This window comes from Barbatula barbatula (assembly GCF_947034865.1).
Source record: "Barbatula barbatula genome assembly, chromosome: 16".
NCBI classification, from domain to species: Eukaryota; Metazoa; Chordata; class Actinopteri; order Cypriniformes; family Nemacheilidae; genus Barbatula; species Barbatula barbatula.
The window spans coordinates 13942335-14519050 of NC_136779.1; the positions used below are offsets into that span (position 1 = coordinate 13942335).

The following is a 576716-nucleotide window of genomic DNA, read 5'->3' on the forward strand; positions in this document are numbered from 1 at the left end:
TATACACAGGTCTTCGGTCATTTCGAGTCTTTGGGAAATGCTGCAACTTAATGCTTAGCGTCTACGTCACGGCTCTCAGCCCGCCCTCTGTACGTTGGACGGACGGCTGGTGCGGAGTCGGAGATAATCTGGGAGCTGGTTTGCTATATCAGAGTTTGTACAGAAGCGAACTGAAATTGAGCGGAAGTATGAAGTCTGACATAGTCAGGCTAAGACAATAGCAATTGGGGTAACTAGAAGTATAAGGCACTGTGTGTAATTTTTGGGAGGATCTGTTGACAAGAATGCAATATAATATACAGAACTATGTTTTCAGAGGTGTATAAAGACCTTTCATATGAAGCATTATGGTTTTATTACCTTAGAATGAGCTATCTATGTACACTACGGGTCCCATTGCATGGAATTCACCACGTTGTATCCACTGTAGCCCTAAACTGACAAACTGCTCTATGAGCACGTTTCGTAAATACGTGATTTTCTTCAACGAAGACGCGAAAATTTGATTTTTTTTCTTATGTCAGCCACTGTAGTGCTTCAAAACGGTGGAGGAAGGGTTTGGAGTGAGCCGTTGGTTGCAATTCGCAACTTCACCACTAGATGCTGCTGCATTTCATACACTTGGTCTTTAACTAGAATTTAATGAAATCCTTTTGTCAAAACTTAAACCTAATAAAAAAAATGTTGTCATCATTTTCTGGTTCTGTTTTTGACTGATCGTCACTAGCCGGATTTCGGAGAAACTTATGCACATAAAACCTGGGTGATGGAAACCTGGCTAGTGTGTTAGAATTATACAAATTTTACTATTTTTAAATTCTTGTTGTGTCGTGGATAAGAAACGTCAGACTATACATTGCTTTCCAACAAGTAATCACTTTACCTTTTTTTGACGTGCATGATGTCATTGAGAAGAACGGCCTGTTTTGTACCGTCTGTCTCATTGTCAGATTTAATGATTTACTTGCTTCACTAGAATGGTTTACACAGTGTTGGTTGTTGTCGTATACTTTGACAAACTATACTGGACAAAATGATTGATTCTTGCGTCCCAAAAACGACAAAATATAATATTTATGTGGAGTTAATGTGGCTCGGTATCAGCACTTAGAAGGCAACTGCCTATGTAAACAGCAACTGTTTTTGGAACAGATCATAAATGTGGGTGTTGAGAAAAACGCTTGGTAAAGAAGACGGATATACTAAAGGAGAGAGGTTTTTTAAATGTTATTCATATGTAATTTTTAAAGGCAGAGAGTGAGTTAGCGCAGGGACAGAGGAGTTTTACACATCATAGCCAATTAAATTGTTTATCATATCACCACCTGGTTAAAGGCGTCTTGTGTGTAGGCAGTGTTTGCACGTCCTCCACTGAATAAAAGGCAAGATCTGCATAAGTTAAGAAGGTTTCATCATTTCTGAGTTAAGTGTCATTTCACGTTATGTAAAATCTCAGTTGCATCATCAATCCTTTAAAAGACGATTTTGGTATATATACTACTTCATTGCTGCTGTGTATGTAATACTGTACTTCAACCAAATCCAATGGTTACACTTGCTTACAAGTGCCAGTGCCACAGTCTTCACTTTAAAATGTATTTGTTCTGAGAACCAAAGACAACCATTGCATAGAAACAACAGTTACCTGAATGCATTAACACACATAAAATCAAGCAACAGCGCGAACACAATCTATGATAGTTTAACAAATTTGAAAACAAAATTCATGACAAATAATAATTCTCATATGATCACTATACGATTATTATAAGTTTCACATGAGACCAGGCCAGGAACAAATATTTTTCTTTAGTTGGGGGAAACATGAATCTCTTTTAACCTTTGTATGGTGTCCGAGAATGTGGGAACTTTAAAAAAAAATTATCAAAAGAAAAATGATACAATTATACATTTTTGGCTTCATTTCTGTGAAGAACACAAATCAGGACACATTTTCAATGGCCGCACACTTTACACCCCCCCTACACATATATATTACATACAAGCTGTTCGGTATATCAAACTGTTGGTTCTGTGTACCTTCATTATGTCCTCTTCATGTATGGGTGCGGGTGTGTGCAAGAGCGAGCGCTTGAGAGCGTGTGTAAGAGTGAGTTTCTGCCCCTGCCTTTCCCGCAAAATAACGTGAACCACTTCAATTCATAAATTTAATATAACAAAGGTACAGGGCGCATATTAACCATATACTGTTGTGGTTTAGATTGCTTGAAATTGGGATGAAGTAAACATCTTTTAGTTATTTTGACATAAAGTGTTTGATTCAGTTGAATTAAAAACCCAAAACTGCAGCTGGTCAACTAGACCCACCAACACTGGCCGAGTAACAAAAATATGAACACCACACAAGGGTTGACATGAATCTTGAACTTGCTGAATGTGGACACATTTCTGCCCTTTCCAAATTAACAAAATATTTCATTATTTTTTAGAATCAGCAAAGAGTTTTTATTGCTCATTTGTACTATTATCATTATGATTTTTGTACATTTCAGCACTACACTACATATTCATGTAGAGTGTAGTGTGCACAATGTCTTAAATGATCACATTACAGACTATTTTGCCACAGGGGCTGGTGCTGATTTTGCTATAGTACAGCATGGCAAATACAATATTAAAGTGTTATGAATCTTTGTTCATGAATAATACAGCGGGGGGAGCTCTGCTGGCCGCTTTACCAAACACTCAGTTGTATTAGCATAGTCAGCACCAGTCAGCGTGAAACTTTGCATAAGGGAAATAAAAAAAGTCATGGTTACATAGCCTTGTTTGGAGGGAAAGAGCATATTTTTGAACTAGACATCCATTTGTAATCCAGGGAGTATTCATGTCATAAAAAATATATCGCTCTATTTTACAAGTTGAGCTACAGCGTTCCTGAAGCTTAGTTGGTTGCTAGCAATACAAAGGTCATGGGTTTGAGCCCAAAGGGGCTAATATAAAATGTATACCTTGAATCCAAAATCCATAAAATAATAATGAATTGGAATTATTTATATAGGTTTTTGCTAAAGACACTAACTAGATTCTTGTTGTTTCTTATCCTTCCCGTGAGCTGATACACGGCTTAGTTCAATGTGGTTGAAAGAGCATCAGTCACCTGAAAAAAACTTTGATATGCATCAATGAGAAAAGCAATAAGCATCTTCAATCTAACAAGAAAAAAGCATTAGTACCTGCCGTGCCAAGACGTTAAAGCGAGGCATTGGACTTGTGAGTTTTGTCCAACAAAAACAGATGGTTGGATTTGGCAGTCAAGTAAGGTGGCTAATAAATTCCTTCTCGATTGATTTGCCTATTTTTCACATATTGTCTATGAAGCTTGTGAAGGGGAACCAGGACGTATGGAGAAAACGCCAAACTGTGCTTTACTGTGGCAATTTGTTTCGCGCCATCTGTTTTCATTAGATGTGTTGCAGGCATAAGTTCAACTGAACCTGGAAGTAAATTCCAAAGTAGGAAAGCTATTTTTTTAATCACATGGCTCTAGATTTGTAAGTATTCAAATAATGTCTTCAGTTCAATTCATGTGCCAAATAACTGTCCCCCTGCAATATACTTAAAAAACAGTTGTTTGTTTTACTCCAAAAGTTGTAACCAATAACAAAAAATGTTTGCTAAATAAATGTTTATTTGTATGAATTCTGGAACATATATAGGTGAAACAGAAATGCTCTAATTACTAAACAATTTAAAATCTAAAATAATAATAATATTTTGAAATCATACGAAATCATATAATATATGAAATGATATGCTTATTACTTGACAAAAGTATAAAATAATTCCCAGGCCAGTAATAACTGCACTGAAAATAGTAAATCTATAAGATATTAGGGTAAAATAATTATTACCATCCCCTCGATATAAAGAAATGTAGAAATTCATACAAACTAACCATGATGTAAAATGGTTGTAAAATGCCTTGAGATTGTGTTTATAGGACAACAACGGTTACTTACATCTCAACCTAGTTTGCTTATATTTTATGCAGTATTGAATGCTAATATATTTTTTTAACTCAATTATTTAAAATAATTCTCCCTCATGCTGTAAAGTAAACAAATAAAGGCTACAGTCTCATCTCATATAGAAACATAGAATTCTTAAGCAGAAAACAAAGCAAAGCGTCCTTTCTTAACCTGATCAGAGTGAAATTTCGTCAGGCATACTTCATTGATAGCAGCTGCATGTGTTCAAACCAAGCATTCCGATCTAAAGCTTGCTTATTGCCAGCGTGGGCCATAATGCCTAGAGAAACGTGTTATTGATGTAGTTATGCCATTTATGAACAGAGGTACAACATGCCAGTCCGTCAAACCTTGCCGTTATTATTCCACATTTATCTGTAATTCCTTTTACCTACATCTTCTGTATCCTTAAATGAAATTCAGAGACAACAATGAATTTGGAATGTTGTCAGTCCTGTTAATAGCACAAATATTTTCCACTTTACATAAGCGAGATATTGATGTTTCAGAGTACAGTGCACAGTCAGCATTATGCACAATAACAAAATGTGAGATTTGATGGTGTGCTCTTTGTTTCTTACAAGTTTGCATTCCGTATTTGTTTTTTTAGGCAATTCTTTTCCCAGTGCAAACAAGGTGCAACTCTTTCTTCTGTGGATGAGTTTTTCCACAGTACTTTTTCACACTAAATCCCAAACTTCTCTTGTGTCACTGTCTGTTCTTATGACAAGCACATATGGTGGAGTGTTGATTATAGCGCTTATGTTAAATCTGATAGAATTGATCCATTTTCAATCGTTGAACAACTGGCACACATAGTTCTGCATGGATGCACATGGAGTACCGCATCAATATAATACGTGGCTTGGATGTGACAGATTTACTGTAGGTGAGAAGTGGTGTGCAGTATGTTTTAGCATAAGCGATGTCTTGGTCGGACCACTTATTTAATAGCTTTACTGTGACAGGCACTTTTGTGGCAGAGTTAAAAAGGTCAAAACTTGGTAGTACATCTCTTGTGTGTTGCTGACACAAGGCCCAACTGTGTGGTTTAAATGAAAATGTGTCTTCATGCGGAAGAGGTCGCTCACTGGCCTTGCTGTTGGCCAGAATCTCTGATCTTCCATCCATCATCAAGGTTTCAAGCCATGATGTATGGGACCCTGTTTTTTAACACTCACGCTGCAAAAATGCAGCATGCTGTCTGATCTACAAGTCCCAGCAGGGCAATAATTTCACTTTTTAAATTAATAGCATCTGTATCTGCATGTTATGTGTTGTGTAATATACAAACTGTTTTGCCCGGCATTAAACCAGCAACACTATAAAAAACTAAAACTATATTCCAGCAGCTGGGGCATCAGAAAAATAAAGTAAAATAAAATACGTGTTTTACAAGTTTACACTTGAAAGTTTTGCAGTCTACGGGCCAGATTTACTAAACAGGGCAAAATACAGAGAGAGCACAATTTCAGAAATGCCCTGTTGGGAGTGATAATGTCTTCCTGTGATTTGCTTACAAGGCGCACGACAAAAAACACAGACGCAATATCTCATTCCCATAATGACCAACTCAATCTACTAAGAGCTGCGCAAATTAGCGCAGGGTTTAAGACATGCTTTTTTCGGGGAGTTAAAGAAAGCCGCAGATCTTCAGCGCAAACCTTAGTAAATCACATTGTGTGATTCTTTTATGAATCAATGTGTGTCCACATTTTTAAGTGCTTATTTTCAAAAGAGGCATTTACGCTGCTGCAAGCTGTTAGTAAATCTGGCCCTAAATCAGTAATTTTACATTTTTACCTTTACGAAAATTTGTGAATATTCTGTAAAATGAAACGTAAAATTCTGTAATAAAATATGTTGTGTTAAAATGACATAAAATCAACACATTGTGTTAAAATTACACAACATGTTATTATTTAATGCATTATTTTTAAATGTTAATGTTAAAATATTCAAACTTCCACTTTTTGTTAATTGATTGACTCATTATTTAAAGATGCAATCCATAACTTTTGCCTCTCTGTCAGCAACTCTCTGTCAGGTTGAAATGTAAAACTGCAGGTTACTTTACGTCTGTTATTACGTCAAATTGTGTAAAATGTCCTTTCCCGAAATCATACCCGACCGTTCAACCTCTAAATGTTATTATAAGCTTACTATTGTATAACAGAGTAAGGAAAGACAATTTAAAACAAAAAAGTTTTATACTCCCTCAATAACTTAGTGTTTTGCTTTTAACAAAAAAGTTTTAAAGGATTAAGCAAAAGCAACTTGCGGCAAATTCAAGCTATGCATATAGAAAACTTCAAATCTGGCTGAGCTAAATGAACCAAGTCTGCTAGATCCTATTTTTTTGTGCATTCAGTTGAGCTACCTTAATAAAAACTGTTGGTTTTCTGTCTAGGCCTTAATCTGAACCCGAGTTGACATTGATATCTTTAGCTGACCCCTCCCAAAAGAAGCGATTAAAAAAATAAGCATTGTGTCCAGTGTTGGGTAAATAAATTTAGAGACCTGCCCTGTGTTTCTGGCTCTTTTTGCAAAGATGGAGAGGCATAATATAACATAATATGCATTTTCTGCCGTAAAAAAACTACACAGAAGCTGAAATATGTGCTTGTCTTAGCAGCTGTGACCCACTTAATTCATTCATCCCACAACCAACGTCAGGAAAGAGGAAAACAGTGGCAGCTGTAAAAGTATTCCGCCGAGACGCTTGTGATTCATGTTCGCCTGTAGCTATTCCTATAACTCTAATGCTATGTGGTGCTTTAGGTTTCTTTGGCTCAGTCACTCTGGGTATAAAGGGAAATGATGGGTGCTGTGAAAGGCTGGCCAAAAGGCTTTAAATAAAGAAGGATTGATATAAAAGGGAATGTTATCTGTCAAAGGTAAGCTGAGATATTAGCAGCCATGCTTCTTCATTGCCTTGAGTCATGGGACAAATGCGGACACATCTTTCTTTTATAAATTCCTTGCTGTTTAAAGTCCTCAAAGCACTTAGTGTTGGTTAATGTGTGTGGTCTATTTTTCAATTCGTTTTATTTTCATAATTTATACTAATGTGATATTTAGAGATAATATATTATACAACAGCTTTGTATATAACTAATGTCCACAGTATGTTTACATCTGGCAGACACTTTTATCCAGAGTTTCTGTCATTGCATATGAGTATAGCATTATGTGTATTCCGCCGTGTTTAATGGTATGGTGGTGTTTCGGTTGTTTTGCATTGAGAAACGTTCCCATACAACACACTTTTCCTGAAAAGTCTCTGTTTGGTTCACATGTAGCAAACTTTAGGTGGGATCCTTTCTCGTCGTACACGTTGTTGACATCTTGGCAGTTTCTTCCATTTCAACCAAAGAACTATGAAAGCCTGTCAGCACTTTATCTAGCCTCTTGGTCACTTCTCTGAAAATTACCCTTCTTCTCTGGTCACTCAATTTGGCAGGAGGGTCATATTGTTGTACTGTCTTGGTTGAGTGTTGCCGTCATTTTGTTAAAATAGTATAGACATCTGTTCTAGGAAGGTTGTACTGAAAACATGATCTTGATGTTGTGCAATGGATGTTGATTATGGTTGTCATGACGTCCGGATGATCTGATATGGAGTTTCAATCCTCATAAAGTCAATAAAATGTTTTAAATCGCATGAATACACTTTTTTAAAACGTCTCTGCTTGGAAACATATTTATTGTTTTCAAAAATAAGCAATAATGTATTCCAAATTATATTTGTAAATGAAACGACATGAATGTATAAAATATATACAGTACTGTATATACAAATAATGTATCCGATGTTTATTTAAAACGTTAAATGTATTCCTGAAGTATGCTGTTCACATGTATATGCATAGTGGAATGAACAGGTTGTGTACATAAAAAAGTTTTGGTAATAAGAGAAGAAACTTACTTCCTATATAAACACTGTTAAATTATAATTTATACTTTGTAGAATTTAAAGCAGTTTGATTGATTATGATGCAAAATAAAATATTCTGTTCACAAGCATTATTTGTCTCGATGTCTCATATTGTATATCAAGCATGTTCCTCATTAGCACTGTTGTCTCCTTAGTAAACAAGTAAGTCACTTTTAAAAAAAACTTTATGAAGCATAAAATTGTTTGTTGTGGTAGAAATGATGCCCGTGGGACAGTTGCTGTTGTGGAAAAAATTATAGTTTTCACATAAAAGTTTTGTTTAGATCGTCGCATTAAAATAATAATTAATTTTAAATGGATTTTCATTGTAATGTAAGTCTTGGCTCAGAAAGAAAGCAGTTTGTTAGTTTCAACATTTATTATCTTCATCAAATGCTAATTATAAAGCCTGATGATCATGTGAAACTAAAACACTGTAGATTAGTGGTTCTCAAGAGCTGGGGCCCTCAGGCTGACTTCAACACTCTTAAAAAAAGTGCTTCAAAAGGTTCATTCGATGCCACAGAAGAACCATTTGGTTCCATAAAGAACCTTTAACATCTGCAGAACCTTTCTGTAACACAAACGGTTCTTTGTGGAGAAAAAGGGTTCTTTAGATCATACAAAGTAAGAAAGAGATGTTCTTTGTGAAACCAAAAATGTGTCTCCTATTGCATCGCTGTGAAGAACATTTTAAGCTTGAGAACCCCTGCTGTAGATAGAAATCAGTTAGAAGTACCAGAGATGAGTAATATTTGCTGGGGTTTTCCCTTAAATAACACTTTTAGCCCTGCGATTAACCCAAATGTTAAGTCACTCAGGCAAGATACAAAGCTAAAAATGATGTGCACAGCTGAGGCCAAGTTGCCTTGACAACACCTGTGACTAAGAAAGATTTCACTTGGGTGTAAGAGAAGACTTAGCAAGGAATATTTGTTATGGCTTGCCAGGAAAGAACAATACAATATATACAGTAAAATATGACAGATTTTTGTTGACCATAAAAGCATTAATAATATTGTAAGTTCTCTAACACATGAAGTGCTGTAAGGTGTTTTTTGCATGCAGATCCTGAGCAAAGCTAGTCGTGTTTGATCTATCACTTGATGTTATTTTAACACCTATATATCTGTGAACTGTCACAAGAAATACAAACCTGTCAGGGGGTTTATACGCCTAAAGGTGTGACTGACACCTTGTCTTTTTTTTAGATGTTTGGAGAATTTTTTTGGTAAAAAATAAATCTAATATAAAATATAGCGGAGAAACATCACAAACATTCTCCTTGAAGGTTGATAATCATCGGGTGATAATCTGCCCCATATGTAACAAATAAAACAGTGGAGAGATTAGTGGCATTACAATATTTATTTCAATAAATATATTTCAAAGACACAGAAAAGTTTTTTGAGTATTTTCAGGAGTATGATGTTATTTTGTCTGTACTGTCATTTGAAGGCCGGCTTGATGACCTCCTTATCGGTTAACAGTTCAGTGATATATGAGCAAATTATATCTATATATCTATCAAAAACAATCAACAAATCCATCAAAAAAAAATATTGTACACAAAAAATACATAATGTATCTTAATGTAATGTACTTCATAGGCATTAAAACTTAAAAACAGAACTGTATAGCATAAATTCACCTTTATAAGAAATAGACATATAAGGGCAGATTGAACTTGTTCTAACATCTTACTCAGCATTGTGTAATTCTAAAAAACAGACAGTTTTCAAACCCGACACCTTATATAACATGACGATTTACATGTACTGAACCTGACACGACTTAGCTTGTGATTTCTCCTTCCTGCCTCCGGCATACAAGAAATACCGTTTGAAATTCTTGACAAAGCACTTTTGCTTTCACAGACACATGCAGAAAGGAGGGGGACAGTTCACTTAAAAGTGCTTCGGAAATAGGGTCATGGTAATGACAGAGGGATGTGAAACATTAAAAGGACTGCAACCCTTCAGGAAAACACATAAAGACACAAGCCCATGAGAAACCGTCAGACGAGATCCGGAACATTGATTTTCGTCCGCTGTAATGACAAAGTCTTATAGTGGGGAAATATTTCATGAGGTTCTGTTCTTCAGATGACAATAGTTCTCCATGTAAATGAAGCACAAATATATTTGTATGTGTATAGGACTACAGTATAAGGTTTAAGAACCTGTAACGTCATTCGAATCTGGAATTGAATCTGAATTTGTGCAATGAAACCTTTTTTAAAGATTCAAAAATGATGACATAAAATTAATAAGAAATATCTCATTTTATGCACCATTTCTAAGCCATTATACTTAACTCTTTTGTACATTCTGTTGCGGCACTCAAGATGCTCATGACACTCTAGCCATACAGTAGTATATGCAGTGCTGTATAAAATAGACCCTTGAGGTAGCTTTAGATTCTTAACTCTGTAATTAATACAATGAATAAACTCAGTTAATTTGATACAGTAGGAATAGCCAGTGGGCTACGATATATTAAGTTCACAAAAAGCTCAAGGAATGCAGATACAGGTTTCAAGCAAGAAGACAGTTGGCTGGGCAGTTGTTTATCTACATTGTGCTATAACAAGATTTTCATGCTGCCAAGTTTTTGATGTTTTTATTTCCATGTCAAGCTATAACACAGATGCGGAGCATAAAGCCAACAGCCATAAAAATCCACATTTAACGAAGTCCATAGGTATTCAAAGTCTGTCCACAGATGATTCCCAGTGCTACTTTGATGTCCGCAAAGGAAACAGATATTGTTCATGAATATATTCCACTTATGATGCAATGGCATTGTTATCGTTCTCGTATTGTTTTCCCATTCATATGTTGATTTCCTTTTTTAATCTAGTCAACATCCCAAAGCATAATATTTGTAACGTGAATGCAATCCACCTTTAAATGACGCATTTCTAAAAGCTCAAGATATCTTTTAAAGTCCAAGGGAGAACTTCACAAGAGAGGTTTGAATATTTCATTAGAGAAACTATAGATGGCATCATAAAAGAGGAAAAAGAAAAAAATAGAACAACTATGAAGCTGTAACTTAGCAACTGCTTCACGGCATCATAATCAGATCATTGTGTAGGATGTTCAGCTAAAATATTCTGAAAGTTACTAATATTTTAGTTTTCTAATGTTATCCCTTCTCATTACTTTTTGATAATTGAAAAACAATATGCATTTTTACTGAGGTTATTTTTGCTAAGTCATAACTGTTAAATGACTGGGAAATAAAATGATTTTTTCGAACTTCAAAAAAAGCTCCAATGAAAACTAAGGTATGCAGTACATTTCAACATCTATTCAGAAATTTTTAATTTTAACAATACCTACCTGAAAACCTTTAAGCTCTTTTAATAAAAAGGCAATTATTCTGATACCTGCATAACTATTACTTTAAGTCAGTCAAACCCTCTGTGCACTATAAGATGTATTATTGAATGTTTCATAATGTGTTTAGATCTAACACTTGCTGTATGTTTTATCTAACCATAAGGTATTTAAGGGATCCATGGAGTAGTCCATGGTGTGAATAACGGCTCAATGGTCTCTGCATAAAGGCTGAAACATGGTTGGGGATTTGTTGGCGCAGCTGACATTATTCCGGGGCTAGTCATAGCTTCTTATTCCGTTCTTGCTGGAGCAGAGACAGACAACTTGTAACAACCTTAAAAGCTATAAGTGTGAAGCTATGATGGCTGTTTTCGAGGACTTGCTAAATATATGCAGGAACTGTAATCAATGAAAAAGTGAAAGAAAGAGAGAGGGGGGATGAAGAGATAGAAAGAGGAGTAGCCCATACAGGCTGTTATTGGAAATCTATTCAATGCTGTTTGCGGATTTGGTTCGGCTCTTTCCTCACACTGAATGAGGTCTGACTAAATGCCAGTAAAAATCTATGCTGCCATATTAAATACCTTCAAAAGTAGTTGGAAACAATAATAGATTTGATTATTGGTAGGGTAAGTTTATAGAAATGACATAAAATAATGAAAAGGTGTAATAATCTGGGCAGGAAAGAAATGAAGACACATGTTCTTGCCAGAGGGAGATGTATGAATCGGAGCTGCACATAGACGGACTGTGACGCCAGCATTTGATGCAAGAGCGAAAGACGGTAGGCGGACCGTTCAGATATGGGTTTGTTTCGGGATAGGATACTGACTGTCACTTCACTTCACCTTGGCACATGCAACACAGCCGACTAAACCGTTAAAGTTGAAGGTAAGTGCTGACTTAAACATACTGGACTGTTTTTAATTACAACAAAAGCAATGGCAAATTGGAAAGCACGTTGTAAATGTAGACTATATAAAGCCTAAACACATTACATTTTATTTATTTGTATTTCGTCGATGGAGCACAAGAAAGCTTCTGTTAGATGTGTGTGGGTTGCATTTAGATGTGTTTTTTGTGTTTTGTGTTTAGTGAATTCATTGTGTGGGTGCCGCGTATGTCTGTCAAGCAACGAATATACATGGACCCGTAATTCAAGTAGATTTATTTCTGAGGTGTAGATCATGTGTGACAGTGTTTGGAAATGTGGGTTAGCAATCAGGATGATCAAATTCTGGAGAAATGCGACATTTCTTTATTTTCTTTTGTTTTTATTTCCGTTTAATGTGTAATTGCATCACTAATTCGCGTTTGAGCGTTGCTTTTATACCATTGTTAAGGTTTAGTCGCTAAACATTTTATTGACGATAAAGTCTTTACTTTTTCCCAGAACAAAATGGGAAGCGAGATGTAAAGGCTCGTTCGACAGGAGTTCGTCGGAAATCCCAACAGTGACGCCCGACCGAGTCAAAGAGAGCCAGCGATGTTTTCCTAACAAGCATCTGCCTCAAACAAACACGATGGGGGCCAAATATTTCAGTTAAATGAATGGCGGTTGTCATCTTTATCTCTACATCATTAGAGATGCGGGGAACAGCTGATCTCAGAACTGCAGCGACTTTATAGCCTTCACAGCGCCGAAATCACAGAGAGCTGTCCAGGGTCCTGAAGACGCGCGCGGGAGCCATGGGTATACAACACTTTCTGCTGCTTTTGATTTATCTGGATCCACTGAACGTGTTTTGTACGTTGACCGCCAAACGAACCAAACTCGGGCCCAAAAGGACTCAGAAGCCTAAAGAACTGAACAGCACCACGGTCGCGCCCACGGCGGCCACGCAGGTCCGTCCATCGCATACCCATGAGACATGCCTGGGTTACTACGACGTTAGCGGACAGTTTGATAAGGAGTTCGAGTGCAATAACACCGACCATCGCTACTGCTGCGGGTCGTGTTACTTGCGATTCTGCTGCCAGTTTAAAGACAAACACTTGGACCAGGGAACATGCAAGAATTACCACAAACCCCACTGGGAGAAAACTCTGACAACGTCTCCTATTCCAACAGGTGATACTTATGATCCCAGCATGGACCAAACGAACACCGCGGTTTACATTACCTGTGGTGTCATTGCTTTTATTATAGTTCTTGGGGTTTCAACAAAAGTCGCGTACGACAAAGCGACTCAACCGCCTCAGGAAATGAACATTCACAGGTAAGCAGCGCGCTGACGACTTCACATCGTCCCACACTTTTAATTGTTGTTGACAGTAATATGGCTTTGTTGAAAAAGTTGTAAGGTCATTTGTTTCTTATATAAAATTGAAGCGTATTTACTGTATGGCGCTTTCCATCGATTGAGTTTTGAGCCAATTGTTGGCTTGAAACTTTGTGATTTAGAAAGTTCAATGCAGTGATCTCGATGATTGATAACACTGCAATGGGTTTGAAAACAAGCCCTCTCCCCGGCTGCAATATCTGCAGCTCTTTTTGTTTCGCCTGTGGCCCATGTGGAATATTAAACGTGGTAACGGTGGGTTGTAATCAAAATCCCAAGCAGAATTTTAATACTGGTGCAAAGCAAACACTCCTCATTTTTGTGTTTGGGGAAAGGGTTTATGGTTGGTTACAGACGCTTCAATTTCCCCTTCATTTGATGTGCACCATAAGCGTAGATTTCACAACAGTGTCCTCACTGGACACAGTATCACACACACCATTTGTGCAGGACAAAATGATCTTTCTGATGGGGGTTCAGAACAACGTAAGACACCTGTTTCGATTATCAATTTCTTTGATATATTAGCTGTTTTGCATTCCTCCTAATATTTTCCTTAATTTTCTCACATATGTTTTATTAACAAAATCAGTTTATCTCGCAGCACACACATGAACAGCCCTTTACCTCTCAGCCCTACACATTATTTTTGCATTCCTCACACAACCCAGTCTCCATCTCTTCTCTTCATCGTTCTGCCTGGGCACCTTAAGCTCAGACCTTAAGTGTTCTTTGATGGACAGCAAACCGTCTGCCCTGTTCCACATACCATATCTTACAGTATATGAACGTGTGAGTTTATAAAAAAATATTTACCCAGACTTCCTCCTGCTCTGTTGGTGGAACCAATGTCTGCTGCAACTCTACAGACTTCACTTGAAGGTGTAGATAAACACCAACAAACTGTAATGCGTGTAGTAGGAAAGCGTGCTGTTGACTTTCTCTGTAAATTCAGGTACTGCAGGGTAGCTAATGCAAAAATAATTCAATTTCTCTGGTAAACATGTACAGAGCTAACAGTAACCCCAGGCTTTCATAACACATAGTTCTGAATTGTGATCCCCTGGGCCACCTACATTAACTCAGGTGCATTTGTAGGAACATTGAAATGAGGTTTACCAGTGATTAAACATTTATTTATAGACTTTCTTTCTTTCCTTCTTCACAAATCCAGTCAAAATTAGAACGCGTTGCTGGAATAAATATTGAGTTGTTGTTGCTTTTTCATATTGAATATCAAGGTTATGGGTTTGAATCCCTGTCAACCTTAAATGCTGCGAGTGTAAATGCAATTCTCCAATTTTTTGTCCGCAGAGCCCTAGCAGATATTCTCAGACAGCAAGGACCAATTCCTATATCGCAGTACGACTGTGAGAACTTTGCGGCGATGAACAGCTCATCCAAAGACGACACGCCACAGCGAACAGGCTCCAAAAACCACTACACCCCTGTTCACAGCTCAAAGTCAAATCACGGTAGGCAGTTTTAAATGATTGAAAGTGTTGTGTACTGATCTTGTGATGTTCCAATATATGTCATTGATATTGATAAGCCAAACCAAGTCATGTCAGAAGACGGTCAGTCAGGTGGCTCATACTACATGCTGATCTAATTCAGACACAATGTCAGACACGTGTTGCTGCCCCGTCGCTGTGTGATCTGCCAGGCTAACGTTTAGTAATCATTTGACTTACATGCTACATTTAAATGGGAGTCAATTACAGTTGAGCCATAAAGCTTCACCTCCCCCTCTGCCGGTTGGGAAATGGAAGGCTGTGCTGAATTTCATTATATTCAAGGTCAGGAGGGACTTTGGAGCACTGTTGAACGTTCTCATGAGTTATTATCGAACATAATGACAGTTTTGACTTGAAGGGAGATAAATGTCACTCATATGGCAACAGAGTCCAAAATATGATGCATGAGAGACATATATTTTACACATATTGCTGTGTAAGGTCTAAGCGCTAAACACATAAGACTAAGAACATCTCAGTCTCAAAGACTGGAGCCAATATTTTCACCAGAGATCCATGGTCCTATACTAGGTCAACACTGAGGCACACTGACAGCCTCTGCAGAAGCGTGTGTACTTGGCAGACAAATTGGAGTGCTATGTGCATCTACTGATCCAACTCAAAGAGCAAATGCTTATTCGCATGCCTTGATGCACATGGGTGTTTAGTTTTCATCATGGAGGGACAATGATGTTAATGTTTGTGATGTATAAACTACTGGTTTTCATAGTCTGACAGCGAGTGATCAGGGGGTGATTTTGTAGTATGAAACAAGATTAGTCTTATTACAGAAAGGTACAGGGTGTTGTAAAATGGCAGCCTTGACAATAATGGATAAAGGATAGTGATGAAAATTCTGTCATCATTTGCCACCCCTCTTGTCATTTCAAACATGTATGACTTCCTTTCTTCAGCAGAACACAAAAGAAGATTATTCGATGAAAGTTGGCAACCGAACAGCACCCATTTACTTCTATTGTATGAACACAAAGCCAATGCAAGTGGATGGGTGCCGGTTGAGAACATTCTTCACAATATCTTCTTTTGTGTTCTGTGGAAGATTGAACGTCATACACTTTTGAAATGACAAGAGGGTGAGTAAATGATGAATTTTCATTTTTGGGTGAACTTTAAGCAATATCAGATATGTACTTCATTTAAGGTTAATATTTTCCCCTGGGCACAAATACAAAAAATTAAGTGAAATTGATCACATATATTTGTATTAAATGTATTGCATGCAACAAATAAATAACATAGATATAACAATTATATAAATATATAACAAATAGCATGATAGCATTTTTGGTTGTTATTGTTCCATAAGGTTGTTATAATTGCTTCCAATGTTTCCTCATCTGTAAGTCGCTTTGGATAAAAGCGTCTGCTAAATGACAAAATGTAAATAAGGAATGTTTATGTTAGTTTTACATCAACATACAGCAAAACAGATGGCAATAGTGTCTAAACTCTCCAGAAGATAATATCATGAAATATCACACGAAATATTATGAAATACTTCTTTGATAAGGCATTCACTCTCGAGGCATATGGCCTCCCTTGTGACATACTGTATGTAACGCATTATTGTCAATTTCTGACGTATTTTCCCCAAATTCTCTGCTTTATTTCTGATGTTGTTCTCATATAACTAAGAAATGATTAGACATTAGGCTAAGTACATGCATACATCAAGTCGAGAGTTGTGGATTTAAGAGATGAACAAATAATACCAGATCATTTCTCCCAAAACAATGGTTGCAAAAGAGCATTTGAAAGGAATAGTTCATCCAAACATGAAAATACTGTTATCATTTACTCACGCTCATGTAATTTCATACCTGTATGAATTACTTTGTTCCGATGAACACAAAGAAAGATGTTTGGAAGAATGTTAGTAATTTTCAGTTCTGGGACATCATTGACTACCATAATAGGAATAATTAAATGGTAGTCAAAGGTGCCAGAGAACTCTTCAAAATATCTCATCGTGTGTTCAACAGAACATAAAAAAACACAATATTTATTTCCTACTATGGTAGTGGATGATGTCACAGAACTGAAAATTGACATTCTTCCAAATATCTTTCTCTTTGTTCATTGGAACCGATACATTTTGTAAATGATGACAGATTTTTGCATGAACTATCCCTTTAAGTAATGAACGTGTTGTTTATTGCCATGTGTGTGCATCTGTTCAGACATCGCTTCAAGACATCAGTGTAGGATGCATTTGTCTGGGTTATTAGACTATGATGTAATTAGTTTAATTATGATATTGAATGCCAATGGGCAATTTCATAATGATACAGCACAACACAATTATTTATTTGTCTTGCCTCAACATGTCTAGGCTATAAAATCGTATTCAACTAATGACTAAGATCCTTCCTGCTGTCGGAAAAGTCTTTTTTAATTCTTCATATGAGAACAATCAGAGCTAACCGTACTGGCATTTTTCTGCCTTACGCACAAACTGGATGTGTCAAAACGCAGCATCACCCAGAATCTCTTTACTGGTCTCTGAGGTTATTATCAAATAAAATGCACTCCATGACTAAGTTAAGCACGCTTTTTGGGATGTCCTGAGGTGGCCAATATAAAAAGCGGTTAAATTCAGGTACATTTCCAGGTAACTGCACATCATAATGAATCCTTGGCACGACTTCATTCCTGTACACAAGACGCTTTTGGCTTCCTGGGGTTTTGACAGAAAGAAGTTTATTGTTTGCTTTCAGTGGCTTTATTGCTTTCTGTACCCCTGTCTCATGTTCATTTATTTGATTCGCAGAACTGTGTCTGATCTTGCTCTCACCTGTACGCTGTGTCGGCATGAGCCTTTTTTTTTTGTGTGTGTTTTTCCAGCTCTTTCTAGTGATCCAAAGTAAAAGCATTTTTGAGGTTGGAACGAGCAAGCTCTCAGTATGAGAAACCGGCATGGTGTGCAAAGCCTCAGTAAACAACACATTAACATAGCAATCCCTGCTGCTCAACCTTTTGATTCTCGTCCCGCAGAGCTTTTAAAGCAGGGAGTCCGTGTGCATGTATATAAAAAATGTTGTAGATTCGTTCAAAATATGAAAGAAACAGGTGTGAAAAAAAAATAAAAAAATAATCGTAACATAATTTTATATAAATTCTATTTTATATAATCTCATTTTAATATGAGATTATATTTCCGAATTATTAAACGAAATGTCTTATTACTTGTGTTTGATGTCTCCTTCCCTTTTGCAATAACAACCAACTGACTGTACATTATTCTATGTTCTAAATGTTAGAATGTTACTGGAACATATCACTGCTGTCCCTCTGAAACCTTGTATCTCCATATTTCGTGATTACATTTTTTTGTCATAAATCATTGTTATAAGTCTAAGTCTGTCCCTGGGTTTTGCCAATACCTAACCCAAAACTTCTTAAAATTGCTTGACAACTTAGTATTTAATCATATACAAGTACAGTGTTTTTTCCATTTCCTGAAAAACAACAAATTTGGACATCCGAGGTTTCATAAAGACAGCGACAATGTGATGAAACGTCACTCATTTAAGGTGATAGGACCTTGACAGGAAGTTCCTTTGCTGGGGTTGCCTATAGAAATAAATTTCCCTAAATGGACTTCTCCAGCATTTAATTCCTTTTCATGTGCAATATTTACTTTGATATGATTGGAATTTTAATTCTTAAATGGTGAACCGGCCAGATTCTAATTTACATTTACATTTACATTTAGTCATTTAGCAGACGCTTTTATCCAAAGCGACTTACAGATGAGGAAACATTGGAAGCAATTATAACAACATAGGCAACAAAATCCATAAGTGCATCAATTATGTAAGTTAGTACCTGAATGGCCTTTTTAGCCAAGGAACTTAAATTTAAGGCCGTTATTTGAGTTTAAACTCCCAGATGGCGTTCAAGGTGATCTGGTCTGACGTCGACATGTACACGCTGGTATTTCACTGATAATTTGAACGTCAAGAATAAATATAACACCTCCGACACTAGCAGCATCTAATATTCACTCAACAGTAAACAGTGTTTGTTGTGCAGACAAGGTGACTTCACCTAGGAATTATGGAAAGTCATAACTCTTGAAATACGCTGGGAATTTCACTTGTTATGCTGATGGATCTCTACCTCCGAGGCAAAGTGCTATAAAGGAAGCTGGGTGATATTCCTCTGTCGCTCACATGTAATGTTCTGGTGTCCATTTCCAGGAGCACATTACTCGAAGGACAGCAGTCGCGGTGGCGGCCATGACCTTCACAACTTCATATCTTCTGGCTTTGTGACGCTTGGCCGAAGCGACGCAAAAGGTAACATGATTCTATGTCTCTGCTTCGTGATACTCAAACCCCTTCGTCCAAGACACGATTTGTAGAAAAGAAAACAACCAACAATCTAACGCTTCATAGCTCACAAAACTCGTATAAAGCAGTGTGCTCATCGGCCAAGAATTTCTTTTAGCTTAAAAGTCCTTCATCTAAAATAAACCATTCTCTCGGTTTTTCTTTTTTGTTATTCACTACTACTCCAACACAAGGTTCATTTAAAATTCGAAGCACTCTACCACTGACATGACAGTCTCTTAACTGGTTAGAGAGGCGGGTAGTAAAACACATTTCCGTGATGTTTCAACAGATCTATTGGTATCTCAGTCTATATTCTAACATAACTTAACTTTAAGTATGTTCTATAAAAAGACTGCAGAAAGTTTGCTTCATCAACAGTGTGATTTTCACAAATACATCAAACGATGGGGCTGTTTCATCTTACTGTTGTGGTAGTGTTCTTCTGCCCACATTCAGGGCTTCCAATAAAAAACACACAAGATCTCTTTAGTATTGCTAAAGTGTCACAAAATTGTAATGCAATAAGCTTATATTACAAAAGTTGGATTGTCTCAGGTGCGCTCATAAAAAAAGGTGCTTCAAAAGGTTCTTCGATGCCATTGAAGAACCTTTTGGTTCCAAAAAGAACCTTTAACATCTTCAGATTATAACAAATGAACAAAGAGATGGTTCTTTGTGGAACCAAAATGTTTCTTCTATGGCATCGCTGTGAAGAACCATTTAAGCACCTTTTTTATATTTAAGAGTGTATATCTCTGGGAGTAGATGTCTCCACCCAAACCTGAGTTTCAGAAAAAAATGTCAAAAGGGTCACAAATTTAGCTCAGTTTTGCCACAGATCCAGTCAAAAAGCAATATTATTGAAGATTTCATTATCAACAAACATTTCCTATCAAAGGTATTAGATTATTTTAACTGCATAATCTAAATTAATAAGCAGCCATACCTCCATACTTGTATTGTATTTCAATAAAGTCTCTTTTTTTATACAGTTTTTATTTCTTCATAACAGTTTTACTAGAAAGGTCTGAGACAAAGATGGAGAAACATTCCATTACATATCCTGAGCTTTCTGAGAAACTCTGGGAAATAGCTTCTGGGTAATCATTTATAAATCTTTCTTGTGTCAGTTCTCACAAGTGATGCAACAATTGATATCCATGTGCAAACTCATAACAATGATTCGACTCAATCTATGCTTTGCAAAAAGTTGCTCATTGGATCCTTTGTTGTGTATTCATTACATTTTTCTCTTTCAAGAACATAATAAGGTAAGGAGCATGTGTATTGGCAGAACACAACTGTCATGGTATCATCATCACAATATTGAGTTGATTGAGTAAATCTGAGCCTATAAACCCAACAATTCCCTGTAAAACATCACAGGTCAGGTTAATTCTGAGAGGACATCTAACATGTACTGTGGCCAATCTCCATCAGGCCTGCATTCCTTCTGCCTCCCTGAATTTCATTTACCTCAAATACAACGCTTTGACCTAAAATCCATTTATTTTTTATGCCTGCCTCTAACCTGCATAAGATACTTGTTTCTTTCTTATTTTCTTTTTCTGTTTTTAATGCCCTTTTCTCGATAACCTATTCAGCCATCTTGTCATGGTGGAAGGGTCAGCTATTTTTGTAAGCAGCTCATGAAATACGAGCAGAAGGAATATAGACAACGCTGCAGGATAAATGCTTTCCAGACTGTTGCATTTGAACAGGACAAAACACCTTGCCTTCTATTGGAGGGGTGCTAAAATATTTACATTTCTTATTTATTTTTTATTGTATTGTTTTACTGTTGACAATCAATAGATTTCTTGCTTTAAGAAAATATGTTTTCTGTCCTTTTTGGGTAAAAACAGTTTCCCCTGACAAGCTTTAAAGAGTATACCTCTTAATTTTAAGTTTATTCGGTCAACTTTAGGAGGACCTCAGCATATTATAACTTCAAAACTCAGACATAGACATAAACTACACAATTTAGTGTCTTATAGGGTGAAGATGCAACATTCTTCCCCATCATTTGCTTTTTACAGCTGGTAATACTTTGATCTAAATTCTGGCTGCCAGATCGCACTTTGTGAAAAGGGCACAATCTATAATGTGCCTCATTTTCACAGAAACGAGGTTGTGTTTCCACCAATTTACAATGACTTAATTCAGATACTCGTGGTATGTGGTATTTCGTCCCACTTATTACCCGAATAAAGTGAATTGCGAGTGGGGGGAATGTACGACAACACAAAGTGTTGTTTTTAGTGAATTTGCAACTAAAGCACAATGAGCAGTTCAACACTGACAACAGGAAGAACCTTAGCCTCCTCAGCCTAAGAACAATGGTAGTTAACTCATATAGCAGAGGACACATTTCTTGTTTCTTTTGCCACCACAATCAGCAGTGCAATCCTCTCAATAGCCTTTCACTCATGAAACCTGCTTTAAATTGCCTTGGATTACCTTTTCTGGTGAATGTACCTCATCTTCTACACACACTCGCAATGGCTTTCCGTCTTTTATCAGTATTGCTACCTTTCAGACAGCACAGAAAGGCCTTGAAAAAGAAATCTCACAGCACTTCTCAGACATCTGAGATTAGGACATCCTCACCACACACATACTCATTCTTAATCTTGAAGTTTTGTTAAAGCTGAAGTCTGTTTCTATGGCCTCTATAGCGCCATTTCTTTAAAACCTAAAAGTGCATGTTATGTTTTGTACTTTTTGTCAGTTCAAGTCAAAGGACACAAAATCGTACCCGAGAGCTCAGATAAGAATTCATTATTGCAAGCTGACCGTTGTGAATGGGGGTAAGGAGACTGTTTTACACTTTTTACACTTTTTTAAATGATCACGCAATACATACGTTTTGTTTATTTTCAGGTAAAACATGTTACGGATTGCATTTTAAATTGCATCTATTGGTGTCTTTACATTGACTTTGAATGTTATTTACTCGCACAAATAGTTCAATCCATGAACACACCATTAGAACAAAAGTGTAGGAGTTTTAGTGAAGTATTATCATCCATTATCAGTGATAAATTGCGGATTTATCTACTATACTATGCCATTTTGTGTTCATATTAAAAATAAAAAAGTGCATTTTAAGCACCCTGATGATGCACTTATTCAACCAAAAATATGAAGTGGTACAATTTAGGTACTTAACGGTTGGAGTTAAACTTAAGTAGCTGAAGTGAGGCGGGGCTATCAGACAACACACAAACAGAGTTCTTCTGTGGAATGATTACGATTCAATCTGAAGCTGACGGAGGCCATGATGGCCAAAACTGTTAAAAAGTATATTAAAAGTAGAATGTAGAAATAGATTTGTGTCATGTCAGACCCATGTGTTTTATGTGGAGAAAGGGCATGGCATAGTTTTGCCATTCTATCTCTCCAGTGTCTCGTCCTTAAGCTACGCCCCTTGTTTCTCCATTAGCGTCCCATTCGTGTTTCATTCCCCTCACCTGCATCATGATCTTCCCGCTAGTCCTTATTGGTGTTTGCCCGTACCGTCTCTGTTCAATCTTCCCCTTGTTAACGTTTCCCTACATCTATCCTGTGTATGACTGGATACAGACGCAATTCCCTGCATCGTGTCTTCGACTTGGATTTCCTTGTTCCTGATTACCGTGACCTAGCATTAATGGACTTATTATTTAGATCGTTCTTGTACCTTATTTGTCCCCATTGCGGGGCGTTTTAAGTTTGCTTTCTTGTTTGCTTTTACCGTGTTTTCCACATCGTGTGTTTGTACTCAAATAAAGAGTCTTTCAGTTAATCCTTTACGTTTACATTTAGTCATTTAGCAGACGCTTTTTTCCAAAGCGACTTACAAAGAGTTCGGGGAGCAATTCATATGGGTTATCACCCTTCATATGGGTTATCATTGTATTTCACTTGGGACAAAACTACCCTTCTTAAATGTATACACTTGGTGGTAGAATGTATAGTGCATAGTTTAAGTTCTTAGTGTATAGTATATTTCTTTGGGACACAACTTGTGTCTTGCATACCTCCGTAACACTGTAACATCTGATAAAATCCATACCACATTACTATGGTATTATAATTTTAACAGTGTACTTGACTATATGTTTCAGAATAGTCCATGCAATAAGATTCACCGTGGTGATTTAAAGGGTCACTGGAAACGCAAGTTGTCTAACGTTGGCGCGACAGGTTGAATGTTGAGTAATCAACCATCCATGCTGGTGTATAATTAAAGAGACTATTTCTATTATAAGTCATGGTGCTGTAGCTCGACGCTTCACATATGGCTGATCTTCTTCTTCAAACAGGTTAAGTCGTGCATTATAGCATGTACCTTTATACAAACCCAGTTCTTTATGTTTTTAGCCCCTGAGGGCTCTACTGAGTTCCTAAAGTTTGTGTTAGGTAAACTTGCATTACAATCGTCTAATAAATTAGAAGTCGTACAGTGTTACCCATCAGCAACGAAATGCCCGAGACAAACAACGCAGCACTTATTATTATTCATAAATGTATGTAAAAGAGATCAACTCCTGCATACCCTCATATCTTATTTCAATTTCAGATGAAGACCCAAAGTCATTGTTCATTCACAAGTCTCATTCTTGAACAGGTTTGCACAGACTGCTCTAAGAAAGAGAAACGGCAGCTATATGTGATTGGTTTTCAAGGCTCTGACCTTTGGTTTTGCTCAGCTTGAATATAGAGCAGTTCCCCAAAGAAATCCAGACAATCTTTTCACGTAAACCTCTTAAAATGCAAGTCCACATCTCACCTTTTCAGCAAACCCTCAATGAGTATGAGAAAAAAGATTCTCCCATAGTTACATACTGCCAGCGTCGGAAATTCAACAATTTACCCTTGTAGGTTTCCCATTTGTCCAGCGTTTTCCTTAAAAAGCAGCACAGTGTAATTCGGGCGCTGACTGTCACAGTTCACGGTAATGGACAGAAATCCCAGAAGTGCAGACAGGTTAAATTTAATAGAGAACATCCAATTGTTCCTAGAGCGTGAGCACTAACATTTCCTAATTTCAGTCTCTGAGTGAAGTGGTGCATCTCATTTTAACAATCCATAAATGTTTAAGTAATCTTCCAGCTCAGCTGTCTTTTTCCCTATAGTTTAAAAAACTCTCTTAAATATCGGTTGCGATAAAAAAGCAGTCTGTCTCATATTGAAACATTCAGATGGAATTGGCATTTGCATTTTCTCCCATGATATGTATAATATAGTTTTGACATATCGTTTTTTTGAAGAACCGACTGACTGCAATCTCTGATAGACAGCATCCATATGAAATCGAACAGTCTTTTTTTATTACCAGAATTAAAATTCAACCTGAAATTTTAACAGAGCGTGATGGCTTTGGTATCTTTCTAATTTTCCTTTTTTCTGAGTCCAATAGCAGGGAATGATTTCATCTGAATACATGCCTCGGTTTGATTGACATGACAACATAACTGGTAGGTGGAAAGATTGAATATTAAGTGATTTATCCGTGACTGAAAAGTTATTTTAATGCGTCTACTCGCTCATACGAGCAACGTAAAATCAACCTGACTGATGCCTGATTGTAGTTTATTATGCCGTGCCATTTCATTCCAGATCAAACCACACCAGTAGAATTAGTTGTCTCTTGAGGTTAATGTTTTCCCCCAAAACATGCAGACTAGTGAGCCAGAATGGAAGTCGCGTAACAGCAATAAATCGATTTGAAGCTTACGATTATGTTAACAGAGGTAAACAAAGTAACTTGGAAAATAGAAATATAAAGAAAAGGTCGGACCTCTTTGAATTTCCATGGCATCTTTAGCGCTTTATTGTTATATAAAGGTGAGTCTGAAGGTAGTGATTAAGATCTGTGGGCAGGTGACCTGCCTGAACCATCAGAATCCTTTCCAGCAAACTCATTAGTGTGACAACAAACAGGAAGTGCCCCCCACTGTGTCCATAAACAGCAAACGTCTCTAAATGTCATCCCAGTCATCCACCAGCTCCTGTGGTCCAGCTGTCGCACTCAATATCCCTCGGGTACTGTGGGCCCTGTCTTTGAGGCCGAGGAGGAAAAAAGTGAACCAAAGTCATTTCCGATATCCATCCAGCTCTGTTTTGTTCCTCATCGTGTCCTCTCGCAGAGAAAGTACGGAACAAATTGAGGATGTTACAATTCTGGCAAGCAATTATCTAGCACGAAAGAAAGAGATGTTGAAATGGAAGTTTACATTGCATGTGTTCTATAAATGAACATGAAATTGAAGGCCAAAGGACAAGAGTTGATTTATAAGCGGAAACGTGATAACGGTTTGGAGAGAAAAGAGTCTTTATTTTGGATTAGTGGTGTTTATTTTGATCTATGCTTCAAAATTCTTCTTTCGGAATGTGCTGAAGTAGGTCTTAGAGATAAAGTGAGATAAAAGTCCAAACTGAACATGTTTCTTCAGTAAAGGGTTAATATCTCTAGGCGTTCATACAATAAAATCAATAGTCAGAAAGGGGGGACATTTGTGCAATCATGGTTCTTTTATATGCAAAAGGACATTTATGTTAATTTACAGTTCTTGCAATGAAGTTGAAGTAAAAATTAATTTTGCTTAATTAATGTCTTCATTGGTTCCTTTATTATGCATGCAAAAAGAATAATTCTGATCATATATGGGGCATTCACTATGTATCGTTATCAAAAGCTTATTTATAGCCTTAAAGTCATATGGGCTTATATGTGATTTTTGTGAACTTTATGAACCGTAAGCACACCACAATGGAGATCATTGTATATTTTGGCATACGGACATGAAACTGCGGCTTTATCACCATAAGCACAACATGAGGTTACATGCATAGTATTGAGAGATTGTTGATAAGATCATCGTGTGACAGCAGTTCATGGTGAATCCAGTGGTATACCAAATTATTCTCAAATTTTGTTGACAAAATAGTTGTTTAGCTGTATCATTATATTTGGTGTATAAATTGTGGAATTTGTTGGCAGCTCTATGTTTGGTGAGAGTCTTTATTTATAATTTTGAAACTTGTATGCTTTGATATTTTCCATCTGTGGCTATATTTGTTTCTACTAATAATTTATTCATTTGTTGATCAATATTTTTTCCTATTTACTTTTTTCTTTGTTACATCTAATCCTGTTTTCATACTGGTGAAATAATTTTGTGTAAAAATGAACAATCTTCCATATGTTTATAGACCTCTTCGCAAGATGTAAACAATTTTCAAGAAACACTTTTGGTTTCATTTTCATTTATATAATTTTGAAATCTTACATACATTGTTAAATATTAATTATTTAAGTCAAATCTTTATAGTTCATTATTTATAGTTAAATCTTCATTTAACATTTGGATTCAGTTATACATGTTCTGTTGGTTGCATTTTGTATCGTTGTATATTGTTTCCAACGTGGTCTTTAAGAAACCTGTATTGTCCATTTTTGTCTGTGATTCCTGTGAAATCGGCAGTGCAGACACTTTATCGAAATATCAAAGGTGTTTCTATTTCCAAATCATTTAAGCTCCAAAGCTAATTTTCTCTCCACTGTGTGTACATCCACCTTCAGGATAAACAAATACGCTGTGTTCTCACCAATGAACAGAAAAAGAAAGCAAGATAAATGGAGGACAGGGTAAAGAGGAAACATTGATGTTTGCTTGGGTGTGATATTCGCTAATATACAATATCAATCAGCCCCCTATGGATGAATCATTTTTTATATCAGAGCTCATTATAGAAAGTGCTATTATCTTTGAAGCATCCATATGTTATAGGAGACAAAGAGTCTATTGTCGGGAATTGGCGTGTAGCTTGAAATGAAGTGACTTGGCATGCAGTTGGACCCAAGTGAGAAAACTCAGAGGGCAAATTTTCAAACGCCATCGAAAAAATATCACGCTGTGCTGCGCTGATTAATTCCTACGTGTCGCAATTTATTAGATGCCTCTTTGTGCTCCGTAAATACCACATAATGAAGCTGCTTGATTGTAAACCCTCATGGGAAAATTGGTGACTTATGTTTAGGCACAAAGGAGATGAGTTCTTTCCAAACCTGAATGCTAATTTGTCAATGTAGACACAAAAAATCCACGATATAAAAATAACAGCTACTGTATAATGCCATTTTTATATTTTATTGATCCACAGTGTACATGTCACAAGTAGCACAGGTATATTTGTAGCAAAAGCCAACAACACATTGTATGGGTCAAAATTATAGATTTTCTCTTATGGCAAAAATCATAGGGATATTAAGTAAATGTCATGTTCCATGAAGATATTTTGTAAATTTACTACCATGAATATATAAAAAATATAGAAAAGCTTTGAATTTCTGCTTTCGTGTTTATCTACTCTCAACCACGTCATTACAGTGGTAAGCCAATAGATAGATTTTTATAGATTCCAAAATAGTTGTATCCCGCCTAAATATTGTCTTATCCTAACAAACCATAGCTACATCTATGGGAAGCTTATATATTCAGCCTTCAGATGATGTATAAATCTCAATAAAAAAAAATGTAATCTTTTATCTGGTTTTGTAGTCACATATATGCAGCCCAAACCATCCTGATCTCACCGGAAAAACGTAACTATTTTGCCAATAAATAAACTCAAATAAACATTTCGGATTTGAATTGAACAAAAGAAATGACGTTTTAAAAAACGAATGAAGCTCCTCCCCTAAGCCTAGCGGATCGTGCTAAAATGTGTCAAATTAATTCATATGAATTAGCCTACTCATAAAATAGTTGCAAACTGCGATGACGGTGTGTTAACATGAACATATTCTTTTATTTAATCTCACATTTTAATGAACTCTTTTGTCCTATTTTTTACGTAGTTCCCATTTCAATGAAGGAGTTAATGAATCTATTATAAATACGGTCACACTTAAAAGGACTCAGATTAACTATATGCAAACTTCATTGTATATTGTGTCAGTTCACAATGAAGCCCTTTTTTCTTTCTGTGGTATAAAATACTATAGATACACGTTACTATTAACCCCATTGTGGTTAGGTATGATGTAGCAAGTCGCATGCCGGTGGACAAGTGTGTCGGCTACTTCTCCGAGCACTAATCTCAGCATGAAGCGCGGGCAACTGAGATTAACCAGCATGCCTCTGTGTCATACGAGGAAAATGAATTTACAAACCCCCTACTAACATCGCCTTCATGAATACATTAGAAGATAAAAGGCTAAGCAAAGAATGAGACATGATACTGTTTGCAAATGGAATGTTTTGTGTGCGGATGTAAGGGTTTATGTTCTCTCTTTCAACCGGTCAGACCCTGATATACGGTAAAGCACATAAAATAACTCCTATAGCTGGATTCATGTAGATTACATGCAGGATTTAATGAGCTCACTCCATGTTGAATAACTATCGGATACGCAAGGTGACCTATATACCGTTTTATTACCCCTTCGTACAAGCATCTTATTATTTCACACCGAACGGCTTGATGAAGCAAACAAAAGTCTGTAATTTTCAAGTTGGAAAATATAAACACTGTGCTTTACCGTGCTTTCATGGCCGTATATGCATGTTCCTTGACACCTGCGAGGCAAACGCTGGTTTTCATTTGTAATCTATTATTCATATGGAAGCTGCAGGGATGAAGACGGTAGAAGTCAGAGTAAACCTGCCCGGCAAACCCTCCACCCCAGCCCTCCATATCCCATTCCCGCTCGGCATTGTAAGATTTCCTTTTGTTGAAAGTGGAACGTGACGTTCTCATCATTTGAGTGCAAGAAATATGTCTTTTAGTTATGTTTTGGTATGGTGGAATCACATTTCCTTTGACCCCCGTTGTTGCAGTAATCATGTCTGTTGTCTCACGCAGTATATATGTCTTTTACGGACTCACATGCAGTTCTGTGTTATATTTGTAGCTGTGTGGGGGAAGAGATGAGATTCATTAAAAAGGCTGACACATACAGTATAAGGAATATATGGGAATAAATTCCTGCATCTGTGTGGAAGATTGTTCTGTGAAGCAGAAAGGAAAACACAGTGTGTGTATGAGAACAGCGGAGTGTGTCCGTGAGTCTCTTCCGTGCCAGCTGTGTACGGATAATTACCTCATTACGTTTTCAACGGTGCCCATTTTGAAATTGCACAAAATGTGTGAAAGACCTGGGAAGGACATTGTGCACCCGTGGAAAAAATCACTTACACGCCAATGTTATGATAATTAGGGCAGCTAGTTTTTATATGTACTATTCGCAGGTTGCACATCTGCAACTGTTGTGTAATACCCCTCATGTTCTGTTGAGGTGACTTTCTTGCCTGAGGTCCCAGAGACTCCAATGTTCTTGTTGTTAAATAATATTAGCAATTTTTCAATTAACCTTGCTTTTTCCCTTTAAATTCCTTTCATAATTTATGATTTATTTCATATCCTCTGATTTAAAGGCACAATATGTAAGATTTTTACTTTACATTTAAATTTAGTCATTTAGCAGACGTTTTTATCCAAAGCGACTTACAAAGAGTTCGGGGAGCAATAAGCGATATGGATATGTCATACAAAAAGCAATAGTACGATAGGTGCTAATACAAAGTTACTATAAAATATCCAAAAATCACCAACTGTAAAAAAATGTACTTAATGATTTAGCTCAAATATGTCTTAATGGACCAGAGTATACTTTTTTGGAGTGTCTATTGACAGAAATGCAATATAATATACATACCTACGTCTTCAGAGGTGTATAAACGCTTACATAATGAGGTGTTATGTTTTCATTACCTTAGAATGAGCTATTTTTATCAACCTTGGGTCTCCTTACATTTAATACGCCATTACGTTTTGTGAGCCTCTGTAGTGCTTCGAAAGGGAGGGTGGTTGCAATTTGCAACCTCACAGCGAAATGCCGCTAGATTTTACTGACTGGTCCTTTAAAGGAACAGTTCATCCAAAACTTTAAATTCCGCCTTCATGTTGTTTCTATTTGGGATGAGTCTGACCTCAACAAAATCACATTGTTGCAAGGCAAGAATGTCTATCAGAGAATAGTACATCTTGTTATAGAGAAATCGTTTCATATAGGCGGTGTTTAGTGCATTCTAAAAGATCTATAAAATGAATAAAAGTAATGCAGTATCATCATGACACTTTAATGTTAATGTAATGAGCAAGCCGGGACGAGAGGCGTGAGGGAACGGAACAAGGCCGGTGACGCGAGTGATGATGAGTGTTAGCTGTGCGTCGCACTGGTCTCGCATCTCTCACGGTGGAGCTCCGGAAGCATAAAAGGAAGAGCGACAGGAGTGTACGACGAGAGAGGAGCAGGCCCTCGTCGTACACCCCTGTCCCTCGTTCCCTCACAGCTCTCGTCCCGCCTTGCTCATTACAGTAAAGCATGTTTGTAGAGGCATTAAAATGACTCTGGGGACTCTCCGATCCAAAACAAAACATGAAGGATGTCACAGCAAAAACAAAAAAGTTTTCCAAATGCTAAGAGACGAGGACCTGTAAAATGTGCAAGTGATGGCCTTTGTGGGCATTATTGATGTGCATGTTGCATAACTCGAAGCCCTTTTTAGTGGCAATAAACGCAGAGCGCTCCCCGGGGAGCAGCGGGGGGAAGGGGGCGAGTAAAGCCAGTCTGCAGTTCAGACTCCTGCTGTGTGCCACTCAGTGGAGGATATGTAGGCTAATGGATAGAGGGTCCTTTATGTCATTCTGCAACAGAATGAATGCTTTCAGATGACACACTCAAAATAACCCAGATTTTGAGAAGTTGAGTGCAATTAAATGAATCCGAAAGATCAACACTGTCGCCACTTAGGATAAAGTTAGGGTAAAGTCTTTTTAAAATTGTTATAAGTATGCTTGTGTGGTATTTTAAAGAAGTTTTTCTGTTAAAGGGTTTACTAGATGTTCAGAATTATGCTTTGATCTGGCTCACCTGCATGAATTGCAAAAATTCCCTTAATTTGAATTTGTGACGGGATTGGGGGTTTGGGGATGTGCACGAAGTCATCATACACACGGCCGACAGAATCCTCTCTATGCTTTCTACTAAACGCACACGCTTGTTATAAATGCAGAGCGACCCCTTCATTCAGAACATAATTTAGCGAGTTATCTGTGAAAAATTGATTCCAAACTTTTTCGATACTCAAAAAAGCGTGTGGTGTCATTTTTTTTGTGAGGGAGCTGAACAGCGTTTTGTTAGGTATAACATTCTGTAAAACATCTATTTACATTGACTCAAATAGGCCATTCCGTGATTCGATGGCTTGAAACTATACAAGTAGCCACTGTCTAATATATAAACGCGTTGATATATACTGAATGCATACATTTTAATGAATTACAACAACAACATGCAGTTGCATGTATGAATGACGTAGTTGTGGCATCTAGTTTTTTTAATTGTTAATTATTAACGTTACTAACTTGTTATTAACGTGTTATTAACGTGTTATTAACGTGTTAATTATTAGCATCTAGAAGTGAGGATGCAAATTGCAACCAACGGCTCACTCCACCCCCCCTTTCGAAGCACTACGGTGGATGACACAGGACTAAGATGTTGTCACATTTTCACTTCTTTGCCGAAGAAGATAATGTTTTAAGCAACTATAGAGCAGTTTTTAATGCTACTGTAGAAACAACATGGCAAATTGGCAGTTTTATAGTGGGACAGACCCAGTAGATTTATAAAGCTCACGTATAATCATAAAGTCTATTGTTCTCAAAACCCTATGACTTTATTCTCGTATTTGGCTTATTATGAGAAAATTTGTAATAACATTTTAATAAATGTATGTTAACATTTGAAAAAGTGTAAGTTTAATATTATATCCAGTATATAAAAGTCGTGTATTATGGGACATAAAAATATACGGACCCATATTGTACGTGCAAACCGTTACAGTGGGAGCGAGCGAGTACATGAGACGTGTAACCTCAATGTGACACATGATTGTAAAACAAGATACAAGTGAACCGTGGAAGCTCTCAGTGTAATTTAAATTCTCTTGGCAGAGCCCTTGAGTAGCGCTGCAATAGTCTCATAAAAAATTAAGATTTAATACATTAAAATTGAGGCGGTGGCACAGGATAAAAAGACTCAGAAAGCATATCCGAGATGATGGGCTGTGTCAGAAAACGCACAGAGAAGCTGAGTAATGAGGGGGGGGGGGATTTTGCTGGAGGAAGTCCTGATGAACTGCCCAATACAGCTGAGAGAGAGCTTCATGTCAAAGCTGGATGCCTCTTAGTGGATACATGATAAATAAATAAATACATGACAAATAAATACTTTGCTTCACAATGTTAAAAGCAGAATAATTCTTCTGCCAAGGAACAGCTCACAGTAACCATGCAATGCAGATACTTGGTCATTGTCAAAATGTTCATAATGCGCACTTATACAACCTTGTCCGTGAAAGACTAAATATCACCTCTATACGTGAAACCGCACCGAATCCAGAAGCTTTTTTCAACGCGCATATTCAATGTTAAACTCGGGTTGTAATCTTCCAAACAAAATGGAGAACAATGCAAACATCTCAGAGCTGTCTGTGGGTGGGTGTTTTGATGTCAGCTTGCATCCCTCGAGTGCTCTCCTCCTCTCCCAAATGCAGTGACCTCAGGGGCCAAGAGAAGTAGAGAAATAAAGAGAGAGACGCTAACAGCCACATTCACGCTGTGCTTTCCATTTACAGAGTCTTTTCTACTGTACATGGACCAGAGTGCCTGACACAATTACACTTCTAAAGATGTAAAATGTTGATGTGAAGTAGTGAGCATGTAATGTAAGATTTTAAATGGTTAGAGTTGAGTAGAAATGACTCTCAGGATTGTGATATGAACGATAAGGAAAAATGTGTTTCTGTGTAACTGGCCGCCATGTTCTGTTTTTATATTTTAAATCGTCCTGCCAAAATGACTGAATTTTTCATGTCTTAATACATGAAGTCGTAAAAGATGAAATAATTTGATCATGGTTATATGATGTCACACCACAGTTCAGAATTTCATCATCAAATCATGTCATCATCGTGTGATATGTCTGTGGCTTAAATTAACATTAGTGTTACTTTTGAAGTGACCATTCATTTTAATGCTTTATAATCTTGTCTCAGAAGACACAGCACCGATTAACTTGTTGTGAATTTTATATCTCTGTTCTATTAATACTGCGTCTAGCTCAATTAAAATCCTTTGGAAAGCATCTTACCACCCTCTGAGAGAGGTAACAGCACACGGAAAATGTGTTATCACAGGTACAGACATCAAAACGTTGTGAGACTCCTCTAAAATCTGTTGCTTGATAAGAACAACATTTGATCGTCTATGCCAGAGTTTAGTTAAAGCCATTTAAAAAATGATCAATATAGTAATAATAACAACAACAACTTGGGGTGTCACAATTCACTGTACCAGTATTGGACAATAACTTAAATAGCATCTGCATATTAAGCGTAATGCGTATAGTTTCAGATCTTAACAGCTTGTGCCAACTATACAGTATGTGAATGCCAAACACGTATCTGAGACTCATCTCCCGTAGACGGAACAGTACAAGTGCAATTATCATTTAATGTAATTATGTTAACCTTCTGATGAACAGCTCAAAGCTGGAGATCCGGCTGTCTCACGGTGCGCCGCGATCGCTTTGTCAACTCGCGAGAAAAATCCTATCTTCGGCACTCAACTTTCACCAAGCCAGATTGCTGTAAGAGATACAGCAGTGAAGGCAAGCGTGAAAACATTTAATTAAACTTAGCGGAGTCAGCCACGCATCAGTTATCAGGAGCTCTGGGGAGAGGTGAGCACTAGATGATAGCTGTGGCTTGTTTGTCACTTCGGTTTGGACCCTGCAGCTATACTGAAAAGTTCCGTATAGATATCGTGTCTTTCAAAAGTACTTTGTATCATTGATGTTGCACTGACTCTCGGGACATGAGCTGAATTGAGATTATGGTTATGAACTTATTTTCAGCTTTTCGGAAAACATGATGCCGATGACAAAATAACCATGTAATTGAATTGCACATGCATTGTATGTAGTATAGAAAAGCCGTTTTTGGGTTTCAAGGGGTTTAAGCAGGCGTGCTGCATATCGATCGCCCCCTGGTGGTTGACGTATTTCCATTCAGATGAATGGGAATCCCGCTAAACGAATTATTTCAATTCCACATCAAATACTGTATATTTTTGCCAAAGATTATTTCTTTCATTTTAGTTTAAATCGTATCGCGCGTATGTATTAGTATTAATTATACTATGTTGTAAAAAGGGGAGTGATAAAATCATAAAGTTCATTTAGGAATTGGTTGTCATCTGGAAATATGGGTGGGACATTGATACAGCGGCTCCGCCTCACACCCGCTACTACACAGACTCTGGTTTCAAATGACCTCAGTGAGTATATCTTGGTTTCATTTTTCTACAGTGGAAGTGAAGGGGGGCTGTCATCCATCGTTTTTACAGTCTATGGGTTTAAGTGAATAATTTATCTTTGTAATTAAATAAACCAAAGCAATGTGAAAAGGACACAAATTTCTTTACAATATGGGTGATTAAGTTGACAAATGGCTGTGGCACAAAAAGTGTGAGCCCAATTACAGATATATATCAGATTTTAAGATGAAGGCTGGTTCTTAAATATAACCCCTTTTCTCTCAGTACATGGCAGTTATTTTTCTTTTAAATTTAAAGTCACCACAGTAGTAGCTATTGTCTAATTTTCTGTATCGTGACTTGTAGCTGCGCGATAAAGCATCTGTAATGTAAAAGGGCATTATATGCGCAGGTAAGTCACTTAACGCTACAATTTTTCACATATATATGATTTATAGATTTTTATACAATTTATTAAACTTTCATTAACATTTACTAAATAAGCGGACGCTTTTATCCAAAGCGACTTACAAAGAGTTCGGGGAGCAATAAGCGATATTTCATAAAAGAGCAAACGTACATTAGGTGCTAATACAAAGTTACTTTTTAGTAACTTTTTTTAGTTAGTACAAAAGCTAGAACAATACCTGTTGAGAGAAAGAGAGAGGATTAGTGTTTTATTTTTTTTTCATTTGTCTGTCAAGTATTCGCCGAAGAGGTGGGTTTTAAGATGTTTTTTGAAGGTTGAGAGAGGTGTGGTTGACCAGACCGCGTTAGGAAGAATGTTCCACCAGGAAGGAGTTGTGAAGGAGAATGAGCAGGAAAGTGATTCAAGGCGCCGCTGGTTTGCTGAACGCAGGATTCTTGATGGGCTGTAGGAGTGTAGTAGGGTGTGAAAGTATGCCGGTGCAGATCCAGTGATAGTCCTGTAGGCAAGCATCAACTGGTAGCCAGTGGAGAGAGATGAAAAGGGGTGTCACATAAGCCGTCTTGGGCTGTTGGAAGACAAGGCGTGCTGCTGCGTGAAGTGGTTTGATAGCCTTTGCAGAAAGACCAGCAAGAAGAGCATTGTTGTAGTCCAACCTTGAGATGACCAGGGCCTTGACAAGGAGTTGTGCCGCATGCTCAGAGAGGTAGGGCCATCTTCAAAATATTTGTAATGTAGTAAAGGCATACTCCACCCAAAAATAGAAAATTCTGTCATGAATTACTCAACCTGTATACATTTTTTGTTCTGTTACGCACAAAGAAAGATATTTTGAAGAATTTAGATTTTGGCGGTTGCCAAAAATGGTAGTCAAATGTGCCCCAGAATTGTTTGTTTTCCTAAATTCTTCAAAATATCTTATTTTGTGTTTAATAGAAGATAGAAACATACTGTGTAGAATACATTGTTCTTCTATGGTAGTCAGTGGTGCCCCAGAAATCTCAGCTGCTAACATTTTTACAAATATCTTTCGTTGTGTTCAACCAAACAAAGAAATGTATAGAGGTTTTCGACAACTAGAGGGTAATTCATGAGAGGATTTAAATTGACTATCCCTGTAAGTATAGAAATTATAAAACAGTAAATAAGATAAATGGGTTTTGTATAAAGAATATTCTAGTGGTCCAGTCTGGTGGTTAAATAACCCAAACCTTCAGTTTATGTTTTTGAATTTATATCATCTTCGACGGTAAAACAGACTCACTAATAAGACTCAGAAAGACTTTTGTCCAAAATGCCTATGTAAGAATTCTTTGAAGTGGGTGAATTAATAGAGTATAGTTAATGTATCCTTTGATTCTTATATAATGTGACTCAATGGTTTGCATTCTATAAAGCATAGACATCTATCTCAATCTGTTTAGAATGGGTGATATTTAATCACAGTCAATAGAGTAAATTACTCAATTCTTTTAAATAAAATGAGTGTTTTGGCTTCAATGGATGAAAAAAGCTCCTAGAACTACAATAGATTTATCAAACACTGGCAACAGCATAATGTAGTTATGGGAAACAGTTTAGGAAGCTGCATATATATGAAGCTGTTGACCCCAGATGCTAACAACCCGCTAAACCTTTTTGGGAGCAAATAACTTAATTATCATTTTAATTAACAATCATTTTAATAAATGAATTGGTTTTATTGCAGTAATTTAACTAAGCAAACAGAGAAGCGGTTACATGAACTCACATGAAACTCTCTTTGACACCTCAAATTAAATTAGCAATACTAATATCTCAAGGGTGGAAAATCTGACTGTGAAAAATATGAGCCCGTAGCTGTTTCATATTATTATCTTCATATATATATATATATATATATATATATATATACACTGTTTCTGTCTTTCAACATTTGCATAACAGATACATTTTCCCCCACAAGCTTCCAGAGGTCTTTAATGCTTTGTGATTCAAAGATCTTAATAAAAGCTAAAACTATCGCATAAATTCAGAGCTCAATCCCCAATATTATTTTCCCCTCTATATGTTCGGTAGTATAAAACATACACGAGATTTTACCCATTTGTGATGTTTGATTTGTATAAATGCGCGTGATCGTGCAGGAGGTAAGTCTCTGAAACCATGGGTGTCACTTTTCTGCCCTCGAGGTGCTGCACAAAAGGATGACGGGCTTTTCATCCTTTTTAATTCATCCAATTTTTCACGTCCCTTTGCTTGTCCAGATGTTTTTATTTACTTCGTCTCGAGGACGCTGCACACTGTTGTCATGTTTATTATTATTATTATGCGTCGTGCTCCGCTCACCGAGTTACCTCACCTTTCAAAACTCATTACCTCCACTGTCTCCGAGATTAATTTCATAGATTTTCACTGTGTTGCTCTTGGCCTTTGAGCTCATTATGATCAACTTGGAGATTTTCTTCCGGAAATGATATCTCAAGTCGCTCCGTCGTCACCCCCCGTCACAACGTGTGGAGATAATGAAATCTATCAAAGAATCCTGCTGTTCTGTGCATTGCATTATTATCTGCACGCTAGTGTTGTGACATCAGTTGCTATGTATGCGCCCCGACCACATCTGAAAACATTAATTGGTGTGTGTCGGCAGGTGCATTGACCAAGATGTCAATAGGAGTCTCTTGCACGGTATTGGTTTCCATGGAGCCCATATGGATGTTTTCAGGCACTATATTGATTGACATGCTTCCTCTCCATTACAAAGCATGAACAATAATGGCTATCAGATCATTGCAATTGGGACCCTGTCATTGCAATACCGTGCACTGATCTTTAAGACACTCACCAAAGGGATACGCCGAGTATGAATTACACCCTCTGACAGCGTGGTTTATTTGCCCATGCACATGCTGTCTGCTTATTTTTTACACACTATTCACTAAAGGCATTATGCAAATCAGGTAATGCAGCAAACAAGGCCCAAAATTTAGCGCTGAATGCAATTTGCACAACATAATTCCCCAGTTTGCAGAGTGCTAGAATATTCTGGATACTGCAGATTATCTGGGACTGTGCATCACACAACCACTGTGATCCAAGCACCAGGAATTGGCTCTGTTAAATGCAGAACATGCATTTGTGCCATTGATTCGTATGCCATGATGAACAAACGTGTACACATACTGCAATGGCGAAGGTTCTGTGGCATATCGCTATTACACTCTTAAAAATAAAGGTGCTTCACGATGCCTTTGAAGAACTCTTTTTGTCTAAATGGTTCCATAAAGAACATTTAACATCCGAAGAACCTGTCTGTTTCAGAAATGGTTCTTTGTGGCAAAAAGGATCGGTAACACTTTCAATGAAGCCTGCATTTATAATGCATTATAAGGGCATTCTTAATGCATTATAAAGTATGCCTAATGCCTTTTAAATAGCCTTATAGTATGTTATACTGTCTTATAAATAATAACAACAACAGTTACAATATATTATAATACAGACCTATTTGGGGTTATAACTTTTACGTGTATAATAATCTAAGGTCTGCATTTATAATTTATTATGATGTATTATAATCACAACCTATTTGCATTATAACAGATGCATAATAACATTGGTAAATAACCTTACAAAAGGCATTGTATCATGTCATGAATAATAAAACATTGGTTTTAATGTTATAATACTTGCTTATTTGTGGTTAAAACTTAAGTGTATTGAGATGTATGACACATGATAAACTCCACATACTTACCATAGTTATAATGTACTTTACGTCTGTTTTGACATTGTATAATATCTTACTACAGCTTACGAATAGACTTTTACAGCTTAAAGTAAAGTGACAAATGCAAACTCTTCTTATAAACATTCCAAATGCTTTATAAGGTGGTCTTAATATTTCATTATGCACACCTTATAATGCATTAATGCCCTTATAATGCAGTAAAAATGCAGGCTTCATAGAAAGTGTTACCAAAGGATCTTCAGATTATAAAAAGGTAGGAAAAGACTGAACCTTTTACTGAATGGTTCTCTGTGGAACCATAAATGGCTCTTTTTTGGCATTGCTATGAAGCACCTTTATTTTTATGAGGTATTTCAGCATTTATGGTTTAAAGGGATAGTTCACCCAAAACGTTTTTAAAACCTGTATAAATAACTGTTCTGATGAACACAGAAAGATATTTGTTAGAATGCTTATAACCAAACAGTTCTCAGATCCCATTGAGTACCATAGTAGAAAAAATGTTGACCCGTTGAACACAAAGAAGATATTTTGATGAATGTAGGACACCAAAGAGAACTGGGGCACTTTTGACAACCATTGTCATTTTTCCTACTATGGTAGTCAATGGTGTCCAACAATGGCTGGTCACAAGCATTCTTCCAAATATCTTTGTGTTCAACCAAACTAAATATAACTGTATGGTGTGTAAATCATGAGTTTTCATTTTTGGATGCACTATCGCTTTAACTGGATGTTCGGTAAATAATACAGGGTTTTGCACTGAAAGGCCACGCACAAATTTTAAGCTCGCATCAGTGCTAGGGATTTAATCCTATCTGGACCGTCTCATTGCAAGTGGCATAGCGACACAATTTTTGACTTTAAATTGCAGCGTACTCTGTGTATTTTGATTGACTCAGTTATGCCATTTGTAAATGCAATGCCGAAATGTGTTTTCACAGGCGCTGTGGGATGTTGTGAGCCCTCGTGTTTTTGGCTGACTTCAAAATGCCTGAATGTGCCCAGGGAAAGTGCATTTTAGCCTCTGGGGTTGATTGGGATGCAGGTCACTTTGCGCACAAACATTAGAGGTCAACCCTACATTTTCTACATTATAGATCCAATGCCCCGCTGTGAGCTGTGAAGTGCACATATTTTGACAGAAGAAAGAAACTCAATTCGATTTTTAAATTTATCAAAATTTGTATTTGCCAAAATGTCCTAAATAAATCGAAACGATGTTATATTGTAGCAATATCTAATTATAGCAAGAGCACTACTGGAAACAGTGAAACACCGGCCACTGTCTGAGTCACAAATCTCATTCATCCAAAACCAGATTTCTGTTTATAGCATTGGCATTGGTTTGTAAAAGGTTTTGAAGGAGTCTCCATAATTTGGTCCAAGCCGTACATTTTTTAGTTTTGAAAATTGAATTTGTTTTGTCATAAAATGAATGTACTGGCACAATTTTGCACAAAATACAGAGAGAGATAACACAACCATGACACATTCTTGATAAGAGCTGTTTTGTATTTGTTTTTCTGAGCAACCACTATACGGACATCTTGTCAAGAGACAGCTCGCAGTTTTCTATGTGTCTCGCACATGACTGCAGGCCACACTGATGAGATGTAGTTCAATTTTTGAAAGTGTGCTTCACGACATCTGCGTTCCGTTTCATTCCATTGCACTTCCAAGCTCCCATTTAAAGAGTGAATGCATTTTAAATATTTAACTTTATAGATCCTAATTAAAGCTAAAGACAAATGTTGTGCACTTTATTTGTCCCCTTTAAGGCAGCTTCTCTATCATGGCTGTTTAAGTCGGCAATGCAGCCTTCGTGGCTTGCTAGTTCCATTCATGGTTTGGATGTTTTTATTGTTTTCATTATCTAAATGACGCTGTTTTACTTATCTTTTCTTTGCTTCCTATTGCTTTTGTAATCACAGTCTCTGTGAACTGCTCCACTGCTGCTTTTCGACTTCTGGTCTTGTGGTTTTGAGCTAGATAAAGCAGCATTTGCTGTTTCATTAACTCAGATTTTACGTATTGGTTTAATGACAGTGTGTGCATACACAGAGGTTGTTAATAGAGGAATGTAAGGGTGTGAAACAGTTTTTGCATTTGGAAGACGCTTTCATCAAAAGTGACCTTCATACAATGTCCACATTTTTGTAAAGTTGTACATGTATATATTTGAGGAATTGAACGACGATGCTTGCTCTTTGCTGCACTGGTTTAGTTTGAAAGTTACGTTCAAGGTGATACACTAACAAAAGCTGAGGTTGAAAGCTGTCTACCCCTGAAAAGCAAAACTGCAACAAAACGAGAAAGAAAATTCGGTTTTATCAAAGCTGTAAAGCAACAACAAAAAACCAACAGGCAAAACTCACAAATTAAAAATATTTAACCGCGTCTTTTGTGCTGTCTCTGTTGTTCATGAAAAGGCCATCTGAGATGAGAAAATTGAATCTCCCAGTGAGTATGTCAAGATTTTAATTTGATGTTCCCCTCTTTTGTGGAAACAAATTCTTATTCATGGAATCATTTCTAGCGAGACGTGACATCTCATGCCTAAATCTTTTATTTGAGCTCAAGTCGGATGTTTCAATTAAATTAGTTTTCTTGACCTTGTTTGGGGGTCAAGTCCCTTTTGCATTCGGTACTAAATACCATAAAGAAATGTTATCCTACTTGATCACATGGGGCAGTAACAGAACTGAATCTCACCTGTGTGTACATCATGAGAATGATAGCTTTACATAACATGTCAAACCTTTCCTTAGTTTTGCATAGCAACAGTACTTACTGGATACAAAGGAAGTTTGGAAAATTCTAGACCCTTAAGGAAATGTATTTAAAGACACACATGCATTAGTGTTTATTTGGGTGCTCTCAGACAAGACACTCTCATATTTCAATGGCATGCCCGTTTCGTAAACGCAGACGGCTGACCGGAATGAATTTGGAGAGGTCAGACATGTTTTTGTCCATTTGTCATGCGCTTTTCTAATGGTGACTTGGCTTGAGAAATATTTTTGTGCTTCATCACGGTGCACAAAGAAAAAAACACCGGTATACATCAGCAGGCCCGAACGTAAGTACAGCAATGACTTCTATCATCAGTGGTATCGTTTCATATTGCCTCCCACGGCCCTTTTTCCTCTATAATGAGCTTGCCAACAAGCAAATAGCTGATTCCTGGAATTAAAACCACCTTTTAACATTTTAACGTGTAGCTCAGTGGAAAGTGCCAAAATAACATTTGCCACAAATGTCACAACACATTACGTCTATTTTTCTGTTGCTTCACCTTCCTTCTCTTCCTCTTCCCGTCTCTATCTTTCTCACTCTTTTGCTAATTTCCTGGTTCTCTGGTTTCGTTCACACATCAGCAAAACACTGTGAGTCCTGTTTGGAGTGCTGTCATTGGTTAAATACATTATTCACAGTTATTGTGATAATAGAAAACGTTTGACTTTTGTTTTTTTGCCCGTATAAACATAACAAATTCGAGTCACACATGGTTGTGAATATGATCGTAAATACCCAACACTGACTATGTTATCATCGCAGATTGTTATTCAGAATTTGAATATCATCAGTTGCTAGCATTTACGGAGGCATAGCATGCATGTTTTTTAAGTCAAACTTTTCACACTTCTTGACATGCACTTATTCATTACAGAGGAAATCATACATAATTCTGCAAATAAAATTAGAATGGTAAATATGCACTATACCCAGAATACACCAGCAAGCAACCATGCCCAATTAAACTGCTCATGTTTAGTATGCAGAAGACTAAGGATTCACACACTGCTTTCCTAACTACAATGAATCGTCACAATCCGTGTTCCCTGATTTCATTCCTGAAAGCAGACGACTTGTTGTATCTGTTGTGTGAAAACTACCTCATCCAAAGGTTTCCAGTTTCCATAAACCGCTGGATCGTATGTTGGGGTTTTTGCGTACCGCATACTTCCATGGCTGACTTTTGAACCTTTGTCCACTCTTGTTATACCAGTACATCATCAGAAATCTAGGTGTGATTCTTGCTTAGGTGGAAGAGGTCTAGGGTTCAGATCTTGGACGTGCTTCCAATTATTATAACCTTCCTGTAATCTTGAAAAAAACCTTGCATACATTTTGCTGTTTATTTTATTTATAAACCTTGACAAACTTTATTTGGGTGATAGTTCCCAGTTTTGAGATCCGTCAGCCAATAAGCTTGTAGTAGAATCAATCTATTAGGCTTTTCAGGTAATTCATAGCCAATGGCAATGCATGCTGCTTTTATCGCTGCAGTGAAGTGGTCTTGTGAGGTATTGTGAGGTAAGCATGGCGTATGGAGGTGGCATGGCGTAGGACACTATTAGAGCTACTATTAGAGCTAACAATCACCCACCTCCACCCCCGGCTCCACCTGTCCACATCTGTTTAAGGGGGTATTGTACAAGTAGATCAAGTAGACCTAGTTACTCCAAGACCAAAAACATTGTCATTTCATGTGCACTAACATGCTAAAATTGTAGGTCGAGAGTTGCCATGACAAGAAATGCTCTTTCATTCACTTGTATGCGTTTATAGAGCTGTGTTGCAATTCCCATTATGGTGGCGCCGCTGACCCATCGCAGCAACAGGCCAAAGTGCTTAACACAGCACCTATTGCTTTGTCCAAAATTGCTCCTTCACTATTCCCTATAAAGCGAATCACATTTTTAGTCCACTATATTGGAAAAAGGTCAAACAAAATAATTAAGCGATTTCTGAAACGGATGCGTTGGACAGCACTGAAGCGGACATTCGGTAAATAAGAGTGAACGGATGTAGAGAATAAAATTCTTTACTCAGATTTCAGACACCACTACAAAATGGTGGACACCAGTATACTGCCCTACAAAGGCAAAAGACCTTAACTCGCGGGAGTGTGGGACTGTGAAAAATGACTTTAAATGTTTTTATTTGTTATCTTCTCATGGGCTTTTCAAAGTTTCAACTCATTATGTTCTTGAAAAACAACCCAATGTACTCAAGATACTAATCCACATGATAAAAGAGGTCTTGGAAGTACCAAAAATAGCAATAACAAATTTTCGACCAAAAATGAAGTTACTGCCTTTTGTCTTTGCAGGGCAGTAAAGTGCACAACATAAGAGAGAGCGAGCGGTTATGGACACGGTTTATGTCTGTGATTGCTGGTACTCAGCCTCCTGCTGACCAATCGGGAAAGAGGAGTCAACGGTGATGTTTATTGATGACACCTGTCGTTAATCAATAGAACCGGTGGAAAGTGGGAGGAGCAACACAAAATGAGGAAACAGTGAAGGACGTAAAACAAAAAAATCACATCCATGGGTCTGACAGTAATAACACGTAAGCACATTTCCAAGAACTGTCACACGCAGCACACCAGCTTCTCCTCCACGTTACAGGTACAGTCACATGTGCACACAGACCCGGATGGCAATTGATTTGATTTGTTAATATGCTAATGGAAGTGAGGCTCTTTGCTTGGGAACAAAAGGCCCCCTGTGAGTGAGCCGCTGTGCCGGATGTTTAATTAATGTGAGTTATTACTCCAACCGAGTGCTTATCGCAGCAAGTGTTGATTTAAGATACTTAGGACGGCCATGCACAGACAAACCAAGCTCGTAAATAACAAGCTGTGTTTTTAACTGACTGTAGTGAGAATGGCTGGGCTCCGGTTTCTGGCGTGTTCACTGTAGCGCTGTGGGGGTGTAAGGGAATTGAGACAGCAGTGGTCTTTGCTTTTTCCCGTCTGCATGCCTAGAGAGAAAGTGGTGCTTCTATTATTTCAAACTGAAGATGCTGAAAATATCGAAACGCTGTTGTTCCTTGTGAATGAGTTGTTTGTATATTTGAATGTTTCTTTTTAGCGATCTGTTTTTCTACCTTCAGGATAAACAGAGTGCTTTTATTTTGTTTCAAGAGATGTTACGTGACCCTAATAGAATAATAAACAATCCTTTTCAAATTGTCTAGCCTTAAAGGTCCAGTTTATGAAATTCAGCGGCATCTAGCGGTGAAGTTGCGAAATGCAACCAACGGCTCACTCCACCCTTCCATTTCGAAGCACTACAGAGGCTTAGAGAGGACTAAGATGTCGTCATGTTTTCGCCTCTTTGCCGAAGGAGATTACCTATTTACGAAAATAATAATAACATTTATTTATAATCTTAAACGTATCACTTAGTTCTATAAAATAAAATAAAACATATTACTGTATATTGTCTGTTATGTGAACAGCTACTTCCCCACCATTAAAAGTCATCCAGCATTTAATTACATTAGTTTTATGTATTCCTTACAATAAATAGTTATTCTGTCAATTTTAAAAATATATAATTTAACTGTATATAAATAAATAAATAAAACACAAATGTAAATCTCCTCAGAAATTACATTCAAACACTTCTGTATTAAATAACCACTATCACAAAATATCAAGAAAATGTACCAGTCAAAATGTGTTGTACAGAGTAAAAGTAATATCAAATGAAAGAAGAGTCCTGTTTACTTAGGGTCACAATCTAAATGAAAATCTCTGTGAACATTGACTGCTGTCGTGGAGAGAGAATGAATCTGGTGGGCAGTTGGAGCACACGGTGTTCTGTCAGTACCTCGGTGACATCTTTGTGTTGCCTCGCCTCATTGGCTGTCTGCATCTCTATTGCAATTCTTGCCTAATGGTTCTCTGATTCAGACAGTCTCTGCCCTTCACAAGTATAAGGCAGGTGTCATTCCACAGCCCCGGAGCATCTGGCATTCAGTCTGTGTGGGGTCAGGTGGGACACCATCAAACGTGCTTTTGGAGTTTATTATTTTTTAGATTAAATGGCCCATACGGGTGACTTTAATCTTACCAGGAAAAATGCTGCTGTAACATAAAAGCACAATTTTTCCCAAAACCATACAAGCTCTGTTACAGACAGAGAGTCAAATGACAAGGTGCTATTGCACCGGAGATGTGACTTAATGGGTAGTGCACATGTTCTGACACATGTGAGGTGGGACTTGTCCTTATATTGGGGATTGAACCTGTTGTTTTGTGCATGTACTCTGACATATTGAGCTGTGGTGCTCACGTGGAAGCATGAGTTTAAATCTGGCTTGCAACGTAAAAGATTCCCTCTCTGCAACAGATTCTTTCCTTTTGTGTATTAAATACATTAACAGCCTTAAATGAAACTTTAAACATTCAAAGCAGAGGATTTGTGTTGCAATAAGCATTAGTTGTTAATATGCATTATATGGCTTCATAGTTCTGTGACTCCCAGATTGTACTTTTACACTTAACAGAGCATTAAACTCATCTAAAATCTGGTGTATGTCAAAAATGGTAATAAAAAACAAAGACAGATGTTTTATGAGGAATGCGATACATCAACATCACTTTCTCCATAGAGTGAATCTAACAATGTGACCCGTTCTTCAGCAAAACTCCACACCTCAGAGATTTCCGGTATTAACCTCCTGTAGAACAGTGACCGGTTACAGAGGGTCAACCGGAGTGGGTTGCCGGACAACGCCATTGCTTCTGCAGTTTGAATCTCACCGAGAAATTGAAACCCCTCTTTTCTGAACTTGTGAGGGTGGTGGGTTAAAAAAGGCTGAAATGTAATCAATAATGATGGATCAAAGCGCTACACCTCTGCTAGCCTGTGAAAACAGCGCATTAATGTTCGCTACATCATTCTAGCTTTTCATCTCACTCCTTTTTTCTTTCTTTTTCGCCTCCATTTTTGATCACTAGAAGGTACAGCGTTAACCAAAACCTAAAGCTTATGAAAAAACTCATAAACCACGTAGGTGCTTCGGAAAGATCTAGTTAGCTGAATGGGAGATTCACTTTGATAAAATCAGTTATATCGTATTGCCAAACGGTAGGTGGCTTGCCGGATGTTGATAAAAGAAAGTAAGACGGTGTCGAGACCATAATTCAGGGTGCTGTACTGGTGAAATTGAGTTTTTGTGCCACCTCAGATTTTATGTGAATACTAAAGTCAACTATTATCCTGCCATAAACTAGGAGCAGATTACAGGCCTTTCTAACTCTGACAGTCATTCTGTGCCACAAAGATGGGAATGTTAGTCATAGACATAGTACAAAGAGAAACAGAACAATACTCAGAACATGAGACGTCAGTCCAAATATTTCAAAAATACAAGGTGAACATTTTTAAAGCATTGACTTTTCTGTTATCTTGGATTTAAGGGTTGTCTGATACCTTCCTTGTCTAATATGAACAAATTATTGTATGAATTGTTTGTGTGCAAAAATGTACATCCACTGAAAGAAAGAATAATTTATTTTAAGGGGAATTCGCTAAAAGTGACAAGCGTCCACTGGTAGCGTGCTTTATTCGTGTTTTTGCTGTTTAAGCGCGCACCAAATTTGTACTCAAAGTGGAGGTGACATGCTTTTTCATGCATTCTGACTTCTTTGCACTGTTAAACGTGCTGGTTTTTCAAAAAACAAGTTGAACGTACGATGTGGTATTTCTGTGCTCTATTCACTCCGCCAGAGTTCGCACAGGTTTCGGAAAGCTTTTTTCGAACATAGATTCCCATTTCGTAACAATGGTTATTTGTCCCTTATTGGGCAATTCTCCTGGAAAAAACACGCCCACGCATCATCCAGCGAGAGAAAGAGCATGTCCAAGGGTGAGAGAAAGAGCATGCTCATCTTTTTCCGGAAATAATCATACAGCTAAGAGATTTGATCCGATTTGATACGAAGTATGCAATACTACTGTATAGGTACTCAAGATTCATATGAGATTGACTGCATCTGTTACCAAATCTTTAAATAACACATGCAACTTCTCATCTTCAAATCTGGTTTTGAGTGCTCGACTGTGGAGGATGCAGTATGCACAGCATCAATGCACCAGGCACCTGAACTGTTTTTTTAAAACTCAAATGCACTTGACATTGTGTCAGTCCATAAATGATGCCTTGAATGTGCCATAATAGCGCAAAAGTTTTTACTATGCTTAAAGAAGAAATTTTACATAGAAACTAAAAAGAATGACAATGTTCACATCACAGCGTTATTTCAACATATATAGTGCCTGGGTAGAGTGGAATGCGAGCTTTTCAAAATAAAAGTGGGGCGGCCGTTTAATGAATTCACCCCTTTGTGTTTGTTCAGAATGTTTTTTTTCTGATGTTTATTTCCAAGTCATTCAAATGTATGTTGTTTCATGCTCGCAGAAATAATTACAGCATTTGTCAGAATGCATTCATTTAAATGACGCATTTCTTTCACCACGACTTCAGTCTCTCTTGCGTAGCTGCACACTGATTCATTCTATCCTAATTAATTTAGTCTAAAGCCATTGTTTGCCAAGCGGAAGGACAACTTAGACATTAATCTCTTCTCGTAGCGACAATTCTTAAAATAAATGGTACCCTCCCCTTCCCAGAGATCAGAGTATAATGGATATTTCACTCCCTCACCACAAAGTGTGCTTGTATTTAGTGCCACAGACTTTTCTCATTCATTCATTCACTCACTCACTCAAACCTTCACTCTGCCTGGTTGTGTCTTCTAGGGGAAAAGCACTGGCCGGTCCGCTCTCAAAGTCACCATGGTAGGAATGCCAATTTTGTGTAGTTGACTGTTTCTTTCCTTCGGCCTCTGCCTATGCCCTTTGTCTGTGTTTGTGGTGGATGTGTAAGTCTGTGTAAAACTCACTCCTCACCATGTAGCTCTGTGGAAAATGGTTGATTAGAGCTTTGTTCTGTAACGTCTCTGAAAGCCAAGCATTCTTTTCCTGCTTAATCTGCACCCCTGTAGTGTCTTTGTTCCTCTGGACTTTGCTTCTTTCTCCATTGCTTCGGCTTCAGAGCGCCTCTGGCTTCTTCACACAGAGGAGCACACATGCTAGCGCAGGGATAAAGACAGTTTTGAATGATGTTACTTCTTATTAATTAAAGAAGACATCAGGAAAATCTGTGCTTATCCCTGTGGGCAACGTGATGATGCTCCTGGCAAAAGAAGACTTCGGCGGGCATCACCGAACCTGGTATGTGCAAGCGAAAAAAGGATCTCCTTATAACTTTGTTAATGCATTTTGTATTTGTTTTTAAAATATGGAACAATTTTGAAGTCAACTGTTGTCATTACATGCTTATTACATGTTGTTACAAGGTTATTATTAAACACAGTTATAAAACGTTTGCTTATGTGGAATAAAACCAATGTATCACTTTCACCAAACTTAAAACACATGTAAAATGCTCTGTTTATAAGTTCTGTATTTTATTATCATTATCAGTTGCTCACAGACTCTTAAACATGCTGTTTAGTTTCGAGTGCACGCTTCTGGGTATGGGTCAGTGTCCGTGAAATTGCTGGAATGTGTGTGGTTTTGCTAAATGAGTCAGTGGAGTACTTTTCATTCAGATCCCAAGAGAGAAGTTCTATAATCTCTTGGAGAGCCAAATCAGTATGCATTCGTCAATGTACACAACATTTTTAAAGCAAATAAAGCTTTGCTTGAGGAATATAATGTAAATGATAAAGAACTCTATCTGGCAGATGATGTTACTGGTTTGCTATTAGCAACTTTATATGTCTCAATTACACAACAGACCCAAATTAAAAAGAATTTCCAGGATAGAACAAACCATGAGCAAAAATTACTTCAGAAAAACTATAAGGAAAATTTCCACACGTGTTGAGCTGTAATGGCATTTAACATTTCACAATTAAATGTTAACCGTTTTTGTCAGTGGTTAAATGCCAAACCCCAGTGGCTTTGCGTTTGTCCAAAACAGAGAAAAATGGCATGCCATTTGGATTCAAACTGTCAGCAGGTCCATTGGGGCGGACCTTGTTCCCCCACAAGATCATTAGTGCCTCTGAGCAGCTCTTCATGCACTGCTTTGGTAATAGAATGCCATATATGTGCATTTAGAGCAGGTGCATAAACAGACACAACTTCTGGAAGGGAACGTGGAGTTCTTGTTCTCAAGCCCTCCCACCTTCTCACGTCGACGCTGTCTCAATCCCTTCCGGCCTCTCATTAGTCTGAACAGCATCACCTCTTGAGAGCAGAGGGGGCTTGAGTGTCTTCCAGAATATGAGTCAGTCTCATTGCTTTAGTTTTTATCTGTTTTGGGATTTTGTGACTATTTGTCAGTTTTTCTTTGATATTTCTATCATGTAAAGCCAGCTCTTGTGACAAAAAACGTGTATTTTTTTGCTGTTTGATGTGCTTGGCATGCCGAATACTTACTGACCTTAGATTGTGACACATTGTATTCATGAAGGATGCTGTTAATTCTTGACAACATGAGGCTGGACTGAGACATGAGGGAACATTGCACTGGAGGCATCACAGCTGTTCATGCAAATGTTCTCACATGACCTTGTTTTCTCTTTTCTTGTTTTTTTCTGAAAACTTTTGATGTTTTTTTAACTTCATTTAGAGAAAAGCGTAAGCATGCCCAGAAATTAACTAAATTGAACGTATTTATATGTAGGCTTTTACTTACTTTTTTGTATTGCTGTTATGATTGTTGATTTTCTGATTTGTTTCAAAGCTCACAGAATAATACTGATAGCTCAAACTATTTTCTAACACGAGCTCAGTTAGATAGTGTATCACATGTTTGTAATTTTATGCTACTGATGTGTGAAAACGTTTCAGGAATGTGTGTAAAAAGATGGCAAAAGCTACCCCAGTCGATGATGTTTAAACATTTCATTCCCTAGTAAAATTGCAACAGAAATGTCAAATTACTGAATCATTGCTGGGCCATCTGGACATTACTATTCATACTGGCATGAGTGTTGTTGTCAGGTTATATCAGATTTGAATCGGGATCGGTTTGCCAGCCGTACTGTTTTTGTTGCAAAAGACCACATCAACATTCGTGGTGTCTGATTCATCCAAAGTGCATTTCTTCACAGAACGAGGTGGATGTTAAAATGATATACAGTTAACAGCTTTTTAAACCGACACAGCTCTGGATGACGATTTTATTATCATCTTTAAAGCTGGCTGGTTATACAATGCAGCATATTACCTGGTTCATAAATTAACTGGAATTTTCTCGCGATGAAGACCTCGAACGATATCCTCAAGCTATTTATATTCGCCATTAACCTCTCGGACCCGCGCAATGTTATGAGCAATCCACTCCAGCCCCTTCTAGTTGACTAAATGACTTTAGAGATTCAGGCCGAGGGACCAAATTGGCACATATGCTGAGAGAGAGAGTCTGACAGAATATTGGTTTGTGATTGGCTGAGAGAGAGGACCTCATGGCCGCAGCCAGACTTCAACTAACCGGCTCCTCAAAACCAAATAATTGGTCCCCAGATTAAAGCAGGATCATTGAACTGGACGATGCTTCTTATTAATTAGAGCTCACGGCTGAGCTTTGAGATCTGGCTTTTCATACGTGCCGCGTGAACGCAGTGGACCTTAGAAGGTTTTGGACATTTTGACCTCATAAGTGGTCCTTAACTTTTACTTTGTCAGTTTTAATCACATGTCGGAGAGGTACAGTGTGATGTTCGAAGTACGGATTAGGATGAGACATTGTTTTCTATGCACAGGTTTTTTGTAACTAAGGGGGGTATTAAAAATGACTTTACTTTGCTGTGCATATAAAACAGAAGTTGAGAGTTACATATTAACATTCGGTTACATTCGGTAAACTAGTATTAAATGAGTTTTAAGTAACACTGTTCTTAAAACTTACTGATGGGGCTTTAGTGGTATGTAAGGTTGGTGAATGTCCTAAAGGACCCTTCTCTTGGTCTTTTGTTAGATAAAGACGTCCTTGAGTTGGAGTGTAGATTGAAGTAATCCACTGAGAGGTTAATATAATTTAACGCCCTGTCTTCAAATAAATACATAATGCACAAACTACAGGGAAGCGCAAACATCCTCATCACATAGAATAACAGAACCGATTGACTCCGATTCTATGGAAACGGGGGTCCTCAGTCATCCAAGCTACTTGACAGATGTAAATGGATGTTAAACTAGTCACGCTAATGCATTTTTAAACAGGCACAACAGCAGATATCCAGACGAGCATGACGCTGTGCTCCCTCTAGTATTCCCCCATTTATCACGCGGCTTCATGAGCACATCTTTGCCAGCTTGAAATAGCTGTCATTCATCATTGCTCGCCACACCGCAGTCCTCGCGCTGGATGCTGCGGTAGTCTTTCTCAGCATCCTTACGAGCACCGCGTCCCATCGCAAAGCAATCTCCGCCGAGCGCATCTACTTCCCGCAGCGTAAAAACACGGCACTCGCTGATTCGCACTCTCGTGGCAGACTTGATGACAGATGAAAAAGCTACTTCGGTTCTGCAATACAGGTCTTGAAAGGAGGGCTGTCAACTGGTGAATCTGCGTCCACATGAACTTTCAATTACATGCTTGATGATGATAATCTCTTGCGTTTCTAATATGCGGAACTAACACACATCAACGTATGCAGCGTATTGCACATTCTCATTACTGCGGCAATATATCACTAATAATAACGCATTCTGTTTCCTGCAACTCTTTTGGTTGTAAATGAGTTGTTTGTTGCTGATGCATATTTCTACATGGCCAAATGCGTGGGGAATTAATTATCGGGTTTGTCTACTTCAGCTGAAACAGGTGCGTTAAATTAAGCATATAGCTCTGCGATTTTCTTAGTCAAACAATTTTTGAGGAAGTGGGACCATTTTCTGTTCCAACACTACCTTTCCACGCTCATTAACGGAAAAGTTCACCCAAAATTTACATTTCTGTCATCATGTATTGACCCTCATGTTTCTTCTTTGAGAAACAAATAGAAGATATTTTGAGAAAGAACAGTACAAATATAAATACAAATAAAAAAATCTAAATATATTTACTTGACAAGGAAAGTGAGATTAAAAGTGACATTATAAAAATTTTGTTCATGTCTAAAACAAGCAGAAATATCTGCACATGGAAAGAAAAATAAACGTAAGTACTCAATGAAGAGCTTAAACTCGAAAGCGTTTCTTAGCCCGCTGGAAAAAAAGTTTGCTTGTTTCTTTTAAGCATAAACAAAGAAATGTATACAGAACTCAAAGGTGAGTAAATGATGACAGAATCTTTATTTTTGGGTGAAGTGTACCTTTATTTTATTCATGTTTGTAATCACTTGTAAATATGTTATGTCATTTTGTATTCTATTTCAAGAATTGATAAATATTTGAACAGTAAAACAAGACAATAGCAAAAAAAAATTGCAAGAATTTCGTTTTTTGCAGTGAAGTCAAAGGAAGTACATGTTTGCGCTTACTAACTTTCTTTAAAATGTCTTCTTTCGTGTTCTGCAGAAGAAAGTCATACCAGTTTGCGAAAGACGTGAGGGTGTTTAAATAATAAAATAATTTCATTTGTAGGTGAACTATCCCTTCCAGTCCATCAAGGAACTATTATACTAGCTTTGAATTGAACCTGTCAAGCATCATTGAACTCCAGCTGTGAACCAAACTCCATCACCTGACATCAGTACCTCACCTTACTGATGTTCCTGCACTTGAATGGAAGTAAATAACCAAAACATCCATTTCAAAACCTTCCCAGAACAGTAAAATCAGCAAATGGAGGAATGCTTGTGGTTTTATACTAAGATTACTTTTTGGCCATGTGTATGTTGTGACATTTCGCTTATTTTGCTTTTAATGTGTACTCTTTCTGCTAAAGGTCATTTCTTCCATTTGGGCATTCGCGCTCGGGTTTAGAGCACATAGTCGGCCATGATTATGTTTGCTTTGCAACCAAATCAGACGTGTCATTGCTTTTTCTGCAGGAGCCCATCAACATAACTACAACCATCTTGGTCTTAGTAGCCCAACTCGAACGCCTAAAAATGGTAAGGACCATGTTTCTCATTTAACAGCACCATATCACAGGAACAATCCTGTTGTAGGATTTTTGTAGCTTTCGCTGGTCATTAAGTATTCACGTGCATACAATAGTGATTGGTATTTTACACAGATCAATGGCATTGTCCATTTTCATCACCATCGCCACTAAGAAAACATGAGAACCTTGGGTTTGACTTAATTTTCTGGAGGGGACGCAATTTTAAAGCAGTGTAAGATGTGACAAAGACATGCTGTGAGTTATTGTGCCTTCCTGGGCCACTCTGACATGTCAGAGCTTATAAGTCTGACACTCAAAGTGTCAAGTTATATATTTCACACCTAAAATGAAGCCTTTTATAGTTCTCTATGCCCGGATCTTCCAAGCACTGTTTGTTTTACCCTGTCTGTTTCAAAGAGCACTTCGGACACTGAACAATCTCTCCCCAGATATTATCTAGTTCTGTGCCGACATTAGGTCCCCTTTTTGACGGAATGGGATAAAACACCGGTGCCGAATCTGCAACCTTACTGTGTGTTTCCTGCCCTCAAGAAACAAAAATAAATGGGAATATATTGGAAAATATAATACAATATTTTCAATATATGAAAGCACAACATTTTTGTTACTCAATATATTTTATACGTTAACAATGTATTATTTTCACATTTTTATTAAATACTTCAATAATTTGATGATAAATAGGAAAGTATATTTTATTTGCAAATATTTATTTCCAAGCAGAAAGTGCTGATAAACAGCTCTGAAAGGTGTCTCCACATTTCATGATTTAAATTTAGTCATAAATTATTATTATTAGACACCCTTTAATGTTTTCTATTGGTTTTGCTAATATATATATAACCAATAAAAAGTATTAAAAAGTGCTTGTCAACTTTGACAACAAAGGATTAAATAATTTAAAGGATACCATGTTGTTTCCAATTCCTGAAAATCTGAGGTTTTGGAAGGACATTGACAATATCATACGTATAGAAAAAGCTTAAAAATGCTCAACTGAATAAAACGTTTTATGCAAATAAATATTGTTTTCAATATATTGCTGTAAATATTTTAAATCATGTAATATTTAAAAAATATATAGAATAATACATTGTGAATATATTTAAAAATAATAATATACATACATACATTGCTTTTCATTTATTGGAAAATATAAGAACTTGTTTCCAGCATATGGAAATGTATTATTCAACATACTGCATTATATTTCCCACTATATTCCCATATATTTTTGTTTCGCAAGAGTTCTCTTGTGACCTGCAGTAGCATTAGCTAAAGAACCAGCACTATTTAGATGTTAAATGGATAAGAAAGATGGGTTTGTGCATGCCCTATGGTTTATTAACCTTCCAGATGCTGATGTTGTAATGTGGGGGCTGGGAAGGTTCTCACTAGTCAGCAGCAACTGCTCGGCTTGTTAACACAGATTAAATCATTGCTTTTGGTGAACCACTTCAGCCCAACTTGGGTTGGGGGAGGATGAGGGTCAAAAGAAGGATAGCTCTTTCCCCCAACAAGCCTTAAAGCTTCCCTTTGGATCAGTATTTAATTGACAAAGTCTGTTCATGCATTCACACAGAGAAGCTAATTCATCGAATGAAAAGGGATTCTCAAGCTACATTTTGTCATGTATAATGACTTATGTAGCTTATGCATGTTTCTATGGTCTGAAGCATTACAGGGTGAGCTCTGACTGCAGCCAGTCACATAGGGCGTCAGTGTTAACGCTGGTCGGAGGGCGTGTCTGAAGGGTGGCTGATGCGATCCTTATAGTGACAACAGCCAGTTAAATTGTTCTCCAGTCTTGCATGAACGCAATTGACTAGTGCCTGCACTAGGATATTTGCATAAGGTTGAAAAATTGAGAAATGTTAAACTTCTTGACGCAAACAATGCCAGTGAAGCGACGCTGACAGACCCACAATTCAGTTCGGCAACGCATGACATCATATATTCAGAGTAAATGAGAAGCGTTGACGCTGACGCTACGTGAGAATCTAGGGATAGCGTCCAAGCAAGGATCCTTATTAGCACAGACCCTTGTGTCCTTACGTACTGCCATACGTACACTAAAAAAAACTGTAATTTTACATCATTTTACTGTTATTTTTTTAAAGCTTTTTCAACTTTAATATAAAAACCTGTTATTTTACAGTACACGTATTTTTGTAATACTGTCAAAAACCGTCAAATCACAGAAAAAAGATACATTTTATAAGAAAAGCATATAGTTCTACGGGGAACATTTTACAGTAATTTTAACTGTATATTTCTGGCGTCAAAAGACTGCAAGTTTACAAGATCGACATGGAAAATATGTCATTTGAAAAGATATACTGTTATTTTATAGTATATTTCTGCCGCCCCATTTGCTGAAATTTCCGATTTTTCCCGTATGTTTTCCAGTTTAGTCAGTGATTGTCTTGAATGCTGTACTTTGGGAGCAAAATATCATGTTAAAACGTATAGTTCATTGTAACAAATACATAAAGCACCTTCCCCATTTCCATTGAATTTGCTTTCTCTACACAGTGATGTTATTGAATTGCATTTGTTTTTCATTGAATTGACTAGCTCACAGATCTCTAAGACACGGTAAGTCATATTCACAATCGTAATAGATTTTCTCTCTTTTCTGTTTATCCTTTTCCTTCCAATGAAGATGAATGTTTTTCACCTCACACACCTCAAAACAACTAAACCCCATGGCATGTACAGAAAAAGTGCAAAATGGAGTAAGCGCTGTATAAACATTGCTTGTCCTTCGTATTTTTCCCACTGCAAGCACCCCACACAACCACCCTCTCACCCACCAGCTCCCCGGAGTGTTTGTTTCATCCTAGATCCTCTATTGCTGTGGTACAGCCCTTTTTTTAACCACGGCATGATGCTCGCCCGCTGTTCACCCCAGTCCGACCAGGCTTAGGCTGGCGTGATGGGTATAAAGCTGCAGGGATGGAGAGACAGGGGGCCATCGCCCTACTCCCACGTCCACATCATATCACATCAGTCACCAAACCAGGGTCCTCCATTAACAATGAGACAGCTGATAGAATATGATCGGTCAGGCCATAACTCAGCCACTGTGATGTTGTTCCATAGCCACTAAACCCTGTACAAATGTTCCCTAATGCTACACACTAGTGTCCTGGTGACATTACAAATTGCAGCATCCACAAATGTTACATAATATAATATGGGTCATATCATTAATCACATTGAACTTGAAATCTGAAATGAAAAAAAGTTTGGTAAATATGCACAATAGCCTCTTATTATGATTTATTCCACTTCACGATGTTTTCCCCATATTGTCAATCTGATTCAAATCTGATGTTTGAAGTAACTTCAACGGATATGTTTTCTGTATGTACATCCCCACAGACTTCCACCCATGAGCTACAGGGTCAAAGAAAACCAAACAATAAAATATTCGAATGAGGCAGTTTTTGGTTATTATCCTGGTTATGTGTAGCACCTGCAAATGCCCTGATCATTTTCAAACCAAAATGCATTAGTTTTTACACCTGTAACAATGTAATGCATTGCAAAAAAATTGATATTTTATGACAGATCATGTCTAAGCAGCTCTGCACTGTCTGCGAAAGGTTGCAATGTCTTAAAAGCCCAGCAGCCAAAAGAGGATCAGAGACAGGGTGGATAATGGTTATAAAATACTTATTTTGCTTCAGTTTTGCAGAGATTCTAAATCTCCTTCTAGGGCAGAAGTTTAAGCTGAAGTGCGTTATTTTGGCACATGTTGGGTCGCTAAAGAGACCTGCAAAGTACCAACGGCTTACTAATAGTTGCATATAAATATCTTAATAACTTTAATTATTATCTGCATATCATCAACATCACATAGCTCAGATGTCTAAAATTTGCTGTTTTTCAGGAAATGGAAAAACGCTTTACTTTTAAAATGATTAAACACTGCGTTGTCACAGTTGACAAGAACTTTTTAATACTTTACGGGCTGTCAAATGAATAATCGTGATTAATCGCATCCAGAATAAAAGTTTGTGTTTACATATGTGATGCAATCTAGGAAAAGCCGTCGGATGTTGCACTGGGAAGTTTTCAGAAATATAAGAAAATTGATCGAAAGTTAACTTTTGGTCAAAATTGTTTCTTCATTAAAATATTATTCTATAACTTCTTGTCTTTCATATCTGAAAATATTGCCGCAGAATGTACTTGTTTATTGCTGAAAAATAGCAATTTATTGTTGCTATAGCTGATGTTTAAGGACATGAAGGCAGGGCTGCAAAATTCACTCCAGAAATCCTTCTCTTAACGCTACAAAGACAGTTCACCTATCAAAGTAAACTACATAACATGAAGGATTAAGGAGTATCTATGCACGATTCTCACCAGTTGTGTGTAAACCACAACAGGCTTTCCCAGATCGCATCACATATGTCTGTATACCATGCATATTCATTTTGCATTTGTATACATATGTGGGAAATATTTACATGTATGATTTATATTTACAAATCATTTACAATATATCTAAATGTTTATTCATTTTTATATTGTAAATATGTGCTTGTATGTGTACGTTTTTTTAATCAAAACAAACGAAATATGCACAGGACACAGACATTGATTATGTAAATGCTTACCTTGGGTGCGATTTATCGCGATTAATCATTCGACAGCCCTATTTATCATTTGCAAAACTCAGTAAAACATACTGTTGGTGACTTACAATATGGAGATACACAATTTCATAAGGAAAGCAGCAATATTTGTTAAAAAACACACTTCAGCTTTTACTAGTAAAATCTATGATATGACCCCTTTAGGTTTTTATAACTTAAATGTAATATCGTGCACATCCATTTTTACAAATGCAAATGTTTGAAATGCATGATTGTGCCTTTGCCTGGTTACAGATACGATGGTTTCTTTTGTGTCGCCTCCAGAGAGCACCAGGATGAACAGTATCCTCACCTCACAGACCGAGCCATACGATCTGTCCTTCTCTCGTTCCTTCCAGAGCCTGTCTCACCTCCCCCCTTCCTACGACTCTGCCGTGAAAGCTGACCTCAACAAATACTCCTCACTCAAGAGACTAAGTATGTGCCAGCCTAATATCATTAGTTCTGCTAAGCATGATCTCTTATTAAAGTTCCAGCATACTCAAGGTGAACTTTGACGGATGCCGTCCACACTGCTCTGGGTGGGGTTTAAGAGTGGCATTTACATGATTTCTTAGAAGAAAAGTCCACCAAAATCTGAAAAATGGAGGGGCAGTGGCCGAAACAAAAAAGGGGCACTAAGGGTTGGGGAAGGAGAAGACAGCACGTGCTCTTAGAAATGCTCTTTCTGTTTTCTACTATCACACTATAGCACTCAGTAAATGTGTAAATACATTTTTTTATCTTGTTCTATTAACTCTTTTAAAAGATTAAAAGTTGCCAATACAGCATTTTCACATTAAGATTTCAAAAATCTTTCAACATTATTTGCGGGTGCAAAAGTGATATTTACATTTATGCATTTGGCAGAGGCTTTTATCCAATGTGACCAGCATTGCATTATACTATACATTTGTTTCTGAGCATGTGCAATCCCTTGGATCCCTGACCTTGGCGATGCTAATGCTCTAATTATTTACAAATGATTCAATGGATTACACATGCTCTCCTGCTATCTGGGCTCCTATTAATCTGGTCTTAATAAGATGTTATTTATATGATATATGTTATAGATTACTGGTTTCAACTAAAAACATAGATAATGGGAAATGTACCTCACAACTGTAAGCTTTGTGAAGGCATTTTCCACAAAGTGTGCCAATCACTGCAAATTTGGTGTTATTTATATCAGATCGATAATGAGACGATGTTTAGCGGAGTGTTAACAGACGTATTTTAGGGATCCTGAATGGATGACTGCCCGGAGGAGTGGGTGGGGTTTAGAGGGGCACTTTAGAGGATGAGGGGCAGTGGCTCCGGCCACCGAACCACACGCCCATGCACGGCCCTGCTTAGTTCTGTTAAAGTATATCTTGGTTCTTCCTAGATTTTTAATGGCAGTAAAAAAAGCTTGAAATAACACAAACATCCGTCATAAGTAATCCATACGTCCCCAGGGGGTGAAAAATGTATTTTCAAATGAAACTAAATGCTTGTGAGAGAAAACAAGTAATATTTTGAGCTAATTTAGTGATCGATCCCTAAATGTAAACATCACACAAAGGTGTGAAATAAGGTCAATATGGTGCCACAAAAACGTTTATATCACATTAGTTCTTGTATTTCATGAGCAGACGTTGTATGCGTTTTATGCGGTCACTAGACACGCTAAAAAAAAAAAGTGATGGGGTCTCATCACTTACCGGGGAGATCAGGGAAGTTCATGCTGTTCCTTAGCCAGCAAAGATTTCTTTCTCCTGCATTTCATTTTGAAACCCCTTAATAATGATTTCTCATTGTGATAGCCCTGTTGTATCGATCGAGTTTTGCTGTGTAATAAGCTCTCTTCTCATTATATTTCCCTAAGTGAAGAGTAAACTCCCCCGAGGGTTGTGCAATTGCATAAAGAACGCACCACCTCACCGCCATCCCTGAAACCCAAGCGAGGGCTGTGAAATTGACAGGCCTGCTCATCTGCAATTCCTCCGCATTTGCTGAGCCTCCACCAGCGAAAACATGCAATCACACTGTACACTAAACTATTCATGGCACCAGACCCTCCTAAAAGTTGTCCTGCGGCGGTGCCTCCTCCGAATCTCAGACATGCCTCTGAAGCAAGTTATTTGTTGTAGGGAATAGCCAAAAGGCTTAGCTGTTTCTTTAGAAAATTTGGTGATGTTCTGCAGCGACGGATCTAGCTGGATGCAGCCGGGCAGCAGGAAAGCTTCTTGCCAGTTTCTTCACTCTTGGTTCCTATTCATAACGTCCTCATCCATTTCGTGTGTTGATTCTGCTAATTTACACAGACCATTACCCAGACTCCTTTATGAAGAAAGATTAATAGAATCTTTAATCTCCATAAACAAATGATGTGCCATTCATTTAGCCAAATAAGGTAGCGTTCGTCCTCGCACAGAGCGAAAGATAAATGTAGCTATTTGGCTCTTTTATCTCTTAACCAACTGGATCTAATCCCCTCAAGAGACACGCTTTCTGACGTCCCACAAATACGTCTGCTATTACCTTAGGCTCAAAATGACGTGCCGTGTTTCATTTTTTCCTTACCTCTTGCAGCGGTCTCATCGTGGTTATTTGATTAATTCTCACTTAAAGAAAGATTTGTGGCTGTAATTTTGTTTGATGCACTGCTCTATTGCATTCCACCGTGATACGCTTCAATATCATTGGGCTGTGAATGTGTGGAGAAATCTATCAAGTGTAACTGAGATCTCAAGGACATCAGCTCGCCCAGAATATTTTCATCACACCACGGAGCAAAGGATAATTTCATTATTTCCAGTTCTAATCATGCAGTTAGTTACAGTACAGTCACTCACTGTCCTGACTCGATGCGTTTGTGTCCTGAAGTCCACACGCTGGGGCCCGTCGTGAATTTCTTGACAAATGAAAGTTTCTGGTTTGAATTTATGAAGCTTTCAAAAGTAATTCAAAGGCTTACAATATTATTCAACTCTGCCACCTTCCGCTGGCCCACCGGTGGGTCCGACATTGCATCATCAAATCTATAAGTTGTGAAGCACTAAACATAAATGGTACTGGAAGTGTTAGAACCTCACCTTTTTTACCAGTCCTATCAATTATGTTAGATACATTGAGACCTTATTTTACTGCTAAAAAAACCCTCTGGCAAATCCCAATTGTACATGTCATATTTATATCTTATATTCCATTTTATATTTATGACTCCCAATTATCAAACAAAAGCACTCACTGTCAAAAATATATCACTCTATTTCATAGATCTACAACTTTAGAGTAACATTTATGGTGTTTTCTTTAAAGTTAGACCATTTTAAAAATGTTCTCTAAAGGTATGTGGGTAAGCCAATATAAAAATGCATCATGAGACAATATTAAACTATGAATTACTCACCTTCATGTCATTCATAACCAATATGTTTTTTATCCTACAAATAAACAAAATGTGAAATGTCCTCTTTTTCATGTAATTAAAGTGAATAGCACTACCAGGCGAAGGGGGCATCATAATAACCAAAATGGCTAGCAGCGCCACTGAGTATAAATATCATGCATCAGAGATCCGAATACAGAGAAGAAAATGCAAGTTTTTAGATCACGCATACTCTCACTCATTTCTGTGAAGGACCAGACACATTTGCAGCTCACTCTTTCCACACAGTAAAGGAACTAATTCTACTCCACTGTGCAAAGCAGTGTCAGGGTTAAACATGTGAAAAACAATATGATGTATATAGCTCAGATAATTATTTAGAATGAACTTATACTTAAAAAAAACAACTAAAACACAAAAATTTATTCAAGATTTATAAATATTTTGAATTACTAATATTATAAAAACGTTCCCTTGCCACGGTGCCCCCTAGAGGGTCACACCAGTTGCACCGCCCAAAGGACGGCCCTGCCAGAAACAAATTCATATATGCCTGGTTTCACAGACAAGCCTTAAAGCTAGTCCCAGATTATGAATGTTTAATATGTTAATGTTTAGTCTTAACTGCAAATAACCCTGACATACAAAATATGTCCATACCATAGTTTTATCTCAAGATGCACACAAGAAAAGTTTTTTTCTGAAGCATTTTTATAGAAGAGACTTAAATATCCTAACTTTTCTCAAGCATAGTCCTAGAGTAAGCTTAACCTTGTCTGTGAAACCGGGCCAAAGTTAGATAATTCTATAGTTTGTGTGATATTACTATTATTTTAAAATGTGAAAAAAATAAGTATTTCATAACTTTAGAATGTTAGTGTACTACTGGAATTAACTGGATTGTGGGAAGTGAGGGTTCATTTCCAGAATAGAGCCAGGTAGATACAGTAGAAGGCAGGGCAAAAAGTATGAGGACCTTTGTAATGTTTAACAAAAAGAAAAGCCATTCCAACAACAAATACATTAACATTTAGTCATTTAGCAGACGCTTGTATCCAAAGTGTCTTATACAGAGAGTTAAGGGAGCAGTAAAGCGATATGTCATACAGGAGCAATAATATACTGTAATAGGTGCTAATACCAAGTTACGAGTTTCAACAAAACCCAGAACACTACCTGTGGAGAGACAGAGAAGTTTTTTTCTTCTCTCATTTGTCTGTCAAGTATTCCCAGAAGAGATGGGTTTAATTAGTTTTTTGAAGGTTGTGAGAGATAGGAAGAACGTTCCACCAGAAAGGAGTTGTGATTGAGAATGAGCGGGAAAGCGATTTACTGCCCTTTTGAGAAGGCAATACAAGACGCCGCTGGTTTGCTGAATGCAGGGTTCTTGATGGGCTGTAGGAGGCTGTGAAAGTATGCTGGTGCAGATCCAGTTATAGTCCTGTAGGCAAGCATCAGTGTCTTGAATAAGATTCAGGCTTCAACCAGTAGCCAGTGGAGAGAGATGAGAAGGGGTGTCACATGAGCCCTTTTGGGCTGTTGGAAGGTGAGACGTGCTGCTGCGTTCTGAACCAGCTGAAGTGGTTTGATAGCCTTTGCAGGAAGACCAGCAAGAAGAGCATTGCAGTAGTCCAACCTTGAGATTACCAGGGCCTGGACAAGGAGTTGTGCGGCATAGGGTCTAACCTTTCTAATGTTAAATAAGGCATATCGACATGATCGCGTTGTCTTTGAAATGTGATTATTGAAGGACAGCTGTTCATCAAATATGACTCCGAGGTTCCTGGCTGTTTTGGAAGGAGTGATTGTGGTATTGCCAAGTTGGATGGTGAGCTCATGTTAAATTGTGGGGTGTGCCGGAAATTCGAGTAGTATAAATACAATCTATTGCACTTATAAACAAATGTACATTACATAAAACAATATACAAAATGTACAATGTTAACTGATTAACTTGAAGTAATAGTAAATAAACAATGTCAGTGATTTCTTTTTGACCTGAAGTTTCTTACACGTTCTATGCTCTTACACAGCAGATAAGGATGTCGATGACTACTACACCAGAAAGAGGCACCTTCCTGATCTGGCAGCACGGGGAACTCTTCCCCAGCATATGATAAAGATTAATCAAGAGTCTCAAAGCAGTCAACAAGTCCAGCAGCAACAGCCTCCCCGCCAACGCCCACGCAAAGTTCAGAGAGCCATGTCCCAGGATCGAGTGCTGTCCCCCGAGCACGGCCACGGCAACGACTTCCCCATGTCCCCCTATGGGATTTCGCCCTACGGAGGCTGCATCCTTTCCGACGAGCAGCTTCTCTCTGCCGAACGACTCCGCTCTCACGAACGCCTGATCTCCCAGGATCGGCTCCATGCGCAGGACCGTCACTACTCCCAGGACCGTATCCACACGCAGGACCGGATGATGACGCAGGATCGCCTCCATTCTCAGGAACGCCTCCATTCGCAGGATCGCCTCTACTCCCAGGATCCCCTGATCTCCCCCGAGAAGATGATGTCCATCAAGCGCTCCGGTTTCCACAGCGAAAAGTCCATCTCCAGAGCAATATCCCACACGGATGTGTTCATGCCCACCACTCCCATCATGGACCGTTACAAGATGACAAAAATGCACTCCCATCCCAGTGCCTCGAACAACGCCACACAGAACACTTTAACCATGAGCCAGAACCAGACAACCTCCAAGAGACAGGCCTTCGCCTCTCGCCGCACTCAGACCGTGGAGCAGCTCCACTACGTTCCACAGCAACACCATCACTACCGCACAGGCAGCAAGACCGAAGTAACTGTTTAACCACTGACAAGTTCATGACCACTGAACCACGACCACGGCAACAGTGTACATGATCCAAAACTGGTCACGGATAACTGACCCAGCACCAGCGACACTACATTTAGTACTGAGACTATTCTGTGTGCATACCCACTCATTTATATGTGTTTGTAGATCGCAAAGAAAGGATGGACACATTTGGGATTCATAAGCGGAGCGCGAACAATAACTGCCGGAAGGTGTGAAAGAACGTAGAACGAACGGTGTGGACGTGTAACAGAACTGTAGAAAAATTTATATAAATATATAAATACAAATACTGTTTATACTTCCAGTCCTATTCTATAGCTTTAGAAATTCTTATGATATCCGCACTTCTATCGGTGCCTCTAGGAAAATGTTCAATTTCAACCATGAAGTGGTTTTGTGGGTTTAAAAGCACAATCAAGTAAAAGTTGCGTTGTGTTTGTTATTTTGTTCCGTTGGTGATGGCTAGCACATATGAGTTTGTTCTTATAAGTTAATGGCCGGTTATTTTGCAAAGATGACTGTAAATATGCTCTTTTTGCCACAGTAATTGGACAAGTCTGTTCTGGTTGCCATTTGTATTACTGTAGTTTGTTTTCTTTAGAGATTCAAGAGTTCGGACTTACAGTATAGACCCACTAACCCAGTGTTGGATCATTTAAAGTATTATGATACTGAACGTGTGTTTTTTCAAATGTGTTTGTAGGAAGAGATCCGGGTGAATGCTGTCGAACAATGACAACTGTTGATATCTGGCTGTAGACTGTGTTGCAGTGACTCGCAAGAAAAATGAGTATATTATGCTTGTTGTAGTAGCTTCAAATAAACTGTCCTTATTTTTCTAAACACGAACATTCATGTGCAAAAAGAATTATATGCTTAAAAAACATTGGAGGAGTCTGGAGGCAAATGTAGCATATTTACATTTTCCTTCATTTCGGATATGTAGACAATATGACACATTTATAGGGATGCATTTTGCATTCACTTACAGCGCATTCAAGCATTTTATCAGTATGTGTTTTCCCTGGGAATCAAATTCACTACCTCTTCTGGTGAGAAACCGTTTTATGTGCCAAACTGTACCGTTATTAGATTTATAATGAGAATATTAGATCATAAAATGGAAACAAGATTTTCAAGTCTGTAGTAACGCTTGAAATTTGTTATATAAAAGTAATATTTTATTATTGCTTTCTATTTATTCAATCACAAACAAATATCTGTACTCAAAATCTAAAGAAATCTGTTGGTGTTTATTGTCTGACTGCTTTTCCCAAACACAAATCTATACAATTATGTTTGGATAGTTGGGAGTTTTGTAAAAATAATGCGAATTTGTTTACAAGATTGCATTTTTCATTCTGGGCATAATTTTTTATCACCCAGGTCTTACCATTACCTCAATTTCACATGTACAGATCGGACTTGACATTCATGTTAACCATGAACCTAAATAAATAACCTATAAAAACATTTCAGTTTCAATTCAAGGACAATAATAAAAGTACCCATCACTTAATATTGGGATTGTCAAACAATGTATCACGATTAATGGGCATCAGAATAACGGTTGTGTTTACATAACATATGTCTGTGTACTGTGCATATTCATTTTGTATTTATAAACGTACACATACGTGTATTTTGGAAATATCTCAACCTGCAAATTTCTTTGTTCTGCTGAACACAAAGAAAGATATTTGGAACAGTGTTAGCAACTGAAGTTTCTGGGACATCATTGAACGCCATTAAAAAGAAAAATGTACATGGTAGTCAAAGGTGCCCCAGAACTGTTTGCTTTCCTAAATTCTTCTTTTTATGGTAGTCAACGGTGTCTCAGAAATGTCCGTTGCTAACATTTTCCCAGACATGTTTCTATGTGGTTCAGCAGAACAAAGAAATTGACACAGGTTTGGAACAACTTAAGGGTGATAAAATGATGACAGAATTTTCCTTTTTGGGTGGAGTATCCCTTGTTTCTAGAACATACCGTTCCCATATAATTACAGCAAAAGTGACAGAGGTGCAAATGTGACAACTTGCCAAATACGGCAATTCATTGTAACAGACCTAAAAGAACACAACACCTGCTAGAAAATTCTGTTTATAATTTTTCAATATTTTCTGTCTATAAACTAAAGGTGGATATTATTTGTACATCTGTCTATAATTGATAGACATCCACACATCTATCATCCAGCCATACATACGGATAGATGAGAAAATGCTGCACAATTATAACAAATACAATCGTCAAATCAGTTCCCCTCATATTGTATGTTGTTTGCATTCGTGAACACATTTTTCACGACGTGTAACCCTGCTGTGTCATTTTTTTCGACGCCTAGTAAACTGTTGCTAGGAGTGGCTGAAAAGTTTTCAATATGGTGTAATATTTGTAGACAAGACGACAGTGGTTAAGATAAAATACGGTTGAATGTGTTGACCTACACACCCAACATAAATAAACATATGATGATGACGACATTTTTGTCCAATGTTTCCATGAAAACTTGAAAAGATTGTCGTGTGGTATTGAGAAAAATACAGAAAACACAAATCTCTCGACTCTATATAAGTATGAAACATCAATTTTACGTTTAACCCCACCTAAGGTTGTGCTCTGCTCATCCCTGCGGTTCTCATAAGCATTTACAGAACAGAGCTACAATACAGAAGAAAAGCCTTTCTTTATAAGAAAAGCCCCTTAACAATGAAACAGCATTACCTTTTACATTATCTACTTTAGTTTTCCCCCTTTCTCTCAAACATATTGCTACAGTTTGACATTACAGTTCATTAAACAGCCCTGCCTGAAATTCACTTTTAAACAATTTTTCATTTGTACGTTATCTTTATAAATCCTACTGTATTTTAACTTTGGAAACACTTTGTGAGAGTTTGAGAGAAAAGCAATTACACTACACCTAACATTCGGAACAGCAGGAGAAATTGTGGTGTCGTCCCGACAGAGTTCTCACGCAGAGAAAGAAACTGGTGTATCTGAACTCTAACCAAGCAAATATGTAACTTGGGGATATTGGTGCTTTTCTGGACATTTGAATTAATACCTGCTGCTTGCATACCACCCAGCGTTGCCAAAACCTTCTTGAAATTCATTGGACTTCAGGGGTGAAAACGCAATTTTCACACACAAACAAAGCCTTGTGCATTTACATTCTGTATTTTGCTAAAGCTTTAGGAGCGAGACGGACTCGGATATCGCACCTTTCTTCCCTTCCACTTCTTCCCTATCCGCATTTAGATGGAAAATATGACACTTGAATTACAGTCTGTGAGGATGATTGGTTAAAGTGTCGGAAACCAGAAGCACGAGGCGGTTAAAGCTTGGCTGAGCGCAAATGCTTGCTGACCAAAACGGCGGTCCACATAAAATAATGAAAAGGTCTCCACTTCTGAGAGCAATGTCTTGTTAAGTCAAAACTTTTCGGTGTTAAAATGTTTATCCTGGTCATTAGGGGGTTTAAGGTTCTCTGCCAGAATCTGCCACACGAATACACTGCCCTATGTTATTCTTACAGGGACTCCCATTAGGGTTGAGCACACCATATAAATCTTCATTTTCCATAGAGCACATTTACAGAATGCTGCATTTTAAATGCTTGTATAGGAAAAAAAACAGAAGTGGCTCCAAGCAGTTCCATTAAGTTTACAGTTCGCGCCCGTCTCAAATTACCATATTTCAGAAAGTTATCTGTTACAATTCGCTGTAAATTTGCATACAGCCTGCCATGCTTTAATATTACATATTCTGCGCCATCGCCTGCTCTCACATAAGTCATTTTTCAAGACTGACCTGTAGCCTAGCAACCAACATTTCCCATGGAAAATGATTAAAGCTACCTTCTTCACATTCTGAGCAGGAGTCTTTGATAGATTTCTGCCTTAGCCTGACACTTTGCCCACCACGTGTACCCGGCAGTGCAAACATCGCCCCTGCAATATAAAATATGAATAGTCAGCCTGCATTTGGCCCCTTTGAGGGGCGTGACTGCAGGATAAAGGTGTGGGAATGGAGGGTTATGTGTTAGGAGCAGAGGTCTGTGTGTAAATATTTAGTTTTGTGTGGAAATATATGACTGGGCAGGTTTGTTTTATTGGAGGTCTTATTACTGGGTTACAGTACAGATGAACATGTTAAAGGGGATATGAGCCCTGCTGTTTCTTGTTTTCTCTGAAAATATCAATGTCACCTATTGTGAACTACTACTTAGAATCTTGAATAGATTGTGAGATATCAGCAAAATACAACAAAAGTTGTAGAAATCGATGTACTCCATTGGCTTAAAGGGATAGTTCGGCCAAAAATGAAAATTCTATCATCGCGTAGTCACCCTCAGGTTGTTTCAAATAAATACAATTTCTTTATACTGTTGAACACAAAGAAATATATTTGGAGGAATGTTAGCAATTTTCAGTTCTGGGACATCATCCACTAACAGAAGAATTTAGAAAAAACAAACAGTTCTGTGGCACCTTTGTTTTTGATGTTCCAGAATTGAAAATTGCTAACATTCTTCCAAATATCTTTTTTAAATGGCACAAAGTCATGAGATTACATGAGGGTGAGTAAATGATGACAGAATTGTCATTTTTGGGTGAACTATCCCTTTAATGTTAGCAGCACGGAGTTACTGTATATCATGACTAAATTGATTCATCGCTTTGACAAATTTATCATTCAGTTAATCAGACTGTCGTACTCATATTTTCTAAACCTTTATCCAATGACAATATAAGCAATTTGAAGGTTTGTTTTGTCCTAACATATACTCTTAGTCTAGGAACACAACATAACCGTGTGCATGGGAAGCTTTTGTATTTTGTGTATAGTCCTACATAAAAGTTTGAACACACTTGACTGAATTTGTTTCCACCTTGATCGAAAGCTTCAAATACATGAAATATGTTTTATGGACAAAGGAAAATTATACCTACATATGAATTGCTTTACAGAACTAAAATGTATTGAAATATATAGTATTTAGAAAGGTTAGAATTTGCTATTATAATATTTGACGGATAAAATGAAGAGACCATTCCCAATTTTCATTTAATGAACATTTTTAGATGTATTGTGGCCATTCCAGTCCAGTGTACCAATAATTTTACACGGACGCATACTGTACCAATAACTAGTAAATTCAGGAAAAACTGAATATGGCCTTTGAAATTATCTCTACATTTTTTTCTCCGGCTCTATAAAGCCTACATGAAATATCATTCACATCATTTTTTTACTATAGGTACGTGTTTAAGTAAAATTTCAATTTTGTTTTATTTTTGTGAACCAGTGACAACATTTCTACAAAATTCCAAATGGAAATATTGTTTTTATTTTCAGAAATCTGAAACGGGACAAACTGGTCAAAATATCAAAAGAAGATGGAATAAAAACAAATTTGGGACTGAATGTAATGGTTATATTACCTGTGAAATGGCTATTTAACAACGTATCATCACTAGTTAAAAATAATTGTGCGTAATGTTAGCATTAATAAGTGAATACACATTTTATGTGTTCATCACATGTCGATAAATAAATAAATATATATTAATAAAGTGTCAGCTCACATGCGTCTCTGTATTTTTTCATTTCGTTTACATTGCTGTTAGATGACTTTATGTCCTGAGTTTTGTTTCTGTTGAAATCAAACAGTGACTGGACTGTATAAAGACAACAAAGGGATCAAATTTGTAGTATTATGTTTGTGAAATCAGCTTTTTTACTATATATCAAATTCTTGATGGGGGCTATTGAAGGAAAAGTATGTAATAAGTGGCCATCGTACTTGGAAACCTTCAGCATCACTGAAAGCATCTCAGGATGCAGCTCATGAAGTTGACTCACACCATGTCTTCACTGGACATGGCACGACAAGAGACAATGGAACACTTTAGAACACATTATAATTTAAAATCGTGTCTACACTGGATGCCGCGCAACGCGACACAACAAACCCATTAAGAACAAGCTGTTCGTCGTGTCATGTTGCGCCCGGTGTAGAAATGATGTAAGATAATGTCCAGAATACGGACAGCTGAAACATATATCATCAATATATCATTTTGGTAACAACGCTCCCTATTGCGTTATTTCACTTTCAATGACTACCTTTATTCTAACATATGGGAAATACAGTACAAGCCATTGTATTGAAATGTGGCCAAACTCTTGACTGGTACTGTATATTTCATATATATTTATTTAACTATATCACTTACACTGATACAGTACACCAGAGAAATTAATAGAAAGAACATGGGAGACGCTCTGTGTAACACAAAACAACATTTCCCGCTGCTTCGTAATTGGATTCTGGATAGATTTATTGCTTTTCTCCACATATTCGCTTTTCCCGTGGCCGTGCGTTTCATAGCTCGCTCTCTGTATGTGTTGTTAAGTTTTCTCAATAACAGATATAAGTGACCCAGGAGGCTCGTCTGCGCTGCTGTGGATTCACAGAAACACTGTGCTGAGGTTTTGTCACTTTCTACAGACAGACACAACAGTTTCTCAGGATATATTTAAATGTGATACATGAAAGTAGAGATTTGTACTTCTCGTTTACAACTTGCAACTTACAGCGAAAGTCACAAATTTGAACAAATACACAACAGTAGAAGAATTTCTTTTGCGAAATGCTTTTTAATGTAACTGAATGGCACGCGTTGTTTGTACAACCGTTGGCACTTGTGTTTAGGAATCTGTGCATTAGATGCAATTACTACTAAATATATTCTAATATCATTTATAGTTTCTATATTTGAAGGAGAAGAGCTACTCCAGCTAAGGTCCATTTGGATGGATTTTCTTTGGTCTTCAGGTTAAAGGTCCAGACGTACGTGGGTCCACGCTGTCTGGTCTTGTAGACGGGACACTGGTACACATTCCGTGTTTCCTGTTTGTCTACAGGGATGGCTCGGATGAAGATCACTGGCATTGTGGGTGTGAGCTCTTTTAGACGGGCATCAACCATTATTCCAGCCTGTAACATACAGCAAACAAAGGTTTAACATGCAGTATACAATGTTAATTCATCTATGATAAAATATGTTGCAAAGGCTTTTATACGGTATGTATATGCAATGAAAAAGAACCCATTTACTGCACTGCAGATTTGGTTTCTCTTGAATGAAACTGTTGGTGGCAACACCACCACAGAATGAAGTCTCTTGAGAGCACCCTGCATTATTCTCCACAAAACGAGTTTTCTTTATGCAGTAATGCCATAGCCGTCCTAAACAAGGCAAAGTTAATGCAGCTGAAGTTGAAACGGGCTTGCGGGACTGTTTCTTACGGAGAGCTAATTAATCCTCTTCTGCTCTACAGATGACAGACAAAAGTTGAACTTTGCAAAGTATTAAAGGGAAAAATGCAAATAATGTTGACATTGCAGAAGCCCATAGAGGACACCGCTTATGTTTCTCCTCGAATTTACCGCCCTGTCTCGTGGCAACAGTGAAACTTTAGAATGCTTTTAAATACCCACTCTTGGAAAAACAAATCTACAAAACACTCGGGCTGTTTCTTTAATACAAAAGCTACATGAAAAAATGAAGAGACCAATTTAAAATTATTATCGTAAACATAAAGGTGCTTAAAAGGTTCTTCGCACTGATGCCATAGAAGAACCATTTCTGGTTCCACAAAGAACCATTTCCATCTCTTTCTTAACTTTTCATAATCTGAAGAACCTTTATTCGCCGGAAACAACCGTTTGTTATAGGTTCTTTACGGAACCATTTAGACAAAAAAAGGTTCTTTGGGGCATCGAAGAACCTTTTGAAGCACCTTTACTTGTCTATTTATAAGTATATATATATTTTCCCAAATTTCTAACAAAAATATTGTTTCTGTTCTCATTTATTTGCAGAAAATGAAAACTGGAGAAACAAGTCAAAATAACAGAAAAGATGCTCTCTATTTTTCCATACCTCAAATATAGCACAAAAAGGGGTATGTTTACTTTTAAGCAATAGATTAGTTTAATTTCATTAAGAACAATTATATTACTTTTAAGCGATAGTTGTACATGTATTTAGGAAAAGTATTTTATTTATAATTTTTGTGAAACCTGGATTTTTTTTACAGTTCACATTGCCGTTAAATGACTTTATGTCACTCCTGAAGTTTGATTTAGTTGAAACTGAACATTTTAAATGGTCTCTTAATTTCCCCACGGCTGTTTACTGGCCTAAAATCTGGTCTTTGAACTATTTGAAGCACATTAAATTAAACCGTAAGCTAAAACATGCCTTTTGACTACAGCTGCAAACTGTCATCACCAAATGATGAGAATATGACATCATGAATGATTGTTATGTATATAGGTCAGCACGGTTTCCTTGATGTACTCTCAATCCGTTAAAAGTATAATTCATAATTCGGAGTTATTATAAATCTCACTGGTGTTGTAAACTGTGCACCTGGGCTGGTCTTGAGGTGCAGAAGTTCTGCATCTATGTGCTTTCACACTTGGATAAGCTGTGGAATAGCTTTTACCAAAAGCCAAAAATCCATCTAAAATATACATGAGGGCAAAACCAGCCGGCCACTCAGATTCAAATCATCCTGTGTCATTTAAGGTCCAGTGTATGAAATCTAGCGACATCAAGCGGTGAGGTTGCGAATTGCGGCTCACTCCACCCCTCCCTTTCGAAGAACTACGACAGCTGACACAGGACAAAGACGTCGTCATATTTTTGGTTCTAAGCTGAAGGAGATAACGTATCTACGAAGCGTGCTCTTTAGAACAGTTTGTCCGTTTAGGGCTACTGTAGAAACAACATGGCAAATCCCATGTGAGGGGTCCAGTGATGTATGTACATAGAAATTGCTCGTTCTAATGTAAAAAAAAACATAACGCTTCATTATTTGAGGTCTTTATACGCCCCTGAAAACAGTTATGTATATTATATTGCATTTCTGTCAATAGATCTTCCAAAAAATTACACATTGGACCTTTAAAACAGGCTTTAGAGACAATTCCAGAAATCTGCATTGGTTTACATTCATTAGGATTATTCGTGTAAACTATGGGAGTGTTGTGTTTATTATGCATCAATGTTGCTAAAAATCAATAAATCAAAAGCTTTTTTATTAGTTAATGCAAACTGCCTTAAAGAGTGTGTCTGTGTTCTTATTATCATTTATTATTTATTTATTTTAAAGACATTCACCCTGAGCCGTGAGTATTCTTCAGAAGGCATCCACACAAACATGGAGCCTATCAAAAGCATCCGGCTGTCAGTCAAACAATCTGTGGGTAACAAACCCAATCGACCCCCTTATAAGAAAACCATTTACCTGTATATCCCATCTTGCTCCCTCCATAAAGAGCCCATGAATGTAGGCGCCCTCCCTTGGCGGAGAGCTAAAGTCTTCACGGTTCTTCTTAGTGACGTCACACTGCAGACACATTTTGTCCAGCGGCCACTCATTGCGGCGGGCCATGGACTGCATGATGGCTGTGAGGAAAGACTGAGGGTTGAAGAAGCCGGCCAGCCAAACAGCAGAGGGCTGGGTGAAGTCAGTGGTCCAGGTCTCCAGCTCCTTGATGCGACTGAGGAGGTCTGTAAACCAGATGGCCAGAGCGGAAATGGACGGGTAGGCACGCTTGGTCCAGGACTCAGGCACTTGATCCAGATAAATGGCGTTTTGTAAATTCTCCATGTCATTGGTCATTGTGAGCTCACCCTATGGGGTGACAGTAAACATCTCATGTCAGCGTTATATTATTCTTTCTTCCGTGGAACACAAACAAAGATATTTTGAGAAATGTGTCAGTTGTTTTGTCCATAAAATGGAAGTCAATGGGGGCCAATGTTGTTCGGTTACCAACATTCTTCCAAACATCTTCCTTTGTGTTCTGAAGAAGAAAGAATGTCAGGTTTGGAATGACATAAGGGTGAGTAAATTATGAGTTATGAATATGAATTATGAGTATGATGAAGGGGAATTATCCCTTTAGTATTTTACTCAATAGGAGATACAGGCTCCACCCAGCTCTGAATATCACCTCAGTCACTCCCTGTTGAATCTTTGCTAAATCAAAACAACTTTAGCCAAGGCCAACATCCTTCATAAGATAATGACCGCCATCAATTCATAAGGTTTAACATCATTCAAGGTTTATATCGCACTACAAATCGATTTCAAAAGAGCAGTCCGGTCACTCGACGGTTTTAACACCAAATGATTTCATTTAAAATGTGTGTGAGAGTTCAAACCTTCAAGCCCAGATTGAGTTCTTTTAAAGAGCGTCTGATCTCCTGCGTCAGGATGTTCATTCGTTCACACTCCTGGAGCGCCACCACGATGTACGGCGTCCTTTCCTCCACCTTCCCCATCAGCTCGGTCATATTGAACTCGTCCGGAAGCTTCTCGAGAATCTCATCAAGCACTGCTTTCACCTGAACACACAAGACAGGAAATCCAACATCTTAATTGTGCTCCTAAAAACAACTCTGGTGGAGACTGCGAAAGCGGCAGTGAAAAATCATCTGAATGCTGGGCTATTTAATCACGGTGCTCTCTGCAGATCTATTTGTCTGTGTCAGTTCCATGAACGGCTTAATGCAAAGTGGTCATCGCTTACAAATCCCAATCTCCTGAATAAAAAAGGTCAGCTGTCATAATGCATTGGAGCAGACTTACACGGTCCCATATCTAATCTTTGAAATGTCACAGAGGCACAACTGCTGGGAAATAAGCTCACTTTAACCTCTTCAGAGACACCTGAATGTACCGGAAGTTAAGTTTGGGCCACAAAAGTGTGCATGCGCAGCAATAGTTTGTTTTTCTGTTGTTGTTTGGATACCTTCTATAGATTTACTTGAGAAACTAAATGACCTATAAGATATATGTGGGGTAAAGGTAAAAGAATTGTGGGGTAGAAAAATGTATTATATTTTTCTCACGCCACTGACAGATATTTTCGCTGGCAGTCAAATTCTCTCTCAGAAAATGTAAAATATTGATTACAATATTTATCACACACATTAAGCAATTCATGATGTCATATTTCATCCTAACACAAATGCCAATATTGTGAATAAATACTCGTGTGGTGTTCAGGTCTGTGGAAACCGATATAAAGGACTAGAAAATTCTGTCATATTTAATCACCCTCTTGTCATTTCCAACCTGAATGTCTTTCTTCCGCAGAACACAAAAGATGATATTTTGAAGAATAATGTTAACAGCCCCCCATTCACTTGAACTGGTTAAGAGAAGTGAATGGGGGGCTGTGTCAAAATATCTTCTTTTGTGTTCTGCAGAAGAAAGAAAGCCATACAGGTTTGAAATGACACCTAAGACATTTAGATTTTTTTGTAGAGAAACATGTCTCTTCACCCATATCCTAAATTTTTCTTTCCTCTCTTTTTATGGCTGTCAAACGATAAATCACGATGAATCACATCCAGAATAAAAGTTTGTGTTTTAAATAATATATGTCTGTGTTCTGTGTAGGGCTGTGCAATTAAAATGTATTGTAATCGTCAATCGTTAGCCTTCATCAATTACAAAAACGAAATTATCGAGGTAAACGATTAATGTGCCACCTTCCATTTTGCAAGGATCCTCTCTTTTCTTGTAGTATAAGTCCACAGCGCCCACACCTTTCCTTTACCGTGGTTCAGCAGTGCTATTTCTTTACATTTATTTTTCAGTTCAATTCAAAGTTTAAAAGCCAAGTATTTTTTTTCTATGTTGTTTTAAAGGTTAATGCGTAATCGTGTTAAATAATCGTGAACTTTATTATTTCCCAAAATAATCGCGATTGTGATTTGTGTGCAGCCCTAGTACTGTGCAAAGTATTTCAATATTTGTAAACACATACTGTATACAAACACATACATGTAAACACATTTAGGAAATTTTTACATGTATTTATTTATATTTACCACTAATTTAAATGATATAAAAATGTTTTTTTAAATTATTTCCTCAAATATATGCAATTTTGTGTTTATTTTTATAAATAGTTTGACAAAAAAAAGTTATATTATATTTAATTTCTAGTTTTTTATAAATATGTCTCAAAAGAGGTAGAATTGTACCCCTATATACTGATATATACTTGTAATACAAAATAAACACTCAAAAAATATGTTTTTTGTGTGTCATGGAATTTTAACACATTATAGTTAATTGGTTTTTGATTATTTGGTGTTGATTTAGCATTAAATATTCAGTATAAAAGGGACAACACAAGGTTGTGATAAAAGAAACAAAGTGTGTCGACCTTAACTAGACACAGAGATGCGTTCAGTTAAAGAGAGATTGTGGTGTTTTTGTTAATTATTGTACATACAGTACATTCTGATGTCTGTATTGATTTAAAAACGGAATAATGCTGTATGTCCACTAGACCCACGAACACAGTTGTAACAAAAAACATGAACACCATACAAGTCTTGAGTACAAAATAAAATACCCACTCTACATGGAAAAAATAACATTAAATGTTGTGATTTAGGTCAAATGTCAATATCTGTGGTATCAATGCTTGCTATTCCTTTGCGAGTGTAATCCATAAGAACCTTGTCATCACGTGAGCTACCCGTGCCCTCCCCAGAGCCTCCATCTCTGGGCTGCATTTCCAGCACGGTGCGGAAGAGCTTCTCTGACGTCTGCGTGAGGAAGCCGATCTCTGCATTGGGATGCAGGCCATACAAGTAGGGTGACTCAGCCGGAAGAGCGTCATCTATGTACTGAAACAGATCCAGAGACAGAACAGAAAGTGTGATGAGTCCTGGAGCCGTAATAAAGCGAGCAAATATGATATCTTCTCATAAACCTCCGCGGTACAGCGATGATTCAGATCATATCATCTATCCTGAAAATCATTAGACTGGCAGGGGGTCGGTGTCAGTACAGAACGGCACATAAAACAAACTGTGGTGAAAATCACTAGTCTGGGATGCATTAAGAAGCACATGAGCGCTGGATATATTGAATCCGCTGGGCCTCTAGTTTAGATTGTGGCTCAATGTGGTCTGTTAGGAACAGCCGGGAGAGACGGAAAGAGAGAAAGAGAGACAGACTGTTCATCTTTAGCCTCAGGACCACTGCAGGCATTTTGTCTACTGACACACAAACAACTTCGCAAACGCGCACAGAAATGGAAACGCAAATAAAACCCTCAAAGTCTTAATGATGAAACGTAGCATGCTGCTTTCTGGGGTGACAAAAACTGTTCTATTCTTGGAAGATCCAGCATTGGGATTTTATCAATTTGTAATGCGTCTTAAAGGGAAAGTTCACCCATAAAATATTTTTTTCCACCCTTGTGTGATTCAAAACGTGTATTTGACTCTTTCTTCTGTAAAACACAAAAGAAGATATTTTGAGAAATGTCTCAGTGGTTTTGTGCCCATACAAAAAAGTAAACAGAGGTCACTGTTGTTTTTTTACCTACGTTTTTCAAAATATATTTTGTGTTTTGTAGAATACAGTCATACAGGTTTAAAATGACACGACGATGAGTAAATAATGAAAGAATTTCAATTTATGGATGAACTATCCCTTTAATCCGTGAGCCACACTGTATTTGAATGGTATTCATAGGTAATGACATAGCCTTCAAGCTCAAGCAAGCGTGAGTAGGCAATCCTTGCCCAGAAACCTTTTCTGTCATGCTGGTTGGAAGTCTCTTAACATCCTGATAGCAAAGTACAGTGATACATTGGTATTTTTGGAATTATATATCGTCTGTGAAAGGCGTAGGACCAAAAACCGTTTGCTGAATCATTGCCATATTTTGCATCCCACTGCGCACCCTGTTGACGTGTCCCCTTACATCATCAGCACGGTCAGATACGCTGTGCAGACACACTGGGAGAATGTAGAGTGGGCCCTACCTATAGGCAGAGCAGGCAGTTGCCTAGGGCCTCAGGCTGGGGAGGGGCCCCATAACTGTAACGTGTCTTCAGCTTCGAACCGCACATAACATTAAACTACTGTAAAAGTGATTCGAAAGCATTTACAAAGCAGTCTACTTAAGTCTGGCTGTGAGGATCTGTCCGTATATGATATGGCCCTGCATATCTCTTTTACAGTCATAGCCGTTGTTTGTCAAGGCAAAATATTATTATGTTTTCCAAAACGCCTGCCCGTTGAAACTTTCTATCGATTTCTCACTCTAAGATCGCGCACATGTAGACACCAGTTCTCATACAGCTCGAGTTTACAAGCAAGTTCGGATATGTATCACTTTATCAGATCATTGAATTACGGATCAGTTGTAATTGCGGTATAACCCCCTTCAATGTGATAGATGAAGACCCTCCGCTTCGCGCTCCGTTCACACTTTGATCACACTGTTGGGGCTTATTATCCGGCTGCATTACCATTATCCCTCGCGTATAGACTAAAAACCTCCTGCTGCTGTTGTCGCCAATGTTAACGAAACAACAAAATACAAATTAATGAACTGCTCCTGAACAAAGGCTAAAACTGTCACGAATAAAAACGTCTAATCTGCAAAGAGGTGAAAGACGAATTCCATTGGCGAATGCATTCTGGTCCCCGCTCGGTCCGTTCACGATTGTGTTCCGGAGGTTTCAACAAGAGATGGGTGTAAAAAATGGGAAAATCCTGGCCAAAACGGGATTTTTGATGGGTATGACTCTAATCTGTATTTCTTTTCCACGCTGGGAGCAACTATGGGAGTCAAGGGCTTCAAAGATGAGGCCATGGTATCTTCAAGACAGGTAGGTACATGTTATGATTCGATTTTGATGGGTTTTGATTATGTTGCTTATGTAGTTTGTGGACCTTAATCTATTACATTGTTACCCAGCGTCTAAGGGGAACTATGCTGAATCTAATCCCATTCTAAAGCTGTTGTTTACGTTAGCAGTTTCTGCAATTGTAGTAACGTTATTTACTGTGTACTGTAACATGTTCTCACTGGTGAATGAGATTCGCATGGAGGGTGGGATCATGATTTCAGTGCTAGAAGGCAAAAGTTAGCATCTTAGCAAATCATGTATTATGCCTTTAACTGGTAGTACTATAACAATAGTTAAATTGCAATGGAACACACAAACAAAGAAAATATGCCATTGAATTACATTTGTTGAAAAGAGATCAGCTACAGTACCTGATGATAGCCTTTGTAATCCATGTTTCCAGGCAGAGGGAAGCTAGGGGCCAGAAACAGCTCTCCCTCCATCATCTCTGGCTTAATGTACTCTTCTAAATAGGTACGACAAAGCCTGCGGTCCCAGTCATCTGTGATGTGACCCCCGTACATGATCTCCCCAAAGAGATAGCGCAAATCATCATAGGGCACCTAAAACGGCCATCAAAGTATAGAAGAGAAATAACAAACCTGTTGTGATATAATTGCTAAGTATTAAGACTTTTCGAGAACATGAACATGCAACCCAGTTTTTTTATCTATTACAGTCAGCACAAAAAACTCCCGTTGCAAGGTTTTGTGGCGAGCAGGGCGGGACAAGAGACAGCTGTGCGTGCACCGGTCTCGCATCTCACGGAGGAGCTCCGGAAGCAAAAAAGAGGAGCGACAACAGGGAAGGGCGAGGGAGGACCAGGCCTGGATATGATGTTGTGTTTTATTATGTTTGTATGGCCGGCAGTCGACCGTGAAGAAGCTGCCGGCATTTTAAGTTCCTTTTATTGTTTGTTTATTATATAAGATTGTTTTAAGTTCGCCAGTTCCCACCTCCTTCCTTCCCTTTATTGAACCTTGTTACAAGTGTGTTTAAAATGTACACGTGAGACTACATTTAAATTACATTGTTTCGAAAAATATTAAACAGAGAAATTATCAAATGAAGAAACAATTTTCATGATTCTGCACTAGGTAGGCAATCAAATTAGCAAATTTGTAATATTTTATCCCTTGCACAAAAGGGTTCACAAAAATTTGCATTGAAGGTTTAGAAAACAGGATATATGGAATTAGAAAACAGTGTATTGTTGCAATCTTCTCAATACGATGTCTCACTGAAAAAATGTACAGCCTGCTTTCTGCTATTCCGCCTACTTCCGTCAAACATATTATTTTTGCAATGGACTTAGCTTCCAAAAACAGTAGGTGCAATGTACAAAATACCAAAGGCGCTCATACTGTATGTGTTCAGCATGTTTACGCGAGAAAGATGGTGTTGCGTCCTATCGACTTTGAAGGCATAGACAAAATTACATGATAGTGCAGCTGTTTGGTGTCTGAAGATCGACTGTGCATAACATTGCAAGATTGCAGTGCGGTTTCAAGACATCTCTGTACATTTTACCTTAAAGGGACAGTTCAACCAAACAACAGCGGCACCGATTGACTTGCATTGCTTTTGCGTCCATACAATAGAAGTGAATGGGTTCTGCCATTGTTTCGGTTACCAACCTTTTCTTTGTTTTTTGCAAAAGTGAGTTTTGAATACAGATTTAAAATGACAAGAGGGTGAGTAAACGATGACAGAATTTTCATTTTTTGGGTGAACCATCCCTTTAAAACTGTGAGAGAGATTGACAACCTGTATATGTACAGTACATTGCAAATTCTTATTTCACAGCTGCCATTCCATGAGAACTGAAATGCTGTTAAACGTCATGTGTTCCAGCCCCTCAGGACGTCTCATTATGGCTGACTCTGTGTCTCTGCAAACACCAGTTACTGTGGTTCCTCGGTTCCTCGCATCTCCTCTCAGGCCCTGTGGCTCCGAGTAATGTGATTAAGCTAATCTGGGCGTGTGACGGGCAGCTACAGCGGAGCCAGATGAAACCGTTCCCAGGTGAGAGGAGGTTAACGTGACCTAAAGAGATGGGGTGTGGGCACTTCCATGGGAGCTTGACATTTTGTGGTAAATGTAAAATGCAGAAACGCACCTCGATATGTTTTACACGGTTTCTCTGTTTGTTTGCTGTAATAGCTGTTATACATGTTTCGTCTGCTTAAATGTGGCTCAGTATTCTTTTCATGCTACTTTCTCGAGTTTATTTGTCACGCCAAATTCGGTTATGGAACTACTACGGATTCCTGGAACTAAATGTGCATAATTATAGAGCTTGGAAGGAAAATCTCTATTGATAGTCCTCAAACAACACAGTTATGACGTCGTCCAAATTATTGAATCATTTATTACCTTTACACTGCGCAATTACAGTCTGTTTTTTCTTGTGTAACAGTTTGTCAACAACATTTGTACCGAATTGCCATGAAGTCAACAGAGCAATTGGGATACACGATTACCTACAAACTAGAGTTCTTTTGTGTTGCCAGAGCTGGTAGTTCTTACAAATCTAGTTGGAGTCCGTAGCTCTTTTGCATTGAGGGTTCGCGATAAAAGCAAGCGCTAAGGCTTAATAGCTTTGTTTAATGAAAGGCATAAATATTCAATAGTGAGCAGGTTGTTGTGTAGGTGGGGGTGAGCAATTACACACTTCAGACCCAGAATCACTCTTTTTGAACACAGCCTATGTCGGTAAGCCTTTCATTCTATCTTAGGTCAGGTTATAAACATTTAAATAAATAAATAAACAGGGGAGACAGGGGTTACTTGTCATACGTGGGGAAGTTGTAGCAAGAATTTTATCTCAGTAACTAAAAGGTGAATGGTATGTCATTAGGTCAATGACACAAATGTGTTTTCTCTGGCAGTGGTTTTGTGCTTTCAAAACACTGTTCAAAAACCTTTTAAAAAAGAATAATTGTTTTCCATTTTATCCTCCAACCGAAATTCTCAATATAATTATATTATACTAGATTTAGGCAAGGATCATGTATATAGAGGATTTCACACTGGTTAGTTATAGGAGCAAAGAGTAGAAACATAAGCTGTTATCAGTCCATCTATGGGTGTTTTCCAACGTTCGTGGAGTAAGTATCATTTTTTCTTATGTGCTTTTGTCATTTTAGTATTTATTTGTTTATTTTTGTAATATTGATATATAAGATTCATTTATTTTAGTGTTTGTTTTATTTAATCATTTTATTCCCTCAATTAAAATTTACGTCAGTTTGTTTCTGAGGCAACATTTTTAATTGTGGTTTGTTTGAAGTTTTTAAATAATATTTGGCCAATATTCTTTAGCGCAATAAACTGTATAAAGAAAGTGTAATTTTACAGAATTTTATGTTATTCTTTTGTCCATAAAACAGAATTGTACAGTTCTTTACAGATTTTTCACATATTTTTAATACAGACAAAAACTGGCAAATTACAAAATAAAATACGGGGAAAGTGTATTTACAGGAAAAAAACGGTTACTTTGAGGAATGTTTCTGGCCCCCCAGCTGACATACAACTTTTGTATAGTTTTTACCTTAAACTTTATAAACTTTTAATATAGATTCATTCAAATATAATAGCCCAAAAGAAACCCATACACTGTAAAAAATAATCTGTAGAAATGACTGCCATTAATTTACTGTAGATTTACATTTATGTTATTTACTGGCAACAGTTTGTTTAAAGATAAATGATCATTAAACATTAACAAGTCTTTATCCTTACAGAGAAACCTATAAAACAACAGCCTCATGCAAAGCATTCTGGGAATCAAAATAAAAAAACTGAAAAGGGTTTATGTGGATTTCTGGTTCCCAGAATGCTTTGCATGAGGTTGTTATTGAATCGTTTATTTCTGTTAAGATAAAGACATTTATCATTGAACAAACTGTTGCCAAAATATTTTTATAAATATAAATCTGATGTAACTGGCAACTAGCTGCATAACTACAGCAAAAATGTTTACAGTGTACACATACACATTAAAAAAAAGTGTACGTTACAAGTGTGACAACTATCCCTACAGTACATGCAGAAAGATATATTTATATTTTCAGGTTTAGACACTTACAGGGAGTCAGACCCCTTGTTTTCTCACCTTATTGTTGGCCTCCAGATAGTTGTAGAGCACGTTGACTGAGATGGTGAGGTCTCCTGTATTGAACGGGTAACTCCTATTCCAACCCTGAGGGCCGAACTTCCTCCTCTCCGCCACCACAGCGTGGAAATAACAGAGAGCGAAGAGAATGCTTTTGAATTCGTTCTCACGGGCGCACATCTCCAGGGTCTCCTGTCAATTAAGACACATTCACAACACGTTTCAAACACTGCCAACAAGTCTCGGCTTTAAAACAAAGCGACAGCGCTGAAAGTAAAAACCTTTGTCATTTCCCACTGACGTTCCCTTGTTAGGGTTCCCAGCGGACGCGAGGCATTAGGATAGACAAAAGGATGACTAGATTTCCAATATATTTAAAAGCTGATATACTTTTTTAATTGTCACCGCTTGTCAGGGTTTTCATCCTCCGGCTCATTATTTCAAAGGACTTAAATGAGTGGAGGGGGTCGGGGCAGTGAAGCCAAATAGCATTTGGACCTCAAAGGATTCATATATTTGTACAAGCAATCCAATAACGCTGTTGTGCAAATATCCTGTGCTTATGAATATGTTGCTAGCGATGGGAGCCCTTACAGGTTATTCGGATGGACCCGGTCCTGCTTTCTTAATAAACTTTAATGGAGGAGCTGCTGTTGGAGCTCGCATCCAGACGCAAGCTTATTAACATTCAGCACATGACAGTAACGGACTCAGCACAGCATACATCCACAAGCCCACCACAGCTGACAACCCATAAACCCAAGGCTGACGCTAACACTAATGCTAATGTTATGTAAATATTGAAAATCCCTTGTGTGTGTGTTTTGTAATACGGCTTATGAATACTGTATGAATGCTGGTCAGACAGAAGCAAATCATATGAAGTTAACAAACATTGACCCTGAGGAAATAAACACCGCTTTACAACAGAACTAATGCTAAACCATAAAGGTGGATAGTTTAGTTACATTTCCAGCAAGGCCTTAATTTGATGACACCAAAAGGAAGAAATTGATCTAGCTTTTAGCTAAGACAGCTGATAAGGTCAATATGAAAGTATTTGTCATTTTCTAGATTACTTCTACTTACGAGAGTTGGAGATAGTCCAACTTATCTGGGAGATAGTCATCAGCACTCCAAGCACTAAATTGAGCTAGAGTGAGTTGGAAATCACGCCACAGATCCTCGATAAGACATGCAGAATTGAATTAGTGCTAGCAATGCAGCAGCAAAAACTAAATCTAATTATTTTATCAACAGGACACTCACGGACTACATGACATACTAAAGAGTATGGATTGAATACCATTTTACATTCAATCTAAATAATTGAGTATGCTAAAGTTTGGGCGTGGTAAATCGTAGCGCTTAGGTGGAAAATAGTAGGTTAAAAGGTGTTGCACCTCGTTCAGCTAAAGTCAACTTCACGATTATTTTGCAAATGATAACTTAAATGGCCGTTGAAAACTGCGAGAAGACAGGAGGGGAGGGGTGGGACGAGCAACTGTCATCTGCTAGTGACTTACGATGTCTGTGTTCACGCTGTATTGTTACAAAGTCCGTTAACGGAAGTCGTGCCACTCGGCAGCCATGTTTGCAACGCCTCTGGGCAGCTGTCATAGCAAGACCACAGTCCTATTTACTTGGTGGAATGGTGGAAGGCAGATATTTCAAAAATCGCTGGCAAAAATCACAATTAAATAGCATATTTCCAATCAATAATGAAACATGACATGAACTGTGTCATAACCTTTTGCTCAGCTTGAATTGTGCTAAAAAAAAAATCACCTTTTTCGAGGTTGCATCCTTTAATGCGCCTGGCGAATGCTTCACAAGATCTTTATTGATTGACGATTGGCTCGTTTTACTGGAAGCCGGGACTTCCATCGCTAGAGAGGCCATCTTGACCGTTGTATTCCTCGCCATTCATTGTAAAGGCAATGGCATATCTTGTTTATATTCATATCTTTGATTGTAATTACCGTTGTTTTGATAATGAAACTTGTGGTTTTCTACTTGCAATATGCCAGTCTTAGCATGTGAACAGTTTCCTTACTATAGCAATAGTTACGATATCAAAGCACTGCCATTTTTCTGTGGTTCCATATGAGGTTGCAGTGGTCACATGGTACACATGGCTGTAATCACAGCCTGAAAGTTATACGAACACACTCTTATGATAAAAAAATGATCTTTTCTGTCCTTATATGAGCAAACTGTTGAAGCGTTTGCTTGTTTTTAAAAAGTTCCATAACGAGGGAAAGCTTTTATAATAAATGTATCTTTATTTAAGGATAATCTCCTTTCCACCACAGTGAAATTCAATATTACATTTTATAATACCATTAAACAGTCTTCATTTAACATATTACCAAGTAAAACAAAACAGTAAAATTTTTAACAGGCAACAGCGCATTTTAAGTAAATGCGGGAATAACCTTTAATATACTATATATATTTTTAAGTGTACAATTGTTTTTGATTAAATGTACAGTTGTTTTTGCGCATTTATAAAGATCAGCACGAGCTATCATTTTACACTAAAATATGCATAAATAGATCACATTGATCACGCAGGAGTGGCGAAACAAAAAGTAAGCCTCCTTGTTAGCGTGTCCGTCCTAAATCGGTGTGGACCGATTGTCTGTTCGAGGATCGTTCGAAGCAGGTTTAAGATTGGTGATAAATGAATGATAAAACGCAACAACAATAGCCTGCACCCAGCCTTTCAGCCAATACGTGAGGGCGAATGTGACAAAATATCACTATTTTTATAATTATTAAAGACTACAGACAGGAGAAAGTAAACTGCACAAGACGATAATGTAACATAACTTTATTATTAATGAGTATGGATAATGGCCCGCGTGAAGACGTGCACTTTATAGACCGTTTCATCCGTAATAAATTAAAGTGTAATAAAATAGTGTATTGACCTGCGTTTTAATGACAAGCATTGGAATGTTTTAATTCTCTCCATGTCAGTTGGCTACAGGCTTTTAAAAACAGATTCAACTTCTCAGTTCACGGGGATGGGAGAGATGTGAATGTGAACAATCCACATCGGAAAGCCAGGCTGCTGACTTCGTCAATCTGACCGCGTCATTTATCCTCGAGTAGGTTTCCACATAAGCAACCCACAAGTCTGGAAACCATCTAGATCTGATCTTCACAAGGTACTGCTCCACTCATCACTCTAAGGTCACCCCGCTGCACACGTCTGATCACTTCATCGTCAGCCTCGACCTCGACCTCACTGCTCCGGATATCGCAGATGTCTTACCGATGGTCACCTTCCGGCGCAACCTGCGGTCTCTCCCTCCCTCCTGTTTTTCCTCTGCTGTCTTCTCTGCACTCCCCCTACCACCTGCCCACTGGATCCCATCCCCACCCATCTCCTCCAGGCCATCTCTCCAACGGTTGTGCCTGCTCTGACCCACATCATCAACTCTTCGCTCACCACTGGGACATTTCCCACAGCGTTCAAAGAGGCCCGCATCACACCGCTTCTAAAGAAACCCACCCTGTCACGGAACAGGTAGTGAAGAACCCAAGCGCAGGCAGCAATACGGGGTAAAAGAGTTTAATACTAAATAAAACTGCAAATTACAAATAATACACCCACAATGGGGGGAAAACTGAACGGAGGCACAATACAAAAACAGAAAGTAAAGACTTCAAACTACAAGGGAACATGAACACGAGCCAAGGTACAGGTACACGCAAGGAAACATTTACAGAGCGGGAAACATATACAACGAACGAGCAACAAGACAATAAACAAGAGGGTATATATATATAGGGAGACTAACAAAGGAGATAACGATGGGCAGGTGTGGGTAATGAGACACAGGAGGAAAGCTATACTAGAAACGAGAGGGGCGGGGCCAAATGACGAGACAGGAGAGAACGCATATTATGTCCTGATTGACAATAATATGTTTCTCTCCACATAAAACACGTGGGTCCGTCATGATTCTGCCTCTAGACCAGAAAACCAAGACAAGAGAAGGCAGAATCATGACACACCCTGGACCCTACACTGCTAGAAAACTACATTTACATTTTACATTTAGTCATTTAGCAGACACTTTTATCCAAAGCGACTTACAGATGAGGAAACATTGGAAGCAATTATAACAACAAAGGCAACAAAATACATAAGTGCATCAAACTAGTCCATTAAAGCCTAGCACAGTATAAAAAGCTAAGAATAGTGAGGTTAGTAATTTTTTTTTTATAAAGAAGGAAATGGAAGAGAATTAGGAAAAATCAATCAGCAACGTGTTGACGGAAGAGATGCGTTTTTAGGCGTTTTTTAAAGATGGCAACCGAGTCTGCTGATCTTGTAGCAGCTGGTAGATCATTCCACCAATGTGGAACAGATCCAGAGAAGGTACGGAAGAGTGACTTTTTTCCTTTTTGGGATGGTACCACTAGTCGTTGTGTTAAAACTACAGGCCTGTCTCCCTTCTTCCCTTCATAGCCAAAGCCCTGGAGCGAGTTGTGTTCAACCAGCTCTCCTCCTTTCTCATGCAATACAACCTCCTAGACAGCAATAAGTCTGGGTTCAAGACCGGTCATTCCACAGAGACTGCACTGCTCTCAGTCATCGAAGCCCTGAGACTGGCAAAAGCATCATCCATGTCATCTGTGCTCATCCTACTGGATCTGTCTGCTGCCTTTGACACTGTCAATCATCACATCCTCCTGGCTTCTCTCAGTGCTATGGGTGTCTCTGGAATGGCGTTGCAATGGTTTGAGTCCTACCTCTCGGGTAGGTCATTCAGAGTATCCTGGAGAGATGAGGTCTCCGCGTCCCAACAGCTCAACACGGGGGTGCCACAGGGCTCAGTGCTTGAACCGCTACTCTTCCCTATTTACATGACATCCCTCAGCTCGGTCATTCAGAAGCATGGCTTCTCCTATCACTGCTATGCCGACGACACACAACTCTACTTGTCATTTCAACCGGACGATCCGACGGTCGCTGCTCGCATTGCGGCATACCTGAGTGACATCTCGCTTTGGATGAAGGATCATCACCTGCAGCTAAACCTTGCAAAAACGGAACTGCTTGTGATCCCAGCCAACCCAAAGATTCACCACAACCTTGCCATTCAACTAGGCTCATCAACGATTACACCGTCCAGCACAGCCAGAAACCTGGGAGTGGTAATCGATGATCGGCATAACCTCACAAGTCATGTTGCCAGCACCACCCGGTCCTGTAGATTCATCCTCTACAACATTAGGAAAATTAGACCTTTCCTATCGGAGCACTCTACGCAAGTCCTAGTCCAGGCTCTTGTCCTGTCCAAACTGGATTATTGCAATGCGCTTCTGGTTGGACTTCCTGCTTGCACAATCAAACCTCTCCAGATGATCCAGAATGCGGCGGCAAGAGTGGTCTTCAATGAACCGAAGAGAGCGCATGTAACTCCGCTCTTCATCAGGTTACACTGGCTCCCTGTTGCCGCCCGCATAAAGTTCAAAGCTATGCTCCTGGCCTACAAGACCAACACCGGATCTGCACCATCGTATCTCCACTCGCTAATGCAGATCTATGTTCCTACCAGATCACTGCGGTCTGCAAAGGAACAACGACTAGTGGTACCATCCCAAAAAGGAAAAAAGTCACTCTCCCGTACCTTCTCTGGATCTGTTCCACATTGGTGGAATGATCTACCAGCTGCTACAAGATCAGCAGACTCGTTTGCCATCTTTAAAAAACGCCTAAAACGCATCTCTTCCGTCAACACGTCGCTGATTGATTTTTCCTAATTCTCTTCCCTTTCCTTCTTTATAATAATTTTTTTTTTAAATCCGTACTTACCTCACTATTATTAGCTTTTTATACTGTGCTAGGCTTTAATTGACTAGTTTGATGAACTTATGTATTTTGTGGCCTATGTTGTTATCATTGCTTCCAATGTTTCCTCATCTGTAAGTCGCTTTGGATAAAAGCGTCTGCTAAATGACTAAATGTAAATGAATGTCCCGCTTTTTGAAAGAGCAGAGCTTAGAATGAATGTCTTACCTTCAGGGTGACAAATAAAAGTAAGACGCCATAACACTGATAAGAAACCAAACTCCTGACGAAACAAGAACATCTTTGCCAAAATATGCATTTTATAATCGCAATGCTCCTATAATCGCAATGCTCCAATGCTCGTAATATATACAATTATTAATTAATATTTTTAATATTAATATTTAATATTAATTATTATTTATTATTTATTAATTATTTAATTTAATATTAACTTTTACATGTTAAAACACGTTTAAATGACAAACAATGAAATGTTTTCATATCTTCTTTATCAATGCAGCACTTTATGAAGTAATTAAGGTAAAAATCCCTAGTTTATATTTCAAAGTACTTTTAAATATGCAACTTCTCAATAGACACCTCTTTTGAGTTTTCTCTGAAGTGTGGGGCGACTTCTTCCTGCAGCAGGAGGTCCCGGGGTGATGGGGGTTGTGTGAGCAGCAACAAAGAGCTGAATATCTCTTTTAAAGTGCAGGCCACAATTAAACAACATATTTTCGTCATTACTGAATGCATCGTTAACTAAACCTGACATCAACTATAGCCTACTAAGCTTAAACTGCGCTAGAAATCATCTTTAAATGCTGCTTCTGCTCATGCGAATTGCGATACAATTTGTGAACGGGGCTTGTCTATGAATGCGCATTTGCTGCTGCTGCTACATTTAAAAGGACTTTAAAAAGCCTGACATTATAAAAGTTTACTGCAGAGACATTTCTTAATCAATGACAACATATCCCCAATGTATGTTATAGTAGCCTACCAATATGTCTGAAATGAAACAAATAAAAAACTGTACCTACATAAATTTGACAAAAAAAATAGTTGACAGCGTTTGTCTTTTACGCCAGGACCTTTTAACTCTTGCCCGTCTGTTGATTGATGCAATGCGCTATTCTGTGAATAGACTGCCACTCAGCGTTAAACAAGAGTCAACAAACATTAAAGAAGTATCGCCGCGGAGACGGCGGAAGGATCATTTTGGTTGAGTATCTACTGTATTTATATAATCATATTTACAATAATTCGAGATTAGGACACATTCATGACACTTTGTTGTTGCCAATACTGCTTTTGTTTATGTGTTGCTTTTATTAAATATGAGAAATCAGTCACACCAGGCACTTTTTAATCTGCACCCGAGCGGGATCACTGTCCTGCTGGGAAAGACTGACTAAAGCATGAGTTTATAGTCTGTGAGTGCGGGATGTTAAACACTATCATTGGTTTGAGCTACTGAACGAATACGCCTCTTCACTGAACTAGTCAGAATCGGACATCTCGTTCGTGAACAAGGAGCTGCTGACCGAATGAATTGAGAATCGCTCAATACAGCACGTGAGTCACTCTCGTTTGCAACAACAACAGAATATGATATGTTGTAGCCCAATATACGTGACAGTTATGAAAACACGTTATTAAAATTACTTGTACTACATACAGTATGAGACACACATTTTTTGCCACCTACTGGCGTGTGTATGAAATATATATCGAAAAGGTCACTGAATGAATCAGTGAACGAGTCTGAACGAATCATTTCGGTGAAAAAAGCGAATCGCTCAAATGAATCAAAATTCCCATCACTAGATCAATGCAACAATGACCATAGAAATCATTAATAACAAGGCGTTTGTTGCATCGTACTGCATTCAGGGACAGAATTTCTGTTATAGTCTTTTGCTGAGCTGCGAGTGTGCGGTGTAATGCTTGACAGGGTGAAAATGAAAATGGATTGCAGCTTTCCTGGCAGCATTACAATCCCAACCTGAGTTTCATCGTCGTCTCTTCTACACCCCTGATTCACAGAACCATGTTTTCGTTTGGCCGTCCATAACAACATATTACAACATTCTGGACTCTCTAGTGAGCGGATAGGTTCAGTGTTGAGGCCTTTGTGTGTACAGCTCACGCTGAAATCAGTTTGTAAATTTAAATTATGTTTGGATCTCCAGCTCTATATATTTATTAATATGTTAATATGTGCTATTAATTAATGTTAAAATTATTTTTTTATTTAGTGTTTTATTGTTCAATTAAACTATATTTTAAAAGAAAAGTTAAATAAAACCATTTGTTTAACCGTTTATTAAGTCTATGATTTTCTCGATTTAAATAGGGATTTTTTTGTTTACATTTTTACGTTTTAATTAAACGTTTCAATTGATCAATTGATTCTTACTTTTCAATTCAATTCAACTTTATTTATATAGCGCTTTTCACATTTTGCATTGTTCCAAAGCAGCTTTACAGGGGAATTTTTTTTAAATAAAAATCCCCAAAAAAGGGTAAAACACGCTTCATGGTGTTTTATATAATAAATTCAATTATTCTAGTAAATAATATCTAATATTATTTACTACTTGTATTTCTTATCAGCATTCCCGGTCCTACATATTTATAGACCATACTTTTTGTGGATACAAGTTGCAGAATAATAAGTATCTTCCGGATTGGACAACTGGCTTACTACATATTACAAGCCATCCGTGCTGTAGGTGAGCTAGTAGCCGTTTAACAGACACATTTATCCATCTGACTTACTACACAAGGGCACAATGGTGACAGCTCATCGCTCATTCCTTGCAGAGTTTTAACCAGCAGCCCTCCACATTGTTAAGCACTGAGCCAATTGGGATGCAGGCCAATGCTTCCTCATGTGCCATCATGACAGAATAAATGTCAATACTGGTCAGCTGTGGGAATGCGTGTGGCTCACTATACCTGATTGAAGTTGTCCAGGGCTTTGTGCAGGTTGGCTTGCATGCCCATAGGCGGTTCATTTGTGATTTTGATGGAGTTCTCCAGAATGCCCTGTGGAATGATGTGACCCTCAGGCGTAGACGAGGGTTCTGCACTGATGAAGACCCTGAAGTTCTGGTGGCTACCCTCACCATGCTGTTCTAGTTTCTTCTCCAGAGTGCCCAGCCATTTCGCTACTAGATGGATGTTCTAGTTAAAACAGAAAACAACTTCATCAACTTATAAATGAGGCTATTGCTTATCAAACAAACAACAATAAACTATGCACACATGTCAAAATAAGGTGGCCATTAGCCAATAAATTTAAGAAGGCGGGAGTTACTGTTTATAGAGCCATTGGGGTGACCAATCAAATCAAAAAAGATAGTTAAGGTTCAAGTGCAATGCATGACATTAAACAATTATTTGGGCAGTACAATATTTTACAACAATAGAAATGTTGAGCAATAGGATACACTGATGGAAACTACGAAACGGCGTTTTAAATGGAAAATATGTTATTTAAGTGATTCCTGTAATGTAATTGCCAATTATCAGTGTACCAGAGATTTGGGCCGTTTTCAGCAGTTTATTAGGGATAAGATCAGGAATAAATGTGAACAGTACATATTAAACTGTGTGGCTTTGAACGTCTTTTGTGGTAAGCCTATACAAAGGAAAACCTTATCTGCAAATGCATAAATTCAAAAAAAAATCTTTATTTGTCAGTTTCTTTATTCCTTTGACAAGATCAATTGACTACAGCCTTTATAAGATAAATCCATAGCTGCATTTCAGTTCGAAGGCTACGTTTGTCAGACACATTCATTATTATTTCAGGATTTCTTTCAGAAAAGCAATGGTTAGAAAAAAGGCAATGTTTACATTTCAAGGCAAGAATGAAACCATGTCTGCTCCAATAGCCCTGTGGTTAGGGTGCCAACATATAGTGACCAAAGTTCGATTTCCGTCTCGAGCCTCCTTTCCCCGTCCCACTCCCCTGTCTTCCCAATGCTTTCCTGTCTGTTCTCAACATCACTTTCAAACTTAGGCGAACAAGCCCTTAAATGATATCTTAAAAAATAAAACCATAATGATTATGTCTTATGAGAAAAAAAAGTAAATTTTGTAATGTTTTTTTACTGCGATGAGACAACCTTGATGACGTATGCGGTTAATAAACGTGACCTCTGGTCTGTGCTCAAATATTAAAGGCACAGCTGACCTAAAATTAATTTAATGAAAGTAATGAAATTATGTTAACAAATGTTTTGACAATCACAGTACTTCTAATGGCAGGTTTTTGTGTTTTTTACAACTTTTTGCCATCCCATACTCTCGGCAGTTCCTCCACAACATAACCCTCCAGGCCGAAAAATCTCACTCCAAGCTGAACTCAATAGTGTTGAATCATCACCCAATATACTGGTCAAGTACATTGCACGATACCTTACGGACGTGCTCAAATTTGTTGGTACCCTTAGAGCTCATTGAAATAATGTTTTGTTCCTCCTGAAGAGTGATAAAATTAAAAGAAATTGTACCATGTATACATGCATGCATTTGGTATGTCATGGAATAAAGCAAAGAAGCTGTGGAAAGAGATGAACCATGAAAGATATTCTAAAATGGCCTGGACACATTTGTTGGTACCCCTTAGAAAAGATAATACATAATTGGATTAGAGTGATCTTTCAAACTAATTAGTTTCTTTAATTAGTATCACACAAGTATCCAATATTGTAATCAGTCATCCAGCCTATTTAAACGGAGAATAGTATAGTCACTATGCTGTTTGGTATCATTCTGTTCTCCACACTGAACATGGACCAGAGAGAGCAAAGGATGGAGTTGTCTGAAGAGCTCAGAAAGAAAATAATAGACAAGCACGGTAAAGGCTAAAAGACCATCTCCAAGCAGCTTGATGTTCCCGTGACAACAGTTGCAAATGTTATTAAGAAGTCTAATGTGCATGGAATTGTAGCCAACCTCCCTGGGAAAATCGACCCCAGATTGAACAGAAGGATAGTACGACTGGTAGAAAAAGAACAAAGGATAACAGCCAAACAGATACAAGCTGAACTCCAAGGTGAAGGTACGTCGGTTTCTGATTACACCATCCATCGCTTTTTGAGCAAAACCTTTGAAAGAAAAAGACTGAAATTTGCTAAAAATCATATTGACGAGCCACAATCCTTCTGGGAGCATGTCCTTTGGACAGATGAGTCAAAACTGGAGCTTTTTGGCAAGTGACATCATCCCTATGTTCACAGACGAAATAAATCAAGCTTTCAAAGAAGTGAACACCATACCTACTGTGAAACATGGAGGAGGCCCGGTTATGTTTTGGGGCTGCTTTGCTGCATCTGGCACAGGGTGCCTTGAATCTGTACAGGGCACAATGAAATCTCAAGACTATCAAGGCATTCTGGAGCGAAACGTACTGCCCAGTGTCAGAAAGCTCTGTCTCAGTCGCAGGTCATGGGTCTTCAAACAGGATAATGACCCAAAACACACAGCTAAAATGACCCAAGAATGGATAAGATCAAAACATTGGACTATTCTCAAGTGGCCTGTCTTGATCTGAATCCTATCGAACATCTATGGAAGGAGCTGAAACTTGCAGTCTGGAGATGGCACCTCAAACCTGAGACGGCTGGATCAGTTTGCTCAGGAAGAGTGGGCCAAACTACCTGTTAAAAGGTGCAGAAGTCTCATTGAGAGCTACAGAAAACATTTGCTTGCAGTCATTGCCTCAAGGTTGTGCAACAAAATGTTTGATTGGGGTCCCATCGTTTTTGTCCATGACATTTTCATTTGTTTTATTATTTTCATTGGTCTTATTTCTATTAAATATGGAATAAACAATGGTGGATGCCCATGACTTTTGTCAGTGTCAAGTTATTTCAGGAAATTGTGCATTCTTCGTTATTTGTGGAGGGGTACCAACAAATTTGAGCACGTCTATAAGTGTATTTTCTGGGGATGGAACTCATTTCATGTCTGTCACTTTGTTAGATTAGAACATGCTAATGCTAATTTACATAGAAATCAATCATGAATCAAGTTCTTCTTTTAAAGAGGTGCTTTTGTGGCACACAGTTTTTGCCAACGTTGAGCACTCCAAATTATTTGCGTATGAGGTTCCACGAACTATGGATAGGCGGTTGGAGAGAAAATTGACTTATAACACAAGAGCAGATACAATTATCTCCTTAATGGTGTTATATAACATCGTGCTGAGTGAACTGTCACACTGTTAAAATCACTATGACAGTAATATTGATTCTGAGAAAGATTTAAATGAAGCAAAACAAACCTCTAAATGATATCAATATTGCAATTGGTTTCTAATGACTGCCAAGCTGCAAGGATGAGCTTAAAAGCCATGTGGCAGTTTAACTTCCAGCTTGTCAACACAAATGAAGTAATTCTTTCTCAAGGGCACATAGAGACATGGTTTCTAAGCGGAAACAACAGCTAAAGGAGTGCTTCTGAGCTATCTTTACAGGTGCCTGATGGTTGCTAATGCTGTGCACTTGTTGATGTTCAAGGTGAAATTCTGTCATAGGCTGCCTTCGGAGGGAGTATTTAGGGATGCTGCGGAAACGCATCCACCATTTCCAAAATCGATGTTTGCTTAACATGCTGTCTGTTAAAACTGTGTTTTGACTTTAGCTCAGATTTTGCCCTTGCAGCATTTTTTTAAGAAAAAGAACAGATTGCAGCTGAACCAGTGCGGATAGGAGATGTGAAGTCTCTCGGCCCGATGGTGGAAAGCAACTTGTACTTGTTCATCTATCCATTAAAGCCATTGACTAACTTCGAATCTGCCTTCGATTTTGACCCCAGTCAGCGTGTTTTCATAACTGCACAAGTACTCACTGTATCACGTTCATGGTCACTTGAGTTTGAGATTGTCCAAATACATCTTCACCATTCCAATGATTTACTAGGTGGCTGCTTGTAAACAGTATATCACATTGAATTACAATTCTGGTGTCAAAGCCTTCAAGGTTATTTACATGATGCCATTTAATCATATCTCGTCCATGGAGTAACTGGCCTTTACTGACTCTTTGTTTTCACTGGACTCCACTTTACTGCTGAATCTGGCAGTAAAGCTAGATAACACGACCCTAAAACACATGGCTGTTGTAAAAGGCTGAATGCAGCATATTCCTTCCAGAAAAGCCATTAAAGTTAAACACTATCCCGGCGGCCACTTTTCAAGTAATAGTCGTCCCTGAGCGAGTTCACCTTGCTCTCCTCGTCTCTCCTCATTGTGTATCTTAAAGAGTACATTTCAGAAGGGAGGGGTGTGGGGGCTCTGGTCAGTTTAAGCCACTTGATTCCCAGGACTGAATTTTCTGCTTTAGTATCAGCAATTGATTGCCTCTCTACACTGAGTGGATTTCTGCATTTCTGTGGGCCGGGTCGCTATGTGCTGCAATATAATTAACCTTCACTGGAGGGGAACTTTTCATTGACCCACAAGTTCCCAGGCAAAGTCTGAACTCATAAGCGGGCTGAAAGAGATGGATCGTGTTGTCGAGGCAGGGCCGTGTGGGTGAGATGAGACAGCCAGATGAAGATTCTCATCCTTTGGATGCATTGATTTAGATTCTCAAGCCAAGGCAATTAAAGAGCCGCTCATCTCGGTGAGTCTGGTCACTATAGCATGATGCTTACTGTACGTCCGATCAACTCCTGGATTAGATCAGGGACGTTTGCATTCTGTACTTCTTCCAGTCCGTCCGCAAGTCATTGCGATTCAGTGCAGGTGCCTCTTTAAAGAGAAAAATACATTTCTGTCCTGTTGAAATTGGGATCAATGTTGCAGGTTTGATTTCCGTGGAGATCTATTTCTACAGCCTGGCTCGTAGGAGAATCATTTGAATTCAAACCAATCCGCTATTTTCAATCCGCTTTGACATATTGATCGCTACTTTATTTTTAATCGGACCACATCCATGGCCAAGTTGTATATTTGGGTAGGTACTGGAAGATGTCCAGATTAATACGTGTAATGAACAGCTGCGGTCGGAGAGCACACTGCCTTAAGCATGACATTTGGATGAAATGGAAGCGGTCTAATGGACTCATTAGTGAAGTGCGGCTGTCTCCCCTGCGGTGGGCCAGTGGTGGACTGGCTGGGTGTGGGGGCATTTTTCTTTCTCGTTCCCATCAGAGAACAACAGGTCATTAATCACCAGCGAGGAAGAGTCGCGAGGCCAACACAACCCAGGCATTCACATTGCCAGGTAAATGCTAAATGTAAAAGCAACATTCTTTACCTAGGTTGAGGTATTTAGGCATTAGAGGGTGCAAATTATAAAATGTTTGTTAAAAAGTTTCAGGCAACTGTACGTTTTTTGTATTGGTGATGCGTGATCTTTAGGTACAGTAGTCTTAGGCATAAGGTTTTACGCACCAGTGTAAATTATTTTTAGCACTTTCAAAACCACAACCCAATATATGTTTTTAAATAAACATAAATATTAGTATGAATAAATAAATAAATACGAAAAATGTCTGGAACCACCCTAAATTTCTGTTTCAGCTGAACTTTTGGCACTGCGTGGAACAAAGCTGTGCATACTGTATCAAGGCACCTCACTGGGTCTTACAAAAAAAGAACTTTCAACTAATGATAAACATTGGCATAATTACTTGCACATTCAACCAAACAGACAAATGCACATGTGCATATTGGACACTTCTAGTTGTGAATGATGTGTAACTCCATTTTACCTGTAAAATGACCCAGTGTCCCTCTTTCGCAGCCAATTCCAGAGCCTCTTCTGCGACCACTTCCTGCCCCTGGCCCAGTGACACGTTGTGGAAATTTTTGTTGTCGAATGTATATCCCAGTTTCCTTCCTGCAGTGCAAAACACAAAGTACAGTATGTAGAGCATTACAGTCAGAAATTAAGTTATCTGAAGTGCTTTATGTGCCGTCACTCCCAGATAAGAGATTTTACAGCCAGAGTGAGACTATTAATACACTTTTAAATCTATGTGGAAAAACAGGAAAAATACCAACATTTACGAAAAGAGAGCATCTCAACACATTGTCTGACAGGCAACACAAAATATTAGTTTAAGGGAAAGTTTACCCGAAAATTGAAATTCTGTCATCATTGACGCACCCTCTCGCATTTCAAACCTTTCTGACTTTCTTTTGCAGAACACACACAAAAAAAGATACTTTTAAGAATGTTGTCACCTGGCACTGAATGGGTGCCGATGTTTATTCATCAAATGTATTTAATTATTTATTTAATTATCAAAAAACGTCTTTCTTTGTGTTCTGTGGAAGAAAGAAGAGGACGAGTAAATGATGACAGAATTTTCCTTTTGTGGTGAACTATCACTTTAAGACATTAATTTAGTATCAAGTATTTATCGTTTTCTGTGTTTTAAAACCCTGTAAAATGTAGGGGTTAATTTTGCAATATAACAAAATGAGATTTAGAAAAGCTAAATAACACCTTAGCTTTAAAACCACAGTTAATTACTAAAGCGTTTCAAAGATTAAATGTTTTTTACGCAAGATAGAATTTCAATTAGTAGCAGGAAATTTCTTCTTAAAAGTAAATGGTACCGTGTTTCTCCACATCCTTCAGGGGGTCCACCCCTGGAGACAGGATGAAGAATATGGGCGTGGCGGCTCCAGACTCTTCAAAAGAGACGGCGAAATCCACCGAACGTCCCATCACATATTTACTGCCCAGCTTCTCCTCCACAAAATCTCTTTATATAAAAAAGACAAGATTTCTCATATAACCATCATCTTGGTTTTATAAAATCAGAAATAGTTCATAATTATGACAGACTTAGATAATAATGTACAAAAACGTCAACATTTCTGTTTGCGACACTAGCATGCGCTGTCTTTTTATATTAGCATTGCTTAAAGGTCAGGCACTAAAGAGTCTACATTAGAAACACAGAACTACTAACTTAAGCCTGATGCCAATGCCAACAGAGCACTTTTCTTTGTTTCTTCCACAAAATTTGGCAATACAAAAAGCCCCACGTTTAATTAAACTTCTTTTAATTTAATTCAATAAAAAATCTCTGTAAACAGATCTAACTGAATTTTGGATCTGACACCATAAGTCTCAGACTTCTCACTTGCCATGTCTATCAGACATATACTTGCTGGAACACACTTTTAACTACAATATCCCAAACTCCTTTAAAACACAACTTTAAAGCTCAAATATCAGACAAAGGTGATGGCATAGATAAAGAACCTTGTCATCCGTGATTTATAGCGGATAACAAGATTGGCGTCTGACCTGACAGCATATGTCATTCTGTCAGGACGTAAAGCTCTCATCATGCATAGCCTCTGAAGAGCTGTTTTATTCTTCCATTCCTGAGGGAACTTCTCCTTCTCTGGACACTCAGACTCCACAAACTTCTTCCAGCGTTTAACCGACCCTTCAATGTCCCGGTCAAGATTACGAAACTCCTCCATATTACAGAGAGCCTGCAATAAATATCACATCAACCTACTGTAGACGACTTATGGTTGACTTTGCATAGTATATTGGTATAGGATAAAATACCTGAACACCAAAAATTCACACTTCACTTTAGAACAAGAAATGTGTAGGCTTTTCATCAATAATACATGCACGTTTCATTCTGTATGCATTATTTTGCAAGCATAGGCATGTTGCGAAATGGACACCGTGCAATCTTATCAGAAATAAAAAAGGGTTGTGATGGCAGACATAAAAGCCTCGCAAAGAATAAAGAGTCATCATCGGCACTGCCAAGGCTCTAATCAAATCTAACTACAAAGTAAAGTGTCTTTATGACACAAACTACTGAGTAAACATGAATGTGTTTCTTCATAAACCAGACCTGCAAAAGTGCTAAGGCAGCAGAAACCGTTTTTTTCCATCGCAAGGCATATTTATTTTCTCTTGGAAGAACACCAGTGTGACATATGCCGGTGCCTTTCATAGGAAGACTTCAGCTCGACCCGAAGGTGCTGAAAGCAGTGGGTGATGATGACTCATAATCCCAAAAAGCCTTGCTTATGGGAAACACTAAATCCTAATGGCACATATGAGCACATTATGGACTTCCTCTCGCTGAAATAACAGAAGGCGCGTTCACATTTTTACCATTGACAATAGGTGCTTTCTCAGCACATGTTAAATCTAAGTTAGTTGCTCGGGGAACTAAAAAGCTGAAGGTTTTTCAAGGCACAGTGGTGTTGTGGAAGCTACAGATTTGAAGGATTTTCATGTGCAGGGATGAATCAAATGAACTATAAATAAATGGGAATGGGAATTTCCGGTTACACTTTATATTGAGGTACACAAATTCATCGTTGATATGCATATTGGTTGTGTATTACATTAACACATTTACATTTAGTCATTTAGCAGACGCTTTTATCCAAAGCGACTTACACAGAGTTAGGGGAGCAATAAAGCGACATGACGTACAAAGAGCAATAGTACAATAGTGCTAATACAAAGTTACTTGTTTCAGCAAAAGCTAGACCAAGTACCTAGGTATTAGTACCTATAAAGCACATATGCCTTATTTTGCACTACCTTATTCTACATCCGCTAATCCTACCCAATACCTAAACCTTATTTATTAGGAGTTTCTTAAGTTTAAAAGTCACAGTTAGTTAATAGTGAGAAATGGACCATAATCTAAAGTGGGACCAAATTTTCATTCATTATTTTCATTCATTATTATATACAGCTCAGGAGAATTCACTTTGCGACATTACAGCAGGTTTGATGAATGTCTTTGGTCAAACCAGCCTCCATTATCAGAATAAAATAAACAGAGGGCCACTTTAAATTAGTCGAGTTTAGAGATATGACTGGTTCATGTTCCTGCGATGACATATTGCTATTATTACATATAAATATTTGAAGGGAAGTCATCGACTTTAACAAAATGAAGGACCCGACGTGCTTTAAAATAAGGAATATATACAACTCACTTTAATTCCACCCCAGGAGTGATTTGACAGGAAGTCCACGGGTGAGGTCAGTCCGGGTTGGACCGGGTACCTTAGAAGGAAGTCCAGCTCACTTGGATTGATCTCTTTATTCGTGAGCAAGACCTGAATGGAGATGAATACGTGCATTTAAGAGAAACAAGCGGAGACATGGCATATGTTACGGTCTTTATGACTACTGCTTGTCATCTGTTAGACATAATGAAATAACGGCTCACTTGGAAGGCAAGCTGGGCGGTGTAGGTGAGTTTGTCACACTCAAAGAGCCCGCGGGTGGTGTACTGGAACACTGAGGATGTGATGTTGTCAATCAGATTTAAGACCCGTTGTTTCAAGGTCTCATCTGGGGCGGCTTTTAGTACGGCTTTTTGAAACACAACGTTGAACGCCTGGACGTGAGAAGCACACGGAAGCAAGAGAGAAAGGAAAACAGACGGATTGAGAATTTCGCTCGGAGCATTTTTTATACAGTTGTGTTTTCTTCCTCGTTTTCTAATGAGACATTTTTCTAACTGGGAAGATCTAGATTTCTCTGCATAAATTTGTACAACAGGGAAAAGGCAATTATTTTTTGATAGCTGTAGATTGTATCTTATCAGCGCCATGACAGGAAAGCAGGAGAAAGTAGAAAAACGGCTATGCGTTCCTAATCTTTTTTCCATTATTGGAAGGCAAAGCTGATCTTGACATTAACATCGAGGGCTTTGCAGCAGGAATCGAAACAAAACAAACATTTTGAAACGAGGAAACTATTTAAATTACATTTAACTCTGATCACGACCTATCATTTATTTTTCCGTGGCGCTGTACATTAAGCTGCAGGAAATCCTTTTGTAATTACAGTCCTGCAGAATATTTAAGCCTGTTATATTAAAAGCCGTAGCTCACCACCACTGCACGGTTGGGTTAGCATGGGACAAAACATAACGCCACAAAAGCACAATTGAGCCAGGAAACAGAAAACACAATAAACTACAACTGTGGGGGTACAAACTATATCATCGAGAACAAGGAAATAAACAACAGGTTTTTAAAAGAGGCTCTGGGTCAGGGTCAACAGTCAAGAGATACCTCGAGAGAGAACTTGTACATGGGGTGGATTTTATTGAGGTCGTTCATGATAAAATACAGAAGGGATGCTCGGGCCGCTGCCAAACGGTAGTGCTCTCTCGCGTCATTGATTTCAGCCTCAGTCACCTTGGCTTCCTTCACCTGTATTGATGCATACAGAAATACACATATAGCTGAGCCGAGGGTCATGCTTGTTATTAATATGCCAATAAAGGGTTTTGAAAAGGTTAAAGTTTATTGACAACTAAAAACCATGTCATGAATCAAATAACATGACGACAAATGTTTTTATTCGATAAAAACCTATAGCTTAAAAACTGAATGATTAAATGGTAATAGTAATACTAATAGTACTTGAATTGAATGCAAGTATTACAATAAAAATAATCTGATTACTTTTTATTGATGTATTTTACTTAAAGCTCAATTGGTAAAGTCATGGATTTGATTCCCAGGAAACATATACTGATAAAAAAAATGTATAGCTCGAATTTTGGATTTGGATTAACAGATGTGATAATATTTATACTTTGTTTTTTAAACTGTTGGGCAAAAAACATTTCTTTATTTGAATAATAATAAATGCACATGTGTCCTATGGTGTGACAGTCTAAGAGAAATGTATCTTCATTGTTAGTTTTTTCCAAAATGTTTGCTGTCACTCTTAAAAAAACAACAAATAATAACAAAAAGAAATATGTAAAATGTAATCCTTAAAAAAGAAATTAATATATTGTAATATATATATATATATATATATATATATATATATATATATATACTGTGTGTATATATTGTAAATTGTCCCCATTAAATCAAAATTTATTAGGACACATGGTAGGGTTTATTAGTATTATTATAACTGCCCATATGTGTGCTTTGTAATAGACCACTTTTAGCATACAATGTAAACATTACATAACACACATTACATATGCCTCAATTTGAGCATTGAAAGTAAGTAGTTAGCACAACACAGTACAATAAATGAAAATTAGATTTTCATTTGTGAAAATACAAGAGATCAGAGCTTCCCAAACTTCATAGGGGCGAGCCCACCATACATTGTATTATTATTTCTTGCTTTTTTATTGGTGAATTAAATATAAAGAATTACAACAGCTACATAGTTCACAAATCTATTGTGATCAAATTCATAACTATATTTTTTATTCAATATTTTACATTTTGATTCAGCCTAGGCCACAGCTTCAAGGCTCACAATTTGGGAAGCACCGCAAACAGATAACGTCCAATGTGCTAATAAAGATATACCGCACCTTATCTTCAATTTCTGCCGCTGTTCGTTTGGTCGTCTCCAGGTTCTCCACCAACTCTATGTCTCCGAGGAAGTTTCCGGAAGCAGAGGACAAGCGTGAGAGAAGGTTGTCCTCCAGTGTTTTCAAAGTGATTTTGAAGCCGTTCTGCTGCTTTGTAAGGTTTGACTTCAAAGTAATAAACAAAGAAAGGCATGATGTGCAGACCAACGATGATTCATAAAAACTAGACCCACAGGGTATAAGACTGTAGAAGAGCCAGGGACATTAGAGGGCATCTTAAAGGCTGCAGAGATCAATATATTCAGCATATGCCAGTGGGAGACATGAAGGTACTACTTGGGTGGATTAACACAAGTTCCTGTTGGCAAAACACATCAAACCGCAAGCACTGAAGTGTGATAGGATTGTCAAAGCTGATGGATCCATTTCCCAAGTTAATGAAAGAAAAACAAACACACACAACAAGCATTCGCACTCTCACACCAAACATACGACTACGGTGATATACAAAACGCAGTCAAGTCGCTAACATCCCAAGCGTGACATATTGAGGCCTCAAGGCGAAATGTATCCTTGATGATGTCGATTTGTGAATATAAAAACGTTAAATACTGTAGCCAGAGACCAATAACACAGCAAACTCACTACGTTGTCACAATGTAGCCAACATTTTAAAAACAACATGTACAATAACAATGTGATCAAAAGGTTGATGTTTTGACGTCGTGGGGTGAAGTTGTCACAACGCTGTCGGAATGTTATCTGTTAAAACTTGCATTCAGAGCCATTGTTTAGGTTGTGTGCATGCTGTACGGACAGCAAACAACATTTAACCATCATCGTAGAGATGCATGAATCTGAGCCTATTGAATTCCAGCCCACAGTTGGGCTTGAGTTCGGAGGAAAGTTCGCTCTGATTCATCGAAATAATATTGATTTTATTCTAAATAGGTAAAAATACTGAGTTAATACAACAAGCTTATCATGACATAATAAAAACAGGAGTTTTAGAGTTTCATTTTTATATTTGTGTGTCTTGCCCTACGGACTCCCAATTGTGCCAAAATAACATAAATAAATACAAAAAAATACTCCGAAAGAAATGTACAAATACATACATTAATAAATAAGTTGAAATAGAAATGTCAAAATACAAAAATAAATTAGTATTTGTGCGTTTATTTCTTTAGTTATATATTCTAAAGAAAATTTCATTTATTTATTTACACTTTTATTTATTTACAATTTCCCTTTTTTAAATGTATGTATTTACTTATGCATTTAAGTGACCACATATTCTTTTCCACATTTATACATTCCCGCATTTATTTATTTTATATTTGTTTATATCTACATTTTCTGTGACTGCATGGTAATGACGGGCCGTGTTTTACTGAATGTTGCAGAACAACATTGCCACAGCTTTCTAACACCTCACATTTCTACGTTGTGACAGCTGTTGCCAGGAAAAATGGAACGTTGTCACAATGTTGTCACAACGTTAATGCGTCTGTTGGGAGGGCCTTTTGAGATAGATAATAAATAACATCAGAAAAATGACAAGCCCGTGGTTTAAAGATCTGGACCTTTCCGTGTGACCTCTCATCAGCAAAGCTACAACTACCATATACAATCCTTATGGCTAAATCATTAATGATTAGATCTCCACTAGCGTCTTGTGCATCCAATTAACCTGGACCTAGAAAACAAACTAGCCAGCAACATGCCTTATTGTGAGGAAAAGGCAATTTACTTGAACTATTTCAGGCAAGAAATTGTGTGACGTTGGTTAATTTTAGAATGGCAGAATTCTGCTCATTAGCCAAGAAGACTGATGTCTAACAATAGCTTCTTTCCACGGATCACACTGACCATATTTGGACTTTCATTTTGCATGCAATAACCCAAAAACAGCACATATACTTACGAAATTACGAAGGAAATGTAAACACAAATAGAAGGCATCTAAAAAAAGGAGCAATCCCTGTGGTGTGGTTGCGTAACACCTAATTATAACAACAGGGCAATGTGTAACTAACAGCAAGTGAAACGCCATCGTATTTGTTGATGTCATGGCAGGACTCTCACGTTCTTCTTGCAACTTTCAGTATTAATTAAGATGAGAAGAGAGTTCTGTATCATTATTTTCGTCCTCCCGATCTCAGATACAAAACACTAATTAATCAACCTTCATTAAGCAACATCTCAATTTTACGGCAAATTCAACAGAGAGGATCTAGACACAACCGCATTTTCTTCCTGACGGTCATTAAAAGCGCGTTTTCTTTTCGGAGTAATTTGTTCGCAGATGAAATCCTTCTGCTTTCAGCTTAGACAGGCATGCTAGAGATGCGTGAGAAAAATACAAGAAGCATCTTAATGAACTACCGACGCTGTAAAAATATGAAAGTAGATCCATTCACCTAAAAATGAATATTTTGCACATTACAAACCCATGTGACTTTTATGCTTTGGATACAAAAGCAAATGCTGATCAGGAGTTTTTCCAATATTGACTAGAGGGCAAAACAGAGCCAATGACCTTGACATAATTGACTAGGTATTTAAATATATACGTGTACACGAGAACTGAGAGTTAAAGGGAGACAAAGAGCCATCCTATAACCTATAACAAACTATATCAGAAGACGTGGACTATACATAAGTGGCTAAATGTGAAGTCCAACTTTGGGAAATGTACGTCTTCTTTCTTTATTCTAATGTATTATTAAAGATTTAGTATAATTTTGTGTGAATGTCGCATAGTTGTAAGTTAAGCTTTGAGATGAATTTGGAGAAGTTTGTGCTGAATACAGTGATACGAGACTATTTTATAAACTACTGAAAAAAGGGCAACTATACGAAGTCAAAACATCTGAGGGGGCCCGAAACACCCTCAGACCCCAGAGGGCTGGATAAAACCCATATTCCCTTGATATGCAGCAAAAATACCTTTTGCTAAATGATGACCTTACATTTTTTATAGTTTTGCAGATTTTGCGCAATACGCCTCAAAAGTCGATGGTTCCATCTAACTTAAGGGGCATTTAAACCAAATATTTTACAAATATGGCCCCCTGACATCACTTTTGGCCACTATTGTAGTGTGGTTGTAGTGTGCTTTACAGCCTCTGGTCACCATTTACTTTCATCATATTGATCAAAATGCCTTAACATTTAAATAAAGTTATATTTAAGTCCAAAAAACGACACGCTAAGATCAGAAGACAATAGTCACGGTAAAAATAAATCAAATGAAGAAACGTAAATGGTAAATTCATTTTTAGGTGACCTATTCCTTTAATCCTGCCATGAGCTAATGCCTTATTTTCCTGAAAGTGAGTGAATTAGAAATCATGAAAACTTCATCAAAAACTAAATGAGGTCCAATCCATCGACATAAATACTTCATTGAGCATTCAATCCAATTAGAGTAGTAAAACTAAAATATAGTCCATAATAACTATTTCACATCTGCGTTTCCAGTGGCTGAAACTCAATGGTCATTAGCGACAGTGCTCCGGGAACGTGTGGGAAGCTAATAATATATGCAAAATGTGCAAAAACCAAACCCGTCATTAACCTATTCCAAGTAAAGGTGAGAAAGCATAGTAGAAACCCGGTGAAAAAAACAAGTGCCACTTCCTATACGATCAAATATTTTAATTCGTATCGCAAAACCAGCACGATCGCCGTCCCATCTGTCATAGTACAATGACGAATTATTGTTGAGTTCGACCAATCCAGACCTCAGAAACTGATGAATCCAATTAAGCTCGAAAACACGCTTCAAATACTCTCCAATTAGACGGCATCTACTTAACTGTCCCTGCAATTAAATGTAGAGAGAGTGATCTAATATCAAAGACCCTTTCCCTTTGGATAATGAAAGCCAGGCTGGGATGTTCCTTAGAGAGAGCTTTTCAAATGAGACAACATATTGGTCCATCCGTCTAATTGAGAGACGCCTGGCGTACGAAGGAATGAGAGCGATGCTTATACCTTCAGCTCCTCCAGGTCGGGTCTCTCCATGCTGACAACGGCCGCCAGGAGCTGATCCTCCAGTCCGTCCCTCGTCACCGTGAAGTTGACCAGGGTGCACTGAGCCTGAAGTTCGGGTTGGTAGTGAGGGTTCGCCAGCTTGGTGTGAAGGATCAGGCGAAAATTGGGGTTGTATTCGCACTCCTTGTCGCCAATCTTTATGCAGCTATAGTGGATTGAAGTAGAAGGTCAAACGATATTTCAGCCAATAAATGAAAACATACTCATCCTTATGTCAATCAAAAACTGTATTACTTTTTTCTTCTGCAGAGAACAGAAGATGGACACAAAACCACTGAAACATTTCTCAAAATATCTTCTTTTATGTTCTACAGAAGACAGAGTCGTATGCAGATTGTGCATGACATGTGAATGAATAAACGATCAGAGAATATTTTGGGGGTGAACTATCCCTTGCACGCATACAGTATGTTGGAAACGTGTGTGCTGTTATTCTTCGCCTAATAAACCATTTTGAAACTTTCGACTATTTTGGTTGTTTAAATTGAGCTTACACAACGGAGAATCACATCACACTCGCTCAAAGGAACATTTATGTAATTTATCTTTTGCCGCTATGTCCTCCAATATCTTTATCTAGCGCCAAACGCGCTTCATTTGAACCAATTTCCGCTCCGCACGCGCTGCTTCTCTCTTGCCAAAGACTCTCCTGCATGAAGAGCAGCAAAAACACGTGCTTATTTGAACAACACAAGTGCAGACACGCAGAGCTGGTAAATGAACACACAACAATAAACAAAGTACAGCCATATTAAAGCATTTGTATCTGTCAGTCTGCTAAAGTTTGCTATATGTCTCCAAGCTTTCAACCAGATTCGTGATATTTTAGGAACCATAGCGTCTTTATCTACATTTAGCATTAGCATTATTGATCAGCATGTAGACCTTTGTGACCCTCTGAAAACTCAGGCGAAAGTCTCAAATCTTATTGATAATTAAGCATTAATTTCACTAATAATTTGGCATTATTCAGTCAAAATTAAGGATATTGTCCAAATAATATTCTGTAGGATGATTTGATGACTTTTGCTGGGTTTTCACAAGCAAGGTCACATTTTCTAATGAACAACATTTTAATTGGGAAATGATTTAAAGATAGACTTATTTCTGGAATGAATGTCATGGAAAGGCTAATTTAGTAAGTAACTTTGTTATTTCTGTTTATGATGAGCATTTTAATTGTTACACTACATTTGCTGTTTGCATGTTGTCAGTAGTTTATTTTATTTATACATTTTAATTATCAGACTACTATTAATAGGACATTCCCCTAAAGCCACAGCCTATACATACATAAAGTGGATATCAAAATATAATATAAATGGCCTGATAATAGATCATATTTTTTACAGTATATCCAACTGGGCTAAATTGATTAAATATTCGTTTATTTCCAAAAAACGTATTGTCCGGACCCCTGTCGGAAGAAAATATAAAAACCGGAAATGTACAAAAGTACAATACAGTACAAAAGAATGATATTTGTTTATGCAAAAAATGCTTTTAAACGCTCTTACCGTCCTTTCTTGATTGTTTCACGGCCGAGTAGAGGACTTAGAACCGGATCAACATTCTCTTCTAAATTCTCGATGAGGACAACTTCTCCTACAGACAATGCCCTCTCAATGGAATCCAAATATCTACATTAGACCATACAAAAACAGCAAATAAACAACCCTAACACGGTAATCCATAACTTTTTCTGGTTAAAAAAATATATAAACATCTTATGAGCAAGTACATACTGTAAACAATCAGTGTTAAAAACTATCTCATCTAACAGCGATTCACAGCGGTTATAAGCTTATGAGCTTATATGATGAAGAATGTCGGAATTCTTGTGAGATTTATTGCGAAATGTAATTTTGTTTCCAAACACATATGTAAAGCTTCAATTGTATGTTTCATATTCAAATGGCGATATTAAGGCAAAAGTTGAGGATTGCAGCTTTAAAATAAAAATATATTATAATGATGGCCATATTTGAACCTTACCCTCTCTGTCCGATCCTGATGATGCGAAGTTTATCTCCGTATTTGTTTTTGATCCATTTTATTCCCTGCAGCTGCGGATCAACCATTAACGGCCATCTTTCGCAGCTGGTGAGGATGGTGGCGTTCTCGGTAGACATTCTGTCTGCTGGCAGCCCTTCGTTCTGCCAGGCTGCGATATCGGCATCATCCGTCAGCATGGTCAAGGGGTCCAGCCCTTCAGTTACTGGGATCGGCACCTGTGAGGGAAAAAGAAAGCTTTGAGTGATGGACTCAACACAGAAACTCTAAATGAAAGAAATAAAAAATAAATATTTTAACTGATATAGAAGTCACGACTTGCCGAAGTGCATCTTAATTCAATGTTTTAACAATATATTGCATGTAAAAAGCACTGGTATCTGTCAACAGACCTTGAGCTGGGTGAGGTAAGGCCTCCAGGTGTTGTCCATCAGCTCAAGGCGGTACCGTTTCGTGAAATATCCAAGATAAGAAACAAATGCTGTTATTAGGAGCACATCCCCACACAGAGTGCTCTCCTGAAGCTTGAAGTTATTGACGGCCACAGCCCAGCGCACGTTCTCAGATGCTAAACCTCCAACCTACGAGCAAATACAGATGTCGATAATGAAGAACTGTGCATGCAGAATATGACACACTGCACAGAACTAAAAGTGATGAGCTCATGAAAATAGTTTACATGGTGTTGATATAAAGTGTTACCAGGCTAAGATAATTAAAACAAGATAATAATTAAGGATGGAAACTCGAAGGACAGAAAGCTTTGTTTAAAATTCAATGACAACTATCCAAACCTTTTATTTTGCGAATGGCTATAAGGTCATTTACAGCGGTACACTACAGTTCGATTGATCTGTCAGCAATTTGCTCAAAACGTATGTGGTGATGTTCAGTCGGTTTACTTTATTTAATGAGGATGAGTCTTGAAACTTGTCTGTAAGAGTTAAACTTTTCTTGACCTACTGTCACATTCATGGTGTGATTTGTTCAAAAACAGCAAGATGCGATGCAATGGCACAAGACTTCATCTGAACATAAGAGACCACTTTAAATTCCCCTTTAAAGAACATTTTAAAACGTATTATGGCCATTCCATGCTGGAGTTTGTTGAGTTCCAAAAAAAACTTAGGAATGACAAAGACACCCAAAAGCAATGTTAAAGACTGATAGAATATGACCAAAAATCTGTTTTCCATTAAATATTTATTATTCATTAATACATTAGTATTGTGCTATTTAAAATATATTAAGTTGCATTTTGACTAGCTTTTTGCAATATTTTTTACATTAACATGCTTTCTATTTTGTCATGTTGACTAGCCTTTTGCTATATACTTGCAAAATCTTTTACATAAAGTAACCTTAATTATCCACCAATAAATGAAAATTCTGCTTCAGGTTTGTAGAATGACTTGAGGGTTAAGTAATTCATAGCAGAATTTTCAGCGAAGTTAACTTTCTGCCTAATACCTATAAATAGGAAATTCATAAAAACATAATGTAATTTTGTAGTGTTTTTTTTCTAGCTGTACGTACTAGCAATATCGTACTACTGCAAATCGCATAATAGCAACATATCATTTCAAAAAATAAAATACGAATTATTGTCAGATCATCCAATAAATTACTTTTGATAGTGTGCCTTTAGTGGAAACTAGCATGGATGCGTGTGTTTGTTTGTGTGAACTGCTGCTGACTATGTATTTCAGCACGCTTGAATGTACACCATCAATAATTTGCTTTGAGGGTTTCCGCTGCATGTTAACTATAATGCATATTTTAGCATAACTTTACTTTTCATTAGTAATTATAATACAAAACATAAGGCAGAGGTTGCATTTGTATATTTCCAAGAGCAGCAGGTGTGGAGTGGGTGGAGACTCACAAGGCGGTTGGCGAGAGAGATGGTGCGTGCTGTGGTCTCAGCCTCCTTTTGGCACCTCAGCTTGTCTGCTGTAGCTTTCTCGAACTTCGCCGTCAGCTTTGCCAAGTTCTCATTAAGTTGCTGTTAGGAGAAGCAAAGGAACAGAGGACGTGACATAAAACAAAATAACAAAACAAAAACGCGTAACCCGTAATATATGAGATATAAAATATCTTAAACCAAAGACATATTGACTTACGTTGATTTTTGCTTTGATGACGGAGAGCTTCTCCTGAGCAGCGGCGAGCTCGGCGTTGGCTTTGTTCAAGGCTTGTCTCTTAGGCTCCACCTCGCAGTAAACCTCGTAAAACTTCACAATGTTGACGACCCACGAACAGAGGCCGGCGGCGGCGTTTGACTTTGCTGCTACCAGCTCGGGCTTAAACTCCGGATCCGTCAGGTATGGCTGAATAGCTTTGAGACAATTCTCATGGATGTTTTCCTTTTTGAAACTTATTAACGCGTCAAGAAAAGCGTCAACCTTGGCCATCATCACCTTTGCAGCCTTCCAGCTGCGGTCCTTTGGAACTCGACCCCCGGGGGCCGTGAGCACCATGACAGCGGCTGTTACGTTGGTTACGGCAACTACAGGAGCGCCAAAGGACTTGAGCTCTGTCAGATTGTTCTGTAAAAAGGAAATTAAACAAGTGCAATGTTGATTCATTCTTAGAATCTCAACGGGTGAAATTAAAAAGAAAAAGAAATCGGACCTTGTTGAGTGTATTTAAAGCCTCCTGGGCAGCTATGAGAGCAGGTTCAGCCTTGGACAAGTCTTCCTCGCAATCACGCTGCTTCCTTGTCACCTCCTTTGCGATGAGGGCTACCTTCTGCTCCTCTTCATCCGCCACTTTCTTCTCCTTGGCCACCTTCTCCGTCTCCACACCCACCACCTGAATCAGTTTGTCTGCACTCTCATTTTTTAGCTTCAAGTCTGCTTCCTGTGCAGCCAGTTTGTTCTTTAGGTCGTCCACCTAAGTGTTTGGGATTATCACATGTTACATTTATAAAGGCTCATATCCAAAGCGACAATGAAAGCAACATGAAAGTCACTACGGTCATATTTCATTAATCTTACAGACAGACTGTATCTGAAACTCAAACTATTCTGGATACACCTGACTATCTCTTAATTTACTACTTTTTAGCTCTGTTTAATGTATTTAAAAAACATATTCTGTGTCTTTTAGAAGTTAGAAATGTATTGCTGAGAAACTTTACTAAGAATAATTTAGTTCTGAATAGTGGAGTTAAAGCGTTACACCAATTCTGTGCTCAGGATATGTTTGGGCGGGGCTAAAACAGTGCCTCGATAATGCAATGGAGCATCCGAGCATGCATGGCCCCTCCCCTAACGCTAGAGCGCATTACTATGAGTGATCTGCTTAATTGTGGGCTCAGGATTGCTATCTCTTGAGCATACAAGTTCAGGCCCTCGCACTCTCACTCTGCCCAACTAAATAAATCTGAAAGAGGGAAATAACGTGAACAGCGAAAGGGATGAAGGATGAAGATCGGCCGCATTGATCGCACGTGTTTGAATTCGAATTCTCCGGGGACCGAGGTTGAGAGAGGCGAGTGGGCACCAGCAGCGGACACGCCCCCCCAGCGTTTGAGAGCAGAGAGCTCTGCTCAGTTTTTCAATAATATGAAAACGCATAATATTTACTTGGCGGGTTTAATCCTTCATATTTGGTTGATTTGGTTATTAACAAATGTGTTAATGGCGTGACACACTCAGAACACATATTTAATATTGGCTTACACTGACTTTTAAATTAATCTAATCGGATCAAATCTTCAAAATTGGGTTTTTAAAAAAAGATTTGTGAATTTGGATTGGATCACAAGATCCAATCTAGAGTAGGATTTTCATCTGGATCGAATCATTCGATTATATTTTTAATTCGTTCGCGACGTTACAATACATAATCACCCAGTTCGGGACTCCTGGACCACCCCATCAGGGTTTATTCTGGCTTTTTATTACTTCGCAAAGAGCCTGAAAATTGCCACCATATAATTTCACATGCATAACCGGCCCAGCATGGTCATTAACCAGTATCACAGTGTACATGGAAAATGAATGAACTAACCGTTATCACCTAATTGCATTGCCACCTGGAGTTCATTTTACACTTGTTGTAAAATCATATAAATGAGCACCAGTTTGAATTGATAAATGACATCCAGAGCCGAAAGAACAGAAAGAGCTACTGTTCGCAAATATATGACGGATTAACTTATTTTTATGTCACAGCTGATTATGCCATTGCCACTCATTTTCTGCACCCAACACCGAGCTGGGAGAGCTCATCGGGCCAGAAAACAAGAACGAAAAGGTGAAATATGCAATTAGCTCTTTTCAAAAACAACCCCAAACAAAATGATGGGACTCCTAAACCAAACAAATAGTCAAATATGGCACGTCGGGAAAAAACTCAAATCTGTTTCCTTCTTCCAGCATCCAAATGAGCTGATTAGCCTTAAGAAAATGAGACGTCAGGGATGAACTGCCCTCAGGGTAGGAAAAGCCTACAATACCCACACAATCAGTCGCCATCATGTGGATAATTAAACTGATGAATAGGAGGTAAAGATGGCGGAATACTAATTGCCTAGAAAGCACAGTGAGGAAGAACACTTAAACCCCTCTTCATCGAAGTTTGTTCCCTCTCTGCTCCCCAGACTACATGAAACGGCAATAATGATTCCTATTCAGTCAGAAAGAGGATACTTTGAAAATGAGCATCTGCGTAGGGGCTTCGCAAGTCTGGATCAAAGAGTAGAAGTCTTATCTTACCTTTGTTAAATCACCGTGGCGTATATTAAAACAGACATTTGGGATTAAACAAAATCTTTGGACATTAGACAATGACATCCGCCGTGAAGCACTGCTGTGTCAATATCACTGTAGTTGTTATTACACAAAATCAAAAATGATTACAAAGATAAATAAATGATATACTAAAATTTCTTATTTTTAGTGAAGACGAACACAGCCGCCTCTGTGAGTTGCGCAGCTCTTCATTCACATGTACTGTAAAACTAATGAAACCCGCGCACCCCGTCTCATCCCCTATGCCCTCAGATGTGGGCAGAGACCAGCTAGTTTGCATTAATATGCACTAATTACATGTTACAGTGGTCCCACCTTAATAACGCGGCTTCAGGCAGCACAATACACTTTCTGCCTCATTAGCACCTACTTTTTATTTTGAATTCTAGCCAGACCCGCTGTCTTCCATCCTCGGCCCCTGAACCGTTAATGTAAATAGGTTGTTGTGGTGGCCGTCGGTCTCCCACCGCACAATAGGATGTCAGTCGTACGTGTGAATTTTGATTCAAGTTCTCCTCTCCCCTAATACCTTGCAAGTGCACAAATGAGCTTTCTGATAGCTTTTCCATTTAAAGGGTGGTGGGTCTGGGAATGGAGCCCTGAGGCCATTACCTGGGGATAAAAAGAGTGCTTCGGCAGGTCCGTGCCTGCGGGATTAACGCACACACTTCTATTACAAGCTGCTTTGTATGTTCCTCTGGAGGCATAATGCAACTCAAACAGAAGGACACGTTAGATAAGTCATAATGTCTCAATCGTAATAATTAGCAAAGTTGTTTAGCAAAGGCGTTGCTGAGAACGCAATTACAAGTTTTAACTACTTTCTTGCATTTATTAAAAAATGCTAATGATTTTTGGGTGGGTGTTTGAAGGGGTATTCTAATGTGATCGCTAAGGTGTTCCAAGTAACATAATTGCACGCGGTTGCTCGGGTGTTCTGAATGGTTGCTATGACGTTGTTATGGTGATTTTGACAGTTGTTAGGCGGACAGTTGTTATAAGATATTCTGCCCCCCAGAAATGGCTTGAATCCATATTTAAAGGTGCTGTGTAAGATCTTTTTTGAGGATCTATTGACAGAAATGCAATATAACATACATTACTATGGGTTCAGAGGTGTATAAAGACCTTACATAATGAAGCGTTGTGTTTCTATAATATGAGAATAAGCTATTTCTATTTTTATAAACCGCGGGTCCCTTTGCACCATGTTGTTTCTACAGTGGCCCTAACGGACAAACTGCTCTACAGAGCAAAAAAGAAGCGAAAAATGCAACAAGTCCTGTGAAGCCTACGTACTGTACCAATACAGGTTGCCAGTAAGAGCACATCCTACACTATTGGTGTATCTGTATGTATAAACGTTACTGTTTTGCATCTCTGTAGTTTTCTTCGTACTATTTATCAGCTCAGTTTGAAGTTGTCTGATCAACATCACTTTCTTCCATTCTTTTTGAAGATTGACAGCCTGAATCCTTTATCCTTATTTATAAAGAAAGTCACCCAGGTTTGGAAAGACCAATTCATTTGATACATGATTTGGTAAGTGTGTGAGTCTATTTGTCTATATATAGTCTCAAAATAAATCATCAGATATTCTGCCATCAACTACTGTATGTATGCTTAGTTGATAACTCTGTTCTTGTTTCATAAGTCAAAATCTTTAAAGCATGCAATCCCCAAAGCAAGTGAAGGGGCCCATGACAAGCCGCACCTGAGCCGTGGTGCTGTTGAGCTTCTCCAAGCCATTTTCCAGTCGTTCCATCTTCATGGTAAGATCCTTTTTCTTAAGCGCCAGCAAGTTCTGATACAGCTTGATCTGCTCCAGGAAAGACTTGGGTGTAGTGTAGTTATACCGCCTCTCATTGGCTAGGTAGTCCCTCGAGGTCTTGTTCACGCTTACGTGCACATAGGCCATGAACTTACTCACCGAGTCCTTCACCTCTGGCTAGATGTGGGAATATTAACAATGCAGTTACGTTTCAATACATTAAACATTACAATCATTCACTTCCCCAAAAATTACATTCGGCATTGAACGGCATTTGCACCTGAATCCGTTAGAGTCGGTTTAATTCTGAGATCACATTGAGATGGATTACTGCGGCAAGAGGCCGGTGCAGAAAATCACTAACCTCCTAGAACTTTTTCAATTTGATCTCAGTGCTTTGGATTGAGGGAATCGTGATAAAAATCATGCAAAGAAATGTTGTTTCTTGCTAACCTAGGTCAAACGTTATTTCGCCGCCCTGCTGATATGTGTTTAGGTGAGTGGCTCACCTGGATGTGCTCTACCTCCTGTAGGAACCTCAGACTGACCGACTCCAAGGCCTCCTGCGGCCACTCGTGGAACCAATCGATGGCAGTGCAGTTGACCACTGCTGGAAATTTTCGACTGCGTACCCTGAGCTTGCTGCCCACCGGTGAGAAACACAGGGCCACCTGCAGGAACAGAACCTTATGATCGTAAAATGCTCACCTAAATTTAAGGTGAGCATCTTTTTATTGCAAGAACTGGAAACTCAATGTTTGATGCTCGACCAAAAAGCGTTTACAGAGAGGTGTACAGAGCTTAATCTTTCTCAAAGGCCGTGGGAGTACAAAGGCAGCACTGTGCCGGTTTTTGAATCATTCTTGCTCACGCACTTTGAGTTGCCTACGAACGCGATCGATGAAGAACTTCCAGCAGTTTTCCCTCGTGTCCGTGAGACCCAGGCCACGCACTTCATTTCTTAAAGAACCGATGATGTTCTCCACCTCGTCATCAGGAAAGAGATCAGGGATTTCACCTGGGACCAAAGCAAAAGAAAGATGAAGTCAACGCAAGGTTGTTTAAACTCTGTGCTGACACTAAAGAAACTGAAGTGTTCAGTTGTTCAGTGTGCCATCAGTCTTATAACAGATTTGGAGCACCAGCATGATAAAGCGCTTTTAAAGAAAATTGTCTTAAGGCGAAACATGTGGGAATGGCCAATAAAGCTGAAACTATTAAATATAATCTATGATATGTCATACACTATGTCTCAAACCATATGTGGTTTGAAATGTCTTAAAGGGACAGTTCACCCAAAATCATAATTTACTACTATTGGAGTCAGCAGTGGCCAAGAACTGTTTGGTTACAAGCATTTTTCCATTTATCTGTTTTAGATACAGTTCCTTTAAATGTGATGTGTGGGGGCCATTATTTTGACAGTCATTGGATGACACAAATATTAAAGGTAGTTTACTCACCCTCAGACTGTAAACATTTCTTTGTCCTGCTGAACACAAAGGAAGATATTTGCAGGAATGCCAGTAACCAAACAGATCTTGTCGCCTGTTAACTGCCATACTATGGTAGTCAATGGGGAATTAGATCTGATTGGTTACTCACATTCTTCCAAATATCTTCCTTTGTGTTCAGCAGAACAAAGAAATGTATATAGTCTGAGGGTAAGTAGATGATGACAGAATTTTCATTTCTGGGTGAACTGTCCCTTAAAAGATAGAATCAAAAGAATTCAAAAAGAGTCAAGTCTGAGTAAAAAGCTAGATAAACATAACTAAGCCATGTTTTCCAGTTTTGTACTAAATGAGCACAAGAGATGAGAAATGAGCACATAGACTCAACAGATAATGTATTTATGAAGAAATGACTTTCTTTCGAGGTCCGCAACAGAATGCTTTAGATATTTCATGATGCCTTCATTGAAAGTGTTATGACATTCTGTATTGCATGCTGGTATGGTAATGCTACTGAGGTACAGTAGAAATCATAAAGAAACGTGGTAACTATGACAACTGTGACACATCGATCTGTCTCTATGTCTGTCTATCTATCATATGTGAAATAACGTGTGCATGGCAGAACTAAAATAAAACCAAACCTTCACTTTTTCCAGATTCTGTGTACTGCGTGTAAACTTCTAAACTGTATATAGACACTATTAAACCTTTCTATCCTAACATGACTATACTAGTGAGTCATAACACAAGTAGGGATCAGTAAACCAATCTAATGACCCGGTCTTTAGGAAATGGCAAAATGAAAATCTCATTAAAATTATTCCAATACTCATGATGTTGCTTGCAGAAATATCTAAACTATTGCCAAGCTTAAAAAGGAAGACATCCAAAGGGTTTCATCATCTTGTTGTGTTTCCTATAGCTGGCAGACAAAGCAGTACTCGATGCCACATGGGCTCAGACACACCAAGCCTTACCAGACGCTAAAAGGTCGTTCACCAACACTAGGAACTTCTCATCTGTGACCTGGGCATCTGTCATGAGGAACACCGTGCCAATATTCTTCACACCAGCTTTGATGTACAACGCGCCCAAATCGCTCTAAAAATACAGGAAACAAAATTCAAATGCCACCGAGCTCCGCTTCCCTGGAGATGTCCCTGAAGAACACTTGAAATAAAACATATTTTGAGCATAAAAGTTCATGAGGTGTGTACACAGTAATGCACAAAATGTGTTAAAGAGGTCCTCTGTGTACTTTTAATTATTCCAGTATATTTTTCACGCATAGACGGTTTAAACTCGAATGAGTAGCATTACAATAAAAATCTGAAAGGGCAAAAAGCAAGCCTTCTCATGTCTCATGATTGTTATTTAGAGCGATACGCTATAACCGGTTTGCAAGCTTTGTTTGTATGATGCTGTAATAAACAGAGCGTTAATCTTGCCAAACCTTCAGATCAGGGATGGAGTATCCTTTCTTCAGAGTGATCTGAAAGACCTCCAGGGAGCTGATGAAGGCAGCCAGCCTCGTGAGGCTCTGCTTACCGCTGCCTCCCACTCCCACCAACAGAGCGTTCCCCCTGGGAGACTCCAGGATCCGATTGATACGGCAACTGAAGCAGGTAAGTTAAAGGAAGTGAAATAGTGGAGTATCAAACAGTATAATAGAGGATTTATACTTATTAAAGGGATTGTTCACCCAGAATAGTATTTATTTACCCTCCTGTTGTTGTGCACCTGTATGAATTTCTTTCTTCTGGAGAACACAAAATATATTTTAAAGAATGTTGGCAACCAAACAATGGCGGTACCCATTCACTTCTATTGTATGGAGACAAAACCAATGCAAGTCAATGGGTGCCGCCGTTGTTCGGTTACTAACATTCTTCAAAATATCTTATTTTGTGTTCTGCAGAAGAAACATTTTTGGTGTGAAAATATATATCAGCCATTCGCTCTTTGGCATCATTCTCAGCCCAAGCTAAAGCAGTGCCATGATCTGTCAGCAGTGACGGTTTCTGCGATTTTCTTACATATGAGACATGGCATCCTCGAAGAGAACAAGGTTCAGAGCTGGATTGACTTCATTGTAACTGTCAAGGGCTTCCAGCAGGGTCTTGTTCAGGCTCCCACAAGACTGAACCGGCATGTATTTGGGTTCACCGATGCCCGTGGCAAAGTGGCAGTACATATTCATCACCTTGGCCTCTTCCAGGGTCCCCTCCATATCCTGGTGGGAATAAAAACTGGCCTTTAGAATTCCATTAAATATTAAAAGTTGAATAAACAGGGTTGCTACTCTGGGAGCGAACTCATAAAACTGTTTTAAATTAACTGCCACCCTGAGATTTCACACCGGTTGGGTAGCGAACTGCAACCTGCCGTTTTTAAAAAACAACATAAATTCTGTGTATTTCTTGTTGATCTGGCTTGTTATGCAGTAGAACGTGTCAGGGGTGACCAGAGAGCGAGCAGGATGTCTGTATGTGTGATGATTAGATGCTTCTTCAAAGGAAAGCAGCAGTGGACTATTTCTCCCCTTCACTTTCTTGTAGACCACTCTGACATAAACGTCATGAGTTGGGGGGCAGCAAAAAACATAAAAAACATTTTTCCCAATTTGCTGGACTGATGGCAGGCTGAGCTGACATGGTTTTGCTCTGATTAGCATGAGCTCTCTGAGCAGCGCCTTGTCCGGCATTTAATGACTCCCTCCACGGCAGCAAACCTCTCACCTCATAGAACTTTTTCACCAATTCCGACTGGAGCTTGTCAAACGTGGCGAAATCTTTGTCGTCCACCATCTTGTCGCGGTACACTCGGTTGGACTCGTGAAGGTAGATCTTTACCAGGTCCTGAGGAGTCCGCAAACACTCGCCGGTGCAAAACAAGATGCCCTGTAATGAAGCAAACAAACTGTTTTGAAGGATATAACATAGGACTTGGCGAAAACGGGGTGTAGGTGTGTATCGACAGTACACCTTTCTCAATAACGATGAGAAAATGTTTGATACGTCGTTTTAGTTTTCATCACTTCATGTGTTTTAAAGTTGTGTCTTATTCAACGTAAGTGATTTTACTCTCAGTTTTTTAGACATACATGTATGCCCACGCACATCCGACACATGCACAAAGACGCAAGTTCTCCTTTTCGCCTTTTACACAATGTTCATATAAACACAACTTATAACAATGGATGTGTATCAGCATTAGGTCTTAAAGTGAGAGTAACCTATTAAAACATTTTTTTCTTTTTCTAGACCTGTCAGAAAAGTCTATTTGAATACCAAAGCATTTGATAGTATGCAAAAAAAATACATGAAAAAAAACGGCAGGAATTACATGCTCAGATCTGTGTAATGCAATATATCCCATCACAGGCCTTTAATATCTGCAATTACCCGAAGTGACTGAAATGAATCTAAATTGTCGACCAAACTACATTTGGCCATGTAGCCAGTAGAGGCTCCCAACTGTTACGCATTCATTGCTTATGAAAAAGCAAAAGCTTTTCAGGTGTATAAAGTTAACCCTTTCGAGCCATCGCCACAAACATTAAATATCAACAATTAACAGAAGTGACTGAGAGATTTTCCAAAATAAGAAAATCGATCTCAACATTGACTCGAGAACCTCGGCTAAGACCGATAGTCATTCGGATTCTGAACGCATGAATGGATCCCTGAAACCATCGTCTTGTGTGATCCACAACTCACTAGTGCTGGTGCCTCAAATTCGTATCGATTAGCTATCAAGAAGCAGGATAAACAGCCTCTCGGTTGTGTGGGCTAACCCTTAGTCCATACACAGCCCTTGATTTACAACAAGCACCTGTCCAATTTCTCTGCACCGTTCATTCTGACACTTTGACGCTTCCTCTAACTTCTATAAGCAGGCTTTGCTGGAGCACTTTGTCATTCGGAAAATTAGCTTCATTCTGGCATTAGCCTGGACTGAACTCCATCTGCCCCATTTTTAGTTGCAATTTGCAAGTTGCAACTAGCAATTTGTGCAAAAGCATAAATTTAACATAATTTTTTATTTTTTAACAATCATTTTAGATTATGATCATTTTTAAATGTTATGAATATTGAAATCACTTTATATTAGAGATGCACCGATACGAAATATCTCCATCAATACAGACAGCCAATTATTCAAAGTGATGTCTACCGATACCCATAGTTTGGTGGTTATATTAACTGGCATAAATTCTGAAGATTACATTTATATTTTTTTACTTTCTGAGTGCTATCAATTCATATAATGACTATTAATATTAAACATCAAACTGGTGATGTTTATTAACATTTACTAAACACAGAGCACATATTCATTGCATTTCCCTGTCCTTTTTTGATTGACAGGATTTTTCGGCCCTGATCAGCAGCTGTTTTTAACGATGGGCCAATAACTGACCGAAAGATGGTTGATATATCGGTGCATTTTAACGTTTTAATAAAAACCTATTCATAAATACATTTAAAATAAATGATCATGGTAAAAAAGTAGCCCCTAAACTAAGGATAAAAAAATATGATGGTGAATTGTATTCACATGCTAACTGATATAAAAGCGACGATCCTTTAGAATTCCGGTACATGTGATCAGTCTGATGAACATCATCATGAATTCTGCAGTCCTCTTTTTCTAGAGCACTGCAGGATGCAGTCAAGAAACGCCGTCTCTGTCAACCACGTGGCTCTTCAAAGATGCCATTGCCTCAGTGCCCTCCTTTGAAAACAAATACATCAAACTGACTGCCCATCGCTGCTCTGCAAGATATAGTCTCGGTCACTCCCTGCAGTTACGCCCGGACAGCACCCGAGGAAATCTGTTATGATGACATACAGAGCTCTGAACATTTAAAACTCAGTGTTGTCAAATCCCAGCGGTGCCTTTCCAACACGCAGCGTTCAAATGACTTCTCTATGGAGTCTAATTATCTCACACACAGGCTATAAATAAATGACTTTATGTCAATCAATGTATTGAAATAAGTACCTACTGGCGACATCTTCTATAAGTTTTTCCCTGAACTTTATTAATAATGTTTAAAGGAAACTTTTATTTTGCTGACGGGTGAATAGGCTCCCTCAATTCCTTTCCAATTTTTTTTAAGTTCACAAAAACTAACTGGATACGATTTTGCCTTTGGGTTTTCTTCATGCAACAGGAGATTTGTTATACTGTGTATATGGAACCAATTAAATGGGTCTGAGTAATCATGAAGAAATCAGCTTCTCCAGCCACTGCGGTATAACGACATAACTCAAAGATGCCAAGAACGTAACTACATTTTTCAGAAGCGTGACTGTACTGTCCCTGTCACTTTTCCTAAACTATATACTGATGGCAGAAGGTCTGGACTCCACGGTAAAGAAGACAACACAGGTAGCACAATTCTCCCAAAAATCATTACAAATTTAAGCGATAAAATGCCAACTTTGAAACTCCTTAAGTGTTGCCAGTATTGGATGTGCTGTACATTTTGAAGGGGACTGCTGGTATCCCTCAAGCATTAGAGACCCCTATAAGAGTTCAAAATAGACTTGAGAGTTTCCCTCAGATACATTTATTTTAGAGAAATATATAATGACAAATCGGAAATTTGTGTAGATAAGATACAGTAAATATTAAAAAGTTTACTTTAGTTGACTTGTCATGTCTCTTAATTAATGTGTGTAAATTTGCTGGATCATTTATTGGTTGTTAGGTTCTGATAAAGGTAACTTGAGTGAAAGAAATGTATGCTTATATGTATATCCTCACTTGTACTAGCAAATATTGTTTCATACTCATTCTTAAAGGGGCTGAGAGTAATATTTAGGAGGATCTATTGACAGAAATGCAATATATAATTTTCTTAGAATGAGCTATTTCTCTCTACATAAACCACGGGTCCGCTTGCATGGAATTCTCCATATTGTTTCTACAGTAGCCCTAAACCAGGGGTCGGGCACTTCTGTCCCCCTGCTGCGGCTTCCTGCAGTCTTTATAAGGCCCTCTTTATGCCTGGTATTAAGATACGTTTGGGTCGATCTGATCACAAGTGGACGAAAAAGGCACATACCCATTTATACCTGCTGCTGCAATCCGTCAATTTTGTCCACTTCCGTCCTGATATCTTCAATAAATATCTGTAAAACCATACAGGTTTACCCAGCCATGCAGCTATGTATTCGCTTTTTCAGATAGTTCATTCGAATAGACGAAATAAGTGCATGCAATGTACACATGAGCGCAATCGGAGATGACAGAAAGAAACATAGAGAGAGAAGCGTTTTTCTTCTGCTTAGACAGATGTGAGACAGTGCCGAACACTGCATGCGTGCGTGCGTGTGTTAGAAATGGCATGGTGTGAAAACATTCTGCTTGGTTTACTTTAAACCAAACTTTTAGGTCTTTAGCCTGCATAGTTAAAATCCTGTATGGCTAGCGCGCTTCTCATAATGTTAACACATGATGTCCGGATGCAGAGAGTACGCGGTCTCTTGTGGCTGTTCATCAAACGCCGCCAAAACAAAAGTTCACAGGAAAAAGACAATTTTTTTACATGAGCTTTGTTATATAACCTCTCCAGATTACACGATTTTAGCCCAACTTTGACCGGATTTGCATGTCGTATGACATCGTAGTAATTCGTAAAAGTTTTTTCCCTGGCTGTGATGCTGTATTGACGTTGACCAATAGAAGCACTGCACAGAAGCGCGAAGCTCTTCCGTACAAAACATTCAAACATGGTAATGTGCGGGAGAGACAGTGGAGTTGGTGATGCCAGGTGGGACAATGCAATGGAGGAAAAGTTTGTTGAGTTATGGCAACAGTACTCCTGTCCGTGTGATGTTTCCTCTGTACAAAACACGCTGCTTCAAATCTCATGTGAGAAAAACATATTGGTACTATCACTAGTGCTTTGTTAGAGATCGCTTGATATTTCCTGATAATGTGTAACCTAATGTTACGTGTCTAACCAAATTCACAGAAGGCTCCAACTAAATTTACTACACAAACTGCAATCATAGAAGTGGCCATTTACTTCCAAATCTTCAATGCGGCACGCCCTTTAAAACAGAGCGTTTTCGAGCCGGCTTCAAAGCCTAGGTAGAAAATAGCCTATCACTTATTGATTGTTATGTTTCCAAATGTAAAAACCGTGCGCACATCATAAGTAGAACTCAGACTACGGTATACAACAAAAAAAACAGCCAGTTGAGGACACCTTTAAGTCACAACCTAGATTTAACTATAAGGACTAGGTTACAACTTATGCACTACTGTGCATTTTGTACCATTACCCAGCAAACTCTACGTACTAAATAAATATTTACGGAGGCCTCCTATCAAGAGTACTGGTTGGAATAAAACAGCAGGCTGACTAAACTAAACTAACAAACTGGAGGTAAACTGGTAAATAGCTGGTGCAACACTACCCAGATGCCCAACCAACAGGTATGACGTCTGACACTACACTGACATCTGTGATGATATATTATTGTGCACACAGCCGATTTTGTGCCGAGCAATTATTTACTTACAGTAAATAAATCTGTCCTAATGCTGTTTAAGTCCGTCACCTTTTTATTCCAGTGCCAGATAAATACTGCCGTGATTGCCAAACACAAACAAATACACATTACACATCTGCTGGTGGTTTTGTGACCTCATTTTTGTTACTAGAAACTTAACTGTATAGTTTAACTATAAATTCTGTGTACCTTGTAGCTTAAAAGTTTCAAAGCAGCTTCCACGTAGGTGCTAAATACTGAATAGGCATTTATAATAAATAAAGAACAAAAAGCGCCTGGATGAAATATTTTTCTCCGTGTAAAGATTCACAGAGAAAGTGTCTGGAAATGCAAAGTGCTTTGAGGGTGTCGTGCGGAAACGCTCTCCTCCCTCTCCTTCTGTCCTTAGGCAGCTGAACTGTGAGTTGAATTAGTAAGGCAGCACTAAGGGCCGCACTTCAAATGTTCCTTCAGCTGCGTCTCATCTGTTCCCTCTCTCGCTCTCATTTTGCTTCATTACTCCGACTGCACCCAAAACAATGAGAGGTTCAGAGGACACCCTCCTCTTTTTCATTCTTTCATCATCGGCAAACTGAGGAAACGTAGCCCAATAAAGCCACTTTAAAACAATTGAAATCCAAGGAGCGCTTGTTTAAGTCAGCGCAATAACAAGAAGCGGGACGGCAGTGTGGCTCTTGAAAGGTGGCCGTGCTGAATTGTTTATGCGTGAGCATCTGGCTAATGATGTTGAGCTTCTAAACTAGCTCGAAAATGGACGTGGCGCTCGGGCGGAAACCGTTTAAAATTGGCCACAAGCATGTCCGACCGAGATGCTTTTAATTAATGGATAAAATGGAATTTTACCCGCTTGTCGGAAGTTAGGTAACTTCCATCAGAACGCGTACATGAAAAGGAGCCACGGATGAGTGAATTATTTACATCAGCCTGCAAAGAGAAACAAATCAGGAGCTGATGGGCTGCCTTTTTGACAGAGATTTAGCCCCGGGTGTACATTGTCACATGCTTTCAGATATGAACTGATATTGTCAGTTGCAGTCTGTAACTTCTTTTCGATAAAAATACACAAGAAACAGTTATAGGGTGAGTACATAAAAATGTTTGCTTGTTAGTTGATGTACGATTTCAAGGGAAGTGTCATCAATCAACCCGATTAAAGATAAGTATTGAAAACTTCTGAAAAACAACAGAACCTTTCCCAGAATATACTAGAAAACGGAATGGATTTAATGGTCATAATGGGATTTGTATTGGATTATATGGAAACTATAGTAGTTTCTACTGGTATGTGATGGATTCCACTGGTGGAACGTTATCAGGCTTATGGCAACCAATAGAACATTATTCAATTATTTTGTATAATGCCCAAAACATACAACAAAAAGGAATTTTTCTTATCGTTTTAATGAAAAAAGCTGGTTCATAATGGAAACCAACCATTAGAATTTCTGTGATTGAATTTCTGTTTTTTTCAGCAGGGAAGTAACCTGTATTTTTCTTTGTTCAAAACAAATGTTGTGATATAGAGACAAAAGTTACTGATTGCAGATTTACTGTAAATAATGAGTTCAGTTTAGTTCTAAAAGCAGGGCTGTAAGATAACTTTTTTGCGTGACATTGGGTCCAGTTGCAAGAAACCCCTTAAGTTAAGAAAACCCTTAATTCTAATTATAACAGCATTGTCACTAAAGGTTTTCTTATATTGAGAGATTAAATAGGCAGGTATAAAAATAAAATAAAAGTCCCCGTGAACCAGAAGTTGCGACCGTTTTAACTTCCGTATTCTGACGGATTTCCGAGTGAAGATTAGTGGGTGTGGCTTGCATTTTGTATTGCAAATTGATTGGTTGTATAAAAATCTTTTTCAACTATACAATAGTGGTATATTTGTCCACATAAAATACTGTAGTATACTATAGTAGCTATTTACTATAGTAACCTGCAGTACATTTTCTAGATACTATTGTATTTTTAAACATTACTAGAGTAACTACAGTGTATTCTGCAGTTCATCAATTTACTGCAAGGACACTACAATTTTCTATAGCAAATACTATTGTACATTCAGTATTTTTTCATTCAGACTTTTATTTTGACCGGGCGTCGGGAAGACACTTGAGGTTTAGTGTATCTTTGATGATAGCTTTATTCAAACAGTAAAATTCTCTGGAAATGAACTCCCAGGTCAACTCTGGAGATGAAGTTAATGTGTTTATATCCTCAGACAAATCCATGAGCGTCATGTGTGTAGTATTTTAAACTGTGCAGCTCATTCACTCAGACACACAAGAACAGCCAGATGGCATTGAAATAACAGCATTCCGGGTCCGCGAGTCTGCATCTAGGTATATGGACTCGATGCAGCCGTAAAACTTGCAAAATACACTAGATTAAATTGAATTCAGAATTAAATGAGTTTGTGCTTAAAACAAGGGAAAAAAAGGAAGGGGGTAGGGAAAAGGTCATCATTTAATCACCCTCACTTGTATAAAGTTTGTTGTCATGTTGAACACAAAAATAAAACGAAATAAATAAAACTACTACGGTAGTCAATAGTGCCCCAGAACTGTTTGGCTCCAAACTTTCTTCTAAATATCTTATTTTGTGTTCAACAGAAAAAAGAAATGAATGCGGGTTTGGAACAACTCGAGGGTGAGTAAATGCCTTTAAGAATTTTAAGATATTTTTTACATTAAAAAGACAAAATTATATAATAATTGAAGTGCAAAATTAAATAAAAATAAATGAAGACAGCAAGTAATTCCCTCCCAAAGTCATTAACGGCTGGGATAAACAGTTCATTACAAAAAGATTAATATTTCAATCTTTTTCATCGTGAGCAAACCTGAGGCTTGCACCCCTTCGAGTACCTGAAAAATGTTGGAGAGATCACGGAGATTGAAGATGTAGTGGAATTTGATGGCGGTTGGAAGGAACGTGGTGGTCACACGCTGATGGAATGCCAATGCCAGCTGTACCAGCTGAGAACAGCTCTTTTGCAGAACTTGTGGGAATCCCACACCACGGAGGTGTTGACTTAAGATGCTGCAATAGATGGTGTTCAGGGCGTCCACTCCGGGGAATGAGAGGGCAAATATGGAGAAATGCCTCTGAAATGGACAATATTTTCAGTATGAACACGTAGAGGCTTTAAAAACTGTATCAACACAAAAAGACAAAAGACGACCGCGACAGCAACCAATAGAATGCAGAAGGGGAGAGATGTGTTTAATTCGCAGTTCTGAGCGTGTACCTGCAGTCGGGGGTTGATGGTGAAGCTGCCTGAGGTGGGGTTCATGCAGGACACGTACTGCACATTGTGGATCTCCTTCAACTGCAGCTTGCTCCTGTCGTACCTGAGAGGACACAGCATTCCGTCAGTCACAGCGACGCTACGCACGCAAAAGCACGCACGTGCGCCGCTCTGTATGCATGCCGCGTCTTTCTTAAATCCACTGCAGCTCAAAGAAACACACAGACTTCGGCTCTGATCTACTCGTCGCATAGACAGCGAAACTGAGGCATGTTTACTTTCAATGACAAAACTCAGCCTCCAGTGACTAACAGCGCAGATAAGATAAACAGAACCTCTCGTGGCCTCGTGTACTGAACGATCGCCAACGATTTCGCGGTTCCTAACAAGATAAAACCCTTATGTAACAAAATCCATTACTGTAGTAATTAAATTCTCTATCTGAGCAAAGGTAGCAAGTCATAACTAGCGTGTCCATTGTGTAAAATAGCTCTTGGGAGAATGGCTCTATCCGTGAAATCGTATCATTTGGCTGTTAAGGCAGACTGTTTAATAAATCATTGAGATGTTCAGTGTTATTAGCAAGCGTTGAGTACCAGTGGTTATAGTCCATGTGCTGACGGATAAGGGTGTGCGGCTGAACGGTGCCGTACGTGTCCACCTCCGGCATGTTCATGTCATCAATGAAGTAGATGAGCCTCTTGCTGCCGGGTGGCCCGAAGTTCCTCCCCGCCTTCTTCTCTAAAGGTTTTTCCAGAACAGCTGCGGGAAAGATGCCAGAGGACAGACGGTTTTCAGAATTGTTTTGCTAGCACAATTTTTTCCGAAGCGAAAGCTGACGCATTTACATAAAGTTAATGAGTTTATAGATAATGCCTCAGCAACATGAAGTAATGCAAAGAAATGAAAATGAAAAGACTTTCTATGAATAGGGAATAGATTCTTTATGATTATGATACCAAGGAACATTCTTCATTTTTACATAAATTATCATCCTGACCACATTTGTCAAGCTGATAACATTCATTTTTTTCACAGACTTACAGCAAACAAATGATTTATCATTAATAATTTTTGATAATGTTGGTTGATACAAATGCACGGTTTAACCTTTGTTGCTAGAATTTAACAAAATCAAGCAAAACAATAAGTTCTACACTGTATTTCACTTTTGAAAAGTTTCATACAGAAATCATTGACTGTATACCAATGCAAGCATTTCCCAGTCATCACACAATATAATATAAACCGAGTGCTTGGACTGTTTCTTTGTAAATAAATGCTGGTGAGACAGAAAGGAGTATGCAGAGGAACACATGGGTGAGCATGCTGCCGAGTGATGAATATCAAACAAAACAGATTGCAAAGACAGTAGAGGACAACAACATAAATAAAACAGCTGACGTACGGAGAAATGTGCCGTGGGTGTATGGATCAGATCGCAAAAATATCTGTCAATGTCCAAAGGGCATTCAGGTTGCACTTTTGGAAGCGAATTCCCTGTCAGTGACGTGAAAAGGGGAAAGACTTACATACCCTGTAACATGGCTGATGTAGTGTAGTAGTTGAAGGGGACATTTTTAATGGTGTATTTCTCAGGGTCCAAGGAACTGAGTTTGTCTCCCACCAGAACGGACTTCCCAGTGCCAGCGTTGCCTACCAGCATGACTGGTCGCCTCCTCTCCAACAGACGGTCCATAAAATAGCGCACTCGGATGGTCTCTGTAGTGTGGACGAGACAGGCCTGGAGGAGAAACACCCTGGGTCAGTTCCAATCGACTTTGTTTCAGCTTGAGATGTATCTGAGCTTCCCGGCTTGTAAGAAAGCCAGAAACAACATCTTACATTATACCTGTCATGACCATATGACAATAGCACAAACCTAGCGACGTTCGTGCCAAAGCATACCTAAGATATCAAATTTTAAGGCAGCACTTCATATGCAATCCCATAATGGATTGCAGCCAGCCTTGAGACAAAAATCTATCCAAGACTGCAGACGATGCAAAAGAAATGCCAGTCAAGTATAAAGACATAAGAGACAATGAGGTACAGAAATACAAACACATCAATGCAAACCTGGAGAGGTATGTCTGGATCCATCTCAAATTTCGGGATCATTTTTGTCCACGGCTCGAATTTTTTCGTCTCGGGATCGATGTAGTAATCAAATACGGTGCCTTGAGCCGGGAACTTTATGGTTTTGAACTCCGTCACCCACCACTTACTGAATTCCACCCTGTAATCCATGAGCTGCGGCGAAAGTGTACAAAAATTACAGATTGCAGACGCTCGCAGTGTTAAAACATTCATTATTCGTTTCCAAATAAAAAAAAAGATTTGGTTCTGGAAATGAAAATACACATGTAGAGAGTGGGTTGAAATTGCTTTTTGACTGAAGTTACATAAAGTCCCACCTGATCCTGAAACATGGTCCCTCCGAAGGCCCAAACAGCTGCAAAGACAAAGTAGAGCTCATAGAGATCCTTATTGCAGTCTGGAGGAGTGTGTTCTGGGATGAGAAGACACTCCAGGAGGTAACACAGCATCTGGACCATACTTTGCTCAGGTATCGGAATGATCTTTTTAAATCTGGAAATAAGAAAGATAGAAGTTTTGTAACTAGAATTTATATGAAGTATAAAGTGATCCGAAACAGCCCGGGTACTAGGTTGGCTCGACTTATATTCTAGTGGGGTAGATATATAATACATGCACATTTTCTTTTTTACATTTTCTGTGATTTCATTGACATATCATTATTTAACAGTTAATACAAATAAGAAGTAATCATTATTTTATTTGCCAGCTGGGTATGTTTGGAGGGGCAATGCCTCCTAGCCTCCCCAGACCCGGCCCTAGATCTGAAACAGGTATGTCTGAGCTACAGAGAATGAAAACAGGACTCTTAAAGATCTAATGTGTACTGTGACTCATACACAACCATTGGGATCCAACAGAATTTTTTCACACTTTCTTTAAATACATGGATGCTGATTCATCTTTAAAATTAGTATTGAAATATATTTCAATTTTAATGTAGCACAGAATATTTGTTTGAGTTTTAATTGTGATGAATTCAGACTGGTAGAGGACATCAAGTTATGTAAACTTATGTAAACACGTTATGTAGATCAAAACTCACTTTGATTTTAAAAAGTTAGTTGTGAGTGCCAATCATTTGATAGTATATTTCCTAAATGACGTGATTAATTAATGTGTCATTTTAGCTTTGCCGAAGGAAATAAAGCATTTATGAAAAAAACGCTCTGTAGAGCAGTTTGTCCGTTTAGGGCTACCATAGAAACACTATGGTGTCTGTAGATAGAAATAGGTCATTCGACGGCAATTAAAGGGGTCATATGACATGGCTAACACTGTATTTTACACTTACTGTCCATGTTATCTCCTCTTTGCCGCGCCTCTCTGTATCGCACAGATTTTATTACAGAGTTCATTGCTCTGAAAAGCGAGGTGTAATATTATTGGCCAGTTAACCAGTGCATAGTGATTGGTCGAATACTACGAACGTGTGACGGAAATGTAACGCCTCTTACCGTATTTGGAACATCATGTTCCAACGCAATTTTACAGACAGGTATGCACACATTACTTGCGTACACATTTGTGCGGTCTTAGACAAATCATACCACAAACTGATGTAGATTTGTGGGGGTGTGGTTACACGAGGCGTTTCAGGCAGGTCTGGGTGTGCATTAGATAGAATGCATCTTTTGCTCCCACACTCAAATTTTTGAGATTTTACGTGTCTAATACATGCATGGGCCACTTGTAACACACCAAAGACACAGAAAACACGTATTTGCACCAAACAACCCCTTTAAAACATAACGCTTCATTATATAAGGTCTTTACTAACATCTGAAGACATAGTTATGTTTATTACAGCACAATGCATTTCTGTCAATAATAGATTCTTTTTACAAAGTATTGAATGAGTTATTAACCTATTAAGCGCTCTTAATGGCTGCATTTTCTCGATTATTTGGTCCAAGCCATCCATTCCGAAACATTCTTAACAAATTTATAGATTTGTTTTCTAACAAATGTAGTCGAAATGTTGGCACAATTTTATTTATGTCTAGTAGTGTTAGACATTTAAGGAAATATATAGAGAATAAAAGATCTTGAAGATCTATATAAACTTTTCAGTTTTCAAACTTTTGACTGGTACTGTATAGGGTGTTCAATTTGAGTGAAACATTTCTTTAAATGTTTTGCCTATGACACAAAATCTAAGAACAATCGGATTCAAAAGAAGAATCGCTACCTTGACCGGAGGGTATCAAGGCAGGATGGGAGATACTTGTCAAACAAAATGGTCAGATTGGCCTTCTCTGCCTGGACTTCTCTCCTGTCAATCCAGCTGGACACCGGTGGATTCCAGCCTAAATCTGCAGGGTTTATGTACAAAATGCCTGTGGGAAGAAACTGCAAAGTTTGTGTTTGCTTCTTGCCATCTCATGAATTATTTCTATAGTTTAGATTCTGAATTTCGACTCTTGTTTCCTGGAGTTTGTTTCTTATGTACTGGTTTATTGTAATAGCTGCGAGGAAGGCAACAGGGGAGAAAGTGGGGGCGAGGAGAGCAAACACTGACCAGCTCTGGAGACGGTCGCTGGTGTGGCAGTGCGTAGGTGGCTAATCTCAAACAGCAGCCTCATGGTTGGATTCAGCGGGATTCTCTCATTACTCGCCAGTGTCAGCACCTACAGTATCACACACGCAGCCTCAGAATGCTGTCAGCTCCACAAAATACAACAAAGTGTACCTCTAAAGGTCACTTCTTGAAAGGTGAAGGTCGTTTTAATGCGTTTCAGTTGAATGCGGCCTCACGCTTTTATGAAGACATTCGAATGCACTTCGATATTGAACTGGAGTTGCCTTGGCTTTACCTTGTTATCATCCATTACTGTGTTCAGTGACTCAATCCACATCGGATCAATATCGCCATCCAGGACAATCCACTTGGGTCCGCCGTGACCGATGTTAGCCAGCTCACGCATGATATTAGAAAACAACCCTGGGGGGAGAAGCACACACGTTGAGTATCGCATTGCAAACCAATGTTATGGAACTGCTGGGGAAAAAAAAGAGCGTTGTCAGCGCGTACCGTCTTTCCAATCGCGCGTGGCTGGATTTATAATGCCGAAAAGCTCATCGTTTGTGACTGCTTTGGGGTTGAGATCAGTCCACACGGGTCTGCGCTTCATGTTTTGATATGTCTTGTAGAGAGACTTGAGGACCTGGGATTTTCCTGTGCCGGCATTGCCCACCACGAACACGGAGTGACGGACGGCCAACAGCTCCTCCAGCTGAACCACCTGACAGGTCGGTGAAGAACAGAGCTGAGTTAGATACACAGTACAAGGCCATAAAGTCGCTTTGCTTAGAGTTTTTTCACTCTGAAACATTACACAGGAGGGACAAACAAGCTCGTCTGGCTAAAAGCAGCTTTTGCACGATCCTATAACTGTTGTGGATCGCATCAAGCCACACAACAACAAGAACATTTCAACTAAATGTTTTGCCTAAAGTGTGTGTGAGTTTCAGTGTCATTACAAATGTTTTCTCACCACACAGTTATGGCATAAGAAAGAAGCAAAATTAGACATCGTTCAGAATCGTGTGAACAAATTATTAGTTGTTGTCATTTTGTTTATAAGTCATTAGTTTAGTACTGCACAAGTGAAACACATACAGGAAATTCCAGAGTTATGGATGTGACATTTTCAGTCAAAACAAGAAATATAAATTCTCAAAGAATGCATTTAACACCAATTAAATGACTTTAGACAGTAAGTCTTTCGAACATTTTATTTCCAGTTTCTATTAATCGGCCGGTGTTGAAATCATCTTGAATAAACAACCTACTGTTTTCGTATGGTTGCAAAACTAATTTAATATTCCAGCAATCCAGTTTTCATTTAAGTTTTCTGTTAACCTTTGAACAGAAAAACGAACCTGGCATTTAATGTAGGCCTAAAGCATTCATCATAAAAGTATAAGATTGCAGAAACGTTCATAACGTAAATTAAGTTGGGACGGACGCAGAGGTAAACTGTGTGGGACGGATGTGCATAAGTGGAATAAAAATATCAGTTGCCGACAGACCTCAAGTACAAATCCAGAGTCCCTTTACCCACCACTACGCTCTTACATTCACGGATTTCCTTAATGTTTCATATTGAAACGTAAGTGGAAAGATTGCACTCTTGATGGTACTGCCGTGAACATCCACTTGTTCACCGAGCGTCGACTCACAATTAAATGATATCTTATAGTAGCTTCCTTCTGAGAGTGAAGAGGAGAAAAACGACTTCAGATTTTCCTTTTGGAACTGATGGTATGTTCAGTCAATGGCATTGATGTAGCCTCCCGTCGGGTTCTTTTGGCATCACCGAGGGGCTTCTCTGATTGCTGCTTTGATCTGATATCTGTCAGGGGCTGCGGTTAATGGTAGACCAGAACTTAAGCACACATCTCCCCCTCTCTGGCGCACCTGCCCTCAAACAAATCAACGACCAGATGCAAGCTGTGGCTCAGGGTGTCAGACAGGACACATCCCGTTGACCCTGGCGGTCTGGAGTCAGATGCGTGTTTCTTCTCGTGCCGTGGCTGGGGTTAAATACCTCGATGGGAGCCGGGCCTCCCTTGATGGAGCGCTGTTATGTTGTTTCTGTACCACTTTGACCTGTCTGAGATTACACTTATTTCCCCTGGCTCTAGCGAACGGAAGAGCTGATATCTAGATCTCGGCCTAATGCTCAAAATTAGAGCTCTGCTTCAGCACCTGAGGCACAATTACACTGTAATTCCTGCTATCTTTGATTTGTCCAATATATCCCTTTCCAGACTGCTTTGACACTAATGTCTATTTGCTTGAAACACAACAGCGCGTTTATGGCTCGTAGCGGCTGATAATGTGCACGAGAAAGAGGGGAAGTTGAGAAAAATACGCAATTTCTACATCCATCAGAGCTGCGCTGGTGGAGTTCCTCTGGGTTTCGATGAACCTCTGATGCTGTGGACTGTCTGTCAATCACAGACTGATGTGAGGTGTTGAAGACCATTACAGCAAACAACAAAAAGCCAAAAATAATAACATCAATAAAAAGAAGAAATAAAAAAATAAATATGCTTTCTTTGAAAACCTATTGAGACTTTATAAAACATTTCAGCAAAATATACCTTGACACGATTTATTAGATAAGAAATTGAACTTTGCATGAAAATTGTCACATCAAAGATCTTTATACCTCCAGAGCAAAATGGTCAATCAATGGTTTTCGATCTTAGCCCTTAAACCTCTTCTGAAAAGACAACAACAGTCTAATTTATTAATTTTTGTGTGAAAAAATATATGAAATCATCGAATGGTCAGTTGTGTTAACCATTAAACCATTGATACCAAGGTTATTACGAAAGTTTACCACTACAGTTAACAAGACATGGAACTATTAAAACATTTGTTAATTAAAATAAAATAAAATATCGACCTAAATGTTACACTCAACTCAATTTATTGATATAATAAATAATAAAGTAACAAAAGTACAACTCAAATTATGAAAACAGAAAATCAAAAAATAAAAGCTAATTTAAAATAAAAAAAACTACTATAATATTATAACTAGTAAACTGCTAAAATATTATAAAAAAACTAAAACAACTTTTATTTTAGAAAAAAACTATCCCCTAATATTTAACAACTAATTAAGGCTAGATTATTACCTGGATATGTTATTGCATTGTATTATTATATTAAAGTATATGTATAGTATAATTGTTCAATCTCTTTACTTACAATTGTTAATTTACCTTCATCTTGATCGCATAAAAATTACAAAATCACACAAATCTGGTTTACACCAAACGGGAATTAAGAGAGTAAATGACATACAAAGTCAATGCAAACACGTGAATAGACACAGACTTGCGGCAGGCGATGCGAATGACACGAATCGCAAATGCGCGTCAATTGCGTATTCCGCGCCAGTTGAAAAATGTCAACTCGAGCCAGAAATTCTCGCAAAGTGCTCATTGACACCTACTGTGCGTCTAGACACTTTCATTCGCATTATATTTTTTGCGTCACTCCCACGAGTAATAAAGAGCGTGGAATGCGTTTGGTTTGAACACAGGGCTGTCGCCAGGGTTTGAAAATGTTTGAGGTCTTTCGAGGTTTTTCGAGGTGTCAATAATTATACCTAATATTACCAATAAATGCAATAAATGATTCGACTTGAATCATTTAAAGTTACAAATTTTAAACATATATCTACGAACAGGGCTTAATACTGTGGCTAGTGATCTTCCAAAACAACTATTATAACTGGTCCTACCCGAGCGGGGTGAGGCAGCGTCGATTCAACCTCTTGAGGTCAGGGAGTCAGGTTTACTCCGTCACTCAGTATTTTCACTGTCAAAAACTTTTTAGAGAAATTATTTTATATGATTAAAGTTAACAATGGCATACTGTGAGGTCACGGTTCGAAAAACATGCCCAAAATAAAAACGAAAATGTTCCCATATGCAACTCCTCACTGTATTAACTTCCTAAAGTGTGTCATTATGTGAAAAAACACTGCGTGCCGAGACTGCATACCCATGCACACACTCACTCACATCTCTTTCAATCTTGTGACACCACCAGCCGCCTCCCGTGAATTTAAAGTAAAATGAATCCATCTTTTACACGGACAATAAACAGCTTTGTAAACTGTATAGACTGAACTACGTAACGCAGACAGAAGACTTTTAAACTACTGATTATTCATTCAGAGCTTCAAATTCTATTTTTGAAAATGAATAAAATACATAAGTCCGGACCTCGGTGACGTATTAGCTGGCTACGGCCATATGTGAACACAGCGTAATTGTTCTTACTGATTTTTGGTAAAAGGGTTGACTAACTTTTCATTACAATTCCATTTTGTTCGAATTTTTTCAAGATTTCTAAGCCATCTTTTAATATCCTGTTTGTGGAAAATGCCTCGAGATGGTTTCCTGAGATCCGGCAAGGCATGAACATTACGCACCCTTCATGTCCATCTCCCGTCTCTCTAATATCAGGGAGCCATCACAGAGTTCGTATTTTTCACCCAAATTTACCTTTAGCACAAAGTTGTCCTCAGCCTGCAGTTTCAGATCCAGCACGGACTGCTTGACAAATTTCTCAAAGTCCATGTCCCTTTTTCGAGGCACGTCTAGAGCCGGGAAGAGGTCCCCGATGAGCCCCATGAAGACAGGCATGTCATCAGTCACGATCTTAGGGACGTTAAAGTCTCTCAGGGCTCTCATCAGCACCTGGTCCTCGGGCCTGTCCGGATCGCCTCTCTTCAGTGAACCAGCTACCACCAGCACCGATTTAATAGCCCGCAGTCCCCAGTCATAGTGATCCTAAGACAACAACAAATACAAAAATCTACAAAAGGTCTGCGGCAAACGGTAAAAACATTCCACTACCGCAGGTGAAAAGCAATTACACACGATTTAATAATAATTGATCCAGCCGCACTTTGAATTTATTTGTTCATTCACATATTTCATAGACTGTATCAGATGTACCCAAAAACAATTTATAAAATAAACGCAATAAGATTGATGCCATTTTTATTCGAAAACAATTGGGTTTCTCGTAACGCTGCAATCAAATAAATTCCCTATGACAGATAAACATTCCCCAAACCGGCAGAAAAATAACTCTTACTAAAAGGAAGTTAAAGCTTTTATAAGAAAAATGTCTCTAAAATAAGAAAATAAGAAAAATGTATTGGTTCTTTTTGAACAGTACAAAATTTAAATGGTAGCAATAATGAAATCTGGCTGTAACATCACCATGTTATTTTTCATATTCAAGAGAAACTGTTTCATTAAACCATATCGCTGCTGTCCTACCACAACCTTGGACGTCCCGGATGTACTTTTTTAAAAGCAGAAATTCTGTGTTGTCAAAGTTGATAAGCACTTTTTGATCATTTCTATTGGTTAGATTTTTGCAAAATCCGGTGACAAACATAAATGGTGACTTAGCATAATGATTACAACAAAAAGATCACGAAACATGGAGATAAGAGGTTTTCAGCAGCGATGTCACAGACCAAATTCCATATAGAGTATATAGAGAGGGAAACATATCACTCATTATAACAACATTATTTAAACGTTATTACAACGTTATTACAATTACCAGTTACAAGCTAACTCCTATAGGGATTTTAAAATTTGGTTTAAATACATATAAAGATAAAAAAATCATCTTCCACAACCTGATTCTAAAATGTAAAACATGTTGATATTAAACAGAATATCTGATGAAACCTAAAGTGACCTGACTGATGCATTCTGCTGCATTTCTGCAGAACAAAGTGATTTGGTGATATTTACTTTATATTCTCTCATATATTATTGAAGTTATTCAATCACTGTCATCTGTTTTTGTTTAGTTACAGACACTTTTATGTCCAAAAAGCGAAACTGTGGCTTATAATACATTTGATTAAACATGATGAGGGATGTTGTCATTTGATGATGTCATTCTAAACCCACCCCATTTAAAATGATTTCAGATTCATGCATTGATTTATATAGTGTAATAGTGCAAACCTGTTTAGATAGCAACTCCTTGCAGAGCTGATATAGCGTGATGAACTTTCTGGCCAAGAGTCGAGCCTCAATAAAGCCTTCAGCCACCAACATGATCTCGCAGATGAGCTCAAAATCTGGCACGACCATCGCACATGGCCTGCAGAGCAGAACAAATGATCAACATAAGAACAGATGCAGAAATACAAAAAAAGTTTGCCAGGGATTAAACGCATCATATAATACTTAGACAACCCTATTTTAAGCATTCCTGAAAACAAACTTAAATTGGTTATAATAAAATATGCTCAGCATCCTCTAATGGAAAAACTTTATCGCTGTAAATAGCAATATTTCACATTATTAAACTTTAAAATCTCTGTAATAAAAAAGTCCAGGTGGCATCATATCTCCTCTTAAACAGACAGCAAATTTTGATATCTAAAAACAGCGGATTCTCCTTTAAGACCAAACACCATCTAATAACATGCAAATCCTAGGCTTACCTAAAGAGAGCCTTGAGGTTTTCCGGTAGCTCAGTCCTTCCAGCGTATCCAGGGTTCATAGTTATAAAGATGCCCACCGATGGAACCAGGTTTACGTCCTCACCCATGAAGTTAAATCTCTTCTTCTTGTCTCGAATAGCATCTTGAATGCTTTTCACCTGATGGATCACACGTTCTCAATATAAATGTAAATGGTACAGATTATTTGCACTTGCTGCTCTAAAGAGCAAAACAAGAATGTGATAGCACGACACATCTTAACCTTTAAAGACAGACCTGACTTGAGATTAAATGATAAGAAATTCTGTTCATATTTAAAAGCCAAAATCCTAGTGAGAAACTACACTACCCATAATTATGAACAGAGCTCCACCAATCAGAGAATTCCCTGTTACCATGGAAACAAATATTACAGTAGACTTTTAAAAGATCTTAATGGATGATGTCATCACATAACCAGGATGTATTACATCATTAGCATCCATTAGTTAACCTGTCTAGGGTTGTGTTTACATCAGTTCGGTATGTGCATAAAACAAATGATTCAGATGCTTGCAGCATTCTGACACAGTCTGATAGAGTTCAGCCTTTTTATCTGATAAACACTGACATATAACATTAGGTATGAGTCACGTATTGCTGAGTGCTGATAGAATACGATATGTGGCTTTACTTTGCCATGGCCTCATCTGAACTCCCCATCCTCGACTATACTCTGCCTTCATGAATTTTACATACTGTTCTAAAGCAAAGCAGCTAAGCCAAGTGATGGAATGTGTTAAGACTGACTAAATCAACGGCGGTTGGGAGCATCTGAGCTTTGTTTGTGAAGAAATTCGGGGAGGTGGTTTAATCCAAATTTTGGGGCTGCGATTCGAGAACAGGTTATAGATTAAGGCATCTGCCAAATGCATGAATGTCAATGCTGCTATGGAATATACAGACTAAATTGTGATCTTGGAGTCTGAACTGAACCTGAAAAGGTTAAAAGACTGAGTGCCACAACACAAAGAAAGACGGTAAATAAGTAACATCTTTCTGTTGTGATGTCCTGGCTGGTTACACGCAACAACAAACATGGAAGCAAAGTTGTACAGAAGAATAACTCTTATGGGCCAGTTAGTTTTATCGAATTAAGTCAACAAGACTCACGAATCAAATTCATGGGTTATCAGTTTGAATCATTGCAGTGACTCACTCTGTGATTCATTCAGTTAACTTACTCACTGAACTACAAGTCATTATTTTCATCATGTCTACCCATACATTCAATAAGAAACGAACAAAGGGCTCTTCGTGTGTTATGTGGACTTATGGGACCTAATGATTTGTTGCTCATATGAAACAGAGCAGGATAAATAGTTTGTGATGTTTGCGCTTTGTACATAACTTTGGATTTGCTGTATTAAACTATATTTTAATAACCAATGTATTCCGTTTAGTACATATACTCTATGTGACCTAGACTTGTGCGGGCGTTCAATAAAACAGTTTACCGTGATAATAAATGTACACAAAACTGATACTGTGGGCAATTTAAAATATAGTAACGTTTCCATTTCTACAGTAGTAAGCCGAATATAGATGGTCATATTGGACGCACTCGTCTGGACGAAGTTAACTTCCGGTTTGTGTTTGGTTATAATAACAAATTTATCTTTTATTTAATATTAATATCAACTGCATGTTAATTGTATTCATTTAAATCAAAACTACTCAATCGTTATAGTTTCTTTGCAGATTAAGTTTGGGAAGTTGAGTTTGGGCCACACGTTGTTTGTTTATGTTGTTGCTGCTGGAACGTCTATAAATCACAATTACTTTAAATCATTTTTAATCATAATTTTTTTGTGAAATATTTCAATGTTCATTTAGTTTCTTGAATGCTCCAGATGCTTCACTATTCATTTATTTTTCATTATTGTTAAGTACCATTTGGTGCTAAAAAACATAATTAAGAACAACAAAGATGATCAAACACAGTACCGTGATAATACCGTATACCATAATAGAAGGCTCAGCATCACATAAAAATGTTATACCGACACGTTGATAATTACAAGATTAGGAGCAACAAAGTAGTCATAGACATGATGAAAATATGAAATGTGTGAATTGCAGTAAATTCACAGATTTTGAGACACTGTTTATAAAAAACGTAATACTAAAATGTAAACATTTTAAATATTGAATTTCATGATTAGATATTGATTTTATTGACACAGCGTTATATTATTTTGGACAAAAATACCAAAAGCTGCTAAACATTAATTTCAATCAGTCAGTAATAAATAAATGAAGATTTTATTTTCACAGAATTATATTTAGATTATGCAGAAAACAAAAATTGACTTAAATTAGGTTTTTCTTCTTCCTCAGAAGTACTAAAATAACTGGTAATATAAATGTATATTTTTTGGAGGATCAACAGAAATACGATATAATATACTTAACTATGTCTTCAGAGTTGTATAAAGACCTTCCATAATGAAGTGTTGTGTTTTTATAACCTTAGAATGAGCAATTTCTATCTACATACACCGCGGCTCCCCTTACATGGAATTCACCGTGTTGTTTCTACAGTAGCCCTTAATGGACAAACTGCTCTAAAGAGCGAATTTTGTAAATACAGTTTCTCATTCGGCATAGAAGCGAAAACGTGACGAAATGTTTGTCTAGCGAGAGCCGCCGTAATGCTTTGAAAGGGAGGGGTGGAGTGAGCCATCGGTTGCAATCTGCAACCTCACCATTAGTTGCCGCTGAAATCTCCACATTACTCCTTTAAGTAACAGTTTACTAGAAAGGAAACCAGATTCCCAAAACTGTTATATTAACTTCACTGCCCCTGTTGACAACAGTCTCCTACCTGGTAATAAAGAAGATGAAAACAAAGTGGATCATCTGTGGCAAAACTATTCAGCAAATATGTTTCCCTTCCCATAATGAGCAAAGCATGACTAATTTGTCTCAATATCGATACGTCTGGAGCCCATGCTGTTTGTTTTATCTTTTAGCAAATGCAAAATTGATTCCATCTATCTTTGTAAGAATAAAATTTAAATGGGCTGTATCCCCACAAAGTATGCTCCTGCTTAAAATGCATCATCGAACCCTCTGCAGTTAAACGGATGCCACTTTCTGTCAGGCGGTTTATAAGAGGGCCTGACAAGCGCTTCGGTATCATTACTCTGATGTTCCGATATACTGTAAATTGTTCTCTGTGATGGCTGCCCTTCGAAAACACTACAAAGGGAAAAGTAATTCATTTTTCATCACAGGGGAGAAATACCTTTCAATGTTCTGACATTTCAGGAGAGCTGTGACGGAAAGAGCCTCTTTTAAGTGAACAAGTTAGGAGTTTCACAGATGGGTCCTTAAAACCTGACACACTGTATGGCAGCAAAACGCCTCGAAAGATGAATCCGCAACTGAACATCAAACTCCTTTATAATCGTCAACATAATCACCACTGTGAGTAAATTTCATTTGCGTGTGAAGATGATTCATACAGCACGCATTGTCTTCAAGGAAGCGTTATTTAAATGCCGGTTCCCTTCGAACCATGTGTAAACTGAAATGCATAAAAGCTCAATAGAAAACAGCAGATGCCAGGGCGTAAGCGATGATGTGACATACGAGCGGATGATATAATTGTTGAGTGAATCATAGAAGCAGAATTTTCCACACCGTTTCCTCACTTAGTGTTTTCCCTTTGCATTATATCTTTATTTATAGCTACAAACTTCCTCCAGTTGTCAAGGTTTCTAAGCCGAGTCTGACTGACTGTGAAATTCGGCATAGAAATCTGTCCTGGAGCTGGATATTCGTAAACGTGTCATGATGCTCCTTAGAAATGATAACTTACTCACCTGCACAGCCACCACTGAAAGCACCTCCACCGATATCCTGTTAAACTCATCAAAGCAGCCCCAGGCTCCTGTTTGTGCCAGGCCTTTGTAGATGTTGCCACAGGACTGAGAGAAAGATCGAGTGAGAGAACAGTGAGAAATGTGAGACAGGAAAAAAGAGATTGGGAGATTTATGAGCACCAGGGATGGGTTTTATTCGGAAGTGAATTTGAATTGAGGCAGCAAACAAAATGCAGAATTGCAATTCCGTTCTAGAGAAATTCGTCAGGCGTACGTAAACTGTTAGGTAACACTAGAGTAGTAAATATAAATCATAACAGGAATTATTCAAAAAGATGTTATAAGGCCGACGCATTTGCAAACATATGAATAATGGTCTTCAAATGATTTAAACGCCTTTCGTTTCATTTATATAAACATTGTTAATAAAAAATAACTTTCTGAGATAAAAAACATTATTATCAATATCGTTGTCATGACTCTCGTCCTGCCCTGTCCGTCACAATCATGTTCATAATACACATATAAACAATCCTGTTTTTACTACAGTTTGTTTAGTTTTTCCTTGTGTTTTTTTGTTTTTGTTTGATAAAGTATTTTGGTTTATCCCTGCTGTCTCCTTCCTGTCAGTTTCGTGACGATACTATTGTTGATAATATGATAATTGTGTTGTGAAAACACGGGGAAGAATAAAAAAGAATAAATTCAAAAATAATTACAATGTCAACCCAAATTTTGTCACTATTTATATTCTAAATGTAAACCTTTATTTTATAAAGTAAAGCGGGAAACATGTTTTTATTGTCCATTTCAATAAATATAAATTAAATTGCAGTTAAGTTGTTTTGATTACGTAATAATACCTAAAACGAATACAGCTAAGTAACACAATAAAACACATGATAACATAAACAACATGATTTGTAAAATAACAGAGTTATGTGTTTTTGCAAATAAACTCTTCATATTCAGCCACGTTAATAGGATCATCAGATCATCATTAAACTCAGTAAATAAATAGACATAACTAAATAAAAAAAAGGTACACAAGAAAATGTTTCGAATTCCCATTTAAATTCCCACTCAACATCATGAGGGGCGTGGCCAGTTTCATTAAAAATCCACCACTTGAATCAAAAGGAAGCTGCTTCATTTTCCCTAAGCCTACATAAACCCCAACAAACAAACCTAGTGTGCTATGCAAAATTTTGCAGTGCATTGTTTGTTGTCAAAAACCGTGCTCACCAGACTTGCTTCACTGAAATTCAAGCTTATAAAGAACAACAAATGCTAAGCAGGCATTTTCCAGATGGATGCATTGCATTTCCAACTCGGCATTCATATTCTGAACACCCTCTCTGTCTGCTTTCCCACCCGAGTACCCAGCACATGCTCTTTTCAGTGGACTGCATACAAGTGGAGCCTTCCAGTTCTCACTGACACAGATGAGAGGTGACCTGGGGATTGATTGTGGTTGTCTGTGATCCTAGAACCCAGAGAGGGAAAAAATGTTGTCTACCTCTTTTCCTCTCAGTTCTCTCTCTCTTTCTCTCGCTCTCTCTCTGACTGCAGTGGTGAGCCACAGCCAGTAATGATGCAGCAGTCTCAGCAGGCAGGTACAAGCCGGATGAGAAGATTAACACTGCGTCTCTATTGACCGCCACATTATATAGCTTTTTTCTGTGCCGGCAGACAACTATAGCAGCGAGCGATGATGAGGGAGGAATACTGACGAGACTTCAGAGGTAAATAAACCCGGGCATCAGAGCCTTGCTAATCTGCGGGACCCCGTGGTGGGAAAAGAAAGCCACTAACAATTTAATAAACAGCTTATAAAATGAACGACATTCAGACGAGGAATGAAAATGTATACTGCAGCAATTTCAATGTTGGGACGGAGATACAGGCTCATCGGTGGAAGCATGCTGTGAAATCGGCGAACCTGATTCAAATCAACTCCAGATCAAAGCAAGACTGTGGCTGTGTTCAGAATAGCCAAACACCATACAGTATACTTATATCATGGCTGCATTATGTACATTTTGGGATGACTGCCCCTTTAAGAGCTACAATGGTTATAAGCTCCTTTGCCTTCCTACTCTCGTATTTTAAATATGATTCATTGGTAACACTTTACAATTAGGTGCTATTTGTTAACATAGTTAATGCAATAGCTAACATGGATAAACAATGAACAATACTTATACAGCATTTAATAATATGAATTCATGTTAATTTCAGCATTTACTAATACATTATTGAAATCAAACGTTGTCTTTGTTAATATTAGTTAATGCACCATGAACGTGACATGAATAACTGTATTGACGCGAACTAACATTGACAAGAATTAAATTGTTCATTTTTGGCTAACATTCACCAATGCATTTACTGATGTTAACTAATAGCACCTTATTGTAAAGTGTTACCGATTAATTGGCCAAAACCACACAAAAATATCCCTGTCAGGCCACGATAATTGTGTATGTGCACTACTTGGTGATAACATCAACATCAGTTGTGTATATGTAACCAGAGTCAAATGAAAAAAGCAAAACCTAAAAAATGTATTGGATTTTGTCAAGATCGTTCAAGTGAACATCTCTGCCTGTACTCCTCACCTTGTAGTCCATCTGTTCTGAGCAGTTGAAAACGTAAACCATGATCCCGAGGGCTCGGCCCAGGTCCTTAGTGGTCTCGGTTTTCCCCGTGCCAGCCGGACCAGCTGGGGCACCGCTCATGACGAGATGCAGTGACTGGGTCAGGGTGATGTAACATCTGTGATGGGTCGAGAAAAAGAGATTTTAGCAAACACTCAAGAAAATTACTGTTCAATAGCATGCAATATGCGGTGGTGAACAGTACATCCCACAAATGTTCTTTTAAACAAGAACATTAACAGTTTACTGTCAATACCACACACCCGTTGGGCAATCTCAATCAACTAGAGACTATAAATGAATCATTCTTTAGAGTTGAATTGGATTCCATAAAATGGAACGGATTCCAAAAATTCATATAACCAATCTAATCGAATTGTTCTTGAATCAGTCTGAGCGGTTGACAACTTTCCTGCTCCTTGAACCGCAGATACTGTATGTCCGGCTTGAAATGAGCCCAGCTAATGACTTGATCACTTATTAAACCAAAACACGTCCAAAGGTAATGACCCGAGAACAGATGAGTGGGCTGAGTTTACCAATGCTATGATTAAAAGTTATTTAAAGTCCCATGTGGCCCCTTAAAACTAATCCTTGACCATCAAAAATGTAACGTTTTTCCAGCGATTTTATTTTCCTGCCTTACAGCTTGAATGCGCTACACCTCAGCTTCATTAAGTATACACAGATACGTGAATATGCAAAATTAGCCCCGCCTCCACACCATCTGACACAGCAGTGCAGCAATTTATTCAGCCCGATCTTTACATATTTATGCCTCAAACTGCTGATCCACAGGAGTCAAATGAGTCGATGTGATTGGTTGCAGGTTCATGACGTCATCAACCAGAACATTTCATCTTTGATAAACTTCAGTTTTATGGTGAAAACACTCAGCAATGGTTTGAAATGATACATTTTGATCATGCTTTGTCTTGAAGCACATTATAAACACCACATAAACACCACATAACATTAAAAACTCGATTTTCACTACATTTTAACCGCGAAAAGCAAAAACTGCAATATATAAAACAAACTAGAATCTGAACTGGACGAAAAGCATGCAAAGCATGTAAATGTTAATGATTTTGCTACTGTTTCTTGTAAATGCAAATGATAGGTACATCAAATTAAACTTTTTCAAAGCAAATTATTTGTGCAAAGACGTCAATGAGACATCCGTGTCAATACCCTTAACATAAATAACAAGCTAAATGTCCCGTTTATGTAACATTCCTGAGTAAAAAACATCCATCACTCTAAAAAAGGATTTCAAACAACACCAGAAATGCAAATTCTGCAAATGACTTACTTTCAAAGTCCACCATAGCTTAATGAAGCCATCTGTGCTACCAATGTCATCTTTTTTCTTGCGTAAACTCATTTCTGTGCGAATGAAAGACAGAAGTCTGACACGGTCAGCAGTGCACAGCAGAGCTCAGAGACTGACCATATGCTCAGGAAGTTGCACTGCCATTTATTTGACTATCAAACAGGACTGTCTCCGCTTTGTCATTGTTTTAAAGGGCTGAAAGACTGCATGTGACAGACCCATATAAACAGCATGCCTGAGCAACCTGCTGTCAGAATCCAAAAAGTACATAAATTATACAGTACATTTAAATATAACGTATCAATTTAAATTCAAAATGTAAATATAATGATATCCATGGTACAATCACAATTGTATTGATTTCATGGTATAAAATATTTATAAGCTTGTCACTAATATACTTTGCAAGTCTTCTAGCGGTTTTGGAGGAGGGGAGATATTGTTGAAATACACAGACCACTCAAGATCTACTTCATTTTAAGCATTTAAAGTTTTTCTAAAGCATAAGATGTGTGGTTGTAAGTTTTGTTTCAGTGTTCTTATCAGCAAATCTAAAAGAAAAGTAGTAAAACTAACTGTTAAAAAACTGTGTTTAAAGCGACATTAGAGAACTTTTGCTATACGGTTCCCCCATGTGGTTGATAAACACGATTGTGTGTTAACAGTGTTGTTAATAATGTCGCTGTATAAGTTTGCTCGTGGTCTTTACACATGAATTTGTTTAGTAAGCTTCGGCAAATGCAGAAACGTCATTTGGAAACCATTTCACACTCTTCCACAGGCAGGAGGAGGCAGGAAGGGCATTTTTTTCTCTTTATAGGAACATTATGGAGGATATGAAATAGACAAAATGGACCAAATTTCTGAATTCACATTTCTGAAAGTATATTTGAAATACAAACCCTCCTTTTTAAATATCTGTACTGTCACATTGAGCGTTGATGGTAAAAATGAAATGTTAAGTATACAGCCGCGAAGACCATTAAAGAACAAATACAGCCTGTATTTAGATTCAGAATGAGCACATTTGTCATATGTTGAGGTGTATGGTTAGTCTGCTGATCTGATATGTACGCTACTGTAATGAAAATGAACGTGACTCACTCTATATCTAACAAGATGGGAATATTCCCGACTTAACATAAATAACCATGTACTGTAAGACTTTAGATATAAAAACGGGGACATGTAAGTTACTGTTTTATCATTATATGTCATAACTTGAACCGAACTAGCGGCTCAGTGGCTTCAGTGTCATGACGTCTTGAGCAATCCAGTCATTTATATAGATCAGTGGTGATAATCCTGAATAATCACCTCGATTATGTCCCTCCTGAGGTTTGATTTTGTTGAAATCCAACAGACACTGGACTGGAATGGCCTCCATTTACAGATTTAGTGTAAATTAACATTTTGGAATGGACCCTTAAATCATAAAGTTTTATTTCTAAACATTTACACATGACAACACTGTGCGATACACTTCTTTACGTCGCTATTCTGCCCAAAATAAACATAAACATTGGAAAAAAAATCAGAAGTAACTTTTCAAACACACATGTGAACTCAAAACGTATTGCGCGCCTAATAAGATGAAATCTGGAAAGAGTGAATGGCACTCTCTGGTGCGAACGCTTCCGGTGGCTTCACCTCCTAACGTTAATTTAGCGTTATGGGCGCAATCCAGTCATTTATATAGATCAGTGGTTATCACACAAAAAACACATGTTTAGCAGAACTATTACTATTACTAGTATTACTATTTTATTGCTTAAAACTTGTTTTATTTGCAGTATTTTTAGTTTTCATTTCCTGCAAATAAATGCAAATTGACATTTGTACAGTAGGCCAAGGTTGACCTTAAATATTTGCATACCTGCAAGGTGTTTTTATGACTTAATAGTGAATGATAACTTTTACTGCCAAGGTGCATTTTTTCCCACTTTGTATAACTGACATAAAATCCAAATAGTGATTTACATATAATAACATGAATTATACCACTTAACACGACAAGTTTCTGCTTCTAAGATGGCTGCTAGAAATTGGCAAAAAACAAATATTTACCATTTAATTTCAGAACCTAATTATGGTTTTTGAGGACAGGTTAATTCGTAAAAGCATTGTGTTATGTTACTGTTCATTCCAGAGCAAGCGCAGGGCTTGTGTTCTGAGAGAGGGACGCAGCTCACCGACAACCAAAACAGCGGAAAATAATCGTTTTGTTAAGTGCATCCTGCATGCTAAAAAGTAAAACACTTCAAACACTGTTTCAAAGGGCATCTCACCTGTCTGTAAGCGGCGTGATGACTAATCTTGGAGTATTGCCCAGATACTCATATGAATAGAGGAACTGGGCATCACAGATGTTGGCGAAGCAGTGCTGCTCGCTCTCGCCCCAGCGGTGGCGGAGTTGGGACAGCCAAACAAAAGCCTGAGAGTTGTCCACCTGGGAGCCAGAAACACAAACTGAGTCTGGCTAATGTGCGCAGCGGGAGGGGGATGATTATAAAGGATTAGCAACAATAAAATATAACACCTGAGCTAAAAACACACATGATACGGTTTCTAAAATACTCTACGGCCTTTTCATCAGGACATCTATTCTAATGGTCCTTTGAGTGAAAATATGAGCAATCCCCTAAGAGCACATTATTATGAAGGCAAGTTGTGTAAATAGAACATTGAATGTTTTCTTATTGGATGCCTGAAGCATGTGTGGTTTTCAAAGAAAGCATTTTTCAACAGGAATCTGAATAGGTCCTAAGAAAAACGGTGATACCTTTTGAGCGATGATTTTGGCCACCACGTCTCTCGCATGGACGTCAATGGTGCAGATGGTCATAATTTTCTGCCTGTCTCCAGGAGTGAGCTGGCCGATCAGCATGGTGATGAGGGTGTTTAACTGACTCACTTGCTTTTTAAAGTATTCTTTCATTGCGTTCTCAAATCCCTCCTCCAGTCTTGAGAATGCAATACCTACATCTGTCGTCCAATAGATCTGAGTGCCGGTAAGAGCGACCTATCAGAATACATACAAAACAAATGTTCAGTCTTGTTAAAAAAAAAACCATTTCAATGTTTAAACAGACCAACATCCACATTTCCAATGTAGTCTCAGACTTTCGGACCCCACTGTATAGAAAAAGGAAACGGACAGGCAGCTGCTGAAGCCTCCCGGGCACTTAGCAAACAAAAACAGGACATCGTGAGCTTTCATTCTGTCAAGCCATACAGACTCACCCTCTGGCTCATGAAGTAATACTGCCAGAAATATCTTTCAACATCTTAATTCCACACATTTGCTTCTCATAGATATTCTCTTATTTTGTGAGAAATCAGCCTTGGGATGTTTACAAGTGCTGTGATCGTGTCTGACGCACATCTGAAAATGGCAGAAGGCGGTTAAGTACCTGAGCCGGATAGTCAAACAGCCACTGTTCCCTGGGTTTCTCTTCATAGGCCATGACAGCCTCTGTCATCTCATGTCGTACGGTGGCACGCATGGAGTCCAGGACACGATTGAGCCACACCTCGACCTGTAAAACCGCAGGATGTCTTGTTATACAGACCCATATCGGACTTAAAGCGTGTGCCTCGATTTGCCAGGAGCCCTATCAAGTTGCGTTAAAATCTGCATGCATATTGCATACATGAGCAGATGTAATAGAGTAGAGTTAAAGCTAAACTCTGAAGGCAGATCTTCAGAGGCAGGTTTATAGTGTGATTTACTCCATAACATTATATTGTGGGACAGCCGACACTGTAAACATAACTAGATGTTTACATTTGCAAGGGTTTGTAGGTAGTTGCTTACTTGATAAAGTCAAAAGAGACAGCTCTACGAAGCCTGTTTTATAACTGTTTTGAAGCTACAATGAATAGTTATTGCCTCTCTATCGCCATCATCGTTTGAAACATAAAACTGCTGGTTACGTTACATGGGTTGACGTCAAACGAAAATGATCTGCAAAATCCAAGCTGATCTCATGAGAATTCGTACATATTTCACAAGGTGGCGATTTGCATGATATGAGTTATTGAAAATGTATTAGATTCATTCGATTATTAGAAAAAAGCAATACCGCAGCCCCTCCCGAAACCCCACCACAAACCTGAAGCCACTGGCGCAAAAGCGAATCCCACTTAAATATTTGAATAAGATCGTCGTATGAATTCATACGAATTAACCAACAAGTACAATACATACAATCCCAGTGAGATTTTGTGGGTAAATCCGACCAGACAGCTCTGATTTTAAATAATTATTACCATCGAACAATGGACGAAAAAGTTTTTAACAATATGTACTTGCATAATAAGTTATCATCGTTTATTTAAAACTTTTTGTAAATATTTTAAAATATTTGTAATTGCATTTAAAAAAAATCTTTTTACTTTTTAATGAAGAAAAATTCGTAGAGATCGATTTCTCGAACGATACAGATATCTGCTGATAACGATACTGATTCTGATTATTGGCCCTTATCATCGGCTGTTCACATTATAGCGTGTGAAAATTGCTTTTATCGACACTCCACGATTATTGGCCAATATATCGGTGCATCTCTATTTTACTGACATTAACAATTTTTTACGTAAATTTATGGATTGCAGCTTTAATGTACAGCTAGAATGTATGATCTGATCACACAACAGAAGACTTCTTCTCAACAGAGGTTACTTGTCCGTTCATGTCTGTAGTGTAAATGCATTACGTGTCGAAGCACACTGTGCATCCTCATTAAAATATCTTTAGCATGGAGCTGATTTAAAAACACGTCTGCGGCCCCGCAAACAAACTCGTCAAACTGGCCTCATGTTGATTCATAGTGTTTAGTGGGTAAACTACGTGTAGGAAATGTGTTGTACCTGGCCACTGCAGTCACAAGGCTCATTAAAGGCAACATACTCGTCCTCTTTACTGAACATGCCCAGCCCTGTTTTGGTGGGGTTGCCGTCTGCGTCCGTTTCAAACTTCATCTTTGTCATATTGTCAAAAAGTTTTGACAGATGCTTCTGAACCTGAGGGAGAAAACGGAAGCCTTCACAGCTGTCCAGCTGTTACTTTGATTAAAGGTTCTTCCCTAGTATGTTACTTGAAAAACCAGATGGAATTTGCCTCCAAGACAATTTGTCAACTAGTGACCAACACTGCCATCTAGTGTGTTAAAAAGTAAAACATTTATAATATGAAAACATTTGCACTTCGGCTTACCTTTTAGTTGACAAAAGTTAAGTTTGTATAATATCTTAAATAAGAGCAATAGGGATTACAAATTGGGGGGAGGGTTGTTGCTGAAATCATGCAAAATTGTATACAGAAACAAGGACATTTTTGATGGTTACGTCTTTCACAATGTGCTGCTGCTGTACCTGGTGAGGGTCGGTGCCGTTGGAGAGGATGTCCAGCAGGTCTGCTGAGGAGATGAAGTAAAATCGTGGAAAGGCCAGACGCTTGGTGTCCAGATACTCAGCCAGGGCTTTCTCACAAAGAGCCAGACTGCAGGAACAGGTGCATTGACCATCACACTCTCAATTTGACTGATGTTCAGCTTAGAGCAAAGTTTTTATGGAACACTGAAATATTTTGGAGTGCATTCATGCACATGCTGTAGGGAACATCTTCTAAATGAGGGTTGTTAAAGGAATAGTTCACACCTAAATGAAATTAACTTTTTCCAGCCACGTATTTATCTCCTCGGTAATACGCTAAGGACATTAGGCAGAATGCCCAAGCTTTAGGTTTGCAAAGGACAATGGTGGATGGTACAAGTTTATGGCCAAGTTCCATAAAAGAAGTCAATAATGGAATAGTCAACCAGTCATGTGACTTTTTAGACCTTGGAAGCACTGCCGCAAGCTTTCCTTTCATTGTATCCAAATGAGGTGCTTAAAAGACAAAAAATCGCTTACCATTTACTGACCCTCAGGTTGTTTCAAACCTGTAAACATTTAGTTTTGTTCTGCTCAACCCAAAGGAAGATATTTGGAAGAATGTCAGTAAACAAAGAGATCTCATCCTCTATTTACTGCCATAGTAGGGAAAATCTGAGTCAATTGGGGATGAGATCTGCTTGGTTACAGACATTCTTCCAAATATCTTGGAATGATTACAGGTTTGAAACAGTCTGACTGACTTTTTTATGGTGACCTATCCCTTTAAGCATTCAAGCTTATGACCTGTTTTTGATTGTGTAAACTATTTCTTTAGCTCACAAACCTGCTCTGAATTTCTTCTAGTTTGCTGTAGAGTCCAGGTTTGTTGGTGGCCTCCACAACATTAGGCGTTTTATTGGCATCGTTTGCCAGTTCTTTAAAATCCATATCAATGCCGTCGAAGCGTTTGGAATCCTGCGGAGAGATTCATGAGAAAATGATTCAATTTCATTTGCCAGAAAGAAGAAAAAAATGCACATTCTGAACAACATCTGTTTCTGGCCATAGGCGCACAACAGTAATTATCCAAATGTTTTCGACCCAAAAGCATAAAATGGACATTTTTATCTCTCATCTAGCTCTATGAATATTCCGCCAGAGGGAAGGACAAGATGCTTAACAAATCTATGAGATCCTGCTTTACTCTTAGTTCTCCATTAAAACATATTGAAACATTAACTTATCTGTGCTTTTGATTTACATTTTATTATCTGCACTTAAAATTCCACATTTGGTGAGAACAAAATACTGCCCATTGCATTATGATCGTTCTGTTAGCATTAGCATAGCTGACCTCTGGTAGCTGTGAGCGAATGTCCTCAGAACCTATAAAGATGCTTTCCAGGTGTGACCAGGTTCTCTGCACTTCGAACCAGATAGAGATCACGGAATCAGCCACCGAGAGCTTTCTCTGCCAGGTGGATACCTCCTCCAGGAAGAATGCGATGTATTTGGACGACATGAGGTTTTGCAGCTGCACCTGGTTGTCCTCAAGCGTTTCAATAAGTTCCTCATCTGACTTCAACAGAGGAACGTTGGTGCGTGGATGTGCCTCATAGCTAAATGCCATACTTGACCAGGTAGCGTCCAGCTCATTTACCACCTTCTCCATGCCCATCTCCTTCACCGCCCGGTCAACGATGCCCCTGACCTCGTCTTCAAAGTGATGCAAGTTAAGGCGAAGTAGGTCAGCCAGCGTGGTGTCTTCGTCCATGGTGAAGCGCACTCCGGTGGCATTCATCAGCTGCTGCCAATGCCGTGGACGGATGGCTGGATTTTGAAGTTCTGCGACCGCCCTTAGGGAAGTAAGCGTGTTCTTAACAGTACTATCCAGCCCTGTGAAGGAGTCCCATGAACGCACCTCTTTATCAAGCGTGCGAAGCTCTTTAGAGAAACGTTTGCACTCCAGCTCCATTTCATCCACATTAATCTCTCGCCATGGAGTGCTCTCCCATGCATTTAAACTGGATTGGACTGCTAAAATCATATCCCACAATTCCTTGAGAACAGGCAGTTCTTTTCGACACTGCTTGAGCTGTCTGTAGTCTGGTACGTTGATGTCGAAAAGTTTTGCTGACTCGATAAGCTCAGCCATTGTAGCTTCCATCTCCAGAATTTGGTTATGGGAGGTGTCCAGCATCTGATGCGGATTTACACAATCAAATCTGAAAAGATTTCACGAGTTGAGACAACACAAGACAAATGTTTGGCAGGAAATTGATTTACTGACTGGATAACGGTCTTGATTACAGTTATCCATCACTGCTGTGACACTTTCACAACATTTCAATACTAACATGAGATATTTCTCTATGCTCCATGCACTGTACCTGAAAAAGCCTTTCTTGCGGAACTGCTCCCTGAAGGTATGTTGCTCCACGTCGAACGCGGCACATTTTCTGCGCAGGTTTGCCACCTCGTTGGCCTGAAGTGGGGCAACTTTCTGTTTTACCATCACAGCCTGCTTTTTCACGCTGTCCCATTTCTCTGGCAGCTCCTGTGTGTCAAACCCAAACAATGATGCTTCATCTGATAATCTGGACACTGATAGACTTATAGTTTCAAAACATGTTGTTACATTTGTAAAAATTGTGCTACCAAAGCTTTAAAGTCAACATTAAACAAAAGTTATAGTGGTGTTTTCTTTGGAATTGTAACATATTTTGGCTTCTGCAATGAGGTCAAATGTAGGATGTGGCTCAATTTCGTCTTTTTATTGAATTGTTGGAAATGGGAAGCCTGATCTTGGCAGGTTAACGTTTTTGATGGAAGAAAACTAGTAAACACGGCCATATTCCATAACAAATCATTTTCAGCACTGATTTCACTGTGGCAATAAGACGATATATTACGATAATTTATATATGTGTATTTAAAATGAACAATATCCTTTTTCAGTAAAACAGGCCAATCATATTGATGCACTATTGATGGTCCTGCACTACGCAGATTTTGTCCAGTGAGTCTGTCTAAAAATAAAATGTTCCTTTTCCTTTTTCGAATGGTTTCCATTATAATACCCTTACAATCCAATAGCTTTTCCATTAAAACTATTACAAAATTCCTTTTTGTTGTGTACTTTGGGCATTATTCCACCAATAGAATCCATCACAGAACAGTAGACACCATTACAGTTTCCATTAAAAGCAAAACAAATCCCTTTAAAACCATCTTTGTCCTCTTTCAACTTCTTGCGGGGTAAGTGAAACTGAGTCATATGTCTGTGTTTTGATGGCAATGCACACTTACCTCCAGCTGTTTGTAAACTGCATCTGGTAGTTCCTGCTGATATGTCTTTAGCAGATCAATGCTGTGCTTCAGAGGCTCAAACATATCATCTGTAGTGCTCTGTCGTTCTTTTACCGCCATCAGGTTACCCATGATCTCCACCAAACCATTGTAGTCACCCTCATCCACTTTCTTACCGAGCCCACTCTCAGTCACTCTGATGAAGTCCTCCAGGTCAGACAGACTACAAGAACAGATCAGACAAGTGTTTTCAAGTCAAATGAAGAGTGTCTATAATTATAATTTATAATATTACCAAACTGGGTTGCAAAAAGCATACTTTCAAATAGGTTTTTAAAAACATAGTCCCGCCCCAAACTAGTTTTTGGTGTGGTGGGCTGTTTGGGACAATTTGTATTTCGACAGCATTACAGAGCCATAGACTTGTAACATGTACATGTAGAGGTCATATACCTGTGTGTTACATGATCAATAAGGTGCTGTTTGAACATCAGGCTCCACTTCTTGATTATATTGAGCAGGGCATTTTTAAAAGCTCGTGCATCAACCCTCATCCAGCCCTCAAACACGTGGACCGGCTCCAGCTGTAGCACTTCTTTATACAAGCTTTCGTAAGAATCCACCTGCTCCCGGAACTGGTCGAGAGTCGGGGGGTTTTCTGGAACCCCGTGTTCTGCGTAGGACTCTAACTCTTCATTCGTAAGAACGTGACCATAGAGCAAGAACTGATGCATGAACTCCTTCCTGTCATCCACGTAGAGGTAGGCGTAGCGCTCAAAGGTGTCACGGTACTCACAGCACCTTCGAATGATTCTTTGCATGCGCTCCATGAGAAGCTGCCTCATGTCCGACAGGTCAGTCATGTCCTCCATATCGGCCTAATGGTAAAAAAAAAGTTTTTCTTCAGTATATATCGGCCAAAGCCAAACAACACTGATTCCCATTGACTTCTATTATATGAACACAAAACCATTAAGACATTTCTTAACACATCTTCTTTTGTTACAAAGAAGTCATATGCATATATAATTTGACGGTCATAAAGGTCCATAAAAAAGATTTTATTTTTGAATAAACTATCACTTTAACATGCAGTCTTTCACTGACTTAAAGGGACAGTCCACCCAAAAATGAAAATTCTGTCATCATTTGCCTCCCTTCAGATTGTTCGAAACCTGTAAACATTGATTTGTTCTGCTAAATAAAAAGTTATTTGGAAGAATGTCAGAAACCAAACAGACCTCATCCCCCATTGACTTCCATTGTATTTACTTTTCCTACTATGGCAGTAAATGGTGGATGAGATCAGTTACTGACACTCCTCTAGAAGTTTGGAACAATCTGAGGGTGAGTAAATGATGAAAGATTTTTCATTTTTGGGTGAACTATCTCTTTAAGTTGACGGATGAGTCTTTTGCTACTGTTTTGAGAAATCCATATACATTGTAATTGTTCAAGCTAAAGTCAGATAAAGTGACATCTCTCAGTACCTGGTAGTGTTGGCAACCACTGTGTTCAGATAATCGTGGCACAAGAGCGGAGATGGTAAAAACACTGTTGATGAGACTCTCCACCAGCTCATAAAGGCCATCTAAAGCACTAAGTTGCAAAGATGGTCGAAATACAATCTCAGGAACCTGCAGATGTAGCTGGACTTCGAAAAGTGGGGCTAACCCAGGCCTCTGGTCTGTATCAGGCAATAAAAAAACATTTTTTGTTCAGAAAATCCATTTGCAATGCAACAAAAACTTAATAAAATGAGAAAGCACACCTGTGTTTTCCAAAAAGAATTTGAGGGAGCTCTCGATACCATTGAAGTAACCATCGATTAGCATTTCATCAACGTAATCCACATAAGACCACCATTGTGCAGATGAAGAGTCAGCTTTGAAAAGTGACAAGTTTTCCTTAAAGACACAATTGTAATAAATTCATGACATGCATGATTTGGTCATTTGTAATTTGATTGAATTTCCCAATGCCTTTATCATTGCATACTTTCAGTAACATATGAATCTTTTCTCCTGAGGCACGGATCTGGCCATACGTTCTTTCCAAGCGCTCAGATTTGTCATCCAGGTTTAAGAGAGCGTCCTTCTTTCCCTCCTTCCGTTCAAAGATAGGGGTAGCCCAGCTCTTCATGATGGTGTGTATCTCCTCCACGTTGTTTTTAGTCCTCTGTAAACGTTGTTCCAAGTCATACACCGTCTCACGTACATCCTGGATGTATTCCCAAATTCCTGATACCACATTAAATATGTTTGTATGACATGTGCTTAAGAACACACTAACAGCTATAGATTTTTATGCAGGATTAAAGGAATAGTTCAATCGCAATGAGAATTCTGTCATCATGTACTCACCCTCATGTCTTTTTTAAACTTTTGACTCTTTCTTGTGCCGAACACAAAAGAAGATATTTTGAAGAATTTTACTAACCAAACAACAGTGGTACCCATTCACTTCTATTCAAATCCAATGCAAGTCAATGGGTGAGGCCGTTGTTCGGTTACCAACATAACTTCAAAATATATTCTTTTGTGTTCTGCACAATAAAGAACGCCATGCAGACATGAGTGAATTTTCATTTCTTTTTCAACAGATATTCCACACAAATGATGTACCTTGGCTCGTCCAGCAGAGACTCTCCTCAGCCTCTTTGAGCTTGGCATCAATATCTCTCAGCTGGTCCTGGATCAGTGGAAGCTCAACCTCAAGCACAGTGCCCATTATTTTGTTGTACCACTTGGCTGTTAGTTCCAGATTGGCCACATACTGCCACAGCAGGTCCCTGTTGGAATAAATGTCAGCAGCCATATCTGGTATGACCTCAGCCTGTCTAGCCTCCAGATATTTCACTTCTCGCAGCAGTGACACCAGCTAGAGGACAAAACAAGAGTTACATTTGATACTGAAGCTGGCCCGTAGATAACAAAAATAACACAAACATTTATAAAAAAGCAAAGCAGCCTGACCTGCGGGCTGAAGTTGACGGAGATGAGTCTTGTACTAGAGTCACGGGATATCAATGGCTTCTGGAGATCATATTGTGACTTCTCGGTTACAGACTGAGTCCAGACATCATAAAGTTTAGATGAGAATCTGGTCATAACAGCAGGGACAAAATGACTGATGTAACTTGTGATGTTTAATGAAATTTGAGTTTAAGGAAATACTCCATCACAACTTGGCACTGCAACCATCCAGAACATGCAAAAACTTCGGATTAGTCTTCGGCAACAATGACCTTCACGGAACACATTCCAAAGACATCGGTCATGCCTATTTGCATTGCATAACACTGTATAAGAAAGCCTTATCTTACTAAGCATTCTGCACAACTTCCGCACAGCGTCCAGGCCCTTGTTCTTCTAGGCTGGACTATTGCAATCCTCTTCTTGCTGGTCTTTCACTACAAATCACTATGATACCGAATCTTTCTAAAAGCCCAAAAGAGCTAATGTGATGCCTCACGTCAGCTCTCTCCACTGGCTAGCAGTCACAGCCCACATCGGGTTTAAGTCAATAATGCTCGTATACAAAACTGTCACTGACTCTGCACCAGCATACTTTCACACCTTTATACACTCCATCCAGAACCTTGTGATGATCCGCAAATCTCAAAACATGGAGATATAAAGTTTCAGAAGGACACCAGCGATATGTCTTTCATGAATACTTGACAAGAACGTGCTAACTGCTCTTCTATTTTAAAAAACAACTAACCCTTTCTGTCAGCAGGTGTCCAGCATTGTGGAAGCTGGTAACTCGGTATTGCATCCCTTTGATACTGTATATATATCACTGCATTGTTTCCTAAATCTTGTCTGCTAAATGCCTGAATGTAAATGCAAACACCAATTTTTGGAAGAATGTTTGTTATTAAACAGTTCTTGGCCACCATTGACTACCATAGTGGGAGAAAATGCAACTGAACTGAAACTGATAATTGGTTAGCAAAAGGCGAATTGTGAGAGACACTAGTCAAAACTGCCCTATATTTCATTTCTGTGTACCATGTATAGGTCTTGCTTCCTTCTTGTTGTGGTTGCGAAGCTACAGTCCATGAAATCAAATAAGTTCTTGCTTCTCGCAAGTAATATGTCTCAATGTCAAAAAGTAATGACTCGAGATACCAATAGCAGCTTAGACTACATGTAGATTGCATTTATGCAACACCAGTGATTACCATCATCTAACAAGGGGGTTTAATTTCTGACTGGAGAGAATGAAAGTCTGGCTCCTTGGGAAATATTTTATTTCTTTCTCATATGATGGGAAACTGCATGCAATTTGTTTATGGAAATACGCTTCTCGTATACAGCACATGCAACATTCTATGGTCATGGTGTTCTTTATTAGCTACACTTACTGAGCCATTGTTCATGCAACACTATAGGCTGATTACATAATTGGAGAAGATGAGACCCTGAGGTAATAATCTACAATACAGATGCTAGCTTCTTAAATGAGAAAATATATCACGTTTATGTGTTTATTACATGTAGGGGTAAAGCTTCCCTAGTCAATTTCACCCAATCTATTTGATACACCCTGCTCTTCATGCCTGCCGCGGAAATATAGGGCAAACAATAAAGAAGCTCTGTTATGAGGTATATCAAAGTGGTTTGATAAAAGTTATGAACTGGGACAGACACATTACAATATAAACGTGATTAGTAACAAGATGCAAGATCAAATATAATTTAAAGTGATGGTTTACCCAAAACATTTGTTGAAAAATGTTTTCCAGAAAATAAACGACATTTGGGATAGTACAGCAATGTTTATAGACAGATTCAACTGACCGTTTCAGTAGCTGCATCAACTCATCGTATTTCTGGATCATTTCCTTTCCATCCACGGACTCCATACATCTATTAAAACACCAATAAAACAGTTATAAAACTACATTGTCCAGTGCTTTTCGATCAAGCCTCTATGCAAAAGAATCATAAAATATTTACGGGTGATTGATGAATCTGAAGCTATTGTAAGGATTCTGTATGCGTTCCTGCAGTTGCTGGACGAATTTCAGGCCTCCAGCAACAGCAGGCATGTTCTTGGAGATGGGCATATAACCTGGAATATCAAAAACCAGCCAACAGTGAAGATATATTCAAATAAAACCAAAATTAATTTAGCAAGCGGTTCTTTCACTTAAGCATTGAAGATGAAGACCTCACCCTGGGCTTCCTCCATTTGTATCTGGCTTTTGAAGAGTCTTCTGCAACATTCCAGTTCATTGTCAAACATTGTGATCAGTATTGGATATCTTGACTGAGCTTTGGCTGCTATCAGGGGTCGTTCCAACAGACTGCCAAACATATTCAAAACCTGCCAAACAGAGTCTCTTTGAAATATGCTGTACATTGCAATTATAAAGTGGAGATTCTTAAAACATTTCTTAAAAAAACATCACAATGTTTTCCACCAAGTTCAACCAAAATACTTTTTAGAGGAAATAGTTTATCTAAAAAAAAACTTTATACTGTACAATGTCACAACAAACTATAGTGCTAACTTTGATGTCACCAGACTGCCATTTACGTTTTAAATGTTGAATACAGTCGAGATTTCCTTAAATGTCATTGGTTAATAAAAGCAAATCAGCTCTTCAAAGAAAGATTATACAATGCCTCGCAGCTGTTATTTGGTAGTATGCCAGTACTGGACTGTGGATGAATTGTTTGGTATCTGCAAGGTGACATCATGTTCTTTTTTGTTAATAAAAGAAATGGAGCTGTGCGTTTAAGCTTCATCTTTTTTACCTTTGCAAACGAAGGAGCAACAGCTGTGTTTGTTGGGTCACTGCATTTCGGAATGTTATATAACAGTGGACATAACACTGGATTTGGAGATCATTTGAAACTGGTCGGTGGAGCGGCCCCAGCGCTTAAAGATTTTGGTCATGAACCCCACGCGTTAAATTACACTTTGTCATATGACTTTGTGTTGTTGGAAATTGGTGCGTACGTGCATATGGTAAACAACACGAACCAAAACATGGATCTGAGGCCATATCTTGGCTATCTATCGGTAGGAAACTCTGAACGCTTCATTGACACCTCGGACTGGGGGTCCGTGCCAAATACTGGAACAGCACAACAGCACCAAAATTGGTCGTGAGTTTTGGAAAATTTATATTTTTGCTCGTAATTTAGGATAGGTTTGTCAGAAAATCTTGATCTCGGTGTCTACGGCTTCTTCTGGGGACTCTTTAACGATTGGATGATCAGCCTATCTGGCATTTTGAAATTCGTCATGAATTGTAATAACTTTTGAATCGGATGGTATATCGACAACAAATTTACTACACGTCATTGAGTTTTTTGTCCCGGACATACCCGTAAAGTTTCGAAACAGCGCCACCTAGCGTTCATGAGACTGCTTATAGCACTTAAACGCTTTGTATGAAATTCGTTTTCTGTCCGTGCCGATTCCATTGATGCCTCGTTTGTTATTTTCTAACATGAAAAAAAAAATGTCGCTGCTCATTAGACAAGCTCCGCTTTCTTTGTTTAACCCCATGGCTTGAGATTTCAGGTTGGAGGTTCGAACCCTGTGTGAAGAACATGTAATGTTTATATGTGAAGTCTTGGATCTTGGATGTGAAGTCTCTATATCTGCTGGTTTTTGCTGTGTGCTAATCTCTGGCTACGTCCTAAAATCGCTCTAGACACTATTTATAAATGCAGCTTGGTGGTGTTGCGGTTTAAAACCCACACTCTGAGGCATCAAGGTTGTGGGTTCGAGCCCCATGAGCAAAGTGTAATAATTTTTATGTTAAGTATTCCGCTTCTGCCTTTTTCGCTCTTGTGGTTCTGTGCTGCACTTGCAGTGCTGCCAGGTGCTTAGCCCCTTGTCGCTGCTTGCAGCTATATATTTCTGCGGCTGTTTGTGAGTACAGAAAGTCCCAAATATTTTCAGATAATCTTTGTGTTCTGCTAAAAATGTATATACTGATCATTTGGGATTTCATGAGGGTGAGTAAAATTATCATTTTCAATTTTGCTAAATTTACTGTACTGATTGTACTGGTTTACTACATAAATTGCAAAGTAGGCCTACTGTACATACAAAAAGACCCGTGATGCAAAAAGGTTCCAGAGGAATAAGTACAACTGACTACAAACATATAATATACATCAAATATTTTTTTAAATATTGTACTCTGCTGTAGAATTTCAACTAAGCTCTGTTAAAGATCATAAATCTTGGGAGATGTGCTTTCCAGTTTAAAAGTTTGGCTGCATTCCTAGTTGGGACTGGATAATGTGCAGATACCTACAGTATAACTTATTAAGGACATAAAACAGCATTCAAATCTGTCTTTGAAGAGTACTAGAGCCATTTTTATTACTTGGAAAATGAGTTCAGCTTCACACCAAAAAAGGCTTTTGGAACATAATTCTATTTTCACAGCTACTGCATCACTCGCCTTGAATGCATTGTCCAAATCAGAAGCATCATCAAAAACACGACAAAAGATTGCACCCAAGCGCCAGTCAGCATCATCAACCTTCTTCTGGAACTTCATGAAATCGGCCTCGAACTCCTACAAAGAAACACGTTTACTTAAAGGTTCATCAACCCCTTTATTTTGTCGTTATGATTTTGTAGAAGTTTTTACTTACCACGTTACTAACATCAAGACAGTCATTTGTCTTCTCTGAGAAAATTTTATAGGTCTCCAAGAATTCCTCATGTAGCCACTGGACCTGCTGACTGAGAGATTTCCCCTGGATGCCTCCGAACTCAAGCTTTTCCAACTTCATCATATCAACGACAGTCAGCAGCAGGGTCTAGACCATAACAATAAACAGATGCTGTAGTATAACCAAACAATGCTGTCTTTAGTACCCTCAATACATTTCCTGATACACATTAAAAAGAAAAATATTCTAAGTATTAAAGTTCTAGTTTGTGATATTTAGTGAGCGGCATCTAGCAGAGAGGTCATGAACTGCAAACAACGGCTCACTCCAACCCACACCAAATTCGAAGCTCTACGGCAGCTGACACAGGACAATGATGTCATCATGTTTTTGGTTCTTTGCGGAAGGAAATAACTTATTCACGAAATGCGTTCTGTAGAGCAGTTTGTCCATTTAGGAATACTCTAGAATAAGATGACCAGACGTCCCCATTTTCCGGGGACAGTCCCGGTTTTTGGTGTTCTGTCCCCAACTGGAGTTGTCCCCGGAAATGTCCCCATTTTACAGCATGTCCAAAACAACCAGAAAACACACTGAAAAGCCCGATCAACATATCCTGCGGAGTACCAGAGCAACCATGTAGTGATTATTTACACCAGCAGAGGGGGGTGAAAGCTACACTATTGACTTGGCCATGCGCCGCTTAGCGATGAAGAATGTACGACCAGACATGAGAAAGCGTCATCAAGTTATTATCAAATATCAAAAGACTACAGTCAAAGAGACCGGGTTCAAGGTACTAACTACTCATGCTTTAGATAGGGAGCTGGATTGTTTTGCACGAAACTTTCGTTGACTTATCGTCAAAAACACAGCATTCCCACACATACGTTGGTGAAAGTATGCAGCTATATAAACAAAAATATGTATCTAAGCAATAGTAATTAGACTGACAACTAGGACCAATTACATTCGCAAGAGGGACATCTGTGCTCAAAATGAGCCTTATATGCAAATGAAAAGCTTAATGTAAAGGTCCATTACCAAAAGAACAAACATAGAAAGTTCTTTTAAAAGTTTGAATTACTGGTTGTAATGAGCATGTCAAAATTCTAATTTGTGGTCAACTATATGTTTCTAAAGGAATAGTTTTCTGACCCTCTAAAGTAAGTAAAGTAGCTAAGGAAGTAGCTTGCTAGTAGGTCTTACATTTGCATTATAAATGTTTCTGTCCTTACTTATGGTCTCTCCATACCCCCCACACAAATTTCTTTTTATATAGGATTAAATTCTATGACAGGATCAAAAACACTTACTTCAATCGTTCTTATTCTCTTTATAAAGTGATCGAGCCCAGCAAACACCATGAGGGGGGAGAAATCCCATGGTTTAACCTCCTTCTCAAACTTTTGGTGCTGACTCAGGTTGGCTTTTTGTTCCTCATATGTGCTCTTGAAATGCGTGAGAACATCTATTGCGGTTTGTACTCGTGAGATGCTCTCCATCACGTCACCTTTCAGGATGTCTTCCGGGTTCAGGTAACTCCGAGCCTATCAAAAAAGAAAACACTCAAAAGCAAAACCTTGCCATCCCGCACAAAACAAAACCGGATCTTAAGCTTTAAGGCCTTTGTGCCTATTTTGCTTTAAATAAGTAACAGAATAATAAAGTGTCCCAAGTGACCAAAGTGAGGCAAACTTGAGCCTTCTCACAAAACAGAAATAAATCAAAACTGTGAGAGGTTATAGTATTAACTCTAGCAGCATTACTCCATGACTACAATCCATACCTGCTGGATGAGGAGGTTGCAGATCTCCTGTAATAGCACAATGACTCTGGCTGGGGTGTTGTAGTATTTGGAGTTCGCCCAGATCAGACACACGGTGTGCATAAGAGGTGCAATCCTCCCCTGTACCTCATTAAATTCTACGTTCTCCAGGTCTTCTATAAGTCTCTCTATCGGCTTGAGAAAGATACTGATCTCCCTTGCCTCATTTCGAGCTGAATACATAGTAATACATTATTAATATTCATTACACGTTGTATGAAAGTTCTAATTTTGCACAAAGCTGTACCTCCAACAACATCCTGGAGCATTTTTTCAAACGCAGGATAGTAAATGCTGTCCACAGCAAGCAAAAGCTCAGTCATTTTCACAATCTTTGGAGACTTGAACTGGCTATGTATGCCCTGAAGATCAGCAAATCTATACCAGAACATAAAAAAAGAAGAAGCAAGGTAAGAAATTCAGCATCACATTAAAGTGACTTAAATTCACGACACGTGACATTAACCTGTTTTTCCAAAAGCTGATCTCCACATGCGGTGTTGGGTTTTTGCCTTCGAGCAGTGGTTCAGAAGAATCTTTCTTCAAGACTTTATAGATCTGATTACTCCAATCGATCACAACAGTCTCCATAGAGTGAATGAGGCTTTTATCCACGAGATGTCCACTGCAACATATGAAAGCATTATGGAAAAGCACTGGCCTAAAATACTGTATGACCACTTGCTAAATGAAAATCAATAAACATGTTCATTTAAATTGTTAGTAAAAAAAGCACTTTGGTCACATCGGGAACGAATTACCTCTCTTCTCTTTCATAAGCAGCTTCCTCAAATTTATCAGATCCTGCAGGTAGAGGAAGTACGGTTTTGCCTGCGACCACTCCCATAGTAACAAACACACTGTTTTTAAAAGGATGGACATGTCGAATGAGGTCCTGACAAACAACTTGAGGCAAGTTGTGGTGGTTCCTCCTGTTGGACAGCATTGGTACCACAACCTGTAATGAAGTTATGAAGTGGTAAATGGTAAATTATCTCAGATTACATTAGTGGAGGTGGACAATAGTGAAGTATTTTTACTCTAAGCAAGTCATTTTTTCAAATAAACTTTATACAAATTTCACCTATCCAGGTTTAGTTTAATGGAGGGTGGTGTTGAAATAAAATGTTGAAGAGAATTTGGAGGAAAAGGAAGAATAGAAATTTTTTGTCAAGGTTTCGTTTTCCTTAAATAGCCACTCACATACATCATCACCATTCAATGTTGTTTTCTATAGAATATAAACGACTGATGAATGGTTGTTTTAATAATAGGACATCATTACTGTACAAAATGGTGCAGTGTTAAGATGTAAAAATAACTTGTCTTGACCTCCGTGACATTCAGATTTTAACAGAACACGTTCTCTACAATGTCACCAACTCTTCCTTACTGGACAAACGGGAACTTTCATTAACTCTCAATATAGTTACTTATTGTTTACATAAATCGACCTGCTGTTGCTATGAGATGAAGAAAATGTCAGAGTTGAATGTCTTCATATTGGTTTGTGGACTATTGCTTGGAAACTGTTTAGACTTTCTGTTGTCGATAGCTCACATTTCATTACAGGCAAATCTGAATAATCCATTAACAATGGTAAATATCTGACTGAGTTATATAGGATTTTCATATACCTCACACAGCCGTACCAATTTTTCATTTACATCTTTTACTATTAGGTCAGTATAGCAAAACCTACTGACTGAATCTACTATGCCATAAACCATGCAACAAACAATTAGCAGAATGTCAAGCTACAAAAAGGGTCAAAATAGAGTCCAGACAAATCTGAAAAATATCAGTCAGTGACATCACTCAAGGGTGTTTCATGCATTCTGACTTTTTACAGTGTTAAACGTGCTGTCTTCTCATGCTTGACATGGTCAACTGGATGACTTAGTATTTCTGTGCTCGATACGCTCCCCCAGCAATCGTATATGTTTCGGAAAGTTTTTTTCGAACATGGAAATCCGTTTCTTAACAAATTTTCTTTGGCCTTATCGGGCGATTCTCCCGGGAAAGCACGCCGACGGCTTGAAAATGAAATGTTATGGCCATTCGTCTACCGATGAGCGATAGGAAGACTCGCTTAGCGTCAAGATTGGCTGAACTCCTTGAAGAATGGCTGCGCTGTGGGCCTGCAGCTGGTTACTCTTGCGATAGTGAGAGAAGTTGAGGTGTTTGTTTGTTCACGGCATTTTAGTGATGGAAGTTATATAAACGGTGGATATAACGCTGGATTTGGAGATCGTTTGAAACTGATAGATGCCGTGACATGAACCGCACGCGGTAAGTGAAACTGAGACATATGTCTGTTTTGTTGACAATGCACATGCTTTATTTCCACCCCCCATATGTTTTGAAAAACTCGACGGATATTTGAAGGGTGCAATACTACAATGTAACAAACTGTCTGAGTTATGGCCAATTTGAACTACTAAATATTGACATCTGAGCTATCAATATGGTGAAAACGTTTTTTTCATGGTAATGTTAACATTTGCATAGAATAGCCCAGCAGTAGACTGGCGATTTTCTTATCTCATCTGTTCCCAGAGGCTCTCAGCATTTTATGGTGACCCAGGATGCTGAGAGGTCTCAGGTGACATGTATTTATCCGGTAAAGCTGTCTGGTTTGGGTCTCCTTTCTCTATATGCGAGACCTCTACTCCCTGCAGGTTATAAAGCCGTCCCACTGCTGGATGCCCTAATCTTTTGAGTGGGCTGCCACGGCTTTTGCATCACGAATGGCCATAACATTTCATTTTCAAGCATGTGTTTGCTAAAGGCTTTCTGAAACAGTACGTTTCATTTAAAAGTCCAAACATTTCATTATAATTGTAGATATTGCAACATGCTTTTGAAATCCGAGTGTGTCTGTGACTCTGTTACTTTTAACACCAGAGAGTGGTCAAAGTAACAAATACACGCGCTGTTTATCGCTATCTAACGCTTGTTTGAATGTTGATTCACAATAAATAAATAAACCCTTTTAAGATTTAAGAAATTATATTACATACAGCAGTAGTCGAAAAGAAAACAGTCAATGAAAACGATGTCATAAACCTCACAACACGTTTTGATTTCATTTCATGAAACACTTTATCCAGCTCTCCCGTGTTCTCGCGTTGTGTTATTTCCTCACTAGTTTGACCAATTCGTCAAAAGAACCGAATCAGAAATAAATGACTCGTGTCGCGTTGTCGTGCGAATTTCACGAGACTTGAATGTTGTTAGAAAACTATAAATGAGATAAAATACAGAAAATCGACATGTTTACAAACAGCGAAGAGTTGAGAACTTTGTGACTGTGCACCTCATCGCGAGATCGTAACTGAGCTCACCTCGTTCACCACTTCGGAGAAGTACACCAAAGGAGAAGGTACGATGTCTCCGTAAATTAAATCCGTTTTCATTGTATTAACAGACAACGTTTTGTTACTCCGCTTAGAAAAGTATATTGTTCTGTTCTTCTGGGTTTCTACAAATCCGAAAGAAGGAATCAGCTGTCCCGCGGAGTTTAGCATAACAACAAGAGTCGTGTGATCTGATTTGTCCATAAAGTCTTGAATGGTTTGTCTTTGCTCCTCTTTTGAGAGACATTTTTGCCAAATGTCAGATTTGAGTTGAAACGTTTTCGACACGTAGTTCCCTAAGTATTCAAATCTTTTATCAACTTTTTGTGATTCTTGCTCTTCCATTTTGGCGATGTGTGGCGACAACTGACCGGACTGACCGAGACTTCCTCAAGCCACCGGTCCCATAGTAACACGTTGTTTGTAACCTGCTGTTGCTATGGGAACAGAGACAATGCGTGAGCTGAATGTCTTCACACAGGTGGATTCTGAAGGACAACAATTAAGACCTGAACAAAAGTGTAAAGGCCTAATATTGAAAAACGACGTGATCGTGTACACAAATAAAGACTTTTTTTTTTACCAAGAAGTAGTTGAATTTGGAAACACGTACATAAATCCAAATCCTGTTCTAAAAGTTACTTTAAATTGCAGTGTTTTTAGTTTTTTTATATTATTTGCAAAAATCATGTTATTTGACTGTTGGAAATAATTGTGGTGCAAATATTTGTAACATGTAAATAATAATCAAAGTCCTGTTGTTAAACTTCTATCAGATATGTAAATAAAAAGCCTAAACAAAGCAAATCAAACCCGTTTGGTTTCAGGATCCAGGCCCGTAACAATTACAAAATGTTGCTTACCTTCCCCTTTTACTAACCTTAGTTAAGCAGGTGAAAATGTATAATAAACCAAAATGACACCCCCTCCTTGCGGCTCCACAATACTCTTTTTTTTCATGAAAGTGTTTAATGTTTAAAGGTTTTTGTGAATATATAAGAATACAATATTTACAAAGCCAGCAATAATGCTGTTAGATATAAACATCAACACTGAAGCACTGTCAAACAGCTCCCAAACAACCCTGTAGTGTTACCCGCGATTCCTCTTATCTTTTTCACATTGGTGATGGCCATCAGGGAAAAGTGTGATGTAATCCAATGGTGAATAACTGAGATGTGTGACTTTTATACAATAGATGCATTATATACCCAAATTGCTCTTTTTATATAGAGGCAAGAGAAAATAGGCCGGTAATAGGCATATTTGCAGTATAAAAACTAGTAATGGATGCAGTAATGTTCGAATTCCACTAGATGGCGGTATAAGAGAACACAGGGTGTTGCGCTTTAAAACATTTGCATTAAACTTCTCCACTGTTACACTAAACTTCAAGCAGCCTTTTCTTCATGTGTTGTAGTGCACTTAAGGTTTAGATGTGGCATTCACCTATATTAAAAGCAACATTAAGTGCATTCAAGCTAATGGTTATAGGTTCCAAAATGAGATAACTCAAAATTTGTCAAACATCATGTTTTTTTGTTGTGCATTCCGATTACTATCAATCAAACTGCAGTCGGTTTGTTTTGATTTAAGCCATAATAACAAAAAATACAGCTAAGTAACAAAATAAAACATAATAAAAACATAATAAAATACATGATTTTAGACTTTTTCCAGAACCTCATTCGACATGTTCTGTACCTGCAGGATCGGATAGACCTGATAGAGTTTAGGGTTCTCAATGAGCAACACCCAAATATTTGCTTTTCTCTGTGAAGTTTAAATCTGCTTTAAGTCTGCTTTAAAAAGTGTAGACCAAATAACTTATTTGTTATCTTTTTTAAACTCACTATAACAGTTTCACCTTTATTTTAGACAAAGATTTATTGTTGTACCTACTTTTTTTCAACCATAAGTCACTGTAGTCATTATTCTGAGTTTATCTCATTGTCAATGAATCCATTTGCAATTATATTATTAATGTGAGTGTGGTTCTTTCGCATCCTTAACCAGACAGCTCTGGTTCAACAAACATGAAAACAGTCTTGCTTCTCCAGCATCCAATAACTTAAAATAAATATGCTGATATTATTATCTTCTGCATGTCAACTTCTCAGTTCAGTGTTAAACAATATTAAATTTGACATTGTGAGGGTCAAACATGTAATTGAAACCATATTTGTTTAAACCCAGCAATACTGAAGAGGTTTTTTTTAATAATGTGTTATCAGTATAATGTGGTGTCACGGTGTATGACACATATGAATTCATCAACTTTATAAGAGGCTAAATTTGGAACAGAAAGATAAGAAGCAATGAGTTTTATTATAAGAGATGCATCTCTTGTGAAGAGATGTATTAAATTTCTGTCTATAACCAATGGAGGGAGCTAAAAGAACACATTTGAGATACAGTTTGGAACAAAACCTTACTTGGGTTTATATGAAACATTGGACCTCAGAATATGGATGATTCATTTTCCCCATTTTGGTTAATCTACAAACAGTATGAGTTGGCAAGTATCGCCTCATGCAAAGAAAACATTTCCCTAAATCATACTTTATACTGATAGGTCAATGTTCGGTGTTGAGGTCTCTCAAAGTCCCTCGAAAAACATTTTTGTTTTTTAAAGCATATTTTTCATATTCAGGTAAGTGAATTGTCACATCCATAACAGAATTGGCTAACGGGCCGTTATATTCCTCATAAATGGGCACATGAAAATGAAAATAACTATTTTGTGATCTATGAAGAGCCATTCCCTCTCCATTTTTTTATTGCTTCTGATTTGTATTTTAATTCACAGAAATCCTACAAAGTATGTTGTCTCTCAAAACGTTTCTTTTTTGTCACCTCCATAACGCAGTAAATTGTCCCCGTTTTAAATTAGAAAAGTCTTGCATGGACTAATATTTTTCTGATAAACAGATAATTCAATAATAAATACATTATCCGAGAATTTATATTTCAAGTTTTGACTGAAACTGACACATCCATAACGGTCTTCATAAATGGGCACATGAAAACTAAATTCACTATATTGTGATCCATGTATTTAGAGCCATCCTTTTTTCATTTGTTGGCTATTGATGCATCTGGTTTGTACATTTCAATTCACAGAAATCCTACAAAGTATGTTTTTGTCAAATCGATAATGCATGCATTTTTCTCTCTTTGAAATTAGAAAACTTCTGCTTAGACTCATATTTGTTTTATATCTGGACTCTAGCACCAGGGGATTAGTAAAACAGAAACAGATGATTCAATGTATTGGTAATAAATACATTCTCTGAGAGTTTATATTTCGTTTTGAATCGAAATGTCACATTCATGATGTTGGAATTGCTCATCTGTATACAGACATGTTGATGTCTGCGAGTGCCTAAAATGAGCATAATTGCATAACTGCTATTTAGCTATTGCTTGTCATGTAGGAAATGCTCACTTTACACCATCCTAATATTATTAGTGTGATTGTACGCATGGACTGTATTTCTTAGCTAAGGACTTCTCGGGTTCCTCTCGGGAGATCTTGTTCAGTTTGGCCTGCTGTAATGGTCTTTGTTTCCACGTCCGCTACACAACACGTCAAAGCTATTTCTGGCCTCGCCGTACTCCAAAAGGGGCTTGACACATTTAGCGCTGCAGGGGAAGGGTTCATGCCCGCCAGAATGAGAAATGCTGATAAAATGCCTGGAGGAAGTGTGGCCTGTTTATCTATGCCCGAGCATAACTCCACAGGCCGACCATTGTGGTCAATGAAATATGTAGCATGGCAAATAGCCGCAAATGTAGTTCCAGTTTTGTGGCACACTATCTTAGCGGGCTTCTCTTAAACACATGTGCAAGGCCCTGGAACATTGGTGGTTTCAAGTGCTTCAGGCCATGACTGGACAATTTTCATACTTTCACGCTTTGGTGAATAGCCAAGACCAACAGGCTAAAGCGAGGCTCACTCTGAAACAGGATATTAGGTTAGTAATGGCTGTCTAGGGACCCTTCAAAATGACATAAATAACGGATTTGCTTGGTGTATTCAGTGATCTAATGGAGTCCTTTCCAAATTTCACACACATAATTCTATTTGCCAATTAGTGGTTTAAAGGGTTTTAATAGGCTTTGACAGCCCTCTGCCACTCACCTCAAGCTGGATGTGCTAGTATACGAAGCATTAAACTAAAGTGTTCCTTCCATCTGCTGTTCATTACTATTACAAGAGCTCAGGGCTTTCGTACTTATTCTTTGAAATCGTGTAAATGTGAGCTTAATGTGTTCACCTGTCACGACAATAAACAAATTAAACCTACATAGGCCGGTGTGTGAAGTCACTGCGTCACGTGAGTCATTCACAGCGCTGGCCGATAACCTCGACACCACACATGATGTCACTTCTGATGATAACACCAAAAGCTTACCTAGAAGGTTCTGGAATCACGAGAATCAGGTTCTGTTTCAAATTCCCCGAGCATTGTGTCAGTGAAAGCGCGGCACAAATGCTTTATTTGATTTTGAAACAGGGCCTGCCTTGTGTGAACAGATGCCCAGCATGATCCAACTTCAGTTAGGAAATGTTTTACAAGATGCTGGAACTTACGATAACCATTTCTGTTGGCCAACCACAAAGAATCTTGTGTTAGTTCACAATAATCTCGGCTATTTTAATCCATTTCTTGATCTCAATACGTCATCATGTTTTTAGCAACAAATCAAAGTAGATTTATTTTTTCAATGTTGTGTCTACTCAACTATTATGACATTTGGAAGATCAAGTCAAGTGTGCACTACTCCATTAGTTTCAGTACATTGCTGTTTGAACCTTCACAGTGTTACTATAACTTTTTTAAATGCTTACATTTTGTACTCTACAGGATGACTGTAAGTTCATTCAAGGTATCATTTGATCAATTGTGCGTGTTCCCTTAAAATCAAACCCATGACTTTGGCATAGCGCAGCGCCATGCTTTACCAGTTGAGCTACAGGAACATCTGTATCTCAGCTTTAAATAACTAAGCTTATAACCTTTCAAGTGCACCTTCATGCGTTTTCTTCATGATAACAGCCAGCTCCTTGGAGGCTTGGAGAGTTGTTGCACTTTCACAAATTAATCACATAAGTTTTATTATGCCTATGGGGTTGGGGGGATGGTTAGCAGACATTTTAAAACGTCAGGTACAGTTGAAGTCAGTAAGCTCTGTTGTTGAAGTCTGTTGCATATGTTGTTTGTTTGTCTTTTTTGGCAGAATAAGCTGTTCTTTTAAGCAGCTATACAGACATATTATACCTTCTCATCTTATTTCCAGCCAGACAGGTGAGTTTTTTAATTAAAAACTTTTAAATAATTATTATAATATGTTTTTACTGTGAATATTAAGGTTAAAAATAAGAGACATTTTGCATTCTAACATATTTAATATGTCAAGGGCTGTCATCGTTTACTCACCCTGATGTCATTGAAAACCTTTACTGCATATTACTTTTATTTCTATGGAACACCAAAAAATGTATATATACGTATATATATTTTAAGAAATGTCTTCATTGGTTTTGTGTCCATATAATGGCAGTCAATGGGGCCCAATGGTTTTTTTTCTTTACAGTTTTTTTTTAATATATTTTATGTTACTCAAAAGAGAGTCGAAGATGTTAAATTTAACTAATTATTTATTATCCAACAGTATACAGTACACTGCTAAAAAAATAAAGGGAACACCTAAATCACACTACATTAGATCTCAATGAACAAAATATCCATGTTAAATCTCTTCACTTACATATTTTGCAAAACTTGCGAGAACAAAATAATGTGACAATGGTCAATGAAAGCCAAAATTATAAACACATTCACGGCAGGAATTACAGTAAAATCACTGTAAAAATATTGGCTCATTCAACTTTTAAAGTTTTACCACAGTAACTCATAATGTTAGTCATGAATGCGCATGGCCCCACGTGCCCGTATGAACTCCCCACAATGTCTGGGCGTACTCCTGATGAGATGGCACATGGTCTCCTGTGAAATCTCCTCTCAGACCTGGATCAGAGCATAAGTGAGCTCCTGGGCAGTCTATGGTGTTATTTAATGGCTTTGGATACATGAGATCCCAGAGGTTCTCAACTGGATTTAGGTCTGGGGAACGTGAAGGGCCAGTCAATGTCATCAATGCCTTCATCATCTAGAAACAGCCTAGAGACTCTGGCCACATAAGGTCGGGTGTTTTCATGCCCCAGGAGGGCTCTGCACTGCACCGGCATAAAATCTGACAATAGAGTTGAGGATTTCATCCCAATGCTTCATAGCACGTGGAGGTCTGTAAGACCCTCTGAGAATGGTCCTCCCCAGACCACCCTTGCTGTTGCCTCTCCAGTGTACCCGTTGTCACTTGCACCAAAACAAGTGAAAATGGTTCACAATCACTTATGTTTACAGTGTTGATTGATAGTCCTGAGGGTGAACTGACTTGATGTTGAGCTGTGAGGATCAGGTGTTCCCTTTATTTAGTTTGAGGAGTGTATATAAATGAGTAGGTCAAATAAGATAACATTATGTTGTACGCAAGATTATATATTGACGTCTTTATTATGATCACAGAATATAAAATGATTACTATTTGAAATGTTTATTAGCAAAAACAGATAACTCAGTTTTTAAGTTTAAGGAATAATAAAAAAATACAGTTAACTAACACACTATAAACGCGATAACCCAATACAAAACATGTTTTCTGAAAAACTATCTGTTTTTGCAAATGAACTCTTGAACATGAACATTTAACTGTGTGAAAATGTAAGACATTTAAGACCATAACTTACAGACCTAGGACAAAAACTGTTACAACCATCTCTAGCTTTCCCTACATGGTCTGAATTTGTACCTAAAGTTAAAGATCTGAAAACAAATGTGTTTTGTTCCCCTGATAACATTCGGGGTCGTAAATTGAAAAGACAGAGTAAATACACGTACTGCGCATGATAAATGACTGCGTGTAGATTATGAGAGAAAATTGGATGTGTGGAACACAATGCCACAAAAAACAATAGGAACATAGTGCTGGCTAATATCAAATGAAAAATTTCGATGATGGGTGCAGCAGGGCTGTAGAGTGATATTTGTCAGGAATCATTTACTAAAACCATCCACCCCTGCTAGAGTGGTGAAATATGGGCCACTGGACATCACACAGGTGGACACCTCACTCATTACACAGGAGGGTGTTAAACACCTAACTTTTAGTATAACTTATAGTGTACCACTGCAATGGCTGCGTTTCATTTCATTGAACTCTCCCTAATAGCAATGCAATCAGGACCAATTAAAGCTCAATCAAAGCAAGAAATCTGTTCATGAGGTCACCTTGGAGAAAGTTTCTGGACCAAACCCAGCTGAAAGTTTTATAAATCAGTATATCACAGACTTTGGCTTGGAATGAACGAAAAGTTCAGAAGCCTCATCTTTAACCGTGTTATGATGTAAAATATAGGCCAGTTTGAGTCAAAACAGAGGTGTGCATGATGAGTGCTTCTGCAGAATCTGGTTTTCAGAATCATAATATACATAAGGATGCTATGTGACACATGATAAATTGCAAGGCAAATCCAATGCTTACAGCAGAATCTGTTACTAAAGTCAAATGTAGTGCATGCCTGTAAGAGCATTGTTAAAATAAAATCCTCAGTGGTTTTCTAAGTATACTTTAGTAGTGGATAGTGTTGTCATAATATACCCATATCGACAGAAGCTGATATTAAAAAATGTGATTGTCAGGCCATATGTGTCAGTAAGACTACAAAGATTATAATCGCTGAAAGGAGTCACCAATTTTTCTGAGTTTATGTGTTAGAATCGGATCCCCGGTGCATCAAGCAACTCAGAAAACGTAAAAAACAAGAACCTAGTAAGTTTGTATTGGTGTGCCTTTTCCTGCAAGCATGTGGGAAATCAGATTTCGCTCCTGTTGTGACGTAAAAAGAGGATCTTATTATAATGTCTTATTATAAAATCCACACACCGTGCTGCCGCCATTGTTGTTTTCACAAGGAACAGCCGTGTACGTGACGCCATGGCTAAAGTTCATGGACAACATGCAATGTAGTCCCAACCTCGGAAGAGACAGGAGTGGATTTATTTAATTTTTACTAGTTATACCTGTGTGTTTGTAACATTTTAACTTGTCAATGACAAGCGCTTAAATTCACGTAATTCTACTGAGATCTGCAGGTGCATATTCCGGCAAGCATACACGCACAACGTTTGCTGTGACAGATTTATTTTCTCCAGACAAATGATTTTGGACGTTAAAACAAAACTAACCTCAGGAAAGATCAGGAAATATAGGAAATTATTAGCGAAACCATTGCCATGGCAGTAAGTTACTATGCATGTGTTGTGTTGACACGCCGGACAGAAGGGGGTGGGGTGCGCTGTAACTAATTATCATTTAAAGAGACATGCACCAAAACAGGTTGCTGTGAGCAAAGCTGTTAAAAGGGTTTTGTTCCCACAGCCATTGAGTGGTTTTTAAGCAAAATATGTTCCAGGCATTTCTTGAAGACCCTAATAAATAATATCGAATTGTTGGAAGTGCTCGTCCGATGAGTCCTTTAAATAATTGAGAACCTGTTTTGCCGCAAAGAGCCGCAATGGTTACACATAGAGATGCACGATACTAAATGTCTCCACCAATACGATAGCTGAGTATTCAGAGTGCTACCTGCCGAGTCTGATCATTAAATTAACATTTCTTTACTTTCTGAATGCCATTCATTCCTATAATGACTACTAACATCAACCATCAAACTGGTGATGTCTCTTGACGTTTTTTAAATACAAATATGTGACTGCTTTCTTTTGGAGATATTACATATTTTTATATGATGTAAAGTCAGCATTCAAGTGCTAAGCATGACGTTGGTATGGTGTTTTCATCCAAACTGTGATGTTTATCTGAGTAAAACTGCTTTTGAAATAATTGGGGAATTGATTGGATATTTGGAAGCTTTGCCATTGGACCGTCTGTCAATATAACCCCACTGAGACATATCTCGTTTCTCTTTTCGATTCAAAATTATGAGGGCACATGGACTTAAATAAAATGTTAACTTCAACAGATAATAATTTACTCGATATGGCTTTTATTTATTATTCGAATAGTCCGTTTTTTTTGTTTGTTAATATTCCCAATCATTTCAATAGATTTCTTTTAACCAATGAGCAGAGCTGGCTATACTCTGGGAAAAGAAAATGATGTCCCGACAACTCTGCCAAGCCCTTTGGTAAGCAACTATCCTGAGATCTGACGTCAAAGGCATCAGACAGGCAAACAATTCCAATATTGAAAAACCATCTGTAAAACTCAAAATACAGTTTCAAAATTGTATTCCAAACTACACTAAACTATAACTCATCCATTTCTCTTGCTATTAAACAAACCACCCAAAAATGTCAAGTAAAGGCTTGTAAATGACTATTGTGTGTCATGTTTTCCCATGCCAGAAATACACAATCCATTAAAAAAAGAATTTTGGCTTGTTGAGCCACCCACACACTTTTAGTAGTTTAGACGTGGACATCCCTGCTTGATTCTCTCAGACCAACATTAAAACAAGGCCCGTGTCCTTTACCCTACAGTTTCTCAGCAACTTAGGTGAAGTAAATTTAGGGTATGTGTATATGCCTGTTGAAGAACACTGTTTATTTAAACTCCCTTGGCTGTGAGTTATGACTCTTAATGATTACTCAAATGCCCTGTCCTGAGTCAATTGTAGAGATGGTGCCTCTAAACAGGCCTCTGCTTGTTTATTTGAATTTTCCATTTTATATTCCCACATGTCATTTGCCTGTTTACAGTTTATCCATGCTGACTGATCATTTCCATCAATGTTTGTCCTACCGAGGGCATGGCAATAGTGCTGGGTATGCTGGGTATGTAGCAGTCTCTATTATCTTTATTGAGAACTTCAGTTTGGAAGCATCAAGCATGTACAATGAATCTTTAAAAAGATCTACCCTGTGTACGGCCCTATGAAACCTGTTTTATTTTTTCCCTAAATTCCGTTGTAAATTGTCTGGATTTCATGCTTTCCTTTTTACTATAGATGGTTTCAGCGGACACATCATAAAAACACTTTTTGCCCAAACTTAACATCCGGTAGACCTCCACAAAGAATCAATAACTGTTTAGTTGAATGTAATTTGATACAATTAATATACAATAATTTTTTTAAATATTTAATACTAAATTAAATATAAAATATTTTTTTATATCTAACCAAATACAGACGGAAGTTAACTTCAGGCTAGGCGTGAACAGTCGATGAAACAGTCAATACAAAAGTAATATATTTTCACAATATACTTTAGCTCAGTATTTACTTATTGACTAGTAAAATGTAAAATACCTGGACACTACAATGTTTTTTAACCTTACAGAACAATCCATGACAATAGAGCACGATGTTCTCCGGTATACCTGTCAGGTGATCCACAGACACAAATATAATTTATTAACAGAAGTTCACAGAGGGATATAAACACAACTTGCCACGAGTGGACAACCAATGGGGAAAATAGAATGAATCTTATAGTGTCCATTTGATTAGGGAACAGCTGGCAGGTTCTGGGAGCGTGGATGATAATGTACACTGGAGACAGAGGGGGGACCATGACAGAACTTCCTCCTCCTGGAAGGCGTGTCCTTGTGCCCATGATGACACAACAAGAGAGGGTGTCCTGGAGGTTGAAGGAGAACAGGGACAGACGGGACAGGACATGGAGCCTCCAGGACGGGAACAGACTGGCCTGGATATGGAGCCTCCAGGATGGTACTTCATACTCCGGGAGACAGGGGGGCCATGGACTTGCCGGGAGCTCAGGTGGCCAAGAAGGTTCAGAGAGTGCAGGAGGCCAGGGCCTGGTGGAGATGACGGCTATTGTGGCCGTAACCGTGGAGCCGGGAGTGAGGGTCATGTGGTCATGGCAAAAATGTTTTGGGTAAAACTTCAGGTTGTGCAGTGGCGAGGCGAAAGCTGTCATGAACGGGGTGGTGAGCATGGACAGAGGACCCAGGTGCAGACAGCGGGTAAGGGGTTAACAGACATTTATTTATACAAAGACAAACCAAAAACCCACGAATGGGTAAAACATGACAGGTAAACATGAACACAGACTAACTACGCACTATCAAGAGGGGAACAGGTGTTGGGCATTAAATAAAAAACGAGGAGACGAGAGGGTGGGAACAGAGACATTTACATTTATGCATTTGGCAGACGCTTTTATCCAAAGCGACTTACATTGTATTATCCTATACATAGGTATGTGCAATCCCCTTGGATTGATCCCACAACCTTGAATTGTTAATGCAACGCTCTTACCACTGAGCTACAGGAAATTTAACCGTTTCTCTAAAACTGAGGGTCAACCACCACACTCCGGAGGAGCCGACACCAAGGACACCAGTCAGGCAGGACAACGATGGTACACAATCTTTTCTCTTTATTAAGTAAAGCACTTAACAACATTGAAGCCCCACTCCAGGGCGTGCCACGTGGGCCTCAAACGAAGGGAACTCTGGCCAGCGGAGAGTCAAAAGGGCCTGAACCAACCAGTCGCGGAAGGTAAGCGACACGAGATAGACTCTAGGTCCGGGCGTCGGCGCAGCCGTAGACTCCCTTCCTCTCTCACAAAGGGATATCTTTACTCCTCACAAAGGGATCTCTTCACTCCCAATGCGGCAGCCAATTGGGCACAACAGTCAGCAGACTCGAGGTTTACTTCATCTCGGAGTACAAGGTCAGATGCAGCAGCCAACAGACTCGAGGTTTGCTTCTTGCAGGGCAGCGGTGGACCAGACTTTCGTCGAAGGGTGTCGCCAAAGCATCCAGCAACTTCCTGTGTTCACAGAACAACAATGAGTAGACGGTACAACCGTTACTATCCGGCTTCCTCCTTCGTAGCAGGTCGGGTGCAGCAGCCAACAGACTCGAGGTTTGCTTCTTGCAGGGCAGCGGTGGACCAGACTTTCGTCGAAGGGTGTCGCCAAAGCATCCAGCAACTTCCTGTGGTCACAGAACAACAATGGGTAGGCAGTACAAGCCGGTTCTTTACTTGATCTCTGAGGCTCACGGTGATAGAGAAATACACCCTGCCAGCAAGCACAGGTCAGTATTCAGCATTCTCTAGGCCAATCCTCATAACATCACTTTTCTCATAAACCAATTAATGTGCACTTAACTTTCCTCTTTGGTGACAACATAGATCCTTAGTACTATCCTGAATCACTCTGTCCTCAATCCCATTTGCCAGTCACTCACCCGTCTTCAGTGTTTAAACACCCTCACACTTGTTGGTGTTGGTGTTGGTGTTGGTGTTGGTCCACTGGTAGAAAACACTAAAGGGAATCCGAGGTCAAAAACAAGCACACCAAACACGAACCCCCCTATGGCTTCCAGCTTCTCCTGTTATCCATCTCCCCACATGTGCTCGCCAATATCGGCCTGATTAGTGGTCACAGCTGGCGCTCGTCAATGTCGTTGGCCATTCCTCTTCATTTCACCCGGTGACAGAAAGCCTAGAGACCGCATAGAGTGTATGGAAGGCCATAATGGCCATAAATGCCTCTCTCCACACAAAACACAAGCTTCTGTCATGATCCTGCCACTAAACCAAGAGAAACATGACATGATCCGGCAGAATCATGACAGCAAGCCATGGCCAACACCATTGTGACCACAGCAGTGGATTCTGGGGAAAGTTCTGGAGTGGACTTAACATCTGTGGTAACATGGAGGTTCCAAAAATGGTCAAAGTCGAATAGGAGCCGATCCAACAGGGGGCGGTTGTGAGTGAAAGGTCTGTGAAGCTCGGAACCAGATAGGTCTATGAGCTCCTGAGCAGGGAAGCCATGAAGCTCGTGAGTGGAGAGGATTCTCGCATTGGCTCAGGGGGAGCTGGAGCTAATGCGCTCAACGGGTTGCGGATGGGACTGGATAGATTTTGTCCTCAATGACCTTGTCCACAAGGAACCATCCACAAATGTAATGTATTAACAGAAATATAGAGAGGGATATAAACACGACTTGCATAACATAAAGACGAGACCTGACAACCATTGGGGAAAATAGCAAAAGTCGTATAGTGTCCTGGTGATTAGGGAATAGCTGGCAGGTGCGGGCATGGCAAACAAGAGACAGGTGAGGGAGCATGGAGGATGATGGCCATGGGTAATGTAGTCTATTGGGTAAACAATACCAGTTAGATTTAATTTTAGTCTCGGGGGTTAGTCTCGCGATATACAATTTATACAAAATATACAGTACTATATAATTGTTCATAATATGCTTAACAATATACTATTTTCTAGAAAAAAAGGCAAACATAAAAGAACAAGCTTCTTTTACTGTATTTTGGAACAAATCAATACAGGCTCGTTGAACATGAATTACTTTTTTACAGTAGTGTACGTCCAACAGAGTAATTCTAGCAATACTTTACCAATGTAGAATTTACTATTTTCCCTAAAAACAACTGGATGATTGACACTTTGTGATAATAATGTCTGTTCCAAAAGACTTGTTTAAATGCAAGAAACTAGTTTATTAGACATGAAAAATTGTGACAAGACTGGCTGTCAGTCTGTGGGCCCTATTGTACATCCGGCGCAAGGTGCAGCGCAATTGTTTTGCTAGTTTCGGCCTGACGCAGTTTTCACACATGGACTGTTATGAGTGAGTCTGTCTGTCAGCAGACTATTTAACCATTTCAGTCCAAAAGTCTGCTTTATTCAGGAACTAACTATGGCCTTCATGATTTTTTAGGGAGCGAGAAAACTGTATGTTCGTTTGATGTCATACTGCAAACGTCTTCATTTCGGGCCAATGAAGCAGTAACACCTTACGATTCAGTGAAGTGTCACTTGTGCAATAGAGAAATCCAATAAAATTGCTTACTCGATCACTGTCCTAAATATTCAACTAGGGAGTTGATTATGGAAACAGCAATGTGATTTGTCACTCCATAAATGTTTTAGCGCATCAACTCTTCTAGCAGAAACACAACAGCAGCAGTGTAGACCAACCCAAAACCAAATACATTATGTCAACCATTAACATGATAAAATCCATTCAGCGAGTTGTCATGATCGAAATCGATTTACTCTTAGACATCCTGTTTGACTGTAACATTCTTTGATCATGTTAAAGTTGTTTTAACAATGACATCATCACACCCCTCCATTTGCCAATAATGATCTAGCTCTCGAAAGAAGGGACGCGTACAGGTAATCCGCCTGTATACACGTTGAGTTGTTGTTTGACTGTAGTCCGGCCAGATTTATTACATTTCTCCAAATGCTGAACGAAAGGACAAGCTTAGGAATGTAAACGCTTTTTTCTCCAATCCAGAAAATGTTGAAAAATGAGAGACTTGGCCAGATTTTGAGCCATCAGCGAGAATGCTTGTGGAATGCTATTTATTATTGTTCCGTATTGTCTGCGTCGACTATAAAAATGGAATAGTTGAGTCCACAGATACGTTTCTGGACATATTACAAGTCTGTTTTTCTGTAAGCACCGCAACTGCAGACAGTGTAAAGATGTCCTTCTAGATTTAAAACAACAGCGCTGTGCTTATGTTGGCATGCTGGGAATATACTTCATAATCTGTTGACAGATTAAAGTCACAGCTACATGGTGTTTAGACACTCCAGAGAAAGCCGAAAGAAAAAATGTCTATTTTATGAGACACTGTTTGTCATGTGCCTTTAGGTTCGTGTACACACGGCGCACGGCTTTGACCGTAAAGTCAATCACGCGAGGCTTGTTAAATTACGGCATTCTGTTACAATGTTATGAAAAGCTGCATGTTTGAAAAACTATTTCTTCACTTTTTTTGCTCTACTTTTCATATCCAGCGGACGATTTTTAGACAAATGAAACGTATCACGTTGCATGTGTTTAAAATTTGCTGCGAGTGCGAGCCTCATTTATTACTTTGATTAAATAGAGCTTGTTTAGCCAGTGATTGTACAAATATACTGAAAAGTATTATTATATAAACTGTGTTTGTGTATGAGAAGTCTATTTATCGCTCACCTCTTATCGGGTAATATTTGAAGTAAATAAATAAAAGTAAATAAAACGAAGGCACCTGATAATCACGCCTGTTGTTAAAACTCAGTGTTTGATTGTCATCTTGTTGGCAGGAGACTATCTACATCTGGTTTGAAGATTTTAAAACGAAATATAAACCAATTGGTTATGTTTCTTTAGACAGAATTTTCTTTCAAAGCTTTATATGGTTTATTTTCATGAACTATTGGTTCTTTTTTATTGGATCTGTCCCGTGCAATAGAAACATTACTGTCGTGGTGACATGCTAATGTTTTTTCTTTTGCATATACTTAAACACACAGCACGTGTTATCAGTATGCAGAGAATTGTTTCAGTACACCGAACTCTATAATTAAAGAAAGATTTTGCCCCAGGAATACAGAAATCATCGGAATATCAAACAGAATATTGAGAAATTCATCTGACATTAATCAGAAATTTCATAATTTAATATCGTACGCCATCCAAGACCTCAAGACATTCCTTGATTTATTGAATCAACAGTCTCAGTCTTTGCCATAATGTTTTTTTTTCCATTTTGCGCAAAATGTATTCGTTATTATAATTCACTTGAACACATTAAAATGATCACTGCCTTCACTACCATTTCAGCACACTGTTACCGGGCAAGGTGGCTCATGGGGGAAAATTTAATAAACTTCTAATGTTATTTGAAGCACGGTTCATTGAGCATTTGGATCTTATTGGTCTCTCCTTGAGGGGCTGGGGAAGTTTAGCTTTGTTGGGGGGACACATTAAAAACAGACAGCAAATGCAAGTACACATAATTCAAGCCAATACTGCATCTCCTGACAGTATTTATGCTATTTATCTGAGTGTTCTTTGAGCTCTTTGATCGTTTGGATTACTGACAGATCTGTACTAAAAGCTATTTTGTCTTTTTATTTATGGGAAATGAAAAGTGACATTATGGCAGCGTAATATGTAATGCCTTGATATTTGACAAAGTTTCCTCTTATTTAACAAGCTCAAGAACGCAATGCAACCTACAATTGTGCCCATCATTGCTGCAGCATAACTTTACGATCAAACCATCTTATTTGTATTTCTTCAGTCCCGTCATTTCTTATAGCAGTGTTTCCTGAATGGAAATTTGTATCCTTGCTTTATAATTCACTGCAGAATCATTCAAGAAAGTCGCTTTCTGTCTTTGGGTCACACAAAAAAAAATGTTCAATTGAAAGATTTACACGAATGAAACGGAAATTCAGTCAACGTATTTATGGCACATAAAGTTTGACCAGAAACGTTCCTTTCTACGCAAGGCTTCGCATAACACTTTTTATTCTCTACCATCTGGACTTTTGGGGTTCTTTTAGTAAATGAATAAAACAGTTGTAGACCCAAGATCAACAGACGTGTTATTGACATCTAGGATGCCCTTTCAAAACTTAAAGTGATAGCTCACCCAAAAAGAAAATTCTTTCATCATTGACCCCATTCAGTCACCTGAATGACTTTCTTTCTTCTGCAGAACACAAAATAAGTTATTTTGAAGAATGTTGGTATCCGAACAACAGCAGTAGGGACTTCTATTGTAGGGACACAAATTGAAGTCAATGGATAATGTCATTGTTCGGTTAACACCATTCTTCAAAATATCTTCTTTTGTGTTCTGCAGAAGAAATATAGGATTGAAATGACAAGAGGGTCAGTAAATGATGGCAGAATAAAACATTTTGGATGAACTATGCCTTTATTGAAATGGGATAAAAAGAACCTCCAACACAGTAGGAATTCGTAACTGTTTTTCCAATATGGAAATTCGTATGAACTTAATAATATGATTTAATTCGATTTTCTTTCGTGGCAGTGATGTTAGCTTTAGGGGAAGGGGCTACAGCCACAATGTCTGAATTCAAACGAAATATCTTGTAGAATTGTTGCGAATTACATCAAGTTGGAACCTCACGTAAAGTGCTATAGAGACAGGCTATTGACTATTTGTTTTACCAATGTAATGACATATGAGCAATGAGGAGAAAATGCATGGAGAATGCACACACTATGAATCAGTATGATATATGATTTTTCTTTCAATCTTCTTCAGTTTGTTGACGCGTAATGCAAGTCGAAACAAATATTTCTGATTATTTTTGCCATTACATCTCATGCTGGGAGTGAAACACCACAGCGGTCTTTGTTGGTATTGGATGACAAAGACTCATTTCAATGCTCAGTCAAAACTGCAAAAACCTGACATCATGGCTGGTCTGGGTTCCAATTATAGCTCACAAACGCCGAATTCTCGCTAAATGTAGACTGTGATGTCATTATCATCATGTTTTACAGCTGGCTGTAGTTCATCTTACTCAAGTTACATTACAAAAAGATTTCAGTGAACCGGGTTTAGGTCATGAGCGCTCGCAAAACAAGGAAAAGGTGATGGGCATGTGCGGGTTGGGTCTAAATGTTGCATTGAATGATTACAATCACTAACTCTCCTGTCATAACAGAATTTTGTGGGTAAGCGTATATCATTCACTAAATGTATTCAGAAAATTCATACGGGGGAAGCGGTCACAACCCCAACTTCCTGAGACAGCATTAACATTGGCTTGCCTCTGTGACTTTCTTTCCAAAAGCTTGTAATACCAAAGTTTGTCAGACATTCTTTAGTTTATAGTGCAATGACCTGGGAGTAGGAGTAGATTTGTTATATTTGCATTTTAGTGAACAAATACCAATAAGCAGCTGAAGAATGTAAGTGAATAATGTACGATGTCCCCAGAACGTATTTGAATAATCTTCAATTGGAGAGACATTTGTGCTTTTTTATGTCATTCTACAATTTAACAGTGAATGTTACCAATACTCTCATAGAAAGGTAAACGGACCATAAATCACAATGGATTGACATGTGAGAGGTAACACATCTTCTACTGAATCACTCCCTCAGGAACACTAAACGGGAATATTTCACATGGGAAGCTTACGATATCTATAAAAACCAGTCCACAGAGACATCAACTTGAAGCATTGTGACTCAGCCCAACGGCGTAATCACAATTCAACGCGAATATTTCCATAATGTCTGTTTATCTCCATTAAAATGCAGCAATGTAAAAGCACACAAGAGAACCCTGATAAAATCTCGCCACAGATTCCTCTCACGGATATGGTGATGGCAGCAAAGAGTAACTCACAGCATTTCTCCCTCAGCAACTGGGAGGGGAGAAGCGTGCGCTCTCGATCTCCTCATTGAGCGTGGACCGCAGGAAGCTGCCTCTAGTGACAGTGAGCCTCCTATTCATTGAAGACATGCTGTGAGTATTTCACTTCTTTCCTCATACACACACTGATCCTCAAGTCTGGCCCCTAAATGTTTGACTTGAATTGGAGAAGAAAGAAACGTTTGTGTTTGGTTGTATCTGTGCTTTAAATTTCTCGTATGAACTTTAGTTTCATTAGGCCTGTCTGTGTTTTCATAGATGTCTGATTGTATTCGTAATCATTTATTGTTTTTGGTTCGATGGCCGTTTGTGTTTTCTGTGATGAATAATGATGCTGCGTCTGTGTGGAGGAAACGACGAAAACCCTATCAAAATACTTTTTATCAACTGTGTTACAATGTGGTTTGTTGACAGATAGGCAGGGGAAGAATTGTCAAGTGCTTAAATTCTTAAAGGAGCAGTTCACTCGATAATGAACATTTATTTACAATAATTTACTCACCCTCGTGTCTTTGGAGACCCCTTGTGACTTTCTCCTGTAGAACATAACATTTTCTAATGTTCAAGCTTCTCTTTTCAATATCATTCCTGGTCTTTTCAATATCATAATACCGTGTTACGCCATATATTTTTTTGCCATACATTGTTGTTATTATTAGTCCCCCTTTTTGTTTGTCAACAGTATGTAACAAATAAAAACTTTAACAACACAGTATTTAATCACTTAAACACATCAAAGCGAATTTGGACATACACGGTTTTGGAATGATATATGAATATGAGAATGAGAATGAGAATATGAGAACACCTATATTGTTCATGAATATAGATATAAAGAAGCGTAATTCAAGTAGAATTTTCTATTTTCAATATTTTGTGCTATTTATTAATATAAATAATTAAATACAAATAATAATAATAATATGAAATGATTTAAAGGTCAGTCAAGTTCAATGTACATTATGTCAGGTTATGTGCCATGCTTTACAAACACCTGTCTACGACAATAGTTTTAAAAAAAGTGTTAAAACTGTTCAAAGCCGTGCAAGTGTTCTGTGTAAGGTACTGACATATAAGTCTATTTTATTTATACTTTAATATTCTCCTGTCATTGTTTTTCTCAAACGAAGTAAATGTCATAGTGCTTTTGTACCACTCACTATTGTAACTTTTGTATGTGGAAAAAACACAGAAAATCTGTATGTGAGAGAACATGTTCCATGTTATGCAACACCTGTAAAACCTGATATTTTCAGTGAACTCAAATTATTTTTGCCTTAAACCATTGAAACATTTTAAAATCAAAAAGTATATGTATTATGCACCTATCCTTTTGGAAACCAGTAACCAATCAGCTGTATTATTTATTCTGCAATGCATGCTCGGTAGAGCATAAACATCTCATCCCAGCATGCATTGCCACTGTTAAGTAACGCTGGTTACTGACGTCTGTGTGACACAGCAGTTTGAAACCTTCTAAACAACTGTATTTGATTACTTTTGATCAAATCTTATATAATCGTTACAGTGACAGCGGTTTGGTCTAAAAACGTGTAATGTTGAGAGAACCCAAGCTGCAAACACACCAACAGACAGTCTGATTTCAGTTCACAGTTGCCTCTTTTGCAAAATAACATTATACATTGTTAAAATGGCCAAAAACCTTTAGGAAGCCAACTAAAGGAAACACTAAACACCATAATGGTGAGCAAAAGTTGAAGTTCACAAAGGGGGAAGATGCGATAAAAGTGACTTAACCTGAATCTAAGTTCCGGAGGAGCCCATCTTAACAAGGTTTAGCGTACCTAAACAAGGACCTAGTGACCTCCAATTTCCCTCAGCACATTGAGTGTTCCTACATTTGAATGTATATCTCCAGCATGGTGAATAACCAATTTTAAAGTTTGGAATTGTGTCACACAGTCCAAATAAAGATGCATATACCCGATGTCTTTCGGGTCGGTGCAGACTTTTAGGAATCCATACAAATACGTTTATTACTCAAATGTTACTCTGAGAATGTGTGGATGTCTTGGCGAGGACAGTCAGGTCAGTAACAAGAAGATTCGATGTTTGGTTCAGAAGGAACGTATCTTTAGGGCTGATCCCAGGAGCCAGGCCTAATTAAAACCAAATGGTGGAAATTCACTTCAATGCGGCCAGAGATCTCTCTTTTATGTAGCTTGGCAAATTGCTCGCCTTTGTCAGCTGCAGTCGGTGGCTCATCCCTCCCTAACCTCTCTCCCAGATTGCATTTGTGTGTGTTTCATTGACACGGTGAAGTCCTCCTTCTTTTTGAGGCCGAGCTAAGCAAACATGTTAGAAATGCCCCTGTCAGGTACAATGTGTTTTTGATTATCTTCTCTTTCAAGTGTTTGCTGCTTGCCCCATTGCCTTCGAGAAACATTACATCACTGAGCAGAGTGGCTCTATAAGAACAAAAGAAGTGCTCTGGTTTTCTATTTCTATTGTTCTACATCATAGGCACTTGATTACAAATTTATGACTACAACAAGACACAATGTCGGATTCTGGATCTGAAGATTAAATACATGCACTCTGATGTCATCTCACTTGTTATTGAACTCATGTTAAATATGCACCTGACCTGGTTCATATTGTGTGTCAGCGAGTGCGTGTGTGTGTTTTATGGTGATATAAATTTATTTTTAAATGTATTACATTTTTCATCCAATTATTAGTCTTAGTCAGTCAAAAAAATACTTCAATAAAGTTAACATTTTTGGCTTAACTCTTTGTTCAAACATTGATAATTAAAGATTCAATGTCAATATTTCGCCAATGTCTTAGTCTAAATAAACAAGCGAAGATTTCATTACTGTACCAGATGAAACAAGAAACCCTGTCAATCATAATAATAGCTATGTTTTCTAAAAAGAAGAGGTTATAAATGGTTTACTTTAGTGTTCAGGAATGCATAACAATTATATATCATTTATAATAACCAAAAAGCATCAATGTTTTGGCAATATGCCACTCAAAGCTTGAAAATACAGCAACACCAGACAAAATATTGCAATTCACCTTCGTAGCAATAACTGTGAATTTAACATTACAGAAATTGTTAGTTACACGTATAGATGTTAAAACCAAATCCTGTTGCACTTTATAAGATATACGTGTAAAACAACACCATGGTGAATTTCTGTGTCGGGATGTCATGGAACACGGAAAAGATCTTTCCAATCTAAAATGTATTTCCTCAAATTCATATACTATATATATAACACAAAACAGCAGTGGTATTTTATCCTCCACTATGTCTGGACACCTGGGATTTAACTCACTTTGGACAGTTTGTAAGTCGTAGTGTCACCGAAGCTGTGAAAGTCTCTTACAGGCAAGCAGCCAACAGTAGGTGCTGCTCAGTTTTAGCTGGGTGTCTGGTATTTATGTAAATTGCTCACCCTCCCAACCTATATATTATACAATTTACTCATTCATGCTCGAAAGACTTAAATTCATTCATAATTACGTTTACTGTATAATTTAATATGCATTTAAGTTCAACTTCATACTAAAAATACAGGAATGTTTCAACGCATTGCTCGGAAAATACGGAAAACCACTGGATTAACTCAGCCCATATAACGTTTACATTTGACCCAACGATGGGTTAAAACAACTCAACATTTTTGGGTAGAATCTACATTGCATTGATTTATTTATAACCCGACTGTTTTGTTCTTCTTGTACCCCCATGCTGGGATGAAAATAACATATAGTACATTGGACATTTCCATCATTATTGCTCATAAAAGAAGATTTCTCACTAGACACTTAAAAAGCTCAACCTCATTGCAGAAGACATATACTCTAAAGAATGCAGGGTTATCGTCATCCCAAAAAGAGACAAACCTAACCGCTTGCTTAAATTAAATACCTTCTTATTTATTTTTTACTCATACATGGCATAAACAAACCATCATGTTTCTTTGTACCCCAATGGTCGTCCCTTTGTGTCCAAACACTTAATAATAACCCAGCGTTTTTTATTCTACGTCTGTCACGTCTGTGATTGAGAACAGTAAATCAAAATAAGGTAGAATAAGCATTGAATTCACCACAGTGAATTGGAAATATTTCTAAATAAGATCAATTAATAGTTTATTGAATAGTTTTGAGTATCTTTAGAAGCAGCAACATTTGTGCAAATTTGTGAAAAAGCAATTGCAGAGTCTGCTGATTGATCAAATATCAGTACACTGACCATTCATAGTAACATATTGAGACCCTTAGATCGTGGCCAAAAGAAGCCGCCTGGAGTGTTTAAATATTTGTGTGACCTAAACAGAGTTGATGAGTCATAATACAACAATGTGAATTGAATGATCGTTTACTCTTTTTTTCTTCCCCAAATGAAAACGGAAAACTAAATACATTCTCCTTGTACGCATAGCATCACAGAGTACATGATAACCGTCCAAAAGAAACCAGGCAGAAATAGAAATTCTATTTTTGGCCATCCCTAGCACTTATTTTTAGAAAAAGTTACATTTTAAAACGATAAGGTTATTCCATTTTGTTTTTTTGCTATGCAGCTGTGATTCATGGGTACAGTATGTGATGACAGAAGCCCAGTTATATGTATAGTTTCTGGCAATTCTTGTGCTATTCATCACAGTTTAGTCTAAATAAAACACAACCTTTTTGAAGATGAAGTGTGTGATTTCTCCACCTCTAGCGTCACCAAATACAATTCAATTGGTAATTAGTTTAATTTTATTATCGATTATTTCTCGAACACTCCCGTCTTCCATTGGTTGTCAAACTGATAATTCCACCCAAACTAATCACATTGGTTGTGCAACTATACCTGATTTTCCGGCCATTTTGTATTGTAGTTTTCTCGAGACTCATTGTAGTCTTGTCAGTGTGGCCCATCCTAATTGTTCTTACCTGTTACTCCTCATTACACTGTCTATTTATGCTGCGTTTGTGACGTATTGTAATTACCATTGTATTGAGATGACAACACGTGATGCACTCAAAGCTGTTGACATCCTCAGACTGGGGTTTATGTGTTTCTATAGCACTCCCAGCTTATAAAATGCAATTTCATGCATTGTTTTGAGTTATTGCTTGTTATTAGCGTGGGTTTATTCTTGTTTTTTGGATAATAGTCTGTTTTAGGTTATGTAAAGACTTACCTTAGGACCCTAGCTTAACTTTTGTTACATTTTAGACACCATGTTGCTGTTAAACCTACTTACTTATATTTACCTATACAGTATACTGTCAAAACGGTAACCTGTAGCAGTTGGTGGTATTGTATATATGTAAAACCCCTCCCATTTTTGTAGCATTACCAGGGATGTTGTTTATAAGGTGATTCATTGACATCAGAAACTGTTTTTCTGAATTTGCCAAACGGTTACAGTAAATTATAGACTCCTACATCTTAGAAAATAGAAAAAAGATACTTCGCCATATACCATGTTTGGCAAATTTACATTTAGAATGACTCACTCACTTGTACCATTGTCCTACTAATGTACTGTTTCAAAACATTTGGATGTGATCATCCAGGGATGAAATATCACAACAAACATATTACTGCTATTAATAAGTAAGCCTTTGTAATGTTTCTGGCAATGTGAAAGGCTGGCAGTGATTATGAAAGCCAGATGTAATTTTAGTATGTTGATTTTGTTATGCGATGATCGCTTTTTAGTGTTAAAACCTTAAATGTTCTGATGCCAGTTCAATTTGAATCCCACTAAGATCATGTTTTATGTTAAGAAAAGAACAGTTGTTGCTTTCATAATAGAAGACCAATGCAAATTCATCCTTTAAACATATAAGTGAATTTACAGTCTACAACAGCATCTGTCTTTTCGATTTGATTGTCACTTATGTTTACAATTTGGTTTGTCATAAACACCATACTTTTTTTGTATTTTCGGAATTACTATACTGATATATAATGCCAATAATTTCTGTCGAACAAAAAATACAATATAATGTTCTGGGCACCTTTGACAACCATTTTAATGGTTGTCTCTCAACTCTAAACTGGACAGATACATTGTTTGTCTTCTCTTGTTGTTGTCTCTGGACACAAGTTGTTGAAAACTCGGCAGCATGGTTGAGCCAATGTTGTTACAGTGTGTCCATAATTACTAAATCCAAATGAAATGAGAGCCATAACCATGCTACTGTAGTTATAGCTGTGTGACTCTCAACAGGTTAATGTTGGATGAGGTGTATGCTGGCGTTGCTTTTTGTTGTAAGTTTACACATGACCACTGTGCATATGGCCAAAGATGAGAACTCAAACACAGCGAGGTTGTTCAAACAAAATCTTAAAGTGACTTTGTTGAATCATCAGCGTGTGAAACTTGAGGCCTAAGGGACAAGTCTTTCTCGGAAATTTTGACCGAAGGGTCAAAGGCGTGTGATGTGCAAGACGCATGCAGAGAGTTTGTTTGTTGCTCTCTGTTTTGTGAAGTCTCCAGTGGCTTTGCACATCCTCAAGGGGTTTCTCTTTTTGAATAACTGCCCGTAAATTCCTACCAGTTGAAGTCACAATATTGTTTTGTCTCAAGTTTCCTTATATCTCTACCGAGGACTCTGGAGTTCTTGGGGACATGAATATTGATGAAAAGTAAAACCCAAAGAGTGACAAGGAGTTTAGTGGTGAAGTTATATAGCTTTTTTCTGTGTAGTTACTTTGGGGCAATGCATCAAATGCATTTGAGGAGCGAAATACCTTTTTTTGAGGTGTGAAACAAGGAATGACTTCAGATATCAGAGAAGGAACTTTAGGAGCAAGTTCATCAAATACTTGGGTGAGTCTGTGGACCCAATGGACTAACCTCGAAAAAATTCTGAACACTTCATTGCACACAGATTTTTCGACCCCAAAAACGGAGACCTTTGGAAACGCTGCAGACCCCGTGTTTACTCCGTGGTTGCGTTGCTACAGTACCTATTCTTATGAATTTACTTGAAAGTTGGTGCTGTTGGGATAAAGCCTTGTATCCCCAAAACTGGAAACTTTTCTGGAAATGTTAAAAACACAATTCTTCAATACTTGTCACTGGTTAAATATGCAAAACCCACTGACAACCATGAAGGGTGACCAACAGTATCTCCATATTAAATATTATATGCTTAACAGTAACAATATGTATATAAAATGGCCTTAGTACTTATTGCTGTTCTGGTATGTCCAATGCTGCATTGACAGATTGTGTCAGTGTGTGTGACTCATTCGAGATGATGTTTGTGAGAAATGAAAGCCTACATGTCTCCATTGCCAGAATCACGCTGCTTGTGTTGTCATACATGGCTCAAAAAACAGCCATGTCCCACTCACTTAGTTTCTGTCCGCCTTTGGGCGCCACACGATTAGTTTCAGGGCAACAGCTCACAAGAATTTTGGCTTTTAAGTGAACACCGATGAACTCAGACCTCATCTCAGAGGCTTCCAAAGCCAACACAATTCACTTATAGCATGCTCTTCAAACGCAAATCATTTATTATTATTTTTCATAAAGCTATGTCATGCAGGCATGACTGTGATGCAATGGATAATGACAATATATAAATAGGGAGAATCGAAAAGAAAAACTGTGTTTTGAACTCCGCCAAAGACTTTTTTATGCATGCATCCCCGTTTACTAATTTAAAAATGTCACGTGAGAACAAGAAAGGAAGTCTTGTTCAGAGTGATACAACAGCATCCCCCAGCAGTTTCTCGTCCAAACGGATTTAGCGACTGAAACTAATTGTTATATTTGGAAGGTACTGTTTGAGGTACAAATATGCATTTCTTCTGCTATCACAACTGAAGCCATATAATCTAAAACATTAAGCAGTTAAAATGTAAAGTAGATGTTTTTTTGCATCAGCATGACACTCGCAATGGGACTTGATGACTTCCCCGCGTCTACAGCGTCTTCAGTGACATTTCCTCTTTATCTCATTCTCTTATTACAGACACACGCACACACACACACACACACCAACAGGCTGGAGCAGATATGGCCGCATATTGAGAGAGTTTTTCGTCAGCATGATCCAAATCGTAAGTTTCATGCTATGGTTTATTCATTTGAAGCTTTGCTATTATCAGTGGTAAATCAGCCATGCATATTTTTTAAATCACATTTTGAATGGTCCTGTTTGCCCTTCGGGTTTTGGGTGGTGATGTTGTTCTTTTTCAAACCGTGCTAGCACACAACGATCAACATGAAATATGAACCTCCATTATGCAGTTGCAGGACTCAATGGCAAAACATCTGTTTTCTTAGACTGCAGTGTATCAAGATGTAATCTGTATCATGTGAGGCACTGTCAATTACATTTTACAATCATACCATGCATAGCGTAACGGATTATGTACAGAATACACTTTTGCATATTTATATCTATAGGCTACATTTATGCATATTGTATTAGTGTTTTGTTGTGGCCATGAAGCTGTTATTTGCCAGAAATACTCTAACATGTTTATACACTGAAGTTTGTTCACGTGGCTTTTTTTCTGAACCCTAAAATAACAATCAAATAATTTTCTTCTTATATTTTCCCAGATATGCAGTTGCTTATTACACAATGATGAGGAAACTCAGGTGATGTGATCGTTGCTCCTCCAGGACGTGTGGGAAATCTCAGAACTACACAACTTTAGAGCACTACATAGACGGAACGAAGGAAAGCCATCTGACCACAACACATTCTGTTCTTCTGAGGAATACAAACATACCGTCTACCCGCAGTATTCCCAACATGACAATCTGAAATGCTTTCGTGGTTCCTTGAACCGTTTCAGGTATGGCTTTTTACGTATGGCGTATTCACAATAATCCAGAGGGCCTTTCATAAAGATCAATAACCAGCTTCAAGGTATTCATTTCTGGAGATGTAAGAATACTTTTGGAGAAAAATTCAGTTTAAGAGGTATGGCTCATAACAAGAATGAATGATAATAATAAAAATGAATTGTTCTGGTTTATAAAAACAATACAGGAGAGTATTTTACAAATCGGTGAATAGTACAACATCACTAACTCGCATCACTTTAGCGGCAGTTTTCGACGTGTGTGGGGGTGGAGTGGGTTTACGTTTCAAGGTGCATTCACTTTTTTTCATTTGCGATATATTTTATGATATATATCATAAAAATTGGTGATTTGAAGGATATTTTAGACTCCTACTTAGAATTATATGGTTTGATTATTGATAGCCTTAAACATTAACTGAAACATTTACATATATAATAGAATACACCTTGACTCGGTTCATTTGTATGAATTGTTTAAATAAAAATAAAAAGTACAGTTCATAAAGCTTCAAAGTAGAACTGAACGTTAAAATGCACTAGACCGTTTTGTGATGGCATGTACACAATTTCAAAACTACATTAGAAAACTCTTTACACAAGCTCACAATATGGATTTGACAGCAGTCACATTTTTTACATTCTAGGGAAGCTACAGTGACCTGCTAAATGTTTGAACTCTTTAAGTACTATCGAAAGTCGGTTTCAGTCATGGGTTTCTCTAAAAACGTACACTAACCCTCTTCTCTTAACAGGTAGTGGTCTAGCTTTTATTGAAACTAGTAACTTTGTATTAGCACCTATTGTACTATTGCTCTTTTATTAGATTAGATTAGATTAGATTCAACTTTATTGTCATTACACATATACAAGTACAGTGTAACGAAACGTAGTTTAGGTCTAACCAGAAGTGCAGTTAGCAAGTGCAGGATATACAGTTAGAATAAATACAGAATACAATATGAAAAATATAATACAGTTGTTATGTTTTGGTGTACTATGTTCTCTTTTTTTTCTATGGTTTTATTACTTTTATATTGTTAGGTTTTGGTTTCCTTTCTTATTCCCAACATTCCTCCCGCCTGGTCACTGGTTGACCCAATTATCAGTTTGTTCATTGCACACACCTGTTCCCCATTAGCGATCTCTATTAATTATCATTTCGTTCATTGCACACACCTGTTCCCCATTTAGCAATCTCTATTTATACCACGGTGTTTCTCTCACTGGTTGTGGCGTTGTCGTCTTTACTGACCAACCCTTGTGGATTATGGTCTGTGATTTTGTTCTCGTGTTGGTCTCCGGTCTGTGGTTTGTTTCTTTGTTTTCTAAGCAGTCTCGTTGAAGCTGGTTTGGACGTTATCTCTCCCATTCGGTTTTCCCTGCTTTACCAGACGGACCTGGCGCTTGCTTGCCTTCTCTTGATTATTGTTTTTTTTGTTTGTTTGCTGTTTTCAAGCCGGGAGTGCCCCGTCTCACTGTGTACTGGTTTTCTAACCAGTTGAATCAATAAACCCTTTTTTTTTTGTGATTTCACCTCCTGCATCTGAGTCCTTATTCGCACGCTTAACAGTACAACGCCACCAAGGATGGACTCAGCAGGAGATCCGAATATTCGTCTTGCTGTCATCAAACAGGGAGTGTTACTGGGACGTCAGCAACTGGAGGTAGTGGCGATTCGACAGGGCGTCGCCGCCATGTCCCAACAACTCGTAGCCATTGCTCAACACCTTGACAGGACCCAGGCCGACCAACCAGCTGCTTCAACCAGTGCAGTACCTACCGGAACGGAGGGATCCGTTCTCCGTCTACCAGAGCCGCGCCTCATTCCTCCGGCTCCTTACGCTGGTGAGCCTACGGCATGCCGGCCGTTTTTGTCACAGTGTTCCCTGACATTCTCCTTGCAGCCTTCTTGTTTCTCTACCGAGCAGTCGAAGGTAGCATTCGTTATTATGCACCTGACGGGTGCTGCCAGGGAGTGGGGAACAACCGCGTGGGACAATCAGCATGAGTGTTGTGTTACGTTCAAGGATTTTTCCAAAGAGCTGCGGAAGGTGTTTGATCGGTCTGCACTGGGCAACGAGGCAGCCCGGTCCTTGTCACTTTTGCAGCAGGGTAGCGGGTCGGTGTCGACATACTCCATCAGGTTCCGCATCTTGGCCTCATCGTGTGGTTGGAACGACAAAGCCCTGTGGGACCGGTTCCTCCATGGGTTGGCGGATCGTGTTCTGGACGAGATCTACTCTCTAGAACTTCCACCAACGCTGGACGGTCTTGTGGACCTCGCTCTGCGGGTAGAGTTCCGCCGGAGTCTTCGCTCTCGACAGCGCTGGGGATATAAGCAGGTGGAGGAGTCTAAGGGTTTCCCCATTGATGGACACCCCTCACCCATTCGACCGTCGCTTCCTGCAGAGGAGTCCATGCGGGTCAGCCGGGCCAAGCTCTCCAGGCAGGAACGCGGCCGTCGTATCACCAATGGGTTGTGCCTGTACTGTGGCAAGCCCGGACATGCAGCGGCCTCCTGCCCGCTCAGCAGGATGTCTCCCGGGGGCACGACTTCCCGGATTACCTCTACTTGTCTGTCCACTCGCACCTGGACTGTTCTCCCGGCTGTTATTCAGTGGAAGGGAGACAGCCATTCTGTACGGGCTCTCATCGACTCTGGAGCGGAGGGTGACTTCATGGACATTGAGTTGGCCAGGAGGTGGAGACTCCCTTTCACCCCACTCCGGCACTCGATCTCAGCCCAAACGCTTTGCGGTACACCGCTCACCAACATTCGATTTGTCACTGTTCCTATGACTCTCACCATATCTGGCAACCACACGGAGACGATTCAGTTTTTCCTGATCCCGTCACCTTCTGCTCCGGTTGTTCTGGGGCACACTTGGCTTGCCAGACACAACCCGCACATTGACTGGAAGAGAGGTTTGGTTTCAGAGTGGAGTGAATATTGTGTCTCAAATTGCTTGTCCTCTGCTTTGTCCCCTTTAACTTCTGCTCCCCTGTTACAGGATGAATCGGTGGTACTAACTGGGGTGCCCCCGGTTTATCATGATCTGAGAGCGGTTTTCAGCAGATCCCGTGCGGCTTCCCTGCCTCCACACCGCCCGTACGACTGCGCGATCGACCTGTTACCTGGCACGTCTCCACCTAAGGGCCGCCTGTATTCTCTTTCTGGACCCGAGAGGGAGGCGATGGAGAAGTATGTATCAGGTTCCTTGTTGTCTGGCATTATTCGTCCTTCTTCCTCTCCGGCTGGGGCGGGGTTTTTCTTCGTAAAGAAGAAGGATGGTTCTCTCCGTCCCTGCATTGATTATCGGGGGCTGAACGACATCACCGTCAAGGATAGCCATCCCTTGCCCTTGATGTCGTCTGCCTTCGAACTCTTGCAGGGCGCAACTATCTTTACGAAGTTAGACCTACGCAATGCTTATCACTTAGTTAGGATCAGGGAGGGGGACGAATGGAAGACCGCCTTTAACACACCCACGGGTCACTTCGAGTATCGGGTGATGCCTTTTGGCCTGTCTAACGCCCCGGCGGTTTTTCAAAGACTTGTCAATGATGTGTTGCGAGACATGGTGGACCGATTCGTCTTCGTTTATCTTGACGACATTCTGGTTTTTTCTCGGAATGAACGGGACCATGTCCAGCACGTTCGACGGGTCTTATGCCGACTACTCGAGAACCGCCTGTTCGCCAAGGTTGAGAAGTGCGAGTTTCACGCACGGTCGGTTCCGTTCCTGGGATTTATCTTGTCACCCGAGGGTATTCGCATGGATCCTGCCAGGGTAGAGGCAGTTGCGGATTGGCCAACCCCCGAGAGTCGCAAGGACGTCCAGCGATTTCTGGGGTTTGCCAATTTCTACCGGCGGTTCATCCGGGGTTTCAGTCAGATCGCCCTTCCCCTATCCGAGCTCACCTCCACTCTAAGACGGTTCAAATGGTCCGAACAGGCTCAGAGTGCGTTTTCCAAGCTCAAATCACTCTTTTCATCTGCCCCTGTTTTGGTCAGCCCTGATCCGTCTCGCCAGTTCATAGTGGAGGTTGATGCTTCGGAGGCAGGAGTAGGGGCGATACTTTCCCAACGCGCCTCCTCGGACGACAAGGTACATCCTTGCGCGTTCTTCTCCCGCCGACTTACACCTTCGGAGCGGAATTACGACATCGGTAATCGGGAGTTATTGGCCGTTAAGCTCGCGTTGGAGGAGTGGCGCCATTGGTTGGAGGGCGCCAAGATTGCATTCTTGGTTTGGACCGACCATAAGAATCTAGAATACATACGCTCAGTTAAGCGGTTGAACTCTCGACAGGCCCGCTGGGCTCTTTTCTTTGGCCGTTTTGACTTTGCTATCGCCTATCGTCCCGGGAGTAAGAACGGGAAGCCAGATGCGCTCTCACGACAGTTCGAGCCCCAAGCGGCTTCCGCCAACCCCGTGCCCGTCATTTCTCCGGGCCGAGTGGTCGCGGCGGTCACTTGGGGGGTGGAATCCAAAGTTCGTGAGGCGCTTAAGGGAGTTACTTCCCCCACCGGGTGCCCAGAGGGTCTGTTGTTTGTTCCCCAGTCGGTCCGAACCAGGGTCCTTCAATGGGCTCATTCCTCCAACCTGGCATGTCACCCGGGAGTTGCTCGTACCCTTGCGCTAGTTAAGCAACGGTTTTGGTGGCCGTCGGTAGTTCAGGACTCTCGCGACTTCGTTTCGGCCTGCCCTGTTTGTGCCACCAACAAGACGTCTACCCGTCCTCCGGCTGGACTCTTACGGCCGCTGCCCATCCCTTCGAGACCCTGGTCCCACATTGCCATGGATTTTGTTACCGGGCTTCCTCTGTCCGGTGGCAATTCCGTGGTCCTTACGGTGGTGGATAGATTCTCGAAGGCGGTTCACTTTATTCCCCTTCCAAAACTCCCATCGGCAAGGGAGACTGCGGCGGTCGTTTTTGAGAATGTCTTCCGTATCCATGGCATTCCCACGGACGTGGTTTCTGATAGGGGCCCCCAGTTCGCCTCCAAATTTTGGGCTGAGTTCTGTCGACTCCTGGGGGCAACTGCCAGTTTGTCTTCTGGCTACCACCCCCAAACTAACGGGCAATCCGAGAGGGCCAATCAAGACCTCGAGAGGGTCCTGCGCTGTGTCGCGTCCGCGGAACCGCTAGCTTGGAGTTCCAAACTAGCCGTGGTCGAGTACGCCCATAATTCCCTGCCGGTGTCGTCTACGGGGTTTTCTCCTTTCCAGTGCTGCCTAGGGTATCAACCCCCATTATTTCCCTCTCAGGAGCTGGATGCCTCCGTTCCCTCTGCCCACGCCTTTGTCAAGCGGTGTGTCCGCACCTGGAGAGTTGCTAGGCAAGCTCTCATTCGGGCTCGTAGACGCAGCCAAACGGCTGCTAACCGCCATCGCTCTAAGGCCCCTTCTTACGTGTGTGGCCAGAGGGTCTGGTTGTCCACCTCAGACCTTCCCCTCAAGCTCCCCGCACGCAAGCTGGGTCCTAGGTTTATTGGTCCCTTCCCCATCACTAAGATCATCAACCCGGTAACCGTCCGCCTTAAGCTCCACCGCGCTCTTAGTAGAGTTCACCCCGTTTTCCACGTGGCCAAGATTAAGCCGGTTCAACGGTCCCCCCTTCAGCCCCTTACCTCTGCCCCACCACCCCCTCGTCTCATCGAGGGGTCACCGGCCTACACGGTGCGTCGCCTCCTCGACGTCAGGCGGCGGGGTAGGGGTCACCAATACCTGGTAGACTGGGAGGGCTACGGTCCGGAGGAGAGATGTTGGGTTCCCGCTCGGGACATACTGGACCGCTCTCTGATCGATCGCTTTCTCAGGTCTCGTGAGTAGTGGCCTTGGCTGCCGTGAGGCATCTTAGGGAGGGGGCTTCTGTTATGTTTTGGTGTACTATGTTCTCTTTTTTTTCTATGGTTTTATTACTTTTATATTGTTAGGTTTTGGTTTCCTTTCTTATTCCCAACATTCCTCCCGCCTGGTCACTGGTTGACCCAATTATCAGTTTGTTCATTGCACACACCTGTTCCCCATTAGCGATCTCTATTAATTATCATTTCGTTCATTGCACACACCTGTTCCCCATTTAGCAATCTCTATTTATACCACGGTGTTTCTCTCACTGGTTGTGGCGTTGTCGTCTTTACTGACCAACCCTTGTGGATTATGGTCTGTGATTTTGTTCTCGTGTTGGTCTCCGGTCTGTGGTTTGTTTCTTTGTTTTCTAAGCAGTCTCGTTGAAGCTGGTTTGGACGTTATCTCTCCCATTCGGTTTTCCCTGCTTTACCAGACGGACCTGGCGCTTGCTTGCCTTCTCTTGATTATTGTTTTTTTTGTTTGTTTGCTGTTTTCAAGCCGGGAGTGCCCCGTCTCACTGTGTACTGGTTTTCTAACCAGTTGAATCAATAAACCCTTTTTTTTTTGTGATTTCACCTCCTGCATCTGAGTCCTTATTCGCACGCTTAACAACAGTGGGCATGGACTATAAAAATATTTTGCAGTAGGTGTGTTCTATGAAAATATGACAGTAACTATGAACAATATATACAGATGACTATATACTATGAGCATTAATGTACAGGTGGATATGAACAGATAATAATTTAGACTAAAATAGTGCAAGTGACTTAGGTATGCATAGATTATTGACATGCAGTTTTATGACATATCGCTTATTGCTCCCCGAACTCTTTGTAAGTCGCTTTGGCTAAATGACTAAATGTAAATGTAAATGTAAAAACAAATCATAACTGGCCAAAGGGAACATCTTCTCAATCATATATTGATATCCTGCCCTGTCATTTGATATAGCCTACACAAGTGGTGGATTAAAACCATTTCGAATCTTAAAAACAAGGACTACAATAACACTTTGAACTCACTTTTAATTCACCGTGTTTACCCACTTTTTATTATTTATATCACTTACTGTTTCCTTGATTTAATTTATTATTGCTTTAACTGCTTGGCTGGTAAAATCATAGACCACTTGTAAAGATGTAAACATTGGTCTATAAGCACTTCCGCTTTCCATTTTTATGTATTTATGTTTAATCATACATACGGTATATAATCAAATTTTAAAGATATATGTTTAGCATTTTAAATGGGTTATAAATATTCTGCTGGTTGTATTTGTTCGGTCCTTTGAGTATGAAACAGGAAGTGCTGGACCAGCCAGAGCATCCAAAGAGCTCTATCATAATCTCTAGTTTGAGGTCATTTCCTTAGGTGAGCGTTTTCAGAGCATATCTCTGGACTATGAGCAGTCCATTTTTTGTTTATCACAACCGAGCTGTTTATCCCTCATCTCCCTGAGCTTTGTGACTCTGAAGGCTTGCAGATGTTCTCAGTCCTTTCACTAGAAACACGTTAGTTTACTAATTGCATTTGCATAAACAGTTTGTGTTTTCCTATTTATCGTGCATATTTTCATGAGGAGCTTTCGAAGTTTGTGTTCAGTGGCCATAAAGTGCAAACATGTGTGCCTGATTTTTCCAGCAATCTGCAGTTACTGAAATCCAATATTGAGAATAATCAGGTGCCTCAATTTGTTATTATCTGATGACTTCATTGAACAGTTTGCATTGTGAGGATTTCTCAGGTGGATTATATGTTTTTGGATCTTTAATAGACATTTTTACCTGCAATTTATTTCGCTTTTTAGCATTAACCACTACAGCAGTTGGAGTCTTTTCTGTTCGTTGGATTTAAACTGAATATACAATTGAAAATCTAAGATCTGAGTTAAAGATGAAGTGTGAAATTTCTTCCAAATTATTCATGGGAAAATATGAAATTAGATTATCATAATGCATAATATACTTTAACTTAAAGGGATATGAGAACTCATTTTCCATTTACTCACCCTCTTGTCACTCCAAAACCTGTATAACTTTCCTTCTACCGGAGAACACAGAAGATGATATTTTGAAGAACGCTATTCAACAAACAACACACTTACATTTCTCATATCTTCTTTTTGTGTTCCAAAGAATAAAGAGTCATATAAAGGTTTTGAATGATATGAGGGTGTTTAAATGCCAGAATCTTTCATTTTGGGTGAACATCAACACAATCGTAGTCTTGTGAACATGTTCTGTACTTCGAAACCAGCTGAACACGTACTCAGATCGTGGTATTTGCATAGTTAAAGATTTACTAAACAAGTCACTTTCACATTATTTCAATTCATAGCTGTATATAAAGATAAAGTCCTGCCAGCCCACTCCATAACTTTGTCCATATTAGTTTGTATCTGTTTATTTGTATAAGCATTATCTTTAAGTGGAAACAATAGTCAAAGACATTGTTTTCAATTTTATGACCTAGATATATGATCTGATGTAGCCAGATGTAGTCAAGAGGACCGGTGCAAAACATCATAAATAGTTTGCAACAAAGATTTGTTTAATTGCTCTGACCTCAGACCTGTCGACTATCCGTGACTCATTAAACCTCTACACTTTCTGGCAGCTCTTGATCTTAAATACAATATCCAGTGCTGACCACTAGGATTAATAACTGTTATGGCAACAAATGACCTCATGGTCCATTGGCTTAGATGATATTTCCTGTTGAACGCCACTTGGTTCTTTTGTGACCACAGTTATGGCTGAGCGATTTGGAGGATAATTGAACTGTTCTATTACACTGGTTTCTAAACACGTCATATCTCAGTGTCAAAAAGGACACAGTTCAGAGAAAAGGGCTTAAGGTTATCATTAAGAAGTACACACAGTATAAAGAAGACAAGTCAAGTTGTCAAATGTTTCACTCCAGTGAATATTTCACAGGGTAGAACATCCTTGGCTGTTAAACGTTTTGCCCTGAACAAAGACACAGTTCACTTGAGAAAACTACATGGTGCAAGTCGTCACAATTGATCCTGAACAAACTAGACTATTACTTGGGCAATTGAAAAAAATTGATGCAAACGTGGTTCATAAAGTTAACGGGAACATAAATGACAAGCCTTTGATAAATTGATAAAAGACCTTTTACTCCTTTTCATGAATCCACCTTCATTATTTGACTTATTCATGAATGTATGCCGCTGTATTTTCCTTATAGATGGCAGAATTAAAAAAATAAAGATCCACTGAAGTACCTTGAAATCCACAGCTTTGCTCGACGCAATGGTCCATTGGTCCAGGAAGTTTGAGTGGTTCCAACCCTTTTAAACCAGCCGATGCTGGGGGCCAGAGCTGTTTTCAGACTAAAAGGCAAAAACATCAATTATTATATCGTAAGTTTCTTGAAACCAACATATACAACAGCTTCTAGAGAAGAATTTGTTGAATTGGAATATTTTGGAACCCAAAAACAGAATAATTGAGATAAATAATTTGACTACGTTTCAGGTGATAAGCTGAAACATTACTTGTCAGGGTTTAGTCAACATGGTCGACAGGTTGTAAATTGTGTGAACAGCACTTTGTTATGGCTGCTGTCCGATTGGTTTTCATCTGAGTTCTCTTAGAGGTATCGGGTTAAATCTAGGCACGGGGTTTAGGTTAGCCGATAATAAAACAATGTTGGCGAATGTCCAAATGCACTGCTTATTATGTTGGTTTTCACAAAGATGCACATTAACATTTGTGTGACATTATTTTGCTGCCCGATTCGTGTACACACTGGCTGTCGTCAGAGTGGTTTAGAAAAAGTTCAATACACCACTTTGTGGTCATTTCCCACTAAACTGTTTGGTAGCTCTTATCACATGGGAACAAGCGTGCTTATCTGATGATATCAGCCTATGCAAGCAAGAGCATAGTTTCCAAAGTGTTCCAAATGTCAGCTTTTTTTTAAGTCTGTGAATTTTTAGGATACTTTCAAGAGAAAAAAACATGGCTTTACCAAATGCTCGGCGCTGAAATGATAAAATCAAAATCTCATTATATTGAAGCAAAAACTGGACTTTACTGTCCATGCCGAAATTTTTAGCTGCTCTTGAATTTTATTATTAAGTAAGAGATTAATAAAACCTAATCTATGATGACAGCTTGTTATCTTTGTCGCCTAATGCAATAAGATGTTGGAGAAACGCTTTGTGGGATCAAATGGCCAGACGTACAGAGGGATACATAAACATGAAAGGTAATCACGTTGAACTCCGATTACGATGATTATCACAGAGAATGGCGACCTCAAAACTGGCAAACGTCCTTCTTCATTTCCTACTGGTTATTCAGCAGTCTCATTTTCTAAGTCAAAACAAGCACATCATATTGCATGATGGACCCGGGAATGTGAATCCATAAGACTATGAACCTGTGAACTGTGGGACTGGTGGTTCCTTCATAAAGGCTGAGTTGTTGCTGTTGGCATGTGTCTGTATTGACAGCGATGTAAACCTCGTGACAGAAATTATGTGAACGGTTTTATTATGCTGCTTATCTTGAATTTATCAGAGCAATCACACCAGCTATTAAGCTACTTGGCTACAAAACATTGTTGTTTACACGGTATGCCTATAATGTTAATAACATCTGAAAAATACCAAAAAATACAGTAGGTTGGCTTTTGGGGTCATCAGTTTAGAGGGGCTGCTTGTTTGGTTGAGATAAGAAGTCTGCCTTTTTCTACAAAAACGTAGTACACCTTTTACAATGCATAAAATTTGTACATTTTATTAGTCTGTTTTCTAGGAAACGTTTTATGCGAAATCACTGATTCCCTTGCCTTCGGTCAAGGATTATAGCGCAAGCCCTCTTGTTGCTGTTAAATGTCATATTAACAGAAACTAAAACAGGTACAAGCAAAAGGCGCTTGCTATGACCTTGCTCAGTTAACTTGTGTCAGCAAGCTCAAGATTTTTCTTCATCATTGCACTCTCTGGACATTTCAAGCAACTGTAAAGTTACGTCACCATAACGGAAGGCCCACCTCTCCTTTCATTCGATTGGACAATGGGGAAAAAAGTGCACGACGTCAAACGCATTTCTACTGAGAGATGATTTTTTTTCAACGTCAGGCGCTCAGAGCGTCCCACATAAAACACACGGTGACCGGAGCACATAAGCAGCACGCAAAATACTCCCTTCCAACTAAAAAATATCTAAATATGCGCATCAAACACCAAAAAAATCATTCTGTCTGATCGGCCCCTTACGCTGTCTGAAACTAACTACATTACAGTCTAATACTCTTAGCTTTTTAACAAACTTGACCATAAAAGAGTCAAGATTCCGTAGTAGTTTTGAGATATTGAGTATGAAAGCTTTTGCATTCCACATTACAAAAAAGATGTAGGAAACAAGTCTTTTTCTTACGGAAAATTCCTCTCAAATTTGTAAATGGGGATTTTTGGAACTCGGATACAACCTTCTAATTATAAACAAATACTTTCTGCTCGGAATTATAAGGTTCTGTCTTGCAAAAAAATGATTTGAAGCAATAATTTAAGCCTAATTTAAATCTGAGGTGAGTAAATGATGACAAAATGTTCATTTTTGGGTGAACTATCCCTCTAAAGTCCCGCGTGAACTGGAATTGTGATGGTGGCCGTGGCTTTCGTCTTTCTCTGCGATTTGATTGGATGTATAAAAAACAGCAGCAGACTGACAAATGAAGGGGAGGAGTTAACGGATTCTCGTCCCAGGCCGTCTAACAAATGCATTTAAGATGGATAGTCATTTCAGGAAGGAAGTGCATTTTTTTATTTTATCTAAATATTATGAGGGCACACTATTTTTTTAATGAGAATGACCCACATTAATTAACAATATACAGTAAAAGCTGCAATATTTCATGGAAAAATAGGCATTCTAATTTTGTATTTCACTGGGACTTGGCAGTGCAGGTATTTCGACTTGTGCAGATGTTAATTTTAGGTAGAAACCTGTACTTTATTCTACGTGAACTTGGGACAGTTAAAATGTCTTTCTGTCTAGACATAAGTTTGGCTGAAATAACATGCTAATGTTTTTGTTGTAATTTAGACCCCATCAACTAAATTGTGGATTATTTTACCTTTAAGGCTTATTATTGTCAAATTTACACATTTAAACAATTAATAAAAAAATAAAAAGTTGATCCTCTTACGTGCATTCAAAGTGCTTAATAACTCACAAATAGACCCTTATTGAATCATTTTAGATTTATACTAGACAGACATAACATTTAGTTTTATTAAAACATCCCAAAATGTACACAACTTAAAGAATAATCATTTCATAATGTAAACAGAATGAGGATATGTGAATCACTTCATTTTGGAGAAAATGTCAGATAGAAACTTATAATTTGGTGACGAATGGCCCATGACATACTTTTGAAGGGACCTCAAAATAACCTTACATTATTTCAAATGAACAAAATAAGCATGAATATAATATTAAACAACTTAAAGTTTTTTAAAACAATACATCATTTTGGTAATATTCGGTAAAATGTTCTGGGGGGGGGGAATGCCAGATTTGTGTTGTTACAATGAAGGTCATTTGACCCTTACTATGTCTGAGCTTAAAGAGCTGTTTTGTTTCTAACCGTTTGGCATCATGAGGTTCATAGCAGTGACACACAACACCAGCAAGAAATCCTTGCTGCTTTTTCCATATCTCTTTTTGTTTGCATATATCACATTCTCCACACAACCCCAGACTGCATAAAAATCTTCCTTTAGCTTCAATGTGAGCAAAGGGAAAAAAACTGACGTTAGACGAACAAATAATGGCTGTTAACTGAAGGCTTTGGCTGAACATTAGAGACAGTTCACAGTTGTCTTCTCGTTCATCCTAAATAAGTAAAACCGGACCGTATCTGTTCGTTATCCATGTCCACATGGTGTGCCAAGCGTAACGTATAGCCTTTTCCATTAGACACAGATTGTGTATATCTATATTTCAAATGGACATATGTGTTTGTCACAAATAAAATTTAGAAGCAACCCACAGATGAAACAGAAGAAGGGTAAAAAAACGTTTTGATTATAAAAACATGCCCCTTTCCAGGGATCATAAAGAGCTTGACAGTAATCTAAACACATATACACAGTGTACAATATTTAGTTTTGTTGTCCAGAGAGGAAAACCATTCCTCGGGAGTGGTTTATAGTAAGAGAATACAGGATAAACAGGTGGAACATTCCAATGTGCTGGAGACAGCGAGCGCCTTTGGATTTGTCAGGTAGCTGAACTAGATTTAGCAGAAACAAGATTTAGTGGTTCGGAGGGCTTTGGATGCACATGAAGCTTTTGTTTGAAGATTCATAGCGAAGGGGGTCAAAACAGCCGTGTATCACATCTCATGTTCGACTGTTCATAAAATCTGTGCTTTGTAATGAAAGGTCAAAGAGCAGCACCCCATCGTAATGGGTCATGTAGAAATCTCAGCCCCGCCTCCAAAAGGTTATTGGAAGCAGAGGGTTACCGTTGACGTACAGTATTATGGAACTCCATCAAAAACAAAGTGCAGATGTTCATCAGTGAGTTCTTGGGGAGAATAATGCACTTCAGGTGTTTGGAAAAAGCCACAGGCGTGTCTAAGATCCATGGGAAAGAGGTTGACAGGAGGAAGAAGATAAAATCGGTGCTGTACTGCAGAATAAAGCGTTGACTGGACGTCAAGCCCTAAATCCAACACATAAGATGGAGTGGGGAAAAAGAGATGCTGGGATGATTTGACAGATGCTTGTCGAAAGTAACTTGGTGAATTCCTTGGGAATCAAAGCCATGACCTTGGTTTTATTTGTGCAAGTCTCTACCTGCTGAGCATTATAAAAAAGAATTTAAAAAGGCAACAATTTGCACATCTTTTAAATAAAAATAAAATCACTGGAATGGCCTAGAATGGCATAATGTCATTATCCACCACATCACCACATGTAGATTATGATACTTGACCTTGGGTTGCGAGATCAATGAGAGGACAACTAACCCTCAGACATGAATTGTCATTTGTGCAATAGGCTTTGTTTATGCTTGTGTAGTCCTTTGGAATAATTTTTCATCATTCAGCCAGATCTCTTCGACGAAGAAGTCCAAAGCATTGTACAAAGCACAGTCTTGGTCTTTACGTCTTTGTTTCATACTCTGGCCCCGGCATTGTTAGGATTGCTTTTATCATATCTTTTGTGGCTATCTACATCCATTTTTTATTCTGATCTTCCATGAAAACATAAATAATCGAGTCGGCGAGGCACGCTTTTAAAGCGCGCTCGCCCATTAAAAGAAGATTTGGCATAAAATCTGTCAATTTCCACATTTTATCTGGTCTCTCTTGTAGGCCTCCATGTATCTGGGCAAGACCTGCCCACCCAAGTTGCCTTGCAAGCTATGACAATCTAGGACTCTTGTCTCGCCAGCATATCTCGAGTGACCTCAAAGTAAATACACTCCCTTTCTAGGGAAGCATGGAAACTTATTATTACACAAGATGACTGGACCATTCACTTCTTATGAGCTTGATTTTAGACTCCACGCGCAAAAGTGAATTACTGAGTGATTAAGAATGCTGAAAATAAACTGCATTAAGATTGTTGTCATGCAGATGGCATTAAGATTTATTATATGGGTAAGGCCCTTTTCCCCCTCTAACGTTAAAATTCCCGGACCCCGGACAATATTCCTGGTTTTGTTCCTGATTATGGAACAGAAACACCGGCAACTGTTTCATCTAATGTTAATGTTTAGTTGTTGTTCTATTAAACGTCATGTCTGAAATACGCCAGATGCCACATTTTGTTAATTTAATGTTTTTCTATACTGAAGCATCTGGTATATTTATCAGGTTTAGTATGTTTTATCCTTATCACTGTAACTTTCCTGTGACATCTCTAATGGTCGAATCGTTTAGTTCACAATCTGTCGCATGTCAGTGTTTGTTTAAGCTCTTCATTCTCAGACAACCGTGTTGAACATGTTTTGTTTATTATCTATGTTCTTGTTTTGACTTTTTCCTATTTATTTTCATGCATCTTTACACTGGCAAAGTCTGCAAGATTTAAAGTTCAGTGCCATATATATATACTACCATATCCCACAGGGCAGTAGTGCTTATTCAAACTGATATTTACACGTTCTTTGATATTTTTTCTTCACGCTATTAAATTCTTACAGACAGTTTGAAAATGTTCCCATGACAAAGTCATTCCAGCAGCCGGGGCGTGTCTGGTCAACCCTTTATTTTAAACCCTAAACTCATGGGAAAGCTATTTCTGAACTTGCTCAGAAAACAGTGCCAGTTGTTTATTAACAGGTGCAAAGTCACAATGAACCAAGAATAGCTTTTGAAAAGTAAACAAACACATTTATAAATGTTATAAACGTTTTGAGAGATATTATCATGTACCGTATCAAACTTTATGTTCTGGTTGTTGGTTAATATGTATTGGATATAGGCTTTGGATGTTTTTTAAAGCATGCTTGGTTTGCTCTGAATGGATAACTATTATGGTGAAAGATGATGTTGTGTTTTTCGCGCTTTAGATCAATGACACCCATTGAATAGGTGAACATACGGTAAATATTTCAGCGAATAATTACATGCCTGCGGACTTCAGCTTCATTTTTGTGGTGATTGATTTAAAACAGTCTTGAAATACTACTTCAGGTCTACGAATTGTTTGTGTATAATCGATGTATACACAGCTGTCAGCAAAAATAAAACAATCCATGTAATCGTAAGCAGGTTTTCTGAACATTTACAGTATTACATTGCTTCATAAAATACTCTGTGCCACAAGTACAGCAGAGCAGAAAGTGACGCTTGTAATGGAAGGAATAAATAAAATAGAGAAGGAGGGAGATGTTGTGATGGACTTGGTTATGAGTGGGTAGAGCCTCTGGGAGCTGGGCGACCCATGTGACACTCACTGTCGCTTTTTATTTTTCCCACACACACTGACATGACATGGACTTAATCTCCACCGCTGCACTTTCAAAGGAGCGGTTTTGTTTCCAGATTAATCCGTCTCTCAAGTTATGATTTATAGTTCAGGAGAAGGGCAGCGTATTTGCTTATGATGTTACAAGCCATCAATGGCAGGATTACAAGAGTTAGAAAGGTTACTAAAACATTACAGCACTTCACATTCCCAATAAACTTGACAAAAGTGATGTTTGAAGAGCTTAGTGGCAGCGATTCATTTTCAAGTGGTTATTTCAAATGATTTTCAATACCATTCTATAGACATTTTGGCCCGTGTTGTAGCTTTTAAGATGTCTATGCTACAGTACGTGCCAGTGTTCTCCTTAAAGGTGCTGTGCGTAATCTAGTGACAGAAATGCAATGTAATATACATAACTATGTCTTCAGATGTGTATAAAAACCTTACATATGAAGCGTTATGGTTTTATTACCTTACCGTAATACCTTACCGTAAATACTTCCGCAAAAAAACTAAAACATGACAACATCTTGGTCCTGTGTCAGCTACCGTAGTGCTTCCAAAGGGAGGGGTGCAACCTGCACATTGCACCTTTAATGTTTAAAAACATTATTTCTCATCAAATATACATTTATACATTTGGTAATTGGTTTCATCCAAAGCCATTTACAATGCCAAATAAATATAAAAGGACATTTTTCCCAGTTAAAAATTATATTGAAAAATGGTGTGTAAGGTGTGTAAGGTTTATGTATAAACCTGCATGGCATCGACTTTTGTTTTTAAAGGGCATACTATAAAGAGCTGCTGACACAATATCCAATGAGGTATGTTTTTAGAAAAGGACAGGCTAGCGCAAATGTTTTGTTTTTCAATAAAAATCATAAACTTTTATGTCAAAAAATAAAATTATTCATTTTATAGAGTGATTCAATAAATGGTGATTCAAAATGACTAACAGTGTAATGTGCAGATGTTAAACTTACACAAACCAGCAAAAATTTGACTTTACATTTCCTGGGAATATGAATGTGTGAAACGAAACCTTTTCCCCCCGAGCCCTGAAATGTCCCATCAATGACATGATTTACTCTAATTCAAGCTCCAGGTCTGGAAAATTGGTGAATCGCTGCATTTCATGGAGCGTACTCTCCCGCGGTCTCTCTGGGCTGCCCTGTGGAGTGGGAGCGAAGAAGCTGGCATTCTGGTTGCTATGGTTTGCTATTCATTGAAGCGACCCATCTGGACCCAGCTCCCACAGGAGAACCAGAGAACATCAGCCTAGCTTGTTTCCCAGCTGCCACTCCACAAACAGACACCAAAAAGACCCGGAATCTATCCCCTCTTCTTCTTTCTCCGTCAGAATTTCCGTATAATACACGGTTCTTTGCCTGTCTAATGCTGTCTGCAATCTAAAGGGGTTTCCCCCAGTTCGCTTCTCTCTTTGACCCTTCTGGACGCATCCCAAGAATGATATGTTTGGCCCTCTTCCAGCGTTGCTACATTTGGATTAGTTAAAATAAGCGCAATCAAAATTGCGTGAAAGGCCACAACAAGGCGAAATCACATGTAGATGTGAATGATTAAAAGCCAAAACATCAGCTGAGATTTGTGGGTATACTTCCCAATGGGACTCAAGAATGGGAATTCCCATAGACTCAAGAATCAGATAAGAAATAGAAAGAACAAGTTCAGCAAGAGTGTCTACTGTCTCAAAAATGATGTAGTGAAGAAAGAATCTAAAGAGTATTTATCATTTTTTATGTGCCCCCTAGCCTGTCCCACTGATAGTGGGTCTTTGGGTTTTTTTCACATAAAAAACTGGAGACCTTTATGAGTAACCCAGGAGCATGCTGCTAGTGACACAAATCTCCAGCAACGGGTCATCAAGTCATAACAACAGACTACAAGCCTGACTCCCAGAATCCGGCTCCAGATTCCACCCGGTTCAGCACACGCTGTGGATCCGCTCAAACTCCAGTCACTGGGAGTCAGCAAGTAGGGAGAGCGCCAGCAGAGGTATGTGGGTATAGGACACAAAGTAATTTTTCTCCATTGCCTGACTCCCAGGACTGTGGAATAGAGCAGGAGACAGTGTTCCCACTCAAGATCCGAGCAGGAAAACTCCTCTGCATTTCTTGGCGGTCCGTGCATTGACCCCCACAGTGCAGCAGACATGGCTATGCTTTGTCTTCTGGGACTGTGTTTTCACTCTGTATGAGTGAAACGGTAATGACCTCAGGCCAGTTACCAGTGTGAGGGAGAAGAGCCAGTGGTCATCTATCTGAGACATCCCTGGTGTGGTTCCATAATTTGTGAAGGGGAAACTCAGATGAGAAATTGTTCAATAAGATGACAAATATCTGAGTTTAGTTTATTGTAGTGTGAGCAGCATAAAGGCTCAGCCGGAAAACCACAGTGGTTTGTGCTGGTACTTAAATCATTACTATAGCATTACTTCACATTATCTGTTTCGGCTCCTTCAAAATCAGACAGCAAGTAGTCAGAATAAGATTTGTCAGTGACAAATGCATAGACATAATATTGTAATTTCACCACAAATAAAAAATTTACAAACCTTGGATGAACATCATATGTATTCATTTAGTTAGAATAATGTGCATTGATGTCTTCATAAACAAATTCGAATCATATACATTTTTAAAGCACATTTTTAAAGAGTTTAGAAATTAAGAGTATTACATTTTAAAGAGTAAATAGAAATACAGATAGTTTAATTCAATTCAAATACATTTATTAAGCGCTTTTCACAGTTTTGCATTGTTGTAAAGCAGCTTTAAATACACGATTACATCCTTCTACTGTTTCTGTCTTTATGAAAAATATAAAAAAACATAGAATGCAATACATTGCATTCGAATATATTGTATTATTGCAGTACTGAAACCCAGTTTAGTTTCGTCAATGTGTACCTCGGTGCACTTTGTATCAGCATTTGTAATGGGATGTACATCACACTGTAAAACTTAAAACAATTAGTCAATATTAGTTAACACCTTGAGTTTAGTCAACTCAACAAGTTAAGTTGATTTATATTTTTAAATTCAAATATAATGGGTGGGCATCAAAAAGACAATTTCATCAAAACCATTTAATCCGAAGGCTCATATGTACATTGGTGCTTTATGAAAAGAAAATATATCAGTGTAACAGTGTAGGACATTCTGTATAATTGATGACTATGATAGATTTAGTTGATAAGCATGACAGATGTTTGGTTACATTTTATTGTTGCGTGTGTGTTTTTGGTCAATACATCCCAATCAAAATACGAATGTAGGGAAGCAGAGAGAGCAGCTGTAGCCACTGTGGCTCCTAAAGGGACAGTGCAACCAAAAACGTCATAATTTACTCATACTCAAGTTGTTCCAAACCCGTATACATTTCTTTGAGTGCATGCTCAACTATCTGCTCTCTAGGGTAGACGAAGGACAAATGTTTTTGCTGGGCCCTACCGCAGGGAAAATACTTTTTCTTATCAATTACTTAGTGGCTCTGGGTTCAGACTGAGATCGGGGTGGGTGCAGCGGAGTCTGTTGAAAATCCTCAGGGCATGCTGAGGATTAACACAGGCAGCTCTGGACCGGCCCGCCGAGCGTGTGCCGCATAATTGAATTTCATGCTTGGGCCTCTCCTCTGAAGTCAAGTACCAAAGCAGTCATTTGAAAAGAAAGCTATTAGTCAAGCTCTCTGCAAAGTTGTGACTCTGGCATAGGAAGTCGGGGATTACGAGGCTGCGGCCAACATTGACGTCGTCAAAACACAATAGTCGTGCTTTGTAATATAACACAAGACTGTCATGATTAATGTTCCCAACTGTCGCCTCACGCGATATGAGTCGACGGTGGTTGAGGTTTTCTCATCCCAACGTGAGAATGTCTTGGTGGAAGTTGCTGGTAATTAGTGATGCATCGATACCATTTTTTAAAAACGAGTACCGATATAATTCATACCGATGCCTGTACCTTTTCACAACACAGTGAGACTAATAAAAATAGAAAAACTTCATAATTAGAAACAACTCCAACTTATGCACATTTTGGAAATATATCGTTTTACAAAATTTCGAAGCAACTTTCACAACAGATTTCAGTCATCTCTGTCACATGAGGTCGGCCATTGGTATCGGTGCCTTTTTACATACCGGCATCGGTGCATCCCTACTTGTTATTACCTCAGTGTTTTTCATTGTGATAACTGGCCAAGTCTTTGACAAAAGAATTGCATTTAAATCTTTGTACGAACTGGAATCAAGCCAGTCTGCTGTTGCATTGGACACATAGACCCCGAATATATAGTTTGGCTTAGATTTTTCTTGTGAGACTTTATGGAGTTCTCACTGATATTTAGTAAGATATTTTGTTGAATAATTTGAGCTCATCTTTGTATTCGGATAAAAATTATGTCATCATGTACTCATATCATTTTAAACCTGTATGACATTCTTTCCTCCACATAACATTAAAATATGATATTTTGAAAAATGTTGGTAACCGGTACCCATTCACTTCTATTGTATGAACACAAATGTAATCAATGGGTGCCAACGCTGTTATATCCTCATTTGTAAGACAAGTTTGAAATGATATGAGGGTGTAAAGTAAATGATAACAGAATTTACATCACTTTTTTCCTCTCTGAATGCATATTAATCTGGGTTTATCTATTTGACTTTCTAATAGGAATTAGAAACTCCCAAGAATTTCACATTGGGGAAACCTTTGTGGTTTTAAACATGGGTCTGACTAGGGCATGTCTTAACTCACTGCCATTAAGGCATGTGTTGAAATGACAGTTATGTAAAGCCAATGAGGTCTTGGTTGTTTAGAAGACACTCAAGTTGAGAGAGGAGTCGAAATGAGTCACACTTTTTTAAGACGTTGACATCACAGTCCAGAATCGCAGTCCTGCCGCATCTGTGCACTGTTTTTAAAGGCCATCAGATTTTAGACAAAGAGAAATGGTACTAGAATTTATGATTAACATTTCAAAGCTTTAGGGGTGTGGTTAGTCATCTCAATGAAAAATACACACAAAATAAAGGTGCTTCATGATGCCATAGAAGAACTGTTTCACAAAAGGTTTGTTGTGGTGACAAAAAGGTTATTTAGATTTTAAAAAGGAAAAAAAGAGATGGTTCTTTAAAGAACCTTTGACTGAATATTTCTGTCATGAAACTGACAGGAAGCAGAGCCCAAGTGCAGACAGCTCTCAAAAGACATTTTATTTAAGCACGGGACCAAACATAACTCAAAATACTTTAACATAACATAACAAAACTTAACTTAACTTAACTTACAGCGACCGTTTCAGAAAGCAGGGTAAGTGGAAACTCAGAGTAAGTTAACCCCAGAAAACGGGATACTCTGGGTTTTCAGTTTCAGAACGCGAGGTAAATCAAACCCGTGACCGCGGGGTAAGTCAAGCCCGTTTCAGAAATCAAGGTATCTTATACTTAGAGTGAGTAACCATGGTAACCTACTCTGTGAACCTAACCTGGTCGGGAGCAGGTTTTATTCCACTAACCCGAGGTTTGTTACAATCTCCGCCCCATTTAGAAACGCGAGCGGTGTTGAAATTGCCTTCGTCGTTAGCAGATTCTCTGTATGGCTTTACGTTTCTTTGCTAATGGAAGCTTTCTATAGAACACCGGGGATGCAGAACACGTTAGCAAGGCAACTGTATGAAGAGCAGTAAGAAAAGTGTGCATCGCTCTCAAGCACTTTTTATAAAATTTATAAGATTAAAATAAGATTTTTATTAAAGTTTATTAAATATATCAAACGTCATCCTACTAGCATGAGCATTTAAACTCACCGGACTTTATCATTACAGAAGGATTGCACCTATATATATATAGTGCCTCCAATTCTACTGGCGAGAAATAAACGGAGCGCTTTTTGTCACGTGCTGTTGCCATGGGGAATCTTGTTATCTTCGCTCAATTGATGATGGCTTGTTAAAGCCGCGGTGATCACAGAAGGATTGCACCTATATATATATAGTGCCTCCAATTCTACTGGCGAGAAATAAACGGAGCGCTTTTTGTCACGTGCTGTTGCCATGGGGAATCTTGTTATCTTCGCTCAATTGATGATGGCTTGTTAAAGCCGCGGTGATCACGCATAACCTCGGGTGAACTTACTCAGAGTGGATTGAACTCATTGAAACCAGCTGTTCTGAAACAGAAAACTCAGAGTAGCGATTATCTGAGTAAATCAACTCAGAGTTCATATTTTAACTCAGTGTTGCTTGAACCTCCTTATTGAAACGGGTCCCAGGAGCAACAGGACAAGTCGGGGATTAAATAGGAGAGGAACAAAAGAGGCATAACGAAGGCAACAGGTGAAGAGCGTGAACTGAAAATGGAATAATGAATAAGGGGTTAAGACGCAAGACAGGAGAGCACAAGGATCAAGCAATGGGCATGTGCTTCCAACACAACACAAGAAATTGGGCTGTCGTGAGCCCGTTAGCCAGAACAAGAGATATAGCTGCTAGGAAGGCGGGACCATGACAGGTTCTTTGTGGAACCAAAAATGGTTCTTCTATGGCATTGCTGTGAAGAACCTTTTAAGAGTGTAGGCTGTGTTACTATGTATTGCATTACATTTTAATAGGATGTACAGTCTTAAAAATGTCCTTCAAAAGGTTCTTCGATGCCATAGAAGAATCTTTCGGTTCCATAAAGAACCTTTAACATCTAAAGAACCTTTCTGTTTCACAAAAGGTTCTTTGTGGCGAAATAAGGTTCTTCAGATTATGAAAAGGTAAAAAAGAGATGGTTCTTTAAAGAAACTTTGACTGAATGTTTCTTTGTGGAACCAAAAATGGTTTGTCTATGGCATTGCTGAGAAGAACCTTTTAAGCACCTTTTTAGAGTGTGCACGTGATTTCAATCTACTTTTGAGTTTTTGACATTTAAAATTGTTATCACAGGCTCTTATAGGCCTGTTCACATCAGGGACGAAAACAATAACCTTAAACCCAACAGTTTTCAAAGGATGATCAAGCCCCACCCTACATTTTTTTGTCATTCCTGACGCTACACATTTATTTATTTATTTAACAGGGACAAGAGTCTAAGACTGCGAGAGCTTAGCTGAATTAGCTGCAGAGCTAAATTTCATCTGTAGTCCCTGGGCAGGAATTCTAATACAATTTGCAGCTGTTTCATTCATCCTTCGGTAATAAAAACTCACATAACACCAAATACACCAGATAACCCAATACAATGTAATTGGACGTTATCGTATAAAGCTAATACATCCAGTATAAAATATATGTTAAAATATAGTCGTCAAAGCCACATCAAAAACACAATTAAGCCAATATTCAATGATCACATATTTGGCTCATTTCTAATCATAGTTTTAAGTTTAGCTTGAATTGTGAAAAAGTAGGACATTGTCTTTTATTTATTGGTAACAGAAGCTCTTACAGCAAAAGCAGAACGACCAAAGTTCTCATTTCACAGTCGCCTCTTGACAAAGCTCGTGTTTTCCTTACATTAACATCATGTTGAGAGACAAATTCTTTCAGAGAAAAGGGTGCAAGATGATAAATAATTTGTTTTATTATAAAACAATGATGGTATCTATTTGGTTTCTTAGCAAACAATTTTAAAGCCTGTTTATACGAACTGTGCAAAACTATGCAAAATATGCATTGAATATACGTCACAATTTAGATAAAAACATCATGGCAACTTCCGTTTCATGCCAACTTTAACAAACAGATCCTTTAAAATAACAAACAGTAGGGTTGCCAACAGTCCTGTATAATTGTGGGGAAATGTTTAAGAGGCAGTTTGATAAATAGAGATATCAAACCCTTTCGGACAGTGAAAGCCCTGTCACTGGCCAGCTAATGTGACAAATCTGTATATTGATACAATGTTGTTCTCAGGACCACATAAGTAATAATTATGTTTCTTTAGTTCTGCACAGTAAAAGCAAATGAATGGCCAAATAAAGAAATGACTGTCCTGTATCCTGCTGTTTATAGCAGCTGAGCATTAGACTCAGCACGAAATCTACAAATTAACCGACTCGTAAGAACTTTGTACTTTCTTATAAAGATCAAACTACAGTCTAAAAGCGACTGACTACATTTCTTGTCACTTTTGAGACGTCGCCATTAAGGGAAAATTCCCAGTTATTCATGTTCCCCTTCAGTCGGTCTCTCGACGTTGTGAGAGACTGACTGGGGTTTGATCTTGAGAACCTACCTTCTCCGAGATAATTAATTGTAAAACGCCAATGGGCTTGGCGAATGGCACGCGCACGTCAGTCTCCGCCCCGTACATACGGGTATAAAGGAAGATGGTGGCGGTCATTCACTTACCCTTTTGTTCTTCGGAACCTGTGTGTTTGCTGATGCTACACGCGATACTCGACTTCGAGAAATCTTTTAACCTGCTGGATTTATGACGCGGAGCAGCGTTTTCGGCAGAAGGCTACAGACCTTAAGAGGTAAGTCCCTCCGGCTACGAGCGTGTCAAGGCAGGTTTCACTGATTCGACATGTTCCGTGTGTGCGGATGTGGCAATCAGGGTGTTGCAGTCACGGTTGGCTACGTTCTTTTCGAGCGCTGCCACCACCCCGTCGGTTTCCAGGGCGTGTTCAGCTGCCGTTTCGGCGAGGTTGACCGCTTTGGCAAGCGGTGGGGATGATTTGGGGACTCCAATTGATGTTGCTCTGTCAGCTCACGCTCGCGGACCATCCATACCCCTTCATGCTCACCTGGTTCGTCCCCTACGAGCGGCAGACGGCCGTCTCATAGTGGTAAGACTTCGCACACGGATGATGACGCTATCCCTGTCGCTGCGTCGGACAGCTGCCTGCTGGCATCGGATGCGGAAGACTTCTCTGATCTCCTGTCGTCAGGCAGTCGAGCTCCGGAGGAGACTGACGTTGAGATGTCGGCCATGCTTTCCCGGGCAGCCATGCTTTTCAAAAACCACGCCCCACTCCGGTACCATTCTTCCCGGAGGTGCATGACGAGCTCGCCAAGTCCTGGAATGCGCCCCTTTCGGCGCGTTTCAGGACGGAGGGCTCGGTGGCTGTGACTTCCCTGGTTGGTGGGACGGCTAGAGGCTATGTTGACGTCCCCCAGGTGGAGCGTGCAGTCGCGGACCACTTGTGCCCGCAGACAGCTCCCACTTGGGGGGGTCGACCGAGACTCCCGTCCAGAGCATGTAAGCTCTCTTCGACACTCGTGGTTAAGGCTTGCAGTGCTGCTGGACGAGCCGCCTCCGCTCTCCACGCCATGGCGGTCCTCCAAATTCTTCAGGCGAAATCCTAATGGATTTGGACGGCGGGAAGTCCGACCCAACTTGTATGAGTAAACTGCGTACTGCCACAGACCTCGCACTACGAGCGACGAAGGCCTCGGCACGTGCCCTGGGTCGGTCGATGTCCACAATGGTGGTCCAAGAGAGGCATCTGTGGCTTAGTCTTGCACAGATGAGCAGCGCCCAGAAGGCAAGCAGGGCATCTCGCTAGATAACGGGCACGCAGTATCGGGTCACTGGACGGGTCCCCGACTGCGGTGGCATATCAACTGCCTAGAGTTGCTAGCAGTCCATCTGGCACTGAGGAGGCTCCAGCCCCTCGTGCAGGACAAACACGTGCTAGTCCGGTCGGACAGCATGACTGCCGTGGCGTACATCAATCACCAGGGCGGCATACGCTCACGGCAGTTGTCGCAACTCGCCCGACGCCTCCTCCTCTGGAGTCAGCAGGTGACCAAGTCCCTGCGGGCCACGTTTCTCCCGGGCTACCTGCGCTCTCTCGTCATGGCACGCCCCGCGGAGAGTGGCGGCTCCATCCCCGCGTAGTCCGGCTCATATGGGAGCTCATATGGTGTTTTGATTATCATTCTGATGATGTCTTCTGTTGTTAAACAGTACAATGGGCTGACAGGGAAAAATTGTATTTATAAGACCAGTAAATGTTTTTTTACCTTAAATGTTTAATCACTGTTCATTTACAAAACAAAAAAATGTTTACGAACTAATGTGTTTAAAAGTCTTAAAGGGACAGTCCACCCAAAAATTCTCTAATGAATTACTGCCCCCCCAAAATGTATTAAATCATGTGTCTGTTCTATCCAACACGAAGAAAGATATTTAGGAAATTGTTACGATTGACATTTCTGGGTCATTGATTACCATAATGGCAAAAATTTAAATGGTAGTCAAATGTGCACTAGAATTGTTTGCTTTCCTAACAGAACAGAAAAAAGATATAATAATTTATCATGATGTGTCAGAAATGTCAGTTGCTAACATTTCCCCAAATATCTTTCTGTTTGACAGAACAAAGAAATTTAAACAGGTTTGGAACAGCTTGAGGGTTATACCGGGGTCTCACCACAAGATAATCGGTTCGATTTCTCCCCTTACAATCCTAGGTAAAGACCCGATGATCTTAAACGGCTCTACATATAATTTGACCAGATTTTCCTGTGGTGTGATGCATGTTAAGAGTGAATGAACCTGATCAGAAAAACATCTTCGATCACGAATCGTAAATATTCGACATAAGCAGAAATCGTCAGAAAGAAATCAGAAATCCTAATGACTAGTGGAAACCACAAGGACAAACGCACAAGAAACTGATTGTCACGTGGAACAAATAATACCCAGAAAGCCAGCTGACAGAAGCATAACAACCGTAGTCATGACTTTACCGAACCCCTTTCTTTATCTGTCAATTTTCTGTCAAAAGCAAAACAAACACTATCATCGCAATTACGAATAATTTCAATAAAAATATCCAGGCTATGTGCAAGTGACAGAAGTGGTATGCTGATGCTTTAAGGCAGAATGGAAAAAATAGGTCCAGTGGAGCTAGTGAAGCCAGTAGACTCTTTCAGGGGATAATGTCAGCAGCCATTTTTTAGAAAAATTTATTTATATTTCTTTTTATTTACTGTGAAGACATAAATGCAACAATATTTGAGTTGCAATACAATTTTATCTAGTGCTGTACCACCTTAAATGCTTTAGTCGACTCTGCGTGAGCAATTTCAAAAATCACGTAAAAGGTTATATTTACACATTTGTTTATATTGAACACATATAAAATAAACAGCCTACAGTGAATTAGTAAAAAACTTGCGGGATTTCCAGTGTTCAAAGTCCGGAATGTGTTCGTGTGTGTGCTTTCTTCGTCACATCACGGCGAACCACAAATTTTGGGGGATCAAAACTATTAAAAGGCTTTTTTGTCCTCATGTCTCTCGTAGTTCTAAACTTATTTTGGTAAGGCCCAGGCATTATTAAATGATGACAGAATTTTCTTTTTTGGGAGGAGATCTTTAATGAAAACAGGCTTTGATTCGAGCTGTCAGGTATACGTCACGCATCAGCTGTCACCTTATCTGTTTGTTGAATGTGGAATAATGAAATAAATCAGAGGCTTGTGTTGGCCTTTTAGCTCACGCTAAAGAAATACTGTAAAACCGCCACATCCTTTTTTACAAGTCCAACCAGGAATAATGATCCAAAAAGGGTCTTACATTTGTTTAAACTATGTGTATAAACCTTCACTTGGCCACACAAAGGCAGAAACTCCTTTGTACCACATTTGACTGGTCTGTGCGAGGATTGTGTTTTATTGGGTGTTAAAACGATGCATTGATTTTTCATCCTAAATAATGAAGCGAAGTGAGAAAAGCGAAGTTTTCTCACGTCACATCAAATGTGTTCCTGTGGCGTTGGTTTTGTGTCCATACAATAGAAGTGAACGAGTACCCCCCTTGTTTGGTTATTCTACAAAATATCTTATTTTGTGTTCTGCGGAAGAAAGCAAGTCATACAGGTTTGAAATGATAAGAGGGTGAGTAAATGGGTGATGTTTCTTCCTGTGGTTCCAGGTCAGACTGGATTCCACTGGCAAGAGCATTGCTTGTGTTGGATTAAACATACATTTGAAAAAAGTACAGAAAAGATAAGTTGGCTCTACACAAGTTGGGTCACAACATTCTCATGTTTCCGCACTCATTCGGGCTGTTATGTGTGTGACAGTCACCCTTTGGTGTTCCAAAAATGTGTATTTCTAAGCATTGGCGTATACAGATACTGTAATGTTTGTCTTCAAGAGCCTGTGTTCTCTCGCTTGAGTTTTCCATGATGTATCGTTCTAGATTGCCTTAACTCAGAAAAGCTTCAGGAGACGAAGTTCTTCGCGTCAGGCTTGTGAAAAGAAGCACGAGCTTGAAGGAATCTATAAGGTCATATACTTTATAAGGTATTGCTATATTAGATGTGTTAGCTGTGGAAATAGCCTGTGTGTTATCAAACACCAGAGTAATCTAGGTTTACAGCTCCTTTGGCGAGATGCGAGAAACATTGCGATGTTTAACAAAATAAAATGCTGGTGACCTTAACTTCTGGAATAAGACGTTTCTTCTGGAAATACCACATTTTTTACTGTTTACTAATCACGGTCGCTTGCCAATTAGACAAACAAGACTCACCATATTAGTCCTTTGCTATTAAAACTTCTTCTAAACTTACATGTTAAGTTTGTGCCTTAGAAATTAGGCTTATTTATTCTATTACAATAATACATATCAGGCAGGGGAATCAAACAGTGCTTACGTCATGTGCTCAAGTTCCACTGAAGGCTATCAGTATAATCTAAACATAATTTAGTCTTCAGCAATCACGCGAATGTCAAAGCAACACTTCGAAGCTGTGTCCAAAATAAAGACTCGCCAAGATCCAAAACGCGAGTGAAACTGGCCAGTAGGCCTGTAACTTTTCGAGGACTTGCATTTGACTACTTGAAATCACAATGGTAGAACCTTGATCTAAATAAAATCAATATATTATTCAACAGTTAGTCCTGTTTCTTGAATCAATCGGACGAAAGGCACACCAATAGTAAAAAACATATACAGTTTTATACTGTATATATGGTAAATAGGATCTATACAATGTTTCTATAACTTGGTTTAAGAATAAGCTATGGATATTGTGAGAGGTAAAGGTAATGATGGCCAACCAATCAGCTTAATTCAGCATCTTACACTTGAAGTAAGCCTGTTTGAAATGAACTTTCAAACAAATGTACCGTAGACACCAAGGGCGAAAAAAATGGCAAATCTTCAAAGGTGCACACGGCTTTTGCTCTTTCCCTCGCTCCGCGTCCAGCGATATTCATAAATGAAAGTGGATAGTGATTTTTAGCAGATCTTTCCACTTATGGTCCTTGTCAGAACGTCGAGGCTCTCCTGTAATGTGTCACTTAAATGTTTGTTTGTCGGATTCCACTGGTGTGCATCAGCGCATCGTCTCCGAGTTTCCATTTTTACCCGTTGCGAGAGGCCAATTGAAGCAGGCAGTTGTTCATATCTAGCTTTTGTTTCATCAAGTTAATTGTTTTGGCCTCAGATGGAGACAATGTGAGCTTTCCAATGAAAAACATACCCTCCATCTATTGATGTGCAATAGCGCTCTCTCATTTTAGTTCACGGTTGAATTCTGATTTGTTAAGCTTCACTTTCTTATTTCCATAACAAATAAATGTAGCATTTTCTCAATGTGGAGTATACAGTTACAAAGTTGGGTGTTTATTCAATAGGCATATTTGGTGCTGTGTACTTTTAGAAAGTAAACTTTCTAAAAACCCACCTTTAAAGCTTCCACGGGTTTGTTTAACTTGTCTACTAACAATGTCCAACAATGGATGTACATGGATTAGGATTTTGACATTTTTTCGGCATGAATGCCTTTAACAAAGAAATTATGGTATTTTCATCATTGTCAGTTTTACAACGGAGCACTATTAATGCAATATCGCTCGAGTAGGAATGTGATGGTGCTCCTATGTGATGGTGCTCCAGCATGGCTGTGTTTAGGTCAGAGTGCCGGCCAAGTGCCGATGTTGCATCCGTGAATATGTCAACCTTACCATGAAAAAATAAAGCTTTTACCAATGTTTTTTACTATGGTAACAGGACAGATATTAACATTTGGTGGTTCAAAAGCACATGTGAGATCCCTCTTCAAAGTTGTAAAGCATTTGTTTTATTTTTTGTGCATGAATTTTCATAGTCAGTTAAGTGCCATGTTCAGGATTGTCACATTCATAATGCTCATATTCCTCATAAATGGAAAATCTGTAAAAAAAATAACAGTTTAGTTAAACAGTTAGATTCAGTTTTTTTTACAGTGAACCCTGTCATACATCGATCTGACAATTGACAGCAATACAGTGTCATATTCGGTAATGGCAGAGCCAGTGGGGGGCACCCCTGACATCCGATTAGCACCCCTGACATCCGATTAGCCACCCTGGGTGCCACCCCAAAATTTGATTTGCTACTTATGTTGATGGACATCTGATTTCACCTCTTGTTGAACAACGCTTTTATTTTGACACTCGGGACCCATGCTTGCACGTGATGTCACCGCACAGGAAATTCAGTCTAGTTGAGAATGGAAAAAAGTTGTGCGATGGATTGTACAGTGCGAAATCAGAGATTTATTTTTAAAGACTTGCGTATGAGAGAAAATAAGCCAATGGACCGAAGCTAAATATTTACTTAACAAATGGAATATTAAAATGTACCTACTTGCTTGCTACCATTTTAAGTCCGACCCAGCCAGCTAAGCAGGTGTAATATCACTTCATACAAACTTTAGAAATACACAAGAAGGAAGCATCATTTTTTAAATAAGTTTCGTTCTTTAGGACTCCTAAACAACTTTTCATTGTGTAAGTCAATGTAAGGCTGCATTAAAAGATATTAAATCCCAACATACATTGTTTACATCAGAGTCGGAAATGTATAGAAGCTTTGGAAAAAAAGACAACAAGGTGAACAATATAAGACAAAAGAGAAAAAGCAGTCCATCCATAATAAAAAACTAGCTACGACTGTATCTAAATAAGATCAGATCAAAATGAACGAATGTGGATGACACATTCAGCTGCGCTGAATTGCGCCACGCACAAAACGTTTATCATTAACAACCTTTTTATCATAGATTTCATCTTGCAGTCCTATGGAATAATCCACATCAGATTAAAGACTTATCTGGTGCTGCTTTGTTTTTGTTTAAATTAAACAACTTATCAGGTTTAAACTTACGTTTTAACATTTTCATTATTTATAATTTATCATTTATTTAATCTACATACATTTAGAAAGTAAATTATCAACTTTTACCTCTTACCAGCAATCCTAGGATTTATTTATTTATAATTTGATGCCAGGTCAGGGTTACATACACAATTCTGTCAGGGTCTGTGGACCCCTGAAGTAGCCTTGGTCACCCCTGTCCACCCCATATATAAAACTCTAGCTCCGCCACTGATCTTCGGGGTCTTCAGTGTTGGTCGTTTTCACTTCCCCACCTTTTAAAACTGTCAGATCTTAGTTCATGCATGACTTCAGAGACCCGCCAATTCCCTCAGACACCTCCAGAGCGTTTTGCGACCATAGCAGGCAGAGAATGTGCTCAATGTCACTCATAATTACTATCACCCCGCCGCTGTTTCCTGACCGGCTCTCATTTGTTTACTCAAGTATATTTGAATGGAGAGTGGATTACTTCACTGTTTAAATAGCTGAGGGCAGGCATTTAACCAACTCGCAGGCCATGAATAAAGTATGTACTAATATTGAAGAGATTCGGCATCAAATCTGTCAGAAAACAACATGAGTCACAAGAACCATGACGCTAACAATGGGGTAAAGGCTAAACAAGAGGCAGTCAATTTACAGTGTTTTGATTAAAATGTGTTGTTTGTTTACTTGCTGCTTGATTCGAATGTATATTTGAAGAGATAAAAGGAACAGTTCGCACAAAACTTCCATCATGATCTACCCTTATTTAGATCCAAACCAAAATGACTAAAGGAGTATCTAGCTGAATGTCTAGAAAAGCAGACCTATTCCTTCCATACAGACCTAGAGAAAATAGCTTTTTGCTTCATACAAAACAAGTCACACAGGCGTATGTGATTAAATGACACAATATAAATGCCTGAAATATTCCTTTAGGATATTTGGAAATAGTTGTCTTGGTCAACTACACTGAATTCAGCATATAGGCATAGACTTACAGCACGACAGATTCTGTAAATCTGAAAAAGGTCAAAAATCGTTCGATCTTTCTTTAGCTCTCTTCTCCCCTTGCTTTATTTGTACCATATGCTGGTTTATTGTTGTCAAGAAAAGTGCTTGATAAACTATTTTGAAATCTCAAGTATTTTTCTCATGAAAGTGGAGTCATAAAGTATATTAAAGTGTATATAGAAAATATATAGTGCCACATTAAGGTCATGTGTTACCCAGCTTTTTCATAACTGGATTGTGATTGGCCCATCATGGTCAATTATGGTCAATCAAATAATTTTGTGTAATGACATGGCTATTGTTCTAGCTAACTGATCTGACTACCTGACGTAATAAAATGTAAAATATCTTTAAACATTCTCAATATATATTTAAAATACATGTTTCTTGTTTACGTGTTTATTTATTTGGTAAACAACTGCTTGTAAGCAGGATATTATACAGTCAGGGGTCTTGTATCTCTTGTATAGAGGTTCATTTGCCTAAATTTTATGTTAGAAAAAAGGTACATTTTTATGTTTTTAGTCATTAAAGTTGCATTATTATATCTAAACAGTGTTCATATTGTAATGCTGTGTAACTATGTAAATGAGTATGGCGTTATTGGGCAAGAAGCTGTATTAAAAAGCAAACTCTTCAGAGAGCAGAAGCAAAACGGATCTTAAGGTTGCAACTGAAATATGGCGCGATGACATCACGAATATATATTGGGCATTTGACGTCATGAAGCTCCCCAGTTCCACAAACTCCTGAAGTAAAGATTGTATTTGGTGCATTTCAGAACCTAAATTCTCCCCGAAGTCTCCGCCTGCTGTGAAATTAAAGCAGTAATGTTTATTTCATTGGTTATAGCTCCAATCCGTGCGTTATCCAGCCTCTGTGCCTCCACACTCATCAGTGAGAGAATCCCAGCAAAGAAATGCATGCTGCAGTGCTGTTATATGAAATATTATCACATCCAGACCGCAGCTAACCGTTGAATAATAAAAAATTATAGAAATAATTGGATGTTGTCCGAAACGTTGAAACGTTTTCCAAATGCCATTAAATATACAAATCCGCGAGTTTATGTTTACTCTATGCTTGGCAGTACCAAAAGGAATGAAACCCCTCCAAAGCAACACTGACTCGCAGAGAGAAGTCAACGAGGTGAGACCGACCAAATTGCACTCGGACAGACAGACAACGTGATGGACAATCCCGACACCGAGGAACCAAAGCGAAGATCTTTAGAAAAATACAGAAAAGCATGAATGGAAATTCATCCGAAAGATTCCAGGGAGGTCCCCTGTGTTTTGCTTGTGATGGGTATGCTGCGTTAAAGGTTGTCACACAAACCTAAAGAGAAGTACACCCACTGTAAACTTTCCAGGAGCTTTTTAAACACTGCTCGTGCCAGCCTTGAGAGCCGAGCCCGCAGCAGGGAGCTGCTGCAGAAATGTCACATACCCGCACACACATACGCACGCCCCGCTCGCCGTTCGCCGGCCTCGCAGGAGATTATATGGTTTCGTTGTATTTATATTACCTTATGTATTTAGATTACATGGCTTCTTTCTGTTTCGCAAGTTAAACACACACGGCATTATTCATGTTGGTGGAGGGAGACCTGTAGTGTACCACGATGATTGGTGGGTGCTCGACGCCAGCGAGGGACGAAGACAGTGCCACTGGAGGTTAAAACGGGACAGAGTACTTATCAGTGTCACCGCTACACTCCTTATTGTGGAAATCAAAACACACCGTTACTTAAAGCAAGACGGTGAAGATGTGGTATACTGATATCATACAGTCGGACCCTGAAAGTAAGCACTGACATTTGTGAGAATGTGAATAGTATAAAAGACACAAGTCAAAACTTTGGTTTTTTGACTTGAAAACTTGACTTGCGTTTAATGCCAAATCATCATTGCTCCAGAATGGAGGATGAGAAGAGATACGCTTTTTTGAACACTATCTGTACACGTTCACAGGTCATGGTCATTGGACAAAAAGCACGAGTAAAATACAAAGCTATGTCATCAATCTAGCAAAAACCAGAAAGGAGTTATTGTTCTCATAAAGTTAAAAATCTGCACGTACAACTTAGATAAATCAAGGGTTGCTTTTTTGACATGCGAGATACGCCGCATGCAGCACGAGGTCGGGAGGTCATCCCCAGTGTCAACGTCAGGAGCGGAGAAGCATTTACTGTGACAAGAACAATTCACACCACCCAGAGTCAAGGGGAGGATTGGAAGAAACTGAATGGAAGAAATTTACACAAGGACAAACATACCAGGCTTGATGTGTTTTCTGGCATGGCCTCTACAAGCGTAATCTTCAGCTTAATTGAGAGGATTAAAAAAGCACGTCGCTTGGGCCACCCTTGAATTTGAGTGTTGTTGAAATAGAAATGGACAGAATTCAACTACAGTCTTCTTTAAGAAGAATGATAGAAAAGTATTGAATAGAGAATAATATACATAACTATTCAGCAAACCGTTTTATTTGTATTTCTCAAACCTAGAAAGCTCAACACTCAAGAAAGTACATTTTTACATTTTGATAACATTTTTTGATAACATTTTTGTATTTCATGGTCTTGCGTATATTCTTCAGCACAGAACGAAAAAAAATGTAGGTGAGATATTGATTTAAAAGGGACTCTCTCTCTTGTTCCACACCTGTATACATTTGTTTGGTTGGTTGAACACGGAGAATTTCTTCTTGGACCCCATTGACAAGTAGGCACAATTACAATAGTTGTCAAAAAGTTGGCTTTCCTACATTCTTCAAAATATCTTCTTTTGTGTGTACAGATTTGGAAGTCGTAGGTGAGTAATTGATGACAGAATTTTTATTTTATATAAATTAAAACATTTACAGAAGCCTAGAGCAAAACAGGTGTCAGTACAAGCATGATACCAGAATTCTGTGATGTGACTTGTATTGAGTTAAGTGCAATGACTAATAGATTTGTGCTACATGTCGTTTGGCGTAATTGTTTGGATACAGTACATTTGCTGAACTACGAGATATCTTAATATTGTCTTGGCATTGTCATGCTTTTTCTTGGTGGAATTTGAGTAATCTTTGTTGAATTTAAGGATAAGTGGAAGCTGGAATGTCTTTCTTTATAAGCGCACATCAATAAAGTATCCAGGTTCAATGACTCATATTGACTGATATCAGCGATGAATATTTAATAAAGAAACACATTTCCAGCAAGAAAAACCAAAGCTGTGTTTTTGGATGTATTTGCTTAAAGAATATTCTAATGTCTGCCTTGCGTCAGCCGTTGAGCTGCCTAAACTACTTGTGAGAGGATTATATAAATCAAGGGTCTATAAGATGCCAAGGATCCCCAAATATGATGATGATTTTGTGAGGGTGCCTTTCCTAAAATACATACCCATATGTTTATTTATATTTGTTGTATAGAAATAAATTGGAAGTGTGATTGTAACACTGGATGTATAAGATGAAGAACAAGAGAAACTTTTTCATCCAGCAATAGTGAGTTGACCCCAGTACGTGAGATCAAGGGATCTGTAGTGAGAAATATTTATGAGAAAAAATAAAACTATTATGTTTATACACAATACAAATAAATATGCACACTTATAAATGAAATAGTAAAAATGTTCATGAGTCACACAATTTGTCCTTGTTTCCTTGCAATTTTTTCCTTGTTTCACAATGTTCTGGTGCCCCTTAGAACCTTCCGGAGGCCCGCTGAGGGTCCCCGGACCCCAGTTTGAAAAACCATATACTGAGCATGCTGTAATGGTTGGTATTGGGTGTACTGGGTTAAGTCAGGCAGGGTCCCAGATTATTTCTGTGATGAAGTTAAGCATCAGTTAAAAAAAAGTAAAGTCTACATTCTTAAACTAAGACATGTAAACTGTTTCACTCATTACAACTATAAAGCGTGTGGTTTTTGCCAAAGGTCGCTTGTAGCAGTGAATATAAAAACATTCATTTAATCAAAATAAAACAATTTCCTCTGTTAGCTGGAAAATGCACAAACTGATCAAAGCACAAACTCATCTCTGTTTGTTGAGATAGTTAACATCTTAACTTTAAACATGGGTTAATCTCTCATAATTCACTCTAGTCGACTGTGTGCATCACCTGCCATCCTCAGCTTTTAAGGGCCACGTAGACTAAACCGAATTGGTCATAAAATGGCAAAATCACAAAAAAGCTTGCTCTGATGTTAATCGCTTTCTGCAATTAATAACCTCAATGTGTTGAACAAAAGTTAAATTAAAATCCAGATACACCAAACTCTCTCGTTGGTTGTTCAGGGCGTAATTCATAAGTTATTATACAGTATGGCTATATAACATCTGTAAATAAAACTCAGAACCAGTGTGGGTTGTGTATCTTTACCGTCTGCCCATACGAATAGCTGTGAGGAGTATATTATATAGCCGACACTAAAATCGTATAATGTTTTAACGAGTGTTATAATATCTGAAATACATATATAAAGCTTATATATGTTTGGATTTATTAATGTAGATTGTTCTTCAATCCCTTAACATTGTGTTTATTAGGTATGATAGAGACATCTGAACCGTGGAGCCTGTGGTCTTTACAACATACTCTGTCACTTGACAGTTGACTGCTGTAGTTCTCTCTGCTTAGCAAACACTTGTGTTATATTTTCCATTTGAAAAACCCGGGGTCACCAGCATGTCTGCCTCGTCAAGCTAAAGCCAGATGGGGTTTTCCTATAAACAAGTGTACAGAGAGTATTTATACAGTCCATGGTACCTGACGCCATAACACTCATGACATTCTGTTTAGTAGCCAATGTTGCCATAAGTCACTTTGCAGAATTAAGTAAATATTTTCAATATACCCATGCCATTGTTTATTATAGAATGGCAAAAGATCTAAATCTTGCCAAATCCTCTGTTAAAAAGTCATTTAACAGCTTGTCCGGCGAGGTGCGTACTTCACGGTCCTGACACCTTTGCTGATCCGTCTATCTGTTTACTTTTGGATAAAGGGCAAAACTAAGCCTGTAAAAAACAAACGTACAGTATCACATGACCCATTGTGGCCATGATTTTACCATTCGCCTCAATAGCTCAAAATTAATCTAATGAATCCATTTGCACCTCGTTCATAAGAAATGTCATCTTTCAGAAGATTGGGTTTACATTCGGTTTAAAGATGCCCTGGCATCAGTTACAATTTCAATGTTGCTTTCAATTTGTTTTAATAGTATAAGCTGCTGAAAGTCTGTGAAATAAGTGGGAAAGACATGAGTTGTATTGGAAGAATAATGTGACAACAGATTTGTTAATGTATGAATTTTGCTTGAAATGATTAAATCTTTATCCTTCGCCTCTACATCACCATCTCAGTTTGGAACATAAAATTGAAGGTAACTTGTCTTTATGTGGATCAGATGACCTCAAATGGACATGTTTTCGTGAAAGTTTGAACACAGATTTTTTTTAGGTACTTGCTCAATAACGTGTACATTTTTAACCTAAATTTCAGATTGTAACTTTAATGATACGTGTTATTACAATTAATATTCTGGCTTATAGCTTTTTCTATTTGGTCTGCTAAGCGACATTTGATATATTTACAGAAATTCTGTCATAAGCCTTGTTCAATATTACCGTAAACAAAATAGTTACATGTAGGTGTCAGATATATTATATATTTATAGAGCAATTGGTATTGAATGTGTAGTTTAAAGGAGATTTTCAGAAGAAAACACCAAGATCAACTCTGAAAAAAAGGTATAATAAGCAGCAGACAGTTAAAAAAGGTCTCTGAAAATGAGTTCCAGGGGGTCTTATTATGAAGAACTGTTTATTGAGCGCTTTTCTAACTAAGACACTGACAGGCAACAAGCCCTCATATAATGATCACTACCTTCATTCTTTCACAAACCCATCCCTGGAAGTCCTGGAATTACCCCAACAGAAATAAAGCAAGCAATGAAAACCTCCCATAAATTTGGAAATTGTTCAACTCAACTGGTGGTCAGTTTGAAAAACGAGGGATAAGTGAAAGAAAGTGGGAAGTGAGTAAGATGACAAAAAGAAAGAAAACAAGATGCCATTAAATAAATTCATGAATGAACGTAGACTTCAGAAAGATTCATTTTAAATGTGTAAATCTAATGGATGTCAGTTTTAACCCTGAACCAGAATATTGTTTGCACATAGTGTTGGCTCAAAAAAGTACTCGCTTTTTTATGAAAGAATTTGTATAATATTATGAAATCAATTGCTATTTGATTTGTTGATGTGTTCTAAAACAAATTGAAGTATTTATTTTTCTAGGTATCCATTTATTGAAATTATATGTACACTTTATGGTTGTTGAATAGTGGGCAAACTACATGTAGTCCCAGGTTTTTTGGCAATAGGAGGACTTTTTAAGCATTTTTTCAACAGTTACATTTTTCTAACCAGCGTTTTGTTTATAGCTAACCAACGAATTGCGTCTAGCAACACTGATTTACTATACTGACAGTTAAATGATCTCAGATTCCCCTGCACATCATGATGGCCTTTATTTTAGCCGTACAACATTCATCAAGCGACCCCGCATGTCATATTTTACAACAGTGTGTGGGGTGGTATTGTCAGAGAGTTCCAATTATTCCTATCCATCCTCGGCCATGAACATCTACTCTTCCATTATCCCTTAATACCATGACGTATGCTGTTACCTGCTATATAAATGCTTTGGATTTCATCTAAGCGGCTTTAAAGACATGCCCATCAGTTAAGTTCTCAGTTAACATTTTATTGAGCTGGATGGATATTGTTTAGGAAATTACGAATGATTTATGAATGCGGTCAAGATCAACACTCAATGCGATCTCTCTTGCAAAGGAACCTTCAAGTTAAAAGAGCGAGGTGTCAATCCCCTTCAAACCAAAATGATGGATGGATGGATGGATAACTCTATTATTCCAAACGTTCTACCATTGCTTTACCAATAAATTGGCAACTTGGCTTTGATGACGTGATTATTTTTACAAGCTGTGACATTTTATGGGAATGAAAGTCCTTCAGACATGTAAGTGCTTTTCAAAACACAGCTTATTAAAGAAAACAGAGATGTATTTGGAGTGCCCTATGCGTCTTGTTTCTGCGGACGGTGCAGGGAGAACAGAAAAAGCGTCCTCATTTTTCACCCAAAACGCATTGTGGGGGTCCCTGAAAGCTACTGAATTCTAAACGTGCGTGTTTGAGGCCCTTCAATAGGGGTCTGCTCATTGTGTACCCTGTAAACAAATGGCCGCCTGTCTCGGTGTGAGCGTAGGCGGTTTCGCAGAGCTTTAAGTGAGCTTATGCTTTGTAAACAAACAGACGTGTTCTGTCCGCTGCTGAATATCTTCTTGCTAAAACAGATTTCAAGGAAAACCAACACCGAGAGGTCCTCTGTGTTTTACAAACAAATTCTATGGCTTCAATTCAAGGTTGCTGCTACTAAGAACTCGACCGAATGTCAGGCCAGTAAATGACACACCAAATGTTAACATTCGTCAGATGAAATGGTTTTACGAAGTTACAGTCGGTTTATTAGTCTGTTATCTTGACATGAAGGTGAAATGATGTGTGACTGCCCTCACATGTTGAATATGACTTGTGTTTTGGTGTGTGTGTGTGTGTGTGTTTTGGACTTGGGACAGACCGCGGGCGTTCTGAAAGCAAGGGGAGTGTGGACAAGGCAATGAATGCTGTGAAGAGCAATAAAAACAGTCCCGATCAGAACTCCAGAGCAGGTCCAGACCATGACTCCAGCAACATGAGGAAACCGGACCTCCATACCTCTCCACACACCGAGCGTAAGACTGGTGAGTGTATTGACATACTGTGTAATGCTGCTTTTGATAAGGTCAAGTTCCACATTGAAAATCATGGCTGCAAGATGGAACCACATCTTTTTTGCATACAGGAACTGCATTATTTACAGATGTGTGAGACATAATCTAAGATTATCTTTTGTTTTATATATACAGCAGTTTAATTTCGTTGCCGTGTTGCCAGACGTACAGTTTTTGTAATGGTTTATTCATTATCCACAATTACTACATGGCTCTATGGGAATACCTATTTCTGATTGGTCAATCGTGACATTCCAAGGTTAAATATTCCCCATTGACAACCATTCAAAACTAATAACGCATCATCATCCGGGAGTGTTATCTTAACCAGCAGTATATTACAGATAAATAACTTATAAATATGCCAAAATAATTACATATATGAGATCATATTTACAAATGATTAAACACATTAAATACATTGAAATCGCTCATGTCATTTCTCCTAATGGAAGGGTTTGCATTTGTTAGAAATCTGGTAATCGAATATTTCATATTTATATTTTTTTGTGCAATAATTTACTTGTGACTGGGTCCTTATCCCGTTTTCTGATCACCGTTTAATATGTAATAACATTATTCCTAGCGTTTTTCCTTACCTAATACATTCTTTTTCCACTACAAATGTCAAAGGCGGACAATTGACCTCTAAAGTACATTGCTAAAATGACCCGTAAAAACGCAATGCAGAAAAAGGATTCATGTTTATTCTTTCTATAAATGGCTTTAGAGTCAAACATATGTATTTGTTTTAACAAGAGGCTGTACCTGCTCTACTGCTAAACTAATTGTTGCCATCTTTATGAAGTGGTGCTCTGAAAAATACAAATAAGAGACATGTTCTCACGCTCTTTTTCAGGAGTCTCTTACAAAATAGCATCCAAGAATAAATGTCCTTGCAGACCAGTATTCATTACAAGCCTCTAATTTGGAGTCTGAGTCAATTGTTTATGAGTCAAAGTCAGCTCTCGAGTCCATTTTTTGTGGCTTAAATGCGAGTCGAGTCCAAGACTTTCATTTTCATCTCTGAGTATTTGTTTTCTAATAGTACAAAAGAACATGGGGTCATTGATAACCTCATACTTCCAAACCTAAGCCACCGGTTTATGAATACTTTATGAAAAACGATTTCAAAGTTTTCGTTCATTATCTCGAAATGTGAATTTTTCTCTTGAAGAAAAGCGTTTATTTTTGCCAATATACATACCAGGTAAATAGGTAAGTATGCAATGCGAGCCTTTGCCAAGTAACTCCTCCTGCCAGATAAAACTAGATTGTTTGAACATTTTATTAGAAGCAGCTGATGAGTAATCCATGCTGAAATATCAGTACGCTCTGCTTTTCCACTTCATAGTCTAATCAAACCAGCTTAAATGGCACTTGAATCACAAGGTTTAGAGATGAAAGTATTTGAGGAATGTTGCGATAGAAACTGTATTTTTAGACTGATGGATCCCTCGACTCACTACTCGATGTGAAAGAAAGACACTGGTTCCCACTTTACTTTAAGAGCAAACTGACTTTTCCATGATGTCATGTGTGGAGTTTTAGTTCAAGCGATCGAGAAATCAAGGGGAAAATTAGCTTGAATTTCCCAGATTTCTTTCTCTTCTAATAGGACTACTTTAAAAATGCTCAACATTAAGTTATGTTTTGTTGCCAAAGCTCAAATCTAATTGAAGATCAGATTAAAATGCCTGTATTTATGTAAATTGTCTGTAATAATTCAATAAAATGTTTATTGGTTGCATTATTAGTCTTAAAGGAACAGCTTGCCCAAAAATGATAATTCTGTCATGATTTATTTCAGTCATTTATGGAAAAATTCCCAAGCTGGCTCCTGTGTGCCATGAAAGTCAAACGTGACCGGATTTGCAGGAATAATAGCTCAGGGTTCAGTCCGTATGAAGTACTGTATAAACTATGTTGTTTGCATGTTTTATATACAAAATATATATTTAGTAGCCTACTTTTATTTGACTGAATATAACTAGACTGAATCCACATATGTTAGCACATCAGTTCATAGTATTTGTTTCTAAAGCCAGAGACCAGTAAAAACATCCACATCTTGTGATGGGCTCAACTAATGCACATCTGGCGTTTTTGCTACATTCATGAGAATCAGTTGCAGATATTTGCCTTGTTAAATTGGTTTTGTAATTTCCGCTCAATTTCAGCAAAAATAATAATCATTTTCTAGAATTTTCTTCACATCGACTTCACTTGACTTTGTTTTATGGCAGGGGTTCCCGAAGTAGGGGTCGGGACCCCCCGGGGGGGTATTTAATCAGTTGTCTTTAAGTGTAACAAAATATAAATATATTAGTCAAGTTAAATAAAACCATGCAAATAAAAAGCCATCAGCCTTTGTAATTTCTTCCACTCGATCGTGGCCCCTGAGGTGATTTACGTCACATTAGCAACCGCATAAGGTTTGGTGCATCCTCCCAGATGTGCACGCAGATTATTTTTTCAAGCTTTAAGTTTAAACGTTGGTTAATATCGACCAAAGACAATACAGGTACGAAAAGAGGCAGGCGTTTGCATAAAGAGGACATCCTGGGATCAGTTTGATAAAATTTGCCCATCTGTAGTAATAGTTCATGGTTTATGTATAACAACATAATGAGTAAATAACTATAAAGTCATATTATGTTAGAATTTGTTCATTTGTGTTGTCATTATGCACGTGTTTGGATAGACCTAATAAGTGCATTTGCTCGCAATGTTTGTATACTTTACCCACCTCCGAGGATAGTGGGGGTCTCGAGCCTCTGGCACTATTATTTTGGGGGTCGCGGGCTGAAAAGTTTGAGATCCCCTGTTTTATGGACCACAATGGTTTCGAAATGTGATGCTTTCATTGACTACTGAAAAAGCGGCTCGGACATTCTTTAAAATATTTCATCCTCAGGCAAACAGGTTTAAAGGGTCAAAAGGGTGAGTAGATCATGTCAGAATATTTGGGTGATTCTTTCCTTTAACATGGATAAAATACATTCCCACACTTTAAAATATGATTACTATTAATCACCTAAAAGTTTTAATTCATTACATTTCTAGGTTCTCATTCCATTGTGCATTATCATAACCAGAGCCTCTGTCGAAGAACCCCGTTTTATCAACAAACTACATGTGTTTCAGATCATCTTAAAGTGTGCTGTCCGCTCAACTGCTACCGTTGAGCAAAACGGATTTTTGTTCTTCAAACCTCAAGCCATTGTTTGTTAGTTAGTTTGTCAGAGAGGTCATTAAAGCCTATTATTATTATTAGCCTATTAAAACAAACCAGCTGATACTGTGGAGATGTTCCGTCTCTTACAAAGTTGTTGTCCTCATGTTCATTTGTCAGTCATCTCTGAAACCGGCGTAATGACGTCATGATCAAAGCAAGGCAGAACAGCTTGTGACAGGAATGAGCTAAACTGTTACAACAACACCATCACCGAATTCCAAACTGTCTAAAATGAGCATTCTTTATCTCACAGGATATTTCATTGGCCCATCTGCGAGGCAGGTTGAAAACGTTTATACTTTGCAAACAATTTTAGGTGGAGGAAGTGATTTGGAAACAGTTAGTTTGATTTATGTTTCTGATAAAACCCTTTAGATCTATGGGCTTGTGCCTAAACGCTTAAATGACTTTGGTAGAGAAATACAAAATGTTGCCGTGTTTTGAATTATCTACAGTATATATTTATGATGAGTTTGTTTTGTGGATGAATTGGACATTTTTCTGATGATGGAACAGCATTGCAACATGGGAACTTCTTTGGTGCTGTTTATAAGCAAGATGCACCTCATAAGTGCATTTGAGATAATGCCAGGAGTGTATTTTACTACATATTACCGTAGTGATGTGAAGTATAATAACAATAAACAAAATGAATAGGTGCATCCAAGCCATCGAATGATGGTATGTACTGTACTGTATAATGACAAAAGCCAGAAATGCATTGACTTTTCCATCAGTGTTTAATAGCACTACATGCGCACCAAAATTTGACTTGATGCTATCTTAGACGTGAAACTACAGGGGCTGAGGTGGAGAAGGAGGCTCTGACAAAAGGTTTTTTGGCTTGCGCGTTCAACCCAACACCTGCTATAAAATACTTATTTTTACAATCTTGAAAGGGTGGAAGGCTTGACCAGCACTCTTTCATGTGAATTCCATGCTGATGTTGGGGTGATGATGGGTAAGAGATGTTCATCTGTTTGGAATTCCCTAGTAAAGAAGGCTTGATCTCTGAGTTATACACTAAATCGTACTGCCTTTGCATTTCAAATGATACAAACAAAATGTGAGTTTTAGTCCATCAAAGGGGTAACCCTGTTGCGAGGTTGGTGTATTTTTACACTGCTAGGTGTATGGGGACCCGATGTGCATCCGATGTGGGTCCCAGGAATTTTAGGCAACAGCCCTGGTTCTACTACACAAAAAACGGACAGAAACTTGAGCACAGATATGTCCTCCAACAAGATTTGTTTATCCCAAACAGTCTCGAATCATTTATCAGCTAAGAAAACAAGTAAAACAGAAATATGTATTGGAAAGAACTGCCAAGGTCCAGTGCTGATAAAATAATAAAATAAATGATAAAATAAAACGCTGCAGCGTTTCTCATTAAGCAACAGGTGGAATGCACTGTAATATTACAGCTATTGTTGTGCTCTTTCAATTTATCCATGAAATTGCTCAAATGTCTATGCATCATTTCATTTGAACTTTGAAAGATGTCTGTAATGAGGTTTAGTTGATGGATAATGCATTTCAGCTAATATTATCGATTCATCACATCCATAAAAATAAACAGATATTTATGGCTCGGGGTACTGAAGAATGAAAGATGAAGAAAAAACTAAATTGTGAAGGCTACTCTTGTGTATAACATTGGGTTGTGTTAACGTTAAAGGTCGCTGAAAACTATACCGCGGGTTGAAAACATAATTCGGGAATCACTCTTTTGGCTGCAAAATGTATTGCAGACACGCAAGTATGCACCGCACTGGCCATTTGTAGTTGGTTTTGTTGTAATCTTTGAAAAATTCACGGCCACAGCCAAGAGTTGTTCACCTATCTGGAATGTAGAGTTGAAATTGGTTTGCAGCTAATATAAATAACTGGCGCTGCTGTTACTCCGAAAAAAAAGACGCCTGGAGTCCCTCACCTTTAAATGTGAGAACCGAATGAGACGTATACATGAGGAGGTGAGGATGTGTTGCTGAAGTCAATTTGAGAGAAAAGTGTCATGATTCTGCCTGCTCTTGTCTTGATTTTCTGGTCTGGGGCAGAATCATGACAGACCCACGTGTTTTATGTGGAGAGAAACATATTATTGTCAATCAGGACAGAATATGCGTTCTCTCCTGTCTCGTCATTTGGCCCCGCCCCTCTCGTTCCTAGTATAGCCTTCCTCCTGTGTCGCATTACCCACTCCTGCCCATCGTTATCTCCTTTGTTAGTCTCCCTATATAATACCCTCTTGTCCATTGTCTTGTGCTGGTTGATTATACCTGTACCTAAGTCTTGTCTTGCCTGTGTACCTGTTTCCGAGTTCCCTGGTTCCTGTTGGATTGTTTGTATGTTTCCTTGTTCCTTGTTTTTATTCCTGGTTGTTTATTTTTGCCCCCCTTGTGGGAAGTATTTGTTTTCACTTTTGGTATTAAGTTTAGTTAGTGTTTTCCCATCGTGGACGTTTGTTTTGCCGTGTTTTATATTAAAGTCTTGTTAACCCCTTCATCGTCTGTGTCTGCCTGCAATTGGGTTCTTCCGCCACGCTCACGACAGAATCAACCAGCCCTTACTGAACCCAGCAGGCAGCAATGACCACACGGTCCCGGAAGCCTCGTCTTCTCTGCGGCGTCCAACAAGGGAATACTGACTTGGAAAGTTATTTGGGCAGGTTCCTGGATGTCGCAGAGGAGATGGTCCGTGGTGAGGAGGAGCTGGCGGTGCTTTTTAACGCCGGTCTGAGGGACCCTCTTTCGCCAGCGGAGATGAGATCGCTGAAGCCGTTGGAGTTTGAGGATGTGTGGAGGTGCGCCGTCGCACGCTCGGAGCTCAGGATCTCAGGCCAACTTGACTATTCTTCTCCGCTGGCCGCAGTTCCAGAGGGTCGTGCCCTGCAGATCGGGGTTATGGGCATCACCACACCACCTGCTCCACCACCTACAGCCTCCTCACCCGCAGTCAGCTTTGGTGGCAAGCGTGGGAGACGGGAATCCTGGGGGTCCTCGTCCGAGGCCTCCAATCCCGAGCCGCCCGTGCCCTTCTCATCATTCCTTCAGCCGACCACCAGGCGGGTGGCTCGGCTGAAGAAGAAGAGGCAACGGAGGGCGGTCCCGTCAAGTCCGGTGGTCCCGTCAAGTCCGGTGGTCCCGTCAAGTCCGGTGGTCCCGTCAAGTCCGGTGGTCCCAAGTCCGGTGGTCCCGTCAAGTCCGGTGGTCCCAAGTCCGGTGGTCCCAAGTCCGGTGGTCCCAAGTCCGGTGGTCCCAAGTCCGGTGGTCCCAAGTCCGGTGGTCCCAAGTCCGGTGGTCCCAAGTCCGGTGGTCCCAAGTCCGGTGGTCCCAAGTCCACTGTCAAGTCCTGTTCCTCAGCCGGCCTTCCAGCCGGCGTCAAGTCCTGTTCCTCAGCCGGCCTTCCAGCCGGCGTCAAGTCCTGTTCCTCAGCCGGCCTTCCAGCCGGCGTCAAGTCCTGTTCCTCAGCCGGCCTTCCAGCCGGCGTCAAGTCCTGTTCCTCAGCCGGCCTTCCAGCCGGCGTCAAGTCCTGTTCCTCAGCCGGCCTTCCAGCCGGCGTCAAGTCCTGTTCCTCAGCCGGCCTTCCAGCCGGCGTCAAGTCCTGTTCCTCAGCCGGCCTTCCAGCCGGCGTCAAGTCCTGTTCCTCAGCCGGCCTTCCAGCCGGCGTCAAGTCCTGTTCCTCAGCCGGCCTCTCCCAGGGCCTCTGGGACTCCGCGCTCTCGAGCGCCGCCCCCCAGGGTGTCCCCTAAGTCCCCTGGGACTCCGCGCTTCCGAGCGCCAGGGACAAAGACAGTTCCCCCTTGTCCCAACACCTTTGGACTTCCACCCATGGACTCATTTGTTTCCCCCATGAACTCTCTTGTTCCCCCTCCCCCCCTCCCTTGTTTGTTATTTTTATTATGTCACCCCAACCCATTAATTATTCTTGCCTGTCTGCCCTTGTTATTTTTTACTTTGTTTTGTTGGATGTTGTCTGTTTCCCAGTCGGTCTTGTCTCGTTAGTCTGCTCCCTTGGTGAACGCCAGGGGGCGTTCATTAAAGGGGGGGTTCTGTCATGATTCTGCCTGCTCTTGTCTTGATTTTCTGGTCTGGGGCAGAATCATGACAGACCCACGTGTTTTATGTGGAGAGAAACATATTATTGTCAATCAGGACAGAATATGCGTTCTCTCCTGTCTCGTCATTTGGCCCCGCCCCTCTCGTTCCTAGTATAGCCTTCCTCCTGTGTCGCATTACCCACTCCTGCCCATCGTTATCTCCTTTGTTAGTCTCCCTATATAATACCCTCTTGTCCATTGTCTTGTGCTGGTTGATTATACCTGTACCTAAGTCTTGTCTTGCCTGTGTACCTGTTTCCGAGTTCCCTGGTTCCTGTTGGATTGTTTGTATGTTTCCTTGTTCCTTGTTTTTATTCCTGGTTGTTTATTTTTGCCCCCCTTGTGGGAAGTATTTGTTTTCACTTTTGGTATTAAGTTTAGTTAGTGTTTTCCCATCGTGGACGTTTGTTTTGCCGTGTTTTATATTAAAGTCTTGTTAACCCCTTCATCGTCTGTGTCTGCCTGCAATTGGGTTCTTCCGCCACGCTCACGACAGAAAAGCCTGTTTGACGACGTTTCAATGAATCGCATGTCATTTGACATTTATCTGTTTAGTTATGCATTTGAATGTGTTCCAGAAAAATAATTGTAAGTACTACAGTGGCTGACACAGATCTAAGATGTCGTCACGTTTCCGCGTCTTTCCCGAAGGAGATAACGTGTTTATGAAACGCACTCTGTACAGCAGCTTGTCCCTTTAGGTCTGCTGTAGAAACAACATGGCGAATTCCATGCAAAGGCACCTGCAGTGTCTGTCCTATAGAAATGGGTCATTCTAAGGTAATAAAACCATTACGCTTCCTACGTAAGCTTGTTATACACCTCTGAAGACATAGTTGTGTATATTATATTGCATTTCTGTCAATACATCCTTCAAAAAAATGACACATTGGACCTTTAAAAAATGGTTATTCGTGTAGCTTGGTAAATCTTCATTGCAAAGTAAACCAGAAACTTGTGTTATGTCCCGAAATGTGACCACACATAAGATCCCTTTGCTAACCCAAGTTCAATAAAAGCTAAATCCATATACACACCTATAAATCACGTAGCACGACCCCGGTGTTTAATTTCTTTGGCCAGTTGTTAGTTTGATTACTTGAACCTGCACCGTGATCTAATACAACCGTTTTAAGACTAACATTTAGATTTACCAGATCCATGCAAATCCACCCCGCTATCAAATAGCCTAATTCCTTCATCGTTTACAGCAGCAGATGATAAGAGCTTTTAGCTATATAATATCCTCTCTCCTGGGCAGTGAAACCGGAAAAGATTAGGTCATTACATCCAGCGCTCTATTTAAAGAAACTTAACAGCTGCATATTAAACAACGCACTCAAGAAATTCAATTAAGAAACCACTCGGCCAGAGTGACCCGAAAACAACCTGTGAGGTTATTCTGAAACACAGAGCGCTGGCCCGCTTGCATGTGTCGGGGGGATGAGAAGACTTTAAACCAAGGATTTTGAGGCGGTGGAGATTAATGGACAGTTTCTTTTTCCAGGTGTTGTATTGTGGATACAAGAGATTTGGATTGTGAATTTGACCAAGGGAGAAATCCTTCCCTTAGAAAGGAAAACAGTAACACAATATACAGAGCTCTTATCCAGCTCACTTGAGAAATGAAGTAGCCACTGTGCATACCTTCCTCCAAAAACAGCGAATTTTAGATGTGTTTAACATTATTTCTGCGAGTTCTGTGGACAGAAGTCATCTTTGAGAAGATAAAAAAATACATAAATCAATACAATCCAATAGCTCAAATACAAGTCCTACAGTGTGGTGTCATAAGTTTGTAAAATCAAATAGTATATCTTAGTTGAAAAGTGCTTGTGTGTTTACTTAAATTTGGCCAAATCGTTCTCACTTTGTGTTCAACAGATATTTTTTCCTTCTATGGTAGTGGATGATGTCACAGAACTGAGCATTTTTAACATTCTTAGAAATATCTTTTTTTGCGTTTGAAGTAAAGAAATTTATATTGAAACAACCTGAGGGTGAGTACATGATGACAGAATTTACATTTTTGGGGGAACTAGCCCTTTAAATTTGTTTTGTATATATAAAAACAATGCTATTTATTTTATTATGTGTCTTAGCAGTTGTGATTTAAAGCCTATTTATATGTCATTATGCTTCTTGCTTGCCCAAAGCTCTGAGTTGTCTCAAGATAGAGAGAAACTCATGCTTTCCTATTTTTTTGTTATGTTAAGGTTCAGATGTTGATGTTCAGACGTTGTTTTATTATAATTGACTTCTATGGGGAGAATCGCTTAACGTGAAATGTATCACTTTATCCGTTTAATTGGGTCTCGGTCTTTGCAGCTAGTGTTCATGACAAGGTTTGGCAGATATTTGAGCTCAAATGGTCGTTGTTTAGGTACGTTAAACGTTTCAGAAAATCATCCGGCTCGACTCCTCCCAACTGCAGATTCCGGTTTACAACCCAAGTTGATCGTTTCTCAGTCAATACTCTCTTTTTCCACCGTCATGAACATCAACTTTTGCTACACAATAAAAACACCTTTCATGCTGCGATCCATTAGAACAGACAAAAACAGAGATATTTAGAGTTTGTTATAGTGAATTCCTATGGAGAAACTTTGAGCAGTGCCGTGACGTCATGTGCAAACATCCTATTGATGTTGGCCTGCTTACAGTTTCACCTGAAGATAAGCCTGCCCATGTTTTCAATGTAAATGCATCAAGGGCAGTTATTCTCGAGGGAATAAAAGAATTAATTTGCGACCGTGCTTAGGTATGTATCAAAGCCATAGAGAAGGTAAGTTAGAACCATATGTTAATTTGAGGGGAAAGCATCTGGAGATGATGAGGGCTGCTCTGTTGATGATAGGAATGCACCGTACGGCAGTGTGAGAGAGGCAGGCAAACATACTCGTTTAAAACAAAACAAAAGCCCACTAATGTGTTGCAGCCTTCATTCGACGAGCCTCGCAAATAACAGCACAACACTTTTTTATTGAGCCTTCTCATTCATCTCGCTGCCAGCGTTGAGAATCTCAAAAGAATATGGGACTTTATTATTCAATAAAGGAGGAATATAATCTGGTTTACAATTTCCTTCCCAACAAGAGAACATGCGTTATTTGTACCATTTTACCTGTTATTCTGCAGGCATCACTGTTGGTGGTGGTCTTGGTTTAATGAATCCGGGAAGGTATGCCAGGGAAGGTTTCTTTTCAATAGGAGCCAAACAGCCACAGTAATAGGAGAATCACTGGTAATGCTTCATTTGAAAACCACTCTCACACAAGCCATGAAATCATAAGCACTACATCCTGACGAAGACTAATATATGCTGATGTCAGCAGTCTAGAACAACTGAGATATGTGGCTGGCATGTTATCATAGTGATTGTGATGACGGAAGTATTCGATAATACTAACTTTTTGGATCAGATTATTAATTCTGGTTAAATTCTGGCGTTGCTGTGGGATTTTTCATTTCGTGACTCTGTTTTGACATTTTTATTTTAAAATACCATGAAAATGAATGAAACGTGAAAATTCGGTCATAATCCACGTAATTTCAAACCCGTGGGACATTCCTTCTTATGCAGAACACAAAATATATATTTGAAAGAATGTTGGTAAACGGACAACGGGGTACCCATACACTTCTATAGTAAGGACACAAAACCAATGCAAGTCGATGGGTACCGCCATTGTTCGGTTGTATGAAACGTTCTTCAAAATATCTTCTCAAAGGAAGAAAATCATTCAGGTTTGAAATGACAAGAGGGTTGTTGAGTAAATGATGATTATTTTAAGTTACAGTATGCGTGTATGTACAGAAATTACAATTCTTTACATTTCTTTTCCCAGTACAACTGCCTCAGAACTCTCGGATGCTATTTTAAATATATTCTACAAATATGGACCTTCCCAGACGAGAGCCATGATAGCAACGAGTGGTTTTAGATGGATTAGATGAGACTTTTGTCAATAATGACTACGCCATCAATTAATTGGTACTTTCTTATAAGGTTTCTATGCCTCTCCGGTGTTCTGCAGCTGTAACTTTGAAGGAATATGAAAATTTCCATTGGCATTTTTTGGAAATGTAATATTGTCTTGTATACTTTGTCATTTGAGTAAAGGAAGATCAGATATCAGCAGTGAACTGTCTTCAGTTGTCATAACTAAATGCCTCTGTCTATATTCCCTGTCAAGTCAAATAGCGCACGTTCACATCAGACGTGCAGGTTATGTGTACGCCGAGTTAGATGTGGTATTCATTATAAGCCTAATATGGGGAATCAATCAAACGCTGCCTTACATTTCTTTTGAAAGCTGCCTATCCCAAAAGGCCAAAGAAAACATGACAGATGGGGTCAAATTTTTAAAGGTTTCCACTGAAATACCAGCTGCTATGGGAATCAGCTAAAACACAAACAACAAAGTACAGCTTTTATATTGACATTTTTGCAAGAGCAGACATCTGAGTGATTTTATCAGACTGCATACATCATGCAGGTCCGAGCATATTTCACAGAAAGATAATCAGTTTGTAAACCAAAGCACACATATGAGTCTGTTTAAAAAAGGAAATGATATGATTATTATTTATTATTTTGCTTTTCATTTTGAAGCTGAAATGATACGATTCTTTATGCATTATTTTCATTTTCATTTTTGAGCTGAAGTGTGATTTCTGTGGCACCAAACGTAATCACTGTCAGTTTGGGGCGGGACTACCTGCTTATCTGACCAATGGTAAAAGAGGGCGTGTTGTTTAAACTATGGCGCTGTATAGGCAGGTGTGCTGTTACTGCGTGTTATAGCTGCGCTGCCATTTTATACGTAGTTTCTTTCACAGCTAATTAAAACAGAAGTTAATGTGGCTCTCCCTGCCAAAAATCATTTCCCTCTGGAAGAAACTTCCATAGCATTCCAAACCGTACGGCCTCAGGGTATTCTGTAGACTTCAGTGAAAGACTAGTGTCACCTCTTGGGTTCACAGACGAGTTCTGTCTGGCTTTGTCTGTACATTGTTTTTAAAACAAAAGAGAAGGACTTATTGCTAATAGAATTTGATCAGGCAATTTTAACCATAGCAAAAACTTATCTGTTCATATCTGTTATTGAGCAAGTGCATAAAAAAACAAATCACATATAATTGCATGGACACTTGATCAAATAAAAAAGACACACCACTGAAAATAAAGACTTAATAAGAAATTACGGTTTCCTTTTTAAAGTAATGGCGACATTCAGACACCTACACTGAGAAGCAGATAAGAATGATGTTTGTTCTGTAAAGTATGCGACCAGTGAAACCTCCACCTGTCATCACGGGTAAGTAGGTGTTTTTTAGTGGAGGAAACAGAAAACATATCACGCATTAATCTGTGCTCATCTTGCACCTCACGAGAGAGCTGTCACATGACACTTTCCTGCCAGAACCACATCAGAGCCCTATTTTGTTGTATTTCGTCAAAAACACACAGCAAAAATGACTTGGTCTTTTTTTTCTTGTTTTAGAGTCAAATGTATAAATTCTTGAATCAAGAAGTTTTTTCTTGAGGAGCAAACTGACTTAAGACAATAAGTCTTGTTTTAGTCAAGAAACATGAAATTTCAGTGAATTTGTGCTTATAACAAGCAAATAAATCTGCCAATGGGGTAAGAAAAACTATCTGGAATTGAGCGACTTAGAAAAAGGTAAACCTTATTTCAAGATTATTTTTCTTACCCCATTGCATATGTATTTGCTTGTTTTAAGCAAAAACAAATCACTGAAATTTCATATTTTTTACTTAAAACAAGACGTATTTTCTTAAGTCAGTTTGCTCATCGAGAAAATACTTCTTGATTCAAGAATGTAGACATTTTTACTGTAAAACAAGAAAAAAAAAGACTAAGTAAGAAAGTCATTTTTTGCAGTGTGTCATGATCAGGGGTGGTGAGACATGGACAGAGGACCCAGGTGCAGACAGCGGGTAAGGGGTTAAAAGATATTTACTTATAAATAGCAAAACAAAGACCCACGAGGGGGTAACAAAACAGGGATGGATACAATAACATGACAGGACTAAGACTAACTACACTTAAACAAGACAAAAAAAATAAACTCATTGCAAGAACTACAATATACACTACACTACACTACACTTGACCAGACCGGGAGAGAGTGAATGGAAGGCCATAAGGGCCATAAATGCCGCTCTCCACACAAAACATGAGATTTTGTCATGATCATGCCACTAAACCAAGAGGAACATGACATGATGCAGCAGAATCATGACAAAGTGCAAGTGTACAATTTTGGCCATGCTTCATAAGGATCTAGCAAAAGATTCAGAAAAGTTTATTACATAAAACTAATGTTGGATGTGTTCGAATAAATAGTTCACCCAAAAAGCATAATTTACTTATTCTCAATTTTCCAAACTTATATACTTATAGCTGTGCTTGACTGTGACGTGACCCCTAGCATCTTGGGAGACTTTTGCCGCATATTCTAAACAAATGGAGACTCTTTGACTAAACTTTGCTAGACAGACGTTTTCAGAATGACTCCTACAGAATAATGGAGGCTGCTGCCTCCTCCTCTTCTTGATGCCCAGATCAAACGCGTTTGGCAAGATGGAAATATTACAGGTACGAGCAAGTAGGCTACTATAGACTTGTAGCGGGAGGTCAGGAACGTACAGTATTTGTGCAACTGCTCAAACATTTCGAATCACGTGATAAAGACGTTTTCCCCAACAGTTTTGATCACATTGCCGGTTACAAGCTTCTCTGTATTGCACTTGTTTTCAGCTGAGCATTTTGGTGTTTTGCATCAGAAACGAGTGATAGAAGTGCCAAATTTCCAAATAAAAACTCTAAATTTGCAAAAAGGTTTTTACGCTCGAGATTGGTGGGTTTAATGTTCGCTACATCAGAAAGTATTTGGCAAATGCGTTTCCATTTCGGGCAAGCCTAGTTTTACACATTAGTTTTGACACCCAGTCTATTCTGTAACGTCAGTGATATGCAGAGTCTGGGATTTTTGCACATTCATCTGACAATAAATGTGGTAGGAGATGTGGTAGGAGAAGTCAGAGCTGCCATCTTATCTGAGGCACCTGGCCATGTAAGAATCCCGACCTCAGGAGCGAAAGAGCAGTGCACAGCCCAGACACACCACAAAGCTGCAGCCACGACCGACAAAGCTGACTCCGGTGACAAGACTTCAGGAGCAGATGCCTCCAGGAACACTGGACTTCAGACCACCGACAAAACGACAGTGATGTCTGTAAGTTCTGGGCCGGCAGCAATCTTGGTAGCGGGCTCTGGGCTGGTAGCCATCTTGCGAGCGGGCTCTGGGCTGGCAGCCATCTTGTGAAATGGGTCCATGGTCCCAGGAACTTTGGCTATATTGCCCCCCAAATAAGATCTCCAGTGGAGATGGGAGGCTTAACATGGGCAAGATACGTGGCAGGCTCTGGTTTAGTTTGCATGGCGTGAGTAGACACTTGAGGAGCGCCGTGTTCCTCATCCATGACTCCACCTTGAATGCAGAGCCACTCAACCACAAAGCAAAGTCTAAATACTGCTCCAGAGACCAGTGTGGGACATGAGGTGGGATTTTACAGAGAAATTTCTCTACTAAGTCCAAAACGAAGAATGTCTTTCAATGCCACCTCATTAAAATTGACCTGGTTGCTCAGTTCCACAAAGTCCCTTACATAGTCCTCAATGGTGACGTGGCCTTGGCGTAGAAGTAACAGACGAGCTGCTAGATCCATATTGTTAGGTCGGTTATTCTGTAACGAGTCAGTACAAGCATGAGTCAGAGCGGCTGGATCTAAGTGGAGCTTTTAAAAGATTTAATAGTCTAAATAAAGTAGAAAAAATCAACACTATGGAAAGGCATAACAGAAACCAACAAAGAATATGGCAAACACAGGGGTATATATACACACAAGACATTCCGAGGTTACAAGGTTCACCAAGAAACAATCAGGGCAAGAAAACACAAAAGACTACAGAGACCATAAAGCCATGAATACAAAAACAACTTCAAAATAAAAGACATGAGAAAAACACACAAAAACCTTACAGAGAGTGACCAAATAATGACAAAATATTCATTTTTGGGTGAACTAATCTATAGGGGCTGGCTTTTTCCATGACGTGGCGGGCAAAAATTTGATGACACCATACTGCCTGAGACTTGAGCAAACATAAGTGACACTTATAGGCAGTTGTAATCCAGTCTGTCACACAAGAACATGTGGTGATAGAGAACCGAGCTTGTGTAGAGAGTCAGTCTGACCTCCACTGGCTGACTCAGAAGCTCTGACAACAGCACAAGCTCCGGGCCTCCCACATTTCTCTCTGCGCTAACAATAATGTTTATATCTGGAGCTTTGTTTGCTAAAAGCTGCCTGGGTGTTTATTGTGGAAGAGCTTTGAAAGAATTTAAAATCACCTGTATTGTAAACTTGAAGAGTGAAGTAAAGTAGTGCTTTAAGAGCACACACGTTTAATCTTCGTAACAGCGTTCAAAATAAACCCATTACGGAAAATTTTGTGTTGTGATGTCACAAAAACCTATTAAGTAAAATAAATAAAATTAAAAGCTTTGGAGTAACATTACGTTTAGACATTTAGCAGCTGGTTCTATCCAAAACGTACAAAAGCGATAAAAACAGTGCTAATATGGACAGACAGATTCATTTTTTAACAGTTTTGTTTGAAAAGACGGTTGCAACTTGAGTTAAAACGGAATAACACAATGGCATAATGGGGATCTTTTGCTTTTTCAATGAAGTATTATCAGAAGCCATGCTCTCATGGGTGTTAAAAGCAAACATATGCCTCCACGTGTTTATTCAGGTTTTCAGTCTGAAAAGAAAGCAAGACCGTTCTGACTGGATCACCTATCACTGCTGAAATACTAAAAATCTAATGTAGCAAATCTGCCGGGCAGAGCCATGATAAGCGACGTAATTTTTCATCACATCTAACTGAATGCCTTGCCATGAAGATAACACTTCTATGTTTAGTTTGAACGCAGAATGGCAGAACCTGGTAAGAACCGGCGTTAAATAAAAGGCCTACTCTCATAGATCAAGTCAAAAGAGGTATTATTGATTTCAGCCTCACAGAGTCACCATATGGCTCGTTTATTGACGCCAAATAAATGTGCTGCGTTTTATGACGTGACATTGTGGAAACTTACTTGTACCAACAAAAATATAGCCTTGGTCTTTCCTCATGGAAGGAAGCAAATGTGCTACTTGACAGCATGTTTCAGCCTAGATCATTTGGAGGGGATCGGTTTAATCCAAGATATGAAAACGCAAATATTTGTGCTATTTAAAATCTATTTTTCTGATGTGCTGCTCGTGCAGTGTGGCGGAGGACTTTCTTTGTATTAGATTAAAAGTGAGGTATTGGGATGCTAAAATGTTCAGAAGACTTGTAAGAAGTGACAGTCTAAGGTCACAGAGATGCAACTAAACCAGAAACAAACAAGCATTGACGAGCACTAAGCTGGATGTAGAACTTAATGGGATAGTTCACCCGAAAATAAAAATGCTGTCAGCATTTACTCACTTTTGTCTTGTGTTGTTTAAAACTTGTATGATGCTATTTTCATTTTTTTTGAAACACAAAAGAAGATGTTTTGACAAATGCGTGAGTGTGATCTGAGGGATTTCAGGGTGCCAACAGGCCCAGGGCTGACACACTGGGTGACGAAGGCTGAGTAGGCAGATGGAGGGAAGGTGTGAGCTTGGGGACTGGAGAAGGAGAGTTAGATACTGAGGACGGGCTGGGCAGGGCCAGCGGGGACATGGGATGGCTGGGCTGGACCAACGGGGACATGGAAAGGCTGGGCGGGACCAACGGGGACATGGAAAGGCTGGGCGGGACCAACGGGGACATGGAAAGGCTGGGCCGGACCAAAGGGGACATGGAAAGGTTGGGCCGGACCAACGGGGACATGGAAAGGCTGGGCGGGACCAGGCACAGCGCAGCTGTCTAGGCAGCTAATTTAGTCCAAAAAAGTGCAGGCCTTTTTGCCTTTGGGTCTGTTTGAGGTCAGATCATGTTCTCACCACAAACAAACCGCTCCATTGTTCGTTTGAAAGTGTATAGAGACAACCTCTTCAAGGAGGTCTTGGTTGGCTTATTTGGTACGCACTAGAGTGCGGTTGCTGCACTAACCACTGCCCAAATGAACCGCACCAAGAAGAATGAACTCTAGTGCGATTCAACCATACTAAATGAGTCTGGTGTGAAAGCCCTCTTTTAAAATGAAACGTTATGTTTTTATCACCTTAGAATGAGCCATTTATACTGTCTACATACACCACGGGTCCCCTTGCATTGAATTTGCCATGTTGTTTCTACAGTAGCGCTAAAAGGAAAAACAGCTCTACAGTTTGTGTTTCGTAAATATTTTATCTCCTTCGGAAAAGATGCTAATGACATTTTACTCCTGTGTCAGCCACCGTAGTGCTTTGAAATGCAGGAGCAAGTGGTTAAGTGAGCCGTTGGTTGCAATTCACAACCTCTACCATAGATCCTGATAGATTTCATACTGCATTTAAACAAATAATTGTAATTCTGTTTTGTAAAAAAAAGAACATTACATGGCCTTCATTACAGCACATGCTGACCTAAATCTCAATCACCAGTGCAGCAATAATATGATCACAAATGAAATCCTCATGATATCACTAAGACAATCCATATAGATGACAAGAAAAAGATTAAACATATGTTGCACAGACAAACGTGAGGTTCAGGTTTAATAGCCACCATAAACAACAGGAATGTAAAAGCAGTGTTTTACACTGTGTAACATCTTCATAACATTCCCACAAAACATCCAGATCGCACAAATGTCGTTTTGACGTCCTTGCAAGCTGTTGAAAAAGTTATATATAGTGGGAATACATAACTCTAAGCTCACGAGACTGAAATGACACTGCCTGAAACGCCAAATTCATACCTCAACATATACAGTAGTTTTTAGACTAAACACGTGTGACGTGTAGTTCAGAGACCTGATCAAAACATAAACAACCCTTTCTTTCCAATCATAAATCAAAGTGTGAAAACAGATCCCGGTTTACCTGTCGGAAAACAACCAGTTTTGTTCTTCCAGAGTTAAAAGGGGGAATTATGCAGGTCTCTTGATCTTGATTTTGGTTTTGATACTGGATTTCTTCAATAGAAAGTTATAGTTATGGATTTGTTGCATTATCAATAAAATGTAAAATCATGTAGTTTTATTTAATGTACTACGGATTTGGCTGTGTTTATCAACCGTTCTGACCTGTCACTTGGGTATCTTTTTTATTATTTGACAAAAATTGTATCATTTAGTTTGATCTCCTAAGTGTGAGAACTATGTCACATTCCATTTGCCATTTTTAAGAGTGGCAGGCTGTATATTGTCCAATATTCATGGGAAATGTCTCCTATTAGGAAAATTTTAAGTCTACAGTACTTATATTTATTGAATTTTACAGGTGGCTTGGCTTTTAAGTTACTTTCAAAGCTGAAGAACAGCTAATAACAGAGAGTTAGCACAAAGCCAAACTGATGCAGATATGCACTAGCCTTCGTGCTAAAACCATTCATATCTGTTCCCGACCCTGCCAAAGTCCTCAATCTCGACTTTCAGGTGAAAAGACAGTCAATCGCTACCATGACACTATAATAACCCAATGTTTAACTTTGAGAAATCCCATTTCAATATGAACATCCCAACATTTACTATCACACTCTTGGGTAAGATTGCCCGCAGCTAGCTCAAAGCAAATCTCAATCCCTCCCGCCATAACAAACGCCCCGCACATCTTTTCGTCCCCGTAAGGCTTTGGCCCGAGTCCTCCGCTTGTCACTTCTGATTTGGGATTTGCCTTCTCCTGACCAGTGTCTAATGAAATCCCAGTTTGGGTTAAGGCTATGTGTTTAACCCGACTCACATTGCCATAACAGACACCTCCCTCCCACCATTAAAAAAACAACGTTCCAGAAGAGAATTGGGACCAAAAACAATGCGTGAGAACTCACCAGTTTCTCTGGTAATGTTTGATTAAGGCAGATAAAACCAATGAATCATGCAAAGCCCAGTTTGATAATTCCACTGAGCTATCAACGTTTCGTTGGACTGTTAACAGGAATATTAATATGTGAATTGCAGGAACTTGCTGTTTCTGACTAGATTCTCAGCAGAGCTTTTTGTTAAAGAAGTCATAACCTCCAAGACTGTTAAAAGGCATAAACAAATGTCTTGCGTTGGATTGCGTGCACATACCGAGAGAGGCATATTTTCAGGCCTTTTAACGTATGTTTGAAGAACAGCATTGGGGAGTGTTTACCTGTGGATGTGGTTATCTTTCTGAGTCTGTGTAGTAGGGACAGTAAGCAGAAGAGTCATTAAACACTGGAGAGGTAATTGAGACGTGTGGACCTCAGACAGAGATGATCCAGCTGCTGTCTCTGTTGTTTTGCCTCAGTCTGCGGCTACCCTTGCTTTTCCTCCTTACACGCAGTGTCTATGCGATGACATTTGAAAAAGTTTCTAATATACAGTAGAATCTATTGTCTCTCAGTGCTGTGTTGCTGGATGGGTCAAAAACTGTGTGAAAGAGATACCTTTTGTAACATGTTGTTATGTTGCGTCGTATCTGGTAAGTGCCCCCTCTGCTGCTCTTTACATATGATCACATGATCATAAACAGCAAAATCACATTTTTGGCATTCTAATTTAAGTGCAAAGTTAAAATATCATGAATTGCAGGATTTAGATGCTATTATTATTACTATTCTGTGTATTTAGTATACAGACATACAGTATAGACGTTTTACAGGCATGTGCAGCATAGCTTAACTTCCGCTACACCTCAGCAAAGAGCACTTCACTGTAAATTACATTAGCTAGCAAGATCAAATTGGGTGAGACAATATTATTTCATACCAGTAGAAAAGCCAACAGTATGTTTTGGGGAATTTTACAATGGCTTAGAAGATTGCACAATTGACAACAATCAAAATCACGGACCAGACCTAACTAGTACACTCTTAAAGTACACTCTTAAAAAATAAAGGTGCTTAAAAAAGTTCTTCACAGCCATGCCATAGAAAAAACATTATTGGTTCTTTAAAGAACCATCTCTTTCTTACTTTGATTATAATCTTATTAACCGTCTTCACCACAAAGAAACTTTTGTGAAACAGCAAGGTTCTTCAAATGTTAAAGGTTCTTTATGGAACAAAAAGGTATGGCATCAAAGAACCTTTTGAGCACCCTTTTTATACAGCGTAGTACGATTAATTATTATTAGTTAACAAAAGAAAACTTGAAATCTGTCCAATTTCAGTAAGTTAACAGAAGTACACACTACCTAATTTTGTCATTTTTTGGATATGGGTCAAAAAATACTCCTAATCTCATAATTAGATTATGATACTTTTGCCTGGATTTCACAGTCAGGGACATTTTAGTGTTAACCAGATGAACACGCTGTTCAACATGTTTTAAGTAATGTTTTAAAGAGCAACAATAATGAAAGGAACATGGTCAAACATGGTCACAAAAAAAGCTTATTTGATTAGTGAGGCTAGAAATAGTGCAACATTTTTTCTTTCAAAAACATTTTTCAAACTCCTTAATGTTTTGTTATCCAAATTAGTTTGACGAAATACTTTTTAATGTATCTATTAGATTTTGAATCACAGATTTTCTTTGGATCCTTGCGCCGTGCTGCACTTTTTTCATTTTAACTTCCTAAGAGACTTTTTCCAACGCCAGACTGTTTCATTCCCTTACGTCCTTTGTGTCTCATGTATGTCTCTTTCTATCAGTTTTTCTTGTCTCTGTACATCTCTTTTTTGTTTTTTATCGACTGTCCTCTTACCCCTCCCATCCCTGGCCCGACTGGCTCCAGTCGGGACCCCGCAGGCTGCAGCTACTCCCTTGGTTGTCTGTGTGCAGGACCCCCGTCTGTCGGCTGAGGAGACAAAGCCAAAAAGCACGGTGCCGCACATAGAGTCCCGGCTCCGCTCCCTGTCTTCTGGATTGAGAAAGAACTTCTGCTCAAAACAGTTGGGATGTAGCTCATTATATGATTATTCTAATACATTGTTTAAAAAGTATTTTTACAACGTCTCAAGATATGACGATTCTTGGCTTTCGGAAATGTAAGCACCAGTTAACAGATATAAATAATAAATGACACAAATAGGTCCCTTGACTTTTTCATCATTGAAAGTACAGACCAGCTGCTCTTTCAAACCAAGTTCTCTTCATATTATATTTCGTACATTTTTGTTTCACTGCACATTTAAATCTACCTCAAAAAACTAAAATCTGTTGAAAGCTAAATAATAACATTTTTAATTTCCAAACACATTCGATTTCAAACAGATTACATGTATACTGGACTTCATGTAGATGTACGCCATTTTCTTTTCTCTTAAAGTTAATAAAATCTTCTTTCAGTATGCCAATAAACACATCTTGAAAGATAATGACTCTGATGAATCCAATATGGTGTTAAAAACTGAATCCTGTGAGGAAAAACTCTAGCGTTATGTTATGTTATGGCACTTGCCAAAATTTTTAAGATGGATACCGTGTTATAGAACATGCTTGTGTCTAGCCAGCTCTGACTGTATACAATCATATATCATAACCGCACGGCCGTGATTTATATCCGAAGGTGTCACAGCAGGCTGCTGCTGAGAATCTGCTCAGATGAAACATGTCACAGCTTTAGACACAGGGCCCAATTAAAGGGAGGGATTAAGACGGGACTCAGTGACCCTCTGAGGAATTTCACAAGGATGCTCTGTGTTCGCTGTCAAACTTTGAGGTTGCACCGTGCCTTTAAGTACTTTCACCTGCTAATTAAGCCTTCCAAACTCCGGTCAAGGGGAAATGTGTGCGGCCAGACGCTCTTTCCAGAGAAAAATGGTCGGTTCGCAACTCAAGATGTCCTAATGTAAATATTTGACCCGAGTTGTATATTGGACGGCGGTCCTACTACGCGTGGCAGAGGGAGTGGACGGATTGCGGTGCCATTAGCAAGTTTAAGTCTTTTGGTTTGCATAAAATCCAACTAAAGTGCTTCAAAAACTGAGCCAAGCGGCCGCGAGGCTCTCGAAAAGGGGAGGTCAGGGTGATAGCGCAGACTCCGGGGGTGGGGACACGCCGTAAGTAAACCTAGTGACTGCATTCCCAGCTGTATCTCGACATCGAGGAGGGGAAAGCATTAAATAGGGTGAACGAATGGGCACTGCCACTAGAGCCCAGTGGCGCGATGTGCTATTTTTAAATCCTTTTTGTTCGCTTTTGATTGAATTGATTTTAAAGGCTTGCTCAAACAAACACAGCCGTTCTTGTCCTCGGAATTCTAGATGTTCTTACAGCTAATTGCACAAAAAGCCAATCCAAGAACAGCAGTTCTGGTAGGGTTCTGTGCCAGCTCTCGGGGGGCAGCGACATGCTTGTTTAATGTGTGGCCTATGTGGAAAAATGAGGATGTGACCGCACCACTACAGACCAGAGAGTGAGCTGAGCTCTGACAAAAGTTGCGAGGAAGTTTCTTGACATGTACATCAATTGAATGCTTTAGGAGATCATATGGGAATCAAACTCTCCTACTGCTCAAAATAGAAAAAATCGTATTTCTTTCTATTCCTAATTAAGATCACGTTGGTTTGTTTTGTGTGTCCGTACGCATCCGTGCGTGTGTACTCCGGTACAGGCGAACAGTGGGGGCAGCAGCCCACTCCCGTGCCTAGAGTGTGTCCACGGGAGGGAGGGGCTCAGCCGAGCCCCCTCTGCTTTAAGACCCTCCCAGAAGCGAGGGCATATCAGTTTCTCTCTCATGGAGTAGAGAACCAGTGCTATATGGGACCAAAGCCCCTCTCTCTGGAGCTGCGCGTGTTCCCAGAGAGACCCTCAGTCACGTTTGTTTGTGCATGCGTTAAGGAGGTCTGTACTCACTCTCGCAGGCAGCCCGTTGATAACGTGCTATGATAGGTGGGACTGGAAGAACTGAAGTGAACGTTCTGTTGATGCTTTGACACTGGAAACATACGCTGGGCAGAATGACTCTACTGGGCTCTGAACATTCCATTCTGATACGCAGCAAGTTTAAATCAGGTGAGGTTGGTTTTTGTCGGTGGGTGTACAGGAGGTCTTTCATTTGTTTGTTTTTCTCCTCATAGATGCTTTAGCTAATGTGACATCAAAATGTTTTATAATCAGCAATTAATGGTGTAATAGGTGAACAATTCTGTAGTTGTATTTACAATGTTTTGACTTTATATTGGATAGAACTTTCTATTGGAATATAAAATGAAATATTTAAGCTCTACACTAGGTCTGGTAACATTTACACAAAGTTTGAAACACTTGGCAACACTTTACTTTCTACCTGTCGATCAATTTGAAAGTTTTTACTCACACTGCTTCCAACATACTGTTCTCTTCCAAATGCTTCACGAGCCATGATAGAGGGGTCAAAGGTTATCAAACATTGTCTCCTTATCAAGACACCAAAGATGACTCCCACATCACACTTTTTAATTACTGAGCAAAATACACAGAACAGGTGAAGTGCTCTCTTTCCCTCTCTTTATAGTCAACATCCTTTTCAAACAAGTTCTCTATCCATCTTTCTCTGTGTATCTTTTTTAACAGTTTTCTACCAAGGGCCAATTTAATGTAATGTGCAAATGTATTTTGAACAATGCTGCCACCTTTCTGAGGAAAGTGTTACTGAAAAAACAAATCGCCAGATTTCAGACCTTCTGTCAACTCAAAAGGACAAACTTTAGCTCGGTTAACGGTTCTTTAACATTAGATTTGATTCTTCAGCATTCAGGTTGGCAGTAACAGTAACGCAGCATACCAGGCAAAATTACAGACAAAATTGAGCTTTTCCTTCAGCGAAGGGAAATTACCCCTATGCTCAAGGGAAGTGAAGACCTTAATTCTGGTCCACACAGAGGCATGATGGGAATGTCTCACACACTGTTTTAGTGTTCTTATACTCTATAGATGTGAATTTGATTATGTGCTTGTTTTGGGACGGTTGAGCTGTGTCGGGACTAACTGGAGCTTTCGTTCTGTGTTTTTGGGACTATGTGATTGAGCTGCTCTGATAGGAATCTTACAGTGTTTTCCCTACGGACACGTTTGGCTCAATGAGGTTCATCGACAGGGTCAACAGGACATGATAGCCCACTCCCACCACTGCGTAGAGATTACGTAACTCAGCTCCTGCATCTCATACAAATTTGACAATTGAAGATGTCACTTTCAGTACTGAAGTCTCTTGAGGTTAAGTTCACTTGTGTCATTCAGTAGGATTAGCAAAAGCTGTTTGAGGCTCTACCACGCTTTCTTTGATAATATGATTGGTTGACTAGACATTTGAAACCAGTGGTATTTAAAGGGATAGTTCACCCCAAAATGAAAATTCTGTCATCATTTACTCACTCTCACATTTTCAAACATGTATTCATTTCTTTGTTCTACTGATCACAAAAGTAGAAATCTTGAAGAATTTGGAAATCCAAATAGTTCTTGGGCACCATTGGCTTCCATAGTAATCGTTTTTTCTACTGTGGCAGTCTATAGTGCCCCAGAAATGTTTAGTTACAATATTCTTCAAAATAGTTTTTCGTGTTAAACAGAACAATTACATTTATACAGGTTTGGAACAGCTTGAGGGTGAATAAATGATGACAGAACTTTCATTTGTGGGTGAACTATACATTTAAATGATGTGTGTATTATATCAGCTTTATTTTATTAGTTTTTGTATAGTGAAAGGTTCATACAAATGTTAGTACAGGTATAAAACAATTTGCATTTTTGACAACATTTAAACTTTAAAAGAACATACGTACAGTTAAAGAGCTATACACGAATCACCGTTGGTTTCGTGCATTAGTTTGGGTAGAGGGAATGCTCACAGAATAGCTGACGAAATGCTCGGTTCCCTGGTTGCCAGCATTAAATTCACCCAACATACCTCTGCCGTCTTTCGCCCCACCTGGCAGGCTCATTAATTAGGAATTAGTGTCATGCCATATGTTTTTCACTACATCTCAAGCCAATAAAACAGATTCCCTCGTGCTACATTGAGGGAGATGCCAGGACCACACAACAATTTAGATGCCCCTAGCTCCCATGGCAACAGCTGTCTGTCTCATGTTCTAGTCGGCATTTGGTGTCATGAACCTTTGGTGCAATGCTTTACCGTGTACATCATCACACACAAGCATAATCTGGTCTCCGGGTATTTGTATGAATGTGGCATGTGCATGTGTTAGGGCTGCCTGTGTCATGTCAAGATTACAGCTTTGCTATTTACAGTCAGTGTCGTTAACATCAAAGTTCAGGGGATTTGTTTAGGCGTGCAGTCGATCGTGAGATTGAAGTTAAACTAAAATAAACCATTTTCACATAACAATCATCACATTATGAGATTTCTTTCATTTCTCTGCTGTTTCTTTGAGATAGCAGTCAGATTACATTAACAGCAAATGGAGACTTTTGTTTTTGTCTCCAGTTTATTTTGTCTGAGATACCCTAGTAATATCATGTTGTCTTCTCTGGAGCATTAGACGAGATCACAACAATGTCTTAAACTGCTACGCTTACATACACAAAGATATCAAAACTCAGTTTCTGTAGAAGTGCAAGTACTTCTTATGTGTAATTTTGAGTTATGCTTGTTTCATGCTTAACATGGTCAACTTTTGTTTTTGTCGACATGAATTTCCGTTATGCTTTCTTAGTCCCTTATTTGAGACAATTCTCCCGGGAAAAGCACATCAACCAACGAGAGAAAGAGCATGCCCATCAGTGGCTCGTTCGGGTTACGAAAGTTCACCTGTATTTGTTTGTCCACAATTCCAGTGCTCAATGTTATATAAACAGTGAATGTAACGCTGGATTTGCAGATCCTTTGAAACTTGATATATGGAGTGGCCCCAGTGCTAACATGGACATGAACTGCACGCGGTAAGTCAAATGTAGGGTTGAGTACCGGTACCAAATTGATACTCTTAAAACGGTACCGGTGCCCTTAACGGTGCCTAAATCGATACTTTTAAAAAGAGTCACAAAAAAACAGTGGATGACCTTACAGAGCAAATATTTCTTAAAAAATACACAACAAATTCACAATTCAAGTTTTAAGTGAATGTGAAATGAGCATGGACACTAACATTGCTTGAAATGTTATAGTGTTTACTATTTAGCAACAACTAAATCCTCACCATAGTTGTATTAAATATGGACAGAAAAGTCTTTCACTACAATGAATCCACAAATCATTTGCGATCCGTTCAACCATTATATAAGATGTGTTGGATTTGTATCCGAGCTTTCCGACTTTCGTTCCTGTGAATGAGGGCAAATGTCTCAATCGACGGCTCAGTCCGCATCTAAGTGGCACCGAAATGACGCCACGAAATCTGCGTTTTTGATTCGGTCCAGTTACACACCGGATATATAGGTACCGGATTTAGAAATGTGATCGATTTTAATACTCTTGGAAGATATGAAGTATGCAATACAACTCAAGATTAATATGAGATTGGCTCCGCCTTAATGCAAATTAACACTTGTCTCATCCATGTCTCGTTTTTTCGACCAAAACATCTGTGATAATCTTGAGCTTTGAGCAATTGCCATCTGAAGGACAGCGTGTGATAGACAATTTGTACTCACGATATGTTACAAATTCAAATTAGGATGTTCGAGCATAGCATGTGTATTGTGCAGTTGCATAATGGCCGTCATTTGGACAAATTATACTTGGTACAAGTTGTTTTACAGGTATATGCCTCGAAGACAACTTCTGCAGTAATTTTTATGCAATTGAGTCAGCTCATCTGGTTTTCATTAGTGAAAGGCTTGTGATCCAGTTCGTCTGGAAAGCTGTATCTTTCTTTTGGAGGGCAATCACTGAGGGCAATCATGGGGTCTAGCGCTTTCTTTTCACCCTGGTTAAATGTTTAGATGCTGCCAGGAGGCATTTTTCCACCTCCAGCTTTTATTAATTCACCTGTTTCTGGATCAGGAGGCTTTGCCTTTAAGTGCGTCTAGAGAAAAGAAAACGGTTCGACAACTTTTCCTGAAGGACAAAAAATTTGATCTAGATTGGTCCGGATTAAGTTTCGTTCTGTCTGCCAAAAATAGACTGGTACTTTGGCAATGACCGTCCGACTTCATATCAGCGATCGTACGAGCGGCTGCCAGTATTGTTTGCGCCTGATAGGTTGTTTCTGTGTGCCAAAACTGAACATCATTAGAGTTTTCTTGTTTGTCCACATACTTGCAGTCCATGACAGTTGCTGGCACCGGACACAGAAGCACAGGTTGCCCAGTATGTGACCTAAACAAAAGCAGATGTATGCAGATTGCTTTTGCATGATATCAGAGGTATGAGTGAATACGTGGCCATCAGTCAATTGGGTTGCTCTTGTGTCGACTGCACAATTACGCAGCTGGCTGATTGACTGCGGTGATAAATGAAAGAACAAATGTGCAAACAAAAGAACATAGATAGACAAGTGCAAGAACTGGTGCGTGTCCATATGTTAACAAGGCATGTGTTTCAAGAAAACGTTTGAAAAGAAAACAAGCCAACAAGGCCTGTTCACACCATGTTAACTATAGAGACGCTTAACCAATACACATGATTATTGTTTTAATATGTCTTGAAAAATTACGTGACTGTCATTACAAATTGTCTAGTAAGTTTAGTAAAAGTCAATGACTGGGAGACTTGGACATTTTATTGAAAATCTGTTCAATTTTACCCCATGGCCGTTCTAGTGTTAAAATCTGAATAAATGTAAAGTAGCAGTTCACACCATAACAGACAGAAGAACAAAACAGTATCATAGGGATAAATGAAAAAACATTTACAACCAAAATCCATTCCACTCACAGATGTGCTTGCTTAAAAAACATTATCCATCGACGTGTATAATTATGTAGTTTTTGTTGTAGTTATCTTCAAGGTTATAGTTTTTGGTGTGATACGCCTTTACATTTTACCCCCAAAACATCTCTGTCATCATCTATTCACCCTAAAGTTGTTCCTGATCTGAACACAAAGTAAGACATTTTGGAGAATGTGGGAAACCAAACAGTTCTGGGTCACCATTTTCGATCACAGTACTTTGACTGATTAATATATGTAGTCAATAGTGCCGCAGTACTGTTCTTCCAGATGATGGTGAGTAAATGATTTTTGGATGAAAAGTTGTTTCAGTCCTCTATTTAGCAGATGCTTTTATCCAAAGTGACAAATGAGAGAACATTGAATAATTTGTCAATAAGATAACAATCAGTTTAGTCTACAAGCCACGTTTACAAGTAGGATCAGAGTTGAAGCTAGAGAAAAATGAACAACATCTATTTTTTGTTGTTCCAAAACCTCGGAATGTCCAAATTCACTGTTTTTCAGGGAATGGGAAAAGCACTACTTTTAAAATGAACAAATACTCTGTTGTCAAAGTTGACAAGCACATTAAAAGGCTTTTATTGGTTAGATATTTGCAAAACCCAGAGACGAACATAAAGGGTGACTAATAATAATGTTTTATTGCTAAATAAAAAAATCACAAAATATGGAGATGCAAGGTTTCAGAAGGACAGCAGGTGAATGAGGAAAAGTGTTTTCAGTTGCTTCAATATAATTCAACAATTCGTATATGAAAGAGTGTTTCTATTAAGTATAACAGCATGTTTCAGTTGCATAACATTGTGTGTTTTGCAGTCTTACTAACCAGAATATGTGGAGTGGAAGCAGAGGAAAAGTTTAACCTTACCTAAAGATCAGATTTTTTATGGTTTCTTTAGGATGGCAAAGAGCTTGTGCTGTTGGTCCACTCTATGGTAACATCCAAAGCTTGAAGCTTCTTAAGCATCTTTTCTGCTTTCCTTTAGCTCAGTGGTAAGAGCATGGCGCTAACAACGCCAAGGTCGTGGGTTTGATCCCAGGGGATTGCACATACTTGTATAGAAACAAATGTATAGTTTAATGAAAGGTAAGTCGCTTTGGATAAAAGCGTAGGCCAAATGCATAAATGTAAATGTAAATCTTTTTTTTATTATTGACTTGGAAAAATTCTAATGACCTATCCAAAGGAGCAGAACTTCAGAATTGCTGATATTCAGTACCATGTACATCTTAAAGAGGAGGTAACACGCGCAGTTTCTGTAAATCTCATATTAATCTTGAGTACCTATACAGTAGTTTTGCATACTTCGTGAGCAAACAAACATAGCTAAACTTCCCTCAGCTGAGTGAAGCGGCATTGATCTATGTTCTTCCCGGGAGAATTTTCCAACAAGGGACTAATAAGCCTTGTTACAAAACAGGAATCCACGTTCAACAAAAACTTTACGAACCCTGGCAGAGTGAATCGAGCACTGGAATACTGCATCATACGTTCAAAATGTTTTTGAAGCAAGTACGTTTAACAGTGTAAAGAACTCAGGACGCATGAAGTAGCATGTTACCTCATCTTTAATTCTTCCTCAATTTATTAGACATAGACTAAGAGTTAACCTTTAAACGTGCGGTGGTGCCGTGGAGCGTCGGCCATCCTGATGAGAAACACCACCCAAAACAAAGAAAAAAAACTGAAGCAACAGGCCCACAAACATTTTTTAAAACAGGATGTAGGACTATGATAAACACAGCTCCTGGCTTTTAAACAAATCTTCCTTGCAGTGTGTGGTCCTCATCTGGGAGGGAGGTGGTCATAAATGTAAGAGGTGGGCCGTTAATCGACGCTGCTGTGTCTGTGTGTGTGTGTGAGGAGGATGTAGCATCTGCCTGTCTTTACGGGATGATGTGTTCCTTCTCCGGACACAAATTTATGCCTGATTTCTCGAGCTTCACTCATGATGAGTCATTATCTTTTCCTCTCTATCTCTTTCTCCCTGTTTCTTTATTCCTCCCTTCCTCCACCCACAGTCCTGCAGTTGAGACTCCAGCAGAGAAGGACACGAGAGCAGCTCGCAGACCAGGGCATCATGCCTCGTGAGTAAAACCTCCGCACCTCGGCTCAGTCTCCACTCTCCACTTAATTCATATTAATGAAATATAAACTAAATTGTTCTATCACTTTGGAAGTTGACTTCGGGCCAAGCACGTGTGTCTTATGAAACGCTCTATATTTGATGCCCTTTCTTTCCACAGCATAGATAATCATGATTTCCAACTCGAGCACAAACCACACTGTATGAGCTCCTTTAAACTTTAGTGACTGGCTCAAACTTTTTGACCGTGGACATCTTATGTCAAAGTGTCCTGAGCTCGTACATGTTCAAATCGTTCATCTGTTCGAACATACATGTAGCATGTTTTTTGTTATGTTCTTCAACTTTTACAAGTCGACATATTCTTATTGCTGATTTTCTGGACATTCAGATCTGTTCGAAATTGATAATAAAGTAGAGAATTGATCAAAAGTGCAGAATTTACACACTGTGTGTGTGTGTTATCCCCCATATTTGGGACAACTTTGTACCCACAAGTAAGGATAATGTTATATTGTAAAAATAAAAAAATATATAGTAACACATTTTTGCACTTGCTAAAATGCAGAACGTTTTCTGTTATGTTTAGGTTGTAGGTTGTGTTTAACTGTATATAAAACAACAGTTTAGTATATGGAAGGTTAAAATGCAGAAAGTTTTCTGTGATGGTTACACTGTAAATAAATAACTGTACAAAACCCTAATATTCCGAAAAAAATATAAAATAAAAAATGTTGAGAAGTAAAATTTTATATTTTTATGTTATTTTCAGGGTATATACCGGAATCATGGAGCTAAATCAAGACCTTCTTTAAGACTCTTTTCATGCATTTTAAGACCTCATCGTCACTTCAAGTTTTAACCGGTTACATTGGCGACACTTAAACTTACATTTACTATATATACTGATTGTAAGATAGCACAACTAACAGGCATAGTTTGAGATAACGCTATATTAATGCAACATCATTTAGAAGGGTGGAAATGAAGCACAAGAGTGACTAACACAATGCAGGGTTTATTAGAAAAAGAAACCAGCTTTGTGGCTAGCACTTAGCATGTGGGACAGGACAGTGTTGATCCCCATTGAGGCTACGCTAATCGCCTTATTCCCAGAGACGGTCTTGAGCACAGTTCCAACTCCTTATCCTCCAACCATTTGCACGAAAATTTGCATTTCCCCATTAGTCAACGACGTTGTTTAACATCCGAGTGTAATGGACCTCCCACTATTCGCCTACGCAATTATTAAATTCAGGCAAACTTTAGCATACCACCTCTTTGGACAAATATGAAAAGATGATGCAAAATTGAATACCTTGGAAAATGTCATTTAAGACATTTAATACTTTTTAATGGCCTTCTTTTTCTCTAAATTGACGTATCAACTGAAATGAAATTTTCTGTAATATAATAATGACGTAAACCGTAATATAACCGATTTTCATTTTTCATGTACATTTGCAATTTTATGGTTTTATTTAAATTTGTGAAAAACTGTAAAATACTTTTTTATCATATGTCGAACAACTGTAAAAAACAAGAAAAGTCTGTATTTTCAGTGTAGTGTAAGGGTGAGTGGATACAATACACAGCTTGTTGTAAGTCCATAATGTATAAATACAATTATGAAAATTCAATTATAAACCAATTGAAAGAAACATATCTAATAAAGTAAGAAATAAAAAACAGATCATAGCCCTCAGATGGGGCAAAAGGTGATAAACCGCAGTGCATTGTGGGTGGACATGTACAGTATGACAAATAAGTGCAGACAAAGGCGACTGTAAGCTGATCCACGCTATGCTGCTATAAACTTGTCCGCTCCCTGCACGTTTCCGTGGCACTGTTAGCCAGCGAGCAGTAAAGCTGACCTCACTGGAATGCTCTTGTATTGAAGAGCTGGTCTGGGTCCTATGAGAGCCAACTGTACCACGATTACCCCAACAACACCTGTTAACATTTAAATAGAAGAGCCACTTTTACACTTGTTGGTCACCTATGCATACTGGGCACAAAACCTTTCAGATTTGTATCTGCCTGTCAGATAATTAGAAACAGCTTAAAGATAATATACAGACGATCCAAGAAAGCAGAATCTATATCTGAAATGAGGTCGAGGATGAGACTAACCGTTTACTGTTGTGTACCACCATTTCCAAATCATTGGCCAGTACGAAACCCTTTTACAACACTTTTGAGTGATTTTGAAAATATTGACGTATCGTATAATAACAGTTGCAGCGTAAGAAGATTCAAAGCTAAACATACAAAGATATTAAAGAAAACAGAGCCGTACGATGCAGTCACCTACTAAAATATACCCCAGCTGTATTGGTATATCTTAAATTGCATAATGGTTTATACACTGATATTCTTATTAGAGCCGAATTTTTATTACAGGTCAATTATGTATTTTCATTTGTGCGTTTTAAAATAAGCCGTTGAACGGTATTGCTGGTACAGTTGGTCTTTTTGCAGAGAGGCATACGGCTTTAGATAACCTGGCAGAAGTGTGCACAGGAAAAGAATGGTCAGCCAGCTCAACACTATCATTTTCAGGGAGTCTGCTGGAGATAAAATCCACACAAAATTGTGATTGGCTGGCCTGTGGTCCTTAAAAAAGAATTTTCAATGGCTGGTTATCTTTTTATGGCAGACAAGAGGTCAACGAAGTCAGATAAACAGGTTTCTTTAAGCATTTAAATAGGCACTATCCACATGTATAATAGCAGGCATGTTTGGAAAATGTAGGTTTTCTTGCGTCTTTGTCTGTAGATAGTGCCTTTTGATCTTCCAAGTGTTTTACATTCGTTCTTACAATTCTTTTATTTATATATCACTTTTCCTCAAGGAGCCAATGGACTCCATATATCATCCATAAATCAAAACCCACCTTACATCTCAAAAGGCTGGAATTATGCAATCCGTTGCATTCTTCTGTGGAGGTGATATTTCAATCTTTCCTCTGATTTTTGAGAGGATGGACCGCACGTATGCCCTGTGTATACATTTCCCTGAGAACATCTGGTCTTTATTAGACACTTGAAAGCAGCAGTCAGGCTTCTCAGGGTTGTTTGGCGTGTGGCTGAGGAGGAGCCAGGGAGATGGACATCTCGGGTTTAGTGTTTGGCTTGTGCTTGTGTTGAACTCTGTCTGGATTAAAAGTTTGCGGGCTCTGCTCCACACCGTGTTACTTCGTGATTTCTTTTCCCTTTTTGTGCTCATCCATGGTAATGTAATTAAATCAATATCTCTGTGTTTCAGAATGGCTGAAACAAAAAAGCATTGTAGCCAAACAGATCTCATCCCCCATTGACTCCCATAGTATACTCGAGAACATTTATTTTATATTTGTCAATGTTATCTTCATAGATATTGCAACAGCATACTGATAGAACAATATAAATTACAAAACTGCAGTTTAAGTGAATTTTGCGGTTCTGAAAAGGTTTGTTTGTATATCAGATTTTCTAGTGGATTTATTATTTAGATTTTACTGTAACTAAACTCTCTCTCTCTCTCTCTCTCTCTCTCTCTCTCACTTATTCACTCAGTGAACTCATAGTGACCTTGTGCTGGTATCTTTTTAAATGAAAGTGTGGTATGACTATCAAAGCAGCAGGGTGGCTGTAAGCACTTACAGACACAGTGTATCCAGTGTGAGCAGGTCTGTGGGTGAAATAAGAGGATTTCTCATTTATTAATATTATCTGGTACTATTTGCTTGAAAAAGTTAGTCTTCAGTTGCTATGATCTGTTTAACTATAAATGTTTACAACTGTTAGTGAAATGATATAAACGGTACACAAAATAATGTGCTTTCTTCGTCCAGATGGCACAATTTGCATTGTATCTTATGGGCTCTTATTTTGAAGTTTATAATTATAATAATACTTTTTGATTATACTCATTTTAGCTATATGTGTTGATATAGCTTTTTTTTAGTCCTTCTGTGTCATAGTTTATATTATATATATATATATATTTCAAAATATTTTTTTATTTCTTTTTTGTATGCATTTTCCATGTTTATTGTATCTAAAAAAGTTTAATAAAAGGCTGCACTTATACTCTTAACCCTGCTTTCCTAGTTTCCAAAGACCTGACCACAATAAAACAAAACAACAAAGGTCTCAATACTGTAATATTTACCTATGTGTCAATATCAGGCCTTTCCAGTGTTTCAGGAGTAATTAGATCAACACAACTTCAAATAACCCAGCAAATTTTCCCTATGTTTGGGCAATAGTAAAAAAACAGATCCAAATAGTAAATATTTCTTTACAGCAGTCAGGCAAGCATCTGGTTCAGGAATCTTTTTTTAGCTTTAGGAGAGATACAGGACCAAATCAGGTACTGCCAGAAATTATTCATTCATGTGGGATCCATTGACAGCATGTTCACTAACAGCTTTCCAGTTAAAAGTGTGTCATATTTATTCAGTTCTCTCTTTATTGTTTTTCCAGCCTTGAAGAGTCCGGCTGCATTCCATGAACAGAGGAAAAGTCTTGAGAGGTCCAAGGTGAGAACCATAAGCAACATTATCTCCCAGAATCCTTTGGAAAAAAAGACGCTGTGTCTCTGCGATCGAAGTGTGCCACACAAATAATGAAATAAATCGTTGTATAAATGTCATTTTCTAAAACAGTTAGAATTAGATTTACATTCTTTGTGTTGTGTACTTGTGTACTGTGTACTCTGTTTTTAAATATTTTAATGAATGTTGTCAATATTTTGCAGACTGGAGATTACTTAAAGCATAAAATCAGAAGCCGACCAAATAAATCTGAGCTCATTGACATGCACATTTTACAAGGTAAGATCAGTTATGTTTTACAGAAAAAATTAATAAAAACATCCATAGATGTTTCAAACAGTGGCGGAGCTAGAGTTTTATATATGGGGTGGCCAGGGGCGGCCAAGGCCACTTCAGGGGGTCCAGAGGCCATGACAGAAAATGAGTGTGTAACCCGGACCTGGCCTCGAATTATCATAAATAAATTTTAGGATTGCTGCTTAGATGTACAAGTGATAATTTACTTCCCAAAGTTCCTCGATTTAAGAGTGCTTTTCCACCATCTCGCCCAATTGTTCTCGTTGCTTAATCATTCCACTCCTTGCCAGCGGTACGTAAATGGTTTGATTTTCCACCGCAGGGCTGATAATGGAAATTTTTATAATGTAAACACAAATGTGTTAGGCTCTGCCTTGGTAACACAAGAGGTGGAGCTATAACGCCTCTGTGCGCATTCATTAGCACAATTCAGCATTAATAAACAACAGTTTTAATCGTGCCGTGTCGAACGAGGCTCACGTGGAAACATAACCGTAACCGTTTCTTTACTGTGCTTAGAACGGTTCAGAGCGATGGTAGAAAATGGCTCTAAGTGTCACGATTGTGACAAATCTATACAACACAGTTGCCTGACGTAATGAGATTCATTCTAAATGTATGTAGATTAAATACATATAAATGATGAAAATTATAAAAAAATAGTTCAATCCTGAAAACTCATTTAATTGAAACAGAAACAAAGCAGCACCAAAAGTGTCTTTAAACTATTGTGGTTTAGAGCAGTAGATGAGATGTTATAAATATAAAACTCATTCCATCGGACTGCAAGAATAAAACAAAATCATTGATGCTGATCTTTGCCCTTGATGTTGTAATCTTGATTATCGCTTCATTAGAATATTAGAACACAAGAAACTTTTTATACGCTACAAAGCTGAGAACGTTTATGACTGATTTTATTGCTGTTTTTGCGCTTTTATCAAAGTGAACATGAAAATCAAAACGATTATTCAAACTGGAAATATACAGTATAGAAAGCAACCAAAAAACAGGTTATACATTAAAGAGTCTGACTACTCTGCACAATGAATCTCTTTCTTACATTATGTATGTAAGCGATTGTTCATGATAAACTTTCTGAGCGTGGTGCACTTCAACACAACTCTACATTCATACCATGATCTGTGATTGGCTGTAATGCTCACCGCTTTAGCAGATGAAAATGTAATACGGTAATCGACATTTGTTAATTTTCATTTTATTAAGATTGCGACTGTTTTTCCCTTTTTATATTGAATTTGGAGGGCAATTTAGTTCACCTTGCTGTTATTGTTTTTCCAAAGCCTGTGTTCATTTCCGGACCTGATGTATGTTGGGAACCGATCTCTCTTATCTAATTAATAATCTGGTAATGGAGCCTAATTTGCACAATGAAACATGTTTCAGGAATCCTAAAACCTCAAATATGATGCTTCCTTCTTGGTTTCTTACGTTACACCTACTTAGATGGATATAAACACAGAGTTGGGAGAGATCCCCTATTTATTTTAACATTCTAAGGTTAGAAAACGCTGGGTAAACTACATTTACGCAACATATTAAGGCGTATCGTTAGATAGTATGTAGGTAACACTATTATAGGATGGTCTTTGAAGAAATCTCCAATTCCTTGCTTAATCTGTTTGGACAATGCAAAGCACAACAACTTTATCCCGTTCTAAATAGAGTAATAGAGTCAACAAGTTTAGGATCATCCCCCCTTGTTTTATATATATTTTTTTGAATAAATACCTGTTCACACCAAAAAAAGATAACTATAAATACCAATTAATTAGCATCTATGTCAGTGGACGAATATATTTGTTTTATTAAGCACGATTCACTCTATTTCAGTGTATGAGCCCTATAAATTTGAAATGGCTGTCAATGTCATCCAAGCGTGCCGCACATATCCTGAAGAGTAAAACCAAAGCAATTTCGGTATCTTAATTGTTATAGTTGTGATGTCGACTCCACTATTCTCTTAAACTTAAAGCATTTTTTAAACCATTATCCTTAGTTATCTTTATCATTTTTGGCGTGAACAGACCGTAACACAACCATTTTCTTCATATTGTGTATATTTACGTATATAAGTAGCCAATCTTTGCCTAGAATTCACAAAACCATACTCTCAGCACTTGTTTAACCACCTTAGGAAGGTCTCACCCTGGGATGCTTATTAAACAAATGTTTTGTAAATAAAGTATCTTGCCGTAATTATATTTTTCTTTACATATCTTATTTCAGACATACAATATTCCTTTAGATTGAACAAATAAAATCATCATCATCATCATCAGTCAAGTATCCCTAAACTTTTTGAACGGCAGTGTATTCACCAAGAAGAAACACAAGCTGCGTGTTTTGTGGCTGTGGTCATTTCAATTGTTTACAGTGGAAGCATTTTGACACTTCAGACTGAGCTTCGGATGATCCAGTCTGACTGATGAGCACCTAGGGTGCGCCCTGACTTGGAAGCTCACACAATAACTGTTTATTCAACAAATGACTGCACCATGTATGTGTTTGAGTGAAGGGCCGCTGTACTGGATTAGTAGTGCTTACCAGCATTCTGTTTACCACGCAGACACTGCTAGCGAGGGCCCCGCTCAAGACTCGCAGACGAAACTCAAGCGAGCCAGGCTTGCAGACAACCTGAACGAGAAAATCGCTCTGAGACCGGGCCCACTGGAGCTTGTTGAGAAGAATATAATTCCCGTCGATTCCACTGTTAAAGAAGCAGCAATAAAAGGTAGAAAAACTTGAATACTGGTGATTTGTTTAATTGGTAACACTGCCGGTGTATGGCATACCAAATTAGCTTTTAATGTTCCCATTAAAAGCTAATTTGGCATGCCACACAAGTGTTATTACATGTTCTTAGTTGCTTCATTAACTTTGAATCATTACAGTGGCATAGAGGATATCTTAATACCTCAGATTATTCAAATAATTGCTATTTTACTTAAAAGATCCTTTTGAGCATGACTGTCCCAAATCCCCAGAATTCCAAGCAAGTGATATTTAGCAAGATTCCTTCAAATCTTCCCAACCTTTGCCTCAACAAACACAGCTTGATTTAGGAGGCCGTCAGCTCCTGCTCACGGGCATTAACTCGCACTGTGTTTACTATGTAGTCCAACCGCAGTATGTTGTCCCCTCAGATCCCTCCAAAGCCAATGTTTTCGGACATGCTCAAAGTAAACATTCTGTGTATTTCCCCCTGGAGCTGTCTGTAAATGTACTGCATAAGCCAGGCATGAGGCTGGGGCCAATAGTTTATACTACCTCTGTTGGAAGAGGAACATGTTTTATTGAGACAAACAGCAGCTGTATTTAGATCCACCCTTTTCGCTGGAGATCAAATGAATGTCTCGCTCATTTCTCTGTTTTGACTCCCCCGTGATTTATGCGGCTCCGCCGAGCCACCTACAAAGGTGTTTGAGAAGAAGGTGCTGCTCCCCAGAGGCCCCCATCCCACAATTCTCTTTTATTTGGTTATTAGACTTTTTTATTTTATATAAAAAGGTTTAATATTTTAGGTGAGCTAAGCTGGTTGTTACACTTTATATTTACATTTGAAAGTCAATTTCTATCTTTGTACGAAAGTCTTACCTATTAAGAAGCGTTTGCACATTTTTATTATTGTTGACCTGGTTAAAAGATACAGTTTCATAAAGACTTTGGGTTGTTCACCCAAACAAAAAAAATTGTGTATTCATTTACTCATTGTCATTTCAAACCTGTATGACTTACTTTCCTCACAGAACACACAAGCATATGTTATGAAGCATGTTGTTGACCGAACAATGGCGGAACCCATTGACTTGCATTGGCTTGGAATAGAAGTGGAGTGAATGGGAAACGCTGCCGTTCGGTTACCCACATTGTATATTATTTTGTGTCCTGCAAAAGAAAGAAAGTCAAACACGTTTGAAATGAGAAGAAAGTGAATAAATGATAACAGTGTTTACTTCTTTATTCAACCACTATTGCGAATATATAATGATATGGGTATTTTAATTTGCATGCCGGCTCCGATCCCAACATCGAATCTCATTGGTTCTCGCAATCTAATTCATCGTGAAGCCAGCGTGCCGCCGTTATGTGTCGTTTTTTCATCTATATACATTCAAAGTCATGACCTCTTAATATAAAATGTATATAGTTTCAAAAATGTAATGTTTTACCTCATAAGACATTTATTGACACCCTGGAGTTGTGTTGGTTTTTATTAGTTTTAAACTGGACATATGGGTTACTATTACTCTACATTTCTCAAAATATATTCTTTGTGTTCCACAAATAAAACCAATATTGTAAACGGCACAAAGGTGAAAAATGAGGACAAGAAAATTACTTTTGAGTGAACTATCCCTTTGAGTGGAACACATCTTTCTGAAATGATCTAGTAAACTGGACAGGCTGTAGTCAGGTGCTTCCTGAGCCTTGTCATAAAGAAACAGGCCAGGCCAACATCAACAGCTAAAGGAAATAACACACACACACACACACACATTTCCCGGTGTGACGGCGGCACCAGAGAGTGTTTGCCCAGTGCACAGGTCCAAAGTGTGCTTGTCATGATTGAAACCAGTCCCTGTGCTCCTGGCAGGTCACATGTTCAGATATGGAATCTGTTCCACACATTTGCCCCTCCAAAGTGCCGTTTCACACTGCCCATTTCACGACCTTTTAGTCTGACCTATCATTGCTCCTGCTACTCTAAAGTGGTTTCTGTTAATCTAGCTCGACAACATCATGGCACCTCTGGGCCAAGTGCTCGACCAGGTGCAAATGACAAAGAAATAAGGATGCTCGGGATCGAGCCCGTCGCCGACGCACCAGACACAGCACCATTTTGGCAAACGCTCAACACACTCACATAGCCCTCTCACGCACAAACTCTTTACTCAAATATTTACATAGATTTCAGAGCCTTGTAATTCTTTCAAACATTGCTGGTGTTAAAATCAGCTGGGTGCGTGTAAATTTGTTCTTATCTTTTTGGTTTCTTTTTTAGTTCTTGGATTCGTCCAGCTCTGTTATCTTATCGTAATGCATTTGGGTTCTCAATACACTCGTTTGTCTCTTTCTTATCTTCACAGTGAACCATGGGAAGTACCCCAAGCAGGAGGACTCGTATGCTTTTGAGGAGGACAGCAGCAGTGAGAGTCTGTCCCCTGAACAGCCCCACAGTGAAGAGTCGCAGGGTTTCGCTGAGCCCCTCCCGGAGAACAAAACCAGCGGCTCGCCCTCCCCCACCCTAAACAGCCCCAGCCATGTGAGAAACTACACTGTCACACATTTTTACTATTCTTTCTCCGCACTTTTCACATTTTGACAAGGCAAAGTCATCGGGTTGAGTGCAAAGACCTCAACCCGAGGTCTAAACATTTTAGAAAATGGGACATTTTTTATGATTGTTAAAGGGATAGTTCAACCAAAAATGAAAATTCTGTCATCATTTACTCACCTCAAACAGTATGTAAATGTTTCTTCTGCAGAAAAAAAATAATATATTTTGAGAAATGTTGGTAAAAACTGCAGTACCCATTGACTTTGGTTTAGTGTCCATACAATAGAAGTGAATGGGCACTGCTGTTGTTTGGTCACCAACATTCATGATCATTTTAATAAAATATTGACTAATATCTGATTTTGATTTGCCCTTCCAAGAAAAAAGAATACACTACAAATGAATCCTGAAGCAAAGTCAAGTGAGGGAGAGTTTAGCGTATGTTTACATGATGAAAAACAGAAAAGTTCTTTTTTTGCGATTTTGAAAAGTTTAATGTACACACGACAGCGTTATCAAAACGATCTGCATCTGGGAAAATGAATAAAAACACTGTATTTTGCATGCCAGGCCAGTGGATGAGTGATGTTGTGCTGTAAAGAAACACTATGTGCCTCTGCACATATACACACCCTGTTTTAAGGTATAAGCGTTTTATTGGTGTGTTTACAGTTTGTGTATATAAATAAAATAAATATGTCTCCGCTGGTTGTAGTGGTGCAGTAAATCTACTTTTTGCTGGAGAAATGACAAGTAGTATGTTACGCAGCACAAACATTGTTTGGGGAATAATCGTGTACACGAACAGCCAAAACGCAGTAAAAGTTTTCAGTTATTAGTTGAAAATGGTCAAGTGTAAACGGCCTCTTTGTCATAGTAAGCAGTCTTAGAAAAGTAAAAGTCTGTTTCCTATGGTCACAAACGGAACTGCATGGTTCTGTCCAAGCTCTCCGGGAGCCGTTAGATACTGTATGACAGGTCTTTGACTCTGTTCCCAGCTTAGCATGCCAGTGTGTTTCTTACACAGTAAAAGGTGTATTGTTGCTTTTACAACATTGCTTCGGGCATTAGAGCGATTGCCTGTTCTCTGGCAAATGGAATAAGAAACGAATCTCCGTTGCTGTCAGGGGGCCTGGCATGAAATCATGACCTATTACTGTTGTCATGGATAGTAAATGGGTGCATGTTAAGGAATATTTATTTTAGAATTGTGTCTGTCCAGTTGTGAGCGCTGTAAATTATGTGCATTTAATAACCTCATGCGCTTTGAAAACATACATCAATCTTTTATAAACAATGTTGCCTGGGTACCAGCTTTGTTTCTGTTGTACCATCATAATTTGAAGTTAAATGTTTGACCGAAGCAATAATGTTTTGTTTCATAATCTTCAATAGAAATATATAATTGGCATAGATTCTATTATAATTTGATATAGTAAAGTATCCTATCCAGTATCCAGTATCAAGAATTGAATTTTGAATTTTGTAGGGGTCTCAGAACAAAGATGTCACCACTCAGAACCAAGAGGACAATGCACATGCCACAAACAACCTGGCATCTCCGCCCATTCCAGTCCCTGCTATAGTCAAGGTAAGGATTTTTTATCCTTTTTACAGTCACCAAACAACAAACACAAAGTTCTAACCATACGACTAAAGTTTTAGCTTACATGCCTCAATCATAAATCGCTGTTCTTTTACTATCTGACCAATGAATGAAGCAGTCCAAAATATCTGACAAGAACCGCCACAAAAAGCCAAAAGATATCAAGCCCAAGGTGAAGAAGCTCAAGTACCACCAGTACATCCCACCGGACCAGAAGGCAGAAAAATCTCCACCTCCACCCATGGACTCCGCCTATGCTCGGCTCCTGCAACAACAGCAACTCTTCCTGCAGCTGCAGATCCTCAGCCAGCAGAAACATCAGCAGCACTCACATTCCCATCAGCACCAGTGTCCACAGAGCCAGAGCTTCAGTTACCAGCCCTTAAACCAACACACACCAAACAAGTGAGTCCTGTGACTGTCTTAAAATATTTTTTTACGTTTTTCAAGTAACTGTAAAATATTTAAGATCATCAGAAACAAGTCAATCAAATGTGTCCAAATCTATTTTCTGTAAAACAGGCAATCGAGTGAACAACAAACATCATGCAGTTCAAGTGTACCAACTAGCGGTGTAAACAGTAGCTCCTCATCTCCTGTAAAGACCAACTACTGTAATCCCACCCCCATCACCTCAGCCAGGCCAGGACCATTGCCTGCGAACCTGGATGACTTAAAAGTAGGTTTTAAAGAGTTTGATGTAGGGTATAATTGTATTATACTGTATATAATATATTGTATCATACATAATGTTATAATGTAAATACATTCTAGCTATTTACATTAAAACAAATGATGATATCTGTATTTCAGTAAGTCACAACATTATTACAAGGTTCCAATTAGGGTCTTATTTTTGCAGTAAGCATCACTTTTCATCACTAATATACACATTTTTCTTTTCATTTTTATTTATGAAGATTTTATTCGCAAAAACAATTAACTGTTATAAATAAAATGTTTCATTGTGTTAGGAATAATAAATCGTTTTTGCATATGAACTCTTCATGTTTGACATGTTAATTATTTTGATGGTTGGTATAGGCAAGGTGTTATTTTTAAATAATATCAAATAATAATGTTCTTATTATTTTGTCCAACCCCTGTATATAATACCAAGAAATCATGTATATGGCTCATTTCTGTGATGGCAGGTTTCTGAGCTAAGGCAGCAACTGAGAATACGCGGACTGCCTGTGTCTGGCACTAAAACTGCCCTAATCGAGAGATTGCGACCCTTTAAAGATTCCAGCTCCAGTTCCCCGTCCAGCTCTGGAGACATAAGCACTGTGACTTTCCCAGTGACCCCCACAGGATCTCTGTCGTCCTACCAATCCCCAGGCTCTTCAAGTGTCATGTCTCACGGTGGGGGTTACTACCCGTTCTGCAGCACCAGCTCCACTCCACCCATCTCACCAGCCTCTTCTGACCTCTCAGTCAGTGGTTCACTGCCCGATAGCTTCAGTGATGTCACCATGTCCTCCCCACAATTTGGCCTACAGCCATCACCAGTCCAACTGAGCACGGATGAAGCCCCGAGCATCTCAAGTGGCCTCGGAGTGGGTTGCCAGGCCGGTTTAGAGTCTTTGGGTATAGATGCTGAAAAGGACAAGATGTTGGTGGAGAAGCAGAAAGTGATCGAAGAACTCACATGGAAGCTGCACCAAGAGCAAAGGCAGGTGGAGGAGCTGCGGATGCAGCTCCACAAGAGGAAGCGTGGCCACTGCTTGCAAGACTGCCGTGCTCCACCACCAGGACACCCACCGCAACACATGATGCATCTTCAGCCTCCAGCTCAGATGGAACAGTTTTATGGAGTGTCTGTTAAACAGGAACATGTGGCTTCAAGCTGCCCTCTTTCATCCAAACAGCTCAAAGGTGGCCCAAGCAATAGCTGCTTGGAGAGGATGGGTCACTGTGATATGCACAGTAGTATCCACTGCCTCGAAGTGCCTTCTTCTGGAAGTCCTGCTGGCCTCTCAGCATTTTTGAGCCCTCAATGTTCTCCTCAAGATTCCCCCGTAACCAAAAACTCCAGCAGCCCTCAGCCCAACAGCCTGCCTTCATCCCCCAGTCACCCATACATGCTGACCCCACCTCTGAGTAGAGACGGATGCCCTCACCCAGTCCCTCAAAATGGACCAAGAATGCATATTATGCAGGTACCCAAACAACATGCTAAGAACTAAACATTAAAAAAGAAAATTTGAATTCTGTTTCCAAAACTTGGGTAACAAATACATATACTCTGACAGGATTTACTATACTATATCTATACTATACACAGTGCCCTCCACTATTATTGGCACCCTTGGTAAATATGAGCAAAGAAGGCTGTAAAAATAAATTTGCATTGATTCTCGTTTTGATCTTTAATAAAAAAAATCCAATATTTCATTGAAGGAAAATTATAAATAGGGGGAATATCACATTGTCAAAAAATGTTTTCTTCCATACATGTTTTCCACAATCATTGGCACCCTTGTATTTAATACACTCCGCAACCTTTTCTTGTCAGTCTGATGTGGTTTGAGAATACACTGAGAGTTATCCGAGCCCATTCCTCTATGTAGAATTTCTCCAGGTCCTTCAAATGTTGGTGCTCCCTCTTCTTGAGTTCATCCCACTCTATAGGGTTCAGGTCAGGGAACTGGGATGGCTATGGCAGGATCTTGATTTTGTGTTCAGTGATTTTTTTGTTGATTTGGATATTTGTTTTGAACCAGTGAGCTGATGTAAGATCTAACCATGAACCATTATAATATTTCTATAAGTCAGGTTTTGAATTTATATCTGTTGGTATTTGATATAAAACATGATGCCATGTATCTGATCAAGATGTCCAGAACCAGTGGTATTAAAAAAGTAGGTTGACAATGAATATCTGGTGGTATATTTAACTGTGGACATGGGGCTCTTGTTTACCCCTGTGTGCACCAAACCTATCTTGTGTTATTGCTGCCAAAAAACTATTTTTCATTTCATATGACAATAGACCCCAGTCCTGTTTACAGTTCCAGGTTGTTTTGGCATGAGAGCAGAAGAATTGTTTCTTGAACAGTGCCCCAAACAACTTGTGGCGATGGAGGTGCAGTTTTCCTTTATTTTAATTTAAGTTTTTCTGACACTAAACTTTAACTAATTTCTGCAATTCTCCATCTGTGATCTTTTAAGTCTTTGGCCACTCAACATTCTATTTGCTTTGCATTAAGACAATATAGACAGATTTGCAACATCCAAAGTCCATTAAAACGTCTTAATTATTGCCCTGATGTTGACATTTTTATTGTTTCAACTATTTCCTTTTAAATCCACTTTCTATTTCGTGTAGCTCAACAATCTTTTGCTGCACATCAGAACTATATTCTTTGGTTTTACCCATTGTGATGAATGATGAGATGAATGTTGATTGAAGGGGGTTTGGGCTTTGACTTACTTATATTATATTATTCTCCTGTGAAACAAGAAGTCATGACTGGACAACATCATGTTTCTAGTCACCTTGGTGTACTCAGAAAATGTTAATATTAATGGGAATATACTTGTTATACTTCTAGAGTAGAATTTCTAGGGGGGGCAAATAATTGTGGAATGGGTGTATTAATTTTTTTTCCATACACTTCAAATTGTTTTACTAATTTTGTAGATTTTTTAAAATAAAATATCAAACCGAAAAACAATGCAGATTTATTTTGCAGCCTTCTTTGCTCATATTTACCAAGGGTGCCAATAATGGGGAGGGCACTGTATATTATACTGTATTTAGGATTCAGCCATTGACAAAAACATACCACTACAGTACTTTAAGACCCAATATCAATTCTATTTTATACCTGTTCGCCTACCTATCGGCCTTTCCCCTTGAAACAGAGTGGTGAGAGATTTCCCTAAGAAATGGGACACCACTAATACACCATCATACATCACTGCTAGCTATATACAACAAAGGAGATGCACCAATGGCTATCACAAAGATGCCACCGTCAGCTGTAGTTATGTCCGTTTTGTGGATTACAGCCTAAAAAGTGACCCTTGACTTTTTTTGCCAAAAGTAAGTCACCACACACCCCACACAACTGCATTTCAAATACCTAGACACAGTGGGAGCCCCCGGGACGTGATCATGAACAGAACGATGGAAAGGGAATGTGTTCAGCTAACCACCGGTCTATTCGCGATTACAATACGGAGACGGCCCTGGTTACAATTACCTTTTTAAAGTTGTCTTATGTTGCGGTTCTATCGTGCGTCATTAATGCGCCCTTAAAAAAAGCTGCGCCACGATAAAAAGTGGCCGACCAATGAGATTGCCGCTTTTGTTCACGTGCCTTGAGCTGCAAAACACGACCTGGTGGTGCTCAAGCACAAAACGGTCTTACAGAGCACACATTAACGAAAAGGAAGCAAGATTCATTCTTCTTCTGTGTGACAAGCGTGTCTGAAGCATACATTTGCGAAGTGCCAGCTTGTGTACCGGGGGTTATCTGTTTTTCATTAAGCAGCATCCATGTCAGGGAGTGAATTTGCACGTTCACTCAGATAATCGCCAGTGAGTATGAACGCCGAAAAAAAGGCTGCGATTATCGTCCCGGTGTGTACAAGTCTTTACATTATATTCGTGTGAGCAGCCATGTTGGAAAATGTCATACCCCTTCATTTGAAATGAGGTCCTGAAAAATCTATATGGCCCTTCCCCTTACCCCTCCAACCAAAAGTACATCGAGACAGCCCTACCCCTTCATGAGAAAGCACTAAACAGACGGGTAGGTGAATGTGTAAGGGGTAGAAATGGGATTGGGCCTAACTCTTTCCCTATGATTGACAAGACTTTCTGTCATTTATGATCATTTTTCTGCCTTTCCTAGTTTTCACTTTTATACAGTATGGTGGCGCTTGCATGTATCTTCTGAAAGACTGCAGCATCAATTGTTCCAATATTTATTTGACTTGATCCGGACAATAGTTTTTGTTAAAAATGTTGAGGAAACAGCAAAAGGCGAATCTTTTGATACATTTTATGTTCGAATATTCACAGAATTAAACATTCTGGGAGCGCTCGAACTTTTGTGTAATCATTAAAAATGCTTGCACTGGCTGGCCAATAAAAAAATATATTGGTGAAGAAAGAGTTCAAGTACTTCAACGATTACTTTTATTTACGTAGTATTTCATAATTTAATAGAGGGAATTCTAGATAAACTGTCCAGAAAATGTTGTATAACCATGAATTTCATAGGCTTCTATGCATCTGATGAAATATCTCTCTCACAGCTACAGCAGAAAAATGTTGGACAGTCGGTAAGCTGCGGATATGCATCGGACCGAAGAAGCTTGCAGCCTATATACCAAAGCCCTGCGGAGAACAACTTAAACCCCAGAGGGTTATCCAAGGCCAAGAATGGTAACATGCAAAAAGTATGTGAATAACTTATTAAGCGTAACTAAATGAATAACATTCATGCATTATATCTCACTTGTGGAAGCCTTATACATTCTTATATCACATTTACTACAGTAAGTCTCAATTGTATCTTCTCTGTTCAAATATAAAAATACGGTACTGTTAAATGATTTTGTACATATTCCAGTCATGTGTCTCCATCAACAAACCAGACACAAAATTCAATACAAGTCTTCAAGAACATGAGCAAGTCATAAGACCTTTACATGCCCAATCCTATGGAGGTCTCTTTCTGATATTTATTGTGATACAATCACAGTATTGATGACACAGAATACCTTTGATGCACATAATACAAACACAAACGGTGCCTGCGGCCCTCTAGAACCTTTCTCTTCTCTTTAGTCCCTCTTCAAAGATATAACATTTCACCATGTCTCCTCATATAGGAGGCAATATTGCACTCTGCCAGGCACGTTGAGCCAAAGTCTCCCACCTCCACCACTGTCTTCTGTAGTTCCGATTCTTCTGCATCCGACACTAAACAGCCCCCATGCTATGAGGATGCTGTTAAACAGGTAAAGCAGTCCCCAAGAGTAACTCGGCCCAGCTCCCTGCTCTTTTTTCTGGCTCGCTCGCTTTCCGCTTCCCCTGTAGCACGCACTCTGCTCTCACGCCGCACACTCTGTATGAAAAGCAGCTTTCTGGCTGTCTTTTTTTCATAAAAGGGGAACTTATGAGTGTCGAAGTCACAATGCTGTATTGTGTACTTCATAGTTGACTGCTCTCCTTGATATCGTCTGCAGAAATAAACATTCGCCAGCATAACAATAATAGTACATTGCGTTTGAATGTGATCATGGTTAACAATGCGGCCATTATCTGTTTGTGTATTAAAAAGAAAGGTGACGGCACATAACGCGTCGATTGTGTTTGAAAACGACAAATGCCAACGCGTCGGTTTTCACACTCACAGTCATTTTATGTTTTTGCAGCAGATGATGAGAAGCCAGCAGATGGATGAACTTCTAGACGTCCTTATTGAGAGCGGAGGTGAGCATACCGATCGTGAAAGTGTCAGCACATTTATTTATTAGTGTCATTGGAATGGAAAACTGTAATCAGGTAAAGCTAAACAATTGTGAGGCGCCTCGACAGCCTGCTCACTGTTTGTGCTGTGATGTGCTCCCCTTTTCTCCAAAGAAATGCCAGCTAACGCCAAAGACGAGAGGTCACCTGTAACCAAAGTTGTGCCTCACCTTACAGTTTCACCAAGCGGCGGCGTAACATCCATACCGAAGTTCCACAGACACTTCAGTCACACCTTGACTCCCTACGAACACGCGGGAGGTCACGGGGACGGCCACTTGGAGGTGCTGCTGAGCCGGCAAGGAGACACGGTGCTTTTAAAGATGGGTGCTGAAGATGGACACTTGGAAGAGGCGGGAGAAAGCTTCATCGGCCCGCAGCACGATGAGAAGTTGCTTATCAACCGTGATATGATGGACACACCTTTATCCCCAATGGCAACCAAAGTCTCGCTGGTCGCAGCCGAGAACCAAGGGCTTTTTACAGAGTCACCGTGGGAAACGATGGAATGGTTGGACCTGACTCCACCCAGCTCAGCTACAGCGTTTAATAACAGCATCCCTCCTCCCGGCCCGAGCATCTTTAACACGGAATTCCTCGACGTGACAGATATCAACTTGAACTCTGCAATGGATCTGCACTTAGAACACTGGTGAGCTGGAGCGCACTCCTCCGACAGCAAGATGACCAGCTAATGTTTCAATGCCAAAGCATCGCTACGCACTTCGAAAAACAACATTTCAAAACCCAAAGATATCGACATGCTGCAGATGAGATGAGAATGAGATTTTATTCATCTTTTTTGCTTTAGGAATCTTTACAAGTTTGGCTAAAAGTAAGCATTGGTGTTTTAATATTGTTTTATCACGGTCCATCAAAACTTGAAAATCGTTTTGACTGGATTCTGGGAAAGAATGTTTTTATTACTGGAAAAAAGAAAGATCCTGCAAAGCAAATCAAGCAGGGATGTCCATACCAAATTCAAAAGCATTTTGTGGAATCATTTGTAAATATTCCATTGTACTGACAACAGAGAAACCAATGTGTCGTTTTATTCGTATGCACATTTGTGGTGTGGGAAACGCATGTTCACGAACATCAACCTAGTATATCACGTACTCTATTGTGCTTTGTAAATATTCATTCACACTTTGCACCTTGCGTCGTAGGGCTTAGTCCTATATGTCACACTTTTGCTTCTGCATTTATTTTTATAAGCATTTATTTTTCTGTTATCTCCATTTAATTGTTTAATTTATTTAGAGACCCGAAGCTTTTGGTTTTTGTGTTACTCTTAGTTAATGTGAGAGTATGGTATTCATATTCAGAAAGTAATAGAGCTTTTGATTCTTAAACTACATGTGGTCTTCATAATCACTGGAGAAATAACTGTAATTGAATCACATTTTGTATTCTCTAAAATAAGAGTTGAACACTTATTAGGGCTAAAAAATTATTAGCCTACTGATTATTTGATCTCTTCTAATTCCAGTGTTTTCCATTCTAAAATACCTAGTCACTTATGTTATTTTAGACTCTTTTTTTTATTCTCTTTTTAATAGGTTTGATATATTTTTTGCTCATTTGGTGTATTTATTTCATTTATTTCTTTAAATTGGCATATTTATACAAACATATTTATGAGACATTCCTCTATCATAAAAAAACAATTAATGCAAGAGTGAACTTGCATAAGGTTCACCAGTTTGAAAATGGTTACAAAATAATATCAGGATCAATTTATATTGATGATGTCACATAATTCCCAAACGTTGATTTATGTTTTATACATGCACTGATAATCCTTTGTTTTGGCTACAGTTGCTACTCTGAAACCAGAAATTATTTGATTCATGCGGTTTATTCTTAAACTCAAAGTGTGAAATAATGAATGTAAAATGCCTGACAGAACTGTTCTCTCCTGCCAATGTCAATCAAGTTTTAAAAACACAAGCAATAATGATGGGTGATGTAGATTTTACCAGCACTTGTGAAAAATAAATCTAATATATAGGCTATTTTAACTTCAACTGTGAAATAGGATTACATGTAGGCCTACATCAAATGCGGAAAATTTAGGAGCTCTTTTTTTATAAAACGGTTATTGATTAGCAATAAGACAAGTTTTTTTATGAATAACATTAGATCGCCAGAAAAACTGTGAATTTTTTTCTTAGTCTCTCACATTTCACTCAGCTTCAGCTTTGGAGTTGTACAGAATTTACTGTTTGTCCCCAGGTACCCCAGTGGGATGGATGCTAGAGTGCCTTCTGTATAGCCTTAATATGACAAAAATATGACTTTTAACAAGGCTTTGACACAATACAATTTGGGTTATTATTACCCAATGATAAAGCGTAAAGGGCATTATAGACCACGAAGAAGTGCTATTTTATGCTCACTTTGACTCAGTATTAAACGCAGTACTGTTTATAAGTATTAATGACCAGCATGTGTACTATTACCTTGAAATAGAGAGCAAAATGAATTTGATACAATGAAGATATAAGTTTTATATTCATGGTCCTAAAGAGTGAAAATATTTTGTATTGCATTGCAGTATTCATTTGTTAAGGAATTTTATTTTTCAATGAGCAGTCCAGTAGTGCTTTCTTAACTTTCCATTTCAACTTTTTTTAGATTGTAAAATATTATTCCACAACAGGTCTGCTGATCCTGATGGCAGAATATCAACAGTGTTTCTAACAAAATTAAAGTATTATTGTTTTTCAGACGTTTTCTCACGGCAATTTGTAACTAATTTACTTGAATTTGTACAAAATTGTATGATTATTAGAAAAAAAGTCATACTGAAGCCACTTCTTAAACATGCAAATGACATTGTATGATTTCATACAACTTCAGCCACCTTGTAAAATAGTTACGTATTGCCGTGAGATTGTGTTGGTTTTTGTCTTGTTTCTAAATTTCTCTTGGGGAGAACTATATACAATCGACAAAAAGCTTTTGTATTGCTTGGCCACTAAACACTTTTACAATGTAAACTGTCCCATTACTTGTCTACGCCGCTATATTAGTTACGAGAGTTCAATAAACAACATAAAACCAACCTTGACTCCATCAGTCTTGTCCACTTTTGTCAAAAAAAGTGAAGTCACTTGTATACAAAGCGACTTACAAATGAGGTAAACAATGGAAGCAATTGGAACAACATAAGGACAACAAAAAGCATAAGTGCAGTCAAACTGGTCTCATATAGCATCCCACAGTGTACAAAGCTAAGGTCTATTTTCTTTTATTTCTTTTCTACTTTTTCTATCCTTAAAAAAAAGTCAGAACTAATCGGTCAGGTGCTGACGAAGAGGGGGATCCAGGGGGGGATCTAAAGTGTTGAGTTACTACTTATGTTGATTGACATCTGATTTCACCGCTCGTTGAACAAAGCTTTTATTTTGACGTTTCAAAGCACAAAGTCAAGCGAGTCAGTTAGTGTTTATCGCCTTCTTCACTTTGTTTTAAACGAAAAAGTGATTTTGTGCGATGGATTGTAGAGCACATGCTTTTTAAAGACGATAGATATTAAATATGCAAATTAAATTTGCTAAACAAATAGAATATTAAAACGTACACGCTGGCTAGCGATTTCAAGTTCAAGTCAGACTCAACCAGGTAAGTTTTTTTAGTTGAACCATACCATAATAGTGTTATCTACCTACTTTCTAACGCTCCACTAAAAGTAACAATCAAAACGGATTGTCTTTTCAACTCTATCTGTATTTTGTACCTGAGTGTGAGACGATGCTATTGCTCCTAATAGCTATAAGTTATCTGGTGCGTTGTAGCAGAAGGACTCGAGGCTGCAAGATTTAAACGGTGCATTCCTTCAGATTAAGGACGCGTTTCATCATACAGGTGCTGGTCATATAATTAGAATATCATCAAAAAGTTGATTTATTTCACGAATTCCATTCAAAAAGTGAAACTTGAATATTATATTCATGCATTACACACAAACATTTAAAATATATCAGTCTATTTCTTTTAATTTTTATGATTATATCTGACAACTAAGGAAAATCCCACATTTAGTATCTCAGAAAATTTGAATATTGTGAAAAGGTTAAATATTGAAGACACATGGTGCCACACTCTAATCAGCTAATGAACTCAAAACATCTGCAAAGGCCTTTAAATGACTTGACAGTTGTCCGAAAGACGACCATTGACACCTTGCACAAGGAGGGCAAGAGACAAAAGGTCATTGCAAAAGAGGCTGGCTGTTCACAGAGCTCTGTGTCCAAGCACATTAATAGAGAGGCGAAGGGAAGGAAAAGATGAGGTAGGAAAGAAAAGTCTACAAGCAATAGGGAATCCGCACCCTGGAGAGGATTGTGAAACAAAACCCATTAAAAAATGTGGGGAAGATTCACAAAGAGTGGACTGCAGCTGGAGTCAGTGCTTCAAGAACCACTACGCACAGATGTATGCAAGACATGGGTTTCAGCTGTCGCATTCCTTGTGTCAAGCCACTCTTGAACAACAGACAGCATCAGAAGTGTCCCGCCTGGGCTAAAGACAAAAAGGACAAAAAGGTTCTCTGATGAAAGTAAATTCCCAGAGTCTGGAGAAAGAGAGGAGAGTCACACAATCCACGTTGCTTGAGGACCAGTGTAAAGTTTCCACAGTCAGTGATGGTTTAGGGGTGCCATTTCATCTGCTGGTGTTGGTCCACTGGGTTTTCTAAGGTCCTAGGTCAACACTGCCATATACCCGTAAGTTTTAGAGCACTTGATGCTTCTTGCTGCTGACCAACTTTATGGAGCAGTACCTGGTTTAAGGGCCATGGTATCCCTTAATTGGCCAGCAAACTCACGTGACCTTAACCCCATAGAGAATCTATGGGGCATTGTGAAGAGGACGATGCGATATGCCAGAACCAACAATGCAGAAGGTCACCATCAGAGCAACCTGGGCTCTCATTACACGGGAGCAGTGCCACAGACTGATCGACTCCATGCCACGCCGCATTGATGCAGTTATTCAGGCAAAAGGAGCCCCAACTAAGTATTGAGTGCTGTACATGCTCATACTTTTCATTGAAGACCACTCTTGCCACTGCATTCTGGATCATCTGTAGAGGTTTGGTTGTGCAAGCTGAAAATCCAGCCAGTAGCGCATTGTAATAGTCCACTCTGGACAGGACAAGAGCCTGGACTAGCGGTAGCATGCTCGGACAGGATCCGTCTAATTTTCCTAATGTTGTAGAGGACGACTAGTAATGGGTGGGGCTGGCAACATGATCCATGAAGTGTGGCTGATCATTAATTACCACTCCAAGGTTTCCGGCTGTTCTGGAAGGAGTGCTGGTTGGTGAGCCTAGTTAAATAGAGAGGTTGCGATGAATCTTTAGGTCGGGCAGGATAACAAGCACCTTTCAGCTTCAGATGATGGTCCTTCATCCAGAGCGAAATATCACTCAGGCATACTGAAATGATAGTGATAGAGAAAACCATGACTCCGAATGACAGAACCTAGGGATGTCATGTATACGGAAAAGAGCAACGGTCCAAGCACTGAGCCCTGAGGCACCCCGGTATTGAGATGTTGGGACTCAGACCTCACCTCTCCAGGATACTCTGAATGACCTACCTGAGAGGTAAGACTTGAACCATTGTAGCACCATTCCAGATACACACATAGCCTTAAGGGTCGACAGGAGGATATGGTGGTTGATGGTGTCAAAGGCAGAGATCCAGTAGGATGAGTACAGATGATTTAGTGGCTGCTCTTGCCAGTCTCAGGGCTTCAATGACGCCGTCTCGGTGGAATGAGCGCTCTTGAAACCAGACTGGTTGCTGTCCAGGAGGTTGTATTGCTTGAGGAAGGTGGAGAGCTGTATAAATACAAGATCCTCAAGAGTTTCGGCAATGAATGGGATGCAAATAACCCTCTGTAGTTATCTAACAGTACAGAATTAAGAGTGGGTTGCTTCAGTAGCGGGGAAATACGGGTAAATAAGACTGTGGGAATGTACCAGATGTGAAAGACAAGTATATAATGTGGGTAAGAACAACCGATGGATCCGATCTAGCAGGCAGGTAGTCCTGTGGTTAGAAAAAATGACCTTGGAAACGTCAACTTCAGACAGGAGAGAGAAAGAGGGGAGTGAGCATGTGAGTAAAGATTGATAGAGACCGATGTCAGTAGGATCTTTAGATTATGCGCCACTTTCTCTCAGCAGATCTAAGCACGGTGCGATGCTTACGGAGAACATCAGATAACCAGGGGGCAGAAGGGGATGCACGGGCTGGCCTAGATGTAATCGGGCATAAACTGTCTACGCAGGAAGTTAGTGCGGAGCAAAGAGTGTTGGTGGCGCTGTTAGTATTCAACAGGGAGGGAGCATATTGGATGGAAGAGTGTTCGTAGATTGCGTGACTTGCGCCTGAATGTGATCAGTGGGGAAGTGTGTGTTGTGTTTGGAGAAGTTAGGTCGAGATCAACAGAGATGAGGAAATTATCAGACATGGGCAGCGCGGTGACCTGGGAGTGATGAGTAAAGCAGTAGCGTGTGTAGATAAGATCTAGCTGATTACCATTGAATTTGCAAACTCATACAGCAGAAATTGTAACATTTATCACAGTTTTTCGAGGGTTACGTATTCTTGAATGAGTTTTGGTGTATATATATATAATGTACACAGGCAATGGCTGAGTAATTGGTTTTATTCTAGCATTTAGCTCATTTGCGTGTTCAGATCTAACAGAGCAGTATGACAAAGTCAAAGCCACATTCAAATTCTGTAACAAATGACCTGCAGGCAAATACTTTGATCATATTAATAACGTGAACTCGATTTCACATGTTCTCATGAAATATGTGACGTGTATAAGACAAAAGCCTCGAAGCAGTCAAAGGTTAATATACCCAAACCTGAACATATACGGCATTAATCCCTGCACGTTTCCTTGTTAAATTTTTACAGATTACTGTTCTCACCGTACAATTAAAATATTTTCACAGTGATTTTTCTGTACATATTTCCCACTCTTGATACAATATAATACACATCATCCTTAAAAATATTTTACCCCCTTTACTTAACATTCTGGTGATTTGCTATTTGCGCACTAGTCATTCTTAGACAAAAAATTATTTCTGTGAAATTGTTAAGGTTGATCATAAGACATTCACCACAGAGCCTGTTGACAAATAAATGGCATATATTGATGAACTGACATGTGACAATTATATTTAAGTTTTTCTGACACTTAAAAAACTCTCTCAACAACACTATCTGGTGCCATATAATTGTACAATCAAACCAGTTTTCCTCAAAATGCTTTGATAATCGCTGTACATCTCTTAAAATAAGTGATCTATCAGTGTATTATTATTTGAGGGGTAGGTCGGGGCTCCAGATGCATTCCATCCACACTGCCAAATCCAACCATAACATGCTTAAAGGTCGAGCTTTCGGAGACATCTGTGAAACAATGCAGAATCCACCGTTCTACAGTTCACCAATGTTGTCAGGGAAAACGTATCTATAAATACACATTTACAGTGGACGAGAAGTTCCCTGCATATCTACACTGTAAAACTTTGCTGTAATTTTGCATCAGGTTTGCCAGTGACTTACTGTAGATTTCATTTACAATTTTGTCATAAACGTAGCTTTGATAGTTCTTATATTTTCTTTCAAAAACAAATTATTTTCTAGGTCACTTTTCTTTGTTATGTAAATGTATCGTAAATTAGAAAGTGTTTAGTATTTTACTAGAAAACAAAAATGCAGTGTAATGCCAGTAATGATAAAGTTTTATTCAAATTAAAAACAGTACTAATAGTAAAATATTAACTAGTAATTGAAGCTACATTTAGTTACTGGCAGACCTGCTGCAAAATTACAGAACTGTTTTACAGTGTATGCATTCAGTACACAAGACACAATTCTCTTTGATATAGTAAAAAACATTTGGATCAAGACATCTTATTGCATATGTAGAGAGTAAAGCTACTTAAACATTTCCTTGATGTAGTTCAATACCTTTGCATACAGATTCATTAAATTAAAAGAATGACAATTGTGTCAAATGTATGTGGTTTTGTTGATGATCTATACACGTTTAAAGCAAAACCCTTTTTTTCATTTGTGTTTCATAGCAATCCATTTTGGCAAACATGTGTTTTCATAGCTAACAGACAAAGCCGGATCTGACAGTCTTTGAAATGGACAAATTCAGGTTCAGCTTAATATTCAAAAGGATCACACACAGGACAAAATAAATGGCAAAGGATGTTCTGCTGAAGCTAGCTAGCATTGGTTTACGCACCATGGTTTAAATGGCTTTAAATGGGAGCCGATCCTTATTGCACGAAACATTAGGGACTGGGATGTATTTCTCTTTAAACACAATCACTTCGTATATGATGGATGCCTAGCAGAAAATATGAGACCATTAACCAATTCTTTCATTTTACTGAATGAAAAAAACCATCTTGCTTTTGTCCTCTGTAATATATTTATTTCTAAGCACTGAAAAACAAAATAAATGACTTGTATATTGAGGCCAGAGGGAGCAAAACCACTTGCAAAGTAACAATGCAGTATACTTGCAACTGTACAGTTAAAGGAACTGTATACACCCACCTCAACCTCATTTTGGTGCAATAAATGAATTAGAATCATCAGTGCTTTGAAATAAAACCCTCATCACAGAGATCAACATTTCAAAGTAGGATTTGTAATTCAGTAAAACTTCAAAACGGTTAAGTTTTGTGAGGCGCTGTATGCACACCAGATGGTTGCCGATCCGTTCTCTGTTCAACAGACCGGTCACCATCAGTCAACATACATGGGAGAGCTGGGGGATGTGGGCATTTGATCTAATATTTTACACACATAACTGGCAACGTCCACAACTCGCTCTTCATACATCAGGATAAATGGATGTTTCTGCGGAACAGAACCAAAAAGAACATTTTTAAATGATTGTCAAATTTAGTCTTCCAATTGAAAATTTTCGGGCCATACCACAAAATAATTGCATTATTTTAAGTTACAGCTATTAAAGACATAGTTCACCCTCTTGTCATTTCAAACCTGTTTGACCTTCTTTATTCTGCAGAACACAAAAGAAGATATTTTAAAGAATGTTGGTAACCAAACAATGGCGGTACCCATTGACATGCATTGGTTTTGTGTCCATTAGTTAATGGGTGCTGCCGCTGTTCGGTCATACTCGTCTTAAATGACAAGAACATGAGTAAATGATGACAACATTTTTTATTTTGATGAACTATACCTCTAGAAGTATTATATTATTTCAATTTCATGCTATTATCATAACATGACAAATAACAATATAAAATAAATGACTTAGCATTTACCAGCAGTTCTCTGTACTTTGGCCTCTTCGACTCATCTTTTGTAAGGCTGAAAGGGGACCAGAAAAGTCACATGATCAAACAAAGACACACGGTCAAACTTCACACATCGAATGCACAGGTGTACATGAATCATGCTCGCTTTACACTGTTAGAATACTATTCAGGCAAACACTTCAAAACACAAAGACATGCCTTAGCCACATGTGTTTACACTAAACTCACCATAGATTGACAAACTGGATGAATTTGGGTGAAAACTGCCTCTCATCGGAGTTGCTGAGATGTGGAGGGTCACCCTTCACCACCTGTGTCAGCTGATCAAACACGCTGTTCCATTTGGGGTAGGGAAAACGTCCCGTGGCAAGTTCATACTAGATAAACAAAGTCATCCAGCAGTTAACTTGGAACAACACATTGTTAATTTTACCCATTTTGAACGTAAGTGTTTTCTACGCATAAGAGAAAGTTGGTTTGTTGACATACCAACGTGATTCCCAAACTCCAAACGTCTGAGCGGACATCATATCCTTGTCTAGACGCACTGGGATCTATCCGTTCAGGCTATAAATGACACATGGTTTAATAAACGACACAAAACTAGCATTTTGGACTACAGAATATATCTACACAATGGTTTATAGAGGAAAAGAATTGTGTCTCACAGCCATGTAAGGTCTACATCCAGCATCTCTGGTTTTGGCAATGGAGTCGACTAACTGTCCACTGATACCAAAATCACAAAGCTTAATGTTGCCATTTCTATCCAGAAGAATGTTGGAGGGTTTGATGTCTGTGAGAAATTAAATTGAATAATTTCACGTTATGAATTGACACAGAGCATACATGACCCATCTTCATTCGGCTTCAGTACATTGTGAATGTTCTCCTCACCTCTGTGGATTATTTTCAAGTTTTCTTTCAAGTGATTCAGTGCTTTCACAGTCTGTAGAAAAATGTTCAGCAAAAGAGCAGTTATATTTCATTTAGCATATTAGAAAGTAATTATATAATGTATAGAATCATAACACGAATAACAGTAAGTCACTTACCGCTAATGTAATTTTGCCTAATATTTCCTCTGGAATGACATCATCTAAAGCACAATATACATATTTGTAGAATTTGTCGAGGGAGGTAGACATAAGTTCCATACATATCCAACAGTCGCCCTGCACACAAACACAAAAACAGTTTAAGCATTCAAGCCCTGTATAATATTTTTACAATGTACCAACCCAAACCATACAAAAAGTGATAAAGTGTAAAGGTTCAGTTGGAGATGAACAGCTCACCTCTCGAAACAAAGCGCCGTAGAACTGGACAATATATGGACAGTCGCTACTCCTCATCACTACATCTAAATCCATGAGAAGCTGTTTCTGTTCTTTCTCATCAACAGTGGAGCGAATCCTCTGCATTGCACACAAGAACACTTTAGCACAGACACATCATGGCACAGCCTCTGACAGTTTTAAAATGTGGAAGAATTCTTTCGAAGATCAAACAGATATCCCTGCCAAAAGATCATGAAGCTCCTCGGAGCCTTTTCGGTTCCAAATCTACAGCTAACTGCTGCATGTCTGTAGCACGTAAGCCTGACCTATTTATAACCAGAAAATGCTAAAGCACTAAACCTGGAGGTGGCGCTATTATAAAGCACAATGACATTTTTTTGCTTCCATCTTCGAAATCACATGGGCTTCAACTAAATCCTCTGACTTCCCTTAAAGGACAGTTCATCATACATTATGTTGTTTAATTTCCCAACAGTATTTCGAATATCTTCTATATACGGTTTTGGAATGACATGAGGGGGAATAAGGGATAAAAATGGGTAAGGTACACTTTAGACGTTCTTCAGAATTAGTTTATACACATTTCTAAACCTAGAACCACAGTGCCATGTATATCCTGAAATCTACATCCAATTTGGTAACATGCCAACATTGTTAAGACATTCACAAATTTTCATCTAAATGATCTAATTTCATCTAATTCAGCCAGGAACGCTTTGACTAAATAATCTGTCTAGCTTTGCAAACATTAAATTGAGAAAGTTTGAGCCTTTAAAGACTGTTTGAACTGTATATGTACATATAAGCTGTGGCTACGCTCTTCCTCCCTTTCTCAAAATAACTGAACCGATGGATAATGTTTTAATACTTTTTAAAATACATTAAAAAACTTGAATTACCTTGACGGCCATGATTTGACCACTGGGTTTATGCACCATGTTGTTTACAGAGCCGTAGGCTCCCCTCCCGATTTCCCCCAGATCCTTCAGATCCTCGGCCGTGAAGTCACAATGCTGCTCTGGAGAAATCTTCAGCTTTCCTGACGACTCGATACTGTGTGTCCGCAACCTCTCTCTGAAAGTCAATTATAATAAATAGTCTGAATAAATAAAATAACAGACCTATTTACCATTTGTATATACATGGTTGTCTAAATGTTTAATCTGGGCATAAGTGTTTACTGTCACAAACTTACATGTGAGCGTTCTGGAATGGAGGATTAGCCGTTGTGATGGGAAGCCTTGCAGTTGGTTTGACTGGTGGATTGGCAAAGTTTAACTTAAGTGCTTTGCGTTTACCTGTAAAGCAGAACATCCTTATTTAGAAACGTCTAATAAATCAAAAAGGTATGAAATAAACACAAAAAGGGGAAAAAGATGAAAAAAATGAGATGATTCTAAATCAATGAAATGTAATTCACCAAGATGCAGAAATATTTATTATTAGCTGTAATTATATAATAATTTCAATAATGATATATTGATTGTTGAATTTCAAACAATAGTACTTATAAACTGAAATGTGTTTTACATTTAAATATATAAAAATGTATAAGCGGTGCTTGTTGAACCATTGTCTACAGATTTCAACAACGCTTAAGCCTGTTATTATGAACATGAATGAAAAATCATTGTTAAAAAGAGGTGTGAAATTATTAAATAATACTGCAGAAAAATTAAGTCATTTTCTGTTTTCTGTAATTTCCTATAGGTACATGCTTAACTTTTTATCATTCACTCATTAGAAATAATAATTTATTTGGATGATTCATGACAGAAACCGTATCCTATCATCCGGTGAGCGGACTACACAGAGTAAACCACAGAAGTGCGGAAAGAGATTATATTGGCACAGAAAACTGGGCTTACTTTGGGTTACTCCAGAGAGATTTATTTGAAATCCTGAAAAAGGGGGGAAATGAGGAATGAAAGAAAATAAACAAGAATGCGGATGATGAAATACTGAAATGATGATAAAACAAACAACGCAGAATTACAATAAAAATACACCAGTACATACCCGTTTCATTTTGACACCTCCAGCATGTATTTGAATCTGCATGTAAATGGGGGAATGAAGCATGTGTTTAAAAATGATAATAAAATATTTTTTAAATGTATATACACATGTTACCTATTTACAGAGACAGACTTATTATGTTCCACCCAACTGACAACATGGGCTACCCGAGGGCGTTCCTACCCAAGCTCATATAAACAACTACACATTGATTGACTCGTGTGCTACATGAGCATGCACACAATTTCATATACCTCCAGGGCAATTCCACCATGCAAAACAAGTCGACCTTTCTATAAATAGCTCAGATGTCAATATTTAGTGCTTTAAATACCCATGTCAGGTCTCTCAAAGTTACATTTTTAAAGCAACTTTACTTTGACATTTCCAGAGATTTTCCATAATCAATGATTTACTCTATTAGAACTGTCACGTCCATAATAGCCAATTTCCCTAAGAAAAAAACGATTTTATATTCTCCATTTGCTTTCTATTATTGCTTCTGGTTTGTGCGTTTTAATTCACAGAAATCTATCAAAATATGTTGTTTCTCACCTCAATAATACATATCTAAGTTTATATATGTGTATATAGATGCACATAAACGTACGTGTTTATTGTGGTTTTACTACAGACACCATAAGGCAAAACAGTGATTTATTTTCGTAAGAGCTGTCGTTTTTAGTAGTATTCATTTATCACATATAACTGTGTATCTCTGTTAAAGATGAACCTATAAAAACCAAACTAATCGGCTGTGCTTCCAAAACTAGTAACCTAGCTAGACGTCGCAGGTACATGCAAGATATTTGCATCCGAATGCTATGATGTTTAATAGTGACATGGTAAGTAGGAAGCTTGCTGTGTTCCACTGTTTTGAGACACAAGCATTGAATGCAATACAGGCCTGCGGGCCTCGAAAGACAAATGTCGACTATAAACAACAGCTGTACACAAACGCATTATTTCGGAATAACTATCGTGGCGTTACGATTTATTTGCCACTGTAAACAACATTGCCCATCGGGAAACGCGAGAGACCGGGCCCGGCCTAACCACTTCCAGGCTGCGTTAGCGATGCACCAATAGATAATGTCACTTTAATAGACACGATAAGCAACACATCTGTAACGTTATTTGAATCCCTTACCCTGCATGTTGCTCACTGTCGTGAAGTGTTGCGTCTGCATCTGCGGGTGGTGTAGCATGGATCCCGCAGCGCTAATGCTCCTATTGCATGAAGTTGGCGACTTGGTGGTGGGACTGGGAGTCGCCATTGTGGAGCTGTTTGATTCCGGCAGCAGCTCTAGCGGCTGCAATGCAGTGAGCTAAAATTACCCTCTGGACACAGGAATCAGCACTGTACACTTAAGAGAGCCGACTACTGAGGTAAACCGTGAAGGACTCCACACCCCATTCGCTTGAGTTTAGAAGGGAGCGGGTTAAATAATGTCCTAAAGGCGGGACGGGACAACCAGCTTCGATGAGTAGCTGCGCCTCACTCGGCTGAAGCTAAAGCTGTGTGGTTGCCAGGTGCACGAAAACTCCTATAGGGTATTAAATGCTAGTTTGAGGGAGGAAGCTGTGGGTTTCGCTATTGTCATTCATGAATGTCAGGAGAAAATGAAATAGATTTGAAAAACCTTATATGACGTGAGGTCCAAAAAGGAAAATAATTATTGTCTAATATAAAACATCTGATGTAGTTTTTACCTTCTACTTATTTTACTCATGTTTAATTCAAATACATTTCTAATGGTATTTAATTTAAACTGGAGAACATTTTGTGAACATCTTACTTGTTTTATAACTATGGCGTTTTGCTTGAACGTACAATTAAAACTCCATTTATCAATTTAATAATGAAACTTTAATAACTTTAAGTTGAAAGGTTTTTTATTTGCGTTTTACAATGTACTTTAATAGAACAATAAATCAATACATTTACAAATATTTTTAATGTACACATAAATAGACACATTGAAACCTGTTGGTTTATTTTGTGTTTTAAAACGTAGATAAATAACATGTTAATATAAAAATATAATACATTAACAATGTAACACCAAAATAATCAGACAGAATGACATTTGTTTATTTTATTGAATGGTGTCATTGTATTATGTGACAATGACATGTTATGCCCTAAATACAATACGTTTATATTTTAAACAGATAAACAATTTCAGCTGATCAATTTGTAGAAAGTAAATTTAAACGTATGCTGCCTTTCCTCTTTAAAATAGCCCAGAGGTTTTTATTTAGTTTAGGGTTTGTACCTCTACTGCCATACAGCAAAATAAAATACGGTTTCTCTTGCATATCAGAAATACACAAAATTATATATTTATTCCCTTAGATTTAAAAGGAATTTGGGTACGTGAAAACTCTGTCCATAACCCTTCCATTGCCCTTCAGAACCATCTGGTCATCATAGACATAAACAGTCCCAAAGGCATGACTATCTGGATGGGTTTCAATCACCCCTTCCAGTGTTAGGTGGTGAATCCCAGATGCATCTATGTGATATCCTCCATCATGGTCATGCCCCGCTATAAAGCAAACCACGCTCTTATGAGAGTGAAGAATAGAGAGTATTGCATCGTAGTTCCAAGCAAGGCAAATTGGATCTGTTGAGTGTGGGTGAACCGGAAGATGGCCTGTAAAATAGACAGAAACCTGAAAAGACCTGGAATCAAGTTAAACAAGATCCATCTCAAATATAATATTATACAAAAGTAGATCATACTTACTAACAATAGTCACTCTTTCGTGTTTCTGGTCAGCAAGAGTTAAGACTTCATCAAACCACTGAAGCTGCTCCTGGCTAAACGCTCCATTAAATTTCACAAATCTTTGATCTAACAAACCAGACACTGCAAGCATATTGAGTGAATTTCTTTAACCATGAACCATATCAGAACAGCAACACAAATAGTGCACAAATGTTTTATTTTATGGAGAAAAACATTTCATAATACCCGGAGGACAGTTGAGGTCGTCATTGTTGTTGTGTTCTTTCAGTATTTTCATAGCCTGGTTGTACTTTTCACTGGTCGGATCTCTACCTATGATGCTCAAGTCATACGCATCGAGAACTACAAATCGAAACTTAGGGGCGGGGCTGAAGTGATACGCATATATCTCGTCATCAATAAGGCCGCTTCCGGGTTCGGCGTTCTCCCCGCTGTTGATCGGAGACGCGAAAAGTGTGTTTCTATTGAAGTTGTAAAACTCGTGATTGACCCACACATTATGTACCTTAAACAAACTGTTTTCAAATTCATTCACGACGTCCTCCAGGGCTCGATCCGAAGCCTCGTGTGTCTTATTGTGTCCATCGATAATGTCTCCTAGCTGCAGAATGAAACTGGGGTTGACTCGTTCCTCTTTCCAACCCTGGATTGCCGAGCGCAGCAGTTCCAGACTGTTCCTGTAATAACGTTTCCTTATCTTCAAAAAATTGAATCCGTCGTCTATGTCTGCGTACTGTATGTCTGCGATTACCCCGAAAGTAAACAATGGTCGCGTGGAGTTCTCCATTACTTCGCGTGTTCCGTCTTTGTGAGGTCCGGGCGTGTAAACCAATACAATTCTTGGCATTCCGAGAATGAAGTATAAATGCAGCAAGAGTTAAGTCGACACTCCATTGTATGACTATGCTCTATTAACCCGTGCAGTAATTGAATATGCATTTAAAGTTGATGGAGTGTACCATCACGAGGGGTGCCAAAATAAAAAGTTGAATGAAGTATGGTAACGGGAAAAATGCAGTAAATGTTGGAGATCGTACGTTTGGGTAGACCGCATATGCTTGTTTAAATATATATATAACATTAAATAAAATCACGAGTCATTGAAGATGTTCAGATCATCAGATAACACTACATGTTTATGACCACTAGAGGGAGTCACGATTCAAGCCTATGACGTTGGGATGGCAGCCGAGTTCTTATTTGGTATCGTAGACGAGTGCATTTGTTGCTACAATTGTTACAGCAGAGTAACAACTTTACTTTAAATGCTTAAAAAGTATCATTCAAGTATAAGCATTCATTCAAAACGTAGGGAGTGTTATTCAACACGAAATCTATCTAAATAAAACAGTCGATTGAAACAACCTGATGTGATGTCTACTGTGAGGCGCATTGAGAAAGCAACTTTTAATTGCGCTATACAAACTAAATGTATTATTATTATTATTACTATTAATAAATCTTGTAGAATATTTTCACTTGTTTTGTCGCTTTCTTTAAAAAAAACTAAGCACAATCACACATTTAAAGAGTAAACGATTTGACATAAATATAGTAGTATCTAAAATCATCTTAAATAGAATAAAGGTGTCTTAATAAATTGAGGTAAATATGTCCCTGTGGAGATTTAGGACAGGACACGTTTATCAAAATAATCTGTAATGCTGGTTCTGATCTGATAGTTAAAAGCCGAAATATGATGTTATCTGCTGATCTCGAGCAGCCACCAGGTAGTCTGGAAACAGTGATTTTTAGTTGTCATTTAAGATTTCACTTAAATTAGTAATCTGTCGGGATTTTATTCATAGGGTTCATTTAAATCAAACTTTTGAAAATGAGTCAATGGCGGGGGATTTCTGCTTTGAAAGGGGAAGACAAGATGAGTATATTTCTGCACTGGATGATGAGAGTGGGTGTGTTCATTTACACGGCACATTGTGAAAGCCTCTCATTCTAGTGCCACGCGTTTACCGTGGTGTGAGACGTCAGGTCGGGCATCAAACTCAACCATTCGGATTACAGTGCGCGGACGACAGCGGATACACATTTTTATGATCAAATAATTTTCAACGTTATCTGGGATAGTCCGCTCGAATCAGGACCTCGTTTGGAGTAAGGCGTCTTTCATTCATCATCTGAGGAGTTTACGATGTCTGGATCTTTCTGTCGAAGTTTGTATGCTTTCAACGGAGATCAACATGAGCAGGGGTTGAAGTTCGAGGCCGGTGAACTGATCAAAATAACACAGGTAATGGACGGTGGATGGTGGGAAGGTGAGAAAGACGGCGTCAGGGGATGGTTTCCATCAACGTACGTTCAAGAAGAGGTGAGATTGCGCTTTAACGTACTGAGATTTATCCGCCATGAGCGCATAATAAACATTTTTCGATGTTTGTGATCTACAGCCATAAATGATTGGATGTGTCAACATCAGAACGATACGAAGCCTGAATCGCATTCAGATGCTGAAGTTTTTATGCAACACCTGCGCAAGGTGTTTTAGTTCTGTTATTACGTCATGTATCGATTTACCACTTGGGATTTAGGAAGTAAGATCGGGAGAAAACAGCAGACTTTCACTCACAACTTTGCAACAGGTTTTGAACTTGAAGGTTTCTATTCATGTGCAAGATTGGCTGTTTCATTCAAGGGGGTGGTGATATCTCTTATCATTGATGATGTGATGTTGTTGCGGCATAGCCCATAAACTGGTGTAGACTTCCTCGTTCCACAAGTCTGGCTGGATCGGTGTTCTTTTTTGCATCATAATGAATAAATGCATTCTGTATCTCTGTTGGCAATGCCAAGATTATGAGTTCGATTCCCAGGAAATGCTCATACTGATGTATGACTGGAATGCTGTTGCTTTGGGATAAGTACCAAACACATATAAGCAAAGGAATTGGAAAGTGGCCATTCTTACTGATGGAGGAAGTGTTTTTCATTGATCTTAAACACCACTTCCTCTTTTTAATCTGGCATTGTTAACATGCAACTACAATAAAATTGGAAACCAAACTCCAGGGACCTGCTATTCTGAATTAAACACCTCTGTTGTTTACAGGCGGTTCTCATGAGCTGTCACGCCTCAAGTTTCTCACTTTCTGCAGTTGCATTCTGACAGTGCGGTGACACATGCAATGTGCGATTGTATAAAGTAGGCTATGTAGTGAGCTAAGTGTATTCATCCTAAAATAAACACCGCATTACATTGTACATGTTCACGGACATCTCAAATACGATAATATTCCAGAGTTTTGTTCAAAATAAACACGACAAATGTAAACAACATAAGATACTCTTCCTATAGCAAGTCATTTTGTTTGCTTCAGTGTGGTGATGTATACAGGTTAGCATACGGCTGTGACAGCAAGCCTTTATGGTTTCACGTATGAAGGTAGTAAGTTTCACAGAGGAACAACACATTAGCACTAGACCCTCCCCCCCGCCGAAACCCCCCCCCCACACACACACACAGAAAGTGAAACATATGACATGAATTACAAAGCAAACAAAAATAAATATCTGATCATTTGACCAAAAAAAATATTTTGACCGAAGGTTACATCATAGAATAAATCAGTGACAGTGTGCCAAGCTTTTACAGCTGAATCCCCCTTCCAAATTTAATGAATCTGACAGAAGCACAGGAAATAGCCCGTTTGCTATGAAAATTAAATATGACAGACATGGCGCTTTGATTCACAATGCTTAGTGAGTATGTGATGACATCAGTTCACATGTTGGTGAAAAGTATAGAATGAATAAAAGATTGAAATCATAGAGGCATGGAGTCTGTTTATATATAGCCTACTAATGATTTTTACAATTATGCATTGTTGCAAAACAGCTTTACATACAGTTAGAAATTGGTTACTGTAATACAGAGTGATAGATAAAAAATAGATAAATAAAAGACACAATATTTGGTATTAAAGGGGTAGTTCACCCAAAAATGAAAATTCTGTCATCATTCACTCCCATTCACCATTGTCCCAAACCTGCATACATTTCTTGGTTCTGCTAAACACAAAGGAAGATATTTGGAAGAATGTCAGTAACCAAATCTAATCCCCCATTGACTCCCATAGTATTTATTTTCCCTACTATGGCAGTTCAATTCAATTTTATTTTTATAGCGCTTTTCACAATGTGCATTGTTCCAAAGCAGCTTTACAGTGGAAAATAAGAAACCGAAATACACAAAAAAAGGTCAAACACATAGATAGTACATAGTGTTTATATAACAAGTTAAATTATTCTAGTAAATAATATCTAATAAATGCAGACTCCCGGTGGTTTATTTAGCATATTTTGTATTAAGTGAATGCTTGGCTGAAAAGATGTGTCTTTAATCTAGATTTAAATTGGGCGAGTGTGTCTGATCCTCGTATAGTATCAGGAAAACTATTCCAGAGTTTAGGTGCTACGTATGAGAAAGCTCGGCCCCCTTTGGTGGATTTAGTTATTCTAGGTGTTATCAAAAGTCCTGAGTTTTGAGATCTTAGAGAGCGTGGTGGGTTGTAGTGTGATAGAAGCTCTGTTAGGTAGGTAGGGGCTAAACCCTTTAAGGCTTTATACATGATTAAAATAACTTTAAAGTCAATACGATACTTAATGTGTAGCCAGTGAAGGGTTGATAACATTGGGATTATGTGATGGTATTTTTTTGGACCTGGTTAGAACTCTGGCAGCTGCATTCTGAACTAATAGTAGTTTGTTTATTGATAATGCAGGACAACCACTAAGCATTACAGTAGTCAAGTCACATATGCATGAATAAGCTTCTATGCGTCAGCAACACATAGAATATTTCGTAATTTGGCAACATTTCAAAGACAAGGCTGTCTTTGTGACATTTGAGATGTGATTTCGAAATGACAGGTTGCTGTCTAATATAACGCCTAGATCTTTTACTGTAGTTGTTGGAGTAACAGTACATCCTTCAACTTGCAGGTTATAATATGAAATATTCGGTTTACGTGTCTTTGGTCCGATAAGTAATATTTCTGTTATTTCGGCAGTAAATGGGGATGAGATCTGTTGTTCCAATCCTGTATACATTCCTTTGTTCTGTTAAACACAAAAAAAAATATTAAGAAAAATGATACCAACTGAGATTTCTGGGGTACCCTTGACTTTAGTAGAATTGTTTTAAATGGTAGTCAGATGTGCGACAGAACGTTTGTTTTCCTAAATTATTTGTGTTCAATAGAACAAAATAAAAACACTAATATAAAACAATTGTTCTAAATGGGAATGCCCTGGAAATGTCTGTTGCTAACATCCTTTCAAAAATCTTTCTTTGTGAACAAAGGAATATATACAGGTTTGTTGAGGGGTGAGTAAATGAGACAGTTTGGGTCAGCTATCCCTTTAATGAAAGGAGGGGTAACAAGCTATTACATCCATTGTGCCTTTTTTATACTGTTAAACGTGCTGGGTCCTCAAGCTTAACGTGTTCAACTTGTTAAAAAACGGGTTGGACGCAGGACCTAGTATTACTGCGCTCGATACTGTCCGCCAGCATTACAACCTGTTTCTGAAAGTTTTTTATAAGTCTGGATCCCTGTTTCGAAACAAGGATCCTGTGGTTTTATTGGCCATTCTCCTGGAAGAGCACGTCCATGAATGAAACAGAGAGCGAGAGCCTATCCGCGTGTTTCCTTCCTGGAGAAGCCACGATGAGTGCCGCGGGTGATAATGTATTGTTGTTGTTTTAGCTAATAGAGCTAATAATGGCACCCAAAAGGTGTGTTTTAGGATGTGAGGGGAAAAATGCCTCAGTCAGGTTTACAAGGGACTCGGTGTCAGGACAGCAGTGGAGGCAGTTTGTTTATCCTGGACAAGAATATGTTTTTTTTAGTGAACTTCACTTCGAAGACGATTGTTTCTCAAATGAAGTCACATCCATCCGTAGTCGTTGTTGCTATGGTTCTTGTTCTACTACAGACTCGGGGTCCGATTCAGGATCACATATGTATGGCTCGATCAAACTGTAAGCCATAGTTAACTGTATTACAAGAACAAAACATCTTTGTGCAGTATTTACATCCATACAACAGCTGGCGGACTGTTACGCGAAGGCTGTACGTACTGGACTTTAGCTCCGCCCACGGGAACTCTGCTTTTTCGGAAACAATCGTACAGTTGTATCTGTCTTCTGTAAATGTGAGAAAACTAAAGACTTTTCGGAGATATGAAGAACGCAGTACTACTCTACAGGTACTCAAGATTAACATAAGATTGGCAGAAACTGCTTCCGTTACCACACCTTTAAAGTTAAATGTAGGATGTTTCTGAGGAATAAAACCCATGAAGCACTTTCAGCAGCCTCCCAGGCCACTGAGCAAGCCTGAGGTAAGCTGTTTGGTTTATATAAACCAGAATTTGTGTTCCTGTAGCTCAGTGGTTAGAGCATGTTGCTAGCAATTTGTGTTCCTGTAGCTCAGTGGTTAGAGCATGTTGCTAGCAACGCCAAGGTCGTGGGTTCCATCCCAGGAGTGCACATACTCTGAAACAAATGCAATGTAAGTCGCTTTGGATCAAAGTGTCTGCCAAATCCATAAATGTAAATGTATTACATTCATTGTAATTTATGTATATACATACACTGTATATATTTTATTTATACTTGATTTGTTGCCAAATATTTCTATACACTTCTTCCACCAAGACAATTCCTCTGTGAGCATGAGCACAACTGGCACTAAAGTTCATTCTGATTCTGAAATGTATTGTAACAGAAATCAAAGATAGATTCAAAGCAGTTCAGCTGAAGGTGAAATGCAGAGGGTAGCTGTACAAAACAGGCCTTGTTATCAGTGCACGTCTCAGCTAAGCCCACAGTGATAACTATTGTTTGCATCACAATCAGTGGGAGTTAGACACTTCGCTTCTAGCAAGAAGGCTGCAAGTTTAACATCTGGAGAAAGCAAAACAAAGCTCACCGTCAGTCATGCACTAGACTTTTCTTAAAAAGAGCGTTTTTTTTCCTTCTCTTCTGGTCTGCTTGGGCCTGGACAATTTTAACTCTCGCCCATTGCTTTAGACTTGAGTCATGGGTCTCGTGGTAATTAGTTCACAGGCAAGCGTGAGAAGTTTTAGTCTCCACAATGTGTCATTTTTCACACAGCCTTATAACTAACCGATGGCAAGAATCCGCTATTTCCCTCCGCTGTGACAGACTGAAATTCCGTTTTTAGTTCATTCCTTATGTGATTTCTTATCGAGCATATTCTTGCTGCAGATAAGCTTAAAAACACTCGCAGGTAGATAAGGGACATTGTCAAGGCCAAAGATTTTAAGCTTTTGACACGAGAACATTCAAAGAAAACGCACTAACCTGTCAGAAGAGGTTGTTATTAAGCGTGAAAGTGATTTAATAGATAAGTGAATAATAGGAAACAGACACTTTCCTTTGTATGCCCCTGATGGGCTGAAACTAAGGTGAATAAAAGGAAAAACTAAACTTTGCCTAAAAACACAGCGTGCTTAACAGTAAACACAAACTTACAATGAACGATATTTCTACTCCATTTATTTATCTTAGGTCATGTTCGTTTTAGTATTTACAAATACATTATTTTATTTAAAGGGCTAGAATGACGATTCACTTGATAATTCTTAGCTCAGATCAAAGTAAATACAAAAATTCAATTAAAAACTGCATGTTTCAAGCTGACATACAATTAAAAACCTGTTGGGTCTTTTAAGTGTGTCAGGACTTCCTTTCCTGAAGCCACGATATTAAGCTTTATGGCTTCCCAAACAGATATCTGATATATGGACATAAATGTAAAACACTTTTGTTCAGCTATGCAAATACAGTATATCCGATTTTTGTTTAGGATTCTTCCAATCTTCTATTATTTTGTCACTTTTTCATGTTTAATGTCTCCTCCAAAACTCTGGCCAGTCACACATCCATCTCCACAGTTGCATGCAAAAGAAGAACTGTTTGATTTTACACATGAATGGTTCACTGTTGTCAGCATGAGGATAGGTTGAGTCACACAGGCATGTGGAAAAGTGTCTCTTTACTTAAGGACTTCGGTGTGATCCTCTTTTGAAATGCTGGAAGTTTGGTCATACATATGCAATTCTGGACTATAGTGATGATGTCGCAGTGACTCATAAGCATCTCTAACAGAAAAGGTGAAAAGGTTTTTCTTGACAATGTTGCCATTTTTAATATGCATGCCATTTCTGTTCTTAAGAGCATTTTAAATTGAGGGATGTTAGCATTCAGCCTTGCTGTTGTAAATTTGACCTTTAAAGATGCTTAAAGTATGTCACACGTAATGTAGCTATATTAATTACATATACAATTACTTACCACAGCAAACAAAACACAGAACTGGTGATTGATATATAAAGGTACCTGGGTGGAAATGTTGAAATATAAAAATATATATCCAACAATCATTGAATTGAGGGTTGAAAGGTCATGTGATCAAGGTGTAGTGAATATTTGAGTGCATGAAGGGGCCGATCCGCAAGATAACATTTTCGAAGCATTCCGTCCTTCAGGGTTTGACAGGTCAATCCTGATTTTCCAAGCAGGATGCCAGAGTCTGTGAATGAGCCATGAAGTTTCAACAAAAAAATCTGAGATTTTATTTTGGGTGTGGGATTTTTGTATATTCAGATATAGATAGAAAAACAACCATGTTGACCTCTGGATACACTTAAATGGAAGTTTGGGGTCTGATATTCAGTTTTGAGGGAATAACATTCCCTCAAGATTAAAAGCATTTATTTAAATCAAAGCGCAACAAAGTTGAAAGCGCAACAAAGTTCCCCAAGGATGTCACTATGTTTGTAAATTATGAATGGCATATGTTCATCGTTTATGGGTCTTGGAGGCACAGACAGTCTGTCATAAACATATGCGGGCAGCCAGAAGCAAATTTGGAATCTTGCGAATAGGCACTCAAAATCTGGATCTATGCATTTTTTAATCCTGCATATGCCAGGCCAAGCTGGCACAGCGTGCCCCTTTAAATCCACCAGATACTTTTTGTTAAGAGGTACAATTTGGAGAAATGTATGTACAGTAGGCCTAAACCGTAATCTCAGTTGCATTTAGGGCGTTTGTTTTTTGAAGGTCCAGTGTGTAGTTTTTAGGACCTATTGACAGTTATGTTTTTATGACCTTATGTTTATATCTAGAGACACCACAGGTGTTTCTACAGTAGTCCTTAATGTACACACTGTTCTTCAGAGCAAATTTCGTATATACTTTATCTCCTTCGGCAAAGAAGCAAAACGTGTCGTCATCTTTGTTCTGTGTTAGCCACCGTATAATGATTCGAAAGAGACGAGTGGAGTGAGCCGTTAGTTGCAATTTGCAACGTTACCACTAGATGCCCCTGAAATCTCCTCATTGCTCCTATAAGAGCAGTTTATTTTGATATTGGCCATTAGGGTTATTATGACATGGCATATTGACTGATGTGCAGATTTGCTCAATGTAGCCACAGGAAATGATTAAAAGCATTTACATCTTCCCTTTGTTTTACAGGAAGCAAACACATAATGTAATTTAACGCAGACACATCCCATAAACAACCCCACGCGTTTGTTTATTTGTTCAATAGTTTGGTTCAATGATGCTTTCAGCTGCCAGCATTAATCTCAGCTCCATTCCAAACGTCTTACCACATTTATCTCCATTCTGTAGATTTCAACTCTAAAAATAAATGAGCAACAGCTAGGAGTTAACAATAAACAGGGTTTTCTCCTGTGTGTAGTGGAGAACATTTGATCTGATTAACTCGCAGTGTCTGAGTTTTTGTTTGGAATGTTTATGTCCCACCAACAGGTCTTTTTATCACCAGGAAACAACTCCAGAGGAAAGTGAGATTTTTACCACAGTATCTTTGACCTCAGTAACTTCAGTGTTTCATTGCACTCCCCCTTAGAGTCCCGATAAAGGGAACAATTTTGCCTAAATAATATGTTCTTCAATGCTTACATGTGAGCTGAGAGTGTCAGAGTTTTTTAGGAATGTGTAGTTAAAAGGGTATAATGGATCTTTATTCACAATCCAAGTTGTGTTATGTTTTAACTTATTATTTGATCTCCCAGTGCCAAGTTTTTACGTTCCCAAAACTACATTTAGAAATGGCTTGATTATATATTTACAGGTTCATTTTTGCATCAAACGAAAATCCAATAGATCAATGTTCTGTACAATTATGAACAATCAAGTCATTTATGCCGCGATATGTGTTCCATGTGGCTCAAAGCATGAGTTAAATGGACGAAAGCTTGTTATGTAATAATCTTCGGTTTAGTCAAACTCTCAGAATGTAGCTGAGAATGTGGACTTCTACATAGCACATTTGATTCAGCATCTTGCAGTGAAGACCAGGTTGACTCACACATTATCCTACCCACACATTCTTAACTGGCTGAAAGTACGAGTGGGAAACCTCTATGACCTAAGCTGAAGGACTACTGCCAACTTCTCAAGTACAACAGAGAATGCAGGAGGACATGCAAATACCTAAATTACATGTGCCTCATGCTATACGTTTTTTCTTTTGATCTTTCTCCATCTTTTTCTGTATTTTCTCTGTGTAGATAGACATAGTGGCACAGTCAAAATAAATGTGTGACATCATCATGAAGGCACATGTACAACGACTCAAGAAGTATTTTGATAAAGCTTAATCACAACTACTGAATGAATATCATTGCAGAAAACAACAAGCAAAATATCAAGCCAAGCTCAAGTTATTTAAGCACATTATTATAAAAACATTCTAGTTTTAGATAAATCAGTATTCAGGTTTAAATCAATTGATATACAGGCCATTCATTTCAAATATATTTGATGAGTTTAACTGCTAGGAAACCTTTGTGAACTTTAAAAGGTCCAATGTTAGAATTTTAGCGACATCTAATGGTGAAGTGGCAAATAGCAACCAATGGCTCACTCCACCCCTTTCTTTTGAAGCACTGCGGTGACTGACACAGGACAAACATGTCGTCACTTTTCCGTTTGACGTAGATAGTGTATTTACGAAACGCACTCTGTAGAGCAGTTTGTCCGTTTATGGCTCCTGGTGAAACAACATGGCGAATTTCATTTAAGTGGACCCGCGGTTTATGTAGACATAAATAGCTCATTCTTAGGTAATAAAAGAAGAACACTACATAGTGTAAAGTCTGAACACATAGCTATGTATATTGTATATTATATTGCATTTCTGTCAATAGATCCTCCAAAACATTTAGCATGGGAGCTTTAATGCAATGGAAAACATTTTTACATCATTATCAGGGCTCTAGACTGTGACCAAAATGCTTGCAAATGCGACCGTTTTTTATAATGTGTCAAGTAAAATTTCACAGGGTTGCATTGGTGCGTGTGCGTACACAGATTTATTTAAACATTTAAAGTGATTTATCAGTCATGAACGACTCGCTTGTGGTAAGTACAGGAAAGAGCGAGCAGAGAGCTTGTGCACTCCCTTTGTCTCCAAACGAAAGTGCGTGTTCGTTTGATTCATGCAGTGTTGCGCAGACCGAACGGCATAAAAGCATTGCGGGACCGACGGCTCCATATGCTCACGGAACATTAGCCAGGTTTCCATTACCCTTGAAAATTCCCCAAAACTCCCAGGCATCAAAGAAAAGTTCTCGCATGAGGGTTTTTTTCAGGCAATACGATAAAGGCATATTTCACAAAACTCTAATGGAAACCCTTTTTGTCGTATTTACAAGTCACGTGGTTTATAAAAAAGTTCCATTCACGGTATGTATTGGCAGGAGATTTGGAAAGATAGGATGTATAAGAAAGTTATATGTTATATGATGCAGGAATGCAGGAAAACAAGTGAGTGCTGTATGGAGATTTATTAGGAGCAGTGTGGTAATATGAAAATATACAATGAAATTCAGACATTTCTCTTCACCTTTCATCACCTTAGCGGGCATTAAATTTTGTTTGCAACCTACCATGAAATTTACAAAGAAGAAGTACAGCCAGAATGACTTATCGCAAGAAGAATCAAAATAGACTTTAATCGCATAACATCAATTAATGGAAATACATATATTGTTTTAATCGACATTTAGAAAACATCGCTCAAATATGTAATGGAAACCTGGTTAGTAATTTCATATTCCATTTGTCCTGCGCAGCGCGTAATGAAGTCGAACATGTTGTTAATCATAAGCAAGGTCGGAAGACAGAATTTTACCTGATTAAAGCTGTGTGTGAATGTGCTTAAAACATGTTGCCTTTTCTTCCCTGACAAGTGTTCCGCACATGCTGCTGACATAAAGGAAAAACATGTCCAGTAAAGTGTTTTCCGTGTTAACAATCTTTTGCGGTGTCCTAACAGCTGTGAAAAATAAACAGTGTGTCAATGTCTTGATTTAAACCGATTCATTTTGTTGAAACCACTCCTATATCAAACATTGAACTCGCAATATTCTCTCTCTAAACCCATCAAACCAGTCACTCAAAACACTTCAGAACACAAGTGTGCTTAGACCATTTAACAAGAGTGGTTAGTAAGATTTACTATTTCATGTTTATTTATGACAATGTGTAGTAAAATACATATGTAATAATTTAGTTCTGGGTTACTTTTGAGTTTTGAGCAGGCTAATTGTATTTCATTTTATGTGGTGAAAATAAAGACCAGTTGCAAAATTACAGCTTTTTGCAAAGAGGGCAATAAAGGAGGATTGTGAAGAGTGATGGGTTATATTTGTGACAGATCTTTTCATAGCCAATATATAACTTGAACAAAATAATATAAACTGTATAAAATAACAAATACAATGTTTCTTTGCATGTATTGGACTCGCAAGTGTTAAAGTGCAAATATGAAGCGGACTATAGTCGATAATTTACGTGACAAATGAATGGTACGATTCCTCAACAAAGGTCATTATGCAAGGTCATGATGATTGCTATAAAAAGGGGTGCAAGCAATTTGTACGTTGCCAAATAAGAAAGTGGGTCACACAAATGGCAAACATGATTCTAGAGCCCGGATTATACATCTGTGACATAAACATCGAAGCACATTTGGGGGCACTGTGTTTGTGCAAGTCACATTTTGAGAAACTGTATCATTGGAAAGGGAGTTACTGTGTTTTATTTGAACTGTGTACACATTCAAATCCTGTAAAGATACAATTCTATATTTTTTCCCGTTCTGTCATAGAAGATAGTCTCCATGTTTCCTCTTGATGAGCCGCTGCCCAAAGACTGGAAATGCTACATGTCTCCACAGGGGCGAAGATACTACGTCAACACCGTCAGCAATGGTAAGAACCTGGTAACTGTTGTAAATAATATTTACAAGTTTCAAAACAGGAAAAGAAATTATCACAATTTCAAAGTAATACCATTGTGCAATATCTTCCGAGTTTAATCTACAGTATTCTATCCCAGTTGATGATAATGTGCGTCATTGCAAATGTAGTCTGAGTCTGATATTGAACAAAAGGTCTTTATCAGTGAAATGTCTCTAGAGCATGCATGCCATGTGGGCCTGGTACAGCCTGGTCTGAATGGATCAGAAGCTCGGTGAAGATATCCCCACTTCTCTTTCATTGTGTCTAAACAATCAGCATTGTACCTATCCGGAGCTATCAGCCATCCCACCATGTTTTTAACTCTTACCCCGTCCAAAATACATATGACTTTCTTTAAATATCTACAAAGAGCTGTTTAAATTCAACGCCTCGCAAAGCTGTTTTTCTCACCTTTGTCTCTGGGCTATTTTGACACATTTTAGATGTGTCTCTGAGGTTTACTTCCTCACATAGTGCAGAACACTGTTCATACTGATGTGATGCTAAAACAACCCTTACTATTATTATTTATTTTCAAGCAGCACAACTCAAATGTTCAATGCGCATACACCTAAAATTTGTTTTATCTTGCCATGAAAGTTACTATACGAGACTATACTAAAGTTTATACGACACAGCTGTTTGGGGGCTGATTTCAACATATTTCAAAGTACGCCTTTCAAAACAACACAGTTGTTATCTTCGTGTAAATTGTGAAAAAGCATAACTGTAAAAATGGTGATGTCAGGCACCTGCAACCAACAATTGTGACCTACAGGACTGTGTGTTTGTTTCACAACATACTAATGTTTCTCCTGTAAAGTGTAGATTTATTGCACCACCGGTGGAGACACATTGGAGGAATCCGAAATGGCATACTTCCTTACTATATAGCAGGCAAAAAGCAGTAGGCAAACTTATAGTATAAAACTTATTTTGCGTTTGTGTGTTATATGTACTGTATATTTGCCCTTTACAATATTATATATTGCTTAAATGTTATTTAACTCACAAATATAACAAACTACATAATAATTATTCACAAGATCATTTATCCAGGTGGTTTTAGCGGATACACTTTGGCGCAATTCAACTTTCTAATAACCTTTCATAAACAAATATTTATCAAACGCAAATAAGCCCTAAACCAATGAATTACTCAAATTAAATCACTTGTATATCCTAACGAAATATGAAGAGCCATGTAAAAATTGTGTAGTTTTATGGACAAGGAAAGATGAGGAGAAAGTGAAAGTTAAACATAATAAAACATACATATCACATAAAAACATCACAAAAGAGATTTACTCAGGTTGTTTTTAAAACTACAATAGAATACATATTGGAGCAACGTATCTATGTGAGAGACATCAACCAATAGGCAGAATACAGACAAAATAATAATTTGCAGCAGTTAAAGTCAAGCACGTTTTTGTTAGAAAAAGAACATTCCATTGGCATAATCATTCTTCACAATGGAAAGTATGAACGGGCCTGTTATTGGCGAGAAAACTGAGAAAACGCATCGCAAAATCACAAAGGTGTTGTATTTCTTTAAATTGTTTACTTTTATCAAAAGCATATAGCCCTACAAGGTAAAAATTTTATACATGAAAATAAAAAGCTATGAATGTGCTGTACTTGAAGAAATTTGAAAGCTTCGTTTGTACTTGTACCAATCCCATGTTACGGTGTTAATGCAACCTGTCCCTCATAACTTGAGTTGTTGCCCGTGTCATTACATCACATGGCAAATCTCTGGCCCTCTGGCACGAGTACAGTCGATGGCGGATATGCATCTCAAACGTAAGTTGCCAGCCACCCGCCATTGAAAAGGAACAGAAGGAGAATGACGTCGCATTATCACGTGAATATGGCGTACGAGTGCATTATTACTACACCCATTCAGGCAAAACAGTATGTAGCCATTTAGCCCTCATTAAGTACGTACTTGCTTAAATTGAGTACCTACTGCCATTTCGGATTCAGCCATTATTTACAAAGAGGTTTCAAAAGCACTTTAGGGCAACCTTAAAGCAACATATTGGAAACCACTCAGAATTCAGATTTCTTTTTAGCAACGCCCTGGCAACATCCTAACTGTGTCAGCTTGTCACGTAATGTAGTCACGGCCGGTGTGTAAAACATTCTAAATGAAATAAAGGAACATATGAATGCGTTGCGTTGTCACATTGCGTAAGGCTCTGAGTGTTTACTAAAGCATTTTTTTCCTGATGCAAGCATATTTTTTTATTGTTTGCAATGGGAGAAGCACGTTTTTAAGTTTGCGATGGAAGCTGGCAAAGCACTGAGTGTTTATTTCAGAGTTGGATGTTCGACGTCAATGCTGCCTTCATCAATGCCACCGGTTTTCCTCAGCCATCCAATTACAGTGCAGGAGAGGCAGGACAAACAGCACACAAACCAACCGGCACATTCTGCTAGTACAAACAACTGAAAAACCACGCAGAAGTATCTATGTATATACCAAATGAAGTCTATGGTCTACCACAAAGCGAATACTTTTTGATTAAACAAACTATCTGTGAATCAGATACTAGTTAAACATTACTTTAGTGGAAATTCCCTGTCATGGCAACCAAAGGACAGGTAGCAGCACTTATTTTTCCCCAGAAAGCTGTAATTTAAAAAGTTCATCAACTTTCATAATCAAAATCAGACATAGTCAATGAATTCAGGACATGTGCAAGGAGGACTGAACGGGACTACTACAGTTATACACCATTTAGATTGAGAGACTGGAAGATTGAATTCGTTTGACATTTAATAATGTACACTTTCAGCTCGGAAGCATCCAGATAATGAATTTTTAGACTTATGGTTTCCATTACAAGCATTTCCATGGTTTCCATTGGCATCTTAAAACAACTCCACCTTCAAACTGTGCATTCCCTAGCTAGGCTGTTAAAGCTAGTGAAGCTTGAAAACAAATCATTCTTCTAGCCAACCAATTACGTTAGCATGAGTAACACTAGCTGGAATGCACTGACCGAAACCTTTCTACTGTTTAGTCTAGCCATCCAAATCCATTCAAGCCGGTTTAATGATTATTGAGACATTAATGACTTATCTGCTCATCTTCTTGTGTTACACAATAACCTTGAAAGAAACACATGGAGGGTTGAACATCTTTAAAGCTAGTTGTTTTTTGTTGGATATGAAGTTTGTCAAGTCGTGAGCGGATGGTTTACTTTGGGTTGATGGCGTTTAAACAGATGGTTGTTATGTTGGGTGATCACCATGGTGACGTGTGTGTGTGGGGGAACACTGTCACTGGGTTGCCATGTGTTGCGTGATTTCCTTCCTGTTCACAGTGTCATGCGGTTTGTGGAGGTGTTCCTCTGCTGGCCATACACATGATGAATTAAGTAAAATGAGAAATGAAAAAAAAAAATAGTAACATGAAAAAAGTGCATTATGGGCAAGATAAAGTGGTAGCCCTGCTTCTAGTGTCACCAAATGGAATTGCAAAAATACAGACGGTTTTGCTATTTTCTAACAGCTTGCAAAAGGCCAAACGTCTCTTTTGGTATTGAATTCAATTCAGTTTTATTTGTAGAACGCTTTTCATAATGTTGCATTGTTTCAAAGCAGCTTTACAGGAACAACGACAAAACCAAACAAAAGTTAGTATTAATATCAAAATAGCATGGGTCCATCTTTGCTCTTGGTTGGTAAAAGAACTACCGTCAAGGGCCAGATTTAAACACAGGGCACAAAAAAGTGTGTTTAAAACCTAAATATAGAAATAAAACTGCTTGTGCGTTTCTTATGTAATGTTCTAAAATGTGCTTAGGTGGAAACATAGCTGTTGGTCGGGCATAAAAAAACTAACCCCACACAAACCCCAACCATTGGTTTAAATGAACCAAGAATTTTCTTTAGTCCATTTAAACCAATTGAAGTTACACATCAGGTTCAACAGGAATACTCAAACAGATTGTCACAGTGTGTTCAAAACGCAAACGCAGACACCAAGGGGTTAAGAGAAACAAATTTTATTAATACAAAAACCCACGAGGGGGTCGACAGAAAATAAACAAGGAACCAAGGTTAGAAAATATACACTTCCCGCAAGGGGGCAAAACAAAAGCAAAATTTGAATCAACAAGACTTACTAAATCACACGGACTGGGCAGGAACAAGACGGACTGGGCAGGAACAAGACGGACAAGGTAACAGGGAATCAATCAAAACGAACCAGCACATGACAAAACACAAGAGGGCCTTGGGGGAACTAGCAAAGGATAATTCCATATGGCAGGTGACGGGAAGCAACACTTCCCCTTCAGGACACATGGCACAAAGTCAAAACAAAGACCACGTGTCTCCACACATAACACAACAAGCACAAAAGACAATGAACTGTCATGACTCCGTCCACAAAACTAGAACACTCATGACAAGACAGAAAGAATCATGACACAGATTATAATCTAAATAAATGAAGAGAAACACCTGTCAAATTCCTTTTAATGTTACATTTAGGTGCTTTTATCCAAATCAACGTACAAAAGTGATATTTGTTATCATCATTGATGACACAAATTTGCATAAAATAAGATCTGGTGGTTGTTGTTGCAAATTCTACATTCTGATAAGATCAAATACGGTTTCTTATTGTTTAACTCAACACTCGCTACTTTGGTAGCTTGAAGAATGACACAATGAGACAATGCAGATGGTGGTAAATTAAAGATGAACTCGGAACAAATAAGTAGGCCATTATTCACTGCTCACAATGTCCAAACCACAGTGTTCATGCCAGATTGGAAACACATGATAATGTCCCATTTTGGCTAGAACATCAGTGGCTCATGAGTATAACGTACAATAGATGTCAAGCCCAGTTATTTCTTTCCAATCACTCAGAGTTTGTTTGAAGTAAATCATTTGACTAATCAGGTTCATAGAGGCCTGTTGCTTGGTAACCAGTTTTTCTGTTGCATACAGCCATGAATCTCTCAGATGCCCGTCGAGCTGTTTTCTGACTTACTTCAAGATTCTATATATGATCCACTGCGTGATTAAAACATGGTTTTAATTAAAGAAAGTCATTCGATTCAGGGGTATTAAATACATTCAAGATACTATAGTGGAACGTTATTGATGTTCATGATAAGAAAACATTATGAGAATGGCTCTGGATTCAGGAATATATTAAAATCTTTGAACAATGAAAATTTTTTTTTCGTTAAATTGTATTTATATTCGTAATATCTGAAGAGTTTCTCCATCCATGTCGATGTCCAAACTGAATGCCTCTCTGCCAGAACTTTCCCCCATCCATGTCATTTGAGATGAACTGATGTCTTTAGCGATTTTTCACTATATAACATAATAAGCCCTATATGAAAATGCTGATCTTAAAATAGAACCAAGCTTTTGAGAATATCTTCATTGAGCTCTGGTTTAATAACGCAGCTTGTTGATCTACAGCACATCAAATGAGTTTTCGCTGGATGTGGATTTTGCGACATATGCGACACAGATTGAACCTTGCTACTTTATCTACATTTGTATTTTATAGCGGGGCAATAAATGTAGAATGTACTACAAAGTACACAAAAGCATTAGTAATTACATTGTTTATTTTTAGATTAGTGTCTCATGCACTGGACAATTCAATATTGCCAACAACCTGGCTCCAAAACAACACACAGAAACATGCAGGTTTTGGTCGGGGAAAGCGGTTTAAAATGCTACATGATTTGATTTATTGTAAATAAAATTACAGTTCCAAAACAACGAAATCACAACCCAAACCCATTTGTACTTGATTCACTTAAAACTTGTTTTTAAGCAAGTTACTGAAATGTTATTTTGGGAAAGAATTGGATTGTGCCCCCACATACCCCATATGATCACAGAGTCTGAATTGTGCATTAAATTATTACTGATGTTACATTTATTGAGCGCTACAGTTATCTCCCCTACAGTAAAAAGACTGATGATGTAATTAACAGAAAACGGCTTTCGTGCTTTTGTTTTTCAGAAACAACATGGGAGAGGCCATCCAGCGTTCCTGGAACCCCCAAAACTCCAATAAAACATAAGAACTCTGGACCCACAGGTAAAATGCTCTGGAAATCTGTATGTATAGAGGGTTTTCAATATTTAATGTTCAAATTGCATGGATATGTCTTCACTTCACTGCAGCTCTCAGAGGCAGCATGAATGGGGAAATGGAAAGATATGGATGATATGTGTATACAGAATGGAGAGCATTCTCTCGCAGTGTTTTTGGCCAGAGGCGCTTTATCTCTGCTACAGGGTGCATTGAATTCCACAGAGGCCTGTGATTACAGATTTCCTCTGTTTCTATTTTATCTGTGGCTTGGAACAGTGGAGCCACATGGTCTTGTGTTAGTATCAAGCAGCGAATATCCACAACATTCACAACAGAATACAAATTTCATCATTGACCCATCCTCATGCAATTTTAAACCTGAATGACTTTTATTCTTCTGAATCTCTGAATTTGCTATTTTTAAGGAAACTGAAAAAAAACACTGTACTTTTTAAATGATTGCTTAGATATTTGTAAAACCCAGTGACAAACATAATAATGATGAATGGCTAAAAACTAAAAATCACAAAATAAGGATATACAAGATACAAAATATGGAAACCCAAGCCGTTCTGGGGCACCACTGCCTACCACAGTTTGTTGTTTTGAATGAAGGTAATGATACACGCTTGACACGTAACATTTCTGGGGTGCGTTTCCCAAAAGCATCGTTCCGTCGTTCCAGCATAGTTCAACGATTCAAGTGTTTCCCTAAACAATAGTTTCAACGATCAATCGCAAGCAGCAAAGTTGCGTGGTTGTAACCACAGGTCTTACAAGCATCATGCTTTTGAGCAAACTGAGCAAGCAACATGCAGTCCATTCCATGTCCATCATTCGAAATATATACAAATTTAATTTCACATCTTTTAGGTTGAGTACTGTTGAGACCAGCGAGTAATGTCGTTGTTCTGGAAACGCCCCCCTGGTTGGATTTGACTATCAAGAAGTTTGTCTTTTCTTGACCAACCACCTCCCGATTTTTTACAGCGAAGTTGCATCCTTGTCATATATTTCGCTTTCAGATGTTGTTTACTGATTCATCCAACCTTTAGTCTGGCCTGTTATAGACGCACTGCAGTGTGGTGTATACATTTAAGTGTATACCATTAACGAAATATAAGTCGCTTTAAATACAGAACGTAAGTGCGTGCTCATTATGGGGCCCCCACAGATTTGTGGTACACCACTGCTTAAAATCACTTTAGGTGATTAGAAATTGGGTCTTAATGATAAAGCAATGCTTTTTCTCAGTGTCAAGTGTCTTTTGCTACTAGGGATTTTGATGGTCAGATGCAAAAACACAGATCAGCCTAAGATTCGACATTAGAAAATACAAATACTCCCTAATAGAGCATTTACTGTCTTCGCCTCCGTTCTGAGCCTCATCATTCAGTGTTTAGTGCTCTTCTTGATTTGATTTGCACCGGCGATCACCATTTTTTAATGTCTACGAGAACAAAGACGACCCAGTCTACGGTTAATGAAATTAAGCCCCGGCTCAAGAAAGATTGAGTTTCATTTCACAGACTGAGGACGGAAACAGTATACCTTTCTGCTTATTATGCCATATGTGAAACCTCATTATTTGGAATGAACTTCTTTACAAACAATATAAAACAAGTACCTGATGGATGGGTAAAAATAAAGCCTTTTAAGGTTAAAATTACTCTTAGATCAGTTAAAATAAGTGTTTGAGACCTTTTTTCAACCCACACACCTTTTGTGGGTTGAAGTAAAAAAAGTCAAACTGCCGTTTCCTGAAAAATCTAAACCAGCATACTATATACATATTATATCGCTCAATACCAGATTTTTGTTTATTTTTAATCGAAGGTTAGGGATTGCAACTTTAAAGTAAAGGTGCTTGGTCTGTGAAGCTAAAAAAACAGCTGTGAACAAAAGTAATTCACTGTTGAGTTGTTTAAGGTTTGACGTTACAAAAACAGAGCTTCGTTTTCATATTATCATGTGTTTTCTTTTTGACATCAGTTCAAGAGGAAAAGATTATAATCAGTCCTGTTTTTTTATTACAGTGAATGGATTTCATGGCAATGGTAGCCCATTGCATCAGACTGAGCAGTCACATGTGCTTATGCGAAAGTCAAGCACAGAACAACAGGTATGGATGATCTCTCAGATGTGGTCTATTCCGCTGGTCACATCAAAATGTCAAGGCAGATGCTCTGTTGAGCTTGAAATCCATTTTATTGGTAGCTCTTACCTTTAGTCTCTTTACATAAGTACTGACAGCTCTTGAAATCCATCTAAGGTCATAGCACATTATTGAGTGAAGTTTCAGTTATTGTATCGAATTCTGTCATTTTATGACTATTTTATCAATTTTGCATTTTGTTAGTGCATACAGTCGTTTCAATGCATTCTGATATTTTATTTAAATGAAATTGTGTTGGCATTGGCACAATACTGGGTCACCAACAACAACACTGGTTATTTTATGAGGTGGTTAATACACTAGTTTTACAAGATGTCGTCGGTGAGCTTTCGGGACGCCAGGGTCAGCAGACTAAACGGTTCTAATGTCTTATGTCGTGTCGCCTCGGTCGCGTCAGGTGTAGACACGGTGTCGAGATCAACAGAATGTTTTGTTTACGTTGCTTAGGGTGTGAAGCAATACATAAAAACATTAGGAGAAGTGATCATAGCTGTGTCGTATCGTGAATAAACCAGTGACAGCTATAGAGGTTATGCATTGACGTCACTTTCCCAAGTGAACGCGAAGCTGTGGTAAAACACGCGAGGAGAAACATAGAAACCGAGACTAAGACATGCAATTATTTATTTAAATATGATGTTCAATTGTGATTTATGCCAGCGATATTAAAAATATCTGCCTTCCCCCATTCAAGTAGATAAGACAGTGCGCCTTGCTATGATGTAACCATATGCATTGCAAACATGGCCGCCGAGTGGCACCACTTCCGTAAATGGACTTTGGTTACGTTTTTTCATTTGTAAAAATGTTTAAAGCTCTCTAATTTGTAACTAAGTCACTTCGAATAAATGTAAATTTAATGTAAGAATATTTTTACTATTTGCATAGTTTGAATTTAAATGAAATTGCCACCTCGTAAAATAACTTAATGTTAAGTTTGGAATTTGTTTTCTGAAGCGGATTAGTCAATTTTGGAATGTTTTTTCCAAAGCATTTGAATAATCCAATATAATAACACAATACATTCACACTTCACACGGCCTATAATGACCATTTTATACAGCGCTGTCAATACAATGTATTTCATAGTATGACATGCACTTTTTAGCTCCAAGCACAAACATTTTGAAACAGCAAACATTGCTTGTCTTTCGCTTTCCACCCACCCACTCTCTTTTCCTTCATCCCTGAATACCTCAGGGTGGGGATGATAACTTATACAGTGTAGCAACTCGCATCACACAAACAAACATATGCAGCACCCCCTCCCAAACTCAAGCAACAACAACTCGAACAGCAGGAGCCACATCGTACCACCGACAACACAGACATCATGTCTGACTTGGAGCGGAGATTTGACACCGGGTTTTTTTTTGTTTTTCCTCAGAGTCCTGTATCTCCAACACCCACCAGAAAGCTGGAGCGGGAATCCACACTAACTGTGAGTACAAGAAAAACACGCAGCAACACACAAGTCCACATTTCACTCCAATCTCAGGACATTACGTTGTTGCAAGACAAACACCTTTGTTGGAGCAGAAACTGATACCTGTGCATCATGCACTTGGTGATGGCATTATAGATTAATGATGAAACAACATCCTGTGGGATGAAAGAGAGGCTTTGAGTTCTGATAGGGTCTAAGCAATGACTTAATAGCGCACCACGAGTAGTTTCTTTTATTTCTGCCGTCTCTTTAGAGCTGTGTACAACAGAGCCACGGAAAACAGAGACGCCACATGCTCAGTTACCATGGCAACAGGGGCAGTGCCATCGATTAATGAATGTTGCAATAGGAAAGGCACATTGCATGTGAGACGTTTAGTGCTCTCTGAGCAAATATACTGCTTGACTGCTTGCCAATGTTAAAGTCAATAGGGTTTGGTGTAATGAGTATAATTAGACCGTTATGAGACATTTAAGGGTGTTTTATTGATGAGCAAGCCATGTAGATGTATTTACATTACGCTGGGGAATATTAACCTTCCAGAACAGCTTTAATAAGCAGAAAGTTGTTGTGTATGTGGGGGTGTTGTACCGCAAGGCAGATAAAAGATAAATAAAAATGTTGATAAATTTGCAGTTTTTCAGGTTGGTCTGTAAGATGCAGTGTTATGGCAATGAAGTCTTAAAGAAGATCAGTCAACATTATAAATCTGATGAGCTCATAAAATAAACAGTGAGAGGATCAAACTCTATTATATTATTGCAAAACCAGAATTTTCCAGACTTAGAATCAGACTATGAGTCATTGTACTGGGGTTATCATAGTCACAAAGGGCTATTCACAAAAGTTATCAGGTGGTATACACATAAGATATAAAAATAAATAACTGTTACAGTCAAATATACAGTCTGGGACTTTACTTTAGTTTACTGCACAATCAACATACAGTGCAAACATGTGCAAAAGATTTGTTGTTTTAGCATGTTGTTTTAAAGGAATAGTTCACAAAAAAAATCTTCGAGTTGTTCTAAATCTGTATAAATTACTTTGTTCTAAAAAAGATGACATTGTAAAGAATGTAGGACAGCAAACAATTTTGGGGCTCATTTGACTACATTGTTATTTTTCCTACTATGGTAGTCAATGGGGTCCAAAAACTGTTTGGTTACAAGCATTCAACATATTTTTCTCATTGTTCAACCAAACAAATACATGTATACAGATTTGGAACAACTAGAGAGTGTGTAAATCATGACAGAACTTTCATTTTTGGGTGAACTATCCCTTTAATGATCATCCATAATTACGCTACGATAAATGATGTTTTATTAACAAAGTTCGGGAGGAACCTAAGCATATAAATCAGCCCGATGTTCCATCAGCAGTAATCACCTATCAGCCGAGCACGCTATCTCTACTTAATTATCTAGGCTGGTTCACCATCAGCAATCTCCTATCAGCCGAGCACGTAATCTCTACTTAATGATCTAGGCTGGTTCACCATCAGCAATCACCGTATCTACCCTATCAGCTCCTGCAAGCTCTATCATAAATAGACAAACAATCTTACCTGTTGCATCTTGTCAGATAAGCATAGTCAAGCTTCGCCACTATGTCAGAGTCTCCCGTGGTCTCTAAAATAGCAAACGTTCCAGATCCTTCGGTGCCATCATGCGCACCCCAGCTTTCCAGCTCAGGGTCGGATTATACGGACTATTTCCAAGCTTCGCCGCGGGGCCGCCATCCCCGCCGCTCTGAGCGGCGTGCATCTGAGGAAGGGTTTGTCATCGCTCCCACCGGCACGATCTCCACCTCATTCACCGGCGTCATCATACGCCTCTGCGCTCCCCAAGATATCTGCATGCAGCAAGTGGACGATCCAGAGCCTTCGTCTGGCCCTTGCCAACGCGGACGTCCCATTCAGCAGGCGGATGTCGAAACTAGAGCTCTACACCCTTTACGTGTCGTCCCAGGCTGACGTCCCCTCGATGAGGTTGGCACGATCGGCTGTCAATAACGAGCCAGGCTCGGCTCGGGGTCCCGTCTATTCCAGGCACGGGCAATCTACCTCCGCGGCTCGGCTAGGCCTCCCTCACTCGAGCCGATGCAGCAAGCCTTCGGCAAGTCTTGGAAGCATTCAGGTCATGCTAGAAGCCACGGATATCCCGATCGAGCACCTCCGGCAGCCCGCGGCATATCAGCTCAACGCGTGGGACAGCACAGCGACTGTAGATGACCGCCCCGTACAGGCTGGCCGGCAACTCTCAGGAGCCCTGGCTCACCCATACGCCTCAGGCGTGAGGCTGCCTCCGGTGGGAATACAACCGCTGGTCTCTGGACCACAATTCTTTGGCGCCGTCGCTAGCGCAAGCTTGTCTCCGTTACACATACAAACGCCCGACATTAGATTCGCCTTGCCCGCCCCGGGCTCTTGGCTCCCCAGTGCGAGCCTGCCTCCGCTGGGGTCAAAAGCGCTGGTCTCCGGACCGCAGTTCTTCGCTTCCGCCGCTAGCGCGAGCACGTCTCCGTTAGTTGCACAAGCGGCCGCCATTAGATTCGCCTTGCCCGCCCCGGGCTCTTGGCTCCCCAGTGCGAGGCTGCCTCCGCTGGGGACACAAGCGCTGGTCTCCGTACCACAATTCCTTGACACCGCTACCACCGCTACCCCGAGCCTATCTCTGTTAGACGCACAAGCGGCCGCCATTAGATTCGCTTTTTCCGCCCCTGGATCTTGGCCCGCGGCGCCGGAATTGATTTCTGGGGTGAGGCTGCCTCCGTTAGAGTCACAGGCCTCAGTCCCTGGGCCTCATATCTCCGGCGCCGCTGCCAACGCTAGCACGAGCTTGTCGCAGCACAACACGCAAACGACTGCCATTCTCTCTCTTCAACAGGCACGCCCCACGTTTTCATTGGCCACAGCCGCTGCGATGCCAGCGCCTCCACACGTGCATGTGATGGAACCTCCACCAGTCTCCAGCAACATCAGAGCGCAGATTTTGGCAGAAGTCCAGGCTGCTGGCGCTCGAAGCGGACCCCAGGCCTATTCCTGTACAACCTTATCCAGAGTTGATCTTCCAGTGAATCACCCACTGCAAACGCTTCTCGATGCCTCTCTCAATTCCATAACTAAGGCAGTTTCCCCCAGGACCCTGCAATCATACCTCACGGCGTGGAGAAGCTTCAGATCGTTTCACCAGGCTTTCAGCATTCCCTTCCCAGAATTTTCTCTCCTCATAATTACCTCATACATCTCATTTCTCAACACCGCAAAAAACCTTCAGGCCAGCTCCATCAGAGGTTACCTCAGCGGACTCCAGTTCTTCCATAAATTGATTTTCAACTCCCCGTCACCGGCCATAGCAAGCTCCCAAACATCAATGGTTATCCAAGGCATACGAAGATCCCAACCCGCCCGTCAGGACGCTAGGAGGCCCATTACCTTGGAGATTCTCACCAAATGCATCTCCACCCTCCGCAAGGGATATCACTCAACACATGTTGCCCGCACACTTGACGCCATGTTCACATTGGCGTTCTTAGGCTTTCTACGATGCTCAGAGATCACCACCACATCCAAATTCGACCCTTCAGTTCACCCCACCATGAATGACCTCCAGGTGCTGGATTCGGAGACGATTTCTTACTCGATTAAGCAAAGTAAGACTGACCAGACCAGGAGAGGTCATTTCGTCTACGTTTTCAACATCAATTCACCGATTCAGCCATATCGAACCCTCCTAGCCTACCTTCGCTACAGACAACCCCGGTCAGCGGCCTTATCGGATCCCCTCTTCGTCGATGACTCTAATCGCCCGGCCTCACGCTTCTGGTTTCAGAAGCACCTCAAAGCCGTCCTGCTCCAATCTGGCATCCCAGCAGACAACTTTTCCGGTCACTCCTTCCGCATAGGCGCAGCTACCACAGCCGCCCAAAAGGGCCTATCCCAGCCGCAGATCCAAGCCCTAGGCCGTTGGTCATCTGAGGCTTTTAGAAGCTACATCCGGACAGACTTGTCGCTCCTCAGGGAAGCCCAGCAAACACTCCTTGCCCGTATCATCTGATAGTCTGGGATGTTAGTTCAAACCTCAGCCACTTTGACTCATGACTCCTTGAAGATCGCATCACCTTCGGACCAATCGACTCAAGCAGGTGTCGCATTCACAAGTTACCAGTTGTCCAGCTTTGACACCCGGGAAGGAACACCTTCGGAGGAGATGGTTCTCACATCTGGGGCTCGGCTGAGCCAGTCTTCTTTGCTGAAGGCGGCACCACAATACAGTTTGTTAACAAGGCAGCCAGCCCTTCCATCTCACAACGTTGTTCTCAAAGTCTCGAAGACTGCACCACTCGCCATGGAGACAGTACCGCAGCAGCAACCGGCCCCGCAGGGGTCCTAGCCTCCAACAAGTGCTCCGTAGCAGCAGGCACCACCAGCAACGAAGCCAGTATCGCAGCAGCGACCGCCCCCGCAGGGGCCCGAGCTTCCAACAAGTGCTCTGTAGCAGCAGGCACCACCAGTAATGAAGCCAGTATCGCAGCAGCGACCGCCCCCGCAGGGGCCCGAGCTTCCAACAAGTGCTCTGTAGCAGCAGGCACCACCAGCAATGAAGCCAGTATCGCAGCAGCGACCGCCCCCGCAGGGGCCGAGCTTCCAACAAGTGGTCTGTAGCAGCAGGAACCACCAGCAATGAAGCCAGTATCGCAGCAGCGACCGCCCCCGCAGGGGCCCGAGCTTCCAACAAGTGGTCTGTAGCAGCAGGCACCACCAGCAATGAAGCCTGTATCGCAGCAGCGACCGCCCCCGCAGGGGCCCGAGCTTCCAACAAGTGGTCTGTAGCAGCAGGAACCACCAGCAATGAAGCCAGTATCGCAGCAGCGACCGCCCCCGCAGGGGCCCGAGCTTCCAACAAGTGCTCTGTAGCAGCAGGCACCACCAGCAATGAAGCCAGTATCGCAGCAGCGACCGCCCCCGCAGGGGCCCGAGCTTCCAACAAGTGGTCTGTAGCAGCAGGAACCACCAGCAATGAAGCCAGTATCGCAGCAGCGACCGCCCCCGCAGGGGCCCGAGCTTCCAACAAGTGCTCTGTAGCAGCAGGCACCACCAGCAATGAAGCCAGTATCGCAGCAGCGACCGCCCCCGCAGGGGCCCGAGCTTCCAACAAGTGGTCTGTAGCAGCAGGCACCACCAGCAATGAAGCCAGTATCGCAGCAGCGACCGCCCCCGCAGGGGCCCGAGCTTCCAACAAGTGGTCTGTAGCAGCAGGAACCACCAGCAATGAAGCCAGTATCGCAGCAGCGACCGCCCCCGCAGGGGCCCGAGCTTCCAACAAGTGTTCTGTAGCAGCAGGCACCACCAGCAATGAAGCCAGTATCGCAGCAGCGACCGCCCCCGCAGGGGCCCGAGCTTCCAACAAGTGCTCTGTAGCAGCAGGCACCACCAGCAATGAAGCCAGTATCGCAGCAGCGACCGCCCCCGCAGGGGCCCGAGCTTCCAACAAGTGCTCTGTAGCAGCAGGCACCACCAGCAATGAAGCCAGTATCGCAGCAGCGACCGCCCCCGCAGGGTCCCGAGCTTCCAACAAGTGGTCTGTAGCAGCAGGAACCACCAGCAATGAAGCCAGTATCGCAGCAGCGACCGCCCCCGCAGGGGCCCGAGCTTCCAACAAGTGTTCTGTAGCAGCAGGCACCACCAGCAATGAAGCCAGTATCGCAGCAGCGACCGCCCCCGCAGGGGCCCGAGCTTCCAACAAGTGCTCTGTAGCAGCAGGCACCACCAGCAATGAAGCCAGTATCGCAGCAGCGACCGCCCCCGCAGGGGCCCGAGCTTCCAACAAGTGCTCTGTAGCAGCAGGCACCACCAGCAATGAAGCCAGTATCGCAGCAGCGACCGCCCCCGCAGGGGCCCGAGCTTCCAACAAGTGGTCTGTAGCAGCAGGCACCACCAGCAATGAAGCCAGTATCGCAGCAGCGACCGCCCCCGCAGCACTCGTGCATTGGTCACGCAACGCGCATTGGTCGCACAAGGGTCACACTCATGCATTGGTCACGCAACGCGCATTGGTCGCACAAGGGTCACACTCGTGCATTGGTCACGAAACGCGCATTGGTCGCACAAGGGTCACACTCGTGCATTGGTCACGAAACGCGCATTGGTCGCACAAGGGTCACACTCGTGCATTGGTCACGCAACGCGCATTGGTCGCACAAGGGTCACACTCGTGCATTGGTCACGAAACGCGCATTGGTCGCACAAGGGTCACACTCGTGCATTGGTCACGCAACGCGCATTGGTCGCACAAGGGTCACACTCGTGCATTGGTCACGCAACGCGCATTGGTCGCACAAGGGTCACACTCGTGCATTGGTCACGAAACGCGCATTGGTCGCACAAGGGTCACACTCGTGCATTGGTCACGAAACGCGCATTGGTCGCACAAGGGTCACACTCGTGCATTGGTCACGCAACGCGCATTGGTCGCACAAGGGTCACACTCGTGCATTGGTCACGAAACGCGCATTGGTCGCAAAAGGGTCACACTCGTGCATTGGTCACGCAACGCGCATTGGTCGCACAAGGGTCACACTCGTGCATTGGTCACGAAACGCGCATTGGTCGCACAAGGGTCCCAGTCACACTCGTGCATTGGTCACGCAACGCGCATTGGTCGCACAAGGGTTCCCAGTCACACTCGTGCATTGGTCACGCAAGCGCATTGGTCGCACAAGGGTCACACTCGTGCATTGGTCACGCAACGCGCATTGGTCGCACAAGGGTCACACTCGTGCATTGGTCACGCAACGCGCATTGGTCGCACAAGGGTCACACTCGTGCATTGGTCACGAAACGCGCATTGGTCGCACAAGGGTCACACTCGTGCATTGGTCACGCAACGGGCATTGGTAGCACAAGGGTCACACTCGTGCATTGGTCACGCAACGGGCATTGGTCGCACAAGGGTCACACTCGTGCATTGGTCACGAAACGCGCATTGGTCGCACAAGGGTCACACTCGTGCATTGGTCACGCAACGCGCATTGGTCGCACAAGGGTCACACTCGTGCATTGGTCACGAAACGCGCATTGGTCGCACAAGGGTCGACCGCCCCCGCAGGGGCCCCGAGCTTCCAACAAGTGCTCTGTAGCAGCAGACACTACTAGCAATGAGGTAAGTATCACAGCAGCATCTGCCCCCGCAGGGGCCCGAGCTTCCAACAAGTGCTCTGTAGCAGCAGACACTACTAGCAATGAGGTTAGTATCACAGCAGCAACTGCCCCCGCAGGGGCCCGAGCTTCCAACAAGTGCTCTGTAGCAGCAGACACTACTAGCAATGAGGTTAGTATCACAGCAGCAACTGCCCCCGCAGGGGCCCGAGCTTCCAACAAGTGCTCTGTAGCAGCAGACACTACGAGCAATGAGGTTAGTATCACAGCAGCAACTGCCCCCGCAGGGGCCCGAGCTTCCAACAAGTGCTCTGTAGCAGCAGACACTACTAGCAATGAGGTTAGTATCTCAGCAGCAACTGCCCCCGCAGGGGCCCGAGCTTCCAACAAAGCTCTGTAGCAGCAGACACTACGAGCAATGAGGTTAGTATCACAGCAGCGATAGCCCTAAACAGGCCCTCATCCTTTCGTTTATTAAAATTCAGGTTGTACCTCCGTAACGCACAGCATGGCATTTGGGGGGGTGTATGCGTACTTCGGCGGTTGTCCAGCTCTATTTGCATTGGGGGGGGGGTGTTCTGGGCTCGAGCCGGTTCCGAGCCCGGAGCACTTGCTCTGAGCAGGGTAGAGTGCTCCGGGTTCGGATAGATCCGGCGGGCTCGGAGCCCACTCCCTGCACAACACGCCAAATACGCATAACCTTCATTCCCATGCTTTACCATCTATCCCAACAAGGAGCTGTTTATTAGCGAGGGCGAACTCGTGAAATGATGTTTTATTAACAAAGTTCGGGAGGAACCTAAGCATATAAATCAGCCCGATGTTCCATCAGCAGTAATCACCTATCAGCCGAGCACGCTATCTCTACTTAATTATCTAGGCTGGTTCACCATCAGCAATCTCCTATCAGCCGAGCACGTAATCTCTACTTAATGATCTAGGCTGGTTCACCATCAGCAATCACCGTATCTACCCTATCAGCTCCTGCAAGCTCTATCATAAATAGACAAACAATCTTACCTGTTGCATCTTGTCAGATAAGCATCCCTCCTCCACCCCAGCTCCTCTCATTTTTTCTAAAGTCCCGCAGGACCCCCGGGGGGGGGGGGGGTGTTCTGGGCTCGAGCCGGTTCCGAGCCCGGAGCACTTGCTCTGAGCAGGGTAGAGTGCTCCGGGTTCGGATAGATCCGGCGGGCTCGGAGCCCACTCCCTGCACAACACGCCAAATACGCATAACCTTCATTCCCATGCTTTACCATCTATCCCAACAAGGAGCTGTTTATTAGCGAGGGCGAACTCGTGAACACGGGGTGTCAGCGTTAACGGTGGTCGGAGGGCGTGTCTGAAGCGTGGCCGACACGATCGTCATAGTGACAAAGGCAGGTAAATTGTTCTCCGGTCTTGCCCGAACGCAATTGACTAGTGCCTGCACTAGGTTATTTGCATAAGGTGATCTGATGGGCTGACGCCTGCGTTGGCGCATGAAAAGTTGAGAAATGTTCAACTTCTTGCCGCAAGCAACGCCAGTGAAGCGATGCTGACGGACCCACAATTCAGTTCGGCAAAACATGACGTCACCCATTCAAAGTAAATAAGAAGCGTTGATGCTGACGCTCTGTGTGAATTTAACAATTACCTTTTTTGGCCGAATGTTTCAATAAAAAAAACGTTTCTGTTTTACAGTTGAGAAATTTTCTTTACACTGTGTCTACACCAGACGCTCATGAAACTCATTAGAAGCCATTATAATAAAAAATTACTGTATGCGCCGCGGTGCAATGCGACAATCCCATTAAAGCAAGCCATGTGTCGTGCCGCGTCCGGTTTAGACACGGTGTTAAACTTAAAAAATAAGAAATGGTTCTAATGAGGACCTTTGAGTCAGTGGTGCTTTGGAGGGCCAAAAATGGGTCTTATGGCAACGCTGTATACCATTTTTAAAAAGTGTATTTTGGGTGTCTTCATTCAGATAAAACAGAAAATACTGAAATACGTTCATCTTCAGGTAAAAGTCAGTATTTCTTTATTTATTTTAGACCTCCCTTGGCCTTGTCAGTAAACACATATTTTGGGGAAACTGTCCTGAAGTCATTATATTGAGAGTAGACATGAGAGTTCCTCAAGTTAGTCAGCATGGACTCTCTTATAAAGTTGGTTACCCAAGGAAGACTTGTTAGCTAAGCAAGTTAACAACAGCACACCTGTATTCCTTGCTCGGGACCAGCTTCCAAAAACAACACTTTTCAACAAGAATCAGTCCCAAAGAAAATCATCACCATCGCCCCCTTCCCAGCTCCCTCCTGGATTATTGTTAGCTTTCTGTTCTTCTTCTGCCTTTCAGCAACACATTCCACTCCAGACTGACTGACTAGCAGACAAAAGAGAGTATTAACTGGCCCGTGCCAACTGTCAGATCCTTTCATGTAGGCTTAAGATGTGAAGTTCTTCCAACACACAAAACACACAAAGGATACTTTCAACAAGGGTTAGTAAGGGGGCACAACACAATTCAACGGTGGCAGGATATAATTCTTATTATTTTCTGATTATTCTTTGTGTGGCCAACAGCTTGACACAAGTGCTGGATGGGGATTATTATATTGTTATTTATGCTTTAAACATATCATCATCTTCAGCACATCTCCCTTTTTCGGCATTTTCCCAATGACAAAGTATGGTTAATGTGAAAGCAAGTAGGGATAGCTATAGCAAATCTAAATTCTGCAGGCTAGTTCAATCTGTAGGGATTCTCAAAGCCTAAATCATTTAATCACACATTCCCACCAGAGACAACTTCCTTTCACTTTGCTTTGAGATGTGCTGATATGGAGAGCTGATAGTTTCCATCGTGCCAATGACGCAGACTTCTGGTCACAGTGGGCCTGTGTTTGCTTCATCAGCTCTCCCCTTTTATCTATGTGTCATCAGAAACACACCTCGATGTTACAAACTTTTCATACTACACATGTTCAGCCTGACCAACTCCAACATCGGTCCATCACAACGTGTCACTGTCATACAGGTCTGTTTCACAGAACGATAAGTGTGTTAATCTTGAGGAACTTCTAATCATTGTGGAATAAATGAAAGCACTTTGTGTTGTGTATCCAGAAAAGTCCAGTCATAGAAGTTGAGGAACAACACAAACCAGAAGTGTGACAATTGTTGCAATATGAGGACATTTCTGTGCCATTTCCCCATTTGTAAAATGCTGGGCAGATTATTAGGCAACATATTTCTGAGCATCGCTGACAGCACATTCAAAGTGAAAGGAACGTTTTTTCTTTGCCACCAGTCCACAAGTCAGCATGATACATTCCTTTAGTCTAGCAGGTGGCAATATCAGGCCTCAAGGCACATGGATATTTTTACTTGCTATATCAAGTGGGACTGAAAACACAAATGGAAAATAGTACAAAAGAATACACAAATGTTTGTAGTTTATTGCAAAAAATGGACAGTCATAATCGGTTGTTTTGTTTATTTAGTACATTAACATGGGCAGCAAAATTGTGTTACAGAATTAATTGTTTCAGAGAATATATCTGAGTTACTTATATTCTGTTTCATTTTAAAAGCATAACAATATTCAGGATTAAAACAAATATAAAGTTATTTCAAGACATACGTTCTGCGAGAAATCATAACACCTAATATAGTTTTGCATTTCAAATAGCGTTCCATAATTTGAACCTACTGGAAGAGGGAAATATCCAATTGAATGAAAAGTGAAAAAGAATGGTGTAACACAGTCTTTAAAGGGATAGCCCACCCAAAAAATATCTGTCAGTAAGTTGATCCAAACCTATATAAATTATGTTGAACACATAGAAAGATATTTGGATGAATGTTATCAACTGAGATTTCTGGGGCATGCACGACTCACTACCACAAAAAGAATTTAGGAAAAACAAACAGTTCCGGGGCACCTTTGACTTCCCCAGACATCTCAGTTTCTACATTCTTCTAAATATCGTTCTTTGTGTTCAAGAGAACAAAGAATTGTATGCAGGTTTGGAAAGACTTGAGGTTGAGTAATTCATGGCAGAATTTTCATTTTTGGGTGGAGAATCCCTAACCATAATGTATGCGCTAACACTATCCTTAAAATCTGATTGGCTTTCAGGAATGTTGTTCCAGGACCCACAATGATGTTGACCCAGGAACATGTGGAACACACACAGTTTTGAAGGGGTTACAAGTATGGCCGATTTACAGTCCAATAAGGAAAAATACACTAATACGATGCTTATAAATTGGTGTAAGCTGTAAGAAGCGTCTAATATTTAAGTAGCAAATAGTTAGTCACGGTGACTGAATAAAGGGGGCTTCGTGTTTTCTTTGTTTACAATCCAGAAGCAGCTGGCTGGGCTCCGTGCTGTTCTAATTGCTAAACATGTGTTTTTCTAAAAGAAACAGTCACTGCTTATTTAGTCTGTTTACTGCACAGAGACAGATCACACACATCGAACCTCCGTTAAAAAAACATGAAGCGTATTGGCCTAGATGCTAAAGTTTACAGGTTTTTTCACATAATTTTTTTTTTATTCATAGTATATTTGACAAAAGTGTTGAAAATGATAAACAATTATTGATATTTAGATCATTTTGCAGCTCACTTTCATGTGAAACAGATACGAAAGTTTTTGCTTGGAATTAGTGTTCAATGATCCATTAATGCACATTATTCCAAAGAATATACGGTATAAATAAAGACAATTCAACAATCCAGTCAAGTCCTGTTCATGCTTTTGGATTTTGCCTGAATATAACTATTGTTTTACTCAGAAATGTGTCACAACACAGAGGCTTAGAATGTTAAAGGGACAGTTCACCCCAAAATATAATTCTGTCATCGCAGCTCGAGTTGTTTCAAATCTGTATACATTTCTTTGTTCTGACGAACACAGAGAAAGAAATTTGGAAAGATGCTTGTAACCAAACTGTTCTTGGCCACCATTGACTACCAAAGTTGGTAAAATGATGACAGAATATTTATTTTTGGATGAACTGTGCCTCTAAAATAATATTTTGTCTCGTAGATAGCTGTGCTTAGAATTAGTAATGTTGACTGTTTCGCACGTTTTCCATTTTTATACTGGAATTTATTCTGGAATTAAGGTCATCATTTACTGGTTTGGGTGGAGACTGATGTGTTTGTGATTGTGGCCTGTTAGGTCACATCATCTTTTCCGAGAATCACTCCCTCTTGCTCCTGCCTTAGTGTGCGCAATAGGACATGCATCTAGACTTACATGAAAGTGACACAAATGGTAAATAATTGGTTAAATATTTCAGGTTTAAATATTATATGACATGTTCTCAACACGTTTCCTGTCATTTACCTCATTTTCAATTCATTTGCTCGCAAACTCTGAGTAAGTTGGGTTAATTCTTCGTGTCCCTGTTTTGAGGGTTGACATTCTCTGGCAGTTTCTGGGTACGTTGTACTATTCTTCCATATCCTGCTGTAAGCTGATTTGGGCGATTCCTCTCTCTCTCTCTCTCTCTCTCGGTTTAGATCAACAGTGTGACGTTCCCTCTTCCCCTGCACATGTCTGAACAGCAGCTGCTGAAACCAGATGAGTGGAGCTACTGTGATTATTTTTGGGTAAGGAAAAACTTGCTGAGAAACCACAAAGATGTGAAGTTGCATCATTTAAGAAAAACTCACAAACAACTCCTCAGAATAAAAGTGGACGTTTCTACAACAAAATAGGCTGTCATTCTTGTATGATGTTCAATCCTTCTCCAGAACAAATCTGGCACTTTAGCACGGTCCTGTGCACATGAATGGTCTCTTGTGTTTTATCTTTTGATCCAGGCAGACAAAAAGGACCCACAGGGAAACGCCACCATCTCAGGATTTGAGGTCTTACTGCAGAAACAACTGAAGGGAAAGCAGATGCGGAGAGAGATGGCGGAGTTTGTGCGGGAGAGGTAAACTTCAGACTGTCAACTCATAACAGCTCGCTCTAAAAATACATACGCACCCTGCTGTTTTCAGCGGGATTATGGGATGTGTCGCCAGGAAAGATGTGGACGGCGTGAAACCTTGTATCTTCAAGAGTTTTTTTTCTTCATAAATCATTTCGATCACCGTTTTTACAAGTAAAACGTTTTAAAATGAGCTTGTCAACAAAACACAGATCAACTCTGGTTGCTTTTGCAATATCTATAGAAACGTTTGCTCAATATCTTAATATGATAATGTTGTTCTTGTTTCCTTGACTGCAAACAATTTATTGCACATGCCACTTCCTGAAGCCCATGTCCTGCATTTCATTCATATCTGTAGTAGTTTACAGAAATATGAAAATGACCCTGTATGACTAGGTATTTTATGAGAGATATTGCAACCTGTTTATTATCATTTTAACATATTAATAATACTTAGGATTTTTTGCACAGATTTAGCCTCAATAAACTACAATGCTAACAGTACGAGGTCACGCCAAAGAGCCATTACCCCTGAGGAAAAACATTTCACTCACAGTCTGGGAAGAAAATGACCTTAGTGTGTAAAAGTGAGGACACAACATCTGTGCTTCGGCCTCATCGCTTGACATGACTTCACATGACCTCTTGTAATGTCTCATATATCCACATGTGACTGTGAAGCACAGCCTTGCACATTTAAGTTCGCCTAGAGTTCTCCCAAAAATAAAAATTCTGTCATCATTAAGATTTGAAATGACAAAAGGTTGAGTAAATGATGACAGCATTTTCACATTAACGCAACTTTGATGCTTTTATTTTATGTCTGTAGAATCAAGATCGAGGAGGAGTATGCCAAAAATCTGTCGAAGCTCTCTCAGATCCCGCTCGCGGCACAGGAGGAGGGGTACGTTCCTTTAGACAATGTTTGGAGGTTAACGGTATCAGAAATAGCAGAGGAAATATTCTCTTCTTCTCCCACACGAATTAAAAAGTTCCTGTCGAGTAAGTGTCATGATAGGACTTGAATGTAAAATAGTTCTTAGCGAAATCGATAGGTCTGGTTCTGAATGCTGATTGGTCTGTATGGTCCGAGGACATCACATGCAGTTGCTACACTCTTTTAGGGTTTGAAGAACTACCCTTGATGCTTACTGTAATATCAAGATACCAGTCAGCACAACCGCATGCGACTTTCAGCTGCTGAGCGCGTCTGGTAGAGAAGGCTAATTGTTTCATATACAATGTAGAGCATGTCATAGAGAGCCGCCCACCCTCTCCCAAACACACAATCCTGCCATTATTCTGACTCTCAACCCCTGTTGTGTTGTTGCTTGTAATGACCATTGTTTTTCTGGCGAGCTCCTACGTCTGCGTTCTGAACCTCTTGTTTATCCCTGAATTTGACATTTGTCTGGTTGCCATGTAGACACCATTGTTGCAGAATTGCAGGCTGTGACCTTTTGGCAGGACATTTTTGGCATCCCATGACTGACCTCTGGTAGCACATCATATGCTTTCAATGCAGTATGTTGATTTTACAATAGCGTATATCATTTACAAATGCTCATTCACATAATGCTCACTTTGTCAGAGCCGGGGTGCATCACTTGGCATGGACAAAGCAGTTTTGCTATGTATTTTAGATTCAGTTGTCTTCCTTTACCAACAATGGTATTACATTGGTATTCCGAATAGTTACGACTCAGCTATGTATGTTTTAGTTCTGATCAGAGTTTCAGCGCAGGTAGTGCTGAGTACTTTCTAGAAAGGAATGCGGGTCACTGTCAAATTCCACACGCGTCTTCCATTCAAAGTGCTCAGCGCGTTGAACCACGAGGAAAGGCCTTACTCCGCGCGGGCGCTATTGAATTCTTTCGAGAAAACATCCCAAAAATCTATGGAATGAGGTAGTCAAGGTCGATCCTCTCAGATGCTCTCAACCTCTCAGGTGCCAGCTTTTACAGACAGATGATAAAGGCATTCAGATTTCTATTGCTTTCAAGTAGTTGAAAAATATAAAAATATAACCAACTGTCTAAAGAACTGGAGGATAGGTCAGCTTTTCGCTAACGGTCAGTAAACCTTTTGAAAACCATTACATGCTCTGAACTCTTGCTCTTCTGTCATTTCCACAGCACGCTTGGAGAAGCTTGGGCTCAGCTGAAGAAAAGCCTGGCAGATGAGGCAGAAGTTCATCTCAAGTTCTCTTCTAAGGTACAAGGTTGCATCAGAATAGAACAGACCCTATAGTACATAAAAGATAGATACCAGACTCGGTGGTCTTTTGTTTAGACTGTGATGTTTATCGGAGTACACATTTCTTAGCCTTGCTGGATGTAATAGTAACATACCGGATTGCTTTCAAACACGTTGAGTGTTGTCGTTTTATTCTAACATATGCTGGCCAGTGACTAGACTCACAGCTGGTTTAAAGGAATGTGATTTACTGTGGGATTTTGCTCTCTGAAGAATCGAGTGCTAAAGGGATGACGTGTTTTTGTAAGCGAACCCAGAGGTTTGCGGCGGATTGGATCCCAAAAGAAAAGTCCATAAGTTTCCATAAGGGTCCATTTCGGATTATTGGAAAAAGTCAATTCTGTGGTCAAGAAACGTTTATTATACTGAAGATTTTGTCTATCGAGATCATGTTCACGCATTAACACTACATTTATGAAAAGAGAAAAAATTTGACCAAAAAAGAGACTTATTTTCAAGTTTTCGTTCTTTTAAACTACTAACAATATTTGTCCCAATTTTCAAAATAAAAACTATTTTGTTTCTTTTTGCATTGATTTGCAGATGAAAAACAGATCAAAATAACAGAAAAGATTGAACAAGTTCACATTCATTTTTAAGCAATACTACAGTAATATTTCTACATGCGTTAAGAAAAAGTGATAACCTGTATTTTCTGTCAGTCTTTCACGGTACTGTTGGATGAAAGTTTTTTTTAGATGGAATTCTACAGACACTGGACTGTAATGGCCACAATACATCTCGAAATGTTGATTCAATGAAAATTTGAAATGGTCTCTTCATTTTCCAGTGGCTGTGTGTTTAAAGCTAACTTGAGGATATAAACAGACCACACCACGGCCGCTCGACTGCTGATATTTACCGTATTTAATGTCATTTAATTATTATAATACCTAATATGAAACTCTTTCTGTTTGTATAGCTTCAGAGTGAGGTGGAAAAGCCTCTCTTGACATTTCGGGAAAACTTTAAGAAAGACATGAAGAAGTTTGACCACCACATGGCCGATCTCAGGAAGCAGCTGGCCAGTCGATATTCTGCTGTTGAGAAGGTGAGGTATTGTCAGCGTATTCTATAGATTTATCAAGATGAATCGTGCCTTTATACAATATCAAAGTGGTTTGCAGTGTTTACATCTCTACGTCATGAATACATGGCCATATATAGTCTTCCGTAGTCCAGTCGATCTAGTCAGTGTGGCCTGCTTTTGCTCTTCTAAAGTTACAAGGATTTTTCTCATGCATTATTAAAAGTCCACCGTGTTTTCTGAAGCTATGGACTATTTCCTGTCTCTAAGCCCGCTGGGGTTCTATAAATAATCTCATGCCCTTGCCCTTCACACTATTGACCTTCTCGTTGAGCATTTACTCAACTGGGCTGCCACTGAACAAACAGAACATTTAAGGAAAAAAAGGAGAACTTGGCCAAAAATGTATAATTCTGTCCTTATCATATACATGTTTGTGCTCATTTATTATTAGAAATAAGAACTATATATATGTACATCATCCACACCATGGTAGAAAAACAGGTATCATTTTTTCAGAAGCATCTCGATGGCTTCCTCGCCATGTTCCTCATGAATTTTATATTGAAGAAAAAACAATCGAAAACATCATGTCAATCTCACCTCTCATTCTTACACGCTCAAAGGCACGTAAGGCGCTCTCAGATCGGCAGAAGGATCTAGAGTTGAAAACCCAACAGCTTGAGATCAAACTGAGCTCTAAAATCGAGGAGGACATAAAGAAAGCACGCAGGAAATCCACACAGGCAGGTCAGTGGCGTCATCCTCTGTTATTTTCAATAGCAGTGATAGTTCACCCAAAAAAGGTCACCCTCTTGTCATTTCAAACCCGTATGACTTTATGATATTTTGAAGAAAGCTAGTAACCAAACAGCAGCGGCACTCGTTCACTTCGGTTGACGGACACAAAACCAATGCAACAAAACCACTGTTTGGTTACCAACATTCTTCAAAATAGCTTCTTTCGTGCTCTGCATCAGAAAGAAAGTTCATTAAACCAGCCAATCTTGAAATAAAATAGATATTGGTTTAAAGAAAACTGGGCTGGGCGGGTGAACGATACATACAGTAGGATTACAGTCCAGATGGTTGACATCACAGTCTGATGAGGTTAAATGCAAGCTGTGAATCAGAACATCTGGTATTTTATGCTAAATGCAGTCTTTTTGAAAGAGAGGTTACAGGGCCTCTGTGTTTATTCAAGTCAGAGACATTTTTCTGAATAGTTCACTGGTGTTTGCTCCGGGACTCAAATTAACATTGGATGTTGCATATGTGACCTAATACAGTACAACCAAAATGGTTTACTGTAGGGATGCACTGTAAAAATGGTATCGGAGCATCTCAAGTTTATTGTATAGAAAGACAACTAGAAATGTTTATTTAGGAATATCAGTTTCAAATGAATTGCAATACTGGTTTGGTAAAATGTGGACAAACCCAACTGTTGTGTTTAAAGGTTTCAACCCATGGTTGGGTCCATTATGTGCATTTTCTTTGTGAATAAAGAACCAAGTATTGGGATTGTCTTTATTTTACCCAACCTTGCGTTGAAACAACACATCATTTCAACAGTCTGTAGACCATGCAATGTGTAAAATGAATATTTTGCTCAATGGGAAAATCCATTTTTTCATCCAAGTGTCTCTTGAATTTAGCAGATTTCATGTTCTCAGCAAACAATAAATCACTGCCTGAAACACACTGTGATCTTGTCCACCAACCATGATTATTAAATTAGGACAAAATTAGGATTTGTCATTTTTTATCAAATATTTTTTGTGGTTTTGAGAAATATCCTTCAAAAAGGATCAAAAACAACAAGCCTACTCTTTTTGGCACTTTAAGCACAAATATAATGTTAGTTATATTTTAATATTTAATATGTAGTTTGGTTTTCACTACTGTTCCTGATCCTATGAGAACAGACCTGTGGCAACCATCTGAAGTCTTTGCATTTGGCGCCATCTAGTGGTACATTGTGGTCATTTATTAACAGTTAATGTTCTATATCTGCTGACTACTTTTAGGACTCAGTTCCAAATATGCCATTGGTTATGTTCTATGCCATGTATAACACATATTCTGTAACCTCAGGGGATGACCTGATGCGATGTGTTGACCTCTATAATCAGTCCCAGTCCAAATGGTTTGAAGAAATGGTCACAACAAGTCTGGTAAGCCTGAGCACAAAACAGCACGATATTTGTGGATATGTTTATTAAGTTCATTAGTATATCTCTTTAATTGGAATCTTATAATAATGTTATATTATAATTAAAAAACAATCTTATTTTATAAGATCTCTTTTTGTATTAAGCACAGACTTGAAACTGTATATTCACACATGACGTGCTATTATATTGTAGATACAAATAACATTTCATTCCCACGATTTATTAATATGTGAGCACATTACTATTTTGTTTCCTTGTTAATAAATAGTGTTCAATAAATAGTTGAAACAATATAATAAAAAACGATTAAAATGCATGCCATGTGCAGGGCTGTGTTATGGTAATGACTTTTCCCTTTTTTTAGACAAATGAAGTATAAGCTTTGGACATGCAGTTTATAGAACTGTTTCCTCATTAAAGAATCAACTATGAATCTCATTCTCGACATGTTTTTTCTCATGAAACCCACAGGAACTTGAGAGATTGGAGGTGGAACGTGTGGAGATAATCAGTCAACACTTGTGTCAGTACACAACGCTGCGGCATGAGACGGACATGTTCAACCAAGGCGTGAGTTAGGCCGACCCTATTCATCTCCGTGTTTATGTAAACCGAATTTATGCAGATCGTGAGCAATAACAGCCTGCTTTTACATGTCCAGACTTTAGAGCCCATTGACAAACTGCTTCAGATTGTGGACCCTGCCAGCGATCGAGAGCTGTGGGTGAAGGAACACAAGACAGGGGAGGTGAGACCAGTGGACATGGAGATCTAAAACCACAGACTGATGCTACTCATTGCTTTCAAATCATCCGGCGGACATTTGGTCCGAAAGAACATTCAGAAGAGACTACGAAGCAGCAAGCTGAAGAACGGCACCCTCTTCCGTTGGATTGTCCCGGTGCGACCCGCTAAGAGGTGACACCGTGAATTACCCACGAATTTGACCAAGACTTTTGAAAGGAGGAAAAAGAGAATGTGTAAATATCTACAGAACTTTCACTCAGGAGAACAGATGCTAAAAAAATATCCACAAAGTCGTTATCCACTGTTGCAATCGTAGGATTGAATCTTGCTCATATCTTGATTGTCAAGCATAGTAAGTTCATGCTATTTGTACTTCTATATAAATGCTGCTGTTGTCAAATGCATTGAACTAGTACAACTGTTTTAAATGCATTGATCTAGCACAACTGTTTTAAAATCCTTTGAACTAAACATGGCGTGTAGACTTCACACATGCCTTATGCCCATTATCATCCTTTAGTATGCAAAATGATGCAAGATACACAGTCCCAACCATAATTTATTATTACAGAGTATTGGCTTTTGTTCAAAGGCTCATAGTCTATTGAGTGTTCACACAGCGGCCAAATACAGTTGTCAGTCCCTAGATACTTAATAGTACACAGATAATGTATTGCATTATTTTGCACAGTGCCTATTTTTGTACCAAATTAACACCTTTTTTAATAAATTTTAACTGGATTTCATTTTTTATTATAGACTTTTTATAACTCTCATTTGCCAAACCGCCATTTCATGTATTTAAAAGAAGTCCCCATTACCGATGTATATGTTCGTGCTTAAAGCTGCAACGTGCAAATAACAATCTCTCTGTATTATAAATGGATGTAAATAAAGAATAACTGGTGAACAATATGTCTTATGCTCTCTGTATAAATTACATTCATTTTAATGTTAAAGGCGAAAGAGGATTTATTGTTTGCACTATTTATGTCATCAGTTGGTGTCACAATAAATACAAAACTAACGCAAACATAACATTACTGAGCAAATGAATGACATGAATGTATATCTATTCAAAACATGTCCAGTTATTTATCATATTTTGTTCTGTGAATGCTGAAGATATTCGGAGGATAACTACATGTTTATTAGATTTTTAGAGCGTTTGTGTGGTTTTGAAGGCCCATTGCGATGTCTATAAATAGATATCGAGGGATTTCTTACAAAATCAATGAAACTGATGCGAGTACGAGTATAACCAATATGCCGCATTATGTCAATATTACAAACAGGATACTCATTCCTTGTTGAATAATTAAAATAGTAAACACATTGGCAAAATGTAATAACACATACATAAAGTGATAAAAGTTTGATGTTTTTATGATTATGACAGTAAATCTGGATATAGGATGGTGGATTCCAGACGACAGATCTCTTGCGATTCTAATCAATCATCAGTTTCTTGATTGAATTCAGATATGTGGGAATAAGAGAGCTGACAGACTCATCATCATCGGGGATTTTCTCCCCTCGCCCTTCTGACCCCACAGAACTGGGTGATCTTATGAGCCCTGGATAGGGAGTGCTGTACCCCTGCAAATCAAACACAAAACACTGCATGTCAACTTCTATTAACACGGATGATCAACAAGCTTAAGGAGGGTTTAAAACATCTTTGACCGTGTGGTTCCATCAAGAAAACGTATTTTGTGTAGTGTAGTAGAGCGTAGTGGAATCTGTGCATGACTGGAAATGTCATGGGTTTAAATCCCAAGGTACTAGGAGTGGCACAATTTACCGGTATATATATAATTAATATATATATATATATCTTTCTATTTTAAGTGTGATTTTTTTGTTCAAAAACAGGAAAATACAGTATAAACTAAATATAAAAATAGATGATGACTATTACCAAGAATTGTTTTGGTCATGATAACTGTGACATGAACATCTGATATTGTGACAACCCATATCAGGAACACATGATAAATGCATAGCTTTCATGGATTTGTAAGTCACTTTGGATGAACTTCTCACAAAAAGTTATGGACATTCAACTTTCGGGTGAAATTTCAGAATGCACATATATCATCTTTACACGTTAACCTTTTTCTAAACTTTTGAATGCACATGTCCTCTGTTTAATGTTTCAATACTTATTGCATAACAAGGTGATAAGATAAGCCTTTTTCCAGGTGGTGGCATTACAGTCTGGGCGTCTAGTCCATACAGAAATTCCCTACACCTTGTGAATGGTAGCGTGACGAGCCAATACTACCTGAATATCCTAAACTTTTTTGAGTAGCGTTTGTCAGCCAAACGTGCAAATGACTTCATACATCCATAAAAATGATTTTGAGACCAGTTAGCTAAAAAATCTGCAATGGCTAAGAAAGGTGAAGCTCCAGTGGTACTCAACAGTGGGGGTGTGGGCCACAAGGGGGCCCAAGCGGACTTCTAAGGGGGCTTCGAGATCACTAATAATTTAGAATAAAACAAAATAAGCATTGAAAGACATTTAATAAAAACAAATCAAATGTATTTCTTAATATTTGGCATTTTTATAATGAATAAACATTTTCCAGTTGACGGTAAGCCTTTTTGCACTGTAAAAAAAACCTCAAGCGGTCTTTTTCAGTCATTTGATATTTGTTTTACTGTATTTCTCTGTAAAAAAATACCATTTAAAATTGTAGAGTCTTTTTCTGGTAAATCATATATGTACAAAAACGGTCACATTCTATAAAATATTTTTTTATAGTGTAGATATTGAGAGTGTTTATGAGTGGGATGGGGGGGCCATTGAATATTGTTGAATAAAATGGGAAGCCTTGGAGTAAAACAGGTTGAGAACCCCTGGTCTAGTACCATTTGCTTGCACATGCCACCCATGCTTTGAAATCAGCAACCTCCTCTGAAACACAACATGCTTTAAGCACATCACTAGAGAATAAAGACTATATGAGGTTATACGTATAGGCAGACTCACAGATGAGTAGCCCTTGCCGAAGCTGCCCCTGTGCTTCGTCCGTATTTTAGTGAGAGCTGTCTCTGCTATGTCAGCCCGCTCCTCTGCATCATCCAACTCGTGAACAGTCTTTCTGTACTTGGCCAGATTCATATTGGCCTGCTCCTCCTGCGTAAAATGTTTCAATAAGCAAAGGTGACACATTACAATGAGACTATACTTTACCATGAATATAGGCACAAGACAAATCGCAACCTCTTCAGCCAGTGTCTTACCACTTCCTCCACTTGTCTCTTATAAGCTTTCATTTTAATCTGGAGTCTCTCCACCAGTTCCTGCATCCTCTGCTGGTTCTTCTGGTCCTCCTCCGACTGGAACAGCAGCTCCTTCAGACGCCGCTCATTCTTCCGCAGGTTCTTGACCGTCTCGGCGTGCCGCTTCTGCTCATTGTCCAAGTCCAACTCTAGTTCTTTCACCTGTGTATGCCACAATTCCAGACAAAGCAAAAGATCTAAATCATTCAATGAGATGAATTTGCCATTAAAATAGACACTAGGTTACGTCGTTTACCCTGCCTTCCAGCTTCTGGATGATCTTCTTGCCTCCTTTCATGGCCAGCTGCTCGGCTTCATCCAGTCTGGTGGTCATGTCCTTTATCTGAACCTCCATGCCCTTCTTCACCCGCTCCAGGTGCATGGTGTGCTCCTGCTCCACACGCAGCTCCTCCGCCACACGTGAAGTCTGTGAACAAAATGTGTTATTTAATGTACTAAAAGCAATAAAAACACATCCTGATTGATGTGCTTAAAGGGTTCTTTGAGATCAAGGTCAAATACCTCACAGACAGCTTTCTTGGCCTTGTCATTGGCTGTTCTTAGTTCACTCTGCAGTTCCTCGTGTTCTTGTGTGAGCTGCTGTAGATCTACCTCCAGCTTCCTCTTTCCACTGGATACAAACTGTAACTGCACAGGAGAGAGATACAATTTGAGACGCACCGGTACTACGTTTCTCCACCAATACCGATCGTTCAGAGTGATATCTGCCAATACTGGTATAGGTAGTGTGGTGAAGTTCTGCAACAGTCTCAGATATCAACTTTCTTCTTTTATTTCTAAGCCGTTTTGTAGATTCTAGCGAAGCAAGCTAGCTTTGAAAGCACAAAGAGGAGTAACACCTCGCCTTCCCTTTCGATCGCTTTTCAAAATCACCTTATTCCTAATAAAGCATGTCTTATTCTCCAGTGAGGCAACATTACAGTACAAAGCACGTGACATTTCAATAGTACTGAAGGTAAAACTTACGGTTTTGTCAGAACTTATAGTGGTTTCCCTACTGGATAAAACCATAGGAACCTTTACAGAAATTCTTATTCTTTCCATTAGAATACCATTATGAACCCTTAGCTTTTTTACATTAAAACCATTATGAAAATCCTTTTGTAGGCAGATTACCAATTGTGACCCACAGAGACACTACAGTTATACCCAGGAGGGTTTCTTTAGAAACCCTATCCCAACACAAAAGTGAGAAATATCTGCCAATGAGGTAAGAAAAATCTTGAATCAAGTACGTAAGAAAGAGCTTAATTCAAGTATATAAATAAATCAAACTTAATTCAAGCTTATTTTTTGTTACCCAATTCAGAGGCGAACCTACATTAAAATTATGAAAATTATTCAATGAGGCTCTTCTGACGTTTTTTTGTGAATATATTTTGTCCTAAACACAGAATTGCAAAGTGATCAAATAAAAGTATAGTCAAAAAACACGCGACAGTACAAAATGTTTAAATGTCAATGCCCAAATATTTATCATATATCATATTTACCAGTAGGAACATTAAGAAATGCTCCTATGATAGCATCAATTTTGTTTTACACTTTTCTCTTTTAGTCTTAGATAGCAGATTACCACCGATAACTTGGTGTGAAATTGGGATTTTCTTTATCATTTTTTCCCTTAGCACCATATCATTTCTGATTCTCATCGTCTCCACAATGTGTGTACCTGGTTGTCAAGCTCATTGTATTTCTCTGAAGTCTCCTGGAGTTCCGTTTCTTGGGCCTTGCGGCTCCTCTCCGCTGCCTCCAGTGAGGCGCGACTCTCTTCTCCTTCAGTAACCAACAGGGTGCAGCGGCGCTCCAGAAGAGTCCGCTCCTCTCTTAGCTCCTCCTGTATGTGTGCCTCTTCCTCCAGCTGTACCTGGAGGTCCTGTGGGAGAAACCAAATGAAGGTTACTTGTAATGTTGTATGTAATACTCTATTTAATTGTGCACTGGTGACCTTACTGGGTCCCAGATGATGTTCTTGGTTTCCCAAACCTGCCCCCTTATGGCAGACCTCAATATATGCTCATATCTCTGTTTATAGGGCTAAATAGATTCCGAGGTGCATTAGGGTTTCAACAATTAAAATAAGAGTCAATATGTGGACCTTAATTTGTTGTTGCATCTTTTTGACGGTCTTCATTAGATCGCCGTTGTTCTTGTTCAGCTGGTCCACCTGAACCTCCAGCTCATTAAGGTCGCTCTCCATCTTCTTCTTGACACGGGCTGCCTCCGTGCGGCCCTTCACCTCCACATCTAGACTGGTCTGCAGGGACTCCAGCGCCCTCTGGTGGGTCTTTCTAAAAGAAACAAAACCATTAAGTTGTATTACAGTTAATTGCATTCGTTTTTGTTAAGTTTATGGTTGGCATACAGAAGCAAATAAATGTAAGTTGCATTTGGAAAGATGAGGTATGCCGCAGATATGAGAAGATGCAAGGTAGTCACTTACCAAAGGGGTTATCCCCTGTTAGTGAAAATACAGGATATAAAGGACAAGATTGAAAAACACAGTTAAACAGAATTTTGAAAGGCATAATCCCAAGATTGGACAACAAGGTGGAGCCAGGCCTTATTGGTGCCAAAGCTGACACAGAACTTAAAGCTAGAATTTGAATTTTATTTAGTATTAATTTATTTTATTCTAATATATGTTATTATCAAACCTTTGACATTTTATGTTAATTGTGTTGGACCAGTAGGTACCTGGTGGCTTCGAACTCCTCTTCTTTCTCCTGCAGTCTGCGCTCCATGTCTGCTTTAACTTGAGACAGTTCCAGCTGAAGACGCAAGACTTTTGTCTCCTCAGCCTGTAAAATACAAACACATAGAGCAAATCTTAGCAAGTTTTCATAAAAGTAGAAGATTCTGTTTAAAATTCCTCAACCGCTAACAGCCAACAGCCGTCTGAGAGCACAAGTACACCAACCCTCCTCCATTCAACATCCCTCATCAGCATCACCATCACCTACTCCATTCAGATTAACAGTCATCCATCTCCATCCATCAGCCCGCAGTCAGAGGGTCACACGGGTCAGCTGATACATCATGAGGATGTTTCCCTCACCTATTTTTTCACCAGACAGCTTCACACCCGGTTCATTTTTATGCAGCTTGGGTCCAAAGTTGACAAATGAGCGGGATATTTGTTCACAGAAAACATAACAAGCCTGACAGGAGCAAGTGATTTTTTATTCTAAGAGACTTTCTAGTGATCTTCCTAGTGATGGTGCCCCTATTTATAATTGTTGAGAAATGTGTCGTATTATGAATACTCATTTTTGAAGTAAGTAACTAGTAGTCATTTCCTAAATATATAATATAAGTGATATATAATTCTTAACTTCATAAAATGTGATAAAAAATATCTTTAAGAATAAAATCTAGGGTAACAATGGGGGGCGGAGAGTGTTGTGAAACAAATTCTGTATAAATTCTTCATTTTTTAAAGACGAGTACGAGTACCGATATTTCTTTCTGGTGCTCGCCGATACCGGTGCCTGTACCGTTTCACAAAACAGTGAAACTAAAAATAGAATAACTTCATAATTACAAACATCTCCAACTTAAACACATTTAGAAAAAAACACATTTTGTGTTTTTCACAAACTTTCAAAGCAAATTTCACAAAAGATTTCTGTCAGTTCTGTCAATTCTGTCACATGAGGTATCGGTCTTTGGTATCAGTGCATTTTTCCCAGTACGAATACAAGTACATGAGCATCCCTAAAAGGCTTTCTTCTTCACCTCTAACGCTGCCTCAGACTCCTCCAGTGACGCCTGCAGTTCCTCCTTCTCCATCTCGATTTTCTTCTTCATCTTCTGAAGCTCATGGACGCTCTTTCCTCCATCTGAGAGCTGGTCGGTAAGATCAGCAACCTCCTCTGAAACACAACAGCGCAGTACAAAAGACGTCACATAGAGTAACTATATGTACGATATAACTATATGAAAATAACAGCGTATTACCACCACATTTATCTTATTCTATAAATGTTTCAAACGGAAAATAGAACTTCAACCCAATTCACGACAAAACTAAATGAACTCCTGTTGTACTTCTATAAGACATTGTTATAACGTTTGTAGTGAAACATTGCGAGTGCCAAACCTCTAAGCTACCTTTCATTCTCTGCAGCCCATAATTGAGTCAGTTTGTTTCCATTGGACTCCTCACCTCGACTAATTATGGTTCAGTCTTAAAACCACAGCCACACAAACAGAGCCCATAAGAAAGGATTAAGTCTGACATTTTGTGGTTCCAGGCCCACATTACGCTTGCTCAGCTCAACGGTGATTTATGTTGACATGAGTTTTGTCATGAATTCACACTTCACACTTTAAAAGCTTCAAATAAACAAATCTTCTATAATTACGATCGTAAGGGGCAAGGGGTTGTATTTATGCTGTGTAAATGATACTCTGAGTGCCAGTGTTACCCTGTAAGGTCTTGTTTTCTCTTCGCAGAGCCTCGCCCTGTTCCATGGCTTCCTCATGAGCCGTTTTCAGCTTGAAGAGCTCCGCGGCATGCTGTCTGCTCTCTTTCTGACAGTTCTCCACTTCAGCCACCAGCTCCTCGCACTTCTGTCTCCAGTCAATTAACTGTTTGTCCAACATCCTTTGCTTTTTATCCAGCACTGCTGCCACGTTATTTGCCTGGAGAAGATTGTTGTTAGTCTAACTGCGTGGAGAAAGTGTTACTCTTCTCCATGGGAGCCTAGAAAATCTGTCTGCTTGTTAACACCCATCAGATGTGATAATTGTCTGCTATTAAGGCAACAGTTTACCCCAAAATAAAAATCTGTCATCATTTACTCACCCAAACCTGCATTCATAAATTTTTGTTCTGAAGAACACAGAGAAACACATTTGGAAGAAGGCTTGTAACCAAACCGTTCTTGGCCACCATTGACTACTATAGAAAGAAAGATTACAGTGGTGGTCAAAAGTGCCATAGAATTGTTTGCTTTTCTACATTCTTCAAAGTATGTAAGTTTTTGTTTAACCGAAAAATAGAAATGTATAATGCATTTTTCCCACTATGATGGTCAATGGTGGCCAAGAACGGTTTGGTTACAAGTATTCTTTCAAATATCTTTGTGTTCATCATAAATTATGATGATGAATTATTTTGGGGTGAACTGTCGCTTTAAGAAAGAATGTTAAATACCACCACCTATGTGTTGTGTTGACCAGCATTTATTATCATAAATACAGTATTAACAAAATATCAATAGTCACAGTTATTCCCTCCACAGGTATATTGCGACACTCCTAAATGTATACAGTTTGTAAGAAAAGTGATGTGCTCATACCTTCTCTAGATCCACACACAGTTCCTCCACCTCTCCCTGCAGTCTCTGTTTGGTTTTCTCAAGACTGGAGCATTTGGCCTGCGTGACCTCAACTGCCTCCTCGGCCTCCTGCAGTCGAACCGTCAGCTTCTTCCTGCAACGCATATTTATATGATGTCTGAGAGAAGTAAATGTAGGACTCTGGATCATGTTCCAGGATTCCTGGGAAAAACAATCCACTGTAGCACTGTAGTTAGTAAATATTTTTGAATGTTACAGGAAAAAGAAGGAAGTTGATCCAGGATATGTGCTTCTTGTGTCTGCGTGTGTGGCGGTGTGTTTCTGATGACTGATGCATACTTTGTTTCCTCCAGTTCATCGCTGTGTTGGATGACATCGGCTTCGTGCCGGCTCCTCCAGTGCGTGACGTCGCTGTTGAGTTTGGAGACAAGACGCTGTAGTTCCTGTTTACTCTCCTGCTCCTCTTCCAGTTGCTCCTTGAGCATTTCACACTCTTGACGCATTGCTGTCATACTGTTGATCAGGGCCGCTTTAGCCTGACAAGACCAAAACAAAATTTTACATGCTATAGTTTACTTATAGACATGCCGAATTCTGTTTTCCACCAATGCCAATGTTATTTATAACATTTATATTTATTTCATGATTTTTATTTAATTTTATATTACTTTTTTATAATTAGAATTTATTAAAGACGGTTTCATCGAATGCACATGCCTGGCCCGAAGTTAACTTCTGTTCTGTGTTTGTTTATCAGTCTGGCTAGTATCTAATAATATAACTATTTATAGACGCATTAATTTATATAAATATTTTATTGTATAATAACGGTATTTAATAAGCAAATTTGTTGAATGGGTCGTATAACTTTGTTGTATTTAAGTTAACTTTCTATTTACTTATTTCTTTAGCCTGTTATCAGAAATTATTATAATAGATTTTATTTATAGGCGCCTTTCATGACACTCAAGGACACCGTACATCTGTAAATTGATGAAGTAAAAAGTCTTAAAACAATAGGCCATCTACATCTGAACATTACACAAAAGCCATTACACATACATTGTATGTCTAGATTTAAAAACCACAAGGAGAGGTCCCATGACATCCCTGCGGGACACCAGTGATAACAGGGTAAGGGTCTGATTTAAACTGCATAGATGTTCAAATTGAGTGTAGTCCATACAATTGGAACGAAACCAACAAAGAGCTCTACCTGTAATTCCAATGAACTCCAGTCTATTTAACAGTATGGAGTGTGAAATGGTGTCGAATGCACTTAAAGAATACAGAAAAACAGTATTGATAACAGACCTGAGTCTGCTGCTACTAATAAATCATTAGAGACCTTCACAAGTGCAATCTCAACACTGTGATACAGACGGAATCCTAATTGAAACTTCTCAAATAGACTATTAGAAGAAAGATGATCCCAGAGCTGGGATGCAACAATCCTTTCAAGAATATTTGGCAAGAATGGTAAACAAGAAATTGGACAGAAATTCTCAAAATTGTTATGATCTGCCCCTGGTTCCTTAGAAAAGAATAGGTGTTATTACCACGGTTTTGAATGCAAAAGGAATAATACCAGAAAGAGGCATGCTTAATATCAGTGTTTAGAGAAGAAAAAAATGGTAAAACAGCTTTTACCAAATAAATTGGAATATGATCTATTTGGCAAGCTGTAAATTTTGATTTGGATACAATAGAGACCATTTCCTCAGTAGTTGGCAGTTTGAAAGTAGAAAAGGTTTGTTGGAGAGATTATGCAGAGGTTAGGTAGATTAAGGGTTAAGTACAACCATTTGCACATGGATGTTTTCAATCTTCTTGTTAAAGAAGGGCCTATATGTCTCACACAGCGCTGAGGAGTATAAATTAAGAAAAAATGTATTTGGTGGCATTAAAATATTATCAACCACAGAAAAAGACATTCTGCATTTCCCACACCAGACCCAATTAAACTAGCATAATCTTTTTTGCTGTAGAGAGCAACTTTATAGCTTTGCATATGGTCAGCATATAAATCTTTGTGCACTGTAACAACAGTAAACCAATGTGCAGAGTTGACGAACATAGCAATCCTGGTTTTCAACAGAGTTTAGGTATCAAGAGTCATATGAAGATTTTCAGTGTAGTGCTGCACTAGTTCCTCAACAGTCGATGAATGATTTTTGCTACAGAGTGTGGTAAAATTATCAAAAGACTGAAATATCACTGTTCTATATATTGCGAAATGTTATAGTATGTCTCAGATTATGCTTACACACAGGTAAACAAACATTAAAATAAATAATCTGCTAGGACACCATTTTTTGCGGATGTGTCCCGTAAATTACGTTTGCCCCAGAAAAGCAAATATGCACTTTAACGTTTATGTTTGAAACCGTCTATAGTTAGATTTATTAGTTACACACCTTGACGTCTTCATCATACTGCTTCTTGAGTTCCTCATGCTGGGTCATCAAGAGACTTTTTGTTCGACTGAGATGACTTCCCTTGTTCTCTGCTTCCTCCATCTGCCTCGTAAGCTCATTATTTTCAGCTGCAGAGACATTTTTGTAATTCTTTTTTAGATTCTAACTTCACTGGAATTTCTTTTGGAGTAATAAATAGAGATGCACCGCACCGATTTATTGGTCATTAATCGGTTTCGGTCGATAAATGCAATTTTTAACACTATTGGCTATCGGCCCATAGTTTCAAAACAGCCAATGATCAGGGCCGATATATCCTTTCAATCAAAAGAGGAAGTTAAAAATGTTAAGAAACAGCACCAGTTTAATCTAGTCATTATATGAATGAATATTCAGAAAGTCGAGAAATATTAATTTAATCTTAAGAATCGATATTGGCAGATTTCGAAACACGAATATCTGAAACACGAATAAGATTCAGCGTGGGAAGTTCTCACCTGTGAGTCTGTTCTTAGCAGCAGTAACCTCATTCAGAGCTTTCTGCAGGTCCTCATTCCTACAGCCGGCCTCATAAAGTAGGTCTTCTAGTTTCTTCAGCTGTGCGTCAGTGGATGCCTGATGTTACACATGATCATAGAGTATGACATTAGCTTTGATCAGTGACCCTGCAGTTCATCTGTACTGCCTGCTGGTAAACCTGCTCTTGTCTCACAAACCTAATGAAAGGCCTGGGATGAGATCAAACAAAAAGATTTACGTACTTTAGATCTTTTATTTGTCCTAAATTATTTCTTTGGTATAAAGCAAATTATTAAGAATTGTCCCATCCTACAAATTGAGATTTTCATCAAAAGAGTGCAGCCAATAGCCTATGTATATTTGTTTTTATATATATTTTTAAATCTGGTTGTTTCTAAACAACATGAAGGGAAGTAAATAATGAAATAATATTTTTTTTGTTGTGAAGTAACTTTAACCCAGCCAGCCTACAGTATCTGTTTCCCATCCTAACCTGCGCTTACTGTGTTTAAAACCCACCAAAACAGGCCAGTCTAACCAGTCAAGGAGACCAGCAGACCACCATAAACTTGTTCAGTCTATTTTAGAAGAACTTTAAATGTTACACTATAAAAATCAATGGGATTTCATTTGTTCAGTGTAGTTGACCTTGGCCTTCTGTAGGGTGTCGAGTGAAGCTGCAAAGTCGTCCACCTCCAGCCTGAGGCTCTGTTTCTCCTTTTCCAGTTTGGCTCGTGTTCTCTGCAGGCCCTCGCACTGCTCTCCCAGTTCGGCCAAGGCATCGCTGTGACGCTTCCTCAGAGCGGCCGTGACCGCCTCTGCCTGCACCGAAGAGTCTTCAAGTTCCCTTCTCAGCCTTTGTAGCTCCGCCTCCCGTTTCTTATTCATTTCCCTCTGCACAGAGAAAGACAGTACCAATGTGAAGACACCTACCATGGTGTAAACTGTATATCAAACCACCATAGTGTTTACCTGAGAGGCCGTGGCCCCACCTGCTTCCTCCAGTCTGTCAGTCAGGTCATCCAGTTCACGGTTCAAATCAGCGCGCTGCTTTTCCACCTTTAAAAATAAAATCAAACTTTAGATATATGCTAAATACAAAAGATATAAGAGGTGTTTTAGTGGAGATGCGAACGAGAAAATCCATGTTTGCAAGTTGGGGCACGAGCATGTGTGTAGAGTTAAAGTGGAATGGTGACAGATGTAAGGATGTGATTACAACCAACCATAACATAGTCTAGTCTGGTGGATTTAACTCAAAGAAGTAATGCTTTCTGTCTCAAGTACAGAGAAATCTACAATGACTGGATAGCTTGTCATACAATTTATGCAAAAAAGTGGAAGACGTACTGTATAGCACATCCAAATCCCAACATTGTATTCAAATAATCACATAAACGGAAATTAAAAATAAGATTTTTTTACAATTAGTCAACTTATACAAAATTGTTTGAGACTTATTCTATTCACACATGTTTACTTAAAGGTCTGATGTGTATTTTTGGAGGATCTATTGACAGAAATGCAAGATAATATACCTAACTATTAAGCATTATGTCTTTATTTCCTTAGAATGAGCTATTTCTATTTACAGGTCCCCTTGCATGGAATTCAACATGTTGTTTATACAGTAGCCCTAAACTGTATCGTAAATACTATATCCCCTTCAGCAAAGAAGTGAAAAAGTGACGACATCTTCAGCCACCGTAGAGCCACCGTAGTGCTTCGAAAAGGAGGGGGTGGAGTGAGCCATTGGTTGCAATGTACAACCTCACCACTAGATGTTGATAAATGTCATACGCGGTCATCAAATAATATGTTATTGAAGTTAACTATGTAGTACATAATTAGCACCTCACAAGTCCATAACATGACAAGTCAATACACTCAACAGAAACCAACAATAACAGTTTAACTTAAAACACGTGAAGGCAATGTTTATTGTCAAATCTAGAACTGATCCTTTTGTTGAAAAGAGCAATCAACAATTTTACAGATTTCACTGCTGTGCAACAGATGGCTTTTAAAACGAACAAACAAGAAATCTGTTTGTACTGCGACACTTGAAAGCATATCTTGAATGCAAAAACAGGCCTTTTCATGTATTTACAGCTGGTTGTGTGACATGCCAAATGAATAGAATTAGACTAAATGAATGACACAAATAAGATTCATCAGATTCAATAGACACTATTGAAGGTAAAATAATGAGAAGGATAAAAACAGTAGCTGGTGCCATGACCCAGATTCACTTTGGATGTCAATGAATTAGGTGAAGAGAAAATGCAGGATTTAGACAGAAAGCTTATGGAACTGATCAACACCTGCTCTAACCTATGCCAACCTCCTTCTTCATACTTTAAAACAAACAGATAAAGAAAGTGACTCTTAGCTTTACACGGCTCCGTGGTCTTAACAAAGGTTTTCTAAAGCGAAGCAATGGGTTTCTTTGAGAGCACTATTAACGTTAATGTCTAAATGCTGTTATCCTTCTGCTGTGCGTGAACCTTGGGGCTTGTTTTTCCGGCAAATGAAGCATGCGTGTCGTAAGTTCCAGTGACGAACGGCTGCAGTTTTCGTTTTGTTTTCCGATAGAATACTGTCTCCTCTGAGCTTTCGTCACCGCCATTTGCCGGAAAAAAAGCCTCTGGTTCACACACAGACGAGGGATAACGGAAGTAAACAGATGCATCGATTTGCATTATTCAAGAAGAAAGTCGTATTCAGTCAGGATGCCTTGAGTGAAACAAGGGGAAATTTTCTTTCTTGGCTGAACTATCCATTTAAAGGGACAGTTCACCCAATATGAAAAGTTTGTCATCATTCACTTACCCTCTTGTCATTTCAAACAATCCCTTTATTGGGAATATTATGTGTGATGTCCATGTCTGTTTGATAAAATGCTATAGGCCTAAACGTGAAACCAATGTCCCACTTTTACAAAAAAAGTGTTTTAAAGTCCATTATAGTCACATATAAATTTAATTCAGGATGTCTTTCAATTATTTACATTTAGGAAGGCTGTGACATCACAGAACCTCTAAGGCTGACAATATATTGAGAATCAGTCTAAAACTGTGCCACTTTTGTGTAATTCACCCAATATTTACATGTCACACAGCATGTGTACTCTCGGTTTTTGTGTGCGTGAGTGGGCAATAAATTCCTTCGCGGAAGACCTCTGGAATATAATGCTGTCAGTTTCTCTTGAAGTCTGATGCTATCTGTGAAAGAGAGGAGAAAGAACAATGCAAAGTCTGTCTGCAGCTGGGATGCGTTAGATCCTCTGAAGGTGTGCGTGTTAAGGGTTGTTGAGGGGACCACGGAGACATGCACAGGGACACTGAGATAAAAGTATGCATGTTGGTGCTTGACTCTTGTACTCTGAGATGGATTAGGAGTAAGTATGGCTCCATTAGGAATGCCACCCAACATGAAGATATCTTCACATACATGACTGAGGGGCATGTCACTCTGTTAGACAATATTTCTGCACAGGTTTTATTGGGTTTTTTGTAGCCTACAGCCATAGTAAGATCACACTTTTTATTAAGTATCTATCTCCGGTAACTTGCAACACAAGTACTGTAAGTGTTGGAGTAAAGACACTACTGTACACCAACGAACGTGCCTACTATAGAGATACTTCACCCACAAATACTTCTGATATCACTGTTTCACCTTCATTCCATTGAAAACCTGTATGACTTTCTTTCTACTTACTGTTCAACACAAAAGTAGATATTCTGAGAGATGTCTTAGCTGTGTTTGTATAATGGAAATCAACATGGGCCCATGTTGTTTGGTTACCAACTTTCTTTAAAATAGCTCATTTTGTGTTCTGCAGATGAAATAAAGTGAGATTTGGAATGACATGAGGATAAATATTTGGGGTAAATTATCCCTTTAACCTGTTTAAAAATGACAAAATAATACAGTATAAAGTCAGTTTAACATTTTAAGCCCTACTTAAAGGAACAGTTCACCTTTGAAAAGATAATTCTGTCATTATTTACTCACACTGTTGTCATTTCAAACATGTATGACTTTATTTCTTCTGCAAAAAAAAATAGACATTGGCAAACCTAGGTCCCCATTGACTTCTACTGTAAGGACACGAAACCAATGCAAGTCAATGGGGACCCATAGTTTTCAATTCCCAACAGTTTTCAAAATATCTTCTTTTGTGTTTTGCAGAAAAAAGAAGATCAAACAGGTTTAAAATGACAAGAGGGCGTGTTACTAATGCCAGAATTTGTATTTTGAAGTTGAACTATTCCTTTAACTACAGTGTTGAATGAGGACTAGGCCAGTTTGACTGACATAAGAGTTGCCCCTCTGCTGATTTGAAACACCATGTATTATTCCAGGTGCAGATGATTTGGGCTGAACCGGAGGTATAGTCTCCCCTCCTCTCCCCATGGGGTGTCTGTTTCTATGCTTTCCGTCCCTTAGAGCTAACACAACCCAAACTAATCCCAGACTCATTGCACATAGCCCCTGACATGACCTGCCGTCCACTTGATACCTGATATCCCTCAAATCTGGCCCGGATTAGAAGTGTTTGCTACAAAACCAGATTATCATATCAGACTACTATAGGTAAGACAACAAATATTTGGGGGTTAAAGAGTTATTTCATATCATATCAATGACCGTGTATAATAAAACCTAATGAAGAAGACAGTTAAGAGTCTCAACGTGCTTCTCTATAAAACTGTGATAAAATAATTTGTGTGCACAATACAGAACAATGAAAGCTCTGACTAAAGCATTTTTGACAAGCTACTAGTTACTTTCTACAACTGAACACAAACAAAGTATAATTTATAAAATGCCCTATCACTTCGTGTCCATGTGTAGGACCAACATCATATTTTAAATAAAAAACGTTTTGTGTCTGACACTAATATAGCACGATTCAATTAAAAATATGTCTTTAATTGTTTTGACTTGTTTTGACAAGTCTCTTAGAAGTATAAAGAGAATTTAAGGTTGCTTTCAGGTTCCTTCAACAATGCCACAAATACCTCATCAGTCAAAAACTAAGAGATAAGCTAATGAGTGACATTTTATGTGCAGGGTCTTGCATACCCAACAATCCTTTGGTGAAAGATCTAAGCATATGTGATTAGATGTTGGGCTGAAAATGGACCATTTAAGGAGGCCTTAAAAATCTGAGATTGTTCTTTAAAGTGTATTGGATTTCTGTGTTGTACCTTGGCTCGTAGGGCTCTTTCGGTCTCCAGTTCTTCTTCCAGCTCTTCAATGCGGACCTGTGGGATGAGATTTAGGTCAGAATTATTCTGGACATTCTCAGAATGAACATAAAATTATAGTATATGACAGGTTTTTATATAGCATGAACTCAACAGGAATTATTGATGTAATATTACAATATTTTCCAGATTCTAAAAACATTCTGTGCAATCAGAAAATGATTAATAATTATTTTTTAATAACTATTATTTAATTACAATTAAATCTGTCTTTCAATAATTTAAAGAAGAGAATTCATATAATGACAATCATTATCTGTAGTTTGATCCAGGAGTAGATTAGAACAGGGTCAGTCCCCTCTGGCCTCAGATTGTCAGGGGCTGGCTCCAAACTCCAAGCTAACCCTCAATATACTTTACAGCAAAATCTATGGACTCTGGTTTATATGCTTTGTCTTTTAAAGGGTCTGTTCACTCAAAAACAAAAATGCTGTCATCAATAAATCAGCCTTGAGTTGTTTCAAATCTGTATACATTTCTTTGTTCTGATGAACACAGAGAACGCTATTTGGAAGGATCCTTGCAACTAAACAGTTCTTGGGCACCATTGACTACCATAGAAGAAAAATGACAATGGTAGTCAAAAGTGCCACAGAACTGTTAGGTTTCCTACACTCTTCAAAATATCTTATTTTTTACTTCAACAGAACAATAAAAATGTATAATTATAAAATTATAGTGGTCAAAAATGGCGAATATCTGTTTGGTTACAATAATTCCTCCAAATATAATTCTCTGTGTTCATCAGAACAAATACATGTATACAGATTTGGAACAACTCATTGTAAACTCAGAGTAAATAATGACAGAATTTTCATTTTTGGGTGACCTGTTCCCTCACAGTATATCCTTTACACACAATAAATATGGAAAAAACTGACTTAATATACGAAACACAATAATATATCATTTAATAAGAAGGATTAAATGTACATATTAAGATTTTGTTTAAATCCACTTTTTAAATATATTTCTTGCTATTTAAAAAAAAGGTTTACACATGTTACAGTTCAAATTTAACAATATTTCAAGTGTAATTTATGAGATTTGTTGTATTCCAGTATTTCCTTGTAAAAAGCATAAAATGTATCAAACCGAAAGTTAAGGATGCATTAGTTTATATATACATTGAACCAAACACTATCACAACATCTTAGTTGATAATTTAATATACTATATATTTGCCAAATGTCCCATGTTTCGGTAGTGACACATTTTCAGCAGTGATGGTGATGTTTTGGTAGTGATCACAATATTTAATTTGCACAACTGAATCAGACTTCCAACATTTTATGTTAATACAAATAACAAACTATGTTGCACATACGCCAGCACACATAGCAAACACACATCTGACAGTAAATATCTGTATATCAGTGCTAAAACATACTCAAATACTAATGATTTGCATAACTGTACAGAGGTTTGTACCGAAACACTTTTGGTCACTACCGAAACAATGATACCCATCGATACGTTTCGGTTGTGACTGTTTTGGTAGTGACAATTTTTGAATACTTTTGAGCCTATCTCAAAGATCAGCACATAGTTTGCAAGCACAGTTCTGAACAGATTTACACACATAAAAAATGTGTTAATGTGTTTCCATTTTATGGAATAATGCCCCAAAACGTTTGCTGAATTGCCATGTGGCTTTTAGAGAGAGGGACACAGTAATGATTAAAAATGTAGGGGTGTTGCTAAAATCAGTCTCAGCCAATGGTTTAAACCATTCACTGTTGCGGAAGTGACATGGTAATCCGGTAAGACTCTTTTTTCATGAAGTTTAATGATTTTAAAATAAAATATTAAATAAATATTTTTTTAACTAAAAGTAACAAATATAATTTTTTATGTGAAGCACATTTTTTAATATAATTTTCATAAATTGAAATTAAGGGGTTTGGGTCGGGACACCCATCATCTAATTGAAAGTACCCAATAAATGATGATTTTATATATATATAAAGTTTACTGATATTACAAATATAATTGTGGGTTTAAAAAGATGATCTTGAGATTTGAATACCTGCATGCTTTTTTCTTAGAGGGACAACAGTTTGCTAAAATTCTGTAGAATGGCAAATATAAAACCAAGGCTTTGTGTCTTTTACCACAATCCATGTGCATTTAATTTGTTTTCTATGAATATACACATAGCTAGAAATGTCCTGGATGCAATGCATCTAAATAATAATTTCTTAGTATAGAATATAAACTTTTTGACAAAAATGTATCACGCTTTTTTCCTTTGCTGTCTTACATTAATCATCATGGGGAAATGCAAAAAAACAATTTCTATCCACAGTAAATGTGTCCAAATCTAAGATACGGTTTCCAATCAGGGTGACGGCTTAATCATACAGTGTGTAACCACAGAGGAAGACGAAACAGCCAACTAGATGGATCACGCTGGAATTCTTGTGAAAATATCACAAAGCGAACATTCTGGGTCAAATCCCTAAACGTGACTTCTCTGTGTACACAAATGAAACAACCAACTGTTTTTCACTGTCCAATTTTTAGACATTTCTAGAAAATTATTTAAAACCACAAAATATGCTGACACTGAGAAAAACAATTTAGATTGACTTCACATTAACATTCAATATTTCACGCAAGCAGGGACAAGTTGAAATTTGAGAGCAGATGCAGAGCACAACATCTGACAAGAACATGCAAGATTACAAACTATGTCAAACAGCAAAGAACAATGCAGGAACTCACATGCCAACGCAAGACTTCAGCAGAGAGCACAGCCATGACCAAACAGCACTCAGACCAAATCAGACTGACACACACAGTCTCACCTCAGCGGGCTGCACAGAAATCCACACCCCCTTTACACTCACAGAGGAGCATAGCTCTTCATACACAAACCTTAGAATTGATATCTCATAAATTCTTAAAAAATACTCTCCACTACTACTGAAATCAAATCTGACAGAAAAGGGAAACGTTTGACAATATTGGATTAGATGTGACTGAGGACTAACCAATGAATATTCTCTTTTATATTCATATTGTTCGAACCCATACAAAATTTCTGAACATTATTTTTGGGTTGCTTTTTTGTACTATATGCAGTCCCAGTTAATGGGGACTGGGATCCATGCAACTTGTGTTCTTTATAAAATGGATAGTTCATCCAAAAATGAAAACTCTTGTAGGTCATTCCTAACCTGCAGAAGTAAGTTAGGAACCAAGCAACATTACCCCCCTTTGACTTTTACTTTATAGACACCACACCACTGAAACAAAACATCATCTTCCGTGTTCCAGAAAAGAAATATTGATGTACACGGCGATACATGATGATTTGTATCATTCTGAGCCAAACGGACCAAATTATTTTCAATGACAATCTTTTATTTGACTTCTCATCTTTCAGTTTAAGAGTTTTTTCATAGTCTGTTTCTCACATAAATGTCTTTAAAATCTCAAGTCATGTGGACCACTCAATAATTTTATGATGATTTTAGGCGCCATTTACTGTGATGGAAAAGCACAACCAACAGTAATTCTCCTTCTGTGTTTTGATGGGAGACAACATTTTTTAGGTGAACCTTAAAAAACATTGTTATACAACACAGTTCAGAAGATTGATTGCAGACCGTTTTTCAAAATGACATATAATCATGTATAAAATGCATTATTCTACAATAGTCACTAGCAGTTAAGTTGTTTCCATCTCTCGATTTGCATAATTACACATACTTCACACACCTTCCGTTGTTCAGCTACAGCCATCAGCATCAAGCAGAAATATAAATTGATACCATGTGTACAACTGCCCGGTGTGTCCAAAATATATTCAGCAGCAGGCAGCAAACCTCTCAGTGCTCATGGAGCAACATTCAAACCATCAGGTTACAAATACATCTGGCAGAGGGACAATTCAGACCTGAGTCAGCATCAAACATTGCTCATTCACACAACACCATCAATCTTAATTCACACTGATCTCACCATACTGCCCTCTAAAAGCGCGATCCTTGCTGCCTTTGAATTTTAGATTCTGGCATATGGTGCACAGAAACTGAACTTACCTGTTTACCTCCATGATATACTGGATGAACAATTAAAGGGATAGTTCATCCAAAAACAATATTCTGTCATCATTTATTCCCCCTCATGTCATTCAAACCTGTATGTGACTCTTTCTTCTGTGAAACACAAAAGAAGATATTTTGAGAAATGTCTGATTTTTTGTCTGCATTATTGAAGTCAGTATAGGGTCTAGTCTTCATTTGTGTTCTACAGTCAAGGAATCGAACATTATCCTCTTATACTTCAATTGGTTTGCGGTAATGTAAGTCCAATTTAAAAATGACATATCGTGTTATTTTTATTCCTTTTGAAAGATTGTTTGTATAAAAAAAGCTTTTTTATAGAGATACTGTATGTGCCTACAGTATGACAAAGGCTTATTGTTTTCTTTATATCTTATGACATATTGTACACATATAAATCAATATATCATTCTGTTCACATTTGATTGACTCACAATAGTACGATTGATCCCTTTTTCTGCATTGCATGTGAAAGTGGCATATCCCACAATGCTTGATTTAGATCCTTTCCAATAAATCATAGAACCAGTAACCAGAGCACACAGAAAGTTCACCTGAGTTTCCATTAACATAATCCTGTGGTGTGGCTCTCCAGAAAGCATGTCAAATTTGTCTTCGTCTCCACCTGGATTTTAATTAATGGGCAGATAGTCCCATAAAGCAAGCTTTGTGATACAGTGAATGCCCCGGCTGAAAGTGAAAACATGTCCACCCTCAGCAACACACAGATCATATTTCAACTTCATTATAGCAGGCAAGTCCGAGAGACAAAGAATGTCTGTGTTCTCTAAACAAGCTTGAAGACCGTCTGAGAACCTCCGGTGTCAGAGGGGTGTTACACACGGTCAGCACAAAAAAACTCTTCCCTCTATCTCTTGTCCATCTCGTGTTGTGTTTGATTTGTGTGGAAGGCTCACAAAATAATCGTGGAGTCCATGATTGTGAACCTGAGGAGAATTCAATATGGTTTTTATTAATGTCTTAAATGGAAATGCACTAATAGGAGTGTATAAATGAATATACTCGGGCTGCCTATTTACCATGTTAATTAAATTAATTAAATGTGTAATATTAAGGGCGATCTATTGACAGAATTTGATATAATATACAGAACTATGTCTTGAGATGTGTCTACAGTACAGTAGCACTAAATGGAGGGGTTATTGCCTATACGCCAACCAGCAAGAGCGAGAAAAAGAACATGCCCATGCGTCAACCAGCAAGAGTGAGTTTTAATCGCTTGTATAACTTTAGTGTTTTTGTGCAAAAGATCTTAAAGCAACACTATGTCATTTTTTCTACCTTAAAATAATGTCCCTAAAATTCTTTTATTGCTAGAACAACTCTTAACTGGACAAATAATACTACGGCTGGTACCTGAGTTCACACACTCTGTTCCGGTACACATAGCCCGGCCTGCAGAAGAGTGCCACATGATTTCCGAACGACGTTTCTGCATTCGCCGTTTCCATAAGCTTAGTAAACAAATTCATGTGAAAAGGTTCTATAGTCTGGCTTTTAGAGAACATCATTCTAAAAATGTTATTTCCAAAAAGGGTGTACCGGGTCTTTCTGTCATGATTCTGCCTGCTCTTGTCTTGATTTTCTGGTCTAGGGGCAGAATCATGACAGGCCCATGTGTTTTATGTGGAGAGAAACATATTATTGTCAATCAGGACATAATATGCGTTCTCTCCTGTCTCGTCATTTGGCCCCGCCCCTCTCGTTCCTAGTATTGCTTTCCTCCTGTGTCACATTACCCACACCTGCCCATTGTTATCTCCTTTGTTAGTCTCCCTATTTAATGCCCTCTTGTCTATTGTCTTGTGCTGGTTCGTTGTATGTGTTACCTTGCTGTATATTGTTCCTGCTCCGGAAATTCTTGAGAGATACGCTTAAGTATAGTCTAGTCAGTGTTTGTGTTTTGTTTCAGTCTTAGTGTATTATGGTTAAGTCTTGTTGAGTTTAGTTCAGTTTATTGTGTACCCTGTTTTGTCACCCCCTCGTGGGTTTTTGTTTTGTTCCTGTGTTGTTTATTAAAGTCTATTTGTTACCCCTTCATCCCCGTTTTGCTGCCTGCACTTGGGTTCTCCTTACCACGCTCATAACAGAACGAACCAGCCCAAGACAATAGACAAGAGGGCATTAAATAGGGAGACTAACAAAGGAGATAACAATGGGCAGGTGTGGGTAATGTGACACAGGAGGAAAGCAATACTAGGAACGAGAGGGGCGGGGCCAAATGACGAGACAGGAGAGAACGCATATTATGTCCTGATTGACAATAATATGTTTCTCTCCACATAAAACACATGGGCCTGTCATGATTCTGCCCCTAGACCAGAAAATCAAGACAAGAGCAGGCAGAATCATGACAGACCCATGTGTTTTATGTGGAGAGAAACATATTATTGTCAATCAGGACATAATATGCGTTCTCTCCTGTCTCGTCATTTGGCCCCGCCCCTCTCGTTCCTAGTATTGCTTTCCTCCTGTGTCACATTACCCACACCTGCCCATTGTTATCTCCTTTGTTAGTCTCCCTATTTAATGCCCTCTTGTCTATTGTCTTGGAAACTTGTCCCCGTTTCGCTGCCTGCAATTGGGTTCTCCATCACAGTTCATAACACTTTGCACCACTAGCGGACCATCTCTCATACTGTTTATGTCATGGACTAAAATCCAATACATAATATCATCTGACTACGTGGCTGACGCTGTGACAGATTGTTATGCTAGTTTTCCTTTACCAATGTACTGTACAACTTTATTAAAAGGGAAACAGACTATCGTGTTCTTTTTATGTCATGAAACTGTAATAAAAGAGAAAACACACGGCTGGTGGCGGCCCTCCGGGCAGTTCTCTGGAGACACTATCACATCTACCTGTCATGTATCTGAAGAGGCAGAGGTTAAACTAACATTGCTTTTAAACAGCTTTAACATACCTACAACATAATCTGTCCTCTTTCGTTCTTCGCAAATACATCATTCAGCTGTCACTATCTGCTCTAGCAGAGAATCCATTGCAAAACGTGACAGAACAAGGGTCGTCAAAGAAATTAGTCTGGTGTAACAACCAGAACGTTCTTTCACTCTCTAGAGAGAGATGCTTATCGGTTCCTGTACTCCTGAGGTATGTTTTTGTCATCTCTGAGCTGGGAGAACTCCAGGCTCACAAATCAGAGCCGTGGACCCCCACAGCGCTGAAAGACAGGAATGCTGGCGCTCCCCTGCACTCCCAAGAGGCCTCACCTGGAGCTCTTTATTTTTCCTCTCCAATCCTGCGTTCAGCGCTTCCTCAGCCTCCAGCTTGCTGCTGGTGGTGCTTATCTCCACATCTTTCCTGGAAGAAAACAGACAGAGACGGAGAGCGTGAGAAAAAGAGTGACAGGGCTAATTTCGCAGGCATGGTTGGTCTGATAAGCGTCACCCAGCGTCTCATCTTATTAAAAGTGCCAGTCAACGTCATTATAAGAACTCGATGATCACATCATTGGATTTTATGTTTTTGTTTAAGCTCTCTGTCATTACACACATGTTAAAATATGAAGGAGGGAAGAGGGGATATTTGTGACAATTTCCTGTTTTTTCCTTCTTATAGAGGCCTCCAAGAAACAGCTGGTTTTGCTTTTTGCTTTTTACTGAGTAAGAACCACAATGCTCTGCATCCTAACAAGACTGAACAGTTTTAGGACCCCGGAGGGTTTTAATTCATCAAAGCTAAGATAACAGCGCTCTAAGCAGATATCATTTTATAGCCTCCACAAGGCATCTAAACATCTGTTTTGCTGCTGGATTGCGACATCACCTTCGTATCTCTGTGTATGTAAGTATTTTCTAAACGGTGCTTGGAAAAATCCGATGCTTGACTGCAAACGCTTGGAGGCATCAAATGCTTGACTTCCCAGACTCAAGCTGTCATGCATTGAGAAGATCATTCGTTTGAATGGGTTACAATACAAATCTTTTCTTTTCATGAGCTTACTTGCATGATGTTCACATATAAAACTATTGCATGCATATATAAAACTTACAGTTTACAGCTGTAATCGAATTCAGAATAACGTTTGTGTTAATACATTTATAAAGTTAATAAATGTTTATATACGATTTCAATTATCGGTAAATAAATGTAAATATTTCCTGAATATGCATACATGTATGTGTTAATGAATACAAAATTAATATGCACACTACACAGACATTATGTAAAGACAAACATTTATTCTGGATGCGATTAATCATGATTTATTGCTTGACAGCCCTGCACTTCTGCTATTAAAATTAAAATCTGTCATCATTTTTTACCCTCATGTCATTCAAAACCTGTTTTGAACCTATTTTTAGGCGGAACACAAAAGAAGACTCTGTCATTTTGTGACCATACAATGGAGGTCAATGTGGCTAATGTTGTTTGGTTACAAACGTTCTTCAAAATATCTTCCTTTGTGTTCTGCAGAAGAATGAAAGTCACACAAGTTTCTTTTTATAAAAAAATTGTAATTTGATCTATCCCTTAAATAATGTATTCCATAATATTGATATTGGCAGTAATATTCGACTATTTGGTAGAACAGTATATAATATTAGTATAGGAACTCACTTCTTGATGATCTCCTCCAGACTGGCTCTCATCCTGCCAATTTCAGTCAGATTGTCCATCGTATTCTGACTGTCACCTTCCAACTTCCTTCTGCTCTTCTCCAAATCCGTCCTCTGCTTCCTCTCCTGCTCCAGTATATACTCCAACTAGGACAGCAGTTCAGAGATATTTGTTGTGTTTTATTATTACACCATTTCTATTCCCAATGCTGCATGCATTGACTTTTGGGCTGTGGTAAACTGCCGTACTCACATCTTCTGCCTGCAGCTTCAGCTTGGCTTTCTCTTTGGTCAGTAGGTTCACCTTTTCTTCTTCACACTGCAAGTCCTCGATGGCTTGCTGCAAAAATGAAACAGAGACTTCTGAGTCTGTCAAGCAGATGTGCCATTAAATCTTCATCCAATATACGCTCGCATCTGACCGGCTGACATCTTTGATCCCAGCTGGGACGCTTTCATTCACTCCATCATAGAAGATGTCAGAGGAAGTCTGCAGCATGATGGCTTAATCATATCTGTCCTTGAAACGCACATTTATGCTTGTCTACGGAAAAGTAGACTCAAGTAGAAAGTAAAACACACTAAGCAGACTCTCAACCAGAGTTTTATTTCTTGACCATCTGAACACTGTGGTGATGACTTCTCTGTTATACTGAAAGGACACGTGAGGTAAATCACAGAGCAGAAAGCTGCTACTGTTCGACATCTGGCTTTAGTTATTTGACACTGCTCGAAAAGATTTAAAGAGCAAAGAAGAAATCATGATTCAAAAACGAAAACTTGACATTAAACAAGCTATACATTCTTATACAACAAACTAAAGGAATAGTCCACCCAAAAATGAAAATTCTGTCATGAATTACTCATCCTCGAGATATTCCAAACCTGCATCAATTTCTACAAAGAAAGATATTTGGGAAAACGTAAGTAACTGAGATTTCTGGGGCATCACTGACTACAATAGTAGACCAAATTATTATATTATATTATAAGCCAGGTCATTCAAATACATGAATAATTTGTCATTTGCTGGCAAGCTGTTTTGTAAAAACTGGCAAAAATGATTTCAATTAGGCCTACTGGAGATGTGACAGATCCAGTATTAGAGCCATACACTATGTTCAGTTACGCAACACTTTGATCAGTTAATAAGATTTCAGAACAGCACTGCTGTATTCATTATGAAACAATTTTCGAATAAATATTTTTCACATTTCACATTAATATATTAATCGAAGTGTTGACCTGAGCCCGCTAAGTTACGTTCCAGATTAAAGCTGGCCAAGTGGATGCGAATCCGTTAACAACCCCAACGCATCTTCCAGATGCAAAATCACGACCCATGCCGATTGCATTATTTACCTTGACTCATGACTGACCTTTAAACCGAAGCATCCTTTAAAAACCACAAGTCAAAACTGCCCAACATCTGTCTAAGAATCACCACCGGGACGACACCGCTACTGTTCAGCGTGTTAAATTCTGGTACATAAACACATGCATGCAGGGTATGCAAGTCCATCTCACGTACTAAAAAACTCACCTGGCTCAACTCCACCAGGTGTCCCTTTTCGTTCTGAAGTTTCTGAACCAGCTTGTTTTTCTGGGTGAGTTCCTCTGACAACTTCTTCACGGCAGAGTCCGATGACTGAAGCAAAATGTCAGCACATTTTCATAAAGGATTTACAAAAATGAAAGGTTGTAAGTAACAGGTTATACTGATTATGTACTGTATATGGCGGATGTGACTTGGTTCAACCATGACATGAACGAATAATGGTGAACATGTGTGTTGTGCGTGTGTTCGGACCTGCTTTGGGAAGCAGATGTAAGCCAGAAGTGCTTACGGAGGGGTGGAGAAGTTACTTGTACTGTAATACGACAGCTGTCATTTCATTTCCTATGAACCAAAATCTAATATATTGCATATAGACAGATTTTTCTGTGCATCTTGTATTTATTTTAAATTGCTGAGAGATGAGACAAAATTGAATCACAAGCTGTAATTGAAAGGCACTTTTCAGTCTGTTTTATGAAGTGCAGTTATGGTGATGAATATTATCATCATTCCACAAAGTCTGGGAACTAGTTTTTTGCCCATTTCTTAAATAATTGTGTTTTAAATTTAGACGTAATTAAACAAAAATAGAAACGTGTTTTAAACTCAACACCTGCAATTCGTTTTTGAAGTCGCAAATTATAGTCACCGGCAGTTTTACTATGGCAACAAACGGACTACAAATCATTTTCACTTCTCAAGTGTGAATGTGCAAACAAGCTTGTGTGCAGGTCTGGTCTTGAAGTAAACCTGCTGTCAGGAAACAAATTTAGCATAGATACAATATCTTAGATACAATATCAAAAACACTTCCAGATGCTGTCAGAACACCCCTTCCCATATTTCAACATCAGTGTAAAAATGCAATGACTAAAGGGTTGGTTCACCCGAAAATAGTAAATTCTGTCCTCAATTCTTCATCTTTATGTCAAACATGGATGACTTTCTTCTGCATTCACAGGAAACAGATATTTTGAGAAATGTCTGAGTGGTTTTGTGTCCACACAATGGAAGTCAATGGGGTCAATGTTGTTTGGTTGCAACCTTCTCTAAAACAAATTTAATGATTCTATTGTGTTTCGCAGAACAAAGATAGTCATACAGGTTTGGAATGACATGAGGGTGAATAAATTATGAAAGAATCATTTGAATACTGCATATGCATTAAGCTTCTATATAAATTACAATTTAATAAAAAAAAACTTCTATGTACATGCAATACTACATCAATCAACATCAAATATTTTTGGTGAATTTCGCCAAAATAGAGTAAGTACCAAATTATGAAGATTGATTCCAATATGCATGTAAATGAAATTCAGATTATAACTAATGATTTTATCTCACAATAATAATCAACACTAATGTAACACTAATCCAGATGTATGTCTATGTGTGTGTGAACCTCCTACCTGCTTGTCCTTCTCCACTGAAGTCAGCGTGTTCTCCAGCTCCTCCAGGTCTCGGCGCAGACTGCAGCACTCGGCTTCTAGTCTCTGACGTTGGGAGGCGAGCTGAGCGGCGGCCCCCTCCTCCTCCTCTAGACGTTCCTCCAGCCCAGCCATCTGGGCCTCCAGCTCCCTCCTCGATTGAACCAGCTGCACACAGCGCTTCTCAGCCTGCTGCAGGCTCTCCTGCTCCTGCTCAGAGGAGGAAGGACCAGGAGAGAAGACATAGAGAGAAAGGTGATTCGACTGCATGGAAAACCCAGGGGAAGATATTCAAAGGGCAAAGAAAAGAGAACAAAGTTTCCAGCCGCACAGATCGTCACAGCTATGCCGTTCTTCTAAAAACCTGAGAAGGATAAAGTAAACTTCCCCTGATGAGCCAGTTCTGTGTTGAAGCAGATCATTTACCAAACTAGTCCTAACAGGACGAACACGCACTGAGCTCTTTCGGTAAGTCACTGCCTTATGATCTCTCCTCAGCAACTTTCAGCCTTAACTTAGATGTTTGCCATCATCACTAAAGTATCTGTACCAAGCTAAAAACATCCAAATTTGGGGTCCTTGCTTATTTGGCACTAGATCCATTTCCGTAAATGTGCTTAAATGGCTCTGTGCTTCATCACCCTGACAAGTGGCTCTACTCATTCATTTTTAGACTTATTATTAAAGAAGCCTTTTTTCACACTCACTATTAAAAACAATGACTTATAAAGACATCAATGGTAGGGTTACACAATGTAAAAGGCCAAGATATAACAACGCCGGCTCACAACCAATGGCTTGAGTTTAGGTCAGGAATACCTGATTGCGCCAATAATGGAAGAGTGTTGTTGGATCATTGGTTTGACTTCCAGGGAAATCACATACAGTACTGATGAGAAAAATGTGTCGCTTTGGCAACAAATGTCTGCCAAATGTGCAAATATAAGATGAGGTACGTATTGGAACTTCAAGTAAAACAAGTCAAGAAATTATTGGTAAAGTTATGTCTGGAAAAGTAAGCATTACGTTCTATTGCTATGACTAGACCAAAAAATGTATTACTCAGACATTGTTCTCCTTAGCTCAGCTGAGTTCTCGTTGTGTTTAATAAGTGTTGACTCAGATGTCTGTTATAAAATAAAAAGAATTAGCAAGAGACAAAAATGAGATTAAAACACTTGGAGCTATGAAATGAATGTAGGTAATGTAACTCAGATGATCTACTTTGGTAAACATAGTTTGAAATCGTTCATATCATACATTAAGTATATATGAAATGGATACTTTTCTTGGTTGAGAAAGAAAGATATTTGGAAAATGTAAGCAACTGACAGTTCTGGGGCACGTTTGACTACCTTTTTGACTGGTACTCAATGATGCTCCAGCATTGTCACTTGCTAACATTCTTCCAAATATTTTTCTTTGTGTTCGACCAAAATGTATACAGGTTTGAAACAACTAGAGGGTGAGTTATTCATGACAGAGTTTAAATTTTTTGGTGAACTATCCATCTTAAGATATCAAGGTGAAATGTTCACAGAATGTTCTTTACCTTATGCAGGATCATTGTATGTAGGATAGAGTCAATTGCCAAAAAATAACTTTAGCTGAGTTGTCACAGGCTCACATATTGATATCTAATCATATTGACTTTTGATGACACTTAACACATCCGAACTCAGTTTGTGACACTATTAACATTGCATCTTAACACTAGTGGAGACATATGTGAGAATTCTGGCTCTTTTTCTTCATAAAAAGGAAGGACCTGCTTTACAGTACATATTTACAGTAGGAAAACAATAAAATGTTAAGTAACATTTTTATTAGAAAACAGTTTTGTTCCTCGCTCTATATAATTTGTGGGATTATATGTTTTTTGCACCACTTGCACAAATAAAACCTTGTGAAATGTCTTTGCGCATTCAGCCGTTTCAAACCATAGTAGTCAATGCTCTCTTCGCACAAATATGCCGCTCGAGTTAAAAATGCGATTGAAGCGACCATTGGTGTATATAGCAATCGCATCGCCCAGTTTACATCATTCATGTCACCCGGTGCCAATTTGCATCTGAACAGTGACTTGAAAGGTAACATACTTTGCGCAAATAGTCCAAGGGGTGGGACTATTCTGACAGTCCAATGGCCAGGTTTCCAACTTCCAATAGTCCAATGAATTTCAGAAGGATAAAATCAAGCCCGGCTTTCCTGAATTTTCACAATTCAGGAGAAAAAAACACTACAACAACTTCCGTTTCAGACTTTAGATGATAACCAAGCAACCATCTACCGAAGAAAGAATATACTGTAAAGAGACGAGACCATAACACAATTAAATTTGGCAGACATTAACCTAAAACACATTTACCTAAAACAAGTTGTAATGCATTGAAGGTACACATATGTTAGTATTTATGTTTCCATGGGAAAAAAAATGATGACTTTGCGCTATACTCATCCAACAGAGCTGGAACAACACACCAAAACAGATTTTGAAAAGATGCAATCTACCTGATGGAGTGGGAGGGATGTTGTAAAGCTATCCCAATCTAAGTCCTCATGTTCAGGTTCAGCCTGTCGTTCATAGACTCCCACGGTGTCATCAGAAAGTGAGAGCCTGAGAGACTCAACCTGACAAAAACTATCCATCTCTGAGCACCAGCTGTGAAACAATGTTTGTATTAGCACAGGGAAAGACCTGTGAACGTGATGGCCTCTTATGAGTCTCCTCCCTCGCTCTCAAGCGCTCCTTCTCTCTACCTTTCTCCTTTCAGCAAAGAGCCGGCCACCTCCTGTTTTAGACTCCGGTTGTTTAACTCTTGTATCTGCTGACAGCAGGTGCTATCGTATGGACTGTGCGCAAAAATCACTGCTTGATGACCAAAGTGGAGAATAACAGATTACTTTTGCTCTTCTTTTGCTGTCAGTAACAAAAATGCTCATGCTTTTCAACACATTAAAGAAAAAAATCTGTACTGTACAAAAAATGACATAGCCTCATGCATTTATTTAAAAAACAAAGAATTCATGCCCACAGTCTGGAAAATGTCAATGTGTGTCAGAAGAACAAAGCTATTATTGTTATCAATTTAAAAATCAGTTTGCTATTCATTTTTCACATGAAGCACCAGACAAAATACTCTGTGGTTAGACATCAACCATTTACATCTGCAACAGGTGAACCAGGAATTACTGGCAGACACAGATTATATCTGAACAGGTGTGGCAAAATCAGCAATGTATGGAGGTTTACATGGTATATGTACTCTGTTAGAGAGATTTCAGTGGATATAATGCTTCATTTTATACCAAAAAAGCAATCTATGGCTTAACACCCACCACTCTATGTATTGGCTGAGATTCAACCACTTGTAGATTATGACAAAATAATGGTGCTCATTTACTCTTGTCATCAACAGCGGAGTAGACTCTTCATGAAACTGAATGGTAATGATCCCACACAGATGATGCTGTGGTACAGTAACCGCATAACAGAAGAGACCTTTAAGACCTTCACTTGAAAGAGCACAGGCCTTTGCTTGTGCTCAGAAAAAGAGCACCACCCCCTGCCATGGCTGCCAGCGATGGAAATTAGTGGGAACTTGGAACAGAAATTCCACAAATGTTATTAAAAATGGCCTCCAAATATGGCCCCCTATGAGTTTTCTTTTTTAAGAATAACGGGATATAAGTATGCAATATCACAATGTAAACATGCAACATGTTTTTAAATCTTGGTAGGGCTGTACAGTGCGCCATATGTCGGTCTGTGCTAAGAATAAATGTAATAGTGTGTTAGCGTGCCATTCAGTTTGGCAGGTGCATTAGACAGAGCCGATTGATTTTGTGAAGTGCATCATTGTGCTTGTTCATGCATGAGGTTAACTAATGGCAGACATTTATCTATTTATGTTCGTGTTTATTTAGTTTTTGCAATTAAAACTTGATTTCCGGCTGCATCAAGTCCATTAATATAGAGTACTATCATCTGCGCGATGTGGGAAATCATGGAAGGAATCACGAAAGCTATGAGTGGATGAGTTGCAAACTTTAACATGTTTTAAGCGTGACACGCTTGGATTTTTCTGTATCTTACTAGACGTGAACTTCATCCACAGAGCACAGTTTACTTTCAGAGTGTTCCATTGTTTCAGTTTTGCTACCATCAAACACAAGCTGCGTTCCATTTAATAAGGTTCCTACTTATTTGAAACTCTACCGTTATGCAATTTAAAAATTAATTTTTATCTGGCCAACTAGGTGAAGATGCGTTCTTAAACCATGATCGCGTCGGTCTCACCTTGCTTTTTTCACTATGTGGTGCAGCCGTAAACAGTCCTGAGGTAAACATAATAAAAAAGAACTGCTGCTACCACTTTTACATTAGTTTGTAAAATAATAGCAAAATAGATGAATCCTTACCCGCATATTACTCATGGTTTTGTCTTGCTTTTATTGACCTAGTGGCAGAACCCTGACAGAACCTCATGTTTTATGTGGAGAGAGGCAATTATGGCCCTTATGGCCTAACATACACTCTCTCCAGTCTCATCTCTGTTCCCGCCCTCTCGTTTCCTCGTTATGCATCAGCCTGTTCCCTTCTTGATTTTTCCCTTATTTAATGCCCCAGTGTCTTCTGTCTTGTGTCTGATCATTGTGTGTGTGTCAGAGATTGCTCTAGTCTAGTCTAGTCTAGTCTAGTCTAGTCTAGTCTAGAGTTGTATTTAGTTTTGTCTAGTTTAGTGTAGTCAGTTTATATCCCTGTGTACCCTTCCTGTTCTGTTGTTTTACCCCCTCGTGGGTGTTTGTTTCATGTTTTGTATTTGTTATTAAAAAACATTGTTAACCCCTTCACTTGGGTCTTTTGTCTCTCTTCCTGCAACACGTCCCTGACACTGGGCGGTATACCGGTTCATACTGGATACCGTGGTGTATTTTTGTTATTTTATTATATGTTTATAAATTTATGGTCATACCGCCCAGCACTACCGCATATGTAAATACTTTTTAATTGCACAATAAAATAAAAATACAAAAAGATTGTGAAGCCTACATAATAACAACGCTACAAAAAGTAAAATAACATTTACGTGAAGGAACCCACAGTATTTAATATAAATAATAATAATTTTATAAACTTTCACAATGTAGAAAAGGAACGCGTAGCGGAGTGTTCAAAACAGCGGGAGCTCTATACATTTTCCATAGAGAATGTGGCGCTGAAGTCACACCGTGTTGCATGCTGGGTGTCACAGCCATATTTGTAGGCGATAAAGTCTCTTTTCTTCGTCTCTTTTCGTTCTTTCGCCTTTGATTTATTCATATTTTCCACCGCTCTAATTCTCTTCACACCACTGTACGCAAAAGCAAGGTGAGAGCCATCGTAAAACAAAACAATCGCTAGTAAATAACCTCTGATTATGGCGGTGCCGCCCCAGCATGGAATACGCAGTGACGTCGATTGACAGGCTCAATAGCAAGAGAGCTTTATATCAAAGTAGTAGAGGAGTCTAGAGGATGGGAAAATGTCATGCTGCCTGTGTCCATTTAACATGCATAGTGCCTATCAAGCTACCTGACTTAAAACACGCCTGACATGCCAACTTGAATTGCCATATGAATCCATGAGATAACGTTTCTCCCAATGTCCCTATTCAAGCGCATAATTTGTATTGTGCAGTTTGTATTTTTTTTATTTAATATAGAAAGGTTCAAATATACTACAGTACACAATGAGTTTACTGCAGTTTAATGTAGAAAATACTATAGTATACTACAGTATTTTTATGGACAAATGTATTTACTACTGTATAGTAAAGCATTGGAAATACAGAACTTATAAATTATAAAAGGATTAAAATCGAATTTGGGGAAAAACTTAAAATGATATGGCCCTAATGTAACCATTTGTATAACGTTAATATCCTTTTTCAGTTACCTGTCTATTTATGTGATGTCACTTTAAAAAAACGATGAAAACAGATGTATACTTTTTGACCTATGCTATGTGCAAAAAATATTTGATGTACGTACCGCTCCGTTTGGCATTTAACTACACAAAAGTAATAAAAAGTCAAAAACTATGTCTTGTTTTAAACCATACCTTTTAAAATGTGACTATAGCTTAATCTGCTTTCAATTACTTTAGTAGGAAAAAATGGATTCTTGGCCTGTAAGCGATTAGTAAATGACTGATAATGGACATTTAACAGCCATATAAAAGTGTTATCATTGGAGGGTGTATAGCAGGCATGCGTTCTCTATTACGCTTTCTCTGACCCACCTTCGACATTGAAGACATGCCTCATTCACTTAAATGTAGACGTTAAAGTTTTTCCACATGCTTAAGCAGGGCAACTTAATGCTTCTGTGTTCCACATTATACATTTTTAGAGAGCGAACAAAGTATCTGTAACACATTTCTTTAACATTTTCTTCAGATTGAATATGCTGTGAGTTTATAAATGGGACTAAAATGAAAGGTTTATAAAAAGAGAAGGAAGAAATTGAGAGATTAAGTGTGGTGAAATATCACAGTGCGTTGATCTGCACTCAGTTTGCTCAAATGGAAGTAATGGACGGCATAAAGATTCCAATTCTTTAGTAATAAAAGCAAACAACCACCATGACATTCTTTCCTCGTGCATTACACAAAGGTATCTGTGCTCCCTAAATTGGATGTTAAAAATATTAGGCTTGCAAAATGTAATAATATTATCAGACCTGATTATTATTTTTGTAACCTAGTAATCAGTAGTTCTAACCTGGCAGCTGAGGACAGATGAATTATGGGTGCGTAAAATCTTGATCTGGTATAATTACAGCATAGAGAGAGAGATTTCCTTAAGAACTTGACAGCGAATGAAATCAAAGAGGACTGCAGAAAAGGATTCATTTTCCAAGCACGCTGGAAATATGCAAGACTTGCCAGAATAACCTAACAGTGGGTCAAATGCTTTGCATGATTCATAATCACCAGACATAAGATATATATCTTTACATTCATTTTTTAATGACTTATTGAAACAAAGAGCACCACGCATTGGTGGTGAAAGTACAGTTTGTGAGGAAGCTAAACCTTGGAACTGGAGCATCTGCTTAAGAAATCAGCAACAGAAAGAATCGGCTCTCCTGGCCAAGTTGTGCTAGTCTACAGTAATAACACCATAAGCCCTGTCTCACTTGCATACACGGACCTCTTTGCTCAATATTTCACTCCAGTGGGCAACACAAGATCTGTAGCTCAGCAAATATTGACGTGATGCTCACTGGCTACCACGTGGGATGGGCCGGGGTGGGCGTGTGGGCTTCCAATAGAGTCACTAAAGGCCTGTGAAGACACACTCCATTTAACGCAACGCCTGAGGCCAGAGTTTTACATTCTGTGTTTCCATCACAATAGGGTCCGATTACACTGTAAAATGTTTGGCCAGAGCTCAGTCAACATGGTAATAAAAACAGTCCAAGAGTATCATTTCACGAAAGGAGGCGATCGTGCACGTTTGCTGAATAACTATGTTATGAACGCATATTATTATGAAAAGCAAGCAGTATTTCTGCAGGGTAATAAATACCCTCATATAAACAGCAGGAGAGACACAAGAGACCACATTAAAAATCTGTGATTCGAAATCAAATATAAACTGTAAAATGAATTAGAACAATTCACCACTACTCAGATGAGCAAATTATGTTAACCGTTTCCAAAAGGTCTGACTTCCTTGCATGCCGAAAAATTATTTTTTTCCAAAAATCACGTATGCAAATCGTAAGATGTATATAAGGTCACTAAGATCACTACCACATAATAGAAGACACCAATGAACTCACCGCATGCATCCTAATGAAAACATCATTTTTTTCTCTGCACAGCTCTGAGTTCTCTCCCTCCAGTTGTCGGACCCGTGACAGCAGCCGGTCCGTCTGCTCGATGGCTTTCTTCAGTTCTTCTCTCTCCCTCATCCCTGCCTCTACACCGGGTTGCAGTGGATTAACCTGAGCAGCAGAGAAATTCAGTTTCCTTTAGTCTGGTGTAAAGCTCCCCCTCCCTCCGGCCTTCTGCTTCTTTTGGCCCAATTCAAAACAATCATGAATTTCTTCCACTGACATTGTTCCACTACAATAACTCTCCTGGATCAAATACCCACACAGCCCGTTTATGCTTAAATGTACTGGCTTTCAGGAGGAAAAGCACAAATGGGACTGCATTAAGAAGTTATATGGGGAATGAGAGTGCATATGTTAAAGTAATCATTGGGATAGACGGTATGTGACTATGACTGCGAAAAGACATTGCTGAGATTGGGAATACCTACTTTGACTTTTTTTCTGTGTGTTGACATACAAGGACACACAAAATTTCTGACATATCAAAGGGACTTTAATTATTAAATAGCCAAGAGGCTTTAATTATTGCAAAACCAATAAAACCAATAAGTCTATGAAGTGTTTTTAAAGGGGAAGTTCACCCAAAAATTAACTTTGTGTGATTTTTTACTCACTCAAGTAAAAACGTTCTACACCTTCGGAGAAAATGAGAGATTTCCAGGCCTCCTCATAGACATCGTGGTGTCAGTTTTAGCCAAGGTCCAGAAAAGTACTAAAGACATCATTAAATTGGTCCATCCGTGCATAGTAGCTTAGTTGAATTTTTTTGAAGCGATGAGAATATGCTTTAGAGGAGAATGACACCATGATGTCTATGAGGAGGCCTGGAAATCCCTCGGATGTCAACTAAATATCTTAATTTGTGCTCTGAAGACGCCGGAAGTTCTCTAAACATGTTTAACATCATGTGGGTGAGTAAAAAATAACACAAAGTTGATTTTTGGGAGAACTTCCCCTTTAAAGTTGGTATTTCATTGAGAAATAGTATACATTGCTCTTGTCTTTGTCACTTAATTACATGTTTTATTGCCAGCTACCATCCATCTCCATTTTGTTTTGCTTTGCTTCCCTTTGCAGAGCCAAAACACAATATGTACATATTTTAACATTAGTATGTCCATGTGCATGTTCGGTATGGGCCAATGTTTACTTGTCTTTAGTGTCTGATGAATGTCAATAATGTATCTTTATGAAAGATTATGCCTAGGATCGCTCATATTTATCTGTACTTCGCAAACTTTAACTCCCTTTGCTTAGGACGGAAAATCAGATGTGAACTAATTTTCCAAAACACACACAAGATGTTAAAATAGCAGAAAGCAAAATCGTGTTGAAGCATGAAGCCAAACTGTCTGTCTATGGAAAAATGCTGTTATAAAGAATAATTCTCTTATCTTATCCAGAGAAAGAAATCTTTGGATGTATTGATTTGAATTATATTACATCATATTATGTATTGTATTTTAGCATGTTCTTCTATACTATCAATATATGACTGAGGAGAATCTATATATTTGCCCAAATTACATTATATAAAGTGTCTTTAACTACTGAAAAGTATGCACTCTGAGACCAAACCAATTTCTGTGACCTGAAATAATCTCTTTAGAGTCAGCAAATTGTTTTGCGGGACACAACTTCAAATGGTTACAATGTAAACACCTCTAAACACTCATGAAAGAAACTGTTTTTTTATAACGTTCATAAAGTTTTCATGTTTCAAATTGAGAGGGGAGGATGTACATGATCTTAGCCCTCGATGTCAAAACACACAAATTGCCAAACTGCATATGTGAGCTACAGGTATAGTAACTTAAAACGCATGGACAAATGAAACACATTCCCTCTGGCAAAAAGGGTTTTTGTACATTCCTGCCTTCACAGTCAATTGTTCAAGGCCCAGATCATAAGCAAGCACTTCTCCACATAAATGTGTTCCCTTGCACTGCATTCCAGCTCTAGGTGACACATAGAGAAGAGAGAGAGAGAGAGAGAGAGAGAGAGAGAGAGAGAGAGAGAGAGAGAGAGAGAGAGAGAGAGAGAGAGAGAGAGAGAGAGAGAGAGATAGATAGGGAGAGGGAGAGAGAAAGACAGAGATAGATAGATGCTACAAACATTTATAATTATTTAACACATTTTATTGTTACTAAAACTAAACATTGTAGAGTGCAGAAACTATTCCTGACATCATTTTGTTACATTACAACCAATGTGTTTTCAAGAAGTACAGCCCACTTACATTTTCTATTTCAAAAGTCCTACAGTATACATAAATCAAAACAAAAAGCAAATGCTATCAAAGATTACCAAAATAGCAGTTTTGTGTTATTTCCTTAATATGTTGTCCTTAACTAAACACAAAATTTGTTATTTTTAACACAATTGTTTTTAGAGTGTAGATTTGCACTTGTAAACATGATTCTCTATATTTAAAGAGTCACTGTTCTCAATCATTAAATCTCTTTTTGCATGTCCTGGCAGGGCTATGGTAGAAGAACCTGATGTGTTCTGGGACTGCTGCTTTGTTCAGAAATGTTTGCATTCCAGAGAAGCATGCATGAGTTTGCTTTTACTCTGCACATTAGTACCTGTCAATCCATACAGCTCTTTCTCTTTAAACACTGCTCTTTCACACTTTCATAAGTACAGTTGCAAGAGATTTTCTGAAGGAAAACATAACAGGCAGGGCTGAAACACCAGGTGGACGTGAGGGTGTGTCTTAGTTACAGATATGTGTTTGTGACTGAGACACCACACAAAGAAATAAACACAAAAAGATGAAATTGAAATGTCTTACATGTACCAGTGGCTTGCTGTGGATGGCGATGATGGGACGGTACTGATGGAAGTCAGTTTGGATCACACACACTTTCTTCTCCATCCTCAGCACAGGCACACACTCTCCATCCTGCTCTCTCCTCCACGCCTGCAGAGGAAGTGAGGCATCTGTTACCCGACTCTGAGCCTCACCACACCAAACACATACAATCTCTCTCACACACATGCAGGGGGAGGGAACTCCAGCCCAAAAATAAAACACCCCCGAGACTCCCTCTGACGCTCTTCACCCATCCACCACCCACTGTCAGCGGGCTACCCTTCTGTACACAGGTTCTCAACTCTCTACTGTGATAAACTCTTTCTGTATCTGGTATGATGCTCCCACTCCCAAGGTTGCGTGTCGAGCAATGAAACATATTATGCACATGTTACGAGTGTGTTAAATGGATGCTAAGTTGCTTTGGACAAAATAAATAGCAAATACATAATGTAAGTATGGAAAATCTAAGTTTTAAGTTAAAGGGATAGCCAACCCCAAAATGAAAATGGTAATTTCTCATCCTCAAGTTGTTCCAAACCTGTATACATTTATTTGTTCTAGTTTAAAGGTTTGGAACTATATGAGGTTGAGTCATTCATGACAGAGTTTTCATTTTTGGATTGTTGTTACACGTCCTGTAAATAAATCAAATCGATGTTAACATAACACATGGCTCCAGACAAAAAAATCAAATAAAGGAGCCATTGGTTCCTATGGAGGAAAACCCAGGTGCCAAATAGTTTTTTTAGGAGCCACATAACAAGATCTTGAAACTAGTTATAGTTAACCCGTTGTATGTACATCTTCCCCCTCATAGGTTTGCTACATAACGTTTTTTCCCCAAGTTGGTTTTCCTCATAAGCAAAGTACTTTTCATGTTAATTCTGCACTAAAAATTTGAAAAATCTGCAGAATTCTGTGGAATATAATCAAATGTGTTTACATTTGTAAACAATTATAATTGTGTGTAAATGTATAGTTTTAAATGAATAGTCTTAAAATGCTGCCTGTCTATATTGTATATTTGAATGCAGTTTATGGCAGATTTGGTTCCGCTTATTTAAAAAGAGGCAGAGAAGATTTTGTATTGATTGGTGCTAAAATGACTAGTGCTTAAACTATGAATACACCAGACCAAATGTGTCTTCTCAATTCATGCGAACCAACAGAAAAAGTGCATGTCAAGACCATTTTAATATATAATATATAGTATATGAAAGAGTAAACATTTTTATTGCTTATAGGGTTTAAAGCAAAAATAAAGGGGTTGTGTCAATACGTTATGTTGATTTTAGTTTGTAATAATGACATTTTCTGCATGTTCACAACACTATGTAAAGATAACTTCTAAAAAACTTAGAGAATTTGCATATTTTTGTTCTCACTTTGAACGGATTTGAAATGATCCAGTGGTGTCTCAAGTAATGGAGAGATAAATTACGTTCCCTGAACTTCTCTGTGGTTAGTTAAGTTTTAAACGTTTCAAATATCAGGTTTACTTAAACATGTCACAGCCAACAGCGCATCATAGTACTGCGCTCATGTTGTGTTTGTATATTTGTTGATAAAAAGCGCTGAAATCCGCGGAATTCCATGGACTTTTCTGCGAAGGTCTCCGGGCACTTATTCCATGCTGCCTTGTCGTGCTCTGGTGTGGAAAAAACGTAGGGCAGAGCGCTGGCGCTGCTGCTACAAAGCTTGGTTGTTGGGCGCACTCACTTACATCTTCTGCAGCCTCTAGTCTGTCGCTAGCCCACCTCTTGGGGTCGGGAAGTTAGGTTTACCTGCAGCCCTCTCTCTCTCTCTCCCGTTGGCATTCGGTACCCTGTATTTTATTTAAAAGTGCGGCACTTTTATTGGAAACAATTTAAAAACGTGTAGCATGGTAGCCAGTGGCTCTAAAAGAGTGGTAGTTCTCTAAAATAAATATAACTCACAAATTAATATTTTTATACCGTTTTAGTCACAGTCTGGAGCCCTGTAACATATCAATTCTAAAAATAGTATAATAGTAGTATTCAAATAGATTTCTGCTTAGTAATCGGCTATTGAGATAATAAAGCTTTTTATTAAGTGAACTTAACTTTTTGTTAACACCAGGTATGATCAGCTCTGGTATCAATCTAACTGTCAAGAATCTCGACAGGACACAGGGATGAAGGGGTTAACAAAAAGTTTATTTTACAATAAACACAAAACAATAACCTACGAGGGGGTAAAACAAGACAGGATAAATATTAATGACAACTAGGACACGGACCAACTAGACTGAGGAAACAAACACTTAGGACAAAACTAAACTACACTCACCAAACACGAGGTAATAAGAATTTAATGTGGACAGGGCATGGAAAAGGCAAGACTGGGTAAAGCTTACAGCTTACAGTTTACAGCTCACAGCTGTACAATCTTGTTTTACGGGGCAGTCGTGGCCTAATGGTTAGAGAGTCGGACTCATGACCAGAAGGTTGCCAGTTCGATCCTCAGGGCCGGCAGGTAACGACTGAGGTGCCCTTGAGCAAGGCACCTTACCCCTACTTGCTCCCCGGGCGCTGCAGTGATAGCTGCCCACTGCTCCGGGTGTATGTGTGTTCACCACTTGCTGTGCGTGTGTTCACTACTCTCTGGATGGGTTAAATGCAGAGGGCAAATTTCAGGTATGGTTCTCCATAACTGACAAATAGGTCACTTTCACTTTTTCACTTTCATATACAATATACAATGAACGAGCACAGGAAAATGATCACGAGGATGTCTTAAAGGGAGACAGACAAAGGATAATTAACAAGGGTCAGGTGCGGGTACTAAAACACTCAGGGAAGGTTAAGGCTGGTTCTACCAGAGTGGGGCTACAAACAACACCTTGTGTGCCTGTTATCTTATCCTCCTGTTCATTTGCTTTTTGAGAGCAATCGGGAGGAGCCGGTTGGGCCAATTGTGGGCCAAGGTTTCCCTGCCCTTTGAAAAATAAGCTGGGCAATGAGTATTGTCTTCTGAGGCAAAAGGTCGAGCTCTGCCTTGCAGAAGATTTCCCAGATTTGCTGAACCGACCTGGGGTGGAGCGTCCAATATAACATATCTGCTCCTCAGTTAGTGAGCGCAGATTGCACTGGGCCCATTCCAAGAGACAAAGTACCATGGATAAAAGGCGTGTTGAGGAGAGGCCTCCCTGGTGATTTACGTAGGATACCACCATCATGCTGTCCGATCGGACTAGGCATGCCGGTTCCGTAAGACCTGCATTATAGTCTCAAGCAGAAAGGACCCGGGCCCTTTCGAGCGACCTGTTGAGAGAGCACGTCGGCTGTCTGATCGAGAACGTCCAGGATATGAATGGCCCACAGGGATACCACCCACTGCTTAATCCAGAGGAGGAGGTGTCAGGCGAGTTAGGACATCTGCCATGAACAAACGTCACCTGATGGTTGACATACGCTAGGGCAGCCATGCTGTCTGTAACACATGACTGTGCCGAATGAGAGAAAGGGACCTCTAAATCGCAAGGCAAGCTGTCAGCAACTCTAGGCAATTGGATTGCCACTGCAGGTGGGGGCCCATCCAGTGCCCCTACACTGCCTGCCCGTTGCCCCAGAGTGGGACAAGTCTGTCTGATGGGCTAGAGTGCCCGGCAGACAGACATGATGGGAACACGCCTTGTGCCGGTGTGCCATGCTTTCCAGAGAACCTGACTCTGAAGCCAATGCTGAAGCGGTCTCATATGCATCACCCCATGCCCCAGGAGCCTCTGAGTGTTTCAGGGGGACCACTGACTGCTGACTGACAAGGGCAGAGCATGCTCTCTCATGCGAGCGGCTCTTCTGACTTACCTGCCTTAAGTCTTCGCTGCCGAACGCACCATTGCATGTCACAACATTGCATGCTGTGGGCCCCAGGGAGAAGAAAGCTCTCCTGAAGACCAAGTGGGCACCAGGCCCTGAGAAGGGCCCGGCTTGATATGGGACGTGGCAAGGACAGTCCCGTGCTGCTCGACAGCGGTCGCACGGCTGGATCACTTCGGTCACCTGGAGAGCGAGGTCTGTGGCAGTGCGCAGACCCTGCATAACTGGGTATTGCTTTCCCTCATCTAACCACTACAACACCATAGCCTAGTGGATCCGCAGGAGGACCATGGCGTGAAGGGCGGAGACAGCTAACCCGCAGCAGTGGCCCTCAACATCAGTGATGGTGAGGACTCACAAGCTTTGGAAGGGAGCCTTGGTCGGTGCCTCCAGGTGGCACGTCTGAGGACACAAGTGCACTTGTACCATGAGAGCATGCTCTACCTTCGGTACTGACATAGCCCTTAGCTGCACCAGAGTCGAGTGAAGACAGGGCAACCGAGCTTGTCTGCCGCCAACACGCCGAAGGAGTGTTCCCAGTTTTCGTGAGCTCTTCATGCACTGCCGGAAACCTGGCACGGGGGTGAAACTTGGTTCCCCCTACAATCCGTGTACAGGTACCAAGAGTCTGGCCGTGAGCTGCGGGGAAGGCAGTGCCGCCCGATGGAGTATTTCTCAGGGAGATTCTCAGGGTATTATGCAGGGAGTATTTAGCGTCTGATGTCAGGAAGTCGCCACCCGATGTTGCAATGGAAATCTCATCTTCTGCATGCCTTGGCATGGATCCGCAATGGGACAGTCTGGCAACACCCATAGGAGACAGGTTCGGTGAGCGTGACAGGGCCTGGGGATGGAGTTACGCACACCGGGACTCCCGTATCACCACCGCCACTCGCTGCCGTAGCCGGCTTGTTAGCCACTGTCGGGGCAGGAAGCAAACGGTGTCAGGTCTCATGCCTGTCTGACTCGAGGATGCGGTTGCACCCAAGACTACAGCGACGAGACATGCCTGGCGACATGAGCACACTGCAGGAGAATATGCTCTTTTAGAAATATGCTCTTTGAAGACACCTCTGACTAGCTACTGAAACACCCAGGGGAATCGCCAATGCCAGGATAAATTCCGATGTTCTGCATCGTAGATCCATTAAGAGACCAGCAGGTTGCGAAGAACAAAAAGGTGAATGAATGTGCGCGGGGTCATGCAAAGTATAAAATCGGAGATGATAGGTTCTCAAGTCAAACCCCATTCTGTCAGTCTCGACACTAGGTTGAGAGACCTACAGAAAGGGAACCAGTTTCTTCAATATCTCCTCAAACGGGATTAAGAGACAAACAGAGATTGACCTTTAAGAATATATTATTAATTTAAAGTAGTAAATTATGCCAAGTAAATGTAAATCAAGCATCAGTGATTTAATATTTGACAGTTAATATTAATATTTGAGCATCATGTTTTTTTCTACAATCACTTTTCCTTTCCCTTCAACTTATTCTGGATCACACAATAGGTGACAGAATATTATCTGAATACCGATGAACATAACTTTCTTGACTGTGGACTTCAGAAAAGTCCTCTTTTCAGATTAAAGTACATTTTGCATTTCAATTGGAAATCAAGGACCCATAGTCTGGAGGAAGAGAGGAGACAATGCAGATGACCTGAAAGCCGCTATCAAAGCAACCTGGGCTTCCATTACACCTGAGCAGTGCCACAGACTGATTGCCTCCATGCCACGCCGCAAGTAATTCATGCAAAAGGAGGCCCAACCAAATATTGAGGCCATAGAAATTAACATACTTTTCTGAAGCCTGATATTTATGTTTAATGTATCCTTTTTTAATTGATCTTATGTAATATTCTGCTTTTCTGAGACACAAAATTTGGGGTTTTCATTATATGTAAACCCTAATTATAAAAATTTCAAGAAATACAGGCTTGAAATATTTCACTTTATGTTTATTGAATCTATATAATATATGGGTTTCACTTTCTGATGAGTGACACACAATATTGTCCTATTTCACGATATTCTAGTTTTTTGAGATGTAACTTTATAACTTTATAAAACCCTGAACTTTTCAACTGTTTTTGTTCTCAAAATAAATCTTCATGGCCCATTTGCTCCACCTGCTGGTATATTACATCAATAACAGTAACTGCTTTGCATTCATCTGCATCAACTTTAATGGCACAAACAATTCAGTATATTGAATGGCATTATTTCAGAAACAGCACGAGCAAAACTTTTGCTTTCAAGAAAGTTTGTTCACACTTTTTCGACATGTATGTGTCTGTAGGCGTATAACTAATCTTGGTGGTGTTCTGTTGTACTGTACATCCATTGAAAATTGTCAGTTGAAAAAGTAGAGTCAAAATTCCTGCATACATTAAAAACTCAAGCACACCAATGACATGAGGCAAAGTGTTTTTGGAGATCACTGGTGACAATTGTAAGAAAAATAATAGAGTATATAATAAAGTTAAAGCACTTGATCATCCGTTTAGTTACAGATGATGCTTCAGTCGTGGTATGCTTGTGGTCCCTTTTTTTAGATACACTTGATATTATGATTCGTTTGATGTAACCATTTGAGAAGTAACATTTTTGGGCCGTAACATTTTTTAATACCTCTATGTCACTAGAAAATACAAATAAATTTTCCTGTGAATCAGACACATACGCTGTTTGGCAGGTGTAGCAAATTCGCTTTTATCAACTCTGTCCTTAAGAATCAAGAAAGTTACGTAATTCTCATAAAAATCTAATTAAAAAAAGGTTGAAATATCTTGTGATATGCCTTAAACACTAAGTGTTGCCAACACAAAACTTTGCATGCTTCAGTAAAGTATACCCGGTTGTGTCATTGGTCAGCACATTATTCCAAATTACTCCAATTGGCTTCACTTCCTCTAACCTGCTAGGACTGTGTATTTCAACCCCACATTACATGAGAGCACCACACAATAAAAAAATAACATTCACATTATAAGCACCAGTAGGTCACCCCAATTGAGTGAAATTTAAGTAGGAGAAATAGCCATTTTATGAAAAGCAATTAACTATAGATGATCTACAACAACCACATAGTGTCATCACCTAAAAACACATGGCAGCCGTGGTACTCTTAAACTTTCCATTTTTATTGCATAGCTCCTCAACGTTTCTTGAAAGTAACAGATTCTGAAATAAGATGTCTTAATTGATGATGAATATTTGTTCTAACAAATGAAAACTTGAATCACGACTAAACATTATCTTTAACTGCTCAACCCTGTACAGCATACCATAAATATTTTTATAAATGAGTTTTAATGACACATTTAATGAGGGAAGTATCTCTTTCCATGTTATGTTTGCCCTCATGCTATGAGACTCTGCAGTTATTTTACCAGTTTTTCTATTGGGTGTTGGATATACCAATGCTGCTGACTACAGCCAACAATAAATTGTAAGGGCCAAATTATAGTTTTTTCATTTAAGCAACAAATCATTAGAATATCTACCAATTCAGTTCTATCAGATTCTTCCATAATTCACAGACAAACATGCTGGATTCACAAAACTGTTCTTAAGAGAAAATATAAAAACTTCTTAAATCATAGAAAGTTCTTAAGAACAGTAAAAACAATTTCATTTCAGAAACTCCGTCCCTCTCCAACAAAAGGCTCACCACCTATTAAGAAAGACTGAAATTAGTTCTGTGTGGGACTATCTAATCTTTTGAAATTTTATGGAATTAAAGACATTCATTCACAAATGCGCATGTGCACAAGCAAACTCTGCCCTGCAGTGTCGTCAAACAAAAGCTCTTCCAACTCCACAGCCTTGTGTGTCTTAATGTTAGAGATTCATCTATACACATCGAAGACAACTGATGGACTCACAATTATTCCATTTACTTGTGATAATGATTCTTAAGTTAAATATTGGCCGACACCCGCATACATACAAGCAGTGGCGGCTGGTGAAAAATATTCTCGGTGGGGCTGTGCCATACTTTTTTGTTTCCGTAACCATCGCAATAAAATTTAACACAAACTGCAGGACAGCAGTGCTCAGTGAAATAGTCAGTAATTATTTAATGCCAATATTAAAAAGTTGAGGCATTCGTACACAAAAACATAAACATCATGATGCACAAACACAAGCCTTTTATTTGCATTTAAACTGAACTTGTAAACAATTGACTATTTCTACATATAAGTAACATCTTTTGGAAAGGCTGTTGGTGCCATTGGTAGTAAATAGGCAACACAATATGCATGCTGTCAGAACAGAGTGGAAAGTGGACAATAACATTAAATTATTATAAAGTTTATAGGAATTCTTACACTGTATAAAGGATGTATAATATAGAAATGGATATCAAGTGGCTGAACTCAAACCTTTGACTGGAAGAATAGCATAAAGTATTTTATGATCAAACTAAATGTAACTAATTGTTAATGTGCTCCAGAACTGCAACAATTAATTGATACAAAACATATAAACAGTAATATTAGCAAACACACTATTAACATTTTTTAGAGTACCATATATAACTGAATGATTTTTATGCTAAGGTCAACTATATACAAAGAAACGTGTGTGTGTGTTCCTGGTGTACCAGCTACGGGAGAAGCCGCGCATATACTGCTTCCCTTTTTCGCTAGCCTGCTGTTTGATTGAGAGGTCAGGTTGATCTGGGCCCAGCTCTTTCACCCGAACTTTCTCCGACAAAGTTCTCCTCTCAAACGGATCTTGGAGGAGAGATTTCACCGAGTTAGGGTTGGGTCTTGGAGGAGTAACGTCCGCGCTCGCCATTGTCGTTTAGTAAAAATGGCGCCCCTAGAGCCCAGTCCTTATTTTATCAGGGCTTGGGGCGATAAAATGATCGCCCTTCTTGGATTCTATTTAAGAACGCTGATTGGCTAAATTTTATGTCATACATTCATATCTTAAATTAGCAATTGGCTTAACTGCTACATAGACCCGCCTCCTTGGGGCGCTTTCTCTATCGCCCCAGAGCTGATGAAGCGGTCAGACAGGCAGAGGAAAGGTTGCAAATATGATTTTGTATCATATTTTACATGTATTACTGGGTGCATTCCATATTTAAAACACACAAATATTGACATACTGATGTTTTTCTCATTATTATTACTATTTTTGTTTTAATTGTTTAAATTTTTTTTTTTTGTGGCTTAAGGGGGGCGGCGCCCTAGCGCCCTCTATTGGCCGGCCGCCACTGCATACAAGTATATTATGACACGAACACAAACCTTTCTACATTTTCGTAATAATGAGTTTACACTGTGGGCAGCACTGACTGATAACACACACATTTACATCACGATTAACAGATCTGGGGTCTGTGTATGTTCGGTGAGTCTGCAGAAGATGACGTGTAATCCAGAAGAGCATCCTCTGTCAGTTGGGCACATAGAAAAAGTAGAGGCCGTTTCTATGGGCCGCAAGGTCGTCCGCCATTTTGGAAGGGTGTGAGAGCAAGCTGTGTATGACTATTCAAACATATTTGTTGTTGTTGTGCGTGTATGAACACGAACATTTTAAAGACAATCACGAATAAATTTCTGTGTTTCTATGCTTGCCAACAAAAGACAGAACGCGAAGCCTCCCTTGGCTGGATGGAGGCTTCGCGTTCTGTAATGTTCAACGTTAATAGTCAGAAAGGGTTTATTTTACACATTGTTGATAAAAACGGAACTCGGCAACACAAACATATTAATAAAAAACAACATAAACATCACAAAAACGGCACTCGAAACTATGTCATTGTTTATTCAAAAGCAACAGCCAATGGCAAGTCTCCGACGGCAGACGAGCGATAATTGATCTTTCATGCATTGTTTGCGGCAAATTAGCTAAATAACACATTACCATTTGTAAAAACCTGTTTGTACATGATCCTCCTGAGACCCTGCGTCCTCATATGAGGTCATTCATTCTCCTTAAATTAGAACCGTTGTCTTCATTAGAGGACTGCCATCTAGTGGTAGCGAAGCAAAATACACTCATTCGTCTATATACAGTATACGCAAACATCACTTCTTTTTGTTGTTTGTTTGCTCCATTTACACAAACTGGAATTGCATTTGTGACAATTGTTGTCTCTGACTGAAACCTCACCATGAGGACATTAGGCTTCCTGCACCATATAATTCATTCTAGTTCGCTTACAACGATTTTCCTCATCAGAGGACTGCCATCTAGTGGTAGTAATATTGCACTAATATGATTGTTCTTGTTTGTTCAAATTAAAATAATAAACAAACATTAAGTATGTAAAATACTACTGATCATTTTTTTAAACAGATACTCAGGGAGTACTTCAGGTAAATAATAGTTCAAAGGGGTTGGCTGATTGATAGAGAAATCCCAGATGGCCAAGCAGCGTTTAATGTTTCTTCATATTTTATTTAAACATTGATGCCGGAATATGGAAGAGTGTACAGTAGTGATCAGTTCTATATATGGGTGTGATTACTCATGAAAGGAATGAAACATCATCATGGAATTTCATTTATCTGTGGGTTTCCATCCATGTATGCAAAAAGCCAATTTACGCAGCATTCTCCAGCCGTCAAGGTATTCCACAATGTGGACCCAAATGTGTAACGGGGTAACCTTCATAGGTGATCGGGACCTAAATCAACAGATCTAATGCTTATTGACCTGTGTTGGACCCTGATCATATTCCAATGATTTACTTCTTTTGTAGATAGATATATAAGCGTAGTATTGACCTGGATGGTTTTGGGTGTATATTTGGCAAACCTTCATCAATAAAAATCTATATTTAATGATCAAGGTTTTGTTTGCTGGTTTTTATTTTATACAACACATACCTACATTTCAGTTTAAATATGAGAAGGGCCTCATTTCAAATGAAACAATGACACCTGACTGAGGAATGTCTGCATTTCATTCTGTGTTCAAAATCTTACTATTAGACACAACTTTCTAGTATAAATAGTGCAAGTAGTTTGTTCACGTTGAAATGTCCTAAAAAAGTTTCCACTTAAGTTCTTCCATGACACTGGACATGTTGCTGCACGAGCAAAGTTCGATTCGGCTTCAGGATGATGGTGATCCTGTGCTCATGTTGGGCAAAACATTCATTCATACACTAAACAGTTGAGTACATAGTGCGTAGTTTAAGTGTATAGTATAGTAGGCCTACCAAACTCTTTCATTTCTATGTTGTCCATCGATTTGTCAGTGTGTTCTCCTGCTTTTATTAATGTAAAGCTGATTTGAAACATTTATAAACAATTGTGAAAAGCGCTATATAAATGCATTGTTTGCGGCATATTAACTAAATAACACAATACCATTTGTAATGATTTACATGGTTTCCTGCAACATATACTTCATTCTACTTCACTTTCAACCATTGTCCTCTTTAGAGGACTGCCATCTAGTGGTAGCGAAGCAAAATACCCTCATTCTCAAGCGAGGGCTTACCATAGAAGCGCATTTAATACTTGAAGCTATTTTAAAAGGACAGCCCACTGTGAGAACAAAAATCAAATGTAACAAAGTTGCATTGTAATAAAGATTTCCAATGTACATATTTAACTAATATGATTTCTTTAAATAAAGTGTCTGATAATAACATTAGCTATGTAAAATACTCCTGATTAAAACTTTAAAACAACATTTTTAATTATATATTATAATATACAGTATATTATTATAAAATATATAATTTTTACTAAAAATCTCAGGGTTTACTTCAGGTAAATAATAGGTTAAAGGGGTTCGGCTGACGTCCATAGAGAGAAATCCCATATTTATTATTGACATTAAGCATTATCATGTGGTTGTCCCTCGAAGAAGCAAATTTGTCATTCACTTGCAAGTATTACTTGTCAGAAGATTAAAAGAATGATATTTCATTTGAAGTTTTTTGTTTTCAACCCATCTTACCAGTTTTTTATTTTTGTGCAAAACTTCAATACATACATGACTCCATAGTCTTATGTCTTCATGAAGTACACTGGGACACTTTCCTTTTTAATGTGCAGATAAATGAACTGGCTCTAGGGGGACATGTGTTATTCAAGTGAAAATGAAATTCAAATTACAAAACTATTCAGACTTATGTAAAAATTATCATTATGAAAAGGCGCTGGGTTGAGTGTTAATAGTTTAATCGGGTGTATGATTTTTCATTAGGAAACTTTTAACATGCCTAAAAAAAGTGTAGGGACAGGTTTGTGACCCTATTTTCAAAATGACCCAACCCGTAGAATCTCTTCAATGTTTGGCATCAGACACGCGTGCCACTCTGAGACAATTTCCGCTTAGGATCCACGCAGCATTTGATTGGCTGCAGATATCATGCGGCACTGCGCGCTCGAACACACCTGCCTGAAGCTCGCGCGTAACGCTGAGATGTATTTAATATAATCGATAAATTCACACGAAAAGCGAAGCGGTTCATCCTCACGAGGCGATGATTCCTGCGTTTATTATATGGACAGTTTGAGAGACTTTAATGGTCGTTGTGTGGAGAATCTTACACGACGTGAGGGTGAGTGAATGAAGGAAATGATCATTAATTATGTTAAATCTTAATAATAATATTATGTTCTATCAATGACAAAAGTACAAATACACAAATGTGTTTTCAAACAAAGACACGTTTATTCATTGCACACGTGTCAAGAAGAACTGGGAGTTTTCTTTTTAGTTTATTGCACACATGCTCATGCTTACAAGGGGCTTGGATGTTTTGCACATGTCCATGTTTTTTGCAAATAAGTAAAAACATGTCTGCACATGAAGGTTAGAGAAAAGCTATGTATAGGAGGTTTGAGGCTCATGAGGAGTCATGAGGAGCAGGAGGTGTTACAGTAGTGCGAGTTATAGAAGCAGTATTGGGATATATGACGGGTTTTTCTTATTAATCTCTCCCGCAGTAACTGTGTTGCTGATCTTTCTCTTTCTTTTCTCATTTTCTTCTCCTGTCGTTCTTTGGTCTTTTTCTTAAGCCAGTGATGAAGAACAAATAATCCTTTTGTTTTGCTTACAGCTTTGGTCTTCTCCAGATCTTTCAGGTGATCTTGGGTATCTCCATCAGGACCATTAGGACGGGTTTTCCCAGGTGTCTCCTCCTGCCCTGTAGCTTCTGGCTGGACTTCATCCATTTCACTTTCACTCTCCAGCATCTCCATGTTCTCCTCCATCCAACCAAATATTGGTTTATTTTTCATCTTGGGCTTCTGTCTTCTGGGTCTGGTGACCTTCAGCTCAAATGGAGAGATGAGCTTCACCGCAGGCTCATCAGACTCACTGTTATCATTCATGTCCATGAGGATGAGATCAGACTGTGATGAAGCTGCTGACAGGTGATATTGCCTCAGTATATTCATATGGGGTGTATGGAGATGATCCTGAAGAATGAAGACACTGAGAGAGTCACAATGTTTTTATCTCGACAAAATATGCACTCTTATCACAACTGTTAACTTTCTCTTACCTTCATGGTCCGTTTTTTTGGGCATTGCTCAGTTTCTTCTCTGATCTTTCACTCTCCAGCCTCTCCGTGTTCTCCGGCATCCAACTAAACATGGGTTGTTTTTTCATCATGGGCTCATGAGCTCAAATGGAGAGATTATCTGCACCTCATCGTCATCTTCAATGTCCACAAGGACCAGTCGTGAAAATAAATCCGACTGTGATGTGACCAGCGGTTCATGCACTGATGAATGATGGAATTTTACCTACTCAGCTGGTGTATGTGGACCAGTTGATATTAGCAAAGGAGATGGAGTAAGTCTCAATGTTTTCATTTTCATCTTGTCATACATCACTAGACTTTCTCTTACCTTCATGTTTTGTCCCCTCCGTCTGTTCAGGATTTGGGTCGGATGGAGCAGATCGAACTGACAGATGAAACCCTGATGAATGAGCAGATGGTTTTACCTCAACATACAAAGCGTTTCAACTGTGAAATCTTTAAAAACTTTCTCTTACCTTCATGATCCATGTTTTCAGCTTCCTTCTTCAGTTTTCTCCTTGAACATCTCACCTCTGATCTTTCAAGTAATGTAGTTGAGGATCAACATATATCACCAGTAGTTCTAGCCTTGATGGATGATAGGATTTTACCCTCACAGCTGGTGTACATGGAGCGACATGTATTGGTGGAGGAGAAAGTGAAAGTGTCAAGGTATCGATGCTCAATGGAGATGCATCCTGGGATTCCTTCCTAGACTTTCTGTGAACTGCAGAACTTGTTTTGATGTCAGTCTGCATCTTCATCTCTCTCTTGTGTTCAAATACGTTCATGTGTTGCTCTGAATCTTTGACTCTTGATTTTCTTCGACCTCACAGGTTCTGAAGCAGAGTTTTGAGCAGATTCGTTCATCACCAGCGGTTTCAGTGTGTTGACTCTCTCTTCATTCCTTGAGCATCATCTGTCGTTCTCTCTTTCTTCCTCATCTCTCTCCTACCTTCTTTCTTTCTCTCTCTCTCTCTCTCTCTCTCTCTCTCTCTCTCTCTCTCTCTCTCTCTCTCTCTCTCTCTCTCTCTCTCTCTCTCTCTCTCTCTCTTTCTTCCTCATCTCTCTCCGACCTTCCTTCTTTCTTTCTCTCTCTCTTTCTTCCTCATCTCTCTCCGACCGTCCTTCTTTCTTTCTCCTTCGTCTGCTTTCAGTCTTTGTTTCAGGTGTGCTGTCCTTCAGAATCTCGGAGATCACTCCCTTTTGCTCTCTTATGTAGAATCTTTTCTTGATCTTCCTCATTTTCTTATCGTGTCTGGAACGTGTCGGTGTAGAGTCATCTTGGCGCTGTGCTCTTCTCTGTTCTTTCTCCTGCACAGTGTTGTGTGTAACTAGTTACGAAGTAATTTAATTACTTTTCCCTTGAAAAAGTAAAGTAAGGGATTACTCTTGTTTTTCTGTAATTTCATTAGTTACTTATGACGTAATTGAACTAAATACTGTGTAATATATTCAATAGTGAAAATGACATCAGCATTATAAGTCTTACTTTCAAATGTATGCGTTAATGTATCCTTCTCACATTTATATGCTTTGGTCAGTTAATAAGAATAATTTGTGTAGTTATTTATTATTTATTTGAAAGAATTAAATAAGCCGTTTCATGTCTATCATTGAATCAATGCTTATCGAGATTGATGTAGGATACAGAAAGTAATTAAATACTTTTTGGAGAGAGTTATTTGTACAGTAATGTAATTAAACTATTGAATATGTAATTAGTAACTATTTCAGAGTAACTGCTCCTGTGTTTAGTGTTATTCTGGATCTGGCCTCTCGTAACTGTTGTTAGTAAAAGTTTGGCAAGTTGTTGACATTGTTTTGTGAGATTTATGTATTAAGAAGAGAAACGTATAAAAATCAGATGTGAGCTCAATCTCCGTATTATATTCACTAGACTCCATTCTATGATTTACATGTAGATGTTTATAATATATCGTTTGTATTTTTTTGTGTTATTGCAGGTGTGTTATGCACGAGCTGTGAACACCAGATGTCGCTCGTCTCACCTACAGTTACTGGACTTCACAGGTTGAGTGCATGTCACATGTGCAGATCTGTTCTTGTTTTCAGTGGTGTACTGGTGTAAATGTTCATGGGAATAAAATATTTCACAAACACATTTATAAAACGACAGACAGGTTTAATATATATTTATATCAATGACAGTGAGATGTATAAGGCGCTCCTCGTGATCAAATTTATTTTTGGGAGTGACTGATCCTGAGACAGTGTGAGAGGTTGAAAGTTTAAAATCATTCCTCCTTCTGCTCGAATGGGAGATGGGCGCTCCAAGGAAGAGGCTAAAGACCGAAGTCTAGCGTCTCTGTTGGTCGGGGAGTGAGGCTTACACAGTGCACAGCTCTTCACTAGCTGGCCTCCGTTACATGTGTCTGTTAATTCTCACATTTCACATTTGCATATAAAAGACCGAGCGCGAAGCCTCCATCCAGCCAGCCAAGGGAGGCTCCGCGTTCGGGTGCCCCGCGCAGAACCGCCAACCAACCCCACACCGCCCCTGGAAGCTCTACGCGAGGCTAAAATCACTTCGATACAGCTTATAGTAATGAATAACGCAGAGGTTTTCCTCGACGGTAACTGTGTAAAAATTACTGTAATGTTCAACGTTAATAGTCAGAAAGGGTTTATTTTAAATAAATTGTTGATAAAAACGGAACTCGGCAACACAAGCATATTAATAAAAAACAGCATAAACATCACAAAAACGGCACTCGAAACTATGTCATTGTTTATTCAAAAGCAACAGCCAATGGCAAGTCTCCGACGGCAGACGAGCGATAATTGATCTTTCATGCATTGTTTGCGGCAAATTAGCTAAATAACACATTACCATTTGTAATAACCTGTTTGTACATGATCCTCCTGCGACCCTGCGTCCTCATATGAGGTCATTCATTCTCCTTAAATTAGAACCGTTGTCTTCATTAGAGGACTGCCATCTAGTGGTAGCGAAGCAAAATACACTCATTCGTCTATATACAGTATACGCAAACATCACTTCTTTTTGTTGTTTGTTTGCTCCATTTCCACAAGCTGGAATTGCATTTGTGACAATTGTTGTCTCTGACTGAAACCTCACCATGAGGACATTAGGCTTCCTGCACCATATAATTCATTCTAGTTCACTTAACGATTTTCCTCATCAGAGGACTGCCATCTAGTGGTAGTAATAGTGCACTAATATGATTTTTCTTGTTTGTTCAAATTAAAATAATAAACAAACATTAAGCATGTAAAATACTACTGATCATTTCTTTAAACAGATAAAAAATTAAACGGCAATATATAATGTTTACCCAGGGAGTACTTCAGGTAAATAATAGTTCAAAGGGGTTGGCTGATTGATAGAGAAATCCCAGATTACATTTACATTTATTCATTTGGCAGACGCTTTTATCCAAAACGAATTACAAGTAGTTTTATACAGTGGAACATTACTGCAGAGCAATCAGGGGTAAGGTGCCTTGCAGATGGCCAAGCAGCGTTTAATGTTTCTTCATATTTTATTTAAACATTGATGCCGGAATATGGAAGAGTGTACAGTAGTGATCAGTTCTATATATGGGTGTGTTTACTCATGAAAGGAATGAAACATCATCATGGAATTTCATTTATCTGTGGGTTTCCATCCATGTATGCAAAAAGGCAATTTACGCAGCATCCTCCAGCCGTCAAGGTATTCCACAATGTGGACCCAAATGTGTAACGGGGTAACCTTCATAGGCGATCGGGACCTAAATCAACAGATCTAATGCTTATTGACCTGTGTTGGACCCTGATCATATTCCAATGATTTACTTCTTTTGTAGATAGATATATAAGCGTAGTATTGACCTGGATGGTTTTGGGTGTATATTTGGCAAACCTTCATCAATAAAAATCTATATTTAATGATCAAGGTTTTGTTTGCTGGTTTTTATTTTATACAACACATACATACATTTCAGTTTAAATATGAGAAGGGCCTCATTTCAAATGAAACAATGACACCTGACTGAGGAATGTATGCATTTCATTCTGTGTTCAAAATCATCTTACTATTAGACGCTTCACTTTCAACCATTGTCCTCTTTAGAGGACTGCCATCTAGTGGTAGCGAAGCAAAATACACTCATTCTCAAGCAAGGGCTTACCGTAGAAGCGCATTTAGTTCTTGAAGCTATTTTAAAATGACAGCCCACTGTGAGAACAAAAATGAAATGTAACAAAGTTGCATTGTAATAAAGATTTCCAATGTACATATTTAACTAATATGATTTCTTTAAATAAAGTGTCTAATAATAACATTAGCTATGTAAAATACTCCTGATTAAAACTTTAAAACAACATTTTTAATTATATATTATAATATACAGTATATTATTATAAAATATATAATTTTTACTTAAAATCTCAGGGTTTACTTCAGGTAAATAATAGGTTAAAGGGGTTCGGCTGACGTCCATAGAGAGAAATCCCAGTTTTTTATTTTTGTGCAAAACTTCAATACATACATGACTCCATAGTCTTATGTCTTCATGAAGTACACTGGGACACTTTCCTTTTTAATGTGCAGATAAATGAACTGGCTCTAGGGGGACATGTGTTATTCAAGTGAAAATGAAATTCAAATGACAAAACTATTCAGACTTATGTAAAAATGATCATTATGAAAAGGCGCTGGGTTGAGTGTTAATAGTTTAATCGGGTGTATGATTTTTCATTAGGAAACTTTTAACATGCCTAAAAAAAGTGTAGGGACAGGTTTGTGACCCTATTTTCAAAATGACCCAACCCGTAGAATCTCTTCAATGTTTGGCATCAGACACGCGTGCCACTCTGAGACAATTTCCGCTTAGGATCACCTGTTCGTCCACGCAGCATTTGATTGGCTGCAGATATCATGCGGCACGGCGCGCTCGAACACACCTGCCTGAAGCTCGCGCGTAACGCTGAGATGTATTTAATATAATCGACAAATTCTCACGAAAAGCGAAGCGGTTCATCCTCACGAGGCGATGATTCCTGCGTTTATTATATGGACAGTTTGAGAGACTTTAATGGTCGTTGTGTGGAGAATCTTACACGACATGAGGCTGAGTGGATGAAGGAAATGATCATTAATTATGTTAAATCTAATTAATAATATTATGTTCTATCAATGACAAAAGTACAAATACACAAATGTGTTTTCAAACAAAGACACGTTTATTCATTGCACACGTGTCAAGAAGAACTGGGAGATTTCTTTTAAGTTTATTGCACACATGCTCATGCTTACAAGGGGCTTGAATGTTTTGCACATGTCCATGTTTTTTGCAAATAAGTAAAAACATGTCTGCACATGAAAGTTAGAGAAAAGCTATGTATAGGAGGTTTGAGGCTCATGAGGAGCACATGAGGAGTCATGAGGAGCAGGAGGTGTTACAGTAGTGCGAGTTATAGAAGCAGTATTGGGATATATGACGGGTTTTTCTTATTAATCTCTCCCGCAGTAACTGTGTTGCTGATCTTTCTCTTTCTTTTCTCATTTTCTTCTCCTGTCGTTCTTTGGTCTTTTTCTTAAGCCAGTGATGAAGAACAAATAATCCTTTTGTTTTGCTTACAGCTTTGGTCTTCTCCAGATCTTTCAGGTGATCTTGGGTATCTCCATCAGGACCATTAGGACGGGTTTTCCCAGGTGTCTCCTCCTGCCCTGTAGCTTCTGGCTGGACTTCATCCATTTCACTTTCACTCTCCAGCATCTCCATGTTCTCCTCCATCCAACCATATATTGCTTTATTTTTTATCTTGGGCTTCTGTCTTTTGGGTCTGGTGACCTTCAGCTCAAATGGAGAGATGAACTTCACCGCAGGCTCATCAGACTCACTGTTATCATTCATGTCCATGAGGATGAGATCAGACTGTGATGAAGCTGCTGACAGGTGATATTACCTCAGTATATTCATATGGGGTGTATGGAGATGATCCTGAAGAATGAAGACACTGAGAGAGTCACAATGTTTTTATCTCGACAAAATGCACTCTTATCACAACTGTTAACTTTCTCTTACCTTCATGGTCCGTTTTTTTGGGCGTTGCTCAGTTTCTTCTCTGATCTTTCACTCTCCAGCCTCTCCGTGAGTAGTATAATCATATACTATGTGTCAAAATGTTTGATTGATTTATGACCCTCCTGTCAAAGGCCTGTCATCCTGACAGCCTGTCACTCAAATGGTTCTTATATAGCCTGTCAATCTTACTGGCGTTTATGTTTTATGACTGTTGTAGGGGTGCCTATGGCCCCCACTTTTCCTGCAGGGTTAGTTCCCCAAACCTGGTTGCTTTTTCTATCAGGACACATGCTGTGAAAATGTGTTTGTGTATTAGCAAATTAGAGAGAGATAGAAGCATTGATAGGCTAACCCTTGTAATATGTTCGATTGTCTTAGTTTAATTTTGTAACATGAGATAAGACGTGGCCCCATGTCATTCAAATAGTTTTTTTTTTTTGTAACATGGAATGTGAAATGTGTTTTTGAGTAAATTTAGAGAGAGTTAGAGGTTTAGTTAGAAGCATTGATAGGCTAACCCTTGTAATATGTTGGATTGTCTTAGTTTAATTTTGTAACATGAGATAAGACGTGGCCCCCCACATGTCATTCAAATTAGTTTTATAGCATGTCACTCCAAACAGGCTAGTTTATGGTGTGTCAATCTAAAATAGGATGGTTTTATTGCCTGTCAATCTAAAAACGACAGCTTTATAGCCGCCTTGTCTACCTAAAAAACACTTACCATCAATAAAGGAGTTTTTCACCCTTTTGACATGAAAGCACCGAGGGGTCACATTACCGTGTGAAAGTTGTTTGTGTATTTTAAATGAATGAGAGAAATCATGTACATTTTTGTGTGATGTTTCTTCTAAGAGTTTACTTTGAAAACGTGTTCAAGACAGACATCTATATTTAATTAGGATAGCTATGCCTAGACGAACCATCTGAAATGTGTAAACCTATCCTGAGGGTTCTTGTTATGCTAACGGATTGTTTGATAGAGACATTTGGTAGACAAACGCCGTTCCATGTCTACTAGTGTTGTTAAGACATGTAATGAAACAAACATAAGGTTGAGTAAAAATAAAATAGAAAAGGTTATAACTCTTCATACACTTATAAGAGGTGCTACTTTTGGCTGATTTACCAATAAATAGTTATTGTAATGTTTTAGTGACTATTTTTCAAAAAATCTATATGTTGGTTTTGGTTATACCTTAATCAAATTACCTACTAGGTAGACATGGAATACACACACGACCACACAGCTTTTGGGTGTAAGTTTGAAATCTGTTAATGACGGACCCCTGTTACGCTCCCAATGGGTATGGTGTCATTAAAAAAGTTTAAAAGAGGGTTCTTGTAGAGTCCTTGTGTCGAGACGTACGGACGTGTTGTGGTAACAGATATTCGATACTCTTTTGTTGTCTTGAAAATAACTTACAGTTTTTCTAAAATGGCAAGCTTTCTGACAGGTATGTTGGTTTTCATTTTCTCTTTATAACAAAATAAATAAAATGTCTGTATATAACTTTTTGTTACGGTTGTCGGGGGACTGTTTAACAGGTTGTATCATACCGTAGGTGCATTAAACGATCCGAGATATTCTTGGCTTGCAGTAGAACTAAATGCTCTTAATCACGCAGCAGGTAAGTGTGTCTAATTTTTTTAATTTTTATATATAAATCATTGTTCGTAGAAAAACACCGCAACATTAGTTACACGTTATTTTTTTATCAAAACAGGAGCAACACGAGGGTCTGTCGACACAGCCCCGCAAAACCCTGACGTTAGAAGGAGACTCGTTGGTAAGTAAAATAGATGTGTCTATAGTTGTTGAAAAACCCTATATAAACATGTTAGTCACACATTTTCTTTTTACATATGGCAACAGTTTCTGGAGACACACAAAACGACGAAACACCACAGTTTGGCTACGGCGATAACGACTCACTAAGTAAAATACACTTATTTTGTTTTATGTTTGATAATCCGCTAGAAATGTAGATATGTGTTTTAAATAATGTGTTTTGTAGGGTCTTTATCGCGATTGGTGGCAGACATCTCGAATGATGTGAACATATCTACAGACCCTGCGTTACCAAGTACCTCTATTGCTCCAAGGACGATTGTAACGGCTGCTCAAATTCACCCGGAGTCCGCAGGCATTAACAATCAACGAACACCGCAGGCTACAACACCGTTGCGAAATCTAAATAACGGGTCCGGTGAGTGAGTCTAAGGCTTTTTATATTTATTTATAAACATCTTGAACCTTTTTGGTTATCTCTCTCGCCTAATACATATTTTGTTTTACTATTTATTTCAGAGGCTGTGTGGGACGACGATTTAGTTGAAGCGTGGGAAGCGGCAGAGTTCACCCAGGCCAATACAACCCCTGACACATCGGAGTTGCCATCTAATCAAGAGGCGTTCAGAGCGGAGGCTCGTACATTACCGACGGCGACCCAGGCAAATGGCTTTGAGGCAGCGGCGATTTTACGACGTTTGAATCTGATTAGCTCCGAATTGAGGATTGCGAGAAATGATCGGCGTCGTTTGCGTGATGAAAGACGGAGAGACAGAAGGGACTTTGAAAAGTTAAGGAGTGTCATCACCGCAACATCAGTATCGCTGAGAGAAGGTCTAGCGAGACAACGGTTGATTCGTAATGCTCTAAAAGACATTCAGGACGGTCAAGCGCAAAGTGTTGTATTATTTATGGAGATCATTAACATGGGCAGACGCAGATCTGGTGAGTAAACACCGTGTATATAAATCCCTTTGCCCCTGTTTTAATGTTTTATTGTTTTTATTTGTATTGTTATTGTTTTTAAAAAGTGTGTATATGAGGGATTTCAACAGCGTTTTTAAAAAGTTTTAAATAAAATATTGTGAAATGGCCGCAAAACGTTGTCAGGGGTCAGATGATTCTGAAAGTGAGTCACCGGCAAAAATATTTAGATACCACAGTGACGGTGGTTCACACCCCCCACAAAGTGTTTCAGACACGTTACAGAGATTAATTTACACAGTCAGGTCGATGCATAGACCGACTACTACAACCGAGTCTCTTTTAGCTTTAATTAGTACCGTTCGTTCAATGTCAGATGTACAGCCAGAACCAATTGTGGCTCTAGATGCACCTGTTTTAAATCAACATCAAGTTGGTTACGGATTAGACATTGTTGGTGCAAATAATGTAGGTGCTGATATTGTTGATGACGATGATATAGTTGTTGATGATGAACCGGTTGTAAGAGATGTAAGAAATGTTGAGACAAACGAAACAGCCATACCCTCTGTTTGTTTAAATCCTAGCGAAGCTCAGCGATTAGTAAGAGAGGGCGGTAGTGTTGGTGATTATACTGTGGTCCCTAGAAGGAGGTTTAACAGCTTGGAAATACATAGAGTATTGAATCTGCGTTCGATAACATCCAACGATATGGCAGACTATGTTCGTCTTTTACATGAGGTGTTGACTGAAATAGTTCAATTTTCGCGACAGCTGGCTGGTGATGGCGGTTTGATTAATATCACGTTACGAGGTGCTAGTCTGACAGCTGATGTTAATACACTATTGTCACCTAGCAACAACTATAGCGTAGAGCTTTTTGAATACCAAATCGAAAAGATAATGCAGAGCAACGCAGACGTGTGCGTTGACGATAGATTGGAATTGAAAGTGTCTATAGCCATGTGTAGACAAGGTGGTGCGTATAGAAAACTCCGTGACACAGCTCATAACGAGGTTATTGCGAGAAACAGAATGAATCTTTTCTGCCCCGTTAATATCTCAAACAATCTGTGTTTTGCTATTTGTCTGGCCCATTTTCTGAACCCCCAAAAACAACACACAGAGTTAATACCATTAGCTTCAGCATTGCAGAATGCTGCTGGTCACACGGATCAGGATATGATAGGCTTTAATGACATAGCAAAGTTTGAACGTCAGTCTTATGTTAAAATAGTGGTCTTCCACAGGTCAGACACTGGTGTGTTGGAAAAGTACGACACAAAAGATGCACCACATAACAGAACAGTGTTTTTGTACCTGCACGATGGTCATTATTTTATGATTAAGAATTTAAAAGCTTTCATAGGTACGCCTTACGTTTGTGAATTTTGTTACAGGGGTTACACATGTCGTAGAGATCACAGCTGTAAATATGTGTGTGATATCTGTAATGGGTCTGAATGTTTCAGACACACTGTGAAAAAAAGACAATGTGGTGACTGTTTTCGTTACTGTAGATCTGACTATTGTTATGACATGCATAAGAAACCACCGCTTGGTCAACAGTTTTCGCAGTGTGTTGTGACCAAACATTGTCCAAAATGCAATAGACGTTATCACATTAGCGGCACAGATCCTAAACCCCACAAATGCCCAGCAAGTTGTTGTGTCCATTGCGGTGATGTGTTGGTTGCTGATGGAGCCCATCAGTGTTTCATACAACCGATAACCCCGAAGGAACCTGGTGTGAAATACATATTTTATGATTTTGAAACACGCTACCAAGACGGTAAACATGTTCCGAATTTTGTGTGTGCTATCACTTTTTCTGGTGAGGAATTCACAGCACAGGGTACAGATTGTGTCGACAGACTCCTCAGACGTTTCAGACAACCGCGTTATAAAAATTACACATGGATTGCACATAATGCATCAGGGTTTGACAACTTCATACTTTTGGAACATTTCACAAAAGTAGGGCTCACACTTAAAATCACAATGCAGGGGTGTCGTTTAATTTTAATGTATGACAGCGGCTTTAAGCAACGTTTTATTGATAGCTACTCATTCATCCCCATGCGTTTGGCCAATACAGCGGCCGCGTTAAACCTGTCCTGTGAGGATAAGGGATACTTCCCACACCATTTCAACAGGGTAGAAAACGAAGATTATACAGGCCCTTATCCAGACAAGCATTTCTATGGGTACGAGACCATGAGTGATAAAGACAGAGGTCAGTTCGATGCTTGGTACACAACAGTCACCGATAAGGTGTTTGATTTTAAAAAAGAACTAGCCATGTATGGCAAGAATGACGTTGTTTTGCTGAGGGAGGCATGTATGAAATACCGCGATGACTTCATGCAATGTACCGGGATTGATCCGTTTATGTGCACCACATTAGCATCATGCTTTATGGCTGTGTACAAAACGCATTACCTCCCAAAAGACACTCTAGCTCTTACCCACAACAATGCATACACCAATCAGAACAAGGCCTACTCAGATGTCTCCATCGAATGGCTGGAATATGTAAAAAAAAACACGGGGCATAGACATTCGACATGCTTTAAACTACGGTGAGGTGTCAATTGGTAAATATTTTGTTGATGGGTATTTTGAGAATTCAGATGTAAAGACAGTTTTTGACTTTTTTGGATGTTTCCACCATGGATGTTTAAAATGTTTCAGACATGAACATGTTAACCCCCTCTCAAAACTATCCTATGGTGATCTCAGAAGACAGGTTGATGACAAACTTGTAGTGTTGAAACAATTTTATGGTCTGAAGGTGGAGGTGATGTGGGAATGTGAGTGGAAAACAGCTAAACAATCCGATCCTGCTGTAATTGTTTTTATGTCCACATATAAACACCCTGAAAGATTGAGACCACGCGACGCTTTATTTGGGGGTCGTACTAACGCGTTCAAATTGTACCATAAGGTCGCAGAAGGTGAGAAAATAAGATATGTCGATTTCACAAGTCTGTATCCTTTCTGCCAAGCCAGAAAGGAGAACCCTGTAGGTCACCCACAAATCATTTTCAAGGATTTTGAACCTCTAGAAAATTATTACGGACTTGTGAAATGCTGTGTTTTACCACCGCGTAAACTACTACACCCAGTGCTTCCCATGAGATTTGGTGGCAAGTTAATATTCCCCCTCTGTCGCACCTGCACCGAACAACAAAACCAAACAACCCCCTGCCGACACACCGATGATGAAAGATCCATCTCCGGTACTTGGGTTAGTATTGAATTGTTAAAAGCTGTAGAGAAGGGATATATTGTGACGAACATAGATGAGGTGTGGCATTTTCCACAGCGGTCGGAAACCTTGTTTTGCGAATATGTTAAAACATTTTTGCAGTACAAACAGGAAGCCAGCGGTTATCCAGAACATGCGGCAACGGACACTGACAAACAATCATACATCGACGACTATTTTGAAAAAGAAGGGATTCAACTGAACCCTGCTAAGATAAGTCACAACCCGGCACGTCGCTCAATCAACAAGCTATTGCTTAATAGTTTGTGCGGCAGGTTTTCAATGAGGGAAAACCTACCCACAACAGAGTTACTTTCAGACCCTGAGGAGTTTGCTCAGCATATTTTTGGCAATGGCTATGACATCAAACATTTCTCATTTGTTTCAGACACTGTAGCAATAATTCAATGGTGTTATGCTGATGATAAAGGTGGCCAGACCCGTGATATAAACATTTTCTTAGGAGCATTTACAACAGCGCATGCTCGTTTAGAGCTGTATGGTCTAATGGATAGGTTGTCCGATAGATTGTTGTACTGTGACACAGACAGTGTCATTTTCACATCCAAAGACGGTGATTGGGAGCCACCATTGGGTCCTTACCTAGGTAATCTCACCGATGAAATCGGGTCAGGGGGATTCATAACCGAATATGCTTCAGGAGGCCCGAAGACATATGGTTATCGCACCAACACTGGGAAAGTTTGTATGAAAGCCAAAGGTATAACGCTTAATGCAGTAAACTCTGAGGCTATCAGATTGGACACTCTGATAGGACTTGTCAATCACTATGTTGTGGGGGATGGTGATAGTCGTCACATACTGGCCCGTATGGACGGTATTGTGAGGGATAAAAAGCGGTTTACACTCCATAACAAATCACTAGTCAAACGTTTTCGAGTGAATTACAATAAAAGAGTTCTGCTTGGGGATTACACTACACTACCATATGGCTACTGACAACGTTTTTGGTCATCGAGGTGTGCTAGACACCGAGGCATTTGATTTCAGGTTACAACATCCATTTTCATGTGTGATAAGTGGACCATCAAACTCTGGGAAATCCTTTTTTGTAAAAATGTTGTTGCAAAATGCTGTTACATTGATTTCTAAAAATGTAGAATATTGAGAATATTGTATATATTTATGATTGTTGGCAACCATTGTATGACGATTTATTGAAGCTGTATAAAATTAAATTTGTTGAAGGTATACCACAGACTCTCAATGATGATCAGTTGTTTCCTGTCAATAAAACAAATCTGCTTATTATTGATGATTTAATGAAAGAAGCCAGTGTTAACAATGAAGTGGAAAAGGTGTTTACACAGTATGTACACCACCGAAATCTTAGTGCTATTTACATTGTACAGAATTTATTTTGTCAGGGTAAATCCAGCAGGACCATCAGCTTGAACACAAACTATTTGATATTGTTTTTAAAACCCCAGAGATGCCACACAGGTAATGGTTCTAGCCAGACAGATGTATCCAGGCCGTGCAAAATATTTTATGGAATCTTATCAGGACGCAACCGGTAAACCTTACGGATATCTCATGATTGATTATAAAGCAAAAACACCTGAACAATATCGTCTCAGAACAGACTTACTCTCTACAAATCCGGTAGTGTATCTACAGAAAAGAAAACATTGAGACGATTTAAAATGTCTGCTAAACTTTATAGAAATCTCCCTGTGTTAAAGATGCTTTTAAAAGCCACACCCAGCCAGAGACGGGTTATTTTACAGTCTACATCCGATGAACTCATTGTAACGCTGTGTGAGCTCGCCCTTAATGTACTTCACGGTAACATACCGCTCACAACGCAGCAATACCAGAAGCTAAAACGCCGGAAAACAGTGCTTAAATTTGTGACAAACAAGAGACCTTCTTAGATGACCGTCTTGCTTTCTTTTGAGAATGACCCCTCCTCTTGTCACCTGGGGGTCGTAGCAAACGTTTACGGGACATTACCAATAGACCCGAACCATCTTGTGGGTGTTTGTTATGGTTAAAAGCGCTTGACATTGTGTTACTGACAACGTCACTAAGTATGTTTTTTGCAGCTGATTTAAGATGGGGTTTCGCTATGTTGAAACCTCGCCTTAACAGAGGAATAGCCATTCTAAAGAGACCTCTAAACAGACCCCCAACACCTCCTCCGTACATAACAGCCCCGCCGGCATACCCTGGTAGAGTGCCACCTGCCTGGTTCGTATAGTAAGCCACGTAGCGTTCAGGATCATGATTATAATTGTTGAATAAGGACATTATTATACGAAATGTTTCACAGGTCTAAAGTGAAGCTTAACGCTAACTTTGCCGCATGAAAACTTTACGTGTGTATTTTGGTCGTCCTTAACTTCAATACCAATGTCTGTGATGGTTGTTTTGTTTATAGAAACGTAATGCACTTTGTCGTATCGCAAACAAACCATATGCTTATTTTCTCCGGCTATATGAGCTGTACCTAAGAGAGGTACATAGGCATCACCAACTGACTGGTAATCGATAATGTCTGTGTATAAATACAAGGTGTAGAAGCCCCCTTGTATATCTGATTGATGCGGTGCATACGTCACAACATCCGTGTCGTTATTAAAGTCAGCAGATATGTATACATGGCCGTGTTTGTCCGCCTGTTGCTGAGTGTGCGTTACACTGTTTTTGTCGATATTAAAATCCGTTGGTACGTATGAAGAGCCACCTAATGGAGCCCCGGGTTTCGCTCCTAAAATATTGGCTAGTTTCCCGTAAAAAGTCAAAGATATGTTAGGTTTTGCATTCAGAAACACACAGTTTTTCACACTGTCATAGCCGAAAGATGAATGCGGCGTAAGGGCCTCATTTATCTCTCTAACCAGAGAAGCAATGTCATCATAATACCCCGTTTTTATACGGTAACGTATCGGAGACATTTTATTACGCATCAATGAATCGTCATCGTGTTTATTCTTCTTCTTCATAGGACCACCACTGAGCGGGGGTTGGCCGACATTTATTTCATAAAATGCATCTTCAGTATTAAACGTATACCACGTTCTAGGATATTCGAATTCAACAACCCCCACTTCCCATTTACCTTTCACATGTAATGGGTTGGCTAGGCACGTCCTATAATTAGAAATAGTGTTGTCAGGATACACCGCCAACGATGCATTGCATGGTAATACGACATAAAATCCGTCGCTACCCAAGGCTGTTTTCTAAATGAATGTCGTAGACTACTATGCATTCTCCTTTTTAAATCGAATGTACGTCGACCACTTCTTTTTCGGGGACCCAGCTATTAAATTTAGACGGCCATCCATACCATTTTACCAAGACAATGGTCTTCTTACCCTGCTTTTTCTTGTCCAAGATTTTTTCTACTTTAAACGTATTGTTTTTGCTCACCGATATTTTTTGTAACTCTGGCTCGTAAAAACTACCATCAATAATATCTCCATCATAATCACAAAGTTTGTAAACTGGTGGGTCTCGTTGTACACACTTGTTCACCGTGAAATACTCTTCTGTATAATTTTTCTCGTAACCCTTGGCGAATGGACCCCTCACTTTGGATATTCTTACAATATCTCCGATTTTGTATTTAAACAGTGGTTTAACACATCGAGCATTGCTAGGTCCGTAAAGATTTTGAAACACTGTGTCTTCGTTGTTTTCGTTAACATCCACTGGTCTCATTTGAATACTTCGATGAAAACTGGTGTTATAACCCAGCGTAATGTCTTGTAACACATCTACGTATCGACGTGTGTTAGCGGCTGTTAAGTACCGCCACATTCTGCTTTTCAGAGTTCTATTAAAACGTTCAACAACGCTAGCTTTTAAATCCGATGCTGTAGCAAAATGTTGAATATTATACTTTTTAGAAACAGATTGAAACTGTTTGTTAAAGAACTCACCCCCGGCATCTGTCTGTAATTTTTGGGGGATGCGTTTATCAGCAAGTATAGAAACAAAAGCTTTTGAGACTTCAGATTCGGACTTATTCTTCAAGACGCGAGTCCATGCGTATTTACTAAATACATCTATACATGTTAAGAGAAATTTGATACCGTCGTTTTTCTCGGAGTATGCTGACATATCAACCAAATCCGCCTGAAACTGTTTATTCATACCATAAACAAATACCCTGTTTCTCTTGTATTTTAGGGGTGCCGTTTTATGTAATGTATAGGCATCCTCTGCTGCCAGCCACTCTGAAATTTGTTTGTCAGTTAGTCGAACGCCAGAGTCATTTAAAACACCCCGTTTTAAATGGTTTTTACCACCTAAAGACCCCGGGTTAGACGGTGTGTAATAAACCTTTTTCATGAGATCTGACATGTTGTCATTTCAACAGACACAGACATATAAAGTATACCTTTTTTAAAACAATGGTTTTTATTTAAGAATGTACAACAACAATAAAAAAAAGTAAAAACAAAACATTTCATAGGCTGTCTAGATAGCCAAGGAAACGAACACATGTGAAAATATCATAATCAAGCATGTAGTCGCTCACAATTTCAACAATTTCAGAAACATCATTACTATCTTTTTGTATGGATATCAGATTTATGCAAACATCAACTGTGTATGTAAACATCGTTATGATATGTTGAATAACAAATATAATAGTGTTTTCACACAATGCTTTTAATACTTTTCTGATGAACGCTGCTGCTGAATCATCACCATTGACACAAGCCTGTGTCACGTTAACCCAAGAGTCCGAACAATTTCGTACAACATTCATTTCATTCTTTATGTTATCTACTCGTAAGACATCACACATATCAACATTGTCATATATCACACAATACAAAAGATTAATTAATTCACGTTTGTAATACATCTTAAATACATTTTTGAAAAACCCCGCAAAGCATGTGTTCCCCATCACTCCGCAACAGCTACACCATGAGATTATCGGTAACCCCTTTCCAACAAGCTACCGCGTCATTGACTACCTTCTCACAATGTTTATCCACAAGAGTCTCTGCAATTTCATTAAGTTTACCCACGATAAATGGTTCACTCCGTAGTTCACATAGAATGGCTTCCACGGCCCCCTGAATTCTCTGGGGGTGAAGTCTCAGCCCGTAGGTGGTTAAAGCCTGAACAATACTGTGTTTAAACTGTGGGTTGAACAATTTGTTTGATAATTCTTTAAAGTATCCTTGGAAGAAATAGGGTGATGGTTCAAATAGACACGAATGTCGCATCTGGCTCGGATGGTCGACCTCACACCCCTGACATAGTTCCTTGAGTTTTCGGTTAACAATGTGCGACATCAGAACGGCTACGATGGCTTTAATTATTTTAAATCCGACCTCTCCGATACACCCGTCCACACCATCAACACCAGCGCATACGAAGGCATCCGAGAGGGCTTGACCCCTTGTAGTGATGAATGTAAGGTTGTGATAACCCAGCTCTTCGCAGAATTTATCCAGCCAGGTGTTTGTAGATTGCTGCAATGTGTCTTCGGCCACACCGGCGACGGCCTCACACACCGGTGGATTTTGTCCGGCACTGTGGTATACGGATGATTCCTCCTGGGACATAGTTGAATGTTGGATGTTGTGGTAAGGGTTTTGTCTGAACGGTCTGTTTTTAAAGGTTATAGCAGGGGGGCGGTGTCATTTGCAACATCCATTTCCGGATCAAACAAGTTCGCTCTCAAAGAGTTGTAACGGTCCCGCAACTTGCACCATTTAAACATGTTGTTAATATCCGCGAAAATGTCATCAAGCACACACACATCTCTCCATTGAAACATAAACCGCAGATCGTAACGCACGCCTTTAGCTGGAGAATCAATTCTGCGGGCCTTCGGCTCAGAATCAAAGCCGCATGATATGTACAGGGCATCTTCAGGGTTCTCGCCACAGCCGTCGGCGAACATCCGACAACATACGCCGGGGATTACACTCCACCATTCACCGACGAACATAGGTTCCTCACGATACTTGTTTAGATCGCTCCAAACGTAGTTGTAAAACAACGTCCAGTCTTGCGCTGGCAGAAACAGACAGAGGTCAAGGATGGACCTCTCCACCCCCAAATCGGTGCTGTACAATGATACACAGCGTCTCGTCTTGTCGAACTCGAAACACCCAACACGGTTACCAGCGAGGGAAAAATCGTGTATTACAAGCTCTTCATCGTCATGTATAAAACGGGTTATGTGCATACGTTCTAAACGCCGTGGAGCCCTTGTCAAATCTTCCGATTCCATCCAGGCATCAGTAGACGAGTCGGTCGCAACATTTTTAGGCGTTTCGGTACTGTTTAGAGCCATTGTATCGCATGTAAGACAACGTAAGTATCTGCTTTAAATTTACAAAAACCCTCCATTATTTAAACCCTTTATTACGACACACCCTTCAGGTTTTTCACAATGTAGTGTGAAAAACACCTTTATTGATGGTAAGAGGTTTTTAGTTAGACAAGGCGGCTATAAATCTGTCGTTTTTAGATTGACAGGCAATAAAATCCTCCTATTTTAGATTGACACACCATAAACTAATTTGAATGACATGTGGGGGGCATGTCTCATCACCTTGTTACAAAATTTAACTAAGACCGGCCGTGACAAATTCATTCCATGTTACAAAAACTATTTTCAATGACATGGACCATGTCTTATCTCATGTTACAAAATTAAACTAAGACAATCGAACATATTACAAGGGTTAGCCTATCAATGCCACTATGTATGCCTCTAACTAAACCACTCACTCTCTCTAAATTTACTCAAAAACACATTTCACATTTCACATTCCATGTTACAAAAAAAACTATTTTCAATGACATGTGGGGCCACGTCTTATCTCATGTTACAAAATTAAACTAAGACAATCGAACATATTACAAGGGTTAGCCCATCCATGCTTCTATCCAGGCCTCTATGTATGCCTCTATCTCTCTCTAATTTGCTAATACACAAACACATTTCACAGCATGTGTCCTGATAGAAAAAGCAGCCAGGTTTGAAAAGGTGAGGGGGGTTTGGGGGACTAACCCTGCAGGAAAAGTGGGGGCCAAAGGCACCCCTACAACAGTCATAAAACATCAAATGTCAGTAAGATTGACAGGCTATAAAAGAACCATTTGATTGACAGGCTGTCAGGATGACAGACCTTGACAGGAGGGTCATAAATCAATCAAACATTTTGACACATAGTATATGATTATACTACTTCCGTGTTCTCCGGCATCCAACTAAACATGGGTTGTTTTTTCATCATGGGCTCATGAGCTCAAATGGAGAGATTATCTGCACCTCATCGTCATCTTCAATGTCCACAAGGACCTTGATGGATGATAGGATTTTACCCTCACAGCTGGTGTACATGGAGCGACATGTATTGGTGGAGGAGAAAGTGAAAGTGTCAAGGTATCGATGCTCAATGGAGATGCATCCTGGGATTCCTTCCTAGACTTTCTGTGAACTGCAGAACTTGTTTTGATGTCAGTCTGCATCTTCATCTCTCTCTTGTGTTCAAATACGTTCATGTGTTGCTCTGAATCTTTGACTCTTGATTTTCTTCGACCTCACAGGTTCTGAAGCAGAGTTTTGAGCAGATTCGTTCATCACCAGCGGTTTCAGTGTGTTGACTCTCTCTTCATTCCTTCAGCATCATCTGTCATTCTCTCTTTCTTCCTCATCTCTCTCCTACCTTCTTTCTTTCTCTCTCTCTCTCTCTTTCTTCCTCATCTCTCTCCGACCTTCCTTCTTTCTTTCTCTCTTTCTTCCTCATCTCTCTCCGACCTTCCTTCTTTTTTTCTCCTTCGTCTGCTTTCAGTCTTTGTTTCAGGTGTGCTGTCCTTTAGAATCTCGGAGATCACTCCCTTTTGCTCTCTTATGTAGAATCTTTTCTTGATCTTCCTCATTTTCTTATCGTGTCTGGAACGTGTCGGTGTAGAGTCATCTTGGCGCTGTGCTCTTCTCTGTTCTTTCTCCTGCACAGTGTTGTGTGTAACTAGTTACGAAGTAATTTAATTACTTTTCCCTTGAAAAAGTAAAGTAAGGGATTACTCTTGTTTTTCTGTAATTTCATTAGTTACTTATGACGTAATTGAACTAAATACTGTGTAATATATTCAATAGTGAAAATGACATCAGCATTATAAGTCTAACTTTCAAATGTATGCGTTAATGTATCCTTCTCACATTTATATGCTTTGGTCAGTTAACAAGAATAATTTGTGTAGTTATTTATTATTTATTTGAAAGAATTAAATAAGCCGTTTCATGTCTATCATTGAATCAATGCTTATCAAGATTGATACAGAAGTAGGATACAGAAAGTAATTAAATACTTTTTGGAGAGAGTTATTTGTACAGTAATGTAATTAAACTATTGAATATGTAATTAGTAACTATTTCAGAGTAACTGCTCCTGTGTTTAGTGTTATTCTGGATCTGGCCTCTCGTAACTGTTGTTAGTAAAAGTTTGGCAAGTTGTTGACATTGTTTTGTGAGATTTATGTATTAAGAAGAGAAACGTATAAAAATCAGATGTGAGCTCAATCTCCGTATTATATTCACTAGACTCCATTCTATGATTTACATGTAGATGTTTATAATATATCGTTTGTATTTTTTTGTGTTATTGCAGGTGTGTTATGCACGAGCTGTGAACACCAGATGTCGCTCGTCTCACCTACAGTTACTGGACTTCACAGGTTGAGTGCATGTCACGTGTGCAGATCTGTCCTTGTTTTCAGTGGTGTACTGGTGTAAATGTTCATGGGAATAAAATATTTCACAAACACATTTATAAAACGACAGACAGGTTTAATATATATTTATATCAATGACAGTGAGATGTATAAGGCGCTCCTCGTGATCAAATTTATTTTTGGGAGTTACTGATCCTGAGACAGTGTGAGAGGTTGAAAGTTTAAAATCATTCCTCCTTCTGCTCGAATGGGAGACGGGCGCTCCAAGGGAGAGGCTAAAGACCGAAGTCTAGCGTCTCTGTTGGTCGGGGAGTGAGGCTTACACACTGCACAGCTCTTCACTAGCTGGCCTCCGTTACATGTGTCTGTTAATTCTCACATTTCACATTTGCATATAAAAGACCGAGCGCGAAGCCTCCATCCATCCAGCCAGCCAAAGGAGGCTCCGCGTTCGGTGGCCCCGCGCAGAACCGCCAACCAACCCCACACCGCCCCTGGAAGCTCTGCGCGAGGCTAAGATCACTCCGATACAGCTTATAGTAATGAATAACGCAGAGGTTTTCCTCGACGGTAACTGTGTAAAAATTACTGTAATGTTCAACGTTAATAGTCAGAAAGGGTTTATTTTAAATAAATTGTTGATAAAAACGGAACTCGGCAACACAAACATATTAATAAAAACAGCATAAACATCACAAAAACGGCACTCGAAACTATGTCATTGTTTATTCAAAAGCAACAGCCAATGGCAAGTCTCCGACGGCAGACGAGCGATAATTGATCTTTCATGCATTGTTTGCGGCAAATTAGCTAAATAACACATTACCATTTGTAATAACCTGTTTGTACATGATCCTCCTGCGACCCTGCGTCCTCATATGAGGTCATTCATTCTCCTTAAATTAGAACCGTTGTCTTCATTAGAGGACTGCCATCTAGTGGTAGCGAAGCAAAATACACTGATTCGTCTATATACAGTATACGCAAACATCACTTCTTTTTGTTGTTTGTTTGCTCCATTTCCACAAGCTGGAATTGCATTTGTGACAATTGTTGTCTCTGACTGAAACCTCACCATGAGGACATTAGGCTTCCTGCACCATATAATTAATTCTAGTTCACTTACAACGATTTTCCTCATCGGAGGACTGCCATCTAGTGGTAGTAATAGTGCACTAATATGATTTTTCTTGTTTGTTCAAATTAAAATAATAAACAAACATTAAGCATGTAAAATACTACTGATAATTTTTTTAAACAGATAAAAAATTCAACGGCAATATATAATGTTTACTCAGGGAGTACTTCAGGTAAATAATAGTTCAAAGGGGTTGGCTGATTGATAGAGAAATCCCAGATTACATTTACATTTATTCATTTGGCAGACGCTTTTATCCAAAGCGAATTACAAGTAGTTTTATACAGTGGAACATTACTGCAGAGCAATCAGGGGTAAGGTGCCTTGCAGATGGCCAAGCAGCGTTTAATGTTTCTTCATATTTTATTTAAACATTGATGCCGGAATATGGAAGAGTGTACAGTAGTGATCAGTTCTATATATGGGTGTGTTTACTCATGAAAGGAATGAAACATCATCATGGAATTTCATTTATCTGTGGGTTTCCATTCATGTATGCAAAAGGCAATTTACGCAGCATCCTCCAGCCGTCAAGGTATTCCACAATGTGGACCCAAATGTGTAACGGGGTAACCTTCATAGGTGATCGGGACCTAAATCAACAGATCTAATGCTTATTGACCTGTGTTGGACCCTGATCATATTCCAATGATTTACTTCTTTTGTAGATAGATATATAAGCGTAGTATTGACCTGGATGGTTTTGGGTGTATATTTGGCAAACCTTCATCAATAAAAATCTATATTTAATGATCAAGGTTTTGTTTGCTGGTTTTTATTTTATACAACACATACATACATTTCAGTTTAAATATGAGAAGGGCCTCATTTCAAATGAAACAATGACACCTGACTGAGGAATGTATGCATTTCATTCTGTGTTCAAAATCATCTTACTATTAGACACTTCACTTTCAACCATTGTCCTCTTTAGAGGACTGCCATCTAGTGGTAGCGAAGCAAAATACACTCATTCTCAAGCGAGGGCTTACCGTAGAAGCGCATTTAGTTCTTGAAGCTATTTTAAAAGGACAGCCCACTGTGAGAACAAAAATGAAATGTAACAAAGTTGCATTGTAATAAAGATTTCCAATGTACATATTTAACTAATATGATTTCTTTGAATAAAGTGTCTAATAATAACATTAGCTATGTAAAATACTCCTGATTAAAACTTTAAAACAACATTTTTAATTATATATTATAATATACAGTATATTATTATAAAACATATAATTTTTACTTAAAATCTCAGGGTTTACTTCAGGTAAATAATAGGTTAAAGGGGTTCGGCTGACGTCCATAGAGAGAAATCCCAGTTTTTTATTTTTGTGCAAAACTTTCAATACATACATGACTCCATAGTCTTATGTCTTCATGAAGTACACTGGGACACTTTCCTTTTTAATGTGCAGATAAATGAACTGGCTCTAGGGGGACATGTGTTGTTCAAGTGAAAATGAAATTCAAATTACAAAACTATTCAGACTTATGTAAAAATTATCATTATGAAAAGGCGCTGGGTTGAGTGTTAATGGCTTAATCGGGTGTATGATTTTTCATTAGGAAACTTTTAACATGCCTAAAAAAAGTGTAGGGACAGGTTTGTGACCCTATTTTCAAAATGACCCAACCCGTAGAATCTCTTCAATGTTGGCATCAGACACGCGTGCCACTCTCAGACAATTTCCGCTTAGGATCACCTGTTCGTCCACGCAGCATTTGATTGGCTGCAGATATCATGCGGCACTGCGCGCTCGAACACACCTGCCTGAAGCTCGCGCGTAACACTGAGATGTATTTAATATAATCGACAAATTCTCACGAAAAGCGAAGCGGTTCATCCTCACGAGGCGATGATTCCTGCGTTTATTATATGGACAGTTTGAGAGACTTTAATGGTCGTTGTGTGGAGAATCTTACACGACATGAGGCTGAGTGGATGAAGGAAATGATCATTAATTATGTTAAATCTTAATAATAATATTATGTTCTATCAATGACAAAAGTACAAATACACAAATGTGTTTTCAAACAAAGACACGTTTATTCATTGCACACGTGTCAAGAAGAACTGGGAGTTTTCTTTTTAGTTTATTGCACACATGCTCATGCTTACAAGGGGCTTGAATGTTTTGCACATGTCCATGTTTTTTGCAAATAAGTAAAAACATGTCTGCACATGAAGGTTAGAGAAAAGCTATGTATAGGAGGTTTGAGGCTCATGAGGAGCACATGAGGAGTCATGAGGAGCAGGAGGTGTTACAGTAGTGCGAGTTATAGAAGCAGTATTGGGATATATGATGGGTTTTTCTTATTAATCTCTCCCGCAGTAACTGTGTTGCTGATCTTTCTCTTTCTTTTCTCATTTTCTTCTCCTGTCGTTCTTTGGTCTTTTTCTTAAGCCAGCGATGAAGAACAAATAATCCTTTTGTTTTGCTTACAGCTTTGGTCTTCTCCAGATCTTTCAGGTGATCTTGGGTATCTCCATCAGGACCATTAGGACGGGTTTTCCCAGGTGTCTCCTCCTGCCCTGTAGCTTCTGGCTGGACTTCATCCATTTCACTTTCACTCTCCAGCATCTCCATGTTCTCCTCCATCCAACCATATATTGGTTTATTTTTTATCTTGGGCTTCTGTCTTTTGGGTCTGGTGACCTTCAGCTCAAATGGAGAGATGAACTTCACCGCAGGCTCATCAGACTCACTGTTATCATTCATGTCCATGAGGATGAGATCAGACTGTGATGAAGCTGCTGACAGGTGATATTACCTCAGTATATTCATATGGGGTGTATGGAGATGATCCTGAAGAATGAAGACACTGAGAGAGTCACAATGTTTTTATCTCGACAAAATGCACTCTTATCACAACTGTTAACTTTCTCTTACCTTCATGGTCCGTTTTTTTGGGCGTTGCTCAGTTTCTTCTCTGATCTTTCACTCTCCAGCCTCTCCGTGAGTAGTATAATCATATACTATGTGTCAAAATGTTTGATTGATTTATGACCCTCCTGTCAAAGGCCTGTCATCCTGACAGCCTGTCACTCAAATGGTTCTTATATAGCCTGTCAATCTTACTGACGTTTATGTTTTATGACTGTTGTAGGGGTGCCTATGGCCCCCACTTTTCCTGCAGGGTTAGTCCCCCAAACCTGGTTGCTTTTTCTATCAGGACACATGCTGTGAAAATGTGTTTGTGTATTAGCAAATTAGAGAGAGATAGAAGCATTGATAGGCTAACCCTTGTAATATGTTCGATTGTCTTAGTTTAATTTTGTAACATGAGATAAGACGTGGCCCCATGTCATTCAAATAGTTTTTTTTTTTTGTAACATGGAATGTGAAATGTGTTTTTGAGTAAATTTAGAGAGAGTTAGAGGTTTAGTTAGAAGCATTGATAGGCTAACCCTTGTAATATGTTGGATTGTCTTAGTTTAATTTTGTAACATGAGATAAGACGTGGCCCCCCAAATGTCATTCAAATTAGTTTTATAGCATGTCACTCCAAACAGGCTAGTTTATGGTGTGTCAATCTAAAATAGGATGGTTTTATTGCCTGTCAATCTAAAAACGACAGCTTTATAGCCGCCTTGTCTACCTAAAAAACACATTACCATCAATAAAGGAGTTTTTCACCCTTTTGACATGAAAGCACAGAGGGGTCACATTACCGTGTGAAAGTTGTTTGTGTATTTTAAATGAATGAGAGAAATCATGTACATTTTTGTGTGATGTTTCTTCTAAGAGTTTACTTTGAAAACGTGTTCAAGACAGACATCTATATTTAATTAGGATAGCTATGCCTAGACGAACCATCTGAAATGTGTAAACCTATCCTGAGGGTTCTTGTTATGCTAACGGATTGTTTGATAGAGACATTTGGTAGACAAACGCCGTTCCATGTCTACTAGTGTTGTTAAGACATGTAATGAAACAAACATAAGGTTGAGTGAAAATAAAATAGAAAAGGTTATAACTCTTCATACACTTATAAGAGGTGCTACTTTTGGCTGATTTACCAATAAATAGTTATTGTAATGTTTTAGTGACTATTTTTCAAAAAATCTATATGTTGGTTTTGGTTATACCTTAATCAAATTACCTACTAGGTAGACATGGAATACACACACGACCACACAGCTTTTGGGTGTAAGTTTGAAATCTGTTAATGACGGACCCCTGTTACGCTCCCAATGGGTATGGTGTCATTAAAAAAGTTTAAAAGAGGGTTCTTGTAGAGTCCTTGTGTCGAGACGTACGGACGTGTTGTGGTAACAGATATTCGATACTCTTTTGTTGTCTTGAAAATAACTTACAGTTTTTCTAAAATGGCAAGCTTTCTGACCGGTATGTTGGTTTTCATTTTCTCTTTATAACAAAATAAATAAAATGTCTGTATATAACTTTTTGTTACGGTTGTCGGGGGACTGTTTAACAGGTTGTATCATACCGTAGGTGCATTAAACGATCCGAGATATTCTTGGCTTGCAGTAGAACTAAACGCTCTTAATCACGCAGCAGGTAAGTGTGTCTAATTTTTAAAATTTTTATATATAAATCATTGTTCGTAGAAAAACACCGCAACATTAGTTACACGTTATTTTTTTATCAAAACAGGAGCAACACGGGGGTCTGTCGACACAGCCCCGCAAAACCCTGACGTTAGAAGGAGACTCGTTGGTAAGTAAAATAGATGTGTCTATAGTTGTTCAAAAACCCTATATAAACATGTTAGTCACACATTTTCTTTTTACATATGGCAACAGTTTCTGGAGACACACAAAACGACGAAACACCACAGTTTGGCTACGGCGATAACGACTCACTAAGTAAAATACACTTATTTTGTTTTATGTTTGATAATCCGCTAGAAATGTAGATATGTGTTTTAAATAATGTGTTTTGTAGGGTCTTTATCGCGATTGGTGGCAGACATCTCGAATGATGTGAACATATCTACAGACCCTGCGTTACCAAGTACCTCTATTGCTCCAAGGACGATTGTAACGGCTGCTCAAATTCACCCGGAGTCCGCAGGCATTAACAATCAACGAACACCGCAGGCTACAACACCGTTGCGAAATCTAAATAACGGGTCCGGTGAGTGAGTCTAAGGCTTTTTATATTTATTTATAAACATCTTGAACCTTTTTGGTTATCTCTCTCGCCTAATACATATTTTGTTTTACTATTTATTTCAGAGGCTGTGTGGGACGACGATTTAGTTGAAGCGTGGGAAGCGGCAGAGTTCACCCAGGCCGATACAACCCCTGACACATCGGAGTTGCCATCTAATCAAGAGGCGTTCAGAGCGGAGGCTCGTACATTACCGACGGCGACCCAGGCAAATGGCTTTGAGGCAGCGGCGATTTTACGACGTTTGAATCTGATTAGCTCCGAATTGAGGATTGCGAGAGATGATCGGCGTCGTTTGCGTGATGAAAGACGGAGAGACAGAAGGGACTTTGAAAAGTTAAGGAGTGTCATCACCGCAACATCAGTATCGCTGAGAGAAGGTCTAGCGAGACAACGGTTGATTCGTAATGCTCTAAAAGACATTCAGGACGGTCAAGCGCAAAGTGTTGTATTATTTATGGAGATCATTAACATGGGCAGACGCAGATCTGGTGAGTAAACACCGTGTATATAAATCCCTTTGCCCCTGTTTTAATGTTTTATTGTTTTTATTTGTATTGTTATTGTTTTTAAAAAGTGTGTATATGAGGGATTTCAACAGCGTTTTTAAAAAGTTTTAAATAAAATATTGTGAAATGGCCGTCAGGGGTCAGATGATTCTGAAAGTGAGTCAGCGGCAAAAATATTTAGATACCACAGTGACGGTGGTTCACACCCCCCACAAAGTGTTTCAGACACGTTACAGAGATTAATTTACACAGTCAGGTCGATGCATAGACCGACTACTACAACCGAGTCTCTTTTAGCTTTAATTAGTACCGTTCGTTCAATGTCAGATGTACAGCCAGAACCAATTGTGGCTCTAGATGCACCTGTTTTAAATCAACATCAAGTTGGTTACGGATTAGACATTGTTGGTGCAAATAATGTAGGTCCTGATATTGTTGATGACGATGATATAGTTGTTGATGATGAACCGGTTGTAAGAGATGTAAGAAATGTTTAGACAAACGAAACAGCCATACCCTCTGTTTGTTTAAATCCTAGCGAAGCTCAGCGATTAGTAAGAGAGGGCGGTAGTGTTGGTGATTATACTGTGGTCCCTAGAAGGAGGTTTAACAGCTTGGAAATACATAGAGTATTGAATCTGCGTTCGATAACATCCAACGATATGGCAGACTATGTTCGTCTTTTACATGAGGTGTTGACTGAAATAGTTCAATTTTCGCGACAGCTGGCTGGTGATGGCGGTTTGATTAATATCACGTTACGAGGTGCTAGTCTGACAGCTGATGTTAATACACTATTGTCACCTAGCAACAACTATAGCGTAGAGCTTTTTGAATACCAAATCGAAAAGATAATGCAGAGCAACGCAGACGTGTGCGTTGACGATAGATTGGAATTGAAAGTGTCTATAGCCATGTGTAGACAAGGTGGTGCGTATAGAAAACTCCGTGACACAGCTCATAACGAGGTTATTGCGAGAAACAGAATGAATCTTTTCTGCCCCGTTAATATCTCAAACAATCTGTGTTTTGCTATTTGTCTGGCCCATTTTCTGAACCCCCAAAAACAACACACAGAGTTAATACCATTAGCTTCAGCATTGCAGAATGCTGCTGGTCACACGGATCAGGATATGATAGGCTTTAATGACATAGCAAAGTTTGAACGTCAGTCTTATGTTAAAATAGTGGTCTTCCACAGGTCAGACACTGGTGTGTTGGAAAAGTACAACACAAAAGATGCACCACATAACAGAACAGTGTTTTTGTACCTGCACGATGGTCATTATTTTATGATTAAGAATTTAAAAGCTTTCATAGGTACGCCTTACGTTTGTGAATTTTGTTACAGGGGTTACACATGTCGTAGAGATCACAGCTGTAAATATGTGTGTGATATCTGTAATGGGTCTGAATGTTTCAGACACATTGTGAAAAAAAGACAATGTGGTGACTGTTTTCGTTACTGTAGATCTGACTATTGTTATGACATGCATAAGAAACCACCGCTTGGTCAACAGTTTGCGCAGTGTGTTGTGACCAAACATTGTCCAAAATGCAATAGACGTTATCACATTAGCGGCACAGATCCTAAACCCCACAAATGCCCAGCAAGTTGTTGTGTCCATTGCGGTGATGTGTTGGTTGCTGATGGAGCCCATCAGTGTTTCATACAACCGATAACCCCTAAGGAACCTGGTGTGAAATACATATTTTATGATTTTGAAACACGCTACCAAGACGGTAAACATGTTCCGAATTTTGTGTGTGCTATCACTTTTTCTGGTGAGGAATTCACAGCACAGGGTACAGATTGTGTCGACAGACTCCTCAGACGTTTCAGACAACCGCGTTATAAAAATTACACATGGATTGCACATAATGCATCAGGGTTTGACAACTTCATACTTTTGGAACATTTCACAAAAGTAGGGCTCACACTTAAAATCACAATGCAGGGGTGTCGTTTAATTTTAATGTATGACAGCGGCTTTAAGCAACGTTTTATTGATAGCTACTCATTCATCCCCATGCGTTTGGCCAATACAGCGGTATTACTTCACGGTAACATACCGCTCACAACGCAGAAATACCAGAAGCTAAAACGCCGGAAAACAGTGCTTAAATTTGTGACAAACAAGAAGATTGATATTAAAAGAAAGAGACGGATGATAAACCAGCAGGGTGGTTTCCTTTTGCCCCTCTTAAGCATAGCAATCCCCTTTATTACTAGTTTGGTTACTTCTAGATAAATGGAGTTTGCCGAGAAGATGTTTTTAGTCCCACAACATCAACTCGATAAACTAAAATCTGGTATACCACGTGAGTCTATTCAACAGTCGGTGGAGAATGATTTGGACTCTGCTATAAGGGACATCCTACACAACTCTGAAATGGCATCTCATGAAAAAGCTAAACGGTACACAAATATTTTACAGAGATATCTAACATTTGCTAAGCAAGCTGACCGCGAGACATCTATGTTAACGTTAAACATGCCTCTGTCTGATAAAGAAACATCTAATCATGTACCGAATGCTGAAAACACTAGGTTATACGACAACGTGGTGAATGATGTATTAAAGAATATACCGCAAAGGAGCTTGAAAAATACTCGATACATCTTAGATAAAATGACTAACGCTAAAGACATCGCTTCATGGACTGATTCTGGGGAGTTTGTATATAAAGGCCGGAACATACCCGGATCACACATGTTGGATTTAGTTAAAAATGTCATAGCCCCATACAATGTCAAAGATGAAAACCGACCTCTAGGATGGATAGAGTTTCTGGAGACTTTTGCAGCACTAAATATACCGCAATCTACGGTACCCAACCGTCATATATGCGTGTAATCGATAATTTTAAAGTAGGTTCATCGCCTGATAGTTATGCAACAACCCCGAGGGGTAGAGATGCGAGAGCCGGTACCCCACGTCATGATAACGACCATTCTGACGGCGATGTTATCATTTCGCCTAGTCGCAAATGCTGTCGATGGATGCATCTCTAATCTTTTCGTTTTATTTTGACATAAACAAGAATATTCTGTTATATTTTGTGTGTGTGTGTGTGTGTTAATAAAAATAAGTCATCGCAAAAATAAGAATCTTGCACTATTTGTTATTTATTATGGTTTTATTCCAGTACACAATTATACATTTTGCCAGTCTGAACACATTGAATACATTTAAACACATTTTTCTTATTAAAATGGTTATAGGTTTTTAGTTTTTTCACAAAAAACAACACCATAGTATCGTTTTTATCTAAATCATCAGAGTACAAACTCATCATATATTCATAATCATAAGTAGTGGACATATGACGGAGAAAGAACATGCAATGTTGCCCACACGTGTCTGACGAATAATTCTGGACTTGCTTGTTTGAGTATATCACACTGTCGCAGTTAAGAAATAGAAAATTACTGATTTGTGTTGGAAACCGGGGGTGGTCGGATTTATTTCCAAAACTGTCAAAAAAGCACCCAACCCCTTCCCTGGTTATGTATATGGCTAACCAGTGTTCCCCGGGGAGTCCTGAGGGGTGTGTATTGATTATAACCATAGAGGGTACTGTTCTTAGACGTTCTTCTGGTAAATAATCACACGGCAGCACACCTAGAAAATGCGTGTTGCATGATATTTTATCCATCAAGACTGTGAGCTGTATTCATTTTAATAGTAATCGATCAAGACCTGTCTGCGATTTGAAATTTCAAGAATCGAATCATAAATAGCATAGATTACAAGGTTTATCGTACGGGGGAGCGGTTGTCGAAACCGTGCTTCTAGTCTGATATTTCCAGATTTGATGAGAGACACATGTCTAGAACACTCCTCATCAGGAGTCAAATGAAATGAATATAATGTGTACCCGTGCAAATATTCTTCGCGGTCAATAGACAATGCTTGGTTTTTCAGATGTCTTCCAGAAGACAGAGCTAGTTGATAGTACTCCCGTATACCAGAACCGGTCCCGTATTCAGGTTGTAGCGGTTTGGCCGGATGTTGCTGACCGTCAACATATACGGCCAAGAATTCTAAATCGTAATTTTTAAAAGCAAAGGGGTTTTTATTATAGGCCCCCGTGAATGCATCGTTATCAACCATGGCTATGACCAAAGACTTGGGGAGGGTTCCTAGAAATACATTTTCCTGGGTCACGACGCGAGAACCAGCGGGCAGCGAATGATTTTTTAATATTACTCGCTCAATAGGGTATTTGGCTGTTGCCGAGAGCAGTGCGTGAGCATGACCCAGTCGTACTGCTGGTGACACGGTAACTTTTTTCACAAAAAGTGACGCAGACTGAATATTTATTTTATAATTTATATTGTCATCCCTCATCAGACAAAACTCGTCTTTACACCTAGTCATACGGATTTTGATGTCCACACCATTAAGTTTTTCCTGAAAAAATATGTCATTGTGAACTGGTGCTAATAATTCTACAACACTGCTGGCATTAGTGTACGCAGCTCTCTTTGTCAGACCCGCATTTCCTCCACCCGGATCTGTACAGTCCATATGTCCGGCTGTATCTTTGTAAAAGAGACCGGCGGAAAACGTTGTTTGAAGAACATCTTTTCCGTAGTTAAGAAGACACTCTATAACACATCGGTATGGATATGTGCTGGAACTCTGTGAGATAAGTCTATCTCCAAGTGATACGTCAACCTGTGAAAAAATGGTGGCTCCTGCGTAGTTAATCAGACCTACAGGTGCTCCATCCACAATATCTGTGCCGTCTGGATTTGTGATTTTGAGACGCAAAAACAACAATGTATTATTTAGATCGATATAATCTTCTCCATTGCCCGCTATAAAAAATTCCAGGGGTGCTGTGTCTGATATTGCAGATAATGGTGGTATCTCAATATAGGCATTTCTTTCAATTGCCGTTTGAGTTAGAGGCACCGTGAACAAATCCAATTCTGATTTAACACACTCTTCTGACATGCTGTGTAGCAATGCCATGATCTAGAAGATGGTGTTAGGATTTCTCTTTGAGCTTATTTTACGCTTTACCGACACCCTACGTTTTCGTTTTACAACTGAGACCTTCTTAGATGACCGTCTTGCTTTCTTTTGAGAATGACCCCTCCTCTTGTCACCTGGGGGTCGTAGCAAACGTTTACGGGACATTACCAATAGACCCGAACCGTCTTGTGGGTGTTTGTTATGGTTAAAAGCGCTTGACATTGTGTTACTGACAACGTCACTAAGTATGTTTTTTGCAGCTGATTTAAGATGGGGTTTCGCTATGTTGAAACCTCGCCTTAACAGAGGAATAGCCATTCTAAAGAGACCTCTAAACAGACCCCCAACACCTCCTCCGTACATAACAGCCCCGCCGGCATACCCTGGTAGAGTGCCACCTGCCTGGTTCGTATAGTAAGCCACGTAGCGTTCAGGATCATGATTATAATTGTTGAATAAGGACATTATTATACGAAATGTTTCACAGGTCTAAAGTGAAGCTTAACGCTAACTTTGCCGTATGAAAACTTTACGTGTGTATTTTGGTCGTCCTTAACTTCAATACCAATGTCTGTGATGGTTGTTTTGTTTATAGAAACGTAATGCACTTTGTCGTATCGCAAACAAACCATATGCTTATTTTCTCCGGCTATATGAGCTGTACCTAAGAGAGGTACATAGGCATCACCAACTGACTGGTAATCGATAATGTCTGTGTATAAATACAAGGTGTAGAAGCCCCCTTGTATATCTGATTGATGCGGTGCATACGTCACAACATCCGTGTCGTTATTAAAGTCAGCAGATATGTATGCATGGCCGTGTTTGTCCGCCTGTTGCTGAGTGTGCGTTACACTGTTTTTGTCGATATTAAAATCCGTTGGTACGTATGAAGAGCCACCTAATGGAGCCCCGGGTTTCGCTCCTAAAATATTGGCTAGTTTCCCGTAAAAAGTCAAAGATATGTTAGGTTTTGCATTCAGAAACACACAGTTTTTCACACTGTCATAGCCGAAAGATGAATGCGGCGTAAGGGCCTCATTTATCTCTCTAACCAGAGAAGCAATGTCATCATAATACCCCGTTTTTATACGGTAACGTATCGGAGACATTTTATTACGCATCAATGAATCGTCATCGTGTTTATTCTTCTTCTTCATAGGACCACCACTGAGCGGGGGTTGGCCGACATTTATTTCAAAAAATGCATCTTCAGTATTAAACGTATACCACGTTCTAGGATATTCGAATTCAACAACATCCACTTCCCATTTACCTTTCACATGTAATGGGTTGGCTAGGCACGTCCTTTAATTAGAAATAGTGTTGTCAGGATACACCGCCAACGATGCATTGCATGGTAATACGACATAAAATCCGTCGCTACCCATGGCTGTTTTCTAAATGAATGTCGTAGACTACTATGCATTCTCCTTTTTAAATCGAATGTACGTCGACCACTTCTTTTTCGGGGACCCAGCTATTAAATTTAGATGGCCATCCATACCATTTTACCAAGACAATGGTCTTCTTACCCTGCTTTTTCTTGTCCAAGATTTTTTCTACTTTATTGTTTTTGCTCACCGATATTTTTTGTAACTCTGGCTCGTAAAAACTACCATCAATAATATCTCCGTCATAATCACAAAGTTTGTAAACTGGTGGGTCTCGTTGTACACACTTGTTCACCGTGAAATACTCTTCTGTATAATTTTTCTCGTAACCCTTGGCGAATGGACCGCTCACTTTGGATATTCTTACAATATCTCCGATTTTGTATTTAAACAGTGGTTTAACACATCGAGCATTGCTAGGTCTGTAAAGATTTTGAAACACTGTGTCTTCGTTGTTTTCGTTAACATCCACTGGTCTCATTTGAATACTTCGATGAAAACTGGTGTTATAACCCAGCGTAATGTCTTGTAACACATCTACGTATCGACGTGTGTTCACTGTTTATTCATACCATAAACAAATACCCTGTTTCTCTTGTATTTTAGGGGTGCCGTTTTATGTAATGTATAGGCATCCTCTGCTGCTAGCCACTCTGAAATTTGTTTGTCAGTTAGTCGAACGCCAGAGTCATTTAAAACACCCCGTTTTAAACGGTTTTTACCACCTAAAGACCCCGGGTTAGACGGTGTGTAATAAACCTTTTTCATGAGATCTGACATGTTGTCATTTCAACAGACACAGACATATAAAGTATACCTTTTTTAAAACAATGGTTTTTATTTAAGAATGTACAACAACAATAAAAAAAAAGTAAAAACAAAACATTTCATAGGCTGTCTAGATAGCCAAGGAAACGAACACATGTGAAAATATCATAATCAAGCATGTAGTCGCTCACAATTTCAACAATTTCAGAAACATCATTACTATCTTTTTTTATGGATATCAGATTTATGCAAACATCAACTGTGTATGTAAACATCGTTATGATATGTTCAATAACAAATATAATAGTGTTTTCACACAATGCTTTTAATACTTTTCTGATGAACGCTGCTGCTGAATCATCACCATTGACACAAGCCTGTGTCACGTTAACCCAAGAGTCCGAACAATTTCGTACAACATTCATTTCATTCTTTAAGTTATCTACTCGTAAGACATCACACATATCAACATTGTCATATATCACACAATACAAAAGATTAGTTAATTCACGTTTGTAATACATCTTAAATACATTTTTGAAAAAACCCGCAAAGCATGTGTTCCCCATCACTCCGCAACAGCTACACCATGAGATTATCAGTAACCCCTTTCCAACAAGCTACCGCGTCATTGACTACCTTCTCACAATGTTTATCCACAAGAGTCTCTGCAATTTTATTAAGTTTACCCACGATAAATGGTTCACTCCGTAGTTCACATAGAATGGCTTCCACGGCCCCCTGAATTCTCTGGGGGTGAAGTCTCAGCCCGTAGGTGGTTAAAGCCTGAACAATACTGTGTTTAAACTGTGGGTTGAACAATTTGTTTGATAATTCTTTAAAGTATCCTTGGAAGAAATAGGGTGATGGTTCAAATAGACACGAATGTCGCATCTGGCTCGGATGGTCGACCTCACACCCCTGACATAGTTCCTTGAGTTTTCGGTTAACAATGTGCGACATCAGAACGGCTACGATGGCTTTAATTATTTTAAATCCGACCTCTCCGATACACCCGTCCACACCATCAACACCAGCGCATACGAAGGCATCCGAGAGGGCTTGACCCCTTGTAGTGATGAATGTAAGGTTGTGATAACCAAGCTCTTCGCAGAATTTATCCAGCCAGGTGTTTGTAGATTGCTGCAATGTGTCTTCGGCCACACCGGCGACGGCCTCACACACCGGTGGATTTTGTCCGGCACTGTGGTATACGGATGATTCCTCCTGGGACATAGTTGAATGTTGGATGTTGTGGTAAGGGTTTTGTCTGAACGGTCTGTTTTTAAAGGTTATAGCAGGGGGGCGGTGTCATTTGCAACATCCATTTCCGGATCAAACAAGTTCGCTCTCACAGAGTTGTAACGGTCCCACAACTTGCACCATTTAAACATGTTGTTAATATCCGCGAAAATGTCATCAAGCACACACACATCTCTCCATTGAAACATAAACCGCAGATCGTAACGCACGCCTTTAGCTGGAGAATCAATTCTGCGGGCCTTCGGCTCAGAATCAAAGCCGCATGATATGTACAGGGCATCTTCAGGGTTCTCGCCACAGCCGTCGGCGAACATCCGACAACATACGCCGGGGATTACACTCCACCATTCACCGACGAACATAGGTTCCTCACGATACTTGTTTAGATCGCTCCAAACGTAGTTGTAAAACAACGACCAGTCTTGCGCTGGCAGAAACAGACAGAGGTCAAGGATGGACCTCTCCACCCCCAAATCGGTGCTGTACAATGATACACAGCGTCTCGTCTTGTCGAACTCGAAACACCCAACACGGTTACCAGCGAGGGAAAAATCGTGTATTACAAGCTCTTCATCGTCATGTATAAAACGGGTTATGTGCATACGTTCTAAACGCCGTGGAGCCCTTGTCAAATCTTCCGATTCCATCCAGGCATCAGTAGACGAGTCGGTCGCAACATTTTTAGGCGTTTCGGTACTGTTTAGAGCCATTGTATCGCATGTAAGACAACGTAAGTATCTGCTTTAAATTTACAAAAACCCTCCATTATTTAAACCCTTTATTACGACACACCCTTCAGGTTTTTCACAATGTAGTGTGAAAAACACCTTTATTGATGGTAAGTGGTTTTTAGTTAGACAAGGCGGCTATAAATCTGTCGTTTTTAGATTGACAGGCAATAAAATCCTCCTATTTTAGATTGACACACCATAAACTAATTTGAATGACATGTGGGGGGCATGTCTCATCACCTTGTTACAAAATTTAACTAAGACCGGCCGTGACAAATTCATTCCATGTTACAAAAACTATTTTCAATGACATGGACCATGTCTTATCTCATGTTACAAAATTAAACTAAGACAATCGAACATATTACAAGGGTTAGCCTATCAATGCCACTATGTATGCCTCTAACTAAACCACTCACTCTCTCTAAATTTACTCAAAAACACATTTCACATTTCACATTCCATGTTACAAAAAAAACTATTTTCAATGACATGTGGGGCCACGTCTTATCTCATGTTACAAAATTAAACTAAGACAATCGAACATATTACAAGGGTTAGCCCATCCATGCTTCTATCCAGGCCTCTATGTATGCCTCTATCTCTCTCTAATTTGCTAATACACAAACACATTTCACAGCATGTGTCCTGATAGAAAAAGCAGCCAGGTTTGAAAAGGTGAGGGGGGTTTAGGGGACTAACCCTGCAGGAAAAGTGGGGGCCAAAGGCACCCCTACAACAGTCATAAAACATCAAATGTCAGTAAGATTGACAGGCTATAAAAGAACCATTTGATTGACAGGCTGTCAGGATGACAGACCTTGACAGGAGGGTCATAAATCAATCAAACATTTTGACACATAGTATATGATTATACTACTTCCATGTTCTCCGGCATCCAACTAAACATGGGTTGTTTTTTCATCATGGGCTCATGAGCTCAAATGGAGAGATTATCTGCACCTCATCGTCATCTTCAATGTCCACAAGGACCTTGATGGATGATAGGATTTTACCCTCACAGCTGGTGTACATGGAGCGACATGTATTGGTGGAGGAGAAAGTGAAAGTGTCAAGGTATCGATGCTCAATGGAGATGCATCCTGGGATTCCTTCCTAGACTTTCTGTGAACTGCAGAACTTGTTTTGATGTCAGTCTGCATCTTCATCTCTCTCTTGTGTTCAAATACGTTCATGTGTTGCTCTAAATCTTTGACTCTTGATTTTCTTCGACCTCACAGGTTCTGAAGCAGAGTTTTGAGCAGATTCGTTCATCACCAGCGGTTTCAGTGTGTTGACTCTCTCTTCATTCCTTCAGCATCATCTGTCATTCTCTCTTTCTTCCTCATCTCTCTCCTACCTTCTTTCTTTCTCTCTCTCTCTCTCTTTCTTCCTCATCTCTCTCCGACCTTCCTTCTTTCTTTCTCTCTTTCTTCCTCATCTCTCTCCGACCTTCCTTCTTTCTTTCTCCTTCGTCTGCTTTCAGTCTTTGTTTCAGGTGTGCTGTCCTTTAGAATCTCGGAGATCACTCCCTTTTGCTCTCTTATGTAGAATCTTTTCTTGATCTTCCTCATTTTCTTATCGTGTCTGGAACGTGTCGGTGTAGAGTCATCTTGACGCTGTGCTCTTCTCTGTTCTTTCTCCTGCACAGTGTTGTGTGTAACTAGTTACGAAGTAATTTAATTACTTTTCCCTTGAAAAAGTAAAGTAAGGGATTACTCTTGTTTTTCTGTAATTTCATTAGTTACTTATGACGTAATTGAACTAAATACTGTGTAATATATTCAATAGTGGAAATGACATCAGCATTATAAGTCTAACTTTCAAATGTATGCGTTAATGTATCCTTCTCACATTTATATGCTTTGGTCAGTTAATAAGAATAATTTGTGTAGTTATTTATTATTTATTTGAAAGAATTAAATAAGCCGTTTCATGTCTATCATTGAATCAATGCTTATCGAGATTGATACAGAAGTAGGATACAGAAAGTAATTAAATACTTTTTGGAGAGAGTTATTTGTACAGTAATGTAATTAAACTATTGAATATGTAATTAGTAACTATTTCAGAGTAACTGCTCCTGTGTTTAGTGTTATTCTGGATCTGGCCTCTCGTAACTGTTGTTAGTAAAAGTTTGGCAAGTTGTTGACATTGTTTTGTGAGATTTATGTATTAAGAAGAGAAACGTATAAAAATCAGATGTGAGCTCAATCTCCGTATTATATTCACTAGACTCCATTCTATGATTTACATGTAGATGTTTATAATATATCGTTTGTATTTTTTTGTGTTATTGCAGGTGTGTTATGCACGAGCTGTGAACACCAGATGTCGCTCGTCTCACCTACAGTTACTGGACTTCACAGGTTGAGTGCATGTCACGTGTGCAGATCTGTCCTTGTTTTCAGTGGTGTACTGGTGTAAATGTTCATGGGAATAAAATATTTCACAAACACATTTATAAAACGACAGACAGGTTTAATATATATTTATATCAATGACAGTGAGATGTATAAGGCGCTCCTCGTGATCAAATTTATTTTTGGGAGTGACTGATCCTGAGACAGTGTGAGAGGTTGAAAGTTTAAAATCATTCCTCCTTCTGCTCGAATGGGAGACGGGCGCTCCAAGGAAGAGGCTAAAGACCGAAGTCTAGCGTCTCTGTTGGTCGGGGAGTGAGGCTTACACACTGCACAGCTCTTCACTAGCTGGCCTCCGTTACATGTGTCTGTTAATTCTCACATTTCACATTTGCATATAAAAGACCGAGCGCGAAGCCTCCATCCATCCAGCCAGCCAAAGGAGGCTCCGCGTTCGGGTGCCCCGCGCAGAACCGCCAACCAACCCCACACCGCCCCTGGAAGCTCTGCGCGAGGCTAGGATCACTTCGATACAGCTTATAGTAATGAATAACGCGGAGGTTTTCCTCGACGGTAACTGTGTAAAAATTACTGTAATGTTCAACGTTAATAGTCAGAAAGGGTTTATTTTAAATAAATTGTTGATAAAAACGGAACTCGGCAACACAAGCATATTAATAAAAAACAGCATAAACATCACAAAAACGGCACTCGAAACTATGTCATTGTTTATTCAAAAGCAACAGCCAATGGCAAGTCTCCGACGGCAGACGAGCGATAATTGATCTTTCATGCATTGTTTGCGGCAAATTAGCTAAATAACACATTACCATTTGTAATAACCTGTTTGTACATGATCCTCCTGCGACCCTGCGTCCTCATATGAGGTCATTCATTCTCCTTAAATTAGAACCGTTGTCTTCATTAGAGGACTGCCATCTAGTGGTAGCGAAGCAAAATACACTCATTCGTCTATATACAGTATACGCAAACATCACTTCTTTTTGTTGTTTGTTTGCTCCATTTCCACAAACTGGAATTGCATTTGTGACAATTGTTGTCTCTGACTGAAACCTCACCATGAGGACATTAGGCTTCCTGCACCATATAATTCATTCTAGTTCACTTACAACGATTTTCCTCATCGGAGGACTGCCATCTAGTGGTAGTAATAGTGCACTAATATGATTTTTCTTGTTTGTTCAAATTAAAATAATAAACAAACATTAAGCATGTAAAATACTACTGATCATTTCTTTAAACAGATAAAAAATTAAACGGCAATATATAATGTTTACCCAGGGAGTACTTCAGGTAAATAATAGTTCAAAGGGGTTGGCTGATTGATAGAGAAATCCCAGATTACATTTACATTTATTCATTTGGCAGACGCTTTTATCCAAAACGAATTACAAGTAGTTTTATACAGTGGAACATTACTGCAGAGCAATCAGGGGTAAGGTGCCTTGCAGATGGCCAAGCAGCGTTTAATGTTTCTTCATATTTTATTTAAACATTGATGCCGGAATATGGAAGAGTGTACAGTAGTGATCAGTTCTATATATGGGTGTGTTTACTCATGAAAGGAATGAAACATCATCATGGAATTTCATTTATCTGTGGGTTTCCATCCATGTATGCAAAAAGGCAATTTACGCAGCATCCTCCAGCCGTCAAGGTATTCCACAATGTGGACCCAAATGTGTAACGGGGTAACCTTCATAGGCGATCGGGACCTAAATCAACAGATCTAATGCTTATTGACCTGTGTTGGACCCTGATCATATTCCAATGATTTACTTCTTTTGTAGATAGATATATAAGCGTAGTATTGACCTGGATGGTTTTGGGTGTATATTTGGCAAACCTTCATCAATAAAAATCTATATTTAATGATCAAGGTTTTGTTTGCTGGTTTTTATTTTATACAACACATACATACATTTCAGTTTAAATATGAGAAGGGCCTCATTTCAAATGAAACAATGACACCTGACTGAGGAATGTATGCATTTCATTCTGTGTTCAAAATCATCTTACTATTAGACGCTTCACTTTCAACCATTGTCCTCTTTAGAGGACTGCCATCTAGTGGTAGCGAAGCAAAATACACTCATTCTCAAGCAAGGGCTTACCGTAGAAGCGCATTTAGTTCTTGAAGCTATTTTAAAAGGACAGCCCACTGTGAGAACAAAAATGAAATGTAACAAAGTTGCATTGTAATAAAGATTTCCAATGTACATATTTAACTAATATGATTTCTTTAAATAAAGTGTCTAATAATAACATTAGCTATGTAAAATACTCCTGATTAAAACTTTAAAACAACATTTTTAATTATATATTATAATATACAGTATATTATTATAAAATATATAATTTTTACTTAAAATCTCAGGGTTTACTTCAGGTAAATAATAGGTTAAAGGGGTTCGGCTGACGTCCATAGAGAGAAATCCCAGTTTTTTATTTTTGTGCAAAACTTCAATACATACATGACTCCATAGTCTTATGTCTTCATGAAGTACACTGGGACACTTTCCTTTTTAATGTGCAGATAAATGAACTGGCTCTAGGGGGACATGTGTTGTTCAAGTGAAAATGAAATTCAAATGACAAAACTATTCAGACTTATGTAAAAATGATCGTTATGAAAAGGCGCTGGGTTGAGTGTTAATAGTTTAATCGGGTGTATGATTTTTCATTAGGAAACTTTTAACATGCCTGAAAAGTGTAGGGACAGGTTTGTGACCCTATTTTCAAAATGACCCAACCCGTAGAATCTCTTCAATGTTTGGCATCAGACACGCGTGCCACTCTGAGACAATTTCCGCTTAGGATCCACGCAGCATTTGATTGGCTGCAGATATCATGCGGCACTGCGCGCTCGAACGCACCTGCCTGAAGCTCGCGCGTAACGCTGAGATGTATTTAATATAATCGACAAATTCACACGAAAAGCGAAGCGGTTCATCCTCACGAGGCGATGATTCCTGCGTTTATTATATGGACAGTTTGAGAGACTTTAATGGTCTTTGTGTGGAGAATCTTACACGACATGAGGGTGAGTGAATGAAGGAAATTATCATTAATTATGTTAAATCTAATTAATAATATTATGTTCTATCAATGACAAAAGTACAAATACACAAATGTGTTTTCAAACAAAGACACGTTTATTCATTGCACACGTGTCAAGAAGAACTGGGAGATTTCTTTTAAGTTTATTGCACACATGCTCATGCTTACAAGGGGCTTGGATGTTTTGCACATGTCCATGTTTTTTGCAAATAAGTAAAAACATGTCTGCACATGAAGGTTAGAGAAAAGCTATGTATAGGAGGTTTGAGGCTCATGAGGAGCAGATGAGGAGTCATGAGGAGCAGGAGGTGTTACAGTAGTGCGAGTTATAGAAGCAGTATTGGGATATATGATGGGTTTTTCTTATTAATCTCTCCCGCAGTAACTGTGTTGCTGATCTTTCTCTTTCTTTTCTCATTTTCTTCTCCTGTCGTTCTTTGGTCTTTTTCTTAAGCCAGTGATGAAGAACAAATAATCCTTTTGTTTTGCTTACAGCTTTGGTCTTCTCCAGATCTTTCAGGTGATCTTGGGTATCTCCATCAGGACCATTAGGACGGGTTTTCCCAGGTGTCTCCTCCTGCCCTGTAGCTTCTGGCTGGACTTCATCCATTTCACTTTCACTCTCCAGCATCTCCATGTTCTCCTCCATCCAACCATATATTGGTTTATTTTTTATCTTGGGCTTCTGTCTTTTGGGTCTGGTGACCTTCAGCTCAAATGGAGAGATGAACTTCACCGCAGGCTCATCAGACTCACTGTTATCATTCATGTCCATGAGGATGAGATCAGACTGTGATGAAGCTGCTGACAGGTGATATTACCTCAGTATATTCATATGGGGTGTATGGAGATGATCCTGAAGAATGAAGACACTGAGAGAGTCACAATGTTTTTATCTCGACAAAATGCACTCTTATCACAACTGTTAACTTTCTCTTACCTTCATGGTCCGTTTTTTTGGGCGTTGCTCAGTTTCTTCTCTGATCTTTCACTCTCCAGCCTCTCCGTGAGTAGTATAATCATATACTATGTGTCAAAATGTTTGATTGATTTATGACCCTCCTGTCAAAGGCCTGTCATCCTGACAGCCTGTCACTCAAATGGTTCTTTTATATCCTGTCAATCTTACTGACATTTATGTTTTATGACTGTTGTAGGGGTGCCTATGGACCCCATTTTTCCTGCAGGGTTAGTCCCCCAAACCCCCAACACCTTTTCAAACCTGGTTGCTTTTTCTATCAGGACACATGCTGTGAAAATGTGTTTGTGTATTAGCAAATTAGAGAGAGATAGAAGCATTGATAGGCTAACCCTTGTAATATGTTCGATTGTCTTAGTTTAATTTTGTAACATGAGATAAGACGTGGCCCCCCACATGTCATTCAAATTAGTTTTATAGCATGTCACTCCAAACAGGCTAGTTTATGGTGTGTCAATCTAAAATAGGATGGTTTTATTGCCTGTCAATCTAAAAACGACAGCTTTATAGCCGCCTTGTCTACCTAAAAAACACTTACCATCAATAAAGGAGTTTTTCACCCTTTTGACATGAAAGCACCGAGGGGTCACATTACCGTGTGAAAGTTGTTTGTGTATTTTAAATGAATGAGAGAAATCATGTACATTTTTGTGTGATGTTTCTTCTAAGAGTTTACTTAGAAAACGTGTTCAAGACAGACATCTATATTTAATTAGGATAGCTATGCCTAGACGAACCGTCTGAAATGTGTAAACCTATCCTGAGGGTTCTTGTTATGCTAACGGATTGTTTGATAGAGACATTTGGTAGACAAACGCCGTTCCATGTCTACTAGTGTTGTTAAGACATGTAATGAAACAAACATAAGATTGAGTAAAAATAAAATAGAAAAGGTTATAACTCTTCATACACTTATAAGAGGTGCTACTTTTGGCTGATTTACCAATAAATAGTTATTGTAATGTTTTAGTGACTATTTTTCAAAAAATCTATATGTTGGTTTTGGTTATACCTTAATCAAATTACCTACTAGGTAGACATGGAATACACACACGACCACACAGCTTTTGGGTGTAAGTTTGAAATCTGTTAATGACGGACCCCTGTTACGCTCCCAATGGGTATGGTGTCATTAAAAAAGTTTAAAAGAGGGTTCTTGTAGAGTCCTTGTGTCGAGACGTACGGACGTGTTGTGGTAACAGATATTCGATACTCTTTTGTTGTCTTGAAAATAACTTACAGTTTTTCTAAAATGGCAAGCTTTCTGACCGGTATGTTGGTTTTCATTTTCTCTTTATAACAAAATAAATAAAATGTCTGTATATAACTTTTTGTTACGGTTGTCGGGGGACTGTTTAACAGGTTGTATCATACCGTAGGTGCATTAAACGATCCGAGATATTCTTGGCTTGCAGTAGAACTAAACGCTCTTAATCACGCAGCAGGTAAGTGTGTCTAATTTTTTAAATTTTTATATATAAATCATTGTTCGTAGAAAAACACCGCAACATTAGTTACACGTTATTTTTTTATCAAAACAGGAGCAACACGGGGGTCTGTCGACACAGCCCCGCAAAACCCTGACGTTAGAAGGAGACTCGTTGGTAAGTAAAATAGATGTGTCTATAGTTGTTCAAAAACCCTATATAAACATGTTAGTCACACATTTTCTTTTTACATATGGCAACAGTTTCTGGAGACACACAAAACGACGAAACACCACAGTTTGGCTACGGCGATAACGACTCACTAAGTAAAATACACTTATTTTGTTTTATGTTTGATAATCCGCTAGAAATGTAGATATGTGTTTTAAATAATGTGTTTTGTAGGGTCTTTATCGCGATTGGTGGCAGACATCTCGAATGATGTGAACATATCTACAGACCCTGCGTTACCAAGTACCTCTATTGCTCCAAGGACGATTGTAACGGCTGCTCAAATTCACCCGGAGTCCGCAGGCATTAACAATCAACGAACACCGCAGGCTACAACACCGTTGCGAAATCTAAATAACGGGTCCGGTGAGTGAGTCTAAGGCTTTTTATATTTATTTAGAAACATCTTGAACCTTTTTGGTTATCTCTCTCGCCTAATACATATTTTGTTTTTCTATTTATTTCAGAGGCTGTGTGGGACGACGATTTAGTTGAAGCGTGGGAAGCGGCAGAGTTCACCCAGGCCGATACAACCCCTGACACATCGGAGTTGCCATCTAATCAAGAGGCGTTCAGAGCGGAGGCTCGTACATTACCGACGGCGACCCAGGCAAATGGCTTTGAGGCAGCGGCGATTTTACGACGTTTGAATCTGATTAGCTCCGAATTGAGGATTGCGAGAGATGATCGGCGTCGTTTGCGTGATGAAAGACGGAGAGACAGAAGGGACTTTGAAAAGTTAAGGAGTGTCATCACCGCAACATCAGTATCGCTGAGAGAAGGTCTAGCGAGACAACGGTTGATTCGTAATGCTCTAAAAGACATTCAGGACGGTCAAGCGCAAAGTGTTGTATTATTTATGGAGATCATTAACATGGGCAGACGCAGATCTGGTGAGTAAACACCGTGTATATAAATCCCTTTGCCCATGTTTTAATGTTTTATTGTTTTTATTTGTATTGTTATTGTTTTTAAAAAGTGTGTATATGAGGGATTTCAACAGCGTTTTTAAAAAGTTTTAAATAAAATATTGTGAAATGGCCGCAAAACGTTGTCAGGGGTCAGATGATTCTGAAAGTGAGTCAGCGGCAAAAATATTTAGATACCACAGTGACGGTGGTTCACACCCCCCACAAAGTGTTTCAGACACGTTACAGAGATTAATTTACACAGTCAGGTCGATGCATAGACCGACTACTACAACCGAGTCTCTTTTAGCTTTAATTAGTACCGTTTGTTCAATGTCAGATGTACAGCCAGAACCAATTGTGGCTCTAGATGCACCTGTTTTAAATCAACATCAAGTTGGTTACGGATTAGACATTGTTGGTGCAAATAATGTAGGTCCTGATATTGTTGATGACGATGATATAGTTGTTGATGATGAACCGGTTGTAAGAGATGTAAGAAATGTTGAGACAAACGAAACAGCCATACCCTCTGTTTGTTTAAATCCTAGCGAAGCTCAGCGATTAGTAAGAGAGGGCGGTAGTGTTGGTGATTATACTGTGGTCCCTAGAAGGAGGTTTAACAGCTTGGAAATACATAGAGTATTGAATCTGCGTTCGATAACATCCAACGATATGGCAGACTATGTTCGTCTTTTACATGAGGTGTTGACTGAAATAGTTCAATTTTCGCGACAGCTGGCTGGTGATGGCGGTTTGATTAATATCACGTTACGAGGTGCTAGTCTGACAGCTGATGTTAATACACTATTGTCACCTAGCAACAACTATAGCGTAGAGCTTTTTGAATACCAAATCGAAAAGATAATGCAGAGCAACGCAGACGTGTGCGTTGACGATAGATTGGAATTGAAAGTGTCTATAGCCATGTGTAGACAAGGTGGTGCGTATAGAAAACTCCGTGACACAGCTCATAACGAGGTTATTGCGAGAAACAGAATGAATCTTTTCTGCCCCGTTAATATCTCAAACAATCTGTGTTTTGCTATTTGTCTGGCCCATTTTCTGAACCCCCAAAAACAACACACAGAGTTAATACCATTAGCTTCAGCATTGCAGAATGCTGCTGGTCACACGGATCAGGATATGATAGGCTTTAATGACATAGCAAAGTTTGAACGTCAGTCTTATGTTAAAATAGTGGTCTTCCACAGGTCAGACACTGGTGTGTTGGAAAAGTACAACACAAAAGATGCACCACATAACAGAACAGTGTTTTTGTACCTGCACGATGGTCATTATTTTATGATTAAGAATTTAAAAGCTTTCATAGGTACGCCTTACGTTTGTGAATTTTGTTACAGGGGTTACACATGTCGTAGAGATCACAGCTGTAAATATGTGTGTGATATCTGTAATGCGTCTGAATGTTTCAGACACACTGTGAAAAAAAGACAATGTGGTGACTGTTTTCGTTACTGTAGATCTGACTATTGTTATGACATGCATAAGAAACCACCGCTTGGTCAACAGTTTTCGCAGTGTGTTGTGACCAAACATTGTCCAAAATGCAATAGACGTTATCACATTAGCGGCACAGATCCTAAACCCCACAAATGCCCAGCAAGTTGTTGTGTCCATTGCGGTGATGTGTTGGTTGCTGATGGAGCCCATCAGTGTTTCATACAACCGATAACCCCTAAGGAACCTGGTGTGAAATACATATTTTATGATTTTGAAACACGCTACCAAGACGGTAAACATGTTCCGAATTTTGTGTGTGCTATCACTTTTTCTGGTGAGGAATTCACAGCACAGGGTACAGATTGTGTCGACAGACTCCTCAGACGTTTCAGACAACCGCGTTATAAAAATTACACATGGATTGCACATAATGCATCAGGGTTTGACAACTTCATACTTTTGGAACATTTCACAAAAGTAGGGCTCACACTTAAAATCACAATGCAGGGGTGTCGTTTAATTTTAATGTATGACAGCGGCTTTAAGCAACGTTTTATTGATAGCTACTCATTCATCCCCATGCGTTTGGCCAATACAGCGGCCGCGTTAAACCTGTCCTGTGAGGATAAGGGATACTTCCCACACCATTTCAACAGGGTAGAAAACGAAGATTATACAGGCCCTTATCCAGACAAGCATTTCTATGGGTACGAGACCATGAGTGATAAAGACAGAGGTCAGTTCGATGCTTGGTACACAACAGTCACCGATAAGGTGTTTGATTTTAAAAAAGAACTAGCCATGTATGGCAAGAATGACGTTGTTTTGCTGAGGGAGGCATGTATGAAATACCGCGATGAATTCATGCAATGTACCGGGATTGATCCGTTTATGTGCACCACATTAGCATCATGCTTTATGGCTGTGTACAAAACGCATTACCTCCCAAAAGACACTCTAGCTCTTACCCACAACAATGCATACACCAATCAGAACAAGGCCTACTCAGATGTCTCCATCGAATGGCTGGAATATGTAAAAAAAAACACGGGGCATAGACATTCGACATGCTTTAAACTACGGTGAGGTGTCAATTGGTAAATATTTTGTTGATGGGTATTTTGAGAATTCAGATGTAAAGACAGTTTTTGAGTTTTTTGGATGTTTCCACCATGGATGTTTAAAATGTTTCAGACATGAACATGTTAACCCCCTCTCAAAACTATCCTATGGTGATCTCAGAAGACAGGTTGATGACAAACTTGTAGTGTTGAAACAATTTTATGGTCTGAAGGTGGAGGTGATGTGGGAATGTGAGTGGAAAACAGCTAAACAATCCGATCCTGCTGTAATTGTTTTTATGTCCACATATAAACACCCTGAAAGATTGAGACCACGCGACGCTTTATTTGGGGGTCGTACTAACGCGTTCAAATTGTACCATAAGGTCGCAGAAGGTGAGAAAATAAGATATGTCGATTTCACAAGTCTGTATCCTTTCTGCCAAGCCAGAAAGGAGAACCCTGTAGGTCACCCACAAATCATTTTCAAGGATTTTGAACCTCTAGAAAATTATTACGGACTTGTGAAATGCTGTGTTTTACCACCGCGTAAACTACTACACCCAGTGCTTCCCATGAGATTTGGTGGCAAGTTAATATTCCCCCTCTGTCGCACCTGCACCGAACAACAAAACCAAACAACCCCCTGCCGACACACCGATGATGACAGATCCATCTCCGGTACTTGGGTTAGTATTGAATTGTTAAAAGCTGTAGAGAAGGGATATATTGTGACGAACATAGATGAGGTGTGGCATTTTCCACAGCGGTCGGATACCTTGTTTTGCGAATATGTTAAAACATTTTTGCAGTACAAACAGGAAGCCAGCGGTTATCCAGAACATGCGGCAACGGACACTGACAAACAATCATACATCGACGACTATTTTGAAAAAGAAGGGATTCAACTGAACCCTGCTAAGATAAGTCACAACCCGGCACGTCGCTCAATCAACAAGCTATTGCTTAATAGTTTGTGGGGCAGGTTTTCAATGAGGGAAAACCTACCCACAACAGAGTTACTTTCAGACCCTGAGGAGTTTGCTCAGCATATTTTTGGCAATGGCTATGACATCAAACATTTCTCATTTGTTTCAGACACTGTAGCGATAATTCAATGGTGTTATGCTGATGATAAAGGTGGCCAGACCCGTGATATAAACATTTTCTTAGGAGCATTTACAACAGCGCATGCTCGTTTAGAGCTGTATGGTCTAATGGATAGGTTGTCCGATAGATTGTTGTACTGTGACACAGACAGTGTCATTTTCACATCCAAAGACGGTGATTGGGAGCCACCATTGGGTCCTTACCTAGGTAATCTCACCGATGAAATCGGGTCAGGGGGATTCATAACCGAATATGCTTCAGGAGGCCCGAAGACATATGGTTATCGCACCAACACTGGGAAAGTTTGTATGAAAGCCAAAGGTATAACGCTTAATGCAGTAAACTCTGAGGCTATCAGATTGGACACTCTGATAGGACTTGTCAATCACTATGTTGTGGGGGATGGTGATAGTCGTCACATACTGGCCCGTATGGACGGTATTGTGAGGGTTAAAAAGCGGTTTACACTCCATAACAAATCACTAGTCAAACGTTTTCGAGTGAATTACAATAAAAGAGTTCTGCTTGGGGATTACACTACACTACCATATGGCTACTGACAACGTTTTTGGTCATCGAGGTGTGCTAGACACCGAGGCATTTGATTTCAGGTTACAACATCCATTTTCATGTGTGATAAGTTGACCATCAAACTCTGGGAAATCCTTTTTTGTAAAAATGTTGTTGCAAAATGCTGTTACATTGATTTCTAAAAATGTGGAGAATATTGTATATATTTATGATTGTTGGCAACCATTGTATGACGATTTATTGAAGCTGTATAAAATTAAATTTGTTGAAGGTATACCACAGACTCTCAATGATGATCATTTGTTTCCTGTCAATAAAACAAATCTGCTTATTATTGATGATTTAATGAAAGAAGCCAGTGTTAACAATGAAGTGGAAAAGGTGTTTACACAGTATGTACACCACCGAAATCTTAGTGCTATTTACATTGTACAGAATTTATTTTGTCAGGGTAAATCCAGCAGGACCATCAGCTTGAACACAAACTATTTGATATTGTTTTTAAAACCCCAGAGATGCCACACAGGTAATGGTTCTAGCCAGACAGATGTATCCAGGCCGTGCAAAATATTTTATGGAATCTTATCAGGACGCAACCGGTAAACCTTACGGATATCTCATGATTGATTATAAAGCAAAAACACCTGAACAATATCGTCTCAGAACAGACTTACTCTCTACAAATCCGGTAGTGTATCTACAGAAAAGAAAACATTGAGACGATTTAAAATGTCTGCTAAACTTTATAGAAATCTCCCTGTGTTAAAGATGCTTTTAAAAGCCACACCCAGCCAGAGACGGGTTATTTTACAGTCTACATCCGATGAACTCATTGTAACGCTGTGTGAGCTCGCCCTTAATGTACTTCACGGTAACATACCGCTCACAACGCAGCAATACCAGAAGCTAAAACGCCGGAAAACAGTGCTTAAATTTGTGACAAACAAGAGACCTTCTTAGATGACCGTCTTGCTTTCTTTTGAGAATGACCCCTCCTCTTGTCACCTGGGGGTCGTAGCAAACGTTTACGGGACATTACCAATAGACCCGAACCGTCTTGTGGGTGTTTGTTATGGTTAAAAGCGCTTGACATTGTGTTACTGACAACGTCACTAAGTATGTTTTTTGCAGCTGATTTAAGATGGGGTTTCGCTATGTTGAAACCTCGCCTTAACAGAGGAATAGCCATTCTAAAGAGACCTCTAAACAGACCCCCAACACCTCCTCCGTACATAACAGCCCCGCCGGCATACCCTGGTAGAGTGCCACCTGCCTGGTTCGTATAGTAAGCCACGTAGCGTTCAGGATCATGATTATAATTGTTGAATAAGGACATTATTATACGAAATGTTTCACAGGTCTAAAGTGAAGCTTAACGCTAACTTTGCCGTATGAAAACTTTACGTGTGTATTTTGGTCGTCCTTAACTTCAATACCAATGTCTGTGATGGTTGTTTTGTTTATAGAAACGTAATGCACTTTGTCGTATCGCAAACAAACCATATGCTTATTTTCTCCGGCTATATGAGCTGTACCTAAGAGAGGTACATAGGCATCACCAACTGACTGGTAATCGATAATGTCTGTGTATAAATACAAGGTGTAGAAGCCCCCTTGTATATCTGATTGATGCGGTGCATACGTCACAACATCCGTGTCGTTATTAAAGTCAGCAGATATGTATGCATGGCCGTGTTTGTCCGCCTGTTGCTGAGTGTGCGTTACACTGTTTTTGTCGATATTAAAATCCGTTGGTACGTATGAAGAGCCACCTAATGGAGCCCCGGGTTTCGCTCCTAAAATATTGGCTAGTTTCCCGTAAAAAGTCAAAGATATGTTAGGTTTTGCATTCAGAAACACACAGTTTTTCACACTGTCATAGCCGAAAGATGAATGCGGCGTAAGGGCCTCATTTATCTCTCTAACCAGAGAAGCAATGTCATCATAATACCCCGTTTTTATACGGTAACGTATCGGAGACATTTTATTACGCATCAATGAATCGTCATCGTGTTTATTCTTCTTCTTCATAGGACCACCACTGAGCGGGGGTTGGCCGACATTTATTTCAAAAAATGCATCTTCAGTATTAAACGTATACCACGTTCTAGGATATTCGAATTCAACAACCCCCACTTCCCATTTACCTTTCACATGTAATGGGTTGGCTAGGCACGTCCTATAATTAGAAATAGTGTTGTCAGGATACACCGCCAACGATGCATTGCATGGTAATACGACATAAAATCCGTCGCTACCCATGGCTGTTTTCTAAATGAATGTCGTAGACTACTATGCATTCTCCTTTTTAAATCGAATGTACGTCGACCACTTCTTTTTCGGGGACCCAGCTATTAAATTTAGATGGCCATCCATACCATTTTACCAAGACAATGGTCTTCTTACCCTGCTTTTTCTTGTCCAAGATTTTTTCTACTTTAAACGTATTGTTTTTGCTCACCGATATTTTTTGTAACTCTGGCTCGTAAAAACTACCATCAATAATATCTCCGTCATAATCACAAAGTTTGTAAACTGGTGGGTCTCGTTGTACACACTTGTTCACCGTGAAATACTCTTCTGTATAATTTTTCTCGTAACCCTTGGCGAATGGACCCCTCACTTTGGATATTCTTACAATATCTCCGATTTTGTATTTAAACAGTGGTTTAACACATCGAGCATTGCTAGGTCCGTAAAGATTTTGAAACACTGTGTCTTCGTTGTTTTCGTTAACATCCACTGGTCTCATTTGAATACTTCGATGAAAACTGGTGTTATAACCCAGCGTAATGTCTTATAACACATCTACGTATCGACGTGTGTTCACTGTTTATTCATACCATAAACAAATACCCTGTTTCTCTTGTATTTTAGGGGTGCCGTTTTATGTAATGTATAGGCATCCTCTGCTGCCAGCCACTCTGAAATTTGTTTGTCAGTTAGTCGAACGCCAGAGTCATTTAAAACACCCCGTTTTAAACGGTTTTTACCACCTAAAGACCCCGGGTTAGACGGTGTGTAATAAACCTTTTTCATGAGATCTGACATGTTGTCATTTCAACAGACACAGACATATAAAGTATACCTTTTTTAAAACAATGGTTTTTATTTAAGAATGTACAACAACAATAAAAAAAAGTAAAAACAAAACATTTCATAGGCTGTCTAGATAGCCAAGGAAACGAACACATGTGAAAATATCATAATCAAGCATGTAGTCACTCACAATTTCAACAATTTCAGAAACATCATTACTATCTTTTTTTATGGATATCAGATTTATGCAAACATCAACTGTGTATGTAAACATCGTTATGATATGTTCAATTACAAATATAATAGTGTTTTCACACAATGCTTTTAATACTTTTCTGATGAACGCTGCTGCTGAATCATCACCATTGACACAAGCCTGTGTCACGTTAACCCAAGAGTCCGAACAATTTCGTACAACATTCATTTCATTCTTTAAGTTATCTACTCGTAAGACATCACACATATCAACATTGTCATATATCACACAATACAAAAGATTAGTTAATTCACGTTTGTAATACATCTTAAATACATTTTTGAAAAAACCCGCAAAGCATGTGTTCCCCATCACTCCGCAACAGCTACACCATGAGATTATCGGTAACCCCTTTCCAACAAGCTACCGCGTCATTGACTACCTTCTCACAATGTTTATCCACAAGAGTCTCTGCAATTTCATTAAGTTTACCCACGATAAATGGTTCACTCCGTAGTTTACATAGAATGGCTTCCACGGCCCCCTGAATTCTCTGGGGGTGAAGTCTCAGCCCGTAGGTGGTTAAAGCCTGAACAATACTGTGTTTAAACTGTGGGTTGAACAATTTGTTTGATAATCCTTTAAAGTATCCTTCGAAGAAATAGGGTGATGGTTCAAATAGACACGAATGTCGCATCTGGCTCGGATGGTCGACCTCACACCCCTGACATAGTTCCTTGAGTTTTCGGTTAACAATGTGCGACATCAGAACGGCTACGATGGCTTTAATTATTTTAAATCCGACCTCTCCGATACACCCGTCCACACCATCAACACCAGCGCATACGAAGGCATCCGAGAGGGCTTGACCCCTTGTAGTGATGAATGTAAGGTTGTGATAACCCAGCTCTTCGCAGAATTTATCCAGCCAGGTGTTTGTAGATTGCTGCAATGTGTCTTCGGCCACACCGGCGACGGCCTCACACACCGGTGGATTTTGTCCGGCACTGTGGTATACGGATGATTCCTCCTGGGACATAGTTGAATGTTGGATGTTGTGGTAAGGGTTTTGTCTGAACGGTCTGTTTTTAAAGGTTATAGCAGGGGGGCGGTGTCATTTGCAACATCCATTTCCGGATCAAACAAGTTCGCTCTCACAGAGTTGTAACGGTCCCGCAACTTGCACCATTTAAACATGTTGTTAATATCCGCGAAAATGTCATCAAGCACACACACATCTCTCCATTGAAACATAAACCGCAGATCGTAACGCACGCCTTTAGCTGGAGAATCAATTCTGCGGGCCTTCGGCTCAGAATCAAAGCCGCATGATATGTACAGGGCATCTTCAGGGTTCTCGCCACAGCCGTCGGCGAACATCCGACAACATACGCCGGGGATTACACTCCACCATTCACCGACGAACATAGGTTCCTCACGATACTTGTTTAGATCGCTCCAAACGTAGTTGTAAAACAACGACCAGTCTTGCGCTGGCAGAAACAGACAGAGGTCAAGGATGGACCTCTCCACCCCCAAATCGGTGCTATACAATGATACACAGCGTCTCGTCTTGTCGAACTCGAAACACCCAACACGGTTACCAGCGAGGGAAAAATCGTGTATTACAAGCTCTTCATCGTCATGTATAAAACGGGTTATGTGCATACGTTCTAAACGCCGTGGAGCCCTTGTCAAATCTTCCGATTCCATCCAGGCATCAGTAGACGAGTCGGTCGCAACATTTTTAGGCGTTTCGGTACTGTTTAGAGCCATTGTATCGCATGTAAGACAACGTAAGTATCTGCTTTAAATTTACAAAAACCCTCCATTATTTAAACCCTTTATTACGACACACCCTTCAGGTTTTTCACAATGTAGTGTGAAAAACACCTTTATTGATGGTAAGTGGTTTTTAGTTAGACAAGGCGGCTATAAATCTGTCGTTTTTAGATTGACAGGCAATAAAATCCTCCTATTTTAGATTGACACACCATAAACTAATTTGAATGACATGTGGGGGGCATGTCTCATCACCTTGTTACAAAATTTAACTAAGACCGGCCGTGACAAATTCATTCCATGTTACAAAAACTATTTTCAATGACATGGACCATGTCTTATCTCATGTTACAAAATTAAACTAAGACAATCGAACATATTACAAGGGTTAGCCTATCAATGCCACTATGTATGCCTCTAACTAAACCACTCACTCTCTCTAAATTTACTCAAAAACACATTTCACATTTCACATTCCATGTTACAAAAAAAACTATTTTCAATGACATGTGGGGCCACGTCTTATCTCATGTTACAAAATTAAACTAAGACAATCGAACATATTACAAGGGTTAGCCCATCCATGCTTCTATCCAGGCCTCTATGTATGCCTCTATCTCTCTCTAATTTGCTAATACACAAACACATTTCACAGCATGTGTCCTGATAGAAAAAGCAGCCAGGTTTGAAAAGGTGAGGGGGGTTTAGGGGACTAACCCTGCAGGAAAAGTGGGGGCCAAAGGCACCCCTACAACAGTCATAAAACATCAAATGTCAGTAAGATTGACAGGCTATAAAAGAACCATTTGATTGACAGGCTGTCAGGATGACAGACCTTGACAGGAGGGTCATAAATCAATCAAACATTTTGACACATAGTATATGATTATACTACTTCCATGTTCTCCGGCATCCAACTATACATGGGTTGTTTTTTCATCATGGGCTCATGAGCTCAAATGGAGAGATTATCTGCACCTCATCGTCATCTTCAATGTCCACAAGGACCTTGATGGATGATAGGATTTTACCCTCACAGCTGGTGTACATGGAGCGACATGTATTGGTGGAGGAGAAAGTGAAAGTGTCAAGGTATCGATGCTCAATGGAGATGCATCCTGGGATTCCTTCCTAGACTTTCTGTGAACTGCAGAACTTGTTTTGATGTCAGTCTGCATCTTCATCTCTCTCTTGTGTTTAAATACGTTCATGTGTTGCTCTGAATCTTTGACTCTTGATTTTCTTCGACCTCACAGGTTCTGAAGCAGAGTTTTGAGCAGATTCGTTCATCACCAGCGGTTTCAGTGTGTTGACTCTCTCTTCATTCCTTCAGCATCATCTGTCATTCTCTCTTTCTTCCTCATCTCTCTCCTACCTTCTTTCTTTCTTTCTCTCTCTCTCTCTCTTTCTTCCTCATCTCTCTCCGACCTTCCTTCTTTCTTTCTCTCTTTCTTCCTCATCTCTCTCCGACCTTCCTTCTTTTTTTCTCCTTCGTCTGCTTTCAGTCTTTGTTTCAGGTGTGCTGTCCTTCAGAATCTCGGAGATCACTCCCTTTTGCTCTCTTATGTAGAATCTTTTCTTGATCTTCCTCATTTTCTTATCGTGTCTGGAACGTGTCGGTGTAGAGTCATCTTGACGCTGTGCTCTTCTCTGTTCTTTCTCCTGCACAGTGTTGTGTGTAACTAGTTACGAAGTAATTTAATTACTTTTCCCTTGAAAAAGTAAAGTAAGGGATTACTCTTGTTTTTCTGTAATTTCATTAGTTACTTATGACGTAATTGAACTAAATACTGTGTAATATATTCAATAGTGAAAATGACATCAGCATTATAAGTCTAACTTTCAAATGTATGCGTTAATGTATCCTTCTCACATTTATATGCTTTGGTCAGTTAATAAGAATAATTTGTGTAGTTATTTATTATTTATTTGAAAGAATTAAATAAGCCGTTTCATGTCTATCATTGAATCAATGCTTATCGAGATTGATACAGAAGTAGGATACAGAAAGTAATTAAATACTTTTTGGAGAGAGTTATTTGTACAGTAATGTAATTAAACTATTGAATATGTAATTAGTAACTATTTCAGAGTAACTGCTCCTGTGTTTAGTGTTATTCTGGATCTGGCCTCTCGTAACTGTTGTTAGTAAAAGTTTGGCAAGTTGTTGACATTGTTTTGTGAGATTTATGTATTAAGAAGAGAAACGTATAAAAATCAGATGTGAGCTCAATCTCCGTATTATATTCACTAGACTCCATTCTATAATTTACATGTAGATGTTTATAATATATCGTTTGTATTTTTTTGTGTTATTGCAGGTGTGTTATGCACGAGCTGTGAACACCAGATGTCGCTCGTCTCACCTACAGTTACTGGACTTCACAGGTTGAGTGCATGTCACGTGTGCAGATCTGTTCTTGTTTTCAGTGGTGTACTGGTGTAAATGTTCATGGGAATAAAATATTTCACAAACACATTTATAAAACGACAGACAGGTTTAATATATATTTATATCAATGACAGTGAGATGTATAAGGCGCTCCTCGTGATCAAATTTATTTTTGGGAGTGACTGATCCTGAGACAGTGTGAGAGGTTGAAAGTTTAAAATCATTCCTCCTTCTGCTCGAATGGGAGACGGGCGCTCCAAGGAAGAGGCTAAAGACCGAAGTCTAGCGTCTCTGTTGGTCGGGGAGTGAGGCTTACACAGTGCACAGCTCTTCACTAGCTGGCCTCCGATACATGTGTCTGTTAATTCTCACATTTCACATTTGCATATAAAAGACCGAGCGCGAAGCCTCCATCCAGCCAGCCAAGGGAGGCTCCGCGTTCGGGTGCCCCGCGCAGAACCGCCAACCAACCCCACACCGCCCCTGGAAGCTCTACGCGAGGCTAAGATCACTCCGATACAGCTTATAGTAATGAATAACGCAGAGGTTTTCCTCGACGGTAACTGTGTAAAAATTACTGTAATGTTCAACGTTAATAGTCAGAAAGGGTTTATTTTAAATAAATTGTTGATAAAAACGGAACTCGGCAACACAAACATATTAATAAAAACAGCATAAACATCACAAAAACGGCACTCGAAACTATGTCATTGTTTATTCAAAAGCAACAGCCAATGGCAAGTCTCCGACGGCAGACGAGCGATAATTGATCTTTCATGCTTTGATTGCGGCAAATTAGCTAAATAACACATTACCATTTGTAATAACCTGTTTGTACATGATCCTCCTGCGACCCTGCGTCCTCATATGAGGTCATTCATTCTCCTTAAATTAGAACCGTTGTCTTCATTAGAGGACTGCCATCTAGTGGTAGCGAAGCAAAATACACTGATTCGTCTATATACAGTATACGCAAACATCACTTCTTTTTGTTGTTTGTTTGCTCCATTTCCACAAACTGGAATTGCATTTGTGACAATTGTTGTCTCTGACTGAAACCTCACCATGAGGACATTAGGCTTCCTGCACCATATAATTCATTCTAGTTCACTTACAACGATTTTCCTCATCGGAGGACTGCCATCTAGTGGTAGTAATAGTGCACTAATATGATTTTTCTTGTTTGTTCAAATTAAAATAATAAACAAACATTAAGCATGTAAAATACTACTGATCATTTTTTTAAACAGATAAAAAATTAAACGGCAATATATAATGTTTACTCAGGGAGTACTTCAGGTAAATAATAGTTCAAAGGGGTTGGCTGATTGATAGAGAAATCCCAGATTACATTTACATTTATTCATTTGGCAGACGCTTTTATCCAAAACGAATTACAAGTAGTTTTATACAGTGGAACATTACTGCAGAGCAATCAGGGGTAAGGTGCCTTGCAGATGGCCAAGCAGCGTTTAATGTTTCTTCATATTTTATTTAAACATTGATGCCGGAATATGGAAGAGTGTACAGTAGTGATCAGTTCTATATATGGGTGTGTTTACTCATGAAAGGAATGAAACATCATCATGGAATTTCATTTATCTGTGGGTTTCCATTCATGTATGCAAAAAGGCAATTTACGCAGCATCCTCCAGCCGTCAAGGTATTCCACAATGTGGACCCAAATGTGTAACGGGGTAACCTTCATAGGTGATCGGGACCTAAATCAACAGATCTAATGCTTATTGACCTGTGTTGGACCCTGATCATATTCCAATGATTTACTTCTTTTGTAGATAGATATATAAGCGTAGTATTGACCTGGATGGTTTTGGGTGTATATTTGGCAAACCTTCATCAATAAAAATCTATATTTAATGATCAAGGTTTTGTTTGCTGGTTTTTATTTTATACAACACATACATACATTTCAGTTTAAATATGAGAAGGGCCTCATTTCAAATGAAACAATGACACCTGACTGAGGAATGTATGCATTTCATTCTGTGTTCAAAATCATCTTACTATTAGACACTTCACTTTCAACCATTGTCCTCTTTAGAGGACTGCCATCTAGTGGTAGCGAAGCAAAATACACTCATTCTCAAGCGAGGGCTTACCGTAGAAGCGCATTTAGTTCTTGAAGCTATTTTAAAATGACAGCCCACTGTGAGAACAAAAATGAAATGTAACAAAGTTGCATTGTAATAAAGATTTCCAATGTACATATTTAACTAATATGATTTCTTTGAATAAAGTGTCTAATAATAACATTAGCTATGTAAAATACTCCTGATTAAAACTTTAAAACAACATTTTTAATTATATATTATAATATACAGTATATTATTATAAAACATATAATTTTTACTTAAAATCTCAGGGTTTACTTCAGGTAAATAATAGGTTAAAGGGGTTCGGCTGACGTCCATAGAGAGAAATCCCAGTTTTTTATTTTTGTGCAAAACTTTCAATACATACATGACTCCATAGTCTTATGTCTTCATGAAGTACACTGGGACACTTTCCTTTTTAATGTGCAGATAAATGAACTGGCTCTAGGGGGACATGTGTTGTTCAAGTGAAAATGAAATTCAAATTACAAAACTATTCAGACTTATGTAAAAATTATCATTATGAAAAGGCGCTGGGTTGAGTGTTAATGGCTTAATCGGGTGTATGATTTTTCATTAGGAAACTTTTAACATGCCTAAAAAAAGTGTAGGGACAGGTTTGTGACCCTATTATCAAAATGACCCAACCCGTAGAATCTCTTCAATGTTGGCATCAGACACGCGTGCCACTCTCAGACAATTTCCGCTTAGGATCACCTGTTCGTCCACGCAGCATTTGATTGGCTGCAGATATCATGCGGCACTGCGCGCTCGAACACACCTGCCTGAAGCTCGCGCGTAACGCTGAGATGTATTTAATATAATCGACAAATTTTCACGAAAAGCGAAGCGGTTCATCCTCACGAGGCGATGATTCCTGCGTTTATTATATGGACAGTTTGAGAGACTTTAATGGTCGTTGTGTGGAGAATCTTACACGACATGAGGCTGGGTGAATGAAGGAAATGATCATTAATTATGTTAAATCTTAATAATAATATTATGTTCTATCAATGACAAAAGTACAAATACACAAATGTGTTTTCAAACAAAGACACGTTTATTCATTGCACACGTGTCAAGAAGAACTGGGAGTTTTCTTTTTAGTTTATTGCACACATGCTCATGCTTACAAGGGGCTTGAATGTTTTGCACATGTCCATGTTTTTTGCAAATAAGTAAAAACATGTCTGCACATGAAGGTTAGAGAAAAGCAATGTATAGGAGGTTTGAGGCTCATGAGGAGCACATGAGGAGTCATGAGGAGCAGGAGGTGTTACAGTAGTGCGAGTTATAGAAGCAGTATTGGGATATATGACGGGTTTTTCTTATTAATCTCTCCCGCAGTAACTGTGTTGCTGATCTTTCTCTTTCTTTTCTCATTTTCTTCTCCTGTCGTTCTTTGGTCTTTTTCTTAAGCCAGCGATGAAGAACAAATAATCCTTTTGTTTTGCTCACAGCTTTGGTCTTCTCCAGATCTTTCAGGTGATCTTGGGTATCTCCATCAGGACCATTAGGACGGGTTTTCCCAGGTGTCTCCTCCTGCCCTGTAGCTTCTGGCTGGACTTCATCCATTTCACTTTCACTCTCCAGCATCTCCATGTTCTCCTCCATCCAACCGTATATTGTTTTTTTTTTATCTTGGGCTTCTGTCTTTTGGGTCTGGTGACCTTCAGCTCAAATGGAGAGATGAACTTCACCGCAGGCTCATCAGACTCACTGTTATCATTCATGTCCATGAGGATGAGATCAGACTGTGATGAAGCTGCTGACAGGTGATATTGCCTCAGTATATTCATATGGGGTGTATGGAGATGATCCTGAAGAATGAAGACACTGAGAGAATCACAATGTTTTTATCTCGACAAAATGCACTCTTATCACAACTGTTAACTTTCTCTTACCTTCATGGTCCATTTTTTTGGGCATTGCTCAGTTTCTTCTCTGATCTTTCACTCTCCAGCCTCTCCGTGTTCTCCGGCATCCAACTAAACATGGGTTGTTTTTTCATCATGGGCTCATGAGCTCAAATGGAGAGATTATCTGCACCTCATCGTCATCTTCAATGTCCACAAGGACCTTGATAGATGATAGGATTTTACCCTCACAGCTGGTGTACATGGAGCGACATGTATTGGTGGAGGAGAAAGTGAAAGTGTCAAGGTATCGATGCTCAATGGAGATGCATCCTGGGATTCCTTCCTAGACTTTCTGTGAACTGCAGAACTTGTTTTGATGTCAGTCTGCATCTTCATCTCTCTCTTGTGTTCAAATACGTTCATGTGTTGCTCTGAATCTTTGACTCTTGATTTTCTTCGACCTCACAGGTTCTGAAGCAGAGTTTTGAGCAGATTCGTTCATCACCAGCGGTTTCAGTGTGTTGACTCTCTCTTCATTCCTTCAGCATCATCTGTCATTCTCTCTTTCTTCCTCATCTCTCTCCTACCTTCTTTCTTTCTCTCTCTCTCTCTCTCTCTCTCTCTCTCTTTCTTCCTCATCTCTCTCCGACCTTCCTTCCTTCTTTCTTTCTCTCTTTCTTCCTCATCTCTCTCCGACCTTCCTTCTTTCTTTCTCCTTCGTCTGCTTTCAGTCTTTGTTTCAGGTGTGCTGTCCTTCAGAATCTCGGAGATCACTCCCTTTTGCTCTCTTATGTAGAATCTTTTCTTGATCTTCCTCATTTTCTTATCGTGTCTGGAACGTGTCGGTGTAGAGTCATCTTGACGCTTCGCTCTTCTCTGTTCTTTCTCCTGCACAGTGTTGTGTGTAACTAGTTACGAAGTAATTTAATTACTTTTCCCTTGAAAAAGTAAAGTAAGGGATTACTCTTGTTTTTCTGTAATTTCATTAGTTACTTATGACGTAATTGAACTAAATACTGTGTAATATATTCAATAGTGAAAATGACATCAGCATTATAAGTCTTACTTTCAAATGTATGCGTTAATGTATCCTTCTCACATTTATATGCTTTGGTCAGTTAATAAGAATAATTTGTGTAGTTATTTATTATTTATTTGAAAGAATTAAATAAGCCGTTTCATGTCTATCATTGAATCAATGCTTATCGAGATTGATACAGAAGTAGGATACAGAAAGTAATTAAATACTTTTTGGAGAGAGTTATTTGTACAGTAATGTAATTAAACTATTGAATATGTAATTAGTAACTATTTCAGAGTAACTGCTCCTGTGTTTAGTGTTATTCTGGATCTGGCCTCTCGTAACTGTTGTTAGTAAAAGTTTGGCAAGTTGTTGACATTGTTTTGTGAGATTTATGTATTAAGAAGAGAAACGTATAAAAATCAGATGTGAGCTCAATCTCCGTATTATATTCACTAGACTCCATTCTATGATTTACATGTAGATGTTTATAATATATCGTTTGTATTTATTTTGTGTTATTGCAGGTGTGTTATGCACGAGCTGTGAACACCAGATGTCGCTCGTCTCACCTACAGTTACTGGACTTCACAGGTTGAGTGCATGTCACGTGTGCAGATCTGTCCTTGTTTTCAGTGGTGTACTGGTGTAAATGTTCATGGGAATAAAATATTTCACAAACACATTTATAAAACGACAGACAGGTTTAATATATATTTATATCAATGACAGTGAGATGTATAAGGCGCTCCTCGTGATCAAATTTATTTTTGGGAGTGACTGATCCTGAGACAGTGTGAGAGGTTGAAAGTTTAAAATCATTCCTCCTTCTGCTCGAATGGGAGACGGGCGCTCCAAGGAAGAGGCTAAAGACCGAAGTCTAGCGTCTCTGTTGGTCGGGGAGTGAGGCTTACACAGTGCACAGCTCTTCACTAGCTGGCCTCCGATACATGTGTCTGTTAATTCTCACATTTCACATTTGCATATAAAAGACCGAGCGCGAAGCCTCCATCCATCCAGCCAGCCAAGGGAGGCTCCGCGTTCGGGTGCCCCGCGCAGAACCGCCAACCAACCCCACACCGCCCCTGGAAGCTCTGCGCGAGGCTGAGATCACTCCGATACAGCTTATAGTAATGAATAACGCAGAGGTTTTCCTCGACGGTAACTGTGTAAAAATTACTGTAATGTTCAACGTTAATAGTCAGAAAGGGTTTATTTTAAATAAATTGTTGATAAAAACGGAACTCGGCAACACAAGCATATTAATAAAAAACAGCAAAAAACATCACAAAAACGGCACTCGAAACTATGTCATTGTTTATTCAAAAGCAACAGCCAATGGCAAGTCTCCGACGGCAGACGAGCGATAATTGATCTTTCATGCATTGTTTGCGGCAAATTAGCTAAATAACACATTACCATTTGTAATAACCTGTTTGTACATGATCCTCCTGCGACCCTGCGTCCTCATATGAGGTCATTCATTCTCCTTAAATTAGAACCGTTGTCTTCATTAGAGGACTGCCATCTAGTGGTAGCGAAGCAAAATACACTCATTCGTCTATATACAGTATACGCAAACATCACTTCTTTTTGTTGTTTGTTTGCTCCATTTCCACAAACTGGAATTGCATTTGTGACAATTGTTGTCTCTGACTGAAACCTCACCATGAGGACATTAGGCTTCCTGCACCATATAATTAATTCTAGTTCACTTACAACGATTTTCCTCATCGGAGGACTGCCATCTAGTGGTAGTAATAGTGCACTAATATGATTTTTCTTGTTTGTTCAAATTAAAATAATAAACAAACATTAAGCATGTAAAATACTACTGATCATTTCTTTAAACAGATAAAAAATTAAACGGCAATATATAATGTTTACCCAGGGAGTACTTCAGGTAAATAATAGTTCAAAGGGGTTGGCTGATTGATAGAGAAATCCCAGATTACATTTACATTTATTCATTTGGCAGACGCTTTTATCCAAAACGAATTACAAGTAGTTTTATACAGTGGAACATTACTGCAGAGCAATCAGGGGTAAGGTGCCTTGCAGATGGCCAAGCAGCGTTTAATGTTTCTTCATATTTTATTTAAACATTGATGCCGGAATATGGAAGAGTGTACAGTAGTGATCAGTTCTATATATGGGTGTGTTTACTCATGAAAGGAATGAAACATCATCATGGAATTTCATTTATCTGTGGGTTTCCATCCATGTATGCAAAAAGGCAATTTACGCAGCATCCTCCAGCCGTCAAGGTATTCCACAATGTGGACCCAAATGTGTAACGGGGTAACCTTCATAGGCGATCGGGACCTAAATCAACAGATCTAATGCTTATTGACCTGTGTTGGACCCTGATCATATTCCAATGATTTACTTCTTTTGTAGATAGATATATAAGCGTAGTATTGACCTGGATGGTTTTGGGTGTATATTTGGCAAACCTTCATCAATAAAAATCTATATTTAATGATCAAGGTTTTGTTTGCTGGTTTTTATTTTATACAACACATACATACATTTCAGTTTAAATATGAGAAGGGCCTCATTTCAAATGAAACAATGACACCTGACTGAGGAATGTATGCATTTCATTCTGTGTTCAAAATCATCTTACTATTAGACGCTTCACTTTCAACCATTGTCCTCTTTATAGGACTGCCATCTAGTGGTAGCGAAGCAAAATACACTCATTCTCATGCGAGGGCTTACCGTAGAAGCGCATTTAGTTCTTGAAGCTATTTTAAAATGACAGCCCACTGTGAGAACAAAAATGAAATGTAACAAAGTTGCATTGTAATAAAGATTTCCAATGTACATATTTAACTAATATGATTTCTTTGAATAAAGTGTCTAATAATAACATTAGCTATGTAAAATACTCCTGATTAAAACTTTAAAACAACATTTTTAATTATATATTATAATATACAGTATATTATTATAAAACATATAATTTTTACTTAAAATCTCAGGGTTTACTTCAGGTAAATAATAGGTTAAAGGGGTTCGGCTGACGTCCATAGAGAGAAATCCCAGTTTTTTATTTTTGTGCAAAACTTTCAATACATACATGACTCCATAGTCTTATGTCTTCATGAAGTACACTGGGACACTTTCCTTTTTAATGTGCAGATAAATGAACTGGCTCTAGGGGGACATGTGTTGTTCAAGTGAAAATGAAATTCAAATTACAAAACTATTCAGACTTATGTAAAAATTATCATTATGAAAAGGCGCTGGGTTGAGTGTTAATAGTTTAATCGGGTGTATGATTTTTCATTAGGAAACTTTTAACATGCCTAAAAAAAGTGTAGGGACAGGTTTGTGACCCTATTTTCAAAATGACCCAACCCGTAGAATCTCTTCAATGTTGGCATCAGACACGCGTGCCACTCTCAGACAATTTCCGCTTAGGATCACCTGTTCGTCCACGCAGCATTTGATTGGCTGCAGATATCATGCGGCACTGCGCGCTCGAACACACCTGCCTGAAGCTCGCGCGTAACGCTGAGATGTATTTAATATAATCAACAAATTCTCACGAAAAGCGAAGCGGTTCATCCTCACGAGGCGATGATTCCTGCGTTTATTATATGGACAGTTTGAGAGACTTTAATGGTCGTTGTGTGGAGAATCTTACACGACATGAGGCTGGGTGAATGAAGGAAATGATCATTAATTATGTTAAATCTTAATAATAATATTATGTTCTATCAATGACAAAAGTACAAATACACAAATGTGTTTTCAAACAAAGACACGTTTATTCATTGCACACGTGTCAAGAAGAACTGGGAGTTTTCTTTTTAGTTTATTGCACACATGCTCATGCTTACAAGGGGCTTGGATGTTTTGCACATGTCCATGTTTTTTGCAAATAAGTAAAAACATGTCTGCACATGAAGGTTAGAGAAAAGCTATGTATAGGAGGTTTGAGGCTCATGAGGAGCAGATGAGGAGTCATGAGGAGCAGGAGGTGTTACAGTAGTGCGAGTTATAGAAGCAGTATTGGGATATATGACGGGTTTTTCTTATTAATCTCTCCCGCAGTAACTGTGTTGCTGATCTTTCTCTTTCTTTTCTCATTTTCTTCTCCTGTCGTTCTTTGGTCTTTTTCTTAAGCCAGCGATGAAGAACAAATAATCCTTTTGTTTTGCTTACAGCTTTGGTCTTCTCCAGATCTTTCAGGTGATCTTGGGTATCTCCATCAGGACCATTAGGACGGGTTTTCCCAGGTGTCTCCTCCTGCCCTGTAGCTTCTGGCTGGACTTCATCCATTTCACTTTCACTCTCCAGCATCTCCATGTTCTCCTCCATCCAACCGTATATTGTTTTTTTTTAATCTTGGGCTTCTGTCTTTTGGGTCTGGTGACCTTCAGCTCAAATGGAGAGATGAACTTCACCGCAGGCTCATCAGACTCACTGTTATCATTCATGTCCATGAGGATGAGATCAGACTGTGATGAAGCTGCTGACAGGTGATATTGCCTCAGTATATTCATATGGGGTGTATGGAGATGATCCTGAAGAATGAAGACACTGAGAGAATCACAATGTTTTTATCTCGACAAAATGCACTCTTATCACAACTGTTAACTTTCTCTTACCTTCATGGTCCGTTTTTTTGGGCATTGCTCAGTTTCTTCTCTGATCTTTCACTCTCCAGCCTCTCCGTGTTCTCCGGCATCCAACTAAACATGGGTTGTTTTTTCATCATGGGCTCATGAGCTCAAATGGAGAGATTATCTGCACCTCATCGTCATCTTCAATGTCCACAAGGACCTTGATAGATGATAGGATTTTACCCTCACAGCTGGTGTACATGGAGCGACATGTATTGGTGGAGGAGAAAGTGAAAGTGTCAAGGTATCGATGCTCAATGGAGATGCATCCTGGGATTCCTTCCTAGACTTTCTGTGAACTGCAGAACTTGTTTTGATGTCAGTCTGCATCTTCATCTCTCTCTTGTGTTCAAATACGTTCATGTGTTGCTCTGAATCTTTGACTCTTGATTTTCTTCGACCTCACAGGTTCTGAAGCAGAGTTTTGAGCAGATTCGTTCATCACCAGCGGTTTCAGTGTGTTGACTCTCTCTTCATTCCTTCAGCATCATCTGTCATTCTCTCTTTCTTCCTCATCTCTCTCCTACCTTCTTTCTTTCTCTCTCTCTCTCTCTTTCTTCCTCATCTCTCTCCGACCTTCCTTCTTTCTTTCTCTCTTTCTTCCTCATCTCTCTCCGACCTTCCTTCTTTCTTTCTCCTTCGTCTGCTTTCAGTCTTTGTTTCAGGTGTGCTGTCCTTTAGAATCTCGGAGATCACTCCCTTTTGCTCTCTTATGTAGAATCTTTTCTTGATCTTCCTCATTTTCTTATCGTGTCTGGAACGTGTCGGTGTAGAGTCATCTTGACGCTGTGCTCTTCTCTGTTCTTTCTCCTGCACAGTGTTGTGTGTAACTAGTTACGAAGTAATTTAATTACTTTTCCCTTGAAAAAGTAAAGTAAGGGATTACTCTTGTTTTTCTGTAATTTCATTAGTTACTTATGACGTAATTGAACTAAATACTGTGTAATATATTCAATAGTGAAAATGACATCAGCATTATAAGTCTAACTTTCAAATGTATGCGTTAATGTATCCTTCTCACATTTATATGCTTTGGTCAGTTAATAAGAATAATTTGTGTAGTTATTTATTATTTATTTGAAAGAATTAAATAAGCCGTTTCATGTCTATCATTGAATCAATGCTTATCGAGATTGATACAGAAGTAGGATACAGAAAGTAATTAAATACTTTTTGGAGAGAGTTATTTGTACAGTAATGTAATTAAACTATTGAATATGTAATTAGTAACTATTTCAGAGTAACTGCTCCTGTGTTTAGTGTTATTCTGGATCTGGCCTCTCGTAACTGTTGTTAGTAAAAGTTTGGCAAGTTGTTGACATTGTTTTGTGAGATTTATGTATTAAGAAGAGAAACGTATAAAAATCAGATGTGAGCTCAATCTCCGTATTATATTCACTAGACTCCATTCTATGATTTACATGTAGATGTTTATAATATATCGTTTGTATTTTTTTGTGTTATTGCAGGTGTGTTATGCACGAGCTGTGAACACCAGATGTCGCTCGTCTCACCTACAGTTACTGGACTTCACAGGTTGAGTGCATGTCACGTGTGCAGATCTGTTCTTGTTTTCAGTGGTGTACTGGTGTAAATGTTCATGGGAATAAAATATTTCACAAACACATTTATAAAACGACAGACAGGTTTAATATATATTTATATCAATGACAGTGAGATGTATAAGGCGCTCCTCGTGATCAAATTTATTTTTGGGAGTTACTGATCCTGAGACAGTGTGAGAGGTTGAAAGTTTAAAATCATTCCTCCTTCTGCTCGAATGGGATACGGGCGCTCCAAGGAAGAGGCTAAAGACCGAAGTCTAGCGTCTCTGTTGGTCGGGGAGTGAGGCTTACACAGTGCACAGCTCTTCACTAGCTGGCCTCCGATACATGTGTCTGTTAATTCTCACATTTCACATTTGCATATAAAAGACCGAGCGCGAAGCCTCCATCCATCCAGCCAGCCAAGGGAGGCTCCGCGTTCGGGTGCCCCGCGCAGAACCGCCAACCAACCCCACACCGCCCCTGGAAGCTCTGCGCGAGGCTGAGATCACTCCGATACAGCTTATAGTAATGAATAACGCAGAGGTTTTCCTCGACGGTAACTGTGTAAAAATTACTGTAATGTTCAACGTTAATAGTCAGAAAGGGTTTATTTTAAATAAATTGTTGATAAAAACGGAACTCGGCAACACAAGCATATTAATAAAAAACAGCAAAAAACATCACAAAAACGGCACTCGAAACTATGTCATTGTTTATTCAAAAGCAACAGCCAATGGCAAGTCTCCGACGGCAGACGAGCGATAATTGATCTTTCATGCATTGTTTGCGGCAAATTAGCTAAATAACACATTACCATTTGTAATAACCTGTTTGTACATGATCCTCCTGCGACCCTGCGTCCTCATATGAGGTCATTCATTCTCCTTAAATTAGAACCGTTGTCTTCATTAGAGGACTGCCATCTAGTGGTAGCGAAGCAAAATACACTCATTCGTCTATATACAGTATACGCAAACATCACTTCTTTTTGTTGTTTGTTTGCTCCATTTCCACAAGCTGGAATTGTATTTGTGACAATTGTTGTCTCTGACTGAAACCTCACCATGAGGACATTAGGCTTCCTGCACCATATAATTAATTCTAGTTCACTTACAACGATTTTCCTCATCGGAGGACTGCCATCTAGTGGTAGTAATATTGCACTAATATGATTTTTCTTGTTTGTTCAAATTAAAATAATAAACAAACATTAAGCATGTAAAATACTACTGATCATTTTTTTTAAACAGATAAAAAATTAAACGGCAATATATAATGTTTACCCAGGGAGTACTTCAGGTAAATAATAGTTCAAAGGGGTTGGCTGATTGATAGAGAAATCCCAGATTACATTTACATTTTTTTAATTGGGCAGACGCTTTTATCCAAAACGAATTACAAGTAGTTTTATACAGTGGAACATTACTGCAGAGCAATCAGGGGTAAGGTGCCTTGCAGATGGCCAAGCAGCGTTTAATGTTTCTTCATATTTTATTTAAACATTGATGCCGGAATATGGAAGAGTGTACAGTAGTGATCAGTTCTATATATGGGTGTGTTTACTCATGAAAGGAATGAAACATCATCATGGAATTTCATTTATCTGTGGGTTTCCATCCATGTATGCAAAAAGGCAATTTACGCAGCATCCTCCAGCCGTCAAGGTATTCCACAATGTGGACCCAAATGTGTAACGGGGTAACCTTCATAGGTGATCGGGACCTAAATCAACAGATCTAATGCTTATTGACCTGTGTTGGACCCTGATCATATTCCAATGATTTACTTCTTTTGTAGATAGATATATAAGCGTAGTATTGACCTGGATGGTTTTGGGTGTATATTTGGCAAACCTTCATCAATAAAAATCTATATTTAATGATCAAGGTTTTGTTTGCTGGTTTTTATTTTATACAACACATACATACATTTCAGTTTAAATATGAGAAGGGCCTCATTTCAAATGAAACAATGACACCTGACTGAGGAATGTATGCATTTCATTCTGTGTTCAAAATCATCTTACTATTAGACACTTCACTTTCAACCATTGTCCTCTTTAGAGGACTGCCATCTAGTGGTAGCGAAGCAAAATACACTCATTCTCAAGCAAGGGCTTACCGTAGAAGCGCATTTAGTTCTTGAAGCTATTTTAAAATGACAGCCCACTGTGAGAACAAAAATGAAATGTAACAAAGTTGCATTGTAATAAAGATTTCCAATGTACATATAAATATTTCACAAACACATTTATAAAACGACAGACAGGTTTAATATATATTTATATCAATGACAGTGAGATGTATAAGGCGCTCCTCGTACTACATTTCGTTACACTGTACTTGTATATGTGTAATGACAATAAAGTTGAATCTAATCTAATCTAATCTGATCTGATCTGATCTGATCTGATCTGATCTGATCTGATCTGATCTGATCTGATCTGATCTGATCTGATCTGATCTGATCTGATCTAATCTAATCTAATCTAATCTAATCTAATCTAATCTAATCTAATCTAATCTAATTTGTTTTTGGGAGTTACTGATCCTGAGACAGCGTGAGAGGTTGAAAGTTTAAAATCATTCCTCCTTCTGCTCTCATGACCAGCTTGTGGAGACGACGCACCGGTTTGGGTCCGGGCAGAATTCTAGAATCAAAGTAGTAGACTTGCTACCCCACCTTGGGAACCCCTGCATTAACACACCACAATTCAGACTGCGCTCTTGTGATGCTTCATTAAGTTGATGTCATCAGTGTGAATTGACTTCAGCATGACAGCGGTCCTGATGCATGCATGGATGGTTGAAGGTTCAGGAGAGGGCAGTCAGAGCTTTCATATGAATTATGTTTCGTACATTTGTGTAATACTGATGATGTCTTACTGAGATGTAATGTAAGAACATGTTCTCCTAATGGATCATCTTTCAGCATGTGCAGAAGTGTAGTTTACCAGAATTCCTGTACGAACCTGCAAAAAAACACAATATTTAGATTGGACAACATGTAAATTACAAATAAACTGCTGCTAAATAAATGTTTGGGTACATCTAATGAATTTGTGTCACTATTTCTTTCACACTTTATGTAGTAGTGACTGTCCAACTTTACAATTGAATTTTAAGTAGTTGCAACTGTTCAGTCAACTGTGTCTCAACATTTGAATGGTAGTGAAAATAAAACAATTAATGTAGCTAAAAACTGAAGCTTTCCCCTAAAACCTCTAAATCCAGTCGAATAGAAACGACAATGCGTCACCTGAAAAACCTAAAATATTCAAGACAATGTTTCTAAAACACTGTCATAATAATGTAGAACATTGACTCCAATGTATATAAAGGTTTGTGTTTCAAAATCTGTGACTTTCACAGATAATGCAAATTGTATTTCATCATAACATATAACTATAACATATATAACATATATGCAATATTGTTTATTAATAATTCATGACTTTCTAACAGTTATTCAAGACATTCTTTACTTCAGTTGCTACTTATTGTTATCTCCCTTTTTATCCATCTCTCCATCAGAAAGCAAAACTAGACAACAAGAATAACAGGAAACGAGTTTGTGTGTGTAACCGAGTTCCACTCGCCCCGCGCTGCGCGGGATTCGAACCGACGAATGGGAGACGGGCGCTCCAAGGAAGAGGCTAAAGACCGAAGTCTAGCGTCTCTGTTGGTCGGGGAGTGAGGCTTACACACTGCACAGGGACCCGTTTCAGAAAGCAGGGTAAGTGCAAACTCAGTGTAAGTTAACCCCAGAAAACGGGATACTCTGGGTTTTCAGTTTCAGAACGCGAGGTATATCAAACCCGTGACCGCGGCGTAAGTCAAGCCCGTTTCAGAAATCAAGGTATATTATACTTAGAGTGAGTAACCATAGTAACCTACTCTGTGAACCTAACCTGGTCAGGAGCAGGTTTTATTCCACTAACCCGAGGTTTGTTACAATCTCCGCCCCTTTTAGAAGTGCGAGCGGTGTTGAAATTGCCTTCACCGTTTGTTTTTTCATTCGTTTTCCTTAATCGCGCACAAGTTCGTAACACAGACATTTAAATGGCATGTCCGTTTATTCAGGAACCCGTAGATGAGGAAGCTGCATTCATTCGGAGAGAGTTAAATTTACGTCGGGAGAGAATATGGTGAAGCCCCATTTGGCAGTTTTTTCATATCCGGAGGATGTTTTATTTGAGCGATACCGTTTTTCTTTACAGTCCATTAAATATATTCACAATCTGCTTCATCCTTACATCACAAACCTCACTCGTCGAGGTCGCGCTCTTACATCTGAGCAGATTCTTTGTATGGCCTTACGTTTCTTTGCTAATGGAAGCTTTCTATATAACACCGGGGATGCAGAACACGTTAGCAAGGCAACTGTATGAAGAGTAAGTTAACTCTTGCATCGCTCTCAAGCACTTTTATCGCTCTCAAGCACTTTTTATACATTTTTGTTAAGTTTCCTGTGAGAGCCATCAAAGAGGAGTTTCATAGGACTGCAGGTGAATGGTGAACGTCTTTCTGAATTAGGCTGAACAAATAAATGTGGTCTTGCTGCCACCTCTAATAATTCAAATACCCTTTAGGATTTCCCATTGTGATTGGGTGCACATTTAAAAGGTCCCACTCGCCCCGTTCGAACTCGGGCTTCGAACTGCCGTCGGTCCGAATGAGAGACGGGCGCTCTAACGAGGAGGCTAAAGACCGCAGTCTCTATAGCGTCTGTCGCTAGTGCATCTCTGTTGGTCGGGGAGTGAGGCTTACACACTGCACAGCTCTTCACTAGCTGGCCTCCGTTACACATAGCTGGAGCAGGGGCAAGCATGGCCAGTTTTCTGTCTTCTACAGCCACAGTGCTCGGTTCTCATGTCCTCATAACTTTCAAGGCCTGTTTATTAAATATATCAAACATTTCCCATCCTATTAGCAAGAGCATTTAAACTCACCGGACTGAAGGATGTTTTTATATTTCATTTTCAGCTGCTGCCATGTTCTTTTTATTGCAGAAGGATTGCTCCTACATGACAAAAATCGTAGGTATATATGTTTATATATACATACATATATATATATATATATAGTGCCTCCAATTCGACTGGCGAGAAATAAACGGAGCGCTTTTTGTCACGTGGCGTTGCCATGGTGAATCGTGTTATCTTCGCTCAATTGATGATGGCTTTTTAAAGCCGCGGTGATCACGCGTAACCTAGAGTGAATTTACTCAGAGTGGATTGAACTCATTGAAACCAGCTGTTCTGAAACAGAAAACTCAGAGTAGCGATTATCTGAGTAAATCAACTCAGAGTTCATATTTTAACTCAGTGTTGCTTGAACCTCCTTATTGAAACGGGTCCCAGCTCTTCACTAGCTGGCCTCCGTTACATGTGTCTGTTTATTCTCACGTTTCACATTTGTGTTTCTATGCTTGCAAACAAAAGACCGAGTGTGAAGCCTCCATCCATCCAGCCAGCCAAGGGAGGCTCCACGTTCGGGTGCCCCGCGCAGAACCGCCAACCGACCCCACACCGCCCCTGGAAGCTCTACGCGGGGCTAAGATAACTTCGTTACAGCTTTCTATTTATAGTACTGAATAACGCAGAGGATTTCCTCGACGGTAATCGTGTAAAAAATTACTGTAATGTTCAACGTTAATAGTCAGAAAGGGTTTATTTTACACATTGTTGATAAAAACGGAACTCGTCAACACAAATAAAATAATAAAAAACAACATAAACATCACAAAAACGGCACTCGAAACTATGTCATTGTTTATTCAAAAGCAACAGCCAATGGCAAGTCTCCGACGGCAGACGAGCGATAATTGATCTTTCATGCATTGTTTGCGGCAAATTAGCTAAATAACACATTACCATTTGTAATAACCTGTTTGTACATGATCCTCCTGAGACCCTGCGTCCTCATATTAAGGCCATTAGGTCATTCATTCTCCTTAAATTAGAACCATTGTCTTCATTAGAGGACTGCCATCTAGTGGTAGCGAAGCAAAATACACTCATTCGTCTACATACAATATACGCAATCATCAATTCTTTTTGTTGTTTGTTTGCTCCATTTCCACAAACTGGACTTGCATTTGTGACAATTGTTGTATCTGACTTAAATCTTCTGCACCTTTACATAGAGTCTAGTAGAGTGGGTACTATGTGGTAATAAAGAACATACATAACAATTACCTTTCATGTCACCTGTCTTTACGGTGTAATAAGCCAAGATCCACCACATGTCTGAAGCATTTGAATGTGATGGATCTTCAATGTTCTAACCATGAATAAACAGAATATATGGTTATGGTAAATATGGTTATTGAGTTTCTTTGGAGTAGGCCCTGTCCGTGGCTCGCATCCAGAGGGCCACGAAGTCCTCCACTTCCCGTCTCAAGATAGAGACGGGGGCGTAGGGACAGGGACCTCCTGGTGGTGGTGGGGAGGATGGGGGTGAATCAATGTTGCTTCGACTGCGGACGTAGAAAGGGGTAAGTGCCGATCTTTTTATATTCCATGTTGGGATGTGATTGGTTAGGTGTTGATTGGTAGTGGATGATGCGAGATTGAGTCTTCCCGGCAGAACTTGCGCTGTAGCTATATTTCTACCAGAAAGACTCGGGAGGCAAAGTGTAGAGTATTGAACATTTATTAAACAGCTGGTAAACAGAATATATGATTATGGTAAATATGGTTATTGAGTTTCTTTGGAGTAGGCCCTGTCCGTGGCTCGCATCCAGAGGGGCCACGAAGTCCTCCACTTCCCGTCTAAAGATAGAGACTTACCTCTGGAGCGGGGCCTACCACCAAGATGAAGAGAGATTTCTACTCACCCGCTGGTAAACGTCTCTAACAGTTCCTGTAGACAAGATTTAGAATGCAAATGTTAATTGATATTGCCGAATGCCGGTCACCGGCCCCGATTGGCCACGACACTAAGACAAGGCCCCGATGGGCCACGACACTGAGACAGGCCCCGATAGGCCACGACACTGAGACAAGGCCCCATTGGGTCACGACACTGAGACAAGGCCCCGATGGGCCACGACACTGAGACAAGGCCCCGATCGGCCACGACACTGATACAAGGCCCCTATAGGCCACGACACTGAGACAAGGCCCCGATAGGCCACGACATTGAGACTGGGCCCTGGTGGGCAACAACACTGAAACGAGGTGACTGAGGAAACTAGACACCACCACCAGTAATTGCATGAATTTACCTGGATCTTGACCGGATAGAGCTCGTTGAGCTGCCGTAATGATAGAGGAGTCCAGTCTTATATAGGACTCGTAAGCAGACGATGACCATCTGCCCATCCGTTTGATGGTTTCTGCTGGAATTCCGCATTCGGCGGCAGTAGTGGCTGTTCCAATCCTGTCCGGTGTACAGGAGGGGCGAGAGATTGCATGCTTCTGAGGCCGCAGCTAGTTTGGTTCTGAACCAGGCTTTAGTGACTGGCGCGCCGTTCGGTAGAGTAAAAAGTGGAAAGTGGGGGGGGGTTTGGGACGGACTTTCAAGTAGAGCGTCATGGACGTGAATGGACAGAAGCTAGTGTTGATTTTAGGGAAATTTATTGTGGCGCCGACTCGCTTCGTGTTGGATTTTGTGTGTTTAAGAGTGATTAAGGGAAAACTATTTAAGGGAAAACGAAAGGCCTTTCGTTGGGTCGAAATTTTTCATTCAGTCTGGCATTAGTTCCCCCGGGCGCATGAACCATAGAAAGCTGAGAGGAACATGGCCTCCAGCAGTGCGTTTACGTTAGGAGTAAAAAGCCTGCCGCGGAGGGAATCAATAAGTCTGTGTAATATAGATAGTGTGATAGGCTTGCGTCTATCTGGATGACTGCACGCCGACTGGGTCAAGCCTTTAAGTAACAAACGCACTGAGGGATTGGTGAAGAGGCTCGGATAATCGTTATTATGATACCTTGCGTAAAATTGAATTCCCGCCAGTAATCTCTGAATGGAAGATATGGTCTGGTTACGGTTCTCATAATTATGGACGAGAAAGGAGCAGACTGATGAGGTTGAGATGGGGAATAGCGGAATGTGGAAGGAGAAGCAGAACATTTTAAACTGGGACCAGGCGGAAGTGTATGACTTGAGTGTCGACGGGCCACTCCTTTGGTCATGTAGCGTCTGACTGATTGTCGAAGATAGTCTAGTCCAGTTTTATCTCCTCTAGATCGGGGCAGGGCAATAGGTCCTGGTCTGCTGAAGGGCAGAGTCGTCTGAACGTCTGCAGATGAAGACGAGATAGAGCATCAGCGATTTCATTATGGTGGCCCGAAATGTGTCTGGCTGTGATCATAAAATTATGGAGAACTGACTGCCAGATCAGACGTCTTACGAATGGCATTATCGTCATAAATCTCGTGAAGAGCGGACGAAGCGAACCCGGAAGCGGGTTTGGGGAAATCGTGTGGCCACTTCTCAGTGAACCAATGTCCTTGAAAAAATCCCCCGAAGCCGATAGAGGGGGCGGCGTCTGTAAACAATTTCGGGTCGAGCAGTGATTCTGAAGCGTCGTTATAAAAAAAGTTTGTTCCAATTATTTAGTAAGTAAGACCAAAATCTGAGGTCGGAACGGCTTCCTTCGTCTATTGAAATTCGTATCGCTTAGTTCCGACACCGAATGAGTCAGGGTAAGCATGCGTGATATGAATGACCGGCCTTGGGGAATTATGCTTGTGGCAAAGTTTAGGTGGCCTAGGAGGGAAAGCATATCTCGTTTGGAAGCTGCGCTGCGTGCCGAGAACTCTTCTGTAAACGACCTGATTCTTATGAGTTTATCACCGGGAAGGGAAGCTTGCATTTTGACCGAATCGAGATGAATGCCTAGAAATGTTAAAGCCGTGCATGGTCCTTGTGTTTTCTCAGTGGACAGGGGGACGCCGACGTCGTCGAAGGTCTGTCTGAGTGTGTCGAGGGTGGACGTTTGGGAATTGGGGAAATCAATAAGTAGGAAATCGTCGAGCAGGTGTAGGACGAAGGGCAGTTTATATACGTTCAGCAGGATCCAACACAGGGCTTCGGAGAGACAATTAAAAATGTTGGGGCTGCTTCTGCAACCGAATGTGAGTCTCACGGCGAAATAAAATTTAGACTGCCATTTTACGCCGAACAGGTGGTGATCCGCGGGGTGTAGCAGTATGATTTTAAAGGCGTCTTTGATGTCGGCTTTGGCTAGCGAAGCCCCGGGTCCGGCTAGCTTTACTAGCCTAATAGCGTTATCGACAGATGCGTAATGTAGTGAAAAGGGATCTAAAGGGATGCATTCGTTGACGCTTGCGGTCGTACTGGAATGAGGAGAAGACATGTCGAATATTTTCTAGTGGCAATGCCAATTGAGTTAATCCGAAACAAGGAATAAGGAGGGGAGTCGAACGGGCCGGTTACATAACCTTTATTAACTTTGTTCTCCAACATGGATGAGACGATTGCAGGTTCTGACATGGCTGATTGTTGTTTTTTTGCCACAAAGGAAGCTGAGTTGTGACGTGATGCCGACCCGGAACCCTTGAGATAGCCCGGTTAGCAAATAATCTACGAAACATCTATCGGGGTGCGTCGATAGGTAGTTTGAGAGGACTGGGACTTTAATGGGAGTAGATACGAGATTAATTAAAAAAAATTATTCCGATCGCCGGCTTCCTCTCAGATAGCTGGCCTGAATCTCCTGGGGCAGACGGATTTCGGGTGTGAGTCTTTGCAAAAGCTACATACGTGAGCGAATTTGCATTGGGGAAAAGAGCAGACAGATTCGTTAAAATTATTACAAAGAGAAGTGCTGTTAAAATTTATGATGTCCCGACCCCTAGCGTCTGAACGCTTTCTTACATTTCCAGCGTCGAGAACTACGGGCGAATCTGGACTAGCGATTGTTTTAGGGCAAAACTGTGCCGAATGTCCGTGGGAGCTGCAAATGGGGCATGCGAGTGTCATGTGGCCGCCAAAATGACGAACGAGTAATTCCGTGTCTTCGATGGACCAATCGATTCTAGAGTTAAAAAGTGAGATGAAAGATGCGGATTTAGCCGAGAAAGATGCGTGGTATTCGTAGAACAGTGTTCCCCCGTAGTGTTGGCTGAAATCTGCCATCGTTCCTAAGTACATATCCAGTTCCTCCCTTCTATCCGGGTAAGCTTGACAGAGTATATCGCGGTAAATTCCAAAAGCGATCACGAATTCGCCGAACGACAGGTTCCGTTGGAGTCTGGGATCGGACGTCCGGAGAAAGACTGCCACGTCACCGCACTTGACCATTTTCCTGTCGGCTGCGGGCGAGGGGAGTAGGAGTAGAGCCAAGTTAATGTCCTTACCTTGGATGATGTTATTCCTTAGAGCGGGAGATACCGTAGCCGCTGCCAGAGGGACGAATCGCCTGCCGAAATTTTTGGCTGAGGTGGCGGTGGCAAGGGAAAAATGTGCTGTCGCCGGCGGAGCAGTTGCGTCCTGGAATAATGTGTGTGTGATGATAGAAGGTAGATGTCGACGGGATGCTTGGTTGATCGTATATTCCGGGGATGAGAAAGTCAGTCAATGGTGTGGACCGCGTCCTGGTGTTAAATCCTGGGTTGCTGAGCGCTGTCTCGAAATGCACCATTTTTTTTGTAGGCCTTGAACGGTGGCGGACAGAGATCGAACGGCCTGAAGCGGCTGATCGTTGGCGTCGCAGGATGCTTGCAGAGGAGAGTAGATCCTTGTGGGCTGCTGGCACTTTTTGGATTGCCGAGGCGGAGAGGATTTACCGGTTCGCTTCCTACCGGCTTGTTTGGGCTGGGTTGGTAACGCTGATGTTGTCGGAGATGCGTGCAAAGTTCGATTTTGCTTCAGGATGATGGTGATCGAGCTCATGTTGGGCAAAACAGGAAACAACTACATTGAAAGAACAGTGAGATGATACTACCCATCTTAAATTCATACACTAAACAGTTGAGTACATAGTGTGTAGTTTAAGTGTATAGTTTGATTTTGATTTGATTCAATTTATTGTTATTACACACATACAAGTACAGTGCAACGAAATTTATTTTTAGAAGAAGATAAAGCATAACATGGGGAAGGTGGGGAGAAAAACATGTACACAATAAACCAAAGACAAAACTTGCAACAGGGATAGGTAATCCAGTTCCGACAAGCAGCATCTGATTCTGCTGCCATGATGGCGCCGCATGCAGACCCACTTGTCAGGCTGGCGGGTCAAAGCGACGAAGGCATTGGATCTGGGTGTGGGTGGCCGCCCTCGAGTGCGGCCTATGTTTGTGTGTGTGTGTAAGAGTCTGTGTGATAGTCTGTGCAGGTGTTTCAGTAGAATGGGGGAGGGACGCAAGAGCGTCTCTCCGTACTGCTCCACTCAGGGTTGAATTTCAGCAGCAGCCTTGGCCAAGATGCATGTGTTCAGTTTTTACAGACGTGACACGACACAGCAGCTCTTTTCTCGTATGGTCAAGGCGTGTTTCTCTGTTTAGTCAGGACAGGTTGAGTCTGGTGTTTTGTGTTTTTCTTCAGTCTTGTGTTTTGGTCTGCTCTTTTGGCTGTAGTTTGAGCCTTTTTGTGTTGTGTTATCTATAAAGTTATTTTTCATTGTACAACCAACCGTCTGCATTTGGGGTTTGTCATCACTGTGACACATATTGTGTTGAAATGTGTTGTTGTCATTAATAGCCTTCAATTTACACATACTTTTGAATTTTGTGACCTTTTTTATTACTCCAGTAATATCTCAATGGGTCCCAGAAAAAAACTGTTTTTAACATGATCTTAAAGCTTACTGTAAATCTGGATAATATACACAAATTATGTTTCAACAACAAACGGATCTCTACCTGAAGATTACATTTTAAGTCAAATTTCATTTGTATACATTTTCCAAAGGAAACATTTAACTTAGTTTGTTTTTATTTTTGTAACACATTTGAAGAAAAAAGGTTTTGTGTGCATGCATGTGACGCCTATCTCGCAAGAACGCAAGAATAGAGCAATGAAAGCTTTGTGCGTCACGTGGGAATTGCCCAGTCACGTTATTTTTACATTCAAACTGGAACATCAGAAAACAAGCGCGTGAAGAATTCAAAAAATTACGTCACAAAGACTCTGAGCGTTTAAAGACGCTGACACTTGTTGTTTTGCTCATTCTGCTTCTTATCTGCCTACGGTTAACTTTCTGCTGCTGTTTACTTTAGTGAAGATGGGTCGGACTCTTGTCAAGTGCTTTAGAGCCGACAAATCTAGCGATGATAGCGGTGTATACGAACTACCTGCTTGAGCGACCGACAACGCGAACGCGACCAACGGAGGAAAGAAAAAGAAAAAATGGTTTCTGAGACGGAGAAAAGGCCGCAGAGGTCAATCTGAGAGAGAAGCCGGCTACAGAAACACCTCTTCCGGTGACCGATGACAGAAGCAGCGATGATGGTCAGTCATACATCACCACATTATAAGAATATCTGGACAATATGTTCAAATGTTTAGAGTCAGCAAAGATATCTTCTCCATATTTCACAATAACCGTAAACGCATCTAGCCTATTTAATAACCCGAATGTAAACGTGAAATATTTGCCCATTTTCAGTCACACTTTGAACAGAATTTGCAGAAACGTTTTGCTATTTTCACCATGAGGTGATTTCTGAACGATACTAGTGGAATTCCTCTCTATGTTTGGCTCTTGTTTCATTTTTTGCTCCCAGTCTTCCGTTTTCATTTAGTTTGTAACTATAGCTATATGTTGTTTATACAGCTTTATGTTTGTCTGAATGACTCATTTCAGAAAATTAAGCACACATGGTCAAGACTTTAAATCTCTGAACACATAAACTTAAATGAAGAATCATTTCAAACCAAAACCACAAAATGACAAACAAGTAGCTCATGAACTTTGAAATTATACTGTATGAATACATAGCAAATATTTCAACCAATCTTTCATGGCATTCATAAAACATTCAATGAATTTGAACTAATAATCTGTTATTGTTTTGAAGCACATGTGTCACGCATGCATCATTTATTTATTTTAGTCTGGGTGTTGTTATTTACTGCCCAGGTTATGTTGTCTTATGAAGACTTTAAATGTGTGATGATAAATTGACAAATCTTTAAGTGAAATTTGCATTGTAGAATGTTGCTGTTGCTTTCTGATGTTCTATTATCAATAGGATTGTTGACATTTTTATTTTAATTCATTGTTTGATCTCATTTATCTCAACAGATGGGATTTCAGTACATCTTGTTACTGGAGAGTTTCAACAAAATGAAGAAACTCATAGCAGTGAAGCTGAGGAGACTCCAGCCGTCACAGATCCTGGAGTCCTGACACCTCCGGACAGCTCTGTGTCCCACTCCATTGATGATGTCGTTCAGAGTTCAGTGCTTTCTCTCTCCGACTCCCTTAAAAATTTTGGCTCGGACACAAAACAGAACACCGGTCAGGATCCAGTCAGTACTGAGTCTGACTGGGATGAAGATGACTATCAAACATCATTCACCAGAGAGTCGGACTGGGAGACTGAAATCCAGCAGACTCCACTCTAGGGCCGTGCACAGGGGGGTGGCCCGGTGGCTAGAGCCACTGCCCCTCTGCCCTCATCGACTGAGGTGCCCCTCTTCCCATCGCCCCTCTTCCAATCCCCCACTGCTCCACTCAAAGTATTCCGCTCCAGGTTTTCCCGCTCGCTCCGCAGCATCACTCACAGTGTCTGCGCGGCACGTGCTCTCTGTCTCTTGAAACTGAGAGGGAACACGACAGTTAACGAAAGCTGTCGCATTGACAGGTCGGTTATGCAAGAGACTGTGGTTTAATCTGCAAAATTTGTCATTTGGTATTATTTATTTTTGTATGTCGGTAATGTTTTGCTCTTGGTCTTCTACTAGTGCTAACAACTTGTACAACATATCCGCATTTTTAGAATTAAAGTTAGCTGCTTGTCTAATCAAATGATTGTACTCAACGATCAGATTTAAATAATGTCCTATTGTTGGCACACTTTGTAGACAATCCCCCCCAAATGTACAACAATGCCTTTACAAAAAAGAAGACCGAGAGAGAATGAGCGAAGGGAGGCTGCTAAAGGCAGTTCAACACTGCAAACATGGATTCAAAGCTCCAGTTTAATTCTTGTAAATATATTTCCCATTGTAATCACTTGTCTTAGTTCTGACTAACACATCATAGGCTCTAAATGAGTTGTATATTGAAATTAAATGTCTATTACTTATTACTCCATTGAAGATGAGGCAGAGGCAGGCTCAGAGAGTGAGGGATTTGAATTCAATTCAAATTTTATTTATATAGCGCTTTTCACAATGTGCACTGTTCCAAAGCAGCTTTACAGGGGAAAAGGTAAAACACAGTACATGATTAGTTTAACTTGATATATAACGCCTAGTAAATAATATCTAATGTCAGCAGTCTCCCGCTGGTTTATTTTGCATATTTGCATTAAGTGAAAGCTTTGCTGTAAAGATGTGTCTTTAATCTACATTTAAATTGAGCGAGTGTGTCTGATCCTCGAATAGTATCAGGAAGGCTATTCCAGAGTTTAGATGCTACGTATGAGAAAGCTCGACCCCTTTTGGTGGATTTAGTTATTCTAGGTGAAATTTGTTTTTTGCAACATTTCTTAGGTGGAAAAAGGCTGTTTTTATTTGAGATGTGATTTCGAAATGACAGGTTGCTGTCTAATATAACGCCTAGATCTTTTAATGTATTTGTTGGAGTAACAGTACATCCTTCAACTTGCAGTTTATAATCAGAAATATTTGGTTTGCGTGTCTTTGGTCCAATAAGTAATATTTCTGTTTTATTTGAATTTAAAAGAAGGAAATTACAAGTCATCCAATGTTTTATATCTTCAATGCACTCTGCTAATTTGGATAGCTGGGAGGAATCATCTGGTCTTGATGAGATATAAAGCTGAGTATCATCTGGATAGCAATGGAAGCTAATTCCCTGTTTTTAATAATGTTTCCGAGGGGCAGTATGTATATGGAGAACAGCACGGGTCCCAGAACAGATCCCTGAGGTAGTCCATAGTTTACTTGCATTAGATTTGATGATTCCCCATTTAAATAGACAAATTGATGTCTGTCTGACAAGTAAGATCTGAACCATTTTAGTGCCTGTCCCTCAATACAGGTATAATTGTGTAAGCGATCTAGAAGTATGTTATGGTCTACGGTATCGAACGCAGCACTAAGGTCAAGCAGGACTAGGAGTGAGATGTTGTAAATCAGCCACTTACAGGTAAGTGTTGTTAAACTGGCTGACAGTAAAGGATTCTGAATATGCTAGAGTTTGATAAAAAGAAAGATAGACATTAAATTATTTGAATGGAAGAGTAGTTATATTACAAGAACATAAATTGAATTAGCACTTAGCCTAACAATTGTATTTGGGATATGATTGTTATTCAAACTCTCTCTATTAAGATGAAACTGCCTCAGAATAAACTCAACAGAGTAAAAGTGAAGGTCTTGGTACTGAATCAGAGACAGAAAAAGTTCAGAATGAGAAAGAAAGGCAATGCAATGAGACAGAGAGGGAAGAGACAGACGCGGACAGGACGAAATGGAGAGTGAGGCAGCCACTGCCATGTACACAAGGGAGAAAAAGCCAGAAGCATTTGAGTTTTTGCTTCAGTTACAAAATCCATCAGATCCTGTGCATGTAAAAAAAAGACAATATAATGTACAATGTGGTACAATGAACAAGTACGTTCTTTTCAGGGACAGTGGTATGAAGAACACCCCTGGTTAGAGTATGTTCTATCAAAACATCTACAATAAAGTCTAAAATGTTTTTTAGCGTGTGCTGAATTCTTTTTTAATTGTATATTTTCTAATAACTGGATAATTTGTGTTAACAAGCAACCACCCCCTTAGTGCCCTTTTTTGGTTTAGGCCACTGCCCCTCAAAATGTCTGTGCACGGCCCTGCTGCAGAGGTCACAAAAAGTCATTTACATTTACATTTAGTCATTTAGCTTTTATCCCAAGCGACTTACACAGAGTTCGGGGAGCAATAAGCGATATGTCATAAAAGAGCAAAAATACATCAGGTGCTAATACAAAGTTACTAGTTTCAACAAAAGCTGGACCACTACCTGTTCAGAGAAGAGAGAGGGTTAGTGTACTTTTCTTTATTGTCTGTCAAGTATTCACAGAAGAGATGGGTTTTAAGTTGTTTTTTGAAGATTGTGAGAGATGTGGTTGACTGGACCGAGTTAGGAAGAATTTTCCACCAGGAATGAGTTGTGAAACAAAGCGATTTACTGCCCTTATGAGAAGACAATACAAGATGCCGCTCATTTGCTGAACGCAGGGTTCTTGATGGGGTGTAGGGGGGAGTGAAAGTATGCCGGTTTAGATCCAGTGATAGTCCTGTAGGCAAACATCGGTGACTTGAATCTGATTCGGGCTTCATCCGGTAGTAAGTGGAGGGATGAAAAGGGGCGTCACATGAACCTTTTGGGCTGTTGGAAGCTGCATTCTGAACCAGCTGAAGGGTTTGATAGCCTTTGCAGGAAGACCAGCAAGGAGAGCATTGCAGTAGTCCAACCTTGAGATTACATGTTCAGATAAACACAGTTAGGAACCAAAATTCGATAACTACCTTTTGTGTTTTATTGTGTTAGTTCACACATTTTTATGGCCACCACATCTCTCACAACATTCAACCCATCTCTTCTGTGAATACTTGACAGACAAATGAAGAAAAAAAACCTCTGTCTTTCTCTCAACAGGTATTTGTCTGGCAGATTTTATTGAAAGTAACTTTGTATTAGCATCTATTGTATTATTGCTCCCGTATGACATACCGCTTATTGGTCCCTGAACTCTCTGTAAGTTGCTTTGGATAAAAGCGTCGGCTGAATGACTTAATGTAAATGTATTCCCAAGAAATAAAAATAACCTAAAAAGGGGCAATCTAAATCAGGTTATAGATATTGACACATCATTTTCATAATTTCTCTGTCAGTGAGATTCTTTTCAGAAGACGACAAACTTCCTTTAAAGAGGAATTTCTGAGTAAAACATTATGAATTCGAGATAAATTACATCAGCAGCTGAAAGATCACCAACTGCAGATGAAAACATCACAACACTCCATAAACACTTGAAAATATTTGTGTCAGATGCAAACTACATTTATCATCCACAAATATTAACTCTCCAGAGATGAAAATAATATATTTCATTTGAAGTGTCAATAAAATTGTTTCAGATCCTGATTGGTCAAGTTTGCTTATAAGCATGTTATCTGCTGGGTCTGCCTACATGTGTTAATACTCTCAATGATTTCTATAGAACAAATGTAAGCGGTAATTATTATTAGTGTCAGTGTTGACCATTTTTACACAAAGCACTGGTGCTACAGAGGCCAAACAGTATAAAACGTCATCGTTATAAAAATATGAAAAGACAGTTCATCACATGAATAGGCAGATAACTTACAAATGACATTAATGTTACATACATATGGATAAATTAGATCCAAAAGAGTTATATGTGTCCAAATAACTGTTATTCACTACAGTAAGATCCCTAGATACTCTAGTGTTTTAACATTACTGTAGTTTACTACAGTGTTTACTGCATTTACTACAAGGCTACTACAATTTCATTGAGCAAATACTACAGTACACTGCAGTCGTTTTTGTCGAGGTGGACTTTTATTTTGACGGGTCGTCGGGAAGACGCTTGAGTTCGTGTGTGTTTGATGATAAACTCTCAGAGCAACTGGAGATGAAGTTCATGCGTTTATATCATCATACAGTGCAGACGCAGACACTCGTGTAGTATGTTAAACTGCACCTTGAAGAATTTTTATTGTGATTTTTATTGTGGTTTAAACGTGCTTTTACAAAATATAACCAAGTGTGTGAGCCAAGAGTTGGGGATGCTTTTGAGAGGCTTTTTCCATAGGAAATGGGTATGTGTGTGTGTGTTAAGGTCAGGTTACACACAGAGCGTGTTGGAATGTGTGAGGGTATCATGTAATGTCTTACAGATGGAAGGTGATTTGAAAAACAAGGCAGTGAGCTGATTGGCTGAGACAAGACAAAGAGGAGAGAAGCTGATTGGACCCCAGCTGAAGAAGAGGCACACCAAAATATTATAAATATGCTGTGAAATTGTTTTTCTGGGTCGGTCGGGCCGTTGTAAAGATATCAGTTCTTTTTGTAAGACTGAGTCTAAGGCAGCCCACCCACCCATCGGCTGGTGTACACAGCTGATGTATTTTGTTTTAATCTTCTGATCAATAAACTTCAAGATTTTACTTTGACTGGCCTCTCTCCAATTTTGAACGCGCAGAACATTGCTCAAATGTTCAACAGATGGTGACCCCGACGTGATTGGAGAAAAAGGCATTTAAAGAGAACCATACTCGGGGATTGACCGAAAATCGGGACGAGACAACTTTGACTTGAACACACTGTCGACAGAAAAACCAAAGGTGAGCAGAGACCTGTTTAAATAAACTTCTGCAGATTGGATATTCCAAATTTATGTGTTGAGTTTGAAGTATATTCGTAACATTGATTAAAAATTTAGAATCATTGATATTTGTTGATCAGAATAAAAGGATATTTTTATTTTGTTGTTTAAATCCCTTTAAAACACCTGCAAGTATCAAAGCCTTGCGGCATGAGAAAGGGCGCTTTTAAAACAACGGCAAGTATCAAAGCCTTGCCGGCAAGTATTAAAGCCTTGCTGTATGATAAAAGTGAGTAAGTTGTTAAATCCCTTTAAAACAACGGCAAGTATCAAAGCCTTGCTGTATGAGAAAGGGCGCTTTTAAAACAACGGCAAGTATCGAAGCCTTGCTGTATGATAAAAGTGAATAAGTTGTTAAATCCCTTTAAAACAACGGCAAGTATCAAAGCCTTGCTGAATGAGAAAGGGCGCTTTAAAACAACGGCAAGTATAAAAGCCTTGCTGAATGATAAAAGTGAATAAAAAGGGAAAGAACGATTTGGGAAAAATGAGTCCCATATGTATGGAAAATGTGCAGTCGGTGAATCCGGACACCTGTGTACCATTTTCAGATTGTGTATATTTTGACAAACTGACTGTTTTGATTAAACATTTCTCTCAGCAGACTCAATCTGACATTGATCCTGAACCCATAGGGGTGAATGGTGTCCGTCATGGGATGAGGTAATAGAATATACTGGTGGTGGGACCCCGAAAGATCTCACACCTAGAAAAATATACCATGCCTCTATTGTCTGGCGACCACTTCCCAGATGAGGATGATAATGATGTTTGTGATGATTTGTGACCATTTTTAATGGTCAAGAGGGGGACTGAAGAATTTTTATTGTGATTTTTATTGTGGTTTAAACGTGCTTTTACAAAATATAACCAAGTGTGTGAGCCAAGAGTTGGGGATGCTTTTGAGAGGCTTTTTCCATAGGAAATGGGTATGTGTGTGTGTGTTAAGGTCAGGTTACACACAGAGCGTGTTGGAATGTGTGAGGGTATCATGTAATGTCTTACAGATGGAAGGTGATTTGAAAAACAAGGCAGTGAGCTGATTGGCTGAGACAAGACAAAGAGGAGAGAAGCTGATTGGACCCCAGCTGAAGAAGAGGCACACCAAAATATTATAAATATGCTGTGAAATTGTTTTTCTGGGTCGGTCGGGCCGTTGTAAAGATATCAGTTCTTTTTGTAAGACTGAGTCTAAGGCAGCCCACCCACCCATCGGCTGGTGTACACAGCTGATGTATTTTGTTTTAATCTTCTGATCAATTAACTTCAAGATTTTACTTTGACTGGCCTCTCTCCAATTTTGAACGCGCAGAACATTGCTCAAATGTTCAACAACCTCATTCACTCAGAACAGCATTTCTAGTTATATGGACTCAATGCGGTGCGCCATTGATTATTGTCACACAAACGCAATTCATAAAAACACGCAGCTCTGTCTAATGCACATATTCTTACTATTAATACACAGACCGAGTTTTTCGTAGCAGTTATTATTATGTCCGGTCGGGCAGGTTCTCTCTCACTCGCCCATACAAAACATTCACTTGTCCCGGACAACCGTTCATGTTTATTTTCATTTTAAAAACACTTTAATGTATTCAATGTCGTTTCAATATTGAGAATCAGGTGCGAGCCAAAATGGCGGACGCGTCTAAGGTATGAACACAGACAAGCGCTTTTAAACGACAACAATCTTAGTCTTTAAAACACTTTATTAATTGACATTAATAAACGCGGCAACACACATAAGAAGATAAGTGTTTTACCTGTAATCGTTACAGATTAATAACACAACTCAATGAAATCTAGGATTTGCCGTTCTCCTCAAAAACAGTCACTGAGCGAGCCGACCAAATGAGCGCTCATCTTAGCGCAACAAGTTTACGTTTTCTACTGACACCTCATTGGGCCACAAACGTTCTAAAACGACGTAACAATGTAAACTGCGCGTCTTGGCTTATATAAAGTGTTGACAGCACGAGCTCATCTTATTGTTGTTTCTGCTGCGTTTGCTGACAGTTACTTCAGTGCACTTGGCGTTTCTTTACTGTTTGTTTACGGCTAACGGTGAAATGGGTCAAGAATTTTGCAAATGCGTTAAAACCGCCAGCGTTGACGATCGGAGCGGTGTGTACCAACAATGCACACCTGCACCATCGACCGCGAACGGTAAATGCGATGGAGGAAGGAAGAAGAAGAGGTTCTGGAGAAGGAAGAAAGGCCTCAGTAAAGGTGCGGTGGTTCAGGCCACTGAAGGAATCGATGTGGCATCTGAGGAGCCCACCGACGGTAAGTCATATCACTTCCGTTCAAATGTTTAGGGTCAGTTCACTCATAAATATTTCCCCGTTTCTCGAATAGTAAACGAATCAAGACGAATTATTTCATAAACAAAACTGTAGTTTGAATCAAACTTTCATAACCTTTGAATTCTGTTATATAATGTAGAACAAACAATTTGACCTTTTATGTTGAATATTATTTATGGTGTTTGCAAGGATGTCCTACTGGAACTGACTGAAGTTTCTCCATTTTCAGTATCGTGTAGGATTCACGAATGTAACGTTAAGTGTCGATTATTTCATGAATAATCTTTGATTGACTTTAACTTGTGTGTTTGTCACTGCAGAGTTTCAGGAAAACCAGGAAACTCCCACCTGTGACCTGGAGATTCTCAGCATTCAGGATCCAGTCCTTCCTGAGCCCGTTGTGCAGGTGCACTGTGGCTCAGACTCGATTGAGAATCCCGTTGAGGATCCAGTCACTATCCACCACGAGGAAGAGCTGGATTGGGATGAGGAAATCCAACCAGCGTCAGTCAGTCTGGCTGAGGAGGAGATTGGAGGAGTTGAGGAGCCCAGCGTGGCCCTTCAGGGTGAGTTTACATCCGTAATCCCAACATAACACAACCGCTCATAAATCAGACAAATATTGTTAAATTGTTTTGGATGAAGAATCGCTAATGTTTGGTGTTTTATGTCAACCAGCGTCAGTCAGTCTGGTTGAGGAGGAGATTGGAGGAGTTGAGGAGCCCAGCGTGGTCCTTCAGGGTGAGTTTACATCCGTAATCCCAACATAACACAACCGCTCATAAATAAGACAAATATTGTTAAATTGTTTTGGATGAAGAATCGCTAATGTTTGGTGTTTTATGTCAACCAGCGTCAGTCAGTCTGGCTGAGGAGGAGATTGGAGGAGTTGAGGAGCCCAGCGTGGTCCTTCAGGGTGAGTTTACATCCGTAATCCCAACATAACACAACCGCTCATAAATCAGACAAATATTGTTAAATTGTTTTGGATGAAGAATCGCTAATGTTTGGTGTTTTATGTCAACCAGCATCAGTCAGTCTGGCTGAGGAGGAGATTGGAGGAGTTGAGGAGCCCAGCGTGGTCCTTCAGGGTGAGTTTACATCCGTAATCCAAACATAACACAACCGCTCATAAATCAGACAAATATTGTTAAATTGTTTTGGATGAAGAATCGCTAATGTTAGGTGTTTTATCTTAACCAGCGTCAGTCAGTCTGGCTGAGGAGGAGATTGGAGGAGTTGAGGAGCCCAGCGTGGTCCTTCAGGGTTAGTTTACATCCGTAATCCCAACATAACACAACCGCTCATAAATCAGACAAATATTGTTAAAAAGTTTTGGATGAAGAATCGCTAATGTTTGGTGTTTTATATCAACCAGCGTCAGTCAGTCTGGTTGAGGAGGAGATTGGAGGAGTTGAGGAGCCCAGCGTGGTCCTTCAGGGTGAGTTTACATCCGTAATCCCAGCATAACACAACTGCTCATAAATAAGACAAATATTGTTAAAAAGTTTTGGATGAAGAATCGCTAATGTTTGGTGTTTTATGTCAATTTCAATTTAATAGAAATCAATTCATGCCAGTATGAGATCGGTGGCATAATGGCTCAAAGCGCTTTTGGAGTCATTTTTGAAGGGACCCGGGTGACGGATGGCTTGAAGGTTTGAATTTTTACCTACATAACAAATAGTCTTGTGCTCATCTATTTAATATCTCACTCTGTCCTCTACACACATCTGAATGCATCTTATATCCACTATTTAGTGCTTGTATTTCTTACATGTCTGCTCAGGATGAATGCTTTGAATGAAGTGGTTTAACTAAATCCTTGTTTTGTTGATCAGGTGGCAGTGAAACGTGTCAATACGTCAAGAAATCTGGATTATATCAGCATCGTAAGTAGTACCCATTATTTTTCAATTGAAAACATCTTCATCAATGTTTACATACACATAATACCACCGTCTTCAGTTTTTCCAAACTCTGTGCTGTGTCTGTCTTCTAGCCGGGTCATCCTGAGCCTCTGCCACGTGAGCTGGCTCTTCACACGCTTGTCTGTAAGGGAGAAACCGTTCCTGAGGTTGTCCAGCTCTTGGACTGGCAGGTGTATCCGGACTACTACGTCATGGTCCTGGAGCGCCCGTCTCCCTGCATGACAGTACATTCTTTTTTTATGAGCAACGGGGGAAAACTCAGTGAGGAGTTTGCCATAGAAATCATGTGGCAGGCGACAACGGCTGCCTACAAGTGCTGCCAAAAGAGTATTTTCCACCGTAATATCAATATGGAGAACCTCCTCATAACAACAGAGCTGATCAAACTCATTGACTTTGGGTGCGGCGATCTGCTGAGAAGGTCATCTTACAAGACGTTTATGGGTATGTGTTATCATTTTAGACAAATAATTTACATTTATATAAATAAGATGACAGCATTCCGATTCAGTGCTAGACTCACTCAGGCTACAAAATACTGTAACATGATGTGAAATCTGTTTTCAGGCACAAGAGACTACGCCTGCCCAGAGTTTTTCAAAACGGGCGAGTATTACGGACTGCCGGCGACAGTGTACTCGCTCGGGGTGCTATTGTTTGTCATGGTGTGCGGGAGATTCCCAGACATGAATGACCTGAACCTGATCACTGACAATATCTGGTACAACGATGGCTTGACAGAAGGTGAGATCTTCATCAGACCAACTTTACTTCTGAATGATAGTAAACAGAACAAGTGCATTGATCAAATAATTGAATATAATGATGAATGAGAGTTTAAAGTGACAACAGATAAGCTCACAGTTCAAGATCATAATTGTCTCTTCTGTCTTTCTGAACAGAATGCTGCGATTTGATCAAAGCCTGTCTGCAAGAGGATCCAGAGGATCGTATTTATCTGTATGAGATCCTGAACCACAAATGCATTAAGGTACTAACATGTTTATACACCGACACTTTTCTGCATTCGTTTTTGCCGTTTAATTTTTTTCCTGGACGTTGAAAAGTCAATATAATGTATTTAGACAACACGCCACTTATATGACTGTTTCTTTCAGGAAAAATATCCTGCTGATGACATCCAGACTCCCGTCCACTTTAATGAGGACAAAGAGGAGAAACAGAACCCCGGTGTGAAATTTGAAGGCGAGTTTAGTTTCATAATTCACTCCTTGATTCTGATTGTTCAATAGCTGTGTTTTATTCACACAACGATTCTCTTTACAGCATTTTATGTTAAACAGTTTTTGTTTTAGGTGAAGTATTGCTAATGTTTGGCTAATGTTTCCTGCATTTCTCTTTTAATAGATATCAATGGCCGTTGGTATGAAATCGGCAGAAAGATCGGTGAAGGCGGTTATGGAGCCGTCCATGAAGGGACGTGTCTGCGGGATGGATTGAAGGTTTGATATTTTTCCCTTTTTTTCTGTCTCGTGCTCATCTTCTTTTCAAACCTTAATATATCCAGAGTGATCTATTGAAACCTGACCAAACTTGCTCATTACTGTTGTAAATGTGTTATAACACAGTTCTGTTCAGGACGAATGCTTACACAAATCCCTTTGTTTTGTTGATCAGGTGGCAATGAAAATTGTCAGGAAGACCGATGATGTCATGAAGGATTATATCAACATTGTAAGTAGTTTGTGTTGTTATTCAATAGAAAACATCTTCATAGTTCATTTGAAACTGAGCTAAATCCCTGTTTGTTAGACCACCTTCATCCATTCATGACAAACAATTGTTTTTCTTCTAGCCGGGTTATTCTGAGCCTCTTCCCCGCGAGGTCGGTCTTCAGATGCTTGCCTGTAAGGGAGAACATGTCCCTCAAATCGTCCAGTTTCTGGACTGGCAGGACTATTCGGACAAATATATCATGGTCCTGGAGTGCCCCTCTCCCTGCATGGACGTGACATGTTTCATGGAAAAAAATGGAGGCAGCTTGACCGAGGACGTGGCACTGGATATCATGGGGCAAGCGACTTTTGCGGCCGAAATCTGCTGCCAGCGGGGGGTTTTCCATAGAGACATAAAACTGGAAAACCTCCTGATTATCCCGGACACATTGGAGGTCAAAATGATCGACTTCGGGTGCGGCGATCGCCTTAAAAGATCAGCTTACAAGGAGTATATGGGTATGTTTGATCACTTTCCTAGATCACGTTTACGTAAATACTAAGATGATGATTGTCTGATAGTTCTCCTGCTCACTTTTGAGACGTCACATTTTTTGCACGATAATCTGTTTTCTTTAGGCACAAGGATCTACACCTGCCCCGAATACTTTCGATGGGGCGAGTACTATGGGAAGCCGGCGACTGTGTACTCGCTGGGCGTACTGCTATTCGCCATGGTGTGCGGAAGATATCCCACCCATTTTGACCTGGATCAGATCAATGAGAGGTCATGGAGCAGAGACGGCTTGACAGAAGGTGAGATCAGACCAACTGTACTTCTGAATGATAGAAAACTGAACAAGTGCTTTGATAAAAGAATTGAATAAGATGATGAATGAGAGTTTAAAGGGACACTCAGATACATTCCGTTCGAGGTAATGATCGTTTCTTCTGTCTTTCTGAACAGAATGCTGTGATCTGATCGAAGCCTGTCTGCAAGAGGATCCAGAGGATCGTATGGAGCTGAATGAGATCCTTGACCACAAGTGTTTTCAGCGGGTACTGAGATGTTTATACATGGACACATTTTCTTCATGTATTGTTTGTTTATTCTGAAATCTTGAAGATGGAAAGTCAATGCGTGTCAATTTCATATATATAGTCAATACACCACTTGTGTTACTGTTTATTTCAGCAGGAAGATCCCGCAGTCGGCCTCCAGACTCCCGTCCACAGTGGGAGTGATGATGTCATTGAGGATCCAGATGATGCCGGCTCTGACTTTAATGATGATGTGGACATTTTAATCCTGCACACTTCAGGCAGGCTGTCTGAAGAGAAGTTGGAGGATGATCAGAATCCCGGTGTGAGAATTGAAGGTGATTTAACTTTAATAATTACAACATGAAATCCGTTTTATACGTTGTGTTGTTTCAGTCCTTGATTCTGAATGGTCAATAGCTGTGTTTACTTCACACAACGATTCTGTGCATCACTTCACACCTTTAGCAATGAAAACATTCTGTTTCTGTGTTGCACATGTGTGGATTTAATGACATATTCAACAAAATTCAGGTTAAAAAGATTTTTTAGAACAAACGCAAAATTTTACATTTTCAACCAATTTTGTTAAATAATTGTTGCTCTGCACGTCCAGCGAGTAATGCTAATGTTTGGTGATTCATGTTTGCTGCATTTCTCTTTTAATAGATATCAATGGCCGGTGGTATGAAATCGGCAGAAAGATCGGTGAAGGCGGTTATGGTGCCGTCCATGAAGGGACGTGTCTGCGGGATGGATTGAAGGTTTGATATTTTTCGGTCTCGTGCTTTTCAAACCTTAATGTGTCCAGGACTTCAGCGTTTGATCTATTGAAACCTGACCAAACTTGCTCATTACTGTTGTAAATATGTTATAACACAGTTCTGTTCAGGATGAATGCTTACACAAATCCCTTTGTTTTGTTGATCAGGTGGCAATGAAAATTGTCAGGAAGACCAATGATGTGATGGAGGATTATATCAACATTGTAAGTAGTTTGTGTTGTTATTCAATAGAAAACATATTCATAGTTCATTTGAAACTGAGCTAAATCCCTGTTTGTTAGACCACCTTCATCCATTCATGACAAACAATTGTTTTTCTTCTAGCCGGGTTATTCTGAGCCTCTTCCCCGCGAGGTCGGTCTTCAGATGCTTGCCTGTAAGGGAGAACATGTCCCTCAAATCGTCCAGTTTCTGAACTGGCAGGACTATTCGCACAAATATATCATGGTCCTGGAGTGCCCCTCTCCCTGCATGGACGTGACATGTTTCATGGAAAAAAATGGAGGCAGCTTGACCGAGGACGTGGCACTGGATATCATGGGGCAAGCGACTTTTGCGGCCGAAATATGCTGCCAGCGGGGGGTTTTCCATAGAGACATAAAACTGGAAAACCTCCTGATTATCCCGGACACATTGGAGGTCAAAATGATCGACTTCGGGTGCGGCGATCTCCTTAAAAGATCAGCTTACAAGGAGTATATGGGTATGTTTTATCACTTTCCTAATGTTTACGTAAATACTAAGATGATGATTGTCTGATTGTTCTCCTGCTCACTTTTGAGACGTCACATTTTTTGCACGATAATCTGTTTTCTTTAGGCACAAGGATCTACACCTGCCCCGAATACTTTCGATGGGGCGAGTACTATGGGAAGCCGGCGACTGTGTACTCGCTGGGCGTACTGCTATTCGCCATGGTGTGCGGAAGATATCCCACCCATTTTGACCTGGATCAGATCAATGAGAGGTCATGGAGCAGAGACGGCTTGACAGAAGGTGAGATCAGACCAACTGTACTTCTGAATGATAAAAAACTGAACAAGTGCTTTGATAAAAGAATTGAATAAGATGATGAATGAGAGTTTAAAAGGACACTCAGATACATTCCGTTCGAGGTAATGATCGTCTCTTCTGTCTTTCTGAACAGAATGCTGTGATCTGATCGAAGCCTGTCTGCAAGAGGATCCAGAGGATCGTATGGAGCTGAATGAGATCCTTGACCACAAGTGTTTTCAGCGGGTACTGAGATGTTTATACATGGACACATTTTCTTCATGTATTGTTTGTTTATTCTGAAATCTTGAAGATGGAAAGTCAATGCGTGTCAATTTCATATATATAGTCAATACACCACTTGTGTTACTGTTTATTTCAGCAGGAAGATCCCGCAGTCGGCTTCCAGACTCCCGTCCACAGTGGGAGTGATGATGTCATTGAGGATCCAGATGATGCCGGCTCTGACTTTAATGATGATGTGGACATTTTAATCCTGCACACTTCAGGCAGGCTGTCTGAAGAGAAGTTGGAGGATGATCAGAATCCCGGTGTGAGAATTGAAGGTGATTTAACTTTAATAATTACAACATGAAATCCGTTTTATACGTTGTGTTGTTTCAGTCCTTGATTCTGAATGGTCAATAGCTGTGTTTACTTCACACAACGATGCTGTGCATCACTTCACACCTTTAGCAATGAAAACATTCTGTTTCTGTGTTGCACATGTGTGGATTTAATGACATATTCAACAAAATTCAGGTTAAAATATGTTTTTTAGAACAAACGCAAAATTTTACATTTTCAAACAATTTTGTTAAATAATTGTTGCTCTGCACGTCCAGCGAGTAATGCTAATGTTTGGTGATTCATGTTTGCTGCATTTCTCTTTTAATAGATATCAATGGCCGGTGGTATGAAATCGGCAGAAAGATCGGTGAAGGCGGTTATGGTGCCGTCCATGAAGGGACGTGTCTGCGGGATGGATTGAAGGTTTGATATTTTTCGGTCTCGTGCTTTTCAAACCTTAATGTGTCCAGGACTTCAGCGTTTGATCTATTGAAACCTGACCAAACTTGCTCATTACTGTTGTAAATGTGTTATAACACAGTTCTGTTCAGGATGAATGCTTACACAAATCCCTTTGTTTTGTTGATCAGGTGGCAATGAAAATTGTCAGGAAGACCAATGATGTGATGGAGGATTATATCAACATTGTAAGTAGTTTGTGTTGTTATTCAATAGAAAACATATTCATAGTTCATTTGAAACTGAGCTAAATCCCTGTTTGTTAGACCACCTTCATCCATTCATGACAAACAATTGTTTTTCTTCTAGCCGGGTTATTCTGAGCCTCTTCCCCGCGAGGTCGGTCTTCAGATGCTTGCCTGTAAGGGAGAACATGTCCCTCAAATCGTCCAGTTTCTGAACTGGCAGGACTATTCGCACAAATATATCATGGTCCTGGAGTGCCCCTCTCCCTGCATGGACGTGACATGTTTTATGGAAAAAAATGGAGGCAGCTTGACCGAGGACGTGGCACTGGATATCATGGGGCAAGCGACTTTTGCGGCCGAAATATGCTGCCAGCGGGGGGTTTTCCATAGAGACATAAAACTGGAAAACCTCCTGATTATCCCGGACACATTGGAGGTCAAAATGATCGACTTCGGGTGCGGCGATCTCCTTAAAAGATCAGCTTACAAGGAGTATATGGGTATGTTTTATCACTTTCCTAATGTTTACGTAAATACTAAGATGATGATTGTCTGATTGTTCTCCTGCTCACTTTTGAGACGTCACATTTTTTGCACGATAATCTGTTTTCTTTAGGCACAAGGATCTACACCTGCCCCGAATACTTTCGATGGGGCGAGTACTATGGGAAGCCGGCGACTGTGTACTCGCTGGGCGTACTGCTATTCGCCATGGTGTGCGGAAGATATCCCACCCATTTTGACCTGGATCAGATCAATGAGAGGTCATGGAGCAGAGACGGCTTGACAGAAGGTGAGATCAGACCAACTGTACTTCTGAATGATAGAAAACTGAACAAGTGCTTTGATAAAAGAATTGAATAAGATGATGAATGAGAGTTTAAAGGGACACTCAGATACATTCCGTTCGAGGTAATGATCGTTTCTTCTGTCTTTCTGAACAGAATGCTGTGATCTGATCGAAGCCTGTCTGCAAGAGGATCCAGAGGATCGTATGGAGCTGAATGAGATCCTTGACCACAAGTGTTTTCAGCGGGTACTGAGATGTTTATACATGGACACATTTTCTTCATGTATTGTTTGTTTATTCTGAAATCTTGAAGATGGAAAGTCAATGCGTGTCAATTTCATATATATAGTCAATACACCACTTGTGTTACTGTTTATTTCAGCAGGAAGATCCCGCAGTCGGCTTCCAGACTCCCGTCCACAGTGGGAGTGATGATGTCATTGAGGATCCAGATGATGCCGGCTCTGACTTTAATGATGATGTGGACATTTTAATCCTGCACACTTCAGGCAGGCTGTCTGAAGAGAAGTTGGAGGATGATCAGAATCCCGGTGTGAGAATTGAAGGTGATTTAACTTTAATAATTACAACATGAAATCCGTTTTATACGTTGTGTTGTTTCAGTCCTTGATTCTGAATGGTCAATAGCTGTGTTTACTTCACACAACGATTCTGTGCATCACTTCACACCTTTAGCAATGAAAACATTCTGTTTCTGTGTTGCGCATGTGTGGATTTAATGACATATTCAACAAAATTCAGGTTAAAATATGTTTTTTAGAACAAACGCAAAATTTTACATTTTCAAACAATTTTGTTAAATAATTGTTGCTCTGCACGTCCAGCGAGTAATGCTAATGTTTGGTGATTCATGTCTGCTGTATTTCTCTTTTAATAGATATCAATGGCCGGTGGTATGAAATCGGCAGAAAGATCGGTGAAGGCGGTTATGGAGCCGTCCATGAAGGGACGTGTCTGCGGGATGGATTGAAGGTTTGATATTTTTCGGTCTCGTGCTTTTCAAACCTTAATGTGTCCAGGACTTCAGCGTTTGATCTATTGAAACCTGACCAAACTTGCTCATTACTGTTGTAAATGTGTTATAACACAGTTCTGTTCAGGATGAATGCTTACACAAATCCCTTTGTTTTGTTGATCAGGTGGCAATGAAAATTGTCAGGAAGACCAATGATGTGATGGAGGATTATATCAACATTGTAAGTAGTTTGTGTTGTTATTCAATAGAAAACATATTCATAGTTCATTTGAAACTGAGCTAAATCCCTGTTTGTTAGACCACCTTCATCCATTCATGACAAACAATTGTTTTTCTTCTAGCCGGGTTATTCTGAGCCTCTTCCCCGCGAGGTCGGTCTTCAGATGCTTGCCTGTAAGGGAGAACATGTCCCTCAAATCGTCCAGTTTCTGAACTGGCAGGACTATTCGGACAAATATATCATGGTCCTGGAGTGCCCCTCTCCCTGCATGGACGTGACATGTTTCATGGAAAAAAATGGAGGCAGCTTGACCGAGGACGTGGCACTGGATATCATGGGGCAAGCGACTTTTGCGGCCGAAATCTGCTGCCAGCGGGGGGTTTTCCATAGAGACATAAAACTGGAAAACCTCCTGATTATCCCGGACACATTGGAGGTCAAAATGATCGACTTCGGGTGCGGCGATCGCCTTAAAAGATCAGCTTACAAGGAGTATATGGGTATGTTTTATCACTTTCCTAATGTTTACGTAAATACTAAGATGATGATTGTCTGATAGTTCTCCTGCTCACTTTTGAGACGTCACATTTTTTGCACGATAATCTGTTTTCTTTAGGCACAAGGATCTACACCTGCCCCGAATACTTTCGATGGGGCGAGTACTATGGGAAGCCGGCGACTGTGTACTCGCTGGGCGTACTGCTATTCGCCATGGTGTGCGGAAGATATCCCACCCATTTTGACCTGGTTCAGATCAATGAGAGGTCATGGAGCAGAGACGGCTTGACAGAAGGTGAGATCAGACCAACTGTACTTCTGAATGATAGAAAACTGAACAAGTGCTTTGATAAAAGAATTGAATAAGATGATGAATGAGAGTTTAAAGGGACACTCAGATACATTCCGTTCGAGGTAATGATCGTCTCTTCTGTCTTTCTGAACAGAATGCTGTGGTCTGATCGAAGCCTGTCTGCAAGAGGATCCAGAGGATCGTATGGAGCTGAATGAGATCCTTGACCACAAGTGTTTTCAGCGGGTACTGAGATGTTTATACATGGACACATTTTCTTCATGTATTGTTTGTTTATTCTGAAATCTTGAAGATGGAAAGTCAATGTGTGTCAATTTCATATATATAGTCAATACACCACTTGTGTTACTGTTTATTTCAGCAGGAAGATCCCGCAGTCGGCCTCCAGACTCCCGTCCACAGTGGGAGTGATGATGTCATTGAGGATCCAGATGATGCCGGCTCTGACTTTAATGATGATGTGGACATTTTAATCCTGCACACTTCAGGCAGGCTGTCTGAAGAGAAGTTGGAGGATGATCAGAATCCCGGTGTGAGAATTGAGGGTGATTTAACTTTAATAATTACAACATGAAATCCGTTTTATACGTTGTGTTGTTTCAGTCCTTGATTCTGAATGGTCAATAGCTGTGTTTACTTCACACAACGATTCTGTGCATCACTTCACACCTTTAGCAATGAAAACATTCTGTTTCTGTGTTGCACATGTGTAGATTTAATGACATATTCAACAAAATTCAGGTTAAAAAGATTTTTTAGAACAAACGCAAAATTTTACATTTTCAACCAATTTTGTTAAATAATTGTTGCTCTGCACGTCCAGCGAGTAATGCTAATGTTTGGTGATTCATGTTTGCTGCATTTCTCTTTTAATAGATATCAATGGCCGGTGGTATGAAATCGGCAGAAAGATCGGTGAAGGCGGTTATGGAGCCGTCCATGAAGGGACGTGTCTGCGGGATGGATTGAAGGTTTGATATTTTTCGGTCTCGTGCTTTTCAAACCTTAATGTGTCCAGGACTTCAGCGTTTGATCTATTGAAACCTGACCAAACTTGCTCATTACTGTTGTAAATGTGAAGTTCTGTTCAAAACACAGTTCTGTTCAGGATGAATGCTTACACAAATCCATTTGTTTTGTTGATCAGGTGGCAAGGAAAATTTTCAGGAAGACCGATGATGTGATGGAGGATTATATCAACATTGTAAGTAGTTTGTGTTGTTATTCAATAGAAAACATATTCATAGTTCATTTGAAACTGAGCTAAATCCCTGTTTGTTAGACCACCTTCATCCATTCATGACAAACAATTGTTTTTCTTCTAGCCGGGTTATTCTGAGCCTCTTCCTCGCGAGGTCGGTCTTCAGATGCTTGCCTGTAAGGGAGAACATGTCCCTCAAATCGTCCAGTTTCTGAACTGGCAGGACTATTCGGACAAATATATCATGGTCCTGGAGTGCCCCTCTCCCTGCATGGACGTGACATGTTTCATGGAAAAAAATGGAGGCAGCTTGACCGAGGACGTGGCACTGGATATTATGGGGCAAGCGACTTTTGCGGCCGAAATCTGCTGCCAGCGGGGGGTTTTCCATAGAGACATAAAACTGGAAAACCTCCTGATTATCCCGGACACATTGGAGGTCAAAATGATCGACTTCGGGTGCGGCGATCTCCTTAAAAGATCAGCTTACAAGGAGTATATGGGTATGTTTTATCACTTTCCTAATGTTTACGTAAATACTAAGATGATGATTGTCTGATTGTTCTCCTGCTCACTTTTGAGACGTCACATTTTTTGCACGATAATCTGTTTTCTTTAGGCACAAGGATCTACACCTGCCCCGAATACTTTCGATGGGGCGAGTACTATGGGAAGCCGGCGACTGTGTACTCGCTGGGCGTACTGCTATTCGCCATGGTGTGCGGAAGATATCCCACCCATTTTGACCTGGATCAGATCAATGAGAAGTCATGGAGCAGAGACGGCTTGACAGAAGGTGAGATCAGACCAACTGTAGTTTCTGAATGATAGAAAACAGTGCTTTGATAAAAGTATTGAATAATATGATGAATGAGAGTTTGAAGTAGCTTAACGTGAAATACAAATAAACTCAATGTCTGTCTCTGTAACACTTCAGCACAGGAGGCCATTCTCAGTATTAACTAGTTGTTATTAGCATGCCTACTATTGGCATATTGGCTGCTTACTAGAACTTCTGAAGCACATATTCTGCATTACCAGACTTTATATCTGTAATCCTACCCAATACCAAAACCTAACAACTACCTTACTAGCTATTAATGAGCAAACAATTAAGAGTTTATTGAGGAAAAAGTCGTAGTTGATGGTTTATTAATAGCGAGAATTGTCCCCTATACTGAAGTGTGACCATCGTCTCTTCTGTCTTTCTGAACAGAATGCTGTGATTTGATCAAAGCCTGTATGCAAGAGGATCCAGAGGATCGTATGGAGCTGGATGAGATCCTTGACCACAAGTGTTTTCAGCGGGTACTGAGATGTTTATACACTTGACACAGTTTCTGCATTTGTTTTTTGTATTCTGAAATCTGGAAGATGGAAAGTCAATATCATATATTTAGTCAATACACTGCTTATATTACAGTTTATTACAGCAGATGGCCTCCAGACTCCCGTCCACATTGGGAGTGATGTCATTGAGGATCCAGATGATGCCGGCTGTGACTTAAATGGTGATGAGGAGGTTAAAATACAGCAGACCTCAGTAGGTAATGTGTCAGGCGTGGTAAACCTGCACACTTCAGTTAGTGGTGCGGCAGATTGGGAAGGTAATATACGGCTGAATTCGTTTGTACTTGCATCATACAGGATGCCTAAGGTACAGCTGCATTTGTTTTACATTGAATAGGATGGTTGAAATAGAGCAAAATTAGTTTGATATTGTAGCATGTATTATGGTTAAAATGCAGGTAATTTTAGTTTGATATTGTAAAGTACAGGATGGTTCAAATAGACCTGAATTCAGGTAATTGTGCGTCAGACTGGGAAGTTTAAACCGGGTTCGTATGGTTGCTGGAAATCCTGAAGCATTATCATTTTTAATGCAGCGTTTTCATGGTTTAAACAACGCTTGAATTTGATATAAAGGGGTTGAAAGTACTTGAATTTTTAATAGCTTCATATCACATCAAATCCGTATAAGTAAAAGTTCTTATTGCGTTTGCCGTTCACATTAGAAACTTTCTGTTTGAGCTTCACTTGCCACTCTGATTCTACACACGTGGTGAATATAAATATAGTAGAAATGTTGCCTGTCCATGTGTTACTTAGTGTTACAAATTACATAATAATGATATATAATTACATAAAACTACATAAATAATCATATTCCTAACCTTAATCTCTATAACAAAATACTAAAAGTTTTTCATGAATTATCTAATATTGTTGATTATGTAAGTCTGGAGACTGTGTACACAATGATTCTATATACACTTAGCTTATGTGTAACTTAAATAAATAATAATGATGTACTTTGTAACACTTAAGTTAAATGGAGGAGACTGATAAAAAATACTAATGAAAAGTCATCTGAATTTCTGCATATGGAACAGACAACATTGGAGGATTAAAAACGAAATACAATTTATTTCTATAAAACTAATTCTACTATCCCTTCCTTGAACCGCCACCTTAACGTGGTGGAGGGGTTTGAGTACCCGAGTGACCCTAGGAGCTATGTTGTCGGGGGCTATATGCCCCTGGTAGGGTCTCCCAAGGCAAACAGGTCCTAGGCGACGGGTCAGACTAAGAGTGGTTCAAAAACCCCATATGATGTTTACAAAAACAAGGACCGTGACGTCGCCCGGTATGGCGCAACCGGGGCACCACCCTGGAGCCAGGCCCGGGGTCGGTGCTCGTATGCGAGCGCCTGGTGGCCGGGCCTTTCCCCACGGGGTCCGGCCGGGCTCAGCCCGAAGGAGCGACGTGGGGCCGCCTTCCCGTGGGCTCACCACGTGCGGGAGGGACCATAGGGGGTCGGTGCATTGTGGATCGGGCGGCAGTCGGAGGAGAGTGCCTCGACAGCCCGATCCCTGGACACGGAAGCTAGCTCTAGGGACGTGGAATGTCACCTCGCTGGCGGGGAAGGAGCCTGAGATGGTGCGGGAGGTTGAGAGGTTCCGACTAGAGATAGTCGGGATCACCTCTACGCATGGCTTGGGCTCTGGAACCACACTCCTCGAGAGAGGATGGACACTTCATCACTCTGGAGTTGCCCATGGTGAGAGGCGGCGGGCTGGTGTGGGTCTGCTTATAGCCCCCCAGCTCTCCCGCCATGTGTTGGAGTTTACCCCGGTGAACGAGAGGGTCGTTTCCCTGCGCCTACGGGTCGGGGTTAGGTCTCTCACTGTTGTTTGTGCCTACGGGCCGAACGGCAGTGCAGAGTACCCGACCTTCTTGGAGTCTCTGGGAGGGGTGCTGGAAAGTGCTCCGACTGGGGACTCGGTCGTCCTACTGGGGGACTTCAACGCCCATGTCGGCAACGACAGTGACACCTGGAGGGGCGTGATTGGGAGGAACGGCCCCCCTGATCTGAACCCGAGCGGTGTTCAGTTATTGGACTTCTGTGCTAGTCACAGTTTGTCTATAACGAACACCATGTTCAAGCATAAGGGTGTCCATCAGTGCACGTGGCACCAGGACACCCTAGGCCGCAGGTCGATGATCGACTTTGTGGTCGTTTCATCTGACCTGCGACCATATGTTTTGGACACTCGGGTTAAGAGAGGGGCGGAGCTGTCAACTGATCACCACCTGGTGGTGAGTTGGATCCGATGGCAGGAGAGGAAGCTGGACAGACTCGGCAGACCCAAACGTACTGTAAGGGTCTGCTGGGAACGCCTGGCGGAGTCTCCTGTCAGAGAGATCTTTAACTCCCACCTCCGGCAGAGCTTCAACCAGATCCCGAGGGAGGCTGGAGACATTGAGTCCGAGTGGACCATGTTTTCCGCCTCCATTGTCGAAGCGGCCACTCGGAGCTGTGGCCGTAAGGTCTCCGGTGCCTGTCGAGGCGGGAATCCCCGAACCCGGTGGTGGACACCGGAAGTAAGGGAAACCGTCAAGCTGAAGAAGGAGTCTTATCGGGCCTGGTTGGCTTGTGGGACTCCTGAGGCAGCTGACAGGTACCGGCAGGCCAAGCGGACTGCTGCCCGGGTGGTTGTGGAGGCAAAAACTCGGGCCTGGGAGGAGTTTGGTGAGGCCATGGAGAAGGACTATCGACTGGCCTCGAAGAGATTCTGGCAAACCGTCCGGCGCCTCAGGAGAGGGAAACAGTGCCCTACCAACGCTGTTTACAGTGGAGGTGGGAGGCTGTTGACCTCAACTGGGGATGTCGTCGGTCGGTGGAAGAAGTACTTCGAGGATCTCCTCAATCCCACCGTCACGTCCTCCATTGAGGAAGCAGAGGCTGAGGGCTCAGAGGTGGACTCGTCCATCACCCAAGCCGAAGTCACTGAGGTAGTCAAGAAACTCCTCAGTGGCAGGGCACCGGGGGTGGATGAGATTCGCCCTGAGTACCTCAAGTCTCTGGATGTTGTGGGGCTGTCTTGGCTGACACGCCTCTGCAGCATCGCGTGGCGGTCGGGGACAGTGCCTCTGGGATGGCAGACCGGGGTGGTGGTCCCTCTTTTTAAGAAGGGGGACCGGAGGGTGTGTTCCAACTACAGGGGGATCACACTTCTCAGCCTTCCCGGGAAAGTCTATGCCAGGGTACTGGAGAGGAGAATACGGCCGATAGTAGAACCTCGGATTCAGGAGGAACAGTGTGGTTTTCGTCCAGGCCGTGGAACACTGGACCAGCTCTACACCCTCTACAGGGTGCTGGAGGGTGCATGGGAGTTTGCTCAACCAATCCACATGTGTTTTGTGGATTTGGAGAAAGCATTCGACTGTGTCCCTCGCGGCATCCTGTGGAGGGTGCTTCGGGAGTATGGGGTCTGTGGTCCTTTGCTAAGGGCTGTCAGGTCCCTGTACGACCGAAGCAGGAGCTTGGTTCGCATTGCCGGCAGTAAGTCGGACCTGTTCCCAGTGCATGTCGGACTCCGGCAGGGCTGCCCTTTGTCACCGGTTCTGTTCGTAATTTTTATGGACAGAATTTCTAGGCGCAGCCAGGGGCCGGAGGGTGTCAGGTTTGGGGACCACACGATCTCGTCTCTGCTATTTGCGGATGATGTCGTCGTGTTGGCCCCTTCAAACCAGGACCTTCAGCATGCACTGGGACGGTTTACAGCAGAGTGTGAAGCGGCTGGAATGAAAATCAGTACCTCCAAATCCGAGGCCATGGTCCTCAGTCGGAAAAGGGTGGCTTGCCCACTTCAGGTTGGTGGAGAGTTCCTTCCTCAAGTGGAGGAGTTTAAGTATCTCGGGGTCTTGTTCACGAGTGAGGGAAGGATGGAACGGGAGATTGACAGACGGATTGGTGCAGCTTCTGCAGTAATGCGGTCGATGTACCGGTCCGTCGTGGTGAAGAAAGAGCTGAGCCGCAAGGCGAAGCTCTCAATTTACCGGTCAATCTACGTTCCTACTCTCACCTATGGTCATGAGCTTTGGGTCATGACCGAAAGGACAAGACCCCGGATACAGGCGGCTGAAATGAGCTTCCTCCGCAGGGTGGCTGGGCGATCCCTTAGAGATAGGGTGAGAAGCTCGGTCACCCGCGAGGAGCTCGGAGTAGAGCCGCTGCTCCTCCACATCGAGAGGGGTCAGCTGAGGTGGCTTGGGCATCTGTTACGGATGCCTACTGGACGCCTTCCTCGGAAGGTGTTCCGGGCCCGTCCGACCGGGAGGAGACCCCGGGGAAGACCTAGGACACGCTGGTGGGACTATGTCTCCCGGCTGGCCTGGGAACGCCTCGGTGTCCCCCCGGAAGAGCTGGAGGAAGTGTCTAGGGTGAGGGATGTCTGGGCATCTCTGCTTAGACTGCTGCCCCCGCGACCCGGTCCCGGATAAGCGGAAGAAAATGGATGGATGGATGGATAATTCTACTATCAGCGCTGGCCTTCTATGTTTTTCGTTGAGCCCTGTTCCCGAGCGGCGTATACAAATCCTTATTACAATATAAGTCACATTTAACAAACACTCAGCTAGTGGCAGTTCTACATTGAATTTCCCCCCCGGGCGAGACCACCTTTGAGCGCCCCACCCCCTCCCAGAAAAATGTATAAATAAAAATAAAACGCACACAAAAAATGATGACAAACCGTCATATTTTTTATAACAACATAAGTGAAAGAGAAAATTATATTCCTCAATTGCACAAATCTTTTTTTTGTGCACCTGATGGCTTTGACCTTTTGCTGTCCATCTCTGTTTATTTGGCACTAGACAATCAACAGATTTCCCCCCCGCCCCCAACACTATCGAACTGGGAACGAGTCACGGCCATAATCGTTTTGTATTACTTATTTTTTATTAGCCATTTCACACAATTCAGAAAAACAAAAATGTGCAGGAACTATAGGCCCGTATTCATTGCATTATGGATCAAATGTGCGTTATTTGGAAGAAAGTTGGGTGGTGTGTGACTGACTTTAGCCCACTAATTGAATTTGCGTCATGGGAGGGGCTTCTGCCGCTCGCTAAGTCATAATAATTTCTTCCAAATAACGCACATCTTCGGCGAATACCTGACAGACAAATAAAAAATAAAAATAAAACGTACACTAACACTCTTCTCTCAACAGGTAGTGGTCTAGCTTTTGTTGAAACTTACTTTGTATAAGCACCTATTGTACTATTGCTCTTTGTATGACATAGGCTATCGCTTATTGCTCCTCGAACTCTTTGTAAGTTGCTTTGGATAAAAGCGTCTGCTAAATGATTAAATGTAAATAATCACGGTCCTACTAGAGCAAGCTCCTGATTGGCAGCGCAAATTTTCGCCAAAGTTCAGATTTTTCAACTCAATCACGCGAACGCTCATTCGCACGAATCGCACCGCAAGTAGGTCATGACGTCTTTGCATTGACTTAACATGTAAATCACTTCATTCGCGTTCGGTGTGGACACCCAGAGGTGAACTATCCCCTGCGTGCGCCCCTGCCCTTTCCCCTTCACACACGCCACCTTCTCAGCATGCAGGGGCGCCAATTTGCTGATTCACCACACAATGAATGAATGATAGATGATAGAAAACCGCTTTGCCGCGGCCCAGAGTTTTTTTTTTACTGCTCGTGCCGGTGCCGCCCCCCATGTGACATGAAAAATTGCCGCCCGTGCCTAAAACCGCTACTGCACTATTGCAGGATTAGGCTTAACCAAATAATGATGCAAAACTTGTCTCAAATAATATTGAGCAATATTTTATATATTTGTTCTTTTTTATCAAAAAGTAGACTGTAAAGTGGCAATATAGATGACCGAAGTAATAAAAAGTGAAAATAAGACTTTATTGTCTAAACAGGTCAACATTTTACACATTCAAAAAACTATTCAAGAACTTATATTTATAGTTATTTACGACCGCTATAAATGGTTGCCCATTTGCACAAAGTACAATAAATGTTTTTAAGTTTTTCTTTAGTTTAATGTATCGCAGCCGAATGCGCAGTTTGGGAACCCCGAGAGTTGTTGCCACAAAAAGTCACATTTTTCATCTAAAACAGAAAAAAATTAACTTAATAACTGACCCATCATGCATCAGAAGTGGACTTCTGCTAAATGTTTGCGTCCGATGTGTGAGACATGTGAATTGTAGACCTGATGCAGCACATGATATAGAAGTCTTCAATGTTCCTATTGTGTTTAATACCTTTTGAGTCATGGGTATGTTTAGGGTATGTTATTGTTATTTTGAGGCAACTGCAATAGACTACACCACTGACTGACTGAAACCTGGTCTATTGCGCAATGTTTTTGGTTATTTAAAGAGCGCTTTAGTAATATGCGCCTATAGGCAGGTGCACAGTGCGAGTACATTCTGCTTATTACACACAAAGCGATGCGCAGCAGCACACAAACATGCCATATATTAAAAATAAATGGATTACAATGTAAAAGATTGTAATTGTGTACATAAAGATATACAATCCAGCGCAACTGACTTTTAAAGGGAATAGGAGATGAGGCTCTGATTGGTTTGCGGCCCAAAACATCCCCATGAGTCTTTAAGAGTGTAGCGGTAGTAGCTGCATGTTAAAATAATGATGAGCTTAATTCACCAAATAAAATTCTCCACCAGATCTATCAAGATCAAATCCATGAACGGAGTTATTTAAAAAATCAGTTCCAGTTAAGGAATCAGTTTAGCTCAAAGTAAAATACATATAACAACCGTGATTAAATATACATATTTTACAGTCTCTGATTAGTAATGTACAGTATAACAATATTGGTATTCATTCGTCCAGCGAATGCAGCAATGATTAATACACTTTACGTTATCTCATGGCCATAAGTAACGTGACTTTACCAAACAGAATTTAGAGCAAAGGTAGTGTAAATCTAACACGGTTTAAGGGACTTTGCATTTTGAGCATTGAGCACAGAAATCCCATCACAAGTGAATATATGGTTGTTTATTAAATTACTCTACGTGGTACACATAATGATCGCAAATACAAACAATACACATCATGAAACATAAAACAAAACACAGAAAGAGGTAGAGAGAGACAGATGGATTGTGAGAAAGCATTACAGCGATCCCTGAACACCAATAAAATCATCTTTAACCAAGAGGCACAAACTTTTTTTTTCACTTTATTTGTAATTTTCCACTTATTGTATACAACAGTTATGCAAATAATAATAGAAAAAAAAGAAAGAGTAAACAGAAAACCCAACAAGAGAAAGACAAAGACAGACGAGACCTAAAATCGACCTGACAAACTTGTAGTAGACAACGGGAAATAAAATAAAAACAAAAACACACACAGAAAAATAAAAAATAAAATTTAAAAGGGACAAGTGCACCTAACATTTCCCATCACAGGATTGACCTGGGGTTAATGTAAACATTCAGAGTTCCAGTTCCAGCCCAGGTAGATTGTTCACATAAATTATCAGAGGGTTCCAGGTTTTGTAGAATCTGTTGGTGGACCCGTTGAGGGTATATTTGATTTTTTCCAGTTTTACATTCTGCATAATGTCCCTAATCCAGTGGTGGTGTGATGGGGGAGCAGCAGCCTTCCATTTAAATAAAATTAAACGTCTAGCTAGTAAGGAGGAAAAGGCAATGACCTTCTGTAAATGAACAGGGGGGATGGACCCCGTTGTATCCGAAAAACAACCAAAAACGGCAATCAAGGGGCAAGGTGGGATGTTATAGGCATAAGCCTTAGAGATTACTTCAAAAAAGGACGACCAGAAAGGGACAAGTTTCGGACAAGACCAAAACATATGATAGGAAGTAGCTGGCGTCTGTTTACATCTATCACATATTGGGTCTACATTAGGAAATATTCTGGCTAATTTAGCTTTTGAGAAGTGCAACCTGTGTAGTACTTTGAACTGTATTAAAGAATGTCTGGAACATATGGAAGAAGAGTGGATTCTAGTAAGAGCCATATCCCATTCCTCATCAGACAGCTGGACCCCAAGTCGCTTTCCCACTGATCTCGAATATGTGAAATGGAGAGGTTGCAGCTATCCATTATATGAGAATAAATAAACGATATTCTCCTTTTATTCAGCATATTGACCCTTAATAGGGAATCCAAACAGGAGGGGGAGGGGAGTGTAGGAAAGTTAGCAAACTTTTTACGAGTAAAATCGTCCAGTTACGACTGTAACCTCTGTTCCCTGATGGAGGGAACGAGACGTTGTGAAAGACTGACTGGGGTTTGATCTTGAGAACCTATCAACTCTCAGATAATTAAAAAACACGCCAATGCGCTTGGCGAATAGCACGCGCACGCCAGTCTCCGCCCCGTACATATGGGTATAAAAGGAAGATGGCAGCAGTCACTCACTTACCTTTTGTACTGAGGAACCTGAGAGCTCCTGCAGCGGCTCGGCGCAGTACTGTGGCATGAAGACACAACGTCTCGTTCCCTCCATTAGGGAACGGAGGTTACAGTCGTAACCGGGACGTTCCCCTTCAGTCGGTCTCTCAATGTTGTGACACACTACACGCCACAGCGCTACGCCGTATCACGACCTTCAGCGGCGCAACCCTGACCAGACTAGCGAGTCACAAGAGTGCTACCGCGAGACGTAGTCTTCCAGTAACAGAGAAGTGGTCATAAGAAGAAGCCTATACTAACGGTCATCACGGACAGTGGCGTACACCTCTATTAGCGAGGTGCTGTCCGGAGCCGAATACTGGGGAACACTGCTCTCCTCCTGAAGAGTGTGTTACAGAGGTCACATCCTACCCAGAGGGGAGGTTATATGTGGAGACACTAACATGGTCCCACCGGTGGGGAGAACGACATGCAAAAAAAGGTGTCAGCCCGAGTAGGGGGACAAGTCCAGGTGGGATAACCACCGGCGGGGAGGTCACAGATTCACCAACAGGGAAATCAGGAGTGAGGAATTCAACATATGGGATGTCACTACGTATGGGGCATTAGTCCTAGTATAGGGGTCCACCTGAGTAGGGATGACTCTACCAGTACCGGACTTGGTTCTAACAGACTGCTCCGCCCAGTCTGTTACCAGAATGCCAATGCTTAGTGATGGATGTAATGCCTGTACTTCGCCCTGAGCGGGGGGGAAGTAGGGAGGCTAAATAGCGTGCTAGACTCACCTGGAGGTTGTAAAAACCCTGCAAAGGCACTGGGCATAGCCCAACCCGCAGCACTACAAATGTCTGCCAGAGAGGTGCCCTGAGCCAGTGCCCACAAGGAGGCCACACTCCGAATGGAGCGGACTCTCACTGCCAGCGGGCACGGGCAACTCCAGGATTGGTATGCCACCGTGATGGCATCCACAATCCACTGCACCAATCTCTGTTGTGAGATAGCCCCCCCCCCGGGTGCTGTCCCCATAACAGACAAAAGAGCTGCTCGGAGATTCTAAGGCTCTGTGTGCGGTCCAGGTAGAGACGCAACGCTCGTACTGGACACAACACCCTGAAGGTTGGGTCTTCCTCCCCATGGGGAGCTCCTGCAGGTTCACCACCTGGTCCTGGAAGGGAGTGGTGGGAACCTTGGGCAAGTCACCAGGACAGGATCTCAGGACAACGTGAGAAACACCGGGCCCGAATTCTAGGCATCCTTGGGACACGGAGAATGCCTGTAGGTCCCCCACCCTCTTGATAGAGGCGAGCGCCTTCAAGAGTGCAGTCTTTATCGTTAGACGAGAAAGATTTGCAACTCTTAGGGGCTCAACAGGGCCGAACCAAGGCCCTGTAGGACCACATTAGGGTCCCAAGAGGGTACGGAGCGCGGTCAAGGTGAATACACCCCTCTCGCGCCCCTGAGGAACCTGGTGCCCAGGTCGCGCTGACAGAGATACTTACCTGTAGGTCAGCACTGACCCAATCAGGCAACTCTGCCGGTTCTCCTCCCGGGGAGAACACCAGGAAAAAATTGCACCACTTGTAAGCGCATAACCGTCTAGTGGTGGGGCTCTAGCCTGTAAGACCGCTAACGGCAAGCCCTCGTGCCATCCCGGGGCCAGCCATGGAGGTTCCAGAGGCCTGGGTTGGGGTGCCAAACCGAGCCCTTCCCCTGCGATAGAAGGTCCTTCGTCAGGGGAATTGTCTAAGGGGGAGCTGCCGCCAGATCTACTAGATCCGAGAGCCAGGTCTGGGTGGGCCAATAGGGCGCCACCACCAGAACCTGATGCCCCTCTTCCCTGACCTGTGCAAGGAGGCTCACTGGGGGGAAGGCGTACTTCCGCTTGACCTGCGGCCAGCTGTGCGTTAAGGCATCCGTGCCAAGGGGGCCCTCGGTCAGGGAGTACCAGAGCGGGTAATGGGTGGAGTCAGGGGAGGCAAACAGGTCCACCTGTGCCTGGCCGAACCGCTCCTATATGAGCCGGACTGCGCGGGGATGGAGTCGCCACTCTCCATGGGGAAGTCCCTGACGAGAGAGCGCATCGGCTGCCTGGTTCAGGTTGCCCGGGAGAAACGTGGCCCGCGGGGATTTGGACACCTGCTGACTCCACAGGAGGAGGCATCGGGCGAGTTGCGACCACTGCCATGAGTGTATGCCACCCTGGCGATTGCTGTACGCCACGGCAGACATGCTGTCTGACCGGACTAGCACGTGTTTGTCCAGCACGAGGGGCTGGAGCCTCCTCAGTGCCAGAAGGATTGCCAGTAACTCTAGGCATTTGATATGCCACCGCAGTCGGGGGTCCGTCCACCGACCCAATACTACGTGCCCGTTGCATACACCCTTGCAGGGAGGCGTCTGTCGTCACCACGGCACGCCTCAAAACCTGTCCGAGCAGAACCCCCGCCCGGAGAAAGGTCAACTCTGACCTGGTTGAGGCGTCACCGTAATCCGCCTGGTGCTGGTGTGCCATGCCATCCAGGGAACCCGCCTCTGTAGCCAGTGCCGAAGTGGCAACATGTGTATCAACCCGAGAGGGATTACCCCTGTCGAGGACACCATGTGCCCCAGGAGCCTCTGAAAATACTTCAGCGGAGTCGAGGGATACTTGATCAATCTCAGACAATTCAGCACAGACTGCGCACGCTCGTTGGTGAGACGTGTTGTCATATGGACAGAGTCTAGTTCCATACCGAGAAAAGAGGAGCTCCGCGCGGGGGAGAGCTTGCCTCTTTTCCCAGTTGACCCGAAGGCCCCAACAGTCTAGGTGCCGAAGCACCATGTCCCTATGCGTACACAACACATCTCGCGAGTGTGCTGAAATAAGCCAGTCGCCGAGATAGTTTAGTAATCACAAGCCATGCTCCCTGACGGGAGCTACGGCAGCCTCCAGGAGCTTACCCGTGGAGACAGGGCCAGACCGAAGGGCAGGACCCTGTACTGATACGTCCTTCCCTCGAACGCGAACCGTATGAACGGTTGGTGTCGAGGGAGATTGCCAGAAGGGCGGCGACCTCTTCCCGAAGCATGGGGCACTCCCTCCTCGCACCGAGGTGTACAGAATGCCCCGAAACTTGGGTGGGCGTCTGGCGAACTGGAACGCATAACCGAGACGGATCGTCCTCTCTATCCAGCTTGACGGGCCGGTGCGCTGCCAAGCGCCCAAACACCGTGCCAGGGGAACCAGAGGGACGATCTGCTTCACCGTGGCCGGGGAGGCCAGTTCGGTGGCTGACAGTTCGGTCACCTCGCACAGGGGGGACCCCCGGGAAGGTGACGGCTCTGTTGATTTTGCCTGCTTTCTGGCTGCCCGACGCAACGTCCGGTGGAGACCCGAAATCCGAGGAGCCGCTGCGGGGGGCCGGGGCTGTTGGGAAGCAGACTGCGCTCGGGACCGTGACAACCCATAGGTGGCCACATCACGGCGCTGCCTTTGTCTGCTTCTGAACCTCTGAGAGCTGCCGTTCTCCGCAGTGCCACCAAACAGCCCCGCTTGCGAGATGAGCGCACTCAGAAGGCGGACTCCCTGGGTGTCACCCATCTCAACAAGGTTAAGCCACAGACGCCCTCTTGGACCACCGTAGTGGACATCGACTGACCCAACGTGAATGCAAGTTAGGTCGGACCTCCCACCATCCAGATCCTTCAGGGTTTTAGCCCGAAAGATCTGGAGGTCCGCCATAGCGTGGAGAGCGGAAGTGGCCTGTCCCTCAGCATTGGAAGCCCCCGACCCGTGACAGAAAATTCATCATCACCCTCCCTTTAAAGTTTGCCCGCTATGGGACGGTCTACCGCCGCCCATCGGGGACGAGTCAGGTAAGCGTGCTTGGGGCATGGGTGGACCGCGAGCCGAAGCTGACGGAGCAACATCCATAGATACCCCCAAATCACCCTCGCTGCTCGCCAACGCGGTCGACTTCGCCGAAGCGGCAGTCAAACTCGCGTGGGAAGTAACGGGGTGGCGGCAACATTCACGCTAAAATTGCCAGCCGTGACCGCACCACCTAGATCATCATGTTCTCAGGACATGCCGAATCAACGAAACCTGCCTCAACATGCTTGCCAAGCATGTGATGCAAGTCTCATGACCGTCTGACCCAGGGATGAGTCTGTCACAACCAAGGAAACAGCGGAGGCTGTGAAAACAGCCGTGAGAAATTGGCTCTTTTAGGTCTGCAGCACCTCTGCCGAAACGCCCAGGGGAAATCCGCACCGAAGGAGAAATCCGCTGCACTGCGTCGTAGATCCAGCAGGAAAATGTCTCTCGAAGACGATAGAAGTCGAACACCAAGTGTTCTTCCTTTTATACCCGTATGTACGGGGCGGAGACTGGCATGCGTGGCCATTCGCCAAGCCCATTGGCGTGTTTTTTAATTATCTCGGAGTTGATAGGTTCTCAAGATCAAACCCCAGTCAGTCTCTCACAACGTCGAGATACCGACTGAAGGGGAACTCGAATTTGCAAGTATCGAAAAAAATTATTATTGGTCAGACCAAATTTTCTGGACAGTTGTTCAAAGCTAGCAAAAGTATCATTAACATACAAATCCTCAATACTATGAAAGCCCTTGTCATACCAGATTTTGAAGCCATTGTCCATTAAGGATGGTTGAAAAAGATGGTTATGTGTTATTGGTGAATGAGAGGACATACTCTGAATACCCAGACATCTTTTGAACTGAGTTTTGATTCGTAGTGATTGAGTTACTATTATATTGTCCTTAATATTATTAACTAGTGATGGCAGGGGTGCACAGAGCAAAGCAGGGAGTGAGTGTGGGCTGGTAGTAGCCGTTTCAATCTGGAGCCATGCAGGGGTCTTGCCATTCCAATCTTTTAGCCACAAAGAGATGGCATTTAAGTTTGCGGCCCAATAGTACGTGCGTAAATTTGGAAGTGAAAGCCCACCTACATCCTTTGGCCTTTCCATAAATTATTTTCTTATGCGAGCTGATTTGTTATTCCATATAAAGTATATATACGGGCAGTGCCTGAAATAAATATAGAAACTTTGGTACAACATTCATCTTTACAGAATTCGCTCTCCCGATAAGAGAGAGGGGCAAAATTGACCATCTTTTAATATCTTGTTTGCACTGTTTCAACAGAGGGGTGATGTTACTTTTAAATAGACTGCAAAAGGATTTGGTGACTTTCACACCCAAATATGTAAAGGACTCGGCAGACATCTTAAATGGCAGATCGGGATATACTCTGGCATTATTAGTGATGGGGAAGTATTCGCTTTTATTAAGATTTAATTTATACCCAGATATGTTTCCAAATTCCTGCAAGATTTTAAGGATTACAGGGGGGGTTGTGCTGGGGTTGGTGACATATAGTAGCAAGTCATCTGCATAGAGAGAGACAGTGTGAGTAAGGCCCCCGCGTGAGATACCTTGTATACTATTGTTGCATCTGAGAGCTATGGCAAGTGGCTCTATAGCTAAAATGAAAAGCAACGGACTCACTGGATCCCCTTGCTTTGTCCCTCTGTGAAGAGGAAAATACTTAGAAGAGATACCGTTGGTATAAACTGAGGCAGTAGGATCAGCGTAAATGAGCTTGATAAGGCGAATGAAGTAAGGGCCAAACCCAAACCTTCCAAGTGTATAAAAAAGATAATCCCACTCAACCCGATCAAACGCCTTTTCGGCATCAAGTGATATTACTGCCTCTGGGGTTGGGGTAATAGGTTTAGTGTAGATGATATTATATAATCGTCTTAGGTTGAAATAGGATTGTCTGCCCTGGATAAACCCAGTCTGGTCCTCCGAAATGACATAAGGTAGAATCGTCTCAAGCCGGAGTGCAATGGCCTTTGAGAACACTTTACCATCACAGTTGGTCAAGCTGATTGGCCTATACGATGAGCAATCTCGAGGGTCCTTATTCTTTTTTAACAACAGTGTAATAGATGCCTGACGGAGCGTAGGCGGAAAGATATTATTCTCCAATGCTTCTGCATAGACTGAGAGAAGAAGAGGGGCAAGTTTATCTTTACATTTTTTTATAAAAATCTGTTGGAAATCCATCTGGGCCAGGGGCCTTTCCACTCTGAAGGGACATTATTGCATTGTTGATTTCCTCCAGTGTCAGATTTTGTTCCAATCGTTGTTTAGAGTCAGGATCAATTCTAGGAACGTTCAAATTAGAAAAAGCGTCGATCTAGTATTGAATCTGAAGAATATAATTTAGAATAGAACTCTTTAAAGCAGTTATTAATGGCCTGATGCCTTTGTAAGCCAACTCTCCTCCTAATCAAATCAGGGGTCGGAGAACCAGATATGAGTCCATCCAGAGCCTTAATTTCTGAAGATATCTCATCAATTTTTTTTTATATTTCGTACTCCTGATATAAGCAGAGCGAGAAGTGTCTCCCAGAGGGTTGATGCTGAGATGCCCTCCGTCCTATTTACCTCCAGAAAGAAATCTATTTGTTCCGCAATAAACTTTACAAAATCTGAATCAGCCAGCAGGAGTGTGTCAAGCTGCCATGTCCGTTTGGTCCTCTGAGTCGGAAGAGTTACCTTAATGCTAACCGGGGCGTGATCGGAAATAATTATTGGATCATATTTACAATCTGTAATAACATTAAGCAATAGGGGGTCAACCAAAAAAAAATCTATCCTGGAGAATGATTTATGTACACTGGAGAAATATGATTACTTCCTTTTGGTGGGATGTTTAAGTCTCCATGGGTCTATAAGATTATGCATATCTACGAACAACTGGATTGTTTGTATAGATTTAGACGGTCTTTGTACAGACTGAGAAGAGCGACCCAAGACAGAATCCATCACAAGGTTGTAATCCCCCGACATTATCAAGTGACAACTATCCAGATTAGGGATAGAGTTTAGCATTTTCTTAAAAAAAAATCATCATCAAAATTTGGGCCGTAAATATTGACCAATACTAAGCGAAGTTGAATGAGAGGAATCTTTTTATGAATGAGTATAGCTACTCCTCTGCCTTTATAGTTGAATTGCGAATGAAACATTTGCCCAACCCATTCTTTGTGAATTTTAGACTGGTCTCGATTTTGAAGGTGGGTTTCCTGTAGGAAAGCAATGCCAACCCCAATGTGTTGTAAGTGAGAAAGAACCTTTTTCCTCTTAATTGCCTGATTCAGACCCTTCACATTCCAACTTATAATTTTCATGTCATCTTTACCTGGGACAAGATGTGACTTATTCTGTGTCATTAGAACCACTTAGTTCAGAAATTCCTGTGTTTACCCCATTTAGATGAAAAGAAAGCCAAATAGGTGCACAAACTGTATAAAGAACAAAAACCACTTCAAAACTACAATGTATAACACATAAACAAGCCTTGAAAACGCTATCCCTCCCAGAAAACTTCAAACTACTGCAAACCTGCATTTGGGTGCTACCCGCAACGATGGATCATTTTTTCAACCATAAATGAACCTCTCCAAGTGTTTTAAATGACCTGGACATCATTTCACGTTATTGGAACCTTGATATTCATGAACCTTAGATTGTCACTGTAGGGAGATCGGTGGTGATCAAAACAATAACTAATAATGCTAATAAAATTAAAATATGATAAATAAAAGTAAGCATTTAGGATGGCATGCATCTATAGCCAGTGCTGGACTGGTAATCTGGCATACCGGGCAAATGCCCGGTGGGCCGACGCACTTGGGGGCCGATATAATATAATATTATATTTTTTTAATCTGCCAACGACCGGCCCATAAAGCAGGGACAGCGGCCCATTGGTTCATTTTCCATACTGCCACTGGGCTGGCCCAATCATTTCTTAACAGACTCCACCCCCCCCCAGTTTCTCGTGTCAGATGCAGTCAGTGTCTTATAGAGTGTTCACACCAAACGCAGTAAATCGTGCTATTAGCGTCTAGTTGGACGCTTGAACATTTTGCTTTAACTCGCTTCATTCGCGTCATGGAGGGGCTTCTGTCAGGCGGCGCCCGTCTAATTGCGAAATGGCGGACATGGATTTAGTTGAGAGGATAGCTGCGCATTATGTGCTATGGAAGGCTGAAGAACGACGTAGACTCGTTCGGTGCCATGTCTGGGTCCATCAAATCCTTCAGAGGCGCAGTTCCTTCATTGTTATTTCGGATTCCTGCCTCCGCTCGCTATGTCATAATCACGTCCCTACTAGAGCAAGCTCCTGGTTCGTAAATGCGGTGCGAATTTTTCGCCAAAGTTCATATTTTTTAAATCGCGCGAACTATGGAAAGCCAAATAATCCAAAAGTTGGACGAGACAGCGGGTATTACAGAACTTGCGCCGCGCTGACATGTCATCTGCGCGATTCAATCGCCCAGCCAGCCGATTCCTCGTCAGCACACACGTTATTTAAACAGCGCAAACCGTACACTCAAATGTACAATAAAGAAACCCCTCATTCCTTAAAAACATTTACATTTGTTTACATTTACACATTATTATCTTTAATGGTGTACAAGTAAACGGTATTGTTTTGCATCGATACTTTGAAGAACTGCACATATGTATAGACTCTATACTATAGAGGCTACGGAAAGACCTGTACAAAGCAGAAACTTCAATGACTTCCAATATCGTAGTCTTGAGGAGCACGCCAACCTCCTGGAAATTATATAGGACAGTTTACATGTTCAGGTAATTTATTTTATTATTGTAGTACGTTTTGCGCCTAGCCATTTTACCTCAACTCTTTATGTTAATAATAGCAGAGGTTTATGGGTAAAATGTAAATGAGTGGCGCCAAATGAACATTGTATATGTTTTAAGTGGTCAGTGCAGTGGATTGGTTGGTGCCACGCTGCCCATCGGTTGGCGATAGGAAATTGAATCGCGCAGATGACATGTCAGCACGGCGCGAGCTCTGTAATACCCTGCTGTCTCATCCCACTATTGGATTGTTTGGCTTCCCTTACTAACGCTCAATTTGCGCGAATCACACCACAAGTAGGTAAAGGTCTATCACCAGGGAGTCAGTCAAGAGAGAGTGAGTACACTGGTCCATGGCACTTAGTTCTCAGCTTTGTAGGTTTTTGGGGGAATGGAACAGTAGATATGCATATCTACAGGGACCGCAAGGATGGTGTACTGGTTGGTTGTGTCCGACCCATTGTGGTGGGCCGGTCTGAGTAAAAATGCCAGGGCCCTTTTTTTGTCTCAGTCCAGCCCTGTCTATAGCGTTATGTGTGAGTTATATACACATCGTAACAAACAAAACATTCACTGCCGCTATGAACAATGCTAATATATATATATATATATATATATACACACACATAGTACAATAAAAATAGAAAGTACTGTCAGAAAGTATGACAGAGTTCCTTATCTAATGATACCACCGTCTCTTTTAAATTTTTATTGGCGTCATGGACCCGATAATTAACAGTACCTCAGTCACCATTCTCCGCAGCGTGTGAGGCGTTATCATTGATAACCTTGTTAGGTCAGCGCCTCCGCAGAGTCGGTAAACTTCATACGTTTCCCGTTGTGTGTGAACTGCAGAGTCGCTGAATAGTAGAGCCCGAACTGGATCTTCGCGGCGTGGACCTTCTTTTTGGATTCGGAGAAGGCTGAGCGTCGTTTGTTGACATCAGGGCTGTAATCAGGAAAGATGTGAAATCTTGATCCGTTGAAAGAGAGCGGCCCCTTCTGTCTGGCAGGATCAACTCTTTGGTTTGAAAGTGATGGAGCTTGACAATGAATGGCCGTGGTTTATTGTCGCCATACGCTGGTTTTGGGGCCAAACTCATGTGGGCTCTATCGACCGACGGCGGCTTCTCAAAACTGTCTTCCCCAAGCACATCCATGAGTAGTTTGGTGATGAATTCTGTTGGTCGTTGGCCCTCCACATTTTCTGATATACCGACAATGCGTATATTTTGCCGTCTAGTGTAGTTTTCCAAGTACGCTACCTTCTCCCTCAACGCATCGTTCTCTTTAATCAGCAAAGTTTGTGAAGTTTCCACGCTGCTCAGCCTCTTGTCAAACTCATTTAGCCCGTCCTCCACGTCGGTAATTCGTTGGCCATACGTACTCAGGATCGAATGTAGAGAGGCAATAGACGCCCGGTTCTCCTCCCGAAACGAGTTGATAGATGTCTGCAAAGCAGTAACTGCGTTTGCCAGCGCGTCCATATTATTAGCATTAGCACCTGTTTCTGCGCTAACGCTATCCGAGGAGTCCGTATCGCCCCGCGTTGTGGTTTTCCCACTTTGTTGTTTGGCCGATTTAGGAGGCATTCATCCAGTCAAGCGGTAGTTAAATCAATTATTATGTGTTTCCAGCGGAATTTGAACGGTTAAGAGGTCCAAAATGTATATATTTGATAAATCTTTGCGGGAGCTATCGAAGACACTCTACTCGCTACTCATGCTCAAGCGTCTCCCCAAGAGGCACAAACTTAATGCAGCTATTCTATAAATAGAACGGATACTTGCGGCTCTGTACTAGAGGTGTGTCTGTATTGCGCTTGGAGAGATGGAAAGGTTTCATTGGTTGCAGGATGCGGTCTTGCTGGAAAAGTTCAGGCCGCGTGGCAGGCCATGAGGCCATTGTTCCTTCTTCCCCACCCAGTCCGAAGAGACGCCACAAACTGGTTTCTGCTCGAGGCAGGTATGTAGGAACAAGTCAAAAGACTTCATTGGATTACGTCACTTCCTGTTTGCTGAGAGCGCGTTGTTTGAGCTGGAGCTCTTTCAAATCTAATACATCGTCTATTCTTGTTATATCTTAAAGACTTGTGTTTTAAATTGTTATTCTAAACTTATAATTAAGTATATCACATAGAAAAATCGTTGTTAAACGCACTGATACATAATTTTTATCGGATCATTCTGTTTTAGCCCTCAGGCTGTTAGCATTACCAGCCTGCTTACTGCTTAGCTCACAGTTCTCATTATTACATTACTAATGGCTAATACTTCAGACACGTTTGTACCTTTGAGTGCAGATGAACAAACGCTCACACTTCAGTCGGAATTGGAGGCTGTGGAGAAGCAGATCCAGGATTTACTTACTTACTATCTGCGGTAAGTTTTAATCGCGATTATAATACTTCTTCCACTTCTACTCTGTATGTTTCTCTGCACAGAGCCCAGGTTTCGAGAACACCATCAGCCCAAATGAACTTCACTCCTGCACCGGCACACCCACGGCGAAAGGCGCAAGCCAGGACCGGTGTAATGACTCAACTGCCACCACCGGTCTTCAAGATCATGACCAGGAATTGCTTTGCCGCCCTCTGTGAGACATAATGCAACGCTGTGGTCATCGGAGACTCAATCGTCCGGAACGTACACGCTTCCTTCACTAAAGGTAAGGTTTGTTTTCCTGGCGCTCGTGTTCTTGATGTCTCTGCGTAGGTACCTGGGATCCTGAAGGACGACGCTAACGTCAGAGCTGTCAGACTGCATCATAGCACTGAAACTGCGCTTGTTAAAATTACAAACGACCTGCTTATAGCATCAGATAAAGGTAAGATCTCACTCCTAGTCCTGCTTGACCTAAGTGCTGCGTTCGATACTTTAGACCATAACATACTTCTAGATCGCGTGCACAATTATACCGGTATTGAGGGACAGGCACTTACAATGGTTGGATCTTACTTATCAGACAGACATCGACTTGTCCATTTAAATGGAGCATCATCAAATCTAACGCAAGTAAATTATGGATCACCTCAGGGATAGGTTCTAGGACCCTTGCTATTCTCCATATACATGCTGCCCCTTGGAAACATTATTAAAAAACATGGAATTATCTTCCACTGTTATGCAGATGATACCCAGCTATATATCTCATCAAGACCAGATGAATCCTCCCAGCTATCCCAATTGACAGAGTGCATCGAAGATATAAAACATTGGATGACTTGTAATTTCCTTTTAAATTCTAATAAAACAGAAATATATCGGACCAAAAACACGTAAACCGAATATTTCTGATTATAAACTGCAAATTGAAGACTGTTACTCCGACAAATACAGTAAAAGATCCCAACCCATCACGCTCTCTAAGATCTCAAAACTCAAAACTTGATAACACCTAGAATAACTAAATCCACCAAAGGGGGTCGAGCTTTCTCATACGTAGCACCTAAACTCTGGAATAGCCTTCCCGACACTATTAAGATTATATCTGATTTCAAAGAGTTCACTTCTGGGCTTAAGTCATGGCTAAAGACAAACCAAAACTGTAACCATTTTTAAAAATTGTTCCTTTTTTTCCCCCTCTTATCTTCTTTCTTTTTTGTGTGAGTGCGTTAGTCTGTGTGTGTGAATGGGTGAGTGAGTGAGTATATGTTTGAAGAAATGTGAACGTTTTATACTTGTATGTATATGTTTTAGAATGTATTTAGAAAAGCCCAACCAGGGACATGAGTTGAGAATTAGCACTAGCTATAAACTTGCTATATGCTGCGCATCATTTGCAGTACTTGTATTGTAGCTATGACTGTATGCATTGTCCCTGTCAAATAAATAAATAAAATATTTGAGGATCAGACACACTCGCCAAATTTAAATCTAGATTAGAGACACATCTTTTCAGCAAAGCATTTACTTAAATGCTAAATATGCTAAATAAACGACCGGTAGACTGCTGACATTAGATATTATTTAGTAGAATAATTTCACTTGTTATAACTCTTTTGTGTTTTTCGTTGTTTCTTATTTTCCCTGTAAAGCTGCTTTGGATCAATGCACATTGTGAAAAGCGCTATATAAATAAAATTGAATTGGTATTTAAAATTCAATACATAGAGGCAGATTGCTGCTGCTGGGAGAAATAAATAGAAAATGTAATACTAGGTATAACCACTAGATGTAGTATAGACCTATATAAACAGCCACTTGTGAATATACAGTCCTGTGTAGGAGAAATTAAAATGGACAAAACGGAATTTGGGAAAAATGCATAGAGTCCTCTAAAGAGGAGCATGATGGAGGATGAGGAGAAGCCCAGTGTGTTCATTCAGGGTAAGTTTATTTCCTTAATTCCAACAAAACACAATTTATAAAACACATAGTTTCAGTCCTTGATTCTGATTGGTCAATAGCTGTATCACTTCACACCTTTAGCAATGTAAACATTCTGTTTCTGTAATATAAATATATAATAACATGTTCAGTAATATAAATATATAAAAACATGTTCAGTAATATAAATATATAATAACATAGACACAAAGTGTCACTTTAGATAGATACTCAGAAGCAATTGCAAATGATGGTAGCAGAGGAAGTCCAAAGAGCAACAGGCGAGTTGCGTAGGGACTTCGATGGTCAGATGCCAGACGAGTGAAGCGTAGAGATGCGATCTGACAAAGGAGATGAGAAAGTAGTGAGTATTTAAAAGGCGATGGGATTAGCTGCAGCCGGTGTCGGAAAGTGAATGCAGCTGGACCGCTGATGAGCCGTCACGCCCAAAACAACAAGCACGAGATAAGAAGGAGGCATAGGACTTATGAACCATGACAGAAATTCCTCTTAAACCTCCAACGGAACAAAAACTCTTAAAAGAATACTTCAAGTGTTACTATTTTAGTGTTGTTAAGTCTCCTGTTCTCATGAAAATGCATAAAAAGAAAATGAAAACCTGGTAAAGAAAACCTCCTCAATTAGCAGCCAGTTCCCTGCTCCGGTCACATCTGTACACACACATGCCCTTCATCTTCAAAAGCAACTACTCCACTGAGACTTTGCTTTGCCCTCTGTAACTGAGGCACTACGACAGGTTAATGCGAAGTCCAAATCCTCTGTTCTTCTACTCGATTTATCTGCTGCCTTCGATACAGTGAATCACCAGATCCTACTAGCCACCCTTTCATCACTAGGGATCACAGGCACTCCACTCAGTTGGTTCAAATCCTACCTTTCAGACAGAACCTTCAGGGTGTTCTGGAGGGTGAGCTGTCCAAAGCTCATCATTTGGGGTTCGTCAGGGATCTATACTAGGGCCTCTTTTATTTACACAACCTCCGACGAGCCGATCTTTGGTTCCAATTATGGGGGATGGGCGTCAGTACTGTACATTGCTTTGGTGTGTCAGCATCACCTGTTGTATCATTGTGTGGTGAGGAAGGCGGGACGAGAGCCGTGACGCGGGGCCGGTGGCATGAGTGATAAGTGCAAGCAGCTGTGCGCGCACCGGTCCCGCATCTTATCACGGAGGAGATTGGGAGCTTAAATGGATGTTCGGCAGGACTGTTGACGAGAGAGGACCGGGCCCGAAACTGTGTTTAGTTTGTGTATGTTTTATGGCCGGCAGTCGACCGTGAGGTGGCTGTCGGTCGATTACTTCCGTGTTTATTGTTTATTTAATTAAAGTTTTATTGTTGGAATGTTCGCCGGTTCCCGCCTCCTTCCTTCCCTTATAACGAACTTTATTACACTGGTGCCGAAACCCGGGAGAACAAGCTCCTCGTCGGGTTTGGAAATGTTGCCACCCTGACGTTTAAGGATTTCTATAATGCTAAGCTTAAAGACAGAAAGGGGTAAGATGTTAATCTACACATTTCTACAGCCAGCAGCTTCTATTAGTGTAGGGGCTTGTCAGTTTTTGTTCTCACTTCAGCGTCATCAGGTGGGTGAGGCAGAAGAAGGACATCCGTCCTGGAACAAAGATGGAGGCTCTGCAGAAATGCATAAAGAGATGAGATTTTAAGAAGACACGCCCCAAAGTTGCGGAAACACCACCTCCAGGCACAGGACTTTATTCTCATTTGTTTTTGCATTTCATGTTGTTTTTATTTCTTGTACTTATTAATGTTGCTCATCCTAATATTAACAGTGGGCCCTTCCAGCTCATCTGATGCCGAGGAACCATCGGATGCTGATTTGTTTGGCAAATGCGAACGTAGATGTTACGGGTGAGATTGACATTTTCATGAATGTGTTTACATCTTGTAGTTTTATTTTCAGAATACTGTTGTGCATTGTATAACATGTTTTGTGATTCTGTATTATCAGCTTTCAGATGATGATTTTGGAAACGGTAAGGGAGGAGGTGTATTACAAATGCTGAAATTAAATTTTCATCTTTGGGCATCTAACTTTTTCACTCTGTGCTGCCACACGCAGTTTTGTCGTATTTAGTGCATTTTCTGTGGGTCTCGCTCACTTTTTCTGTTATGCTTTGCAGCTCATGCAAGCCAGTCAGACAGAAGCCCTGCCTTACAGAATCACTAGTTCTTCAAACGGCTTGGCTCTTGTGTACCTAACCCAACTTCTCAATGAGTGAGATGGACAGCAGAAGTTAGATAACAAAACTCCTTGTGCTCTTTGTTAGTCCTTACAGCAGGGTTCCTCAAATCTTACCCTGGAGGGCCAATGCCCTAGAGAGTGTAGCTCCAACCCTGATCAAACACGCTCGAGCAAGATAATCAAGGTCTTCAGGATCCCTAGAAAATCCCATGTGAGTGAGTTTGCTCAGGGTTTTAGCTAAACTCTACAGGGCACTGAACCCTGCCTTACAGTCACGTCCTCTGAAGGAGATCGATCAATCTCCCATTTGGCACCTGTCTGTTTAAGTTTAAATCCAATATAAAGATGCGTCTCTTTAGTCAAGCTTTCACATAATGTGTCTCAAATTATCACATTTAACGCAAATGATTCTCTTTGACTGAAATGTTATGAACAGCAGCTACGCTTATTACGCTTTTCCATCTGTTTTTCTGTTTCTACCTCAGGTGCCCATCCTGAGGAAACTATACATTACACCAGCTCCAGTTTACATCCAGCCTCTTATGAAGACTTCAGATGATCTCTGCGATGACGTAAGCTTGCCATCATCGTACAAAACTGATGAATTCTACAAATATGTGATGCGATTTGGGAAAATATATATTTTTAAAATTGTTATTAAGCTCAAGTCCTTTACCGCTGTTCATCACCAAACTTTAAACCTGTTTTTCTCCAAATTCCGTTCCTGAAAATCAAAGCACTCCGCCCACTTCAGATCTTAATGATCAAGTTATTATTGGTTTATAATAAACATTCATCTGGTTAAATTGTAAATAATGTTGTTTATATTATCTGTATTTTCTCTTATAAGAGGTTTTGTCTGCGTTTTCTGTAAAGCTGTGAAAGGAATTGAGCAGTGTGAGGTTCATTTCATCAAATAAATTATATTTGTTGCAATATATTGAGTTCTTGTGACATTTTCTTCATTATGAGTTGTTTAAAACTTGAATTTGAATGTTTATGAAAACAATTATAACGGTTTGAAATGATTAAAAAACGAATTACGATACAGCAGTTCCAGTGAATAATGAATACGCCTGCCACAATAAACACACAAACATATATTTTTCATCAAATGATGATCCACTGGATTATTACAGGAAACTATATTGAACAAACCTGTCTGAGATTGATACTAGTTGTCTTAAAAGATATGAGACATAAAACAAACAGAAATCTGAGTGTTAATAGTTCAAACATTCTGCTGATATGTCACTGCATTCTAAATGAGGCCAGTGTAAAAATACTCCTCATATAGATAGTAAAAGTCTTAACATTTATTATAAAACTGAATGATGATTATTTGAAAGTGTATATATGAGGTGAGGTTTCTGTGATGTGATGGTTAGGGCTTACAATATACAGTTTGTTCCAGGAACGTCCCGATCACTTTTTTTGAGTCCCGATCCAATACTTGTATTTCCTAGTGCTAGGTGCACACTTCAGGTATATCTTTGCGATCGGCTCAGGACATCCCTAGTTTTTACTGTGTGTGTCCCTTTATATGGGTCCATAATGTGATGCAAATCTTTTGTTCGTATGGTTTAATTAAATTAAATTAGTTTTTACAAAAAAATCTAATTCCTTTCATACATTCTCTAAAGTCTAAATTGTATTGTTTTAATTCCTATTTGCGGATGATTCCAGAAGCGTCCATGTTGCATAACCGTAAAACCATGCGAGTCAAATTCATGAAATGAGCTGGAAGGGCCCTCAAGGAGACATTTTGTTAATATTGTGCAAGAAGACATTTGACAGGAAATGAAATCACAGAGAATGACGCCGGGAGACATTTGTTCAAAAGTAGTCTGATTGTATTTTGGTTTGAATCGAAGCCAAAAATCTGGATTTACTGGCTGATCCCTGCGAACGGGTGGATTTCAGAAAGATTTTTTTTAAACAATTTCAACTGGTCAAATGTACAACAATTGTATGACGTAAGCACACAGACATATTTTTGTAGCGCTTTTATTTATAATAATCATAAATGTATAAAATTGAGTATCAACTTCACTTGAAATATCATCCCATCAAGGCCGTATTGTATGGAAGTAAAATAGTGACAAATGTGCTTGAGTAAAAAGACGTGCTGAGAACACTACATTTCATGATAATATGCTCGACATTTTCAGTAACATTACAAACCTCACATTTATCAGACACACATTTTGCCATTAAATACATCGTTGATTTTAACCCAGTATGTCCAAGCCTTAATCTTGAAAAAAGCACTTCATCTCTTCTACATTTCCCTTTAAAATCCTTCACCTTAATTGATTTCTATTGATGCTGTAATTGTGTCTCCCTTTAGTGTCTGTGTCCCACTTCTTCTGCCATACGTCACTTAATACTTTCCTAATTGATGATTTGGCCTCTCATTTTCCAAAGGGAACTTTCATTATTTCATAATCTTTTAATTTCAACGCTGTTTTTGCAATCTCATCTACTTTCTCGTTCCCCTCAACACCAACATGAGCCGGGACCCAAACAAATTGCACATCACCTCAAGCTCTTTGTCTTCTCAGCATTATTGTAAGTATTTCAATCAATAAATCTCTCTCTGTCTTTTTGGAAATCAAACTGGGCGGCAGCTGAGTCTGAACAAATGACAACTCTCTCAGGCCTCACCTCTTCTATCCACTGTAACCCTAAAATAATAGCAACCATTTCTGCTGTATGTACAGATCCTTTATCATTGATTCTTTTACAAATACCTATCTCAAACTCAGGTATGTATGCAATCCCAGGTACTTTGACTCTTTCCATATTTCGTCCATACAATTTCCGCTGCACGTTAATCCTTCTCTTTCTGGTAAATAACATGTCGCAGGACTTTTCGACTGACATCTTTAACCCCCAGTCATATGACCATCTTTCAACTTTTAATATAGCACTCTGTATGCTATTAGTCACATGTCTAATGTTTTTCCCTCTTTTTTCCATATAGCACCATCATCTGCATAAAGTGATGACCCAATATCTCTACCAATATTAATAAAAATATAATTTATCATGATATTAAACAGAATAAGGCTTATAGCGCTCCCTTGAGGAATACCATTTACAATATCAAAATACTCTGATACAGCATCACCAACCTTTACACGGAATGTTCGGTTAGACAGGATGTCTAATACCCAGTTGTATAGCCTTCCGCCAATACCCATTTCATGCATTTTTTATCAATAGCCCTTCTCTCGACATTGAATCATAAGCTTTCTCAATATCAAAATATACTATAGCCATGATCTCTTTCATACTAACCGCCTTTTCTGCCTCGTTGCTAACTTTAACCAAAGCATCTACCGTAGATCTTCCTTAACGAAATCCACTTTGATAGTTGTTTAGCAATCCTCTTTGCTCTAAATAATATGACAATCTATTAATAATGATCTTTTCCTTCCATTTACACAGGTGTGATGTTAAAGCTATATGTCTATAGTTTCCTGCATTAGTTGTATCTTTACCTGGTTTACCAAAAGGTAACTTTTCAAAGCACTTTTCCAACAATCAGGTATTACTCTTTCTCTCCATATCTTATTAAACAGGGACTTCGTGACTTGCCCAATTGAAAAGCTAAATTCTATATGTGCTGATGTTTCTCTTTGTCTCCCTCTGCCATCAGAAAACCCTACTCATAGTTTTGTTCCAGGACAAAGAGTGTTTGTGAAAAGTCTAAAGCCTACCAAGGTTGGAGAACCAAAGTACCACGGACCAGCGACTGTGATTGCCATTACTAGGACAGGAGTTCTGACAGACTACCAGACTACTTAGTCGTGTTCTTCAGGAGAGCAGGCAAGCTCCAATTTATAATAGAATCTCAAAAGGGGATTCACCTTACTGCATTTTAGGGAGGGTAAAGCACTGACTACGCTAAGGAAAGAACTACCTGTCGTGAGGTGGGGGCCACCCAAAGCAAGAAGATAGATGGCCCATTGAGTCAACAGTGCTGACCCCGTTAATTCCCCTGAAGTGCACTAAGGGCCAAATTGTTGAATCTATACGCACCCGATTTTGAACAATAAGGGTTAAAAAGGCTTTCTCCTATCTTATGAATACATGTTCTGTTTATTACAGGGACACGTGTTTGTTTGTAAGACTGTTGGTCTTAAAGTGGCCATCGTGAGAATCCAGAATTTTCCGTGTCCCCGCTGTTTCAACATGCAAGGACAGATATATGTTTTGTCTAAGGAATCTCCATTATGACGGCGTGCTTGGTACACGTTGACCTAACAAATGTCAGATTTTTTGTGTTATCTTGTTATTGTGTGAGATGTTCAGATATAAGTGATATGTTCGTCACTTCCTCATTTATGCATATATATACTGAACCCATCTTTAGTAACTCTTTAGAACTCCGCCAAGGACGGTCCCAAGCCCTGCTGAAAAAGGAGGAGGGTTGGACATGGGGTTAGCACCCCCACCTGGCAGAAAAAATAACACTACAGAAACGTCAACTACAGAAGAAAGAGAAAACCTTATCCAGGGTGAGGAAGGTACTGGGTGCCTGGGTGGTGAGAAGAAGATACTGGGTGGCTGGGTGGTGAAAGCCGAAAGGGAACCTCAGAGCCGACTACCCTTCTGTCAACCAGGAGAACCACCATCGGCACATGGAATTTTAGGACCATTTACCAGTCAGGAAAGACGGCGCAGGTAGCAGCGGAGATGAGGAACAATGACCTGACTGTGTTAGACATCAGTGAGACACGGTGGACCCAAGCTGGACAAAGACGACTGAGGACAGGAGAGCTGTTGTTGTACTCAGGGCATGAAGAAAGCGATGCACCTCACACGCAGGGAGTGGGCTTCATGTTGTCTAAAAAGTCGCAGAGGGCACTGACTGGATGGGAGGCGCACGGCCCCAGGATCATCACAGCATCCTTCCGTACCAAGATGAAGAAGATCAAGATAAACCTTATCAAGTGCTACGCTCCAATGAACGATAGTGAAGAAAATGAGAAAGACCAATTCTATAGCAGACTGCAGAAGATCCTCGAGACCTATCCAGACAAGGACATCACTATCCTCATGGGAGATAATAATGCTTAGATTGGGTCTGACAGCACCGATACAAACAAGTCATGTGCACACACACCCTAGGAGTAATGAATGAAAATGGAGAGAGATTTGCAGACCTATGTGCACTCTACAACCGTGTCATCGGAAGCAGCATCTTTCCTCACAAGTGGATCCACAAGAGCACATGGGTATCTCCAGACAGCACGACAGAGAACCAAATTGACCACATCTGCATTAGTAAGAAATTCTGAAGATCCCTGCAAGATGTTAGTGTGAGAAGAGGGCCAGACGTGGCGTCCTACCACCACTTGGTGGTGGCAAGACTGAAGCTGAAGCTGAAGAGGAACCAAATAGACGCGTCAGGCAGAAGAACAAAGTACAACGTCAGCCTACTAAAAGACCCCATGACGAAAGAACAGTTTAGTTTGGCGCTAAAGAATAGGTTCGAATCGCTTCGGGAACTATTTGAAGAAGAGGCGGACAGTGCACCCACCAGGTGGCAGAAAGTGAAAGAGACACTAAGAGCAACATGCCAAGAAGTAGTGGGGCCAAAGAAACATCAACAGAAAGAGTGGATCAGAGCAGAGACCTTGGCCAAGATGGATGAAAGAAAGAAGAGAAAGGGAGCAGTTAACAACAGCAGAACCAGATCAGCCAAGGCCCAAGGAGACTACACAGCAGCCAATAGATAAGTGAAGAGAAACATCAAGAAGGATAAGAGGGCCTACGTGGACGGACTGGCAGCTGAAGCGGTGCAGGCAGCGTACAGCGGCAATATGAAACAGCTGTACGACACCACCAAGCGACTCTGCAGAAAGTTCAGCAAGCCAGAAAGACCTGTTAAGGACAAGCAGGGGAACACTATTAAAAGTCTAGACCAGCAGTTGAACAGATGGGCTGAACACTTTGAGGTACTTCTGAACAGACCAACACACGGGACCGGACGATATACAAGCAGAAGCGTTAAAAGCAGACCTGGACTCATCAGTGGAGATCCTGTACAGACAAAGATACTGAAGATAAACTCCTCCAGTACCGAACCAGTCACCCTGAACGGAAGTCCCCTGGAAGGAAGTGCAGTCTTTCACCTACCTCGGTAGCATCATAGACCAGCAGGGCGGCACAGACGTGGACTTAAAGGCAAGGATCAGCAAAGCAAGAGCCGCCTTCATCCAGCTCAAGAAGGTCTGGACCTAGAGAGAAATGTCCTTGACCACCAAGATCTGTTTGTTCAACTCCATTGTGAAGTCGGTCTTGCTGTATGGAGCAGAGACATGGAGGACAACCAAGACCACCATCAGGAAAGTCCAGACCTTCACAAACAGTTGCCTCAGGAGGATTCTCCAGATACGCTGGCCCGACACCATCAGTAACGCCGACCTTTGGGAAAGGACCCGCCAGCTTCCTGCTGAAGAAAAAATCAGGAAGAGGAGATGGGGATTGATAGGGAACGCCCTACGCAAGCCAGCACCTACCGTTACCCGGCAAGCGCTGAATTGGAACCCCCAGGGAAAGAGGAAAACAGGCAGCCCAAGAAACACCTGGCGACGCGAGATCGAGGCTGACACCACCAAGATGGGCTACAACTGGAGTCAGTTAGAAAAAATGGCCCAGGACAGGGGACTCTGGAGAGCTGTTGTTGGCGGTCCATACCCTGACAGGGGTGACGGGCACTAGTCATCTTTTTTGTAAACTTAGACACAGAAGTGTAGTTCACTCAAAGTCAGTGTCATTCTTGGTCCCCGGATCCGTTTCCTCTGATTGCTCCGTCGACTAGACCCTTCAACTCATAAATGCTGTATACCTAGACACAGTAATAATCTTACAAGTATAATTTCCAAGACTTCTTTTGGTTATCGTCTAAACATAGCATAGCATAGTTGATCTTGTCCTGGAGCTGTATATCCTCTTCCCTCTAGGGCCAATCTAAACTCCTGTAATGAAAAGTCCATATCAAGTGACGATTCCTCACTCTCTTTATAATTGGTTACATCACTTTTTGTTATTAAAATATCCTTTTTCTGTTGTTTAGGTATTTCATCAAAATGACTCCCACTATGTACACTTGCAAACTTCTTGCCTATTAGCTTTTTTCCTTATTTGTAATTGCCAGATGTTCTCCATCTATCAGCACAGGGATTTTAACTCATTTTCTTTTCCCGCTCATCTTTTCGATCATTGCCCAAATGTCACCCAATTTAATTTCTCTACCATTGTAGGAGCAGAATTGTCTCCATGCATTCTTCTTGGATGCCTGAATTATTTTCTGTACCATAGCTCTCTTTCTTTGATAGTCAAATATCTTGATTCAAATTCTTTCTTAAATGTCTGAATGCACGATTTCTGTCTCTTATAGCATTTTTACATTCATCATTCCACCATGGAACTATTTTCTCATTCTTTGTACTCTTAGGGATGCATGTTGTTGCAGCACTAATGATCATGGAAGTCACTGCTATTGCACGACTATTTACATCACCCTATTCTTTCAGTATACTCAATACAAAGTTCTTAGAATTTTTCCCATTCAGCTTTAGGAAAACACCATCTCTCTATCACATAACCCTCCTGAACATACATATGAAAGTTCATGGTACACAATATTGGAAAATGATCACTCCCTAAGTTGGTATCATTCTTTACATTCCATTCACATAAATGACTCATATGTACAGAGACTAAAGTAAGGTCTATACATGAAACTGAATGACTTGTAACATTAACCCCGGTACCTCTTCCATCATTAAGACAAACAAGTGATCTCTCCTCAATTAGTTCTTCAACCACTTCTCCATTATTGTCTGTATGGTCACTTCCCCACATAGTATTGTGAGCGTTAAAGTCTCCACACCATATTTCTCTTCTATCAATACTTTCTGAGATCTCCTGGAATGTTTACATTGATAATTTCTGGCACGGATTATAATTTATTTTATATTTCCTCTGGGACTACACATTTCTATTACTACACATTCATTCTCATTAGGGACAGTTACTCCTAAGTATCCTTAATAAATGTTACACATCCTCCACCTTGTTTTCCAATTCTGTCACATCTAACCGAACTATAACCTGGTATGACAAAATCCAAATGTGGTCTTAACCAAGTTTCTTGAATACACATAACATCAGGTCTAGCTTCCAGGTCAGTTACAACCTTCTTGAACTCTTGTCCATTTGCAGTTAAACTTCTAGCATTCCAGTGGAGGATTTGAAGTACCATAATGAGGCGAATCACCTTGAGACACTCCATCATAATTAGTCGTGTTCAACATCTCATGAATCAGTTCAGCTGTGACTTCCGTAATCTTCAGTATCTCTATGGCTGCCTGTACTATTGTCTTGATTCTATCACTTTTATTCTTTTGTTGTATTGCCACATTGACAGTCTTACAGATGAAAGCAACAAAGTTGGTTTTACCCACAATCAGCGTTTTTTCATTAATTTCCTTTATCTGAGGATTTATTTCTGTTTGCCTCTGCCGTGATGTTGCAGATGACCCCTCAATAATTTGTCTGTTCTCAGTTTCTTTTGCTCTATTTACTACTTGTGCAACACTGGGTCTGAATATTTCACTTTCCTTCACTTTTTTTGCTGCATCAGCATAAGATACCTGATTAGTTACTTTATATTTCTGTACCTCTATAGCTTGCAAACAGGCCTGTGATCCTGAAACTTAAGGTTTGGAGTTATATGCAACTCGTATGTGTTAATTCACTTATGTTCATTTGTACTTCGAAGTGTATGTTTGCAAAGTATCCAAATACGCTTCTCAAAAGGTTTAGTTGGTAAAAACAGCTGAAAAATGATTTATGAATATTAACCGTCATGTATCTCTTGCTCAGTAGATGATGGCCAGCTGAGTAAAGTTTCCTCATCCAACAGTCTGAACGGTCGTTACAGCTCTGACTCCGGAAAAGACTCAGACATGCCAGGCAGCAGCTCTCTATCAGGCAGCGAGCGCGGATCTAGAACCAGCTCAGACTCGGGCCGAGAGCCAGCTGTGGCCCGACAGATCTCAGATTCTGTCACAAAGCCTAAAGCAACCAATCAGCCAGACATTGTCTGCAGCTCTCTCACTGAAAAAGAGACCACCGAACACCCCAAACCTGTCCTCAACGGATGCTGTTCAGGGTAAGCTCATATTTAACAATCACAGTAGATTGACGAAAGAATTGGGTGAATAACACCTTATATGTTGCAGGGAAGTGAAGGATGGCGTTCCAGAAAAGTGGGCGGGGTCTAACAAGATTGACCACACAGCTGCAAGTGGCGAGCTGCATGCCACCATCTGCCCTTCTGCACAAAGCCCCGATGCAGCACACGGTAGCACAGACGCTGACTGCTAACAGCAAGTTGTACTGCGAGGACGGCTCAATAATTTGCACAAAAACCATGATTTCTACATTTATTTATTCTAAGTCAACTCATAATTAAATTATAGCAAAAAATTGCATTATTGCAGATTTTGAGAGCAGTTCATTACAAAAACTCACTTTAAATGTACCGTGTCCGGCTTCCTTTTGATCCTTAACAGGGTGTTTACACATCATTTGTCATAAACTTTACACTTAAAATGAATTCTGAGTTGCTATGAGTTTGGATTCATATTACATTCATAGATTCAGCAGCTGAGCAAACAAGTCAACTTTTAAAGGTGAAGTATTGAAATGCTTTCGTCATCAGATAGATTTAGATTTAAAGCCTTCTGGCTCAAGCGTGATAGGAGTTTGAGGTGAGACTGTCTGTTTATTCGACCAATAAGAGATGAATAATAAATGAAAAACAATATCGCAAAACAATCCAGAGATAGAATCACCCGCATCGCACATCTTGGCACCTTTGCTGTTATACATGAAGGCCTTCGGGATCCAGATTATCCAAATTCACTTAAAGATGCAAGTTAAAGCCACGCATGTGTTTCTTATTGACAAGAAGTTGTTTGTCTGTTCTGTCTACCTCTTTAGACACACTCGCCTCTCATGGGATGTAATATTGCACATCCTACAGGTTAGAAAACTATAACATCTTCAAATAACGGAGGGCTACCCAACAACGTCTTCCATCTGTCTCCAAAACATTGCACTGCATGAATGCACTGAACAAACACACGGTTCGGCTTTGAATGAAACAGTTGCGTTATCTTGATTCAGACTGAACTCACTGATGTAATAACATCTGCAAATTGTAATGTTGTGACTGAAGATCAGGCTGCCTTTAAAATTCACCTCGACTCAGTGGATCGTAGTAACTTAGTGTCCATTGTTTTTCATGGTACAATGACATCGTACTGATACTTGATTTGACTTTGATATCGACAAGTAACGCAATTCAGCTTTATGACAACTGCAATAACATTAGACACGGCCAATAGATGCAAGAGCTGAATTGCATGTTTCACAAAAATCTGACTAAAAGAATTGTTCATTTCTTCCTCACGCTGTCATCACATATGAATCTGTTACTATGGAAAATACGTGAAACATTTACACTTTTTTATTGTGGAGACTTCCTTAACCGCTCCTGAATGTCTCAATGTGTATCGGCCTTACACTGTATGCACCATTTCTTCTTTTCCAGCCTTTTTGGAGTGTAGGCTTGTTTTGTATATCTGAGAGATGACAGATCTGATGTGATGTTGAAATGAGTGTGTTTTGAAGCTTAAAAACTGAGTGTACCTGTTTTTATCTGAAGTGCTCGAGTTCTGCCTCGAACCTTTTCAAGTCAACTGAATAAACTTATGAAGAAATACAGTCTGTTCTCTTACTTTGTATCATTTTTACATTTATATAAAAAGGCATGGCAGCATCTTAGCATTAAACTTGAAATAATTGAAAACTATTTGTTGTGCTGAAGGGTGTAAAGTTCTTCCGTCATTATAAACCTGTATGACTTTCTTCGTTTTTCATTGAAGGAAGTTGGAACTTGGTAACCAGACAATATTGTTAAATAAAACACATTACTAGTGTATAAGTCACATTTTTATTTGGAAGAAATCAACAAAAACAACTGAAATAAATACATATAATAGTTTCCTGTTTCTCATACTGTAGTCATTTTTCTGTTGCACATATTTCATTTTTCTGTTGCACATATTTCATTTTTCTGTTGCACATATTTCATTTTCTGTTGCACATATTTCATTTTCTGTTGCACATATTTCATTTTCTGTTGCACATATTTCATTTTCTGTTGCACATATTTCTTTTTCTGTTGCACATATTTCTTTTTCTGTTACACATATTTCTTTTTCTGTTGCACATATTTCATTTTCTGTTGCACATATTTCATTTTCTGTTGCACATATTTCTTTTTCTGTTGCACATATTTCTTTTTCTGTTGCACATATTTCTTTTTCTGTTACACATATTTCTTTTTCTGTTGCACATATTTCTTTTTCTGTTGCACATATTTCTTTTTCTGTTGCACATATTTCATTTTCTGTTACACATATTTCATTTTCTGTTGCACATATTTCTTTTTCTGTTGCACATATTTCTTTTTCTGTTGCACATATTTCATTTTCTGTTGCACATATTTCTTTTTCTGTTACACATATTTCTTTTTCTGTTGCACATATTTCTTTTTCTGTTGCACATATTTCTTTTTCTGTTGCACATTAAATTAGTTGGGTCTTACTTCATCTGGCACCATTTCTTGGGAAACCCCAGCTGTTCCCAAATCCCAAAGTCCATGCCTGTCTGCAGACACAAATATGAAAAAGATATGAAACACTGTAACTGTCGCTGTTATAGCAGTGAAAACATCAACAACTGTTACATTCAGATCTGAAACCTCAGAGACAAACTGAAATCAAATGAACATTGATAGTGACATGCACAGGTGTTTGGGCACCTAGAGGTACATACTTCAGTCCTGAGGGGTCTTCTCGGCGCTGCCTTTGGTGGACGCGGTTAAGCAGGTCTGGACGGTTAGAAACACTGCAGATTGGGAAGTGACACTGCAAACAAGCCAGAACAAGACAATTAAATAAAATGTCTATTTGCAGCAAGCGAGCATTAGACTTCTAAAGAGTCCATGAAGACTTGACGTGAAGACTTTAGATAATTCGAGGTTCTTTGATGTGAAAGGTTTATTGATCCTATTATCTCTCCTACAGTATGTGAAGCTCACTCACCTCTGGATGTCTCCAGACCTGAGAGCAGCATCCGAGGGCGCAAAGGCTCAAGCTGAGTGCGCCCTCTATTGGACACTTGGGGAAGCTTCAACTGCAGAAGCACAATGCTTACTGCATGTCCCTCATAGGCATTTAACACTTTAGCTTATTCAGTTTAGAAGTGCATTAAATTACCTTCAGCCCGATAAAGCGTCGAATCAGCCGTTAATAGCTTTACAGTGACTGTTAAGTAACTCATATAGAACATCAGACTGGGAAACCAAAATCGAGCAAACTCCAGTGAATCAGTCTGAGGACTGAAGTCTATTGAAGTCAATTGAAGGTGAGTTTACCTCCAAAAATGTTAAAATATTGTTCATTAGGTTTGGAAAAAGTATTTCTATTGCTTGACATTTAATTTATCTCTGATCAGAAATTAACTCCTGGCAGTATGTGATTGGGAAGAAGCTGGGTGAAGGTGGATATGGTTCAGTCTATGAAGGCACACGTGTTATCGAGGGCTGGAAGGTTTGACTTTTGTTATGTTCAATAGCTAGCAGATAGTTTTATTTGTGTGTTTTAGAAATGCTTCACTCTGATGCTTATGTGTCTGGTGTTCATTATTTAGTTAACTTGATCTATTAAAACAGACAGACCGATCAAACATGATCTCTATTGTTATACATGTATGACATGTCTGTTCATCGTTAATGATATGATTTAACTGTAAATCTGTTTCTGTTGTTCAGGTGGCAGTGAAATATGTCGACAAGAGCAAGGCCACAGATTACATCAGCATCGTAAGTATTGATTGTTATTCAGCTGAAAACATCTTTAACGTTGTTGTCTTACACATACGCACGCACACACACACACACACACACACCTGTTGACTTCAGTTAGTTGAAGACTGAGATAAATCCTTTGTTTGTAAAGTCACCTTCATCTAATCCTGATAAAAATGTTCTTTCTTGTAGCCGGGTTACGCTGAACCCATTCCTAGAGATCGCTCTTCAGATTCTTGCCAGTGAGGGAGATGATGTTCCAGAGATTATTCAGCTTCTGGACTGGCAGGACTTTGAGAATCATTACGTAATGGTCCTGGAGCGCTTCACTCCCTGTGAGGATTTGTGTGATTTCCTCTTTGATGAAGAGAAACAAATCGACGAGAGGACAGCGAAAGACATCATGTTGCAGGCGACCATGGCCGTGCACATGTGCTGCAAACGGGGAGTTTTCCACCGAGATATAAAACTGGAAAACTTCCTCATCAACACGGACACCCTAGACATCAAACTCATCGACTTTGGGTGCGGTGATTTACTTAAGAGGTCGGCCTACACAGACTTCATGGGTATGTTTCATCACTTCACACATTTCTATTATAAACAGCTCTTGATATAAATACTAAGATGACATCATTCATTGCTAAACTAATGCAGACTCATGAAGCGCATGAAATCTTCTTTCTTCAGGCACAGAGGAATACTTCGGCCCAGAATACTTTAAAACCGGCGAGTACTACGCAAAGCCCACGACGGTGTACTCACTGGGTGTCATGTTGTTCACCTTGTTGTGCGGGAGATTCCCAGACTCCATTGACCGGAAACTGATGAAGGACAAGATCTGGTCTATTCATGGCTTCTCTAAAGGTGAGATCTTCCTCAGGCTGACTGAAATTCTAAATGATATCAAACTGAACAAAATCAGAGCAGATGTGAAGTTTAAAGTGACATTCAGATGAATTGGCAGTTTAAGGTTATAACAGACTCTTCTGTGTTTCCTCACAGAATGCTGCAGTTTAATTGAAGCCTATCTGCAGGAGAACCCAGAAGAACGCATTCATCTGGGAAAGATCAACAATCACGCTTGGTTTTAGGTACTGAAGATCTGCTCACATTGATTTCACTGATGTTATTCTCATTCACTGCATCAAAGAAATATTCCTGTAAAACACCAACTGTTCATTTTATGACGAACATCAGACAGACAACCAGGAGAATATCACTGAGAGTCCAGCCGATAATTAAGTTTCTGAAGGAGAGATTCAGCTCCCGCTCACCACAGAAAGTCAAGCGTCAGAAGGAGAGATTCAACTCCCGCTCTCCACAGAAAGTCAAGCGTCAGAAGAAGAGATTTCTTCTGACGCTTGTGAACCGCTTCACTCCCTGTGAGGATGTGGACAGTTTCGTCAAGCGCCCTGAATGTTTTTAAACGGTGAGTACAACGGAAATCCAGTGACGGTTTACTCACTATGTTGTTCGTCATGGTCTGCGGGGCGTTTCCAAGCGAAAATGACGTGTACCAGGTCAATGAGAAGATGTAGTATGGTGAAAGCTTGACTACAGGTGAGAAAATGTATTCTAAATGAGATCAAACATATTCATTCATCTAAAACAAGTGTAAAGTTATAACAGCCTCTTCATCTTCTTCACACAGAATGCTGCAGTTTAATTCAGTCGTGTCTGCAGGAAAATCCAGAAGAACGTTTGCTTCTGGAGGACCTCCTTGAGCATGTCTGGTTTTAGGTACTTTGATTTATTTCCAAGTTATTTCTGGTTTGATGTTTTCTTATAATCTGCTTTAACTGTTGTCAATGACTGTGGTGCTGTATGTTTTATTTCTGTGTTTTGACTAGTATGTAGGGACTGTAGTGAGCAGTTTGTTTTCATTGTTTCAGGATAATGATGGTGTACGGGTGTAAGGTGATGATGTAAGTATTGTGACCAATAGAAGGACAGTACCAGAACCCCCCAGAACATTCCCAGAACACTAAAATACACTTCATTTGCACTTAGTTCACTTCCATAAGTGCACTTAGATCTTCTGAAATTTACCTTAGAAACACCAAAAGAATATTGTTTTCTATATGAAGTAAAAAAAAATTTGTACAAATACATGTTTTGGTGCACATTTTCACCTGTGTAAAAAGAGAAAGGGAAAAATATTCATAAACCCTTGACGTTTCGTTCCGGCCATTAAATTAAAAATAAAACGTGTCTGGCTTCAAAATGCTGTACTTTTATATCATATTTAATGGTCATAGTATATTGGTTCCAAAATGAGATATAACTGATTTCAAAAATCATGTTTTTTATTGTGCAGTCCAATTAATATAAATCAAACGGCAGTTGGTTTGTTTTCATTTGAGCCATAATAACAAAAAATACAACTAACTAACACAATACAACCCCAAAAAAAGATGATAACATAACTAAATACAAAAATCATGTTTTTTACTATCTCATTTTGGAACCAAACTCTTCATTTCTTCCTTTAGTCTTTCTTTACTAAATTCAAAAAATTCAAAATTCTTTTAAAAAAAATATTAAATTGTGTCAAAACCTTATAGACTAACATAATTTTTTTAAATACTTTCTACAGGAACAAAAAGTTAGATTTTATCTTGCAAGTTTTCACTCGTATTGGCAAACATGTAACATTTGTATTATATTTGTACAAAACGGCTTTAGGCCATCTATATATGTCCATGTTTTCTATTGGCAGGCTTTATTAATTTTTACTTAAAATTTGATTGGCTATTTTTTATATTTTTTCTTCTCCGGGGACCATGACCTTATCGCGGTGGAGAGGTTTGTGTGTCCCTATGAACCTGAGGGCTGAGTTGTCCGGAGCCTTGTGCTCCTGGTAGGGTCTCCCATGGCAAAGTGAACTCAGGTGAGGGTCCAGACTAAGAATGGTTTAATTACACCATAGAATAACTAAGAAGAGAAGGAGTTACCCTGCCAAGAGGAAGCCTGGCCTTCTTGGAGACCCTGAACAAAGTCCTGTATACGGCTCCAGTAGGGGACTCCGTAGTTCTGCTTGGAGACTTCAACACACATGTAGGCAATGATGGAGACACCTGGAGAAGCGTGATTGAGAGGAACGACCTCCCTGATCTACAGCTTTTCTGACATCCCTGTGGAGGTCAGGGGCATTGAAGCGGAGTGGACAATGTTAAAAACTTCCATTGCTGTGGCTGGGAGCTGAGGTCTCAGGCCCTTAGGTGGCTCAAGGAGCGGTAACCCTCGGACACTGTGGTGGACATCGGTGGACAGGAAAGCAGTCCTACTGAAGATGGAGTGCTTTTGGGATATATTATCCTGGTACCTTCAGGCTCGAAGAGCTGCAGCTACTCTCCTGAGAGTGGCATAGCAGTAGCCAGTGTGGGAGAAGTTCGGAAGACATGGAGAAGGACTATTGGTCCAAAAGTACGTCTAGAAACCATCCGCCACCTCAAGAGGGGGAAACAGTGAACCATTCAAGCTGTGTACAGTATGGATGGGATGCTGCTGACCTCAATTGAGGAGACGTAGAAGGAACACTTGAAAGGAGCCATCTGTAATAGCTTGGTATCGCAGTCCAAATTCAAAATATTGGATATCCTCCTCCTCAGAATGGAAAGCATCAAGTCTTACACTGTAAGTTTATTTGATAACCTATACGTTGCACAGGTTGTTTGCAAATATAACTTAATCAGCAGCCCGTTTCAGAGGTTTCGTCCCTGAAAAGGGGTACCCAACAGTGTATGCCAATAACAGGGGTATCACACTTCTCAGCCTCCCTGGTAAAGTCTACTCGAAGGTGCTGGAAACTTTACTCTCGCGAGGATCCTTGAGGGGGCCAGGTAGTATGCCCAGCTGGTCTACATGTGCTTTGTAAAGCGGCTGGGATTAGGATTAGCACTAAATCTGAGGCGATGGTTTTTACCAGGAAACCGATGGAGTGCCTGCTCCGGGTGGGGAATCAGTCCAAGTACCTCAGGGTCTTGCTCACGAGAGAGAGGACAATGGAGCAGGAGATTGGCCATAGAATGAGGTACGGAGTAGTGGGGGAGGACCTACAGTCGTTTTATCGCACCATTTTGATATAGAAAGAGCTGAGGCGTAAGGTAAAGCTCTCAAATTATCGTTCATTTTTCATTACTACCCTTCATTACTAGGATGGGGCATGGACGAAAGAACTAGATCGTGGGTACAAACGGACAAAATGGGTTTCCTCAGTATAGGGTGGCTGGCCTCTCCCTTAGAGATAGGGTGATAAATTTGGCCATCTGTGAGGAACTCTGAGTAGAGCCGCTGCTTCTTTATGTCGAAAGGATCCAGTTGAGGTGGTTCGGGCATCTGGTAAGGATGCTACCTGGGTGCCTCCCTAGGGAATACAGTTGGAAAGAGGCCTCAGGGAAGACCCAGGACTAGGTGGAGAGACTAAATCTACACATTGGCCTGGGAACGCCTTGGTATCCCCCAGTCAGAACTAGTTAATGTGGCTTAGGAAAGGGAAGTTTGGGGTCCCCTGCTGGAGGTGCTGTCCCTGCGTCCCGAAACCCTTTATAAGCGGTTAATGAGGATTTTTTACATATCCAAGTGATGTTAAAGGATGTTACAGCATCCATCAAATATGAATTTTAACCTCATTGACCCTTTGCTTATTGGATTAGGTATTTGCTGCTCTTTCTTGCATTAAGCATTTCTTCATTCATTGTGAATGAATTGTAAGCATCACTTATAAAATATATACAATACGACAAATGCCAAATTTCAAGCGATTTAGACAAATGTTCTAGGATGATTTTAAAAAGTAGATTTTTCTGAAAATTTTAACTGGTAAAATAAAGGGCTGTGTTTGGACTTCAGTCAAAGACTCTTCATCTCTTCACTCAATCCTATCATTCAAGTTACAGATCAGAGTAAATGTAAATGATGATCTTTGTCTGAGATTTTATGAACAGCAGATACTCTAACTATTCTCCATCTGTTTTTCTGTTTCTCTGTTTCTATCTCGGCTATGGGTGAATCATCATGAATTGACTAGCAATACCAGCAGCTCCAGTTTGGATCCAAACTTCAGATGATCTCAATGAGGTGATATGAACTCTAGATCTTCATACAAAACTGTAACGTTTTACATACATAATCATGATGGTTCTTCCATAAAATTTTCAGGAGGCATTCATATAAACTGCAACTGATGCATAAGTCACACAGGTGCATAAAAACAGGAGGAAAACAAAATGAAAGGGTAAAAACTATAACAAAAGAACCATCTGCACACTGCGTTCTGGGTCTCCGATGTTACTCCAGGGAACCCTCACCAGAACTAACCCAGCCATAGAAAATTCAACCCTTTTTTATCCAAACCATTTTATGATTAGAGGGGGTCTCAATTAAATCAAACCTCAAAGAAATAAATAATATATACAAAAGAATCCACAAACATATGAAATTACATTCAACAAAGCAATAATAAAGATAAACAAAAAAATTGACTTTACAAAGACATTTAAATGAATGAACAATCCTGTTCATAAGGTGCAAACCCATAAGGTGCCCAAAACCTACCTTGGCTTTCCTATTCAGATTGCCAGAAAAACGTAACTTTTTCCTACTCGATGGTGGGAAACTAACATGTTGACATTGTCCAGATTAAAATGTTTACAGCTGCAATAAATGCACGTTTAGAAGATGTGCACAGGAGCCCAGACGAACAGATGTCTATCCGCAACCGCGTCAAAACCTGCGCGTGCTCCGGCACAAAGCCAGTGGTCATAGCCAGTTTTGATTTTATGTAACTGTTAATTTCACAACAAGATCCATTGCAGAACATGCAGAGTAACCTCTGGGTTTTGACATGAAGGCCCGCACTCGAATGCACCAATGGAAACTAATGCGAATAATTACTGTGTTTTTTGTAAAATATTTTAAATGAAACAATCTACAACTAAAAGTCTACAAATAGCGACCCTGATCGCAACTATAATTTTATTACACTTATATTTGTCACAGTGACATGCACTACTGCCGTCATGGCACTTTACCACCCTTATATAATCATTACAAAACAACTAAATGTATCAATTTAAAAATGAATACAAATTAATTTGGTGGTAGTCTACCACTGCCTATACGACCCACCAGATGGCGCCCCAAGGCCCACCGGTTGAGATGAGAATCACTGGTCTAAATGAGCTTACATTGGAAACCGACGTTTCCTGTGATACGTTGTATAAAAAGTGTTAGAACAATTAATAGGTTTGTAATTAACTTTTGACTCAGATTATCACGAATAAGTGTATGAATGCATGCTGGGAGTCATGGATGAGTTTTGTACTTTGATGGTACTCAGAATGTATTGCATTTATCTTAAGAGGTTTTTTGGTTGTCACCATTGTTGAGACAAACTGTTTAATTCTTGACATCTGCTAGTCCACTTCTGAGTTGTTAAATTGAATTCATCCAGTAACATGATGAGAATAACATAATCACTTAACATCAGTACCTGAACTCTATAACATGTGATGACACTCCCACCAAGAATTGAAATAACAGTAATTATGCTGATCCTTAATTCCGCCTGTTTCACATAGCTATTAAAACTAGGGAAAAACATGACATAAAAAGATCATTCTCTACAGGGTTTTACCTTAAAAAAATATGGAATTTCGCTGTTAGTTGTACAGACAATTTTACAGTATTTTTCCCTATTTCCCTATGTTTTTTTCTGTGAAAACTACAGAATTTCACGGCCATTTTTTACAGCAAATCTTCAGGAATCGGCTGAAAACACATCTCTTCTGTCAGCTCCTGACTGATTAGTTCTGACTTCTATCTCTTTTCTACTCTTTCTATAAAAAATACTTAGAACTGGTCTCATAGCCTACCACAGTATACAAAGCTATTGCACTTATGCTTTTTGTTTTACTTATGTTGTTCCAATTGCTTCCAGTGTTTGCCTCATTTGTAAGTCACTTTGGATAAAAGCGTCTGCTATATGACTAAATGTAAATATTATGTTCAATTCAATTCAATTTGAAGCCTAAACTTAACTGTACAAAAACATGAGCACATTTGACTGAAATATTAATAAAATGTTATAATGTTTGATATTCAAGACTTACGATCTGGTCCCAGATATTTGGACCTCATTAAGAGTTCAGTGAACCCAACCTGCCTCTCCTGTTAAGATTAGCGTCATCTATTACACATGTTCTCTGGATTTAATCTCCCATGTGTGTTTTTACTCAGTGCCATACTAAAAGATATATGACTGGAGATATGTATTCGTCTTTTGTAAACACGTCCTCTGCATCTGTTCATACAAGAGCAGTTAATTTAAAAAATAGTCATAAATAGTGTTAAATGACAGCTTCACAAATCAAAACACCCAAAACAAAAGGCAGAAATCTGTCAGGTGATCAGAAAGTGATATTTCATTGCACATGACCTGCAAGCTCATCAAGCAAAGATTCCTCTCTGGATTTCTGCCTTCTCTCACTGAATGGCACTTTTGTTTGCGCACTATCCATATTACACTATAACCCATATTTTTCTGTTTAACAATGCAAATGTGCTGTTAAAATTCCTACAAGCTCTGATACAAATCACCTGTCTGTGCTAAAACCTCTCTCACAATGAGTTCTACATCTTAAAACAACTTGGTGGGGGGGGTTATCATGTGCCTTTTTATGAAGATTTACTGTCTGACCATGTTTTCATTATTTTAACAAATGTCTAGACGATCAACAAGCTAAATAAAAGTAAAAGGTCATATCATGGCTGGGTTGCAGGGTCTGTATCTATTGCAAAAAGACATAAACACTTGTTTTTGGTAAACAATAACAGAAATTACAGACTAATTCCAGGCATTTTACTTCTTTATTGTTGACAATAATCATATGCCTCAACACAACATACTCTTGCATTTTTAACATAAGTATAATTTCTGTAGGTACAGTATATTGACATGTTGTAGGAGTAAGAATATCTCTAAAAGAAAATAAATATCACTAAAAACATTTGTGTTGTACTTTAATCTTTACACAGTGGTGATCCTGGCCATGTGTCCTTTACTGTTAGGGTTAACACACTTGAATGCCAGCTCACTCAGCATTTGGCATCATTTTCAACAGACTAGGATAAAAATGCGTTTGTGTACGGACGCACACAACAAACTTTAATTCCATCTGAAAAGGTAATCTCTCAATATAAAATGCACAACAAAAAAACATTGAATTACACTAGACCTGGTTCGACAGCAAAGATATGAAAATGACAATCACTTTTTACTCGGCTGGCATCTGTTTGGATTTTGTGCATTTGAAGAGTAAACCAAAAACAGATTTACTGATAACCCTTACATTTATCTATTATTTTAAAGCCATTATGATGCGTGTTCTGGCAAGACTTTCCCCCAAAGTTTAAGTTACAAGTGCCTGATATTGATATAAATCAGAAGGGTTGAACAGGGTTGGTGTGTTTAATCTCTAACAGTCAAGCACGATAGATCACATCTATAATATAAAGATGCATCATCTTTGAAAAATTATGTGCATGTCTGAAACAGAAAACGTATAGCAAATTTTATACAATCAATTTTAAAAATTTTCATCTTGATTTGTGATTTTTTTTAAATGAAATGTAATTGCAGCGCCATCTACTGGGAAAACCAATAACACTGAATAGTTAATCTCTGCTAATACAATGTAAGAACAACAGTATTACAAAACTATAGTTTTGTATAATATAAGGTTAAATAAATTGCTATTAAAAACAGGGCTGTTTCTGTTCAAACAGGCATCCAACATCCAGAGACAATATACAAAAGACAGGGTGAAGAGCTGTTAATCAATAAGGATAAAGATGTCCATACGCAATCTCTGTGTTTAATAGGATCAATTCCACATGGTCAAAAGCTGAGCCAAATTCTCAGTGACTTACATTAATCCCATATTGTCAGCCATGTGGTAAACCAGACCCCAGCAGGTGTCACGCTCTGTGAATAAACCTTTTAAAAGACACTGCTATAGATTTACTGCTATCTAGTTGATCTACAGCCTGAAGACAGGCGATAGTATCATTCTATTCACCTCTGTATATGACTTTATTTTTGTCTGTTTCATGCATTTTGATTTCATACAGCATGTTTGGAGGGAGATGCTTTGCCATACAGTCCCAAATATAGACAGCCAGGTTTTCTGTGGTGCTGTATAGAATAAATAAATATGAATATGTCATAAAAGGGTTTGAATACACATTTCAACAACCTTTTTTTCAGACAGACACGATGGAAAAGATTTGTAGACAAATACCTGACAACATTAGCAAAATATGGTACATCCAGGTCCAGATTTTTATGGTCAAGCGGTTTCATGATGGTCTCCTATAAACATATTTTAACCTTTTTAAATAAAACATAATTTAAAACTTAACAACATTCATACTTTTGTGGATGACATGATTTGAAAGAAAAATCTTGCCCAAAAAACATATTTGCCATGCAATTGAAATTAACTGTAATATAGATCATAACAAATGCATTGTTATAACATTTGTGTCAGGTTATTACGTTGAAGGTGACAGAAATGTGATCAAATGGGTTTCAGTTGCCATATTTGTAGTTTAAATATTGTGCAGAATGAAGTATTATAGTATAGTACATATACATATAGCATCTTACCTCAATGATTTGCTTTAGATCAGTAAGGTTCATTACCATTCCAGTGTTTTTGTCGATCTATAAGAACAAACAACATGATACATACTGTATATGCGTTTGTGTATATATACTATACAGACAGACATGAATGTTAACCATGCATGTAGACATGATTGCAACATACCTTTCCCTTAACAGTCACTTCAACTGGAAAACATATATTTTTTAATTACTTTTTGAATGGTTAATAGTTAAAAAAGTGTAATATTACAGGGTAATCATAGTACTAAATGCACATATAACTCACCTGTATAGTTATGTCCATGGCCATTCGGGTTGTTGCATTTTCCAAATGTTCTTTTGTTTTCTTCGTCACTTAATGATTTGCTAAATGAATAAACGCACAAACAAATATAAGTGATAATTATCACAAATAAACTACACTTTTATGTTCTTAGTTATGTTCATGTCTGCAGATGGTGCAAAATGCGGCAGCGCGCCCTTTAACTGGAACTCGAAAATACGAGCGCATCTCTCCCATTTTATCCTCACTTCACCGCCCTGGTGGTAAAATGAATGTATTTGCTTTAAAGTCGCTAAATGGTCTTGCCCCACTGTACATTTCTGAGCCGCTACACCCTCCCACCCGTTTTCTCAGGTCAGCTGATAAAATGTTACCGAGCGTGCCTAAAACAAAACGTAAGCTGAGAGGGGACCACAGACAGGCACCTTCACTTTCTTCATTCAAATCACTTCTCATTCTCAAACTCATCTTTTCTCTTTGGCTTTTAAAACCTGATGTTGACATTTTGATTGTTTTAGTGTATATGATGTATTTATATATGTTTTTATCCATTCATTTTTCTTTACAGCACTTGGGAATAAATAAAGTTTGATTGCTTGCTTGCTTTAAAGATCTTAGCCCTAAAAACAACAATTCCCATAATTCCTTTCCATCGACGCAATGCGTGTCTCTCTTCCTGAAGCGTAACGTTACATGGATAAAGGTTGTAAAAATCATGTGCGTGGGATTAAAGCCCAAATCTACATTATATATTGTCAAATTCGTCTCGTCTCAAATGTTTGCACAAAGTGTAAAGATACAAAGATAACACTGCGTTAAACGAATGTGTGGAGAGCTATACTTATATATCAAAGCAAGTAAAACGACGACTACACCATCACGTACAAACGTCAGACGAGTAGTTGTGGGGTTAAAGCAAACATGTTTTGTTAGTTTTAATGAATCGTGGCTTCAAACGCAGAAACGGTGTTAATGTATTTATACTACCTGTGTAATCGATGGCAAGCACAAAAACTCTGCACGCGCGTGATGTAGCAGATACGTTCAGCTGTAGTCTCAACGCTAGCCATCTTCTTATAGCCCTGATCTGAACTGTGGTTGACGATGAAGCTAGCCTTCTGTAAGTGAAAACGGAACCATAAAGTCACTGCAGAATATACACCATACAATTATTTTCGGTGTAGTTGGAGGCGTGGCTTAACAGAGCCGCCTCTCAACCTCAGGGCATGACATGTGTAATCCATTATTTTATGGCATCAGCACTTTCCATGCACATGATGCTCCTTGTGTGTGTAATTGTATCTTTGACTATTTTGAATGCTTTAAAGGAATGTAATTAATTGTTTTTACTTCATATATAATGATAATAACGATAACAATAATGATAATAATAATGTGGAAGCTTTAATTCCATTAAATTCCATTTTATTTAATAGCACTATTTATCGTTTTACAGTAGTGCAAAGCACAAAAGAACACATTTAAGGAATTCATAGATAAAACAGGAACCTTGCATAATAAAAAATATATTTTGATATAAATACAGTAGGCCTACATGGAACACCTTTATCATGGTTCTTCAGTGACGCACAAAAAATATACAATAAAATGTTGAAGCTGCTCTTTTTGTCATACATTGAAAGTAAATGATGACTGACACTGTCTGTTAAACACATCGAATTAGTATGCTACCATATTGTGATTTAATCCAAATGCACTAAATAAATCCTAAAGGTCTCCTGCTGTCACATAAGCTTATGGCCTAAGTCACTTATAGTCCAACTCATTGTCTGCCATGTATTCTAGACAAACTCTTACTATCAACTCAAAAGAGGGTTTAGCCATAATCACAGCTTCATCCTTTGTAATCCACCACACTACTCATGTTGAGTTTAAATAGCAGACAATGTAATTATGCTCAGTTGCTCAGAATCTAAAAAGCTTTCAAGGAGAGCTCGTCTCCGAGGTTTCTTCACAAAATGGGCAATGCTAAAAGTGGAGCCCTTTCCAAAGACATACTGGAGGAGCTGAAGATGAACACCAAGTACACTGAAGAACAGCTTTACGCTTGGTACCAGAAGTTCTTGAAGGAGTGCCCTTCCGGTCGCATCAGTCGAGAACAGTTCGAGAGTATATATGCCAGTTTCTTCCCTGATGCAGACCCCAAGGAATACGCTCAACATGTTTTCAGAAGCTTTGATTCCAACAGTGATGGAACGCTGGACTTTAAAGAATACATTGTTGCTTTGCATCTGACATCTTCAGGAAAAACCATTCAGAAACTTGAGTGGGCGTTTGCTTTGTTTGATGTAGATAAGAATGGCAACATCACAAAAAATGAGATTCATGAAATTGTGAAGGTGAATATGAAATCATAGTGAGCTATCATTTAATGCTATATATAAACTCATTGAAATGCCACATTCTCTAAATTTCATATTCAACCAGTGTTTGTTCAACTCACCTTTCATTGTACTCTTCTTTCTTAGTCAATATTTAACATGATCTCTGAAGAAGACCAGAAAAACCTTCCGGATGATGAAAACACACCAGAAAAACGAACTGATAAAATTTGGGACTTTTTTGGGAAAAAGGAAAATGGTAAGCAACTATTTGTGTACATCACAGATGTATTATGTATAACAAGTTAAATATCTCTATAGGCATCTAGAAAACTGATATAGATATCAGTGGATCCATACTAAGCATTGAAGAATAGTTTTGTTTTAAATAAAGGTGCAACACGATGCCATAAAAGAACCTTTTGTCTGTATGGTTCCAAAATGATCCTTTAACATCCACAGACAACCAAATCTTTTTGTTTAAAAAAAATTTCTTTTTGTAGTTTAAATGGATTAAACAGACAGAAATAGTTCTTTTAAATTGCAGTTCATTCATAAATGAAAGTTTGTCATCATTTACCCACCCTCTTGTCATTTCAAACCTGTATGACTCTCTTTCTTCTGCAGAACACAAAAAATATATTTTGAACAAAGTTGAGAACCAAACAGCACTGGCCTCTATTCACTTCTATTGTATGAACACAAAACGAATTCAAGTGAATGGGTTTAACAACATTCTTAAAAATATTTTCTTTTGTGTTGAACAGAGAAAGTCATACAGGTTTGAAATGACAAGGAGCGTAAACGAAGACCGAAATTTCATTTTTGGGTGAACTAATATGGCATCGCTGTGAAGAACCCTTTGAAAACTTTATATTTAATAAATGTTTAAGTTTGACAGCTTCGGATTTATGTTTTGTCTGGCAGGTAAATTAACAGAGGGAGAGTTTATTCAAGGAGTCATGGACAATAAGGACATTCTCAGACTGATTCAGTTTGATAAACCCCAAAAGGTCCAAGAAAGGCTCAAAGAGAAGAAGCAATAACATCACCTGTAACATCATTTGTTTTAGTTTGATCTGATTCTTTTAAATGACATATGCATGAAAAGTTCCTAATATTTATTTCCAAATATTTTACATATTTTTCTGCTGTGTAAATTTACCAAGAAAAGAGATACAGTATTTTAGCTTGTAAGTTTAAGATTACTTAATAACTCCACTGAATGTGCCATGTTAATTTAAAAATGTTGTTTATTACCATTAACATTGAATGTTTAACATTGTAGTGCCCCACAATTTTCTAAATAGTAAATATAGAATGCATTACATTTTCATCTAGACACTTATAAACATTAAAATTAAAACAAGCAGTCCATTGCCAAATATTATTGGATATTATTGTCAATATCCATGTAACCACACATGAAATATGTACATAACCAATTCTTACTTCAAAAAACTATACTTCACATATAAAGAGAGGTGTCAAGGTTATTTTAGTCGTGTACTTTAATGCTTATTACAAACGGACCACATGACCTGTTAAATAAAGACTTTTATGAGTGTCAGTTGTAGCCAGGCATAGACTGACTATTAAGACCAAATTTGAAGAACAAATCGGACTTACTGATGCAACTGTGTTTAATGTATTGATGTATAACAGGCAATATTTTCAATTAGACCGGCATAGGTCTCAGAAAACTGCATGTTATGAGTTTATGTAATATTCAGTCTTTCATACAAAAACAACAAGTGTCAAAAACATAACAGAAGCTATTTACAGTGATTACAATATACATTTACGTTAAGCAGACGCTTTTATCCAAAGCTTAATCATCCTTATTACATTTTGTACATGCACAGGCCAATGACAAAATCATACGTGAGATAGATTTAAAACTCGCTCTCCTCTATGACTTCCTCCACTGTTTCTCCTAGTGTCATCTCCCCATCACTGCTGGAGAGACTCTTGCGTGTGTAAAATTCCACACCTGTGTTCCGTCCACAAGTCACGTCCTCTTCTGTTTGGACAGTCACTTGCATTAGTTGTCCCTGTGTGGGGATGTTGTTTCCTTCTGTGTTTGATTCACTCTGTTCTGTGGCTTGTCTGGGTTTCTTTTGTGAACACTTCCACATATATTTGGGATGTATGTCTGCAAAGCAATTGTGGACCTCAAAGCGGTGGGAAAAAAGAAACACCTGCCACCTCTTTTTTAGCTCAGCCTGGACCTGGAAGATGAGTTCAGAAATTTAGTTTATGACAAACAATTAGACTCTTATTTTAGCAACAAATAACACTTAATTTATTAGGTAAAGCCATGTGAGTCTTTTCTTTCATGTGTAATTCTTCTATTCATCCTCAAATTTGTGAACACTATGGGGCTGTTAAAACATTGCTTGGCTGGTTCAAGGCCGTCTGGGAAACATGTTTAATATTTGCATATACCATTTGGTGAGGAATTATACATGTCATCTTTAAATCATGAAGAAGTAATGAATATAATTCATTATATTAAAGCAAATCTGCAGAGCTCCAGAATCTTACCTCTCCATTAGCAAAGCAGTACAGAACCGCAACTACAAGACCCTGTGAAACAATAAAGCTCAGGGTTAAAATCTTTTAGTGCAAAACAAAAACTAATTAACAATGCTCCCCCATTGTCCACAATATTTGAAGGCCTCCCCACAGTTCTAAACCAATAAAATATTCCAGAATCAAACACTTAGCAGTAGTTGAGGCCCCTTGTGCTGTGGGACAGTGTTTTAGTGAGTCAGAGACTACCTTACCTGGAAGGAGCTCAGGGTTAGATTGATGAAGTTCCGAACATAGCGGTTGCTACCCTCAACCGATTCATCGATAATTATGGTAAAGACAATCTCATGGACTCCAAGCAGAGGAACCAACACAAGCGTTGCTCTGGCTAAACTGTGACACAGTGGCAAGTGTTACGAAATGTAGTCCATCGTTATTTTTAGAGCTGTCAAACAACTTAATTATTTACCCAGAATATCTGTGTTTACTGCATTTGTGTGAAACACACATACTGTATTATATATATGTTAAATATAAAAAATAAATGAAAAGTTCACCAACAGCACTTTTAGTTTAACAGTGACTAACCTGTATCTGTAGTCAGTGAATTTCACTTGGTCGGCTTTTAACTTTGACAGCAGAAGTTTGATGATTTTGAGGAAAATGCAAAAAATAACCTGAAAAAGTGTATTAGAGTGTATTATCATATCAGTTCCGATCCTTAAATATCAAGTTTATGAAATTTTGCGGTAACCATCGGCTTACTCCACCCCTCCCTTTTAAAGCGCTACTGCGGCTGACACTGGACAAAGTCCTCTAAAAATGTACACATTTGATCTTTAAATCATCTGTGTATACTTTTATTCAACTTGTATTCAAGAAATATAGTATGTAACCCATGACCTTGCTGTTGCTTATCACCATGCTCTACAGTTTTCTTTTCATTTGTGTGTAACTGTGACAGAATTAAGTGATTCGACACATTGGACCACAACTCTTTTATCTATCACTCTCATGACTGCTTGTGACCAGCATGAGATGTGTAGCGGAAATTGCTGCGAAATTTCCACAAAACCCTGACAGCAGAATAGACGTTAATAGTTAATAGTAATTCAAGTAGCCCCTCTTTTCTCTTGTCATATTGAAAATGTGTTACCAATAGAAAACTGTTGCAACAAAAAGTGAGATTAATTTCAGGTTATATAAAATTGATTGAGTCTCATACTCACAATAACTGACAGTGTTATTGGTCCTCTGATTATCCACCAGATCCACCTGATGTTATTGGACCAACAGCTTTAACAACAAGTTTTGGAGGTAAAACATGCATGACACAATAAACATAAATAAATGGTAACTTTGCATGAAACATACCACATTCATAACAATAATAACATACACACTATAACCACTATCATACTACTCTTAAACTATTTAATCATAGTTACAGTATAACTTTATAAATATGTATAATACATTAAAATGACCATATGTTATTACACACATTGAATGTGTTATACTGTATATAATTGAGCTTACAATCTGTTTATAATACATAATCAACACTAAGTCATGCCACCATAAAATACCTCCTAAAACAAATTACATGCAATAAAGTCATTTGAAAGTCACAATCTACAGTAAAAAAAAACTTACTCTTTATTTTCATATAAAGTTTTGGCTACAGTCCAGGGTATCACAAATAATAATGGGGTGCCTGAATGATAGGGACGAAGAAGAAAAAAAATCTTACATTTGAAAGAACAAACAAAACATATATGGGTAGTTGACAAATAAAAAAACATATAAATAATATTGTGTAACAGCAAATATTTTGATTTTTTTTACTTTGAAGATATTTTTTTTAATGTTATTTTATATTATAAATAAAATATGATTAATATTAAATAACATAATAATAAATATAACACAAAAATAGGTATACTTGTCAACTACCCATGTGTTTTAGGGTTTTAATCCAATCCTACCCCATCCTATAACCATGTATGTCTTGAGAAGTTTTTTCCTGGCCAGCACTTCAGTGAACAGGAGCGTGTGAAGAAATACTGCCTCTACCAGGAGCCAGAAGTAATTGCACCCTACAAAATATTCCATGGACACCTTTGAGGCCTTGCAGATCAAATACATCTGAAAGGTTATCACAAGAAAATATAATACTTTATAATCTATATTTATACTATAAACCTATCATATATTAAAATATAAATGGAATAAATCGATCTGTACCGCAGAATTTGTGTAGCTGTTCCATCCAATTTCATCATTGGGCAGTCTGGAATATATAACTTGAAATATAACCTCTTTGGTAATTACTGCTGTTGCTCGAAGTATGAATGATACAAAGAGGTTCATGTGGATGTAATTCCTTGTGCAGTGTAACTTTCTGAAAACAACAGGTAGAATTAATTTATTGCTTGCTCAGGGACAGAGAAAATTGATAATCAAATATTTGGCGGCAGCATTGGACTGGGACAGAATAAATTGCCGGAAAAGAAAGAAGTGAACGTGTTTGATCAGTCAAAAGAATGCATAAAATAATTGCAGTGATAAATCAACGTTAGATTATCATAATAATTAATAAAAATTTATTTTACCACTATTGTTAATGACCAAAACATGATTCACTCACCTCAGGCGACTCATTATCACAACAGCCAATGAAAGGGAAGAAAAAGACAGCGCATATCCTACGATGGATAAGACTCTCAACACAGACTGCCGAAATACTTGGTCTTCCTGTGTATGCAAGACACCATTGTAAATAATGTCACAATGGAGACCATAATGTATGGCAAAGGTATTCACCTCAGACTTGAAAAAATGTGGGTTTTCACATTCTGAGTGATTTCTCCATAGGATGCTGGAATTCTCCTCAGTTTTCCAGGTCCCATTGACCGCACATTCCTTGTACACATTTCCAGTAGCACCTGAAAGGACAAGACTAATGAAATATTCTTAAATGCATTTAATTAGACAGTTTGTCACAACTTGCACCCTCTGCGAAATCATGTGAAAGTCACATACTCTAGCCATGAGAATAGATCAAAATGATCAAAATTAGTTAATACTAAGGGTGTAATGGTTCAAATTGGTCACATTTCGGTTTGTCTCACGGTTTTAGGGTCACGGTTTCGGTTCGGTTTTTGCTATGTTCAGAGAAAAGGCAATACTGACAAATAAAAATAAGAATATAATAATATTATTAATAACAAATAACAGCGCCCATAAAACAATAGCGCAAAGCAGAAACTGCATATATACCTTTTAAGGTATAGAAATGGATTAAAGTAATCAAATAAAACATAACCTTTACATATGTACAAATAAAATAAAGATGAATCATAATTTAAGATATAGAAGCTATTGTATGGGCGCGTTTGTAAAATGAAAACCTGTCAAATTTCACCATATTTAAAGCTCAATCTAAATCTTTAATGTTAACACAATTCCTGAATTGTAATGTTATATTTGAATGTTAAATCTTAATGTTAAATGCAAAAGTTAAATCTAAATCCTATATATAAATGTAAATATTTTAGGATAATCTTGTTTTAAAGGCATAAATATAAATACTAAATATTAATGAAATACGTTCATTAGGGGGGTCTGTCATGGTTCTGCCTCCTTATGTCTTGATTTCCCAGTCTAGTGGCAGGATTATGACCGAGCCACGTGTTATGTGTGAAGAGAAACATATTGACATAATATGCGTTCTCCGGTCTCATCTGGGAAACGTTTTGTGTTTTAATAAATCTCTTTTTGTTAATACCCTTAACCGCTGCCTGCACTTGGGTTCTTCCTACCGATCCCTGACAATTGTTTTCTACATAAAATCATTCACATAATGCAACGAACATTCTGTAAAAATGAAGAGTTTGGTTCCAAAAGGAGATGATGTCTTTTTGTCATGTCTTTTTTCATTGTGCATTACAACTAATATCAGTCAAACTGCAGTTGGTTTGTTTTGATTTAAGACATAATAAGAAAAAATACAATAATCACAATAAATACATGATAACATAATAAAAATAATTTAAACCGCACTCTTCAAATATAACCTTGATATATTTATTATTGACCATATTGTTATATAACTTTCTAAATCAAGCACAACAAGATTATTTTGGAGTTGACCAACACCAGTGGTCTCCAACGAGGTGCCCACCATGCACAGGGCTCATAAGAGTTGCACATGAATGATGCTCGAGACGATACCAATCCGGCAAGTGCTGGATGCATCGTCACTAAAGTTTATCAGTTGCATGTGTTTCTAAGCTTTGCCGATGTAAATATATTCAAGGGCAAAAATATGTAAAAGACAACTCAATTTGATCGCTGTAAACTTGATAAGATGTGTGTGCTGTGCGCAGACATATCAAACGCAAAGATGCACATATTCTAAAAAAATGCATTAAAGTATGCGCTGAATTGAGTTGGATACATTTTTATCCGACAAGAGGATGTGCTCAATTAAATACAATAGAAACACATTTACCGAACAAATTCCTCGATGCCCATGATACCATGTAAATGTGTGTGCCTTTCCTCAATGCCAATGGACAGCATAACTGGACTAACAGTCCGGTCTCGTTGTACACCCTCAGACTGTAAAATCGCCAGTGTTAACATTTGTCCAAGTAACACTCACAGTGTATATATAATCCACACTCTCAAAGTGTGGATTATATACACACTGTGAGATTTAACTTTACCTTTTTAACACTGGCATTTTGCTGTGCAGGAATGTTGTTCAAAAATGCTAATAGCCAAAGTCTGACATGAAAGTTGTTCGGTATTACCTCCCATAACAGTTTTATACAGCTGCGATCCTTAAGAGAAAGAGTTTTCCTCCGAAAGCCGCGCGTTTGTGTTCCATCTTTGCACTCTGAGCAGCAAATAATTTATAGCCTATTTATAAATGTATTTTGCAGTCCATGGTGACGTTGGTATTTACATTAACAAAGATTTTGAACAAATATCATATTTGTTTCTAACAATTCCGTATACCATTAAAACATAAACAGTGATCATTTAAACACTCTAATAGGCTATTCTGTGAATGGTTATGATGGAATAACTAACATGAAATTGACTGTAACAAAAAACATAAATCAAAAAAGTTAAGTACAACAAAAAAAAGGCATCACATTATGCTTTACACAGTTTAATGTTTGAAAGTATTTTCTCATATCCAACAAGTAGCCCTCTGGAGGATTTTATCTCTTCCCTTACAAAAAGGTTGGAGACCCCTGACCTACGCAATATAGCCAATAATCATTCATATAGGAAGAATTAGCATCATTGGTTGTTTTGTTAACTGGTGTTCTCAATGTATATAAGATATCCACAACAAACACCATAAAGGCAACTGTACGGTTGAAATAATAAAAAGATAACATAACAAATGTAATAAAACAAGAAAATTAAACAAATGACTCACCTTCTCTGATCCATGGTAAATAGGAAGGACAGGGCACAGATATTATTCCAGGAGATGAATGTGGCCAACAGGCAAACTTGTCAAATGTTCCATTGCAAAAAATTCCTACAGGATACATTTGTACAAGAAATAAGCACAATACATTCAAGCTTCTTTGTTGATTCAACCATTTTGTGTGCATTTTCATTCACCAGTTCCGGTAGGGAAAGTAGCTGTCAGCGATCTGGTACAGTTCTCCTGATATTCAGAACGTTTCTGGATCAAATCATCCAGGCTGGAGCCCATCACCTTTACAAAACCAACATTTACTGCTGTTTATGTGTGGATTGTAAATCAACAGAGAGAATTCTACAATGTTGTTGTAAAAAGTAAAAACTGTTGTCATAAGAATAGTGGACTGATGTTTTTTTTTTTTCAGCATTTAGCAAACACAAGATGGCAGTATTTATGAAAGAGCTGCAAAAAAGAAACACCCTATGATGTGTTTTCTTAATTTTTAGCTATAAAGTAAAGATTTGCTAAAAGTCCTAATGTACTTTAAGCTTTTTTATTTTGACACAATTACAAATATTGAAGAGTGTCTTGTGGTCGGTAATATTGAACACATTTGCATTTCTGCTACAATGAACATATTAATATTTACACTCTGCCCTGATTAAAAATACCAGTTCCTCAATGTTTTTGTCAGTTAAGAGAAAGACATTTGTTTAAAAAATGAAATTCTTGTACCATTGTTACGAATAGAATTATTAGCAGAATTTATGTTAAAATTGCAAATGAAGTGACTGCACACATGTGCACACTGGTACACACCCTCTTTATTATACATTTGATTTGGATGCTTATGAGTTACTATTTTAAGTCTAAATTACAATGGATTAAAAGCAATACACCATCTGGTATATTTTAAATATCACGAAACTATAATTTTGATTAAGTATCAAATACAGACTAGTGGGTCTATATTTTCAGAAACAACGCAGTCTAGCAGATCATTGTCATTATGTTCTAGACAGTTAAACTATATATGCAAAAACAATACATAGATAATGTGCATCATAAATGTTATGGTCACATCCTAAATTCATGCAGGACCTCAGGATGACTTTTGCACAAATCAAAAACAGATTATCATGTTTGGAAAATATACTGCCGTCTACTTTCCATGCAATATTTTAAAAGATTAATTTACGTCTGGTAAAAAATTCAGGGTATGTGGAATTATGATAGGAGTTAAACAGCAACACATGGACAGATCATTTTTTCTTTTGAAAACAAATTGTCATTCCCTCAAAAAAATATATTTTGCCACTATTACCTAAATAGATCTTTACCTGGTGACTGTTAGTAAAACACATGTTCCACCTAGAATAACTAGTTTTCCTTTTAAAAATAGTCACCAAGCTTTTATTGGCTTATCAAGTGTATTGGTAAAGTTAGTGTAAAAACTAAAGAAATCCAGGTAACACATAGACTGTGTTTAGTGCGGAGGTCATCCATTCTTACCTGTGTAGTGTAGACGACCATAAACAGACCACAACGCAGAATATCCCTGTCCACCAGCCTTCTCTCAGGATAGGGTACAATCACCATGAACATGGCTCAATATTCACCTGCCCACGAGGTGAAAAAAACTCCACGACTTCATGCCACATGCCCTATGCCACCTAACTCGCTTTCGCTCAGAAAGATTTCTGACAACATGTTAAATTTCCTATATATCATTCAATGAGAATGGTCTTAACGTAAATGACCTCCAGCAGAAATTCAGAGCCCTCAGAGAACGATCAATGGGAGTTCCCAGACTCTGGTTGCCTAATCTTCAAAAGAGAACGTCTGTGTTGTTTCACTCACTCCTGCTGCACTTCTGGCCCTCCCAGCCAATCAAGATAAGGCAAGAGACCATTTTCAGACATGATACTTTCTTGTTGTAGCCAGTGACATGCTTACAAATCAAAGATTTTAAAGAAAAAATACTGATTTCTAATTCCTCTCATTTCTATTACGTAAGCTACTGTAACTTTAAAACGCATTATTTACATTGTAATTTTTTATTTACTTTTATTTACTGTTGGCATTATCTTTGTACAGTATTAGAGCTGTCAAAAGATTAATTTTTTCACATCCTGAATAAAAGTTTATGTTTACATAATTAAATATCTGTCTGTTTACTGCGCATATTATTTTATACAAACATACACACACATAGGCCTACAATACATATAGGAAATCACTAAATTTTTCCAATAATCGAAATGTAATATTATGTATAGGTTTATACATTTCTTTATTTTTCTCAAATATATGCATGTATACAAAATTACACAAAATTTTATTCTAGATGCAAATAATCCCGATTAATTATGTTAAAAGTTAGGAATTAAGATTCTCTGATAGAGAAGAGATTTTAGATTTTCTTCCCTGAAATATACATTTCACATATATTTTATATTTCTGTAATCGAGAAGAAAATTCAAAACGTTACCATTTTCCGATGGGCTAATCTTGGCTAATTACGTACGATCTCATTTGTACATTTTAGTACCATTTGCTTTCACGTCATGGGGTTAAGTTTAGGGGCGGGGCTTTAGTGTTTATCTTTCTAATCGTTTATGTTTTCTATGATCCACAACTTGGATCATAAGAATAAGACAACTCTAAAATAGTTACACATTTCTGTGAGGTCAGGTTGGAAAATCTGAGGCAAAGTTTACTATAGTAAAAGCTACTGTATAAGAGACCTCGGAGTAACTTTCCTCTAATTTGATAAGCGGCTAAATCACATTATTTATTGCATCTTGCAAACTGTAAGGGAAAACAAAGAGCAATTCCTTAAAAAACAGGAAAACTAAACTGGAAACTAGTAGGAGGCTTTTTCCAGGTGGCTTTATTTTTGCATTTAGCCTTTTTTTATAAGTTTATCAGTGAATCATATGAGCCACTCAAGGCTAAGTACTGTTTTTCTAAAACTAACTAAATTGCTTTACACTTTTGCACTCAAAAACAACAAAAGATGCATCTCCTGGAGACAAACTTTACATTTAGTTGTACTGCACTCTTTGTTTACATAAATTAACTCAACATTAGAGTTTTTACCATATGAACACTTTACTGTTAGGCCAATTAAACTGTATAATTGGCAGCTTTTAACATAGTACACTAATTATGCTAAGAGTTTAATATTCTTCATTCAAAAAGGCAATTATGATGCATTAACATAATAGGAATGCATTGACTGCTGTATATGTTTGCTGTAATAAAACAACATCATGTTAACCATTCAGAGAAAACACTGACATTTTACCTCTACACTCACTACTTCCTGTTCAGGACATTAAAACTCTAATGGCATGCAATATATAGAGATTCAGTCATCATCAGAAGGAAGAACACATTTCTTCGTGGCTTCCCAATAGAGAAATCAAACCAATTCATACCAATGTATTACAGATAAAGTAAACATGTAGAACTTAGATGATCAAATGAATGAATGAATCTGCATAGACGAGGAACAAAGATTCTTCTTGTACGCAAAATGCATTTGGTTTATAGCATTAGATTCAGTGATTTAACCAGAAGATTTCGCTCCAAGAAAGTTACTAGAATTAAAAAAAATTTTAGGTACAAGAAGGAATGGCCATTACCCAATCAACTTTCTTTCTCCTGATACTACGTGTCCTGGAGATGTAAACAAAATGGGCCACGAACTTGTGCAGTCAGGCAGTCTAAAACTTAATGGGTTCTCATGATCTCTCTTACAGGGTCAAGATGAGAGGCAGATATACAAGCTGAATAGATGATAAACAAATGCGCTTATAATTGCATCATAGTGTTACACCATCAATGTCCGTAATAACCTTGCTTAGTTAAAAATGTAAGGTATTTCTTTGTTTTAATGAAAATGCATCTGTTTTATATGAAAAAAAGAAAATCCAAGGTAAACTACAAAAAAAGAGATGAGTTGACAGTATAGAGAAGGGGAAGTACAGCACCCACAACAGTACATACGTAGGTAACTGAGTCAAATTTTGTTTTGTTCTTCCAATGAAATTAATAATATTGAGAGGAATTAAGAGAAATGATTCGGGCTAATTTTTTTAAAGCCAGCTGCACATGGTGTGGTTGCGTGTACGTTTCTTCCACATGCTCAAGGCTCATCTCCACAACATTACAAAGATAAATTAGCACATTAGCGCTTATGGGGTCTGTGACACTTTGTGTACACAGTGAGCACGGAGCACGCTAACAACGATCCAAATGTTGATGCTGACACTTTGTTGCTACATTTGTATTTCAGAGAGCCCCCCAATTAAATGTGAATAAAATATCACTGATGGACAACTTTAGCATCAGTGAATGTAAAATGACATTAGTGGGCTTCATATGTTTTGTAAAACCCACAAAACTGGGGAAGACCACAATGTTTGGACTTTAGCCTTAAATTAGATTCAACTTTATTGTCATTACACATAAGTAGACGTCAACGAAATGTAGTCATTATTAGTTAGTTATTAGTTAACTTCTGTAGTCAATCCAGTTCAAATTTGTAGTTTATACAACAAAATACTACAATATACTATAGAAATTATAGTACAGTTTACAATAGTAAATACTGGTATAATGGGTAACAGGTTCATTATGTATGAAAGAAGAAATTCAGTGGTTTAGAGCATGGCACCAGCAACGCCAAGGTCATGGGTTGGATCCCGGATACTGCACATGCCTACTTGCACATTGCCTATACGTAGTATAATGCAATGTAAGTTGCTTCATCTGCCAAATGCATACATTAACATGAAGAACAGTAAGCTTGTTCAATAAACATTAAATTTGGTCTGAAATTTAAGCTTAATGAGTGGATGATGGCCACGTGAACTTATGTGATCAAATTAGAGATATTTGATTTCCATCATTGCGTATTTGGTACGTGCAGCGGGGGTGAGCCCATGTGTATTAATAATTAGGACATTTTCAGGAAACACTGCCATTTGTGTGCCCATGATGTTAAAATGTTACATTACATTAATTTATTTTAGACTTTAGCACTCCTTAATCGATACAGATGGAGAATGTAAAAGCTGTATTTTTTATTTGATTCTAATTAGATCTGCAACTTTATCATATTAACATCATCAACTCGAAAACACAAGCTGTACGTACACTGTACTATGTAGTTTATGCTTCAAGCCTTTTAAGCAGTAATTGTTCACATTTCATAATAATTAAAAAGAAAAACAAAACATATTACATAATTGTGCTAAGCATTATCTGTGTTGTTGCAGGAGAAAGTTATTGCTTCATTCTCTGGTAGCCAAAGTCTAGCCATTGGCTACCATACGTTCAGAAGAATGCCGTACTAAGAGTTTTGCCATGCAGTTATTCCCTAATACAGTGGTTCTCAAACTGGGGGCCATGGTCCTCTGGGGGACCCCAAGAGGATTGATCATACATATGCGTTCCTGTAGCCCAGTGGTAAGAGCATTGCGTTAACAACGCAAAGTGGTGGGTTGGATCCCAGGGGATTGCAGACACCTATGTAAAATGTATAGGATAATGCTATGTCCAAATGGTAATGAAATGCCCAAATGTAAATGTAAACCTCAGAAAAATATGCCCACCAACCAAAATAATAAATATTGCAACTTTGACTAACTGAATATGTTTTTGGTTTAATCAAAATTGTAAGTTTAAGATTATAAGTCTATATGTGGGTGCTGCAAAGGGATGCACCCTATTCAAAGGGGCCTTATTGCAATGAAATCGTTTGAGAACCAATGTGTGAAACGATAATGATAATACTGACTGAATGTTGTGTAAGAACAGCTTGATAGAAAAAGGGAAACTATTCAAAAGAATTGCTCAGCAGTGATCTGCATTGCTTTGACATAAGACCTCAATTCCATACAACTCCTAGTGTATGTGTAGCATTAAGAATGTAAAAATGGACAAATAACATTGCACCCCTTTTAAATTTCCCCTTTAAATTTCAAGTGTGATCGTTCTAGTTAGTTAATTACTTGCATTACTTTATTACACTGTGTTCAATTTGGTAAACCTTTGAGTCATCAGCAGAGGGCACCCGAGAGTTACACCGCGCATCAGTAGCTGATAGTAGAGTGAAAGTAGTATTCAGCCCGAGATGTATCGCGGTGAACGTGCGGAGAAATTGCTCTCTATTTGACCTGTATTTTCTATCTGTTTTCTACAGGTATCTGGGACGTTGAGAAAAGTTTAATGTTAGCTGTAATTAAGAGTGTCGTGCGTGAAATGGCGGACGAGAGTGTTAATAACTCAAGAGAAGAACTAGTAACTTTTAACGTGAGCAAAACGGAGGAATAAAGGCCTAAAATGATACATACTCGAGATGAGAGTGTGAGAAGAGGGATGATCAAGCAAATAGATGTGGACGAACATTGATTAAGTCGCGTGTAGGGGCAAGTCTGGGCAGTTTGAGTTCAGCAGGCGCACGTGTCTATTTAAGACGTTTAGCGTAACCTTGTCAGCCATTACATGTAAAAGCCATTCAGTACGGTTAACAAGAACTCCAGTCAGATACAGTGGTAAAATGCTTTTATTACTCATTTTGTACATTCATAGGGAGAAGGCGGTTATACGCATTGAAGTGGCGCCTCTTCTCGTCCTGGTGTTCTTCTCGTGGAGAAGACCCACGGATATGCTCGATCGGGAGCGTGCTGTCCTTCCTACAGTCGAGACTCGAGAGCAATCTCTCCCCTTCCACGCTGAAGGTGTATGTAGCCGCTATTGCCGCTCATCACGGACCAGTTAGTGGGAAGTCTCTAGGACAGCACGACCTGGTCATTAGGTTCCTGAGGGGCGCGAGGAGGCTGAATTCAGCCCGTCCGCGCCCCGTTCCCTCTTGGGACCTCAATGTGGTCCTGGCGGGCCCCCAGAGGCCCCCCGTCGAGCCCCTCGAAGATGCCGCTCTTTCTCATCTCTCGATGAAGACGGCTCTCCTAGTGGCGCTCGCCAAGAGGGTAGGGGACCTACATGCATTTTTCGTGGCCACGGATTGCCTAGAGTTCGGGCCTGGTCAATCTCACGTTATCCTGAGACCCCGGCCTGGCTACGTGCCCAAAGTTCCCACCACTCCCTTTCGGGGACCAGGTGGTGAACCTGCAGGCGCTCCCTTCTGGGGAGGAAGACCCAACCCCTTCCGTGTTGTGTCCAGTGCGCGCGCTGCGCCTCTGCCTGGACCGCACGCAGAGCTTCTGGAGCTCTGAGCAGCTTTTTTGTCTGTTTTGGGAGGTCAGCACAAGGGGAGGGCTGTCTCCAAACAGAGGTTGGCGCACTGGATCGTGGACGCCATCAATGGCTTACCGATCACAGGATCTCCCGTGCCCGCTTGCAGTGAGGGCACACTCCACCAGGGGTGTGGCCTCCTCGTGGGCACTGGCTCAGAGCGCCCCTCTGGCAGACGTATGTAGAGCTGCGGGTTGGGCTACGCCCAGCACCTTCGCGAGGTTCTACAGCCTCCGCGTGGAACCGGTATCAGCCAGAGTCTTACGAAGCACCCCCAGGTAAGTCCGGCAGCCGGTGGGCGTACGCCTGCGATAGCGCCCCTCCATAGGTGAGACGCGGTGCTATCTAGCCTCCCCTCTACCCCCCACGTGGTGAAGAGTAGGCATTCCATCCATCACTAAGCACTCCTCGGCGGCGGGCCCGGCGGAGCGGCCCTGCCTCCCTTGGCCTGTTTCTGAGCTCTAGCAGTGACTCAAACAAGGCCTAGTGCTCCACACGTAGTAACCCTCCCACAGGGCGGTTCCGTCTGTTGTCTTCTCATGAATGGCTCTCAATCGATGGCCCATGACCTCTCCCAGGTGTACTTCACCTGTTCGCGACACCCTCTCGTGTCTGCATGTCTCCCACATGCTCTCCCCTATCCGGTGAGACCGTGTGTGAATCTCCACTAAAGCTCCTCCCTGCGGTAGGAAGTGGTCTCCGTAGCGCGTTCCCTCAGGGGGGAATGACGCTTCCCAGTGGCCTTACGGTGCCGGGCGGCTTCTCGCTGTTAAGAGAACTAGGCCGCCATCCGTGACGGCCGGTGGAAGGGGCTCCCATCTTTTTAGAAAGCTCTGGACTCCTTCCCTTCCGCTGGAAGGTTGCAATTCATGCTAAGCGCTCACGTCTGACACGCCCAGGCCAGTCAGCATCGCTTCGCGAGGAATTGTGACGCGGCACAGCGCTATGGCGTTTTCCGAGGAACCCCATTCTGTCGACACAACGTTGAGAGACCGACAGAAAGGGAACGTCTCGGTTACGCATTTAACCTCCGTTCCCTGATGGAGGGAACGAGACGTTGTGTCCTTCATGCCACAACACTGGCCGCCCGCTGCAGCAGTCGGGGCAAGATCCTCAGGCTCCTCAGCACAAAAGGTGAATGAATGCGGCACGCCTGCTCCCTTTTATACCCGGATATCCGGGGGCGGAGTCCGGCATGCAAATTTCATTCGCCAATTTTCATTGGCCTGTTCAAGTCAGTCAGAGAAGGTAGGTTCTCAAGTCAAACCCCATTCTGTCGACACAACGTCTCGTTCCCTCCATCAGGGAACGGAGGTTACATACGTAACCGAGACGTTATTATCAATACTAGAGTTATGTGCATTTAGACTAAACTATTGTAAATGTCTGAATGTCTGTATTTTACTCATTCTAAGTGCTATTGACAGGGTTATATTTGAGTTTAAATCTGTAACTCGCTTGTATTCATGCTAAGAGAGTTTGTGGTACTTTAATTACATTATTGGTCACTTTATCATGTGAGAGAGGGCACAGCACATGTTCAGATCTATGTTGTGTTGTTTATATAATGAGAGCATGTATTTCTTGAGAGTAACGTGTCTAGTGTTATGGACCGCGCATCAGTAGCTGATAGTAGAGTGAAAGTAGTTTTCAGCACGACATGTACCGCGGTGAACGTGCAGAGAAATTGCTCTCTATCTGACCTGTATTTTCTATCTGTTTTCTACAGAAATAAACGTGTTGCCCAAGGAAGTGACAACGCTTCATTCTTAAAAGTGTAACATATTTTGGCGAGCCAGCCAGGAGGAGGCGACAGAGTGACCAGCACTATTAACCCCCCTCCTTCCCAAAGAGTAAGTAGTAAACCAGATGAAGTGTACCCATCAGAGAAGCAAGCTCCAAAAGAAGGACAAAAAAATTATGTCTCACCACACAACTCTCTTTTAAAGACGGGGTCACCATTCGAGAGCCGGCTAGAGCCAATTGGCCCATTGCCTGAGGTAACGATGCGAAGGGAGTTTAAAATCTGTGGGCAAATTGGAGAGAGTGGTCAGAGGGATAAATTGTCGTATCTCTGTTTAGTCCGCCAGATTGAGCTGGGAACACAGAAGGGGCACACACAGACTGAAGTGGTTGAGGCTGTAATCAGGGCTGTCAGTCCAGGACTGCCGTTGAGAGACATGTTAGAAATCAAGCGTGGGTTAACACTCAGTGCACTCCTCACCACCCTGAAGGGCCACTATCGAGTAGACAGTTCAACAGAGCTTTACCACCAGCTTCTTAACATCTCCCAAAAGGCCCAAAGAGACTGCCCTGAACTTTGTATTCCGTGCGATCGAGCTGAAAGAGAAACTGTTATGGAAAGCTGCGAACGAAGACACAGATGAGGAGTACAGCAGAGCCGTCATTCAGCGCAAGTTCCTCCACTCCATCGAAACTGGACTGTTGAGTGATTCTGTGAAGTTCCAAATTCTACCCCACCTCAGCGATGTGAGCATAACAGATGAGGAACTGATACAGAAAGTGGATGAGGTGGAAAAAGTCGAAAGTGAGAGACAAGAGAAACGGAAAAGATCCACTGCTGGTAAATCCCCCAAAGTACAGGAGCTTCAAGCAGACTCTCATCTAAAATCCACACCTGGCCAGAACCCCTCTAAACACATGGAGTCCGACTCAACAGCATCAATTAAAACCGTAAAGTGGAATGAGACTAAGTCTGACAGCATAAATGCGCAGCAGATGATGGAAGAGCTCCGCAACGAAATGCGGCAGATGTTTCGGACTGTAATGGAGGCAAGTCCCCGCCCTCATGGACTGAAGCAGGGAGTGAGAGGCTGTAAAAAGTGTAAGGAGGAAGGAACGGGTGAGAACTGTTTGCACTGTTTTAAATGTGGGCAGGAGGGCCACTTCTCTCGCGGGTGCAGAACCACGTCGGGAAACGGGCAGGGACTACTGAGGTGGGGCCAGCTGTAGTCCAATGCCGATTGCTCCAAAATGAGCGACCATCACCCAGCCCAGTCATGCAACCAACAACAGCCTTTGAAAAGAGAGCACCTGGCACCCCATCAGCTGTAAGTTCAATTAACTACATACCACCTCAACACCAGCCACAGTTGATAAGCCTTGTGGGTAGCCGGTGTATTGTGAATTGCTTTTTGGACAATTGCCCAGTTAGAGCCCTGTGGGACCCGGGAGCACAATCCAGCATTGTGAATGAACTCTGGCGACTGAACCACCTCCCCCACACTGTTGTCAAACCCATTTCAGAGTTATTGGGGGAAGAGACACTGACAGTCTTTGCTGCTAATGACACACCCATTCCATATATCGGCTGGATTGAAGTCAGTTTCAGGCTAGGCAGTGACCACACCAAAACAAATGATTTACAAGTGCCAGTACTAGTGTCAAGCGACCCAGCAGTTGCCAGTGACCCTATCATCGGTTACAACGTCATTGAGGCCATCATCAACAGAAAAGGGGAAAACACGGACGGTGAAAGGAAGCAGTTGGCACACAAAGTGAGTAAAGCGTTTGTGATAACAGTAAAAACGGCTCATTGTTTGGTGAAGTTGATGCAGAACGGTGATTCAGAGACTGGTGTAGTTCGCACTGGCGGTGAAAAGAGTACCCGTTCCAGCAAAACAAGTCACCACCGTCTATATAAGAGCGCATGTGAGTAAACAGGCCCAAGGCCAACACATGTTCTTTTCACCCGACATGCTTAATCCTTCACCAGAAGGCGTGATATACAATGATGTACTGGTGCAGATCCCAGAAAAGAGAGTGCCATACATACCCATCTCCGTGACCAACACTACTAATCTTTCTGGACCGTCACAGAGTGGTTGGACACCTGGAACCCATCAAGACCGTATACTCAGCACCTGTGCGAACAAAAGAGAACAAGACGACAGCCGTAATGATGGACAACACAGGGACAAAGTCTAGCAAAGCAAGTAGCATACAGCCAGATAACAGGCAAGCAGGAATGTCATACATGTCCGTCCCAAAGCCTCTTCACAATGAAGTTAAGCAGTACTTACAGGATCTACTGAGAAGAGGGTGGATCACACATTCTCGATCTCCTTACTCGTCGCCGGTGGTGTGTGTCCGCAAGAAGGACGGCAGTCTTTGTCTCTGTGTTGACTTCAGAGAACTCAACCGTAAGTCAGTCCCCGACCGCCATCCAATACCGAGGATTCAGGATATGTTGGATGCTTTGGGTGGGAGCTTGTGGTTCTCGGTCTTAGACCAGGGTAAAGCGTACCATCAGGGTTATCTGGATGAGGAAAGCCGCCCTCTCACAGCTTTCATCACACCCTGGGGGCTTTATGAATGGGTGCACATACCCTTTGGCCTGAGCTCGGCACCGGCAAAGTTTCAGAGGAGTATGGAGCACTGTTTGGCGGACCTGAGAGACCATCCGTACCTTGATGACAACCTGGTACACAGTAGAAGCTTTGAGGAGCACTTGGAGCACATCCGTCTTGTTCTCCAGCGTTACAAGGAACATGGTGTGAAGCTGACCCCAAAGAAATGTGAGCTGTTTAAATCAAGTGTGAGGTTTCTCGGCAAGTTGGTGACAGGAGAGGGATACACAATGGACCCTGCAGAGATGGCTCCAGTGCACGCGTTAAAAGAGAAGATCCCTGCAGGGTGGGTGATGTACGCCAGATTCTTGGATTCCTCTCCTACTACAGACCCTTCATCCCCAATTTCTCCTGCGTGGCCCACCCACTGTATAACCTACTCACCATCCCAAACCCAAAAAGTTGCACTTTAGAGCAGAGCGTAAAGAGGTCCAGCAAAACCGGACAAAAAAAGAAGGGTCACTTACCATCACAGACGTCTATACAGTGGACCAACTCCCACCAGGAAGTATTGAATCAGCTGGTAGACGCACTCACAAAGCCCCCTGTCCTCGGATATCCAGATTTCACCCAACCATTTGTACTACATTGTGATGCATCCCAAGTTGGTCTGGGTGCGGTATTGTTCCAGAGACAGCAGGGGAAAATGTGAGTGATTGCCTATGGCTCCCGCACCCTGAGCCCAGCGGAGAAGAGGTACCATCTGCACTCTGGGAAACTGGAGTTTTTAGCGTTGAAGTGGGCCATCTGTGAGCGGTTTCGGGATTATCTTTACCACGCCCCGTCATTTGTGGTATATACCGATAACAACCCACTAACATATGTACTCACCACCGCAAAACTAAATGCTACAGGACACAGATGGGTGGTAGAGTTGGCTGATTATAACTTCACGATCAGATACCGCCCAGGCAAAAACAACTCTGATGCAGATGGTTTGTCACGGATGCCATTGGAAATTGAGGACTACATGTGTAGCTGCACAGCTGATGCCAGTCAAGATGTCATAAGTGCATCTGTGGAGAGAGTTACGGTGGAAAGGATAAACCCTTGCCGGGGTGTTGGGTTGATCCAGATCAGTGCTTTGAGCCTGGTGAAAGACAGTGAGACCAGCACACCTCTCACCCCAGATCAGATCCGCAAAGCTCAGGAGGAGTATGAAGTCCTGTCAAGAGTCCTCTGGTAAAAGTTACAAAACAGGAGGCCAAGTAGAACTGAAGTGAAAGCAGAGAGCCCTGCAGTGGCCATACTGCTGAAACAGTGGCTCAAGGTTCAAGTTGGTCTAGATCAGGGGTGGCGAACCTGTTCAGCATGATGAGCCAAAAAAAATCCCTCATCACTCCAAAGAGCCACACAACAGATGTGTCTCACAATATCATTTCAATTACAAAGTATTACAATTACAAATTGCACAACACATAATGGTTTTAATAGATTTTAATGTTTGTCAATGTTTGTAATATTATCAGGCTATCAGCCTACCTAAATGGTTACATGACTCAGTGGGACACCTGGCACTCCTTGGTTTCCACAATCTTTGTTAAGTCTGGCTTGTATTCAGTTGTGGCTACTTGTAGTAACTCTTTTATGTGCGTGTCAGTCAGGACAGAGCGATGCTTTGATTTCACTTGTTTCAGTGTGGAAAAAAGTGATTCACACACGTAAGTTGACGCAAACATTGACAATAGTTTGACTGCAGCCTGTTTGACATTGGGATATTTCTCATTCGGCACAATCTTCCAAAACTCCACGGTTCCTTCCCTCAGAACACTTTTCAGTTGGTCATCCTCAGAAAGTTCAATCATTTCAAGCTGAGATTCTGCTTCATCTTCCTCTAAAGGGGCTTTTAAACAGTCTGATTCAGCAGTGAATGTGTTGATAAGAAATGAAATTTGTGGTCTTCTTTGGCTTAGGCCGGAGAATCTGTCCTCAAAACTCTGTTTGAGATTTTCAAGCAGTGTTGCATACCGTGCAGCACTCACATTTACAACTTCTGCTGCATGTCCACTTGCCTTCAACAAGGATGGAAAATGTGTTAACTGCCTCTTTTGTAGATGAGTCTTGAACAGCTTGAGTTTGTTGACAAATGTGAAAATACTTTGCACCAGGTCAAACACCATCTTTGTCTTTCCTTGCAGATCCACATTGAGGCCATTCAGATAATGCAGCATGTCGACCAAAAAAGCCAAGTCCGAAATCCACTGGGGATAGCTCAGGGTAGTCCTTATGTTTCACTGCGAGGAACAGCTTCACTGGATTTAAAAGGTAAAAAAAACCGAGAAAGCACATTACCTCTTGAAAGCCATCTTACAGAACAGTGAAGAAGCAGATCAGATGGAAGATCTTCATCAAGCTCAGCAATGAGATTTTTTTAACTGCCTGTGATTGAGAGCATGTGTGCGTATAAAATTGACAATTTCCAGCACAGGTTTCATGATGTGATCCAAGTTCAGCTTTTTAGACACCAAGTGTTCTTGGTGGATAATACAGTGAAATGTCCAAAATTCAGGAAAACGGTCATCAGCTTTACACAGCCCTACAAGGCCTTTCCCAGATCCCAACATGGCTGGTGCTCCATCAGTGGCTATTGCTGTTAGCTTTGATAGCTGCAGATCTGCTTTCTCAACAACAGACATCAGTGTCTCTTTAAGGTCGATGCCACGGGTTCTGTCTTTTAGTGGCACAATGTCAAGCAGCTCTTCCTTAATTGTGCAGTCTTCTGACACAAATCGTACAAATATTGCCAACTGTGGCTTATCTTGAACATCGCAAGACTCATCCAAAGCAATGCTGAAATACCGGCACTTCTGAAGATCTGATTATAAATGTGTTTCAACTGAGTCATTAATGTCCGATATTCTCTCTTCAAGTGTGTGCCGTGACAGCTGAAGGTCCTTTAAATGAACGTTTAACATTTTCATTTTCGGGACAAAGAATAGCAACAACATCATTAAGGCACTTTTTAAGAAACTTTCCTTCACGATATGTTTTTTTTGCACGAGCAATGTTCCATGCTAGCTGATATGACGCTAATGTCACTGTCTCTGAATGCTTGGTACATTTCCGAAAAAGCTGACTTTGCTTCTCTGACTGACTTTTCAAAGTGTTTACCTTGTGCTTGCGAAGTTCACTGCCTTTGGGAAATTCCCGGGCCACCGTAGAATAGAGTGATGTGAAATGGCGCTCAAGATTTGAAGCCTTAAAATGCGACAACGACGTCTGGCATATCAAGCAGAATGGTTTTCCATTTCGTTCAACAAAAAAATATAAATCCTCCCATTCAGATAAAAATGTTCTGTGCTCATCTTCATATTTGCGCTTAGCTGTATGCTTCTTTGATTCTGCCATGATAATTCCTACTAACGTACTTCACTTAACAGACAGTGGCAGCTCCTGTCAGTCAATAATAGGCTAGCCACGTTAAATTGCGCGAGAGTTGAGGTTCTGTTAATTATTACAAACAATTATACGAATAATATATTATTTAAAAAAAGTACAATTACATTCAGAAAATACATTTAAATTAATTCCTATTTATTTTTAAATAAAATTCAAAAAAAGTTCAAATTCAGTTGGGCCAGATTTCCAAGAAGGTTAGGGCCAGTCATTTCAGCGGTGAAGCAGCTAGTAAAGACACATTTTAAATCAAAATGTCTTATTGCAATTTTTTACACATTCGTAATCATTACTTTTGCTGGTTCTTTGGGGCAGCATTTTAGGTTTATCGCGTTTTGGAAAAGAGCTCTTTACGTAGCCTACAAACACCGTTTCACCAAGGCACAGCGGCCCCTCAGCACATAAGAAAAAAAGAGAAAAACCACGAACTTACTAATTACGAAACTTTGATGTGAAACAGTCACAAATTCCTCTGCAACTCAAACCTTTTCAGTACGAGTTATGAAGGAAGAGAACAGCAATGACAGTTTTCAGCTCGTCCTCCTCTTTGCTGTGTTTTGACTGAAATAGTGTGTGCAGGAGCACACACGCATACAAATAAAAATTATTCATATATCATTTTACAAAACGGTTTTGCGGTTATGCAGCTTCTGCGCACACAATTTCGAATTTACGTATGAATGTGCGTTTTTGACGGGACCATGGGCTGGGCCAATTGAATAGTACTGGCCTACACAGAACATGTGGAGACTGAACTGAGCCGCAAAAAAGCAGTCAAAGAGTCTAGATGGTGTCCTGCACCACAAAACTTCTCATCGAGAACAACTGCTGCTCCCCAAAGCTTACCATCCACTGGTCTTTAAAGAACTGCACCAGGACATGGGTCACCTGGGGGTCGAAAGGGCACTCGACCTGATTCGAGAACGGTTCTACTGGCCTCAGATGAGCAGGGATGTTAAACATTTTTTTCAGTAAGGTGTATCAGCATCAGTAGCTGATAGTAGAGTGAAGGTAGTATTCAGCACGAGATGTATCGCGGGGAACGTGCAGAGAAATTGCTCTCTATTTGACCTGTATTTTCTATCTGTTTTCTACAGAAATAAACGTGTTGCCCAAGGAAGTGACATCACTTCATTCTTAAAAGTGTAACATATGGGTAAAACTGGACAGAATGTCACAGCAAAGCACAGCAAAGATGCTTGAAACACTTCTAGTCTATCAAAATGATGCTGCAATAATGAAAAATGCAGCAATGCTGTGTCCTTTTCCACACTGGTACTTTATTACTGAATGCTGTGGCAATAATTTGTTCACATTACCACAGTTCTACTACATAATTCATGAAATCAAATCTGATGTTTTGTGTAGGGATGTATGAAATTCCGTATGTAGGGATGACACAAAGTGCACATAGTTGACAGGGAACACTTCATATAGTGTATATATGCTGTGCGTTAGTCTGATTTTGCATCAGGGTCACGTGAGCGGCTGTTGCACACACAATGTGCTCCAGTCCAAATCCTAATAGCACAGAGCGGATCATATGCAAACCTCCCCGGAGAAAACAACACGGTTCTGACCCATTTAGAGTACACAGAGTGCCATTTATTGCACATACATTGTTTTTAGTAACATTTTTGTACATCAGCCACTTCATGGGACACTAGTGCCTCATCATGTACAATGCCACCCATCATCCTATATGTCCTATAAGTGAAAGTGTAAAAAACTTTTTTTTATACCCTAAGAGTAATACAAACATATGTAAAAACATAAGGATTGAGGCTGCCATAATTTATTTGTGAAGGGATTTAACCTAATCGAGTACATTGTTAGTCCACCACAAGTAGTCAAGTTGAGTCAACTATAGGTTGTTGTGAAATATATGTCTCATAAAGTCTTTTTATAATTCTAGCCAATCAAATTACAGAGGTCAAGCAGAACTTAAACCAATGAAACTGAAGAAGACAGACGTTTCAGCCAATTCATTTGAAGTAGAATGGAAGACTGAAGTTCGGTAGGCGGGCGCTAACAGAAACCAAATGTAGTAGTGAAGTAGTGAAATATGGGAAGTCAAACATGACAAAGCCAACTGTTTTACAAATAAAATTATAAACGGTAAGATTTAACGGTAGATGAAAGTATGTAACAGAATGTTGTTTTAAATGAAAACTAGTTTTGTCACATAATGTAAGCCGTGTAACATGCAGTCGACTTAACAACCCTAAATACACACCTGACAGCATGTTTATAGCAGCAGTTCTAAATCCTGGTCCTTGTGACCCTCTACTCTGCATATAATGTAATATTTCATATTTTAAATCAAGTGTATTAAACAGGGAGAGACACAAAATATGCAGACCCGGGGTCACAAGGACCAGGATTAAGAATCGCTGGTTTAAACCATTCAAGCCGTAATATAAGACTGTGTAAGTTATATGGTGGACTTAATTAACATTGAAGAATTCAATAGATTGCAGAACTATTATCACAGGTAATGATCAAATTTCTATTTAATGTACAGTTCTATAATGCTTATTAAAGCTACTAAGTTATTATGCCCAAATCGTGAATGTTTCTCTCCTCTCTTCTCGGTTTATCATTCTAAATGGTCACTTTTGTTTGGACTTTATATTTGATGTAATAAAGCAAGAGTTTTTAGCAGTCTAGTCACACCTTTTTAGCAGCATTTAAGTAAATTCTCTAGGAAATTATTCATAAATAGGAAGTCATCACCCTTAGACTTAATACAGGGTAAAACCTGAATCTTTGACTCAGGTTTGTTACATGTCATGTTCAGTAAAGTGTGATTTACAAACAGTTCAAATACATTGCCCTACATTACACTGACATGTTTAGGCAGTCTGTTTGATGCTTAGACTGCACTGGCATTTACTGTTTAATGTTTTGGGGTTTATTGTCTTTAAAAGGTCCTTAGGAATCATTATTTCTAAATTGTGGTTTTATAGAATGATTTGTTCATCAATAAGCTGGTGTATTATATTGCCAGCCTGGATTTGTGGGATGCTTCTGTTGAAAAAGTATCCCGTGCCAAGCCATAAAGACTTTAAACCTTAATTTCACTGGACACTCTGCATACAAAATGCCTTACAAAATAACAATAAAGATCTAATATGGTTTTTGGACTCCAAAACAATGTTTCATAGGCTTAGCTTAAGCCAGGACTATGCCTTAGTTAATTAAGGATATTTAAGTCTCATTCAATGAAATGCCTTAAATAAAATGCCTTGAATAAAAACATTTCTGGTGTGCATCTTAAGACAAAACTGTCAGGAGGGACAAGGAGAGAACCCAGACGCAGGCTGCTTGACACAAAACAATGATTTAATTACACGGAAAAATACAAAGCAAAGACCCACGAGGGGGTAAAACAACGATAATGAAAAATACAAATAAACACATATAACAGGACATAATAGACTAACTAAACTGGACTGTGACTCGACTCAACTGGACTGTGACTCAACTGCACTGCAACTCGACTCAACTGGACTGTAACTAGACGTCGAGTCGAGGAGGAAACGAGTGGGAGGGGAAAAAGACGAGACAGGAGGCCACATGTCACGTCAATGCAAGTATTTAAAGATATGTCAGGGCAATTTATTTTCAGTTAAGACAGCTCAAACTGTCCTAGTCTTAAGCCTTGGCAATAGTGTCATGATTCTGCCTCATCATGTCATGTCTTTCTTGGTCTAGTGGCAGGATCATGAGAGAGCCTCATGTTTAGTGTAGAGAGAGACATTGTTTGTTTTGACATGTCATGCGTTTTTTCTTGTCTCGTCTTTGTTCCATTATAGATTGTTAATTATTTCATGCCCCTCACCTATTACCCCTTGATATGGTTCCCTATTTTTTGCCCTCCTGTTTTCGGTCCTGTACTGCATTGTGCTTGATTAATGTTTTTGTTCCTGATTCATGTTTTGGTCCGGTCTGCATTGTTGTTTTACGTGTCTGCTGTTTACCTGCATGTATGGATTATGCTAAGGGCTTTGTTTTTTGGACTTTGTTTTGCCCCTCGTGGCACGTGTTATGTTATTCCTTGTTCGTGTTCCTGTTTCCCCATCACAGGATTATTATTTAAATAAATGTTTTATGTCTACTTGGTTGCCTGCAATTGGGTTCTTACCCCTCTCTCCGTGAACATTCCTGACAAATATTGTATCTGAAGGATGATCATGGTTTCATCCTTTTTCAAGGTTCAGTCAAGAGCTCTATCATCATTAAGCAAGTGTGTGATGGTGTTTCGCACGTTTGGTAAACACATTACTTTCTTGGGGGTGGATCTTTTCAGCTCTTGCTTCAAACTGTTTATGGCCAGCTGTAAATGGGTCAAAGTGTGTTTGGTGCTTTGGACAGGTGGTATCTGGAAAATGTAAGCATGTTGGATACATAAATTGTTTTGCCCACACAGTCATTAAAATGCAGTGTGCATATGTTTTGATTTGAACTTTTTTATTTGACCTCCAGGGGATTCTGCAGTATAAGAAACCTAGAAGCAACAGTTTGTTGACAACAGCACGAATCAAGCATTTTAACAGGACTAATTGTACTGTTTTCAACAAACTGTTATGCCTTTACATTTTTTAATTACGACGTAATTAAACTTACAGCCTTCCATCAGCCAGAACTATTTCTCAGTTTTTTTGCCTTTAAAATGTAGAATTATTATCAATACAGTATCTCTGTACATGGATGCACTGAATGGTGAGGACTGTGCTCTATGTTTCGGTCATCTGTTTACATTCTCCAAGCAGAAGACAGCCTCAGTGGGCCTCCGGCAGACAGACCACCGTATATGTCCAATCCAAGTAGGAAAAACAAACAGGCCAATGGACATCCTGTCCAGCCTCAGTCAACAACACACTCCAGATCACCTGGGGGCACAGGTCCACCTCCCCTCTACCTTTTAGCATCCTGTAGAAGCTACATTGTGTGCAATTAGATTTGGTGTGTGCCTTGTGCCATGTCCTTCAAAGGCTATTTTGAAATGTATTCGTGGTTTTGTGTCTATACAATGGAAGTCAATGGGGTCCGTGTTGTTTGGTTTTTAACCGTTTGTGTTCCGCAAAAGGACACATGTCATACAGGTTTGGAGTTTTTTTGGCTTTGATGCTTCTCGTAAAGGTCCAGTGTGTCATATTTCTATTGACAGAAATGCAATATAATATGCACAACTATGTCTTAAGAGGTATATAATGACCTAACATAATGAAGTGTTGTGTTTTAATTACCTAAGGATGAAAAATCTTTCCCTTTACATGGAATTTATCATGTTGTTTCTACAGTTGCTGTAAACAGACAAACTACTAGAGCGTGTTTCATAAAAAAACATAATCTCTTTTGGCAAAGAAGCAAAAACACGACGACATCTTTTTCCTTTCAAAAGCTGCCTCAGTGCTTTTGAAAGGAGGGGTGGAGTGAGCTGTTGGTTGCAATGCGCAACCTCACCACTATATGCCGCTAAAATCTCTGCATTGCTCCTTTAAAATTCAATACAGCAACTGCTTTAAAATCATTGTAGGTGAAACTGGCATTTTGTCAAATGGGCAGAGATTTTGTTTGGGACTTTTATTTTGTATGAGGTGCTTTACCTACAGAGAGGTAGAGAGCCTTTTTTTAGTGAGCCTTTAGTGAGAAGATTTAATTTGAGTTCACAGTTTGGTTCTTTTTTTTTGTTTTTCATAACAATTGTTATAAAATCAAGATTAAGAGACATCCCGTTGTGATAAAATAAAATATTAACTGCAAAACATTTTTCTATTTTGTATATACTGCAGTATGTAAATAAGTGGGCGTGATTACCTCATTCCATCTCTTTCAACTTACCTGTGCCAGACAAACCTAAATTCCATTCTGTGCCTGCAAAGTTTACATAATAAATCCAAATAGACAAATGCTTAAAAACAAGGACGTCTTCACCTCCTGAGTCAGTTGGAAACAGTAGTCACTGGTCCTCACTTCATTGAAGCAAATGTATACAGCAGTTTGAGCCCTACAATATAAAAAAAAAGACATGGAAGTAGGTAGTGGAAAGATGGACTCAGGATTAGATCAAGCAGTCAAAAGTGAAAACAGCCTGATTCATACAAAATTCCTTGAATGAAGGGAAAGATGAATGCGACCACACAGACCATTAAAGCCTTTATAGAAGTCCTGAGTTGCTATGATTTGCGGTCTATGTCAGAAAAAGATGAAGTGAGCCAATCACAAGGAATTATCCGGCAGTGACACACCGCTCACCTCTCAGTAATCCTGTTAGAAGGACATGCCCTCAAGTCCTTGAGGCCAATGCGCTCTTCAAGGTCTCTGAGTTTCAATTGCTTTTCACTGCAAACGATACCCAACACCCAACATTATCTGATAGACCACGACTGAGATGGATTTCTCCCTGGATATATTGCCAGTTTATTATTTGCTCAATGGCAGATTACTGTGAATTTGGTCTTTCTGTGTATGACGGCAATGAGGAGAAAGTGGCCTATGGATACTGATGGTTTGGAAATGATGAATTAATGAAGAATGAATTCTTGGACGGTGCGTTCATTGTAACTGAAATGTGGAATGTCTTAGGCAAGCTAGCTGATGGATCTTATATTTAGACTGTCTCACACTTGTACTAAGCTCATCTAAACAACGTGCATGGAAAAGTCAGCTTCATTAATTTCCAACCCAGAAGACTGTAAAATGGTTCCATGCTAAAGCCAGACTGTAAAAGAGATAGAGACATACTAACCTGACCAAGACGGATCTCACGGGTGGAAACAGGCTCATGCAGATGGCTTTCAATAGTTGTTTATAAGATCATGCTTATCTGAGTTTCAAAAAATCTTGTTAGTTGAATTGGCAGCATCCATAAGTCAGAGTTGTTTAGTCGTTGACGTCAAGGCATTTCTTACAACTCCTTTTAGAAACAATTTTATGACACAGCATTTATCTTGGACAAATATGGAATTGCTCCATAAAGTGCTTTTTATGGAGTTTGAGAAAATAAGTTTAACTCAAGATGCTATCAGATCATCGTAGTCATTTCTCAAACAATAGAGTTTGTGGGTAGGTGTGACCTAAAAGAACACAAATGTAGGAATTGCAAAGTTTAAAGAAAAACATTTTTTGTTGCTGTTTTGCATCAATGAATATTTTTCTTCTAAAACTGTCACAAAATCCCAAGTCTTGTACATTGCCTTAACCTGTAAACTACATTTCTGCACTGTAGCCACATGATTTAAATAAATGTATGTTATTGCTACTGTGTTTGATGGAATCTGTAGTGTAATTGCTTATAAGGCAATGTCTTGCTGCATGTGTCTTTATGAAGCTTCTATTTGACCCCAAGAGCATAGTGAGAGAAAACAGAAACCCTCTCATCCACACAGGATAAAACACAGTCCTAACTGGCTTTGTTCATACGTATACATTATTCTTTGTTTCTCAATGTCTGATGAAACGGTGTAGAAGAAAATGTCATGGCACAAAGCCTTATATTGTATCTATTATTTCAGGCTGAAATTAAAGCATGACAAATGTTTGACAAGGTGTCCACAAGGTGACTTCTGTGATTTGTAAGGA

The 576716-nt window shown here is 39.5% G+C and overlaps 10 protein-coding genes across 24 annotated transcripts; 4 read left to right on the forward strand and 6 right to left on the reverse strand.

Annotated features, from left to right (window-relative positions):
- The first annotated feature begins 12112 nt into the window (after window positions 1-12112).
- On the forward strand, window positions 12113-65782 carry LOC306905282 (shisa family member 6). Its single transcript, XM_079475778.1, has 9 exons — window positions 12113-12167; window positions 12670-13495; window positions 14873-15033; window positions 19299-19397; window positions 48535-48573; window positions 53787-53849; window positions 56441-56461; window positions 58798-58950; window positions 63919-65782. Exons 2-9 carry the CDS (start codon window positions 12966-12968, stop codon window positions 64695-64697), a joined length of 1845 nt encoding a protein of 614 aa, XP_079331904.1. The 5' UTR covers window positions 12113-12167; window positions 12670-12965; the 3' UTR covers window positions 64698-65782.
- Window positions 65783-71364: 5582 nt separating this feature from the next.
- dnah9 (dynein, axonemal, heavy chain 9) lies at window positions 71365-169446 on the reverse strand (the record flags this gene model as incomplete). Its single annotated transcript, XM_079476918.1, has 69 exons — window positions 71365-71716; window positions 74038-74427; window positions 74961-75143; window positions 77277-77447; window positions 79841-80032; window positions 83590-83781; window positions 92369-92596; window positions 98141-98268; window positions 98994-99142; window positions 99694-99887; window positions 101376-101498; window positions 101612-101782; window positions 102465-102605; window positions 103745-103909; window positions 107747-107951; window positions 109324-109446; window positions 109802-110037; window positions 110212-110400; window positions 111705-111824; window positions 111943-112368; window positions 112454-112714; window positions 116294-116527; window positions 116860-117021; window positions 117226-117368; window positions 118785-118908; window positions 119261-119423; window positions 119844-120040; window positions 120546-120707; window positions 128207-128446; window positions 128590-128692; window positions 129186-129351; window positions 130126-130333; window positions 130669-130842; window positions 131007-131181; window positions 132881-133028; window positions 133211-133319; window positions 133506-133633; window positions 133724-133934; window positions 137725-138012; window positions 139219-139357; window positions 139704-139861; window positions 143573-143677; window positions 146194-146350; window positions 149857-150017; window positions 150351-150590; window positions 150982-151107; window positions 152441-152593; window positions 152945-153071; window positions 153792-153922; window positions 154302-155172; window positions 155338-155504; window positions 156257-156479; window positions 156710-157134; window positions 157747-157943; window positions 158028-158163; window positions 158255-158496; window positions 158881-159136; window positions 159232-159358; window positions 161065-161133; window positions 161224-161338; window positions 161443-161593; window positions 163698-163814; window positions 163894-164061; window positions 165231-165464; window positions 165704-165915; window positions 165990-166120; window positions 166209-166367; window positions 166504-166700; window positions 169090-169446. 69 exons carry the CDS (start codon window positions 169444-169446, stop codon window positions 71489-71491), a joined length of 13401 nt encoding a protein of 4466 aa, XP_079333044.1. The 3' UTR covers window positions 71365-71488.
- Window positions 169447-187455: 18009 nt separating this feature from the next.
- On the forward strand, window positions 187456-287722 carry myocd (myocardin). Of its 12 annotated transcripts, none has more exons than XM_079477000.1 (16): window positions 187456-187497; window positions 195966-196204; window positions 235827-235991; window positions 266355-266420; window positions 270889-270944; window positions 271163-271238; window positions 273847-274011; window positions 276368-276543; window positions 278048-278149; window positions 278280-278569; window positions 278687-278843; window positions 279319-280326; window positions 283436-283579; window positions 284015-284143; window positions 284561-284618; window positions 284769-287722. In XM_079477000.1, the coding sequence occupies exons 3-16, from the start codon at window positions 235868-235870 to the stop codon at window positions 285308-285310; spliced, it is 3093 nt and encodes a 1030-aa protein (XP_079333126.1). In that variant the 5' UTR covers window positions 187456-187497; window positions 195966-196204; window positions 235827-235867; the 3' UTR covers window positions 285311-287722. The 12 variants fall into 12 exon arrangements, with proteins under 12 accessions (XP_079333126.1, XP_079333127.1, XP_079333131.1 ...); XM_079477001.1 differs by having other exon boundaries at window positions 278283-278569; XM_079476996.1 differs by lacking the exon at window positions 187456-187497 and adding an exon at window positions 195372-195457.
- A 3600-nt stretch (window positions 287723-291322) lies between these two features.
- On the reverse strand, window positions 291323-298945 carry map2k4b (mitogen-activated protein kinase kinase 4b). Of its 2 annotated transcripts, XM_079476506.1 has the most exons (13): window positions 298474-298945; window positions 297324-297359; window positions 297173-297205; window positions 296500-296602; window positions 296204-296378; window positions 295302-295421; window positions 295059-295178; window positions 294901-294952; window positions 294672-294799; window positions 294493-294570; window positions 294232-294380; window positions 294010-294055; window positions 291323-293575 (listed from the first exon to the last, which is right to left on the reverse strand). In XM_079476506.1, the coding sequence occupies exons 1-13, from the start codon at window positions 298598-298600 to the stop codon at window positions 293462-293464; spliced, it is 1281 nt and encodes a 426-aa protein (XP_079332632.1). In that variant the 5' UTR covers window positions 298601-298945; the 3' UTR covers window positions 291323-293461. The 2 variants fall into 2 exon arrangements, with proteins under 2 accessions (XP_079332632.1, XP_079332633.1); XM_079476507.1 differs by lacking the exon at window positions 297173-297205 and having other exon boundaries at window positions 298474-298855.
- Window positions 298946-299203: 258 nt separating this feature from the next.
- adprm (ADP-ribose/CDP-alcohol diphosphatase, manganese-dependent) lies at window positions 299204-301008 on the reverse strand. The gene is made up of 3 exons (XM_079477269.1): window positions 300305-301008; window positions 300077-300199; window positions 299204-299983 (listed from the first exon to the last, which is right to left on the reverse strand). The coding sequence occupies exons 1-3, from the start codon at window positions 300924-300926 to the stop codon at window positions 299685-299687; spliced, it is 1044 nt and encodes a 347-aa protein (XP_079333395.1). The 5' UTR covers window positions 300927-301008; the 3' UTR covers window positions 299204-299684.
- Window positions 301009-301718: 710 nt separating this feature from the next.
- Window positions 301719-343458, forward strand: gas7b (growth arrest-specific 7b). 2 transcript variants are annotated; one of them, XM_079476509.1, is made up of 14 exons: window positions 301719-302405; window positions 313273-313375; window positions 319422-319499; window positions 321533-321618; window positions 323060-323113; window positions 335803-335892; window positions 336106-336221; window positions 337051-337125; window positions 338357-338435; window positions 339400-339528; window positions 340131-340254; window positions 341602-341681; window positions 342153-342251; window positions 342343-343458. In XM_079476509.1, the coding sequence occupies exons 1-14, from the start codon at window positions 302229-302231 to the stop codon at window positions 342454-342456; spliced, it is 1404 nt and encodes a 467-aa protein (XP_079332635.1). In that variant the 5' UTR covers window positions 301719-302228; the 3' UTR covers window positions 342457-343458. The 2 variants fall into 2 exon arrangements, with proteins under 2 accessions (XP_079332635.1, XP_079332636.1); XM_079476510.1 differs by having other exon boundaries at window positions 302012-302405; window positions 313276-313375; window positions 342343-343336.
- On the reverse strand, window positions 342970-362049 carry LOC306905691 (uncharacterized protein MYH16). The gene is made up of 18 exons (XM_079476508.1): window positions 361989-362049; window positions 359202-359258; window positions 354955-355041; window positions 354631-354876; window positions 353961-354078; window positions 353464-353591; window positions 351386-351582; window positions 351047-351179; window positions 350171-350387; window positions 349479-349615; window positions 348438-348541; window positions 347839-348031; window positions 347413-347616; window positions 346242-346367; window positions 345976-346146; window positions 345681-345881; window positions 345427-345573; window positions 342970-344027 (listed from the first exon to the last, which is right to left on the reverse strand). The coding sequence occupies exons 1-18, from the start codon at window positions 362022-362024 to the stop codon at window positions 343878-343880; spliced, it is 2652 nt and encodes an 883-aa protein (XP_079332634.1). The 5' UTR covers window positions 362025-362049; the 3' UTR covers window positions 342970-343877.
- Window positions 362050-541667: 179618 nt separating this feature from the next.
- Window positions 541668-544986, reverse strand: pts (6-pyruvoyltetrahydropterin synthase). Its single transcript, XM_079477188.1, has 6 exons — window positions 544753-544986; window positions 543769-543848; window positions 543646-543668; window positions 543483-543539; window positions 543115-543185; window positions 541668-543008 (listed from the first exon to the last, which is right to left on the reverse strand). Exons 1-6 carry the CDS (start codon window positions 544833-544835, stop codon window positions 542885-542887), a joined length of 438 nt encoding a protein of 145 aa, XP_079333314.1. The 5' UTR covers window positions 544836-544986; the 3' UTR covers window positions 541668-542884.
- Window positions 544987-545744: 758 nt separating this feature from the next.
- rcvrnb (recoverin b) lies at window positions 545745-547153 on the forward strand (the record flags this gene model as incomplete). Its single annotated transcript, XM_079476975.1, has 3 exons — window positions 545745-546125; window positions 546255-546366; window positions 547035-547153. 3 exons carry the CDS (start codon window positions 545745-545747, stop codon window positions 547151-547153), a joined length of 612 nt encoding a protein of 203 aa, XP_079333101.1.
- A 191-nt stretch (window positions 547154-547344) lies between these two features.
- glp2r (glucagon-like peptide 2 receptor) lies at window positions 547345-555941 on the reverse strand. Of its 2 annotated transcripts, none has more exons than XM_079476977.1 (13): window positions 555610-555941; window positions 554295-554391; window positions 554104-554208; window positions 551469-551590; window positions 551293-551399; window positions 550890-551046; window positions 550631-550790; window positions 550299-550359; window positions 549872-549917; window positions 549231-549319; window positions 548897-549035; window positions 548655-548696; window positions 547345-548338 (listed from the first exon to the last, which is right to left on the reverse strand). In XM_079476977.1, exons 1-13 carry the CDS (start codon window positions 555700-555702, stop codon window positions 548003-548005), a joined length of 1554 nt encoding a protein of 517 aa, XP_079333103.1. In that variant the 5' UTR covers window positions 555703-555941; the 3' UTR covers window positions 547345-548002. The 2 variants fall into 2 exon arrangements, with proteins under 2 accessions (XP_079333103.1, XP_079333102.1); XM_079476976.1 differs by having other exon boundaries at window positions 549872-549938.
- Between the last annotated feature and the right edge of the window lie 20775 nt (window positions 555942-576716).

Bases quoted from the DNA above. Each gene is read 5' to 3' on its own strand.
- LOC306905282 (XM_079475778.1), top strand. From the start codon at position 12,966: ATGGGTATACAACACTTTCTGCTGCTTTTGATTTATCTGGATCCACTG. The intron at 15,034-19,298 runs GTAGGCAGTTTT...GTCCATTTCCAG, and splicing joins CAGCTCAAAGTCAAATCACG to GAGCACATTACTCGAAGGAC. The intron at 48,574-53,786 runs GTAGGAATGCCA...CTTTTTCTGCAG, and splicing joins CCGCTCTCAAAGTCACCATG to GAGCCCATCAACATAACTAC.
- myocd (XM_079477000.1), top strand. From the start codon at position 235,868: ATGAATGCTGTGAAGAGCAATAAAAACAGTCCCGATCAGAACTCCAGA. The intron at 235,992-266,354 runs GTGAGTGTATTG...CTCCACCCACAG, and splicing joins ACACACCGAGCGTAAGACTG to TCCTGCAGTTGAGACTCCAG. The intron at 276,544-278,047 runs GTGAGAAACTAC...TGAATTTTGTAG, and splicing joins CCCTAAACAGCCCCAGCCAT to GGGTCTCAGAACAAAGATGT.
- map2k4b (XM_079476506.1), bottom strand. From the start codon at position 298,600: ATGGCGACTCCCAGTCCCACCACCAAGTCGCCAACTTCATGCAATAGG. The intron at 296,379-296,499 runs GTAAGTTTGTGA...ATTGACTTTCAG, and splicing joins CCATTCCAGAACGCTCACAT to AGAGAGGTTGCGGACACACA. The intron at 294,381-294,492 runs GTATGTCAACAA...TTGTTTATCTAG, and splicing joins GGAGTTTGGGAATCACGTTG to TATGAACTTGCCACGGGACG.
- adprm (XM_079477269.1), bottom strand. From the start codon at position 300,926: ATGCCAAGAATTGTATTGGTTTACACGCCCGGACCTCACAAAGACGGA. The intron at 300,200-300,304 runs GTATTATGAAAT...ATATGCTTGCAG, and splicing joins CGACCTCAACTGTCCTCCGG to TGTCTGGTTTGTTAGATCAA. The intron at 299,984-300,076 runs GTAAGTATGATC...TCTATTTTACAG, and splicing joins CGAAAGAGTGACTATTGTTA to GCCATCTTCCGGTTCACCCA.
- gas7b (XM_079476509.1), top strand. From the start codon at position 302,229: ATGTCTGGATCTTTCTGTCGAAGTTTGTATGCTTTCAACGGAGATCAA. The intron at 321,619-323,059 runs GTATGGATGATC...GTTTTTCCTCAG, and splicing joins AGTCAAGCACAGAACAACAG to AGTCCTGTATCTCCAACACC. The intron at 337,126-338,356 runs GTACGTTCCTTT...TCATTTCCACAG, and splicing joins CTCGCGGCACAGGAGGAGGG to CACGCTTGGAGAAGCTTGGG.
- LOC306905691 (XM_079476508.1), bottom strand. From the start codon at position 362,024: ATGGCTGTGCTCTCTGCTGAAGTCTTGCGTTGGCAT. The intron at 354,079-354,630 runs GTCAACTACACT...GTGTAACATCAG, and splicing joins ACACCCTACAGAAGGCCAAG to GCATCCACTGACGCACAGCT. The intron at 344,028-345,426 runs GTGAGTCTGCCT...TTTGATTTGCAG, and splicing joins TCGGCAAGGGCTACTCATCT to GGGTACAGCACTCCCTATCC.
- pts (XM_079477188.1), bottom strand. From the start codon at position 544,835: ATGGCTAGCGTTGAGACTACAGCTGAACGTATCTGCTACATCACGCGC. The intron at 543,186-543,482 runs GTAAGATGCTAT...ATATGTTTATAG, and splicing joins ATCTAAAGCAAATCATTGAG to GAGACCATCATGAAACCGCT. The intron at 543,009-543,114 runs GTATTTGTCTAC...TATTCTATACAG, and splicing joins TATTTTGCTAATGTTGTCAG to CACCACAGAAAACCTGGCTG.
- glp2r (XM_079476976.1), bottom strand. From the start codon at position 555,702: ATGTTCATGGTGATTGTACCCTATCCTGAGAGAAGGCTGGTGGACAGG. The intron at 554,209-554,294 runs GTGAATGAAAAT...TGTATCCTGTAG, and splicing joins TACTTTCCCTACCGGAACTG to GAATTTTTTGCAATGGAACA. The intron at 549,320-549,871 runs GTGAGTATGAGA...ACACTTTTTCAG, and splicing joins CAATAACACTGTCAGTTATT to GTTATTTTTTGCATTTTCCT.